Source organism: Diprion similis, chromosome 4 (genome assembly GCF_021155765.1).
Source record: "Diprion similis isolate iyDipSimi1 chromosome 4, iyDipSimi1.1, whole genome shotgun sequence".
Classification (NCBI taxonomy): Eukaryota; Metazoa; Arthropoda; class Insecta; order Hymenoptera; family Diprionidae; genus Diprion; species Diprion similis.
This window is the reverse complement of record NC_060108.1, coordinates 23,485,387-24,031,679: the sequence shown is the minus strand read 5'-3', so window position 1 is coordinate 24,031,679 and position 546,293 is coordinate 23,485,387. Positions and strand designations below refer to the sequence as shown.

The 546,293-nt window shown below is 38.9% G+C and overlaps 35 protein-coding genes and 1 pseudogene across 68 annotated transcripts; 23 read left to right on the top strand and 13 right to left on the bottom strand.

The window, feature by feature from the left end:
- Positions 1–11,653: 11,653 nt before the first annotated feature.
- On the bottom strand, positions 11,654–105,015 carry LOC124405677. Its single transcript, XM_046880773.1, has 7 exons — positions 104,818–105,015; positions 103,562–104,457; positions 68,035–68,149; positions 43,704–43,828; positions 14,041–14,285; positions 13,425–13,557; positions 11,654–12,566 (listed from the first exon to the last, which is right to left on the bottom strand). Exons 2-7 carry the CDS (start codon positions 103,809–103,811, stop codon positions 11,770–11,772), a joined length of 1,665 nt encoding a protein of 554 aa, XP_046736729.1. The 5' UTR covers positions 103,812–104,457; positions 104,818–105,015; the 3' UTR covers positions 11,654–11,769.
- A 7,099-nt stretch (positions 105,016–112,114) lies between these two features.
- Positions 112,115–113,295, bottom strand: LOC124405942 (annotated as a pseudogene).
- Positions 113,296–153,930: 40,635 nt separating this feature from the next.
- Positions 153,931–155,740, top strand: LOC124405500 (40S ribosomal protein S9). Of its 2 annotated transcripts, XR_006929114.1 has the most exons (5): positions 153,931–154,067; positions 154,426–154,664; positions 154,879–155,065; positions 155,214–155,382; positions 155,518–155,740. XR_006929114.1 is itself a non-coding variant. In XM_046880441.1 (4 exons), exons 2-4 carry the CDS (start codon positions 154,442–154,444, stop codon positions 155,687–155,689), a joined length of 582 nt encoding a protein of 193 aa, XP_046736397.1. In that variant the 5' UTR covers positions 153,931–154,067; positions 154,426–154,441; the 3' UTR covers positions 155,690–155,740. The 2 variants fall into 2 exon arrangements, 1 of the variants encoding a protein (XP_046736397.1); XM_046880441.1 differs by lacking the exon at positions 155,214–155,382.
- A 1,744-nt stretch (positions 155,741–157,484) lies between these two features.
- Positions 157,485–262,442, bottom strand: LOC124405654 (histone deacetylase 4). Of its 8 annotated transcripts, none has more exons than XM_046880730.1 (19): positions 262,244–262,442; positions 259,935–259,936; positions 259,198–259,400; positions 189,728–189,787; positions 184,895–185,052; positions 175,249–175,353; positions 168,384–168,515; positions 167,829–167,911; positions 165,500–165,609; positions 164,297–164,434; positions 162,778–162,875; positions 162,120–162,257; positions 161,612–161,882; positions 160,852–161,289; positions 160,325–160,594; positions 159,864–160,210; positions 159,052–159,606; positions 158,821–158,960; positions 157,485–158,708 (listed from the first exon to the last, which is right to left on the bottom strand). In XM_046880730.1, exons 3-19 carry the CDS (start codon positions 259,322–259,324, stop codon positions 158,645–158,647), a joined length of 3,234 nt encoding a protein of 1,077 aa, XP_046736686.1. In that variant the 5' UTR covers positions 259,325–259,400; positions 259,935–259,936; positions 262,244–262,442; the 3' UTR covers positions 157,485–158,644. The 8 variants fall into 8 exon arrangements, with proteins under 8 accessions (XP_046736686.1, XP_046736688.1, XP_046736689.1 ...); XM_046880732.1 differs by having other exon boundaries at positions 175,249–175,347; XM_046880733.1 differs by having other exon boundaries at positions 175,249–175,344.
- Positions 252,102–253,597, top strand: LOC124405566 (cytochrome c1-2, heme protein, mitochondrial-like). Its single transcript, XM_046880583.1, has 3 exons — positions 252,102–252,479; positions 252,619–252,897; positions 253,358–253,597. Exons 1-3 carry the CDS (start codon positions 252,102–252,104, stop codon positions 253,595–253,597), a joined length of 897 nt encoding a protein of 298 aa, XP_046736539.1.
- A 363-nt stretch (positions 262,443–262,805) lies between the features above and the next one.
- Positions 262,806–263,933, top strand: LOC124405659. The gene is made up of 2 exons (XM_046880746.1): positions 262,806–262,963; positions 263,367–263,933. The coding sequence occupies exon 2, from the start codon at positions 263,370–263,372 to the stop codon at positions 263,820–263,822; it is 453 nt and encodes a 150-aa protein (XP_046736702.1). The 5' UTR covers positions 262,806–262,963; positions 263,367–263,369; the 3' UTR covers positions 263,823–263,933.
- Positions 263,934–264,537: 604 nt separating this feature from the next.
- On the bottom strand, positions 264,538–265,752 carry LOC124405658 (transmembrane protein 222). The gene is made up of 4 exons (XM_046880745.1): positions 265,572–265,752; positions 265,192–265,402; positions 264,991–265,121; positions 264,538–264,846 (listed from the first exon to the last, which is right to left on the bottom strand). The coding sequence occupies exons 1-4, from the start codon at positions 265,694–265,696 to the stop codon at positions 264,768–264,770; spliced, it is 546 nt and encodes a 181-aa protein (XP_046736701.1). The 5' UTR covers positions 265,697–265,752; the 3' UTR covers positions 264,538–264,767.
- A 257-nt stretch (positions 265,753–266,009) lies between these two features.
- Positions 266,010–267,240, top strand: LOC124405662. Its single transcript, XM_046880748.1, has 3 exons — positions 266,010–266,158; positions 266,326–266,512; positions 266,689–267,240. Exons 1-3 carry the CDS (start codon positions 266,078–266,080, stop codon positions 266,775–266,777), a joined length of 357 nt encoding a protein of 118 aa, XP_046736704.1. The 5' UTR covers positions 266,010–266,077; the 3' UTR covers positions 266,778–267,240.
- Positions 266,822–271,582, bottom strand: LOC124405655 (GATOR complex protein MIOS). The gene is made up of 14 exons (XM_046880739.1): positions 271,074–271,582; positions 270,772–270,969; positions 270,358–270,648; positions 270,011–270,238; positions 269,748–269,909; positions 269,361–269,542; positions 269,103–269,236; positions 268,916–269,029; positions 268,390–268,756; positions 268,091–268,229; positions 267,873–268,011; positions 267,575–267,782; positions 267,280–267,488; positions 266,822–267,100 (listed from the first exon to the last, which is right to left on the bottom strand). The coding sequence occupies exons 1-14, from the start codon at positions 271,192–271,194 to the stop codon at positions 267,013–267,015; spliced, it is 2,580 nt and encodes an 859-aa protein (XP_046736695.1). The 5' UTR covers positions 271,195–271,582; the 3' UTR covers positions 266,822–267,012.
- Positions 271,583–271,722: 140 nt separating this feature from the next.
- Positions 271,723–276,648, top strand: LOC124405657 (ras-related protein Ral-a). 4 transcript variants are annotated; one of them, XM_046880741.1, is made up of 6 exons: positions 271,723–271,853; positions 272,783–272,908; positions 273,580–273,788; positions 274,127–274,301; positions 274,845–274,961; positions 275,665–276,648. In XM_046880741.1, the coding sequence occupies exons 2-5, from the start codon at positions 272,804–272,806 to the stop codon at positions 274,959–274,961; spliced, it is 606 nt and encodes a 201-aa protein (XP_046736697.1). In that variant the 5' UTR covers positions 271,723–271,853; positions 272,783–272,803; the 3' UTR covers positions 275,665–276,648. The 4 variants fall into 4 exon arrangements, with proteins under 4 accessions (XP_046736697.1, XP_046736700.1, XP_046736698.1 ...); XM_046880742.1 differs by lacking the exon at positions 271,723–271,853 and adding an exon at positions 271,922–271,996; XM_046880743.1 differs by lacking the exon at positions 271,723–271,853 and adding an exon at positions 272,004–272,085.
- A 1,114-nt stretch (positions 276,649–277,762) lies between these two features.
- On the bottom strand, positions 277,763–282,103 carry LOC124405656 (GATOR complex protein WDR24). Its single transcript, XM_046880740.1, has 14 exons — positions 281,920–282,103; positions 281,612–281,824; positions 281,389–281,505; positions 281,007–281,229; positions 280,666–280,879; positions 280,337–280,585; positions 280,108–280,268; positions 279,848–280,031; positions 279,568–279,721; positions 279,293–279,416; positions 278,695–279,199; positions 278,454–278,615; positions 278,185–278,342; positions 277,763–278,152 (listed from the first exon to the last, which is right to left on the bottom strand). Exons 2-13 carry the CDS (start codon positions 281,706–281,708, stop codon positions 278,214–278,216), a joined length of 2,319 nt encoding a protein of 772 aa, XP_046736696.1. The 5' UTR covers positions 281,709–281,824; positions 281,920–282,103; the 3' UTR covers positions 277,763–278,152; positions 278,185–278,213.
- A 178-nt stretch (positions 282,104–282,281) lies between these two features.
- Positions 282,282–282,913, top strand: LOC124405661 (prefoldin subunit 1). The gene has a single exon (XM_046880747.1). It carries the CDS (start codon positions 282,368–282,370, stop codon positions 282,746–282,748), a length of 381 nt encoding a protein of 126 aa, XP_046736703.1. The 5' UTR covers positions 282,282–282,367; the 3' UTR covers positions 282,749–282,913.
- Positions 282,914–283,181: 268 nt separating this feature from the next.
- LOC124405174 (chromodomain-helicase-DNA-binding protein Mi-2 homolog) lies at positions 283,182–296,463 on the bottom strand. 7 transcript variants are annotated; one of them, XM_046879847.1, is made up of 25 exons: positions 296,276–296,463; positions 294,112–294,209; positions 293,803–293,925; positions 293,409–293,699; positions 293,013–293,306; positions 292,651–292,905; positions 291,656–291,818; positions 290,968–291,156; positions 290,684–290,873; positions 290,214–290,587; positions 289,963–290,132; positions 289,555–289,780; positions 289,015–289,478; positions 288,460–288,913; positions 288,025–288,342; positions 287,614–287,922; positions 287,261–287,529; positions 287,017–287,108; positions 286,690–286,879; positions 286,258–286,539; positions 285,880–286,164; positions 285,546–285,793; positions 285,165–285,450; positions 284,760–285,069; positions 283,182–284,647 (listed from the first exon to the last, which is right to left on the bottom strand). In XM_046879847.1, exons 1-25 carry the CDS (start codon positions 296,310–296,312, stop codon positions 284,643–284,645), a joined length of 5,922 nt encoding a protein of 1,973 aa, XP_046735803.1. In that variant the 5' UTR covers positions 296,313–296,463; the 3' UTR covers positions 283,182–284,642. The 7 variants fall into 7 exon arrangements, with proteins under 7 accessions (XP_046735803.1, XP_046735805.1, XP_046735807.1 ...); XM_046879849.1 differs by having other exon boundaries at positions 286,690–286,876; XM_046879851.1 differs by having other exon boundaries at positions 291,665–291,818.
- A 709-nt stretch (positions 296,464–297,172) lies between these two features.
- LOC124405552 (transmembrane GTPase Marf) lies at positions 297,173–312,559 on the bottom strand. Of its 6 annotated transcripts, XM_046880556.1 has the most exons (15): positions 312,549–312,559; positions 303,465–303,580; positions 303,117–303,148; positions 302,320–302,609; positions 302,118–302,244; positions 301,618–302,011; positions 301,435–301,542; positions 301,155–301,175; positions 300,334–300,487; positions 300,116–300,254; positions 299,655–299,968; positions 299,262–299,557; positions 299,005–299,172; positions 298,723–298,919; positions 297,173–298,571 (listed from the first exon to the last, which is right to left on the bottom strand). In XM_046880556.1, exons 4-15 carry the CDS (start codon positions 302,495–302,497, stop codon positions 298,367–298,369), a joined length of 2,301 nt encoding a protein of 766 aa, XP_046736512.1. In that variant the 5' UTR covers positions 302,498–302,609; positions 303,117–303,148; positions 303,465–303,580; positions 312,549–312,559; the 3' UTR covers positions 297,173–298,366. The 6 variants fall into 6 exon arrangements, with proteins under 6 accessions (XP_046736512.1, XP_046736511.1, XP_046736515.1 ...); XM_046880555.1 differs by lacking the exon at positions 303,117–303,148; XM_046880559.1 differs by lacking the exons at positions 303,117–303,148; positions 303,465–303,580; positions 312,549–312,559 and adding an exon at positions 303,714–303,808.
- Positions 304,186–307,405, top strand: LOC124405554 (caspase Dronc). 3 transcript variants are annotated; one of them, XM_046880565.1, is made up of 6 exons: positions 304,186–304,353; positions 304,635–304,867; positions 304,973–305,246; positions 305,551–305,789; positions 305,964–306,228; positions 306,601–307,405. In XM_046880565.1, exons 1-6 carry the CDS (start codon positions 304,216–304,218, stop codon positions 306,730–306,732), a joined length of 1,281 nt encoding a protein of 426 aa, XP_046736521.1. In that variant the 5' UTR covers positions 304,186–304,215; the 3' UTR covers positions 306,733–307,405. The 3 variants fall into 3 exon arrangements, with proteins under 3 accessions (XP_046736521.1, XP_046736520.1, XP_046736522.1); XM_046880564.1 differs by having other exon boundaries at positions 304,967–305,246; XM_046880566.1 differs by having other exon boundaries at positions 304,239–304,353; positions 304,684–304,867; positions 304,967–305,246.
- LOC124405555 lies at positions 309,055–310,930 on the bottom strand. The gene is made up of 4 exons (XM_046880568.1): positions 310,491–310,930; positions 310,021–310,380; positions 309,640–309,943; positions 309,055–309,552 (listed from the first exon to the last, which is right to left on the bottom strand). Exons 1-4 carry the CDS (start codon positions 310,623–310,625, stop codon positions 309,293–309,295), a joined length of 1,059 nt encoding a protein of 352 aa, XP_046736524.1. The 5' UTR covers positions 310,626–310,930; the 3' UTR covers positions 309,055–309,292.
- On the top strand, positions 311,077–331,153 carry LOC124405553. Of its 2 annotated transcripts, XM_046880563.1 has the most exons (7): positions 311,077–312,161; positions 312,263–312,380; positions 312,546–312,896; positions 312,976–313,254; positions 313,592–313,896; positions 314,016–314,726; positions 331,124–331,153. In XM_046880563.1, the coding sequence occupies exons 1-7, from the start codon at positions 312,064–312,066 to the stop codon at positions 331,125–331,127; spliced, it is 1,866 nt and encodes a 621-aa protein (XP_046736519.1). In that variant the 5' UTR covers positions 311,077–312,063; the 3' UTR covers positions 331,128–331,153. The 2 variants fall into 2 exon arrangements, with proteins under 2 accessions (XP_046736519.1, XP_046736518.1); XM_046880562.1 differs by lacking the exon at positions 331,124–331,153 and having other exon boundaries at positions 314,016–316,563.
- Positions 317,651–318,841, bottom strand: LOC124405556. The gene is made up of 3 exons (XM_046880569.1): positions 318,493–318,841; positions 318,204–318,337; positions 317,651–318,109 (listed from the first exon to the last, which is right to left on the bottom strand). Exons 1-3 carry the CDS (start codon positions 318,763–318,765, stop codon positions 317,932–317,934), a joined length of 585 nt encoding a protein of 194 aa, XP_046736525.1. The 5' UTR covers positions 318,766–318,841; the 3' UTR covers positions 317,651–317,931.
- LOC124405551 (kinesin heavy chain) lies at positions 319,646–329,433 on the bottom strand. The gene is made up of 14 exons (XM_046880554.1): positions 328,853–329,433; positions 327,600–327,741; positions 326,985–327,158; positions 326,597–326,865; positions 326,277–326,523; positions 325,969–326,205; positions 325,310–325,656; positions 325,040–325,243; positions 324,287–324,427; positions 323,847–324,131; positions 323,498–323,683; positions 323,198–323,401; positions 322,813–323,113; positions 319,646–322,632 (listed from the first exon to the last, which is right to left on the bottom strand). Exons 1-14 carry the CDS (start codon positions 329,009–329,011, stop codon positions 322,556–322,558), a joined length of 2,973 nt encoding a protein of 990 aa, XP_046736510.1. The 5' UTR covers positions 329,012–329,433; the 3' UTR covers positions 319,646–322,555.
- A 1,356-nt stretch (positions 331,154–332,509) lies between the features above and the next one.
- Positions 332,510–339,126, bottom strand: LOC124405549. Of its 2 annotated transcripts, XM_046880553.1 has the most exons (10): positions 338,899–339,126; positions 338,675–338,740; positions 336,419–338,584; positions 335,858–336,148; positions 335,574–335,778; positions 334,855–335,411; positions 334,427–334,764; positions 334,097–334,297; positions 332,931–333,890; positions 332,510–332,770 (listed from the first exon to the last, which is right to left on the bottom strand). In XM_046880553.1, exons 3-10 carry the CDS (start codon positions 338,522–338,524, stop codon positions 332,659–332,661), a joined length of 4,770 nt encoding a protein of 1,589 aa, XP_046736509.1. In that variant the 5' UTR covers positions 338,525–338,584; positions 338,675–338,740; positions 338,899–339,126; the 3' UTR covers positions 332,510–332,658. The 2 variants fall into 2 exon arrangements, with proteins under 2 accessions (XP_046736509.1, XP_046736508.1); XM_046880552.1 differs by lacking the exon at positions 338,675–338,740.
- A 1,490-nt stretch (positions 339,127–340,616) lies between these two features.
- Positions 340,617–349,161, top strand: LOC124405433 (integrin beta-PS). Its single transcript, XM_046880311.1, has 10 exons — positions 340,617–340,812; positions 342,825–342,997; positions 343,088–343,391; positions 343,529–343,757; positions 344,006–344,090; positions 344,427–345,077; positions 345,174–345,500; positions 345,776–345,976; positions 346,120–346,617; positions 347,096–349,161. Exons 2-10 carry the CDS (start codon positions 342,827–342,829, stop codon positions 347,159–347,161), a joined length of 2,532 nt encoding a protein of 843 aa, XP_046736267.1. The 5' UTR covers positions 340,617–340,812; positions 342,825–342,826; the 3' UTR covers positions 347,162–349,161.
- Positions 349,162–355,320: 6,159 nt separating this feature from the next.
- On the top strand, positions 355,321–358,294 carry LOC124405447 (transmembrane protein 19). Of its 2 annotated transcripts, XM_046880331.1 has the most exons (7): positions 355,321–355,594; positions 355,924–356,034; positions 356,130–356,417; positions 356,751–356,855; positions 357,060–357,275; positions 357,393–357,583; positions 357,962–358,294. In XM_046880331.1, the coding sequence occupies exons 1-6, from the start codon at positions 355,444–355,446 to the stop codon at positions 357,545–357,547; spliced, it is 1,026 nt and encodes a 341-aa protein (XP_046736287.1). In that variant the 5' UTR covers positions 355,321–355,443; the 3' UTR covers positions 357,548–357,583; positions 357,962–358,294. The 2 variants fall into 2 exon arrangements, with proteins under 2 accessions (XP_046736287.1, XP_046736286.1); XM_046880330.1 differs by lacking the exon at positions 357,962–358,294 and having other exon boundaries at positions 355,322–355,594; positions 357,393–357,785.
- Positions 358,295–360,891: 2,597 nt separating this feature from the next.
- Positions 360,892–507,638, bottom strand: LOC124405446 (calcitonin gene-related peptide type 1 receptor-like). 5 transcript variants are annotated; one of them, XM_046880326.1, is made up of 15 exons: positions 507,443–507,638; positions 507,126–507,305; positions 503,756–503,896; positions 496,167–496,224; positions 466,893–467,010; positions 402,829–402,939; positions 368,285–368,391; positions 366,456–366,547; positions 366,235–366,361; positions 365,855–366,081; positions 363,422–363,592; positions 363,203–363,326; positions 362,951–362,992; positions 362,631–362,714; positions 360,892–361,456 (listed from the first exon to the last, which is right to left on the bottom strand). In XM_046880326.1, exons 4-15 carry the CDS (start codon positions 496,182–496,184, stop codon positions 361,280–361,282), a joined length of 1,398 nt encoding a protein of 465 aa, XP_046736282.1. In that variant the 5' UTR covers positions 496,185–496,224; positions 503,756–503,896; positions 507,126–507,305; positions 507,443–507,638; the 3' UTR covers positions 360,892–361,279. The 5 variants fall into 5 exon arrangements, with proteins under 5 accessions (XP_046736282.1, XP_046736283.1, XP_046736284.1 ...); XM_046880327.1 differs by lacking the exon at positions 503,756–503,896 and adding an exon at positions 467,998–468,051; XM_046880325.1 differs by lacking the exon at positions 503,756–503,896 and having other exon boundaries at positions 360,893–361,456.
- LOC124405435 (juvenile hormone esterase-like) lies at positions 389,178–393,104 on the top strand. The gene is made up of 8 exons (XM_046880312.1): positions 389,178–389,358; positions 390,355–390,649; positions 391,094–391,279; positions 391,373–391,575; positions 391,685–391,844; positions 392,055–392,378; positions 392,483–392,627; positions 392,863–393,104. The coding sequence occupies exons 1-8, from the start codon at positions 389,221–389,223 to the stop codon at positions 393,023–393,025; spliced, it is 1,614 nt and encodes a 537-aa protein (XP_046736268.1). The 5' UTR covers positions 389,178–389,220; the 3' UTR covers positions 393,026–393,104.
- Positions 395,926–399,793, top strand: LOC124405432. Its single transcript, XM_046880310.1, has one exon. It carries the CDS (start codon positions 396,159–396,161, stop codon positions 399,774–399,776), a length of 3,618 nt encoding a protein of 1,205 aa, XP_046736266.1. The 5' UTR covers positions 395,926–396,158; the 3' UTR covers positions 399,777–399,793.
- LOC124405443 (UDP-glucosyltransferase 2-like) lies at positions 419,708–422,982 on the top strand. The gene is made up of 5 exons (XM_046880321.1): positions 419,708–420,361; positions 421,108–421,527; positions 421,620–421,854; positions 422,138–422,363; positions 422,433–422,982. The coding sequence occupies exons 1-5, from the start codon at positions 419,957–419,959 to the stop codon at positions 422,722–422,724; spliced, it is 1,578 nt and encodes a 525-aa protein (XP_046736277.1). The 5' UTR covers positions 419,708–419,956; the 3' UTR covers positions 422,725–422,982.
- LOC124405436 (UDP-glycosyltransferase UGT5-like) lies at positions 427,264–430,539 on the top strand. The gene is made up of 5 exons (XM_046880313.1): positions 427,264–427,762; positions 428,634–429,053; positions 429,153–429,384; positions 429,779–430,004; positions 430,112–430,539. Exons 1-5 carry the CDS (start codon positions 427,328–427,330, stop codon positions 430,395–430,397), a joined length of 1,599 nt encoding a protein of 532 aa, XP_046736269.1. The 5' UTR covers positions 427,264–427,327; the 3' UTR covers positions 430,398–430,539.
- On the top strand, positions 431,976–435,003 carry LOC124405438 (UDP-glycosyltransferase UGT5-like). The gene is made up of 6 exons (XM_046880316.1): positions 431,976–432,426; positions 432,661–433,080; positions 433,170–433,401; positions 433,557–433,782; positions 433,905–434,211; positions 434,958–435,003. The coding sequence occupies exons 1-5, from the start codon at positions 432,010–432,012 to the stop codon at positions 434,188–434,190; spliced, it is 1,581 nt and encodes a 526-aa protein (XP_046736272.1). The 5' UTR covers positions 431,976–432,009; the 3' UTR covers positions 434,191–434,211; positions 434,958–435,003.
- On the top strand, positions 435,076–446,178 carry LOC124405439 (UDP-glucosyltransferase 2-like). Of its 2 annotated transcripts, XR_006929110.1 has the most exons (6): positions 435,076–435,686; positions 436,059–436,478; positions 436,579–436,810; positions 436,959–437,184; positions 437,334–438,025; positions 446,133–446,178. XR_006929110.1 is itself a non-coding variant. In XM_046880317.1 (5 exons), exons 1-5 carry the CDS (start codon positions 435,270–435,272, stop codon positions 437,617–437,619), a joined length of 1,581 nt encoding a protein of 526 aa, XP_046736273.1. In that variant the 5' UTR covers positions 435,076–435,269; the 3' UTR covers positions 437,620–438,275. The 2 variants fall into 2 exon arrangements, 1 of the variants encoding a protein (XP_046736273.1); XM_046880317.1 differs by lacking the exon at positions 446,133–446,178 and having other exon boundaries at positions 437,334–438,275.
- Positions 439,259–441,622, top strand: LOC124405445 (UDP-glucosyltransferase 2-like). The gene is made up of 5 exons (XM_046880324.1): positions 439,259–439,722; positions 439,824–440,243; positions 440,461–440,692; positions 440,828–441,053; positions 441,233–441,622. Exons 1-5 carry the CDS (start codon positions 439,309–439,311, stop codon positions 441,513–441,515), a joined length of 1,575 nt encoding a protein of 524 aa, XP_046736280.1. The 5' UTR covers positions 439,259–439,308; the 3' UTR covers positions 441,516–441,622.
- On the top strand, positions 442,827–444,976 carry LOC124405437 (UDP-glucosyltransferase 2-like). Its single transcript, XM_046880314.1, has 5 exons — positions 442,827–443,264; positions 443,368–443,787; positions 443,926–444,157; positions 444,291–444,516; positions 444,694–444,976. Exons 1-5 carry the CDS (start codon positions 442,836–442,838, stop codon positions 444,974–444,976), a joined length of 1,590 nt encoding a protein of 529 aa, XP_046736270.1. The 5' UTR covers positions 442,827–442,835.
- Positions 449,110–452,099, top strand: LOC124405444 (UDP-glucosyltransferase 2-like). Its single transcript, XM_046880322.1, has 5 exons — positions 449,110–449,968; positions 450,080–450,499; positions 450,914–451,145; positions 451,214–451,439; positions 451,729–452,099. The coding sequence occupies exons 1-5, from the start codon at positions 449,555–449,557 to the stop codon at positions 452,009–452,011; spliced, it is 1,575 nt and encodes a 524-aa protein (XP_046736278.1). The 5' UTR covers positions 449,110–449,554; the 3' UTR covers positions 452,012–452,099.
- Positions 453,750–456,861, top strand: LOC124405442 (UDP-glucosyltransferase 2-like). The gene is made up of 5 exons (XM_046880320.1): positions 453,750–454,363; positions 455,249–455,671; positions 455,804–456,035; positions 456,158–456,383; positions 456,579–456,861. The coding sequence occupies exons 1-5, from the start codon at positions 453,950–453,952 to the stop codon at positions 456,859–456,861; spliced, it is 1,578 nt and encodes a 525-aa protein (XP_046736276.1). The 5' UTR covers positions 453,750–453,949.
- Positions 460,013–462,505, top strand: LOC124405440 (UDP-glucosyltransferase 2-like). The gene is made up of 5 exons (XM_046880318.1): positions 460,013–460,531; positions 460,844–461,263; positions 461,565–461,796; positions 461,860–462,085; positions 462,176–462,505. Exons 1-5 carry the CDS (start codon positions 460,115–460,117, stop codon positions 462,456–462,458), a joined length of 1,578 nt encoding a protein of 525 aa, XP_046736274.1. The 5' UTR covers positions 460,013–460,114; the 3' UTR covers positions 462,459–462,505.
- LOC124405441 (UDP-glucosyltransferase 2-like) lies at positions 462,573–466,149 on the top strand. Its single transcript, XM_046880319.1, has 5 exons — positions 462,573–463,474; positions 463,722–464,141; positions 464,778–465,009; positions 465,180–465,405; positions 465,528–466,149. Exons 1-5 carry the CDS (start codon positions 463,058–463,060, stop codon positions 465,808–465,810), a joined length of 1,578 nt encoding a protein of 525 aa, XP_046736275.1. The 5' UTR covers positions 462,573–463,057; the 3' UTR covers positions 465,811–466,149.
- Positions 507,639–515,528: 7,890 nt separating the features above from the next.
- Positions 515,529–519,055, top strand: LOC124405559 (TBC1 domain family member 13). 2 transcript variants are annotated; one of them, XM_046880575.1, is made up of 11 exons: positions 515,529–515,914; positions 516,000–516,073; positions 516,232–516,357; positions 516,445–516,598; positions 516,800–516,956; positions 517,061–517,063; positions 517,155–517,353; positions 517,444–517,645; positions 517,725–517,847; positions 517,927–517,984; positions 518,098–519,055. In XM_046880575.1, exons 1-11 carry the CDS (start codon positions 515,883–515,885, stop codon positions 518,173–518,175), a joined length of 1,206 nt encoding a protein of 401 aa, XP_046736531.1. In that variant the 5' UTR covers positions 515,529–515,882; the 3' UTR covers positions 518,176–519,055. The 2 variants fall into 2 exon arrangements, with proteins under 2 accessions (XP_046736531.1, XP_046736532.1); XM_046880576.1 differs by lacking the exon at positions 517,061–517,063 and having other exon boundaries at positions 515,531–515,914.
- Positions 519,056–546,293: the final 27,238 nt, after the last annotated feature.

Sequence of the window (546,293 nt, the reverse complement as noted above, 5' to 3'; positions counted from 1 at the left end):
AGACTCGAGTGAATCCCTTCAGTGGATGGAAAGTGAAAAAGAAGTAATGCGTTGCTGTATCGCAGAAGGGCGGGTCGATTGTAATTAGTTTCCGATCAGCCGTCTAGCAGCAAAGCTGTTTTCCCATCCCTCGACGCAATTTCGACGGTACAGAAAATTCGGAAATCCTCGGTTTTCGATCCCGAGTGATCCACGGTTTGACTGAAGAGATATAGGGAAAGGGAAAGACTGACGAAACGCTGATTCTAAAAGGGATACGTGTCTGCAAGAGTTTTCGTGAGCCGCGAAGCGTGATCAACGAGCAACACGAGACTGACGATGATCTTGGGATGGGAAATTGTATGTTTATTCAACGATTCGGGGCGTTTCAACAATTGTATTTATACCACTCAGTGAAAACAGACGGATTGAATAAATTATATCATTCCCATATACATACATGTGTGTATATATATACATATATATAAAACGTAATCGTCGCCCCACGCCCGCGAATCGCTCCGCACAGTCCCACGTTATTTCCAGAATATTCAAATATTATGACGATAGATTTGGAAATATATATTATTTGAGTTGCGCTTTGTAAATGTTACGCAGAATATCATTTATATAATGGGTTGTCTTAATCATTTCTCCAGGATAAACTGGGATTCGATCGTTTCATCGGCACCGATTTCTCGATACTCGTTCGAGCTTGCGGTCAGGTTCGAATATTAGAACTAAAAAAAAAAAAAAAAAAAAATACGGAGGTATCTGATCGAAAGAAACTAGAGTCAATCGAATTTTATTATAATCGAGTGAAACTGCCGGTTCCAAAGCGATTTATACATCAATCATTCATGATTAACTTCATATATAATTCGCTTATAAATGAAACTTCATTCTTTTTTAATAGAGGAACGTCTATGCGGTATAAAAATCTGAACGTAAAAATTTCGAACCCTGGTCAAGCAAGCAGCTGTAAACCTTGTAGTGTAATGTACGTAGGTACACACAATTTAGACCGCTTAAAAAACTTTGAATACATAAATACACTTGGTAGAAACTTTGAGTTTCTTCGGTGTCGGTTTAATCGAGAGAACCGCAAGGAGGCGTCAGAGAAAGAGAACGAAGCTGCAGGTACAGCAGTGACATACTCTGACTTTCATTAGTCTAAGTGACACGATTAATGCAGATCTGCCGGCATCCAAAGCGCGACAGTAATTAGTTAATTACAAGTTTTTCCCTCTCGTTTTATGGGGCAGTGAAAAACCCCATAGAAGATGGCTACTGCAGCTGCGCTGCGGAGTTTGTTTCATCTATGCAAGTGCTGCCTAGAATACAGGAAATATAAAAGTGGGTAACGCAATAAAGAGCGCACTAATGGAACTGGACGATGGACCCTGTCTCTTGCAGCCACTCTCTCTCTCTCTCTCTCTCTGTCTCTCTCTTAAACAAATATCAGCACTCTCCGTGGGCGTGTTTTCTGATTACGAGGGTGTTTCCAATGAATAATTATTTTCACCGTAATTACGTATTCCATCGCTATAATATCTCCAAAATTACCCTCCAGGTATGACATCATTCGCGTCGATAACACGCGAGGGATTGTTTTCCGTAACTGCCACGCGGATTTTCAATGTTACAAATACATTCGCGTAATACGTTATCTAGAAATTAATTGTACGTGTAACCGGATCGAGTTTCTTTACAGCCATTGTCGGGTGATCAATGGTCGTAATTGCAAGAGAAAGAAGAGTAACAAAATATTTTTCCAATTCAAAAGGATCACTGAGTCCTCAAAAAGTCCCAGTTTTCACAATTTCTACGTCATGTAGGCCTATGAATGTTGCAAGAATGGTTCAGCACCTGTCTGAAGTAAATATTCGAAGAATGAGTGAACAAATCAGCCATTTTGAAAAGTATGCCGCATATTTAAAGTAAACACCTCAGGATGATAGAAATTTTTCCCCCATGAGACCCTATTTCTTCAGATAAACTTAAAGATTTTTTTTTTTTTCAGGTGTCGTGGTGGTTGCAAATTTCTGGTTCTCATGGTCACTCGCAGGTCACGATATAAATATATGTATACTGATTGAAAAAGACGATTTTTTTCCATTTTCCGTCTATCGGATAATTCATAAAAAACGGAGTTTCAACGTCAAGTACTTAAGACTTAGGAATTTCTTAACGAGATTTCTCAACCACAGATATCTATGTGAATTCTTCTTTGCGAATATCTTTAATTTGTACATTTGCATGTAGAGAATAAAATTTTCATTGAACGTCATCGAGCACAACGTCTTTGTTTAAAATTAATGCGCCCGCCATTATCCAGTGCAAAGCTAAGTTTAATGCTGGTGTAATAACAGGATATTCGCCATCTTTACCTAGCCGTAAAAAATATTATGCCAGCACCAGCCTGCCTGAAATTGAACCCCCGAGAATTGGTTAACGCAGGCGAGAAGATGATGAATGGAATAGGATCGGGTGCGGTGTACAGGGTTTAAAGTATAAAATTCGAGCTAGTTTTACATCGCCGTGTATCAAATACCCTTCATTACGCGATTCCCACACGGTGATCGGCATCTTCCACGCGCGACAAACCGATTCTGTTTTTATTTGCACAAGGTGTTTGTCAAACTTCATAGTTCTGGCGCGAAATAGAAATCGCATTGTCAGACGTAGACTGCGTGATCCCTTTAAAAAGCTTACCTCGTCTGGGACGATGAAGAATACTTAATAATCACGTTTAGCTTCTCACGGTTATTACAGAACTGACGGATAATCGATCAATGTGAAAGTCTGCGAATGGATCGAGCTCTCGACACTTTTTTCACCGTCAATTTAGAAGATTATTCTGCCATCTTGTAGGCACGATGCATTGAATACTTTCAGAGAAAATTAGCTCCTGGAGATTATTTTTCATTTCATGCAACGTCTCGAACGTCATCAAATAAATTGGAAACTAAATTGGAAGCTTTATTGAAGTATAAAACGATTCATCGAAACATGTCATTTCAATATTTCAGGCTTTAGAAATCGTTCTCCATACCAATCAACGCGTCGTAATGTTTTTCAAAAAAATCTGCGATTATTTGTAACGATTACAAGAAATTCCTCTCACACATTACAACGATACAAATTCATTGGTAAAAAGTAAAGACAGATGTATAAACTAAAAAGCGGTACTCAACAGTTCGATTTGTTTCTCAAACACATAGCAAATGAATTCCCAATTCAGATAACACGGATCACGTGTGTATATTCTCAGTGCTTGCGAGTGTCGTTCGACGGTTTCAAATTCACCCTCTTACCTCTGGGAAAGAATAAAGCCGGGAAATCCTGTATTATAAGGCCGTATTTTCTAAACAACACGCGCTTTCGATTTTTTTGCTTCAACAAAGACGCTTTTCTCATTTTAAAAAATACCGCTGTGTAAATAAGTGTTCATCTTTTTGTCTTTTTTTCAGTACACTTGTCTTCTCATAATACATGATCCAAAAAATTTTCTACACTCAAAACTTAAGAATGTGAAAATTGAAATAAAATATCGTAAGTAAAACTTTGAGCACTAACGACGCATCAACCTTGACACTTATAAGTGACATTCACTTGACATCTACCATACCTTTCCGAGTCAAGATTTATAGGCACTGCAATTCACTTAAACTAATAAAAAGCGCGGTCTTCTAGCCACGTAGATCAGGGGATAGCAATTCCGACTGCACTTCGTCCAACTTACAGAACGTAGCTCGTAAATAAGGGTTGCGTTGGCAGCACGAATCAGCACTCGGTGAATATAGTTACGCGTTTAAATCGTATTATATGCAATTTACCAGAGTTAAATTAGAAACCAGAATTTGTCGGGTAATTACTTAACGCTTCGCTGAGACATTTATTACCGTGTAGAATAACTTTGGAAACGACATTGTATAAAAGCGGATTTGACGGAACCGCGTTATGTGCACGGATTTCTGAACGAGATACAGAAAAGTTTTTCCCCCTTCAAATCGTCAAGCTCCAATTTGATCCGACGTCAGTTATTCCAACAAATCGAAAGATTTTGAAAAGTGAATACCTAAACACGCTGAAGAAAAAAAAGTAAAGTGTCAAAAGCGAGAGAATCAAGATTTTGCTGTCTCGTTTAATCTCTCTTTGCGAATAAAGCAAAAATGAATAAAGCTCGAAATATAATCAGACTAAAGTTTGCAACGTTGTTATAACGATGCATCTTAAAAAATAAAGTTCTTATTTTGCAACTATATCATTACCTGAAATTTATCAAACCGTAAATACAGCATCAAAAAACTAAGATTTTGTAAATTCAACAGCTCAAGTAACTTTTGTTTCAAAGTTTTGACACGTTAACCTCACAAGCTTCAGCCTCGTCATTTCGAAATAAAAAGGATAAAAGCGTTATAATATCGTCTTGCCTTGTTTGATAACTCCGGTTGACAAACAGCTCGTCGAGTGTAGAGAACTCCGGAGAAGGAGGAGGGTTAACAGCGCCAGATCTACCTCGACGTCGTCGTCGGCGGAGCTTTCGACCGTGCAGGCGGACCCGTCTGACTCTAAACGCACACTAACTACTTGTCGCTGGCATCACTTACCGCCAGGCCGCTGAGAGGCGCGCTCGGCGCCACCGCACGCACGCCCCAAACTCCCTCGAGCATGTCGAGAGAGAGAGAGAGAGAGAGAGAGAGAGAGAGGGAGGGAGCGAGGGAGGGAGAGGCGAGTGTGTGCTTTTGTGCTTGCGTGTTGTGCTTCTATCCGCGTCCGGCCACCGCTGCCCATCGCGAAAGAGGCAGAGAAAGAGAGATAGAGAGAGGGTGGGAGAGAGCCGAGGTACGTAAGTGTATCGGACACTGACACATGCGAGTCCAGACGGAGGAGCAGACGTCTCCCACCCCCGCCTCACCGACGAAACGTATTCGCCCAAGTTTCGCCTCAAGTTCCGTGACGCCTTCGGAGAAGTGAGGAGCGCGTTTCGGCTCGTTTCGCTTATTTTCACCACCCGACGACGTCACCGCTCTCGGTTATGTATACATATATGTGCGTTTGTGTGTTAGGTGTAATGTATATGTGTACACATCGATATTCACATGCGTGTAATCCGGTTGAACTTGCAGGCCACGTTTTCATCCACACGTGCTGCACGCTTTTTACCCCCGAGTCATTACACACACACACACACGCACACACAATATACGCGGATTTTCGGTTATCCTTTCTCTTGTCTAACGATAAGTCCGTAAGAATAAGAGCGAGTTACCTATGCGGGTGGGGGAGGGGGATAAATGCACTGAGAGGAACAATAACGGGAGGAACGGTGTCTATATGAGGGAGGATTTTTAAGCCTGCGGACGAAAATACGAGGCAGCCATCGAAGCAGCTTGGTGTTGGCTGATTCTTCGACGCCTGACACCGGAATATTCAGCCCGAAAATACCCGAGCAACAAGTTGTTGTTGTGACGCTACGTTTGAACGGAAAGATAGCCACGCATTTCTTTTTCCCGTTGCGCGTTGGTCTTATTCACGCTTTTTTACGTCTTATAGTTCGGATTATGCAACGGAATTGATGCAGTTGAAAAAAGTTTTTCAAGTACCGTTTGTGGTTGGTCTTTGCAGTACTGGACTGTAAAATTGTTACATAAATGGAATTTTTGATTTATTTAAATTCATTGGTTCGATCATTCTCCGTCTTAGAAATACGCCGAAAAGTTTTTCTAGAGAAGCACAGGGAAGGTGATTTCCAGCGATATTTTTCACAAGTGAACACTTCTCGTAGAAAAAGAAACGAGATAACTTCTAAAGAAGAAAAAGGGATCAAAGCGACGCTTCGTTCCTGTTGCCCGGACCACGGAACCAGCAATTGTCGCAAAAGTCGAGTTGATTCGGTCCTCTCAACCCTTCAAATGCCCGTGGGACTCCAGGTGGGGCTCTCGGGATTCCGATAAAACGCAGTTGACGAATTTACGAGCGTCCTCCATGCGGCCGATCACTCATCTCAAGCTCCGTGGGACGAAGAAAAAACAAACTAAAAATCGCGTTCAATCGATACGCGAGTCGCCGGTTTCTCTTCTTGCGTATTGGCAGACGGTTGAGAGAGTACAAAGTGACAGAACTTGTGAACAACCAACCCCTCTGAAATATTCACGCTTCCTCTTGATCCGCATTTCACATCCAGATCCGAGGAAACGGTGAAAAATCAAAGGACCAAAAAAAGAGTGTCGAGTGCCCGCAGATCGCAATTTCGCTCTCTTTTGTACCAACGGGAAATACCGGAAAGGAGAAACTTGAATTCTGTAGAATTTCTCCTCTGCGTTTTGACCGCATCGAAAACTCTCCGCATTCAAGCTTTCAATCTCCGGCCGGAACATTCTCGTCTACCTACATCATAGCTCTGTTCGGCATTATTTGCGCAGTTATATTTGCTTTGATTGATCTGATAAGGCATCTCTCTATAGACGCCCTTTTATGGTCCGGATCGAAGCGTTCCGACGCTTCCCAAGAACAACTACGTGGCTATAATACCTAGAGGAACAATTGCAACGAGCTTATCTCGTCCACGGCTCAACGCTGACGCCCTTTGTTACTTCCGTGGAAAATCAATATTTTCTTAATTGGTGCTCGGTGAATAACTTCGGAAATGACGCGGAACGATCTCCCCGAAAAACTGATCCTCGTTTTCACTGATGGCGTGAAAATGCCAGTTTCAAGCAAACTCCCGAATGTTGACAAGTTTTTTGAACCTTTTTCTGGACGGCGTACCTACAAATTTTAAGTCAGTGATATTTTCTCTCCATCTCTCACAAGCTTACACCCCTTTAATAATTTCAAATACAAGCACGGTTCAAAAGAATGCTCGGAATGATTAATCAACTCTATCAATGCATGGATAAATTTTAGTTGAGAGGGTGGTTTTTTCCTGCGGGACACAAACTCGAGTCAAAATGGATTTCTCTTGAGCTAAAATTGAATGATCTATTCGTAACAATGTTTCTACACTGGCTCCGTTGAACAAAACTAATTTCATGATATTATCTTGAATTCGGGAGGGTTGTAAAACGTCCCGCCCTCCTTTGTCACGGGGCAACGAACCCTGTCAGCGAAACGATGCCAGCAGACAGAACCAGCAAAAATAACCACAACTTTTGAGTCCCAGGATCACGTAAAAATTACAGAGGTGTTTGCGAGGGTGTCTCGGCTTATCTCTAATCTTATCGCGGCTCGTTAACCCAGTCATTCGCGAATCAAGCGATGATCAATGAATTGGGAAAGTAAAAAATCAACTTTATTCCCAATTCGCGTCGATTTCCGGCCTCGTCTCGAGTACGAGCATATTTTCAGAACCTGTTGAGCCTGACGCGCGAAATTTACGCAGACCGTGTGCGACAAATTGGCTTCTGGTAGCAACATGGGTATCGAACACGAAACCGTTGTAAAGAAAACATGAAAAAGAAACGTTGGCTCGCCGATGGAGGGATTGAGTGATACCGGTAATTGATGGGCCGGGTCAGGAACACGAGCTTGGCTCCACGACGTCGTAATATCGAAGAAAAATTGCTAAAACAGTCATTTACAAATATATTCTCTGCGCTGCTTCACACGGATTATCTGAATTTTCTGCAAATGATTGTACAACCGGAATTACGGAGAGCGTTATTACCAAACACTTCTGACGGTATTCTAAATGCCGTAATTTATCTCATGACGACGAACGCGAGCTTCTATTCTATCTTACATCTACGATTCTGGCCTTTCGCGATTACCTAGAATATCTGCGACAATCCTAATCATTCCTCTAAGTACCTGCTCGCGATTTACTGCTCCTAGTTGCAGGAGTTAGTGGAATAGTTTAGAACTATGCGACTTGAACAGAAGTCCTTTATATTCAGTATATTATATGGCCGTGGAATTCACGCCAGTTTTCATCCATGTTCTGACGTTTACAGAGAGTGTTGCAAGTTTGCGAACATTCCTTGGTAATTAGCCCTGAAATCGCAGAAATCCGCGAGAATGAAGATGGCGATAAAACCGTTCAACCGGCTCGAAACTAGTGTCGTAAAGAAGAGAAGCCCGGGAATAAGTCAAACGCCAGAAATGTTATGCTAAAAAAAAAATAAATTGTTACATCAGTGTTTGACGGATGCCGTGTGGAACAAAAACTAATTAACTAGAAATTTATTCGTTGAACCGAGTTTTAACACTGCATTACATATTTACGGTTTGACAGGTTGATTATTTCTGCGAGGTAAAAGAAACGCAAAAAATTCGTCGTATATTTGTTGCGACAAAGTCGTGCAACCGTAAAATACCGTCAAGTTTATTTATCCGACAAACTATTCGGTTTATTCTTACTTCCCTGTCTTTTCTTGTCCGCTTTGCAAAAGTTGCTTCTGCAGCCGTTTGAGCGAACAGCCAAAATTTCCTCGATTATTCCCACCTTTTAGGGCTGTTTCTTCGGCCAAAAATATAAAGCTTTTCGCGTGTAGTTCCATCCATTCGGCTTCTCTTCTCTCCGGTTAAAATTGGTCAAATTTGGCGAAATACCGTAATAGACAAAACCTGTTTTGTATTTTCATATCAAATATTAATTCTAATTGTCTTTTATATCAGTTTCAATGACAGGCTTCCATAGACTCGAGTGTAAGCGGGTATATCCGTATTTCAGAGCCTTATTAAAATTTAAACTACGAATTTTGGAGAACTTTCAGCAAAACCCATCATCCAGAGTTTGGATACTCTGCTTACTGGACTGGAGCAGACGCGTGACCTGCATACGATTTTGGAAACGGTTTCCCATTTTGACAGAGTGCGTAGAGCCGGGGGTTGAAATTCCTTCGGGAACTAACGGCGGCGCTTGCGCTTACGGAAACCAACTACATTGATCTATCTGGATGCGTTTACCGTCAGAGAAATTTCCGCAGCTTGACTTGCTGCGTTGAATTACAACATTTAATTTTTTTTTTATTCCATCTCCATATGCATGAAACTGTCAGCTGAAACCCAGTCACGTATGCACCGGGTTATATGTTCATGCATATTAAACGTGAAAAACAGAAAAAGAGGAGTAAAAAATTGGTTGAAATTTGAGGCGGAATATGACAGATTCTTGCCGCAAAAAAGTCAGTTAAAATATGCACCCCAAACCGCGGAATATGTATACATTCTTATCGCTCGAACGAGGATTACAAGTTTGAATATATCACTGCCGGGATGGAATGAGTTGATTATTTTTATACCAGTGCAGAAACGCGACTCGCTGTGAAAATATTCAGCGAGGCCTTTTCCTCCGAGTGCAATACATGCGACTCAAAAAGGGGTGAATTCGTGCGAGAAACTGGGTTTCGAATAATAAACTTCGCCAAAGTGGTTCCCTCCGAACCTTTAAAAATTCGATTTACTCGTTGAACAGAAAAATAAATACATTGTTCTTCTCTCTTCCCTTGAACTTTGATCTTGAATTTAGATCCCGCAAGCTGAGCAATTCTACGAATCGAGTGAAGTTAACTTTGAATATTGCAAGCTGTTTGTAATCAAGGACGAACCAGAACACGCTCTATTGTTCCATTTTGTTATTTCAAAGTTCAGATTCGAGGTTACCTATCCACTGTGGCGTTGAAATTAGCATTTTGATAGTTTGGTGAAGTATACAGCTGCCTTCGAACTAACGAAGCGAGGGATGAAGGAAGACTTGATAGGGGGAGTAGAATGGAAGCTGTCACATGTAGACAGAATGTTCACTTGATTCTTTTGTTATAGAAAAAAACATTTTATTACATTCATCTACGAACATGGTTTAATTTTATATTTATATATTTATGTGTGTGTGTGTGTGTGTTTGTAGTAACAGCTTTGCCCTCCGATAAGTTTCCATCTTTACCATGCTGCGTAACAATCAAGATTTAAGCCGTAAAAACCGGAAGAAGCTCCACTCGGTTGAAGGTTTAAAAAAAAATTTGGTGCCTGACAATCATTGCCTTGAAATTATTCGAAGTTCTGAAAAACGAAGTGGAAAATATGGAAAACGAAACCGTGATAGTGTCGGATCCCGAGTGATATTTGATCGGTCGTGTATCAATGCGTTACTCTTTTATTCATTCCACCCAATTTGATATGTTGATGGTTATAATGAACAAATATATGTATAGCTGATCATATTATACATGTCTTATAATGCTAATCGTTATTCAACAACGGTTATTTCCACGGGCCGTTGACTCCCTTAACCGATTCGAAAATATTGAACCAAATTTGCATCCTATGAAATATATATATACATGTATATTAGGGTGGTCCTTATTTGGGGTTGGAAAAATTTTTGATGCGTTCGCCCTCCAAATTGGCTCCAAATATGTAGAAAAAAAATCTGTGTAAAACCTCAGCGCTCTATCTTAATGGGAAGGGGTACCCCTGAGGAGTTTCTTTTCTCCCATTTAAATAAAATACTTTTTTATGATACTGTCACTTTCAATTTTTCATTATCACGTTCTGGACGGTAAAAAAATTTGGGACTTGGCACATCTCTTGAATGATATCCTATGGAAGCCTCTGAAAAGAACCGGAAGTTTCTTGGATGCTGTATTATTACGCTTCAAACTATCATATTTGAAATTACAAATCATTTTCAAGAGATGTGCCAAGTCCCAGATTTTTTCAGCGTCCAGAACGTGCTAATGAAAAATCGAAAGTGACAGCATCATAAAAAGCATTTTATTCAAATGAGAGGAAAAAAGTCCTCAGGGGCACCCCTTCCCATTGAGGTAGAGCGCTGAGGTTTTACATAGATTTTTTAAAATATATTTGGAGCCAATCTGGGGGGGCGAACGCATCAAAATTTTTCCCAACCCCAAATAAGGACCACCCTAATATGTATATACTGTATATTTTTGTGTCTATCGATTGAATGCATTATTATTATATATCGTACATGCATAATTAATGATCATCATCAAATTTTATATTGGAGTACGTTTATACGAGTTTAATTCGAACCTTTTTATCTATACAATTGAAATCTGCAGTTATATTTACGTTTTATTAGAATTTTTTTGTAAATTGTCATTTGTATATTTTTAGCTTCTTTTTTTTTTTTAATCTAATCGTGCCTCGCTATAGGACTTATGATCTTAATTCTATAGAGTTACCGGCTACGCTTATTATATTAATTTCCTGCACCATGCTCCATATAAGTAGGATTTGATTATCCCCTCATCTTTTCTCTCCTTAATCCGAATGCAGTACAACTGTATGAGTATATTATAATGTATGTACACTTAACCTTTATCTATTCCTTAAATACTATATAACTATATTTAATATAAACCCGCCGGACGTACACTGAATATACGAATAAATAAATTACACAAGGTATCTAGCCGCGACTTTTTCGAATCGTTATACTTAAATTATCACATGGGTCGAACAGAATCAACCTTCTCACAAGAACTCCAGAACTCTGTCACAAACCCTCCCTTTATCAACAAGTACGTGTGTGTATGTAATCGCATTCCAACGTGTCGTAGCCCGCGGATTACAGGATCAGAGTGATCCCTGCTCACGCAAGCAAGCGAAGTAAGCGATTGTCGACCGCAATGCCGTGCCGTTGTTAATTCCGCCCTTCAACCCCCTCCCCCTTCCCCTCCCCCTACCCCTCCCTCACCATCACCCCAATTCCTATTCCGAGGTGAACCGCCCTCCGTGATCCCTCTTCGAAATTCGGAAGAGCTAGAGCGGCGTTTCGTCCTCGCGGAGTTACCTGGGCGTCGAGGGAGGCGGCGGCGGTCATACGGCACTTCCGGCGTAGTAACCACCCTTCCCGGTGACCCCGGGACCCCGTTTCCGTTTCTCGCACTCCAGGGTGCTGAATGTGTTCTGGGCGATCTGGGACTTCCTTTTCGGGTTCTGGAGCGTCATGCTCCGCTGACTCGAATTCGAACTCGAGCTGGTCCCCGGCTCCGAGACCCCGAGGATGCCGGAGTGGATGGTCCCGAAGTTCTGGTATATGAACTGCGACTGAATCGCCGATACCGTTGTGTTCTGGTGGTGCTTCAACGTTATCGGCACCGTCTGCCCGGCCAGGCTGTTGTACTGGGTGTCGAACCCGAAGGAGGTGTCCAGGAGGCACTCGCCCTTCTCCGCGTACCCGCCGAGTCTGGAGTCCAGGAGGCCTTCCTTGTCGGCGAAGCCGCTCAGCCTCGAATCGACGACACTCTGCTCACCACGACCGGAAAACTCTGTGTACCTTGGCTCGACGCCGACGCCGACGCCGACGCCGACGCCGTGATCCTTGCCGTCGGTAAACGCGATCATGTTTTGCCTCGAACCCGAGAGTATCCTTGAGTCCATGAGACTCTCTTTATCGGCGAATCCGCTCAGTCGAGAGTCGATTATGCTCTGCTCTGGCTTGTCGACGAACGTGAAACGCGGGTCGACGCTTTTGTTGCTGTCACCGTACGCCGGCAACATATTCGACAGGTCGGTTTTGTCCACGTAACTTATCGCCTGTGGATTTGACGCGCATATGTCCGGGGCCGTTTTGCACAGCAGCGAAGTACCTTCTTCCGGCAAGCGTTGCGGGCCTGTAAAAGGATTTTAAGCTATAATTAATTTTCTTTAATCAAGGGTGATTTTGGCGTCTCAATACCAAAGGCAAACACTCTTTCGGACTCTTGTGAGCTTGGTAATCGCTAATAGTTTTAGAATCATATAACAACCACACGTGGGTCAAATTCACCCCAAATGTAATATTTTGCTTCAAAAACGAGTTGCAAAAATTTTTTTTAAATATCTAGGTATTGTTTAAGGATCGCAGAAAAAGATCTCTCAGTATTCCTATCCAAAATCGATTGTTTAGATACCCTGAAACATTGTCAAAGTTATAAAAAAGTGTAAAAAATGTTGAAAGAAGGCGGTCATTTCGCATGAAAAATAGCGCTAACAGGCCCATTTATACGAATAAGTAACTCTACAAGGAGTTTGAAATATGTTTAGAGTGAAATTCACCTCCAGTGAACTATTAGAGTTAACGATCAAGATAAAAAATCCACGTTAACAAATAAACTTCTCCCAAAGTCTGTTCACCAAATATCTGCGAAACATCGCTAATCACATCAACTTCTCACGGATCTTGATCAAATGAAACCACCATTTTCCATTGGCATAGCCCCGACTCCGTTAGAATTTCATTTTGAAAGGACACACGTTTCAGAGACTGCAAGAAGGACGAAACGGGAAGACGAGATAATTCAACCCCACGTCCCGTAGGACGTAAAAGGATCATGCATGGGTGTACGTACCTGTGTTGTAGGTACACGGTCCTCCTCTCTTCTTGTTTGTCTTGAGAAAAGGATTCTGTCAGACAGAGGGCGAGTGGAAAGGAGAAGTTGGTCAGGACGAAGTGATACGTGAATGCGGGACCAGTCGCAATTTGAGCTCACCTTTTGTTGCCTGGTGAAATCCGCAACTCTGCGGTGGTCCAGGAGACTTTTGGTGAGCTCTAACGAGGTACTCAGAGCTGAGGCCTCGCTGTTCCCGAAGCTTCCGTTCAGCCCCTGGTACCATGACCCGAACCTGGAGAACAAAGTGAAACTTTGAATTTTTCGAATGGTCACCTCACCCCATGGCATTGCTTACACAAGCTGCCACTTCACCCTCTGCATGGGGTTTGTCAAGTTTTTTTGAAGCATCGATAACCGCGAGCCAATCCAGGTCACGTGACGTTGCGCCAGTTTCAAGCACCAGCTTTTTTTGTCTCATTCGAGTTTCATAACGCGACTGCACACTCGGACCACCGATTTAAGCCGGTTATTAGTCGACCCTGGCTTGGCGCAGGCTGGTCGAAACTGGAAATCGAATTTCGCGACGGATTATGGCACGCTGCTAACCGACCGAATAGCGCCCTCGATAATGATCGATACCATTCGTGGAACATGGAACACGGCAGTTAACGCAGTTAGGGTGTCGAGCGGTTCATCGCGAATTTTGGATCTGCACATGTGGCGGAAAACGCTCGACACCATCTGTTCCCATGCGTAAAAATGCAATGTCTCTCACCATGTCCTCGACGGTAGGAAAACGCGCCATGTAACCGGAAACCGTCAGCAGCGCTGCAACTTCGGCGAGGATCAGGGCGAGGCCGGAAAGCTGGAGGCACCAGCCGTACTGGTACTGAGGAAGACCGTTCTCGTCGAACTGCGACCTGGAGGTCGAGGGGAAGATGTTGTACTTCCGGGGCAGCTCGAGGGATGCGTCCGAGAGAGCGGAAGCGAGGACGAAGAGACCGCCGCCCAGAGAGAGTCCTGGAACATATAAGTGACGTCAGAATTGCATGATGAGATTGATGAGCGTATAAGAAAAAAAATGCGTGTTGCGATCTTGTCGACTTCCGTTTCCTCTCTGGCGTATCGCCGACCTAACGAGGGTAATTTTGCAGGTAGTGACATCCGTTTTCACGGACGTCTGTATCGCGCGGCGTGAGTTCTACCGGAGTTTCCTTACTTCCTTCCCTTCTTCCAAAGGAAAAATAAAAAAGCACCCCCGAAAGATATGACAAAAACCCTAATGGACTTACAATATAATACAGGTCTTTGGTTTCCAGGCCGAGTATATAGCCGAGCGACGAGGCGTATAGTCGCCTTGCAGCCTGGGGTGAGCCATGGGGTGAGAGGGATTTGGGACGAGAGGATCGAGGGTGGAAAGAGGGGAAACTGCTATCCATCTCGGTCCACGGCGAAGAGCTATTTTTTGCCCCGAAACCCCCGATGTAAATCTGTTCGCTACATTATTAATACAGTCGTTGGTAACAAAAAACGAAAAAAGAAAAAAACAAAAAAAAAAAACATACATTGTTTAGTATTTTATTGCAGACCGACGCTCCGTGTAATTATCTCGTCGGGATATTTATAACCCTATACCGACTATCTATCAGGCCTACTGTTTTACGGTTATGGGAAACTTGACAAGCTGGGAAATTACTCCGTTATACAAGTTGAAAACAATTTTTTTGAAAACATCAAAACGAATACCAGATACTCAATTTCATCTTGACGTTAAAAATGTTTGAATATTTTTCAAATACATTTTTATTAGTATGGGTTCAGAAATAAAAAAAAATCTCGAACATTTTGGTCGGGAATGTTTTTCTCGCCATCTTATTTTATGTTTGCACAGTTAATTGCAATCTTACATTCAGTAAATATAATTAATATAATTCAATCGTCGGTTTATTATGAGAAGTAAAAATTTTGCTGATGCGTCACATTTGAAGGTGTGATTTGTAATTTATTTGTTTATCATTTGTCGCGGAAAGTTATAATATACAAAGCTGATTTAAACTTGAAATGTTAAAATCTTCGTTACAGTCAATCTGTGGTTTAAATGCCAACGCATCTCAGTTATTTGTTCTACTCTCTCATTAATTGTGTTTTTCTTATTTGATAACTTCTATTCTCGTTTCTTCCCTTGTTTTTCTTCTCTCTTTTCCACGAACCCCTGTTTCCGCGTTTGCTGGTTTCACCCTCGGCGTATTCGCTACACAAATGTATACACAAGCCGCAGGTACACACGTAACGGTATATAAAAAAAAAAGAATAAAAAAAAAAAGAAAATGAAACACCGCTAAAAAATAAAACAAAATCACCATGTTCGTGTTTTTTCTTCTTTTTTTACTTTCTCTCACCCTTGCGAAACAGCTTCTTATTCTCAATTGTTGACCTAGTATCGCGGTACAGAGCAATTATTATCGGTCAACATCTTTATTTATACAAGCTTGCGTAAATAAACCATAAAATTACTTTAAGCTGCCAGCTTGTATGGCATTTGTGGGAAAAGTATTCAGAGTTGAAAGGTGAAGAAGAGGGATCAAAAAATACATAAAATAACTCAACGTATTTGAAATGAGGATAAAATTATTATTTCTTCATTGCATATTTGTGAAAACAGATTCGATGGTCTCTGATTGGTGACTGTGTGTCGAAATCGAAATAAGAAGAGAAAGATGATTCAAAAATCGCAGAGTGGAGAAAAAATAGGCGGGATACATTCGTCCGGACTTTTTCAGCGTGGGGCTAAGTAATTTCCGATAAAATTTCCAGGAAACTGCCTTTCAAACGGCGGGCTATCAATCGATGGAATCAGTCATTCGTTCATCAGTCGTTGTGCGAGCTGAATATAAATTGTTGCGATTTTAATTCCGTCTCGAAACGAGCCAATAAACCGGGGGCAGCAAAAAGCTCCCTACAGCAAACGGAAAGCTCGACTTTCACCCCCGTCCGCAGGAAGAAAGCCGCATCCGACCGTCGACTCGTCGTGAGCGAAGCTGAGCTGACGTATATAAAGAAGAAGGTGAACTCGAAATTTGCATAAGCGTCAAGCCGAGCTTACGGCGAAATCGCGCCGTTTCGGAATCAGGTTCAAGATCAATCTCGTCTTCAGATATCGGATATTTTTTTCACCTCAGCGAAGGGTGAGGGGAAAACCGTTCATTTGCATTATTCGGATCCTGCCTATTCCACATCAGACACTCGAGTCCTCGGCCGAGTCTAGGACGAAGCATTTTTACTACGACTCGGGAAAATCGGGCACATAATGGAGAATTTTCCGCCGCGCCTAACTTGCCGCCGAATATCACCGGGGGATCGATTTTCAAGTTGTTTATCTCGAATATTACACTTTCCAACCTGCCGCCCCTCCGACCATCACTTTCGTATATCTTTATAGGCATCGTCAGGATCTACCCTCCAGTAAAACTTCCCGGTTACCCATATATATATATATATATATATATATATATATATATATATATATATATAGCATGGATCACTTGTTGTGTCGCTTAGGAATATTTTCACACCTTTTCAGCGGTGTCAAAAGCAGAAATTCCACTTTTAAACCCGACCGTTAATGCAGGGGAATAAAAATTAATGCCTTTCGGATTTGCAAAGTTGAAAATTGCTCAGCGCTTTCTCACCTGCAGTGACAATTTTTGTCTTTTTGAAATAAAAGAAATCTTTACCGTGAGAACAATTTTGTGAATAATAATAAATCTCATTTCACAAGAAATTACCGGAAGCCGCTGATTTATTTGCTATTCGTATGCTGAGAAATATTTCGTACAATGTACATATAACGGAAAACCATTTGGCAGAGTAAAAGCAGCGAACTCCTCCTTTTCTTTGGCAGAAAGTAATCGAGCTCGGTACATCGTATTTTGGGGGGGGGGGGGGGGGGGGGAGTATAATCGGAAAGAAAGAGGTGAATTCCGTAAAACGCTGCTTAATTCGGAAAACGCGGACTTTTCAATCAGCAAAAAGAAATGTGAGGTAGCTGGAATGTGAATCAACTGATTAGAGGAACGCAAACTTTTGCAAGTGGAATCAGTAAGGGAACGGAATGCGGAAACTTAACCAAACACGTTTCGCAATTGTCTCTGGGTTTTCGGGTAACTGTTGCTAATCCAAACGTCATGTTTGCGCCGGCACGGTAGGGTTGGAAATGATATGGATTAGGCGAGCGTTTCTCAGACTGTTTACCAATTAGTTCTAGTTAGTGATACACGTGTTTCAGAGCCTCTAATGCGGAAGGGCAGCATTTCCGTGACTTCGAGGATCCGACGAGCTCGTGAAATCTGGCAAGAAACGTCTTCGTAGGGTCCAAAGGACGAGAAACGCCGGACTACGTCCCGTGGTCAGTAAAACAGTTTCATGTTGATTCTTGCTGATTGTAGGACAAGAAATGTAGAAACTCGTCAGAGAACATTTCCGAGAATTGGTGGAATGGCAATTTTCAATCGAGTCTTAATCGGTATACGAGACACTTTTTGACTGTTTTGAATACCTTGAGAATAATAAATGGCGGTGGACGAAATGGAGGTCGAATAATGACCGGAAAAAACGTGTCGTTTTTGTTTTTTGCAAAAGCAAAACCGCATAGATGGTGGGAGAGAATTGAGTTATTGGCAAAGATGAATCTGTTACACGCAATTCACTTCGCTCAGCTGTCGTGCTTCGCGGATTTTATGCGACGTCCGTTCAGCTCCGTTGTAATTTTCTTTCTCACCCTAGGGTCGAGTAAAATAGAATGAATGAAACTCGAGGGTGATATGGGTTATTGCTATTTTTGCCGAGTCGACTCAACGCGAGACAGAGCGAGCGAATCTCGCTTATTGAAAGTAGATCCGTGCCTGACACATCTCGATTTCCTTTTATCTTAGAAGTGTTTATTTTCTTCACACGTTTCGTATATTCCGTTTTATTTGTTCGTTGCCATCCCCAACCCGTTTTCACCCCAATCTTAGGGCAAATATTTGCCGTCGGGGGTGGAAGCCCCTCGACCCTAGCAGCCCGGCCTCTTCCACGAAGGGTAAATAACTTTTTTTGCAAGTCAACTGCCAGCCTCAGAATTGAGCACTCGCGTCTCTCGTTCGTTCGCAAGTGTATACAATGTTATATGCGGGCATGGGTTCTGTGTTCGTTGTATATATACATACATTTACACAGCTATATACCTAGTATAAGCTGCGATGACTATTCCCCCCTCCTGCGGAACGTAGATGGTATAGGTATATATTTCTAAGTCCCGTTCAAGGGTTCTTATAACAAACTTTGGTCGTTTCTAGACTCTCGAGGATGATCAATCACTTTTCAAACGAAAGCTCGATTCAAGTTTCAATTTGTACCCGCCCCTTATATATCTTTTTACCAATTCTTGCGAAAAGAAGGGGTTGAGCAGGGGAAAAAACGAACCGCGGTGCTTGGAAAGAAGAGGAAGAAGAAGAAGAAGAAGAAGAAGGATTAAGCTGTTAATGCCTCCTGAACTCCAAGCCGGTTCGATAATGCTCAATACGATACACCAAAGTCGCTAATTATCGCCCCCAACTTTCCCATCGACTGTATATCTGTATCTGAACCGTCCCTGCTGTATTCAACTTGTCCGACTCTCGGCTTTCGATCGATGTAAGAATCAGCCGTCGCGGAATAAAACCGGATTTCCTCGCCTGGCCGAGTTAAGCCGTAATAAGTTAATTATTGGCAAATTGGCTCCACGGTCAATATGAGTTACAGTCAATTAACTGATAACTTGATTAAGTCAGGAGCGCGCTCTTCCTGTAAGATCCTCGACTAACCGTCGCGGCTAATAAAGCTACTTCCGGCAACGCAGAAACTCACTGTGGAGGAAGTTTTCCCCCAAAAACCCCGTAAAAAATGGTTAGGAATGTGTCAATCGGAAGATTGAATTATCGAGGAGAAAATCGAAAAGCAGCAAAGCTAGGACGATGAGACTCAAATCGGAACAGGAACATAAAATTCTTTCCACAATATTTTTTTTCATTCGTTTCCAAACGTCGAAATTCGTGTTCAAGAACCTTCCGTAGACTCCACTGATCAATTCGAATTTCCGGTGCACGGGCGTCGCGACGCAGGGTTGAGGCCAAAGCCGAGGCAATTAAATATCTCATAATCAGTGAGATTATCGAACGTGGTTTAATTTTTTCCCCCGATTCCTTGATCCTTTCCAAGTTTCTTTTTGCACTGTGCTTCGAAACGGCGGCGTGGTGAGTCAGAGTTTGAGCTTCTGACACAAGAGACTTCCTCTTAATAAGAACTTGTTATCGCAAGTTGGACTTGCAGCGGCGTTAATAATGCCGCCTCGAATTGCGCCCAGTGTTAATCCGAGCCGCAAAAAGCCTCATGCCGTTTGCTTTTTTAAATTTCGAACGCGTTTTTGTCCCCATCACGACGCGGAGAATCGAAGATGGAAATTCCGATTCCGACAGCGCGGTGAGATTATTGCTGAGATTAACGGGGGATCGAGAAGCTGAGTGTGGATCGAACGATGCACCTGACGCGAATGCGGTTCGATTCTTCGATCACCGCTGGGTTTAATTACACCCGCCTATCGATAAAGCGACGTCGCAACCCCCCTGATCCCCCTCAACCCCCGTCGGTATTTATCAATGAAACCACCCCCGTCGGGCCTCAAGGCCCGTAAGCTGTAGCCCTACAGCCGAGCGGAGATTCCGCGCTTATTAATTGATTGCGGTCGCCGGTGTCATTTTAATTATGGGCATGAATAATTAGGCACATTCTCCGCCCTGCTGCACCCTGCGGTTGCTCACCCTGTCCGAGTTATTAACGACCCCGTCGATGCTGCCACTGCCTGCCCGACTCGAGCAACATTGTTTCTCCGTTCGGTATTCCGGGATATTGTCAATTTGCTGATAATATCTAACGGAATTTGAGCGCTTCGCTCATAATGCTTTCTATACACATCAGTAACACCCTCACGGAAAAAACTCTTAACTCATAGATGATGCATGATGCAAAAATTTTAAGGTTACGAATTAACACCTAAGTTGGGCGTTTTTTCCGTAAGGATAGAAAAGTGATTACTTATTTTAAGATGCTAAACTCTCGCAAGACACATTGAAACTAATAACTAGAAATATTTGTTGTTTTTTTTTCTAGATCAGGGAAAAAATTTTTTTCCTACTTTTGAAACTTCGTCGTATTTTTGCCAATTTATACGACTTTTGCCGAGGTTTCTAAATCATCGCTCTACAATACCGGTGTAATTAATAAATGCAATCGGGGGATTTATTAGAATTTGAAGATCGTGTGAATTCCTGGCTTAACTGCGTTTGTTCGCGCGTCTCTAGATGGCCGATTAATTAATTTAACTTCTACTACCAGAGCACACGGGAATGGCTTGATTTCAGAATAACCTACTAGCCGTTTCAGACGGAACGTAGAGAATGGAATTACAGGAATCGATTTGCATCCGCAGTGCAAACGGGTAATCGTAGGTATCATATCCATATACTGCAGCTGAAACTCGATTTGTCAAACAGCCGAGCGTCGTTCGCAGAGACATGTTTGGTTTGAAAATATTTCCACCGTTTCAATTTCTACCGACGGAATATTGTATCCGTGGAATTAATCGGTCCTTTGTATTGACCCATCGGCAGTGGAATATGAAAGAAATTCCGTGCTGCCAATTAGAGCGTAATTCTCGCCAGCAGCGTCCAATAAAGACGTAAAATAGTTGGTCCAATGTTGTTAGCAGCGTTATATCGACTCGATATTTTGCTGCAGTATATTACGCCACGTACACTTAATAAAGGATAACAGATGATAATTAAAAACCCTTTCAGGAATCCCCGCATATACGCACCGTTGAAAATAGGTGCAACGGAAACCTTAACAATACTCGATTTCCACGCTGGAGTATGGAAGTTGAATCAAAAATTCTATGCATTTAAATAATGGAATCAAATTTGGACGCAGGTTTGCCCGCAGTGTACCAAATTGGGCTCATTTAAACCCATGCAAAATTCGCTGACGGTATTAATCAAAACAATGAATGTTAACGTTGTTAAACAACTCACGTGAAAAGGTATCGATTTCAAATGCAAACAAAATCGCGACGCACGTCCGCGTAGCGTAAAAATACAACCCGAATGTCCTGTATGCGCGAATCAAAATCAAACAGTTCGTCGCATTTTTTTCCCAAACAGAAATGACGAGCAGTTTTTTGCTGATCGAAATCGTGGAAACGACGACAGTTGCGTTATCGTTATCAAACAGAATTTAATCTCCAATGCGTGCAGTATTTATGTTGGTATAACGTGTATACGGAGGCTGTGTACTCGCGCAAATCGAATGAAACATCTCATCGCCACAATGCCAATGGTGTGAACTCGGCGCTGCTTCTTTCATCTATCAAAAGGTGCGTCTCTACACGATTTCACCTCCGTTTAAATCCGCGGAGACCAATTCTCGGGCTTATTTATCTACTGCTTTCACTTCCAAAATCAAGCAGAAGTGTTGATTTTACATTACTTTCCAATTTTTACAATTCTCGGAAATGGCGTTATTTGTCACATGTCGCAATGGTCATGCCTGGACGCAACAATAGCAAACAAAATGTGTAAGACTTTAATTCATCCCATTTATCCTCCCGAAAAGTAGGGAGAGGGGGGCACGTGGGTGGCTTTAGGAATTCGCGGAGTAAGATTTTATGACCGAGTCGACTTCAGTGACTTAACACACAACTCTGTGTCTGTTTGTGTAGGTTACCGGCACAAAAGAATTGAAGTAAAATTCATCCTCGAGTGTATAAAGCATTAATACGTATAAAAGGAGAAGAACTCGAGGAATTCTGAGATACAGCTGCAGGAGAGGAGCTCGAGCTTTAAGCTTTCAGAAGAAGTTAATATGGCCGCTGCAGATATTATTCGCTTCTTTTTCCCCCGCGCGGCTCTCAAGCTTGCAATAATGTTGTGATAACCGAGCCCGTTATTTTCGAGAAATAAACTACCGTCAGCCGGCATAAAAATGATTCACGATCTATATAAACGCGGCGAAACTATACGTGAATGTAAATTCACGGGGCCAATTAGCTATTGGGGCTCGTTATCAGTCCGGCACATTTTCCACCGAGTTAGTCGCGCGGCCGGTTTTGAGTCGATATGTGCAGGTGGCCCCAATGTTGGCCACCCTCCCCTGCGGTAAATAGGGGCAAGATTTACGGCTATTAGTTGGTAAGGGTTGGTTTTGAATATCAAGCAGCCGACCCCGCTCTGCCGTCTATATCATCGCATCGGACAACCTGCGTTCAGCCTAACGCCACCCTACGTTTCAACCCCTAAATCATAATATCTCAAGGCTTTTGCCATCGGATGTACATATTCTAAATCCAGGAAAATTCCTACTCGTACAAGAGACACTTGCTTCCGTTCTCAATTTTTCGTCTAAAGTCAAAACTCACTTAGTCTTCATTCCGTGATATTTTCATCACTAACCATGTAAACCGAAAATTGTATCTACCTAAGTAATCAAAGCTTGTATTTTAACGACTACGATTCGGCTGGTAAATAATCCTGTATTCGAACAGGTAGTAAAACAATGTTGTCCAACTTTTTTGTCTATACATTTGCAGGCATCTCTTATTCGCGTGAAGCGAATCGTTGGCGACGATCAACGGCAGAAAATTATTTTGAGTGCTTTTTTGTCGGAGACTATTTGAATATTGACAGCGAAACGGTGCGGGGGTAGAAGGGGTTGGATGTGTCCCTGAGGCTTCGGCTTATCGCGAACGATATAGGTGTGTGCAGAAAACGAACGCCGGTGTGTCGAAGGTATATACATACACATATATCTCGGCACAGTTTACATATTGACAAGGTGCTTTCACGGAATTCATTCATTTTCATTCTCTCCCATAATACACCTACACATCTAGTTCCATGCCATCGGCATCATCATCCAAATAAAATATTTCGACCGGTTTTGATACCACTAATCATGCTATTTACTCCAAAAGCGCGAGAAACAAACTCGCTACACAATTATTTACGCTCCTAAGTGTACTTATCAAATGAAATTTGGGGAAACCTACGTAATTAAATAGCGACCCGTTTCCTAATCCAATACTTAACTCCCTCGCAGTAATTATCCAAAACTTTACCTCGCTAATAGAACGCCACGGGTTAATTGAACCGAAAAAAATTTGATCCACTGGTCGGAAATGGAAAAGCTCTGGGCAAATGAAGGCCAAAAATTCCTCATATCAACTTGATAGAGATTGACTTTTATACGGTGGTACTTCGGACAGTTGTTTTTGCGTGTTTATTTTTTATTCAGGCTCTTTTTTTTCTTACTATGCAAAGCTGAAACACTCTAGGATGCAAGGCATGCACTCGATGTTTCGATGCAGTATGTAAACCGCGGAAGCATCGACGTCAGCTTGCGGTGTATGAGTCATGACAGGCAAATAATTGCACAACCCGTCGTGCCCACGCCGGTGCATCTTTTGTCGGGGATGCAATTTGTTGCGAAATATATACCCACCCGAGGGTAGCCGCGGGGTTCACCGAGTGCATTTATAACCCGCTGCGAAAGTGTGAAGGGGAATATAAAATGCCCTGCAACAGTTGACGCGCTTCTCGAGGAGTTGGAAAATACCGGAAAACCAGTTTTTGATTCGGCAGCTCCGAGTCCCGCATTAGAGAATTCTTATTGTTAATTACCGACGTATTACGGTTGCGATTTGAATTACTTATTGAAGAAGAAAACTTGGCTCAATTTTTCTTAAAAATCAGACCTAATTTATGATAAAAATTGCTGGGGTTAAGCCGATTGTACGGAATTCCAATTCCGGGCGTCGGCGTTCGTATAACTTGACAGAATTTAATAAGGATATATACCGTGTGGGCGGAGGAAACTTTGTCACGAGTTTTGCTAATTCATTAATTATGGAAGTCTGGTCGCCAAAGGCTAGAGATACTCGGCGAAGTTAACGCCAAGTATTCCGGCAAGCGGTTATGTTATATATTATACAGCGACTGGATCATGATTTATAACCGTGGAACTTTTCCGGTTATAAAATACCTCGAATGTCTCTGTATAAATAACGTATCGTGCGTCGATTGTGTCATCGAGATTTCTGTCTCTATGAGTCATCTCATCGCAAGATTCACAAGATTTACGATAATCTCATCATACGCATCAAGTATCAGTGTTCAGACCGTACCAATCCTTACCCTCCCATGTCCACGCGTACTTTCTACCCCATCTGATACCCGAAATCTCTACCGATCGTACCGCTACCAACAAGCCGCGGTAAGTTTAAGCGCGATCGCGGGGGTAAGCGATTGGCTGGATCATCGTTAGCCGCAAAGATGGCGCTGATCGTTGGAAGAATAAATAACTGACCGGGAATCGACGCTCGGTTAGTCAGTCTGATTCGAGTCTCCGGCCATTCCAGTCGCGCTCGGAACTCTCTTGTTCTCTTCCTCTCCTCTCCAATTTAAATGGTAGCTTTTCGCCAGCCGATCGAACCTCCGTAGATTCGCGCCTTCGGCCTCTGAATCTCACGGCAGCTCTCCACTTGCGAGACACAAGCATTGATCGTACACTAACACCTCATATACTCTTGACACGACTTTACTATTGTAGTAATAACGGGTTTTTATGTCTTAGCGGATTTTCCCCCGTGAGCCAATAAATTGCAACAATTTCTCTTGGCTCTATTGAGTATTTAGACAAATTTATTCCGTTCCATATTTTATCCTCCAATCCTTATTTCTTTTCATAGTTTTCATCTAGAATAACGGAAGTCTTCCATGTTGGAAAGTTTTCCGACGCTACAATCAGCATTTCTTTTTTATAACATCCGCTCACCGTACACCCTTCATTTGTCGAGAATGGTGGTTTTCTTAATCAGTAAAATGACACATCCAGTCCGACATCCGGATCAGTGCCGATCCACATTTGTAATCAGCACACGCAGCTGTAACACTCACACCATGAAGTTAGGGACAGGTACACGTGGGTAAATGGAAATTGAGGAAGGGTTGGGAGAGCGAAAGTTGACAAGCGTGGTGAAAGTCGCACATTCGGGTTTCAACCCTCGGTCCTCGGCCTTCAGCCCACGTCACATTCAATTCGAATAACCACCCTGGCCCGCCATCTTCCCATGCCCCATCCACCGCCCTCCCGTCAGTCATTCAAACTTTATCCACATTCTCTTTCCTCCAATCTCACCCTTGCGTTTTTCCGCCAACCGTATAACTCAGCTTTTTCAACCCACCCCTCTCAGGCTCGATGTGTGATGTCTCACGTAAACGCGGGAACAATTTTGTCTGCTACATCGAATGTCACGGGGGAATTATTACTTGACCGATTGAGATGAGATTTCGGACCAAAAGGTCTCAAAAACATCGTGAATGCAAGTGCATTATTTGTACCTGTAACAAACTTTGGCGAAGGCTGGATGTATGTTCTTCTTCCGATAATAAAATTCGCAGTGTATCTGAACGATCTACGAAATGTTGGGCTATTGGGGTAGGATATCAGAGAGCGTTGCTACCCTTGCGTGAGGTAAATTTGATCTCTCGAGAATCAGGAGAGTTGGCTGTTTCCCCTGTGATTCCGCCGACGGGCGAGTCGAACCTGCAGCCAACGGGATGTTTCGTGATAGCGTTAATAGATACGGCGTGGAGGTGAGAGGGAGGAAGCTGCGTCAGTAAGGGTGCGTTGCGTATCCTGCGTCAAGGACTGCAGTTTCAATCTGTTCGACGCCTGCCGGCGGAGCTTCAGCGGCTGATTTCATTATCCCGACAATCATACAGTTCGTATATCCCCCTTTTTTCTCCCACGGACATCCGGGTAATTGAAATTTTTCTTTTTCTTCTTGCTATTTCATCCCCCTGCCACCCTCCATTTTCATTCCTTTCCTTCCGTTTATTTATTCCCGTGCGCGCTGATTGAGGAATTTTTTCGTTTCATTCGATGGCCTCTGGATCAATCAACTCGAGATTACCGAAGCCTGGGTGTATCTAGGCAAACGGAAATTAATCAAGACCCGGGCCTTCCAGACTTCCCTTCGCTCTACGTTAACCCGGATCTGTATATCCGCTGCGTATGATCCGCCATTCTGAAGTTGAATTACTGCACCGCGATACTCATCGTTTCCGTCGCACGTGTTCCGCACGTTGCGTGTCACGTTGAACCCGTTACGAGGATCGGATAAAACTCTCGAGCTTGAGCTCTCGTTAATTAAAATCCACCATTAAATATTCTTTGATCTCCTTCGTCAAGGTTCAAAAGAAGAACGAATTGCGGTCTCATCTCCTCGACTTGCGCAATCGATAAATCCCTTTCCAAATTACATGGTCATACAATTCTGTCACACTTTCATTTCAACATCAAGTCTTGGAGAAACGGCTGCGGAATATGATGAATGAATTCATCGGTGTGTGAAAAAATTCACCATCTTAAGCTTACAGGAAAATTTTACTCCAGCGCTTAACATCTTTCAAATTGTTAAACATTTCAAATGTATTTAGTTCATTCATCCTCTTCGGACATACGAAAAACCACGCGTCATTACACGCTAAGTTTCAGTGACTCGTTGGTCCCCGATAAAATCGAGCGATCAACCAAAGGCTCATCGGTTAATCAATTCCATCGCGACTAATGACCTGACGTTGAAGTAGTTTGAAAAGGTGTTAACACATCCTCGTGTAATAATTTTTCATTTAATTATTGGTAAAAACTTTGCTGTTGCAGCGAAAGAATTTCTCTTCTTTTTTTCTCCCTCTCTTGTTTTCCGACAGAATCAAATTACCGTTACGTCGGGGACTGAGAGACACACCGATTGGATGGTGGATCCCACCTTCGCAGCATCGTTCGATGCACACAAGCCAGGCTGAACAGCTCCGTCTATGTGACGTACTCCCATGATCAAAGTTGACAAACTTGATTTCCTCGCCCTCTCACATCCTCGCTCCTCCTTTATATTGCGCAGGTAGAATGAGGAACGCTACTGTACAGGAGGTACATCGCGCAGGCGGCAATCTTACCCAATCAAACTTGTGGCGTCGCCGGACTTCCGGAAGACCCCGTCGATATCACGTAGAACAGGGATATAACACGATCCTCTCTGTCTATACTCGCCACTTTACTTCCGAGGTTTTCATCTCTCGACACGATTAACTTGAAAATTTTTGACATAATAAGCAGAGTTTTCGAATTTGAATACCCGCGAATTTTATTACCATCGCAAATTAGTTTAGAGAAGTTATAAAAATTCATCAAATTATCATTTTCATATGGTCGTCACGTGATGGGTCATACATTGCTTATCAGGTAATCCGTTCAGAAAATCTTCAAAAGATGTTCAATGCTGCACTTTCATCTCAAAACTATCTGAAACAAGCTCGAAATAATTTTCCTTCAATGTGCAGAATATAATAAAATAAAATAATACCAAAAATTGAATTCCAGTCCGAGTTTCCGTTTCCGTTGGTAAAATCTAGGCTTCAGACCTTCATTCCATCCGGTATAACGAAGGATAGGAACGAATCACGAAGAACCTTCGAAAAGGGCAAAACCGTAGATTCAACCTTCGGCCGGCAAATTCGATCCGATTTTTCGAGAACCAACGGCGTCTCCGGCACGTAATGCCCGCTCTGTGCAGCCATGGAAACCGCAGGGCAGCCGCACCGACCGCGTGGTCAGTTTTACGCCAGAGCAATGCAGCCTTCGACCTCTGCCGACGCCCCCCTGCGGGCTCCGCTTTGCCTGCCCTCCAGCCGCAGATATCTCCCACGGGAACCTCGCTTCGACCCCAAACCGCAGGGTGAGAACTCGCCCGGCTATCTCACGCAGACCAAAACGTTGCAGGGAAACGTAGCGCGCATTTCCTGAGGACATAGACGAAAAGTAAGGCTACAAACCCGCGACGTTGTCGATGATCGTCGATCTTCCTCAGGGATCTGGGTGTACAGGATCTGGGCGACGGTAACCTCCTCTAGTTTTTCACTAAAAAAAAAAAAAAAAAGAAACGCGTCTCGTTCGACAGGCACAGAAGCTGTGACATAGAAATGCAAGGCACGTTTTTAGAGCAGCTTGTAGGTCGGTTTGGCAGTGTCGTTGATTGGTAATGCTAATGCTGCGGCGGGTGATCAAACATTCAGGACCGCGTCAGCATCGAGTTGCACTAATTGGCAGCGCGGATAGACCAAGGATATCGCGTTTCCGCAAATTGCGGGAAGGCCTCTCTGGCATCGGGTTGCTCGCCTCTAGCTTGCGACAACTATCAATAGGGTAGACCTATCAGAGCGGGTGGTATCAGATACAAGAGTCTTCGGGGTCTGGGGCGAGCTGGGCATAAATTACACAGCCGGTGTATGCAAAGATGAGAGCCAGCGGTACACCTATAGGCCTGAGATATGTAGCTCCTGGGTCAAGTTGTTTAACCCGTCGACCATAAAGTCTGGCAGTGCGGTGGAAATTTATGCCCAAATTCATACACGCATACAAAGAGAAGATCCTCGGCTTCGTCCACGTGAACTGATTCGAAGTTGCAGTCTCATATCAAATTCATGAACAAGTCGCGGGCATGTAAATTCGCCAGGTCGACTTAAATTCGTCCTGTAGGATCCAGCCTGCTAAGTTCCCCGCCCTGTGTTCATCCGGGAACCAGATATCTATATGTATGTATAATATACGCCATCTTCCTTTCTGTTCAAAAAAACTCACCCAATTTACAGTTACAATAGTGATCCCCTTGACTAGAAAAAGCTTCTTCAGCTTGCTGTATTCATATTATGATTACATAGCCAAGCGCTGTGAATGATCCGTGATCAAGGTAAGATGGATGCAAATTAATATCAACTATCTAAAAACTGTCAACAAGAGTTTCACTGTTTTTCCTTTTTTTTTTTACATTTATTTTCACAATTTGCAAAAAATTTAACGCTCAAGAAAGTATGCTTGACAGCTTTGAAAACCCGTACCTGATTATTCAAAACTGTGAATAACAGCGTAAATTGGGTCTCGCCAAGATGACATGTTACACTCGCCAAGCTCTGAGAATCGATCGCTGTACTCCGAGCTGCTCGCGTGAGGCTTGTTACACTAATTAGAAAATTTGCTGCACGGCAACCGTTGACTCCCGCAATTCTTAACGAGGCGTTTCAGCTTCGTCAGCTTACAACAGAAGAGAGAGAGAGAGAGTAATAGAGGGGGGGGGGACCTCTACCTCGCGTCGAGTGGAGTTGGCAAGTGGCAATAGTAATGAAGTCTCGGCGCTGCTTTGCCCGCCGGTGTTACGTCGTCCGGGGTGTAATTAGTCGCCGAACTTCCGCACCCTCGAAAACGAAGCGGTCATTCCCTATCGCGGACTTCCACTCGTCGAGCCCTCTTCTTTAAAATCGTATCTCCTTCCGGTGAGCGATTTTCGCCTCGACGAGATACGGTGAACGGAAGAGTTACATTCGGCGTTAGGGTGAATGAGGACGTTGGAGGGCGGGTTTGAAATTCTGGAAGAACGGAAAAGCTGCAAAGGAAAAGGGAAAAGGAAAGTTCTAAAAGTGCGAAAATGAGAAAATTTCAAAAACTGAAACATCGAAATTCTTAGTGATTAAAGATTTTCAGTTCCGTTGATTCTTGGCTTGGAAATATTTCACCACTTTGATCTTTCTTTGTTTTTGATTTTCGCTATTATTACGGTCGGAATCCTGGTAGATTTTGGGTTTTTCTCATTTTTTAGACCCACTCATTGAGTGAACTACGCTGTGTGTGTATATTTTAATTTTCGGAAGTTTGCTTTATCGGAACTTGAATTTTCAAAATTTTGCATTTTAGAACTTAGAACCGTCGGGTTTTCGACCATTCGAAACTCTCTTGTTCCGAAAAAGTTTGATTTCTTTACGACAAATTTCGCTACCAAATAATTCGGAATTAGGTGCGTTTGGAACTTTGGAAATTCGGTACTTCAGCCTCGCCCCGACGTTGGAAATCAAGCTCGGATAGCGGATGCTCCTCATCATTTAAAGATACTTCGTTGACGGTTTCGTTTTGCCGCGTGTCGAATTAACGAAACGTCGTGGGACTGGATTATTCTTTCAAATTGTATAAAAAAAGAAGCACCGAACCTACAAAAAACCGAAATTTCGATTTTTCAAACGTACCAATTCTTGGCCATCAAGTCACGTCAGCCTTGCAGCCATTGATAAATGCTCACCTCTTTTTCATTCGACGGAAGCATGGAATCCGTTGTGTTCCGGGATGGAGAGTAAAAAGCGGAATTGATTAGCCGCGTTTACGGGCCGTTTTGACGTTGCGGTGAGAAACGAGTGTTCGCGACATCAGCAGCGGTAAGATAGTGAGATGAGGGAGGTGGCTTTTCCCGTATACAGAAACAAGTTGTTTTGCTGACTGGTAAAATCAGTCCACAAGCTATTTTACCCGTATTTCCCTTAAAGAAGACTGGCTGCAGAACGGAAGATCGAGTCCCTCTTCTTGCTAGCGCAGTGATAAAGTCACGCGCAGGCAGCAGTTTTCGAAATAATATACTGTGTATAATGCGCAGATGTACATATACCGTGTACATAAATTCTTTCCTCAAGTACGGCTTTATTTCTTATACTACCCCCGGTATCCGAGTCTTATTTAACACACCCCGACCGTCGGAGACAGTGGAAAGCTTCGCCTCGCGTTCCATCGATCATTGTTACAGCCTTTGAGGCCACGTTATAGATACAAGTGGATGATGCTGCTGCGCCAGCGAATAAAGCGCAAAACTATGCGATACACGTATTGGTGAAAAAATAATAGAGAAAAGACGGAAACCGAAAGAGGGAGGAAAAAATAGAAAAATGAAATTGAAAAACAGGGACGTGAGGAAGACAGAAAACGAATCGGCGGTTTCTCCTCGAAGAGTCGCGGGGCTGATATGAGAACCTTGGATTTAACATTTTAATAAAAGGCGCCGGTTTCGTCTTCTTCCTTCGCTCGCGTCCGTGGCACCCTGGGCAAAACCACCCCCGATGAAGCGATGTCTTCGCCGCCGAGAAGCCGGCCAAACTTCGACGTCGGGTGCCATGCTCTCGGCTTTTCACAGAAATGAGCTCCCTATGCTAAGCAGGGCTTCTTGCCTAGTTCCGCTTTGATTGATGCAGTCGCACCCCGCTCTTCGAGCTTTTATTAAATCAGGGCGCCCTGCGAATACTCTCGACGCGATTTATATGATTATACATTGCACTGTATTATATATCGAGGGTATAATGAACGGCGTGTAATTAAAATATGAAATCGAGTTTCGCTCACGCAGCTACACGTGGCTTCCTGTAATAATAACTTCTCTTATAAAGCTGGCGCCGTGCCGAGATTCGATCTTAAAATTGACCAGAGTTACTTGAAAACCCCAGATTGCAGGGAAGTATCTAATTAAAAGGTTCGAAAGCTTCCGACCATAGATATCGAGCTGCATCGAGTAACCTTATACAAGTTCTCCAATAAAAATAAAACGAAAAGGTCCCAACGCTTGAATTAATATCCCAACCTTCGATCCTGCACGCGCATTCGTTCGTACCCCTTATATACTTTCCTTTTTTCTCTCTGCCAGCTTTCCTTTCAATTCTCTTTCTTTTCTCTTTCGATCCTAGAAATTCTGTGTCTACGTATAATGAATCGAAATCTCTAGTTTTTTTTTTTTTTTTTGGTATACGTTTTACTCTATTTCGATATTTTTTTTTCTACTCTTCAATCCGAGTGCCTGAAAGAATGTTCAATTATGCAGAACTCGGCCGAAGTTTGGTTTGCGAAAGCAGCCGAGCGTCCGTTTAGACGGAGTGTTGAGAGAAGTTCAAATTAATATTCGACGCCGAACATTGTAAATCAGCTGTATAAGTATATACACCGTTTTTCTCCACATTTTTCCAATATAATTACCAAACATTGCCTTTTTTTCCCGCCTCCCTCAAATTATTGCCGATAGATCAACCCAAATCGATGAACATTCCCTTATTTTCGAACACAATTTATAATTAATTATCTATCCCAGAAATTTGCATTTTCCTCCATCTTTTTTTATTTTCTTTTTTTTTGGGGGCGGGAGGGGGGGGGGGGTTTCTTTGATTATTTCGGATTAAACAATATCTTAAAAGTTATTCGAAATCTCTCTCCTCTTCGCGGATTTTCTCCGACCTACACATATAGCTGGAAGCTATACTGATGCAACGATCAAAGCACACGCCAGCGTGTTCTCTTATGCTGAACGTGAAGGAAAACGAAAGGAAGAAGAGCTGATGGGTCAGGAGCGTAAAACTTTTCCCTCGCCATTCCGCAGCTCGAGCGCGCGCGGAAGGTTGAAGCTAGTTTTTCCCGTGCCGCGGTCTGGCGTACTTCTTTTTTTTTTTTTATCTTTCCCTTCTTTTACTTCCCCCGTTCTTTTTTTCTTCTCTTTTCTTTTCTTTTCCCTCTTTATCCTCCCCCAGCTCCTTTCGTACTTTATCTCCGGCCAGTAGACGGGGAGCCCTTTTGGTCGACTGCACGTTGCTTTTAGAGCTTCTCCGTCCCCCCGCGACTTCCACCCCCGTCGGCTACTGCGGTTCACCGCCACATCTTCGCACCCCGATTATAGGAAGGTTGCACGAACCGTTTTCTCCGCGTTGACTCCGCCAGCCGGCAAAGCATCCTGCAGCCCTGCAGCGTCATATAATATCAGAGCGAGCCCGAGATGCACGGGGTGAAAATAAACCCTCGAAACCCCCGAGGTCCTTGAGCTCCGCTTCGTCTCCTTCTCCTCACGACCCACCCTTCATCCGAACTACAAAAGCGACGATTTAGAGTCCTGTGCACCTACCTATTCTCGGCGTCAACGGCCCTTCGAAGGGCGAAAGAAACGCGTTGCTCACTTGGGGTGGAAGAAGGAAGTCGGTTACGCAATTTCAGAGTTTCCCTTATAAATATAAGCACAGAATTTTTCACTTGCGGTAAATATTTTTGTATCTTAGCATGCGGTAGTCCGTGTTTTGTCAAATTCATTCCACTTTTTTATTTTTTTTTTTTTTTTTTTACGACCGGTCAAAACAATAATCTAACCCGAAAGTTGTCCGTTGATGTGGAAATTAATCGCGTTAGAGTTTCTCGCAGATTTTTTCCACGCGAAGTAAGAGGGTGCCGACTTCATTAAGGGGTTCATAGGGGGTGGAGGTCGATTATTACATTGATCTTGAGGATTCTAGTGCCGGGGATGTGTGGATGTGTTCACTTCTGCAAACTTCTGTGAGTCTTTCGTGATTGAAACGATTCACTTTGATTTTTTTTTTTTTTTTTTTTTTTTCGCAGATTCAGCGGGATTTTATACGACTAGACGATTGCAGGGTGACAGTGAGTGGTTTCAGAAAGCTTCTAGTCTTAGTTGCCGCAGGATAAATAAATCGGGGGATAAAGTCGTGTAATAAATATGCCAAGATTGTCACTCTCCGGTTTTAGGAATTCCGCGGAAAGCATCGTTGAAGACATTGTAAGCTGCCGAGGCGTGTGCAGCGTCATAAATAACGAATGATCTCCCACATCGCTATTCCCTGTTACTTGACGGATAAAATTAACGAACAGGGAGATTAGAATTTTGCATTCGAACGATTGTCGCAAAATGATTAATACCGGAACGTTTAATCAACTTGGATCCGTTCCATTTTTTACGGTCATTGTTATAATCGATAGTCGATAATCTATACGTTGATAATCATCCTCCGTGTGCAGATTTTTGCGAACGGATATTTCGCAGTGATTGACAAGGATGTACTTCAACCCTACGGAAAAGGGAGATTAATCGCATGTTTAACGTTAAATCGACGGCCTGTCACTTGCGATACGATAGTCGATTATCGATAACCCCAATGGTGTAAATTTTTTTTATTCCGTTTTTCTCCCATTGTTAATCGACGCTGTCTTCACGTAGACGTTCATGAAAATTGTCAAACCTGCTGATCGTAAAGTCAAGAATCAATGCGAAGGTAGCTACTTTAAGTAGTGTCAAATCGCAACGGCTAATAAAAACGCTGCTCTTTCGATAAGACGAACAGCACACACAATTGTCGCTAAAATTCTTGCCAAGGGTAGAACACTTCTAATCTGATCTCCGCACCGGCAGTGAAATGGTCGTTGAATTTAATCACGGTCAATGTGGAAGAGGAGCCAAACTGGTAAGGTGTTTTTTCACTCATTTTGACATCCTTTTTCCGCGAGCAATTAAACCCCGTTAACGCAAACATGTTATTCACATGTAGGCACTTGCGAGGGAACATAACGTTCCCCCGACGCACGGAGGGGAGGATTTCGTTTCGGACGCCCAGGGCGGAGGGCGCGGCCATGTAATACATACGGTTTACATAATACGAACACGTGGATACAGAAGCAGAAGCGAAGCGGACTGCTCGGGCCTGAAAGCGCCCCCGATTGTTTCGAGGGGCGCCGTTCCTCCGGTTCAGGGGTGGGTTTCCGCTACCCAGAACCTCCCTACGTGTGCCGCCCGAGGTTAATGTACCAAGAAGCGCATTACCCAGAGTGCTCAGCGTGCGGGTAGAGTGTGCGAGACGGATGGGGCGAGGGGCGGGTGAAGGTACATCCAGGGGTGACAGGGACGAGTGAAAAGTGAGGGAAAAAATTGGTAATGACTCTGCCAAGATTAACCGAACAACGTGACGGATTTTATGCTGCTCTTTTCGAGCCAACGCAACGGTTCGAGTTACGGTTTACAGGAATACGATCTGCTGCATCAGGCACGAATGATGATAATGTTACAAGAATATATGTATAGGTACGTGGCATGTTCTTACAAAAGGTGAAATCTGATCTAGTAAGAATCTAAGGTAAAAGACGTATAAAAGCTTTCTTATGTCATAAAATGAAGAAGGTTACGCGTCAACTGACATTATTGTAAAAGCGGTCCTTTTTCAGATTTTATTGTTAAACTGTAAGCTCACGTTGTCGTTGAACCGTTTTCCATTTTGACTCGGCCGGTAGACGTCCTTTGCTTGGAAATTGAATAAATGATTTCAATTCGTTAACAACATTGATCTCGAGCGATCTCTATGGGTTTATATACCTTATCATCTATTTTTAATCTTATTCCCGATTTCCGAACATCATGTCCTGGTGTTCGAAGTGATTTTCTGCAGTACTTTCAGAATTGAATGGAACTACAATTCGACTGTTAAGTTTTTAACTTTCTTGTCCTCAATCTCGTATTTGTAGAATCTCTCACAAACAATTCCGAGAGTTATAAATCATGTATTTCTCTGATTTCTCAGCACTACCGAAGACCCATTCGCAATTCGTTCGACGCAAAATTGCTTACACTGCTACTCGCAATATTTTCGAGGTAACTCAAGTGCCGGGAAGGTTGACGAAGCACGCAAAAAGACTTTTCCAGGTATCCCATCCACCCATATCTCAGTTCCCGTCCGCAAAAGCACGTTTCTAAATTGACTCGAGTTCCGCGAATGGTTTTTCGCGGATCAGGAAGGGGAATGTAATAGCGGTACCCACATGCGTAAGGATTCAGGAACGTGGGTCGAGCATTAAAATTATTGCCAAGTGCGAGGCGTAGGTACCCAATACGCCAGTGCCAAGGATTATTGTACAAAGGAGGAAAATCCGAGGGACGAGGACGAATCGGACGAACGGTGCGGTTTCTATGGTTACAACACCGGCTTCCATGCACATCATACCCGCGAGTGTTTCACAAGCAGCGACCAGAATCGCAAAGCGTTTTAAACCGGGGAATTTTTCATTCCCATGTAATCGTACCAAACTGGATTTTCCTTCTCCATCGTAAAGACGCAGCCTCCACCCCCGCCATCCAGCTAAGGGAAAATAAGAGACGGGGTGAAAGCGCATTTCCTTGGCACTAGAGTGGTGGTTTTCTGGCGAACTGTACCACCGCCAGGGTAATAATTCCCAATATCTACTGACCAAGCGGTTTCACGCAGTTATCTATCGGACATTGGAGAACCGCAGGGCGGTCTCTCCTGCAGGATTCGCTCGAGGATCTGGAGCAGCAGAAGGAGCAGCCGGCCAGGATCCTCATCGCCACCTGCCACTGCCCGGTTCAACCCCTGATGCGATCGAATGTCGAAGCCATTTGCGCTTTATAACCGCGGTATATTATTTCTACTCGAGGTCCTTCGAGAATGGAGTTTTCGCGAAATGCAGTCGTCGTTTTGATAAATTCGTTCCGACAATACGGAATTAATCATCGCACACCGCTAAACGATAAAGAATATGTGTTCCTTCTACTTTCAGGCGAATCACCGCGTGAAATTTGCGCTGGCAAGTCGTTAGAGTCTATAAGGGTCATCGCAAGGGGCGGCCGGCTCTCGACCGTGAGAAGCAATTCGGAAACTTTTTATAAATTAATGGACCGTGATCCCTAATGATCGCGACCCGGCTTAATGACGCCGAACAACCCAAAGTGATCAAGAATCATTACGACGAAGCGACACGGCGTACCTGCCTGACTTGAGAAAAATTATACCATCGAGGAATTAAGCTGGAAGCTTAACTTCACCCCGGCATAAATCAGCGAGTTGGTAGCGGGTGAAATTTTTTTCTCCCTTTCGAATTCCTTTGCTCGTTTTGTTTTCACTCCCGCCGCATTGATCGAAATCTTTACGTGCACAACGCAACGCCGGAGCCTTTCGAACGTCAAAGAATCGCGTCATAAAATGTTGGTATGTCATCCACGTAACCTGCAGCTCCTCTTGCACACGATGTCTCGTCTTTTATAACCACCTCACCGTGCACTCACCTCCGCAATTACCAATCATGTAGTAATTAGCCAAGTTTTCAAAGCGTTCGCCGGCCAACAGAGCCGGCGCCCATGTGACCTCCGACTTCCGTTTCCCGTGGAATATCGCATGAAAATATCGCAGTGAGAAAAGCTTGATGTGAAAATCGCAAGTAGAAAAATCAACCGATTGTTGCAAGACTGATGACGACTGTTCCGTCGTGCCTATAATTTGATGGATTTATACGTGAAATATGGTTACAGATTATTTGAGTAACAGACTTTCAGAGCGATTCTATTCCCTCGATCACTTTGAAGGGAGTTCAGCTTACCGGGTGTAAAATGTATACGTAATCCGTTTCAAATGTGCATGTAATATGAAGTGCCGGATGCACCGCTAGATCAGTTGACGGTAATCGCGTTACACTGCACACGCGTGTGTGTGTATTTATACGATTAATTTTCAACAACGAGTAATAATTGTACCTGCGTGCAGAGACAAGCCTGAAATCAGCGTTCGGTAAATACGTTAGTTGCAGTAATAGAGATATGATCATGATTCCCGTCGAGGGAGGAGCCGCCCAGGTTGACGGGTGGAATCGTGAATCGGAGCAATTTCCTCGGAATTGGGGGTTTGTTGAGTGGACCCTGCATCCTCGCCGCACACTAGCAGCCCGCATATATTCTCATACATGAGCATGATTTCACCTGGCTTATATTCGGCTGATTATAGACCAACAAACAAGCCGATCCGAGTTTGAGGCGTAGATAACGATCCCACACTCTGCGAGTAATTATCCATCTATACATGTACGCAGTGATACGTGTTCGGATTATTCGAGCCGGACACCAACCAGAGAAGTCATATTCCATGAGAGCCAAAACCCAGCTCGTTTCGTATAGAATCGCATCTTCCAGCGTCCAGTTTCGATAGCATTATATATATTGGAATCAACTCTCAGCAGTAGCTATGAGCTGTTATTTATTTTTCCGGATGGATGTCCGTCCATCGTCGTCTTTTCATTCTTCTTTTTTTAGAAACAGATGTTTTTTTTGGTCTCAGTTTTCATCGTAATTCCGGGAAACCCATTTCGCAAAAAACTGACGTTTCCACCTGAATTCAAAGGCACCAGCAACGGTAGAATAGATATTCATTTTTCTTATATCATAACGAAATTACCTTCGTGGTTCCAACACCGTATACCTAACTAGACGACTCTCGAATATCTTGAGAGTAGGATTTCCGTCATGGGGTTAAATTTCAGAGCGGCTGATTGCGTCGCGTCAAGACGAAGCCGCAGCAGTCGGTGAATCTGACCCGTGGATCTATCATTAGGAGAAGGTGGGTATCAGAAGCGGGCAAACAGACATCAATTTTGCGCGACCGCACTCCGGTGAAATCAGCGAGACTCCGAGAGGGCCGCAATTCGCGAATCTTGCCGTTTCGCCTTCGCACCCTTCGCAGAAACAATTGTAACTATGCTGAAACAATTTATAATTCCACGCCTCCACCGGGGCACCCCCGTGATGCAGCGAAGGAGTTGCTCGGCTAAACGCCATTACTTTACTCCCCCGCCCACCCGCGGGTATAGAATTTTCCCCGTTTACTCCCGGCGTAACCAACTATAAGCCCCTTTTAACCCCCCGTGCATTCGCGTCTCGATATATTGCCGGGTGTGCTCCACTTTTTCCATATCGTTTTCGCGTTCGTTATTGCCTCCGACGTTTATTACCCACTGCGCATGATGAAAAAATTTCGCGTATACACATGTACATGTGTAACCATATATAAACCCCGTGTAACATACATATAAAAAAAGCTCGAAAGCGTCAATTGCCAATGGCAGGAGCACGAGAAACACGTGTGTGTACGTGTAACAGTATTTATGAAAAGACTGCAGAGGGTAGAAATTATCTCCTTGTTCTCCTCCGCATAGAATTCCCCATGTACCAAACGAGCAGTTGGATGCCGTATATGGTATTTAAAATTTTTAATGCGAGCTTTGACGCTCAGCGCGTAGCTTTCCGAGCTCCGAGTATGCAGACGTGTACGTACTTGGCATGAACAAAGGGTGAGGCTGAGGGTGAGTGGGAGCCGTTTCTCCATTTTCTCCTCCCGCCAAGCCAACTGCAGGCTTATCGCATCACGCATCGTGCAATTTGCTGCAGTTGCAGAGACGAAATTTTCCCGTTAATTAAGTCCTTACCGGTGCGGAGAATATACATATTTGCAGCCTTTATTTCATCCCCTCGTTCCTTGAGCTCAATATTACTCACATCGATGTACCTTGCTCGATTCTGCTCGAACGAAGGTTCAAGGGTCGGAAGGACGATGCAGACTTAACGAGACCCGAATGCTGGATCTCCGTACGGTAAGCTTGACAATCGAGCTGAGTGCCCACCCTTTCAAACTTCCGCAGCAGTCTTCCCGCCCCTGCATACGTCTTCGGAACGCGAATAACGACGGTGGCTGCATTGTGTAACTGAGGAAACAAACCCGGATATCCACCGAGCAGAAATACCGAAACAGCATACAGGTCAGCTGAAAAGTTACCTCCACCCCCGAAAACTGACTCGATATATAAGGTCCGATCTCCCAGCATCCCGAGCCGCGACATCGCGGATTTCGAGATCTCGAATTTCTCTTCCTCAGCAAATTCCTGCCGAGTGAATTTCCCGTGTACCTACCTTTTCACTGTGTTCTCTTTCTTCTTCGGTCTTCTAGAAATATATGTCACGAGACAGCGAATGGCATCGACTCTCTTCTACTTCGATTTTCCCGCTCGATTAAACGCCGGTGTTATTCGGTTATTCGGTAAGCTCCGTACCTCGCAATGAGAAATGCGCAAGCTCTGATGAACGGCTGACGCAACATCCCCTCGACGACTCTGCTGTGACTGCATTGTGAACTGATTGTGAGTCTGTTGCATTGTGCTACTCGGAGCGTGCCAATTCCCTCTCAAACGAATAGTGGAAATCTAGAACAAGAAAAGCGGCGGTGGGGGGAGGGATTCTGCTAGACTCGAGCGTACCTAATTCCCGTCGGATCAGGTATTCTTATTCATACTCGCGTTGTATGGGCGAGGCGTCGCGTCGTCGTCTCCTCGTCGCGGGACGAGGTTGGCTTGTTGTTTCTCTAACGACGTTACGAACTTTGGTAAAATTGATTTGCTGATTTGAAGGAACGCGGTGTGCGTAACGATATTCAAGCTCGCGACCACGTGTGTTCCTCGTGAAATAACTTCGTCCTTCGCTTAACAAATACTAATCGACTTAGCGAGGACGTACTCGGTTACCTGCCACATCCCTTGGCCCCTCCGTCATCTCGGCTTTCTCCCGGATTGAAATTCGATTACGTCATTTCACACTCTCCCGGCATTCGTGAATAGCAATCTTGACGAGACATCTAGTCGGGATTTACTGCACAAGCATTCTTATTTCGGTTTGTTTCGAGGTATTCGATCGGTCCGTTGGTCATCCGTTCTAATTATCGTTCTATGAGAATAATGTTAGAAAAAGGACTAGCCGATTCCGCACGAATTACCTTTGCTTTAACGTTTTTGCGGACTGTGGGCATGTAAAGCGATCGTATTAAAGGAGAGAAATGTTTTCGGCTTTAACGGGCGTACTGTGGTTATAAATAATAATGAGAGGCGGAAAAAGAGAGAGAGATAGAAAGTTAAAAAGGGAACAAAAATGGGGTAACAAGCGTGCTGCAGTGAGAAAGAGAGAAAAAGAATTAATGAAAATGTTCGCGTTTATCTTTGGTCTGGAACATTTGCACATTGAAATATATGGGTTGAAACGGATAGCCCAAGGGGGGTAGTTCAGCCGGGGCTTTCATGGGGATATAAATGTACGGAGGGAAATCCTTGGTCTTCGCTAATATATATTATTGTAATGCAAAGTTATCGCAGCACAAGATGATGCATACTCGAAATCGTCTGCAGGTACACCTGAGCTCGCTGCGTTTCTTTACTCCACCTAATTTGGGTTTTTCATACACCAAGAAAATCCTGATTCTCAGGCCAAGTCAAACCATTCCTCCGCATCATTCCCCTTTAACAAAATATATCCTAGGGGAGGAGACGGCTCACCTCGATTCTCGATACTAAAGGACCGGATCGAATCGGATCGAATCGGATGGCAGCTCCTGGAACGCCGCGGGGTGTTCCTCGTAATTATTTCTCTTATCGGCAGCAAAGCTAGGGAAACTGGACTGTATCCGGACTTGGATAAGACGTCGGGGCTTCAGTCGGACTGATTTATAACGAGCTTACAACCCGCCAAAGGGTGGGCGGTTCTACTTCCGCTCCGACTCCCTCCTTGCTTCCTCGCGTAAGAATTGTGTCCGAATTTCTCGGATTCCGAGGATTAACTTTATCGAGTTAGATAGGCACCATGCACTCCACCTCGATCCCTCGCCTCGTCCCAGAAACACAGATATAGGAACCCGCAGGAAGTAAATGTCGTTGGTCGTCTTTGGCTCTAAATTCTCAGCGGAAAAATATTTGCTCTGTTTTTTTTTTGGTGCAGGTAGTTTGGATAACTCGATTCATCGAACAATCAGCAATCGGAAAATCATTGCTGGCTAAATTTTTCTCCGCTAACTTGAAGTAACACAAAGTAAAGGGGAGAAAGTTTTTATCCTGATCTTACAAATGATTTGGGCTTGCAAATATTTTTAAAAACGTAGCAGTGGTGGATCCGCTGTAAGCCCGGATGCGACACTCGAAAATCTGGAAAGAGGAAGAGAAAGAGATGGAGAGAACGTATTTTGATATGGTAAGGTGAACACCCCAAAGTATAAAGAGAGCAAAATGCAAGGTAAAAAACTTGGAAAAAAATAAATAACTTAAAACTAGCATGCAATAGATATTACAGTGTGTGACAATGATTTAGGAAAGTGAGAGTTTGCAGAAGTTGTCAAAGATGTAAAGATTATAAAATTACAGTGTAAGATTGTATAGATTGTCAAAGATACAAGATTTATGAAAATTAGAATTAAGGTTTACGAGCATCGAATAGGATATATCTATGAGATATAGGGCGACAAACTGCGATAGAAATTAAAATGATAGGAGACCTAAAACCAAGCTAATTAAATATCGAAAATGCGAGAGAGTAAAAGGGAGAGAGAGAGAGAGAGAAGTGTTCGGTTTGAAGGAGATTGAATAAATGAGATTATATGAATTAATTCCGTGGCTGGATGTGAGTCTTGGAATTGGAAAGAACGGCGGAAGCATTACGTGTCCAAATGGTCTCGTTAATCATTTTATCGAAGCCAATGAAGAATGGGTCGAAGCGGGCGCTGCAGGCTGTAAGAATATCCCGATTCAAGAGATTTTTAATTCTCACCACCCCGATTCGCCCTGCAGCCGGCGTAATTAGGCCGCGGCGATGATCCGTGGGGCTTTACTAATTAAACGGGTAGTTCTCTGCCCGTAGAGGCGATAATATTCGATCGCAAGGCGAGCAGCACGGCTGCGCATCGAGTTGAAAACCAAGCCTTCCGAGTTCCCTGATTAATAATTAAACACAATTAGCAGCTAGGAGTGACGAAAAGGCGAATAGAAGCAGCTTTAATAGCGGTAATAAATTGACTCCGGAACCCCGAATTTGCCCGGCGAGTATCCGATTCTTCGTTGCAAGATCATCCACAAATCTCGAGATAAAATTCATCCGCCAAGATGCCTCATTCTGGATAAGTTATAACAATATATCCGCACTTCCGGCGCTGCAAACGAATTCACTCGCATTGTCAGACCGCACGCCGAAGACACTATCTCATAGGGTTAACTCCCCGTCTATTGTACAGGGCGCAGGGTGTCGGGCTATTAAGTATTGTTCCTGCAGGAGACTCGACCCACCACGGCTACGAGAAACGCGGTAAAATACACACCGACGGTTAACGCTGCGGAGGCACATCCTCGCATACAAAAGAGTCCGTGGTGGGCACCGTAGGTGCGAGAGATCAAGTGTTGTATTGTTGCCACCACCGCAACTGAAAGTCAGCCTGATACAACGGATCGTTTCTGGTGCAGGGGGTGCGGAGGGTCGAGTTTTAGCCGAACGTGACCAGCACCCAGATCGCAACGACCACCGACTCCCTTTTGCCCAGATGCTTGCTTTTTCACTTGGCTTTCGACTCAGTTTTCTTCACTTCTCAGACGGAAGCAGTTCCTTTTATCTTTTAACTCGCCACATCGAATACCTTGCATGTGACCTTTTTTCTCAGGCAGCAGAGTCGACGGACTATAATTACAGGAATTCAGACCACGTCGAGCGAGTCTCATTTCATTAATTAACCTGCCAATGATGGATTCCTTAGGGAAATGTGTCCTTGATTCGGTCGAAGAAGATATCTCGTTGAAAAATAATAATTATACGTAACACCGATTTTCTTTTTTCCGATGACAAAAAAGTTGCAGGCAGAAATTTCATCATTACGATGTATTCTATCTTTGAAGATGAAACGAATGGTTAAATTCGCCGGCATTACCGGCTAATCGTGCTTCATTTTTCACGCAACTGAAGGTAATGGAAAGCCGTTTATCCAATCTTCCCCGTCAATAGAGAGAATAATGAAAAGCCGGTGCCAGCGTGGCTTTGAAAGAGCACGTGTAATCACTTACCACCGAGGAGAAACAGGCCGCAGGCAATCAGCGTCCTGTAATCAGAGTAGCAGTGACCAATGAGGGCTGAAATGGTACCGGCGAGGATCAGGGCTACCGCGACAACCTGGAAAGGCGCTGATATCCTGTAACAGAGAAAAAGAGAAGACCCGTTAGAATCTGCACGGAGTCGAGGAATGATCCTGATGGAGTGAAAGAGCTTTTCCACATTTCTATGGTCCGCCGATATTAATTGAGTTCTACTAGATTCAGAGTCGGCGACGGCTTCAATTCCATCTCCCAGGATTCAATCCGTGAAAGCAACGACCTCCTGCTTTTCCCCATGGAGTTTCCATACTCCGAGACTCGGAGCTCGCGCATCACTTCGCATCCCGGTTACCTGGTGGTGGTGGTGGTGGTGGTCTTGGTAAGAAGGTGATAAATCCAACTTAGACATCCCCGAGCCGCCACTTTCCGGAAACATGTCACCCCCATAACGGCGGGTGGAGGTTTTTTTTATTTCTCTCTCTCTCACTCTCTCTCTCTTCCGATTCAGATGCGCAGGGAGAAGATCAATCAGAATTTATCACGCGTGTACGCCCTGCCCTCTCACCTTCAACCCTATGCCGCAATGTCAACTCTGCGACCCGCTCGTGCAGCCTTCGGTCGTCGGCCCCACAAATCTTGATTAACCATTTCTGCCCTCGGCGTCACGGAGAGGATCTCTGAGGGCTTTTCGTCGGAGTGAATCGATCAAGGGACGGACGAGGGTGAATAGGACGAGGCCCATGCTCGTCCTCGTGATCAGTGCCTTCTAACGGTAGAACATATATGACTTGACTACGACGGGTAATTATCGGTACAGAAAATTGAGCTCTGCAGAAATAGTCGCGGAAATAAAGAACTCGAACAGAGCGGAACGCGGATTCAACCAAACCTTTCTCCCGTTGGACCAAGGTTCTGTTCGTAATTGAAACGAAATTCCATCATTGAAGGTATTGGTGATCCTAGAAGGATATTGCTCATAAATGGTTATATACAGTCAAGGTTTGATCACTATATTATGAAAATACTCAACGACGCCTCAACCAATGAAAGTCTGAATGCGGAAATTTTCTTGTAACCTAGTGTCAAACTATCCGATGCTGAATTACCAAATCGACGAGAAAATCTTCCACGATAATCCACTTGTGAGTAACTTTTCTCAATTTCAATACTAACATTTTTTACAATACGAAAGAGCTGCCTTCCAATTGAAATGTGTGCAGAAATAACGCGTGAACACACAACTGAAGCTTCATGCAGAGTAAAACGTCGCGTTAACACCATTGCTGGGAAAGCGAGGGTAAACTTTCCGGGGTGTTAAAATAGAAACAATTGTTACCGTGCGATATGAGTGAGTTTATACAGCGAAACTCCGAGGTGAATGAAGTTCCGCGAAGCGTCACTTCGTGTGGAAGTGAACCTGACGGATTCCAAACTCGCGGTAGTAAATCGTCGGAGAATGTTTATTTTCGCAACTCGGTTCCGTTGTTGTTGCTGCAGTCTTTTTTGGGGAATGGGGTGTCAGGATGGCTTGCTGCCATGCGAGTAACTCACGCTTATGCGCCTTTCGATCACACGACCTTCGCCCGTCGCGACTCGAGCATGTTTCGCATCTTCTTAGAGAAGTAACGCAATTTTCTGTGACGCTCATTTTTCACTCAAGACATTATAGTCGCGAGTGTACAGCGATAAGGCATCCGCCATTTTTCGTTCATATTTATAACCCATTCCAAGATGAAAATTCGAAGCGTAACCTGCAGCGATCGAATTCAACCTGACATGTGAGATGCATACAGCCGAGAAATTTAACGCGGCATTCAGCCTCCGAGGAGTTTAATCAATTTACTTTTCTAATTACCCCGTTGCACGTGACAAAAAGTGACTAATTGACGTCAACTCAGCCCCGCTAATTGACGGTGGGTCGAACAGCTAGTTAGTTGTAAAACAGTGACTCGAACGTGGAATCGCTATTGGAAAGTACGCTTCGCAAGTACAATCACGCGGCAATTAAACTTCGGAGAAGTTTGACGTAACCGATCATCTAATTCCACTCGCGATCTTGATCTAGTTGAAAAAAATTCTAACGAAGAGGGAGGAAACGATCCGGGAATATGAGGGTGCTCGGTATTTGGACACTTTAATCCCGAACTTGGTTGTTTGGCCCCGAGATGTTTTGACTAAGATTTAGGTAAGTTCATAAAATTAATTTGTTCAATAGTATAGTGGAAATCCCCACAAGAAGCATTTCCGATGCAAAAACCGTTTGCCAAATACGTTCAAAATGTGGTCATTACCCACAAAAATATCTTCTCTGATCAAAAATGTATGGGGCATTCCATAACATCTCGATCAGGATTCTACGTCGATGTCTCAGATTAGCTTTATAATTTTTTATACGAAAGTTTCTGATGAAAAACGCAGTAGCAATTTTTTTTTTAATTTTTCGTCTCAGCGTATCTGAAGTATAATTGAAAAAAATTGAAAAAAGCCCAACTTTGAAAAATCTGAAAAAATTTAGAAAATTTTTATAACATACAAGAAAGTTTTTTTTCAATTTTAAATAAAGAAAATTAAAATAATACAAAATACCTCTTTCAAGGCACAATGCATGAATGAAACGATAATGATAGAATTTCATTTATTCCTCAACAAATTTTTCTAAAAAGGCTCGCCAGTAATCACTGACTAATATAATTTTTTCTTAATCTGAATTTTCATCAATGTATGAATTGTCTTGTTCTTTATTCATACTTAATTATTATTTGTACCTAGTTGGATAAGTTTAGAGTCAATCTGACCCCAGTGTGGCAACAGTGTGATTCCAGAGAGATGTTGAAACTAAGGTTTAAGTTTCAATCATGCTTTGATTGTGAATTAACAGACATATACTTGGCAATAGTATATAGTATATGCTTCAATTCTTTTTTAATGAAGGACGAGAGACTTACTTCTGCAGCCGGCCAAATCAAGACTCGCGTATAAGCAGCACCGGAAAAAGATTGATCGACGGATTCTGGCACTCGCGTTTATAACGCGGAGACTAGACACGCCACATTAAGCTGGAACGGCAAGCTGCAGACCTGCTTCGCATATGCAATACCTATGTGCATCTACTTTACATGGGAATATGCGTACATCCTGCCCCACCTCCATAACTCAGCTCCATATCTCCGTACAAGTGGCAGATAAGTATGTACTCGCGTTTTCGAGGTGTACACGATATTCCAGAGAGCCAGGATTCCGTTCAAGTTCTGGCAGCGCTGAGAATAGAAAAATGAGAAAAAATTTACTCCTTCAGAGACGAGTCGTTATTGCCGTTATTTCTAAAATCCCTGAGAAATTTTATTGTAAGAAAATAAGCCTTAATTTTGAATAACAATTTCAGCCAAAATCGAGAGAGGGTTTATTTTCAATTATCTTTGATTGAAAAAAATTTAAGCACTGAAGCTTGTACTATACTGAATCAACATACGGGAGTTTATTCTGAAAATAACCGTCTAGTCTATACCTATACGACGTTCGCGAATCGATCAATCCATTATCCGATGCTTCATGCTTATATATATATATATCAGCGAAACAACGGCCGTGGATATTATGCCGAAAGTTTGTTGCGCGAAGAAGGGATAAAGAAGTATATCCAGATGATTCTTCTCAACCATTAAGCGGTAGATTGTTTGCCAATAAAAAAGAATGTCATCAAAGTATAATACTTTCTTCCAGTAGATTGCAAAGCCGACGAAGTGGTTGCTTGTATACTTTTGTATCGATCGGGCGTGATAATCGCGGTTGATTGCGAGATTAAAGCAGCGTCGTAAACAGAGCCGAGGGATCTCTTTTTTTTCTAAGCACACAATTCGAGGCTCGGAGGCTGGGGGCAAATCGATGCTTGGTATTTCAATAAAACCAGGTTGATAATCTCACGTCATACTGCACGGCAGACTTTAAACAGTAATGAAGAACTCCTGCAGTCTCAAATCAGGTGAAATTCTTTTCAATTATCTGTTTAAACCCCATCTCGTAAATTGGTTGAAAGTTTCTTTCAGCTGCACACAACTCGCTTGATTAAATCGTCGTAAAAAGAAACACCCAACGACCGATAAGATCGTAACTTTTTATCTAAGTTTCCGGACACCGTGCGCGAAAGAAAAAAAACTCTTAATCCGTACTTGCGCAGAAAACGCGGCGATAAACGAGACCTAAAAAAACAAATCAAATCAAAAAAACAAAATTAAAAGCTTACGTATCGAATTACCCGATCAATTTTTCTCTTTTTTTCTTTCAACCGTAACATTGTACCTACGATCCAATACAAGCTACGAGAAAATGAAATTCTCTTGGTAACGGAACGTGCGTGAATTAGAGAACGACGTATGTTCCTGTCACAAAAACTTTGGTAGTAACAGAGCTCCGAGTCCATTGAGTAACCCGACTTAGTTTCCGGCGTCGTCGGATATCACGGAGAGAATAACTGTGACCAGTCCGTAGTAGTTTGGCTCGTTAATTACGGGGCGTCGGCAGTAAATAATAATAAAACTTCATTAATAGGACAGTTACCGGTGTTGGATTGCAGCCAGAAACATACCGCGGACTCGACCCTCATGCAGCGCTGGCATGGAGTCGTTGACACGGACGTTATTCCCACTAACACACAAGCACCCATATGTACATACCTGCATACATGCATACATAGATGCGCCAGAATCGCGGATGCTGCACCAGCACACTCATCTGGCATAATGCATGGACCAGTTATGCCGGGGTTACGTATTACCGCCGCGCCGAGAGGCTGCAGGCTGCACACGCGCGAACGAACGAGCGGAGTTCGCCTATTGCTGAACTATCGTCGTTGTTCGGTGTTCGGGAAACTTTTACAGCCCTTCTCCCCCACCAGGAACTATTTCATCCCCCTGCAGAAGCATGCGACGCTTGAAAAGTCGGCGGGAAACGCGACGGTAGTGAGGATCATGCGCGGGAATTCAGTCAGGCTGGAAATACGTGATGGGATAAGAGTTGAAACGGACGACTGACGAAGGTGATCAAGTTCGTTGGAAGTATGTATAAAAAAAGTCGGATTTTTTTATCTCTAAATCTCTCATCGTCAAATTTTTGAAGAACCGAAAATCTTGTATACCTATAGAAGTTCAATGTAGTTCGCTTGATTCTTTAATAGAAATAGTTTATTTTATTTACTATTGAATTGTCTGTAAATTGACTGAGAAATTTTTGTCTTGTATCTACTGTTAGTTGTTTAAAGAAATCAAGTATGAAAAACCGTGTCAATTGAAAAATGACGATATTTTGATTCAGTAAGAAATACATTAACGTTATATCGGAAATTCCGGTTTTTTGGAATTTTTAAGTGGGAAAAAATGTATTTAAAATATAATCAAGTATTCATAGGAAAAAAACAGTGTTTTGAAATTTGTTCGGTTACCACATGAATTTTTTTTTTTTTTTTTTTTCAGTTATTATAACGGTGTAGATGAACGTTCGGTTGGGTATGCTGAAAAATCTTTATTTTGCGAATCGTTGGACCGTTGAACCTGTTTTATCTACAATTATTTGTGAGATTAGGAGATCCGGGGTTTAAGGAGGATGGGGGCGTTAAAGCGATCGGAAAAGCGGGACAAGGAAACAAATCGCGTATAGAGAGGACGGCTGGGCGGGAGTTCGGGGGAATTTATCCCCGGGAAAAAGAGCCCCCGGCTTGCGGAGAGCCTTGCGATAAATATCGCTTTCGGTTCGATTCGATACTAATCGAAAGGAAACAAATCGCAGCCAGGCGAAAGGCTTTTGTCCGACGGTGAAAAAGTTCAGAGAAAACAAGCCTCGAACGGAGAGATAAAGAGTACAGATAACGCTGTGGAAAGAGAAAGCGAAAAGGAGAGAAGGAGAGAAGGAGAGACGGAGAGCGAATCGCCACAGCGGTCGCCGATATCGATTCGCGAATTTTTTCCCTGGTCATCGCAGTTAACAAACTCTTATAAGGCCGCAATGGCTGGACATTCTGGCCAGAAAACGTGTCGAGAGAATAAAAAAAATTTTCAATAACAGTGCGAAGCTTGTGACAGCAGAAAATCCGATTTAATGTAATTACAAAACGAGAGAGAATTATTTTAGTTGTCGTAGTTCTTTTCTGGCAATAAAAACTCTAAATTTTCTGAATTCTCACACAGTTCCTTTATTTACTATAAAATCTTTGTGTGTATAAAAATATTCATTGCTCAACTATGAAAATAATTAGACATTTGTTTCACTTAATTTGCAAAGAATTCGTAAACAAATGAAATAATTAGCCCAGATCCATAGAAATCAAAAAAAGATTATTTCATTTTTTACGTTAAATGTATTAAAAACGAAAATTAAAAACGTCGTGATCTTTCCGGTGAAATTAAAATCTTTCTGATACACTCGAATTATTGTACAACATTTTGAATCTTGTATTCCATATGAAAAATGCTACTAAATAGAATTCGATTGCACAAATTTTGGTTCTACAATCGGAGCTGTATTCCGTGGTTTGACTGTATTTTTTTTCCACTTTTTTCCCGGACTGTACGCCGATACGTCCTTAACTGCACTGACCGCAAAGAATTGCAGAGGCTGTCAAAGGCGACCGGCGAACCTGGGCTGGCTGACTGCACGGTTTATTACTACTAAACAGGCTGACCAAGCGGTATATTACCACTGGACAGGTCTGATGTATTGCCGTTCTGGCTGCCAGAGCGTCGAGGGTGGCTGGCAGTCGGTGTCCAATATCCATACTGCGCGGAGCAGCAGTGGCGCGATGTTCCTTGCTCGTGAAAACTATTAATTTAACCCCCAGGCGCCAGGCGGGGGCATGTTTCGTGCGCATAATTCAATTTCGCTACCAACATTGAATTAGTAAATAATATCGTTGGTCACCAGGGGTATGCGGTGTTACCCCGGAAATTGGTTCGCTGCTAGAAACGTTGTCCTACGGCACAGGCTGAAACGAACCTGTCCGCAAGCCGGACTTTCGTCGAATTTTCGAAGCCTCTGTTCTCTCGATAAATACTTTTGTTAACTTCTTTCTCTCTGCCAAAGCATGGAATTTATTGAGGGAAAGAAAGAAATGATTTCACTACACTTTTGTGTTTTATATTATTAATATAATTATATTATTTGTTTTTGAATGACTTGAAACTCCAACGAGGAACGAAAATCCGTAGACAATTATTATTGAAGAAACAAGGGATCCTTGAAGGCTGGAACTTCTTCCGGGCCTTTAAGCGAAATAACATTATCGCTTGAAACGAGGTAAGGAATTTTCACTGCACTGTGCACCAACAATGAGTAAAACGTAGAGCACCTCGTAGCTCATAATTCCTCGCTGCAATGAATAATGCAGGGATGGACCGAGGGGCGGGAGAGACGAGGGGGTGCAGAAGTCGGCTACACAAGACGACGCTGTACCACCTCTGCACAGTTTACAGTTGTCTCTGCTTTGCTGACTAAGCTTCTTGGCACTTGCACACTCGTGCTTTGACTATCTCCCGTCTCGTGAGTAGAATGACACGATTTCGCCTCCCTCTCCTGTCCCTGCTTCCTTAAAATTCCGTGTCACCCTTCCACGCGTTAAAGAATATTCTCAAAAATCCTGACATCTCAGGGTTTCTAATTTTTGTTCAATCAAAGCTGCTTTTTGCTGACTTTTATTGGGATATCTAAAGGCGATCAAAATCAGCTCACAAACGGATCTTTTTTTTTCTTCTTCTCAATCGATTTCGTTTTTCTCAGGTATACCTGCGTCAACGTTGAGACCCGATTTCTTCTATCCCGAATGTCTGTGAGATGGATTGATCGAAAGGATACGCGGCTTAAATTCGGGAGTTGCTGTAAGGACGGGGCAAGTTTGAAAACAGCCATTGTATCTGGGAAAGCGGAAATAATGGCGCGAAATTACACCGGCACCGGGTACGAAAGCCGGGCTATCCTCGGGCTGTGGTTAAGTAGCCGATTGAAATGCATAGCGCCGAGCACTTGTGTACAATCTCGAGCAGCTCTGCACAACCCACCAGACCGTAAACGACGCTGACGATGGGGTTGAAACTTGCATTACAGCCGCGATATCACGCGCCGGGCGTTGCGATTCGCAACTTCAGTGGTGAGTACGATCGGCGACGAATTCTGCACTTACGGTTTCTGCACTCGTCCTTGATGATTTTGGGGAAATTTGAATGATTTTTGGAAAATCGTTGCTTCGCAAAAGAGAATTCCTTCGATCCTTGCGCTGCGGAAACTCCTCATTTTCATCTAATTTATTTCCACATTCAGGCGTGATTCTGCATGCAATGCACAATGCTCCACAGCAGCCGGACAACGCCGTATATTCTAATAAAAACGCAGAATTTCAACGCACAGTTCTGGCTCCGGCAAGTTGGTAGCAACGGGATTTATAACCCCTGGCCTGCATTTGCCACGAAGTGCAACTAATTCAAGAGACAGATTTTATTTATTTCCCCTCAGTAGCATATTTTTCCCTTCTCTCTGCTCTCCCCTCATGTGGGAATTCACGCTGTTCAGTTTTCCCCCTTTTATTTCCTTCCACTCCGCACCCAATTCTGCACCATGGAAACATTTTATCCCCCTTTACTGTTAGGTTTTAGGGACTATGAAGAAAAACGTCCAAGATTAGCCCTTGTGTTCGTACCAATACATAAGTGTGTATTTGTTTGAGAATGTCACAGGATCAGTGGTAAGATGGAAATGTTGAAATGTATGAAAGCAGAATTTCGACTCGTACAGTGTCTACTCAACCGTCACGTGTCAGGATTTAAGCCCACGTTTTAGTAAGAAAAAAAACTGATTCCCACAAAAGCTCGATCTAAAGAGTTTGGACTTTTTCAAAGCTTCTGAGAAATACGTCAATTTTCCTTTGTTCTCCTCCCCCATCTTCTTCTTGATCTCGAAAATAGTAGCTCACGAGCAATTTAATGTTTCCAGTCGTTTCACAACGCGTTATTAGAGAGCAAAACGAGCTTGGCGGTTCCCTTTATTTTTGTCTAATTGTGCGAAACGCGTGTCCTGTTGCGAAGTCGTTACTTCGAAGGTCCTGGAGGGCGATCAGGATCGATCTTGGCCAATATAGCCGGGGCAATTTCGCACCGGTGGCAAAAAAAAAAAAAAAATAACATAAGCCAAAAAAAAAAAGAAAAACCACACAACCCATGGGTCCTACGCCTGCGTCTAATGGGGATCGTTTAATATTTTTACCCGCGAAAGCTCGGCCTGGGAAAAAGTGGCGAGGATTCGAAGGCAGGGTGGCTGGTTCGTTGGTTCGGTAGAGGGTGCAAGCTTATATACCTACCCGGGTCAAAAAGCGGCGTGTGCTGCTGCGGCGATCTCCGGGCAGTTAAGGGACGTTATGAAAATTCAACACGCTTATCTCCCGAATACCCGGGATAAGCGAAACGATTAAGGGACGAATTTATTAATAATTTTAAGTTATAACGGGGCTGGACCCCCGAAAACCGCAGACCCAAAACCGACCGCGAAACGGTGAGTATTTTTCATCCTATCCTGCAGCCTGTCAGAATCCTTTCGAAAACCCGCGGATGATAATATTGATACGCCAAAAATCATGGGAACGATTTCGTTTTACGATTATACATGCATTTTCTACTAATTTATGCTTATGTCAAATATTATACGCCGGTTACTTTATACATTATATGCGTTCGTTCTCGATGTTCGTTGGTACGTACAAGTGTACTGCATAGTCGGTGATAAACTGCAGGATTACCTGCTGATTGAATGCGTTAATTTCTGGAGATTATACCGAAAGTGCAAATTGATTCGAAATAAATTACACCCCGTTTGTTACGCGCATTGTCCAAGCTAACTGTGGCAAAGGGGTATAAAAATTTATTCAAATGGTTATATTTCCGGCGATATTTTTTTTTTTTTTTTTTTGTTTCCCCCGCTGTCAGGGTAAATTGATTTATTTGTAATACTCAGACAGTTACTTGGATGGTAAATTGTTTTTCTTCTTCTTATTTCTCCTACGCTGTCCTCGATTGTTATCGAATCACACAGTAATTTTTTTCCGAAGCTGACGTCAGGGCAGGAATATAGATACTAAGATATGTATTCGGCAACCCTGCAAGGGTCAGCAATTTCTGATCAAATAACAAAGCGTATAGCTGGAGGCGCTAAGAAATTCAATATTGCAGCTGTAATAACGGTAGGAATTCCTTCCTCCCTTTTATTGCTGTCGCGACTTCGGCGGTTGATCCATACGCGTGATTCGTATCCAATTCGATACCACTTGACAGTGATTGTCTGTGAATTCGGTAACGACCAGCAGTATTAACGAAACAAAAATCCTTCCAGTAATTACAACTTATTGAATCGAATAATTACGTCCACGAGGTAGAAGAGAAATTTCTCCACCCACGCTTATTATCAATTAACTCTATTGAGTGAAAATTATATTTTCGTCATCGCAATGTAGCCTCATCAATCCTTTATCTTTTTACCCTCGCAATTACGGCCAATTTTTCGTCAATCTCAATTTCCGCGGGGCTTGCAATTCGGAGAAAGCAGGTTCGCCAAAATTTTCCCGCTCGCACCTCACCGTGTGGGGCTAAGCCTTAGGCCTCTTTTCGGTCATCATCTCGCCTCTCGGCTTGATTTTTCCTTCGTCACTGCCGGCAGCCACCCCTAAGCTTCTCGGGAGATAAGGGTGATTAACGTCGCAATTCTTGTCTTCCTTTGTTAGCACCCCGCGACGACACCGAAGATGCGGGGTAAACGAATGGGGAAAGGATTTCAGCCAAGGGTAGGGTTACGAGTCTATGTATACACAGAGGGCGGGTGGAAGTAAAGAAGAAGGATTCGAAGACACGGAATTTAGGATCGAACCCTCTGTTTTATGGATAAATCTCAACCAGAGCAATAATAATTTCGGTGATCATATAACCAAGGATTAAAAGTGCCAATTCATTATACTCAAAAATTATACATATATCGTATTAAAAAGAGCCTGAATAAAAATACTTATGCACATATTTTCCGCCGGTTTGTACCCAACTTCGAACCTTCCCAAGAGCGAACATTGATCCTTGGATCGCTGGGCTAGTTTGCCTGAGGATTCAGCGGACTATGAGGTAAAGATAGCTGCTTTGGGCGTTAGAGCGTACAGCCATACTATCTCGATATTCGAGGAGGAGAACGGAGGGTGTATTTATGGTAACGGATATTTCAAGCGGTGCCCGTAATCACGTAACAACTACCCCGTATAAGCTAAGATAGGAAGCCGGGAAGATGGTGCGGCCTCTGGCTACGATTCGCGTAGGGGAGCAACCCTTCGCGATCCTCGTCGTTTCGCAGCTTCCGCCTAATTTCAGAGACGACCTGGAGCTCCGACTACGACGAATTAACGCGGTAAACATACCGGCACGCTGTGAAATTACCAGGAACAACGAAACAACAAAACTAGGAGTGAGTCGAGAAGAATCAGAGGATTCCGTCGAGCGGTAGGAAAATTAAAACCGCGAGATGTCCGTCGAATTAAACAAAGAGGGGGGAGAATGATAGAGGGAAAAAATTTTCGAGGGAGGGAAATTAAGCAAAGTTGCGTAATGGCGTGTTTGCTCGGGGCGAAAGCTCACCTGCAAGCCTAATTGTTTACTCCGAGTGTCAGAGCCCCGTTATTGTCACGAAGTCGTTTAGCTAATGGTGATTAAAAACGCAGGCACCCACTCGTTAAAGTCAAAGTACTTTTCATTTCCTCAATTTCCTCTTACGCGTTGCGTTTCGCATTTCATTCGTCTCCCGCGATTAAGCTGAACATAAATTTCGGAAGACGACTCAAGATTAAAACGCATCAGTCTCTCGTGTATGAGAAATATTATTGAAATTCACGGGTGAATTCCTTATATTATTCATTAAGTTAATAGCCAGATGCGATAGTTTGTTTCGATCGAGAAGATAAATAATTACACCTATACACTATAGCACAGAAGCTTTATAATGGGAGAAAAAATAATAAAGCGAGAAAAAAAATGAGCCTCGCAACGTTTTTCTTTCTTCCCCATTTTTCCTTCCTATTTTCGTTATGCTTATTGTTTAGGCTATAGGAATTCCCGGGACTCCTGTAACGGGAGTGAAGAGTACCCGGCCGCTTTTCAGGACTCTAAAACCGTATTAATCTCCCCGCATCACTCGAGCCAGCCCTTATTTTTCCATGAAAACAAATGAAAAATAAAAACGAAAGTTATTTCTCCGGAGGACCATTTGTAACCTCTTACTGTAGGTATATTTGATAAAAGAGAGATGTCTTCATTTGCGGAACATTTTCACCATCTCCTCGCTCTTCGCCGCCTGCCTGCAGAGTTTGTATCACTTTTTTTCCGCTCGGATCTCACGAGGCGCGAAGGAGGATCTTCTCAGCTCGATCGGGATATTAGCGGCTGAAATTAATCACCAACACGAACTTAGTTTCCTCAGGGATACGCATCATCGGCGTTCACTAATTGGTTTCGATCTTCAGGGGTTTAGCGACCGCAACGATAACTGAAAAATTGATTTTGTTGTTATAATCGACGACTGTTCCAAAAACTGGAATTCAACTTCCGCCCTCGCGGTTTCCGCTGCTCAAAAACAGCAGCCGATAATCCTTTGAGAATTTCAGTACAAAATTTCCCCATCTAAACTGCAGCAACCGTTTGAAAGGTAAATTTGAAAGCGTCGAGCATCGCCAATTTATATGTAGCAAACGTTATCTCTCTCGGCAAAAAACTAGGAAACGGACATCCGATATTTGCAACGAGTCAAAGCGACGGTGGTTGCGTTCTTCTCTTTCGAATACTCGTCGCGCGTCCCGTCTACTCGTGTACACCGAAGCTTTGAAAACTCCCGACTCGTCGTATTTACGGTTTTACTTTTCAAACGAAGCGAAACACGCTCGATGCTCGGGGTGCTGCAATTAGAGACACGAGAGCCACGCACATACATACGTCGGTGATTATAGGCCCATGTTCGTTTAAAATATTTCAAATTACCGACGCAAGAACGACTCCGGATACATCAGATTTCGTCGTCCTCACCGCTCTCGAAAACGCCGGGAAATGCACAAAGCTTGAGAATTCGTCATCCGTCATGACGCGTGGAAAACGCCGCGTTTCACGAGGGGATGAAGATTCGAGGGTGCAACGACGCCGGGGGAGAGAGAAGAGGAGAGTCGGGGAAGGGCAGCGCGAGCTTGAATGGCGGAACGCTCCAAAGTGTCCTCGTTGTCAACTAACCTTTCCTGACCTTCCACTTAGCGGCCCGACACCCTTACCCAAAACATCACCAACCCTACTTTCCGCCATGGTTGTCTAACCGCCCTGAATCTTCCCGCGGAGTTCCGCAGTCGAGTCTAGACTGCAGAGTACCGCTAAGCCTGTCACTTAACTTTCCAATTTCCCTAAGACAACCATGCAGCCCACAACCCTCCATCTCTCCTGCGGGCAACCCTCGCCATTCAAAATATTCCGTTGTGACGGTCTGCGGAATCCCGAAACTCGCTCCGGTATCTCACAAGTTCCCGCACTATTTTCCAGCGCTGTATAAGGAAGAACGCTAATTCTGTGTTTGCACAGTCCCGAAATATCCGCACCCATTCCGACCCCGAATACTAGGGATGGATCATGAACCAACTGTCTTTGAGAAGGACGGAATCCTTCCAATCCTACCATTGAGATTAGCACACCCGGCCGCGCAGTTTATCGCTGATTTTTACGATGCCATCGCAAGCGAGCGTGGAATTAGGTACCGTATACAACAATCTGGCCAGCAATTAACCCCTGAAATTCGGTTGCACGATCGTAGAGGATACGTAGTTGGGTAACAATTGCCACGGGATCGGTTGCGGATAATTGAAGCAATCAACGAATCAATTACGTTCCCCGAATCAGCAAATTACTGGTCAATCGGTCCGTTGCGGAAATCCAGCGCCTGAAATTCGTCGACAGTTGCGTAGACAATCGAGGGTGAAACTCGATTTTTCATCAATTTTTAACGATCTCTACGTCGAATGAACGCTGCGATTGTTCCATGCCCTTTTCCAAAGCAAAAATCAAACACTAATCCAGACGCAAGTTCAACCCTCGGAGGTCACTCTGCGCCTTCGACCCTTAATTATTACGGGGGTTGAATCCGCTGCAAATTCTCCAGGCTTTATTTCGATGCATTATGTCCGGGACGTCGGCTATTCTTGTCTCTCTGCAGAAAGCAGCCGGCGCTGCATCCCGGATGGAAAATCCGAATGCGAAGCGCCGAGCGCTACGGAACTCATCATCGACCTGCTCCCGGTTGACTGAATCGTCTCCCTGTCCCAGCACGCCCTGGTGTACATGATTCTCTTCTAGGCATTGTCCCCTCGGCTTCATTGTCTCCCCGGCCTGACGCCGGCGATCGTCCAACGAGTGAATGGAAACTGGGAAATGGAATGTCCCTGCACTCTCTGAACTCCGTTGTGCTCTGGGTACTGTTACTTTTACTACCCTGTATCGTCGTGTGTTTCGTTCAAACTGCAGGCTCACTGCTCGTCTGCAAAACGGTCGAGAGCTCGTCGTTGAGCGAATTTTTTTGCAGAGAATAGTGAGGTTGGACACGTGAGAAAGGAATTAAGGGACACGTAGAACACGTGGACACTAGTGACCATTGAGCTGTCTCTAAAATTGATTAAAATTCATTGGAATCGTTGATTTTTTCATTGATTTTCAAAAGTTCAAATCCAGCTAGGATGTAGTCTGAATTTGTATTCACAAGATATTGTAACCTTTTGGTAATAAGCTATGTTTTTAAATAAAAAAAGGTTTCGCTACCAGCCAGATGAATCCGGAAGTCACGAATTTTACGGTCAGAATTCGACCTCTGGTATTCTGACCCTCGTACTCGCAGGCACAATAAAAAAAAAATTAGGAATGCCTACCGAGTCGTGACATTTGACCCTGATGACGCACGTTGGTAATTACTTTCAGTTTTTACAGTGCAGGTTCCAAGTTCAGAGAAAATAAATAATGATATTCGATTCGAATTTTGAAATACAAATTAAAATTCGGGGTAACGATTATAACGATTTACATGAAAATGTGAGTATTTTTTTATTTCAACCACTTAATGAATCCTCCATTACGAATTTTGGAATTCTGACCTTGGAATCGTTATCGGTAACCCAAAAAACCTCCGTCTGCTAATTTCTATCAAAATCTGAATGTTTTTAGATTATTCTTCCGTCATATTGAATTTGCCATTTTAGATTTTGGAAATTCTGACCTCAGATTCGTGATTATGTACCTAAAAAACCATTCGGTATCAATTCTCATTCGAATCTATTCATCCATTCTCAAGATATCATAATTTTTATGTCATTTTTTAGAAGTTTGTTATTCTTATAATTAAAAAAATACTGCACCTACTGCATACTATTCAGTTTCCCAAATCGTCGAAGGTGATTCTCTAGATCTTGAAACGTCGAGATTTAGTAAAAACTCAACTTTGCATTTCCGGCGTGATTACAATAACTTCATTTCTCCTCTGAAAACAGAGAAACTGCAAGTTCACAAAGCGGCACGAGGCTCGTTCGTCACTCTGTGTACAGGTTCTGTTTACTATCCGAACGAGATAAGGGCATGAATATATTTCCGTTGACGGATGAATAGGCACGCTCAGTATTGTGTTGGTACACCTTCGCGTAGGAAGCAAGAGCCGCTATTCCCACATCGTATTGATTTACATCGAGGCACTTAGACCCAGCTGTTGCGTCTCAAAAACGATCCGCTGTACGAGCCTAAAATTACGGGTCTTCCATTCACCAGTGAAATACTTCGTTTCTCCTTATCACTTCGTCTCAGAGATACTCGGACGGACTTAACACTGTGAAGGATCACCGGTCTGTCCTTTATTAATTCCCCTTCTTCGTTCTCGACCGATTAAGACTGCGGGTAAAATCGTATTGCAGTGAAAGTGAAACGACGAAATCAACGATTTCTAATTAGTCAGGTTTCCCCTACTATTGATCGCGATGCATGATGGAATATCGTGAAATGAAAAATGAGTTCAGTGGTGCGTGTGCAGATTTCGGTACTTCGACCGAATACCTGATGATGATTTATAACCTGGGACCGCCCGATTAAAAAGCGCCATTATTTATCGCTGTTTGTTCAAATTCTGCGTAATATCATCAGGTTCGATCAACCTCAACTTCGTCGAACACTGAATGAATCCACTGCGTAACTATCATCAAAGCTTGCGGTTCGGTGTTAATGTTTACTCAATAACCACAAGTGTGCTTAATTCCTTATCACGGAATTCTCAAGTGTTGTTCAACCCGAAGGACATTCGCTGATTAATGTTAGTTTGTATGAAGTGCATTAAAAGCAGCGGTCACCTTGTGACTCCCTGCCTACAACCGTGTAGTGAACGATAAATCAAACAACCGCGATGACCGCGTCGACATCACTGATCCATGTACCACGTCCCCGGGGACCTGGGGTCCGTGTTTGCCTGTTTACACTAAAATTCAATTCCGTTCTACGGCTCGACGACAATTACATTCAGTGCATGGAATACAGCAGAGTGATGAAAAGTGCGCGGATAAAGTGCCAAAGCTTCTTCTGAAGTAGGCGAGTCATCCTGGTGAGTTTTTTTCCTTCTATTTCTCTCGAATGATGATATTATAATTGTGAAAAATATCTCCCGGTACTTGGGAAAACGCATTTTTCATATCATTGTAGTTGTTCTTATCACTATTTGATAAAACCGTTCGGAGAATGTGGGAAAATAAAAAAGCTCCCGTTTACTTTTATTTGTTTATAATAATTGTTGTGTAGAGTTAAAATATTTGCAGAGACTCGTTTCTGTTTACCGAGCGTATAGCTTTAGCGGGGAGTAAAAGTAAAGGTTCAAATTAGAAACGCTCGGTGGAAGCTGCACGTTGAACGTGGTAAACGGCGAAATCCAGCACTTGTACGAGGCGGTATCGCGATTCATACATTCCACCTCTGCAAACCGACGGGTAAAGCGTATTTGTAGTAGGTAGTAGTACGTTTGTAACAACTCGTACGATTTTACACTGCACTTGCCGCTCGAAAATACTCCTGTCGTATGCATTCGCGTTTGATATGATAATATGTAACAGGGTGAAACGCGTTGCGAGTTTTAGCGGGGGGTCGAAAAGGGGAGGAAAAAACTCTAACTAAAAAATTATTCGCGAATAATTGTTGCTTTGCAACAGCAGCTGCTACAGCTTTACTTTTGCTGACGATGCGAGCTTCGCATCGTTTTTCGCACACTCATTTGTTCGGCAGGAGTTTAAAACTCGCAACTCGTATTTTAATCGATCTAATTACTGCCGCTAATTGTTCTTCTTTTTTGCTTTTTTTCATTTCATTTCATTTCATTTCACTTCTTGCCACAGAATTTTACCACAACGCGAATGAGCGAGTAGTCTGAAATAAACAATTCCAAGCCTCTGTGAATTCTTTGTTCTACAATGCAGATTGCTAATTTTCTGCATAAATTTCATCTACCTTTCGTAAAACGAACCGCATTTCATTTTCACTGATATTTTGCTTTTCGTAAATAAAAAATTTTTTCCCACCTGCACGTTGAGGTAAGCCATTTTATATCGAGTCTGACGAAAATTAAGATCGTTTTGCGAAATCATTGCGAATAAAAATCCCTGTGAGGTACGTGCAGCGTCTCAGTTTATATCCACGATAAGGTATAACAAAAATCAATGGTACAAATCCACATTAAAAATATAAGATTTTGAATAAACTTTGGAAAATAATGCGAAACGCGGCAAGGAGGGAGAAATCGAAGAGAGGGGTGGCAGGGGGTCAGAGGTGATAATAAAAAATTCAAAGGCTTACTTCCGGCGAAAGTTAGGAGGCAGTATCGTTATAAATCGCTTAGAGAACGTAAAATAGATGCGAAAAGCTTACCTCAACCCGACCGTGATGCACGCAGGGTGGATGCCGAACGAGGCAACTACCCGAAACTAAAAACAATTTTCGTTTATACCCGCACCTTCCATTCCAACCCCTCGCCATGAACCTCGACCCCCGTATATGTATATCGCATACGAAACCAGAGTTATCGCCGACAGATAAAACGATAAAAAATTTCATGATCTATAATTCAAACGATTATTGTATATCAAATTTGTTATTTTTTTTCCTGGTTTTTGTTTTTTAACAATGTAAGATCAATACTTCATCGAACTTTGACTGTTCCAATAAGCGTCGGAATCCGTTCCGCACCAGCTTATGTAAATCCTTCGCTATGAATATCCGCAAAACGTGCCAAAGTACATTTGTCCCTGTAACACTTGAAATGAATGATAAACTGGTTCTGGTGGTTGCTGTTAAGCAGAGTTTAATAAATCGTTTTACTGCCATTTCTACAGTGCGTTACATAATCAACAACTCGTCGTCAGTCTCGTTCGTAAAGTTCACATTCTTGTAGTGAATCCTGTTTTTACCAACAGTACTTTTGTTTGTTTATATGTTATTTATCAAATTTAGACACATCCTTTACCGAAATATGGAACTTGAAACCACACGAACTGCACTATTACACATAACTCACGAAATAAACGACTTTTTGTCAGTCTGGAATGAACAAAATTCCGTCGATATATTAATCAACGAGAGCTTCTCGACGGTAATCGAGTAGCGAAAATGCCGATTTTGCAAAACCGGCTGCATAGCAGGTAGTTGAAAGTTTTCCATTAATCGTTAATTAATGCATGAGTCCTCTTTACGACGTAACAAGCAGATTAAACAATTGTTCGTCGAGCCGTAAAGCGCGTTTAATTGCGTTAAAACAGCACCCCTTGACACCGCACGTTGCGCACAGCAGCCAGCGTTCCAGTGCAAACAGGCACGTGTGAACGGGTTTCCGGTGTACGTTTTCCGCACGTGCAGACGGCGCGCGGATGGCACAACGTAAAATCCAACTTTTCACCATATTTGCCGTTCAGGAACCGCAGCCGTGATGCATGGCCAGCCATAGCCGAGGGGGTTTTGTTCGCCGCGCTGCACGCGATGCGCTTCCACTTGCACTTGCACTCTGCAGCTGGCTATCCGAGAGCTTTTCCGCTGGCTCGGTGCCTTCGCCGAACCACGAGGGCAACCTGATTAAAAAATAAACCAACGCAAAATGGAGAAGCGCGTGGCGAACGGGTGCTTTATGAAACGCTTCGAAATATGCTCTCACGTTCTTCCCTCGTGCTTTTTCTTTCACTTGCACATTTTCTGCAGCCTGCAGTAGTGGATTTTTTTCTTCCCTCACACCCGTGACTTTACTGCAGTAAGTCCGCGTTTTATTTAGTTGTTTTTTTTTGCTCTTTGTATGGCGGTCAGATGAGTCGTTTTTTTTCTTGATCTCGTCTTCTCTGTGAACTTACTTGGTGCAAGTTTTCCTCGTCAACTTTGGGAGACGAGGTATATTGTGAAACAATTCAGACACTCAAGGATTATAGATTGAGATTTTCATATGGCAATAATAGTAGTAACAATAATAACGATGATGATAATAATGATAATAATAATAATCATGATAATGGTAATAACGGCAAGGAATAAATTTGAGCAAAAGAAACGTGCAATTAAATGAAAATACCTCGCGAGTCGAGTCTTGCTCTAGCCCGTTCTCCCCAATGTAATTTCGAAGGAAGCCACTTAATTTAAATGCTCTAATTCCACCCACTCCAAGAGCCAACCATCCACCCTTGCTCCTATTCGCCCTTTATTGTTCCTTCGAGGACGAAATTAATTGCTTCTTAAGGAAGTGGAATTATATTTTTAAGAGCTTCGGTCCCAGGCTCTTTGTCATCCTAGTGCTTGCTTCGCGTACAGATATTATATAGGTGTATATAATACGATATTGTGAAAAGAGAAGGGAAAAAGAAAGACTAACCCCCACAACTCTGAAACGTAATATAACTCGGCTGAGCTTTCGTCGATAAATGTACCTACACTTATATCGCGTTTGTTCACATGGTCATCAAGTCTGTGGCTCTGGTTCAGAAGTTCATGGCATTTACTGCACTGTATAGTAATCGGAACAATGATCGAATAGCCATTTTTCCACCCTTCGATTCTCGATTTATCAATATTTTCAGCTCCTCTGTAGCGCGTTTCTACGACAGACAGAAAATTTTTAGATCCTCCGAGAAACGTATAACGAACTACGCACCTGCATGTACATGCATGAAATCGTGTCACGTGGCTAGTAATTATCGAGAAAGTTTCACCCTGAGAGTGTGTATGGGGGTCAGAGCCAAGGGAAATAATGAAATATAAGTAAAACGTGGCCGCGTTCTCGATGCGCAACATCAACACAATTTTTTAAGGGGTGGATGGGGTGCGCGTTAAGCCCGCAAGTCGAAAGACAAGATTTTTGGAATCCCTGTCGCGTAATAGAGGCGCGAAACATACGTGATCTGAATCGGAATTGCAAATGCAATCGAGAGATAAAAATTGGCTGTCGTCTGACGCCTGTGGGTAGAAGAAAAAAAGAAAGAACAATAATAAGACCACGAAACGAGGACAAAACGTAAAGAAAATCTAAGGATAAAAATTAAGCATGAGTATCAAGGATCCAGAACGCTAGCGGGGCTTAAAAATACCCACAAAAGTCGACGTCGACGTCAGCATTAGAAAGGGATGAACATGGCTGGGCCCACGACTTCGCGGATTTTTGGGCCCAACCGGTATCTCCGTGAATCAGACGCGCGGCGGTGCTGAAGACGAGGAAACGAGCGGAAATCGCTGAAATTTGTCAAGACACGCGGTGCGCCAATTCGCGTTTCGTTTCGCAGGATTCGCCCCCTCGGCGATCGGGAAACGACGCGACCTGCGTCTCGGGGAGCGTCTACGTCGCCTGGAGAAAATCCTACGAGCGACATAAATCAGCGGGCAGCTTAACGTGACAAAAGGACCCAACTACACGGGCATGGCGACTGCAGTGTACTACCTTGCCGACCGCCTCCGGTGAGCGATGGCAATATCTTTCTCTTCGTTATTGCTTGTGACGCGAGACAGCAGCGACCGGAAACCCGGTTTTTCTCCCCTCCAGCGTACACTACTGAAGGCAATAAAAACATCATTCGGCCAAATCGATCCTCGCCGTCTGCACACCACGCAACATCCGTATCGTGTATCAGCTGCTGCGCTGGACCTCGCGATTGCTACCAAAGTTGGAAGACTCACTCGTCCTTTCATGCGGCACAAAGATTTGACACGTTTAGATCCAATTGTTGTACCCTTTATTTTCTAAAATCACAAATTTACGGCACTGATTGTGAATTTCTCGATGGCTAAGACCAATTTCTAGAGGGTTAGACACTGCAAATTTATTTTTTGACAATTTTAGAACTTAGGATCAAACAGTACAACCAACAATTGTGACCAAACCACCAAAATCTCGGTAAGCTAATGTACCAGTCATTGACCCTGTCCCAATTACTTACCTCTGTGGTTCCATCTGTTTGATCCTTAGTTCTACAATTACCGAGAAATAAATTTTTGGTATCTAACCCTCCAGCAATTGGTTTTAGTTATCGAGAAATTCGCAATTTGTACCATCAATTTATAATTTTGTAAAAGAAAAAGAGTGTATAATTGGGTCTACACGTGTCAATAACTGATACACTTACCTTCTACCCTGCATGCATCCGAATCACTGAACCGTCTTTTGATCTACAATTTTTCAGCCGTTAATTACGACAGCATTGCGCCTTGTCGGAGCAAATTTCCCAGCATTCTCGCGCTTATCGATATCGCACATCGCTAATGGAATACACAAAGAAAGGACCGGAGTGCAGTGTAAAACGCACGGCGAAGTATACCTGGAGGTATATGTATATTTCAAAGCTCCGCTTTGCTCTTCCGGTGCAACAGGTTCGGAGATTCAATTTTACACTCACACTCCTGAATGTATTATCAAACATGCAAGGTACCTTATACCTCCTAAGCGTTTAACGAGTACCGGTACTCGCGAAGAAATCTCGAAGTGTAGATGTTTAACGCATGTGACGATATGACCAACGGTCTAATTCTTTCTCGTGTTTTTTTGTTTCTTTTTTTTTCACGCTCTTATCGATAACCCTGTTCTCATTTTAAAGATTAAAAAACTATTCGCTCTGAAAATTAGCCTTTTCTCAACGAGACGAGCGACTCGCGCTTATTACTCGGCGAAGCGAGAGAACATCCGACCGTTCTTGGCACTCGGTTTATTCGCTTTTACACCCAGCAATAGAGTCTGCAGGAGTGTTATGGTCCGGTGCTCAAGACTTGTGTTTTATCTTGAAGCAGATGGGACGGACAAAAGGATGTCTCAACATCAAGGAAGCCATGTGGTTTCCCCCGCTGTGTTATATCATTCTTAGCTTTATGAAGGCTATATACATATATATATAGATATATATCTTTCGGCCTTGGCAGAAATGATAAGCCAGTTGGAAATATACAACCCGTAGCAGACGAAATGGTTACGGGAAAAATAGATTATACCGGATACGATTCCATCCCCGGCGTATAACGCATGGATGTAGGTACATATATATATACAGACCTCAGATCCACTCCGATATTACTACTATTAGGATACTTTCTTGCGCTCGAAATCGCGGCCACGTTACCAGATAATTTGAAATTTTACGGACGGTTACTCCTCTCGCTGCCGAAAATATTACTCATAGAAATGAGGATAGAAGAATTGGGGAAAATTTAGAATAATTCATCACTCGAAATCAAGACAAGTTTATATTTTATCAGTAATTAATTGCTTTCCTCGTCGCTTGAATGTCGTCGCGACCTGTCTCGTACTCGTATTTCACTATCGCTCTCTGAAAACCTCCCTTTTTGACGATAAATAAACTATATATTATAACGAATATGTACACCTATATACGTATTAAATATACATCATGATATATTTCTTACACGGCTACCCTTAACCGTTGGTATGAGGTACAAATCATCGAGGTCCAGAGGTGAGAGCGAATATACGTCTTCGATCGCTGTCTACATATTTCACCACCAACCCCAGCCCCCCCCCCCCCCCCTCTTTTCCACCCTTTCATATATAACATTCTCCTCTAGTTTCTATTCTATGTCCTGCACATTAAAACTCGTTTCGCAGCAGTTATTGACACGTCAGGATTGAGTTGTTAGAAATTGCGAAATAAAACCGAGTTGATCAAACTTGGTGCAAAAATAAAACGAAACAAAAATATTTTTTTCGGATAATTGCTAATTGAAATAAATCCAAGTCTCTGTTCGGCGTCTAAAATATCTTATCGACGATTGACTGGGACGAGAATTTGCGTGTGAATCACGATTTCTTCGCGGAATGTAAGGAGAAGGTCGAGGTACTTGCTCGGGGTGGTAAAGTTTTCGTTTGGAAAATTTTCTTCCGTAGGGAATCAGAAGGCTCGAAGTTGCACCCAAAATACGTCCTGCCTAAATCCTTTTATCCTTTAATGCCCAAACTCGCTCGCAGCTGGATCCCCACGCCGCGCAGCTCTCGTTCTCTTAAACTTTCTCCTATTTCTACCCCCAAGTCTCGCCCTTTCTCCTCTGCACTTGTTCCCCGTAACGTCGTCGGCAGGATCTTGGCGTTGAAAAAATACGAGGACATTTCGCCGCGAGGATACAGGAGTTCGGAGCGTAGATTAGAAAATTTACTTTTATTAACCGAGCGATTTACCCGGCGGCGTCCAAGAACGCTTCCTGGAAGTAAAACAAAAGCGGGGTGAAACACCCCCTGAAATTTCTCTCTCTTCTCTTGAGGACAGGAACGAGCTTCATTTCGGAGTGGTATTATATTGTTTCGGGATTAAGGATTACTTATGAAATATTCACGCTCGAGCAGCCTCGCAGCCAGAATTATCGCGGAGACTGAGAGACAGGGATGAAATTTTCCGCTGGCTTCTATCACTCGGTTTAAACAAACGTAGCAACGAGGCTTTCTCCTGGGCTTTCTCGACCTATTCGTCCGCTTCAATCTGCGTCCCCTATAATTAAGGTGTAGATGAATAAGGGAGAGAACGGAAAGGAATGGAAATAAAAACCGGGAAGAAAGGGATAGCGGAATTGTACACGCAGAGTTTGAAGTATTCGCTTCACGGCGAATTTCAATTTACAAGCAATTTGCAAATCTTACGTGAGAGAGAAAAAATGTCCCCCTTGAATATGTGCGAGGTCGCTTTTTTAATATACAGCGATCACTGGACCGAGAAAATTTTCCTTCCTAATTTCGCGAGAATTTGATTGCTCACCTTATTCTGGAAACTACGGTTGGTGCAAAGTCCAAGTGACCAAAACCCAGCTCCGGCGATTTAATGTCATCGGTGCTGTTGTATCTGATGTTGCTGCAGGGCGGCGTTTTTACGTCTGAAACAGGATAACAATTTCATGATTTTTATTCGAGGATTTTGAACGGAATTATCGGGATGGAAAGTTGAGGAAAGATTAAAAAAAAAAAACTTATATGGTTGTTGGCAAAAATTCTTGACCAGTTATTAACATTGCTCGCATGCGTTATATTATATCTATAGGCAAGGAGGGCAAACAGAATTTAATTAATACACACACACACACACATGGTCGTAATTTCGTGCATGAGTACGATCGTGTATTAACCGAGGTTGAAATTTTGCAATAAATTGCTTGAAAGCCTCGGCATTAATATCAAATATGTTACACCCTGTTTTGTTGATGGTGCTCAGAGTTAAAATTGATCGCACACCATGACTATACGGTATACCGTGGCCATCCCCGCCCCCGCAACCAACGCAAATTCATCAATTTCTCCATCAATGTACCTGTACATGCAATTTAATGAAACTCAAATGTCAACTGAATTAATAAACCAAATATAGGCACACAATTCAGCATTCATCCTCATCTGTGATCCGTATACAAATCATACACAAAACTGCAAAATGCACATCACCGTTAATTTTTCATAAAAATTACTTCAATTGCTCTTAAGCTGGAATAATAATACATTTCAAATTAATATAAAAACCGGAAGATCCTCCTAAGTAAGCCGGAGAGGATCGCGAGCTCAAGTATCTCGTAGCGATGTGCCTCTACTTTAAGTAATATATATATATATATATACAACCACGTAAAATATTGACACCATTATATACCTAATACCCGAGCCTTGAGCTGTAGGAAAATGAGATGAGTTTCTCGCATATTACATGCATATACATTGGCGTGCCTACATACGTGTATGTATAAGGTTACGGCTTAAATATCAGGTTAACGTAGTTTTCTGCTAGGGTAAGAAGGATGGATGGGGGGGGAGAGGAGGGTGGGAGGGTTTATATCTGAGGAAATAGAAAAAGCCCGTTTATTTACTGCTTTTGGACGTGACAGACCCAGCATCGTTTTTCGTTTTTTTTTTCTTTCCTTCTTTTCGAATTATTTTTATCCTTGTCACACGCGCACACCGGCGCATAGCACTATGGATGGAGAGATTGAGAGCGAGGTGTTTGATATGTGAAAGGTGAAGAAAATAGAGGAAACTAAAAAAGAAAATGAAAATATTTCACACACGTTTTTCCATCCGTAAATCCATCCGGCCAAAGTGACAGGGTAATACAGAGCGTGTAAGGCACTTCGAAGAATTCCTCGTTCATCGATGTTTATGCTTGTAAAGCTCCGTGCTTGTAAGCTTCGCTTTGTCATAAGACGGAACTGTATAGGAAGTGTTTTGGGTAAAGTGAAGCAGGCGTGTGCGATAAGCACCTAAAGTACATAATACATATACCTATTTTAAAGTCAGTGAAGAATCTTCAACGCGAAGCCTGAATCAAAATGCAGATAGAAGCTTCGCTTTGGTAGGCATGAGCCAGCTTGTACCCCGAAAATGATCTGTCTTGAACTTGATGGAATGTTTTGCTGTGCTCCATAAATATGCGTTTCATATTTTCCAAGGGGAGAGCCTCGAGAATCTATAATATTAATGTTCGTTTTTTTCTGCTTTTTTTTTTCATTTTTCTTTATTTTCGTTTTTCTTTTCACCAGACAAGACGCGAAGACGAATTTGAATCTTGTCTTCCGTTTCCTAGCCATTTATAACGCGCTTGTCAACTGCCAGTGCTGTCTATGGAATCGCTTTCACGCGCTCGCATTCTCGACCCTCTTTACCTCGAAACTATCCTCAAAGTTTACGTGATTCGAGCCAGAGGTATTTGGTCATCGGTCAATTGTTCACTGCAGACTCCGAACTATTTCACGGGCATTGCTCCGAGAGTTCAGAACTTGAAATATGCGATTCAGATTTCACGATCGAGACGCGTACTTATGCCGTTAAAAAATTTACCAAATTTTGCGAAACCTCTGGAAAATTCTTATGTAAAACGACACTCTGAATCCACGGTAAGCCTCAGGGAAAAAATATGACCGCTCTTTGTTATAACTAGGAAAAAAATAACCAAAAAACTAGAAATTCTTAATTTCGAAGAGAGAATTCAGGACGTGCAGCAGGACCCCGAAAAAAGGAGAGAGAGAGGTTCGTTGGAAAAGTGGAAAAGTGATGTAAAAACGGGGACGTGGTCTGCAGACGAGTAAGTTGGAGGAGGCGGGGGTAAAACTGCGGAAAACTAGTCTGCAGCCGATTGCAAGGTGTAGCCGGGAGATTCTGGAACAGGCGTGAGAGTCAATCGGGGAACGGTGCTGGTGACGAAAACAAAAGAATGGAAAATTACTTTCCCTCGCACGCCCGGGGCTGCGGGGAGCTCGGCTTCATCCCCCTCCGACCACTTTGTTCGCGAAGCCAGTTCTGCCTGATGTTCTTTTGTATCAGATTTCACTCAGCGAGCTTCCAACCACCGGCCACGTCTCATCCCCTATTTAACACCCTCTCCCAAGTGAAGGTACTGCAATTTTAGCACCAATGCAAGCTCGCTTTTGTACGGAATATGCACGGAGGCTGCAGAGTGCGAACTCGGCGATACGATGCCTTTTTTACGACCGATTCAGCGCGGTTTGATTGTTCAAAAATTTAGATTTATATATTAGTGTGAGGGTGTATTGTATATCTATCGATTAATTCTCTGCAATTCTACTTATTTTATTTTAGCTCGTGCAAAAAATCCAGAACTGTAAAATTCGGATGACTGTATTATCCAGAAGTCGAATCAAAGAGTGCCGATTTTCATGGCATATTTTATAACTTTCTTACGAGCCACGTTTCCCCTTTTTCCCTCCAGGGTTTTCAGAACTGCTTGAACTTTATTCGCCGCGAGTGATGTGATGTTTGAAATATCTAACTGCTAGAGCTGATATCGTTTTTCCTCTCATTTTTCTATCTCATTGGATCCATTCACTCGTTACCTGTGATCACGTACATCGCGTCTGGCGCGTGTATATCATTCCATGTAACAGGAGCTTGCAATGAAATTAAACCGGCCAATGCAGCTGCACGCCTCGAGAGAACGGAGGCACCCGCATGCAGGTCCCTGCAGACTCGCGAAACGTCAAAGCAACTCTCATCGTCTAATCCGATAATGCGTGATTAATCATTCCATTTGACACGCCTTGCGACGTGAGGCTGCTGCGGCGATCCAATCAGAGAAATTATGCACCTGGTCAATGAATTCTCGATCACCTGAACGTCGTTCCGGGGACCCTCTGCCAACGACAAGGAAGTTCAAAATGCAACTTCAATGTTTTTTTCTTTCCTCAAAAATTTCAATTGAATCTATATTATGCTATTATAAGAACGTAACAATCGCACTTGATTTGGCAATGAATTTGAACAGTCAGGAGTCCGAATCTGAGCACAAAGCTTATCCTCGAGGTCTGGTTTCTTTCAAACGTCGAAATAAAAATCTGACGTCGATTACACGAGAGTAAGCAGGTGTGACCGAGGGAAGAAGGTGAAATAGTCGTTCACCGCCTACGAGGGTGCGCTCTGGCATCGCCCATTATTTCCAAATTTTTATCCCCTCCGCACAGCAGATCCGCAGTAAGGATCGCCGGAAAACCTGTTAAAACAAAGTCAATACAGAATTCGTGATACGCGGCAGAGGGGCTGAGCAGGGTTGTGCAAATTACTATTATTATTACGTTTTTCTTTTTTTTTTTTTTTTTGTTACTCTCCAGGAAACGGCTTAGGCAACAGAGGAGACATTCCTTGAATTGTTTCTCCGAAAGTGAAATACATTGATTAAAAAAACGACTTCCAGCAGCAAATCTCCGTTCGTCGAGGAAGAAGCGAGAGACAGTAAAATTGCGAAAGCGATTTCCGGCCGAGGAGCAAATGGAAGTTCGTGTAAAAAGTGACGCTTTTATTAGTCCAGCAGCTACGCGAAAACGCACCCTAAAATCGCGGACGCGTTTAGCAACGGTACACAAGGATTTCCGTCGAAGATGAGAATACTTCGTTACCATTAAGCGAGACGAAAGACGGAGACCCCAGGGGGAGAAATGGGCTTCAATTTTAGCCCGCGAAACGGTCGGTCGCTGGCGCTCGATGCGAATTTGGATGCGGAATTTGGGAAAATCGCGAGGCGGGGGAAACCGGGGACAGCAAATTGTATTCCGCGTAATTGCGAACTGCTTTTGAATTGTCGCCGAGCGTTTCGCCCGACGAGGCGAAGCTCGTTTACAGCGAGAAAGCTTTTATCGGTGCCCTCTTATCCCCGCTTCCAAAGGACAACTCGATTAGACCCGCGACTGATCTCGCGGACTTCTTTCTTCACTCGCCGCGATTTTCTTTCTCTCTTTTCTCTTTCTTTTTCTTGAAATTTTCAACCAGCAATATTTCACACCGTAAATTTACGACAGTCAACGACGGCACGATTTCTCGCGATAACTCGCTCGTCATGCAGACGATGAAAGACGTATTAATATGACGACCTGCAGAAGCCACCCCAGGAATGGACTATATAGGACTATATATTCGTGGAGGCACGCGGGGCGAAGGATCTGGTCGAGGGAGCGAGGGTTGGAAAAAGGAGGGGATTGAACCCGCGAAAACCCTTCTTGAATACTAAAACATTTTTCCGAGCTCATCGTGAAACCGACCGCTCGTCGTTGCTTTTCTATATCGACGGTTGTTCAGGGTTGCCTGACACTCTTGATCGCTTCTGAAGAAGACCAAATATTTTTTCAACTCACACTTCGATGCTGGCCCTTGGCCGTCTCTCAGCTCTTAGATAAGTTCGCACCCATCGATATATCGACTCTGCTCAAAGCAAACACTCTTATATACTTATATTTTCCCTTACCAAGGCGTTCAGTTTTCACCAACTTTTTGAATTAATGAAAATTTCAATATTGTTGCGCAGTTGAGCTCGAAGCGAGGGGATATTTCCCTTCAGGAATTAAGAGGAGGAGGGAGCTTCACTCTCTGTACACCTACGTATGTACATACAATATGTGCGTCTTGAGGGAACCAACAAACTACCATGCTAGACCGAAATTGCTCGTAAGTTGATCTAATGGTACCACTCGAGATGCAATATTGCCCCATGAATATGATACAACGTTCCTGTAGCCTGCAGAGCCGACCCACGGAAACCCCGAGGGCTTATAGGTATACATAGATTACCGGTATAGTCAGTGGCTAGAGAATGTCATATGATAAGAGTAATATTCCTGGAACGCGTCAGGATCATTCGCGAATTGCAACTCCGAGCAGATGAATCAAATTCGCGTTTATGACGGAGAATAGCCGCGCGTGGTGAAGAGAAATTTATGGCTCTTTTATTTATTCGATTATTTAATCCATTTCAAGATCTCTGAGTTTACACTTAAGATAAATTTGCGGAATATTCGACGGTTATAAAATAATAATAATCGCAATAATTATTGATTTCGTAATCGGTCGAGGAAGAATTATCTGAATAAATTTTTAGTAATATCTTGAGTTGGCGTGCAGGAATGCATTATAGATACGAGCAGCTACTGTTTAATGATATTTCAACAATTCCATTCATGCTAAAAATTTTTCATAAAAATTATTTATGCATAATTCCTTCTCAGAATTATTTCTTCTACAGAGAAGAGAAGAACTTGGTGAAGAAAAGTATTCAAATGTTACGACAGATATAATATTGCACAGTAGATATTGTTCGCTAATAGTTTTCCAGTGACTCACTATTATATTTTTGAATTAAAACTTGAGCGAGTTTTCTTTGTATAGAAATCTCACTTGGAAACATATTAATAAACATTACCGTCCGTATGATTAAACAACTTTGACAAATGAATTAGGTACTGTTACTAATATTGAAAAAGATGAAACGTCAAGAAAATTGAGTTTCTTGATGCAAGTTGACAACTGCTCGTGGTTAATTGTTTTAAAATTATTTAATTTCGGTTAAACTATTATAATCCCGTTCGAATTAGTTTCGTCAAAAAATTGTCACAACTCGAAAAGATTATTTTCAGTTTTAATCCGAGCAATTCTTTTTCAACGGTGCAAGGTTTTCGCCTACGAAACAACGCGATGTGCAAGGAATCAGAATGCCTTTAGGGGTATAAAGGTGATCCACCCCAAACGACGAGCGCATTCTTATACGCGTGTGCAGGGCGGCAGAGCTCAGAGGCATTCGGGGGTTGGAGGGTGGGGCGAATCGTTTACGTGGCAAAGTTTAAATATAATTTCGAGTCTGAGAGGGGCGGAGGGTCGTGCCTAATCTTTTGGAAATAACGCATTGAACTTCTGTTAAGCACTGAGGCGTAATTTTCGGATATAAAACGGTTTTGCCGAGGTAACGCAAACTGCGCCTACCCCATACAAACACCCTTGTAAAAGCGCTCATGTTACATTCTACTTTCTGAACTTTATGGAGTAAATCGGGCGTGCGTGGATGTTATCTGACGAAACTCGAGCCCTCGCCTAAAAATACGAAATTTTTTCATCCTTTGAAGAAGAGGAAGAACAAGAAGAAGGGTGGTTTTAAACGACGACAAATCGAGTCGCGAACCAATTTTCATAACAATCTGTCGGAAAATTATTAAGACATCATATTTCACGCTCTGTTAACGATTATATAATAATTTACTCTACGGTAGCAATTAATTCCGCGTCAAAAGGCTTGCTCGGGGTTGATTTTAATTACATCGGAGTATTGATGTTCCCAGTTTCTACGTTTCGAAACTTCCGGTTTAAGTACAACTGTATCTCGGAAGTACGACGCGCCGGTTTATTCTGCACACTGGCGATCGGGAATGTTTATTATTTTAGCTCGACCGTGTGGAAAGAATTCCGCATCTTGTTCATCCCATATCCGGAATTCCCTTTGTGAGCGTGAATGAGAAAAAAAAAATAAAATAAAATAAACCTCAGCCCAATTCGTCAGTTTTGTCTGGGAATGCTCGATTGCAGCCAATTGCGCTTTCATTCGAACGGCAGCGTCGAGGCTTATATGCTGCCGTATTCGTTCATCCCTGACGTCTGTTGATTATTATTTCCAGCCGCTTTATTCAGACGAGTATTCGTAACTCTGAGCGTTTCCACCTGGCGTGCATTGAATAATCGATGCCCGCAGGTGATGCAAGGGACTCATTCAAAAAAGTTTGCAAACTGCGGCGTAATTTGGTATTCGATGTTTAACTCTCCGTGTATTCACGTTAAAAGGGGCCAAAAACTTGATGTGTAATGAAATAACGGTTCTATTGATGGAAAAATAGAAGGAGACAAAGCTTTTTGAGTCCCACTGCTCGAAGCGTTGGATGAAAAAAGAGGCTTCTGATTAATTTAGCCGAATAAAATCACCGATTGAGAATGATCGTCAACTAACTGGAAGGCAAAGCCAACGTTACCATAAAATCCAACTGCAGTTATCGTCATCAAACAAGACTCGCATTTTAACTTGAAAAAAAACCGTGTCAAAAGAATTTCGACCGGAATAAAATTTTTTGCGTCATTCGACTCGGTTAATGCGCAAGAGAGAATTTTTGCTCAAGAATCAATTTCGTTGCTTTTTGAAGTTTGAGATTACTTTGTTCTGAAAATTAATTAAGTTTCAGAGGGAATATAATTATTCGCAACAGAATGAAAATTTCGCGCAGAGTTGGAATTTCGCTCTTTTGTTTGCCGAGATTCTCTCATTGTCGGTCTGATCCTCCTGCCGCCGCTTCAAAGTAAAGAGACGGAGGCGATGAGTATCCATTGTAAGCCCCCCCCCAACCCGCCCTCTCCCTCTCTCTTGAGGGAGAAGAGAGGGTTTCACATTTAGGGGTATAAGTACGCTCGGACTCGTTTAGCCGATGAAATGAAAGAAACTACAAAGACCTCGCGGGAGAAAGCTTCTTAAAAGTTGTAGCTTGGATATCGCTCGCCGACTTCCCGCAGGGGATGAGGTATGTGTATTGGTGTGGCTTCTTCTTCACCGGATACCGACTCCCCGAAGTTCGGCAAACAGTTCTCAACACACCGCGGGAACCGGCATCAACGTGGTTTAATATCGTGGATCACTTAGCGTATCCTACATCACAAAGCTGTCGAAGTCTCGAGTCTAGTCCGCTTTAAGTTTGACCAAAGCCGGGAGAATCTCAGGATTTCTCAGCATTGTTGAAGCACGGGGAATTCGAATTCAGTGAAGAAATTCTTTCTTTGAATTTTCTCTTCATGTTTTTCTCGCCTTTTTTTTTCTCCAGGGAACGTATGCCTGGAAATACTTATTGGTGTGATCATTGTACAGTTTTTGATTATTATTTCATTTTTTATCATCATCGAACAATATTGTATTGAAATGAATTTTTTATAAGATGGCAACCAGAATATATAAGTGCAGTATTGACAGCCACAATCATAATAATAATAATAAAATACGATAGATATTTTGTAGTAATTTTCTAGTAACAATAACAAATGAAATTTTTCTCGATGTACAAATATACTTTCAATTTCTCATGAAATACTTTTTGGTACTTTGAATCATTTTGAATTATAATTAAAAACTCCACCATTGCCGTAACAGAGATTGAAGAATAAGGGAGCGAATAGAGGGTGGTGGTTTGAAGTTGGGTAGGTATAACATTGTATATTGCGCAAGCACAGCTTTGGTACGTAAACCCATAGGATAGCTATAAATGAGTATTGTACGAATATAGCTATATTCAAACTAGCGAAGGGTTTTACGATAATTGCGGGGAATAAAAGGTCTAAAATGATTTAAGACAGTGATTCTGGCTCGACTTCTACCCCTTATATACCTTTTTATTTTACCCCCTTCCCGTTCAACGATAATAACAATTCCCCGGTATACATTATTTCACCGTCTCGAAAACCACGGCAGGCCTTTTATTACACCGCTAGGATGAGAAATCGTCTGAGATTATACCGAAATGGCTATTTCTATTTCGGATATTCGTTGAAAAATTGACTACGATTTAAAACATCAAGCTAGAAAGCCGGAGGAAGAATTTCAAACGAGTTTCCCGGTGAAAAGATTGATTTGAAAAATGTGTGTTGAAGAAAAAAAGGATTGATCGTCTTTCAAAATTTTTATAAAATCGGAAGTCTTTTTGTACAAAAAACCTTCCTAGATCTTTGAAATGAATTTTTCCAACGCTAGACTTCGACTCAATTCAAACCAGCATCCCTTAATTCGCTTTCCCTTTCACCATTCGTTAACAGTACACAATAACGTGTGGATACGTCGTGTTGCACCTGCGAACGGCAGTCAATGAGGGAAGTTGTTGAATAAATTTTAGGTGAAATCAACTTTTCAGTTCTAAATCTGATTGCGAGGTTAGTCTCGCGGCTAACGAGACCGCGGCGTTAACGTGGCTTTGAGAAACCAGTTTTTTGGTCCTCGTTCGCGGAATCGCTAAGGGCGTTATAAATTTGAGAGTGGAATTTTTAAACCCGGGTCGTACTTTTCCCCGTCTAAAACATCGGCCTGGCTATCGGAGTAATAAAAAGTTCGTTAACGACTCGCGGGGGCTTTCGTCCTCCGCATTCCCGTTCCTCGGCAATAATAAAAGAACTTTGGCAACTAATCGTGACGGTGGGAAGTGAGAAAAAATAAAGGCGAAAAATCATTCCGTAAACAAATAATTATCAAATACAAGAAAACCCCGCTCGGTATGCAGTCACGGTCAGAATCATAATAATCATCAAAGATCTACAGAGTCTGTGCGGTTTGAGAGCTTCCGCACTCCGCAAGAGCCAACCTTTCGACCAACATTCGTTTCTTGTGTTCCTTCAATTCGAAAGCGTTTCAAATAACTCATTAACGTACCAGCCTACCTGTTTATACATAAGCTGTAGAATATCGTGCTTTTGGATATTCTAAAAAGCTTAGTCGCTTTTCGCTGTAGATGCTTTATCATTAACCTTGCAAAGCTCGTTTCGATCGATGGAAGGTTTTTTCTCCACAGCTACGATTCGCTACAAGACATCTGGAAAAAGTAATTTTCGGGCAAGAAGCAATAAAACTTTACCCACTGGAATTATCATCATTATATTTTTCACGTCTTATTTAAATATTACATTAAATTTTCCTCTTTGACGAGACAAGTCTTTGATCAGAAATACGTATAGCTACCATAATCATGATCGGCACCGAGGTGAGAAGAAATAAACTTTAAATTTCTACGGATTCAAATTTTAACGACCAAATATTCGTCGCCGGTAAGTACACGCTTTAAATCACATTTGCGTTTCGAACGGAAAGACAATACTTTCCCACAACTTGTACGCATGTACTTTGCCAAGTAAACCAAAACCGGAGATCAAACGTACGCAGAATCTACACTAATTTGAGGGGGTGTTTATTACCATACAACAGCCTTCCAAGAGGCCAACAGAAACCAAAGTTTGCGTCTTACTCTGTGATAGCAAATAATGTAATTAGACGCTAATTTGCCACTTTCGCTTGGACGGATGGATCACATATATATACGTGTCCTTGTCGCAGCTTTTTGCGTATTGATTACTTTTCGAAAGATCGTCGACAAACGGCACGGTTTTTTGGTTCACCTTTTCTTGCGTATTTCATTCGAATGAAACCTCTTGTGACATTAAGACGAAGATGAAAAAGAAGTGAAATTGGATTCCAAGCATAACGAAGCGCGTGGCGCGTCCCTAAGCGCAAGGATAACCTTGATTAATCAAACTCGTCTCTTGTAGCAATATTATAGAAGCAAAGGAGGACAGGCGAGTCCACACAGGTAGATTTGCGGGCGGAGAAAGCAGCGGCAGCTGCGGTTAGTTATACAACAGTCTTCGCAAGTTTGCTCTCTCCTACACTGCTAATGAGCTTCGCGCACGACCCGGAGCTTTCGAGCCAATATACAACAGCCCCTAGCTTTGTTGGCTCATAAACATTCTCTCCGTTTAACGATTTCTCCTCTCGCCCGAGTTCTCGATCGCTTAATTTCACCCTTGCCGATTCCACCCGCTGGAATATCACACGCGGCGTTAAGTTCTCCCGAAACATGATACCCCTAATCCCAAGGCGATGCGGAAACACCTCGGGGGATGGTCAGTGGAATTTCGGGCGGTTCACGCGCCCCGTAAATCACCCTGAAACCAGGTGCGAAATTCTACTCTCAGAGGTCTGCGCCGGTATTTGTCCATCCGATATTTGACCTGAAGCAGCTCCCTATCCAGGGACGAATCAGGGTCAAGAAATTTTTTCATATTTCCGACCGACCTGGAAGATGATGAATATCTAACGGAAATTTCATCCGAGATACCTCCCGACTGGTTTTCAGTGGATAAAAGCGCGTCTTTGACCCAAGACGTGTTTATTTTCGTCTCGGGCGTATTTACACAGCAATCGAAAGCGTGTAATGGAAATATTTTTTCACTAAACAAGAGACCGACTTGAGGGGTGAAGTATAGCATATTCGAGGAACTCCGGGGTGGATTAGTCGGCGTTTCGGTGATCCTTGAAGAGCTAAGATACGCGAACGGATACCGAGGGGCTTGCAGGGGGTAAGTAGGGGTTGCCCCAGGGTCAAGGGTTGGCTGGCACGAGCCGCTAGGTGGAGCTTGGTTAAGCCAATTACACAAGACAATGCCGTGGAAGACTCGGGCACGATATTCGGTCTCGGTGCCGAGGATCTCTTGCTCTCTGGCTCGTCCTCCAGGATTCCCCGCCACCCCTTCGTCATCCCGGGGAACTCGCGAGGAGGGCGAAACCCGGACCTGCCTGCTCCTTGTTAACGGCGCCCTTAAGGACGCTCTGCATGCGAAACCGTATATCCTGATATGATAGGAGCTCCGGTATCCGGCCGCCTTTGAGGGGATCAAATTTATCAAATTTTCAAACTTAATCGCCTCCAATTGCCCTCCTTGTTTGCCTGCAACGGCTTCCTGACTTAACCTTATCTCCTCTCGCCAACTCTTAACTCATCCTGCTTACGCCGCCGGCTTTATTATCCTGCGTTTATATTAACCTCGGGACAGCTAGACTCTCGTAAGGTTGAAGGTGGGAATCTTTTTCTCCCGGTTCTTCGTCCTTAAGCGTTTTCTAGGAAATTTTCTTCCTCCCGCACTTATATACTTCCGCTAAGAAACTTCGTTTTAATCTACGGGTAAAACATAAAGGGAGGAGAGAAAATGCGGGACTGACTAACGAACGAATCATTCTCTGCATTTTTCCAATTACCTGAAAATAATGCGAAAGTATGAACGCCATCAAAGTTTGCACTTTAACTGAACTTAAACTTAGATTACACTCCTTCGCTTTCCTACGACGACGTGGTGCTGCTGCAGCGTCCCCGAGTATTTCTACAACTTTTCAGTTTTCATCAAAACTTTTTAACAACATAAAACTCAAACAATAATGCTTGATCAATTGAAAATCTGTTCGCTGCAGCTTGTCGAATAATTAGATCCACCGATTGATAGTTTCCAAAATACAACCTCCGACTTTCTTGCATCTCGACAGTCGAAGGATCCACCTATATACCTATATACAGGATAAAATCCTGCGAATTTCGGATCCGCAGCTTGGAATTTCACCCCATCTAGAATCATCAAGACTCGAAAGCGACGCCGCGACTCTATTATGCAAGATGATGGATGCTGGATGGACGCCGATGGATGTCGCAACCCTCTAAAATATCCGAGGTCCTGGCTCCCTCACGTGGGGCTCAAACACCTTCTCGCGATTAGGGTCGAGCCTTAATCGTTGCACAGAAGGGTTGCCCCACTTTTCGACAATATTCATCAAAACCCCGCGCATCCGGCTGCACGATTCAAAATGGCGCCATGCATCGTAATCGAACCGGATATCCGAGTTTAATTACAGCCGATCCGCTGGCGCCTTGACTTCCTGCAGGCCAACGTTAACAGCAAACCATTCGACCCGGGGCTTAGAAAATCGCGCTTAATATAATCTCCTTATTAGCCTCGTGCTCGCCACCTCGATTCCGCCAGAGCCGAAACCCCTCTTTCCTCCCCTCCTCCTATATTACCGATCATATTTCTCTGGCAGCCCTAGAGGAGCTAGGAAAGGGTTCGAACCGGCGTTCGTTCTACCACAAACAACTGGAAACCCGATCAGCCCCTTATAATATGACGCAAAACTCTCAGCTGAGAACCCTTCACTGACTCCGAACTTCTCGCGGGGGGTAAAATCTGCCCCCGTCGGTCCCCGAAGTCTTTGATTTTATGAGACAATGCTGACGTTCTCCAGGGGTGAAAATGACCGGCTGATAATTAATCCCACCCCCTAAACGGCGGTCCTGATCGCCGTCCTTCCATCTTCTACTTCTTCTTCTTCTTCTACTTTTTGTTCTTCCTCCAGTGATCGTAAAACGATCGCACACGTCGCTAGCTTCTAATCAAGCCATCGTACCCGGGCGTAGGCCGACTAGGCCGGTATGAAATGCCGCTGCCGGTTGTTGCTGCAAAATCAATACCCCCCTCTCGGTCCCCCATTGCCCCCTCAACCCTCCGCTTCTGGCCGTCGACGTCCTCCTCGGTGATTCCCTCCTCGTCTATGTTTTGACGCCGTCTTGTAAGGCGAGCGCAAGTATATAAGCACTCCGACTTTTCTGCCCGGCACGCGATCAGCCAATGATACCTAATCTACCCTTAATTTCTTCCCGCCACGTTTGTTATGTGAAAAGAAATTGGAGATATTTTTTGCTATGTGTTCTGTGTTTAATTGAAAATTGAGAAGAAAGAAGCTCGATGTTCAAATTCTATAATAGACCTTTATACTCAAGATCAGGAACTTGTTTTTAATTATCAAAGTTAACTAGGATATTTAGACAAATGACAATCTCAAAAGCAACGTATTTTTACTCTTTGTGTTTTAAAATCTGATTTCAGAATACACGGATCAACTTTTTGTATTTTTCTTTGAAAATAGTTCATATCGCGAATTGAGTTGTTTACGGAAACTAAGGGAGGCAGAGGAAGGGGGAGGGGGGGGGGGAAGGGGCGCCCCCAGCGAGCACTTTGGTGCAACGCATCCGGTGTAGTATAATGCAAGCAAAGCTCGTGTGATAAACCGCAGCGTTTTTAGTAAACAAGAAAACTGCATTAAGGAAATGCTTCTCAGTCTCCCTCCTTCACCCCCTTATTCAACCACCCCCCGCGAGTTCGCACAGCGCAACGAGACGCCAGACGATGGTGTGAAAATGTATTTTGCACGATATTAAAGGAGCTCGACGGGAAACGACGATGAAGATCCGTCTCGATATTCTCTCGCAGCGTCGCTCGTCGTATTACGCTGCCCCCCCGACCCCAAGCGCAAAAATGAATAAGGGTGGGTTTCCGCAAGTACGACGTGTGGGCGCGTTATAAGCTTTTCAGGTACGAAATATATCGCTATTTATGTACACGTTGAAGAGCCCGGTGCCCACCTCCTATTTTTATTTCTTTTTTTTTCAGCTTACATTTTTATTTTATTTTCTGTTTGAGAAAAAATTTCTCGCAGATATTTCAGACGCAATATTCCCATACCGGTTCAGCCGCACATGAAATGGAGAATAATTTTCCGAGCATTGATGAATTGAAAGTGGTTGAAAAAATACTCGATGAAAGCAAATCGTGAAACGGCGTCTGTTGAATATTATATTTACAGATATACATAATTAAAAAAACATTTTGTAATGTTTGTAAAATGATTTTATTGTGTAGATCCGATTTTACAATCGCAAGATATTCTTGCGCATCGTTGTTAGGTAGCAGAATTTTTTCGCAACAAGGATCGAATTATTTTTGTTATTTGTGCGAAGTTAATCGACGGGAAATTTTTTGATGACGTCAAGGAAGACTTTTGCAAGTTGTATTTTAAAATTACAATTTATTCATTTTTCCTAGCGTGTTTATTTTCTTGCTGAGGCATTTTCGTCTCTTTTTTTTTCTTTTTTTTTTTTACCTTTTTTTTCTCCCCCGTTGAGCAATTGCCTTGCAGTGAAATATTATTAAAATATAACCTGGCACGGGGGATGAAAGGGGGGGGGGGGGGGGGAGGTCAGGTGGAGGAATTTGAAGAAAAATTTCAAGCGAGTCTCGATCCCTGCAAGAAAGCGAAGGAAGAAAGAGCGAGGGATAGGAAAAAGAAAAAGGAGAAGCCGCATTGAGAAACTCGAGGGGAGATGGAAATTGATGACGGGGCAAATGTATTGAAATTTATATACCTTGTTTATTATGATTCATTTTTTTGTATGGCCTGCGAACAGAGAGAGATAAATAGATGAAGAGAGAGAGAGAGAGATGGAGAAGATGAGGGAGAGAAAGGCTGTATTAAGGGGTCGTCGCGTGGCTCCTTTTCATGTTTTCAAATTTTCATACTTCCTTTTTCGACCGACCCTCTTCTTTCGTTCTTGGACAGTTGCGCGGCTTTCTCAATCATTTATTACGGACCGTGAAGATTTTATCGAACGGGGCGGGAATAGTGTCGGCTCGATCTGCGGACCCCGTGAATACAGATATATCTCTTCAAGAGAGACGACGAGATAGACTGGCGCTCCAGGAAACAAGAAAACGTAGGCAGAGGCCCCAAACGCGGCACAACTTTGAACTGAAAAACTTTCCAATCCCTCTCCCGAGACTGGAGAGAACGTCCAAAGCTCGTCGTCCATTTCGCTCCGTATTATAGACCGAATAAATAAATGATTTCGATTAACATTTTCATGGAATTAACGTGAGTCTTTTCTCCGCACTCAGATAGACACTCAATTTTTATGTAATACATACTATCAATGTATTATACATAGGTACATACATACAAAGGAAAAGAGAAGGAGGAGGAATCTATTACATAGAATTAAATGGACTGACTAACGCTTCCGGATCGTGTAACGAAGATCTTTCGAGCGGCTTCTTTAGAACCGGAAGCTCCCTAAGTGTTTCCATGAACCTTGCGCATGACCAGTCACTATCGGGATTCCTTAATGCAAGCGCTTTTTTCACTGGTAATTTATTTAGCGGATTCTTGTAGTCATGTCTAATTACACGACCGATTTTTTCTCGATCGCGTTTCACCATTTTTCTTCTCCGATTTGAAATTACTCGGGTTTTATTGGTAAGTTTCAGCTTTCTCGAGTGGCACTGCAGCAGAGTTTATAGATGGCGGCTAGTAGATTAGCATGGCAGCTTAAGTGCCTTCGGCTCAATGCTCAATGCTCACGGAGCTCTGGGTCAGATGCTCGAGCATTGATTGTGATGGTCGGGTCAAACTTTTGATCATCTTGGTATGTATAAAACGCGAGAGTGAGAGAGAGAGAAGACTTGACTTCGAAAACTGCAGGTCCGAGAGTAAATCTTCGCTCGACATGCATTATGCAGTCTTTTACTTCTCGTGCATTCACTCTTGTGCAGTTGTTCGACTCCGGCGGAGTCCTTCGAAGGGATAAAAGGATTTACGTTGTTTTTTTCCATTTGAAAATTCTTCGACAAAACATAATATTTTATGTAAGACCGGTATTTCGCCAGGCAAGCTATGTACGCGCAGCTTAGACGCGTATTTCTATTCGTCAGGGAGGATGTCGGTGTCAAAGAAGTAGTCTCAGGTTACGGCAAAGTTAACGGCGCTGTCTGCTCAAGGCTCTTTGAATCTCTGCTTCTTTGGAATTTGATTTGCATGCCAGCCGGCCAACGGCTTCAAAGGAGCTTTTGACTTTTTGAAATTCAACCCACCACCAGTCACTGGATACACGATGGTGGACTATTTCCTTGCGAGCTTAGAGGAGGGAAGCTTTCATCCACGCCCAAGGCTGCCAGGTCTCACCGGTCTCTGTCTCTCTCTCTCTCTCTCTGTCCCCCTCTATCTCTCCCTCGTGCTCTCATGCTCCCAGCACCATTAAAAACCAAATCCATGCCAGGCAACGGAAGGGAAACCCGGAAATACGTGCTAGGTGCGATCTTTTGTTTCTTCTTCAACCTCTTTTTTCGCAAAACAGAGTTCAAATGTTCAAAAGTGTAGAGACATCCATGTACGCCCACGCAGAGAGGAGATGTACCTACCTGTAAAGAAAGTTTTTAGGTTTACATAGCACCGTGCGGTGCTACCACTACACAAAATGGAAATTCTGGAGAGAGAGCGGGGAGGACAAGACTGGCACATTTCTTTACAGGCGGCAAGACATTGGGAAACTTTTAAACTGTCGTTGCGAAACGAGGATATTACTTGAGTTGCCTCACCCTCGGCTTCGCTATCACATCTTCTTTTCCCTCATTCTCGCTACATGGACTTCCGAGCGTCTTAAAACTTCACTTTTTCATCATTCACATCAGCAGTCCCGATTTCCGTAACCTACGAGTATCCGGTCCCCTGATAATAGGTTGAGAAAACTTTTCTCCAGATTCGAAACTCAGGGCCCCAAGCTCTTCCCTTTGGGTCTGAATAATTAATCCTATAATACGTCTCAATTAATCACAATCCAAGCGACGTTGCAGACCGAGAACGCCGAGTTCAAAGCCGCAGCAACGTTGCCCTGCTGATGCGGAGCATCCGTCCGTGAATCAGCGGATAACGAGGGGATGATATTATGATAATACGTAGAGTAGTCATCGCCCGATAAACCATTCGTAACTCGCAGTCAGCGAGGAAATTCGAATACCCTTCGTTTTATGGGGAGGTACAATAATCAAGTTCCTCGTGCACTAAGTAGTCTTTCGTTATTTACAATATAGCCATGCACGCTTTTATCCCAAAGCAACCTTTGCGCCAGGATCGCCTCTCGGGCAAGATACAACATCAGGAAAGTTCAAAGAGCAAGGCACAAAGTCTTCGACCACATATAGGTAGCTACGTGTAATATGATGGTCCGGCGCACTTTGCACTAACCTTACGCAAATAGGAATACCATGTACACTTGCTGCGAACCGAACAGAGAGAGAGTGAGAGAGAGAGAGACTGTTAAACTACCAACTAATTACTCGTCCGATGAATGGACACACCGGCCCTGTGCACTCAAAGTCAAAGTTTATAATTACTGAAGGGATGTGGCGACGAGTTTGTATATTCCAGATGAACAGATCACCTCGTGTCAGCCGAACTGGAAGATAACCTTTCGATAACTATCGATAACATGTACCATCGTTCGTATAAAATCTGAGAGCGTTTAATTCTATTTTAACGTGTTTATCAGAAAATGACGATAGGCAGAGAGCGATTTTTTTTCTTTGTGTACCCATGAGGCTATCTAACTCATATCCAGGGAAGTAACTAGGAACTAAGCCTGTATAGTTCGACGTAAGGATACTACAGTTCGCATGTGGCTTTTCACATTTCTTGGCCTCGAGTACAACTTTCTTTCATGATCACAGAATTTCAGTGAATATTTCTGAGTTTCAATTCCAGAGCAGTCTGTGGATGTTGTTGAGCTCGATTTGTCTGACTGATCATTCGTTGATTGAGAAATGCGATTTTTATCAACCTTCGAGATCGAAGATGTCCTCCGACGACTCAGACACTTCGAGTATTGGATCGGTTCAATCAAACGATGGATCAGCGTTCGCGTAAAGTTTGGATCAGTTCTTTTCCTCCGTTTGTCTGTTTGTTTGCTTGTTTGTTACTGTCTGCGATGCACTCTCTTGAACTTTTTCCCCGCATCGGTTGCAGACAACAATCTCTCCGGCGCAAGGCTGAATCCATGCAATCCACTAAATGTGTGTTCCTGCAGCACAGTTTCAATTTCACGATATTTCCTCGTATACGTCAGTCTGGTAAACCACTATCGCATCTTTCTTATTTAACCGGGACGAGGAAAGCGAAGCCTTTCGCTCCTGGATCAGTGCCGGGAATCTTTTCTACCCGTATATATGATATAAACTTGGAAATCCACCGACACAAGGTTCAATTTTTGCCTCAAGTAAACACGGAACTTCTATCCACTATCGCAATATCGCTACGACTTGCGCGGGAAACGGCGTGAAAATATTTTTACATCGTTTCGGGGGGTGATAAATTCAACGCAGTTACCCGTTTTTCTGCTGCAGGATTAGTACATAAATTTTCCGTGTAAAAATTTAGCAAGGTGGAGCAAACTAATATCCGTGCATCGTGCAACCCGTGGTGGGCGTTAGTTATTTCAATTACGTAAAGGGCGGGGGGAGATGTAATGTGTATAAATTCCGTTAGCGAACGAAGAAGTAAAGCTGTATTAATTTCGTCCCTAAGCTTGCAGCGAAGCACACGTCGCTTCCGGCTGAAGGGAAAGTATATAAAGAGAAAATCCCTGATCTCCCGGAAATTGACAGCGGGAGGAACTTTAATTATACATAAAACGGAATGCGTTATAAACGCAGACTTATTTAAGGGGGGGGGGGGACGCGTTCAAGCATACGATGCAGCTTGAACGTACCAAGAGGACATTTTTTGCGTTTCTTCTCCACACACGCGGTATAAAATGAAGCCGTCGAGTAACCCTTATCCTTAATTATGACACACGGATCACTTAACGACGGACACCGTGAATTAACTAGGAGGAATGTCAAACGGCAAAAATTGGCCGAAATTCTGACGACGCAGCCGCCGGTCCACGTCCCGGAAAACGCCGACATCCCGTCAGCCGCCTTCGGGAGTTGTAAGGGTGTCACGCGCCCCCGGGATCATCAATCAGTGGAGCAGGTTGAACCCTGGAGGACAGAGGCGCTGCCCGATCTTCCCTCCCTTTTCCCGGCTTCCTCGCGACTCCCGCCTCCGACCTGACAGCCCTAATTACACAGCCAAACTAATAGACTAACTTCAAACAATACCTAGCGTTCCAGTTCAGCCGTATTAATGACTTGACTGACGAAGTGCCGTTGCTGCCGCTGCTGCTGCCTCCCTAAGAGCACCACTATTCGGGGGTATCCTTAAGGTAGAATGGGACTCGCGATATAGGACATGAAGGGAAAGGATTATTTGAGCCAAGCGATATTAGTTTGATTTAACTAAATTTGGCGAACACAATATATAATTCACTTCGTTCAGGAACATACTTTTATTGGTCTGACTAAATTTTGTTGAATTGATTAAAATTTTGTTATTAAATAAATTTTGCTAGACCAATGAAATTATTTTCTTGAATTAAGTAAATGTACTGATTTCACCGCATTAGTTGAATCAAACGAATATCACTTGACTTCACTATATTCGAAGAAAATACTTGGTAACACTTGGAGGTTATAAAAGTGTCATCGAAGTTAATCTGGTTTAAATTTATTAAAAAAAAAAGCCACCTTTGTGTAGAAAAAATTTTTACACACTAAATTTCATCGTTGAGCAGGTGATTATTTATAGATGCATCAACAACATCAGCGAAATCAGGTGATCCTACAGTTTTTATAACCGAAAAATTTGCATGACAGTTTTTTCTTTAGTGATTTTTTTTTTTCACATTCGCGTGCGATTCGACCAAAATTCATTTGTATGAATAAAACGAGCTACTTTTTACTAATGTTAGATGAACTGTGTGGATGTTTTGGTGAAACAAGTTATAGCGATACTGTAATTTCTCAGCTTGTTGAACATCCAGTGTCTCAGAATTCATGTCATTCAGACGACAAGGATTTTTAAGAATAGATAGCTTCAACTCAAGATAGCTTCGATTACACTTTTTGAATCTTAATCTTGTCATGTTTTTGTTTCTAAAATTTTTTGTCCTGACTGTACCTGACGTCCAAATACATCCTCATATCGGGAAGGGACGCCACCACCCTCCGAGAAAGCGGAGGCAACAATGCCTGCTTATGAGCTTTTGCGGGCTTTATACATATCATGGGCCATGCAGGGAGATTGTTGCTGAATGATGAAATTTTTCCTATAAATTTTATTAATGAAAAAAGACGATAATAATTACGGTGGACGTAATTTGAGATAACTGATTTCTTTCGCAACCCCGTTTTGGATGTGAAAGCGATGTAATTTTATACATGCCAGATATTCACATTGAAGAAACGATTCAGGAAGTGCGAACGAATCGGTTTGACGGATATCGGCAAATAAAAATAAAAAAAAATGAAACTTTAGGGAAAACTCTCCCCGGGGAATTTGGGGAAAAGATGGGACCTTGAGCCTTGGGGGAATCGCCATGTCTGCCTATGGAGCGGAATAGCCGAGAATCTCGTGCGAAAGTTCTGACACTTGCAAGACAAGCTCGATAACCGTGGGTTAGGAAAGAAAAAGAGACGGAAAAATGTAAAAAAAAGTCGAGAATAAAAAAAAAAATTAGACTTTTTCGAACCTCAAGGTGGGCCAATAAAATGGAGGAAAATACTTTCTTTTGCTTGCATGATGGACGAAGGGTCGGTGAAAAGCTGAAGGACAAAAAATGAATAAAAATCACTACGTGCAAACACAGTTCGCATAGAATTCGATTACCCGCTGCCGCCAGGAGCGTGTGCGATAAAAAGTAAAACGAATTTTTTTTTCATTCACGTAAATTCAACTCTCAAGCTATTGAATCGCGAGTTAATTCAAAACGCAACGTAACGTCGAACAGCTGCGGTTGATTCTTGAGCGGAATTCTCGGCTGTTACAGTCCTTGGGTTCGGAAAAGTTTAAGAAAAATCTTGTGATGTATCTACGGGTCTTAGTCGAAAGTGAAGATGGAGCAGCGGGAGGAGGTGGAAAACGAGGAGAGAAAAATTCAGTAATAATTTCAACTTCGCACTTAAAAACCTCTGTCGCATAGCTGTAACTTGTCAGCGTTAAGCCAATTAAGATGACGCATGGTCAAAACTTTTCCTACAGAGGTACCTACAATCAATTTAAGCCTCTCATTCTCTTCTCTCTTTTCCTCTGTGACTTTCTCTCTTCTTTTCTTTCCTTTTTTTTCAACCTTGCCATCGACCCACTTTACCGCAGACCTCGATTACGTACGTTGCAGAGCAAACTTCGTGCTTTCAACACTTTTTTGTGAAAATTGATTTCTTCAAGCTTAGACGCGAAAGTCCTTCACAGTCTTAATATAAAACAAAAGTAAAATTCCAAAGCCAATTTTTGATTAAAATTATAATATACCGAGTTTAAACGGTCCTGTAAAAATTCAATCACGCAACTTCAATAATTACTCAAGCTCGAAATTGAATCACCGGTATGGATATACATGTACATATATGTGTGGCGGTGATTCGATTTGTATGTGTATATATATAAATATATGTATACGTATCGGCGCCGATTTATAGAGGTTCGAATCGACGCGGCCACTCTTGCGGAAAAATGGTCGGTGCGTGTTAGTGTGAGACAATTGAATTCGGTGGGTTATGGGTACAGAAGTGAATTGGAAATCTACACAGTAATTGGCGGATGAGAATGAAACAAGATTGGGAGAAGGAAAGGAATTCGATCAAATTAAGCCCGGATCTGTGGAAAAGAAAAGCGAAAGAGGAACAACGAAAGAATAAAATAAAGGCTAAGCCAATAATCCAGGTCTCTCTCTACTTCCTTCGAATTTCATTTCTTTCCTGGCCAGGCGCGGCGCGGCGGTAATTTTTACTCTTGCAATTTTACTCTCACAGTAATCTGCACCTACACGAATATTGAAAGCGATAAGCAAAGAAGTATAAAAATAAAATTGAAAAAAACCTCTCGGAACAAAACGGAACAGAGCTCGATCCCTGGGCGAAGAAGATTTCTGCACCTCAGATCTCAAGCCTGTCGGAAGAGCCTGCATTCAGAAGGCGAGCGAAAGGCATTTACCGGTGGGGATCAGGGAGTCCTGGAAAGTGTCTGGAATTTCATTACTCCGATGCTCTTGACGTTTCCCGTTCTGCCAATCAGCCGGCGTTGCGTTCCTATATGTATATCGGAATTCGAACTTTATTGGCTCTTCCGGTACCACCTGACCGTACCTGACAGTTAACCACCGATATTGGTCCGATGTAATTTGTATCAAATGCACACACACGCCGAGTTTTCGTCTCGACAAGTATCGCAAAAAACCTGCAAATAAACCCCGCGTTGCTGCGCGGCGAAATATATTGCGAACTTTTCTTTACTGACTGACGCTGCCTGCGTTCGGCTTTTCGGACAGTTATTTGTTTTCCCGAAAAGTTACGTTCGGATCAATCGTCTCGATTCCCGGCCAAACCGCCGTCTCCAAATATTGAATCCTTCTCTCGGTGGGAACTTTTTTTTTTTTTTTCCTCCCTCGTTTTTCTTTCCTTACCGAAAAAACGCAAGAGAAAGAAACAAATGTATCAAGCTTTTTCCCCGGGGTTTTTTACTGCCGTTCTCTTGACCTGTTTCCCACAGCAGACTTTCCACGAATTTATTTAAAGTTGATTGAAAACGTTTAGAAATTTTTTTTTTTGCTTCTGCCTGAAAATTTCTACTCTAGATTAAATGAAAGAGAGCTTTTGTAGAGATAAAAGTATGCCTAAAATTACAAAGTCTGATTGAAAATTATCATCGCAAAAAAAGTAACCGCGTAAAATTTCTTTTAAGCAATTTTTTTTTGTTTTTTGTTTTTTTTATTCTATCGTTCCTGTTTTTGCGCGAGAAATATGTCGGTCAGCTTTTTTTCAGGCAAAGAGAATCCGGCATTCGCGTCCCGTTCGAGGACACGTCCGACGTCACGTCCGACGTGTGTTTATAGCTCTGCCGCAGAAGAAGTGGTTTGCCTTCGGGGAGCGATAAAACGTGATTTTGGAAAGCAACAAGGAGATCTATGCGGAAAGCCTGCCTTTCCTGGAACCCGTTAAGCGTGGGTCAAGAGAAGAATCTTGATAAAATTTGTATAAACCGATCGTTTTTATGAGAAAGACGAGTCAGGCTGAGCTGGAAACGATGCCGAAAACATCTGCTGATCGGTGAAAATATTCTCGATCAAGAGACGCCGACCGAAATGAGAAAAGGACAGGAAGAGGAACCGGGGGCAGATAAAAGGGCTTTTATTAGTCTTCAGTCGCGAAGGGGCGGAAGGTAAAAATTTGCTCAGATGCAAGGCGTCGCCTCGCCAGACGACCGAAGACCGAAAAACGAAAAACGAAGACCGAGGGGCTCTCCACTCGTAATTTCCGTTTTCTAATAAAATTACAACCCCCGACGGCCGCCGCCCTCCGGACTGCAGCCACGCCATTCATCCGCGAGATATTAAACCTTTTAATATGCGCGCCTGGCTGGGCGTCAAAAAAATTATCCTTTCATACGTAACGCCGGGCGCAGACGCTGACGTCGCTCGCGTAAAATACATACGCGATCGAAGAAGGGACAGAAACCTCAGCTTTCGTGTGACAGTTGAAAAAGACGCGTTACGTGCGTGTCGGCATTTTACATTTCTACCTGATGCCTGTAGGGTGGAATTCTCTCGACGCATGTGGTGGAAGAAATCAGCTTCAACCCTAAAATCGCAACGGAATATTTTTGGAAACTTCTTTTAGACGCGACGGGAGAAAAGAATTGTGTCTCACGTGGTTTGGAGCAAGTAAGAAAGAATTGAATCATCATGAACCAAACAGCTTCCAAGTTTCAAGAAAAAAAAAGACAAAACAAACTACTACTTTTCATATTTTTGCCGGAGATTGACGTGTCAGTTATCGAGTTACAGCACGTGTGAATGGATCACATGGTTTGCCTGGCGTATTTGGCTAAAAACTCTGGAGAATAAACGCGTCGGAAGTTTAGTGCTTTTAGTGGGATATTGAGTTACTCAATTGCCTTAAAGAATCGAATTTTCTCTTACAAATGATATTCTATGTACGGAAGTTCAATTCCACATCGCAATTTTGAGGTTTCAAGTCATTCATCGAGAGTGTTTCTATCGATCACAAAAGCTGGTTGAACCATGGTCATCGATCTTTCAAACATACTGACAATCGATCGCAGAAATCCGAAACAAAATCCAAAATATCCAGTGCATCAATACCACATGTGACGAAAAAATAATATTCACATGAATTTTTTCACTGCAGACTTTGGGGAGGCGAAAAAAAGTGCGAATCGTGTGAATAAAAAGATCACACAAATTCAGGGATCCGTTTTTGCTTTCTGCCGTAATGACGGACCAGTTTTACATTTGATCAAAGAGAATAAACCCTCGGTGCGGGTGAAATATTCACTCCCAAAGAGCTTGCAGAGCGGTATAAATGTACGGTGCTTATAACGTGCAAGCTGCTCCCAGCTACGTGTGAGCTATAAATGTAGTCGCACCATCTGCCTCCTCGTCTGTACTCGACAAGGTTCGAAGCGATTGCAGATTGCACAGAACACAGAGAACAACGCTGTGCTGGGCCGACTATCAGAGACCAGTTCTCCACGATCCTGCCATGCAGCATCACCGATGCGCTAATCCAAATCGCAACGTCCGTCAATACGCACTCGCTCTGCAGAATTCAGCAATATGCAGAACCCCTATATACGTACACTCGTGTTATACCTGCAGTGGGTATCGATTTTATGGCGAATTTTCATCTGGTGTTGCAATTTGTACTGCACGATTTTTTTGCGACAGGTGCTTACCAACAATATCGACTTTTGTTGAAGATTAAGATTTATCCAGCAAGTGTTGAAGACTTTGATAAAAGAAAACAAAAAATTGATGAGCAGTGAATTCCTGATATTTCATTGAAAATTTGGGGGATTTTTACCCAGTTATATATTACTTATGCTGTAATTTTTACACAAGCCAAAATTCTAATTAGTCAGAAGTTTAATGTCGTGACAAATGCATGTGTTTAAGTCATCGTTAAGTCATAAGTTAAAACTTGTGTGAAACTCGGTGTGTATATAGAATTAGGGAGAAGCCGTCACGTCGAGATTAGTAAAATGGAAATAAAAGGGTGTTAAAACGTGGGACGTCGGCTCGCTTTAGCCAGCAATTATAATCTTCGTTAATTTCAAGTGTGCTGTACGTACACACATGAATGTGCGCGTGGCGAGGGTGCTCCTCCGTCTCTTTAACCTAAAGCACCTTATAGCACACGCGGAAGAATAACGTGACGTGTATAACGAATAATCGTAATTCCTACCAGCCGAAAGGTGATTCTTCAGTTTGATCCACGTTTTATAGTGTTGAACAAGTGGAAGTGATAATTGGGCTAGCTGAAATCGTCCGGCAGTAAGTCGTGGAAGCGTGGGGAGATGATTAAAACGAAGTGTGGACCCCGAAAAGGTGAAGCGATAAGAGTCGACGGCTGGTCCATTTCTCGGGGGAGAAAGATATTCGCACACCCTGCAGAACTGCAGATGTAGAGACCAAACCACCCGACGTCGAATTTCTAAATCCCGAAGGAGAAGGAAAAGAAGAAGAAGAAAAAGGAGAAGAGGAAAGGCGCGAACTACGTGACCTTTCGTCGGAATGTTGGTAACAGGAACGCTCGTTAGCCATACTTCACTTCATTTAACCTAGAGACGCAGATCGCTAAATTTCCTCCCCCAAGTTCGGCTTCTTTCTCTACTTCCTCATATTCATATCGCAAGGAGTTGTTTTTGCCCTTCCCGTCTTATTACAGAGTCACCCCCGAATCTGTTCAGCGATAACCTGGTTATCGCTGCGAAGCCACGTCCATCCGTCCGACACCTTTCGAACACCCGCCTGCCTTAGATTGGGGAAAAAAGTTGGCCCTTCTTCGCCCCCGGATGATGAAAACTACGGAAATGGTAAAACCCACGGAGATGATTGAAAAATTAGTCGCTGATGAAGGAGAAACTTCTTTCTCTCTCTCTCTCTTTCTCTCTCTCTTCTCAATACGTATACAGTTTATAAAGTACAAAAAACGCGCGAGCTAATATCGACTTCCCGATGAAAACTTTGACGGATCGACCAATAAGGCTCGTTTCTACCTTGAGCTGGCAGTTATTTCTTCAACGGCAGTAATTAATCTCTGCTGAACAACGAGTGCGGATATAATACGTGTCAACCGCAATTATCCTGTTTCGGTATTCTTACTGTAACGTTGAGACAGATGCTATCGATGCCTATGACATCAAACTTTATCGATCGTGCTGACTAAAATTCATGGAAGAAAAAAACCATTACTTGCATTTGTAACGAACCAGATTTTTTTGTCACCTTGATGCGATTATTTTCTGAATAAGACTCGATGATTTGTACTGGGAAAAAATTGTGGATGATGGTTTAGTTTTTCTCCACTGCTGGATAAAATGCTTCGATGGATCCATTTAAATTGAAAAATGGAAAATGCTTTCGAAAGCACAATTTGAATGAGTAAATGTAAATGGTTGCTTTGAGAATATTTAAAATTTTGAATGCAAAATCCCATTTAAATTTTAAATGCATATTTTAAGTGAAACCATTTCAAATATTACCCCGCACTGGTTTTCCCAAATTTTTTTTCGATCCATACATCATCATCGTGTTTGCACACTTTACGATCCATACTCATTGCTATAACTGAAAAATGGTAATGAAAAGGAATTCGAATTTCAACCCTGAAATAGCAGGGGAAAATTCAGGGGACTTGAAACGTGAGTATAATTTATGACGATCAGAAAAACTATGAACTACCCTAAGCAACGGTGTCTGAGCCCCGACCAGAGCAAGAAATGGGTATAATTTTTCTCCTCGGCCTTGCCGCAATTTATACCATACCTACAAGGTACAACAGATCTCGGGAAACTTAAGATGCTTAGCGGAAACGGTCGAGGGCTTTAGCAGTCTCGTTTGAGTCGCGAGGAACAGAAGCAAGGATGCAGCTATACAAGACACGGCAGCACGGTTACGCGGTGCAAATGGAGCGGGGGTGGGGGTGGGGGTGGAAGTGAGGGGGTGAAAGGCGTACGTGCGATGTGCTCTTGGCTGTTTTGCGGCCACAGCTACGCGGTGCATTCGTTTTCGTTCATTTTCGAGGGGTAAAAAACGCCGCTGCTTCTCTCTTTCTCTCTCTCTCACTCGGTCTCTGCAGCTCCGCCGACTGATGTATTCCAGATTAATGCAAACAGCTAATGTTATGTTAATGCTTCGTTGGTACGCAGAGTCTGCAGAGAGACCTCGGAACGTAAATACGGTACAGAATAATCTGCATGTTAACCGCGCTACTCACGTTATATATATATATATACATATATATACCTGTATGAGTACAAACAGGCGGATATAAACGAAACGTTGAATTCACTCGAAAGCGAATAATTCGCTGATCCTCGAATTCAAGTTATATTGTCGGGGAGACAATGAGGAATGACCGCGTAGGTCGAGATTCCGAATTTTTGGGGTCATTTTTGAAAGTTTTTTTTGGGGGGGGGGGGGGGGGAGGGGGGATTGTTCAAGTTATTCATGATTATGCCAACATCGGTCATTCAAATCATTCGAGCCGAGTCGAATCTGAACGTTCAGCCATACTTGAGGAATTACAACCTCCGTCCAAGATTTGGTTTCGAGAATATCCTGAAAACTCAGCTTGAGGTGAGATCAACTCACCTTCGTGTATGAAAAAAATGGAAACTCGTTTGAGGAGTGCAGAAAGAGTGTTAAGGTAATGAACGGCCTTGTATCCGCGACACCTTGAAGGTAGCGACGTGGAAAAATGACTTGTTTGTCTTTTGGGTGATGATTTTTAACGAGAGAAATAACGGGTCTCTATTTTCGAGGAAAACAGCTGAGCGGATCGGAAATTCAAAGGGTAAATTAAGCGGAGGGTACGAGAAAGGAGGGATGAGGGAGCGGTAATGGGGTTATTTGTAATTCAAGCGGCTGATCAAATCTTCCTAATTTCCGAAATCGGTTGCTTAAAATTCCAAGCCTAGGCCACCAGTCGAGCGTCCACCGAGAGAGACGGAAAACTTTTTTGGAGGATAAATGTTAAACACGCAAGAACAGTATTAATTCCGAATAAATTTCGAGAAAGACACGGCCAGCTGCTCGCTCCGGAATATCAATGATCGGAGTGAAAATTGCAGCTCGCTCACTCGCCTTGACGACGGATTCCCGGTGCGCCTGGATCATTTGCGAAAATGTCCCTACGTGCGCCTGAGGAACCTGAACAAACTCTTACCCCGTAACGAGCCATAGAATCTAAAACTCGAAAACGAAATTCTGGATCCCAAATCTCGGTCTTCGCTCGGGGAAAAATAAGGGCTGCTACACATTAAGGTGATGAAAATTTATTCGACTCATATTGATTGTGCCAATGATAGCGAAAAGGGATGAAACAACGTCCGTTTCAGATCGAGGAAAAAAAATTTCAGATTCAATTATTGAGAATTTTGAGCAACTTACGAAAACGCGAGGAAATTAGATTCGGAAACTGGAATACTTTGCCACACACTGCAGTGTTGCGAAATAGAATGGAACGCGGCTTAGAATCGTCTGTAAGACTGTAAAATGGGGAAGAATTTTATGGTGCCTCGAGTAGCAGACGGCGGTGTTTAAAGATCGTTAAAAAAGTCTCACAGACGTGCAGAGCGAGGATTTCAACGCCTGGCGCCTTGTTCCTGACCGGGAATGTGTTCCAGAAAAATGTCGGATTCCCATCCACCCTGCAGCCCTTATGTCGTATTGCAGCGACGCGTATCCGCGTTCCGTACTTTCGCGATGATCCCTTATCGCAGCAGTGATCGCATCCCTTGTTTCGAAATCTGGGATTCTCTTCCACCCTTCGCTCGCTGTAAGAGGATCGTTTGAATGCTGCTTTCTGGCAGAGATTTTATTCGGATTGAATAGGAAAAAGCGGATCTGACGGCGAGGGTCGGGACGGACTTTAGCTAGTCGAACGGCGCTCCGCCTATGTTGGACAAATAAAAATTTGAATAATCCCGCCGGCGGTAAGCTCGTTCCGCTAAGTGCTAAAAGCTAGCCGATGAAATTTAACGTTAATAGCTCGCCGTGCCGCCGACACCACGCCTAGCTGAGGAAAAGAAAGGGGGAGACGGTTTACAGAGAGAGAACAGAATTGACCGAATAATAAAAGCCGAGCTTTTCTCGCTACAACCCCCGCCCCCCGAAATGCCTGCAGAGACGAGCTTGAATCGGTGTTGATGACGCCCGTAGGATTCGGAATTAGCGAGCTGATCGCACGCTGCAGTTCTTCGGTTCAATTCCTCCGCAGTATGGGTAGCGGTGGAATTTCTCGGGGGAAAAGCTCCGGACGAAGTTCCCTTATTTTGTCGCATACTCGCGTTGCGAATGAAACTGCGCACCTATCTTGAGTCGCAAATCGGGTTAAGCTACGAAACAACGTTGAACAGGATTTCAAATCGAGTTCTAGGGGAGGACGATAATTTGATTGTTGTTATTATTGCTGTTGTCGTTTTCCAGCGAGTAACACACCTTACCGCAGTAACGTAATTCTGCATTGTGAAATACAATTTGAATTTATGGCCGTTTTCATTATCGCTCGATAATTTTTACACGAAATCACGGCGCGCTGTCGTTGAATAATAATTCTTACTTAAGCCTATGCCGTAAGCTCTACGAAGGATGTGTTCATAATTTGAAAATTTTCTTTCTCGGTTGTTGATCGAAAAAAAGCGAATCAGAAAAGTCTGGTTTTGAAACTAGATAGAAACTAAAAATGTGTAGAACAGAAAAGCTGACCCCGAAATCCAGCCGTGGAAGCGCAGAGTTGAAGTTAATGGAAACTCGGAACAGCTATTTTTCGTTTCTGGTTTCCGGTGCAAGAAGCAAGCGGATGCGGTGCTGAGGAACTTACCAGGAGCAGATCGAGCGCTGGTAACGAAGAACCGGTTTTCTTCCCTCATACCCGTTCTTTTCTGACAACGGTGTCACGGCGAAAAAAGAAGGAGAGGAGTGGGAAGAAAAAAGAGAGCTAGGAGCCTCTCTCTTCTTTGTTTGAAAGTATTTTGCTGTTGTTTTCACCCCATGCTTCTCCAAATAACTTTTCGAATTGTTCAGATAGAGAGAAAAAGAGAAAATGTTGTTCCGGTACACTTTGCCACTCTTTCTTTCTTTCTCTTCTCCCTCTCTTTCTGACGGGTAGCGGTGTGTGTACCTGGATTTCAAAAGTTTCCAAATTTTATTTAGTTTATACGCCCAGTTGCTCGCGGGGACAAGTCCTGCTTTCCTTTACGAACGTCCTTCTCGTTTGAAACGACGAAAACTTTTACTCAGCTTCCCCGTCGGGTTAATTCTGCATATTTTGTATAAACTCCGAGACCTGCAGGATATATTCACTCCGATAACTCTCACCGTAAAATATAGTCGAGTGTGAAAGTGAGTTTGATGATCAAGATTACCATAACTTATCAAACGAAGGTGAAAACGATAGATCATAAAGTCGCAGCGAAATTTAACCCTCTTCCCGATACTTTTTTTCACCACGCTAGATCAAATTCAGCTATTGTTTATATTCCGCGGAAATCAAGCGGAGAACACATGCTCTCCGATTCGTCTTCTTCTTCTCCATCTTCTTCTTCTTCTTCTTTATCTACAGATACGCGTTTAATTGGCTCAAGTCCGGGCTGATTAGAACAGAAGACGCTTATAGGCTCGGAGGCGTCGAGAGTAGAGGAAATTAAAGCTAACACAGCGCTGAGCGGGATTCGGGTGAGCGGAAAAAAAGCAACGGAAGAAGAGATAGAAGAGCAAGCAACCAGACGTTGGAGGAAAGACGAGAGGTCTGAAAGGCTTAGCGGCCATTACTTCGATCTCCTCGTGTTTCTCTCCTGCCCTGCGGTTGTTTTCAAACTAAACCCCTAGCCTGCCCGGATTCAATTGTTTTACTTTATCACGTTTGACATCGTTCAGGATTAGACGAAAATGGATCGTCGGATTACGAGATTTTTGGTTCTCCACTTTTTTTTTTTTTTTTTTTTTTTTTTTTTTTATTTAGTTTAGTTTTAGGTTAATCGTAGGTACATACGTATATTTATAATCCTTGAGTAAAATTTATTACGAAACCTTTACCAAGTCGTCGATACCGAGTGGAAAATCTGTGAGGAATCAGAAATTTTTTTAACATCCATCTTTTCTGCAACGAGTTTTGTTTTCAATATGAATTCATGAAATCACTGCTGTAGATGGATAAATGAAATAATCGTGCAGAGCTTTACGTGCGTGACAGAAGGGTTCGTGAACTTTTGGTATGAACTAATTGAAAAAAACACCCACCGCGCACAAATTGATTCAGAAAAAGAGGAAGAAAAAAAATTCATTACGCTGTCAAATTGTCACGATCAGGGGAAGAATTATGAGTTACAAATAAATTGTTTCTTCCGTCGATACGAGGGGGTGATGGTGAGAGAGATTAATGGTTTTGTCGTCTGCGCACTAGTCGAATATCACGCGCCGGACAGGTTGACATAAAATGTGATAATAAAAAACGAAGTTTTAACGAAATCCTGCCGAACTTGGTCAGAATCACTAAATCGACGGTGATAAGTAAATATTAATGTGAAAAAACGGAATGTATGACGTGTTTTCCTTATTCTCCTCTTTTCCACCGACCGAAGACTCGAACTTTGAAAGCTGAGCTTTTGAGATCGGTAATTTCAGACCAAGACTAATTGCCCGAGATTTCTTTGGCCGTTGACCGAGTCCCGGTACAGAAGAACTTGGAGGATCGAATAAACTTTTCGCCTCTTGACAGCCGAAAGAAACATGTCCCGGGGGTTTTCAGGAATCCCGAACATAGTCTCTCCACGGCTTTGCCGTCGGGCAGCAGGAAGTCCCCCGGGAATCCTGGGCAGCGAAACACCATCCGGTGAACTTTTCACAAGGGTATAGAAAGGTGCCCTTGAAGAGTGTGCGAATGTCGTCCGTATCTTCGGATAATACAAGTTCGTCGAATTTCCGTCATTTGGTCACTGCTATTTCTGCATTTACATAATAATTTATTACACTTTCTTGCAAAAAGCGAAGAGCGAACGAAGTAATTTGTCATTCGGTGGCAAATCGCACAATCGCTTGGTGATGCTAGGACGGAGGTTTGTGCAAAACCACTTTCGCCCCGGGGAAATAACGGGAAGATCAACAAAGCGCGAGCGTTAAACCACCCTCGCGAAGAAACTTGCGGATTTAGCATAGCTGAGAGAGAAGCGACGGAGAGGGTTTAAAGGGGGGGGGGGGGGGGGGGGGGCGGAAATTTGTGCTTGGAAAATTTTGCACGCTCGAGGTTTACGAAATGCTCTGTTTTTACCGGAGAGTAAAGAACATCAGCCGAGGACGACGAAGAAAGCTGAGCGACGAGTGAAACGACGTGGTGCACGTCGCTTCAACGAATGCTCTCTATTCGTGTTAATTACACGAGTCACCGAAATTGTCTAATTATACTAAAATACCCGGCGTCAAGCGCTTGCGTTCTCGCTAATTAGCGACCTCTTCTTAAGCTTGTGCTTGCGGACCACGTGACGCGACCGAGGTTTTCATAATTACGACACGTAGGTATGCCTTGTTCGGAAAATTATTCACTCCCCCAAATTGTAAGCAGGATTTCTTCCCGCCCCTCCCCCCTGGGGAGACTGAATAATCAATTTGAGCGGCGAACCGCTGCTCGCTGGTGTCTTAAATTAATCCGCGGTCCGTACGAGAAGACGGAGAATTTACCTCCACCTGGACCTGGATACACAATGCAGAAACGTCGCGGAACGAGCGAGAGGAGTTTCTTACTCTAACTGCCCTCATTCTTCCTGCAGGGGATGGACCGAGGAGGTGGAGAAGGAGGACGGAGAAAAAAACGAGAAGAAACAGAGATGGAAAAGTTTAGGAATAAAGGAAACAAGAGATTGCTACTTTAGCGAATCGGAACTTGGTGGAAGGGGAAAGGAATAAAAGTTGTAAGCTCGGATCGCTCGCGATGATCGCAGCCCTCGACTGCTTAAGCTCGGAAACTCTGCTAAACTCGATTACACAACTGCCTTGCAATTAACGCCAAAAAGTGCCCTGAATTCACTCTCAACCTCGGCAGCGTATCGAGTCTCTAAAATTTTCCGCCACCGACCATATTAGGCATCGGCGTTTGGTTTTGTTTGGAGACTCGCTTATCGGTAGGTATGTATGAGAATACGGTATACATGGGAATTTCCTACGGAATTCTTCTTCCCCCATTATGGGAAACAGTAATCGTAGAGGGAATAAAGAGGAGCAGCTGGGTCGAAATAACGGGGCATCGCTAACCGGAGGTAGAAAATTGAGAAAAAACGAAAGATCGCTGCTGCTGCCCGCGGTTGATCAGAAAATATCTTTATACCTGTCCTGGCGAACTCGCCGAGCGGTCAAAGAGCGAAAATAAAGGTTTCCGCGAGGGCGGGAAGCAGTCTGAGCGCTGCGAGATCCTGCAAACCAAAAGAACGGGGATGAGGAAGGGGTGGCAAAGGGTGAAACGGGGAGAAAAATACGCTGTCATCGTCTGAACCGAGGCTCCGTGGCTTGTGTTCGCCCCCGCTGACTACAACGCGGGATACAACGACATTTGTTTTTACGTATCTCGTCATTTTTGTATTTCACCTTTTACCTCTCGCCCCCAGCTTCATCTCTGCCTTTTCTCTGCACCGTGAAATTCCCTCAAACTCCCCCCCCCCCCCCCCCCCCCACCCTTGCGCCATTGCTCCGAACAAGAAAAAGTTGCGCAAAACAAACGTGGCCGCGAGGATGAGATTAGCGCTCTCTCCTCGCTCTCTGCGATCCTGCATGGACAGTTACATGGAACGAAATGTGTCGTTTTCCTCTGACGATGCTTGTGCAACAGAAGTTCAACACCGTGTCGCTGCAGGGAAAAATCTACGGAGCTTTAAATTTCTCGCTTTTTTCTCTCTCTCTCTCTCCTCTGCAGAGCCTAACCGCCACTAAAATCTTACTGTTTGAATTTCTTTTAAGGAATCTCTAGAAAAGTAAGTATATGAACAGATTTGTTCGATCAATATACTCTCAATACCAAGAAATTTTTGGGACTTAGTAAGCATACCGTTTCCGGTACTCCGTTATCTTCTTTTGAAATCGTAATTTCGCCGTATCACTTTCACTCAGGACAAAACATTTATCCGAATTTTATTAGTGATATTGAAACATGTCTGGTAAGGCATTTTTTAATAGTTAATACTACCAATTATAGGTTATTAGAGTCTCGACTAATTTCTTGTTTCCGGTGTTTGTTTCTTACAAGAAAAAAAATGTCGAGTCGTTTCCTTGACCTTCTGAAAAAAATAAGAACGCATCAAAACTACAAGCCTTTTTTCCATCGCAGAAATATACTTCAAGTGTAAAATAATTGAAATCTTTGAAGATTTTCATCACGTTTCTAAAACCGAAAGCTTATTTCTACTAATTATAGCATTCAGCCTGGCATTGCTTTGGCAACCGATTAACGGTAATTCATCCAGCACATTTTCACTGCCACCTTTCGCAAATATCGCAGAAATTTATACCGATTCAAAGAAGCTGAATGACGGAGATTCAAACACGGCTCAACACCCAGGGGTTTAAAATAAAAATAAATGACTCAAACTCGTGACTTCAACCGATAATCGTAATTCCCCTGCAATTAAACAATAATCATCGATACCAAGGACGACTTACCGGCGGTCAAATTGGCGGGCTTGACGATCCTTGGGCAAGCTCTGAAGAGACCGAGCTTGAATCGGACAGTGACGGAGGCGGCGAAAGTCTGGGGTAAATTCGGAACGAAAAGACGTTCCTCGGTGTGAAGCCAAGCCGGTCCGAGAAGCGCCGTCGTCAGGGCTGCGAGGGCGGCCAGGCCGCAAACGACGCCGCATCGGGTCATATTTGACCCTCCAGGGCCAGCGGGCCCTTCACCGGAGCAACACATCTCGATTCCTCCTTCTCCTCGGCTCTCTTTTTCCTATAAGCGTCCGTCTTCAGCTTCCCGCAGCGTCGAGATCCCTCAGGACCCGTTCTAGGTGTCAGGTAAAGTAGCCGCGGTTTTTTTCATCCCGTATTCGAGGTTTTTTAACCTTCTTGCACCGGCGGGATTTTTAGTTAGAAAGTTTGCTCTCTTTTTCCCTCAGTTTTTTTTAGCCCAGTTCCGGACTAATCGAACCCTCGCATTTAAACCACATCATTTTTTCATCCTGCTTTATGCGGAAAGCGGGACGCTCACTTTTCACTCTTTAGGGACCTGCTGAAAACAGCGGTGAGTTCTGAAGCAGCTTTTTTTATTCCATCAGTTACAACTTCAAACGGCTCTAAACGTGTCCTTCGGTAGCGAGCCGGTCATCGTTTCACACGGATTCCTGCATGCTCGGTACTTTCACTGTAAACTTTCCCCAACTTTCAACCCCCTGCTACTCTTTAATCTCCTATGTATATATGTATATATATGTACTCTCAGTGAGCCTGGAGCTACATCCTAAGCTTATTTGCACCTCGGAAGTGTTTTAATAGGTTCTTATTTCTCTTCCACCTTCTTCTTTCGTTTACGATTATCCCGAATTAATTGCCCTCCGCACGGTGTTCTGTTGGTAACGTGAAATTAGCAAGGTTTGATTATGTCAACGGCTGGTATATTTAGATTATGGGGACCGAGGACCTCGAAGATTTTTTTTTTTTAATTTCCACTCAATGTTAAAATGTTTCGCAATAATTTGATGCTAATCTTGTATAACAACAGGAACGTCGTTTGGTTCTGAATTTCTGAAAAGCGATTCGATCTGAAAATCGTTAAGTATTCGATGGAAATGCCTGCTTCAGAAACCTTTTTAAATATTCGAGATTTAAGGTTGAAAAAACGGCGCTCCCTTGTCTACCGAAAACTTGACAACTTGGACAAAATTCCTATATAAGACGAGGAAAAAAAAATCCCAAATGGTTCTTACATAATCCTGTTCGAAACTCGCCCAGCAATGAACCTTCGTCAGAGTTCACGACCAAAGGGATTTGTCAAGCGAACGTCGAGACTTTCCTCGGAGGCTTATACAATATTGGAATCGGCCAAAGTTGAAAATTGGAGTTTGATTAATTATCACAGCCTCGATCAACGAAATTAACACGGCGAAACGAATCTATACCTAATATAAAATAACGTCAAGATATTGAAATCCGATTATACACCGCAGATTTCATCTCAATTATAATTCGCGTCGAGTCAAGGATACTTTCATTGAATAATTACTTCGCATAACGATGAACGGATCTCAAGAACGATTTCCAGCTGACAGATCACTATCGAAAATTGACCATCGCAAATGAAAGAAAAAAGCACTCGAATCTTCACCCTTCGCTCTTTCCGGTGAGATAAAAACACGCATATTTTTTCAAAATTTCGTACACAGTTGCTTTCTCTGAGGAAATTACAACAAGTAGGTTCCTCAGGATTTCAGGGTCTGCTGAATTCGTGGCTAGAATTGGGTCAATCGTTCAGAGTTTTCTCGCGTGCCTAGCCAGCTTACCTCCCACATTTTCCACATCCCCCAACCCCCCCACACGGCACCCATCTGTTCGACTTTGACCCTTTACTAACGAACAAAACCCACGCCTCAATGTTAGTCCATAATTCTCAGAGTCTAAGGTCGAGTGCCGGCCGGAAGTTGACGGTCAAATTGATTAGCTGACAACGTACCCTTCGCCAAGTACTAATATACTTAATTTTTTTCTCACATATCACGACACTTTATATCTCATTATACGAGTATCCTAATCATGCGATTAATTATTAAACGTCCTGTTTGTGTGTGTGTGTGGAAAATATATTATCGATTTCCGGAAACCAGGGTGTGGGAAAGGTGTCGGAGCTGCAGAGGATACGCCCGAACGGTATTTCGTATAATTCACCGATTGGCAGTGTTGAATTATTTAACATTAAAACCAGGGGATTCCGCATTCAATTCTAGCCTGCATATTTCATATGCAGGTAATTGCAGTGGTCCAATTCACCTCACTACTCGTCATGCCTTTCAGCCACACCTGTGCAGAACTGTTCGTAGCCGCGTATTTCGACCTTCGGTGTTAAACATTTTCAGAAACGCAATCTTCCACGTATTTCGTGTTTACACTATAATATATATTCGAGAATTTATCCGCAAGTTAAAGTTATGCGAAATGGTGTATTTACGTTTCATTTATCGTATTATATATCGTGAGAATTTCACCTCTCAGTCGGCGGAAGCACCGAGTTACATACAGTTTCGTGCTTGCAAGCTTGCCTTGCGCGTACTGCGGTGGCAATGTACAGGAATTGTGTGACGGAAATGCGCGTCCTGGCCAACCCGGGACTTCACGACGGAGGCAACACGTGGAGGCGGCTGGTCAAACTCAATAAAACTCGATAACTTGATTACGCGAATCGAATTATCGTTTTTTAACCCAACCCTCGAACGCCGGCTGCACTCCGGTGCATTCCCATGTGACTTACTTATGCGGTTAACAGGCCTGGACAAATTGGCAAGTTTCACCATCGGCTCTGCAGAATTGCAGAGAAATAAATAGAAATAAATATAAAAATAAAACAATTGTTCTCTTTTCGTTTCTCGCGTCTTACTAAATATAGTCATACACACATCGCGCTTTCGCACTCAATTTATTCATTTTCAAAATCGCGTTCCTCGGAGATTCTGAAAAGCGCCAAGCTGTTGACAACGAGCCTCGAGTACCCCGGTGAGAGGAGAAAAGTGCAGGAAAAAATAGGGAGGAATTGAAACGAGCACCTGGAGCCCGAGGTCGAGCATTACCTGAGCTCTTAAAAACCCCCAAGCTTGGGTTTCAGCCTCGCTAATGCAAGCTAGGGCACAACGAGAGACACGAAAAAATGCCTGATCTAAACCGAGTTCCGGGACGAAGAAGCTCTTTGCAAGCTCGAGGGAGACGGATTTTATTTTTTATTTCTCTTCTCACTCGTGTTTTAAAATTTTATACGCAATGCAGTCGCCCCGTTAGAAATTGCCGCAACGCGATGAAACGGGTTATGCATATATACCCCCCTAACCGGGGATATTATCGACATTATAAATGCGCAGCGGCGATATGACCGCTGACACTTGGCCGATTCAGTGCTAAAACCCACCCCTTGAACATCCTGCTTTGCCTCGCCTCTAACCCGGCTGCAATCCAAACCGTATCAACAAAACGAAAACCAACGTCAGCCGATTGTTGCTTTTCACCTTATAGTACAATTATACCCAAGTGTCTGTGTGTAAATCTGCACGACTCAAGCTCGACGAACAAAAACATTCGAGGCTGTTTGCGCAAGGTAGGATTCTGTTTCGTTGTGGATGAAAATATATTTGAAATGAAGATGAAAGAAAATTACTGATTGATTTGATACTTTATTTTTAAAATCAGAGGTTTTACTCGGATGGATGATAAATAAAATGTCACGTTTTTCAAAGGAAACTTTTGTCTGAGAATAAGTTTGTATTTTGACTAATTGAATGAACTTTTTTTCGAAATTTATCGTAATCATTCGAAAAGAATAATTTTCGGAATATATATAATAAGTGGTAAGAAATCAGGAATGCGAGAGTCGAAATCTGTGAAATATTTTTTATTGAAACAAGAAGAAGGAAGCATGCTGCTCCCTTCCGTATTCGGATCAGCGCTATCACATCTCGGATTAATTAATTCCCGAGTCGCTATGCGCTCTGATTTCACCTGTTGTTAGGGCAGCGATACAACGAGAGGAAAAATAAGAATAAAAGGATTGATGGACCAGTTTCGGAAGGACAGGGAGGAGGGCGACAACGACCCTGACAATCCGGGAGGCATTAATAAGGGAAAAGCTAGAGAATTTATGAGGGTGGCTTCGCGTATATACCCAACGTCGTATTTCCAAGACAAGAAATGAGCTCGGGCTCGGGCCAATCCGATCTGCTACCAAAAATGTTGTTTTAACAGTCAACGAGGAGGGAAACGAAAGAGACTTTCTTTATGTACACGAGGTAATAAGTGGTCTGATTCATCGCTCCCCGATCTACGGCTCTTTCTTTCTTTCTTTCTTTCTTTCTTTCATTCTTTATTTCTTTATTTTCTTCTTTCTTATTTCGCTCGAATGAATTCTTGCGGGTGACGAGCTTGCCGAGGGAAAAGCGAGCCAGAGAGAGAAATAGAGAAAATAAAAATCCCGATTTCAAAACAAAAATAATTCATCCGACCAAGAATTCGATTGTACATCGACGAAGCCTGATTTTCTTTTCCCCCAAAGTGCCATTTCGAACGGTTTTTTTCCTGAATTGTATTCGTTTATTTTCCTTTCTTCCGATACTACACGGGGATGGCCAGCTGCCGAATTCACAGCCACCCCCAAAACGTTTGGCCGGTAAAAACCTGTAGCAGTTCCCCTTTGATCTCTGCGAGTGGATCTCGTTAGCTAATTTGTTTCAAATTCCATTCTACCCTATTTCGGAGTTGGTCGCACACACGCGAGGGCTCGAGAACTTTTGTTTTTTATTTTTTTTTTCCTTTTTTCTTTTTTCTTCTCTCACCCGTTTTTATTCATTTATCTATTTATTCGCAATCCGCACGCAGTGTGAAAATATCGTCATCGTTTAAACTCACCGTCCATCGTATCGCAATCGTGAATGGCAATCGAATAACCGGGAAAGTGATGATAAGTAATAACACATCAGTTGCATCCAGGCTTTCATATATTTCATTACAGAAATGCGAAAATAAAGTCACCGATTACCTCCCTGTTAATCAAGATCGCGTTAAATTTCAATTGGAGATATTTTATCGACGTATATATAGATCATCACCGGTGCTGTGGAATTGGCAAAAATAGACAGGCTAGCTCAGGCAATCTCAACAGGTTCACGGATCTGAAGGGATTCCTTCTCGTTACTTTAATCGCCCGGCAAAAATCCAATTTCAATCTTCTCGAATGCGTGGGGGAAAAAAATTTGAAAAAACCGGAAATGAGTCAGATCGATATGATGCTCCTTCAAATAAGAAATGAGAGTGATCCTGAGTAGTGAAAAATTCAACGATAAGTCGATGCGCCGCTTTTCAGATCGGTCCGATATTTTCCACCGTAGACTTACTATTTATGGGGTACGTAAGCCCTGATCGAGTACGTGATCGGAGATCGTCTGAGCAATGTGCATATATGTCTATATATAGTGCACAGTTAGACGCGGTTTACGGTGAAAATCGTTTTTCCATCTTCCAAAAATCGTAGCCTCGACATTTCTACTTTTATAATTTTCTCCAATGAACTTGTGCATTACGCGGTGATTAAAATGTTTTCGTCTTCGCGGGTCTCCGTCTCCTTTCCCGCTTTCTCTCTCTCTCTCTCTCTATCTCTCTCTTGCCTTCCTCTCCAGTACTCGCCCTTCTTTTCAAGTACTAATTAAAAGTTGAGCACGACCACGATTCACGCCCGAACAAACTGAACGAACCACCTCCTTCACCTTGAGCTTCTGAATGTTCCAAGTATATTAAATGCACCGTAGGTATAAACCGACGGCTGCATTGCCACGGCAGCTTTGCATTTCCTTTATTATTTCTATTTGCCAACTTTTTCACTTTACCCCCGTCGTCGTCGGTGCTCTTTTGTCTGTGCCCCCAAGTGACGTCATTATCGTTGAGTGAAAATTATTACGCGAGCAAAAAGGGAAAGAGGAGGCATTGCAGAAAAAAAAAACGAAATAAAATTTTGCACACGTTTTAACGGCCATCGCGATGCTTTGTCGCCGTTTTATCTCGATCCCCATTCGCTCGATCATAAAAAATCAACCTCATAGCGTAGTGGACAGCACAATGAAATGCGAAAAGGAAAGCTCGGTGAGATAGCGAAAAAGGAGATAAAAAAAAAAAAAAAAAAAAACGGAAACGGAAGACTGAGGCAGTTAATTGCGGCAAAAAAAACGGGACAGAGATTACGAGAGATCATTTACAATCAGCCGAAAACGAGCGGCGAATAAAGCCGCGAGTGGCTTATCTATGTTCTTACATAAATCTACAACGACTTCGGGAATCACTGGATTTGAAAAAAGGCTTCTAACGAATCGACTAAACTCTGGATTCGAGTCGATTAATTTATTCCTCGAAAATACTGACTCGCAATTTTTCATCCCAGTGTATAAAATCAGTCGATATTTTCAATCTCAAGTCATCGGCAGGTTCATCTGCTCGTGTCACTTTCGAATTTCATTTCATTTGATATTTATCGTCGTAACGACGCTTGGGCGAAATTCACGAGAAGAGGTGAAGAAGGGTAAAGAGAAAGAGAAAAAAATAGAGGCAGATTACCTCGAGGATATTTGCACGGCCTATTAACGACGGGCTAACTCTGCTCTGAGAGATGCTTGTAACTTTTTGACGGAAGAAATGTTTCGCGCCGCCCAATTGATTCGGAAACAAATCGCCCGGAACTATTGGAATTTATCGACGGTCTGAGACCGAAACCCGAACTGGAAAGAAAACGAATTAGAAAGTGAAAAAAAAACGCACGTGTCAGAAGGGGAAAAAAAAAATCTTTCAGGAAAATTTCCACCGGCTTGCCGTTATCGCTTTTCACCTGTAGGACACGAAGCTTTCAATATTGACCAGTTCTATTATACACTTCGTGATTGATTATCTATTCGTGTGTTCGCGGTTTTGACCCGGTTCGACGGAAGAGAAATTTGGATCCTGAAAGAAGAACCTGACAGGCTGAAAAAAGAAGTAAAATGAGGAAGAAGAACGGACCGAACGGGATCGTCGGGAATGCAGCGGGAATCCCGGGAACCTTAAGCATTGCAGCAGCACGTGAGAAAGTTTCGCTACTTTAAACGGGAGTTATAACCTCACGTAAATAAATTATACAAGACGGACGCCGGGGCGTTTTACCGCAGAAACTAAAGTATACACGCGATTAAACGAGTTGAATTTTAATCACTCTCCACTACTTCTCTCCAGCATTCATGCCGCTTTCCCTCCGTTCCGGGATTAAGTTTCAACCACCAAAACAGCCACACAAGTCTAAAACTTTTCAGCCGAAAAAAAGCTAATCACCACGTGTTTTTTTATTTCCACAAAATATCTGACGTTATTTTTATGTAATTGATTCATTTCTAGATTCTAGATTCGAAGAATCATTATTCTCCACTCGAGGACCTCGGTTCAACCACCTTAAAAAGGGGAAAAAAAGTTTTGAAAATTTTTCCCGGAGGCTATTTATACCAGTAGAAATTTTCTACCCCCGATATGTTTTTTCCTCGTGTTTCGAGCTGGCGGAAAATTAGATTTCTTTTCGCGACCCGTTTTCGCGCGACTTTTGCGAAACGCGGTGTTTTCACCGTTCGTACGCGAAAGCCAGAAGCGGACTGTCCGCCTTCGGCACGCGCAACCCCGTCGTGCCAAGGGATCCCTGCCGACGAATCAACGAACTAGAACTCACCCCCTGCACCCCTTGGATCCGGTGACCGGGGAAACCTCGCGATTGCTGAGCTGCACACCGGGGACGCATACACACCCCGTATACCGTTCTATATAATGATGTTATAATAGGTATTGCAGGTGCTGGTCCGTTAAATTGGGAAACCATCGCCACCCCGTCACCCCTAGACCGGGATAACCAAAGTGGCGAATTTCCCGCCAACACTGCTCCTGTATCGACTCTACGCCTCTCGAAGAGAACGAGGATTATCTTTTTTCACTGTCGAATGACAGGGGGACGTGGGGGAAAGTCGAAATACTCTTTTCTTTTTTATCTCGTTAGTAACCGGAGAATTGTAAAGAAAAGACGTGACATTTTTTTTTCACGTCTGCTTTTTTTTGCTTTTTTTATACTCTTTGCTTTTTAATAGCGGATAAACGGAATTACAGATGTTAACGCTTCCTGATTTCTCTACCTCGGTTGGATAAACTTTTTAACGTTGAAATTAATTGAGGTACTAAACGTTTGGATAACACTTTTTTTCTTATCAAGATATTATTATTTTCTTCACGTCTTCAAAGCTTCATTTTTATCGTCATAAAATTTGTACTCGCAGAGTTTAAAAGATTTTTTATGGGTCAGTGGAAAACATTTATTACAATATATACAAAAGATTTATTCATCAATAAAGATTCTTATTTCAGTCGAAAACAAAGAAGAAAAATCGAATTATACTATGTCAAGCTGTACAAACTATTTTTTATTTTTTTTTTCAAATTTTATTGAAAGTTTCCTAAAAAATTTTCATGTTACGTGAGAAGTCACGAGTAGAAATAACCTGGTAATTTTTTAACCAGTCGTTGTAGGAAATAAGTCTCCTTCAAAAGACCGGCATTCTTTGGAACTCCTGTTTCATCTGGTCCTTGTAAGCAAATGAAACGGCGTGAAATCTGACTAACACCTTGAATGTCAGACCACAATCCGACAGTTTTAGCGAGTGGTGTCTAGTCACGGGTTCAAATCCGCAGGAAGTCACGTCTTCCAGAGCCAGATAATCGTCCCGACCGTTGGAAGAAGCTGCGAAGCGTCGAAGTACGACCACAAAGTCTGCCGCATCCTTGGACTTGACGAACTCTTGAAACTTGGGGAATACCTGGAACGTGAATTGGATTTTCGAGAGGTTGAAACACACGTCGAAGGTTCAATCTGTTCCATGTTAATTGTAAGACAGTTACGTCTGCCTCTGTGTAGCAGATTGCTTCCTTGCAAAAGAATTCATCGCTGCGGAAAGTTTTCTTTCTTGCCAAATTACTGATCGTTGATTTAACGACGAGAGATATTTCGGCAGGTTTACCACTCGCCGTTTCGTTCACCTTGACTCTACTGACGACGGACGAGTAGCCGTCATCCTTATTGCTCGCCTCGCCAAAATCCCATCCTAATACTTGAACCTCATTTTCTCCGGTTGCTTTCCGAAGAACCTCTTCGAGCGTTTTCTCTACGTAAATAAATCACTTACTCTATGAGACAGAAGACTCTTGTCCTTCGCCATGCTCTTCTCACGACGTTAAAAATAAGATAAACAATCTGTCAGGTTGAGGGACAAATCGCGAAGTAACGATTCAAATTTCAATTCTCTTTCACTTGCTGTAATCGACATAAAATTAGACAAAAAGGATATCTTGACTACAGCGAATACTAACGAACGTACATATGTTCGTGGATATCTAGTTCAAATTAATCTACCGGGTTCCACAAAACTGTAATCGTCATATGCTATTAGAAAATGGTATTCAAGTTTTTTTTATTGTATGCAATATCGTGTACATGAGCAACTTGAATAGCTTAAAAATTCAACGTTATTAATCCGTGAAACTCGTATTATTAATTGATTTTTATACACTAGCTGGATCCGTTCTTCCAAGATTGGTAGTTCGTTCAGAGTACCGTCCAATGTGAGAACTACGCAATTTTCAATGCCATCACAGTTATTCGGCTCCATTGCACGCCGTTTGTCAAATCCTGCTTGTCCAAGCGTTTGACCGTGTATTGTAGCGATTCACCTTATGTATATAAATCGTTAAAAAAATCGAAAAAAGGTTTTTACTTCAAGTGCAATTCAAAAAAGCCGTGGAGGCAGATTTTCCATACAAACCCGGCCTAGGTAGTTGATAATTGCGAGGTGAGCACCTTCTGACTCACAAGTTTTCCGACCTTCGTTCCATACCTTGGCAGATTTGACGAACTTGTGAACGCGCATGCCAGCTATATACCTAAAAGAAGAGCAACTTGAAAATATGACGTTTACTTTACGGTGAGAAAGTTATGCTCAACGTAACGAAAACTGAAATATCGTCTAGACGGTGGGCTTACGAAGTGAAAATTCTGCTCAGAAATCTATATAAATAGACGAGTGCCATATTTTTCTACTCACGTATAACCTAGTCTTCTAGCCTTATCTTTCACCGACTCTTTTGTAATACTTGGAATCGAGCTCCCATCGGATGTAATTGAAGTAACGATTGATACTGCAGCGAAAAAACAGACGCATACAAGTGCAGCGTACATCGGCGAGGTCAATATTGTTGTTCCGTCAGATGCAAAAGCAGACTTAAAGTTAGTTAGACGGGAAATGCTGTCAAAAATTTATGCTAACATCAATTCGACCTTTTCCCCTCCAGTACAGTAGAAATTATGGCAATCTGTCACGTGAATGAAAGGATAAATTTTGCACATCTCCGTACGTATAATCTTTGAATTACCAAAAAATATTGAGTAAAAAGAATTAAATTTAAATCGGTCATCACGTTTTATTATCACTATTTCAATATAAGTAATCGTTGCATCATTTCTGCTCGATGAGGTATTTTTAAACGCAACTGGATATTTCGACCTAATTCGGCTTAATCGCTGAGGCGACCTTTGAACTGGACAATTCGCAGAAATATTAATTTTATTATCTCATGATAAATATGAAGCAGTTTAAAAATTATGGACCCAACATGTCATGAATACCTCCCACTTTGCAGTTATAACAGATCGCAGGGATTTAGTTACCACTTTTCGAATTTTGATGCATATTTTAAAAAGAAAGGTCACATTTCGTGTCTTCGTTTGATTTCTCAATGAGTATCAGATGTGACCAGCCTATTTTCCTTTAAAATAGATGAGAATTTCAATCCATCCGCGTATATACAGTAACGACCTCCATTCTCATCAGACGCATCTTTATCGCCCTCTAAGCCACCCCAGAAACGATTTGGTCCGAGTCCTGGTTGTTTAACGACCTGATACGTTGGTTCCGGGAAACACACTAATCGATTTCCAAAGCCCGTTCGTGCAAGATCGATGGCCTCCTCCGAAGATTAGCAGGGTAATACAACGGTGGAACCGTGCAAAATGACGTCCGTAAACACCAGCTGGAACTGTGCAAGTTCGAGGGTGAAAAACGGCGGTAAATATCCAGCCAGAAACCGGCGTGAAGAAAGAAGAATTTTTACACCTGTTATGAAGCCCGATTCAACTTCCTGCAGACAGCGAAGACTTTCCGCGTTGGTTTTCCTGCTCAAAAGATTGCAGCTCGGGGTTTCGAAAGTTGCAAGTCGAGGCGGAACTTGCGGGGCTGCATACAAGACTGCAGTGTAGTAAAGTTCGTTGAAAGGCTTGGTTATATACCCACCCTTCAACAGCCGACTCGCGAGTCACGTAACTGAAAGCTGCGGTTTAGTTCGCGAGATGCGAAGCCATAGTTGAAAGTCGCGCGGCTGACGTTGGATGCGCGACTCCGATTTCGTAGATCGGGCAACAATTAACTGCCGGGCTCATTAGCCCCAAGAATGGACTGACTTCGTCTCTCCTTTACCGCGTAGTTTAACAGTAGTTTCTATGTCTCTGCGCTGAAACAAACGTCGATAAGACACGCTTTTATCGCGTCACTCGCAACGACTGATCGTGACGGACTCTTCGATCCTCGAGCTTTTTCAAAGGAGCTTGAAATTTCGGTTCAGCAACTTGCACCCGATTACAAAGCACATTTTTACAGAATACCGTACCTCTTCAACGTCTGTAATAATTTACGAACGAAGCGTTGAGCCGCAAGAAATTGCTGTCTAAATTCTCGACCTAATTGTTTATTCAGGTGTCCAGGAATCGCAAGTGCTCGTCTTAAGCTCCGCTTTGCCGAAATCCTCGGGTCATTAAATTTTCTCCTTGCCTTATACCCTCAATGCTTGGTAATTCGAATTTACAAGACTGTGTAAATTTACGAGCGAAATGAATCGTCGCTGTCGACTAATACGATACGGCTCGGTTCTGTGTTGTTTTTGATTTTTTTTTCATTCTCGTTTCTCGGGAACGTGTTACGCGCTTTCTCGTTACTTCGTATTACAGAGAAGCGCGGATTACCGTTCTAGCTAACGAATTTTTTGTCACGATATAAATTCTCGCTGCAACAAAGTGCTCGATGAAATTTCTGAAGAGCCAATCGCAGAGTGTGTATGTACGCGTAATCGGATTAAAAAAATATTCTGTTATTTTAATGGTGCATTTTTCTCTAGTTGAACATTTCTGTCGTTACGAGAGATATTTCCACCGATATAAACCCCCTGAAAACATTCTCTATTCTACGCTTAAAAAATTTTATATAGCAAAATTTCCGAACTCTCGTCATTTTCGCCATTAAATACAATGCTGAACGCTAATTCTATACCATCGAATTTTTTATGACGAGGATGACTACTGCAGAAATATCGGATGATTTCGTCCGAGGGTCAAGTCCGCAGGTCACATGCAGCATTAGGTCGAATTAAGTTCGGTCGGGCCTAGTGACGGTAAAACCGTTGGGGTTCCGTTGACGGCGGTTACGACGCGGACGAGCCGTGCCGCGTTTTCGTTGGATGTCTTTGTGTTGATCAACGGAAGTCCGAACCGCGCTTTAACCCTACTATTCCCTAACACAAAGTGTATAATACGGTATAAGGTATGTGGCGTAATAACGATAACCTTTATGGTCCTGAGCGAACAGATACTGAGTTACTATCGCTACGTGATTTTCCTATCCAGATACTAAAAGCTACTTCCGATATTTCGCACGGTTATCGATATATGTATGTATACTTTTATTTACTCCACCGCAGACGATACAGCCACCCACCCCCAGCGCGAAGGTGTCGAAGACGTTGCGGGGAAACTTGAGCGATTTTCGGTACCTGCATTACACCTGAGTGGCGAATTAATGCCTGTAATATATCGACGAGAGGACGATAAAGGAAGACTGACCGAGTTTCCCTTGACATCTTTGCAGCTCAGAATTTTGCCCCTTTTGATACGCAATTAGGGGCGAGAGGGTGCCTCGAAATTAAACATCGAGGACGAATGTAAGTGGGTACTAATTGGTGTTCAATGAGGCTGTTTGATGCGATTGAGTCAAACGCTCGCTCCCGGGAATCATTCGTTAAATATGGTTATTAATTCGGCGTTTGATGCGAAACGCGACCGCTTTCTCGATCTCATTTTATAACCCAAAGGAACCTGAAAGACGTGACGCGACGTTGGTTCGACGGTTTGAACCACTCCGCTCGACTCTCGCTCGGAACAGGATCGAATATAGTTCGCATTTTAATACGAATTTACCGAGGCACAGAGCGATAGTCCGTATTAAAGGTGAAATACGTTCTATGCGCGGGCGTATGTGCGAGTAAATTTGATTTTATTAAATCGAATCCATTCTTTTGTACATATGTACCATAAAACTCATATTATTAAAACATGAGGGAAAAATCCGCATGCCGAAGAAATTTGAGGCAGCGACGGCACCGAGTTAATCAATAAATTATCATCCAGCCCAGCAGAATCGGAGAATTGGAATTAATACCCATAGTTTGAACCAAGCCGGATGGGCACTGGTGTACATAGGATAGAAATTTCCGGGCATACTTCCACCGGCAGGCAAGTTAAATACTAGAATTATCGATAGTTGAATATATATATATATGCATATAGGTATATGTCGTGCAGGTATACCTACGTATAATGAAGAGAGCAGAAGCGTCTGGGAAATTGGATTGAATAAATTTTGCATTACGTGAAAAAGAAGATTGGCAAATCGAGTTTCATCCAGAGATTTCATTCTCCTACTCGAGGAGATGATTCCTTCGGCTAACCTGCATCCGCCGTAGACTGATGAGATAAAGTAAAGAATCCGTCGACGAGGGTCAGTTTTATCCCCGATATTCGAGATCTCCAATTAAACAAACAGTCTACAGTGAAACCAAATATCGCACATGGCATCTACCGATTACCAGGGCTGAATTACGTTCTCGGGATTTCAAGACGAAGAAACGCGATCAATTCACCCCCCGGCTTTTTCACCGCCCGTCTCATTTTTCTCCCGCAGCTCTCATCATGCGCAACGCAAAGCGCCGAGTCGTTGGTTCGCATGCCGAACCGTATAAGTTCAATCAATTCCCAATTTAGATATATATGTATATGTATACACACACACTTATATAGTGACGTCATATATGAGATGAATATCTCGCTCCATTGAGCAGGGGCCCCGGCCCTTCTCCGAGGTATTGGATGCTGTGCGTCTCGGGAAATATGGGGCGGCTCCTCTCGGTCGCTGAAACGCAAGGCGGATATTTCCGGAGATATCGCGTGTATTGTGGGATCCTTGCCGCTCCGAAGTACGGCTGTACCTTCCACTGTGTGGGCCGAAAGGTGGTTCGCCGGTTCAGAAGTTCCAGGTCTTCTTACACTCTGGGTATGGGGGTGAAGTGCCATTCGAAATGGTTATACCCGCCACCCGTCGGGACGTATCTCTACTCGAATATATCGAATTTGCCTACTTCATACCCCGCGCCCTCGCGGCGAATTCTCCATACTCCATACATGATACAGTCTATCTTCGACGTCGTGGGGTGAAATTGAAACGTGTCTCACGCGTGTGAACCGAGCATTGAGATCTATGCGAGGTAGACGCGTGTAGACGCTGCGGTTCACCAAAGCTTCCTACTTCCGCTTTGGTGCGGGATTTTACAGAATTTTTCAGGCTTGGAAAGAACTTTTAACCTCGGAATCATCCTCGTTGTTAGAACATGTCGAATCGTAGGTAGAATGTCACTGTCTTCATCTAATCATATCGAATTCCTGATTATTTTTACTATTTGCACTGCAGTTTCATGCAAAACATGCTGACTGTAAAATAATTTGATAAAATTACCATCGATTCCTAGTGTATTGAACTAGAATTCGAATTATGTTATAAAATCTGTTCGTAGAACGGTAGTTTTCTGATTGTAGAAATTTTCTACTACATATCCGTAAAAAAAAATTTCTCATTGCGGTTGTGCATTCGGATTCCGTGTATTTATTCTGATAATCGCGACGAAGCTTGTTAATTTTAATCGTCAGTTTGAAAGTGAAGTATTTTCAAAAATTCATTAACGCGTATACCTAATACTAGCCCCTTGAAATACTTGCTACTGTAATTGGGTTTGGGAAGAGGAGAATCTTGTACCTGACTGTTTTATTGATAATGCATAGATACGTGGGTACATCGCCAAGCCCAGAGTGAAATTAGCTGGAAACGTCGAAGGTAAGTAAACTGCAACGCTTCGGTAGGAACGCCAAGACCGAGCCACAAAAGGGTGCTGCTGGTGGTGCAAGTTGACGATGGCAGCGGTAACGTTGGATATTTTATCTTTTTATCCCGCTGTATAAGAGAGAAAGAAGGGACGGGAATTGTCTGCGAAGTAGAAATTCGTTTACACTGGGCACACTAGCGGGTGACTTAAAGTACCGCCATTCGCAATGTCCTCGACACAGGACAGCTCGCTGCACGCTGGAAACTATCGCTATTTTTCCGCCACCTTCTTGCCTCCTTCCCAGCCTCCTCTCTTCGCTTTCTCCATCTCCTTTCTCCGTTCTTAATTCCGCGTGTCCAGGTTACAGACGCGTAAAGCGTAAGTAAAAACCGTGGGCGGTGAGTTATCACTTTTAATTTGGACCAGCTTGAATCCGCGGGTGCAAGCTCGGCTGTATAATAAGCAGCGTGACTCCTTTGAACTGCAGTACAAGATTTTACGGGTGGTACGGAAGGGTTGGGCCGCGCAATTTCACGAGCAAGGGATGCGCGAGGGACTTAATACGGCATAATGGGCCGCCCGAAGGAACGTTAAAGGGCTAACCTGGGCCGACTGACTCGCTAAGTAGGGACCTACCGTTATCTATATTCCTCCCACGCAACTCCACGACGCTTTCTCTAATTCCACGATCGAATTATCATACAATTAAACTCGGGATGAACTAAATCGGGAAAGCCTCAGGAGGCGCGGTCTCACCTCACCACCTCGTACCTAACACGACACGAATACGGAAATGAATATTCCGGCTGTGACGTTGCTCCAAAGCCCGAGACATCCGCCGATGAAATTCAACCCAAATCGTTATTTTCCAAAAATTGTTCAAAACTCAAAAGTACAGGTGCACAGACCGCGTAGTCTATAAACGAGGAGGATGCGGGCGTTTGATTATGAAGCCAGGATAATGGTCGTCCAATTAAGGGAAGTGATAGACGGTGCAAGGACCGGCGTACAACAATGCGAACAGGAATGATCTCACGGTTGAGGTTGGAATGGGCAGGCGAAATGTTCTCGAAATCGCAAACTTCCCGCCTGCACGGAGAAACTCGAACTTACTCCAACTTTAATTAAAGCAACCTAAGCCTTACTGTGTCTGCGGAACTGAAGCTGGGAGCTCATTGATGTGCAAATCTATAGAGGCATAGATGGTGGTCGAGAAACAGCTCTGGCTCGACAGCAACTTCGGGTCGGTCTTTGACGGTGTTAACGTCGTCTAGACCGGCGGTTGGACACCGATACAAGTTCGAAGCGAGGAGAAAGAAGAGCCATATTTCACCTGCGACGCTGCCGAGAATTCCGCTAAATAGTCGATCGTCATCCTCGGGCTGAAAAGGATCGAGGGAATCTTTGGTGAGCGGTTGCTACGGGGGTGATATAAGTATGGTGGACGCAGATCCCATTGAATGGTCAAACAATGCAACAATGGCCGGATCCAGCCGGGAATCATGCCGCCATTGTAACTTCGTGTAAAGCTCACTCAGACCCTGAGAGGATGCGATTTAAGGGTTGTGTGTCTGCCCCATCAATCACGGTATTTACCCACCGAGGAAACACCCGGATACCGGCCACCCCCAACCCATAGACACATCACAGGCTGATGCGAATAGCGTTTTACGCGCGACGCCTCCGAGCTTTTCCAACTAACCAGTAACTGTGAACATCACCTCGTGCAATCCAAGCTACAGCTTCTGCTCCGAGGTTCCAAACGCTTGTCCAACAAACTGCGTTTATGGGGCTGAAATTTTCAGTGCTTATGATTGACTAAGAAAAATTCGTCACTCTGTATAATGAGCTTTTGGGAAAGCAATTGTATTATTCGGAATTTTGATCGTTCGTGTCAATGAAAGTCAAACTCATACCTACTTAGACGACGATGGGCGAGATCTTCCATTCCGATTCCGCATTTCTGTGACATAGAATCATTTCGCAGATAGATTGGTGAAAAAAGCTCGGGCGTACAGGACGCGAAGCAATCTTCTAGCACGTTTATTGCCCAATCTAATTCACCGAGCTTGACTTACCCGGAGGGCACGGAGCTGGCCGGGGATGTGAAAGGGAGGATGATTCACATTTTCAACCAATCCGCGGCTCAAAGAAGTTCAATACAGGTCCCGATTTCCCGACCTCGCAGCTCGGGAATCAATTTTTGATATTGAAGGGCCACGATTGGTCCAGGAACGCGATACGCCCGGTGCTACAGGGTCGGCATTCACCCGTCCATGTACAGACGTACGAATTTCTCATCGTGTCTGTGCTGCAAAGCTTGTCTGTTTCTGTTTGAATGTTTGCTGTTTTTCGGATGGACGATCGATCTCCTTGTACACTATTACCAACATACACCCGCGCGCCTCGTTCAACATTTTTATTCGACACCTTTCCGCGGTGGCGGTTTAACGTTTCGGTAATTCTTGAAAGCCCTTTTCACTTATCGAGATAAGATTTTCCCCTGCCGGCTACTGGAAAGCGTTGATCCTTTCGAGCTGGTATCCACTCTTTAAATTTTCTAAAGTAAAACGTCACTCTTTTGGAGTAAAAACCCAGCTAAGTACTCCGACAGCAGTGAAATTTACCCAAGATAATTTCGAATAATCTCTAATTCTCCACAACTTGTTTATAAACTTTCAATGTAGCGAGTGAGATTTCAAAGCAGGAAATTCATTGAAGATTTCGCACTAGCATTTCAAAGAAACGTCGTAATCGTCTGAACAGTGACTGTTACTTGGTCAAAAGTTAAAGTGATAATTGTCTTATCCAGAATTATATAAACAGTAAAACTTGCCTCTGGATAGTGGAAATTCCAAGTGATCAAAGGTGAAAGTGATAATTCTCTTGTCCAGAGATATATAAACCGCTTCAGACTTCTCTCTCGACAGTCCAAAGCCGCATTTGGTTATTATCATCATGGCGTCCAAACTGATTCTCATTTTACTCGGCACCACTAATGTGTTCGTCACAACGCCCAACGATACATTAGTCGTTCCTGAACGGAATTCGAGTTCAACAAGCATCGAGACCCACATCGAGACTGAAAAGCAAAGGTTACACGTAAGTAAATATTTCGTACTTGCACAAATTTCTCGTACTTCGATGCAAAAATTTTTGCTAATTCAATCGATTTGGCATTGTGAGATACGTCTGTCATGAGTATACACAGTCTTTACGGTAATTATTGCAGATACACACCTGGCATCGGGGCTCACAAGGTGCGTAGCAAAAAAACGACATGGGTTGAAGGTATGCGTGGCTGTCAAGCTGAAGGTGGTCACTTGGCATTTGTTAACTCCGCTGGCGAGGCTAAAGTCATCAGTAAAATAGCCTCAACGCAAAATTCTGGGATCAATTGGATCGGTTTCCACGATTTTTTTGAACAGGGCCACTTCGTAACCTTGAACGGCCAATCGATTGATGATTTGTACACCGGGTGGTACACAGGAGAGCCAAATAATTTGAAACCCGCGGAAAATTGTGTGGTCATTTTTGATACCGACGGGACGTTAAACGACGAGAATTGCCAGAGAAATTACAACTCCATATGTGAGCTACCTTATCCTTAGGTGGGTGTACAGAAATAATCGGTTCATGCGAGAACTGCCCCAACTTCCAATTGTTGAGTTTCATAACTATGGTTGTATTATCTCAAATCATTATAATGATGCTTAATAAATCGTCATTTATAATTAAGTAGCGATTGTATATTATTAAAAACTGAAGTGGAACCGTATTATCAAGCTTGTAAAACGATTCGAGTAGAACGTAATAAAAAACCTATCGAATGACGAAAATTCCACAGCATTAATTTGTTCAACGATTTTGAAATGAATGCGGAAAATCATAAACAAATGCTAATCCTCTATTCAACCCTTTTTACACTCATTCGCTATTTTTTAGCGTGGAAAATTGCCGTTAGCTTATCAGAATATCGATGCAAATTTTGCCTCAGTTTCGTGAAAAATTGAAATAAATACTTCACCTTGTTGGGTGAATAAAAAATCGAACCTCGATGGCGCATAACAGAATTATAATTGCATTCTCATATTCGTCTCACGATCAAACCAAGCGGCCGACGAGTCGCATGATCGCAACTGTCGAAGCTATAAAAACTATCAACTTTGGCGTAGTAGTGAATTAGCATGACTTCTTCTCGACTAAGTAAAATTTATCTGAAATAGAAGAGTGCAATAGAAACGTCTCCAGTTATTATATGAAAAGATCACTGATTCTTCGAAAAACAATTTTGCTGTTGAAATGCAAAACGCTCGAATATTCTTCTCGTTTTGAAAGCGTGACTGTGAAGTCACGGGCAAACGAACGGAACGTAGAATGGTGAAACTTTTCTAGTACTTATAACAGATTACGCGGTGACCATCGTTCATTCCGACGTTTCATCTGCAGTCGCACGTCTATGCAAGCGGCGGGGGAAAAGGAACGAGCGAACCGCGCGGCGGAAACGCTGCCGAGATTTTACCCCCGGTGACAAATGGCAGAAATTGAGAGCCCACAACTGCACGGCTGAAGGCTTTGTTCGGTTTATCCCATGTTTCGTTTGCAAGATTAAGCCTGAAATCCGGTTTGAAATTCGCTCGCACGTGCCTCTGTAACGCGGAGCGAGAAGGTAATCTGGATGTAAAGTGCTCGAAGAATTTTCCGGCAAGTATTAGCGCATATCTAAACCATTTAGGCGTATGTACTGTACAGGAACCGATGCAAACTGTACATAAAACAATTTCCGATACTCACCTGCGGAGCTTTTATAGCCGTTTCGACGCAAGCTGTTTTATCGGTTTCAAAGATAATCGAATAGCCCAAGGGATAAAGGAACCCATCGGCGCGTATGAGCGTTTAAATGAATCTGTACCAACTCTTCGAGTACTCCCGCGGCACCCAAAAGTTGTTCTGTAATCTTACATGCAGTTGCAAACTTCGGAGAAGCCTGCAAACATACTGATATACATACATATATATATAAATGTATGTATACGCATGGGCTAAAGGCTTATCAACAGATTCAACAGTTGGATCGACGATTTAGAGAACTACCGACAAAGTCCTTCGCTCCCTCGCCGAGTAATCTATCTTTCAAACGATACGTGAGTTCTGAGACCCATCATTTCATCCACCTGCAGGTTTAAACCGCTGCAGATAACCAAAGTCGGTTCAAAAACATACCAAATCTGTCAGTGCCGCAGCAAATACTTGTGATCCTTGTTACCTTGTAATCTCGAACGAGAGGAAACGAAGGACAAAAAATTAAAATCCAACCCCAACGAATCCGGCGACTTCATCTAGGACAGAACTTTGATCAGCTTAAATACGCGAAACTACCGCTCTCACAGCCGCCCGTATCGTCCTCGCGAAATCGCTTTTTCGAAACGAAAAAGCAAAGAAGTAAAATCGAGGGCAACGATACGAACAGGGGGAAAAATAAAAGGAGAAAATAAAAATAAAAGGGCGGTGGGTGGGGGTGGAATGGAAAAATAAAATCTCTGCGACAACTACCCCTGTACAGTCCACCGCATCGCGTCTACCTGCAAATGAGACGCGAAGCGTTTGTTACTTAGTTAGACCGAATTAAAATTCAGACTTGCCTTACCTTTTCAGGTTGCGCCAACATCGCGAGACAATGAGATGTGAAATTGCGTTGAAAAGCAAAAAAAGATAATAACCCCGAGAAAAACGTGAAGTGAAGAAAAACGAACGAGAAATAAAAAAGACAAAAGTGAAACCTTCTAGGGGGTGTATAGCAATTTCTCTCTCTCTCTCTCTCAGGGAAGGTGTCAAAAGATGACGAAATTCTTTTGTATTCGTCTCATCATTCACGACCGACGCGAATTAACCTCGTTGCCCCGAATAAGTACCTCGTATTTCTTGATATATCTAATGATAGAAACAATTTTTTTATGAACCATATCGACGTAATTTTCCAAGAGAGATAAATTGTACGCAGTCTCGACTCGCTGCGAACGACGGATCAAAAGATACGACCGAAAAACATGAAATTTCTCATCATTTTCTTCATATTTTCTCAGCTGTTTGTCATTCGCATTTGTTATTGTATTTTTCACAATTCTCAATTCAATTAGTCCAGTAAAGGTCCTACAAATCGATTGTTAATGAAAAAAAAATGGGTACCGAAATCGCAGAAAAAACAAAGACTTTGGAATTTTTCGATAAAATTGGGCCAATTTTGAATACCTAGCCATAATTGTTATAAAGAAAAAGAAAAAGAACTCCCGAGCTCTGCGGTCGGGTTTCTTCTTCAAATTTCATTTTCTTAGTGTACTGTTCGTTTTATCGACAGACAGAACTAGTAAATCTTTCGAATTCGGGTGCGCCGAAGTGTGCAAGTCGATTTTCACGGTTGGCCAACAGCTTGATTCGACGTCGAATTGTACCGACGCGGTCACCTGCAGCTATCATAAATGAGGCGTCGTCGCGTCGTGATGTCTAACCTCGACTAAAAATCTTACTTCAAAAGTGAAACAATAGAATCTGCAGCGAGGGACTTTATTAAGGCGACGTCGTTAAGATTAGGGTCTGCCTGATGTGGGGGGGAGGGGGGAGGAACGAAGCTGACGCGGGTGTCAGCCGAGTTGGTTGAAAGAGCCTTTTTATTGGTCGTGATAAACATTTTTATGGACCCCATGCGAATTACTAGTTTTTACAACCCCCCGCCGACTAAGCTGCTCTCTTTTCTACTCAGCCAGCCAGACCAGACCGACTCCTTGAGTATACATGTATAGGTATGTACGAGGGTGTATACATATATATGATGCCGAATTTTCTTTCTCCCCGTCTTTTTCACCCCTCGCTAAGGTATACCGCGCGTCTTTTGCGCGGAGCCTGCAGCCTCCTTCAACAGGAAGTCCCGGAAGAGCGTTATTTTTCCCTAAACGGAAACTGGAATTTCGAATCCAAAAGAGATGGAGATAAAAAGAAATTACTTTTCCGTTCTGGTGCCTCTTCGCTTTACCCTGCCTCTCACCCTTGATTCTCCCTCTTGGAGCCTCTTTGTCTCCGCTTGTGGAGCTCGCCAATAAAACCTAAGCTCTGCCGCGTGATACTCGCTGCAAATTCGTCTTCTCGCAACTTTCTTCCCAGGCCGTTTCGACTGCATTTAGGAAAAACGAGGAACAGATGTGATCTGCCTTTCGGATTATACAGTCGGGGTAGATACTTTGAAAATAGTTCATGTTACTATACACGTCCACTGCACATTGGAGCAATTTACTCGCAACACTTCGGCCCGCCGTCCGGTCATTATTTACCAAACTTTTCCACCAATTCACAAAACGCTCGCGGAGTTCTGGCCAGCAGCGGATAAATTTTCACACATTTTTCACACCCGAGCGATCGAACAAGGGCTGTTTGTTATCCTCGAGCGGCGCGCGTCTGCAACCGAACAAAAAAGATACGCAAAAGCAGATAGTAATAACACTTCTCACCCTCTTTCCGCGCAGAGAGGAGGAAAAATAACGATGCGCCGGAAACGGATGTGTCAAGTTGAAAAAGAAGAAGTTCAAATGGCCGGTGCACATACGAAATAACGCGGCTGAATCGGCGTTGAAAAAGAGGAATTCCGTGTTAATAGCTCTGACATATTTCACCTGTGCCTTTGTCGTTTTGCTATAAATAAAAGGTGCTATGTTCATCAACTGTTTCCAACAGTGAAAATCTTTCCTCCAGGCCCGACCGTCACACCCCAGCGAAAAGTTGTTACAGGGTGAGAGGAGAAAGCGATGTGACAAAAAACGTTTGAAAAAAGCTCAGCCGAGGTGCATTCCATTAATAAGAGTTTCGAGCAGATCGGAACTAGCTTGAAACACTCGGAAGAACATCAGTCCTCAGAAATGACTAAACTTTTTAAATATTTCATACTGTTTTGAACACACTTGCTGCCGAGTTCCCAAAGCCTTTCCAACTCTCCAGCTTCTGTTTTCCTCAAAACCATGAAAGAAACTCGCCAGCGCTTCAACCGTATTAAGTCATCCCCCAGTTTGTCGCAACGTCGAAGCCATGTATATACCTGCGTTAACACTTCGTTAAAAACTGGAGAGTGAACCAAACATCTCTTCTATATACTCGAAATGAAACTATGCATATTTTTCCAGTCCAGCTTTAGATCGAATGACAAAATGGAGACTATCTTTTTTATTATCCAGAGAAACAAATCCAGAGCAATGCAGCACTAGACGGGACACCCACAGTTTTCGATTCCCATGTCACACGATGTACGTATAATATATTCACCCAGGCATCCATGAACAGATGTATAATACAAAGCAGGCGATTTGGGGTGGAGAGGCGGGTTGTTTGCGGTGAGAACGTGCTCAGGAACCCGTCTGAAGGCTTACCGGAAGTCAAACCAAAGGAATAATAAGACGGCTCTTGACTCAGCCGGTCTTCCAGCCCTGTAGAGCTGATCCGCACCGTCGTCGTCGTCTCTTCGCCCTTCAGCAATACGACTCTATCTCCGTCGCCAGAAACTCTTTAATATATTCCAAACTCGGAGAAAGGGGTGAAACTCCTCAGGGAAACGTTTACCTCTCCATTTAAGACGTTGCGTCAACAGAACCGAATATCTTCGCAAAGCTGTACCCTTTCATACTTACCTGTCCCTTTTCCCTTTCTTTGCCATAAAACGATACGGCCTCGATAAATAATTCAAACGGGCAGCAGACTTTTCCAAAGGCTTGAACAGTTATTGTCTTTCAATGTGTCAAAAGCTACTTCGCCTTGGTGGAATTCGGTGCACCGCAGGCCATTAATAATACACACAGCAAGCTCGTATGGCTGAAGCACGAATAATCTCTTTGGGTGTTCGATAGACGTGTAATAAGTAGATTAATATCGACGCCTGCAATTGGGTGCGGCGTTTATCTTCTCCTGGAGCTTGGCTTGGCCAGGAGCAGGATCCCTTCATACGGGATTCTGCATTTCCTCTAAGAATAAGGAGGGTTTAGCCATCGTTGAAATAATACAGACATCCGAAGGGACAGTTTGTTCGGTACTTGCGCAGAATGATAGTGTAATAACATGCAAAGATATAGTTGCGGAAGTGGCATGGCGTCTGCTTGAATCGGCATAAAAGTAAAGGGAGAACAGACGCGGCGTGCATAATACGTCAGTTTCAGCGTCTCGGAAATGCGAGTAAGTATGTGACAGGGCTAGGCGGCGTCTCGCATTTGGATGAAGGCTGAATAATAGGAAGGTTTTATCACCGTTTAGCAAACGGTCGACGTTGAAGTTGGCAAAATTCAGAAGGCACGAGCTGCGCACCTCCGCTGCGTTATATAAACAAGAGACATTTGCAGGGCCATTTGCGTGAAACAAAAGCCGCACGGAAACAGCAGCTATGAAGGAGACGAATGACTCCCGCACCTTAAACATGGCGCTGTTCGCCCTTCGCTGTGGTGTAGCCAAGGTATATACATATACACATAATATGGGCTCGGGTTAGATTAAATGGCCTGGCTCTCCTTGGCTGTAAAAAATTCTTCGAGGCCATTAACTTTCTTTGTACATATTACACGTATTTCCATCGCATTGTCACGCTTCGAGTCCTATCATAGTCGGATTTCTGATGATGAGATGCTGCGCTTTATCCTCCGTATCATCACTTCTTTCACGAGCATTCGAATGAGTCTCGCGAGATTTGACGCAACGTAGAAAGAGAAGGGTACCTTCCTTATCCGTTGACGTTAAGATTACGATCGAGTTACAGTTATCTTAATAACTTGGTAATTAACCAGACTACCGGAAGAAGCTAGACTGTACTCCGTCAGAGAATCCACCTTGCAAATACTCCTCGAGAAACTCGATCCGATGGTGCAGTAACGTGGCAGCCCTTCATTATGTCTACCGCAAGCAAATTTCCTGAAATAGTATATTGCACCACAATGGCAAAAAGTTGAATTTCCTGCACTCGGCTCCACCTCAAACTTCTGCCCACGTGGTGTATACTATTTGGTTTTGGTATCCTGCAGCTTCAGCACCTCTCGGACACTCCGCGAATACTCGAACCTCGTTTTCTATCACTTCTCATATTCTTCTATCTCTTCCCCGAAGTCTTGCAGAGAAGAAACATTCGCCGATGCGGCTGCGGCTGCTCGAAACTGAATATAACCGCAACTGGATTCATGCACAATTTCACTCGAATGGGGCTAAAACAACCCCCGGTCGGGGGTGAATCCGGTTGAGTGCAGACCAAGTCACCCGGGCCTTTTGACCGTCTGTATTCGAACACGGTGATGGAGCAGTCACAATAGCCCTTTAATTCAAACCGGTCGCGTTTACCCCAGCAGCACACGCTGGTTGGTTGGTTGGGTGGTTGGTTGGTTGGTTGTATCCCATTCTTTGGCCCCGATCGTCTCGTCTGTCGTCGGTCCTTTTGCTCGTTTTCACTCAGTTGACGACTTCCTCTTTTTTTTTATTCCGTTAAATTCGTTTTATCTGCCCGGTGAGGCGGGCATTTTCCATCGTGCAATGCGACCGGCTCCCCCGAGGTTCCCTGCACTCCGTTGTCTATAATTATCCGTAGCACCTGTGCTAGTCAGCCCTGCGCAGCGCGATAACTCATTATCTAGTTATTGCACACTCCACACGACTCTTTGAAATTGAATTCAATTTGTTGAGCGAGCAGAGGCGGCTTGGTACCAACCCATTCAACCAGGCACGTGAGAGGTGGTCGAACACGTAATGTTACGAGCACGGTTCGCAGCTTCTGTACAATGATATATTTACCCCCCGACAGAGAATGCTGCCGCAGCTCGAGAGGTCGGGCTCCGTGTAACTATAAGTTTTACCCACGTTTTCACTGTACGCGGCGATGACTTAAAGCGGCGGTGCATTAAAGAGCGGGAAATTGCTTGATCCATTCTATATGAATGAATTCCGATCAACTACGCGCCCCTAACCCGAGGAACATATCCGGAATTCACTTGTTGTCGGCAGGTCGAGAAACCGCCAAGTCGAAGACGAAGGTTGAGGTGATCCTGTCCGTTCTTCTTATTCCATATCCGAGGAGATGAGGAGACGGAGAATGGAGATGGGATGAGAGAGATGAAACCACCGACCAAGATGAACGTGGATAAAGTGGAAGCGAGAAAGGATTTGATAGGTTCGCGGAACAATCTTCACCGGGCGTCATCCTCCTCTGCTCGGCCGAAACCAGCTTCCTTCTTCCCTCTTTAATTTTGCGCTTCCTTCAACCTTCAGCCTGCTCTTATTCGCCTCTATCCGAGTTTGACGCTTCCGCGTTATGACAAGTGTCCAATTTCGCGGCTGGCAAATCCCGAAAGGGAAATATCGAAGGGTGCGCACGTCCGAACCGAAAAATATCATCCGTACTGACGGAGATGTGGAAAGTCATGCGCGGTGATTTCTTCCTTGCAAAAATCGGGCTTGATATATCCTGGGCCGAAATTAAACGCGTGTATGTACAAGAATCGTTAAGAATACAGGCTAACAAAACTCGGCTGAAAAAGTAACAATCAAAATGACTTTCACCCGACAATAGAAATCGTCCAGATCTCCGTCTCTCCGCAGACTCTTTTCATCCCATTGTTTCCGACTGTTGCAATTAGCATTGCAATAAATGAGCCACGTGGCTCAGCGATCCTGGAAAGGTGGTGCGAAGGGGGTGAGAATAACCAACGCAGTTCCCGCTTTCAATTGGAAATAAAAGCCAAGAAAACCGACTGCAAGATAGGGCATAAAATTGTTACGACCGACAGAGTACCCAGCTAGACATCACCTCTTGAGATTGAGGCCGGAGGAGTTTCTATGACATGGAATTGGCCGAGAATAAGCTTCGCATGCCGGGCTAAGCTGCACAGCCGTGGAGTAAGCAAAGAACGGAATTGACCATTGCGATCACGGGATATTTACCTTCTCCCCATAACTCTGTTATTGCTCGATCCGACGTTTTTTGTTCCTCGTTTCCGTGGTTCGAAGTTCCTTGAGTGCAATTCTGACGGATGTCGCCACGGCTGTGGAAAGGGGATGAAAAACACCGCGGGGGCAGAGAACGTGGCTGGACGGTGTCCAAGTTGGTGAACGGCAAAAATCTTCGGCAAAGAAAATTCTTCGTATTCCAGCGACGACTTTATCGAGAGAATTTTCTTCCCTCGAAAAGTTTATGTGTAAGTATATATTATACATATATTGCTGTTGTCCTTTGGGCGAAACAAGCTTGAATAAGCGGTGACATTTTTGTATGAGATGTGAGAGTTTATATACCTCAACGTCCGCTCCTATCTTTCCGTCGTATATACGACCCCGTCTCTCGTGTATAAGCAGAGAGAGAATGAGAGAGAGAGAAAGAACCAGCAGCCACACTCACACGTCTCCTTAAACAAACATGCGTACACGTTTCTGTGTATGTATATTCTTCTGTTTCGCGTAGCCCTCATCAAATTTCCTGTCGTCGTCCAGTCCCGCAGTTAGGATTCACCCTCTCGTCTTTCGTCTCTCCTCTCAGTTCTCGGTTCTCCTATCCAGCTATACGTCTTTCGTCCATGACGTCTGGTTTGTTTAGGCAACCCTCCCCTTGATAGTCGCGAGATATTTCTTGGGTCAAGATTGCAAAGCGATATCGTCGACGAGTTCACTCCTCGGTTTCGTCGACGTTTCATGTTGCCAGAGAGTTCTTGATTCGAATATCGTCGCTGGTCATCCATAGGGTCGGAAATATCAGATGATACTCACTCAGATCTGTAGAATATTTCGATTTATTCCCATCTCATAATTCTCTCGGATCAGATTCTACAGATTTATCGAAAATTTTCTCCGGTTGGTAGACCGTAAAAATAACTTATTTGCAGAACGGTCTTCAGACAGTTTCTTGCTGCTTTTACTTGGAGATGTTTTTTTCTCCTTTCTATCACGTCGGCGGTCTTATTTGAACTATGAAATTCGGGACTACAGGTTTTTCATGCTCCAATATGAATCCCTTGAATAACACTTGAAAATATTATGATTCGTAACGAGAGGATTGCGTTCTTTCTCGCAGTTCTCCGAGTCAGGGATTCAATTTGGCAATTTTTTGTCTTGCAGGAGCGAATTCATTACAGCGAGCTTCTAGAACGAGAGTGAAATCATTGAGATGAAATCTTCCACCAAAACTTGGAGAATAGCCATCATGTTTTGGCTGAAAATAATTTCAATTGTTAGAAGTTAATAATCTTAGCGATAATCGGTTCACATAAATGTGTACGGAATTCGGTCCTCGAATAGCAATTGGAAGCATTAATTTAATCACTAGCAGGGATCAAGGTATCGCGAAACTGAGTTCGTTTGTTCCAATAAAAGAGGAATTCCGTGAGTAATTAAATTATCGTTCTATTAAACACAATTTCCAGAATGATAAATCCAATTCTTTAATTACCGGGCCGCGTCGGTTGAAACTTGACTGCCTCGTTCCAGGGTGCCTGCAGCACTCGGAGACGCAATAAAACTCGTCGAAATGACGACTATTTCTTTTATTCATTTCACCTGTTACCCGGCCACTCCACTCTCAGCCTGCACTTTTAATAACAGTGCGATAATCGAGATGAGAGTATTTAAAAAAAAAAAGAAGAAAAAGAAAAAGATACGAGGATAAAAAAGGGGTGCTTGCTCCTAGCGATCGCCGGGCGTTACCGTGAAGTAGATTGCTTTCACAGACACACACGCAGGGATGCATCGCACGAACGGAAACCTCTCGCCACGAGGTAAAAACGGGAAACGGAAAGTGAATGCAAAGGCGGAAGAGTCGGGGTGTGGGTATATAGTTTATACACTTAAACCTCTACCTGAAAGTATACATATACGTATATATGTGTATATTATATACATATAGTTGTAAGAATTCGACCGGTGAATCCCGGAGGATATGTGCACGGGCATTATCTTTTCGCGAAAATAAACTTTCAACCGTTCCACGCGATCCCCCCTCTCTTGCGCCTCTTCGCGAAACTTATCCCCTACAGGAACGTGCCAAGGGACCCGGATTTCCACAAACTTATAAATATTGAATTTAGGTATAGGCGGGGTTGCCGAGGGCCTTATACAGGTACTCCTGGACTATTAGGTATAAGGTATCTAGCAGCTTTATCGCTCTCCTTAGTTCCTCCTCTTCCTAGCTTCGGCAAAGTTTAGAATATGCATTAAGTTTTTCGACAATCGTGAATCTTTCGTGCTTTCACCCGGTAGGTACATACAAGGATATCCAATTTCTTCTTTCACTCGCTCAAATTCCCTGAAATCGCGAGCTCTTCCCTACGGGGTTTCCGAACACCATGCTCAACTCTATACTCTATTCGGTGAATAATTTTACAGATCGCCATACCCGAGTTCCAATTCCAATCGTGCACGGCAGTCTTCCGCGCTGCACCAGGGTGGAATCGGAATAAGGCGACTACTACATGATTTAGATACGCGGCGAAGGACATCCACGGGGATTTGAGAATTGTAAAAAGTTAGCATTGTGATTCGTTTTATGGCTCTCCGTAGCAGGAGGGTGAGCGGGTATACATATAGGAGAAGTGTTTCCGCCGGGGTCAAAACCGTTAAAACGGGAAAGATTTCACACTGCGGAGTGTAGGTTTGTATCACATGTACACGTAACTTACACACGGACACGGTACACCCCGTAGCGACTTTACAGTCCTTGAAATTCGCGGATCGATAGGCACTTCCGAACTTATCCGCCGCTCGGATACCATATACTTAAGTTATACTTCGGCAAAAGTAGGCGGGTGCTTTGAAACTTGACAAGATTATCCGAGTCAAAATTTCTGTCAAAAGGAATAAATCGATTCGACGGTGCAAAGTGACTGCAGCAGAATCCTGGCGCATCGCATCAGACGCGGACATATAAACACTCCAGTGGTAATCCTGGAAGTTCCACGGTTTCATATGTCCCAGCAGTATCCGATGCACAAAGGGTGAACTAAAAGCGGTGCACAGACACAGGATGCGAAAGGAGAGAATCCGTATTATAATATACAGCGACGGGGAGCCTTGCCCGAGGTCCTGTAGGAGCGCACTGCTCCCTGGGGAGTCCCGCACACCGTATATTCCCGCATACATACTCCTGCACCCACGCGCTCCAGACTTACGTGCCGGCTACACGAGTACATGCATAATACACTAGATGACACGGCCAAGATATTGGACGCTAGACGCTAGACACATTCAGGGCGGTTCCCGCTGGGCTATGGGGTATCTACATGCGGCTACCCGTGAATTTTCCGCCGATTCTCGAACCATCGAAGCTTTCGAATAACTCTCCTCGAGTTTCGTGACTCCTTCGAGTGGATGGGAGTTCTTGTTTGCTTCGTCATTTCATGCATCCGCTTTATGTCGTCTTTTAGAACTACTAAGTCACTTGTCGGCGACTTGCAATAATACGAAAATAATGAAGGGGGGAGGTTTCTACCTGCGTATATACATATACATGTAACAATAACTGCAACGACGGGCTGCAGTTGTCTTCCAAGTCGTGACGGAGCCCGCAGGCAGTCTGCAGTTGCACATCACACGGAAGGACTTCTCCTAGTTCCGTGCTAGAAAAGGAGGAATAAGTCGGAGAAATGGAGGGGCTGGGATGTAGAGAGTCCCGCGGGAGTACTGGGACGTGTTTAAATAAGGAGAAGCTCCCTCTCGGGGACAGGCCGAGGAGAGGTCGCCAACAGATTCCCTCCGAGTCCCCGTTGGATCGTAATTCTATTTTCTGACGAAAAAACGAAGGAAGACAGGAGCAGAAATAGACGAAAGGGAAAAGAGTCTGCCCGGTAATAAAGAGAAAAAGAGCCGGGTTTATGCTTGTTTGACCACCGGGAATCAGGTTTTAAATTCGTAAGGAGTTTTCCGTTCGGGTAATCGCATCGGAAAATATTACCTAACCTTCGGTTTACCGACATGAGGATAAGTTCCTTGATTGAGCTGTATTTCGCCGAACGACCCTTCGCCTTCGGAATAACTCCCAAAAACTTGACGATGAGAAACGGGTGACGCTTTTTCACGGCAAACGCGATTCCTCATACCATTTCACGGCCATCTCTTTTTCCCTCCACCTCGTAATACCCGGCTGCAGGCTGCCTCGTGACACTTATCTGAAATTCAACAAGATTCCGTTTGCCGAACAATTTTTTAACTCCGAATATCAGGGGTGGCCTCCGGTGGATTTAGAGCTTTATCTCCGACGGTAGACCCTTTTATGCATGTCAAACTCCCACTATCGTGGTTAGCCACGTTATAAGTCGCGGGTATAAGTTACGCGCTTCGAGGCTCTTCGCGAAGGCAATATTGGAGCCGAGGAAGACGGAAATATAATAATATCGGGTGCTCCGCACTGAGGGAGAGGAAAGGAGAGTAGAAGAGAAGAGAGGAGAGGAAAGCGAGAGAGGGAGCGTATCGAGACCAGCCGGATAGCCCGGCTTGAGTAGCAATAAAAGTCACCCCCGTAATAGAGAAATCCACCCCTACACTACAAGGCTACTCTACTACCATGCTCCTAATAATCCCTTCTATACGTCGAATGCGAGGGTCTTTTCCTGGAGGATATATGTATAGTTCGGTATTCCGCTGGCGAGGAGAAAAAGTAAAAAGGAAAAGGGAAAAAGCAAAATAGAAAAAGAGTGAAAAGGCGAGAAAAAGGGGGAGGAAGGCGGGGCAGAAGGTGAGGAAGATCCTGCAGCCAGCCGGAGAGATGAGGCCGCGGGTAAAATTCAAATCCGTCAGTGACGGTGGTTGTAAGTCGGTATGTCGGTGATGCTTGGAAGGCATACATATACCTATAATATAATATGCATACACGCGAGAAAAAAAAAATATACATATCCCAAGCAAATCGAATTTGCCGGTCTCGGCAGTAAACCAAGAACCTCGGGAATTTCGATATGAAATCGGCTTCTCACTAATCGAATATTCACCATCCTTGCGACGCGGCTATAATTCTTCGTTTTCTCATTTCTAGTAGGTAGCTTTAAAGTGACCTGTAAAACGAGCTTCATTCTCTCCCGGAAATTATTTTAAAGTGGATGGATAAAGAAGCCGAATAAGAATGCAAGAATAACAAACTGCAGGCTCTTTGCGTGGAGCGAAAAAGGTCGGGACAACAGGGTGAAGAAAAGCGGGATGCAAATCGCTCGGGGTTTCTTTTTCGAAGAGTCGACGGAGGTCAAGACGGTGCCGAAGACACGCGCTGTATCGGACACTTCCTGAGCAGCGTTTTCGTTTCTTTTTTCCTCCTCTTTTTCATTTTTACCCTTTTTTTAATCCGCACGGCTGTTTTCAGCCCTCTGTTACCCGAGGCATGACGTCGGGATAAGGAATTGTTAATTCTATGACACCGGAGCATCTGGGTAGCAACCGCAGAGGACAGCTGTACTTCCGGCGCTGCCTGGTTCCGTATTCTCGTATTCTTGTCCTGCAGCTAATTAAAATTCTGGAGAATTAAAGCGTGGGTTTCTCTCCCACTCTGAACTCGTCTCCTTGCCCCGCGTCCTTTGAAACAAAAGTAATTACCAAGATCCCTTTAACCCTTGCATAAACCGAGGTGCTGCCACTATCTCGGTAGTGCTACACTTCCGTTATAGATACCAACACACGAATCTGCACCCCCGCGACGGTCGCGAGGACACCTTGCCTAGCGCTTTTCCCAATCGTAGACAGCAACCCCTAGATGTCTCCGTGAAAGAAAACGTATTCACGGCCCATTGACTCAGGGAGGAAACTGGGGGATGACAGGGTCCTGCGAAAAGGAAAACCTGACTTTCCCATATAAGCCGTAACTCCGAAAGTACGGTCACTACGGTTCTCTCTACTCTACACCGTCCTGTAGAACGTGATCGGAATGTGGAGAGAAAAGGGAGATGAAAAAAAATAACAAAATAAAAATATAAAAATACACGCAGCTTGTCACCTTGGACAAACGGGCAGCCCGGGGTTAACGAGGTTCGATAATATCTCGTCTTGACTCTATCGAGAAGTATTAAATATCGGAGGCCTCATCTCCGGGTGAATATAAGATAAATATAAAGAACGCTGTCTGCTTATATAACACAGATATGGAGAGGTTTTATAGATGGGGAAGGTTTTTCAAGGTACGAGGTAAATTTAATATTAAAATTGGTTTTTCAGACACCGCTCGAGTGCGCTAAATAAAATTATTTCAATATGTATATTATTTAAGTAATAATATACATATTGTATTTACGTATTTCGGCACAAGTGAGGAGAATCCTAGTAAAAATTTTCGTACCGATAAATTTTTCATTAAAATTGAGCGGAAAATTATTTCGTGGAATTTGGGTAATTACTTAGAGACTATTTTTTTGGGTCTTTCGTGTTATTTCCCTACGAAATCCTTCGGGTAATATTAGAAATTCTTTGTGACAAATTGTTCGTAAATCAATATCCACCTTCTATTTGCAGCTTTCTTCGTTTGGCAAAATTTCAATTCGCTGCGCTTCTGCTGTATGACAATGATGTCCTTTTTTTCACCATGAATCTCTGAATCGTTTTTGACACTCGGCAGTATAAGGTAAAAAAATTGTAGGGAAAAATATCAGCATAAGGATGTAAGGAGCTGGTTTGTCAAAGAAGGAGAATCTTTATATTATTCGGTGAAAATTTATTACAGAAGATACTTTTCTCTTCCATCTTAACGGTAGGTACGCTAATATAGGAGACAAATGGTGAGTTTATACATCATGCATGCTTTGGGCAGGACTATCAGGACGTCCGCAAATTGGACTCTTGTCCCCGGAGCGTAGTAAGAGACTTTCTCAATTCGGTGGCGATTAATCATTCGTAGATAACACCTAAAACGGTTAACAACGGACCGCAAAATACGCGAGCAGGCTGCTTCGGTTAATGGTTTCACGGATCGCGCTGCACACTCACTCTCGGTAAAACATAGCTCTGTATCACATTCATGTAGACGTGAAATAGGGTCACACACATGAGCATCCCGGTACAGCAGCTTTTCGGAATATAATACACGGCCGAAAGCGCGTAACTCGCTGACACGTAATGCTTTCTTTCCTGGGAGGCGTCACCCCTGAGGGACTTCGTATCCCGTAGGATGATAAATAATTTGACTCGTCGAGCGTTGAGAAATATTATTCCCTGTGAATAATAAATTTGTAACTCTCGCTTTCGATGTTAGGAAGAAAACAAAAAAAAAAAAATTATTTATACATAATTGCAATGCGTTATACATAATCAAATTTTAACATTTTTCTTCCATGTTACGATTATTCTGCTTTGACTTTAAGACAAATTCTAGATGCGGAAATGGGGCATTCATTTTGTGCGTGTATAATTGATCGCACTGTCACAGAGTTGTTACGAGAACTCACGTATTCCGAAAGCTGTGGCACTTTGTAGGTACCAGAGGGCTGAGGGTTCTCGTGTTAAAGTGTTATCTCCTGACATAAATCATGCAGGGCAAGGGAGGACTCGAGTACCGAGGAAGGACGAGGTAAGAAACTGTGAATTTCATGTTTAATATTACTTTATGGCGGGAGCAGGCGGTTCATTGCAAACTTCCTCCGTAAATATACATATCACCTCGTTCAACGATTTACATTCGAAGTTTAAACACGTAATATGTATAGGGCAATATACCTGTATTCCGGTAGTAAATACTGTGAATTTTCCACCCCATGAATTTCTACGGATCTCCGGAATTGCAAGCTTATTAAATTTCATTACACACTCAATGACAATGATTATCATCTTTCCACATCTTTTGGGATATACCGTCGCTCCTTTCTAAACAACAGAAAATAATAATCGAACAAAGTCGTGGCAACTGCTCAGCCCTATTTTTTGGACCGCTTCAGAAAGAAGAACGAGCCCAGCTGCGGAGTTATAAATTGAAACATACGGCGAAACTTGCTGCTTTCCCTGATATACGATTAGCACTATACGTTTATTAGTCGAAGTGGCAAACTAGTTTCCCAACTCGCTAACAGCTGGCAGTGAAATAATTTCGACCCACCAGATAAACCGTAATAATAGCCGGGGGGTACGTTCAAAAAGCCAAGGCTTCCAAGATTCAAAAATGAAGCCTAACCCTGAATATTTCCTTTTCTCTTTTTTACCAATTAAAACAATACAGTCTCCCAAAACCCTGAAAGATTATGGAAAAAAATTTGACCCAAAAATAACGGCGTGAAACCAAAAAGTACGGAATATCAGAAAATGAAGGGACGACCCGCAAGCAAACAGCTCCCATGCCCCTAGGCCAGGCAAGTTACAGAGTCCTATTTGCTAGGAGGTCAGTAGGTAAAGCGAGAACTTTTCAATCCTCGATATTATTAATTTAACAGTCGCACAGAAGTTTCCGCGGTTAGCCAGAAACGGTCGAATGTTTCTTTGACCACTCCTCGTTCTACGCACTATATACGAACAACCTCAAAACAAAATCGCTTTCTACCCGCATCTCCCATACACCATATACCGGATCCTGTGTTCCCCTCACCCTTTGATGTGAATAAGCAATGGCCAAGTATGATAAATCATAGTTGGAATTCTCGAAGTTTGTCCTTTGACAAGTAGTAACCTTGGATCGATTCATCGCAAAGTGGAGAGATACACTGTGTTAAACTCCACCCCTATTTTGCAAGGCCTGATAATTTTGAAAATGGAATATCGTTTTTTGCAGCCCTATTTGTATTTTGTGTATTACTTGTAATTGCTGGGACTTTACGTATGCGAAGTAAACCAACGTATTTATGCTGTTCAGATAACTGCACACCAAGTTAAACAATTGAAATTTTTCTGATTAATTCTAAATATCAGGTTTCGAATCAAGTTTTCAAAATTTTCTATTGTAATTTGGAAATCCTCTCAGTTTTCTCTCGCGTTTTCGATGTGAAGAATAGAATGAGAATGGAGGAATATTCTGAGGCTCTGCTGAAACGATTCCCAGTATAAACTTTGGCGGTGTAAGCTCGTCCCCCAATTGTCAGTTTAATATCAACCTAAATTCTAAGCTCCTGGGTGAAAGTTGAAACTTTCCATAATTGGCTTTGTTGCTAAGATAGAATGGATCGTTGTCGACCCCCATTATACGTCTCCTACAGGCCGGGATTAACCAGCTGCTTTTGAGGGTGACGATATGGTTAGTTTATTGTCTAACTAACCCGGAAGGTGCTGCCACAGAGAGAGGAAATTGATACTTCATACTTGCGGGAGTAGAATTTAGTCGGAGGAAATTTTTGTTTAATTTCTCATCACGTAACAACGAATTAAAAGCACGGAATTATTATTTACGAGAGTTTGTTGCTTACTTATATACAATATCTTTTTTATCGCATAACGGAATTGCTAATCGACTTATGACAGCGGTAGAATGAAGACGAATTTCACCAATTTTTCCATCTTCGAAAACTGGAAGCAGAACTGAGTTTTTTGGCATAATAACACCGAGCGAATAGAGAAAGGGTGCAGAAAAAAGGAACGACTGCCGAGGGGTGGTTAAGGGGGAAAAACGAGGCCAAAGATACAACGGGGAGCCACCTCGGTGAACCTTACGAGGCTATTTCATGTAAATCACGATCTCTGCGACGCCTCGGCGAATGCCATATATGTATACCCCACGAATACCCCGCGGGTCAGACGGCGACTCGACGCACGTGCGAAATGGTATTAGAGTATACACGCAGCGCACAATCACGCTCGCCCATTTCAAAGTAGTACATGCATACAGGTATGCACGTATACAAGTAAATATATGTGCGGTATATTTGTTACAGGAGTTTACAACACCAGGGTTCGTCCTGGGTGTCGACGACGCGATGGTGGAAAAGGGGGGTGAGAAGATAAGACCTGAGGGGGGGAGGTGTTCCCGAATCTCGGGAGACTCAGCCTTTCCCTCACGTCTACAGACAGAAGCCCCATAACCAGACTGCGACTTGCCGGTGGACCATAAGGAAGGTAAATATATATCTACCCCTAGGTAGGTAATCGTTGAAAGCACCACAGGATTCTGCAGTTTTATCACCTTCCTTTGCAAGTCGAATTATCCTTATAACCATTCTCTGCTTTGCTACTGCAACTTCTTATTTCTGTCTTATTTGTGGACCGACTCTTTCACGTTCGAAGATTTCGTTTGATTTTATTAACAAATTTGTCATATACATTTGAGTTTTTACACGTTTTTTAGGCTCTCCTGATCGCCGTTACGTGACGATCGATTACGCAGACTCTCCAGACATCCCCCGGATAGGAAGGCGAGATGCAGCTTTCGCGGAGAGCTCGTCTGTCAGACGCACTTAGTCATGAACCAGGTGAAACTGCCTGATTTACATTTACGATCATTCATCTCTGCTTTTCACTGAGTGTGTACACAAATCTTCCGCGGTGTGGGCGTATAGGTGACTAAGATTATGCCACCAGCTTATTAACCCATTCATCTCAGCCATGAATGATTGACTTATTTAATGTTCTATAATCTACCAAAGAAAACCGAGGAATCTGCTGGCGTGAATACATATCAATTCGTATTTCAAATCACCCAGAATCGTAAAAATCATTGCTTTTTCTTTCATCTTGGACGGAAGACTTTTTGCCTTCAAATCGATTGTAATGATCTTTTTCAGACCAATTGAACCCCTACCACAGCAAAGAAGGGATTCAAAAGATCGTAATACCAACAGCTCAGAAAATACGAAGAAATCAAATCATTTATTGAGTTATTTCAATGCAGATTACGTTAAATAGTGAGAAAACAATACGATACATATCATTTCCTGGAAAGAGTTTCCTGCCATTGCACCTGCAGGCAGGCCGAACCTTAAGCTTTACTCACAAAGTACCACTCTAATTATCTCATCTATCATTTTCCATATTCTCCCAAGGTTCTTCCACTTCTTCTTTATCATATAATAGTTGGATATCTTACGAAGTTGAATCACTCTTTTGAGTTTCGTGCGTGTTCCACCAAAATACTATTTGTCAAATGTTGAAGTACTGTACACTGACACCAGAACACTTGTACTACGATTAAGGCATATTGAATAAAATGGTACTGAAACTTTGAACTTATGACTTTGTAATTTATCTTCCCCTCCTCTTTGAAGATCTGGTGCAAATTTCATTCTTTTGCGGCCTCCGCTTTTAAAACATAGCTCGCTCAGAAAGCAATCGAATACCCTCTCAAGCATGCAGGCATGCATTATTACATACAGCGTCACCATCTCAAGCAATCCATCAGGCAGTCCGTATTTTCGAGCGACCTCCACGGCTCGGATGTTCTCCTGATGCCAGGAGTGGTTTTACGATAAAATTTCTCCGATTCACTTGATTCGCTTGATCGATTTCTCTCGCAAAATTACGTCGCAATAGTGCATGCAAAAATTAATTGCAGCACTTTTCAAAGTCGTCGAAATTTTTGCCAAAAATCCAAAGGGGTAAGCCTTACTTTTTTGGTCATTTTCGGAGCCGAAAATTTCTCGTCTCGGAATCGATTTGTATGACCATCTCTAGAGTGATTCGACCCCCAGGAACTCAGAAATCACATCAAAAAGAGCGTAGGACCAGCAGCAGAGAAATGACGATCGAAATCGGAGGTTTTTTGGCTGCAACTTTTTAGCTATTGCTCGCTGCGTATTGAGACTACGCTTAATCGATTCCTCTCGCAAAATTACGTCGGAATAGTGCATGCAAAAATTAATTGCAGCACTTTTCAAATTCGTCGAAATTTTTGCCAAAAATCCAAAGGGGTAAGCCTTACTTTTTAGGTCATTTTCGGAGCCGAAAATTTCTCGTCTCGGAATCGAGTTGTATGACCATCTCTAGAGTAATTCGACCCCCAGGAACTCAGAAATCACATCAAAAAGAGCGTAGGACCAGCAGCAGAGAAATGACGATCAAAATCGGAGGTTTTTTGGCTGCAACTTTTTAGCTATCGCTCGCAGCGTATTGAGACTACGCTTAATCAGTTCCTCTCGCAAAATTACGTCGGAATAGTGCATGCAAAAATTAATTGCAGCACTTTTCAAAGTCGTCGAAATTTTTGCCAAAAATCCAAAGGGGTTAGCCTTACTTTTTTGGTCATTTTCGGAGCCGAAAATTTCTCGTCTCGGAATCGATTTGTATGACCATCTCTAGAGTAATTCGACCCCCAGGAACTCAGAAATCACATCAAAAAGAGCGTAGGACCAGCAGCAGAGAAATGACGATCAAAATCGGAGGTTTTTTGGCTGCAACTTTTTAGCTATCGCTCGCAGCGTATTGAGACTACGCTTAATCGATTTCTCTGAGAAAATTACGTCGGAATAGTGCATGCAAAACTTAATTGCAGCACTTTTCAAAGTCGTCGAAATTTTTGCCAAAAATTCAAAGGGGTAAGCCTTACTTTTTAGGTCATTTTCGGAGCCGAAAATTTCTGGTCTCGGAATCGATTTGTATGACCATCTCTAGAGTAATTCGACCCCCAGGAACTCAGAAATCACATCAAAAAGAGCGTAGGACCAGCAGCAGAGAAATGACGATAAAAATCCGGGGTTTTTTGGCTGCAACTTTTTAGCTATCGCTCGCAGCGTATTGGGACTACGCTTAATCGATTCCTCTCGCAAAATTACGTCGGAATAGTGCATGCAAAAATTAATTGCAGCAGTTTTTAAAGTCGTCGAAATTTTTGGCAAAAATCCAAAGGGGTAAGCCTTACTTTTTTGGTCATTTTCAGAGCCGAAAATTTCTCATCTCGGAATCGATTCGTATGACCATCTCTGGAGTAATTCGACCCCCAGGAACTCAGAAATCACATCAAAAAAAGCGTAGGACCAGCAGCAGAGAAATGACGATCAAAATCGGAGGTTTTTTGGCTGCAACTTTTTAGCTATTGCTCGCTGCGTATTGAGACTACGCTTAATCAATTCCTCTCGCAAAATTACGTCGGAATAGTGCATGCAAAAATTAATTGCAGCACTTTTCGAAGTCGTCGAAATTTTTGCCAAAAATCCAAAGGGGTAAGCCTTACTTTTTAGGTCATTTTCGGAGCCGAAAATTTCTGGTCTCGGAATCGATTTGTATGACCATCTCTAGAGTAATCCAACCCCCAGGAACTCAGAAATCACATCAAAAAGAGCGTAGGACCAGCAGCAGAGAAATGACGATAAAAATCCGGGGTTTTTTGGCTGCAACTTTTTAGCTATCGCTCGCAGCGTATTGGGACTACGCTCAATCGATTCCTCTCGCAAAATTACGTCGGAATAGTGCATGCAAAAATTAATTGCAGCACTTTTCACAGTCGTCGAAATTTTTGCCAAAAATCCAAAGGGGTTAGCCTTACTTTTTTGGTCATTTTCGGAGCCGAAAATTTCTCGTCTCGGAATCGATTTGTATGACCATCTCTAGAGTAATTCGACCCCCAGGAACTCAAAAATCACATCAAAAAGAGCGTAGGACCAGCAGCAGAGAAATGACGATAAAAATCCGGGGTTTTTTGGCTGCAACTTTTTAGCTATCGCTCGCAGCGTATTGAGACTGCGCTTAATCGATTTCTCTCGCAAAATTACGTCGGAATAGTGCATGCAAAAATTATTTGCAGCACTTTTCAAAGTCGTCGAAATTTTTGCCAAAAATCCAAAGGGGTAAGCCTTACTTTTTTGGTCATTTTCGGAGCCGAAAATTTCTGGTCTCGGAATCGATTTGTATGACCATCTCTAGAGTAATTCGACCCCCAGGAACTCAGAAATCACATCAAAAAGAGCGTAGGACCAGCAGCAGAGAAATGACGATAAAAATCCGGGGTTTTTTGGCTGCAACTTTTTAGCTATCGCTCGCAGCGTATTGGGACTACGCTTAATCGATTCCTCTCGCAAAATTACGTCGGAATAGTGCATGCAAAAATTAATTGCAGCAGTTTTTAAATTCTTCGAAATTTTTGGCAAAAATCCAAAGGGGTAAGCCTTACTTTTTTGGTCATTTTCAGAGCCGAAAATTTCTCATCTCGGAATCGATTCGTATGACCATCTCTGGGGTAATTCGACCCCCAGGAACTCAGAAATCACATCAAAAAAAGCGTAGGACCAGCAGCAGAGAAATGACGATAAAATTCCGAGGTTTTTTGGCTGCAACTTTTTAGCTATCGCTCGCAGCGTATTGAGACTGCGCTTAATCGATTTCTCTCGCAAAATTACGTCGGAATAGTGCATGCAAAAATTAATTGCAGCACTTTTCAAAGTCGTCGAAATTTTTGCCAAAAATCCAAAGGGGTAAGCCTTACTTTTTTGGTCATTTTCCGAGCCGAAAATTTATCGTCTCAGAATCGATTTGTATGACCATCTCTAGAGTAATTCGACCCCCAGGAACTCAGAAATCACATCAAAAAGAGCGTAGGACCAGCAGCAGAGAAATGACGATAAAAATCCAAGGTTTTTCGGCTGTAACGTTCTAGCTATCGCTCGCAGCGTATTGGGACTACGCTTAATCGATTTCTCTCGCAAAATTACGTCGGAATAGTGCGTGCAAAAATTAATTGCAGCACTTTTCAAAGTCGTCGAAATTTTTGCCAAAAATCCAAAGGGGTAAGCCTTACTTTTTTGGTAATTTTCGGAGCCGAAAATTTCTGGTCTCGGAATCGATTTGTATGACCATCTCTAGAGTAATTCAACCCCCAGGAACTCAGAAATCACATCAAAAAGAGCGTAGGACCAGCAGCAGAGAAATGACGATAAAAATCGGATGTTTTTTGGCTGCAACTTTTTAGCTATTGCTCGCTGCGTATTGAGACTACGCTTAATCGATTCCTCTCGCAAAATTACGTCGGAATAGTGCATGCAAAAATTAATTGCAGCACTTTTCGAAGTCGTCGAAATTTTTGCCAAAAATCCAAAGGGGTAAGCCTTACTTTTTAGGTCATTTTCGGAGCCGAAAATTTCTGGTCTCGGAATCGATTTGTATGACCATCTCTAGAGTAATCCAACCCCCAGGAACTCAGAAATCACATCAAAAAGAGCGTAGGACCAGCAGCAGAGAAATGACGATAAAAATCCGGGGTTTTTTGGCTGCAACTTTTTAGCTATCGCTCGCAGCGTATTGGGACTACGCTCAATCGATTCCTCTCGCAAAATTACGTCGGAATAGTGCAAGCAAAAATTGATTGCAGCACTTTTCACAGTCGTCGAAATTTTTGCCAAAAATCCAAAGGGGTTAGCCTTACTTTTTTGGTCATTTTCGGAGCCGAAAATTTCTCGTCTCGGAATCGATTTGTATGACCATCTCTAGAGTAATTCGACCCCCAGGAACTCAGAAATCACATCAAAAAGAGCGTAGGACCAGCAGCAGAGAAATGACGATAAAAATCCGAGGTTTTTTGGCTGCAACTTTTTAGCTATCGCTCGCAGCGTATTGAGACTGCGCTAAATCGATTCCTCTCGCAAAATTACGTCGGAATAGTGCATGCAAAAATTATTTGCAGCACTTTTCAAAGTCGTCGAAATTTTTGCCAAAAATCCAAAGGGGTAAGCCTTACTTTTATGGTCATTTTCGGAGCCGAAAATTTCTCGTCTCGGAATCGATTTGTATGACCATCTCTAGAGTAATTCAACCCCCAGGAACTCAGAAATCACATCAAAAAGAGCGTAGGACCAGCAGCAGAGAAATGACGATAAAAATCCGGGGTTTTTTGGCTGCAACTTTTTAGCTATCGCTCGCAGCGTATTGGGACTACGCTTAATCGATTCCTCTCGCAAAATTACGTCGGAACAGTGCATGCAAAAATTAATTGCAGCACTTTTCAAAGCCGTCGAAATTTTTGCCAAAAATCCAAAGGGGTTAGCCTGACTTTTTTGGTCATTTTCGGAGCCGAAAATTTCTCGTCTCGGAATCGATTTGTATGACCATCTCTAGAGTAATTCGACCCCCAGGAACTCAGAAATCACATCAAAAAGAGCGTAGGACCAGCAGCAGAGAAATGACGATCAAAATCGGAGGTTTTTTGGCTGCAACTTTTTAGCTATTGCTCGCTGCGTATTGAGACTACGCTTAATCGATTCCTCTCGCAAAATTACGTCGGAATAGTGCATGCAAAAATTAATTGCAGCACTTTTCGAAGTCGTCGAAATTTTTGCCAAAAATCCAAAGGGGTAAGCCTTACTTTTTTGGTCATTTTCGGAGCCGAAAATTTCTGGTCTCGGAATCGATTTGTATGACCATCTCTAGAGTAATTCGACCCCCAGGAACTCAGAAATCACATCAAAAAGAGCGTAGGACCAGCAGCAGAGAAATGACGATAAAAATCCGGGGTTTTTTGGCTGCAACTTTTTAGCTATCGCTCGCAGCGTATTGGGACTACGCTTAATCGATTCCTCTCGCAAAATTACGTTGGAATAGTGCATGCAAAAATTAATTGCAGCAGTTTTTAAATTCTTCGAAATTTTTGGCAAAAATCCAAAGGGGTAAGCCTTACTTTTTTGGTCATTTTCAGAGCCGAAAATTTCTCATCTCGGAATCGATTCGTATGACCATCTCTGGGGTAATTCGACCCCCAGGAACTCAGAAATCACATCAAAAAGAGCGTAGGACCAGCAGCAGAGAAATGACGATAAAAATCCGGGGTTTTTTGGCTGCAACTTTTTAGCTATCGCTCGCAGCGTATTGGGACTACGCTTAATCGATTCCTCTCGCAAAATTACGTCGGAATAGTGCATGCAAAAATTATTTGCAGCAGTTTTTAAATTCTTCGAAATTTTTGGCAAAAATCCAAAGGGGTAAGCCTTACTTTTTTGGTCATTTTCGGAGCCGAAAATTTCTCATCTCGGAATCGATTCGTATGACCATCTCTGGGGTAATTCGACCCCCAGGAACTCAGAAATCACATCAAAAAAAGCGTAGGACCAGCAGCAGAGAAATGACGATAAAATTCCGAGGTTTTTTGGCTGCAACTTTTTAGCTATCGCTCGCAGCGTATTGAGACTGCGCTTAATCGATTTCTCTCGCAAAATTACGTCGGAATAGTGCATGCAAAAATTAATTGCAGCACTTTTCAAAGTCGTCGAAATTTTTGGCAAAAATCCAAAGGGGTAAGCCTTACTTTTTTGGTCATTTTCCGAGCCGAAAATTTATCGTCTCGGAATCGATTTGTATGACCATCTCTAGAGTAATTCGACCCCCAGGAACTCAGAAATCACATCAAAAAGAGCGTAGGACCAGCAGCAGAGAAATGACGATAAAAATCCAAGGTTTTTCGGCTGTAACGTTCTAGCTATCGCTCGCAGCGTATTGGGACTACGCTTAATCGATTTCTCTCGCAAAATTACGTCGGAATAGTGCGTGCAAAAATTAATTGCAGCACTTTTCAAAGTCGTCGAAATTTTTGCCAAAAATCCAAAGGGGTAAGCCTTACTTTTTTGGTAATTTTCGGAGCCGAAAATTTCTGGTCTCGGAATCGATTTGTATGACCATCTCTAGAGTAATTCAACCCCCAGGAACTCAGAAATCACATCAAAAAGAGCGTAGGACCAGCAGCAGAGAAATGACGATAAAAATCCAAGGTTTTTCGGCTGTAACGTTCTAGCTATCGCTCGCAGCGTATTGGGACTCCGCTTAATCGATTCCTCTCGCAAAATTACGTCGGAATAGTGCGTGCAAAAATTAATTGCAGCACTTCTCAAAGTCGTCGAAATTTTTGCCAAAAATCCAAAGGGGTAAGCCTTACTTTTTTGGTCATTTTCGGAGCCGAAAATTTCTCGTCTCGGAATCGATTTGTATGACCATCTCTAGAGTAATTCGACCCCCAGGAACTCAGAAATCACATCAAAAAGAGCGTAGGACCAGCAGCAGAGAAATGACGATCAAAATCGGAGGTTTTTTGGCTGCAACTTTTTAGCTATTGCTCGCTGCGTATTGAGACTACGCTTAATCGATTCCTCTCGCAAAATTACGTCGGAATAGTGCATGCAAAAATTAATTGCAGCACTTTTCGAAGTCGTCGAAATTTTTGCCAAAAATCCAAAGGGGTAAGCCTTACTTTTTAGGTCATTTTCGGAGCCGAAAATTTCTGGTCTCGGAATCGATTTGTATGACCATCTCTAGAGTAATCCAACCCCCAGGAACTCAGAAATCACATCAAAAAGAGCGTAGGACCAGCAGCAGAGAAATGACGATAAAAATCCGGGGTTTTTTGGCTGCAACTTTTTAGCTATCGCTCGCAGCGTATTGGGACTACGCTCAATCGATTCCTCTCGCAAAATTACGTCGGAATAGTGCATGCAAAAATTAATTGCAGCACTTTTCACAGTCGTCGAAATTTTTGCCAAAAATCCAAAGGGGTTAGCCTTACTTTTTTGGTCATTTTCGGAGCCGAAAATTTCTCGTCTCGGAATCGATTTGTATGACCATCTCTAGAGTAATTCAACCCCCAGGAACTCAGAAATCACATCAAAAAGAGCGTAGGACCAGCAGCAGAGAAATGACGATAAAAATCCGGGGTTATTTGGCTGCAACTTTCTAGCTATCGCTCGCAGCGTATTGGGACTACGCTTAATCGATTCCTCTCGCAAAATTACGTCGGAATAGTTCATGCAAAAATTAATTGCATCACTTTTCGAAGTCGTCGAAATTTTTGCCAAAAATCCAAAGGGGTTAGCCTTACTTTTTTGGTCATTTTCGGAGCCGAAAATTTCTCGTCTCGGAATCGATTTGTATGACCATCTCTAGAGTAATTCGACCCCCAGGAACTCAGAAATCACATCAAAAAGAGCGTAGGACCAGCAGCAGAGAAATGACGATAAAAATCCGGGGTTTTTTGGCTGCAACTTTTTAGCTATCGCTCGCAGCGTATTGGGACTACGCTTAATCGATTCCTCTCGCAAAATTACGTCGGAATAGTGCATGCAAAAATTAATTGCAGCAGTTTTTAAATTCTTCGAAATTTTTGGCAAAAATCCAAAGGGGTAAGCCTTACTTTTTTGGTCATTTTCAGAGCCGAAAATTTCTCATCTCGGAATCGATTCGTATGACCATCTCTGGGGTAATTCGACCCCCAGGAACTCAGAAATCACATCAAAAAAAGCGTAGGACCAGCAGCAGAGAAATGACGATAAAATTCCGAGGTTTTTTGGCTGCAACTTTTTAGCTATCGCTCGCAGCGTATTGAGACTGCGCTTAATCGATTTCTCTCGCAAAATTACGTCGGAATAGTGCATGCAAAAATTAATTGCAGCACTTTTCAAAGTCGTCGAAATTTTTGCCAAAAATCCAAAGGGGTAAGCCTTACTTTTTTGGTCATTTTCCGAGCCGAAAATTTATCGTCTCGGAATCGATTTGTATGACCATCTCTAGAGTAATTCGACCCCCAGGAACTCAGAAATCACATCAAAAAGAGCGTAGGACCAGCAGCAGAGAAATGACGATAAAAATCCAAGGTTTTTCGGCTGTAACGTTCTAGCTATCGCTCGCAGCGTATTGGGACTACGCTTAATCGATTCCTCTCGCAAAATTACGTCGGAATAGTGCATGCAAAAATTAATTGCATCACTTTTCGAAGTCGTCGAAATTTTTGCCAAAAATCCAAAGGGGTTAGCCTTACTTTTTTGGTCATTTTCGGAGCCGAAAATTTCTCGTCTCGGAATCGATTTGTATGACCATCTCTAGAGTAATTCGACCCCCAGGAACTCAGAAATCACATCAAAAAGAGCGTAGGACCAGCAGCAGAGAAATGACGATAAAAATCCGGGGTTTTTTGGCTGCAACTTTTTAGCTATCGCTCGCAGCGTATTGGGACTACGCTTAATCGATTCCTCTCGCAAAATTACGTCGGAATAGTGCATGCAAAAATTAATTGCAGCAGTTTTTAAATTCTTCGAAATTTTTGGCAAAAATCCAAAGGGGTAAGCCTTACTTTTTTGGTCATTTTCAGAGCCGAAAATTTCTCATCTCGGAATCGATTCGTATGACCATCTCTGGGGTAATTCGACCCCCAGGAACTCAGAAATCACATCAAAAAAAGCGTAGGACCAGCAGCAGAGAAATGACGATAAAATTCCGAGGTTTTTTGGCTGCAACTTTTTAGCTATCGCTCGCAGCGTATTGAGACTGCGCTTAATCGATTTCTCTCGCAAAATTACGTCGGAATAGTGCATGCAAAAATTAATTGCAGCACTTTTCAAAGTCGTCGAAATTTTTGCCAAAAATCCAAAGGGGTAAGCCTTACTTTTTTGGTCATTTTCGGAGCCGAAAATTTCTGGTCTCGGAATCGATTTGTATGACCATCTCTAGAGTAATTCAACCCCCAGGAACTCAGAAATCACATCAAAAAGAGCGTAGGACCAGCAGCAGAGAAATGACGATAAAAATCCGGGGTTTTTTGGCTGCAACTTTTTAGCTATCGCTCGCAGCGTATTTGGACTACGCTTAATCGATTCCTCTCGCAAAATTACGTCGGAATAGTGCATGCAAAAATTAATTGCAGCACTTTTCACAGTCGTCGAAATTTTTGCCAAAAATCCAAAGGGGTTAGCCTTACTTTTTTGGTCATTTTCGGAGCTGAAAATTTCTCGTACCGGAATCGATTTGTATGACCATCTCTAGAGTAATTCGACCCCCAGGAACTCAGAAATCACATCAAAAAGAGCGTAGGACCAGCAGCAGAGAAATGACGATCAAAATCGGAGGTTTTTTGGCTGCAACTTTTTAGCTATTGCTCGCTGCGTATTGAGACTACGCTTAATCGATTCCTCTCGCAAAATTACGTCGGAATAGTGCATGCAAAAATTAATTGCAGCACTTTTTAAAGTCGTTGAAATTTTTGACAAAAATTCAAAGGGGTAAGCCTTACTTTTTTGGTCATTTTCGGAGCCGAAAATTTCTCGTCTCGGAATCGATTTGTATGACCATCTCTGGAGTAATTCGACCCCCAGGAACTCAGAAATCACATCAAAAAGAGCGTAGGACGAACAGCAGTAAATTTACAAAGGACGGACCAGCAGCAGCAACATGAGAAAAAACGAGCACTTAGTTTTCTAGATTTGCTCTATCATCAATAGAACTAGCATGTAACCATTAGTATTGAAATTTGACAAAGTTTTTTCTAGAAATTTACAGGGGTTAGCCCTCTACTTCTCTTGATCTAGAAATCTTTTGCTCCAGAATCGATTTACATGACCCTTTCCTGACTGATCGGACCACCCTCATAGATAGATATGTACTACCCTTTCTAGGCTAATTGCACCCTCAGGAAAGCAAAGAGAACATCCAGAACAGCAAAACACCAACAGCGGAGGAAATATAAAGAAAATACGGAGAAAATTTATTTTTCATTCATTTTAATCGAGGTTACATGAAATAGTGACATACATCATATATCGTATCCAGCAGATGTGCGCTGCACCCGTACGCAGGCCAAACCTGAAACTATTTTTAAACACTACGACTATCACTTTCTAGTATAGTATTTTTTTTACATGCTACTCAAGACAATATACATATGTCGCACACCTATCTACTATTACATTATTATAAGATATTTTGTGTGACATTTACTCATATTTGTGCATTCATATTCATCTGTCACTTAAATCCATTCGTCAACTTTTCAAATTACTACACAGTTAGACCCTACACTTGCACCAGAATCAAGCGGCTGGGGAGCGGGAGGGAGAGGGTATAGCTTGGGCGGTCTAAAATCATAACTATTTTTATGAGTTCTTTTTTTCATTGTTTTTCCTACTTCTATGAAAATTCTGTGGAGCTACTATTAATTCGGGCGTAACTTTATTCCGTTGTTTGCAGCGAAAAATTGAAAGACTCAGCCTTTTTGGGTTCTTTAGAGAAAAAAAACTTTTGCCGCGCAATTGATTTGTATGACCCATTCATCACTATCTAGACCCCCAGTAACACAAAAAAACGCACTAAAAAAACGTGGGACCAAATGCAGAAAAATTACGAACAGCATCTTTCGTTTTCTGGCTGTAACTTTTGATCCGTTACTAGCAAACATTGCACCACGGAATTTTTTCCAGTATTATTCAAAATCGTCAAAATTTTCACTGAAAATCCAACGGGGTTAGCCTCGCTTTTTTGACCAGAAAATTATTAGTCTCGAATTCTCTAAGTAGGGAGTGGACGGTCGAAAGAATAATAAGTACCAAAGAGAAAAACTAAAATAAATTTACAAAACTTTTATTCTTCATGCCAGTTAATTTGCAACGAACCTCACGATAGATTCATATTTATTATTCATATTTATATTCATTGAAGCACTCGCGTAATTTTTCCTAATTAAAACCCAATGACCAGTTCCAGATTTTGCAATAAACTCAGAAAATAGGTCCAACCGTTCTACATATTTTCAACGTGCTTCTAGCAACGAGAAAAGTGTTGCAGAATATTTCGAATATTTCCAAAATTGATCATTTTAAGTGCTTCATAAATGAAAAAAAATAATTCTCACCAGGAACGTTCTTACAACGATTGAAAATAAAAGTGAAGTAGTTGAAAATTTTCCCAAAATATTCGCAGCTCAAAGTTGAGTCTGTAAAAAACTGAAAAAATAAATAGACCATCTCAGAGATGCTGCTGTTGTCTATAAAATATCTGATACATTCAAGTAAATATAAACGATACACGTTGATGTATTTGACTGATGTTTATTTTTCCGTTATATAATTGCAGCCTACGTATTTCTTGTGCGATATTTTTACAATTTTTTTATTTCACAATGACGACGGGTAGCTATGTTACCAACATTTTGCACGCGTTAGCCGTTGGCAAAAACTTCTTATACCAGCATGGTCAGTTATTTGCTTGATAATACGTGAAACTGCTAATATGTACCCCCAAAAGCGTCCAGACCAGCCGAACTGTTACGAAAAATACCCCAGGGCTGTGAGTCTTTACAAATCTTCAGTCACGTATCGGAGAACGTCGAATTGTTACCGGATTGAGCATTATCAATGTACCACTCTCTGCTTTTCCGATGATGCTTAATACGGCAGAGCGTTGGTCGGTTACCGACATGCATTCTCGGCCCTTGCAAGCTGTTGCAAGTAGTGCCGGTGGAGGCGCCAAGAGTCTTCCTGTTCCGTGTTTTTCCCCTTGTCGACCCTCCTTGGGCCTTCAGCGCGTTGCGATTCTCGGCCATTTCCTCAGCGGCTGTGGCTTTGGACGGTTAGATCTCGTGTTGCGTCGACGCGTAAGTAATATATCCACCTCTACGTACATGCAGTCGAAATTCAGTTTCTACGAATCTCTACTTTGTTCTGAAACCATCTTACGATAGGTACGAGTCACGTTATTTCGATATCCATCGCTATACGTGATTAACCTCATTCAATGCCACGTGCGCAGCTGTAATTCTTTTCCCATACATCCTGAACTTGGACCTAGATTTTACTTTCATGCCAATTGTAGGACTCGGAAACTATCGGATTCGTATTTCATCTTCCTAAGACATTAAACATCACGAAAATAAATCACGTGAACAGACTTCAATTTTTGTTAAAAGGTGGAATTAGATGATTGGAAATTGCATTCAATTATTGTAATTCCAGGTAACACGTGCTCACAATGGTGAACGGAAGAATTCCGTCAGTCTTTTCTAAGACTTATGTAACCCCAAGAAGGCCTTATGAGAAGGCTCGTCTTGATCAGGAGTTGAAAATCATCGGAGAATATGGACTCCGTAACAAGCGAGAAGTTTGGCGCGTCAAGTACACTTTGGCCAAAATTCGTAAAGCTGCTCGTGAGCTGCTTACGCTCGAAGAGAAAGATCCCAAGCGACTTTTCGAAGGTAAATTTTAAACATCGAGTCTGATTAAACAGAGATATAAAATTGTCTTTGTGTTATCTGTAGTTATCGAGATGATGAATTAAAAGTATTTTGACACCTCTTGTCTGAATTAAACTGCTGAATATACTAAGATATTTCTGAATACTTCCTAGAATCAATCGATACTATTTATGTATATTACATTGTCTTAATCATCTCGTATTAATTATTACAGGTAATGCACTGTTGCGTCGTTTGGTAAGAATTGGTGTTTTGGACGAAGGACGTATGAAACTTGATTACGTTCTTGGTTTGAAGATTGAAGATTTCCTTGAAAGACGTCTTCAGACCCAAGTGTTCAAACTGGGATTAGCCAAGTCCATCCATCATGCCCGTGTATTGATTCGGCAAAGACATATTCGGTATGTTGTAGTATATATTTGAATAAGAATTATTGCACTTGCAAATGTATAATATTATGTCGATTAGCATAGCTAATCATTTCATGGGTCGATGAACTTATAACTTCAAATAATCCCGAAGATAATTAAAGAGTATTTGTTTCTTCAGATACAGATCCAAAAACAGCTGAGATCTGGTTAATGCTTGATGCACCTGGGATTTTAGAACTTGTTATATTTTTAGCAGGCCACTTGATTGTTGAAGTAATTCAACAATTAACGTCTGATGATTAGGCAGCACTGGAATAATAATCCAAATTCGATTTGCTGCTCTATTGGTATAGTGCATTTTTTCTGTTAATTCAATGCCGTATGAATAAAAGTAAGAATGTTGAGAGAACTAAGTTGAGTCACAATATAGGTACTGATCATCAAATCCCGCGATGCTTACTTTAAACTGTATGTAATTTCAGTGTGCGCAAACAAGTCGTGAACATCCCGTCGTTCATCGTACGCCTGGACTCTCAGAAGCATATCGACTTCTCGTTGAAATCACCGTTTGGTGGTGGCCGCCCTGGCCGTGTAAAGAGGAAGAACTTGCGCAAGGGAAGCAGTGGTGATACCCAAGAGCCTGAAGATGATTAGACAGTGTATATCTTGACACATCTTCAATAAACAAAAAAAATTGAACTACGTCGCATTTGTCTCGAAAACAATCCATCATCAGTATCCCACTCGTAAATTCTTTTCACTATTTCTAAACCACGTAATTTCAGAAAACTTTCACATTTAGAATTATATTAAAGGAAATATAATTGAAATAGAACGTCGAACTTTGATTGGTGAAATATTTAAACACCTAATTATACTTGATGGTTTCCCAATCATTTATCGTATGCAACTTGTAAACTTTGAAACGTAGATTGGACTCGGTATTGAATAACACAATGATTATATTTTTATTTAAAATTAATTTAAGAAGTACATTTATATACATAAAAAATTTAGGACTGTTACAATGAAGGTAAGTAATAATGGATATTACTTCTTACATGTTTAATATTAATAATATAGATTTGTGTAACTTATGATTTATTCTCATGATACCTATTTTATTACCCCTAATTTGTATCAATTTGTTATGAATGATACCGGAATGTCAAAAGTTTATTTGTTTGAACCAAACTTGATCATTAACTTTCTGGCAAACTTACAACTTGGCATTAAACAAAATCAACAACGCCGCGAATATGATTGTTCGAAACACGAAACTTTCCAACCGTCACTTAAATTCGTAGGCCTGAAGATGGATACCATAGTTTAATCAACTCGTGATAATATATATATGCATACACTTTTTTTTTAAATCACATTGTATTTCGTAAGTTGTCAGGTTTTCCACAGCAATGACTGCCGTGATTATTATCGTTACGCGACAACATTGAGTAAAATATTTTAAATGATTTCTCACTAAACTAATTGAATTAATCAAATAATCGATTCTAAATTATAAATAATTAAATACCATCTATATCTAATTTATCACCTAAGATATAGAATAGAGCAGTTTTACACCTAGTCAATATTACATTTAAATAGACGTGCTTATGATTTTAAAACTTAATCATGCATTATGTTCATACTACGTAAATTATACACAGAGTAGGCTGGGCTCACACTTACAATATACAACGAGTAATTTTTATTAATTTTTCTTTTATCAATAATTTTTGGGCAACATGTAACGGACACTTGAGATTCGTGTGATAAAACATTATCTATAGTTTAATAATATATAGATATACAATATGCATATAGTTTATATGTTTGTATATAGAATATTCTTTCATTTGTCTGTCAAGTTGTGTGTGTCTGTAATGTGTGTACGCGCGTGTATGTGTATTGTATATGTTTGTATATGTATATCTTCTTAAATTCGTTTAATAATAAATTTTATATATTTTCCTTATCTTCGTAAAATGCACGACACAAAAATAAATGCTTGTATTTAAATTACATTTTCTTCCATCCTCATACTCTCATTTAACTTGAGTTCCACTAACTTTTTACAAAATATCACAAAAATCGCACCAGCCTTTGTTTGCAGCAGAAAACCAAATCAGCTGAAGAATCATCCCTAGAAAATCATTCTCCTATTTCAACTTTCTCTTCTATCAAATTTAAATTGTATTATGCTTGTTGCGCAAAAACTATTTCTTTATAATCTATACATAATACATCAAATAATGCGATAAAAACTTTAGCGTTATTTTTGTATGTATACTTTAAGCAAGCGACTGCTGTACAAGGATAGAATAAAAATTAAATTGTTGCTTTTTCTCGAATAAAGCACATTTGAAAAGCGCCAGTGACCAGCACAACGCATTTAAAAAAATCCCAGCAACTATTGCAAAGGAAAAAAATTAATCTAACATTACTGTCTTTTATAAATTTATGCATGTCCTTCTTCTCAGACTGAAGTTTTGCATACATTTATTTCTTGTATTATCTCATAACTACAATGATTCGATATTCAAGAATACAAACATCAAAAGACTGGGGTTTTATCTGTATACATCCCATCCACAGTTGTTATTAAAATTGTGTTTCTATAGTCAGTGTATAACGTGGTGAAAATTTATTCGATCATATTCAACTCCATTATTGGTCCATGAATTTGAATTACTTCTAAGTCAAATTATATTTCAAAAAACATTCGTTGTCTGCTAGCAAGACACTAATTCAACAGTTTTTGTCCGAATAAAAATATTGATTCGTTTTTACAAAATACTTTTCGAGCAATTGGAAAGTCGTCGAAATATCGCGGTTTAATTTTGATATTGATCAATGTGGACTGCATGTAACTTTTTCAAGAACAAGAAACACCACTATGGAACAATTTTCTATGCCAATTTTTAATACTTAAGATAACAATTACAAATTATTCCATTATTTCCACGCAAGTTACGACTAATAATGAAACGAATTAAATAGGATTGACGAAACATTGCGATAAGTACCATAGTCACTTGGTTTTCTCACGCTCTCTGCCTTCTCAAAATATTTTTCAACCGCAGATTATGTTATGGTATGAAACTCCCAACTCTTCCGTGAATAAATTGTTCTACCTAATAGGACATTCACACACATTCATTGCGTATGTATGCATATGCATGTAACTGCGTCGAGCAGAAAGTCCCAATATTACCCCAAAATAGTACACTTCTCAACAACATAACAAATATTTATTCATACCTAGACTATCTAACACCGTGCATTTGAACAAATCCGTAGCTCAGCCACGTTCACCTATCAACTTTAGAGACAAGCTACCAAAACGCTTGTCTGACGAATTACTTCATGCACGTACTTTTATCTAGGTTTCATTTAATATTTCAATACCTTAGAGTTTCACATTGAAACAGCCTATACCTTTGACAAACCCTGCATTCCGCCGAAGGAACGAATCATCGTTATTTATACGTTTGGATGAAGATACTTTGACGGATTTGAAGACAAGGCAATAGCGTACCATGGCTCGGTAACGAACCCGCTATTATGCAGTTATTCATAACTCATTGGTCTTTGTCGATACCTGTTTCACTTAGCTTCATCCTGCTCCATTGGTTCTTCGGAGACTTCGCGGGAATGTTCTGGTGTAGTTCTGTGCAAAATGAGAAGAAAATAGTGTAGTAATTAATACCCCGATTACTATTATGATTTCTCAATTAAGAGTGCAATGTTAGCTATCGTATTAAGATGGCTTATATACCTACGTGAGATTGGTCGGCTGCTGCATAGAAAGAGAGGCCATCGCGGAAACTGTGTCGGTTTCGTCACGCTCTTTTTGACTTGACTCAATCACACTCATCCCCACTGTGTGCGCGGCCAATTTGACGCATGGCCAATGCGACATCTATGATCGTGCATGAAAAAAAGAGACATTGTTAACATCATCCAACACATTAGACGTCAAGATATTATAATCTTTAATGAAATGAACGCACTTGAATTGCTATAGTCTTTTGCAATGTGTCAATAGCGTTTTGGCACGGAGCTCTTGTCAATTCCTCTTCACGAAGTGGTGTCGGTTCATCTCCAAGAAGGGCTCTGACGCACTCCTGTGCAGAGTCGCATATAGCAGCTAAATCATAGCCTCCCTCCAGGGCCAGTACAACTTTTCCATCAGCTAAAGTTAGCAGTTCTTGCGTCATTCTTCCAAAACATGCAGGGCTAACTTTGTACCCTCCTAAGGGTGCGGCATGACCTATGGCTGCGTCAAAACCCGCCGAAACAATGACTATGTCAGGATCAAAGTCCTTAGCAATAGGCATTACAACAGTACGAAACGCAGCCAAGTACTCAGCATCTCCCATCGGCGGGTTTAACCCACCAGACCAGGCTATGTTGACATTGTAGCCAAGTCCTTCACCTGCACCACATTCTGTGGGACCTCCAGTTCCTGGGAAGAAATTACCCTCGTCGTGTCTATGAATAGACATGTACAAAACACGAGGGTCATCGTAGAACATTTGCTGGGTTCCATTTCCATGGTGAACATCCTGAAAAAGATTTAAAAAAACAGGGTTCAAGATAGAGTTTGACAAATTGTTAATTCTGAATAATTAACGTAAAGTTTGTCTAACAAATTGAATAATGAAGGAAATAAGATATTTTACAGGATAATTATGGCTGGAAGAACTCCTTTATCTAGACAGTTTGAACAATACACTTATCATTGCGATTAATCTCTCTTTTCCATTCATCCCCTTGATTGAGTGATACACCTATTGGTAATTAAATATGAGAAGATCCTTACCCAATCTAAGATCAATATTTTCCGCGTGTCAAGCTTTTGCTGTAGTAATCTTGTCGCGATGGCTACGGAATTGAAGAAACAGAATCCCATAGCCTGATTTGTCTCAGCGTGATGACCGGGTGGTCTGACAACTGCGAAACCATTCTTAATATCGCCCATTGCAGTTTTAAATGCTAAGTCCACAACACATCCGACAGCCATACGTGCCGCTGGAGCTGTGTGAAATTCATTCCACGTTGTGTCTGAATCAACTCCTACACCACCGCATGGAAGTCGGACAAAACTCTTAATGGGTAATTGAGAGAGCTTCGACATATCGAGTTTCTGCCTATTAAGCGGATTTGTACCTTTAAAAGATAAAAGAAAATTTTCGTCAATATTGCATCGAATAAGTAAACAGATAATTTTTACAAAATAATGTGTACCTGATATTATTAAAGTAAATGATGATAAAAACGTACCAAATAAAAGCGCATGTGCTTCACTGTGGCAAGTTTGTATTTCCTCAAGGGTGGCCTTGCGCGATCGAACACGATCGCAACGTTGTAACAATGCTGTTTCTGAAAGTCTAGCCCATACACTTTGCAATCGTCCACCATGCTCAGGATGACCCCTGACTGTTTCGCCGCAAACACAAGCGTGCTTCAGCATCAGCGGGTCGTAGGCAAGACCTGTAGTCGGCCGATGCGGTGATCCCCGAGCAAAGACATCTCCCCCAGCACCCTGAGGCCCTTCACGCAACCCAATTTTCACGTTATTAATCGAAATCACTCCTTGAATCTTTGACAAACACTGTCTGCCGTATACTCTTGCTAAAGGTAGTGACACTTCTTCCATCTAGATCTAATGTCATGCAAATACTTCATTTTACGGGGGGAAAAAAATATGACGATGTAGTGAACAAAAATTGCCATAATGTTGTCTTAAAGTTTTTGCCAAATAATATCAATTGTAAATGATTATTTCCTTCGTTCGGCGATATACATACCTAGATGGACCAATGGACTAGAAAGCGCTCTTGACAAGGGCCTTGCTGAGTGTGAAGATCGGCTTCCCGCATAAGCCGGAGATTCATTAACTTGAAGAGTATGGCGCATCATTAAGTCACGTTGCTGTTGTAAGAACTGTTCTCTTTCCCTTTGCTGTTTCGAAATTTCACTTTCTTCTGACTGATCTTTCTTGCCAGTTAGATCTATAACTTCGGATTCTTCACTCTCCGGCGCTTCGTCAAGCTGGTTCGATTGACCCCTGGATCCGACTCGGGTTAGGACGGTTTGACGAATCTGTTGTTTTAAAAAAATGTGAGCTTGTTGTTGGTCATGGAGTTGTTTCTCCGCAAGGTACTCTTCGTAATGAGTTGGGGGGGCTATTATTCCACCTTGAAGCATCGGATGGCCAAGTGGCAACGGAGCTGATTGTGTCCTACCTGTTTGTTAAGAAAAAAATATTCGTTAGAAAGTGTATCAACGTCAAGAACATACCGTGTCTCAGAAAAATTTCTTGCATGCGCGAATCAGAGAAAATTACATACATGAATTAAAAAAAAACGGAAAAACAGGTGATTGCATAAGTTGAGAAAATCCATTCACTTTATAATGTCTAAATTGTACAGGTAAAAAGGGTGCACACGATGTTTCTCTGGTCTTCACAGCTTTGAAAGCATATCAAAAAATATCAGAGGTATGCTTCCTATATTTTCTGAAACAAGGTAGGGGGAATAAAATCGTACAAACAAAAGGAAAACATACTACCTAAAGGCCGGTGACCAGCCTTATGCAGTCTTGCGTGTGCTACTTGAGTATCTGTTATAGGTGCTCCATGATAAACCGGATGTTGACGATTTTGTTCAAGATTTTGCATCTGCTTGTGAATATACGTGGGTTCACCTTCGATTACAGTCAGAGATGGATAGAAGGGTAGAGTACCAGGCAACATCTGTCCAGTCAATGGCATACCAAGACGAGCAGTGAACGCTGCCCGTACTTCCGCTTCTGAGACTGGTGCCAATTTTGTCGCACTCTAAATGAATCGATAAAATTATCTAATGTCAGGAGAAATATTCCACTACGCCAATTTCAATATCCAGAGGATTCCTTTCTTGATCAATTTACTGTAATCATTTTGTACTTTCTTCGTAGGTCGCAAATTATATACCAAATCAAACCTTCGGTGACTTGACGATATTACAGCTTTAGTGATGCATTAATATACCAATGAATAAAAAAATATGGTTAGAAAATGCAAAGCGTAACTTACTGCTGAGCTGGATGGAACATGAGGTCTGCCCAATGATATGTTAGGCATGGACGGTGAACTGAATAAGGAAAGGTCCGATAAACTTCCCTGTTGACTACTACTTGTCAATGGACCACCGTAAGCTGTGTTTTCGCCCTCCTAAGAAGAATACATATATGAATAAACCTTATTCCTCTGTTGCAAAATTACCCATGCCATTTGAAAATGGTGATGTATACAGAGAAAACATGTCTAATCTGATATAACATACATAACAACAAATGCGAGTCACTTTATTTCAAGATTTCTATTTTTGACGCGACACGTTATCTTGATCAAAACCAAAGCCAATTAGATACCAGACTAATTAAACACTTGGCCGAAAAAGAAACGAATATATAAATACAAATATTCTTATCTTGATTCATTCCATACCTGGGCTGGGATAATTTGGAGTTAAAGAAATATTTAAAAAATAAGACTATCTGAGAAATTGTTAAGAATACCACTACATGGTGCATATTCACGTATAAGTTGGCATATGGCCACATGGGCAGATAAATGAGAAATCCGTGATTCTTGGAAAAAAATAATTTTAGGCCATATAAAAAAAACTCAGCAAACTAATATGAATATGAGTTTTTGGATACTTGAAGGTTTGAACTAATGATGTACGTACCTCTTGTATTGGAGTATTACTGCCTGCGGTAGGACTCGCCTGCGAGTTGTTTACTGTCGGTGGTGAATTAGGCCCGGATTCAGGATTGCTACCAGAATCTAGAAGATAAAAACTCATTTACTTGATGCCTTTAATTACCCGAAGTCATACTAATAATATCATATTTTGATTATGTATTTGTGATTCAAGTAATGACAATGATTCTACTCCATCCCTCAATACGAAGTGGATGATATAATCAATGAGAATTCATACAAATTTATTTCAAGTACTTAAAATAAGACTGTTTATTGTTTCCGTACACGATACCGGGCAAGTTTACTGAAATGTATAGATACCTTACAATTAAGTAGTAGTTCAATAATTATTCACAGTTGATTTTGGAGGTGTAAAATCGTGTATGATCTTTGATGAGTAAAAGAAAAAAGAATAGATGAATATGTATAGCAATTTTTGTCCTCACTTTGAAATTAAACTTGAAAGACTGTAAATCTACGAATTGTTAATGTTTTCTGTTTGCTTTTTTTCATGCGGTTACTAGACACTAGCAAAATCATTACAACATCCAATTAATCGAAAACGAATGCAACAAAATTAATAAAACATATTAATAATATTCTAATCAGGGTAATTATAACTATCAATATTATATTAATAATATTACAATGAGTCACTTAATTCTGTACACCCCATGTGTACATTTAGTATACACACTCATTGTAATAGCGGTAATATCACTGCACCGCACCTGAAATTTCTATAAGAATAACAAAATGCAGATAAAAACACTTTCGACGCGAATTTCTACACAGGAATAATTTGACAATAGAATTAAGTTAGATGGCATAACATAACTGTAATAATAAGATTATGAAAAAAAGTTACCACTCTGTTTGTGTGGTTTTGCCAAAGCAATTTATCAACCTTGTGAGAGGGAGACAAGAGAAATACGTAAACTTTCTTGATGCTTGACGGAGCATCTTAATATAGCTATTACGCCATATAATTGTGCAATATTTGTGTGCCAATAAAAGGAATTAATGATATGGCAGTTTTGTGAAAAAGTATACGTAATCTCAAGAATACGTTCAAATGATTGTGCATGATGCGGGAAGTTTCTTTTTACGAATATATCTTTTCAATACATCCCAATGCAGTATCTCAAACTGAAAAATTTCTGATAAAGATGAATAGAATAATAAATAATGGGGCTCGATATTTTTCACCGTTTGTTCTGTCTATTCTTCTACTTTATATGACTCTTCAACATGCGACTGGACGTTCATGTCTGTTGTCGAGTTATACTTCTTAAGTTTATTATTCTACTATCAAGGAAAAAGAGTAATTTTTCTAACGAAGATGAGATGGATGCGATGAAATACTAAACTCCAAATGAAAATAAAATGATAGACTTCTTTCCTTCGAGGAGAGGGTTACGGAATGAAGAATATTATTTCTCTCCTCTCGAATTATCAACTTTTTCCCAGACAGTAGCCGTAGACAAGGGTGTCAAACGTACTTGCTAAGAGGGATTTCCGCTTGAGGTGGGACAGGAGGCGATCCTTGCGCCGGGTCAGCGGTGAATTTCTTGGTGCAGCCATGTTCCTTTCCATGACACGTTGCTTAAGTCGCACCTTGAGCAGGTTTGGCTCCGAGGCTGGCGAGGGCCAAGCCAATCAGCCAGGGTTAGTCATCATACCATAACGATTTACATCACTAAACTATCTAACAACCACGCCCATTCGCCAAACTCAATTTTTGTCAAATAATTTAAATAAAACAAAATCAATCGCATTCTCTGTGACTTCATACACACAATTATAACAGCTGCACATAGCTATGCCATATGCAAGGTGTGCTTCATTGAATATTGACAAATGCCTCAAATTTTCAACCAAGAACGAATAATTATACATCGGTATTGGGACTAAGTATGTGACAAGCGTAAATCATATTGAACAAACATCATGAAAGCTTTAACGAAAGATATGTAGGCAACATATGAAGGTATAAATAAGAATCTTGTATCAAATATATACTCCAGCCGTTTTTCTGAAGTATGGATTTAAACGCAATATAATATGATAATGTTCAGTTTGAAAAATTTGACCCTAATCACAAATGATCAAATAAAAATAGTACACATAAAATCATTAATTTTTGCGATCTTCTGATTGTCGTTTGGTTTACTTATTTATTGTCTCACTATAGATTTTACCCTTGATATTTTGACATAATCCAGACAGACACTGTTACTCGTTAATGTAGTATTACAGATAAATAATACAGTTAACGAATTTGTTATCATGAATTGTCAAGCGGTGTAACATACAGCATGGCTATGTGTAAACAATTTAAAACTCGGGGACAACAAAATCATCAAATAATAAATATTAGAGCACAAAGTCACAAGCATACTCAAAACAAACATAATTATATTGAAAAAAAAAAAGAAAAAACATCAAGAACGACGATCAAGGCTGTGTACACAGTGATTTGTATTGTCATAACTTAAAAGATGAAGACCAGTGCTTTAAATAAAACTGACGTTATATTTATTTTTGCAAATGTTCCAATCTCATATTCGTATAGGAGCCAATAAAAGGGTTCCAAAGGTGAATATATAAATTTTGACAATACGAATCCATGCTTTAGTAGGCACTCTCTACTAATCCACAGATAATGTAATAATACCTTAGCAGTTGACGTAATTAAGACCTACCTGTTTTTCGTAAGGGGAAATCATCGCTAAATTTGTCTTGCAGCAATTGCGGCATTCTGTAGGGATGCGAAGCGTTTGTAGTGCTCGAGGATTCCGATTGGGGCTGCAACCTTTACAAAAAAAATGAAACAATCATTCAACGGTCTTCGGTAACACTTTCGGCTAAAGAAAAATATCGGCGATCGTGATTCAACATTATACTATTGACATGACAAGGCAGCATAGTTTTAGATGAATAATATAGGACTGAACAGAAACCTCCATATTGTACCAAGTTGATGTACATCGTTAAGGAAAACAAAAATGGGATGAAAAAGTTCTTGGATAAATTATTACAAATTAATTGTTGTATATTAAAGAGGAAATTAAAAAAAAAAATTGAATGTTTTTTTTTTCGCTACAAAAATAAGAATTTTGCAAGAGACAGTAGAGGGGATCGGACACGGGCAAAACTATTTTCATACTTCGTATTACACATGTGGTAACGAGAATTTCGCGTACGACGAGCTGACAAGGCGATTTCGTTGTCAAAGAGGAAATCCGTGGAAGCGGACGATCTCTATATATCGCTTTTATTTCTGCATTCTATTTTTGAATCAACCAATGCGGGCAGTCTGCCAGACGTTAACCTCTTTTGTGGGGGTTCCGGATGGTCGAAAAGCCTCGGCATAGTCAACCCGGTTGGAATAAGAGTCTAAAAAATGATAAAAATATGCCCCGCGAACCCGCAACTCCTCGCAACTCGCAGCTTTCAGCGATGCACTCTGTCCCTCTTTCTCTTAATCAATAACGATACTGTTTCGTGTTGAAAAAAACGTCAACGATTCGATAAAAAAAAAACTTTTTTCTTTAATCTCCAGAATGCAGATATGCGATCTCGCAAAGATTTTTCACGCTCATCCCCCCGCCCGAGTGTGCGAAACAGTCTTTGATACAAAACACTGCAAGATGCATAATGATTATTTCCATTGTTGTAAATTTTTCCAACAGTAAGAATTACCGTTTCTTTGAAAAACAATTCGTATCCAGTAATTGACCAATTTCGATCGAACTTAGTCGTTAAAAAATCAAGTATTAGATGAAGGTACATCACAAGTTAGTTAAAAATATATGAATCCTTTCAGAATTGCATAATATGCGACCTAGTATCATTAAGGTTGCTATCTTTTCCATGTTTTTTTTATCTATGATAAAGATACAATTAATTGTGAACTCGCAATTTATATATTAAGCCTAAATCATCGCCTAGATCGCTTAATTAATACAGGTACAAGTTCTTAAATAGATATACGCAGTTATGTAGACCGATAAATTACTCGTTAAAATAGCGATTTCCATATGATTTCACGTCTATACGTCAAATGAAGTGAAAAATTTCCAACAAATCGAACAAATATTATACGTCTATGTATACATATACAGATACTATAATAACATCAGTAGGCATATTATATTATAGCCTTAATTATAGCTGAGGCAATGAACCAATGCCGATCAGAAATTGTAATCCAAGTCGTATTGAAGCTAACGAGTACGGAGGATATACGAGAACGAGATTATTCACGCACAACAAAAAAGTTACATATGTCGTAACAGTAGGGATGTAATATATTCAAAAATGCATTCTACTGTCCAGATATTTTCGTCCATAAGACACGCACACACAGAGGATACGCTGCTGCATTATGTTAGAAGACATCTGTGTGGTTCGCGTACAAACTATGCCTATCAATCAATCGCGGATGCGACTGCCGCATGCCGTGCCGATGAACACGTAGGCCACCATCACTTCGTCATAACTAAACTGGTCAAATGATATTTTCCATATACCCGATTCCCCGCTATTATAACATCAGGTAAATGCATGCATAACCGATCAGTTGTCCCGTAATATATATATAGATGAAAGGTAGGTAGCGGTATGCTAAACTCTGCAACGCAATATAAAATATTCAACGATTCCTCTTGCGATATCGATGCAGACGCGCAGAGAAAAGGATGCCAAATAGTCGGTAGATATCGACATATACATGTATACATATATATAAGGTATTCCGCGAATCAAAGAGCTTTATAACGGTAAACCTGCGGTTCTATCGCGCTCGCGTAATAATCGGTGCATGTATGTGCAGTTCAAAAATAGAATTTCCAGAGAGAGAAAAAAAAGGATGGGGAGAAAAAGAGAGGAGGGCTGGGGGGGGGGGGGGGGGGGGGATGGGGGTACAACTGAAATGACTCGTATGTACAAGATTTGTCGCGTTATTATCATCTACATTTCTGTTGGATGCTAAACGCGTGTCGTCGTCGTCGTCGTCGTCGTCTTACTCACCAGCTCCTGTATCCGGGTGTGCCTGGAACTGCGCCATTTGCAGCGGCTGCAGCTTCTCTTTGTTTCTTGTTCACGATGAAACTCTGGAAGTCAGAAAAAAAATGAAAACTGCAGTTTGGAATGCGGCGACTACATACGCACATTATACATATATATACAATACAACAACACAGCAGGGAATTCCTATCAAAACTCTAGACGTCTGATGTACATATATACGTATATATTTTAAACAAATTTACAAGCACTGAGCTTTTCACGTGGTTGGTTCTTATTTTTTAAATATTTTTTTTTTTTTTTTTTTTTTCAAATTGTTTCTCTTCTTATTTTACATTCCTTGTTTTGCCCTCCGCGTAATGTGTATAATCGGTGAAATGATTGCGAGGAAAAGTAGAGATGAATTTTTCTTTTATTTCATCGTACATTCGAGCGTATCGATTTAAATAAGGCCCTCCGAAATGGACGGTACAAGGCGGTATACACGATTCTTACCGCAACTTTTGCACAATAATTTATCAAGTATGGATGTGAAAAAAGATAAGATGACATGTTTACCTGCAGCCGCTGCTTGACCTCAGTCGACGCTATGGCGCTATGATCATGTTTGTCCTTTTTCCTTAGCGCTTCCAGCCTCTCCTTTTCCCTCTTCTCCCGTTGCTCCTCGAGCTGTTTTTGCTGCTCCCAAAGCTGTGGGAAAACAGAAAAATTTCGAACAATTGTTATTGCACATTTTTTCCAATCCTCGTCAATTGTCTCGAGGGGAAAGGTATTTAATTATATATATATATATATATATACATATATAACACGTGTATAAAAACAGAGATCATATTGCATTGAGAATAACGAGTAAGGTACAAGAAAATATGTTTAATAACAGACGTACGTATATAACGACTATCAGTTGTGTAAATTTGAAAAAAGTACAATGTCGATGTGGCGTTATACGCGCACAGGTAGGCAAGTGTGTAACGCGAACAATTTGATAAATCGTCGTTTATACGTAGACACGCGTTATCGACGAATCATTAAAATCATCGTACATGCGATGTCGTCATGGGCTGGTCTATAATTAGCACATCTACCGTTTAAACCTGCTATGGAGCAGGAGTAACAGGCATATAGCAGCGACAGCCGATACACAGCTGTTTAACACACCGACATCAGATCGACTGGTAATTTTCCATCAAGGCATGCATGCATACATACACATACATACATACATACAGGTACATGTACTATCTAAAATATTTATAATAAGTGAGATTCGACAAGCCGTTCTAGTCGCCCGCGTTCTCATATCTTACCGCATCTATAGAAGAAATACGTACGTATACGTATATATATACGTATATCTGTTGTCTGCTGTGTAAGTTTCGTTAATTAATAATTAGCCAAAACATCCTCCTACGTGCATAAATTGTCACACACAAATGTGTGTCATACATATATATATATATATATATATATATATATATATATAGTCTATAATATCACGATGCTCGGTAGCACGTAATAATAAAACGGGTCGGTATTAGTCAAACGAGTCTCTGTATCTCTTTTTCTCTCTCTCTCTCTCTATCCGGTTTCTTCACTCAATTTTCGCGGTAAATTTATAACGAATTACTCATCGTGACGGAAAGATTTTCACAACCCGTGTGGTCAGGCCAGTCCTGTGAGACTGGTGTGTTCGGTGCGCAAGAAAGTTGTATTATGACATTTTTAAAGCGTCAACGTTACAAAGGTTGGTTTATTGTTGGTGAGCAATGCCTGCCAAATTCCCCGGCACGTATCATTAGCATTGCAAATCTAGCGAGCATATCTCTCACCGTTACGATTTCTAATTGAGCGTAGAAAATAAAACAACCCAGCTGACATTTATTATAATATTACATATACCTATACTCTGTATACATACATACATACCTACACATATATACATTGCACACATACGTTGCACAGAAATATCGTAGCGCAGCGTATACACGGAATATTTTGAAATTTTCCTATCGTCTCTAATTCTCTCGTCGCGTATATACACACACATATATATAAATACACATATGTATAGGTCCTATATTGTATCAATCACAGGCGTAGAATTCATCCGCGTAATCTTCCCGTGGGTATAATAAGTTGGATATACACGGTAAATATATGAATGTGTACATAATACATGTATGTATGTGTATATATATATATATATTATAAATATGTATAAGTCATAGATTGTCAATCGGCAGAATTGCGCGCGTTTCGCCTCCAGGGCAATTCTCAACGAGTCAATGGCCCCCCTGCCATGCAAGGAGAGAGACCCTCTTCTATAAATACGGTGAAAGTTTATACTTACGTACACGGTGCTTGCTTATAGGGTCGGGTTCTTCGCGGTGTTCGCGCAAATCGCGAATTGCGACTAAACCCACACGCGCGCACACGCACACACGCACACACACACACATGCGTATACAGTATCTGTGCAGCGCACGTGTCGCGTATACGCAATCAATATATATATACTGTATATCGGTATATTACAATGTATTATCTCCTTGACTTCTCGTTCTATTTTCGATTCGTTTTTTTTTTTTTTTTTTTTTTGTTTTTTGTTTCTCTCTTTCTTTTTATTTCTTCTCTCAATTTTAGATTCGTGCATGACTCTTAAGGGTATATATATATATAATATAGATAGTAATCTATTTCACGAGTAAAATGTTACATAGATATAATTTATGACCAATGAATTTACGAGCATTCAACATACACGCGTACACCTACATAACGTAAGCGTATGTATAATAGTATAATAATGTATATACATACATGTGTCTAGTCTTGTAAATTATACTTTCGCGGAGTGTTCGCCAATTTTGAGTCTCCGGGCGCGTTGAAATTGGCCGAATTCATGTGAGCTAGAGGAGGTGAAGGGAGGGGGGAGGGGGGGGGGGAGATACATGCTTAATATACAGATCTGGGTTGTATATTTATGTAGGTTACGCGTGCAGAAATAGATCTCGCGTATGGGTATATTTATTAATAAAGTATAGGGTTTTAACCGTTGATAACCGAGCGACAGGGGAAACGAAAGAGCCACGCGTGCTTTCCGTGTTTTCTGTGTTTTCTGTGATTTGCTGATTTTTTCCCGCCCGCCCGTAGGTCGAACTGAAATAACAATTATTACTTGGCTGTGCAGAGAATTATTGGTTCGCACGTTTTACCCCGCTCGTGGCTAAATATATCTTGCCAAATTCGCAAAATCCGCGCGGCCCAAATCTAACATATACATACATAGGATACGTTATGTGAAACATTTCGTGAAATTATAAAAATCCGTATAATTCTACCACGAATATGCAAAAATATAGCTCTGAGAAGAATATTATCAATTAATTATAATACCCGAAATAACCAGGATTTAATTTATCTCGTTGCTAAATCCGATATAAACGTATATATAATATATAAATATATTCGTGAAATAATAACTTTCTCAACAATATTATACGACGTATACGTGTACGTGATAGTATATGTAGATGATGATGTACGAAATAAACTGGCAAACAATCCTGTACATATATATACATATATAACAATTTCAATTAGCTGTAAATCTAAGGTATATACATATATACAATTATACATACATATGTATGTACAGGTATACAAACCTATAAGTGTAATGGCGAGCGAGCCAGCTATCGCGTAATTGTGGATGGTAATTTTGAAATTGATTACACCGCGTTGAGTTGGCAAACGCAAATATGCAAACACGAGTCGTACCAGATACTCAATCAAAGTTGCAGCACTCTTAAGTCTGCAACTTGCTTCAGGAATCGCAGATGCATCCTGCATAATTAGAAGTACTTACTTACGGCCAGTTTTCACCGCGATTTTACTCGAGACTAACTGACAACGATACACTCTGAGTGTAATTTTGCCCAATATTATCCTCCGATTTTAAAAGATCATATATTCCTATATATTATTTTTTATTTTTTTTTTGTTTGTTTGTTTGTTTGTTTTCTGCATTTGTTTTTCTTTTCTTAAACATCAATGATAATCGCGACGATGCCGTGAACAACGATGATATAGGTATATTTATATATATATATATATATATATATACATACAAACACCTGTGGAGGTCAAAGTCCGACACGGAAGTATAGTAATAATGATAATAAAAAAAAACGTAGGTACGGTGTATCGAAATACCGGACGGAGGAATCGTTTGTTTATTCAGTTGAGCACGCGAATATTGAACCACACCGAGAATAACTGATGGATACAGATAAGATAAGATAAGATAAGATAAGATAAGATAAGATCGACCTCAGCCCTCAGGTTACCTACAGTCGTGACCGACTTTGAGAGTAAGATTCATCGAAGGTAACGTATTTGTGCAGCGGGGTTCCCAAAGCGAAGCTCTCTACATACACACGTTGGATAAAAGAAAAAGAAAGGAAGGAACAACCTGCGACGTAAATTGAGGTGTAACGTTGCGATGTCAGCATGTGGAAAAAAGGAAACATATAGATATTTCAATGAAAACTCGCCGCTCTTGCCAAGATAATTATCCATAAATTACCGCATCATCAATTGCAACCTGCAGACTCTATATTATAATCTGGATCCCCGCCAATTTGTCAGTGGCTAACTCATTATAACCACCGGTTCCATTTTCTGATTCTTATATATATATATACATATATACACGATACACATGTAATGATTAGAATTTATAAAGCCGTATTTCGCGTCATTCTAATCAACATATATGTACATATATATATATATATATATATATATATGTATATTATTGAGACACACACAGATTATATTTTCATGAACGACGTCAATGCACGGTATTATGTCAAACGATCTTATCAAGTCTGTGGATAATATTGAATAACAAGCCGGATGATAATCGTAAAATAATTAAAATAATCAATCTGAATAACACGGAAATACCAACACGTATTTTTATACTCTTTATCATTTTCATTTATTCTAATCAGAAATCCATAAAAATTTCGGAACCTCTTCCTTAGAAATTTTTCCACAATTCCGTATAGATTCGACAATTTCACCTGCTAATCCCCCCTCCCCCCCTCCTGCCTCTCTTCCTCTTGGCAATAATCGGTAATAACTTCAACATGTGGAAGAAAATCCCGAATCCCGTCCTGCGGTGACGTAACGCCGCTCCCTTTGACGTCAATCGTTTCCGGTTACGTGCGACACGCGCCTCTCCACAGGTTCCGTCATGCCGTCAGCTATTGACACGTCTGACTGATTAAGATTGCGAGGCGAAAAAAGAGGTAACGCACGTGTCTCTCCAACATTTGTTGTAGGTATATGCACGTATAGAACACAGCATGGCTCTTCTGATACCCTTCGACTAAATGTAAACCTCACGACAAGCCGTAAGGTACAGGTATAAGGATATAATATAGATTATATACGAAGTCGCGGTCACCGCATTGATTGAATTGCGAAAGCGAGGCAGTCTCCTCGGAAAATTCATTAGGTTACATTGCACCTAGTAGTAAAGAAAAATATTTCATCATATTATACATATATTACGTCACATTATGCAAGTGAAAAATAAAAAAAAATAAAAAAAAAAAACCAGTTTCTTGACCCGTCTTCGTTTATATGTATACATTTATACAACTACCGCAGCGACTCACATCGGTATGAAATCCCCGATGAATCTCATATTTAAAGAATATCATATACATAAGTTTAAATATAAATATAAATAGACGCTAGGTTAGATATGTAAACTTGCGCTCGATGTTTAATTCGTCGTTTCATCGGCGACTCTCAGCCTCTCTTCTCACCAAAGAATTAATAATAGATCATAGGCTTTTTTAAATCGAGACCCGAGGCCCGGAGGACTAATGATCGATGATGGTAGACATGTACATATACAATATACATGTTTAAGTAAGTATAGAGAGAGGGAGAGGGAGGGAGGGAGAGAGAGAGAGAGAGAGAGAGAGAGAGAGAGAGAGAGAGAGAGAGAGAGAGAGAAAGAAGAGGAGCGGCCAGTGTTTCGCGTTTTATTATACTCCCAGGGTGGTGGTTTTATACATACACGTTTTGCCATAGATCGAATAGGTTAGGTTCAAAGCCTCGCGGGCCACAGGGTCTATAAATACTTGATGTTAGAGTAAAAGCATACGGGTTGACCGCGATTCACTAACTTCCGCTCCGGGGGTCAGACGTGCCCGGAATCGCAAACTGCACGAACGGATCTCAACATTTCACCACCGAATCGTCGAAATATTTTCACCACCAGTTCCCCGCTCTCTTTCAACGATGAGTTTCAAAAAATGGTCGAAACACGAGCGCTAATTTCCCTCACTTGGGAAAAAATCAAGAATTTAAGCTAACGCGATCAAATTATCTCGTAATCGAAGTCATTGTCCAGGTATAAACTAGCCATTATAAAAATCAGACCGAAATATTTTCTGCGGATTACAATTCACCTATATAGATATACGTATTGAGGTATAACAAAATTGACATTCAGATTCATAGTAAAAAATTATTCAAAAATGGATGATCATAGTAAATTATTATAGAGTAATTTGAGTCATTTCAAAACAGTGACAAATACTGAGAAAAATGACTGACTATATATGAAGCCACTTAACAAAGTCAACTTGAAGGTATGATCGAGGTAATTAGGTGCACTATTCCGGTATTCGTTAACAGAGTCTTATAGTTATTATTACTGAGGTTAACAGTGTATTACAGAATCAATAAATCGTTCATACACTCGTGATGCGTTCTTTGTATCAATGTATTCAATTCACCTTCTACAGCTTGGCTCTAGCTCTATTAGAGGTCGACAGACAAGTGAAAAGAATCATTTCGCGCAGTCTCTGTACTCCGTATAGACTTGCCGCGATATACTCGTATTACAGGTCTGTAGAGAGAAAATAGGGGGAGAAAAAATGCACAAGTCTAGGAGTCCGCGATTTCTTCCCGGGTACAAAACCGCGAGCAAAGAACGTGACACAAAAGAACCGTATGACAAAAGCGAGATACCGAAGGCGGTGTTATTTTTAGAATGGTAAATAAAAAAGTTAACAAGTCTTCAAAGGTCGCTCGTTGACTCATTCTTTGCCAGTTTGGTAATAATAATATAATTTCACGACGACGCGACGATCCTCATCAGATTCGCATTTCTTATTTCTTTTATAATAAACAACCGACGATGTTGATATTATTATTAATATTGTTGTTGTTGTTGTTGTTTTTGTTGTTATCATTATTACACAAACTCACAAATCTACGTGTATTATAGGTACATACATAACATATGGAATTCTTGCGAAACGTCAGACTTGCACGCGTTACTCTTGTATCTTAATTTTATAACGATTGTAAATTCGTACTTTTTTCTTACCCTAAGTTGGTGCATTTGCTGCTCGTGGAGTTGGGCTAGCTGACGTTCCTGAGCGTGGTACTGTTGCCGTAGGATCTGCTGCTGGAGCTGATGATGCTGCTGTAGCTGGAAAAAAACCCAGACACCTCAAGGGAAAGTTCTGACAATCATCCCTGCAGTTTAATGTGTCCAACTTAGTTTCATAAGTCTAACAAAATACGACAAACCGCGCTATCGAAGGGTCGAAGAACCACGCGATTGATGAAAAAAAGAAAGACAAAAAAAAAACGCGAGTAGATTTGAATATCTTTTTTTATTTCTAGCAACCCCAAGTAAGACGCGAGTATAATAAAAGCATAAAGACACGGCCAGTTCTGATCTAGGCGTGTAAATTCGGCAAAACTGTTAGCTGTTAGAAGTGGATAATTAATTATTATATCATTATTGAACAGCGGAATAAATCCGTCTTGCAGCGTTTAACTCGTATTTGTATGATTATACTAAACCCGAGACTAAATCCTACGATATGGGGTTGATAATACGGTGGCAATCGAATGATATCTATACTAATAAAAACAAGGTTGATCAAAGAATCCGTGTATTGTACTATATCATGTATAATACGTGTGACTAGCGTATTGAAAAATTATTATTACTATTGTTATTGATATTATTTTTTGTTTCTGTCGCAGAAGACACTAAATCGTGAAGTGTATACCATATACAGGGTGTCCCAGACAGATAAACAGATAAATATTCTCGATTTAACGATCAAAATTTTTTTTTTATTTATTTCAACAGTTATATAAGAATAATAAGAAGTCCCCATGTAACAAATATCAAGTCACTCTTCTCACGGACGCGTGTCAAATAGAAGAAGAAGACTGACTGATTAAATGCTGTCGCTGCACTCGCAATATCACGTATAATGTTTACTGCACATAGTGGCTTGCAGGCCGCGGAAGTGTCCAATTGGTTAAACCATTTTTGTACCCACGTGGACCAGGGACTCATCTCTCGCCCACACACTTCCCTTGCTGGAAAGAAAATATGCACGGCATCGCTGAGAATTCAGAACTCGCCACGGCTGCGTATGAACGAGGGGGGGGGGGGGGGGGGGGGAACTATATATGACATTTGGCATAGTATTATTATTTACGTATATTATATATATAAATATATATACAATGCGACATTACGGTAATTTGAATTCCAAGTAAGACAACCGCTTTCTTCGTCAGCGATAGAATAATTTCCTTGAATTTTAATCCGGAGTTCTTGAGTTCACGAATTTATTTGAGGAGAAAAAAAATAATAAAGTAGAAAAACAAAATGCTTGAATAATAAATCTGCAGCGTATAACGTGCTCGGTATATTATCATTCTTCTTGTTTCTTTACTTGAATTTGTAATGGAAATTCAGCAAAAGGTTCCATCGGTAAAAGAAAAAACTATTATCCACAGGCTGTCGTTTATGTACATGAATTGTCAACAGCGTATGTCTTAGGTAGAGATATTATATTAATAGTTCGAATTCCTCGGAATGATTTGGTTTCATCGCGATAAAACGCGGTCAAACCTCCGACATGACGATGAAGACGAAAATAGTTGTTGGTCGATTTTCAATCGTCATCTATATAGCCTGTAGCTATACGTGTAGCATAAGGGGGAAAAAAAGAGAAATATATATTTATACATATATTTTTGTACAACGCAATACAATTCGTGGAAAAAAGGAAAGTACACCACCTATCGATGCGTAAAATCTATAAATAACCATCGTGACGAATCATTGCCGATAGATTAAACAGACTGACGTTCTATGATTCATCTACAGAGCAACGTAAGGAATTCGATTTTATCGGTTGGAAAAGACAAGATTTGAAAAAAATTTAAAAAAAAAAAAAATGCATGCACGTAACCTAAAAATACGACTGCATATAGTAATATGTAAAGTAAAGTATGTAGAAGTAAAGCGACGCGAAGCCTTGACAACCGCGGCCATGACTCGCCCCGCTTTTTTGTCAATTCGTAAACCGACCAATTGTGTCGAGTAGACAATAGGTTGTCTGCAGGCGCGTATTTCACGGTTTGAAAATGTCAAAAATTGGCAAATCACGTCAAGAATAATAAAAATAACCCTCCAAATATTTAATACCTTTACTCGTGGTTAGGATTTATCGATGCAGGTATATCGTGAGACGGAACGATAGGAAAATATGTTTCATCGGAAATTCCATTTGGTAATAACACGTAAAGTCGCTGTCTTGTATTCGTTTTGCGAATCGTTTAAATCCCGCCTTAATGGCACCGGTGCGGCGGCGTCAAAAACCATAACCTATATTTTGTCAGAAATCTTTGCGAATGCTTGTGAAAAGGGGAAAATTTTAGAAATAAAAAACGGTAAAAGTAAATTTCCTTATATAACGGACATTCCGAGTGGCCCGATATTTTACTAAACGCGTTTCTTGAAAATCGGCTTTCAAAAAAGGAAGAAACAAATCGGGTTTATCCAGCGTAAACCGCATCCGACTTTATCGCTATCGAGATGAATATCTCAGACTATCCAAAACCGCAAACGGTCTTCGCCCAGCTTCATCCTGTAAATCCAGAATCCGGTAGCTCCTGCGGGAATAGCTGGCGTGGATTTTTAACCAGAGCAACACTGCTGGCCGTTGGTTTAGGCGGTTACTTTTTCTTGGCGAAAAAAATCGACTTCGCCGATAACGGTAGACGGTTTTTCTACGCCTTGAGAAGATACTTTCCCAACGATTCGACAGCTGCGGTAACTGACGAAGCGTCGAAAGAAAGCATAAGGTGCCTCGGTAGAAAAAATCATACCAGGTAAAAATTTTTATACATATAATTACAAAATTAGCACCCAAACTACAATCTTCTGATGTGGAGCGTTCAAATTTCCAAGATATGAGAAGAAGACTATCGAAAATTGAAATTTTGTAAAATACCTTGAACGCCTGATAAGACTTTCATAGAATTAATAAGGATAAAAGTAAAAGACTTTTTTCTATTTCAAAAAAAATTCCCGAATGTGTATGTGTGTGTGTGTGTGTCTGGCCGTCACCCATGACTGCTGCTTTTTCAACTTGATTCGTGCGTGACGGTAGATTGAGTTTGAAAATAAAATAAAACCACAAAAAGGAAAAAAACACTAACGCCTATTAATAATTTAAACGATCAATTTCGCCTGCCTTGGTCGATCAGCACCTCGTACAACGGAGTCGAGGTCTGCCCAGTCTGTTTGGGAAATCCAAAAACCGGAGTACGAGCATCCTGCGGTCACTTTTTGTGCGCCAAGTGTTTGGCCAAATACTGCGAGGTGCGTCGAACGAAATCGCCACCTTGTCCGATGTGCAGAGCCCCCTTGAGTTCCGTAACCCTCGCCTCGGATGAGGTAAAAAAAAAATCATCATCCCCATCCATCCTCGTGATTATATAATTAATTTCACCGTACACGAAGAGAAGAAGAAGAGAAGATTTTACTCAAAACTGCAGGAAAATATTCTCACATCAGGTTTTTTGGTAAAATATATTTCGTAAGAGGCAGAATTTACTGTAAAATCAGTGAAACCCATTTTTTTCCGAATAAAATCTGTCACATCTATGTAATTAAAAATATCGTTGAAATCGGTATTTTTTTTTTTTTTTTTTTTTTTTTACCAAAAACTCTGATGCATCCCTTTTTTCCTGAAGTTATGAGTAAAATCTGCTCTCTTTTTCTCTCTCTCTCTCTCTCTCTCTCTCTCTCCGGGTAGAAGTTTAATCGGTGTAACAAAGATGTAAAATCTACAATAATTAAGCGACGTGTTTTCACAGCGAAAACTTCGGATTTATTTCTGTTATCTTCTTTATCACACGCATACCTATATACCCACGACATTTATACTTAAGTATATGCTTCAGTATAATTTTACACGTCTGTAATTTAAAGTTTTGTCAACTCCTGTCTAACCTTGCAGGCGAGCATGGAAGGTCAAGAACTTCCGGTCTTGACGGAATTAGAAGTGGCCGATTTAATCGGGGATTGGGCTCAAGATTACGACGGGCGGCATAACGCAGATCAGGATGACTCGGTAGACGCGGATTATACGAACGAACGTGACGCCGGATTCCGAAACTTTTGCTGCGAATTCGCGAACTGGTGGGAGGGACATTTATCCTACAGAAATTTCATCCTCTGGATATTTCTCGTTCTCGCATTCATCGCTGCAAAGTTTCAGGTTATTTATTTGTACGCGCGAAAAAAATACATACATCGAAATCGGAAAAGGAAAAGGAGGAATTATTTTCAACTCGACTGTATTTCTCGAATTTCTTTAATAAACATTAGGAAAGAAATGATTTCTGCGAATTTATATCTTACCATATTTTAGTAATAATAAAAAAAATATCCAAAAGAATCTACTGATTGATCTGTTCCAGGTACTGCCTTGGGGCGAATGGATCATATACGGATCGATGTTGGACTTTATAATGGCATTGGCCATAATGCCGGCAATTTACATTTGGTGTATGTATCGAGTGCGAGCTTGGACGATGAGATATGAATGAATCCGTATAAACCTCTCACAGTCACACGCGCAATATGTTGTATACCTATAACTACACCTACACCTACATACGTGTATCTAATACGCTTTGAAACGTGAAGAGTTTCATTTTATAGTTATTTTCATTTTATTTTTTACATACGTTTTTTGTCTCCTTTCTTCTCGTGTTTCTTTTATTTTATTCCAGCCACTTTATATATTATGCATCTAATTTTTAAAAAGCTAAATTCTCTTCTCTCAAGAATCAAGATTTTAACTCCCACGGATATTTGATCGCACTGTTTATTCACTCGACAATATTTGGTATATTGGACGTGCGAATAAATAAATTATATAAAAAGTTTGGCATTGAATTTATTTATCCCTATAACAATGCTGTTACTGTAGGTATCCGAGGACAACGTGACGCGACTACCTATATATAACGTGTAAAACATACGCACCATGTTATACATAAATATGTGGACACACGCAGTTGCGAAATTTTAAAGAATTTCATACCATGCACTATGAATGTATAAATATTTGTAGCTACCGTATAAATATTTGATATGTAAATTTAACGAGGTTTTGTTCTCATAACCATCAATGAGAGACAGGAAAAATTTATAGATATACAAAAATGAATAATTAAAAACGCAGAGAGAGAGAGAGAAAGAGAGAGAGAGACGGGAATATTTTTTTTCAACATCGACAACGAGCCGATTGATTAAATAATACGTCTGTATTATAAAAATTGCAAGACTGCCAGTGACAATATCTCTTGAATATATAGTTATTTATATCGTACAACGCCGCACGCACGTGCGGCCAACGATTGCAAAATTCGCGGACGTCTCTAAGGTTTGCGAAATTCTGTCATAACCTTCTAAAAACGCCTCGGTTATTAAAACAGGTATCACATATGTATATATACAACGAATAATTTAGGATAAAGGTACCAAACTTCGCGTAACGTAAAACGTACAACAAGTCGTACAAATGAAAAAAAAAATAAAAAATTCAAGACACTTTAGAGAAGGAAAAAAACCCTGAAAACTTATTGCCGGAAATTGAAGAGCACGAGGAATAAAGGCTGAAAAATAATCATTGACGAGTATAGGAAAAGATCCTTATCCTCCGATCTACTCAACATATTGGTCAAGCTATACGTACATGTACACACATGTACAACAATTCGTAAAAAAAAAAAAAAAACTCATGATTTTCTATGGGTATTTATTTATTTATTTCTTTATTTTATTTTATTTTTATTTTTTTCTCAGGGAGGGGGAGAAAAATAATTTTTTATATATTATCGCAGATATAATAAGATTCTTATTTACAGATACGTATATAATATATGTATATATATATATATATATATATGTATATTATATTTGTACGCGCGAAAATAAGAAGAATTCTCCCTACTCAAATAAACATAACACGGATAAAACGTGAACGAGAATTTGTTACAATCGTCATTTCGCGCGTCGATACGTCCGGGGAAAATTTTTGCGTCCGACCTAAACAGCGCGTAAAAAACTGTACATCAATTATTCGGTAAACACGCGAATAAGCGATAAGAAATTATACTTGTATATATATATATATATATACACACACACACGTATCCCGTGTCCGCATAATACGCGTGTGATATATCCTCATATATATTATATATCCAGAGCCGTAATATTCAGGGTCAGATTAGTACGGAAATAACCGGCGAGCTGACACGCAGAAAGCTTATCGAACTGTGCTCGTGCATTATCGAAATTCTCTATACATGTGTGTGTGTGTGTGTATATGTATATATATATATAATATAAAGATGTGTATATATATATATAACTATGACTGTTATATTAACAACGTTATACGTATATATGACATATGTACGTATATGTCAGCACGCATCGGAGTAGATTCCACGCGGTCGATTATAATTATAACTACGTCTCGTGTGTTTCGTTCCTATATCATGCAAATTCGTATATTTGATTGTGAGTCTAATCAGTCACTAATCAGACGTGTTTTGGTAAGTTACTCGAAAACATGCATGCACGCACATATACCTACATATACATACAAGTATAGAATAAATGTGTGTATAAATAGCGCAGCAGTATCGTAGACGTAGACGACAAACGGATCTCTGAATGCCACAAATATACGTAAGAGAATGATAGAATCAACATTTATAACGTCGGTGGTCAAGAAATAAGAAGAAGACCCGTACATCGTCAATTAGCACCGTTCGACTCGTGTTTATCGATTTCGCGAGGGAATAAGAAAAATATGGTAAAAATAAGAGAAGAAGAGAAAAAAAATTGAAGAAAACAAACAAACACATCGTCACGGATGTGTGTGTATCGAAATATTCCGCTCCTTTCTGACGCAGGGAATCCGCTCTCTGCGATTGGAATGAAGTTTAGAAATAACCGTACACACAGTCATATATATACATATAATGCGTATCATTTTTTTTTTTTTTTTTCTTTCTTTTTTTGCCACGATTTTTCAGCATCGTGCAGTGCGTTCGAGAGTTGAAACAACGACCCGCGATCTTATGTCATATTATTTCCTTGCATACTTGTGTACAGGTATGCAACGTTTGATAAGACACGTACGGTACCTACGTGCGGCTGAAGAAGAATAGAAAAGAAAAGAAAAAAAGAAAAAAAAAGACAAGAAATAATCAATAAAAGAAATAACCGCCGAGTTATAATTAAAGGCTGTGGTCCGAGAATTTGAAAGAAGTGTGTAGGTATATTTAACAAACCCCGATAAGAGTAATAATTATTTTTAACCGTGTTATCGGCTTGCGTTCGTCTGTACGCGTGTTCTTTTCTTTCAGCCTTGTGATTCATTGAAAGATTGTTTATTTTCATTTTACATTGTATATTGCGTATAAATGAATACGCGGTTAATAAAAATAAAAAAATAAACACACACACACACACACACACACACACACGTATCTTCACGCGCCCAAAAGCCAAGATGTGCATAGTTAATTACATCTTTTCAACGCATCGTACGTGCATTTCCATGTAATTATTTAAGCTCGCATATATAATATGCAATATACGATATATATAGATATGCATAAGTACGTATAGGTATAATATATGGATATTTAACACACGTGTCGATATTCATAGCAATAGGTGAACAATAAGTTCTATATATAGAGACAGCCACGGAATTCATTTCATTAATGAGGTCACTCTAACGATAAGATAAGAATTGTCAGACCTCGGTGCACGTAAAGATTTCTATATAACACACGTTCGCGTCGCTTCGACCGAATCTATAAACGTAGTAACACGTCTAAAATATATTCACGCACAAGTTTAAAATACAAATGTATAATGTTATATAGACGCCACGTACAATCGATCGTGAATCGTATTGATTGTAAAAATAAAATTTGAAAAGAGAATTGAAAAGATATCGCTGCAAAATTTCATCAATTTGTATTCCAACGGTTATCGATGATGTAAGAAGAATCAAAAATACGCTATACTTAGAACCGTGTGATAAATGTTCACTCAGTCGTTGCCTCGTCGTGATAATTAATTAAACTTTGCTTGCAAAACGCGCAGGCGAAACTAATCGGCATTCGAAACGAGACTGCGAGCGCGTTGTGAAAAAAGAGAATGAAAAATGAGAAATGGAAAAAAAATTACACTTCCAAATGTACAGATTGGCTCGATCGAAAACTTGTATTACACACATGTTATAATGTTTAATATGCGTGTAGTTTCGCAATACGCGTCATTATAAATACACGGACATACATTGAATATAATAATGAATTCCGCGAATGAAAATGACAACCTGATCGGCTGAATTATATCTACAACTGCGACTAAAAGGTGGATCGAGGAAAAGAAGAAAAGAATAAAGAAGTGAGAGAAAGATTCGATTAAGGTTGCCTTACGCAAAATAATAACATTATTGCCGCACAGACCTGTACGTATAAAATAATATTGTTTTGTTTCGGGAAGAAATAATTTTCAATTTTCCACCGTGGCAATCTCTAAAAATCTTGTTTAGGTCAAAAGAAAGATTCTGAGGAAGGATCTAGATCTCTTCACATTCTTTTGAATTTGTTAAGACAAACACGTTGCGGCACTTCAACTATTATTTCTTTCATGACATATGTATTCAACCCAAAGATCACGATCCATAAGACAACGATATATCAACCGGGAATCTTATTCTTCCAAGTAAAAAGTTTCTTATTGAATTATAAGTGTTTCATGAGATTGAATTAACAATGAAAAGATCGTCAGACACACTTCTTAGACATGAATTGGATACCTAACTTGATATTACAAGTCTGGATCTTCTTAGTGACGTAAATTGATATAACGATTGATGTAAGCAATAAATAAAACATTTCTCTTCACGATTCTCCATAAATTTGAAAAAATTGTATAAAATTGAAAAATCAACCGAGCGTGATCTTTTACATAACGTAGAACGCTCTGTATATTCCTTCCTCATATTCCTTCGTTCGAATTCTTATGGTGCAGTTTACACGAAACCAAATGAAATAATTCCTTCCATAAAAGATTTCCCAACATCAAACGATCGTTTATTTCTACGAACATTGCATAACGACGGTAAAAAATTATGTCAACTTCTGGAAAATATTAATGAGACTGTATTTGTTTACGGTTTCTTTTTCTGTTTAAATCCCCCCCCCCCCCCCCCCCCCCCCCCGTTTCCATTTTATTTTATTAACAACAACGGCGAATATTACGAAGAAAAAAAACCTTCTTAGTGACAGAAAGTTACATGATTACTCTCCACATAACATTCGATACCTATAAATGATTAGACTACTCAGAACTGAGATTTTACGACCGCAGTGAAAAATTGCAAGCGAGTACAATCATAGAACTCAAAAAAAAAAAAAGAAGAAAGAAAAAAAGTGTTTCAATTTAACGAATCAAATTGCATAATTATTACAATCCGCATAACATATGATCGATCGAGTGATACGCGTTTTCTTCTAACTTTCTTGATTTTTTCCTTCCATCCTATTATTGTTCGGTAAAATAAATTTTTATTTAAAGAGAGAAGCAAAGGGCTCCACATTACCTGAAGTATCTTCTGCTGAAGCGCGTGTCCGTGAAGGGCCGCCGAGTCAGGAGCAGCCGCGTGGAAAGCCCCGGAAGTAACGGTGGTAGTCGTAGTTCCGGCCGATGCTAGATCCCTAGGCCTCGACATTGGGGCCCCCGGCGTGTCCCTGGCCATGTCTACACATACGATACACATTTCCGGTAAGGTTGATGGCATTAGGCGGAGCGAAGGGTTCGATACGTAGGGACTGAAGGCCGAGGGATGCTCGACGGACATCATCCTCATCTTCATCGAAACGATCGTCGATTACCGATTGTTCTTCTTTTAGATTTTGCTTTTCTTGTTGTTACTATTATTGTTATTGTTATTGTTATTATTATTACTATTGTTTGCTAACGAGGTCGTAGTCCGAACGCGAGATTTGTTTTAACTATTCTTCACTGTATCTTTTTCTCCCCTTGTTTTATAGATTTTCAAAATACATATTATAGTTTTTTGCTCTCTCTCTCTCCCTCTGCATCGATTACACCCACGATTATACGGCAGAAAAAATGGCAAAGTGTGGGCGAGCAGACTGGCAGTGTCAAGTCTCTCTCTTTCTCTCTCTCTCTCTCTGTCGATGAAACGACGACGACAACGACGACGACGACACTGTGTCACTAGCAAAATTAGACTCGTCTAAATTTAAAATACACAGTATTTGCGTAAAAGACAGCGTGTATTACACAGGCATAATATGATCATTATATATACAAAATCGAAAATGTGTAGGTAGACAGGCAGTCTACGTCTCGTGACGTGTGCCGTGTTTAAATTTAAGAATACCGATACACCTTGGCAACTGAAAAATTGTTTTTCTTTATTTTGTTCTTCTTTTCAAAAAAAAAACAAAAAACACTTCCGCGGAATAAAGTCAATCTTCTCTCACGTTAGATTTCATATTCATATTATTACTATTATTGTTATAATTTCTTTTCACCAGCACTACCACCACTCAACTTTTTCTCTGATACTCCGACCAACTTTGTCAACTTGTATATATATATATATATATATATATATATATATTTATGCATAAATAACGTCAAGGTAGAACGTTTCAAGTTTGATAAATTAAAACTGCGAGAAGATCCCGCGTCGATTACCGCGCACTGTGAATTTTATTCCGTCCTCTTTTTTCGCGCTGGTAGTTAGTTTTTTTTTTTTTTTTCCCCTCCCCCCGCAAGTTTGTTGAATATTCGCTTCAGAGGCGAGACGAATTTCTAATTTTAGAAGGTGGCACGCGAAATAAGCTGCGCACAAAAATTACTTTATAATTCACGATTCGCGATCCCGATTTCTATACTCGCCGATTGAAATACCACCGTGTAACTGCAGTCACGATATAATATATCGAAATAACATATCGCTCGCTTTCTCTTTTCGAATATAATAACACAGTTTGTATATCGGCGATACGATCGTTTCCATGCACCCACAGTAGCAGTAGCAGTAGCAGTAGCAGCAGCAGCAGCAGCAGCGTTAAACAATTGCGTAAAAAACGACAATATCAAAAGATATTTGTTATTCCTCTTTACTTTATTATCCTGTCTGTTATCTTTCTCGTCTTTCCCAGCAGCGATCAAGTACGATGAAAACATGAATAATCCATACACGATCGTTAGCAAATTTCCTCGTCGCCGCAGGGTTTTCCTTTTTTTTTTTCCTTCCCTCTTTTTTGTCAAACTTTATTACAATGAAAAAAAAAAAAACGTTACATATTAATTAATTAATCCGTGTATCATTTAAACCGCAAGTATTCGCGCGGAGCGATCTCGATCGCGACTGAGAATTCCTGCGCACTTACGATGATATCGATAATACCAACATCGCAAGTGAAACACCACTGTCAGTGTTCGTTGTTGGTTGGCTGGTTTGCACTACGCGAATTGGTGGGGAAAATAAAGGGGGAGGGGGAAAAATGGTGGCTTCAAGAGGGGGGGGGGGAGGAAGAGAGAGAGAGAGAGAGAGAGAGAGAGAACACGTGACGTCGTCTCCAACGCGAAATAAATCTACATATCTTAACGAGCATTTATATTTATAGATAAACGTACCAGGTTGTGTGTGTGTGTGTGTGTGTGTATGTACGTATTTATGTATGTATGCATACACATATAATACAATATATGTATACCATTCAAGCGTAGACACTTGTTTAAATACACGAGCAAAGGTTACTAGTATGCAGGTATGTATACCATCTACGAACGCCTCTTTACGTGTAATCTCTGCACCGTGAGCAACGAATGTAATTGCGATATTATAATCCTAAATATGTGTTGTCCGTTTTGTAGTGACTTAGCGTGCAAATATACAAAATTCAATATTAAGTTCAATCAATTTAAACGTGATTTTTATAATCCACGTACAAGTTCCGGTAAATTCTAAATTTCAATGAATACATAATATGAAAATAGATTTTCTTCTATTACTAATTTAGCAGAGCATACAATAATGTGTAAAAAAATTTCCATGCGATTATTATTACTATTATTATAATATACCCTTCTACCCAAAACGTCCGCGATTTTATAATACGTATTCAGATTATCCGATTATCTTATTTAAACATGATACGTCGGTAATATATATATATATATAATATACATTTGCAAAAATATTCTCGGATTGTATTTTTTTCTTTTGTTTTTTCAATCAAATTCTTGCTCATTTTCAAATTCACGACACAAATTCGATCATCTATATATATACACACACACACACACACCCATAAATAATTACGTACAAATACAGAGGCATACAAACACGTGTAAAAGTATAATAATAAAACGGTGGCAGTGAACCGGGAAGGAAATTTTATTTAGATGAAGTGCATATATACATAATATCACGTGTGTGTATATGTATACATGTATACACGTGTAAGAATACGTAAGTAAAATACGTGCAGATATTAGGCGCTGTATATGCAAACGTTACACATGTGCCTACGTGTAATAAGTGTGTGTGTGTATGTATGTATGTATGTGTATAAATATATATATGTGTGTGTGTGTGTGTGTGTGTGTGTGTGTGTGTGTGTGTGTGTGTGTGTGTGTGTGTGTGTGTGCATGAAGAGACGAAGTGAACTTTATACTCGCGACATACGTACGTGTTTGCATATTATGTATATACATATTTGTCCTTATCTGGGTGTTGTACGATGACGGAGTGACGTTTACGACCATCGGGGAATTAGCAATTATTGAGACAAGAAGAGATAATTTCGTGCAGCAAAATCGAGAGGCTCTGCTGCTTGCTGATTTTGAGTGCCGGTTATAATATTTATATCATTATTATTATTATTATTATTATTAAAAGATCCGAGATCACGGGTTTCGCGTTTCGATACAATGTGTGTATGCAATCATTGCATCTTTCATATTGATCCGAGGCTTTTGCAAGAGCTGTCAAATTAACGATAGATTATTATTATCGTTATCATTATAGTTGTTTTCATTGATTTTTACACAATTACCGAATATATACGTAAAAAAGAATAATTGTTAACAAACGAGACGAACGAAAGTCACGTTTAAACAAAATGTTTTTTGCAAGATTGCAAAAAACTGCAATTGAAAAAAAATTTGAACAAAAAATAAATAAATAAATAAATAAATAAATAAATACTGCAAACTGTAGGAAGAAAAATGTTGATCTATCGAACGTACGATAAATTCTGAATTTCACCATTATAAATATAAAATAATAAAGTGCTTATCATTATAATTGCATACGAATATAACAAAAACATTCGGCGAGTTGAATATATCTGAGGAAACTAAATCGAAAGAACAGAAAAAAAGATAATAAAATTCAATTTTACCCAAGCATTCGAACAATTTCGTAACATAACGCGTCTATACGATTCGAGTGTGAAAAAATGTGCAGCCGATTAGGTATAATCTATGCCGTTTCAATTTGCCGCAGGTCAGTAGCGGAAGAATCCATTCTATACCAAAAGTTTGAGCTTCAAATGCGCAAGGAAAACCACCTCCGTTAAATCCTTGACATTCGCGCGAAGTGAGGGACAGAGATGGAGCGATTGAGGGAGAAATAGAGAGAGAAAGAGAAAGAGAGAGAGAGAGAGAGAGAGAGTTAAAAACGTGAGTGTAAAAATAGTGGTCCTAAATTTGAAAGGACGACCGTCGGTCGGAAGCGAGAATCGCGTTTATCGAAACGATTAGCGTGAACTAACTAATAGTAATAAACACTTGTTACACATCGACGCGGTGATCTGCCGAAGCACGGTTTATCGACATTTGCACGTGCGCACGTGGTGACATGACATTATGTCCATTTAAATCTGCGAGATCGGACGATGAGGTATGAAGTTTCTCGGTTATTATACCGACGCGACGTGTATACCCGCTGCTTTACATATGTTACATATCAATGGTCAACTTAAGTGTTTAAACCAACTAATTGTAGGTACAATGATCTGAAAAAGTCAAGCGAAGGTGAACCTTTCCAACTCCCACAGCGTAATTTATTCTTTTAAATTAATAACGATGATCGCCGCGTTTTGTTATTAAAAAAAAATCCTCCGACATTATCTCTCGTTCTTTGTTCAATTTAAATTTCATTTTCGCGAATTGAAAATTTATTCTTTTCGTTTCCTCGCTTATTTACATACATATATATATATTAAATTATTTAATTATTTACTTCGGACATAATATAATGATATAAATAATGCAAAAAATTTCTTACTACCGATCCGATTCTTATATGTACATACATACATAAAACTGTAGTATGTAATGCGTTACCGTTATATCCGTAAAGAAGAGAAAAAAAAAAAAAACTCACCTTTTTGAGGTATATGTGCGAAGGCGGACGATATCTCGACACTTCTATAGCCCACGTCTTCTGAAACAAATTGAAAACGTGTTTAAAACGAGGTTAGTTTTTTTTTCCCCCCCTTTTTTGCTCCCCTCTTCGTACAGTTTCCCATATATTCACACTATATACGTCAATAATAGAGTGTAGAAAAAAGCTATTATTAATATTACTACAGGAAAAATAATATGAAATTTTGTTTTCAAACAATATTCGAAAGACTTAATTAACTTACTATATGCTCAAACATTATAACATAATTAATTCCGGCAGTGCAGAATAATAAAAATAATTACTGTTCATGCACTACTACTATACTACTACTACTACTATTATTATTATTATTATTATTATTATTGTTATTAATAATATTGTTATTATCATTATTATTCTTACAGTTACACGCACAGCTAATGTGGTGTCTGCATAAAATATCAATGAATCACGATATGCGGTGTGTTGCGCATAGACGTTGCAAGGTATACGCGCAAGATTTTATTTATTATAAATCAACGTTGCGGTCGTGGATTCTTCGAGGAAAACCTTCAATAAATGCGTGCATAACGTGTATAATATATCGTCCAGATACATCGTTCCGTATAGTTCAACAATGAAATCACATAGATTTTCCAATATATATATATATATATATTTCTCGAACAGGTTACATGCATACAGTATTTTCTTCGTATTTATATGTATGTATGTACTTGTACGTGCACCGGTTGTTATAATTTATCGAATCTCACTGTTTGTCGAGCAGCTACGTAGTCTACAATGACGACGACGAGATGATAATGATGATAATAATAATAACGATAACAATATACATATATTGTAACATAAAAATTTATAAAAAGTTTGCAAAAACGAGATAGAAATAAAATATTGTAATGTAAAATACATATATATAGCAACACACACATACTGTTGTGGAAGTAAATTTTTCAATTCTCTGCAACTTTGTTACGAAACGACTTGTACTCGTAAATGAAAAAAAGGAAGATGACAAAGTATCAATAAAAAAAAAAAAAAAGGGAAAAAAAAGAAAACAAATGAACGACACAGGTTCGATTGAAAATCAACTGTAATATCCAATATAGTATAAAGCAATCGTCATCCATCCAATCAATTACGCAATACCCTGCTTGTATATATATAGGTAAGTAGGTACACCAAACATTATTTATACTTGTAGCTTTTGCCGTACATATGTATAGGTAGGTATATACGAATTTTATTTTTAGACGGAGGCTTCGCCGCGTCGTCTATAGATCATATAATAATGTACAACAATGTGTCTACCAAAGTATGTGGTGTAGACTGTAGATACATACCCCGATATCAATATATATGTATATATGTATATGTGTATAGCTAATTATATGTATACATATATTATAATGTAGAATACAGAGATATTGCCTATCGTAAAATGCAATATATATGTATGTATAATAGAAACAACCTTCGGGAATAATAATAGAACCTCTGTCCGTACATGCTCTTCTATGTATGCGAGCTATATGCATGTATGTACATTAGAATATTAATATGCCGGTGCGTATGCGTCTAAAAATATCGGCAATGCTCCCGGATGATCGGTCGAACAATGTACGTGATAAAACAACAACGCGTATGACGTGTAACGATAACGTCGAATCCCAAGACCCGGTTTAAAGCGTAATAAACATTATTTTCACTCCTATTCCGCGGTTTCACATTATTTGCAATAATATGTGAGGTGATATCAACGGTTTTTAAACAATTTATTTTCAATTTCTCTCTCTCTCTCTCTCTCTCTCTCTTCTACATACTCTGCATAATTTCCGAAAAACAACACTAAAGTAGATATACAACCGCGATTGCGATGAAATTTTACTTTCCGAACATGCGTATTATGTAAATATGTATGTACGTATAAATATTCGCGGTGCGCGTGTGTTACAAACACGATGACGTCAACCGTACAAAATACTGAAGTAAAAGAGATTAAAAATAAAAAAAAATAAAAATTATAATAATTATCCATTCCTAGGATTTTTTTCCGCTGAAACTTGCCTCGGAATTCTCATGATTATTATCCGTATACGCGACCTTTGCAGCCTACCGGTTTTTTCTTTATCTTTTAATATATGTATATATATATTTCAATTTCATATAGAAATTTTATTTGAATTTAATCGTTCCTACTGTTTTTAATTTATATTATATATATACACATACGACGACAAGGAAGAAGAATCATTTTCACAAGTCAACGCTGCATAATTTAAGAATTATTCGAACCTTTTTTTTTTTACATACATATGTATATGTATATATAGATCGACGAAACATTTTTGCATTTGAAATTTTACGTTGTTGTTTATAAAAAATCTGGAGTTCTACGCAGGTTGTAATAAAATCTATACCTGTAGAGGGCTGAGAAGTGATCGTAATAAAAATAAACGTGTTTTATCGACGTGCCGAGTACTCGGTTTTACTTATATTTCTCAAGTATAGTTACGAGTATATACCTTCACGTAATACCCATCATATAATGTAAAATCTAACAATAAGTACGACAGCGCAGCAAAACTCGTAGGAATTCTTATGTATACCTGAGATCTGATACCTGCTATATGTATTCATACACTTGTCATCTACGTACATACACATCCTATATGCATACGTACGTACGTACATACATACATACATACATACATACATACATGCAGACGTAATTCTTCTTTCCCATGGCAAGGTGATCACTAATTGCCCGTATCGATTAATTCACCGTTCTATGAATAACTCGGTAGAACAAAACAATTCCAACTCACCGCTTCTCAATTCCACTTCAAATAATTTCCATTTTCTATAATAATATAATTGACGGACGTCTGATACGTACAATTACGTAAGATACGTAAATTTTTGCTAAATCAATAATTCTATTATTTTGCATTTATAAATTGAATAAATTTCGCTTTATTTTTAAGTATATATATATGTATATTTTATCCACTATATTGTAACATAGTAACTGTTCCTTATAAATTTTAACTCTGTCACAATATTAACAGATAATGAAAAAAAGGATTTTATTTTACTCGATAGTTAGGCGTTTATACGACGAAGACCGACGAAGAAAACTTTACAATCTCCTTCTTTTTTACATTCGTCAACGTAATTCTTATTATACCCATGACCCATGATGCATCATCAGTTTTTCCTCTCCTGCCACGATACGAAGTATGTAGACATATAATTATCGAGTACATAATTATAATATAATTGATTCGTACATAAGCAAAGTAATCTTTAAACAACGTCTACACAATTCTCGTACACCGACGATAATACCTTGTAGGTACAATAGACGTGAGTAGGATAAAAATAGTAAATCCTAGAATTGCACTCGAGACTGGAGCGCGCAGGGAATCTAAGCTGTGATTCGCTCGCTGTGAAAGAGAGGAAACTAAGAATGTGAAAAGAACATAATGACAGAACGAACTCACAGATCTTGCGATTTCCGAGTAGTTTTCTATTGGTGAAGAAAATTATGTCCACGCACGATTACACGCGCTTATATTATTGCTGCAAGAAATATCCTGCGCGATAAGGGGTAGAATAAAAAAGAAAAGAAAAAAAAAAAAACGAAACGAAACGAAACGAAACACCGATCAAAGTCTAAAAATGTAATTCAGACTGCCGCTGCATTAAAAACCGCATATAACCCGTATCTGGCCTATGCATCGTGCAACATCCGGTTATTAAAATCACGTAATAAAATTCTGACCGTAGATAATATTCTTATACGCGCGCGCGCGTGTGTGTGTGTGTGTGTGTGTGTATCATCAGGATATAATAAAGAATTTCCTTCTTCGTATAGATGAAACGAGAAATTTTCTTCTCCTCGGTATTGTTGATTTATTTATGAGAAGAGAATTCAAAAATCAAATTCAAAATCAAAGGAACTTATATAGAATAGAAAGGAAAATAAGAGAAAAAGAATAAACAAAACATAGGAAGTAGAATGGTTATACGAATACAGTTACGGAGATCCATTGCATTGCTTTCGTCTCTATCGTGTCTTTTGATTCAATAACAATGCGACTCACTTCCGGCGTGGAATTGCAGTCGTGAAGATCGCAGTGAAAATATATCAGAATGCTGTTTTGAACCTTCGATGATAAGTAAGAAAATAATGAATTATTTATAGATTCGTTTATAGTTAATGTGAGCTGTATCGCATACGTGAAGAGAGATAAGAGGAATCCATGATAATAATAATAATAATAATAATAATAATAATAATGATAATGTGGATAAAGTTGTTGTGAAATTCGGCAAGTGTGAGAGGATGAAAAATAAGAAAAAAAGCAACGTAGTATGAGTAATAAAAGGAAAAGTATCGGAACGAGGATAATCGCCGTTGCGATGACGCACGGGCGGTGAAACGGATGACAGAGGAGATCTGGAAGCTGAAAGGAAGGAAGAAACGAACGAAGGAGAAGCGGCAAGCAGTGAAGAGTGAACACTGAACGAGGGTCACTGCTCGGCGCATTCCTTCGACTCAAGTTCAAGGCGACGAGAGTGTAGGTATATAGGTAGATTATAAGAGAAGAACCACGAAGCTGTAATACCTGCACGCGATTCGCGGTTATCGAAGAGAATATACATAAGACGAAATGAAAAGCGAGAAGAAGGAGGAGAAAAAGGAAAAGTAAAAAACGAGAAACAGACGTAAGGGGGAAGAAAAAAATGTCTATTAGAGACTCGTGCGGAGATGATGAAAGGAAAGGAAAAAAACAATACAGTCGGTATAAATTAATAAAACGTGTATTATAAATAAACATGACAAGAAAAAGAACAAAAAATTCAAGTCAGACTCTGCGCGTTGCAGAAAAAAGCAGAGAGTCAAGAATTTTTTTATCCTTGCGAGAGTTAAAATACTGCTAATCATTGTTGGGGTAAAAAATCGGGTGGATAAATGTATTATAAATTGTAATAAGGTTGTATGGGAACGAATTAGAATTTGAGATCGACTTGATTTCGTTTTTTCGTTTTTTTTTTTTTGTTTTTTTTTTACGTTCTTTCGTTTTTTCTTTTCACGTCAAATTCGTTCCAACTTGTACTGATTTTTTTTTTCAAAATCTTTTTTGCACGTCACAGATCGCAGAATACGATTTAGTTGCAACTTTACTTAAACAATTTTACTATCCCTTGGCTTATGGAATGGAGTAGTTAGAATAAATAATCAGATTGTATATTGTGAGAGCATATATATATATATATATGTATAATAATAAAACGTTTGTTAACGGAATAGTTTCAGACTAGCAGCTTTAAGGCGCTCGACTAACTCGCGACAGGTGAAACGAGCCTGACGATGAGAGTAGAACCTGATAAGAACAATTACTGGCCATTACTTATCGCTCAATTGATTTACGTACATTCCATAATCGCGTCTCAGAATCAAGCTGAATGTAAAATGTACGTAACATTCCCTGACAGACGTTCATCGTTTTTAGAAACTTATATTTAAACAATATTGTAATTATTACAATTCTCTTGCAATGTTGGAGAATAATTTTGTCGAAATGATAATCAGTTCGTATAATATAAAACGTTATATAAACACGATAATCTCGTCAACGAATTAACCAGCGCACCATAAATTCTAATAGATCGTTATTATTCTAAGAGTGAGTAATTCATCAGGGATTCCAAGTAACGTTCTTTCAAACTTACATAAAAGTTACAAACTAAATCTGACACGTAGATATCTGTCATTTTGGTATTTTCCCTCATGATCGATGAAATTTATTAGTCATTAACGTCGTACCGAGTGTGCGTTATAAAAAATCGCTTCACCTGTGCGCATAGATAAACAAATTATACGTTTATAATGTATAATCGAGTGTTTTAATTAAATTAACGATCTCGTAATTGTAAGACTAAAAACCCAGAATACGTTGTAAGAATCCGAAAAATAAAATAAAATTGAAAAAAAAAAAAAAAAAAAAAGAAGATGAATCTTCCTCGTTAAACGCTGAAGACGAAATTCTCTCGCGAAAATCACCAGTACGACTACGGTCATTGTCATATATATACATTATACATATACATGTATATATATACATATATGTACACGACGCACACGTACTACGTGTAATATCCTCGTTGTTATTAATGGAGATTCTTTATCGGGTGATTCGACTAATTTGCAAACGAAAAGCGAGCGAAAGAGTGAGGCTAAAAATACGCTCTTAGCTAAGGCGACAGTCTGCGAAGCGTTTGTGTAAAAGCAAGCCGTAGGTACGTACCTATACATACATATATGTATATATATCGGTGCACACAGGTATTATATACTCAGAGACGCGGACAACTGGCAAGATGCGTGTATAAATAGTTATAAGTATAAATATGTGAACGGTATGAAGAACGCAAAAAAGTGGCTGGCCCAGAATAGACTGATAGACGGCGTCCCGGGGTATTTCAAGCTGTCGGCTGCTGGAAAATCGTAATTCTTACTTTTCTCACCGAGGGAGGCAGGGGACTCTTTGCACGCTCAGATTCGCCTTCTCTTCATCATTAATAACATCAAGAAACATCTCACATAAATCAATTATTATTTAGCGTGATGAAAACTAGATGAAAAAAAAAAAATAATATGAATCATTCTAATCAAAATATCACAACTCATCGAGTTTCAGATATTTCGAACCGAAAAATTGACTGAGTAACTTTCTCAAGATGCGAATATTTAAAGAAAAAAAATACATGCAGTGTCGAACGTAAGAGTTAGACTGAAATGGAAGAAAAAAAAAAATCACTACTATAGAAATTCGATAAAAATATGATAAATAAATAGGAAAAATCTAGTCAAACTTCCGGCAGAAACACGAAAATTTTCATCTTTCCCAAAAAGCCTTAGAAAATTACTTTTGTAATTTCAATGAGTTGAGAAAAATTAACCAAATTCCACGAAGTTGTGTTTGATCCGTTTTTCCGAGTAGGTACTTAATTATATCAGAGAAAACAAACAAAAAAAAAAATAATCCTTTTCTTAAAATAATTGTTACAAGGAACGATTCGAATAACTTGGCGCTAAAAATTGTCTATACACAATACAAGTAAAAAAATAAAGGATATTAACCGTAGTATCTAATCATCTGGAATCGATGAAAAAGTGTACGAATTACACGAGCATAATGTAATATATAATAATGATAATAATAATGACAATAATAATCGTAATAATTCTTAAGGCTGAGGATGAATTGCACGCGAAGAAGCTGCAGTTATGTAACGCGCAAGCCGCGGATGATCACCGAGAGGATGGTGACTATAGAGTGAGTCACCTCCTCGTGGGTTTCAATGTTATTATTATATATACCTACGCTCGAGAGGAACCGAGAGAGAATGTAATTTGGTAATTTAGAAACGTCAGGATTATTGGATAATTGGTACAGTGACGAGCAATTCTGAAAATAAACCGACTCGCCTCGTAACTCGATTATAAACGGCCAGGCGTCTCTATGCAGATATTACATATAAAATATATATATTTAATAACAATAAAATTATAATAAAACTTCAATCGCCCGACTTTGACTTCTTTATATAACCTAGATAAAAACAAATTGAATTTACTCTGTGAAATTTTCATCATATATGTATATGCGATAACGAGGTAAATGTATAGTAATGATGATAATATATTTATGAGACATCCGAATTGTCTGTAACGCCGTTTGGAGAACGTGAAGTTTTCCTCGCTTCGTAATAATTCAATTAAAAGCCCGCATTAATTGCGCTGATTTTACCGTCGAGTAAACCTGCCGCAAAGTGTTCTCTTCGTAACTGCGGTCGACGTCGTTGACGTCGTTGTCGTCGACGTCGTTTCTCCGGACGTGCGCATTTAAAACGTCGCCTAACTCCGAAGTATAAATTAATTAAAATACGACCTGCCAACACTGCAGACTCTCGGTGTTATTATATATTTTTCTACCAATTATCGTGCGTGAAAGTATTCACAAAATTTTTTCTTTCATCCCGTCATCAATCGTTAAGTCTCCTCCACAGGTTAGTTTGATTTTTGTACAAATTTTCCGATGGTTTCTAGGCCAAGAATCGATAATTTTTCATTGGTTTCATTACGGGATAGTTGAGCGTTCTAGATTTGTTAAATTATTGGATTGGTGAGCTGTGAAGATTTCTTTTAATTAAAAGTCCAAGAATAGAAAATACCGGAATTTTGTTGAAATAAAAAAAAAAAAAAAAAAAAAAAAAAAACTTAAAATCTGTGTTCCATATGTCCATCAATAAAATATGATCAATCGTAGAGCAAAATCAAACAATTTTCAAGAGATTTCGAACGGACCTTCGATATCTAAGCTTCTTTTTAATAATCCCAGTATTGCCAATTTTTTTTTTTTTTTTTTAATTTTGAAAGAGACTTTCATGACTTACGATTATGGTCATTTGGTACTTAAACCCTGAATGCACGAGTCGTAGGTAACCCTGTGATAAAATATGGATCAAAAGTGGCGATTTTTTGCCAACCAACCTGTTGCACTGTTCATATTTTATTTTATTTACATATTTTTATATTTTTTATTTACAAAAACAACAAACTGAGGATGAAGAATGAAATCGTGATCGCCGCATCGACCCGGTTTACGAGATTACGTTTCAACTGATACACCGCGTCTGATACGCGTGCATTATACACACACATATTTAAAGATAAAAAGATTGTTAAAAAAGCTGAACGTGGAAAAGTCTCCAGCCTGTCTGAACGGCTGATAATAAAATGAAACAGTGGGGAAAATTTCCTGAAACTTTCCAACGTATCAACTCGTTTAATTTCTCCTGTAAACGTTTTTTAAATACAAAAATTTCTTTATTCACTATTACAAACTTATTATACGTTATGAATTTTTTTTTTTTTCTTTAACAATTTCACGATGCCCACTTTAGACAAATTTTCACGAAGTTTCATCAGTAAAGCATACTTTTCGCTCAGGCGTCTGTTTTTCTTTTCCTTCAACGGTCTTTCTTTCTTCTGCTTTTTTTTTTTTCTCTTGATTCTATCTCGCGTAATACACTCAAGTGTGCGCAGGTTGTGAAGATTCGATTAAAATAGTCAATTATAACGATCGCACGGCCGGATTTGCCGGCGTGTAAACGCGTCCAAATCTCAAAACCAATCTCGTTTATACCAGATATTATTATACATATAGGTAGGTATGTAGCACATTCCAATCTCGATACAATAAAAGGCACCTGCGTCGATCAAATCGATTACTTTGAAATCGTTTGAAATTAAATACTCATCTAAAGTACACAACAAAATATACGTATACATATCGTTATACATACATACATACACATACATATATATATATAGGAAAAAAGAAAATCCCGGTTAATATTTGGAAGAATGGGAATATTCTTGTCTCTGAGGGTCTTCTCACAGCTACTGGACGACTTTGACGTTGTCATTTACGATATCCGTCTCGAAATGTCGTCAAGCAAATTATTTGAGATGCGAAAAAGGTGCTTAAAAACCCCATTCCATACTACTGTTCTCAACAAAAAAAAAACACTCCAATTCATTATCATTTGCGGTAGAAGAAATTGAAAAACAAATATTTCCCAGATTCTACGAAATCGCAATAGTAAAATTCGCTGATTTCATGCCATTTCTTTAACTCTATGTCAAATGAAAATGTATTCAAGTTCTTTTCCGTTCAGAATTGCGTATAATATATGTATAGAACGAGACTGTTGAGTTCTTTTCCTCATTCGAATTACGTGGACTTCGATATTTCTAGATATATACCTACATACGACATATCGTCGAAATTGACCAGGGCAACACCGTAAAACGAACGATGATCGAAGAGCCTTGAGGTCACCGCATGCTGGACCACCGGCATTATAATACCTCTAATATAGTATAAATAGTATAAATAGTATGCATAGACCAACGGCAACCGTATGCATGTTGGTACCTACATTACATTTACGTCAAACTAACCAGAGAGCTATTATTAGCTAATGAATGTCGGTGTGTAGGTCAGCACGAGAGAGATCTCGAGGAAGTCGCCGCTAGCTGTGCTCTCTCCTATACCCATTTACACGAGAAGGAGAGAAAGATGAGAGAGGAGAGAAGGGTGAGGCGTGGGTGGAAACGGAGGGGCGTTAAATTGGCCGTTGCCTCAGCTATACGCGACTTTTCGTTATTTGGTGTGTAAAACCGAACACCGAAGACCGAACATTAACTAATTTATATCGCGTATAGATTATTATAGACCAGCCAGGCATATATAATATGTATATATGTATACTCTATTAGACGTGTAGGTGGAGTAAAGTCGATCCGAGCCTCGAGAGCTGAGCGAGAGATAACCGAGATAGGAGATACAACGAGGGGGCGGATAAATTATTGACTCGATGCAAATACGCTCGTTTATAGACGTTTCAACGCTAGCTCCCGCAGGCGCGTATTCATCATATCATATCGTGTGTATATATATATATATATATATATATATATATAATATACATGTATTATATCTTATATATACGTTATAATTGCGCAGTTGTTAATTAATTAACTCTTTATCGTGCATGGTGTGCGTACTATTATGCGGAATGATTGAGAATGAATAGGTATATATACGTACCTAAGTATGTTATATCTACCAAAAATCAAATTTCAAACAAAAATTAGTGTATGTGTGTATATTATATATATATTCAAATTTGAATCGATTCATATTTTGATCCTACTATTTGCGTATAAATAATGTTAAATTCGGTTTAAACACGATTAGAACGCACGTGACCAACAATTATACAGATTCGTAGAAGATTTTGTGAAAAAATTGAGACACAGTGTTTGAGACTGTTTTATTTTCTGTTAAACTTATACGTCAACTGTATAATTCACGTGAAAAGCTGGAACGATTCTCTGCCTTGGACGATAATATGAAATATTTAACTAAACATAATGTCCCAGTAGTTCCACTTTATGTTTCTGTTATTTATTACATTTCCGTTAATCAATATGACACAAATTATTCTAATTTTAACATTTAAATTATCCTATCAACATTTAACTTGTACTTTGTACTTTTTTTTCACTTAATAATACATTAAAAAAAAATATTTAAATCAATCCAAAAATTTTAGTGGACCTGCTGAGACATTTTTTTTTTTTTTACATCGTGTATATACACACATATAATCACGTCGTTGCCGTGGAAGAAAAACATTGCGGGAAATTCTGGAAAAGCTACATATATATGTATACTATACGATACTAGACTATACTAATAAGTGGATATACGTTGCGCATGCGCGTATCTCTGCTGGTGTACAACACGTATAGAAATACACGCACCGGTTATTCAAAAGAATTCTAAAAATATCCAACACCCACGATAAAACATCTCTGCAGTATTTCTAAAATTACAACAACCCAACCGGATCTTGGAGGAGAAATATGCGTATAATATTTTTCGACCTCGGTTGGTGTATAGTATATGCGCGTGAACTTCGCTGAGAAGAAAAAATTTATCCCCAACTCTGGAGATCGTGAATTGTGTTTTTTTTTTTTTTCCCCTACCTCATCAAGAGAACCTGAGTTTTTTTTTTATCTGGATTAAAAGTACGTAATACCAACAGTTTGCGTAAACATTTCTTTAGAGGGGAAAAAAAAAAAAAAAAAAAAAAAAAAATCGCTATGAATCGCAGATACAAATACACACATGTGAATAGATGCATGTAGGTATATATAACAAGAATATACATATATCGTACCGTATGACTCTTTGTGGTTGGCGTTCTCGATCTATAAATAGAATCAGCTGCACGTCGATGCCAGCGGGCACAGTATCATTTATTTCTCTCGAACCGATAACGCTCAAGTGTCCGATAAAACAACGGCGAAACCCTGCCATTTCTATCGTAGGTATACGTGTCGGTTGTGTAAGGCGGATGTGCTTGCACCTATAACCTACAAGCTTACGTAGTTCTACGAGACCTGAAACTGTATTATATTGATTTGAAATATCAGATCGAAAATCGATGAAGTATTATGCATGTAACATAAATATTGAACAAATTATATTCCACGAAAAAAAAAAAAAAAAAAGAATAAGAGGAAAAAGATTTTTTTTTTTGAGAGTTTTTAGACTGTTTAGTTTACAAAGTTTCGAAAATTCTTAACGAGTCACCAAAAATTCTGTGTTCATTTCTGAATCCTTTGACGCAAGAACGAAGAATTTCTCGTGACTCTTTGAGAATTTTCGGAACGTTGAAACATGGTGTTTAAAGTGGTGAATAAAAATGAAAAAAAAAAAAAAAAAAAGAAGAAAAACTCGTCCGGAATGGAAAATTCAGATTCTTGAGAATTATTTGAAATAAAAAAAAAAAAAAAAAACACCCATTCTGAGATTTTGTTTTTGACATTTTTCTGCAATTGTTCCAACTCTGAGACAGTGCCTTCAATATTTTTTTGTTAATTTTTTATTCAACTGCTCAATTATTTTCTAAATATTTAAAGCGATTTTAAAAGGGGGCCTTTCTTAGAATTCTTAAAAAAAAATTTCAGAAACTGTAATTTCTATTCCAAAAATTTCAAGACCGGGGCTCGTAATAGGCCAAATTTTGCCCTTTTTTTCCGTAGTGCTTTCAATTTTTCTAGTCAACTAAAACATTGAGCAGTCTGAAAATTTTCGAAAACTTCTCAAGTCTTTTTTTTTTTTACTTAAAACATTTTTAGACCGATTCCATTATGGAACGATTTTTGTCCAATCTGTTGGCTTATTCAAATTTTTTTTACCAGTTTCATAATGAAACCGGTCTACAAATGTTTTAATTGTAAGTTAAAAATACAAGTTTTGAAATTTTTTTAGGTATTCTCAGACCGTTGAAACAATGTTGCTACGGTTTCAGAGTTAGGAGGATGACAGAAAATATTTTCAACAAAATCAAAAATGGCAAGGGTCAAAGCTTGGTTGGATTCGCATGGAACTCCCCATATGTAAATCGCATATTAGCGCAAACCTAATCAGGTATACACGTATAAGGTAAAAGGTATAGTATTTTTAAGATTAAAACAGCGTTTACAGAACAAAAAAAAATACGCGAAATGAATTCAGGAACGTCGACGCGCGCGGTGTAATAATATTGTACCTGCGGGGCATTAACCAATTCACGTCTTCAGACAGACGGCGATTTGAAAACAAGTTAACGGTACTTGCAAAGTGTAAACGGATGAATTCGATACCCGCCGCTTTATCATACATACACAGCCTGAGTGCAGCCTTATTTTTATTTTATAATTTATGTAGGTATGTGCATGCCAGACGGTCGAAATTAGGAAAGAATTCAAAACGATCGATTATTTCACGTACATTCAGCGAGAGAATTAAAAAATACGGAGATTTCTTTTTTTTTTCTCTCTCTCTCTCTCTCTCTTTTCTTCTTCTTAAAATCATTATTTCAAAACGATATTTAATCATCGTTGTTATACTTTGGCCAACAATGCGATTCCTTCGATGTTCAAGTACTGTTTTATTTATTATTAGTTTTTTTTTTTTTTTTTTTTTTTTTATTAGTCTATTACTTATATCAAGTAGAAAAGTTGGTTAATTTATTTGTTATCAACATCTCGTCCAATTCGACCCGATCGAACACGATAGTATTTCGTTTTCTTTTCTTTTCTTTTCTCTTGTTTTTTTCTTTATTTAAGAAGATAAGATTTTTCACCAAAACATCCTCCTCGGCGAGCATCGCCAAATAATTAAACTGCATCTCGTTAATTGTAGAAAATAAATTTCTTCCAACATACGTATAATAAATAAATTCGCTGAAACACAGGTGTTATTATACTATAACTATTCATGTTCCATCATTGCATTAGATCCTTTGTTTTCACATATAATACGTATGTGTGTACAGTGATATTAATTAATAAATTCCCAGTGAATCACTGTTTTTTTTTTTTTTTTTCTTCAGAAATTCTACGCGTTTCTACGATCTGCAACGAATCGTTTCTTTCTTTCGCTCATTCGCGTCGTTGGTCATTGACACGTGAAATTCATACTGAAAAAAGAAACTCGTTCCAGTGTTGATTTCAAAAAATAGTATAAGCCACTGGAAACCTAGTAACGAACATCACCCCACATACACAAAGGCATGCATTTGTACAATATAAATACCTTCGCGACATATGAAATGTACGTACGTACACGCACACCTATATACGTATACGAAAATAGAAAACGAGGCCAAAAATACAATCGTGAGGTCTAGCCGGCCATGGTATTTCCGTCCCATGCAAACTTCTCTCTTCTCCACGTGTTTCACCAAATCTACGTACATACGTACATACGTATACACACCTTAACATACACGTTTATACATACACATATTTACATTTCACCACCGCGTTTTCGTTGCGCGATCGGATGGATTTATTTCTTTGTATTTTTAATGCTCGTTTTCTCCTCCCCCCCCCCCCCCCGCCCCCCCTACGCGCCCCACTTCCTTCCTCCCTGAATTTTCGCGCTATTTTTCTCACCCCCCCCCCGATTTGATTCGAGTCTACAGCCGACGTCGGGATGCCACTTCGATTACATACCGCTATATATAAAAGTAAAACTTGCCGCGTGTATAAAAGTTCAAGACACGAAAAAATATACGTATGTAACTTGTATGTGAAAGTATTATTTTCGTATATTTCTTCGTCTCGTCTAAGATTATGTGAAGAGAATTTCTCTCAAATTTTTTACTTAGCCGCCCAATTCCCAGATTGGTTTCAAATAAACAACCAAAAACCTCCTCTACAGCAGCGATCTCGATGTGAAGTTCGCCATTCAAAACACACGTTTTTGACTAAACTTTTTTTCTTGATTTCTTACAATTATTAATGTTTCTAGCAAGTAGTCAGTCCCGCAGTCAAATCGATGCCCCCCCCCCCCCCCCCCCCCCACCCCCGCAAATTCACTTAACAACTTTAAGGAAGTCGATTATAAAAGATCTAACTTTGCCGTGATAATTATAATCCCAGTAAGTAACTCTTCGGAGCCCGATGATAAAACAAGAATTTTCCATGTTTATGCACAGGAGTCAACCATTTTATCATCGGGGTCCGTAGAGCAACTAACTGGGATTATAATTATCACGGCAAAATTGGATCTTCGATACTCATCCTCTCTAAAGTTGAGTATAAAATTTCATCAGGGGCAATTGAAATAAGCCTATGTATGGATATATACTGAAAGTTGATAGTGTGAAAATGTGTGGTTATTTTTAACAACGTCAAACTGTGCTTTCGATGAGATATTATATGTATTTAATTATTTATTTATTTATTTGGAAACAATTTCGTCGACATTCCGGTCAAATTTCTCAAAATATTTAAAATAAGTAATCGCACCCCAACAAGATACGTACAACAACCTACTATATACATATATGTATTAATTATCTACACAAAAACTCTGTAAACTGAAAGACGAATAATGCGAATGCAATAATGTACCGAAGTCGAATTTCAATTTTGAAAATACGTATACATACATACATACAATAAAATGCAATCGTAGAAAGGATGACACGAAGTTAGTTTGCATGGCCGACGACCGACTGCATTCACGTATAACGCGTATAGGTCGTAGAACGGCGCGCGATCTCGCTTTCTAGAGCTAGTATGTACACCTCTACCGGTGGTACTAGCTAGTATTTCTGGCCGTTGGCCGACTCCTAACTTTAGCCCGAAACTATATATAGGATGACATTTGTGTACACTAGGTCCTATGCCCTCGGCTCCTAACGTCAAACCAAAAATGAATCCGTTCTCTCCTCTCTCTCTCTCTCTCTCTCTGTCTCTTTCTCTCTTTCTCGCTTCATAGAATGGAAATAAGTGTCCAATCACCAAATATTCATATATAACAATTATCCGTTAAGTACATATTTGCCACGACATGGGCACTTAGAACTTCTATATTTATATAGATATTTAGGATAATCGATTGAATGAAACCGGCTTTTCCACATCCCTGAAGGAAATCGGATATATATATATATACGTATGTACGTGTAGGAAATTATACATAAATATATTTATATATATATATTTGCCTGCACAAAGTGTGCACAGACGATCCACGGTTGTTTACCAACATCGTTGCATGCATGCAAAGACATACCTATATATTCCTTATGCATATATAAACTGGATATTATATATAGTTAATTACACACACACACACACGACAAACAAACGTACGATGACACATATTTGCATGTAGATATGTATGTACATATTTCAACCGGAAATATAATTTTAGGACCTTAGTCCGCACGTTAAGGTAACTATACATGTTCAAATAAAAATTATACCTATATGCATGTATATATGTATAATAAAGATCAGAAGCCCGGTCGATGATTTATCCGTTCGAGGCAGTAGAAAATAGAATCCATTATGTGTGTGCGAGAGAGAGAGAGAGAGAGAGAGAGAGAGAGAGAGAGAGAGAGAGAGAGAGAGAGAGAGAGAGAGAGAGAGAGAGAGAGAGAGAGAGAGAGAGAGAGAGAGAGAGAGAGAGGTCATGTACAGGGAAAGAAATATTGAAAATATAAAGTTTTACATACATCTATTCTATCTGTATAATAAGTATGACGAAAAGGCATGTAGTATGGTTAAAAAAATTTCGAGCAAGTTTTATTTGTGGACATATTTATGGATTGGAGAGAAATAAAAATTCATCAAGATTTATTTGTGATAATATTTACCGATATTACTTAAATCAAAATTTCCAAAATTAATCGCAAGCAATACGTTGCGGGTATTTTGTTTGTTCATTTGTTTATTTATTTCCTCGTTCCTTTCTTTCTTTCTTTCTTTCTTTCTTTCTTTCTTTCTTTCTTTCTTTCAGCTGTTAGTCATATCAACGATACGTACCTAAATGATTGGTATGGTGCATATTGTAGGTAGCACCATAGTCCATATATGCCTTTCGTCGTGAACCGTTTTAACGATATATTTATATCCAGTGAAAAACTCGCGTCACCAAGTAACATCCAAACGGTAAAATTATCACGATTCCAAAATCTTTCTTTTCTTTACTTTCTTCTTCTTCAATTATTTATTGCTTTTCTTTTATTTATCTTTTCACACTCGATGATTATCGTTACTATTTATGTTTATTATTGTTATACTATTACCACTTGCACAAAAAAATCACACACTACGATATTGCATATATACATTGCATACATATTATATATATATATACACATATATATGTATGTAATCGTATTGCAGTGCAGATGATGGATTGTTGAGAAGTATTAATTTTTTGATTTATTTTTCTTTCTTTAATTATCTTTTGTCACGATGACAGAAATAAAAATAATAATAATAATAACAACAACAACAGCAACAACAATAATCCTGCGCACTACGGTCGAGTTTAATCGCGAGTAATAAGGGGCTACGCGATTTTTTTCTTCTTTTTTAAAAGAGGCGAACGAAGGTTACAATTTGCGTGTATCGTGTAGGTATATTTTCACATGACAGAAACTTACACCAGGCCCAGTGTATTCTGGTTAATAAACGTGCGATCACTGGATTCGCGAAAATTCCGCACAGAGATCAGAGGCTCGATCAGGCCGAAACTGGCGGATATCTAGAAAGAGAACAAATAAAAATTCGTTAAACGATAATAAATCTGATCGAGAACAACTAGCTATATTGCATTCGAAGCAGCCTGTGTACATTACGTGTAACGTAGCTATGCGATTGCATTCTGATAACCTTAGTCCTTTAAGGGGCACATTTTTCACTTGCATATGAAACATGAAAATCATCGGTGAACTGTAGATTTTTCAGATTGCCGATTACGATTCTGCGGTCAAAATGGAAAAATTCAAAATGCCAAAATGCTGAATTTTTTCAATGAAATGGCACGTATAATAAAAAAATTGATAAATTTTTAAAAAAATCAAGAATAATTTCGACCCTGAATTTCATATAGACTAAGGCGAAATTTTTCTTTGATGCAAAATTTGGAGACTACCGTCCGCCATATTGGATCCACCACTTTGAATTTTCAAGCTATCATACCTGATTCGTATTCAGCGACCAGAAAAACTTCGGTATATAAAATTTGGCTTTAAAATTGTATTCTTTGTGCATTGATTTTTACGTTAACAAATTATTGTGAAGTTCTCGAGTGAAAACACATACTGCATTACAAAAGTGAGGTATTTATTAATTCCGAAGTGAGCCCGTATTATAGAGCTAGAAAAATTGAAAATAATCTACGTATGAAACACCGCACCTGAAAGGGTCAAGTATACTTATTACATTTGAATAATATTTCCCCGAATGTTTACATAGCGAGTTAAAAAAAAAATCCGTATTTGTTTTTTACTTTTTTTTTATCCACTTGGCCCGAAAACTGTTGTGTTTAAAAATATTATCTATTATTAGTTAACAAGAGTCGCGAAAATATAAGTTTTCACCTTTTCGCACACAATGTTCATGTATGCGCATCCCTAAGCCATATACTTATTACTCTTATAAGTTTTGGCGCAACCTTCGTGTGAGTCAAGGTTAAGAAGCAAAAATCATTTTTACATACGTTGTTTCTTTTTTTAACATACATTAATATATACATGCATATGTGTGTGTGCCTGTGTGCAAAAAATATACGCAGGTGTACGCAAATATATGTATTGTATAATATTATTAGTATACGTATACGTAGGTATGTGTGTATATATATATATATATATATATATACGGTCAGGCGTCGCGTCGTTAAAAAGAGATTTTAAAATAAAGTTGTCAGCACCGTGATCTGCAGACTTGTAACTAAACTTCTGGCTTACGCAATACAGAAGAAGAAAATTGCTTCTCCCGAAAATCAGGGACGTGAAAAATCAAAGAATTACCGTTTGCCAGTCGACGTTCCTGATAATATCTCAGACCGCAAGTGTCGCAATAACGGGTAATACTTATAACAATATACATATAGGATATGCACGAGGGAGAGAAGAGAAGAACGAACGTATTATATAAATTGTATTGAAGAAAAGTTCGAATCCAAGGGTTCAAGAAAAGAAACGAAATATTTACGTTATATAATATATGAAACACAATATTTCATACTTCTGCTGAGAAATCAAAATGAAAATGTGATGTTAAAAAAAAAATTATTGCACACATTGTAACTTTTGTATAAGTTACGGATAAATTATGGATTCGTGAGCTTAGTTTATCAATGTATGAAAAAAACGGAATTAAATGCTTGGGAGAATGCTTTTAATGCAAATATGTGTTTACTTTTTGAAGTCAGTAACAGAACTGTTTTTGCAATAATACCGGTTGACATGTCTTTTTCATGTCTTTTCTTTATGATGACTACTAGAGCGTTAAAAGGGAGCAAAACGAATGATTTCACCCTTTGTAACAGTATATATACAAAACATATATAACAATAATAATTCGGATTCTTGCCAATTTACGTATGTAAAAATTATCAACGAATGTTTCTTCAATTCTGTCTATTGCGCAGATTATGTACATCACATTGTTCCTGTCAAATTCCACCAAGTGCAGCACCCTCTTGTGCTCTGCAGGAAACGAAAATTCTCGCAACAATGGCATACGGAACAAACAATTATACTGCACGTGTATAAACGAAGGAAGGAAGGAAGGAAGGAAGGAAGGAAGGAAGAAACGAACGAACGAACGAACGAACGAACAAACAAACAAAACAAACTAGAAAACGTTGTATACAAGTTAGAAGAGAGATCTGGCAAAGAGCAAAGAGCAAAGACCAGCCAACCAGCAAGCGCCGGTAGCGTTGACGCATCAAAATGCGTGTAAATGTATATTATCCATCTAGTTCTCTGAAGAGTATCGTTATCAGCTGATAATAATTAAGTACTTATAGAAGCAATATTTACAAGCCGCCAAGCGTCCGATAAACGAGCATGAAACAGACAGTTCAACTGTAGGTGTACATATTTAAGGGAGAATTGGAAGAAGCTAGCCTGAAGTAGCTGATGCACTGCGGTATGTATAAAAAAAAACAGCTGCAAATTGTATATACGAAGAAAAAGAAATTCGGGTCAAAAGAGTGAAACGAGAAGGAAAAAGAAAAAGAAAAGGGAAATTCATTAGACAATAACAAAGCATGCTGGTAAAACAGTAAGAAGAGTCTGTCGGTTAGTCGAAAAACTATAAAACTGACAGGATTTGAGAAACAAATGAAAAATTTTTCAAAGAAATATTAGAGGAGAAAAAAAATTCTGAAAAACATAAATTTTATTAAAAAAAAAAAGAAATTCAAAATAAATATGTAAAGTGGGAAAAGCGTAATCATATATCTAGAAAAAGTAATAAGGAAGAAAAAGTATACGTTTGTCGGTAAAGCGTTGAAAATCGATTCACTTCCGGTAGAAAACTGGAAAGTGCTATTTTTCACACCCATCATTTGATTGTGAAATCCAGTAATTTAAAAAAGTTTTCATCAAGCCGTTTCCGAGATTATCACGGAAGTTTGTTAAACAGACCGAGAGACCGGCATCCGTAAAAAAAAAAATCTGTTTTTCGTATTCTAGATGTTCGAAAACCGCAAAGATTCGATAAAATAATAAACAGACAAATGATTGTCGACCGTAATCAACGCTTTTTTTATCACCAAAGACGCAGATGAAAATTAAAAACGTCCCATCACCGCATAGACAATTGACGAAGACTACAATTGTGCAGAAGAAAAAAAAAAAAATTCCACTCCATTCGACATCGGTAGATATAAGAAAAAATCAACGCCCTTTTTAAGGGTTTTTTTATTTTAAATAAATAAAAAAAAAGAAAAAAAAAAAAAGCCGCGTTTATATTATTATACATACATGGGTATAACGAATGAATAATTCCAAAAGCAGATTTCGAATTGAAATAATCTGTATGGATATCAGCCATTGGCAATAGTACGAAAAGCAAAAAGTCTACCTCATATGTAATATCACGAGTATCAACTCCGAATATATAACATATATTGTAATACAACATTGAGACGCATGTTCGTAAAATGTGAATTTCATCATTATCATCATCATCACCATCGTCGTCGTCGTCGTCGTCATAATCATTTTAGTACATAAACTAAACCAGTAGGAAAAAAAATATTACGCGAGTAAGAATTCCCGCAAGCATTTCCGGTTTCATATGCATACGTACCGCTTCGGAGAGAGTAAGAGAGAGAGAGAGAGAGAGAGAGAGAGAGAAAGGGTCGAAGGTTGGTGCAAGCAGGGTGGGGCGAGACGGGGGATCATTGACCGTATAACGAATGCTGCTGCACCGTGAGGACTGGGCTAACGTCTGACGGTCACCGCATTCTGCAAACCGTTCCCGTGACGTCGTCGCGTCGCGGTCGTCGGAAGAGTCTCATCTCCGTCTTATTTCAAATCGGCAATAATATGCACAATAATGATGATATACTTATACATACATATAAACGAATGGAAGGCGTTTATACAACAGCAGCTTATATTAGTCGATATTATTCATCAGTCTTTTAATTCACGACTAGAAATTAGTACCTACATGATACATGACATACATACATATATGTATACCTACGGCAACAGGTGTTTGGAAATAAAATTTGGTTTTCCTCCCACTCTCTACGTTTTTTGTAATTACACTGTATATACGTATATACATATATATATATATACCTGAAAAGAAATTACCATATATGTAACAATTATGGTAATAATTGTTAATATGATAATAATTCACGAATCTAGGTACACGTGTGTATGTATTACACAACGATAAATACAAACTGCGCCATTGTTCACCGGCTCGAGTATACATAGGTATGTACATATAAGATACCGGATGCAACTCGTGCATTGCATATGCACGCCGGTATACGTATGTATGTACATATAGTATGTTGTGTGGAGACGTATGTTCGGCCAGGATATAGGCAGGAGGTATTATCTTGAAGTGATAAGGTGGAACCTACGATGTAAAGAGGGGAATGAATCGCTCCAAGAATGAATGAATGAATAAATGATAAGCAGCTGTGTGTAGAGATGATGAAGAAGTATATCAGCAGTATATCGTTTCACTTGCCGTACATACATATAGATATTCATTTGGTCGATTAAATTTTGATCATTAAAAACGTTTTGTTTCTTACATAAAAGGAAGTGTGAATTTTTTCATCAGATAGTAGCACAAATGCTTGCTAAAATCTCACGATAACAGATTACTTTGCAAATTAATACCCTTGTAATAAAATATATATTGAGAATGTGACCAAAAGACATGTATTTTTAAATGGGAATATAAAGTGGTGATATACATATAATGTCCAACAGCTGTTGCAAAATTGAAAATAACGAAAAAGAATTTCGAGTGCCGAGCGTTTTTCTCGTTTTTCATGTACATAACACATATAACATAAGTGTAATACAAATGAATATAAGACTCAAGAGATATACGTTTGTGTATTATATATATAATATGTAACGAACGTTTATTCGGCCGAGTTGCTGTAAACAAGCCTCAGAGTATAATAATTTAGAGTTTCTCTTGACGCGCGGTCAAGCAAGTGAAATTGCGTAATAAACTACCACCGAGTATGTATAATAATAATAATAATAATGAACAGCAACCTCTACAATTAGATAGATCTTGGCGATTGCGAATAGTCACCGTGTTAGAATACACGAGAAGAAAAAAAAAATTTTAGATCGCGTGTCTTAATGGCAAAAGAACGTATTTTATTTGCCCCTTTGCATTTACGAGAAAAAACATGAGGACACGTTAAGAAAATATTGAAATTGAAAAATGCGCCAATTAACATTTTACCATTTATACATTAGACACGCGGTATGCAACATAAAAAATCTGCAACAAAGAGTCGGATGACAAATAAATATTCTTGTAAATATTGAGCCGAATTAAAAAGAAAATGAATAAAAGTAGCAAATATAAACGTCACGATATCGTAAGCCAATTATTATGCAACAAATAATTGAGTGATAAGCTCCTGATCGCAGTCACTCAGCCGCGTATCAAGAATGCATTGATAGTTACAAAAAAAAAATAAATAAATAAATAAATAAGGCTTTAGGCTAGTGAAAAGATCGTGAAAGGAATCGAAAGACGAAGACGAAGACGAATTAGACAGAATAAGTTGTAAGAGGAGTGTGTAAGAAGAAGAACGGTGTGTAGCACACGATACTCTCATTCATCGTCGTGTAAATTGATCTCGTGACTTCGCACCGCGCCTCTAAAGTAGAGGGAATGATTATACTCGAGTGACGTAATCGGAATCACTTTCGATTCACCGCATCAGTCTGCATGCAGGCGGAAAGAAGTAGAAGAGAAGATATCATCGCTGCGCAGAGACGGGAATTGAATATTTTTAACTTGGATAGAGTCTGTTTTTCATCGAGTTTATATTATAATTTAAATAACGAGAAGCTAAGTTATAAATTAAAAATACGAAAGATACTCTGTATCTTGGTTCTTACATTCGTGAGAAAAAAAAAACGGAATAATTTTAGTTCATCTAAATGATTCTTCAAACTTTTGAAAGTTTAATGAAAAACAATTTTCTTCTCTTTTCCCTCAAAATATGCCAATCTTATGCTCTTTCTAGTCAATCATGACCGATTTTCGTGACGATTCCTGAGTATCGAATAAACGATTTCCGCCACCAAAAGGACATCGTTGTGTATAATAATAAATTAGGATAAATTGATTTGATCAAGCGAAATTTAAAAAGATGAATAGAAAAATAACTCTATAAAATATATGTATGTATATGGATGGAAAACGTGATCCATCGATCAATCTTTTGATTGTGAGCGTTATAATCGATAGCATCGAAGGATCGTTTATCAGGCTGCACCACACCGCCACACCGGTATCATTCCTCAAGTTTTTCATCTTCTTTTTCCTCTTCGCAGATGTCTGGCAGGAGGTATAGGTATACATAATATGAGACACGAGACTCTGGTGAGTATATGGAAGTCGCGTACTCCTCGGAACCTGAACCATTAACGGGATGTTGAACTTGGGAGGCAGCACCGCGAGCTAAAAACGCTAACGGCGATTATAATGGTATGCCGAAGATCAAAGGGTTGAAGCCGCTGTTAGGACTTGACGCGAATCTCTCACGCGTCGTTCGCCATATAAGTTATATTATAAACTCGGTTCAGTATATACATATATATAATAATAACGGTATCAAATAAGTGTAATAATACAACCGCGATGCAAGATTTTAGTCAATCTTTACTATCTTTACTTCCTATATAGGCTTTACTTGTGGCGAATTACGTATAAGCCGTGATTGTTAAAATTCTCCGAAAATGAAAAAAAAAAATTTCCACGCGCAAAGGTGGAAAAAAAAAATTCACTTAAAATACCAAGTTTACAACTATCGTAAGTAGGTGTAATAAAAGTATTTTATGTATATCTATATACGCCCTGTGTTATGAGGTGAGACAAATTACTCCGTCATGTAGAACCGGTAACTGCATGGCGGTGCGTAAAAAACACATGTGCGAAACGAGTACGGGAGTGTATATATGTATATAAAGTGCATTGACGTTTGCATAATAAATGCATAATACGGGCAGCAAAGTTTCTGCCCGGATACCTAGTACGTTGCATAATGACGCGGTGGGCGCCATGCCGACTGTAATTTGGTGGTGATAATTACCTACTACGTGGAGCTAATCACGAATGCATCTGTCTGCATAATGCGCTTGGATGTGCATTTTCGTAGAGTGCAATACGTACGTGTCTGTTTTGAATGGCAATAATCGTGTCACGTAATTAAAACAGAAATTTTTTTTCAACAATTAAACAGTGAGAGAAGTAAATCGATAAGAAAAAACAATTTATTTATACCGGGTGGCCACAAGTTTGTAGGAAAAAAAATTCCACGACATTTTCAGCCACCCTGATGATATCCCCGCATTTTTAAACGATATCGCAACAACAACAACAGTAATAAAACATGCGGCGAAGCAACGGAAGGGAGGAAAAAGAAGAAAATCCGATTATCAATTTTATAATATGTGTAATACAGCCGTTCGCTTCTATACTACGTATGAATTCTTGAATATAAATTAAACGACAAGTACATAATACAAATGTATAACCATTTTTCAAGTTGTAAAACGTGAAGAACGTGCGAGTCATGAAAGAGAATGTGATAGAGCTGTTACAGCATGACTAAGCGTTTCTATTTTAATGTGTATGCTCAAGATAATTATGCTTAATTTGTAGATAAATTAAAATTCATCATTACCGGTGAGAATTGGAAAGAAAAAAGAAAAAAAAAAAAAAAAAAAAAATGTAACGACAATCAACAAATTCCAAGTATAAGTATATTACGTCAGATGCTGCAGACGTAAGAAAAAGAGAGAGAGAAAAAAAAAGCAAACTAATCTGTCATACAAAATTTTTATCCTGCAGTAGTTTACACAACACAGTGGGAGAAGGGAAACTTTAAATTAAAAATCATTGAATCTATGAATCAGTCTGGAAGATGAAACTGTATAAAATTTGAAAATGGAAACGACAACAAAAAAATAAACCATACGAAGCAAGAAAAATCAAAGAAAATACCTGTCATTGAAATCTGAATCAGAAACCGATTCAGAGTTTAAAAAAAATCATCTTACGTCATTTATTTCATAAAAATCTCTCATGTTTTTCAAGAAAATGTGTTACATACAAGATAAGTAGGTATAGAGATAGGTACTAGGTGAAACGCGAAGGGTAACGTTTTCCTCGATGAGGCGTAATAGGCACACCAAAATAAACACTGCATCAGGGATGCTTATCGCCACGGCGTCCTACTCTCAAGTAGGTATATAACTTATATACGTATATAGCAAGGCCAGGGTTTGATCCCGCCGAAAATAAGAAAAGGAAACAGTTCACAAAATACATAATTCACCGTCTTGCGTGGACGAGAAACATTTGGTCGTTGTTGTTGTTGTTGTTGTTGTAGTTTGTTTGTTTATTTATTTATTTCTGTTTTCTTTTTTTGTTCGAATTCGAAAAATTTTTTCAACAGACGCGTAAGATTAGAAATAACAAAATATACAAAGAAGTAAAAAAATCATGTAGAGTACAGTGTAAACTTGGAAAGTTCGTTTCCGGGTATAGAATTGTGAGTCGAAAACTCGTTGAGCTATTCATAACGTACGTATATATACTGTATTCTAAAAATTGAAATCGACCATTCTTACGACTGCTTCGATGAAGAAATTTTCTAACTTTAGAATAAAATTTTAGAGTTAGAAATAATTTCTTGTAATAATAGCTCGAAATCAGAGTGACGCTAATAAAATGCTTATAATTAAAATGACGCCAAGGGCAACGATTAATTTTCTCAACTTCCGACAAACGGAGCCTCGAGGTTTAACCAACTTTAGATTCCATGGTGTTTAATATACCAAAGTGTGAAAGTGAGACGTAGACGCGCGCGTAAGGTCAGGAACCGTTCGCCTAGCATGCGTAAAAATTCGTGTGCAAAAAGAATAATTTCAAGACAATATATGTTACATAATGCAAATAGCATTCCTCCTGGCGATCCCTGTGAGAAGAATAAAAATAAAATAAAAAACGAAGAAAGAGCAAGATTTTGACAAATGTGTAAACTATGAGAACGAATTCTTTTAGAAAGTTGATTTTCCTCCGTGTAATTGCTTTCGACGCAGGAGTTTGCAGCAGCAGCAATTAGATTATCAGTTTAGCGGAGAGCGACGTAAGAATGTAGATTATATAAAGAAATTTTTCAACGAAAAATATAAGTAGTTATTATACCTGCTAATTTTGAAACTGGATCACATTGAAATTAAACTAACAATAAGTTTATCGAAACGATTCGTCGTGCCAAAGAAGAAATGTTATTTTATAATAACCTGAAATTGGATAAATCGTATATAAATAATCACGAAATACGCTGATATATTTGAAAATCTTAGTATTTCTTATGAAAAAAATCGGTGTAAAATTAAGAGAAAATATCGTTTTACCGTGAACGTTGCGTTTACGACGACAACGTTGCCGATTCTTCGACCTGATGAAACTGATATATCTACATATATATGCAATAAGCGTGTGAACTTTACGCACTGTAAATGTATATTACAAGATAATTAATGGAGTGCGGTGGAGGAAAGCAACGAGTGGCGACTGTTTTGAATATAATATAGAGTCCGAGTAGAAGTTCTAACGCCATTGTCACCTGCAGAGCTGATTGTAAGTAGGTACGTAAGGTAATTAATTACCTACGTGCCTATCTTTGTGTAAAAGACAACAGCGGATAGTTTTGTGCGGCGTGAATTGCCTCGCTGTTTGAAAATAAATATGTAATTGCATCCAACAACAGCGAAGCTATACATACGGTGCACTGCGTAAATAAATGATGAAGTAAATCCACATTTTGCACACATCGAGTAGTGGGAAATAATAATTACAGCTGATGTGAGACGACAAACTAGCCAATAATCGATGAGTTAAGCCGGTGGTTTCAACATTTCAAAACACGGCGTGTCATATGCACGACGAGGTAATTAGAGGTGTAAAACAAAATTATGCAAGCAGAGCTTCGTGCCAGAATAATATGATAAATGACGTTAGCTACTGCAGGTTTGCAGTTAAAGCTTTTTGCCAAAATGGAACATCGCCATTTTTTCGCAGTAGAATAGGAAGCATTTCTCATCATCAACAAAGAAATAGATGCTCATGCAAAGAACTACTACACTTGTGCAGATTGTAAATTTCAGCTTCCAAAAAAGTTGATTAAAAAATTTCTCTCCCACGTATCGTACAACTTGTTAAATTAAATTCAAGAAAATTAGTCGTGAATTAAGTAAACTTTGACTTGCATATTGCTAGAAGTAAGATTCAGTTCATTTGATTTCCTATTCGTATATCAAATGTTAAGCTCACTCGTATGAAAACTATTCGAATTAATGTTTGTTAAATTACATGACGGTTTAAGTGACACCAATTGTGAAGAAACCGTTCTTTTTTTATTTTATTTTTTTTAAACAGTCGAACATTCAAGTAGTCGTACGTATTTTCAACAATACAATCCTTATTTCCTTCGACAAAATTTTCGCCTCTCTCAGACAAACAGAAGTAAAATAAAAAATCCCCCCCCCCCCCCCCCCCATGAACAAAAACATTGTCAAAACGTACAGTATGAAAGAATTCACCAAATATAATTCACAAATTAAAAATCAACTCACTGATAATTATGCGGTATTATCTCGTAAGATTCCGCACGTGGTTGAAACATCTGCACTTCGTATAGGTGAAATAAAAAATCCCTTACGTTTACAACGAATCAATTCACGTAAAATATATCGTACATATATTGTATATATATATATATATATATATATATATATATATATATATATATATATTTCACGTATAAATCTGTATTTCACTTGTACGTTCGTTCACTTATACGTTCCTCTCTAAGAAAATCAAGTGAAAATTGTTTTGAAGTAATATTTTATTATTATAATAATAACAACAACAACAACATCATCAACAACAATAACAACAGCAAGAACGAGAGAAAAAAACCAACAACAACAACAACAACCGTCGAACACTATGCGTATATCATCGAATAGAAAGAACGAAACCAAATAAACACGTGGTGAGAAAAACCAACACTTTTCGCTAGCATTTCCTGCTCGTTCGCTCCTTCCCTCCTATAGAGGATATTCGTACCGATTTTTAAGGGGACGCGACGCGACGTAACGCGACGCGACGCAACGTAACGTAACGTAACGTAACGTAACGTGACGTGACGTGACGTGACGTGACCGAGCCGACGTAGAAGGCGTACAATCGCGAACTGATGTCGGAATGGTTCCTCCTTCGCGCCTCTAAGCGAGAGCCGAGAGCGCAGCTAGGCGGCGACGACGACGTCTTATGGCGTCTTCTGGCGACGACTTTACGAACGAAATTTATTTATAGCGCAAGTACTGTTTGTCTGCCTCTTCTCTCTCTCTCTCTCTCTCTCTCTCTCTCTCTCTCTCTGCCTCTTGCCGCCTCTCGCTTTTCTTTCCGTACCTACCTACCTACCTACCTACCTACCTACCGACTCTCGATGCACGCTGCTAACTTCAATTACATGTTACACTCGTAATACGTAATGATGCACGCTCGCTGTGGTTTCATAATTTTATTTTTATTCCAATATTCTCATTTCAATCACCTACGAGGTAGACTTTTTGAAAGTTTTTTTTTTTTTTTTTTTTGCCATCGTTCAATTTTTTTTCCAGAAGTAGAGGGAAAAAAAGAAAACAACAACAATGAATAAATAAGTAAAAAAAACTAGGCGAAATTCAAACGTTATAAATGTACGTTTGTTGGACCACCTGTTTGATACAATTATACAACGATATCGGAAAAAATGCAATTGCATGATGATAATAATGATCATAACAGCAACAGCAACAAAAACTACAACAACGTACGTATGTGTGTATATAATATGATTTACTCTTATGTTAGTTAACCGACGCTTTGATAATAATTACGCAGCCAACATCGCGATGACGTAATCTTTGTAATACTTTTATATATTGTTCGCGTAATTATTAATCTGAATTATAATAATATGTACGAATATATAACGTATGTAATTACGTACATACTCAAGTCCCGACGTGACAAGAGAGCCCTGCGGTAAGAGATTCCAGGAATAGCATATCCAGGAATAGCTTATACGTACAGTAACCCACCGAGTTCCGTTTTACACATTGTTTTTAATCTAAAGAATTATACATTGTAGCGATCGCACGACGAATATATATATATATATATATTTCAGTGTAATAACAACTCTGAACATGGCTCGTATATACGGTATATATATATATATATATAAATATATAACAGGTATAATTATCACAATTTTCCGATCACGTTCTATTGATACACGCGTCGTCATAGCACAGACTTGCATTATAAATTCAGACAAAAAAAAAAGCGAGAGAATAACAAGGTGGTGAAAAATATTGTCACCTTAATTTCTTCGACTGATGTATCGCAATTATAAATTCTTCCTTCGATGAATAACACGCGCAGGTGTCTTCTTTCCTTTTTTTTTTTTTTTTTTCGTTTTAATGGAACGTCATCTTTTTTCGATTAAATTTTTAAACCTTTTGAAAATGATGATAATAATAATAATAATAGTAATAATATTAATAATAATGATATATTATTAATAATTGCGAGTGAATGAGAAATTGTCAGGTTGCAAATTAAATTCTACGTAGACGATATAAGATGTAGTTGCCGGTTGAACATGGAATTGAAAATGATAAAAACACTCAAGACGCACGACGTTTTACCGCAGCAACGCGGCAGCGCTTGGTCGGCCTTATCATCGTTGACACACATACATTTTCTCTGCTATACCGCACCGGTTAGATCCGGCCGGCTGGACCAAATGCCGGGGAATATAAAGAAGCGTAATTACACCTAATCGCGATATAAACGAAGCACGTACACGTGCACGTATGTTATAATATGTATCATAGCCGCGACGTTAACCGTCATATATTGTATATATCGTGTAACGATAATTTGTAGTAATCAAAACTAGCAGCCCTTGAATTTAATTTTTTTTGCGTTAAAAAATTCCGACGTCGTATGAAGTATAACAGCGTATGAAAAGTAACGAAACGAGGAAAATACGAATCGCAATCCGGTTTTGACCGGTTTCAAAATATCATCGAAACTTGCTTCGTATGTATAATTATAGATATAATATATAAAGTGATTATCGATATATTTTCAAATATTTTTATATGTGTATATGAGGTATTCCATCCCAAGTGTGTAAACCCGTGACCCTCACCCTCTCGGATTTTTTTTATTTTTTTTTATATGATCGCATTGAGCCTAAAAGACACCCTCATATTTTTTTTAGATTTTGTCAAACATCCCTTATTTGAAAAAAAAAAAAAAAAAATTTAAAAAAAAACGCCATTTTTTTTAAATCTGAAAAAATTCTCAAAAAACCGTGATAACATATAAAAATTTTCAAGCTATCACCCGTAGTGGGCAGATTTTTTTTAATGTATTTTACAAGCTATTAACGTTAACAAAATTCCAAAAAATTCTCAAATAGCTCACCTTGAGCAGATATTGAATTATTTCGGTACTCAAAATGAATTTTATATTATCAATTATGAATTTTATATTCATTTTGAGTACCGAAATAATTCAATATCTGCTCAAGGTGAGCAATTTGAGAATTTTTTTGAAATTTTGTGAAGGTTAATAGCTCGTAAAACACATTTAAAAAAATCTGCCCACTACGGGTGATAGCTTGAAAATTTTTATATGTTATCACGGTTTTTTGAGAATTTTTTCAGGTTTAAAAAAATGGCGTTTTTTTTTAAATTTTTTTTTTTAAATAAGGGATGTTTGAAGAAATCTAGAAAAAATATGAGGGTGTCTTTTAGGCTCAATGCGATCATATAAAAAAAAAATAAAAAAAATCCGAGAGGGTGAGGGTCACGGGTTTACACACTTGGGATGGAATACCTCATATATATTTTATATAATTATCCGAGTCGGTATAACAATTAATAAATGTGTAGTAACATAATGGAATAATAAACCGTTACAAAAAGGTGAACAATTTTAATTGTCACTAATTTCTCTCCTTTCTTGCCTGCCAGTTATATTATACTATACACTATACACTATACATATATATATATATACCATATATAAAGAAATACCTAAAACGTATTTTTATTTCTTTTCTAAATCGTGCATTATTTTACAAATAATCACGATCTCGTTACTCGAAGAGAATTTAAAAAATGACAAAAAATTATTTTTTCAAACTTGTGTAACGGTGAAATTTATTTTTTGTTTGAAAATATAAATTTCATTCCTATCGGAGTATTCACGTACGTTTTTATATTTATTTATTAACGTTCAATATTTTCCAAAGATTTGGGAAAATAATTTCTTTCGAAAAAGGTCGGCAGCGTTGCTGCGGTCTTTTTTTCATTTCGTTTCATTTCATTGAATTTCATTTTTATTTATTTCCCTATTATCCTCCAACGTTTCGCCGCCGCGTCGTTATTCGGAGTCCATCTCAGCATCCACCGAGTGTTATGGAGTGGAGAGGCAAAGTGCGTCCGTCTTTCGACGAGGCTGCTTCAGTTCAGGCCGACCGCTAACAGGTGGTTACTACTGCTGATCGCTCCAAGTTGGGCGCAACCACTGCTCGATTCGCTCCACTCGCTCCACTCCTAAGTCTCCTTCCTTCTCCTTCCTTCTCTTCCTTCTCCTTCCGTCTACTTCCTTCTCCTACCCACCTTATACCAGCCAAGGAATGCCGGTCAACGATGCGTCCGACCGACTCCGCCTTACGGCCTTACGTCGCCCTCCCAGCATAACCGACAATTTAATTTATAAGCATAACCGAGCGGTTACTTGACTTTAGTAAAATCATTACTTTGTCATACACTTATTCACCTCCCCCTCGACATCGCTTTATTTGTTCAACTACGATCCTGCGGTTATTCACGCAATTTTATGAAGTCAAATTTTACGAAAGAATATTTAAAAAATTTGAAGATGAATAAAAAAAAAAATAAATAATAATTTTAGTAAACCTTCGCCATATATGTATTTTTTTTTTTCTCTTTTTTGTTCTTCGTCTTAATAATGGGTCACATTATTTTACGGAACCTCGGTGTAAACGAATCAACGGTCAAAGTAATTTTTATTTCGGAGTAAAGTATTTCAAATAAAAGAGAAAGAGAGAGAAGGAGATCCGGGACTTTGATCGTTACGCAATTCTTACAAGGTATATTTGACAATGAGATTTATTTCGGTCGACGACTGTAGTTTCTTTAATTTTGAATTTATATAATATACCAGAACGTACTTGTGACTCTCTCTTTCGTTTCTTTATCTTTTAAATTCAATATATTACTACTATTTATTGTATGATATAACTTGCCAATGCGCACAACACAGTTCGTTAACAATTGTTACGCACATGTATTTTTTATTTCTCTTTTTCTTTTGAAACTTTTACAAACGCAAAGGAAAAAAATTATATCAATCTCGGTACAATACCAAATACCTATCTTTTGTGTTATGAAAATTTGAAAGAACACACAAAAAATAAAAAGAACTTAATCATGCAAAATTCTATATTATAATAACTCATGCAATAACAATAGTTTCAATCCATCTGACGTTTTCGCATTTTGTACTACTGCAACAGTTACACGCATCTTCAAATCGCATATACATATATGTATACATATATATAATACATACATACAATATACATATATATCTGATAATAAAATTTCGTTGCAATTTCGTCAGTCGTAAGTTTTTCTCGCGGTTTCCTGCAGTCCACGATGTAACTATAAAATTTTAAACTCTCGTCGATTATTCTCTCAGGTTTAATTAACCCCTGTAAGGAAGGTGGTCAATTTCTACCGTTGGTATCGTCATCGTCATCATTATCATCATCATCGTCGTCGCCTCCCGCCCCGGAAAGCTAGCTCATCGTCAACCAATCGAGTTGGCACAAGCCGCTAAAAATACAATCAAGGTCAGGTGTATTCCCTTCACTTCACTTCCCTCTTCTTCTTCTTCCTCCTCCTCCTCCTCCTCCTCCTCCTCCTCCTCCTTCTCCTTCACCCTCCCATCATTCATCGATCCGTCGTGCTTGATGCTATGAAACGCGCACATGCGCAAATTTATAAACATACATGTATTATTACACTGTGTTATATAACCGGAGAACAAATAAAAAAAAAAAAAAAGCAAAAAAATTAATAAGTTTTAAACCTACCTTACGCAGCATCAGGATGGGAATAGTTATACGGATGTGATAAGATGGCGTTGAATACTCAACCACGCTAGTTTGTCAACACGAATTTTATATTCGCACTTATTCGGCAATATAAGGATTAAATCGTTATTCGAATGATCCAATTTAACTTCCGCATTCAACTTGTATATATACAATATACATATACATACGTGTATATATAAAAACGAGATGAAAATGATAACGAATCATCCGAGATGATTTCCACCCTCGAATTACAAAATTGTCAATTAAAATTCGTTCTCAGACATTACACAGCCTGCTGCAGGTATCATACAGACCGTAATCTGCATACAGAAGCTCCTATCTATTATTATCACCTATAACGATGAAAATCGTGAAAAACCCGTGGAATCTGCAAGCAGGGAATTGAGACGAAGTAAAAAGAAGCCTCCTTCTCCTACTTCTCCTCCTTCTCCTCCTTCTCCTCCTATAGAAAGCTTGTACGTACGTACATATTATACCGTAGCTTCGTAGCAGGATGTGCAATTTCCTGTAACTCTCCAGTGCTTTCACGTTACAGTATAGGATACTCGGATCTTTTTTCTTGCTCGCTAAACTGTCTTGATTTTTGCAAATAAAGAGCAGATCTCAGTATTTAAATTCATTCTCTAGCTTCCTGCAATTCGCCCAGTCGATTCAAACTCCCTTATCACGAATATTACGTGACTAGTGTAACCTTGTTCTCCCGTTAAATATAAAATCTCATATCGTCAGTAGGTCCTTGCAAAATTAATAAGGACAAAGCCGAATGCGAAATTATCATATAGCATCCCAATAGTAGATGTATTGTCATTTTATTATTATATGTTCATGTACTGAGAGTTTACTATCAATAATCCCTTTTACCTCATCGAATGATAATATATAGATACTAATTGTCCGACTTACTTTACCGAATTATTTGATAACAGACTTAACCATAAGTACCCATCCAACCAAAATACACTTAACATTGTCCTAATTCCTAGACACCCAACACCTATACTCCTACCGCACATACGTTCTCATTTCCTGAATAAACGAAAAATTGACAAATTCCTATATATAAAATTGTTCGCCTTGTCTACCCAATTTATTGCCTACGCTCATTTTCTTATACCAAAATGATTGACTGCCCATGGTAAAGTCCAAACGTCCTGAGAAGGAACTCATTGCTCTCCGTTTCACATTTCCGCTTTGTTCCTTAGATAACATTGCTAGAAAGCAATTGGCGCCCAACAAAAGATATACAAATATAAAGTGCACGTGGCCGGAGTGTCACAATACATATATATACATGTCTCACAAGTATACGCATAATCTATTCTCAACTATGCATATATACTCACCCACCAACCTGCAACATGCAGCAAGCATCAGTGCAGCAATAGCTCACCGCCTGCAGTTTTCTTCGGTATTTATGGTCGCTATAACAGGGGTGGGAGAGAGAAAGAAGAAAGGGAGAAACGAAGAAAGAAGGGCAACGAAGCGAAACCAAATAAAACAAAGGGCAGTCAAAAAGAAAAATTAAATAAATTTTAAAAATTAAAAAATACGAAGAAAGGAAATAAAATGAAGAGAACCGACGTCACTAACCTGGAACAAAAGAGAACGAATTGTTAATATAAATACACACACACACACGCACATATACATGTGTATATATATAGTGGTTTTTGTATAAAGATTAACGACGGTTTGAAAACCTCATTGAAACAGAAAGGAAAAGAAAAACAACAACGGGACCAAAAAAAAAAAAAAAAAAAAAAAGAAATGAAAAAAACGTGAAATTTTCGGCAGTCGTTATTTTATACTTGCGGTATAAAAACGAAACTGGGTTTGCATGCACGTTCATGATTGCTAATTTTAATGCACATTCTAACTACTGTGAAGAAGTATACGCCATACTTCTGCTTGTATATACATACCTATATACGGTGCAGTGTGCACAGTCGTAAATTCATCAAAGTATATTTATATCGCTGAAGGCACATATTACATGCTGTTCTAACAACGCGACTTCTATATGTATATGTATACTATCGTTTCTTTTTACGAGAGTGTCACGAACCTTTCCAAACTTTGCGCTTTACACTATATATATATATATAAGTATTACATTATACACATATGCTATAGCTACATATCTATATACGTACGTACGCGCATGCATACGGGTCTTTGAACCAATCTCATTGTCAGCCAGGATTAAATACGACCATTTTATTTTCTCCAAATTAAACGCATGTGCGCAACTCGTTTTTATTAAATTTTTTTTCTTTTTTATATCACAATTTTTATCCTCTCGCAGGATACGCAGTGTGGAAATTTTATCAATTTTATCAATTTTTATCAATCTCTCTCTCACCCCTAAACGGCCATTCCATCGTGCGAACGATAGAAAATTTGACTTGGCAAATTAAACGCTCGTTGAAGATCGAAGAATAATGCAACAAAGACTCGGAAAAATTCTGCTACATTATTCTGTAATATAATGGTCAATACATAACAGCTGGCAGTATATATATATAAGAGCATAAAAAATATAAAAGAAACGAAAGGAAATCGAACAACGAAAAAACGAGATTAATTATTCGATTCCAAAATAATTTAGCGCAACATTGCAGTATACATACTTTACGTATATAATATTCAAGAAATACGTTACAACGTAAAAATCAATCGACTATTTTTCCGCGCCACATTATGCATAATATACATATGAGTGATGAGGGAAAAAAGAGGGGTAAAAAAAAAAAATGGAAAAGAAAAAAGACGGAAGCAATGAATGAGAACGGAATGACATTGTAGAAACGCCGGTGGTATAAAATGTTTCTTTGCGGATCGTGAAAAGGAACGAAAAATGACGAGGGTGCGAATTATTTGAAAAAAAGAAAGCAAAAAAAAAAAAAAAAGAATCGTAATTTGTGTAATCATAGAAGGAATGATCGAACGATCGAACGGCGAGAAGGTTGTGCAACGCGATTATCCGCTGATGGGTTTTCTTTTTCTTCTTCCAACTGCGCATATTACACAAGCACGTACCTACGAGAGTCACACAAACACAAAAACGCAGGGAGTGAGATATACGTAATGGATGACGTACGCAACGTCGTATTCGATTAACAGAGACAAGAGGGAGGGAAATATTCCAGAAATTATGATTATGATCTAAACTGTGTATCATTGCGCAATATTGCCGATTACATCGATCGACGCGATTATCGAAATAATAATATACATATATATAACGCGATTGACCTGCCGCCTATTATACCTACGAATAGTATGTATGATATATAGATACATACATATACCTAGATAAATTCCGTATGCGTGTGTCTGTGTATGAAATAACACTGTTTATATACATATAGATATATATATATATATATATATATATATATATATATGTAAATATTAATAAAACATAGCATATATTACACGTACGTAGCCATAAAGCATATTGTAGAGAGGCTCTAGAGCTCTTGCGTATAATAGCGAAACGTATTTAACAAGCATACGATACACGATATAGACCCAACGTCAGCTCCGCGAACTTTGCCCCTTTTTTTCATCTCTCCTCCCTCGTCACCCTCGCTTTAATTGTTTCTCGTTTCCTTCTAACAACAAATATAATATATCAATCAAGGCTGATTTGCGTAACCCGGAGCCCGATTATAGACGTACATTTGCATATATATATATATATGTGTGTGTGTGTGTGTGTGTGTGTGTGTGTGTGTTATTGTGTGTGTATACAGGTATACAGGTATAGGTACAACATGAATACGAGTAATAAATATAGACATACACGTGCAGAGAAAGAACAAACCGGCTCCTGCTTATGCCGGATGAAATCTATTCTTAGTTACTATACTAGTTACGTACAGACCTATTCATTTTACAAATAATTAACTTCTATAAGCAGCGAATAATAATAATAATATATTCAATCACGAATCGTTTATATTACCGAATATACGATTATAAGTGATACAATTAAAGAAAAGAGTAAGATTGAAATTAAAAGGAAGGAAATACTGTAGCGCTATTTGACACACATATACATGTATACACGTTATCCTCGAGTTATAATAAACGAATATAAAATATTATTTTCAATTTGTGAAAATATATCAGAAGAGAGGGAAAAAAAAAAAATAAAATAAATAAATAAATACGCCCCGCGAACTATAAGAGTAACGAGTAGAAGTGAAAAAGTAATAAAGAAAAAAAAAACCGTGCTCTCGAGATGTTGTCAAGAGATTCTCAGCGTGAGGCGGCCGCGCGATAATTATAAATATGAACCCTTTTTAACGCCGAAGTGTTCTTTCTATTCTATTTTAAAAGCGGCAAACCGTCGTCGCAATAATTTGCAACAAATACATTGCATCCTATTATACTTACGTATCGCGATCAGTGATGAATTTTTTGTAAGAAAAAAAAAAAAAAAAAAAACAACAATAACTACATAATCAAGTTAGCTGTCAAATAATAATGATTATAATAATAATATATATGTATTAGGTCTGCAAATGCGAGGCGTAGATACTTATTTATACAGAGACCAGGTACGTTCGTGCGTTATTATAATACATATACGTATGTACGTATTCTGTATATATATATATATATATATATATATATATATATATATATAAAACAGGCGTATGTATATATAGGTATATGCATATGTGAGGAGGAGGAGGAGGAGGAGGAGGAGGAGCCGCGGCTAAGGCAGGATGAAAACTAAAATAGTGGCGTTCCGTTCGAAAATACCGGAGCTAAAAATACGGGTAAAAATAAACTGGCACACGTGTAAAAACACAAATTAATATTTGCCGCTACCGAAGTTCGATGTAAATGGCTGCATGTTTCAACGCGGCGTATTATATGTATGTATCTTGATGTGATATTAACGCAGTCGCGAAGAGCTCTGCGGTTTAGGTTTGTCGAAGGTACGCAACGATTATGCGAAGTGTCTTGCCTGCCTGCCTGCAGTTCGGCGTTGCAAAAGACGCTGTAACGTCGAACGCGATCCGGGAACAAACCCGCAAACACGTATGTACGGTGTAAAATAAAAAATAAAAAAAAAAAAAAGAAAGAGAAAGAAAAAAAACAAATGGGTGATAAAATGAAGAAACAATAAAACGTAACCTGCGGTTCAGGCAGTCTCCGCTGTATTTTTATTATACTATTTCACTTTTATAGGGAAAACCAAAATAAGAAAGAACAAAATATATATATATATATATATATATATATATAAGAACCATCGAAAGTGGGTCACTGTACGTTTTTCCTTTTTTTCTTTTTATTTTTCACTTACAACGACGCGACGACGAGGAATTCATACAAGCTGGAAATAGTTGAAATTGCGATGAATCCAACACCGGAAATAGATCTATGGAATATTCATTCAATATTGCTGTTGTTATAATTATTATTACTATTATAATTATCATCACCATCATTATATGTATGTGGCGAGTGTAACGCGTGTTCGGATTAACCGATTCGCGGATTTGCATGGAGGAGTATTAAAAATATTCCATGCCGCAAGCCTCAGCTTTATAATAATCGGGTGAATATATCACCTTTGGATAAATTGAAGAAAAACCGTTCAGAGTTGTTTTGAATGTTGTAAAGTTTGGAAAAAATAATATTATTCTAACAAAACTTAACTATACGTAAAGCGTTGATAGCTAAACTATGTAATTTAAATTGAAAATATATGTATATAAAGAATATTGCTTTATACGTTTAATATATTGTTTAAAATTCAATTATTATAATTATATATTCCGGAAAATTTTTTGTGACAAATTAAAACTTGTTGAAAACAATTGAACCGAACCTTCGACAAGAGTGCAGAAAAAATAACAATACACCGATAATTATTATCTATAATAATTACAAATTTGACAATCGCGATCGAGCACCCAACATATTAAATACAAACGTGTGGGAAACAACGAAGAATACGAAAATCGTCAGGTGCGTGTATAAAATGTATAAACGACAAGTACGATACTCTGTTGGTGGATAAAGGCGATACCTATTTGTATGACCAGTTTGTCGACCGTATTATAAACGAGATTCGTTTCGTTACCAAGGTCGATTCAACGGCTCGTTAGAGGTATTATTATACATGCCTGTATTACATATATGTATACATGTAGAATAACGCATATAATAAACAAGCGAAGAACATGTGAATAATATGATCGTAGAATTGGCTTCGTGTGGAAATGATTTGAAATAATTAATAAAATACGGTTAGATTTTAATTATACTTGTTATGTAAATGTATATGTATAGACATGCCTTCCTACCTAGCTACCTACAGGTCTCGGTCAGTGAGGAATTTTCCAAAACTACGACAAGCGGAACGGAGTCGTAAATGGTACGAATGCGGTACAAAGTGAACCTCCGTATATATAAGGTGTATATATATATATATATATATATATATGTATAATAATGGTTTAGTGAAAGGCTCGCGTCATAAAACGTGCCTCGTTATATTTATAGATCTCAACGTACGTTGTGTGTTTGAAGTACATATAAACCTACGTACCTACGTACAACGTTTAGGTTGCAGCTCGAAGATCACCACTAGATGGGTTATACATACAAACGCACGGAAACACACACACATGCACGCATCCATACATCGGGCTAGTAAGAGAGTCGGAGGAGAGAGAGAGAGAGAGAGAAGCGCTAAAAACGTAAAATTTAAAATTAGAATACTAAAATAAATTTCAGATTCAAGTTGTATACCTACTGCATGCAGGAATACGCGTGTATATATATATATATATATACACACATGTATGTATGTATGTATGAAGAAATACACACACACACACACGCACACGCACGCACGCACACGTGTAAGCAATCGGCTCTGAAGCTCGACCTGCACACACCGTGGATTCCATCTTGTAACTGATCTTTACACGCAAATTTCTAATGGCGCTTATCCTGAAACGTCGACGTTATAATGCAAGTAAAGTATATTTTAAATCGATTTTTAATACGCACGGTATTATAGTTATACAATGTACAACTGGACTCTTTACGCGATATTTCTATAGAAACACACGCATTACAAACGGGTGCTACGCAGGCTTCATTCCATGTGTGTGATGTGTAACGATTGAATGACTCACCGTGAAACAATGTTTCAATACGAAAGCTTTGATCGGGCGTTATTCGAGAATCAACGTATATCGCGATGAAAATTGGGAGAAACGTCAACTGAAATATGAAAAAAAAAAAAACTACAAACCCATTCATTGTACGTTTTTAGCTGCGCGGTTTAGGTGAATAATTTTTTGAAATATAATTATATGCAAAGAAAATAAAAAGAAAAGAAAAAAGGGAAATTCCGCGACTTTGATTCTCCGTTTGAGCCGATATTCCGATTATAACTAATTGCAATTGCAGATTGATCACGATCAATGTACACGTAAGAAGAAAAATCGTTGAAGATAATCGCTTCGACTTTTTAATTTTTTTTCCTCACTCTTCTGTTTTTGCGTTTTTTCTCAGTCCCCTTCTTGCATTTTTACAAAGGATAAGCGCGTTATACGCGGAGCGAATGTGTTATATACATATATGTACATCTCAACGAACGGTTTATTATAAGCTTATAACTGCATCACGATGTCTGGACGTGATCGCGATTAGTATCAGCTTGAAATACGGAAATAGAATAAGGAATAAAAATTTCAGTGCTTGGTATAAACAGTTTGTTCGAGCTCCACGCTAGTATAGTTATATACTGTACGATATACGTACGTATGTACAACATTATACATGGATATCACACAGTTCACCTTGAAAGATGGTTTTTTTTTTAGCAGAACTTCTTAGAAGAGAATTTTTTCTGATCATGCGTTGTTGTTGTTGTTGTTATTATTATTATTATTATTGCATTTTATGTGCATCACACAGCGGTTTAAAATAGAATTTTCGAGTTGTAAATAATTTTGATTCATATTAATACTTGTAAATATAATTTTATACGTATACAGAATTTGAATTTAATTCGATAAATGCTATCCAATGATATCGAGAGTCGTCGACTAGCCAAAGATATTCTTTTTTCTTCTGTCTTAATAAAATTTTTTACCTCGAATTGACCGACGACTCTTCTGAGCGAATAAATTCATGCAACGTGCATGGATCTATAACAGAAGTGAGGGAAACGACGTTGCAGATCCGTCGCGTCGCGACGTCACCGTGTCACCGTCTGTTGCTAATAAATTAGTCACTATATGTCTCCGACTTTTTCTATTTTTCACCCCCCTCCCCCTGCGATACTGTTTAACTAACTTTATCCTCTTCCTCTTCCTCTTCCTCTTCCTCTTCCTCTTCCTCTTTCGCTTCTAGGAAAATGAACATTTCAGTCGGTAAGTATAATAATGATAGAAAAAAAAGGAAATATAATGGAAGTGAAAGTAGATGAAGAAAAAAAGAAGAAGGAAAAGAAGAAGAAGAAGAAAAGGTGAAGGAAAAGAAAGGAACATGCAGAACGCATGCAACAGCGATGGTCGAGTTTGGCGCCAGGGCAATGAATCACTAGAAAACACGGAGCCACCGCCTCATCCTCAGCAGCATCAGCATCAGCATTAGCAGCAGCAGCAGCCACTGCACCCAGTGTTCCATAAATATACATATATATAAATATAATTACGCCGAGAGGACGAATTCGTCATTTCATTTTCAAGAATTCATTGTAGTATTATAATATACAGCTGCTGATAGTTTTGTTCTAACATAAGCATGCTGTAGTAAGCGAATTACAAAAGAGGCTAAAACAATTAATACTGCCGTAATTAACCTCAACGTCGTTTCCCCGATGCAAAAGCAAAAGCTTGCTGCATCCATTTATAAACAGCTGAATGAGAAACCTGATAACATCGTATGTATATATTATATATGTATACATATATACATGTATATGTACGTGTAAACACATGTATGTAAATGTTATATACAACATAGATCTAAGCGAACATAAGTTATGAAGCAATTTTCTGCAGCTATGGTTGAGAAACATAAAAACGAAAGGCTAAATTTATTTCCCGAATATAACTGGATGAAGAACGAAACGAACGCGTTATCAAGCTATACGGAATACCCCGCATACCTACCTACTTTATTTCCACAGATGTTGCGGAATCCACGGATTTCCGTCACCACCGCCATCGCAATATTATAATACCTTGCTGCTGCTGCTGCTGCTGCTGCTAATCTCGAAACGCGATCCCCCTCTCCACCGCCCTCCTCCCACACCCTGTAGAAAACACCGCGATTGCCAAGTAATCGGTAAACGATCGCGATAGGCGCCAGCGACCGATGATGAAAAATAAATAAATGAATAATAATGGTAATAATAATAATAATAATGACAATTTAGAAAACAGAAATAACTCGCGAGATATCGGAATTGAAGAAATAATACGATAATAAATTCAAGATGAAAGAGCCGACTATTTCAGAAGATTACACGCTTTAATATACTATATCTATGTAGAGTATACATATATACAGGGTGGGACAAGAAACAACGGGACCGATTGGTAACATTGTATGTATGTAGAATGATATAATAATCATGTGTTACATGAATTTGTTCGACTCGATTTTATGCAGGCTTCGCAACTTTTATCGCACAAGTTTGTCTCTATTTTTTTTTTTTTTTTTTTTTTTTTTTTTTTTTTTTTTTTTTTTCGTTTTGTTGCAAATATGTTGGGTACTTTTTTGCCTCGATAGTCGAGTAGCCAAATGTTCATACGACGTGAAGTTTGCAGATTGTCAGACTGCTAGCAGTAAAATTACAGAGGCGATAACACTTTTTACGATATTTACACATATAATCCAACTACTCGTAATTTGTTGTCTCTTGAAACAAAAGGAAAATCGAACTTTGCCAAGACGAGGTTTCTTTTTGTTTCATTTTTTACTGTACAAAAAACCACCGTTTCAAATAAATAACAAAAAAAAATCTATATATATATATATATATATTTATTTAGCATTCTCATCCAATTTTCGAGTCACTGATTTTACAAAAAAAGTTTCTGTGATTTTCAAAAAATGTCGCATCTTAACGTCAAGGATATTTCCTCACTCCATGAGGTAGTAGCACTTTTACAAAATGGTGAAAAAATTTCGATAGATTAGAGGTATTATTATTGACCGAAAGAAACCAAAAAAATCCATTAGACCTCAAAATCCCAGGAGGTGAGGCCGGTGACTCGTTGGTTTGACGTGGAACGCCCCGCATATTCTCACTTTAGTCTTGCGGGTGACGAAAAAATATAAAATCGTCAATCAGCCGGAAAGTGTAAAATGTGAAACATAAAAAAATTCACGACAAAAGAGATCGCGAGTGTTCAGCAAAAAATATTTGCTTCATTTGCGATAATTTCTATATAATAACTGCAACACCATTGTCACCCCATGGACGCATGTCGTACGAATTTGAACATCGATATCTTTATTTGCACAGTCACCGATGCTTCGTCCACTTTGTTAACTGTCTGTAATTACACACGCAAGTGTTGACTCACCTGAAACACCGTGCAATTATGTATATTCAAATCGATACACGAATACACGATATATATATACATATATATACACACCGTGACCAGGCGGACCACGGTTTTTCTAAAGAGGAGAAATTTCCACGAGGCTGAAGTTAGTAACGCTGACGAGTAACGATACATTCGGAGAAAAAATCATGATTGGGCAATATTAGAATGACTTTGAAGAAGTTGGATGTTCAAAATCAGTGTATAACTATATTGTTTATAATGGTTTACTAAATTTTGAATAGTCACAAAGGTACGAATTAGTGATTTTTCCTAAACATGCATCGATCCAGTAACGTTACTAGGTTCCTACAGCGTTTTTTTTCTTTTTTTTTATCAATAGTTTAATCGTTTATACTATTATAGCAGCTAAACTGTGAATGGTATCGACCTAAGATTGCAAAATAACAATTTCCATCCTATGATTTTTTATAAAAATTATCTCACACACTCGTCTCATCTTTAATCTTCAACATTCTTGTTGATATAAATGATGACAAGACATTCAGAATATACTGAGATGTAAATTTCGAGCTTAAATAGTTCGGTAAGTATTGAAAGTAAAAACGAAAACAAAAGCAAAAAAAAAATAAATAAAATAAAACGGATGAAACCAGTTCCGTGGACAATTGCAAATCGAATATTTTTTGTCTTAAACTTTTTTCGATAGCACTTGTATTATATTAATATCATGTATATATTAGCCGCTACGTCAACATGAACGGTATAAATATTTCCAACAGAAAAAAGCGAATCACTTTAGGAACAAATATATACTAGACACATGCTTCTCGTATTAAAAAAACATTCTAAAAAGAAACTCAAATTTATCGATCGAATCTCATTCTGTATACTTAAGTATATTTAACGCATGGAAAGATTAAAATCGTCATGTTTAGAGTTGTTTCGTTTTTATCGTTATTCGCAAATTGAACTAGGCATTCCCTGCATGTTGGGATTATAAACCAATGTAAGTGTTGAAATGAAAAGCTTAAGCTTGACATTAGACTTTGCGTCGAATGCTCGTCGTCAATCAGCCGACAAAACTTACCCTTAGAGTCAAATTTACCGTAAGATTCTTGGCATCGACTTAACAATTACATGCGACGCCGTTCATTAACGTTTCGAATTAATTATCAATCGAATTAACGTTCATTTGCGCTTTTACTATTTCATATGGTCCAACTATTAGAATAATTAAAATGTTATTGTGAATATTGTAGTTATAATATTTGAGTTGAAAATAAAACTTATTGGCGAGCGAGTCAAGATTTCGAAATTCATCCTCCCTAAAAAAAACCTTCTTTTTTGAATGGTGTAAGTTTACCAATTTTCCTATAACATTCAATTCACAGAGACAATACCTACGACTGCCACCACCATTCGTCATCCAATGAAACAAACGACTCTTGACAAAGTAGGTAAAGTAGATGAAATCAAGGATCCGTAAGAAGACAGTTTCTAAAATCATTTATGCGTCAAAGGTTCGTTAGTAAAAGGTTGGTCTGTAAGGCAGTGTTAACGAGTTGTTAAATCGTAGGAGTACCAAGCAAGCATCATCGCGGAGAGGCGTGAGCCAGTAACACGTTCGTGACCTCTGTATAATGGACGACAAAAAGCCGCGTGTTGGGAATTCCACTTACGAAACGGATCAATGCCGCTCTTAAGAGATTAATCCGCGAGAAGCGAGAAGCGAGAAGCGAGAAGCGAGAAGCGAGAGGCCGCGATGCGATCTTCAAGGGCGTGGGATAAGAGGCGTTGAAAATGGGTCGAGAGACACCTTCGTCGGCGTGTATTAGGTAGGTACATGTATGATATTAGGTATAAGGTTGCACCGGAACTTGAGTTTTGCCCACTTTTACCTTCTTTTGTTTCCTTTCCAGCCCTCCCCTAATTTTATTCTTTGGCTCCCTCGTAGCGGCACAAGAGAGCGCAATTCATCGGTAATTCTTCGTTACAGGTAGTTAAATGTCGATTAACGTGTAAGTATCCCAACGGCGATCCCGATCTCGAATCTTCGATCATTTACATGCGAACGAGTAAACGACCATGGATGCGTTGTATTTTGCAGCTGCATTCTAGGGATACTGGAGTATATGGAGAAGAAGAAGAAGAAGAAGAAGAAGAAGAAGAAAAGAAACAAGAACAGGAATCTCTGCATCGAGAAATCGACAAACTTGAAAAATCGTATAATCACAAAAGTGTTGTATCTCATGAAAATAATCAAAATTTAATGCAGTTATATACTTTTTTATTTGTTGGAAAAACCAAAAGTATTTCTGATCAAAATCTTGAAAAGCGAATGAAAAATCAGGTTTCAAACCAAAATGGATGCGGTGGTTAACAAAAAACAAAAGGGCGCCGATAATTGGGTTATCAGTAAGGTGTTTTAGGTCATTTACGAAAAAGCGAAAGTACAGAAAACTCGGTGCAAGCTGTGAAGCTTGACTTATTTCGTGAGGAATCGATATACTGCAAAGACATCCGATCAAAGTAGTTTTTTAAAATTAAATATGACCTACTAAAAGTAACCCATTATTCTGCTACCACATGTAACAGCAACATATTTTCGTTCCCAATATATCAACTATATGTATTACTGTACCTGCATAGGCAAAAATTTTTCAATTCATTGTAAACCATCGTACATTATGGTAATAATAATAATAATAATAATGTTTGAATATTTGAAAAAGAATTCATCGTGTACTCTCAATTTGCAAGAAATTGGAATAAAAAAAAAAATGTATAATAAATATCCGAATTAAAGTTCACCTGAATTTTCTCATTCTCAGCCGTTTAAAAATCAATTCCAATTCATCGTCCTGCCTGCATTCTTGTATACTGAGTCACTCCAATGAACCCTCCAACAAACTCAACTCACCACAGCTCGTTTCACCCTCGCGTTCATTTTACGGTGGTTACGTGTGGGAGGGATTAAAACTCCATCGTCGTCATCGTCGCCGTCGAAAAGGGAAGATAACAAAGAAAAAGAGAAAGCGAGAGACTGAGAAGAAAAAGAAAGAAAAAAAAGGCGCCGAGAGAGAAAGAGAGCGAGAGGGAGGAAGGAGGTAGAAAAAAAAAACACACACACACACACACCAACACAAACAGACGAACGTATTCGTATATGCACACGTATACGAGAGTCTATTTCTACTCCGCAGGTTATACTGGCCCGGGAGTGAAGGGTGGCGGGGTGGGAGCTTAAGGTGGGTGGGTGGGGGTGATAAAGGAGTGGGAAAGGGGAGGGAAGAGGAGGGATGTGTCTATAAATAAACCTACTGCCGCCAGCTCTCTAGGGTGACCTTTGCGTGGGACCGGTGAGCGAGCGCGGCCGCGTTTAGGCTAGGTTATTGGTACGCTACGCGAGAGCGAATGACGAAGAAGAAGAAGAAGATGAAGAAGATGAAGATGAGGAACAAGACCTAGGCTCAAGAAGCAGAGAAAGAGAAGGAGCAGACTAGACTAGACAAGGCAAGGCAAGGCAAGGCAACGAATTTAGCGCCCTCGTATCGTTTGGGTTTGAGTCGTCAGTCGCCTTTGGAACTGGGTTATGTTTACTATTATTTAAACCACCCCACCACCACCACCAACACGTGCATTGACTGCAGGGATGTGAGTCAGGTAGCTCTCCGCAGCGTGTACAGTCTGCAGTCAAATGAGAGAGAGAGAGAGAGAGGAGAGAAAGAGAGAGGAGTTGGCCGCATCTACCTGCACCCCCTTGCCCTGCAGTTGCAGAGAAACGCCGCAACCCCACAGGTGTTTGGTGCACGCCCACCCCTCGCTCCCCTCCTCGTTGCTCCAGCCATTTCCCCTTCCGCTTACCACCGACATGCCGATACGCGAGAGCCGGAAACTCATCAGGCAAGAAATATGCTTTCGACATCATAAATTGAATTTAATAGGTTATATGTATATTACTATAATATACACAATATAAGGGCTGTTTTAATTTATTGCTAAAGGTTTTTTTTTTTTTTTTTTTATTATTTTTCGTATCTAGGAAAAAAATATTTCGGGACCAATTTTTTTTGTATATATGTATACAATTATAAGTAGGCACATGAATTGTGAAATTGCATGTAAAGAGGCGTAACGATGGCCTGAAAATTGCTGTCAAAGATGTTGACATTATATTAGGTAGTTTCAAAGATCGCGTATTACGTAAATTGATCAGATCTGTGCGAATTTCTTAATCGTCGGACAGATCGTTGTTAAATTAAAATTGAACGAGAGAGAGAGAGAAAAAAAGCAAACGATAAAAATAACGATAACAAGAAAAAAAATTGATCCCTACGGATACAGTGCAATTTTTCAAGTTTCACATGAATTAGAATTGAAAATTAACACAAATTGTACATAAATTAACTGTAAGACACGCTGCAGGTGGTAGTTTTCAGATCGGTGAGAATTAGCTAAAGTTTGAAAAGGAGGAGAAGGATGAGGAGGGTGAATTGACATTCCGCTGAAACGAGTTTACCAAAGTTCTGCCAAATATCATTATTGTACAACTACATAAATATAATTTAAATCCACCGGCTGGCTATATAATAACCGTGTGTCCACGTCCTTTAACAAAACGGATACCCAGACTAAACGACTCGATCGTTGTATTATAATTCCGTAGCTGTCAGACAATGAGATTTTTATCACCTACGTTTATACGGTAAAGAAATCGCACAAACTGCGAAAAATTCTCTCAATTATTTCACCTGAAAATTCAAATGATTTCTCTACAGGCACATATATATATATATATCACCATGGTATTTCCAATATAAATATATACTGACGCTAAATTTACATTACACATTTTCACACGCACATATATACATATATTTATACACTCAAAACCTTCTATTATACGATGTGTCATCGGAATGGACTATAAGTTGTCGAGACAAATGCGTTACATATAATTATATGTTGAATGAAACACGGATCTTCCATTAATTTTAATACAACATATTCCCAGAATTGAATAATTGCGAATAAAAAAATGACGCTGAACAATGGAAAAAAAAATATATAAAAAAGGGGGAAAAACCAAACAAAAAAAAAATCCACGAAAAACGCATACCTGTGTAATAAACGGATAGCAAACGGAGCTTGAAGAAGCCAAAATAAATCGGTATGCATATAGATGCGTGAAATAAAAATCTGACGATTTTTCTGTTTTTTTTTTCATTTTTGTTTTTTTGTGTTTTTTTTTCTTTCTCTCTTCTGCTCCATGCTCTCCGCACACACGCATACGACCTTATACTATACATTGACGAAAAGACTTTCCGTTTTGCGGTATGAAATTAGCGCCCAAGCAAACGAGAATTCTAATACACGGTTTAGGAAGAGAGGGCGAAAAAAAAAACAAAAATAAAAATAAATGAAAAGTTTCGTGCGTCTGCGATTCTTCGAGTATTAGAAGGGGAGAGGCTATAGGGGTGAAGGAGGAGGAGGAGGAGGAGGAGGAGGAGGAGGAGGAGGAGAGGTTTCGGGGGATGACGAGAGAAAAAGATCCATATAGCTCAATTCTATTAAAATCCTGGCGCTGGCGCTGGTCGGATGCCAATTCTATTCTATCGAGCGAAGGCGTTCGTATTGTGTGCGCTAATTTCGTTACGTATTCTCACACTCGTATACATTATTATACATGCATACGAATTTACACACATGTTACAGATACTCGTGCACAGTGTTTACATACGTAGGTACATACATCAAGTGTAGATATATGTATGTATGTGTGTGTGTGTGTGTGTTTGTATGTGTATGCGCATGCCTGCAGGAGAGAAGCCATTTTTTTCCTGCCACATATTATATACGATATAATAAGAATAATTGTTCGCGGTTATGAGAACCCTGCTGCATTATTAAACATTTCTTACATTGCATGTAAAAAAAATGAATACATATTATTATAATCAATATATTAAAACATTCTTATTATTGACGGTATATATACATGTCTAATTTTGTATTCGAATGAATGTTTTTATTACACAATGTTCCTCAATTTTTTTATATTATTGTTATTTTAAATATATGTATATATATGTATATACATAAGTAACAATAATAACACAACGAATGGTATTTACGTTCTTGATGGAATTGTTTTTCACGAAGAGTACAATGTTTGAAATCGTAAAAACCGAATGGACATCAATGACAAGTCCGGCGACACTTCCATTTTTATATACATATACATATATATATATATAACAGATTTCACTTCAATTGTAGGCACGTTTAAAAGAGGGAAGAACAAGAATGATGGGGAAAAAAAAAAAAAAAAAATGAACACATACAATTATGGCTCAAGAAAATCACAAGGCTCGACAGTTGCTGAGATGTTATACGATCGGAAAGGTACGAATGAGAGCAGAAAAAAAACTTGAAAGTAAAAAAGTTGAGAAAAGAGAATAGAAAAAACAAAAAAAAAAATACAAAATAAAAATGCGGTAGCCATTCGTGCATTAAATGTATGTATGTATGTATGTACGTGTAGCTCGATAGTTGCAAATCGGCGCAGGTATGCTTGTAAGCGGCGTTGAAAGAAAAATAAACGAATCGTCCAAAAATAGTATATGTATAGCATACCTACGTCTCGCATTTTGGGATCCGTCTGCACGTTACGATGTGAGTAAAAATTACGATATGACGTATGTATGTATATCCGCAAATATTTATGCATCACGCGAAACTACGAGAGGGAGAGAGAAGTTGGTTGTGAGTGTCAAAGCTTGTGTAGTCTGTCTACGATGAAATTATAACAAAGTTGAAGAATACTAATTAAATCTGATATCTGTTTGAAGGCTTTTTGAAAGTTTTTTTTTTTTTTGTGTTTTTTTTTCAGTAACTGCATTAATTAGAAAGGACGACTAAAAAAGAAACAGAAAATTTCTACCACCGTGGTACGTTTGTAATTCGATGTTTTTTTCTCCTGCGGTAAAACAATTGTTTATTTTAATCGACTTTAAAATAACCGGTCTGTATCAATGTTTAAAAAATAAATACTTGACTAAATTGGGACGAAGAAAAAAATACCCACAAAGTTGAGGGGAGTTTTTTGTTATTGTTTTTTTCTTTCTTTGTCTTCTTCGGCATTACTTTCGTTAGAATGAAAAGTGTTTAAATAATTAATCCTTGATCGGTGATTTTTTTTTTTTTTTTTTTCTTCTTTCTTTCTTTTATCGTCTCCCAAAGAACAGAAGTAAAATCGCTATTCCCAAAGATTATTCGATTTTCAATAAATAAAATATCAAATACGCCCGATCTTTCACTCAAACTATATATTTCAGGTGTGGCCCGATGGAAAATAACTTTTTTTTTTTCTTTTTTTTTTAAACATCCAGATACACACACATATTTGCTTTGTGCGAACGGAAAATTTTTACGGTTAATTTCACCATTTCACTCCAAGTTCATGCTGGGACTTTGACATGACAGGTAGTAATTGTCTGAGATTTTCATCCGATATAACTATTTCACCGCGAAAAATTTACCCGCTGAAAAGCGGCTTCGAACCAACGATATTTCGAGATTCGATGTGACATGTCTTTGGTAGAAGGGGAAGTTATATACATACAACATACATGCATGCATGCATACATGACACCGCACGTGTACAATTATATCGTCTGCGGTGTGTATAAAAATAGAAATTCGATTACATTCGGGGTCGAGAAGAATTAACGACTAATTAAGAATAAATTTTTTTACGTGCAGAGAAGGCGGCGGTGTGTAATGCACGTATCATACATGATTAAATAGATGATGTTTACTGCAATCGAGAATTTAGATTTCAGGACTATTTCAGGAATTTCCGGAACAATTAATTGAAAAATTCCAAATTCCAATTCCTTAATTTCGTTTTCTTAGGAATTTTTAAGGATAAGATAATTTGGTCAAGTGTTGGATCGAAAAATTTATACAGCAGTTTATTATACGCAGAATAAAATACTGATGACTGTACGATCCGTCGTCTGCTAAAATTTAACGCATTCATGCATACAATTACAAAGATAACAAATTGATTAGAATTATTAGAGAGATTGCAAAAAGGTTGTAAATAATATTGCAAGTTTGCAAAGACTACAACAAGATTAGAAAAGATTACAGAGATTTCAAGGATCACAAAAGTTACAAGAATTACAGGGATTACAGGAAGATTACAAGGATTACAAAATATTACACGGAATTACAGGAAGATTGCAAGAGATTACAAACAATTATAGAAGCTACAAGGGATTACAATAAAATTACAAAAATTCTAATAATTACAAAATATTACAAAGAATACATGAGATTACGGTAACCAGTGTACACCGGATTACAACAGTGATTAACCCCTCAGATTTCTCGTACGTATACATATTGTACAGATATTGTAAATTTTTTAAATTTCTTATAAACTCCTTCTTTCGCAACAAAAATGTCCTGCAACGTTTCCTTCTGTTAAAGTTATCACTAATTCAAAAATCATGCTAATAACTCACGGCCTTCGCCGCGGATATTATATAGGATATATAAGGTATAATATAATTCCCGTGAAAATATTCTCGAAGATTAGTGGTCTATCATAGTATGAATGGGAATATAAGGAGAGCCTCGAACTTCCTACTACATAGATATAATCATGTTATGTGGGTGGGGGTAAAAACGTGTGAAAATAAAATAAGGAAAGATGAATTGTTCAAAATCTTGATTTACTGTTTGGTAGTTTCAAATTTCGCAATATCTACTCTTTTAAGTTTTGACCCCCACCCTTCCACCATTCAAAGTTAACAAATATATTTAAAATACATATGTGAAGCAAGAAGAAGAAGAAGAAGAAGAAGAAAAGAGTAAGAAAAACCTTTACCTACAACTAATAAAGTTATCCGCAAAAAATTAGGAATATAAATGTCGGCAGCGGTCGACCTCGAAGATCGGTGAAATGATCGGTCGAACTGATAGGTAGAAGCTGGTACCTACATAGTTCCAAGGTACATGAATACGACAGGTTTATCCGCAGGTTGAATATCAAGGCCGTAGGTGGATCACACCATCACCACCACCACCACCACCACCACCACCACCACCACCACCATCGTGCCGGGCAGTAATGAAATTTCCGGAAGCGAGATTAAGCCTTGAGGTGAAAACCTGGCGAACTTAGGTATTCCTAAACACCTGGTATAAGGATAAGGTATGACTATACCTACTACGCTTAGTCACACACACAATAAGTACACAAATCGAAACTTGAATCAAATGATTTGAAAATCCGGTGAAATTCATTGTTTGAAAGGCTCGAAATGTTATTATTATAATATTAAAATAATAACTGATAAATATCTACTGATATATACATATATATTATATTAGGGTGGTGCAAAAAAACCGACTATTTTTTTTTTATTTGAGTCTCGTGTGACAAAATGTTAGTTTTTGATGTTTTAAGAGCCCACTCCAAAGGACAGCTTAAAAAAAAAATTTTATGAGGCCGTTCCGAATTTTTTAAAATGTCAAAAATCGTCAAAAAATTAAATTAAAAAAAATATATTTTCAGTAATTTGTTTGATTTTCAATTCACGTCGTGGTGTATCGTTATCGATTCTTTCTTACTAAATAAGAGAAAAAAAAATTATGAAATTTTAATATGAATATTAAAAGGTCGCACGAAAAAATCTAAAGAAATGCATCAAAAAATTTTAAAAAATTATGAGCGACATTTCAAAATTCAAATTTTGAACTGAAACTTTCGGAAACTTATTTTTTTTTTTTTTTTTTTTTTTTTTGTCTATAAAATTATATCGTAAAGAAATTTTTTTTTTTTTTTGTTTAAATCGATTTTCGACGATTTATGACGTTTTAAAAAATGTGGAGCAGCCTCCAAAAAATTTTTTCGAGCTGTCCTTTAGAGTGGACTCTTGAAACATCAAAAACTAACATTTTGTCACACGAGACTCAAGAAGAAAAAAAAATAGTCGGTTTATTTGCGCCACCCTAATATATATTATGTAACAGCTCGAGGGCAGGATTTGAAAAATTCTGCATGTAAAATAATGATTTTCACACCAGATATATTAAATACTATTACACAACTCTGCCTACTTTTTTATTGATATTCTCGATAATATTAAAATCGTGAAATAACTTTTAGATATACCAACATATAAAGAAAATTTCGCTATGCAATCTTGGGAAATGATAATCCCGTTACTATACATATATACATACATACATTTTTATATATATAATATATATTTCGTATCTGGTTTACTACATTATATGTATATAATACCTAATATACCTACACTCTGCATAATATATCGCAGCCCATGCATGGATCGAAATTCAAATAAAATGATTCATGATTGAGTACCGAGGCGCAAATAGGCGACGATACGCGGTATGTTATACACGTGTGTATAGTATGTGTATATACATACATATATACATGCATGTGGGTCATTATACGCCTACATGACGTACGACCGCGACGTTGTGCAAAGTATGATCTATATACCTACACATACCCTACGCGTATAATACGATAACCGATAACCGATAAATTATATATATATTTTATACGTTGTGATCTCGTTTACACGATTCACGGCTCAGACTCCGTGCACCGAATACGTCATCTAAGCATTTGCATCATCCTGCAAAGCCTGATATATTATTACAACTGCAGCACTTTGTTGTCAAAGGGATTATAGATAGCTATTAATTTGAATAAAAAATTCGTAATCTATTACTCCGATGCATAATAATGAAATAAAAATTAATATAATATTTATCCTGCACTCGAAGGATAAAAATATCGCGTCAACATCCAATTATTGACTCGCGAGGCGAATAAATTGACGAATTTTCCGCCAATTTCCTTGTAGCATTGCAGCAGACGTTTGAACGGAGAGAAAAAACGATGCCGCGACAATGCTAACGCAAGGCGAGGATAAGTAAAAATTTTCAATCCCAGTCAATTCGAAAATGGTGAAAACGTCGAATCGGTTAAATTTTGAAACGGCAACCGAGGCCGATTAATCATTGAAATGAGTTTTAAACGATATAATATATAATGGATGCTATAAGCACAAGTTAACTTTTCTTTTCTCTACTTTTGAACCTAGAAAACTCATTGTATTATACAAGCTTGCAAGTGGTACGAATACACGTGAAGTAGATATGAGCCCCGGGGTTGAAGTTTTGAATTTGAAAAGTTCCGAAACCGGCACCGAATTCCAATTATTTTTTTTTTTTTTTTTTTTTTTTTTTATCATTTGACAAAACGTCAAAATTTCAAATGGTCCGAAACGCGAAGTTCAAAGTTCAGAAGTTGCCAAGTTCCGAAAGGGGAAAATTCGAAAAAGACAAAATATCTGAGGGGGCATGACGATGTCAAGTTAAAGTTTGGAAAGTAGGAAAATGAGAGGATTTAAAAAAGTGAAAAATCGGAATTCCGTGAAAATCAAAGATTTTCAGTTCCTTGAATTTCTAGCTTGGAGAAATTTCACCACTTTGATGTTTCTTTGTTTTCGATTTTCCATATATTTGTGTTCGGAATGGTGAAGTATAATTTAATTTTCAAAATTTCGCTAAATCGTAACTTGAATTTTCGGAATCTTGCATCTCGAAAGTTTGAGTCGTCGGCTTTCCAACAATTCGAAACTTTCTTCTTTCGTCAAAGTTTGATTTCTTTACTTCGAATTTCGCCACCAAATAACTCGGAATTTATCGCTTTCGGAACTTTTCAAATTCGGAACTTCAACCCACCCCCATGGTTTACATTATATTTATAAGTAGTCGTACATAGTTTTGTAGGTCTACGATGTACAGCGACGCAGAATAATTGTGATTCGAGATTGAAAAAGAAGGAGAGAAGAAACGAAAGGAAAAAAAAAAAAAAAAAAAACACCTCGACGTTTTGACAAGAAACTACGTTTTTTTTTTCGTCTGCGACGACTTCGTGTAGATTTCACCATTTAATTAATTGGCGAAAAAAGGTGCAATCGTGATAGGGTGATGCAGGATGCAGGATGCAGGATGCAGGACAACAGATCGGCATCTACGACGTACGTAACACGACGTCGAGTGGTTGGTAGGGAGGCGAGGGTGTTATATAAATAGAAGCGGTCAATGCTGCTATGGGAACATGCGAGGGGTGGCGAGACGAGGGGTGGAAAGTTGGAAACAGTCGACAGACCGGGAACGCGAAGGCGGAGGACGGCGGGCGGCGGGCGGCATTTTCCACAAATCGCAAATTCGATGCAGCGATTGAAAGTCTGAAACCACGACGACGATGAGAACTTCAGCTCTTTTGTATTAATTAAAAATTCGCCGATTATAAGAAAAAATAATTACAGGGTTCTTATGAACGCAATTTTGGAACCTGAAATTTTCTCAATTTTCCATGTATTTCAGCCTGAAAATAAAATCATTTTTTCTAGAAACATATAAAAAAATATGCCGTTAATTAATGACAATTTATTCCGACATATTAATATTAATAATACTTTAAATATTATCTAGTAACTATCTCACTTATATATTGATACCTGAGTATCAATTTACAAACTACAGCCTACAATTTTCCGTAAGAAAAGAAAAAAAATTAAAGAAGGTTTGCTAATAAGTAATATATCTACATGGAAAGTATGAAGTGACGGGATGAGAAAAAATTTGAAGTGAATTTTTTTACCCTTAACATCGATAGTATACTTGGTCCAAGTACGAATTTAATTCTTCGACAGAATCAAAATTCCGATCTCATTATCAAAATTCCCCGAGTTTTCCGTAATATCCTTACGAACCCTGAATTAAATCGTCAAAAATCGTGACACTCGCTCACTTTCCGTAACTCGCCAGCAACTTTTAAATATCCTTCTCTTATTACACCCATTTTTTTTTTTTTTTGTGTAATTTGTTTATTGTAATATTGTAATTGCAAATCAAGCCGCTTGATCTTTCGTTCAAAAACGCAACCGCCGCCGTCATGATTTTCTATTTCATAAAATATGGAGAGTTTGAAAATTTCAATTTCAAATTAGTTATTTATTTATTTATTGATTTATTGATTTATTTAGTTTCTTTTTTCCTTCCTCTCGACTTTTCCACAAACAAAATCATTTTTCCGAGTGGGCGAAGGTCCGTAACACAATGAGGGTTTTGAAGGTTAAAGGGGAAGGGCATGGGGGGGGAAGGGAGGCGTCCACGTGCTGACCGACAAGGCCGTGTTCAAGGCCGTACCTATTGATCGAGGTACCCCTTCACCCTGCCTACCCCCAACCCCCGATACGGAACGAATTTTACTGGGTTGATAGTACATACATTGAGAATTTATCAAAATATATAAATCTATGGTTAAAGTTGAACGAGGATTTTTGATTTTTTTGTTTTTTTTCTAATCTTACAACAGAAGTTACCGCAGTAGTTATTATCAATGCTTCGTAAAAAAAATATACGGCTTCAAAATTATTGTCGAAAAAAAAATCAACAAAAAACAACAAAAGAATATATATATATATATATATGTATTATATCTATGTATAAGACTGTGAAAGGGGATTTTCGTCTTGAATAAAATACAAATCTTGATGTTACTTGAAATTCAACTGAGACTCAACACTGCAATATTTTCAGAATCCATAGATCGATTGGTGCGACAATTCTTTTGAAGAATTGAAGACATCGTATATCTTGAACTTTATTGAATAAATTAATAACGTATTTTCAAATATAGATCTTCGCAGCAGCTTAAAGAAAGTGTTGAAGAAAAAAAATAATATATATTTAAATTAATGAAAAGCAAAGATTTTTTAAGAGAAAAATCGTATTGAATGAAAAATTAATATTTTATCGCTTGTTTCTCGCTTTTCAATTACTTCTTTGGCATGTAGCTACCAAATCAAAAGTTTGCCAAATTCCGTCTTGGTTTCAAAATTTTCATTTTTTAACAACGAATTTATGAGAAAATTTTGAAGCCAATCGATCGGGGCTATCGATTCATTGATTGGGTTTTTATGTTGTTAGGAGCGGTAAAATGAAACCCGTGATCCAAAAAGTCCAACAATAAGACTCGGTGAAAGATGCTTTTTTTCCTTAATATTTTTTTTTTCAGACTCTGCACTATACTTAAAAATAAAATAATGAGTCACCGATGGTGAAGGTCACACGTAAGTGAATTTGAGATGGAATGCCTCGTATACATGTATGCATAGCCTATCGCTATGTAAAGTGAAGAAAATTATTTGTAACGCTCTATCATGAATATAAATAGCTAGACAACAATGTATGTATTATATCAAACGGCAAGTTGACTCGACGGAGGAAAGTTCGGAGGTTCTATTTATCCATCAGTCTATATAAAATAATTATGTAAACAGCGAGGGTATGATAATAATATGTATCGTTATAGTTATGTAAGAAAACATTTCTTGTATAGACATTAGACTGTATAAAAAAAATTGACTATTTTTTATTTTTTTTTAATGGTATACTGAAAATATTGTTCAAGATGACGAAAAAGAAATACCATAAAAATTTCAGATTTTAATATTGATATTTATAGGTGCCTCATCGCGATTTTCTACTTTCCATAAGATTAACATGGCAAAAATGGTTCTTGCTCCTTGCGATTTTTATAACTAGATAACGACGCGTCGTAAAGAAAATTCATAAGCATGTTTTTGTAGGAAATTGAACGTTCTACAAAAAAGGCCTCTTGTCATTTTACGATAAATCTACTCCTTCAAAAGTTATTTGAGGTCCTTTGCTGATGTTTGACCTCAAATAACTTTTGAAGGAGTAGATTTATCGTAAAATGACAAGAGACCTTTTTTGTAGAACGTTCAATTTCCTACAAAAACATGCTTATGAATTTTCTTTACGACACGTCGTTATCTAGTTATAAAAATCGCAAGGAGCAAGAACCATTTTTGCCATGTTAATCTTATGGAAAGTAGAAAATCGCGATGAGGCACATCTAAATATCAATATTAAAATCTGAAATTTTTATGGTATTTCTTTTTCGTCATCTTGAGCAATATTTTCAGTATACCATTAAAAAAAAAAAATAGTCAATTTTTTTTATACAGTCTAATAGACATATTATACTTATATTTTCCAAACTTGATTTTTCTATTATTTACGACCCAAAATAAAATTCATGATGCTTCTTATATCGCCTTATTTTTTTTTCTATTTTTCTTTTTTCCATTTTATTTAATCTAAAATATCCTTGCATCTATATAATTACATGACGAACCTTGCGAAAGTTTATGAAAATTCACGTTTATTTCAATTGATCTTAGATCGTGATTTTACAGTTAAATAAAAACGGTTTGTAAAAAGTGAAAAGTTGATAATTTTTGAGAAGCGGGATAATCGGACGAAAGAGAAAACTGTGAATTTGTAACTGTAAATAAAATGTGGATGAAGTTAGTAACGTTAACGTAACGAAACATCAGGGGGGAAAAAATGATTGTTGCGAAATTTTAGAATGATTTTGATTTTGTTGACATTTCAAAATAAGACTTTGATCTTTTCTTTATGGTGGTTTAAATTAAGCAAGGTTCAAGTTTCTCGAAGTGGAGAAAATAAATATGATTAAGTGAATAAAACAATAAAATCAAAAGTAAATAATTTTTCGAAATAATTGTTTTAAACACACTTAATACATACGAATTATAAATTTCTCTGCGTATAACGTCATATTAATCTGCATCAAGATTTCGTAATACATACATCGCGACGTATAATGGCCTGGAAGAAAAAAAATGGTTCTCAATGTGTATCGTAAAATAAATCGTGTAACATTAAATCGAATTGACTTATATCACCTATAACTCTACGGTGAAATAAAAAAGAAAAGGGAAAAAGGAAAACGATAAAAAAAAAGCACGGTAGGTATAATCTTTACAACGATTCATATTTCCAGGTTAGAATAGTCGTAAATTTTCTATAAATAGCTCTATCATAGACCATCGTCTGTCTGATAACGAGGTTTTGTCACCGGCGCTCCGCCGCTCTGCGCAAGCAACGACGATGGCTAAATACGTGCGTGGGTGAATGCTTTTAAATGTCTACACATACGAGTATACGCATGTTTTGTTGTATAATTAGTATGTCTGTTATAGGGTGGTTCGAGAAAGAAAAATATTCTTTTCGTTCTTACACCGTGAATAGTTAGTGTTTGATAGAAAAAAAAATAGATCCTTGATTTGATTTTAATTTCACTTTTCGACTGAATGTTAAAATACTCGTAATCTATTGAATATTTTTCCAATTCATGTATAAATTATTGAAGTTGATTCTTCGAACTTTCCAAACCTCTACAGCTCGGTAGTTTTCACATATGAATTCAATGTGTCTTTTAATTATAATCTGTTTGTTTGTTACCGATAAATTCGAGAAGAAACAGTGGACCGATTTACGTTAAACTTGTACCAAATTGTTTCTTAGGTCTGCCCGACTAACGTAAACAATATAAGTAATGAAAAATGGGTCCCATTGGTATTTTATATGCACAATATTACATTACGATTGCAATTTAAATTATTGCCCGATGCGTGAACGTTGAGTATAACTTGAAACTATGAAAAATGATAATATGATATCACTTACTTCTAAAAATAAGCACGTGATTATTTATATATTTGCGTATATGTATATGAATCACATAAAGCCGTTGAACTTTTGACGCTATCATATTCCGTATGCAAATCTGAAACATGCGAGTGTAGAAAATGAGACAAGTTTCCGGGATGCGGTTGAGAGCGAAAGAAGGAGGGAAAAGGAAGAATGAAGGGAAAAAAAAAGAAAAAATAACCAGAAATGATAACGTTCGCAACAACGATAAAAGTTGTATATATTATATATAAACTTGCGAAACCTTGAAGACGATCCGAGATTTTGTTGCAAAATTATAAATATAAAATAAGAAAATATATATCGAGTTTCAGAAAATAAAAAACTAAATCCTCTGCTCACAACCGGATATTCTACATATGTATAATACATACATCAATAGTCGTAACCGCAAAGACCAACTTATTCGTTATTGCGATAAGTATATACATACTGTAATCCGAATTGGCTATATACAATGAAGTGTAAGAAAATCATTTCGAAGTAAGATATAATGAATAATCTTAAAAAGAAATTCAATAAAAAAAAAGAGCAAGAGAAAAAAAATAGCAACAAACCGATATTATATGGTGATATTTTTGATGAAACGATTTTTTCATTAAATCGCACGGTAATCTATTTGTTAATAGGCTAAGTTTTTAATTAAATAAAAAGAAGAATGTAAATCATATAAGGGTACCGATATTTTTTAGTATTGAAACCCCGAGTAAAAAAAAAAAAAAAAAAAAAAAAAAATCATGTTTTCCATACACGTGTAAGAAAAAACTGGACATAAAAAAATACAAAAAATCTTGCATGATAAACAACCGTATACACATATAAAGAAGGATAAAGAGAATAGAGAAAAATAGATAAAATTTGTGTTATCATTTCAAATCCAAGCTGCATGTAAATACCTAAAAACTGATAATGACTTTGTAATTAATTAATAACTGTCAACATGGTAATAAAATTGCACGTACATACATCCATACATAAATGATTCATATAATGCATTGTAACGTATAATAAATACATTCGTGAACACAGTCGCATATAATAAACATTAGTTCGTTGAACTCGCGTAGAAAATTACTGCATTGTTTTATCTGCAGTACAAACAAACGGCAGGGAACATCCGGTGTCATGGCTTCCCAGCTGTGCGGAATCCGCGCGACGCTAAGACGAAAATTCCCCACGATTGGGTGGCGATTCGCTCCGTTCTGCAAATTAAAAAGACTCCGAGGGTGTTTCGGCCTCGCCCTGGGCGTCCTGGGCGCCTTCGGTGGTCAGATTTACGCCTCCGACGTCTCAGCCTTGATCGACGTGCTTCGTCCGCCCTCTTATCCCTGGGATTTCAACGGGATTATCGCAACGCTGGACCACGCCTCGATAAGGAGAGGCTGGGAGGTTTACAAGACCGTTTGCTCCGAGTGTCACAGTGCGAAATACCTCGCTTTTCGCGAACTGATAGGCGTTACGCACACCGAGCAAGAGGCCAAGGCTCTTGCCGAAGCTGTCGAGGCAGGTGGAATTCCTTCGTTCGCATCTTCATTCATCCGCCTATTAACTCTATAATCAACTCATTCGCTCATTCATTCAATCAATCGTTCATTTAATTACTCGTTCGGTCATTTGTTTACTCATTAACTTTTTCGTCAAGATAAAAGACGGACCGGATGAAAACGGAGAAATGTTCACAAGACCTGGAAGATTGTCCGATTGCATTCCACCGCCGTTTCCAAACGAGGAGGCAGCTCGAGCGGCGAACAACGGAGCTTTTCCACCCGACCTGACCTACGTAATCAACGCGAGACACGACGGTCAAAACTACTTGTTCTCCCTGCTAACCGGATGGTCGGATCCTCCGGCAGGAGTAACCCTGGAGGACGGACAATCCTTCAACGCATATTTTCCCGGCGGTGCGATCGGCATGGGCCAGGTGAAGCATAACTAGAATTATACGATAATATATGAAGCTGAAGTTAGTAATAAATTGAAGTTAGCGTAAAGAAACGTTGAAGGAAAAAATCAGTGTTTTTTTGGAATTTTCTAGTGATTTTGAATTGGCTAAGATTTGAAAATACGAGTAATCTTTTGCTTTATTATAATTTACTGTCATTACAATAACGTTACTAACTTCAGCCTCGTGATAATACATACATACATCGGCCAGAGAGCGGGAAAGTTTGAAATTGAAAGTGTTGTTTGATTCGATATTAAAAGAAAGAATTTGAAAAAACGTTTATCGCATGACAAGAAAATCCGTCAAATTTCGAGGCGATAATACGCAGATCGAGACTACGGTTTTAGAAGCGTTCATCGATAATTCCTTTCTCACAAAATTCCTAATCATTAAAAATATATCATCGTTGACAATAACAATTTGCGTATTAATACAGATAATCGACGACGGAGCGATAGAATTCGAAGACGGAACCTACGCGTCTCAGTCACAGATAGCTAAGGATGTTGTGACGTTTTTGACGTGGACAGCGAACCCGGAATTCGACACACGAAAATTGTGGCTGATAAAATCTACGGGTATATTATTAATACTACTAATTTCCGTCAGCTATTTGACAAGATTTAAATTTTCATCTTTGAAAAGTAGAAAGATATATTACCTGCCTAGAAAATAAATCAATCGATATTGCAGTTGTACAGTAAAATCGTTGAATAATGCAACTATACATATATAAATAATAATTAATGATTGATACACAAGAATTATTTGTGGAAAAAATTTGTTATTTTCTTGCACGCCTCTTTTTCTTTCTCTAATCTGTTATTATTATTTTTATTTGTTTGTTTTTTTGTTTGTTTCTAATTTTCTTTAACAACCTGAACTCTGCGCTCGAAAAAAAAAAAAAAAAAAAAAAAAAAATAATAATAATAATAATAATAATAATAATAATAACCGGTATGGTATATATACGACGAGATGATTCGTAGCACACGTTCCCTGCAACGTGATTCTGTAGGTAATGGAAATTTGTTCTCACTATATTACCTATATACATATATATGCGTGGAGTATTGGCACAACGTATTTAATGCATAGATATAGAACATTGGTATACACACTGTAGGTGATCAGCGAGTAATTGAGTCGGCGTTAATTAACACGTGCACTGCTGCACGTCGGCCACGCCTCAAGGGAAAATTTCCTACTATTCCACCCAAACTCCCGATCATACTATACGCAAATCATGTTATGCTTTTATAATCTGGAGAATCGACAACTAATTGCACCTACACAGGACTATAATGCAGCTATAATAATACTATTACGATATAACGTAATTCACGAGGTATAGATATAATATATATACATATATATATATATATCATTATTATTATCACGAAGTAAACTGAAAACAAGTAGATTCCATGGACATACGATTATACCTACATATACGTAATAAATTTTTCCTACATACAAATCTCGATTCTTCGTAACTGCAGTATAATTGCAGCTTGCTAAATTATCTTACAATCATTGAACAATTGATTATTATTATTATGCACACAGGCATGTAAATAATATACGTGATTGAAAAATGATAAAATTCATTAAAATACGTTGATGGTATTTCGAATTTATATGCATAAAGAAAGATATACATATATATATATATATATATACATATACATACGAGAGTCCCGGATTTTGGTTACATATTTCAGAATTCTTTTATTCTCACCCTGCAGAGATACGTTGAACGTTATTATTATAGAAAAAAAAAAAAAAAAAACAATTTCCTATCAAATATCAACTTATTCATATTTTTCAACCATATTCCTATATGTATATATACACTAAATAAATAATTGTAGTTATATGTATAATTATTATTATTATTAATTATCGTTACCATCATTACTATCATTACTATCGTCATTAAATTATACCGACTAGTCAACCGAGTCTGTAACATACAACGTATTATACACGTACTCGTAGAGTTAGGTATATGCAAATGGCGAAGAGGGTACAAGACGTGACATTGTTGTTACTTATCGGCCAACTTATATATGTATAGCAATATCTCTCAACGTGGACAGGTACAAGTAGACAAACATCGCGGACCACAGATCACCAGCGACATCGCGTCTGCCGAGAGTCTAACCCCTGAATAGTATAAGCAATTTCTCATTCGTCGTTTCCCAACACGCATGTGCCGCAGCAGCGAATAAATACAAAACGCAAGCACGTACGTATGTATGTACCTGTATGTGATTTGCGATATTGCGCAAGGAATCTTTCCTCATTCTATATCGATTATTCACTACATCCGATAAATAATTTCTAATTTATCACAATAATCAAATTGTTAGGTTCGATAAATTTGATGAATCTATACACGGTTAAGGCCACTATATATAAATAATCGCAAACAATTCCCTGATTTCTCCTGTCCAAAGTTATACATTTTTCCTGACTAAAATCCGTACTAATAGAACCAAGCCTCGAATGAATCTACATATAATGTAAAACGGAACATGTGGATTAAAACTGTTCTTCATTGAAGCTTTATTCTTTATCTATTGCATACCACCGCACGAAAATCCCAAGAATTTTTCCCTTTTTCCCTCATATATATGTATATATATATATATAATACACGTAATTTAAAATTTCTGTAATTAATTGTATATAAGAATAAAGAAAAATTTAATAATTAATCAAATTTTCGTAACACTAAAACGCGGTGGCGTGTTTATATTTTTTCGATTTTATTGTCACACGTAATTATGTGCATATATAAGTGTATAATATACATATATATATATATGTATATGAACGTCCACGTACAAGCTACATACCTTCTTCGTAACCGGCTTGTCCTTGTCGTTATTTTGGTGGGCACCTAAGAATACCGTACGTCAACACAGATGTTACGATGTGGGTTTTATGAACCGTTAATTCGGGGGAGGGGGAGGGATGGGGTAACAATTCCTGCACCCCCCGCAATTAATCTATTCTCAGCGTCAATAACTTTTCTTTATCATACGTATATTAGGTGTTGTCGTATAAGTACGTATACTGCAGTCACGTGGTACACACGCGCAAACGCATATGTGATACGTAAAACAACGATATAAAATTCAATCTAGGTGGCTGGAAAACGAAAAAAACAACAAGAAAAAAAAATTGATCGGCAAAAACTAGAAATAAATATTGCAATTAGTTTACAAGTCGTCAATATCGCAAGTTTTAAGTATCTCTGGAGGTAAAGTTAATATACATAGACACACGCACCTACGTGATGTGTGTTTTATATTTAAAACGACGACGTTCGTTAAGTGACGTGAAATATTGTACTGTTTTAAAATAAATCATTGATGTCTTACTTGCGCACATGTATGTACAATATACTCATGTATGTATGTACAATATAATTATACATCTCTATATGTATATGTATATATATATATATGTATGCATACACCTACATTGATGGAATCCGCAACTGAACGAGATAGGAGTTATTTTAAAAACTTGGCACGGTATTTCCGGTATAATAATAGCGTTGGATATTGGGAGAGGGTGTTAAGAAACAAGACTGTACATGTAATGTTGTCAGAAGAGTAAAGAAATTTAAAAACAAATATATAAATAAAAATACGCTGCACCCACGACACACCCGCGTGCAAAGGAAAAAAAAACTTCCTTTTACAATATCATGTATACCTTATACAGTGAAATTATTGTACGAAATATCATGTATAATAACCATTTTTAATTATACCAACAGCAACGATAATTTGTCTGAATCTAAGGTTATTTCGTAACACCATCCGATAAACCGCAAAGAAGCAGAATTGCGGCGACGACAGCAGGACTCCATTCATACGTGGAAACCCGCCAAAGATCGTTCGCTAAATTCGTATCCTGGAGGCGTTGGAGTAGCAGGGAACTCGGAGAGGAGAGGAGAGGAGAGGAGAGGAGAGGAGAGGAGAGGAGAGGAGAGGAGAGGAGAGGAGAGGAGAGTAAAGCAAAGCAAAGCAGAGTAGTAAATTAAGCGGAGGAAACGTCAAAGGTTTCCTTCCTTCTTCCTCTCCTCCTCCTCCTCCTCCTCCTCCTCCTCCTCCTCCTCCTCTTCCACCTTTCCACCAACTTACATAACAACTCCACTATTTCATTCATATATTATTGTACTATACATATATATATATATATACGTGTAGAATACGTATCAACGGAGATTTTGAAAACATTAGCTGAACCTCGTTACGCGTCACCCTGCAACTTTTGATATTTCGCTACTTCACCTTCACCTTCACCTTCACCTCCACCTCTTCCTCCTCCTTCACCTTGTTCTTGTGGCCGTATAATTTTCTTTTGTTTCTCCCCCTCCGAGATTTTTTGCGATAATTGAAACCCGCTAATTGCTACCGAGTTACCCACCCGGCGGAAAATGTGTAGGTGTAAAACGATACGAACGAACGAACGAAATAATAATAGTAATAACAATAATAACAACAACAACTTAACCAGACCCTCCATAGTTAAAAAAACAAAAAAAATGGAATTCAAAAATTCTCATTCTCTGGGTAATAGCAGCGAGCATTCGTTAGTTGAATTCGTTCTACTCTTCAAATATATACAACTATTAATCATTAGAAAAGATGATTATTGTTACGTCTGTGTCCATAAACGTAACTACTCGAGATCCTTCGGGAGATTTTTTTCTTTCGTCTTTTTTTCTTCGAAGGGGAAAAAAAAAATAGAAAAGAAAAAAAGAGAATAGAGTAAGGAAAAGAAAACCGTGCAAATATGTGCATTACACTACCTTCTCGCAGGCATATATATGCATATTATGCGCAAACGGTGTATGTAGTAGGTATATATAACGTCGGTGCAGCTCAAGTTATTATAAAACGCCTGACATGCATATATACATTTATATACTATACATATACATACAGATATACATATATTAACACGAGGTAAGTGGGTGGACGAGGGACGTGTGTAGGTGTGTCTAAAAATAGAAGTGCAGCCGACGACGCATTCGAAGTTGATGAGGATCGCCCGGCGCGCACGGTGTCTGCACGTGGATTATTTAAACGTTTGCGTAACACCAAGTTTTCCATGAAATTACAATTCCGCTCCCGTATATATTACATATATATATATATATCAAATCGTCAAAGAAAATATTTTACAATTCATCTACCGCTTTGTTCACTTTAATTTTATACTTTAGCGCGGTAAGTTTATTCTAATTATAATATTATGTTATTGTACATTTATGCGGTCAGAATCAGTTTCCTGGTTCATATGGTCATGAACTGAAACTCGAACAAATTATACGCAAATACTTAACGTCGAGTGTTACAGTGTGATGAAATTTCTTGACCGAACTATATACAAGTATAATAATTTAATCAAACAATCAGGGAAATCTGAATCGTCTCGACAGCGATTACTCAAGAAACTAATTAAGGTTCGTCGTTCTACCAATAAGTACTTTTGCACCAGCTCTGCATGTGACAGAATAATGACGTCGAATCGTATTATATGTATATATATATATATATATATATATATATATATGTATACAGTATTATCCACGCTCGTTAGCCAAACGTGTCATGACCAGACGTACCCACGGTACAGGAGGTAATTTACCACACCAGGGTGCAACCATCGTTATAAATAGATACGTTGTATTGTTGTTAATTAATCTTTGAATTGATCGATATAGTAAACAAGGTATAACAATAATATTCGCTGTGGTTGAGGGGGGGGGGGGGGGGGGGGGGGGGGGGGGGGCGTGATTTAAACTCCGAATATTTATTATTATACCAGAACGAAACTGCACCAGGCACGCAGAGTTGGATTATTTCGGTTACTCTCCGCGCCTGTTTAACCTGCTTCGTTTTTCATACCGCATAAGTAGTAATTCTTATTACGTCAGATATGCGAATAAACAATTGAGAGAGCAAGCGAGTCAGTCTCGACGATGCGTTACCCAACGAGTTACAAATATTTAACGGAAAGAACGAAGAACGGAAAATAAAAAATATATACACGAAACGCACATCGCGTACCTCACGAGGCAGTCCCCCCCCCCCCCCCCCCCCCCCCGGCCAACCTTCAAATCGAAGAATTAGATTTAGGAAAGTAAAACGATCTTATTGTCTTCGAGGTTGTTTATAAACCGAATAACTTGAGGTCAACAACGTTGATTAGCGAGAATAATTATATCGTCAGATCAGAGGTTCTTACCTTCAGCTGCAATCATCATCGTCGTCGTCGTCGTCGTCGTCGTAGTCGTCGTCGTCGGGGGTAGCGGCGGCGGCGGCGGGTGATCACTAGACATTCTGTTCGTTCGAAAGTCCACTTCGCACTGCATTTAAGATCCCTAATGCATCCATCCACCGGCACTTTGTATCTATCGCGTCGTCACATGTATTCGCGGTTAATTTCTTCTATAAAAGAAGGTAAAATATAAAATTCGCAAAAAGTTGTACACGTACACACACACACACACGTTACATCAAAGAGAGTTAAACGCGCTCTTCGCGTAATCAACGCCGTGCGCAAAAGTAATATTTGTACGCAGTTTGTGCTGGAGCGCGTCGATTCGGATCCGAAGATCGAGAATCGGTCGATGAATGAGAAGATTATTTCAAAGATTCGTGAATAAAAATACTCGCGTTGAGCGTGAACGTTGAAACTCAGTTCTGATAAAATTGGCGGTAGAAGAAATGGAAGTTGAATGATAAACGAATCGACTCGTTGTTAAAGTACTAACGAATGAGACATCGTACCTAATATAATAATACTCTTCGCTGGAACATCGAACGCGGATTCTCTCCCGGACTTGCTTCCGAATCGATTGAATCGGTGAAATTATACGGCCATAACTACACGTTCCGAGAATTATACTCATTTATATTGTATACACTATGCTATTCATAGTATAACCGAATAGAACACGCGATAGTATAGTAAGTCTCGACTACTCATAGGGCATGCCGATTAACCGTTCGTTGGTAAATTTATTTCGCAGGGAAATGAATCCGCACCTCGATTCCTCGGATTCGACGCTGATTTTCGCATAGATGGGTGTGTTTACATGTATGCATACGCAAACGCGTAAGTATATAATGTAAAATACAGCGAAACTTTGACACGCAGTGTATTAATAAACACGCGTGTGCACGCACCTATGGACGAAACTGATGAAAATAGACACGCGATTCGTCGGTTCTTCCAATGATCGCTGGGTCTTTCCTGGCCTATTTCCGCACACCGGCTGCTGCGGCAACGGCAAAGAGATACGCACAACGCATCTACGTTGTAGGTACCTACATATATATATATATATATGATCAAGGGGTTCTGGCGAATTTTCGCCAGCTTTTTGAAATCACGTTTTAAACTCGCCAATACGATTTCCCGGATTTATTTTCTTCGCGGGTTACGAATAACACGCTTGCAAACCTCTCGGTTGAGGCTTGATGTCCCTCCTCCTCCTGGTGTCGCAGAAAAAATGGAGCAAATTTCTGCTACCGCGGAGGGAGGTTGAGGAACGATAATAATTGATCGTTAGAATCAATTTTTTTTATAAACAACGGGCTCTCCCGTGCGGTCGATTCAAGAAGAATGTTCGTATCAATGAAGGCGTGGGGAGATTCGGTCGGTAAGGAAGAACGCCGGGGTCTAGGAAAGCCGATGGTGTTACGTTAGTGGAACAGCGGACAAGTGCATCAAGGTCGCGGAGATTCGAGCCTGCACTCGAGACTCTCAGAGATACGTTAGATTATATACTTACTTAGGAAGGAAGTTTTGAAGAAGGAAACGGTTGAAATATGATATCGTTAGACGAGCGCTCGATTGCGAGGATGGTGACGATTATCGAAGAATTGATAACTACAGCTAATAAACGATGCATTACCTCGATAATAATAATCTAGGGGTATTGCACATATAAATGTATGCGTGTGTGTAAATAGATGCGGCAGCTGACTGACAATGAGTCGATCGAGGTGTACGTATTTGCATAGATCAAACGCGTATGCGTGCGACACGTGTGTAAAAATCTATAAATAGAAAACTAATGGAAAAACAAAGGGAACAGGAAGTTGATCGCACAATCCGCTGCAAGGCTTACGACTACACGTGTCGAAGGAGAAGCAGCCGATATTTATTCCAATGATCGTCGTCTCGAGGCTCGGTGCGTGCAAAACACGGTATTGTAGGTACCAAGGATTCGGGTTCACAGTTGTACAGACGCGATGGTTCAAAAATACGATACGATTGTGTAACGAGATGTGCGATATGCGTTTTTTTATAATGTAAGCTGCGAACGCGAAATTATTGTCCTCCGACGTAGAGCGAAGTAGGCTGCATTCATCGTCGGCATGCACAGCGATGCATGGATGCAGTGCATGACTGAGCGTTGATAAGGAATGCAATTATTATCATCTTTCTGTTTACGCACCGCAAGCACAAATAAAATCCGCCGCGACGATCCGAAGGCAAACGAAGAACTGACGACTCGGAACAACAACAAACCACCGTAAAAACTGCATACCTACGTATATATTCAAGCCACCGCAGACGCGTGGATAGGCGATAAGTACGCGTGAAAACGAAACGAGACCGAGAACTTTTCTAATCTTGAATTAGCCGGACGATAGAGCCTCGCATTCGCGGCGTTACGCTGGCTGGTAGTCGAGTTGTGAAAAAAGGAAGAAGCTAATAAAATATGAAGCCAAAGAAAGAGACGAGAGTAGCTAGTCACGTTTTGAGAAAAGGCTGCGTTACTTATAGCGGGTCCGGGATAAATTGGAGCGTCGTGATTGGTCGGCGGGCACCGTCTGCATTCCAATGACTGGTGCACATTCCTACGAAAGGGGGGCTGCCGGGTAATATGACGGGGGTTCCGCCGTACGGCGGGAGCAGTGCAAGCAAGTAGCGCTGGGTTAACAAGTGTTGGGAGTTGAGACACGAGCCGAGCAGCGGCCAGTGTCACGGGTTAGTCAAAACAGCAACGCTGTTGAAGTTGAAACAAACGAGGATAGGATTCGGGGTCGAATGATTGCCGAGCTCTCGGGATGTAGCTTGATGACACTTTAGACTTTAGGGGGAGGAACGAGGCCTGGCGTAAGTCGACGCGATCCGCTTGGGGGGTGGAAGCGATACGGCGCGGCGATGGGTGATCGTCGAAAGACGCAGTTAAACACTTAACACTTGTACGGGGGCACGGGACCCCGGGGGTATCGCGAATCTGTCATTTTCGGGTGTTTCGACGGTTTCGACCTACCTCACTTAGCGACGGGCCGTAACCCCGACGCCAGAGTTTGGCCACGATCACAAACGAGTTTATACACAAATCCAACTTGCTAATCACGAGCTTAACAGGTCCCACAAACAATATACAGAGGAATCATCGTCCGTTCTACTATACGCGAATCCTACGTAGGCATGTAGGTTGTACAACACAGGGACAGGCACAAAAACAATGCGACCGCGATGCTACCTCGTTGCGGTTTCACAAACTACGCAGTTCCATGTTCCGTATTCCCGTAGGATACGTGACGGCGGCGCGATCGCAACACTCGCGTAACGAACGACGGGGAGTAACTGGCAACGCGCATGCGTGGTAATAAATAATACAAGCGTCTCGTTTCAGGGGCGAGGAATTTTCATTATTTCACATTCTCTGCCCCGTATTCACCCCGTATCCTTATCTCGATATCGGAAACTTTTTTTCTAACCTGTAAACATCAGTCGCTCGCTTGACCTCAGCCGTATAATCGGCAGGGCCGCTCGAAGCGCCGCCAACGGCGTCTAGTCGAACTTCGTAATGCTTTGTACCCTGACATGTCGGAGTCATAGTTAGTGGAATTAATTGAACGTAATATAAATTTGTTGCTAATACAAGCCGATTTGTAATCAAGGGAAAACCGCAGTATGGTCAGTTTTTAAAACCGACAAGCCGCACGCTAATTTACTTGTTTAGATTAACTATAAACTCCTGCACGTGAGTATGGCGTAATGTCAATTTTTATTATTCATATTTATGTGCATCAATCCGCGTTTTGCATGCAACACCTCATGTGGATGAATAAATTCATACACGCGATCCTTTTGTTATTACCATGTGTTCAGTCCTCCAAGAATCGTGAGCCCCGTCGCTGTTTGCTTCCCCAAGTATCCTGCCTGATGATTTATCACTGCGCTACTCCATTTTCAAATATATCCCGACCGTAACTAGTTATCCCAATATTAGTCAGTTATATCTGTTATTTTTTCAAAGACTCTTGTATCACACACCACTCAACAGATTAATTTTTACATGTTTCCTCTCTAAATCGCTGTCACTTACCTAGATGCCGCATTTTTCATTTTCATATAATAAGAAATATCCGATTTTTACATTGCAGAAAATGTCTTGGTTTTTTGGGAAAAAGAAGAAAGATTCACCCCCGGATACTCCCGAAGATGAGGACCCGTCTGTGGGTCAGGGTGACGGATTTATATTTGTAGAACGAAAGGAGGATCAGCCACCAAGGCCAGGAATGATAGACGGGTTCAATGGCCCGCCGGGGCACCTTTATCCAAATATTAACAACATCCCACAATACCCACCGTCGATGCCTGCGGCAGTGCCGCCGAACCAAAGTATAGAACCGATCCAAAATATACTCAACGGATTGCCATTTAAATTATGCAAACAATTGGAGGACAATCTAAACGATGATATTGAAATAGACAAAAACAGAGTAAACGAAATTTTATCGTATATTGTGAGAATAGAGAATGGCGATGACATCATATATGATTTTGCCCTTGAGAAAAGCATCATTAATGAAATGGAGAGTGCTGAATCGGGGATGTAATAATCCTTGTTTTCTACTACCCTGATTGGTATAATGATATAAACTGTTAATAAGGAATGCAAATTTACTGTAACATACTGACGGTACTTGTGGTAGATTATATTTTTGTGAGAAAAAGTTACTAGATGCCACCCCTCGTATACAGTGGCAACTTCAAATAAACCCTTTATATTTTTCAAATCGTGGATAAATAAGCAAAGAATATTGAAAACACATTCATGATGATTTTTCAAGTAACCGATAATATTACGACAGTTTTGGGTCCTTGCTGTACGAAATTTGGTTCAGACCTAGTCCATGTTCAAAAATGTAATTCTCGTACATTAACCTTAGCCACATAATACTATGTTTGTTGAGCTCAGATCTTAGTAGAAAGATGCCATGTTCATTTAAACGTTTGTACATTGTTTAATTAAAGAATATAATTAAGTTAATTTTATATACAAAAATACTATTAAAATGTAATGTTATAGCTGACTGGTAATACCAAATAACAAAAGGCAACTTTGTGACTTGTGATAAGCCTTGCTTGAAAAAAGATATAGAAATGGTGTAATTATGCTTGACATATTATGTTCTGAATTGCTAAAAATCTGAAAAATGTTTACCAATCCAGTGTAATTAATTAAATAGCACGAGCTAATGGCAATATTGGTTCAGAATTTCTTAAACTCAGCTAATTTTCATTTTTTTAATATTATTTTTTATTCAATCAAATATATAAATATTAATCAGATTTGTTCAGAGAATTATTGAAACTGCCCAATTTTCTTATGTGCATTTGGCTAAGAATTGAGAGTATCGTGTAACGATTAGATAAAAAATAAATAATAATTTATGTACAATTCATAACTACAGTCCATATCTGTATAATCAAATAGAAAATTCATAAATACGGAATCAGTCCATGAATATTATTGCATTGATACATACCCCTAGTTATATTCACACAAACATACAGAAACTGACGATTATTGTAACAAGAATGACGAACGGCAGCCAAGTCTTCACAAATGCGTAAAAACTGTAATATTTTATATTTTTTACTGATACCAAGTTAGGCAAAATTTAAGTAACTTTGATTTCTTAAATTTCATAGCCGACAATGAATGTTCATTGATTTTTGTCAATGAATTTTGAGAGATGTAGTATGAAAAATCAGTCTTACCTGACATACTTCCCGTGAAGCAGCATGAGGAATGCTAGTTTTACCATATTCCATTGCCTCGAATCGTTGTAGGACATTAAGTTTAACGCAGTCGCAACATGAGAATGGCAGTTATCACAGCAAAGGTTATGCTGAAGTAAATAATGGTTAAATTACTCTAAATGTGATCTACCATGAAATCCACAAAACGTTTTAACTCACCATTCGTGTCTTATAAATGTCGCTGGCTTCACACACAGCTGTATCCCAACCCTGAACGCCGCCCTTTGCATTATTGTAATTTAGCTGCCAATATTTTGTTGGTTTCCCAAACGCCATGTTATCCTCCGAAACGTAATATGGACCAGCAAAATCTCTTATGATTCCCGTCGAAGTGGCAATTCCCATGTGACCGATAACTGGAAAAAAATAACTGAAAAAAAAAGACACCCGTCATGAATATTTGTAATTATTAATATACATATAATTGGGTATATTCTTTGCAGCTGCTATGTTTAACAGAGATCTCTGTGTTTAGAGCACAGTCAATTAAAATTTGGTAGTATGATACAAAGTGAGGTTATGTTATCTTGGCTACTCACGTCAATAGAGGTATAGGCGTCCAAACGATGCAGAATGGGTATCTACTTCTGGGGTGATCGACGACAAGATCCATAGTCAGCGAGTCATTTGACACCGGTGATGACGGCTCGAATGAATCTTTCATAATTCACGCCTCACGAAACGCAAAATACATGTCAATTGTTTGGCACCATTTGACCACTGATCTCTTATATTTGACAGCTAATGCTACAAGCTTCAACACAACGACTATGTCTTGCAGAAAGTATGTGATGCGAAAACAGTTGTTTTTAACATTAGAAAGAATTGATTTTTTTTTTTTTTTAATAAAAATGAATCATCAACTCATATCTCGTTTTTCCTTCCTTCGGGGGTGACAATAACAAATGCACGTTACTGAAAGGTCAAATGCATCGCTGATCGTGAAATTTATTTCGCGCCATTCGCAGTTGATTTGCATTTCGAAGTATTCGCACGCGACAGCCAAATTCAACCGTTTAAGAGTCGCAGAATTTGCTAGTGAATCATGATCAAGAAACGTATCAACGGACAGCTAGTTTCCCAGCACATCGGCGATCAAATCATCTTACTTGGATCCATTAACAAGGTGAGAAAAGAATCATAATCCTATCGAGGTTATGTTATGGTAGGCGGCGAATTCCAAATCACTGCTCAATTTACGAGGACAGACAAAAAATGATAGTTTCATATGATACTGCGCCTCGTCCTTTTTTACTTCGATTTTTATCAACAATTGAACATCTCTTCTTTCAGATAAATCCCAGCGGAACTAGTATGGAATTAAAAACCAGTGACAATATGATTATCACAGTTTCTCTGTCGGATCCCATCGACAGCCACCTAGAAGGTTACATCGAAGTTCATGGTACTGTACAGTCTAAGTCATCCATCTCCTGTAGCAACTTCGTTCGCTTCCCAAATGAGATGACGGAAAAATTTGGTAAACTATCACAGACGCGTCATTTTTTAGAATCTGTTCCTGATGCATGTCTACATAGTTATGTATATGAATTTGCTTCACGTTATTTTCTCTTTCGGCACTGCAAGAGTACTTGATCATTAATTCTTGAATTGATATTATCTTACAAGAAAGAATATAAGTTGAAATTTTTTCAGACTTGGAACAGTACAATGACCTCATCTTACTCTCCAATACACTGGGAAGCAACAAATGGAAAATGTCTGAAACGAATACAATTTTATGAGTTTTTAACCAGCCCAAGTTCTACCAATAGAAGTTTGTTTTCCCTGTCAAGTACTTTACCTGAAACGCATTCGAATATTTTCACTTTTTTTCAGTATACTTAGCTGAAGTTGAAGCTCGATCATTAACGCTTAGAAATGTTATAAATCACAATTAATTGAAAGAAATACGCATAATTGATGAACGAAATACTATTAAATAATCGTTTATTACAATTTAAAACTAATGTAGAAAGATTATACAACCCCAACTCCGATCTTGCAAGATGCATCTAGTGAAAAGCACCTGCACGTACAAGACGTTACAGGGCATTCCGAATGCTCTCTGAAATGTAATTTGTCCGTTTAAAGTATTGCAAAAATTTAGCTTTGAAATTCCACTTCATGCATTTTGTTCGATGTAATAATTGATAAGAACTACGTATGCCACTTACCGATTTTGTTGAATAAACTGATTTTTCTAATATACAACATTTCATCTAAATTCATATTATAAAAACTCACCTAAACCAGTGCGTGATGTGGTTGGCATGCCCACCATGTCTGCACGTTTGACACCAAGTAAACCAGCTACTAAATTCCGTTAGTTTACTATCCTCCTCGCCTCTATTTGGCGTGGTCCCTCCTATTTGTAAACCACTGGCCGTACCCATGTGCATGAGACAGATCGCACAGCGGGGTAGAGGTTTACGGCAGCTTGGGCATGAAGACATCTACGAAGGAATCGCAAGCCACGTTGGTTTTTGCAAGAAATTTATGAGAATTATGTAAAAACAGAAGTTGTAAACTAAACTTTTACCTTCAATTTGTTGGACGTACTCCCAAGCCTGGCAAACGGTCCTCTAGCTCTACTTAATCCCTGCATATAAGCCGAAATACTTTTGCCACAGAAATTGCAAGATATGTATACTTGTTGTGGAGGTTTCTCATTCGTCGAAGTTCGCATCGCTATATCAAAATGTGCTCTTTGATTCCACATTTTCCAAGCATCCAAAAGCGTTCTGTAGCTGCAGAACAATTGATTCTGGTTAAGCTATTCACTATTCTCTAACAAAAAGTCGCATTCTCTTTGTGTTACTAGTGACAAGATGGGCTACCTTGCAATCCAAACTTGAACTTGATTATCCTGAAGCAATTTCGGTGACAGAGCTCGAATGGCAATTAGGCTGCAACTTTGGACATCACCAGTGATTTCTAAGTACCTATTTAGTAATTGTATTCCATCTGAACTAGCCCCTGAAGTATCACATACAGTTGAAAGTATTTGACAGTTACTTTTTTGAAGTTAATTTTCAACACTCGTTTAATTACTAACCAGTAATCAGAATCCCGGCTAAGTTACCCTCGTCAGTTAATTTTTGTGTCAATTTTTTGAAATATTCATGTAGTTTACTGTCAGATAGAAACATGAGCGCAAATGCCACTCTATCCTCAACAGCCATTCCATTCTCATTCTGAAAAAACATATTAGTGATTATTACGGATGAACGAAGCCTCTCCACATCTATCCGTTTCACTGCTACAGTGAGAAATATTCAGTAATTCATTATAAAAGATTCTACGGTCACCTGACAAATGAATTGTAAATGAAATCGTTAAAATTACTTTACTCACCAAAACATTTTCGTACGAATCGTTATCAGCAGTGAGGAATGCAAATGTTGCTCTGAGATAAGGGTCAGTTAATTGAGATCTAGACTTCAAGCAAAGCTCGCGCCACATGCTATTTCTGTCTTCAGAGAATCCTGACAAAGCCATAGCGACAATATTCAGATTTGTTGCTAGTGACATTTTGTCCGCTCCTCTATTCAAAATTTCTATGGCTTGTCTCAGACCAAGATTGAAAACAGAAATGGCTGCTGCTCTAGGATAAGCTCCTTCCCTCTCTAGTCTTTCCAAAAATGCATTATTATAAAGGGCATTTGTTTCTTTGTCAAATCTCCAACCACACAATTGAAGTGCTTTGTCTCGGTCTGGTGATCTATTATAAACATTTATTTTTGGCAAATCAAAGATACTTATCATCACAGAGGATATTGTACGATCAATTATTCCAGTTACAAAAAATGTAAAGTTTAAAGTGTATTGAGCAAATATATAATTCATATTTTCTGAAATATGACATCTAGGTTTTCTTTACCTGTATATTTTAGCACTGTGATTTGATCCAATGTCAGCCCACAGTCGAAGCACTAACTCAGACTTAATGAAACCGTTAGTAGAACTCTGCTGTCCATCAAGTTTCAGAACAGTTCTATGGAAAATTTCAAAGTAATTATAAGAGTATCTAACAGTATGGCTATAAGCCTAAAAAAATATCAATTTACCTCACACCTGGGTGCTTATTGTCTGGACTGCATATTGTTCCATCTTCCACTAAGGAACGACTCAAATACAGCCATTGCCACAAATTTTTCAGGGTATCATTTTCAGCTAGCTCTCCATTTTGCGATAGTTCGGGCTTAGTAAAAAATATAATTAATTATTACAATATTAAATATGATATCAGAATTAATTCTCTTGAATCGTTCTATATAAAAACATGTAGTTCTAACAATTCGAAGGTACAATCATCTTATACTAACTAGAAGGCCGTAGTCTCGCATGGCTCGACTTTTCGTTTGCAGTGAAATATCGTTCAAGGATTTGTATATGTTGTCGGCACTATAAACGTATTTGAACGATTTTGAAGCATGGTTCCATGCTAGATACGATCTAGTCGACCAGTTGACAGTAATTCTTTCAAAAACAGTATAGTCCGTCAAACCTGAAATATGCAAATGACTTAGGAATAATAATGATATATGATTATGAGCTGCCTTAGTACTAAATTGAGCATTATACCTGGCGTGAAAGAAGACGAAACTGTACAATAGACTTACATGTACGACTGTTTGTGGGAAATTCGTTCCCTCGTACTCCATGGCAATACATAAGAAAAATGCAAACAAAAAGAAATCAATTACACACACCTTGTTGCGATATAGCCAACAATCTATTCGCGTGAGTCGGATGCCATGAAAAACTTGTAGGACTAGACCATGGTGGGGCGACAGTTCTTTCTAGGGCACCTGGCTCTGTTTCCTCGCCGCCACCAAGCCCACAATGCTGTACATCGTGAAGATGCAAAGATCCTGTGTGACCAATGATTAATGAGAATATATTTCACCATTAACGACACAGTTGAACCACCTTCTTTCAATTAGCAATATAAGTATGATAAGTCTCATCGTACCAGAGTCTTTCTGTAGAGATCCCAGCAGGTTATGCCTTGATGGACACCATAATACTTTAGTCACTTGTCTGCTCTGCGGAAGGGTTAATATTGGTTTTTCAAAGTAACGAGTGTCCCATATAAGAATTTGATTCTCAATATGAGAAACTAAGTGATAATTGTTATGAGGATCTACTGACAAGCTGAACACTGCTTTCGTTGGAGTTGAGTTCACTACCTTCACACAATCTAAACAGATCATTAATATAAAAGGATGTTTAAATGAACACAAATAAAAGACAGAAGATCCATTTATCCTTCATCGGCCTATGAATAAATTCATAACCAGCAGTGCCATAATGTCTTACCTCGAAAGTCAATAATCTTCAAATGTTTATTATTGATTCCAACAACTAAACATCTTGGTTCGTTAAGGAACCAAGCGAGGGAATGTGCTGTTTCGGAGACTCCGGCCTCTGCTATAGGTCGGACAGATTCTACTTGCATGTTTCCGTGATGGTGTGAACCAGTTGGGCTTTTCAGGACATCCCATAATAAAACGGAAGAATCCGTTCTGTGCTTATCCAAGCCAGAAATAATTAAATTTGGATCTACCGGATTCCATGCAACCGCATTGCATTGCCTTGCATGCCTAGGAGCTAGTAAAGTGATCATGGAGACGATTAGAAGTAAAAAACAAGCTAAGATATTATGCTATATAACTTGAGAAGAGAAGAAAATCAATACAACTTTCAGAATAATTATTGGTGAAATTCATTTACCAAGTTCCTTGCCAGTGAGTCCAAGAGAGTCGAATGCCGTTGGGCCAAAAGTCGTTAGTACAACTTTACCATTCGCTTGCCCAACTGCCAATAGAATGTCAGGCTCAGGTTGGGTGTAAATATCGATGCATTTTACATAGTGGTGATGTGTGTTCGTTGCCAACAAGTGGGCGACTGTAGAGTCAGAGATCTTAATACCTGTAAATAATTCTTTTGTTAATAATATAGAAAAACACACCAAACTGATACTCAAGGAATAACAACAGTACGTGTTTTGTAATATTTTTTGGGTCTGTACTCACAAGAAGGCCTGACACTGTCTTTGATTTGTGTAACTTCGTATAAACATATTTCGGTGCCCCAAGTAATGAATTTATTTGGGTGTATCGAAGACCACTGAACCTCTAACTTAACGCTACTCATTGTCAAATAATATTGTAAGTTAATTTAAAATCCGTGTACGATCACGTCGTGTTGTTTACATCAGTAAAATATCTTTCTCCGATAATTAATGATGATAAAACTAAACCTGTATCACCGGCGAAACATTTGTTTTCCGACAGTAAAATGTGGCGTCTACTGCACGTTCAAAACTGGTTTCATTATACGTTTAAACAATGCGATAAATAAATAGCGTACAAAAACAATCACAGTGAATCTACCAATTTCGGAACGGCATAACCTCAACGCAATTTGTTACGCCGTATTTGACCATTATCGCATCCAAACAGGGATCTGCGCGTGCGCGAAACTATTTCGCAAGCGAAAATTCGTTTTCGAAAAATAATTATTCTGCTCGTGAATATAGCAACGTAGAAAATTTGAATCACATATTTTAGTTCATCGCAATATCTGAACATACCTAACCATAAGCATAGCTTGTCGGATAATTAATAACTTTGAGTTTTCAAGCAGTACCGAAACTAAGTGGGTGACAGATCGAGTGACAGAAGCAGACGACGTTGAGCATTCAGCAGCGCCATGTGCTGGCGTTTTAACGGCTCGATAAAGAACCAGCGCGTGACGGATCACGGATGCGAACGTTCGATACGTCGGGCTTAGCGATTGACCGATTTTTGAAGGTAATTAATTATTTTTTTATTGTTATTTTTGTAATCATACCCGGAAGTGATTCACCGATTGAACCTGCATCCGTAAAATAAGGGTACTGTTTCATAAATAGGAAACATTGCCATATATCAAACACGAATATTGGCTTCCTCTGGTAACTAGCACCCGACAGCGCGGCAACGCCTTTTGGTTATTCATCCTACGAATACGCCCTTAATCTTGATGTTTTATTGTGAGACTGAAGTGATTTCCGAGTCTATACTAATTGGTGTTAATGACGTAATAATAGTTTCAACAAATTTGATTCATTAATTATTTTCAAACAACAATGTCACATTGTTACAACAAAACCGCTTTACAATGTCTTATTTTTCCGTCACGATTAAAGTCGATTAGATACCAGTATCAACAATGTATTATTTGTAAACTTTCTAATAGACAACCATTATTTAACAGGGTTTCGCAATATTTTAGTTGTGGTTTGATTGTCTTTATGTTCATAGTTAAATATTACTCAATTGTCGGCAATAAAATTGGTAGAATTTCCATTTACATCTCAAGGGAGAAGACGGGCGAAATTTCACTGCCCTAATTAATCAACATTAAGAAAATTCCCGTATTTTACATGGATGCGAAGTCTTTGTTTGGCGGCAGAAGAATTATCAAACACCACGACAGTAACATGTGTTGAGTGCATGCGAGAAACGTAAACACTTGTTCACCTTACTCCCATGGTTCCCATACTGACAATAGGAGTTCCATATCTTTCACATCTCTATCATAGTAACTGAGGCATAGTTCATATAGCTTATGAAGTATTGGGTTTTTTCCTCTAGATAATGAAAAATTTCCATTCTATATGCTGCGTAATCAATTAACAAATTCATATTCTCAAGATGTGCATTTTTCAGTTACTTACATTCTAATATTAAAATTTCAGATATAATTTCCACGAGCAAAAATGTCTAAAAAACCAGGTGCAACACAGGCCCTCCATAAGGTCATAATGGTGGGCAGCGGAGGTGTTGGAAAGTCCGCCTTGACTCTACAGTTTATGTACGACGAGGTATGTGGGTGATTTCTCCAGCCCCTTATTAGGCAATCATGCAAACTTTACTTGGATTTGAAGAAGTACAAGGCTCAATTGATTCCAGTCTTTTTAACGAATATATAACACTGTGTAGTGGAAATAGATTACTCTTCAGCTTTAAAATCAAAACTAACTGTGTTGTATTGATTTTTATGACACCAAACTTGAATACGTTGATGTTTTTGAGAGTATTGATCAGCATAGAATAACAAACACTTCATTGTAGTCCTTTCCGAGTAGTATAATAACAGTATGAATTATGAAAGGAAAATTTTTCAATTAGTAATGAAACCTCCCTTTCTCAAGGCTGGGAAATAGTTTGGAATATTTTCAAGTAACAATTAAATAGCTGTGGATATTGTTTCTTTGATCTTTTAGTGTATAAATTTTGTTTTCACTGTTACTTTTCCACAATTTTGTCTTAAGAAAGGCCAAAGAAGGGTTTAAAAATTTTTTTTAATATAAAAATCATCGTGCGACTGTCAGTTACTAAAAACGAAGTTGAAACACAATTCATTTCTGATACAGACTGCAATTGATTAATACTTTCACAGCACAAATGACCTTATCTTGCTGCACAATATAATTGTGGAACTCTTTATTTTACATTTTGAGTCACCCATATCTCCAACCATGTGTCATTTTAGTTTGTTGAAGATTACGAGCCCACAAAGGCTGACTCCTACAGGAAGACTGTTGTATTGGATGCGGAGGAAGTACAAATAGATATTTTAGACACAGCAGGTCAAGAAGATTACGCAGCTATTAGAGATAATTATTTCCGCAGTGGCGAAGGCTTTCTTTGCGTATTTTCTATAACAGAAGATGATAGTTTTCAGGCCACTCAGGAGTTTAGGTAAGAGTGTAAACAGTAATCTAACTCCTTCGTCGCGTTATTCAGTATCAAGGAAAGAGAAATTTTCAACGTATTATTAAACAATTGGGGCATAAATATTTTCTTTATCATAAGCTCCAACGAAGCTGTCGCTGTTGCTTGCCTTTTGACCCTTATTTACTTAGGCCTTTTCGAGTATTATTAGAATATCTAACATTGTATGAAGACTCACTGTTACTATCACTATTATTATTATTCTATTGCTGCATGCAGCAGTGTCTTATCTAGTCACAAAATTACAAAAAAATTTGGGGTCAGATTACAACTGAATGATATTCAATGAACAATTTCCTCAACAGGGAACAAATTCTGAGAGTAAAAAATGACGATCACATTCCCTTTCTGCTGGTGGGAAACAAAAGCGATCTCCAAGAAAAACGAAAAGTCAATCTAGCCGAGGCACAGGCTAGATCACAACAGTGGGGTGTTCCTTATGTTGAGACTAGCGCAAAAACAAGAGAAAACGTTGACAAGGTATACTATAAACTTTTTCTGGCCAAGATATTGAGCTCTCATAGCAAAATTTATTCTTAACAAGCATACTTCATTCTTTTGGTCGTACCCGTTAAGTAGCTGGTAAAAATAATTATTTCTTCTGGAAGATAAAAAGTATAAATGCAAGTGCTGCAGAAACTGCTTTCAGTGCCCTGTTTATAGAACTAAGGCTTAAATTTGTATATGTTCACATTTCGCTGCGCACTCTTAATGTCAGCCAAGCAAATTTGTTTATAAAAAATTTGCATGAAATTTGTGGCTTAATCATCTGCACTAGATAGATATAGACACATTTGGTGGCATTTATATCAGTGTAATCTAAATATGTTTTAATTTACCAACTTGAGAACTCCAGTATTAAAGTTTTCGGAAAGTTTCTTGTTTGAGTTTTTATACAAAAGTCACAAACTGCATATCTATATCACTGAAACACTTAAGCAAAGTTATTGTTTAAATTCTATAATTTCATGTCCGCTTCATGCTTACAAGTCTTGAGACAGAGTATCCCTTGCGCATTTTCAGGTATTTTTCGACCTAATGCGTGAGATAAGGTCTCGCAAGATCGAAGATAAATCTGCAAGTAATGGCCGTGGAAAGGATCGTGCTAAGAGAAAGAAAAAGATCTGCATAATTCTATAGGTTGGCAATCTCCTCTCGCACTTTTATTCTCCTCATATGGTATTCTTATAGTATAAACAGTGCATCAGTCTTCCCCTCTGCATAAAATTACCTACTCACAACTAAAATCTATTAGTACCTATATTGCAATCCAACTATGGCATACATGCTTATTTATTTGCGAGCCATTTTTCGAAACTTTAAAAAACTATTTAATATGATATAAAAGTGTAACATAATATTTCTGTAATGGTTCATACGCATAAAAATTTTTATGTTATCTTTTTGTAATGCTATGTTGCTTACTTCCGTATTTATTGATTTCAGCTCAACGTATATTTCTATGTACTGATGTGAATGTAATAGTCTATTATTCATTGTCTGTAGCTGATTTCTGAATTTTGTTTACTTTTGTTCTATTTTTCTTTAGCTTTGTTTAAAATTAATGTCCAAAAAGTACAGATTTTGCAAATAGAACGCTTCTTAATGTAAGACAGTTGAATTTCATAGCTAGTTAACTTTGATCCAAAGTGATAATATTATTAATTTAGATGTGTCAAACTTTGATCCACGTAATATAATTCTTAAATTTATCAACTTATCTGTCACACAGAAATATCACCTGACTTTCAAATAATTCTTACCATTTAAATTACTTAAAACTTGTCTGCACAACACTATTTTTGTTCAGTAGTTTAGAAAATTGAAAATATGATAATTGCAGGTGTTCTTTGACTTAATGCGAGCAATAGCTGCACGCAAGGCTCAAGAAAATCAGGGTGAGGGGGGTGAACGGAAGAAGAAACCAAGTTGCTGCATACTACTTTAACATATTAAAAAACAACCATAATTTGAAATCGCTGCTGGGTATCTCTTAGCGAGATATGATAAAATAAATATCTCCTTTATTCCATAGCATGGAGATATTCACATTTCTACAGAATGGGATGATAATCATTCGGCCTTGACATCTGCTTATGCCATTTCTAATGAATATGTCATACAATTCGCGCAGCTGTAATTTATACACTCATCAGTGGCTGTAATGTCTTCATCAATACATGATAAATGCCCAATTGTAAAAATTAATTTAAATGTACACCTATATGTATATGCACAAGAAATGTGCAATGCTTGTGCCCTCTATTCTGATAAATTTGGTACAAAGTAATTTGCAATTATAGAAACCTCACATAATTTCCACTGCTCATATCTGAACATGCAAATATTTTTGCATCATTTTTGTACATGTGTAATACCTACTTGTCGTCTGATCCCATTGCACTGTCATTATACTCGACTGACAAGTTGAAAATTATTTCATTTGTATATGTAATGCAAGTATGCTTGTATATTATATGATTACCGTAATTTAATTTTTCGTATCATTACAAAAAAAAAAAAAAAAAAAAAAACAATCAATACAATTGATTTCCGTTCAATGCTGACAAAATTTTTAATGATAAATATAAACGTGTAGCAATAAGTATTGTAAACTTATAGACTTAATTCAAAAACAATTAATTCGGAAAGTTCTTCATTTTTGGAAAGTAAATGCATTCTTAATTAATTATTTAAACGCAAGTGACAGAAATCTTGTGATCAATAAACTAAACACAATATTAAAAGTATTATATTTTCCCAGTGACATAAGCTCTGTAAATTTTTTTTTATGTTAAATGCAATACATAAATGGCGTTGAACATTATTTTCATACTTTTGTACTTTTTCAACCGGTAAATGTGCCTTTTCTTCAATGTTCTAAATTAGTTAAATTAAATATTGGAGTATCACTGTAATAACGTCAAGTTTTCTGATTAATAATATTAGCTCCCTGATTTCATAGTATGTGAAAGATCTTATTTACTGTTAAATCCAATTTTAGAGAACTAATTCCTCTCAAATTAACGTTCTCTCCTAGTATAAATTCTTGTACAATTATGTATACAATAACAGTGGTTGAAAATTGTTGCTTCACTTCGTAAATATAAATTTTGAATTCTTTTGTGCAATTCATCTGTTCTTACTGAGAATTCTAATAATACGACAACTCATTTGTGTAAGTTTCAGCATATTCGAATTCAATTACTGTACAGTATGTACACGTATGTATAAAAATTCTCAGACTCAAAAGTTATCACCTGGCCAAAAACAAAAAATATCGAATTTTGGATATTTTACGAATGTTTTTCGTAATTCTTAATATGTTATATTACACCTCAATTTGCAATTTACTTACTCGATAAATGTCGTGAAAAATTGTAATATAATTTATAATTCTGTACCTTTAATATGACTACATGATTGAAAGAATCCTGTTACGTAATTTCAAAGCACATTAAAATCATTGCAAGTCCTTCATCCTCGATTTACCCACTATATATGTTGAATTTCTTCAGTTACAACATAACAGATCAAATAAAACGTTTCGTACGAGTTTTATACATAAAAATATGAAGCAAGTACAAGCATTATGTTTTGTACTTCATCTTCTCTTACTGCTTGGTTTTACTACTGGCCTATTTGCTTTACATATTTACATTAGTTAAAACTATGACAAAATTATGTACATTATTCATATCAAACACAATATTTGCATATAAGAAAACAATCCTAATTTTGTATTTTTAATGCATGAATAACTTAGATCGGTTATCGACAAAATGAGTAACCTTAAAAATTTTGATCTCTGAAAATAATGATTCTATTGACGTTTCAATACACTCAGTACAACACTACATGTTAGTGGTAGTATAAATTACCTGGAAAGCTTTTGTTAAGATTTTCCAAAACCATTTCATTTCTAGGTATATCTTTTCTCCATGCAGTCCCTTTTTCGATGGGTCATAATCGAAAACGTAGGTTCAACTCATGTGTCTTCACTACCAGCAGGGCTCTTACTTCAAATTACAAGTAATGATCTACCAAATCATTACCTTGAGTGTCGTGAAATAAGTCTTAAATTTCAGGACAAAAAGTAAAAAGATGAGCGTCTGATGCACTTTGATAGTAAATAACTGTAAATGTCGAATAATCATTGTCAATGACTAGAAGGTGTCACTTTGATGCGACATAACATTGTGCGGTTTAAAAAGATTTATGAGCGTGGTCGGAGTTTCTGCACTGTACCTGCCTCATAATAATTTCTTTACTTATCACTCCTTTCAGTAATTAACTGCATTCCCAAATTAGGTACTGTAATACCTTCACTGCAGAAAAAGCAACAGCAGTCTTCAATAAGTTGGTAGCCAATGGAAAGCAAAAATTTTGCAGCTAAGTAAACTCGCAAATGTGGCCACAGCCTGTTGGGCATTGACGATTACTCTCGAACCATTCATTCATATGAATTACATGTCCCCCATGAGCACAACCTTGACACCATGCATACACACCCCGCACAACCTGAAAGGTATTATTTGAATCATTTGGAATATCTATTGCAGTTAAAACACTGCTTAATGTATGAAGCAGCTATGTTATGATTGATAAAAATCCATAACAAGTTACACTCACTTGATGGCAAACCGAACAGAGAGCATGTCTTGAAGTGTGACATCGATCACAGAGCCAAGCTGATCTCTGGAGAGGTTTGGTACACGTTGTGCAGCACGCATGTATTGTTGTTGATTGCTGATTCAATTGAGACACAGACGGCATCCAGGCTAGCTGTATAATCTATGGATCAATGGATCTATGGAACGTTTGTTCAATCATCGTATTGTCTCTATAAACATTTTTATAATTTTTCACTTACCTGTGTAGCAATTTCCCATAATTTGAATCTACCTAACATATCGATATATTCGAGTAACCAATGCTCTTGAGTTGCTGCCTCGATGTTCAAACTCTTCCTTCGTTCTCCAAGAGCAATTAATATCGACGCTGATGTTTGAACATCCAAAATTGCTGCATGATGTCTCAATGCTTCTTCAATTAGTTGTGTCGGGTCCCAAAATGATGGCTTGGGAACCGCAGTCACTATTAGTTCACAAGGTTGATCCTCCACTGTGACTGATCCTGAGTCATTGTCATTCATATCTGGAGAATGATTGGAAAATTGTTCAGGAGGTGGGGATCTGTCCTGTATTTCGTGTCGCAAAGGGAATGCTTCTTTAGGCAATGTCCAATCATTTTCATGATTCATGAGGTTGTGTATGTAACCAGATGTGTAGTCCATTGTTATTGGTTCTAGTTCACCGTCTCCAAAGAAGAAATCACCCTTTGGTGGACATTTGTGTCCAGCCAAGTATCGCCTGTGACTTTAAAAAATATTCGTATTGGTAAAGTACAAATTCCGAATGAAAATTGTACAGCTATTAATTGAACACTAGAATGTTACACCTGCAAAGTACCTGGGAAGTATGGGGCCAATAAAATTTTGATTCTCAGTCATCTCATCAGTCTCAGTCTCATCATCACCACCACTAATTACACCAGGCGCTTCACCTTGCAGTGATTTCACATCATTTTCATGACCTGAATAGTGGTATTATTAACATTAGTATGCTAGAATAATAAGTAGGTTGAAAAAACCCAATAAGTTGTTCCATGCATTAAGTTCTACATACATGTTTAACAAATTTGCAGTATTTTACCTGATATGGTAATCTCGGCAATTTGGCCATACCTGTATTTGTCTGATCAACTGTTGGTCCAATTGCGATTTGTGCAAGATTCAGAGTGTTGACGGTATCTTCTTTTGAAACATTTGGCGACGATTTCAGCATATTTCCAAGCGGATTTGCATACAGTGTTTTTGTTATACTCCATACTGTACTTATCTACGAAAATTTTTTATTTACGTCTATAGAATGGCGCTCAACTAATGTTTACTGCTTACTTATAATGTTTTGACCTATTACCTAAGTATGAATGGTGGAGGGACATATTTTTTTAGTTATACGCACATCATTTCTGCCTGCTGTAATGGCAACTGCTGCATTATGATCACAAATATCATTAAGTCTACCGCTGAGTAAGTATCCTTCAGCACATTCCCTAAACCACTTAGGTTCTCGCGGTGCAGTTTCCGTGAATCTGTGCATCATACTAGAGGCCATACAGAAGGTGTCATTACTTGCTGGAGATTTCCTATGAACGATAAAATAGTGTAGCGTTAATAAAAATGTCAACTAGTTGCGGCAATTAAGACAAGCACGAGAAGTACCTCATGATGTTAGTCAACTGTTTAACAGTAGTTGGTGCATTCACACTGATTTTGCAAGCATATGCCACATCACCCTTGCAGTTGAGTGCAATACCTTGAGGATTTGCTTTGCTTGCTGGTCTAGTTGCATCTTTAAACACGTGATGATATAATGTACAATCCTAGGATACAAGACTTGTGAATTTTTGCTCTGGAATACTTTCTTCATTCTGACACCAGAAATACTTACCCTGCTTGTTGAAAAAAAGTACTGAGGATCTCCTCTCCAGGCAACACCAGTTGGAACATCTTTATGCTCATTAAAACTAGCAAACGGTATATAAGGTCTTCTGATATCCCAAACATTAATGCTGCAATCTACTACCAAGGCGCAGCTTGCGATGTGATACTTTCTTTGAGGTCGCCATTTTATTCTACCCACAGATGCAATTGTATGGATTGTATATTCACACGTGGGTTTAGCTGATATGTCCCACACCTGAAGTAAAAAAATTTTAATCTCTGTTCTGTATAAGCACTAAAATAATCCCTGTATTATATTCCCATAAGTATCTATACCTTAATTGTTTTATCACGTGAAGCAGTTGCTAGCCACGAGGCTTCAGGGTGCCAATCGCAAGCAAAAATTGGCCCACTGTGTGCTGTGAAATGCTGGAAGCATCGGTCGGGTTTCCTCAAGTCCCATTGCTGAACATGACCATTTTCCGAAACAGCCGCAAATGTGTATTGTTGATGCGGTGAAAACTGCACATCTCGCACAGATTCTGTGTTGCTATAAAAGTGAACAAATAAGCGATTTTACAAGTAAATTGGCAAGAAACAGATTGACTCTTAACTTCATTGCAGTATAAACCTTCGCAACTGCAATTTGGACAGCATTTCCATATGGCTTGCCCTACCTGTAAAATGTTTTCGTAGCCTCCTTAATTCTCAAATCGAAACATTTCATAGTTCCGTCTTGAGAACCAGATATTAACCACATTGGCTCAGTCATGTGAAAACTCACTTTATTTACAGTTCTTTTATGGTCGATAAACACATGTTCCTGTTTTGACCGAGAAGGTCGATTCAGGTTCCATACCACCACAGCGCCGTTAGTGGCTGCAGTTGCCAATATGTGATCTAAGAAAGACAATTAATCATTCTTTTATAGCGTGAATCATGAGGTATGTACATGAAAATTCAGCATCTTAATTAGGAAATGATACCGATGATTAAGGAAACAGAGGATTTTCCAAACCAAGTAGTACTGGACAATTAAATGTATTGTGTATTATTTACCATCGATTAAATTCCAAGCGACATCGTTGCACGAAAAATTCAGATTAAGATTCTTCCCAACTCTCAGATTGCAGACTTCTTCAAACTTATCTTCAAGTAGGGTGAATATTTTGAAAACTAAGAAAGAAAATCGATAATAAATGTTTAATAAAACAGTAAATTGTATGGAAAAATAATAAAACAGCTTAGTCACTTAGAAAGGATTTGAAAAAGGTTGTCTTACCATTGCGTCCAGCGATCACAACTTGAGTATTGTCTTTATTTAGGGCTAAGGCATTTGCCGGTCCCTCCTGCGTAACGAATACCGTTTTTGATGTCATGTTGACAACAGCGGGCTCCAAATTTTATCAATAATTGTCTCGATTGCCTCACGCGGTATCCCCTAATTGAGGTTGGACTATATGACTCTTATCAAACGTCAGTCTAATACCCGATTCTGTGAATTACACATTTTATAAACACGTGGTACGCCTGCCAGAAGTAAGATAGTGAATTATTTGATTGATTGTTTTTATACAATGAAATACGCACTTCATTCGTCATTATGACACACGCTATTTATGCTACAATATAAACGTTATAAATGATTTATGAATTCTCTGTCCCTGATCTTTATGATTTTACGGCGAACACATTTATAGTAATCACACTACTGTCAATGTCATTGAACTAAGGTCAATTTTTGGCGAGTGCGGTATAATGCATCCTCTTTGGTCACGGTGTAAGAATAATTGAATAATGGTATGATGGTTATTTGTCATTATTGTTCCTCAAAAAATGTATTTAAAAAAATGGCCGTGTCATCAACGCCCCGTGATCGTAGACATACATATTGATACTCCGTGATTTCAGTGCCGTGATCCACCGTGATCACACCAATTCGTATAGGCCACCGAGGCGACCCTCGATTTTCCATTCTTCGATGTGTGCGCATTTGGCGATTTTTGACATAACGTGAGGTTAGTAATTCGAAAGTAAAATGGCAAAAGCGCAAGACCAGGAGCTGAAAAAAGCGTTTTCCGAACTACAGCAGAAGATAATTGATACGACACAAAAATTAAAGCTCGCAGACGTACAAATTGATTCGTTAAAACGAACGAAGCAGCATGCCGAGCTTACGGTTAAGGAGGTAACCTCACTTCCTCCAAACACGAAAACCTACGAGAGCGTGGGTCGAATGTTCCTGCTTGACGATATCGCGAGCGTAAAAGAAGGGCTTGAGAAACGGATGAAAACGGCCGACGAGAAGATCAAAACTCTAGAGAACAATAAAGCGTTTTTGGATCGTAGCTTAAAGGATAACGCAAATAACGTCAGAGAAATGGTTCAGCAACGACAAAGCAACGAGTCCTCTGGTTGACCGAGCAGTTTCATGTCTTTACTTGCTTTTACTCTTCGATCGAAGTTGTTCCCTTATTCAAGCAATATCGCATCTATCAGTTGTAACTCTAATTTAACATATTTAATATTTTTGTGCTTTCAATAAATGTAATCCATAAAATAAACCTATTGTGTTTACATATTACCTTCACTCGTTTTATCTTATTTATCTACTGGTTAATGTAGAGACATCAGTTATTTGTCTCGGAGTCATTGGATAGCAACCATTGTGCCAGGTAGGCTTACTGTAACCAGGCTTCATTTCTCTAATTTTACAAATTTTGAATTTACGAATTTGTATTAAAGTCTTATTTTTATCGTGACTAAATGTGAGAATGATCAGTAAAATATTCTTATAAATACTAAGACATGTGGGATAATTGATTTGAGAACTTCATTTTACAATTATCATTAATTTATTCCAGTGACAGGAATGTTACATACAACAGACTGTCTTCCTTACAGCTAATTTTTTTTTTTTTTTTTTCCTTTCTAAATTTAATCCACTTATTATCTTAAACTGATTCCGTGAACCTCATCAACTACACTTAAAAATCTACATGTGCCAAAACTTGGCGCTTCAGCTGATTCATTGTATTTAAAAAAGAAATAATGTCACGAAACCTTTGTTCTTTCTTTCATTCTTCTTTTTTTACTCCTCAAAGAGTAAAAAAGATTACAATTTTATAGATGGGCAATTTCTTTTTAAATTTTCTCTAGTATTAATCACTTTTCGTTTGTATGCAGTTATTCGTTAATTGCGTAATATTATATCACATGTCTTACTGGAATAACACAGGGAACAAGATTGGCCTTGCAATTGCTCACAATTATTTATATTGCTATTGAGTATTTCCAAATGGATGGAAATTTGATGAAACCTAAATATGATAAAAAAAAAAAACAAGTAGTGAAACCTGAATAATCAACTCCAATCTGCAGATTTATTTCAAGTTCCAAATGAAATAAGTCAAGTAAACAAAAAAAATCGAAGGCGAGCCCTGAAATTTGTACATATATATCTAGTCGACTTATGAAGTTCCACTTGAGAAACATTGTACTAGTGACGAATTACCATAGCAGATGAAGCTTAAAACAAGATTTATCAAATGGAATCAAGAATTTGCACTACCTTTTTGAAGGATGAACGTCCCCTGCGTTACAGTAATGTGGTAGACAACAAGAGTTCTCTCAAGCGTAGCGTTTCATGCCTCTCATATTTTAATGTAACAACGCTGTACAGCATATTCATGCGATGTGACTTTAATAAACCATTATTAAATGTAGAATTGTTTGCATCAATATAACTGTAAAATGTATTGTTGTATCTGAGGGAAGTCGTTTGTTATGATATTTCGCAATAAATAATACAAAAATTTGAATTCCTTCGAATGAAATATAACAATCTATGATCATATTTAAAAGTAAAACTGAATTTGTTGAAATCATTCATATTAAAATACATTGGCATGTTTATGAATCATCCAGTGATTTTAAACGTGGTATTTCTTAAGTCAGTACATTCCACTGAATTTGGCATAATGATGCTGAATTACAAATAAAGCTAAATATGTACTTCCACTTTTGAATTTCTACGCATCTAATGTATGCGTTTTATCAATTATCTTACGTCATTAAAAAACATGATGCATAGTTAATGTTTGACGTTAAATGTACACATAATAAATACAGGGGGAGTGAATTTATTATTAAGTATTAGGTTAAGTGCTTAGATCTTACCTTAGCTAATGAAAATTTAGCTAAAAGTTGTGATTTACGAAAAATATGATTACAACGCAAATGATTTAGTCAGGAGTTTTGTCCACATCTTATAAGATGCACTGGATTGAGCCACCATCAATTGGGCTAAGTGTTCAAGCTGAAAAACAATAAACTTATTCAACAAAAGAACTGACTTGAAAGATGTAACTCTATTTAAAAAATTCAGTACATGTGAGTTACAAGTGAAGTAGTATAACACTAGTTTATACCTGTAAAACCTTGAGGCGGTTGCCCAGGAACCGAATACTGTGGCCTAAAGTTTCCAAAATTTGCTGCACCTGCAAATGTGGCAGGTAACTGCCCGCCCGAAAATCCGGCAGGGAATTGTTGAGCTAAAAGAGCTGCTTGACCTGACTGGTTACTGTTTCCACCTGGTGCAGTTGCCGCCAGTCGACTCAAGATGGATCTTTCTGACATTTGAAGCCGCTGTGCAACCGGAGGAATTCTTGCCAATGTTGCCGGCAAACGGCTCACATCAGATTTCATATCTGACAAAAGTTCTTCAAGCTGGTTTAATACCTATAATTAGAAAACGCGTGTTGATGTCACAGAAAAACATTTAATAATCGTATATTAAGGTCAAGAATTGTACAATATTTCAAACAATGAAATACCTTGTGGAGAACAGCGTTGGCTGGCTTGTTGCCAGCCAGGCTCTCCTTGCTCAAATGTTGGTGCGATTCAGCAAGACATTCAACCTCTGCAAAGCGTGCATTGAGACTCATTGCAGGGTGGTTGGGATCTTGTGTCAAATTCAGGTAAGCTGCTCTTCTGAGCTGTTCTTCTATGACAAGAGCTTGTTCTAACAGCTTGAAACGTCGTGCCAAAAATTTATTCTTTATTTCCAAGAAATTGCCTTTACCTACATCCATCTTGAATGGTTCATTGATAATAGCAAACCTAGGTGTTAAGAAATTAAACGTTTAATATTCAAATTTTGCTGACATTGGAAAAACCTTGAAATGACGAAAACCAATTTGGAACTGTAAATATACCTGATATCATTCTGAATATCTTGCCAGCGGCCATAGCCGTGGGTCACAATACCAGCAAGTAACCAGTAATCGTGTCGACGATGCCAAATTTCGTATTCACGCCCTGGAACTGCAGCTTTCTCTTCATTCAACCACAGAGTATGTAATTCGGTGAAGCCACCGTCAGCAATATTAAACATGAATTTGCGCTTTGGTTTTGTTGTCTCCGAATCCGAATCTTTCGTTTCTTTGTCTTTACTATCCTTGTCCTGTAGAGAAAGAATAAATTGAAAGTCACAACTTAGGAATTTTGGAACAAAGGTTTGAAATACACCCTAGTTTTGGTGGAACATACCTCTTTTTTATCTCCCTCTTCGTCATCATCTTTGACAATTACAACATCTTCTTCAGATTCAGGTTTCGGTTTGACTTCAGAATATTCAGACTTTTCGTCAATTTTGAGTGCTGGTTTCTCCTCTGACCTAATTTCCGTCTTTTCCTTAGCTTTGTCAGATTTTTCGACTTCTCCGTCCTCTGTTTTAACCTCCTCTTTTTCTTTTTCCTTTTCTTTATCTTTGTTGAGCTCATCATCTTCCTTAGTCTCGTTTTGCTCTTCTTTTATTTCTTGCATATCCGTGGTCTACAAACACAGAAAAGTATTTCGATACATCTTCGTTGTTAATAATTTTACATACGCAAGCCGCGGGAAATAACACAGACGCAATTTCCTTACCTCCTTATCTTTATCCTTGGTATCCTCCTTTGGATCTTTAGACTCAAGTGCATCCACAGTAGGTTTAACAACAGGATCAATAGAAGTATTCACAGGTGTTGGTGTGGCAGCAGGACTGGGGCTCGGGGCATTCGATGTAGCAGGTGTCGCACTAGTACTACTTGTACCAGTGGCTCCGCTATCTCCAGCTCCTTCTGCTTTTACAGGTTCAACAGGCTCAACAGGCTTACGAATCATCTCTGGCATCGAATAATAACCATTGATGTGCTCAAATTCCTGAACCTATGGTAACAATTACAGTTGCATAATCATTCACATTAACGTTATTATGTAAGCAAAACTATTGGAAAGTAAATGATCAATGGCAGCTTATCCATGATTGCTCAAAATGACACACATAGTGCCTTAATTAACAATTAAAAAAAGACCCACCTTTTTTCGGATCAGTGACATAACACCGATCCTGGTTAGAACATGTTGTCGGCTGAGTCCTTCCCTTGGAACTCCATCCGCAAAAGTTTCTGCATTGTCAGCTCCAGGTTCGCACAGATGTCGCATAAACAATGAGACGTATGCTTTGAAGTTCTTCTCGGATTTGCCCCGCAGGTCTCGCACCAACCTACAGATAAATGCAGTACCGACTACAATTCTAGCTCTCGATTTATGAATTTGTTCAAAATGTGATATGTTATGTCGCTGTTATTTACTATTCACTGTATATAAATCATTATGTAGTAAAGTTTTAGTTGTGCAACTAACCACTGCGAATTGAAGGCATCCTGTGGTGGCATCCCATACCTCATAATTGCATTAAGGAATGCTTTACGTTGTCTGGCATTGAAACCAAGAACCTAAAACAAACAAAAGTCTTATATCCCTGAATTACTTTCATGGGAACTCACACTTCTGAAATCACCGAGGATAGTTTGATCAAACAATAAAACCAAACTATGAATTTTAAATTCAAACTTAGATAGATGAAATATTATCTAGCAAAACAAACCTCAATGTTTCCATTAACTCGCGCCAAGAGCGGTGGTAGAGGTCGATCTTTTTCATCACGTCTCTCCAAGCGACGTCTACTTCTCCGTGACAAAAGATCTCCATCACCTTTTTCATCAAAATCGTCATCCTCCTTGTCATCGTCACTAGGAGCACTAAAGTCGCTATTGTAATCTGATAAATTCTCCTGCCATGGTTGGTCATCTCTTGTACCTTGGTCGCCAGTCACCCCACCGTCATTGTAATTTACTTGTTTTCTCACACGCTTGCCTGGATCGGAATGATGTAAGGACATTAATTTGAAAATCCATAGTCGCAATCGCAAAGTACGAATATGTTATCTGAAAATTATACCTTTGCCAAGTGTCCTTGCAATGTCTTCTTGTTGTTGCTCATAGTGATGTCTTAGTAGTTTAATCCAATAAGCTGGGTCGGTGTTCTCAGCTTCTTGTTTGATAATTTCAGTGTCAGCTTCTTCTTCGATTTCACCTTCCTTGGTTACATATGATGCAACCTTGAAGGAGCTCAAATACTCATTTGCCCAGTTCTCTTTCTGCTCAATTCCTTCTTTACTCCTATCAAGCAGCTCAGCGACAGCTTTGTCATCATAATGAATAGCCTCATCTTCTTTACCTTCTTCTTCTTTGAACAACTCTTCCGTACCTAAATGTAAAGAAAGAATAACCATCAAGCTCTGAAAAGAATCCAAGACTCTTCACTTAACATTGTACGAAATAATTAGAACGAGATTTCAATCTTACTTACCAAAGCGCAGAATATCATCCAATTCTTGTTTACTAAAATTGGCACCCTTGCCACCCATGCCAGGTCGCACAACCAAGTGAGTGAGCATCATTTTACGTTTAGCTACTTGTGTAACTCTTTCTTCAACAGAATTACGGGTCACAAATCTGTATATCATCACTTTATTCGCCTGACCAATTCTATGGGCTCTGCTGAATGCTTGAATATCATTATGCGGATTCCAATCAGAATCATAGATGATCACAGTATCAGCTGTGGCTAAATTAATACCAAGACCACCAGCTCGTGTGGATAGCAAAAATACAAATTGTTGTGCCCCTACAGAAACGAAAACACGGTAACATTGAACAATTGTCATAATGCTCCAAAATAACGCAAATCCCAATTAAAAACAGTGATAACTGAGGTTATGCATAAAATATCCAAATAAATTACCCGGAGCGTTGAACCTGTCGATGGCTTCTTGTCTCTGAGTACCAGTAATGTTTCCATCAATCCTCTCATACTTGTATCCTTCTCCCTCTAAATAGTCTTCAAGAATATCCAACATTTTTGTCATTTGAGAGAAAATCAGTACTCTGTGTCCACCATCTCTCAATCTTTTAAGCATTTTGCTTAGTAAAACAAGTTTTCCAGCAGCTTTGATTAAGGCTGATGATTCATAATTGCCATTTGGACCAGTCGGAGCCTCTTGAGATGCAGCAGGAAATAAGTAAGGATGATTACAGCACTTTTTCAGATCCATCATGATATTTAGCAAAGAAACTTGTTGTCCTCCGCCCTTAGGATTCAACGCTTCGAAATTTCGCGTTAAGATGTACTTGTAATACTTCTTCTGCATGGGTGATAATTCAACACGGACAATGAACTCTGATTTGCTTGGCATATTCTGAAAAATTCATTTTATTCAAGGTATAATATTATAAGCCTATGCAGACTGGTGCCTAATTTATTTTTTTTAAATTGTTAGTCATGTAAAGATGAACTAACCTTAAGGACATCAGCTTTCAATCTTCGAAGCATGTGAGGACCAAGCATCTCATGTAATCTCTTGACCTGTTCCTCTTTAGATATGTCAGCAAATTCATTTTGAAAAGCAGCTAAGTCATTGAATTTATCTCGGCATAAGAAGTTTAATAAATGAAACAGTTCTTCCAAATTATTTTGTAATGGGGTTCCAGTCAGTAGCAGTTTGTAAGCAATGTTGTACGATGCTAGTAATCTGAAGAACTTTGATTGATTAGACTTTAATCTGTGGGCCTCGTCTACCACTAAGACTGCCCAATCAATAGATCCAAGACAAGCTGAATCAATGGAGATTAGTTCATAGCTGGTCAATAAGACATTGAACTTTATTTGTGAACTGCGAATTTTTGAAGCTCGGCCACCACGCACGGCTCCTTCTTCAAATGACAATTCGTTTTCACGTATGACAATTCGACTGTCCTTGTCACCTAAAATGAATTGCAAATTTTTGGTCAAGCAATCCATTATGAAACTTTTTGGACCATTCGGAACAATAATACTCACCAACATAAGTAACGCAATAAAAGTCTGGCGCCCATGTTTCAAATTCACGCTCCCAATTTATGATGGTGGACAATGGGACTGACACAAGAAACGGGCCCTTGCAGTGCCCTTCTTTGTAAAGTGAATATAAAAATGTGATAGTTTGAATTGTTTTTCCCAGACCCATTTCATCAGCCAATATTGTGTCTATTCCTTGGCCCCATGAATACCTCAACCAATTCAAACCCTAAAAATATCGAAATGCATTTAATCAAATATATCCAGCCAATTCCCGTACCTACCAAGAGAGTGAGAAGTAAATAGTGAAATGATGACAATCTTGGTAGTTCGGAGATTCTTAAAGAAATTATCAAATTTTCTTTCTTGTCTATTAATTAGCTCCGGTAATTGAAGTTGGCCAATACACACCTCTAATTGGTAAGGATGTAACTGCATTCCAGTTATATCCAAGTAATCGGGTTGACGTTCATATTTCTTTTTCAAGTCAGTTGTCGGCTTTTCTGGCGGAGGAGTATATCTTTTGGGTGTTCTCTCTTCATCATCAATTATCTCACGGGTTTTAGACCTTTTGCCTTTGCCTGATGAGAAAGTAGAACAAAACAGGCATTAAAATAATGATTTGACGTAGATAACTCAGGTGGAAGTAGTAGTAATCTCACCTTTTTTGCCTTTGCGAGAAGTACTTCCATCGCAGCAATTTGCAGCCCTCAAATCAAGGTAATATTCAACAGCCTGCTTCAGACCAGGAATATCAGCGTGCTCGTCTTCCCAAGTAGCTTGGTCATAGCCAAGATCTCGCCATTTTACTAGATAAGTTGCTCTGCCATCTCGTTGCACTCTGTGGTTAATCACTCGATGAACTACCAGCCACTCTGGCCTTACACCATATCGATAGAATCGCTCCTCTAGGTTATATTCATCTCTGTTGGTAGCTCCATCTTGTTGCTGCAGTCGTTTTACACGAGAATCCCCTTCGTCAAGTGGTTCTTCCAATTTTGGTGGCTCATCCATGTCATATTTACGTGTGTAATTTCTATAAACGTTTTATAAAGGATCAGAAAGGTTTATAATAATGACTTCACATTTCATGGTTGACCGATAAATCAGCACGTTGCTTTGCTTTCAATACCTAAACATAAGTGGATGAAAAACGTCCAGTTGTAATTCTGTGATCCAGTCACAATGCCAATGGGACATGTCAGCCCATTTTACAAAGAACTCTCGCATTTTACGCTGTTTGGGAGCGGCTTTACTCGTGGAAGGCTCTTCTGACGGTGTTTCAGGACACTCTGACCAACGCCAAGTTAGGATTTTAGCCACTGTAATAAAAAGTAGGATATAGTTGACATTTTCTATTTCTTAAAAATCAGTGACCTGGGCTCGAAGAATTTCAACACATCCGATTGTGAATACCTTTTCCGTGGACTGGTGGGCAAGAACATCTAGGACACTTCCAATCGCCATCTGGTATTTCGGAAAGGGGTGGATTCAGACAATGCGTATGGTATGCACTAGTGCAGCTGTCGCAGCATAAGAGTTCGCCACCATCCTTGCACACTCTACAAAACTCCATGTGTTCGTCATCATCATCAGCCGCACCTCCTTAGACATGAAATATTTAGATTACACAACGAAACAGATGAATTTTCAACATATGTAAATAGCCAGATAAAATCTGTAAGCCGGATAAAGTAACAAAAGTTAATTTGCGCAATATTCAGTTTTTAACAAATACAGAGCCTTCCAAAGTGGCACATTTCAAGATGTTATCAAATACAAGGCATAAGAGTATTCCTAATGTCCACCTGAAACATATAGTTTTTTTAAACTTATGTCTAATGGGATATTTTACTGGACATGAGTCGGAAAAAAAGATATCTTTCAGATAGACATTAAGTATACTTTTAATTATCATATCTGATGACATGTTGAAATGTGCCTCTTGAGTTATAGCATCGTGATCATGACTCATAAATATTATATGATCAAAGAAAATCAAGTTTGCAATACGAGCAAATTATTATCAATTTGTGTAGCAAAGTTATAAGCTCACGCCTAAAAACGGGAGAGGATGCGGGGGGTAGGGAATTAAAGGAGGTACCTGTAATACCTTCGCCTTCGCAGTGAGGGCAGCTCCACTTGCCCTCAGGAGTCTCTTCCAATTCTGGCTCGAGGCACACCAAATGATACGCTCGGGGACAGGTATCGCACAATATGATTTCACCACCTTGCTGACAGACCTCACAGTAATCTTGGTGGTCAGTCTGCATGAAAGAAAAGAATTCCAAGGTTATTACACTTTCAACTTTGTCGATAATAACCAATGCTCTGATAGTGGCAGTAGAACAACGGTTTCTGGTAGTGGTAAATAATCTGAAATGCAGCAAGTATATAGAATAATAAGAATAAAAAGGAAAGAAAAGAATATAATACAGTTCACCACATGCTCAGTAAATTAGTACAATTATGTTCCATATTTCAGGCTTTTGAACTGCCTACTTTTAGAAATTGGAATTTTTCAATTTCCGATTACGGTGATTTTGTGGTTACAATAAACTAAATTGACATAAACAGAATAAAAATTTTCATGCTGACACGTTCCAAGAACTAAGCAACCTATCATACAATACTACTAAGGCAGAGTCAAGCAACAAAGCAAATGCGTTCGTTGATATTTCGATGAACTTTGAAATCATTTCAAATGAAAATATTCACAATAGTTTTGTTTTTTCGTGTGGTGTAGAGTTATTTACCGAGTCATAATATAACGGTGATTTTAAGATACCTTCAACATAGATTTTTTTTAATCAATATATTTAAAGTCACAGGAATCTGAACAATTCAACAAACAATTGCAACGATTTGGATATTTTTAACTAAAGGAATATAATGAAAAAAATTTCTGAGAGGTACCATTACTACACAAAAAAAAAATGAAGGATGCGTTGAATGATTTGAGCATGAATGACTGACGTGACTTTGAACTGAATTTCATCAAGTTTAGTAGTAGCGAGTAACTCAGCGTCCGATGATGATGATATTAAAGCGCGATTGAAACTGCAATGAACGCATAAGCCATTTGAAGCTTGACACTACCTGGAGACCTTCCTCGCCATCAGGAAATTTAGATGTCGTCTTCGTCTTTTTCTTCTTTTTGGTTTTGTTGCCGATCTTAGTTTTAGCTTTTCTTCTAATCGGCGGGTCTACTGGGACAGCCTCCAGACCACTCTCTTCAGGCCCCTTACTTCTGCCGTCTGCTCCAGGAGGTTCTTCTGCGTCAGCGAGCATCTGTTCAAACTCCATATCCGAATCTCTGTCCGACCCAATGCCACTACCTTCTGCCTCTTCGTCCTGGAACCCACATTTGTTGTAACGTTAGTAAGATTGTTTAATTTTTGTGTCGAGTAGAGGTGACATAAAATGATGCATAAAATTATAACTATAAGTATATGCCTCACCGAACTGCCGCGCTTGCGTTTTCCTAACTTGATTTTGAGAGTAGGAACTTTAGAAGCCTTCTTCCCCTTTTTCGCACGAGAACCTCTAGATTTTCTTCTTCGATCACTGTCATCATCTTCATCTTCATCATCGTCAACATCTTGAATCAGTGTCCCACGATTAACTCTAGAGCTTCTGCTGTCATCATCAATGTTACTAGGTGGAGCATCGGCGTCTGGCTGAGTGTTGGGATTCAATTCAGAAAAGTCTCGCCACTTTGCAGCTACTAACATCATCAGCTTAGACATAGGCACCTGAAAGTAATTGACAATTATTGAAATGGCATCTAAAATCTCAAAACATCGCTTTATGAAAGTATTATGCATTCTGGGAAGTAATTATGAGGGAAAAAGTACCTTGGGGTTTTCTTTGGCTAAAAGAGGCCGGACATGTTGCTGGAAAAGCTTATAAGTCGTAAGATTCTGAAAATCTGCTTCAGAATAATCTATTTGTACATCAGTGAGCCCAAATGTACTACAGACTTCTTCTATCGTTGGCATTCCCGTGTTGGGCTCTTGAGGTTGTACGGCTGATGTATTGTGCCCGGAAGATTTCCGTGAAGATGATTTTCGACTCTTGCGATTTCCAGCATAGTCACTGTCATCTCCTGCAGCTTCTGTAGGTTCAGCTGCAGCAAAATCACTTTCCTGAAGTGATATGAAAGTACTTGATAAGTAAGTGAGCTCTCCTGGCGCTTTATGGCTAGAACTGGTAATCTGGGATCATTAGATTTCATGCTGAAATACTTACGTCTCCGGAGTCAGATTTTTTCTTCTTCTTCTTCTTTTTTCCTTTCTTATCTTCACTACGAGCTTTTCGCTTCTTTCCTTTTTTCTTCTTTCGTTCTTCTGGTTCGTAATCATCATCTTCCTCCTATGCAAATGTAAGATGTATAAAAGTTAGTTACTTGAATTAGATCGGAAAAATTTAACTATCAATTTGCAGCAACATAACAGACATTTGATCAAATATTTAAAATTTTTTTAAATAAAAGCAATGGTTAATGCTTGTTATATTATAACATGAATTGTAAAATTTCATTGGCAGACTATGCATTACCAGTCTCTGAGACTCTTCAGCATCAGATGACCCCTCGGCAACTGGTTGGCCAGTACTTGGTAGAGCAACTCCAGCTTCGTCTGCTTCTTCCTCTCCTACTGGAAGAAAAAAAACTCAGTTGTCTATATGTGTATACATATAATTTATATATCTGATATATTGCTGAATAATCTGAGATATTCATCAAGGCTTCAGTTGATATAGATCCATTAAACGAATTATATCGATTTGTGATCAAATGAAACATGACACACAGGTTTGTGTACAGCAAGCTATCTATAGGCAGACTCATGCATACACAATCTCATCAAGGTTGCCACCTTAGTGTGATATTGGGCCAGAGATAGATAGATGCGGTGAGGGTGAAGAGAAGGGAGCTTGATGGGGGAGGGGGGGAGGTGGTGAAAAACTGGAATGCATCGTTTCCACAGCCAATCTATGCGACTTAGGAGATTTTAATATTTTCATACTACAGCATAGAATTTATTGTTGAATATTGCGAATGACACCTCATATTTTAATACCTCAAGAAATCAATAATAAGAACCGTTTCATTGCTTAATAAGAGGTGAACAGAAATACTCTTTATCCAGGATGATCATATATATTGTATTTCGTTTCGAATAAAATATTCAGTTTGAAAAAAATTATTTGTTAATGTGAATATTGATCATTGCGAATAGGAGTAGAAATTACGATGAATCTCTGCGTATTTGGTCATGTATGCACGATCGACGAAAGGAATCGCGCGTACGTATGCAAACGCATATACATATAACACACACACACGCACGCGCGCGCACACACACACACACACACACATATCGACTGCGTTGATCTTGTTTACATTGCCGGCAATTGACGCTTTCTGGGTAACATTTGCCATTGAGAAATGGTATATTGTAAAAATTTGATGTTGCTAGCAGTGTTTTGGGAAGTTTTATCATTGCAGGTAAAAACAATTGGTGACGAAAAAATTATATTGGCAATATCTAGAGTTGCAATTGCTTTGTTACACACACTTGCGACCGCCATTTTGTATTAAGGGCAAATACTCCGGTAGATCTCTTAACCCCTACTTAAAATACCTAACATTCATTTGGACAGCATTTCAGTTAATGTATACGAATTGATAGTAATATTACTCGTACTAATTTAAACTTAATGTAAAATGAATAAGAGACGCAAGTAAATTAGATTGAATCGGTACAACTTACTTCGCAAATCAAACACATTGTAAAATGAGGTGCACGTTTTTGCACGAAGAATGCTTACGCGATACGAAATATTCTGAAAATTTAGTATACCTTTTCGACCTTTGTACAATTACGCTTCTACAACCGACTAGGTCTTCTTTCTTACAGTTACTCAGGTAGTTTAGGCAGGTATGAAAACTGTGGTCGGTTGGGTGATTATACGACGCCGATGTCCGTACAGTACGGGATTCGAGGAACTCGCGTATTTTCAAAGTTACATTCAAATTCTACTGTAATTTGATACCTCGGTATGTAAATTCCGAATGTTATTTGATGCGATTTAATTAAGACCCACAAGTGTTAGCCTATCGACACGCAATGAAAAACATTTTGAAATATATTTACAATAAGTTTAACCTGTACAAATTTACGAAGATCGGTAGATGATTCAACCGTGTGATAAATGTGAAAGCAATATTATTGAAGCAATGCATAAATATAAGTACCATATTTATTTTTCGATTTACATATATTTTGCAGTGCGAAATGTAAACTTTGTATTGAAACAGACCACCCCGATGATATCTGCAAAGGTTGGTAATCAGAGAAATATTTATCTGGAATATTGAGAGACAAGTAAGAGCTAATAAGTACGTTGATATTGTTAACGTCGAAAATGCAAAAATAATCGAGCTATTATCGAAGAATTTTGACAATTGAAAATTTGGAAGGTTAGCTTGATACTTTTTGAATATAATTATTTTGGTAATAAAATAGGTTGATTTTGACACGAAAAATTGGACCTGGTCGTTATTCATCTGGTAAAAAGATGTAGGAGCCGATTTAGCTCTGAATAAAGTTAAAAATCACGTAAGACAAGTTGACATGGCAGCCATCATATGAAAAGCGCGCGTCCTGCGTGCCTGTGTATAACATTCCGGCAAACTTAACCATTTTTCGACACTCACCGGCGTAGGTTTCGTCCACTTCCTCGTCTGAGGCCATTGTCGTATGTTAATTAACTATTTGAACACTGATCACCCACTGAGAGCGCGAATAATATGCAAATATTCGCGAAAATGCGACATAAACGCAACGTAGATCCGTGCTCGGCGTGCGATCACTTCTCCTCTTTCGCTGCTCGCCGCTTCCCCTCCAGTCTTGGCAACTTTACGGTTCATCCCCTCCACTTTTACTATTTTTATCCCCCACCACTTTTAATTTTTCGGAAAGGAACCCCCCACCACCGATCAACTTTTGACTTGCATAGTAACAATGCATCCTATTGTTCACCATTGTTACATTTACCAAACTTTTATCTTAATTGTTGTACTGCGTATTAAACTTCTAAATTTTTATTTAATAAAGCCCTGTCATACCTTATTGTATAACTCGCCAATCAATCGTGGCGATCCAAATCCAAGCCGTAGCTTCGATGAGTGATGAATTAAAAATTTTCGCAAACATGTTCAGTAACTGTTCTCAGAGAAGTCTTTTGACTGAATAATAAAATTTTTAGAAAAGTACATGTTTAAGAATTTGATCTCCTTGAACTCGTTTTAGTTTATTTGTACTACGTTCAATACTATTTCTAATATAAGCCTTAAGAAGAATATGCAGGATTTTGAGACAGATTAATCAATGTAATTTGTAAGTAGGTATACGAGACTTTGAGAACGTGCAACAATGCAAATTTATAACGTCGCTGACACTTATTAGTATTGACGACAGTTTTTGTATTGTTCTTGAATCTAGGTGGTTTGATTCTGACCACTTGACAAATCGGGAACGTCCAGGATATATATTCGGAATCCAACATATGTATACAGAGTTGACAATGGTATGGTTGATAGGAGTCCGGTATACAATAACCAACTGTTTATTAATACGATTCTAACATACAGTAAACACTGGTCTAATAAAATTTAATTAATTTGTTAAATTCAACAAAGTGTAGGACAATGATATTCATTTTTGGTAATAGATTGCTATCATGATTTTTCAGTGTATAAGTATATTTCTTTCTTTCCAATAGATCTAGAATTTGAATGATTATCAAGAAAAAAAATTAACATACATATCAATCACAATCTTGCGCTAATTTTAATGATTTTCTTTAGTTATTTAATTCTAAACATACAAAGTGCCTCAGTCCAAATAAGGGTACGAAATCAGACCTAAAGACAGCATAAACTCACTTCTTTTGCAAAATGGAAGCTTGATAAGGGGGTGAATTAGACTAAACTAGGTACTCTCAATTGCGTTCATATACTTTTTAGGTTTTGGAATAGAAAAAAAGTCTGTGCATTGTTCATGCACAAGGTATATTCTCATTTTTTGAAGATCTTTGCTGTTGCATCTATTCTTACACTAGAATCATAAAAATAGAGGAAACACTTTCAAAATGTGCTACCTACTGAGGTTTTCCTAATCTAAAATTTTAAGAAGGCTCAATTCAATGTTTAAGATGCATACGATCTGAGAAAATCATCAGCTTGAACACAATTTCATGGTACCCATACAATTGGGATCAAAATTTTATACACTTGATTAGATCAAGAATGTGATTGAAAAAGCTGCTATTGATTAGTTGACCTTAAAGGTTTTGAGACTAGATATAACATTACCACTTACGGTATTCAAGCTTCCAAGGAATTTATGTATATACAGACTTCAGTATGACACATACCTAAATTTTTTTTTTTTTTTCGTGTGCATGATTGAATACCTTAGTAATGGACAATACGATTGCAGTAACTATTGAAAATCTAGCAACGTACGTTAGACATATGTGTCAAATAAAAGTTGACGTTGGCAGGTATGAATTGTTGTATAAGAAGTTTCGTATACGTTTGTTTGTGTATAAAATTCTAAATAAACCAAAATTCATTGATTTAATCATTCTTCTAAAAAAGGTATCAAGATATGAGAGTATAATTGTCATACTGAATTAGGTATATATAAAAAACTCACACTTCCTACTACTTATTGATAGATTTCTAAGATCGAGGAAGTCATTGAATACTGTAGCAACCTCATTGTTTTGTTCAAACTTTTTTTCAATTCAATGACTTTAAATAGGCTGCATCAAATAAATCAAGTTCATTAGCTAGATAATTGGCTTTGTTACGGAGGACCTTCGCATTAGTCGCTGCTTCCTCCAGAGTACGAAGAGTAGTTGCAATCGTTTTGAGTTCCCCGTCCATTTCAGTCGTTGCCTCATCCACCAAATGACAGAGACGAGCGAATGTACTCGATAACTCTCTGCGCAGCAAAAAAATAAAAGTTTTTAGAATATGTATTTCTTGAAAAAATTCCTTGCTATCAATAAAAATTGCTTGCTGAGTACACTATAAATTGATGTTCATCCTGGAAATTATCCAGTTGACATAAATAAGTGAAACAAGAAACTTACTGTTGCACTTGGTGACTACAGTTGGCGGATGTTAAGTCAACAATTAATCTCAACTTTTTAGTAGCATGGTTTACATATTGCTGCTTGAATGTTCTTTCTTTAGCTTTGTTTGTCCATGTTAACCTTTCGTATAGATACAATGCTCCATAGACAGCACCAGTTACAGCTATAAGCCTCCACCCAACTGTTTTCAACATCTGGAATAGCATTTATTATTTTAATTTGAAATACGGACTACGTTTAAAAATAGTTCAAAAACCGCCGTTGTCACTCAACACTTACAAAGCCAGCAACAAGTAACCCTCCCATAGTGCCCTGGGATGTTATTGAGGCAATTGCAACACGAGTCGCCAATGACCAATCATCGCCTCTTGAGGGGATGCAAGTTGGACTTGTTACAAATTTCACAGAATCTATACTATCTGTAGGAGACATCAGTGATTGAGGAATCTATTGAAATCAAAATAAATGTTTTCAACAATATAATGGGACACAACATATGCTCATACGATATGTAGAAGAAAGTGTCTTTCACTCACTGCTTGAGCATGGTTACTAATCGCTAGTTTGTGTCCTTGTTTTCCTGCAAATCTATTGATCAAAGCAGTAATTCCCCAAGAGAATCTAAACTCTAAATCCTCGTGAAAGTCCGCGCAAAGATTGTCACAATTCAAGCGATATAAAATTTCAAATGGCTCTCGTCTCGGTAAAATATTAATCGACAACTGCTTCTTATTTTCTGGTAGTAAACTAGCCATACGTTCAGTCATCTCGCGTTGAGAATTTTCGATATTCAATGCCAATGCTGTGCTGAGTCTTGCACGTAGATTTGACCCTGCAATTACAAATGATATTTGAAAGTCAGTCGATATTATACGGCGCTTTATACTGAAAATCATCAAGCTTAAGTAAAAATGGAGATGAAGACAAACCTAATCCGTTTTCAACGTGACCGTGAAGTTCTCTCTTATAAACATTTAGCACTAAAGGTTCTGGGTGAAATGGAACGCTAAACTCATCTACTAGTACAGCCAATCTCCTAATTTCTTCACTCAAAGCTTTTGAAACTCTTTGTTCAACGTCTTCAACCATACGGTGAATCTTGTCTTTCATTTCCTGAGTAAGCAACATTAGCTGTTGTTCTGTGAAGTTCAATTTGTCGTGTACTTCTTTCTTCACAGTCAACTGTGAAGCACGCATTTTTTGTGTTCGTTCAAGGATCTCATCCAGTGTCGATCGAATTTCCCTGAAAGAAATGTCATTTTAAGCTATATGCCGAGTTCAGTATTCTTTCCATCTTCAGGGCTATACTCTGTAACTTACTGTCATTTTCTTGTAGCTCAACAAATTCTCTATGAAAAATAATGAAAATAGTCAAAATGTGATGACTCACATTGCAATATGTTTTCCTCGTTGGGAGTGTTGCTCAAATTTAGTCTTCACCGCTGATTTTGAAATGCATTCCTCAAACTTACGCTCAAAGTCTTGAAATTCGAAATAACGGTTTTGGAAACCATCCGCCAGTGCTCCATCTGCGATTTTTCACCGATTATTTGGTATATGCAATTGTACTAAATCAGATCAACTTATAGTCATAACTACAAAACGTACTATGAGCAGGTTGGCCTCTCTGTTCTTGTAGTCGTGCTTGAAGTGTTTCTTTAGCTGATATAAAGAAAACTCTTTCCTCAGCATCCTTGGGTGTATAAACTTTTAGTTCTTTTGAAAGGAAATCGACAGCTCGTTCTTGATGTTGTGCTCTGACCTGTAGAAAACAATTATCTGAACATGGTGGCAACATAAATATTAATAATATCTGAGGTTTAAGATGGTGACATGAATAAGATAAGGAAAAGTACTGATAAGAAAGTTTCTGAAAATGTGTAAGTAAATGGCTACCCGAGTAGAACTCTTTTGATAAATAAAATAGAAATTAATTTGATCACATCTGAAGTAGTAATTTGTTGTGAATTATAGCCATTGTTTACTGAGTTGTCAATCATTACTATCAGGCATACGAAAAAATCATATAGGTATGCATCGCAGCTATGAAAAGAAATTATGGGGACACAATACTAAAAAATCCTTATAGTATGTAAAGATACAAATGGTGTGATCAAATTAGTCTCATTTATAGCATAGAAAAATGTTGGAACAAAAAATGAACATGTCTCATAAAAAAAAGTCATGACCCAAGTTTAATAACATAATCATTTTCACATGTACCGAGTAGAAAAATAGAAAATGTCTGGTCCAGTAGCAATTAAATTTCAGAGACAACACTGACTGGGTATCGGAGAATCATTGCACGTATTTTGAATGCATTAACCATACTTTGGGAAAATGCTCTTTCTGACCGTGGTCAGCGAATAATTAAACATTGTGCAAGCTTCTACCAAGTGATTACAGTTTTATATTGATGAAAGGCTTACCTCCCTTTGTTCATTGACCAGCTAAAGGAAAAATGAGACATTACTCCTTTTAAAACTGGGATGAACCGAAAGAAAAAGAAAATTTACCTAGGGACCTGGTAATTTAAAACTAATTTAGAAAAAAAATCAGTAATAAAAATAATGTTGTACTTCCTTATCTACTGTCTATCATGTTTTTGTTTGACATAAATCTCAACAAATTTGATGTAACAAGAATTAGGGAAATTAAGGGGAACATATTTAGGTTTACCACCATTATTAATGGAGTTGAAATCGTTACCTGATCAAAGAATTCTGGTTCAGAAGCAGAGGCGTCCCAGCGATTGTTGAGGATGAAAATATTCGGCTTAGACAGCTTCATAGAGACTTTATGGAAGAAATTTTTTTCCTAATCATAAAGAGAAAAATGACAATGATAATCCGCATTGATGTCTTTGCAACAGTACATGATTCAGAAACTTACCGTGACCATAAGAGTAGATTCTGCATTTGCAACTAAAACGAAGACATCTGCATCCAGGCAATGCTTGTCAATCCACTCATCAAGATTGGGTGTTACGTCTACACCAGGACTATCGACAAATACTACATCGTCTCGTAACAGTAAACATTTTTCTCTTGGCCAAAAAATTCGTACCAAATGACTTTCGCATAATTTTTCTTTACACAATGCATGTCCAAGCTGACCCACGGATTGTACGGGCTGTTTTTCTGTAGATCCCTCGGTAACCAGGTAAGATTCACCGTTGTCTGACCCTTCGACTTGAAGGAAACAATTTGTGGTATGTCCAATGCCACTTGGCAATATTTTATCTCGTAACATTGCATTTATGACTGTACTTTTCCCATTGCTGGTTCTGTTAAAGAGTAAATTACCTCAGCGTTAATGATCACAGAATCCATGTTTGATAAAAAATTAATTGTAAGATTCAAACTTTGACCAAAGTAATATGTTATGCTTACCTTCCAAAGAAGGCAACTTTCATGTGATCTCGTTTAAGCACATCTCGTATTGCATGTACTTTATTGACGTAGGATTCAATTCTTTCTGCTTCTTGTGCATTAACGATATCACGATCATCTCGCAAGGCTGTGGAATGATTGCTTTGAGTCTACAACTATCGATAAGAACCTTAAAACTTTATAAGAATCATTTGAAACTTACAATGCATGAATCCGACGGCATCTTGAACGTAGTCATCTATCTCTACGAAGATATCGTTGATTTTCTTTTTAGCCTTGACAAAGATCTGCAGAGGAGAATTATCAGTTCTGAGGTCGTTCGATCGGTGCTGACCATCTCCTCCAATCATGGATATCGTACGATTGATATAAGCAGCCATTTTTGCTTATATTTCGTCGGAGAACGAATTAATCAGCAAAGTAAGGGTAACACAGTGCATACACAAAGCAGATGGGATTTTCAGATGCAGTGCACACAGCATGCAGGAACAACTGAAAACAATAAAATAGCAGAACAATAAACTAGCTAATAAAGGATGACGTACTAGATAAATATACCATTACTGCTTTTTAGCACAAATCATTATTATATGTATGTCTGTATCTATCACTTAAATAATTATTATCACCTTTTTAAACAGTAATGCGAAAAAACCTAACTTGATAAATCTAAATGTTTCTTAAACACTTGAATATTGCATAAATCAATTTGAGTAAGAGATGCAGACACAATTAATGCTAATTAGTGCTAAGTGAACAAATTGATAATATAACTAAAATTGCAGTACCATGTAGAAATCGCGACAATATATTGTGACGAGATGTTACATAAATCAGTGCAATAAAAACTTTATAGGATGAACAAGAATAATACAGATGTATAAATAAAAATAAGGAAATAAAGCTACCACAGAATGACGAATCAAAGACTACAGTGCTAGAATTCAGGACTAAATTGCTTCGAATAGAAATACTTCAGTTTGATTAAAAAATTGAAACCTGTTTATTCCGATGCATCAGTATGCTTTTTTCTGTGGACAAAAATATTTGTTGAGTCAGGAAATTCTTAAATGTAGTTAATTTATACTACATAAACTCTGACATTCTTATTAGGTAAAGAGTTTGAAGAAATATAGATTAGGGCTGGGAAAATCGAGGTTGTAAAGCTCGTCTCATAATGCGCACTATTCTTGCAATTGCGCAGTTCTGTACAACATACATAGATCGTAAAATGTGAAATGCGTTTTTGGGCGAGATCGTGAATGATGTAAAAACGAACCTAACCTAACCTAACAGGGTAAGAAAAAAAAAAATATTATGATTGAAAATGCGGAACTGACAACGTACAAGATTTGCAATGTTTCAAATGCTGGTTTAATCTCGACGAAACTTAGTGCATTAACATTGCGCTTACATTAAATTGAGCCAACTCGTCAAATCCACAATAAGCACACGCCACTATACTACAAGTGACTGCAAGCTATCAACGAAAGAACAGGCGCTACAAACGAGTTTGGTGTTGGTGGCTCACTGACATGTGTGCCAACAGTAGTCAAATTTCCATCTAAATCTTTTACAATCTTTTAGCAATCTGACCTTTGACTCATTTTTTAAGCACGGTTGGCGGAAGCTGCCATGACGGACTTGTTAATTCTTCCGTTAACCTCCAGTTTTCTAGATGCATTCCGTGCATTCCCGCCAGAGATTTCGAGAAGAGAGAAATTGCAAAGGGGGGAAGGAATACTAGATCTGAATTATGCGAGGTTGCCAATGACCAATGACCGTCGGTGAGTGAACTTGGAGCTGGACGTGTCACCTACGTACACCTGTTACGTTACGGAAAGATATCTATCGATATATACAGGTATATTTCATTGCATTTAATCATTATCAACGTCTATTGTTGTCAAGCCGTTTGATTACAATAACCTACGAACGCGGGTACTCTGAATTGTTGTCGCAATATGATCTCATTAACAGATTATCATTCACCGGTTCAACCCAACAAAGAAGAATCTCCCGTTCTAACATTGGCGTAAATTATCGCAGGTATAGCTACTACACAGTGGAAATTGTGTTAAAATAATTTCGTTTCACAATGGACGAAGAAGACCGTAAAAAATTAATTGAAAATACGGATAAACTAGTTCGAGAAATAGATTGGCGAGAAATATTTCCATTGCTACTGAAACACAAAATTTTTGGCGAGAACTATAAAGTTATTCAGAAATGGCAGGTAAGAATGAGACACAAGATACGTTTGCTATTTTGCTCTTGAACATCGTATTCGTTATTTTGCTCTGTGTAACATCTACTTCACTCTTTTCTCATCCAACTCTCTTTTGTGTTTTTGATCACGCCATTTATTTTCTGCGAGCAAGCACTGAAATATGTTTTTATTTTTTCCTTGTATGACTCACCTACAGAATCGCTCCTATATAACGTGTCGCAGTTACAATCAGTTTATAGTTTGCCTACTTGTTAAATTAATTATTTTTGTGTATTTCTAATTCTTAGAAGCACTTGGATGACATCGATAATAATCGCGATATATATTTGAGTATACGGTTACGTGGTCCCAAAGCATTCGACAGCTTCGTTCAATGTTTACGAGAAGTGAATCGCAATGATTTAGCAAACTTATTAAAACCAAACCAAGTTGACAACGAAAACGAAGAAAACATTCCAGAAATTAATGGAAATATTGTTGAACCTCTGAATAACCAAGTAATCCAAAATGAATTGTTTGAGTAAGTGCAACGTGGACCAAGGAGTGGAGTATACGAAATTCATCAGGAAAAACATTACTCTTGTGATATTGTAAATAATAATTTACATTTTCTTTACTTGCACAGGGAAGATGATTATTTTACGAAGCTTCAGTATGTCAAAGAGCCTCTTAAAATTCGTGTGAAGAAATCGACTAAATTAATGGAGGCACAAAATGATATAATTTTTAATTATGCCATGTTTAGTAACCCTCGTGGCTTGGTCTTGATTATCAATAATATATTGTTCTCTGAAGGAGCGAAAGAAAGGGCTGCTGCCAAACACGACGAAGACAATTTAAAAGAATTGTTTGAACAAATGGGTTTTAAAGTTATAGTTCGGCAAAACTTGACACGAGAGGTAAGCTGCCAATACTATTAGATTGCTACATATTTGATATCTGTAATAAGAATGGGTAGTAAGATGTAGTTAAATGATAATATTCCTGAATAAAATAGTTCATGCTTAGCCAAGGATAATTTAATGTGAACTCATACTATAACGTTACGATCCTAAACCTTACTGAAAGGGATGTTGTTTCTGATTGCGCTATGGGGGGGAACATTCATTTGAAGGAGTATCTTCTTTTTATCTCTGAAATCTTATATTCTTAACTGCATTATTTTTTTCCACTCATGTTTCGAATGATATAATAAAATTGCAGGAAATGCTAGAAGTAATTTCAGCCTTCTCCAAGAGACCAGACTTACGTCATGTTAGTTCAATGTTTCTTATAATAATGAGTCACGGTCATGAACATGTCGAAGACAATCGTTCAGAAAGTGTAGTGTGTGGAACAGACAATAAAATCATTACTGCATTTGAGGTTTTTAACTTTTTCACCACACGGTCGTGTCCACACATGACCAAAAAGCCAAAAGTTTTTATTTTTCAGACTTGCAGGTATTTATTTTACTTCCAATGATTCTATTTGAATAATACGTAGTTAACTAGTTGGTGGTATAATACTATCATATTTAGATTTTATACAATCAATGTGCAAGGAATAGTGAAATACATTTTACTTACATGTAAATGAAATATGATCTTCTACGACTCCCAATTAATATTTTTCAGGGGGGAAAAGGAGCAACGCATGGTGGAATCGGACGAAGTAGGCACAAGCAGACATGAAATAGATATTAATCAGATGAAACCAGAAACGCCACCTGCAAAACCAATGGGATCCCGAGAATATTCGGATATGCTTGTGGCTTTTTCTACTTTGCCTGGCTTTACATCTCACCGGGACACGCTAAATGGAAGCTGGTTCATCCAGGCCTTTTGTGAAGTTACGATGAACCATGCCCATGATACAGACTTGTTGAGGCTGTTTCAAATAGTACGTGTTACTGAATTTCTTCATTTCGAGTTATCTCTGTTCGATTTTAAGACCATCCTAAGAGACACAAATTAGTACCCCAAGTATGAGGTACACTAATGTCCGGAAAAAATGCATTTACCAAGCAGCAATAGTCATGCATGTGAAACTACGTGCAGTATGCAGATAACTGTTACTAAAATATTGGACAATGGACAACAGGGATACTAATTCTTCCACACTTGCAATTGACTGACACCGCCTTTCTTAACTTGACTTGTATTATCTCCAAGTGCATTGATGGTGGACAATGATTCCCCCATGCCAGCAACAGAGAGTCAGTAGTTGCTTTAACTACAGACTCCATTCTAATGAATTATTTATTATTTGCAGACTGACGAAAGACTTAGCTACATGCATGCTGCCGACAAAGAAGTCCAAACTGCAAATATTTGTATCTACGGATTCACAAAAAAATGTTACTTGAATCCTGGATATTTTAAGCCTTCGGCTGATACCGAATAGTCCACCACGATTTGAATAGTCAATAGCAATATTGTTATTGCTACTATTATAATCACTATTATTAATACCTGTGATCACAGTATTCTAATCATTGTTATTGAGGTTTAAAAAATGCATTTAAAATCTAATTTACAGTCTAGTGCTGCATCCAGTCAAAAGAGTGATGAATGAATGTAAAGTAGAAAGTTGATTCAACCAGTTTCATGCAGAAAAGCCATCAAAACTTCTCTTCATATTTAGCAGTCATTAAGTTGGGTGGAATCTAAAGAATTTCTAAGTCTCGACTTTGATTGATTATTGTACGTCAGGAATCTTTGGTATTCTTGTGAACTTACACACATTGTGCCTTATTGTGGGAAGCAACTACTTACTTCCCAGTACAAGATCTTTCATCTCCTTGATGTTTAAATACAAAATTATAGTTTTTACTAAAACTTTTTACTGCTAGCTGGAGCTGACTGTGTTATGTACATCGATCAGCACGATGTGCTTCTCAGTTTCAAATTAGTTTTGATATGAGTTGAAGCGGGTAAGATCTACATATATTTCAGTATTTCAATGAAATACTTGAATCCTAAAAATTCATTGTTATCGAAAATATCAAAACTGTGATAGAAGTTCATTACCATCATGACTGTCGCCCATGCTTTTTAAAAATTCGTGAGGTATTCAGGGGTTAAGAATAAACTGTTATTGGTGCTTACTGTCATTAGTTCGCATAACAGCTTCCCCATTAAAATGAAACATTATCTTGAAAGATCAAGACGACAGTCTTTAGTCTGTGCACAGTACCGTCACGCAGCACAGTTTGTTAACATAGCAGAATTTATATTTGTTACTATAGAATTTTTATATAATTTATACATACATATATAATATAATATTCATATATATATATATATGAGGTATTCCATACCAAATCCTCCTGAGTTTAACTTTCGAGGGCACTAATTTTGAACTTCCCATTTCTCTGTTTTCCGAGAAAAAAGGAATATATTGTAATCACCCCGAAAATATAGAGTTCAGTTTTATTACATCTTGACGATTTAAAGTCTAGATACTCACCTCCGACTATTTTCGGATGGACGTCGGTGTGTGTATATATGTACATATGTAATCAATTTTTCTGTCCAGCGGTATCTAAAGAACGAGTTATCGAATTTTAATGAATTTGATGCGACTTTTTCAAACTTAGAACTAATTAGATTTTGGCTTTGATTGGTTCAGCACTCATCTGATCTTGACTCGGCAAACATAGAACTCGGCTGATCTTCATGTACTATGGTAGCTGAGGATTTTTTAGTCACTGATCACGAATTTGACATTGTGCTTCTGAAGTTTGAATAAGATAATGACATGATTTTTAAAATGTGTCTATCGTTGACTGAAGAATATATTCAGTCAACGTGTCTATCAATACGGTCGTTTCGAAAAATTGTAGCTAAATTAAGTCGATTCTAAAAATTTTGAAAAAAAATTAGTGCCTTTGAGAGTTAAAACAATTGTATAGAAAATCGCGAGGTAAATCGGCGATATCAACGGGCAGACCCAGATTAATTTGACATGGAATATATATTTATATATATATATATATATATATATATATATATCCTAAATATATCGTAACAGATTTGTCTGTCCACTCACATTCCAAAAAAATGTTTTTATAAACTTCCTTTCGTGTCAATTAGATTGACATTGATCAACTTTTTTAAAATAATCGTTCTATTGTTGGAAAGTGCGCTCTAGTCAGATAGGGCTGAATAAGTATCGTGCACATTTTTCATCTATTTAACTCTGCGAAACAGGCTGTGAAGTTATATTGTGCAAATTATTCGATTATTGATTCATATAATAATATATTCGTCCTAACTGATTAGAGCACACTTCCTAACATCAGTATAGACACATAAAGTGTCTAATTTAAAATACTTTAAATCGAATCAACGTTTTACAAAAGAATTAGATGAATCCTTGTACTTAAGAATTCTTGCATTGGTTACGTGATACACGGACACCTTCATAAGTAATCCATATCGTAGGCACGTATAAAATGACCTGCACACCCCCAAAATATAGAAATATCATAGGTATAATATGATTAAATTTTGATTGATTTCGGCATTCAGAAACAGTATAAAACGTTGCAATATATGGGCATGTCAGTTTTATTGTTACTCCCCTAAATAATGAAAATCGAATTATAATTATAATACTCTTCCATTGTGCCGTATAACTGAATATTTGTAAAAATATATGTAAACCAGATAACTTTTTTTACCAAGAAGTCCAAAATGTAGTTTTTTTTCCATCAAACTAATCCTGAGGTTTTTTCAGAACTTGTATTTAGGGATTCATACTAAACTTCTTTACATGGTCTTGAGAAATTGAAGAATGGAACATGATAGGAGAAAACTCAATATTTATTTTGAGATCACTGCTGGTTTTCATTAAGAATGTTTAATACTAATGGACAAAAGCAGAGAATTTTTGTTGAATTTGCATACGAGTTGTACTATATTTGTTGAAAGTTGAATTATAATGTGGATTGCAAAACATGTTAATGCTCTGTAGAAATTAGGCTTCTGATATTACTTTCTGTAACATTGTTCTGTCTTGCTATCGCTAAATATTCCTCCATCACTTCTTCCGGTTGGATTGTGTTGAAAAAAGTCTTTTGACTTCGATGGACATAACAAGTATCATCAAATTTAAAATAAAGCCCAAGCACTATGTTCAATGCTGATGTGTCATACGCATGGCAACCGGAATAACGGTACTGGGGCTTTTTATTGAATCTACAGCCAGCTGATTGAGCACCTGCAAGATAGAAAGAGCGTGTTTAATTGCGTTGAGGTATCAGAGATTAAATTTTGCATCACAAAGTATCATTTATATAATACAGACCTATGGGGCATATGCAGTCCCTCGTTAAAGCACACTGTACCCATGGTAACATTACATTTTCCCTTATTTTTTTGGTGTTACTAATAACTAAGTACGAAGCCCTTATCAACGGGAGGAAAAAGAAGCTTTCAACAGAGGTATGAAAATACTCGTACATCTTTGGATGAGTCAAGGAACTTGTTGCGTGTTTTGTTGGCCATGTAAGAAACCCATATTTTGGAAACAGATACGCTGATATCTCGGACGAATTCAAACGCACATTTGAATCCATGTAAAATATATTCCCTAGTGTATTTAGGGCTGTCTAGAAAGAAGACGAATAAGTTAATTAACACTGAAAATGATGAAAGGTCTATGGAATTAAGAGTAAAATATTTTCACCTGTATAACCAAAGGCCTATAAACGTGTAATCTATCATCTTCTGTGTGAGCAGGGTAAGGGCTCAAGTCAAACTGAGCCACGCTACATTTGCTGCTGTTACAAGTTGACTTAACATTCAGTAACACATCATCATTCAGCCCAACGCTGTATATCACGATACTGTAATTTGGCAAGAAGTGGGTAACATTCTTAATGAAACCATATATTTGCTGCTCGTTTCCAGGACGCAGCAGTGTAACAATGGTTACGTTTTGACTGGGCACAATCGGAGTAGTGTTAAATTCATGGTCCAGGCCAAGCAATGCAAGATACTTTGAATCGGTAACCAGCCTTTTCTCTTCCACATCTTTCAAGTTTTCCTGGGATCGATAAAATCATGTTTGATTACAAGGAACAAATGATTGAATTGCAGTCAGTCTTTACAATGACATTCATTACAATATAGCAGACTAATGCAATTTTTACCTACCTGAAAACTTCGTAGTTGTTTGTGTGTTTCGGTAACTAGAGTTTGTATTGATGGTCGCTGATTACTGAGAGCGACGAAAAGAATACTACTGCCGACAATGCAAATGAGAAAGAAGAGTAGACCTTTGGTCCGCATCTCTCATTGTCAGTAGGGTATACATATATCAGTTTATAAATTTATCTTTTCTCTTGGTTCAGTCGTAAATTCGCTTTATGTTTACGTTCATTTTTATGCGAGTCGCTTTACTGACGCATATATTGAATATAGTACATATAACACATAGCATTACTTAATTAACTATTAACCACAGTTAGAAGAAACTGTTACATTGTGGATTTTGTATTATCCTTCGATCTTCAATGCAGCGACGCTGAAGTACCTTTGGCTCTCATGTCACGCACAGGAAACGTCAATTCGGCACCTAAGCCGTTCCTAAACCCTTGCACTTTCATCAGGGAGTAATTCCGTCGACATTCTATATTTCTATACCAATTTACGCCAATTCCACACCGTGTCTGTGGCCAATCATAGAACTCCATTTCTGCCGACAGTCGTGCGACCATGCCGCCGAAATAAAATGCCGTACGTACAGTGGCTCCAATTTACCGCTTCGGAAGTATGAAACCTAGCAAAACGCCATCTCTGCCGGTTTCAACATCAAAACCCGTACAAGATTCAAGAATTTGATTGAAATATTGGTTGTCGTTTCGTAACACGCGTACGTGAAAAATTCAACCCTCCCCTGTCACGAAGTAAAGTGCCTTTCATCGCGAGATAGATTTAGATTTTCACGCAAGAAAGGTTAGAATACTCGCAAGAATACATCGGTGTGATCATATTGTAAGGAGTATAACTGTGGGTATTGCGAAAGAGGGGCTACATGTTGGATGGTAAAAAAAAAAAAAAAAAAAAAATCATCGGCATCGACACACGTGAGAGTAAAGATTGTTGCCGTAGCACCGTTGGGAGATAATTTACAAGTTGATTTAACGTGAAAGTAAAAGTGTAACAGTGTATTCTACTAATCTTTTGAAGTTCAAACATATTGTTGTAAAAAAATTTCAACGTATGAAAATCAGTTAACTATCACCGATATCAAAGATTAACGAGTGCTACATGATAGGTTATAAGGCCATTAATGAAAAGAATGCGTGAACCGTATAACGTAAGACGCGCCCGCCATAAGACTCTTATTTCCGCGAACAGAAAATTCTTTGATCAATGCAAGTGAAACATCATAATCTAAACGATATGATTGCTGACTTTGTGTTAAAAAATTAGATTCCGCATATTTCAGCTGTCTAAAATTCATCCCATGTGTTTCATGCGTGCATATAAATAGCATTTGTAACGGCCACCAAATCGCGAGATACGTTACGCGATAGCTTCTTGGCGGGAGATATGGGATATACTTAGCACTAATTTTACTCGTCTACTCATATCTAGAGGTTTTTCAGTTTTTTTTTTCTAACGCCAAACAACTGCGTCAAATTTCGGGTTTGCAACATTGAACCCATAGAATCTACAAATAATAAAAAAATAAAATAAACAGTATTGAATACATACAATAAAAATGTATTTAGATGATTATTTCGTACTTAATTTAACGTCTTTTGCTGGTGTTTTTTTTACACTGATTATCACCTGCCTCACCGTCATCCAAAAGCTGAAGTGAGTCTGGTTCAACTTGTCTTAATAACTATTGATAATTGATATGAAACACCTTGTCACAATAAATGAAATTTATTTATTTATGTCTTTCATCATTCCAGAAACAGGTGGCCCATTAAAGTAAACTGCTGGTTTTGCAACAATGATTCTAAAATTTGTAGACAACAGAGAGATTGGTGGCTATGTCCATTCTGTGAGCAGTACAATGGATTTACAGAGGTAAAATCGTGCCCGTGTCTAAAATTTTTATATCTTTCTTCATTCGGCAGTTTGTTTTGTGCAACGTTTGAATTGAACTTGTAGAACTTCCACTTGCAGTCTGTGTTACATGAAACTTTTTCCTGCATCTCATTAAAATATCATGCTGAATTCTTATATTTCTAGAACGGTGACTACAATTACGATATAACCGAACAACACAAAGGTCTGACGAAAAACTCAGTAAGATATTGCGAGTTGTCTACTCGGAAGGAATCATCAAAAAAAAATAGTCTTTGTTCAAGATGTAACAGAAATGAAGAGATTAAAATGTTACATCTAGCAAATTTCGAACCTTCTTCCAATAAAAAATACGATCATGAACTTGGGATATTAAAACATGAATTGGAGGAAAAGTACAAGTTATGCCAAAAGTGTTCCAAAGTCGTTGAAGGTGTTCTGAATAAACAGGCATCGTGGCTTTTACAATATAAGATGGCATTTTTCAAGAATAAACCTATTCAGCATATCATCAATGTAAGAAAATACCGAATTCTGTGTGTTGAAATATTGATTAATTGGAATTTATTAATTTCCGGATTTCGTCACTTTTCAGAATGCAGGAAAATGGGAACGTGTATTCCGAATTCTTTTAACAATATTGAATTCAGCAATGTTATTCGACGCCACCTTTTGGCCGGTTCCAATAGCAGGACTGTTGCTACAGTTGGGTGCTTGCATTACAACTCCTGCCAACAAACAAGGCTTGGATACGCTGATAGCATTTTTTTGGATTTTTATTATCATTTTAATGCCATTCACAGAACTAAAACTGCTGAAAATTCATTTAAAAAATGAATATTTTACTGTAGAATATATCACGCAATTTCATGTGGTAAGTTGATCTTTGATTTCACTATATCCTGCATAATCCATGTAAAACCACCTCCTGTTTGAACCGATTCATAGATTTTTCATGATTTGATGATTTTGTAGTACTAATTAACTAACTCAATACAAATATTTGTTTGATTTACTCTGTTAAATTCTTCATTATTTGAAAATCCAAACTTTAACACTTCATAATTTGCAATGTATTAAAGATGCCTTATTTTTTTACGTAAATAGAGTATATTTTCTCAGCCTATTGGATTCTAAAAATTTTCTTGACGAAGAAGACGTTGAGTTTTTGAGTTCAATCAAAAATCATTCATTGAAATTTAAATTTACAGATAATGGGATTAACTGTGATAATTGGTCTTATGAATTTGAGATCTAGTTTGTTCACCGTTGCAGTGAAGCCAAATATTACTTTGAAGAAACTAGAATCACCTAACAGTAAAAAGATTCAATCGGCATATGTCGGAACAACTGCTGCAAGGATGACACCATTCGTCGAAGAAAAATTGACTCAAAATGAAAATATAGATATTAAAAGGTGCCGATCACCTGTTAATATTACAAACTTATTAATGACACCTGTGTCTGTTGAAACGCCAATGCCCATCAAACCAACTACACTTATGCAAAACTCAGCGTACGTTGTGTTTCTTATCATTCTTAATTGAATATGTTTGTAGTATCACCACACTTGAAATGATATTACATTTTACAGATTGTTACCTCTGAGTAAAAACTTTTATCAACCTTTTACAGGATGTTCCGACACGACCCCATGGGAAAAACATCATCCAGTCAAATTTATCATCCGCAGCAGTATTCAAGTACATCAAATTGGAATGGTTTTTCAATCAAATCCCTGGACGACAAAAATTCTCTAAACGAAAGTCTAAGCACACTGAGTTCTCTCTCATTGAGTAATAGTGATCGCAAACAAATATCTAAAACTCCGAAAATATTTCAAACTAAAGTCTATGATTCTCCAAGTCCTGATTTATTTAGTAAAATGAACAGATCATCAAACAGAAAATTCGTTCTAAGTCCCCCAAAACTCAAATCCGTTACACAAACGTCTTGGGTAGCCGGTGGATATTGGCAGGCAGGTATGAACGCTACAACACTATCTAGATCATCTAGTCAAAGTTCTGGATTTGGCTCAACAGGCTCAAATTTTGTCCCATCCAGAGAACCTTCTATCTACAATGATTTAGATCGATATTCTGTTGTCTCGGACATGACGCAATGTTGCCACATGTCGAGGCATAACAGCATCAATTCAATCACTTCGTGCTGCCGTCAAGGCTCTGCATTTTCATTTCAAAGACCTGACAGTCCCGTCCTTTGTCAGTTTCCAAAAATACCTCAAGATAAAAACTTAATTCAGAACAGTGGCCTGTCACAAAATTTTCAAGCCAGTAACCTTTTTCAAAATTACCCTTCTGCAACAAATGGAAATAATAATAATCATAGTAAACACAATAATAACCATGTCCAAGACGTACCGATGCAAACTATTCACACGACTGTTCTAACAAGTCCAGTCTGGTTACCTGCCTTGCTGTGCGGTTCTTTAGTATTTAATATGGTAGTATTGTGCACTACACTTCTACGTTAACGCACTTGAGCATTATTAAAAATAGGCTCTCAATTGGGGTATAATTACTTTGTTATATTTAGCCTGTGCAGAAATATTCAATTCAACAAAATAATTGGGCATATTCCACAGATAAACTTGTCACTTTTGCCATAACTCTCACTTTATATATTTTAACTGTTTGTCAGTCATTGCAATTTGCTGACATTGGACAACACTGAAGCAGGCTGGTAGCAACCCATTCCTTGGACTACCTAAACGAAGTAGAGGAATCCCACCAGATTTCAGTATCTGAGTGAATTACAAAAAAAAGTTGCAATAGTTTCTATCTCTAATTACAATTAATATAAAGTAACGAGTTACATTGTTTGATTTTTTTTTTTTTTAAATTAACATTTATGTCAGATTTACTTGCTTGAATGAGATTGTTTGACTGCTATCAGCCGTACTATACTTGACTCTAGTGTTGTTGAGTTGATTCAATTTTTTTTTATAATTATGAAAAGTGTCTGTTCAGACTCAATTTCAATCAATGACGCAGCTTTTAGCGAAACAGGAGAATGCTAACTGTTTCGTTCGTATATTGGGGTACACATAAGACTTTCAATTTTACAACTTTCAGAGGACTTTTGATATTATAAATTATACCTATTGATTTTTGCAATGCTCTTCACAAAAACTGTAATACGTAAAAGAAGTTTTTGATATTTAGTAAGCTTACGAAGTCTGGAAAAAACATTTAAACTAACGCATAAAAGCGTTATACTATGCTGTGTTAAGAAATTATTTAAGCCGCATTTGTGTTATAATTTTACAATTTGTGATATAATTACGTAGTAGTATAATCCCTATTCCGTAAAGACCACCAATTATGCTGGTGCAAAATTACACATAAATTTCAGTAATATTGCTCACAGATTGTTTGCTGGTAATCAAGATGAATTGTTCATAGAATTTTCAATTTAGACCTTCGTTATGAAATTACGTTTAATATTTGTTGATGGGTAATGGCATGATTTTTCGCTGGAACACCATCATTATCGACAGCAGAATTGCAATTATAACAGTACTGCCAGTACCAATATACTATTCTCTATTTATATTTTCAACAGTTACTATCACAGAGCTTCCAAATAGTTGATTTAATAAACTGTGAACCAATAAGACTGCGGTAAACAAATTTTGTTCATATACTATACATATTACATACACCTTTTTTGCCAGTGTAAGTGAAATAAAATTTTTCAGTTAGCACGTACAGTGAGTGAACTCTGTGAAGTAAATTTGTACCGTGCTATCTGAAAAATTTCAATGTTAAAGAGTTTCGAAAATATTTCATATATTGTACAAAGTGGATACGTCTTACATACATACATACATCAATACGTAATTTAATCACGATTTTGTACAGAACACTTTACCTATGGTGTATTTGTTAAACGAAAAATTCTATTTGTTAAACCCGTTGAATGCATTCAAAATAAACGTGAATAAAATAATGGAATGGTATGAATTTCCCAGACTTTTTTTTTAAGCAATGATTTAATTTCTGAACTCCACTCATCGTTTGCGAGAGACAATTTTATTTTCTTAAAAAGCTGCTGCACTTTCACATGTTGGATCGTTTCATTCGCATATGACGAAAAACTTGTTCCAAGTGATACTGAGCTGGTGATTTACTGTTAAAAAGTCGACCGTTTAGAAATAACAATAAATGTATCCTCATCTGATTTCTGCCAAAGAGTCACAAGTTCTGTATGCATTAGAAGCTATTCGTAAATGTCTTACATGATGTCAATTTTCGCTGAAACTTCTGTATTTCGAATCGGAAATTGATTCTGGTATGTTGTTTGCCAGCTGGGACTATTCTCACTTTGAACAAACCATTTACACTTTCCACTGTCAACTGAGCCATAGCCGGTGAAGTTTCCACTATTATTTGCTATTTGCTGGATGGGAATCCCTTCTTGGGATCTTTGAAAATACGTGATGATAATAGTAATAGGTGTTATTAATAATCGAAGTGCAGCTTATCTTCTGAAGTTGGTAATTATTGACAACCATGGTGTGTAACCAATGCACGTATCCTTCATCTCATATAGAAATGATTAATATTCATACAATATACCTTAGAAGATTGATCCCTTTTAGAGAACTAAATGAATCAACTGATTCTCCATAGTCGTGTTCGCATGCTTTTTTACAGTTGTTAACTAAACCTCTCATTTCACCATTCAAGTTTGTATGAAGATTCTATAGAGCATCATAAGTATTACTACAATTTTTTCGGATTACGACCCTAATACTTTATAATTTCAAGCACAAAATAAATTGATGGTGATATTTTCACTCACTCCAATATCATTTTCATTTCTTCTTGACGCACTTCCGTTATAACTGGTATTATATATGGTTTTCCATCGATCTGATGAATAGATTGTGTCCCATGGCAATTGTTCTGCATGTCTATCCAGAATGCCATCACTATATTCGGCCTTGCTCATTTTGTTAGAATTATCCATCGTTGTACTCAGTCAATAACAGCGCAACACAAACCCACAGCTCGACTATACTACTGTATGTAATGTGAAAATTAAAAATTCTGTTCGTATGCGTTCCAAGACATTTTACCCAACTTGAGCTTAAAATCGTATTAAACAAATCAGAATACTATAAAATCATCAAATTACTTTATATCAAAAAATTTACATAAGTACAGATACACACGGTTGTATAATATTCAAATATACTACATGAAGTACTGTCCGTTTGTAATATTCGTTTTTCTTGTCTTTTTTAACAAATGAAGTAAAGTATCATTAGCAAATGAAATTTCTAGCATTGGGCTACTGTCTTTTCTTTAATCAACACATTCTCAAGGTGCGGTAGAGAACTCTGGATCTTGAACGCTATTGGACAAGATCGATGGGGAGCTGATAGATCGAAGCCTAAATGTCTCAAGTCTGGCTCATTCAAAGATGCTTTCGGCTTGAGAAAACTTTACAAGATTATCGACAAGTTTTTAAGTTATCTATATGCTAGTATTAAATAGCAAAAGCACTGCAACAAAATATCTAGTTACCGAACAGACGATGTATGCTCATAATTAGGAAAATCGTCTTGATAATTAGTGCGCCAAGGGCGTGGCGGATTACTTTCAGTAAGCCATTTATGTCTCATGAATTCAGCCAGTCCATATTCTGTCATATTACCATAGACTTTAGCATAGTCTTGACTGGGTAGCCATTCATTGCATCTGTGGGATGAATAAGTGTTACAGATAATTCTATAATTTCATTGAAAATCTATTATGGTATACTTTTCATGTATATATATCTATATGTATATACCGTGCATTAAATTTTCTATGCCAAGGCCCATCCAATCCTTGCGGTAATATTTTGAAACTTAAGTCATTAGTCGTTGTCCAATTATTATGATACTTTGTTCCGTCGTGGTCGATCAACAGTCTAGCGCCGACTCCCTGATTTCAAACAGTATCAATGTCAATGTTGCGAATGATTAGTACCCGAAGTAACTTGCGATGAAAAGTAAAAATATCTAAGAAATTATTAGCAATAATTTTCTATCATTAGTAACAAAATACTTGAAATCAATTGTCATGTTTTTGTTAAATACCTGATTTAATATTCTTTGCTCCCATGCTTCAAATTTGGGTCTTGTCAATAGTTCAGTCTTGTATGGTCGGTAACTAGTTTCACATAAACTAGCCCATTGGTCCTTTGCCACCGGTGTTACTGGTGTAGAGTCTTCAAACCAGTTACCTTCCAGTACACCAGGCCGATAAATTCTTTCCGATATCCTTGGAGCTTGATAAGAGTCTTTTTTTGTAATGAATAGCGGATGTATGGATATTACAGAGCCTTCTGGTTTGAAATTCATTGCCTCCATAACGATGTGTGATTTTTTGATTAAATTAAATGGCTTGAATATTTGATAATTTGCGTAGCAATACTTTTAGATGTTGTATATAAATTGAGATTTTGGAAATATTTTTACTACAAACTCAAACAACAAATTCAAACTTTCTTCATACACTAGTATCCAATCTTAATATATTTGTAAAGACACAGTACAGACAGCCTCTATCAATTTGGTAGGCAAGCACGGTTTACATCATAGAGAGAAAACACCGTTTTTATTTCTTTGTTTCGCGTGATTACAACCAATCAGAAGTAAATACATATTATAATGAAGTTCTATTAAGTGCATGGAAAAAAATAAGAACACATTTGATTCTATTTTTATGTTGTTTTTTTTTTCTTTTATGTAAGCATCATTATTTCTGGTAATTAATTTACCTGATAATAATTATTTAAATATAGTCATCGTAAATTAATTTATAATTCACTGGTAATAACCATTACAGTGAAACATTTGCCGTAGCAATAGCCTTTCTACACCTTGCATATTCAATATAAGATAAATAATGAATTTTTTGTTTCAGAACGCACCTACACAATGTTAAATTCCTGTGATAAGGTTGATTGTAAATAGGTCTGGGTTAGCGTATTGAAGGTCGAGGAATATAATATAATACATGTATGACATATACATGTAAGCCTGTCTGTACAATTAATCATAAATAGAAATTGTTCAAAACATTTGTAGTAAATTCGTTGGTAAAATATATCTCTGTAAAACTCACCAATGGCTTGTATTTTTGAAAATGATAATTTGGAAAGAAATACATCCAACTCAACCCCACTGAAATTTCAATACCAAGCATTAACCATTCATGAATCAGTGTATCCAAAATATAGACTTTTCCACGGAAAGTCGTAATTGGACATTTGAGTACAATATGGATTTCGAGAAATTAATGTTTTCTTTCACCAGACGGGGTCACTCAACGTGTTAATCAATCTCTCAGTTATTTGATGTTCTATTCTTCAACACCGTTTTCAGACTCATTATACTAAATGTGCAAATTTATTAATTTATTTTTTCATAATTTTTTTTTCGTTTCACGATACAACTGCAATGTAGGTATATGACTTATTATTTATAATTATACTTGTATTGCTGTATTATGAAAAATAATCGTAGCTATATATTTTCATAAGGTTTCGACAAAAGTTTGCAGCTTTCTGTTTCATCAAAGTTTGATGAGCACTAACTTCTTGAAAGAAAATTATACCAAAACAGTTGTTTCGATTTGATCAAGCATTGGTGCCCACCAAGTTTTGATAAAACGAATTAGTTAAAAAGTTCCAAACCTCTGAATAACCTTTTTATTATGACAATAATTGTAGTCACCATGGAGCATATAATATGTTTATATTCTAATTATTTATTAGATGCTGGGACTACGGTTTATGAAATGCAACATTTCAAAGCCTAAAATTTTCCCTATAAAAAAATATATCACAAAGCATGAGAACGATGCTGTATAACGATTTTTTGGAGCAGTTATTGCCCACTTTGACTGAACATGAAACTCTAAAATAGTTCTACGTTTTGTTCTCTCTCCATCTCTCCTCCTTTAATTTCTCTTGCATTCTCTTTAATGTTTTTCTTCACTCGAATAAAGGATTAGAAAACTTGTGAACGATACAAAAATCTTAAATAATTTATATATAAAGTAAAGATCGGTACCTAGATGCGCTAATATATTTGTAGCATATAACAGACTTTGAAACGTTAACATTAAGCACGATCAGCAATAGTTATGCACACATACATGTACGCATGGGAATATTACGGATTAAAATTCATTGTTCAGACATTATTTTCGAGTTCAGAATTGTGTAAGTTCAGCAGATGTATGATTATGTACAGACACATCGACCAGACATCTTTCGATGTTAGCTTCGTTCGCCTCATGTTTGCCTTGTGTCAAAAGAACCTTATTTTTTAATTTTCGTTTCAACTGAAACAGAATAATCAAAATAATACTATTCGAAATAAATATCCGAAAATTACTTTCCAATCAATGGTCAGGTAGGTAATTTCATGTAACTATTTGTGTGATAGCGAACTTCATCAAGTGACCTAGATTAAGTTTTGTTCAGAAGTTTTTCTTTTTGGTTTTTTTTTTTTGTTTTCTATCTAAATATTATTTACAGTCGTAAAATAACAAGATGATTGCTAACAAGAATGCAGTCATATTGTTACACTCTGACTGTTTTTCACCTTAGATTATTTTATTAAGTAGTTTTTTCACATTTTTCGAAAAATACGTCGAGTATGTGTTTCACGTAACTGTAGAAGTTATTAATTGAAATATTACGGAGTTAAAACGCTGAAGTTCAAAGCTAAGAAAAAATGTAATACCCTCTTACATTCATATGATGTGTAATCCGTTGAAAGCATGTTCGCCGAAAATGAAGAAATATATTGATGGAAAAGATAATTTAAATTTTACTAATAGGAAATGTTTATTATTTCGTTATGTAAATTATATTCATCTTAATGCCTGTAACCAAATTTAGGAACTGGGTTACTACTCCATTATGTATAAAAAGAAGATTTTTAAAATTTTCTTTTTTTTAAATTACTACTTAAATTATCGTAGATTACGCAAAGCAACGCGTTCCTCCATTTCATATAGGTACATGTATAGAATATATATGTATATTCGTTCAAAAAGGAAAAAGCTGTGCAAAATGAGCATAAGTTAAATTATAAATATAAAGGCTCAAAGGATGGATTCTTTAGTTCATTTACATGTATCATATGGTTTGGTTGAAATCAGTAAATGATTATTATCATTGTTATTCATTCGCACTGGTCTAATATTACAGTTTCCTACATTGCGTATGTATGTAATCAAATCTTGCGAGCCTCTAGCGTGGACAGAAAGATAATAGATAATAAATTAATTTAAATACGTAATAAAAATAGACAAAACAAAAAAGCCTTGAATTTTCATATCTCTACAAAATATAGGTAATAAGTCTAGAAAGAAATAGTACTGCTACGCGCATCGAAATTCCTTCGGACAAATTCAAACCGTGAATGTAAAATCACAGAGGAAAGGCTATTTGCACTTAGTTCCCACTAAGTGAGCCATCCAAAATAATTCAAGGTTTGCATTTATCGATAGAAACTTACAATCGCTGAAAATAATATAACCATCATAGGAAAAACTATTAGCATTATAAATATTTTAAGTCGCAATCATTCTCCTACAATCTCACAATATATCGTATGTCCTATTGTGTACATTCGAATGTATAAACTTAAAATGTGACATAATGTGTTCAAATATTCCTGAAAAATATTCCTATAGAAGAGTGAAAATGGAGAAAATTAGAAATATCTCATTATAGAATTTCAGTAAGAAGCAAAAATCTAAAGGTGATGCGAAAATTACAATAATACCTATTGATTTCTCGAATGCTGTTCGAACGAAAGTGAGTGTTTGCTGATTTACACATATAATTCGCGATATTGAGGTAAAAATGGAAACTGCAATTTATTGTTTTGTGAGCTACCATTTCAATCTAATTGCATTATATGATAATTACGACTCTTGTCCCCTGCCGTATGTTCAAAGAAAATATCGAGTCGGTATATGTACCCATATTAATTGGAAATAGGACATACTATATTATTATACATCAATAGTATTAGATAGCACTATCCAGCATGTGCTTCAATTCAAAGAAATGAACAAAATCAACGGCGCTTTCCCCAGATACAGTACATCTCTATGGACTTATCTTTTGTTAGCACCTTATGTATTATAAATTATACCCACATCTGTTATTCTTCTCTTTTCGTCATGAATCGAAGCGGTCTTACGCTCATTTTCTGAAACATAGGGAAGATGAATTGTTATTGATTATATCGAGTGTGAAATAATTACAAGTTTTGCATATAAGTTGGACATTGTTCATATGAAATGACTCGGAGACACAACAAACTGGGTGTTTTGCAAGTTTGCTTTTCTATTTAAAAGGAGTGAATATCATTGATTGGAATTTATCTCACCCCTATTTCCCGTTCTAATGACAGGGTTGTTCCCTGTACCCATGTGGTGCTGACCAGCTCGAATTGGCTTAGCAATCTGTGCGCTCGGTCCTCGACGAGCAAAGTTCTTTTGCCGCACAGCCTCCTTAATCCTGTCAACTTCATACTGGTAACGTTTGCGATCTCGCATAGCACCTTCTTTGGCATCTCGTAATGCAGTTTCTAATGCCTTCACTCGGTCTAGTGTGGCTTTTAACCGTTTTTCCAGTTTTGGTAACTCACATCGTAAATCAGCATTATCGCGTACCAATTGTTTGTGCACCTGTTATAAATTTTCCATACATTAATCATTCAAAGTAGTTATTTCTACCCTAAATATTTTATGTAAAGCAATATGAATTAATACCTTTGTAAGTTGGTCCAAGTTGTTCTCAAGGAAAGATATTTTTTGTTTTTGCGCAAGGGATCCTCCGTCATCTTCGTTATCTTCGACAGTCAGAGACTTCTTGATTCTGGCTTGTAAATCTTGAACGAACAATTTTCGCAAGTTGTGCAATGTTTGTAATTCTTTTGACACCGTCTCCTCGAGGCCCTTCAGATCCTTCCTGGCCTATGGATCACGAAGGAGACAAAAATTATCGAACATTCCGTACAAACTATCCAGAATTCCTTCAAATTTACATGTTTGAGCGAGAAAGAAATCTACCTGTTCACGTCGCTCATTCATCAACACAAGCTCTTGCAATTTAACGGATTTATCGGCTTCTTCTTGTTTCAATCTTTCGTAATCAGCTTGCATTTGTTGATGAGCTAATGTGAACTTCTGGTTCAGATCCTTCAACTCTCCAATAAGCTGTTGCTTGTCCGATATCTCGTCTCTCAGTGCGGCAACCTAAAATATATGCATATTCATAAGTAAGTATTTGCTGGAAATGTATTGAAGATTGCATTAGCAATTGCTACTGCAAGCAGATAAAAATATTTATTATTTCTAAACAAGCATGTCGAACTTTTAGACGAAATTTTGCGATGAAAGTAGTGATAGAATATTGTACTTGTTTTTGATGTGCCCCTCGAAGTTGATCCATTTGTTCTTCAAGAGCCACTCTCATCTTAGTAGCTGCTTCCTGTTCTTCGGCCTTTTCTTTATTGCTAACTGCTTGCACCTGTTCAGCAGCCTTGAGCTTAGCACATTCTTCTCGTAATGCATCAACATCTTCTTCCAAGGCACGTTTACGGGCATCAGCTTCTTTCATCGATTCCGTAAGTGTCTGCATACGAGCCTCATGTTGAGATATCAGTAGTCGGCACTCACCCAAGTCTTTTTCATAGTCCGAAACCTAAAAGATTCACAATTTGGTGTTTAAAATTTTACAAAGCGATAAAAAGCACAGAAAAAATTTCAAATATAATCTTGTTACTGAATGAAATCAAGTTCCGAATTTAGTTATTATAAGATGTGGATGACATGTTCAATAATTTCACAAAAACTTACTTTTTTGTTGCAATTGGTTTGGAAACTTTCAAGGCCTTGACAACGTTGGACTAAATTCTTAACCTCGGATTTCATTTTGCTGATGTACACTCTAGCTACCGTGAATTCTTCTTCTAGTTTACCATTGCTATCTGGAGTAACCTATAATTAAATATGTAAATTTATATCAAAATGTCACATATCAATGGCCGCAAGGTAGAGGTCTCAGCTGTGAATATTACCTGAAAAATTCATGCTCAAATATAGTAAGACATTACAGAAGAATCAACCACAAAATCAAGATATCGTCATTATGTAATGATCCGATCAGAATTTAGAATCACAATACTGGTTTATGGCCAGAATTTTCAAATATCAGAATTATTAATTGCAATTCTAAAAAAGGTGCTTCTATAAAGTATGAACAGTTATATAATTTCATCATATTTGACGTGATTTGAACAACCATACGCATTTTCCCTGAAATTACTTTCCCAAACAAAAATTGTTACAATAATAATCAATTGAAAAAATAACTCTTGTAGAGAATAAAAGCATAGAAATGACATCATTTGAAAACTTAGCTCGAACAGACTCTCTAGGAGTTATTCCCAACTCATAGTCTAAATTTGTCCCTGTGATAAATGAATAAGTTTATAATCCATCAATGAACTCATGCGCTATATTTGGGTGACGACAAATCATGGGAAAAATATATCGCGTTCCAGTAGAACTGAATATTTGAAATGGGCGCATATCTTTATATTAACTCACCTTAAGATTTTCATCACCACCAATAGCTACACCAATTTCTCCCAAGTCTTTTAGAAGATTGGCTAGCATCTCTGTGATACGTTTACGTTGGTGAACCGACATGTCTCTCAGTTGTTGTAACTCCGAGGCAGTTGTGTTCAAAGCTGCCTGTTTAGCTAGAAGCTCTTCTGACAAAGCTTCATGCTCTTTATTCTTAGTTTCGACCTAGTCAACACAAATACATTATAAATTTTTGTCAGCTGATAATAATAATGTACATACGATACATACCTCCTGGGATTTTTGGTCGTAATTAACAGCTAATTCCTCAAGAGCTTGTAGGACTTCTTTCACCTCTTCTTTGGCACTTTCATTTTCTTGTTGGATTCTGTTCATTTCCTGCTGAAGTTGCTCATAATCACGTCTGGTGCAGGCAATTAGCTCTTCTTGTTCTTCCATTTGCTCCTTTAGCTTCTCAACATACTGCGAATGCTGATTTATTTCTTCATCTTTGTCATCTAACTGCTGGTACAATCTTTCACGCTCTTCCTCTAGCTTCTGTCGCTCTTCATTAGATAAAGATCCAGCCATTAAACCACCACCAGGAGTTGCTGGCACAGGACCATCGTCAATTTTGGCTATTTTATGGAGTAAAAAAATTTCAGTCAGAAACTTCTGCAGCTGCATACTTTGTAATCAAATAAGTATGGATAAGTTTATAAAGACGAAAAAAATCTAATAGTCAAGAAAACTGATATATGTATATAATAATGTATTTATAGGATGGCTATTCACTATCGAACCCATAATGTTGCTAAGTGTTTATTTTTGTTACTCAACGTGTATTCAAACTTGGCTGTAATAATGAATATTAATATCACTGTTACCAGGAAAATGAAGTGGAAATTCATCAAAATTAAGCAGAGAAATAGTACTATATATGTTCTTACTTTCAATAATTGGAGCAACTGGTGTGGTAACATCAGGACCTTCGACAAGACTGACTTGTTCTTCGATCTTCACAGTTTCACCCTGTCGCCATCTGGACAGTTCGGCTTCTAATTTCTCCACTTTCCCCTTAAGCCTTGCTGTTTTTTCCTTCTCACGTTCGTATCGTCGTTTCCATTCTTCAGCAGTCAGTTCCTCATTGACACAAACGACATTCTTGATAGTCTTTGCACGTTTACCTGAAAATGATATGAATTATGAGCAAGTGTAGAAAGAATTTATAACTAAAGGGGTGAGTTCTATTACTTACCAAAGTCTAACGTAGACTTGGTTTCTGATTCGTTAAAGCTGGCAGGGGAACAGCAGATAATAATGGTGGTTCTGGCATTTCCTCCCAAAGATTCTTGCAAGATTCTTGTCAACTTCGAATCTCGGTAAGGGATGTGCGTTTTGTTGCCATCAGCAAGAGCCGAAATGACATTACCCAAAGCAGATAGTGATTTGTTAATGTTCTTTGCCTCGTCTAGTACGGTACCTTCAGCACCAGTTTTAGAAACCTGACCAGAAAAATGTCGTGATTATTCAAGAGATATACATCATGCATATTGCAAAATCTATTTTGAATCATACTTTTTCAGATCCAGCAAGATCGACAAGATACAATTTGCCAGACAGTTTTTTTTGATTTTCCAGGTTCTCCTGCTTTACGTTTATTAGGAAAACGGAATGTGATCTGGAACTGTGCTCATTCATGTTTGTCACAGCTATGTGCCGATTCGATTTTCCCTCCTCAATAACTTCAAATACTTCTTCGGGACTTGAAACGAATCTTTCAGTTGCTCCTTTCACAAAAGGTACACGATTTTTGTCCTCATGAACGCTAAGGTTTACCTTGGAAACTGAAAAGTATTTTAAATATCACAAATCATTTGTGTGGAATGAAAATTGGATAAAACGACATAACCATTTTTGTTTATGTAAGACAAGTTCACGTTATAATAATGTAACGCAAAATTACCATCTAAAAGATCTCGAATCTTGTCCATGTAGATTTCAAAATATGACACTTTAATATGAAATTCAAGGTTCTCTTCCATAGCATAAATATGATTGAATATATCATTAACAATGCGAGGAATAATGCCCTGCTTGTTTGGATCACCGATGACTCCCTCCATTGTGTGGGTTTTTCCTAAAAAATTATTAAAAATTTCATACATCTGCACACATAGAAAGCACGACTTTCGATACGGTACAACAATTGTGTTTTCTCAAAAAGAACAGATGATCATAACAAAATTAACAATAAGAACGTAATGAGTATGAAAGCGTAGAGCTTTGACATGAGTATGGAGTTAGTAACGTAACGATGCATCTTCAAGAAAAATCGTTACTTCGCGCCTTTAGATATGTCTAAAATTTAGTTAATCATGATAAAGAAAACATGCTCTTATTTTCAAAAACCAACTCCTTAAAATTAATTTTTAATCCCAAGTTTTTTGTAACGCAGACAATCTATGGAAGTACAATATGAAATTCCAAAATGTTGTAGCTATTTTCAAAATATAGTTAGTTCCATATACATTACTCTCCATTGAAATATAATAACTAATATCATTTTTAGATTGCCTACCTGATGATGTTTGCCCATAAGCAAAAATTGTCCCGTTATATCCTGCCAGGACATCAGAAACAATGGACTTTGCAGCCTCATTATAAACTTTCTCTTGCGTTGCATTTGGTTTGAATACTTTGTCAAAAAGGTAGACTTTGCCCTGTGAATATTCCATTTATCTTATTAAACGGTTAAATTTTTGTCACAAGTAAATACAGAGGTCAAAGGTACTCATGAATCTTTTTCATATCACAACTGAAGGAAGCATTATGCAATATTTAGTATTTACACTGCTCCGAAGAACACATAATTTCAAAGGTTTAAAAGACTTAGTGTTTCATTATAAATAAAAAATTACATTGTCAATTGTCTTTAAATATTCTATCTTTGTCGCAGTAGATTAGCTTTTAATCTCCAGATTTAGAAGTTCTCTGACACAGTTAATGCAAAATAATTTCACAGTCATGTTTCTTAAACATCGTTATATTTGAGCATGCGAATTAAAAATAAGGCTTCTGTTACGGTTGGAGGCATTTTTCAATTAACTGAGTCCAGCTAAGTTGAACATCTAACATTATTACATCACAGCTAAGATTTACTGTTGATTTCAATAATGGATTTATTTAGTCTGTCGGTTTAAGTCCAACTCCTGTGGAAAAGGTCTTTGCCATATTCAAAGACTGAGCCCTAACTCCTCTACAGTGACTATCAGATGAAAAAATGAAGGAGCCTGCTTTCTTCATTATCTCAAGTATGTGATCTCATGTCAGAGATATGTGTATTGCAGGTTTAATTATCAATTAGTCAAGGAGTCATAATCACGCCTGACCAATATACATGTATATAGATGGACATATGCCTATAGGTAGACGTCGATATCCTACAAGCATGTGTATGTAACAGAATATTAATCCTTAGAATTTTTCGATACATTGTCGACACAATGACAAAGAAATGGGCCAACAGGGGAGGAGGTCAGTTCAATGAGACTACAAAGCTGAAAGAGAAGAGACTCTTCAAATCTGTGAGCAGAATCAAAGCTTATAGTCATTCTTGGGGGTGTGAGAAAGGATTTTCAGACACTGGCTATTGTTGCTTGAGTGCATACTTTGACGACAGGTATTGTTTTATTAAGATTATAATGCATTTAGACAGCTGTCAGCTGAGTTCTGTCAGATTATTACGGTGATGAAATATAACTTTTTGAGGTTAACGTCTGCTCCAAGTTAACTTTGATTAGGTGAAATATCGATGATATTTGTGAGACGTACCCCAATCGAAATACAGTTCTCCTCTCCGCCGGATGGAAATTTGACGACAAATTTTGACCCAGCCTTTTCTTCGGAGTCATTGAGCGGTCGAAAACGGCAGACAACTTTAATGCTGTCTTCGGCAGCGATTTCTCGCTCCCTCGGCTGATCGGTGGCCATCGTTGTCTATATTATTAATACTCTACACCGTAAGAATTGCACTTGGTTAATTTAATTAGGTGCTCCAAAACCTCGCATAAGTTGGGTAATGACTGCGGAAACTGCATTAAGACACCGCTGTCAGATCACGGCCAGTGTTCAGCAAAATGGCCGACATGTATGTGGGTAGCTGGTGACGATTTCGTAGAAATAAGGAAAGGAATACTTCGCGAAACGATTTCAACACCTTGGCTAGACTGTCGTAAGGTCGCGACAGGCTCTACGCGTGTACCCGCACCCGTTTAACGCCCGAATAAGTGTACTGACAAATAATTACGAGGAAGTAACGCTCGTCGTGAAAAAGTAAGGAAAAATGAAGTGAGCCTCCGACGTGACGGAGCCGCGGGCAGCCATGCGCGACCTGCCTGCCTGCCTCTTCTCGACGGCCGACGACGTCGCCCCCGCCGCCCCTGCCTGCCCGATCCCCAATCCCCATGCCCCGCCTCGTTCGGGGCCCTCGCCCCACAACCGTAGCTAAATTATTGATTTTACCAAGTTTTAGGTCTTTTCCTATACGCAGCTTCCATTTATACGTATACGTATTTTTGTAAATTATAGACCTGTCGTGTTTATCGGTTCGAATTTTGAGCCTGTAGACTGGATATATCGTGTGCAACATGCGATATGCACGACACGTTGAAACGTGGTAAAATGCAATTGAATTGCTGATGCATTGAATAAAAAATTACACGATACTCTTTGTTTCCTTATTTCTTATCGTACCATCAAAGCGTTGTACATATTTTGTCTTTTGTTTTTGTAACTAATGTAATATGTATGATAGGTTGCCGTAATTTAGATCAAAGGAAAGAATCCTGCCAGCAGGTAACGCCAATGGCAATTATACAGATTTGCGTAAGCGTGCCGGTGCAAGGATTTATTTACATCATCCTTTTTCGTCATGTTGAATAATAAATACAGTATGGATCCGTTAAAAACCTCCCCTACACCAATAGCAATCGTCCTCTACCGCCTTTACCGGAATTGTGTGACCTCAATGTTCCGCTAATTTGCACTCTTGGAAAGTATCTGCATCTTTTATCTGTCATCTAGATACTTAAAAACCTCTATTCAGTGCCTCTATTTGAATTTAAATTCTAACTTGACACCCTTGAGCAATGTATGGAAACCATGTTTTCAGCTCTTAGGTTAACTAATCTGCAAAAGTTTATTGATGTCACAAATATTTATAATTCCACATGTGTTTTAATATTATTGTCTGTTTCCTATGAGTATCTGTATCCGGATCTGAATCTAGATTAATAATTGAAGTATTTATCCCAATAACGTGTCAAACCATAGAAAATCATACAACTGTACATATGCATGAGTATAACCGAATTGCAAATGTTAATTTATATAACAATGTATCCATTGCTACGTAACTTTTGTAGGACAAGTGTAATTTTGGAACTAACACAAAGCAGAATGAATAGGCCTGGTATTCCGTTCAGGAAGGAAACACACGTATGAGAATTTTTAACAAGTCATTACTGTAGATACCAGTAATTTTTCTTCATCAATACATACACACAATACAGTGCTACAGAGTTAAATGAGAATGTATGAATTCTAAAAATAGAGTTTGGGTAAGCAAACTTCTATGTTAGTCAGACAACATAATTTTAGGTTCAGGAAAGCATTTAAGCTGCTGATTCATTGATATCCTCAGTATGGCGTGAACTGTAGTCGAGGTAAAATCTTTCTCATTCATAATACCCAACAATCTCTTCAGCACACATTTGATAGATAAATCTACAAATATGCATCTACAATGATGATCGATGTGCTCATATCCGCTCAGCGAACCATGAACGTCATTGGCTCACAATCTTCAATTTTACGAAGTAGAGGTATGATAGAAAAATTTGTCAAGTAAAATAAAATGGTAAATACATACCATTAAGATACAAAGATTTTTTGACTGATTTTACTTGGATAATTGATATTCATTGGATGAAAAAAGTGTTGTCTTATTCAATTGCACCATGACAAAAAGGCATTCTTCATTCGTTTATTTTTGTTTTTTGTAACAGGACAGAAAAAATGTTTCAACATGTTCATAGATAAATGATAATAATAATATTAATAATAATAATAATAAGAGTCGTACTAATACTAATATAATTTACTATAATAATTAACGTATGGGTTATTATATGTATAAGTATAATAGATTAGATTGTGAAGAATTTCTACGTAGTAGATGACTAGTTTTAAGACTGAATGCATCACAAAAGTGTGCCATTATATATTATAACTTGAAGAAGTTTGACTGCGCTTGAACATTTCCAATAAAATTGAACATTATTTACGAGTACGATCACAGTGAGCATTGTCGAGTAAGATATGAACACTGTTTACGGAAGATTCCAAGAAAGCAATGACAAGAGGCTCGACTTGACCAAATTCTTTACAAGATGAGACCTTATTTTTGAACATTGAGACAGGAATACAGATGCCCTCTACGGCGGAGCACTCATTGTGTGTGTTCTGCGTCAAAATCAGAAAACTGATTAAACCGTTCAATCCGTTTTCCTACTCATCTGTAAGTAAAAACACGTTTGAGTTTGGAAATTTGGCCTCGTGTCCCTACCTTTCTGGAAGAACGTCCAGAGAGAGCATGTAGGATACCATCATGTATATGAAAGTATACCAATGCAGATCGTACTAAATACGAAATGTTCAACTCCAAAACTCTTATTTACCATGCTAGCTTATCTAGCTCAGCGAACCATGATGCCAATAAGTGCTCTTAATCTAATTGTGTAATATCTCTGGCTGCAGATAGTCAGCTAATCGCTCTGTACTAATACAAGTATTTGGAATATGTTTTATCTGAAAGGCATCACAGTCATGCATACTGATTATCCAAAACTAAGTTGTACACATCTGTTTGACGGAGAAACAGTACAGCTATTTATGTGTTATGTAAAATTGACTATTTCATCATAAATGTTTTCAACAGTTTTGCTTATACACTATGCACCTATACAATTGCCGCTTCAAAATTTGTGTAATGCAAAAATGATAATATCCCCAATATACAACCCTTGAGGTCATATACCACGAAAAGATTGATGAAATAAGTCTGGATAAGGTTTAAACAGTTATAGATTAAATTTCTTCTCTTTCAAATCAACGAGCCTAATCAAAACACTGCATTTTGGTTCACTGATTACTCTGATTGTAGTAGATACAGAATTTTGAACCACTACGTAATCAACAAATGAGTCAGTTGTTGTAAAGTAATAATCTCGTAGAAGAAGTGCATCGCTGACAATAAGGTAAAATAGTGAATTTCTCCAATACTTATTAGTCGCCGTTCTTGTCTATCCGATTTTAAGTGTCCACACAGATTCAGAGAAATAGTAAAGATAGAATGCACAAAATTTTGTCTGCGTTTATCAATACCATCACAGACTTCATTTCTAACAGTCTAAGCATTTCATCTGATTCAATATTGTTATGGATTTGTAACAGTTGCATCTGTTTTACTTTGTTTATGCCTGCTTCTCGCTACAACAGAGCCTAGCTTCATTACTTTTATATTCGTAAAATTTAACAAGAGGTAAATAAAACGATTTTTGTATATTCCGAGGAGATGCTTACTCGATTCCAAACGTATTGGTTTCTTCAACAGCAAGAAGCAACTTTTCATACAAAATTTCTGGTGTTGGGTAAGGCGGTAAGTCCAAGCGGTTGAAACAGGTATGTGCTCTGGAAATAAATGGAGAATTACTAGATATAAAATCGAGGTTACCACAAGTCGAAGCATCTCTTCAAAATGATTTAGTTACACGTATTTTCATGTTTGTTTGAATTTATTTTTGGTCACTTTATTATATCTGTAATCAAATCGTTTTGCATTAATATTCACCTTGGTAAGCTGTTTGGTTTTCCCCATTTCTCAATACAGAATCTTCTGGGTCCTGTCGAACCTCTGAGAGCAGCAAAACCTTCAAATGGAATGCTTGAAGTGCCAGTAACAAACTGTAGTAATCGTAATCGCTGTTCGTTTGAAAATCTACTTATACAGCTCCAGAACCACTCGACAACTGGATGCGCATCATGATATCCACTTCTGTACTCAGTATGTGCTCGCCAATCATTTAAATCTATTTCAGCAGCTCCAGCTATGACTAGTTCTAATTCGCGTGCATCAAATACTGATACCAAACGAGGATCAACTACCTCATAAAAACCGCGAACAAGAGATTCAGTTTGCTCAGCTACGCCACGTTCCAAGCGCCAACGCACAACCCTTTCTAAGTACTCTTTTTTATTCTTTTCTGTAACCATTATATTCTTGCCACCTGGCTTCAATTCACGCTCTGCCACACGACCTAGTAACTCCTCCGTAACAGAGAATGTTAGTTCTAAAGGTTCAATGCTTATATCACGCTCCTTGATCCACATTAGGCTTTGGTGGAATTCCTGATCCAGGCTTTCCAAGTCGCTCAAACTTGCAGGTAATCTAAGCAATGCCTTATAGAATGGCCTTGTGAAAAAGGCATCAAGTAAGTACTGATGTACCAAAGCAAGCCCCAACACTCGTCCAGAAAATCTGAACCAATCGTGATAGTTATCGACAAAAGCAGACATTGGAGATACTTGAACAGTGTAAGTGTCATTAGCTGAATACTCAAAGAGCCCGTAGTAAGGGTTAAATAACTCTCGAGATAAATGGAAAAAAAATTCTCGTGATGGTCCTCCATAATCTAGACCTTCCTCATGGTCAAATGTCACTGCTAATTTACCCTTTTGCAAGTCCTTTTTAGATGCCGCCATTATCCGGGTGAAGGCATCTTCCAGCAGGTGTTCTCGTCTAATGTGCAACCTGAAATTAATTTCCCACAACTCAGTGATACAAATTTATCGGGTATACGTATAGGCAAAATCAGTAGCAGAAAAGAAGAAGAGCTTTGCACACAAGGTGTTTTACATAAATAACACGAATCGAAAACAAATTGGTTTTCGAGAAATAACCAGATACTTATTCAAGGTATATTCTAGTTTATTCAAACTTGATGTGCCAAATCTTACTTCAGTTTACCAGGCCCTTGGCCGTATCCTTTGCTTTCTAACTTTCTGTAGAAGGTCCTTAGCTTTGCTTCAAAGTCTCTTCTATAAGGTGCTGGAGCTCTAGCTGATGCTCTGGCTAACCCTGGTGAAGCATGTGGACTTCCCAGAGGAGAGCGACCAATATTACCAGGTACATATGACATTATTTCATGTTCGAACAAGCTAGATATGCAAAACAAACAAAACGTGATATTTCGTGGAATTCAGTAGATAATTTTTTTGCGTATAGGTGATAGTTTGGACCAATGAATGAAAATGAACAATTACAATAACCGAATTTTTTTTTGTTACCTTAGAAGCAATGCCAACGGTACATCATGCCCCAATCTTTGCAGAGCTGTGGTTCCCTCAACTCTAACAGTGTTGACTTTTTCTCTGAGGGCAATGTTCTGCCCCAAACCCGCGTGTCTTTCTTTCAGGATATCCATAATATTTGGCTGGCGCAGAAAAGCTACTACCTTATCATTGTAAGCTATTGGAATGTCGGGAGATGTATGGACTGTTGATTGCTGCGGTCGTGGCGGTGGCACGGGTGGCTCGTCTATGACAGACCTTGGATGTGTAGGCTCAGTTGGTAACCGAGGATCAATGAATGACGTCGCCTTTCTTGCATGACTAATAAAGAATCTCTGAAAATTCATATCAGATTGTTGGAATGATAAATACGTCTTATATGCGATGAAAGCAAAGACCATACAAATGTTCTCTCCACAACTTACTTTGCCAGTTCTGTCAAGTTTAGACTCGTACCCTCTGGGGAGTTCTTTCAACGGATCAGCAAAAAAATTTATCAGAGAAACAAGGTCTCGATTATGTTCATATCTCGGGAACGCTGCAGGCTCCCTTCGAATCTTACTGATCATGTGTTTCAAGCTGGAATTTCGATTATATAATTCCATAGCATCAGAATTTGTGTGTAAAACGGTGAAAAAGTCAGGTCTTGTTAAGAACAATATGGGCGGTGTTGTTGTTATGTCAAATGGTTCGCTTTCATTGGTATTGACCCGCTCTGCTCGTCGTTCAATTTGATGATCTGGCTGTCGTTCAGTTGTTTCCAAGTTGTCTGTACCAGGATTTGCATTCGCTGGCTCTTGATCAATATTATCAGGTCGAGATATGGTACGACGGACACTTTGATATCTTCTGTCGAGTTGCTGGCGCTGCATGTCACAACCAGTATTACGAGTGACAACCCCTGGGCGTTGCCATGTCGTTGTGCGATTCACATGATCAATGTAAAACACACGGCCATGGCTATCAATTCTGGCTTCCCACGCTGAAAATTTTTATACAATACATGTAAGTCCTTTAAATTTTTATAGGAAAATACTGCCAAAATACGGACATTACTCTAATTTCGAGACCGATAAAATGTTCACACTTACTCTAGGTTCTTTCCAGACTTTCCAGATCGAAAACAAAAAGTAATTTCACTTACATGTCGGTAATGGCTCCTCTGACGAAACAGATGCTTTTGAAGTTGCGCAGATAGGTAAAGGACGGAGTGGTCTTGGACGATGTGTCGGCGTTGGAGGGCATTCTGATTGATTGAGCAATGCCGAGTCGGGTAGTGGCCTCGACAGAGGCCTATGCGGTCTTGGAGAGCTGAGCAGAGCTATACTCTTTGTTACAGCTGTGCGAGACTTTGAAAAAAAACAAGTTCAAGAGACGACGTTTACACTCAGTAGAAAGAATGCTTTAATTTGACCAATAAATACGTACCTTTAATCCTGAGGCTTCATCAACATCCACAATTTCAAAACCAAAACAATCTTCGGGATGAAAGGGTGTTGGATGTTTTTGAGGATGCCTTTTGGGTAGTTCAGGAGGCACACTTGGTAATGCATGAGTTCTGTGCAGTGGTCTGTGCACTGATCTTGGAGGTAGTGGTGGAGGATTGGGATACAAGGTTTCATACAGAAACTCTGGTGCTTGGGTACCACCAGTACTGCGCCACAGCTGATAATACTCCACACTGTCGTTTGACACAACACCATTTTGCTTATATGATCTCTGAAAGAATAGTTATGTACTCTTCGTTCAATATTTTTCTGGCAAAGAAATAGCTTCAGGGAAGTATAACTTTACCAAGCAGCATTAAACTGCACATAATATAAATGACAGTAATCGACCTACAGCTTTTCATAGCAAAATTAAATACTGCATCTTTTGTTTGTTAGAAAAAAACTAGGTATGATTATAGGAAGATGCAACCACTCATGAAACAGACTTGCGGTACTTTGTATAATTATAAGTTTTTAGAGTTGTAGAAAGAAGTAATACCTTTTTAGTCCCATTGTGAGATGCAGCAGCTTGTTGCGATTCAGTATCTGAATTACTCCCATCACTACTGTTTGAAGACCGCTGACCAAGCTCAAAATTCCGAGCTTCATCTAGACGTCGCTGAACAGTGTTTAATGATTCGGAAAGTGTAGCAGAATCTCCCTGTATTTCAAACAAATTAGGTAAGCTTGGTAATCTGAAAGGCTTCATGGATGTAATCGCTGTCTTTTGATCGTTACTCGAGGCTATATCGAACGAATTTTTCCCATTGGTTGCAGTAATCACAGGAGTTCTTAAAGGCAAAGAGGCAGCTCCGTCAGTGGAATCAAAACTATTATCTGATTCTAATACATCTTCTCTAGTGTTTCTTGATAATTCTCCGGTTATTTGGACAGATGAAGAACACTCCTGTTCTATATGTCGGGTGGGCGATTCCCCTGGAATTTTGACTGGCAGATGATCTTGTGAATCTTCTTGTGAGCACAACAGTTCTCCACTTATTTTTACAGGCATCGGATAGTCTTTCAAATTGTCTTGAAAACTCGTAGACTCACCAGGTATTTTCACAGATGGAGATTCAGGCTTTTGTATAAAGTCTGCTGATTCCCCAGGTATTTTTAATGAAGGATCTTGAGTCTCTTCTATAAAGCTCAAATCTTCTCCAGGTATTTTTACAGGTACAGGAAATTTTAGTGCCTCATTTTCAAAACTCATTGACTTGCCACATATTTTCAGAGGTGGAGATTCAGCCTGTTTCATAAAGTTTGCCGATTCGAAAGAAATTTTTGGAAGAGGTTCTTGTGATTCTTCCCTGAAACTCGAAAATTCTCCAGGTATGATTACAGGTATAAGAGAATCTATTGCCTCATTTTCAAAAAGTATTGACTCTCCAGGTATTATCACAGGTGGAGATTCAGGCTTTTGTATGAAGTCTGCAGATTCCCCAGGTATTTTTAGTGAAGGATCTAGAGTCTCTTCTACGAAGCTCAAAACTTCTTTAGGTATTTTTATGGCTTCAGGAGCTTCAAGTGCCTTATTTTCAAACTGCATGGGCTCACCAGGGATTTTCACACGTGGACATTCAGAATTTTCTATACAGTCTGCCAAATGCCCAGATATCTTTGGACAAAGATCTTGGGACTCTTCTGTAAAGCTTGAAAACTCTCCAGGTAATTTTAGAGGAAGAGAATGGAGATCCTCTGCAAAGTGCATTGATTCTCTAGGTAGTTTTTGAGTGTCAGAGGTTTCTCTAACTAATAACTCGAGAGAATTGCTGTGGTTCTTGTGTAAACTGTCGTTGTGATGGGTTGAATTCTGTTTACATTGTTCTATCGCACTGATACTAGCTAAGTTTGGTTTACTAGATATTAAATTTAACTGGCTGTCATCACTCGTGTCTTTTTCAGCTGTACCAAATGGCTGTGGTTGCAAGATAATTTTCTTTTTACTCAAAGATTTTCTAATTCCTGTATTCACATCATGAAAAATACTAGGCACATCAGTATTAGAAATTTCTGAAACTACATTAGTATCATCTTCTGCTGAATTAGTTAGTGAACTTGCACTTGGCAGGCTCTGAGCACAGCCCTGAAACAAAAACTGCTGTCTTATCAACTCCTTATGTCCTAATGATGAAACATTACTCTCATTTAAAACGTTTGTGGATTTGTCTGTTAGTTCAATATCATCGGTTGATATCCACCCATCTCTTGACATTTCTGTACAACCTGAGCGATCTTTGTCGTTAACTGACTGTTCAGGTACCAACAATTTCTGACTAAGTTTATAATCATTTGCCGAAGATCTCGTAATTTGTTTTTTACTTTTAGCATTGCTAATCGAATTATCGGACTGTTTCGTCTCCTCACTTTCAACGCCATCAACGGTACTGGTGGCTGTGTTGTGGTTGTCAACGGTGCTGGTGGCTGGGTTGTGGTTGTCAACACTTGAAAATCGGTTTTCAAAATTCTCTGGGTTCTCGTTAACACTTCGCTCCTCACGTAGAAAATTTTTGTCGTTCATAGCTTCAGGCATATCTAGCATAGTGGAACTTTTCCCATCGTCTTGATCAGAGGAAAGCGCCGTCATGTCCGTCTCTGCTGGCATCTTATCAAGGCATAGCTATATAGTTACTCACTTGAATTGATTGGCCACTGATGAATACTGCTGAGAAAACATAAGGTATACGTGAAAAATGTATACTAATCTAATATCTACATAAAGCCTATACCGTGTTTTTGCGAATAGAAAACATACTTTCAAGATGTACTGGTGATAAGACATATTTTCGGCCGCATTTACACGATAAACAACTTCTGGATTCTGGAATAATTAAACTTTGATTATACTCTTGAGCAGCGTAAGTAAATTCGGTAAATATATAGCGGCGTGTGAGGTTGGTCTCGTGAAGAATAAAAATAGAATATTCGATATTTCGAATTTGCTGACGTTGGTATAGATTTTCAAAGCTCTCAACTTACCCTCTGCGATTGAATTTCGTCATTCCAAAGTCGATAGATTACCAGATAATCACAAACCACACCTCCAGCTTTGATTTTTCTTCTGTATTCGCGTATTATTCAGACTAATTTCCGATAAGTCGTACACCTCTACGTATAATGTGGTGTGTAATTACGATGACAGGTTTGACAGCAGGATGTAGCAGACCGAATCTAGGGATTTTTTTTATTTTTATTTTTATTAGTCATCGCTTGCCTTTTGGAGCGAGATATTACAATTTCACCCGGGAAAATTGAATAAGAATAAACAAAAAAACCACAGATATAAAAAATAGGAAGTTGGTTATTTATTACTTCAATAACATTCTTTTCATTACAATTTTAGTCATTTGTTTCGGTCAATGTTGTCACTTCAGCCTCTCCCCTTTTACAGATTTGGATTGCTGTAATGAGTCGCGCTGCACGGTTCATGTTCTCTTCGAGTTCTTTATAATTACAATTTACCTCGTTGGCGATTTGTTGTACCTCTTGTAGCGTCTGAGGAAAACCAAGAAAAGGATAGTTGAAAATTTGCGGGTTTTTTTTTTGGACGACGGTGCAGTTCAAGTTGCCAGAGCTAACCTTCTTTATGTTCCGGTAAAGCTTCGCTGTTTTTTCCTCATCGAAGTGGCGTGCGTATTGGACATAGCTGCCGGAATAAGAGGAAAGTGTGTCACTCATGATACATGTAGAAACTATATTTGTACAAGAAATGTGCTGTAAGATTTTAACACGATATTTTGATTTCTTGACAGGCCTCGTTTCCCTCGCAAATAAAGCTGTCAACGCAGGCTGTCAAAATATCAATATGGCGGTCAACGTATTTTCATACAATTCCATTTCCGGATTTCAAATACTGCTGAATTCTTCAGTCAACGTTCGGGTACAGACTTGCTAGTTTATGGTATCAATTAATTGTAGTCCTAGCTCCTACATGTATATAAATAATATTATCAACTGTGGGTCGGCATTGTAGATAAGAAAAATGACTGAGTAACACGCGTGCCTATGTAATGTAGTCAGTGAAATTTCAGGACCTTATAGGGAAAGTTTGCCATTATTTAGAAAACTAAGTATAAACTTTGTATTACACAATTCTGTTTGCGTGAAGTTCCATTTTTCTTTTTTGCTATACATCACGTTAAATTTAGTAATTGGGTATATAAATTATTTGTAAATATGGTTTCTGGTTGCGCTGAAGGCCCATAATTAAAACCCAAATGCGTAACATTTGCAACTTGCATACTATGAACCTTATTATACGTATGTATATAAAGCTGTAACACGTCTCAAGGTTTTTTCATCAGCATCATTGAACGATGACTAATATGTCGCCTATATTTGTCGCTGAATTTCCACCGGAAACGCGGGTAAATGCGGTGGTACGTGAGATGCAGATACGTGATATTTGACGTATAATATAAGGTTGAAGAAATATTATACAATATCCATACTTCTGTTCAGTCACAGTCGGTGAGGCTCGGTGCAAAAATAGTCTCGTAGTTGCGTACCGAATTAGTACATTCGTTATTGGAACATCATGATTAGAGCTGCATTCGCGATAGAATAAGTTTATTTCAATTTCCCGCTTATTTAACGAGTGCGGTATCGTAAATGATCGGATAATCTCGGGTCTTCCTCGGGTGCATACGGGGCGGATGTGAGTTCATCGATATAACAATACACATATATGCTCAATTCGAAATAACTCTTGTGATATTTTGTCCAACTCTAGTGACCAGTCGTCTATCCGACGTCGAACGAACGGCTCGTATTGAGTCGTTTTTCCGTGGCGGTTGTGGGGTTGCCTTTTATGGTGATCCAAAGTTGTGAAATTATTTCTTCGTAGTTTGTGATGTTATAGGAACAGCCGATAATCATCTTCAAATCCAGAAAGTAAGAAATATATATCAAATTTCACATCGAACTTTATAGAGTTAAAAATACATTTATCAAATTTACGGTTCACGGATTCTGATCTCCGTAACCTTTTTCACGTTAGTAGTTACGGTGTCTTGTAAATATAGAGATGACGGCATTAATGGATGGGTAATCGAGACGTGTTCTCAAACCTAAATGGTCCGCAACTGCAACAAATCTTTGTACCAAAAATATCACCGTTATCACCCTTCGGTTTACTGGGCAAAAACCTTATTCCGAAGGGACAAATATAGCGTGGGATAACTGGTTTTCGGCCGCACCTCACTCTCGTGCATTTCACAAGTACAAATACCATTTATGACAACGTTATACGAATCGAAAGCGCTTCTTGTTAATAATCTGCGTCACGAGAAGTAGTAAGAAAAAAAATGAATCCTTCGATTAATTCTAAGAAATATTTGATTTAAGATTGCCGTCATAAATTTTTCTCGCTCATGTAAGCCGCACGGATCCACCTTTTAAACTTAAGTAGCCTAGCTAATTAAACAATTACTGAAATAAAATTTGACGTTTTCATTAGTACCGAATAATCTCTACACCTGTCTACAAATTTTATTCATTGTTATGCCTGTTGTCAACGTATTATTAATTATTATACATATTAGATATAGCACCTGTTTATAAAAGTTGCAAACACAAATTTTTAAGGGAACGTTTTCGTTCTACACAGTAAATCTATTATCTTACTTTCTTGTTTGTACTTTGGCTCTTGAGATAAGTATGCACGTTTTCTGCTTGTGTTCCTTAATGTAGCAGTATAATGTGTTATTTCGGTATTCAGTTATGTTTGAAAATTTTCACTCATCTTCTCGTAATCCAGTGATGAGAAAAAGCAATTTTTAATCAAATTTATTGACATTGAATGATGTATATCGGATGATTTCATGCCAATATTCATTCATGTATGAACATGACCAATCAGATACCATCATCACAATATATAATATTTCCAAGTAAAAGTATGATGTCTTACCTTTGGCTTACTGAGAAAATCTGACTCAGCAGCTTAATAATAGACTCCTGTTGCTAAATGTGAAGGTGTAGAAATAAGAATCGTAACTGGCCACAGTGGTATTATGTTTAGCTGCAATGATAACAGTAATTGGTAATATTAATTTTTACTTAAACCTGTCAATTTTCATCATTTTATTCAATGCATGGTGCCGGTACTTTGCAAAATAAAACAGACGACGTTTTATTGGTACATTCACTGTGGTGGGTTTTTTTCAACACTCATTGTATTTACCGTCTAGCTGATTCACTGCAATTCACTTCATATTTAATTTTACTTTCGTTCTACTTTTATTTTTAATTAATTTCATTATCCTCGTGCTGTACAAAGTAATTTGCACTTTATTAGAATGCGTATTTTTTCTTTCTTAGTTTCACATATATCTACCAACTTCTTTCAGTTATTATTCCAAGTAGACAACATAATCCTTTTTCATGTTAATTATGAACTGCCATACGAGATCCTTATAAGGCTTACCGCGAAACCACACATAGCTAATCAGGAATATGTAGGGCAACTGAATGTCAGAAGATACCATGTGTTTATTCAGAATTAATATTCTGCGAATTTTATCACGCAACTTTATTCAAGAATTCGCACACTTGTGAATAATTAAAAAAAATGTGATTCTTCAGTATTGATATCGAAAAGTATAATTTGTCACATAGTAATGTTCAGTACTATCGTGTAGTATTGTGTCAATGAAGTTACCTTTTTATTTTAGTAGAATCGTCAAATTAGTTACAACCAACAGATGCAACATTAGATCCAAATTTTCTTTACTTAATACTTTTATATCAGTTTTTTATATTGCGATTGCATTGAATAAAGGTAATCTTTTTCACTAACAATAAACAATGTAATACAGCAGTTCCAAATTTGTTGAGATATGAATCCATACTTGTTAGGATGCAGTAAAATATGCAGAATGTAACAAATACCTGTTGATCTACAGGGATGTTTGGCAGCTTAGAATGGGCCCTGGCCCTTGTCGCAGTGACAGTTTTTGTTGCTGTCAGAGCAGACTATCCTCCACCTGAAAGACTCACTGGAATGAATCCCTGTATCAGCAAGCAAACGTGCCACGAATGTATACAAACTCCACATTGTGCTTGGTGCGCTGCTCCTGTAAGTTGAATTTTTTTCTTGTGTAACCAATGGGCTACCCTATTATTATATCTGTGAATATGTGTAAAATATGCATTCCTATGTTTACAGAATTTTTCAGAAATGAGGTGTTTTTTGCCAAACATAAACACAAAAATATATTCCACATGCCCAGAGGAATATACGTGGTATCCAAATAATGTTTATAATGTGATTCGGCACGCGGAATTAACAAAGGGTGGTTATTCATCTGCGGCAAGTGGTAGTGAATCGGAGCACAGTTCTTCCTCTTCTTCGTCTTCCTCGTCGTCTTCCTCAAGTTCTAGCTCTAAGCATTCGAGTTCTAGCAGCAGTAGTAGGAGACAAGAGGCGATTCAAATCTGGCCTCAAGAAGTCGATTTGACCTTGAGAATAAGTGAGTGAAATTTTTTAAGTTCCAATTATTTCTAATTGACAACTGCTTCATTTCCCGAATTATTAACAATATTTTTAACCAGTGAATTTTGTTCTCACATGCTATAATCACTTTATGTATTTTTTTTATCGCTATAGATGAGGTGCACAGTATGTCTTTTTCATACTCTCAAGCCGAGGATTATCCAGTTGATCTTTACTACCTCATGGACTTGAGCAAGTCTATGGAGGATGATAAAGAGAAGTTGTCACATTTGGGAGATTTATTGGTGCAAAGTATGACCAAAATAACAAGTAATTTCCGTTTGGGATTTGGTAGCTTTGTCGACAAAGTAGTTATGCCCTACGTCAACGTTGTGCCCAGATCGTAAGTAATGTCCGTAAGATCGTTAGTTTTATTCAAATCCATACTGTATCCAAGGTGTGAAAAATTGTTGAATGTTGGTGAATGCGTGAATAGTCTTGGGAAAAAATTAACAAATTATTTGTCAGATGATAAATTTGTTTAAAAAGTGCATTGCAAAAAATATTATGGGAATTGAAAAGTTATAGACTTTAGGAAAGACATAGAACCAACGATCCTTGATGTTGTTTACAGTAAATTTTGTGTTTCAGCCTTGAGGAACCATGTCCTGGTTGTGCAAAACCATATGGCTACAAGCACATCATGACTTTGTCACAAAATACTAGTGTTTTTTCTGTAAGTACATCTAAACTTTACTAGTCGTCTTCATACTAATTTGTATCTACCATGTTTATGCAATATGTCAGCACTACATGGTAATGTGCTGATGTGTGTTTAATTAATACCTCAAATATTGAATAACATATTCAATATTAAATGCGCATTCTTTATGATGACGTACGATATTAGTTCTCTCAGCAATCTGGTCTATCATAGTTGTGGTCAGGTTGATGTATGATCTTGCATTAGTCACTTAAATTGATTTACAAGCTATAGCTCCATTAGAAATGACTATTAATGGTGAAAAACCTGATTTAGTATGGTAATTGAACATTACTTTGCCACTTATAGGACTTGGTTCGTCGTGCATCAGTGTCTGGTAACTTGGATGCTCCTGAAGGAGGATTTGATGCTATAATGCAAGCGATTGTGTGTCGTGATGAGATAGGGTGGCGTTCCAAAGCTCGCAGACTTTTAGTATTTTCAACTGATGCAGGATTTCATTATGCCGGGGATGGAAAGCTTGGTGGCATCATAAAACCTAATGACGGGCTATGTCATCTTGACTACACCACTGGGCTATACACTCAATCAACATCACAAGATTACCCCAGTATATCACAGATCAATCTCAAAGTAAAGGAGAATGCGATCAATATTATTTGGGCTGTAACTGAGGGTCAACTCCAGATGTATAAAAGGCTTACAAAGCATATCGAAGGTTCATTTGCTGGCAAGTTATCTGGCGACTCGAGTAACGTAGTGGATTTGATCCGCGAACAATACGAGGCTATTTCTAGTTCTGTGGAAATGAAAGATACAGCCAGTAGTAGCATAAAAGTGAGATACTACTCGAGTTGTTTGGGTGGTGGCCCCCTAATAGAAACATCAAAATGTGATGGTTTGAAAGTTGGTACCAAAGTGGAGTTCTTGGCGAAAATTGAAGTTACCAGCTGTCCTAAAAACAGATCTGAATGGAACCAAAAGTTCAACATTTATCCAGTAAGTAGGTCAAACCTGCAGTATGGCTAAGAGAAGTTTGAGAGATTCAAATTCGAAGCCATAGTTTGAAAAGCTGATACTTCCTTCATATTTCAGGTCGGTATCAACGAAACTTTGACTGTGAATCTTCACATGATATGTGATTGCGACTGTGAACATGCTTCGCACAACATGTACCAGGAAAATTCACCTGAGTGCAACTCAATGGGAACTTTAAAATGTGGTGTCTGTGATTGTTACGACCAGAACTTTGGTAAAACATGCGAGTGTACGCGTCATTCTGAAAATGATCAGTCTGTGATACGCCATGACGAATATTATCAAAGCTGCAGGCCGGATAATACATCGTTAGTTGACTGTTCTGGAAGAGGTATTTGTACCTGTGGTGTATGCGATTGTAAGAAAAGACCAAACTCCGATGAAGTAAGTTTTCGACTTCTTAAATTATATACATTCAAAATGTCACGTCTAATGATGATATTTAATAGTAGCCGCAATTTTAATTAAAAAAATTTTTATTCAATTCATTGCACTGGATAAAAAATTAATCAGAAGTTCTGTGATCAGATATATATCTGATAGACTACTCTACGATTTGCGAAAATTGTATAAATTTACACAGTATCGGAGTGAAATGTTATTAGAGTAATAAATATTCGGAATTATAGTTTAAAAGCCTTTATGTGTAATTGTTATAGGTAATTTCTGGACGATATTGCGAATGCGATAATTTCAATTGCGATCGTCACGAAGGTCAGTTGTGCTCCGGTCATGGAACGTGTGAATGTGGTTTATGCAGGTGTGATGCCGAATGGACTGGAACGAATTGCAATTGCCCGTCATCAAATGAGACTTGTAAAGCGCCGGGATCAACTGAAGACGTTTTGTGCTCAGGCCATGTAAGACTTACAATTAGAAGAAGAAAAAATGCGATATGAAATTGAATTTGCTTCGAAATAATGAAGTGAATTCAACTTTGTACAAACCGTAGTCACTACAAGCAGATTTACTCTCTTAAGTTGTTATATTTTCTTATGTTTAGGGTGATTGCGTTTGCGGAAAGTGTGTCTGTCGTGAGGATGGAAATCCACGTCATTCGGGAGACTTCTGTGAAAAATGCCCAACTTGTCCTGACCGTTGTATCGAGTTTAGAAATTGCGTTGAATGCCAAATGTATTCAACTGGCAATTTTAGTAAAGAAGAAGATTGCAGAAACAATTGTGTAGACTTTAAAGCTGAGCCAGTCGAACTAGTAACTACCGAGGACGAAGTATTCTGTCATCATATAGACGAAGATAACTGTAAAGTGAAATACTACTACTACTTCAACCAAACGATAAACCGAGTAGTTGTCGTAGCGCAAGAAAAAAGAGAATGCCCGACGCAAGTTTTCATGCTCGGAATTGTTCTGGGAGTCATCGCTGCGATTGTGCTTATTGGCTTGGCTCTTTTGTTACTTTGGAAATTGCTAACAACCATTCACGATCGTAGGGAATTTGCGCGATTTGAAACAGAAAGAATGATGGCTAAGTGGGATACGGTAAGCATATTCATTTTCTGTTATAAATAGCGTAATTGATTGTGTTCGACATTAAGCTCGTCATCCAGGCAAAATTCAATTTATAATATGTACTCAAATAACTCATTTTTCATTGTCAGTTGTTATAACATCATTAGGCGCATCATAGTTCTTTATTATTAGTACTAGCGTTATTCTATATGGAACATTTTTTGCCCAATCATCGGATTTTGCTCTTGTGCATTCGGTGGATTGGATATCTCAAGATATTCCTCAGCAGCTCCTATACACCTTGATATTAGGTATCGAAAATCTGATTTTTCTTGGTGATTTCGTTTTTTTTTTAATATTTCGGTTTTTAACGAAAGAACGGTATTCTGGTACATCGAAAGTGTGTACTGATTAAAATTTTTTTACCAATAATCGGTAAACAATTTCTGATATCCAACAGCTCTAACCCAACATGCTGTTAATAATGGACTTTTCTTATTAATTGCAGGGTGAAAATCCAATTTACAAGCAAGCAACATCCACCTTCAAAAACCCCACATACGTTGGAAAGTAAAAGAGTTGAAAATCAAAAGGAAGATTCTTCATATCGTTATTTTAAATATACGCATAGTGGAATCCTTCCTTACGCGAAATCTCACGATAGTTTTAATCAATACAGAGCAAATAACCGATACATTAATTCATTGAATTCACAAGAAACCCAGTTACTTCCTATCTGAATGTTAAAGACCTCCTATCATATAATTATGTATCGGTTGTTTTACTTTTGAAACGAACGATTTTTTTCATTCAGCTTTCATTGTTATAAATTCGGTTATTTTATTTGCGAATGACTCGCTAAATTAAACTCCATTACTTCGACAGTTAAAATTGAAGTGATGAACAACAATTCGCAATTGAGATGCATAATTCTCATTCAATTATTATTGAAGTACGTGCCAGTCTGTTTTGTAGAATTATCGTTCTCAAACATGAAGAAGAAAAGACAGAATTCTGACGGTATTGTAACAGTTTAATCCCGGAAGCATTGCTCGTCTCATGCTTGTGCTCTTGCTCTCTTATTAGCGTACCGTCAATTGGGCTTTCTTTTGTCAAAATGTGCTTTAGAAAACCGTGACTCAGTTAGCACATGAAATTAATGCCAGTGAACAATCACCCAGATAAAAATAACCGTGATTGTATAATTAATGCGGAGAGAAATTGACTAAGGGGTCCCATGACATACACACTGGGAACCAACCCACAGCAGTTAGCCTGGCAAACAGAATTTCTGCTCCGTTGCTGTACTGCTTCTGTAGTACCGCTGCCACCTACGTTTTCCGCATTTGGCATCCACCACGGAAGTATGCAATAGGTGCAAGTTTTATAGAATGTTAACGCAGAGCAGAGAAGTTCGTGGACCAGGCTAACTGCTGTATATTGGAATTCTTGAGTGGAAGGTGCCAGTTTCATCGACCCCCCATGGCATAAAAGAAGTCTTAGAAGTGCTCATCATCGATCGCTGTCATTTTATTTCATGACGTAAGTTATTGGCGCTATTTATTTAATTTGACTTATCAAGTTGCTATACTTTATGAAGCGAAACCAATACTGCCATAATTCTTAGACTATAGTAATTATACAATGAAGTATGGTTTTCACACACCTATAACGATTATTTTACTCCCGATTACTACAGAGCTGCGTAGTCAACAAATTGTTTTGTAAAATTAGAATTAGACTTAGAAATCTGTAACAAAATATTAATTTCTAGTTTTTTAAGTGTTTAGATAAAACTTTAGAGTTGAAGTGCCTTTGATGTGACCAGAAGACAGAGATCTTTTTGTTATTAATTGATAAATTTTAACTATTTTTTATATCCGCTGTAAAGCACAATCATTTTATATTACTTCGCCATAGATTAATTCAGATTTCTTCGGCCTTATTGCTTTCTTTACCTGCATATGTGTACCAATGTATATTATTATACTGTAAGAGTACATTCTTTAAGAAGAAACATATACATTTAGGTTTATTATGTACATGTCCATATGTACGTATACCGCATACAAACGTGTTTACTGGGAATTGAATTTATTTTTGAACTAGCTTTCATAGTTTGAAAATAATTCAAATAAACGCATTACTCTCACAGTTGCAAATAAATATTCACACGTGGTCACAAGTTCATATACTGTCATTCATCATTTTACGTAATTGTTAATTTATTGAAGGCCTTGTTGAAAATAACAATTAAAATATATAATATTTTATCGAGAAAGAAAAAAAGTGTCTTATAGTTATATATATTTACAAGGGTCTCTACTTACGTACACTCATATTACAATTATAATTGTGCAATTAAAGTTTTGGAAAATTTTTGTAAAAGTTATATGGCACTGAACTTTTATACATAACTCTTATACATATGCATGTACTACAGGATAACTAAATTTGTACATAAAGCATAATTTTGTGCATATAAAGAATGACCCTACGTTATCATGTATCGTCTTTGCCATTGCAGATTTTTTATTTCCTCACACGAACGAAAACAAATAAATATTAAATAAATAAAGATATTTTTCAGACTCGGATTTTAGCAGTTTTTCATTTGGCCGCATTATTTCATTTTAAAAATTGAAGTTTCTATCAGGATATTTTATTGTGGTATGAATGAAAGTGATCTAGAATGTATGCTAACTAAATGTAACTACTTATAAACTACCTATATAATAGTGTATACGAATGGCTTCTAAACAATAGTAATATTCAATTTGATTTGAAGCTTAGTTGAATTTTTAATTCATCATTCTTCATTTCTGATTTTGTACAGCCATTAAATTTCCAGCCAGTTCCTTGAATTTCAATCATTTACCAGAAATAGTCTGGATTTTCACGGGCGTTAAATTGACGCGACGACGAATTGAAGCACCAGCGCCACACCATCTACGGTGAAAAGACGCTCGTGAAAATGCATACCGACTGTGGTACCGACGCAACGACGAAATGCCGCGCGTCGAAACCCACTCGTTTAGGTCAGTGGATCTCAGTTACATTATCATTCGAAGAATTAAAAAAAGTAAAAAATTGAAGAAAATGAAGAAGTGGACTGCGCAAAAATCCAAAGGTTGACCTTCTATTATTATTAGCAGTTTTCAGGACCTAAACTTTTTTTCTCAGAATCGTTTTCGCAGGACTCTTTTTCCACTAATTAGAATGATTCATTATATCTTCGGTCAAGGTATTTTATTCGGCTGGAAGTCGCCAGAAAATTTCAATTAACACCTAATGCCGTGTGCAACGGCAATTTTTCGAAGATTTAACCGCCGTTTGCAGCTCGCATGGCGTTTATTCCGACCGGTTAAGAATTGCTTTCGAGCGCGGCGCGGTGTCAGTCGCTTCCGAGCAGCCGTAGTGAAGTGACGTGAGCCGCGAGTCGAGAATTCAGATCGCTTGTTGTACACGCTTTGACTATTCGGAACTTGGCCGAAAAACGATAACTTAAGGTTAAAAAAAAGGCTGTGTAACGTTATTTGATCAGTGTATTCCCACGTAAGTCACTGTGAATAATATATGAACGGCAGTGTATGGCCCATATTAAAAGAACGGGGTTACTGAAACAAAAACATCAGGGGACATCGAAGGTGTGTTTCGTGTATCAAATTTTCATTCGTTTGTGCAACTTCAGCTCGTAGCGATTTCGATTCTCGACCCTCTGCGTCGCGTGTCGTTTGTTATTGTTTGTGCGGCTGATTTCCGGTAAGTGCATAGTTGCATTATTAGCAAGTTTAATTGATCAGTTTAGGCAGCTAACTACAACACGAAAAGTGTGAATGGGCTTGGAATCGGGTGTAATTATTACTCTGCTTAGTCACAAGCTCTTTGTGACAACAAAATGCCCCGATAATCTTCCGTTGTTGTTTTTTCTGTCATTCTGAATAAACGGACGGTGCAGAACGTGACCTTCATGTGAGTTGTGTATCGGATTTCGGTTCGCGGATCGCGTCTCTCACGTCGACGCACGTTAGTATAATGAAAATGTTATTGCGTGGTTGATTTTGGCCTTGTTTCTATATAACAAAAAACTGTGAGCGATTCCATCTGTTTCCGAATTTCTTTCTGGGGATCAATCGATAGAGGGATGCTCTATTTCGTAATCCTTTAATGCCATTTAACGAAAGTTAAAAGATCACGACGTTACTAATCGTTTCTCAATTTACTGCAAGAATCATCGAGTTTCGCGAGTATCCGCATTAAGTGCCCTCGGTAATGCATGGTGGAAATCAAAATGCAGAAGCTGACCTTTTCAACTTGAGAAACTTGTGAGTTATATTTATTTTATTATTTATTGTAGTTTACAAAAATAACAGTAAATTTTCAATGACTTGTGTATTGATTTTGAAAGACAAGTTCTAATAAAATGTTATTTCTTACCTGTTTACAGGGGTACACTACATTTCAGCATTATACATTTAGCGATGATCTAAATGACGTAATCTAATCAATCGACCTCTGACAACAAACTAAAAATCAAACCAGCCGCTATGCAGTGAACAAAACTGAAGAAAAGTGTGTTGCCACCATACAACCTGAGAAGCCACGAGTACTACACATACATGTAAAGTGTGGAGCAACCCGGAGGAGGTAAGAAAACTTATTTCAATTATTGTTTGATAATTTAACGTGCTGCCTTTAAAACCTAATTTTTGTCATTGCGTCATATGCGGTAAACAAATATGGAAGTAGACAATAGCAATAATAGAAAATCCACTCTGCTAAATTAATTCGAGCTTCCTCTTTCGTTTTTTCAGAGTTAAGCAGAGACATCCGAGTAACTTCTCCATTACTCAGCAACGTTGGTGAGTTTGCACGTGTTTAGGTTATGGGTATTAATTCCCTGGGACTCCTTTGTCACGTGGCGTGGCGGTAAAAATTGTTGCACAAATCTTCGATTTCTTAGCTGCATGGATAGGCTCATTCGCGATCTCGACGATGCTTGACTTTCAGTCGATTCATTTTCTTTTTTTTCTTTCTTATTGGAGTTGACCTATTTTACCACAGTTACTCAAAGTTAGAAATTTTGCACGTTGCTGAAAGTGGAATGAGCATCGCGACAGGTTACCATCACTTACTCAACATTCGCGGAAACAGATTGTGTTTAGCTACAGATTATATAATTACAATGATGTCGTTTAAGTGGTGGATAAACCTGAGGTTTAAACATATTCCAACGATTGTTTATTTGATAACGTTTCAAAGTCTAGCAGAACGTAACGTAATTAACTTGCATGATATATCTTGAATCATTTTCAATTTTTTAATGCTCACTAACTATCAAACAACTACAGACTTAGCTCGCTTAGAAAAATGCTGATAAGCATACAGGATGTTTTTAATCCATCTTACAAAAGGTTGATGCACCGATAGTCTGCCAGCAACCACTAAAACAATACTCTCGCTGACTATGGTACAACAACGTTTTGCTCCCCACAGGTAATGAATGAAAAAGTAAGTCACAGTGACCACGGCGCAAATGAGGAGGAATGATGTGTGTTGGAAAAGATGGAGAATCGTCTAGAGCGAATATAGGTAATCGGGTAGGTAGGTGGTCGTTGTGGGATCCGTCGCGTGGTTTGATGCGGATGTGCGTGTGAATCTCTTTTCAACATTTCCGTTGGGTGGTTCCGTTGGGATTCAGGCGAGGGTAGGAAGGTCGCGATGAACCGCGATGTTATTAACTTTTGTAATCCACAGCGTCAAATGATCACAGTGATTTTCATCCAGAAACACGTGAAAGACTGAATATAAGAATCTCCGAACTATTTATTAGTAAGCTTTCAAATTTTAACGAGGTTCAATTTCCCATTTCTTGTCACTTTGCTATCATTTTCCAGTCGTTATTGAATTCAATTATTTAGTCATTGTCTATCATTATTTCATTCAATTGATCTCTGTGATCGTCTGAATGGGCAAAACGCATCTCTGGACCATCTATCGCGTTCCGTGGCACGCTAGATGGGGAGAGATGCTGAGCTTGAAGACTTCGCGTCGAAGAGGATCGCCGACCGTCACGCCACACAATAATGCATGCCCTCCAACCTTCCTCCCGGACTTTGACTCGCATCTCGGAACAACAATTCGCATCACAATGTGTCGGATTCAAAAAGACGCAGATGCGGATTGGTTTTCTACAGAATTTTGCGAAAAGTCCTAGATATTTAAAATTTTTTGAAGGATTAATCGGCCGCGCCGTTTTGCGCGTAGATTAATCGCGGGAATCAGACGCGTCATTTGCGCGATGATTGATAATCAGGGTGGCGACTGACTGGGATGGTCGGGAATAGTTGGGGAATTTCATATATTGGGTAAAGTCAGGGAAGTGTGACGGACCATAGGAAAAATCGGGCTTTTTTTTATAAATCTTTTTCACTCTTCAGCTATGCTTCGTAAATTCAGTTAAGCTATAACTTTCGGAAATCGTATCGTTCGATTTCTAATTATTCGTGTGAAACGAATAGTCAAGGAATTATATTTGTGCGTAATTGTCGCCACCCTGATAATGCGAATCGATCGGTCGCCCCCTTTTGCTTGATGATTTCGTAAACGGCATATGAAAAATTAAATCACGCTCGATGTGTTAAGTCTCCGGCTTTTCAATCAATCTTGTTACAAACAATTGAGTTTTCAAGGTCAAATTGACCGTGCCTTTGCGCGTTGACTTGATACCTTTGGGTTCTGAGAGAAAGCGCGGCATGTGCAAGCCGGCGGTCAATTCACGGGGATAAAAATCGCGGAGTGTACAGTGATGGTGAAGAATCTTGTCGTAAGTATTTATAGAATATATCTGAGGTGTATGAAAGTATTTTTTTTAGTAATTGTGTTTTTTTTTTATTTCAGGGCAACGGACTAATTTTTTTTTCAAGAATAACGAAAAATGTTCAGTCTTTACTCGAACGACATTGTTTTTGTCGGAGCACGCACCTTTGTCGTTATGATAATCGTATTTTCGTCTATTTTAGCTAATCAAATCGTTTGTCTGTTTCAGCTAATGAAATCCTTTGTCTGTTTCAGTTAACCAAACGTTTGTCTGTTTCAGCTCACTTAACCTTTTGTCTATTTTAGCTAATCAAATTTTTCTCACTGTTTCAGCTATTCAAGCTTTTTGTTTATTCCAACTAATTAAATCTTTTTACTGTTTCAGTTGATTTACCTTTTGTCTGTTTCAGCTAATCAAACTTTTTGACACTCTCAGCTTATCAAATCTCTTGTATTTCCGATGAAACTTTTTTACCAACATTTGAAGCGATTACTGGTACTGGATTTCCACAATCGTCAATAAAGCCTTGAATTCCTGATAAAATCGATTTGAGATGTGTGAAATTGCTGATCGGAGAAATATCTCACCTGAGGCTTTTTGGCAGAGTATCTTTTTTGAGGTGAAATATTTCCCCGATAAGCAATTCTTCATGACACATTCCAGTTCGATTTTTGTAGGGCTTATCAAGGGTCTACTGAGAATGACAAGGATTGTAGGAGAAATTGATTTGTGATTACTCTAGTTCGTATTTTCGATGCATCTCAAGTATTTGCGACGTAACTTCTGTTACCAGCATTAGTTTACGCGTTTGAGTATTATTGTGTAAGAATGATGCGATTGGTTTATTCGTCATGTATATGCATGTATAGAGAAGCGTGGTACTATATGTGATAATTAATCGATGAAAATTTTGCAGTCAATTTTGTTCTCAATTATTCTTGCTGCAACAGCATCATTTGTTAATATACCTATTTATGATTTATTTCGTTACGAGCAGTACAGTGTCACTTCGCGCCATGGTAACCACGTTCTGTATTATCAACTGAGCTGCAGTTAGGCCTAAAATTGTTTCTAAAAACCTATTTCTCGTTCTATGGGTGCCACGAAATCGTGGGGGCTTGCACTTTTACCCCGTCGTATATTGACGCGATAGCAATGTGACGCCACAGCGTCACGCCGTCGGCGGGAAAAAGACACGAATGAAAATGGGTAAAAAGGAAAATTTGAAAACGCAACTGAGAACCACTGACTCAACCCCTTAGGTTTGACACGCGGCATTTCGATGTTGCGTCGGTACCATCGGCACCTGTTTCATGAGCGTTTTTTTAACCGTTGATGGCGTGGCGCTGCTGCGTCAATCCGACGACCACGAAAATCCAGCCATACGCGGGGGAAAAAACAAAAATGAAGAAAATAGTATAGGCTAGCTTCTGGATAAAAATGTTCTGTACCACATTCCGCCAATTGCAGTAGGATAAATGAATTATGAAGTTTGCGAACTCGGCCGTTCGGTTATGACGTCATCATTCAGTTCGCAGTGTTCGCATCTCGGGCATATTCGTGCACTTCGCGTGATTAAAAATCAAGCTTTTTATTAAGCGTTGGCAACACTGGCTGTCATGCCGACAAACGCGGAATCTCTACGTTGAAATAGTGTCAATGACGTTAATTAACAGGTTAATCTCCTGCGATGTCAATAGGACATGGCCTATAAGGTCAATAACTAATGGTTTAAAAAAAAAAGTAATTTGTGAAGTAATTTGTACAAATCAGCGTCGGTATTACAAAGCCATTTTTCAGACGCGCACTTTTATATCGCTTCGGCTTAATTATCTCGTCCACTATTGCAGACGTCGTTCATTACTCTGGTCATAAGTTTGGCTGCTGTGAATTTGAAATCGTTAACCTAATCTTGGCCAAACGGTGACAGAATTATTATTAGATTCACAGTTTAAGTTAGCGGTAAAACAAAATTATAAATTAAACATAAATCGAGGAGGAGGCTGCTCCTTGAATTATGATAATTTCTCGTCAAAATGGTATCAATCCAGAAAAATAACGATGGGAAAACGAGGGTATTAGTGCCAGTTTTGCTATGCGCCTTTGCTATACCAATTTCAATGCTATTCTGGATCGTTAATTTAGTTTACTCACTTTTTACACCAGATGCCGACCAACATACCGACGGTAATACTTTGCATAGTTAATTCGTGTCTGTTATTTTTTTTATTATATTATATTTTCCACAAGCGATCATTAAAGATGACTTTCTCCCATCTGAAATATTTGATTTTTTAATTTGCGAGTCACGAAGACATTTTTCTGTATGAACTTGAATTTCTGTCTATTTCAAGTCACCTAATTAATCTTCTTTTTTTTGTAACTTCTTTTTCGTAGTGGTACAACATGCTTCACTGTAACGTCAAAAACATCCCACAATAACTGATGGCTAGGAATGTTACAATTTTAAGTGCTTACACAAATTATGAATTAATTTTTGTCCTTTTTTTTGATAGGATACTCTGTCATTTCTCCTTGGAGATGGCTGACTGCAGTTGTAATCCCAATACTTTTTGCCGGTTGGGGTCTGAGACGGAAGAGTTTGGATTTCAGCGGAGCTTTTCTAGGTGAAATATTTTATCTGCTCGTCCAGCCTTGATGAATTGAATGGTCTTTGAGAAGTTTATAACCTTTATTTAGTTATTTTATGTATTTTGTGCAGGATTGTTCACAGGATTTATTCTCAGCATTACAAGTTATACGCACATCGCCTGTTTGATAGCATTTTTTTGCACTTCTTCGAAAGCCACTAAGTTTCGTTCTAATAAAAAGAAAAAATTGGAGGAAGAATTTAAGGAAGGTGGTCAGAGAAATTGGATACAAGTTTTATGCAACGGAGGAATGGCGACGCAACTAGCGTTGCTCTATCTATTGGACGTTGGATGTGGAGAACGGCCAATTGATTTTTCAAAAGACTATAGGAGTTCCTGGCTATCGGTTGGAATATTAGGTATGTAATGCCCTATACTCACTTCAGTTTCATCTTAGCCAATATAATCAAACATCGCTTTTAGAGCATTTTCAAGTTTAAGCCGTCTGCTGAAACCTGGTCATGTTTGTTTTTTCACATAGTTTATGACAGAGTTTCTTTACCATTAAATAAAGTGAGAGAAAACTAAAGTAGCCTTGAAATTATTCTCACATCAAGTTGAGAGATTGCTTATTTTTCATTTATTTTGTAAAAGATTCACAGATTTCACCAATTTCGTGAAGACTCATCTGTGTTTAAATTGTAAGTTGCACATAGAGAAGGATGCGTTTGAAATAGAAACTCTTTTTTCAGGTGCGTTTGCCTGTTGCAATGGTGACACGTGGGCATCGGAACTTGGTACTGTGATTGGGGATTCGGAGCCATTTTTGATCACCACAAGGGAGAGAGTTCCTAAAGGTTTCATTCACTTCTAAATCGATTTATCTTCAGAAATTGTTTGTTCTAAGTTAAAATACATCGAAACACGTTTCCTTGCATTAGTTTAAACAAAATATAACTGAAGTATCATTTAACAGGCAAAACATTCAATTCCGAAAATTATTACTTGCAACTCGGCGTGAACCTTATTACTTTTATTAATGGAAATATCTTCAAATACAGGTACTAATGGTGGCGTTACTTGGATTGGGCTTTTGATGTCTCTAGCAGGTGGCTTAGTCGTAGGACTATTCAATTATGTTGCAGTATTATACACTGTAGACACAGTCCTGTTGCAGCTGGCTGCGCCCCAATGGCCAATCATTATTGCTGGTGGTTTTGCTGGTCTCGCAGGCAGCGTACTTGATTCTATTCTAGGAGCCACTCTGCAATATTCGGGTGAGTATTCAGATGTTACATAATGAAAAAAAGTGGAAGCAAACTAAGCGACACAAAAATTTCAGTTTGAGTTACATTTTCTTTATTTTCGTTTTCCGTTACATTTTCCGTGAGCAGGCTTAGATGAGACTGGCAAAGTTGTCGAACGCCCTGGGAGAGGTGTGAAGCATATTAGTGGTAGACAAATCTTTGATAATCATAGTGTCAATCTTTTATCGAGCATAGTAATGGCTCTGACTCTTCCAAGATTGGCGAATCTCTTTTGGCCTTGATGTCAAGAAATAATTTATGCTTGGAAGATAAGGCTGGTATGTATAATAATACAAGCTTAATTTATCTTTGGTGAAGATAAAACTAACTTTATTTTTTTATTTATGCTTTCATTTCCAAGTTTCATTGATCATATGCCACGTATGAACATTGAGACGAAATTTTGATTATGGTTATCGTAGAAAAAGTGTGAAAAAAATAACTCACTGTTAAAAAATTTTTCTCTGATATTACTACGATATCAATACCTTACGGTTTATTTAGATTGAAATGTTTATTAGAAAAGTTTTAATCGAAGCAGTTTTATATATAGCTGGATAAAAACACCTACGTTATATACCTACTTTTAGTAAATAAATATGCGCATGCACCTCAATATACGTTCTAATGAGGGAATAACGTTTAAATTATCCCAGGTCTTCAATTATGAGTAGCAGCTGTTGCAATCTATAGATTAAGCTGCAGGCAGCCTTGATGGAGAATAGTATCGATGAAACGATACGTTGTATTTTCAATTATTGTTGTGTATATGATCATTAAATCGGCAGTAACCGACTCTCTGTAAAATAATTGTAAAAAATATTCGTGGGGCCTTGAATCAGTGGACGAAATAAACTATTTTCTACTACCTATTTGAATATTTTTGCCTCAATAAACTCATTAGTTGTTATGAAATAAGGTCGAGTGTGATAAGTAATAGCAAATTGTATGTCTCATGATTGTATTCAAAGTATGCGAGACATCACAAGTAAAAAAAACTGCTCTGTGAAAATCAAGTTCTAGCTTCGTCAAACAAAAGTTCATGTGCTATAACAATGCATTACTTGACATCTAAAATGACAATTCGATAAAGTCTAGTGGACGAATGAAACGGGATAGTAAAAGATGAACATTCTATTTTGGCGAATAACGGTCACATTTATTTTGTATAGCTATATTGAGTGACAAATCACTTACTTGACATTCAATATTATATGTCAGAATAATATGTGCACATGTTTAGTTTACAGACAGTTGTATTTATTTTTTAGTTTATTCCTTCTGTTTTTTTTTTTTTTATTTTAAGTATACAAAGTTATTTACACTTATTACTTTGTGCTGTACAGAAAATTATACAGGCTAAAAACATTGATTTGATTATTTTACAGTTAGTTCTTTTGTTTGTGTATTTTATTTTATGTCTACGTTGTGATTATCACACCACGATAATGAACCAATCAGGTCTATATTTGGTCTAATGGCTACCCAGGCCAAAGCAGATTTCCTGCTCTTAAGTAGACTGCCATCTTTGTTTTCATTTTCATTCATTATTTTCTGCAACGATCATGATATTTTCGATTAATAATTATCATTTTATTCTTAGTAATTACAGGTAATTATTACTTTATTTTTATAACAATACACCTCATTAGTACACCAGATATATTCCTATATATGCATAACATGTGTAGTTTCGTTGATTTGTTCTTTTAACATTATTGTTAGGTTTTCTTCATTTTTTTTTTTTTTTTTTTTTTTTTCATATTATTTAATTATATGAAAGATATACAAGTTTATATATAATAAATTTACTTCATTCTGTATAAAAATTCCTTTTCTTTTATAATCTCTACATTTTTAGTGATATGACGAGTACGGAATCTTTAACATGGTGAATCGTTCCACAGCTGGATTTGATACAGTGTGTTAGGTAGATGCGACACAGTTTTTTGGCTATTACTCTACTTGTGGCTACTTTTGTGAAGAACAAACTTTATGATGATGAATGTGAATGAAAGTTCAAAGCCTGCAAACTAAACAGTCAACCTGCAAGCATCCAAATATGACGAGAAAAATTTGAGGTATCGGCCCATCATATAAAAGTATTAACTTTTCAGAAATGTGTAGCCAAAATATGATGCTTCGATCCTTTAATGCAGTATTTTACAGTCGATGAACGTGTAGATACCGGTGAGAGTAACATTTATATTTACTTTGTACAGTTCGTTTTCAAAGTCGAGTTTCATTTGCTTTATTTATTTATTTTTTTTTACTATGTACTGCCGAGAAGAAATCGTAATTGAGCACGAAATTATAGGGGAGATCGGTAAAAAAGTGAAACGTCGAATTTTGTTGACATTTTTGTAAAAGGTTCTCACTCATTCCTTAAAAAAAAAAAAAAAAAAAAAAAAAAATGGAAAATTCTTTGGTTGTGATTAAATTTCAGGAATAGAAAAATTTCGATAGAATCACTATAATTATGATCGTTCCCTAAGTGCTCCATTTCGCCTTGATCTTCCCTATAATGTCACTGTACCCTTTGATCATTCGTATAATCCATCTTAATTAGAATCAAAAGTATTATTAGCAACATATCACTTAATAAGTACCTTACACCAGAATTAAATTGAATTTATTCACTCATATTATACTCCATTTTTATTTGAATCGGAGACTGTGTTTTCTCCCAGTTTTTAGACTGCGTTATTACCGTTTAAATATGATGAAAATTTTTTTTACTCGAAAATATGAATTAATATGAGTTAATTTTTTTCGGGAATTGCGTGACTTTTTTTTCCGATACACCAAGATATATAATGATAACATATAATTATAAATCAACAATATAAATGCAACTCGATTTTTATAAAATGCTAGTTCGTTATTTTGAAAAAAATTACGCATAATGTGTAACAAAATGTAGGTATGTATATAAGAAATGTATACCCCAATGGCGCAATATCTGATCTCAGAAACTCAAAATGCAAATTCTGTAATTCCGACCTGGCTATATAATATTAGATATATGTATATGTAATCGACTTGTCGCATATACGTGAATTTGAGCTTTCGAAACCTGCTGTACAGTCTCTAAATATGAATCAGTTATAAGTATAGCACTGGTAAAAATCATTGTATACACACTGAAAATCAGTGAAATATCAGTGAAAATTCACCGAATCATCAGTGTATATGGAGCTTTCCCCGCCAAATCAGTTAATGGTTGACCATGATAATTTTCAATGTCACCAAGGATTTTTTTCTACGATAGCATGACCCCTGAAAAGCTTCCAAGAATATTTTCAAATTTTTTAAATCACTCGTCTTTACCTTATCATTTTTTAAACCCATAGCAAAAACACTCAAATTGAGTTTTATGAAACAAGAAAAAACATTTGCTTTCCGAAATGAAAAATTTTCACGCAAGATTCATAGTTGGACCTCATTTTTTTCTATTTTTAGTTTTACAATTTTTCTATTTTTTTCATCGTACTTTTTCTATTTGCATACCTGTTGAAAATCTATTATAATTCATACAGCATCTCCGATTTGAAAAAATTTTTTGAAGCTTTTCAGGGATCGTACTACAGTAGAAAAAATCCTTGGCAAAATTAAAAAATGTCACGGTCAATCGTTTACTGAGTTTGTGTGGATATTTTCCAGTGGTATATACTTATAACTGGGAATCAGTGGATTTTGACTGATTCAAATTTAAAGAGCAATCGTGAGTTCGAAACCCCACATCTTGAACGAAGAGTGATTGAATTTTTGTCAATTGTGACTATACAACAATAACATTCGGCCAGAGGCAAAGTGATTTGGTCAACAATAAACACGTCTCAACATTGGGGTTTCAAAACGGTTCAGCGATAACGGTGATTGGGGGGGGGGGGGTTGAGAATTAAGCCGGAGTGATCCAGAGACCGACAATTATAAATCTCTCTCGATCTTAGTCAGCCGTTTGTAGGTAGTAATCAGCACTGGCTCTGGTATTGGTTGAAGTCGTTCGCCGAGTCGTTGCGTTTTATGAGAACCTGGAGGTGGTTGCTACTTCCTCGACGCGCGGCGGCCGTGTTGGATCCCGCGGACTCCTGCGGATCCACCCCCGCCGCCGACTGATAGTCACACCTTCTCCTCTCCCGCCATCGGACCTGCGGTCGATCGGACAAACTGAAACAGTCAACACCCCAAAATGGATTCGACTCGGGCGATGCCATTGGCACAATACGGACGACGATTTATCACTGCTTCGAATTAATCACCGGTACAATATATATATTTTTGCCGATTTAAACGTCGAGGTAACACGGGGATGGAAAAACCTCAGTTTTGTTAATCACATTTACTGATTCGCCATTTTATTATTTTATAGTAGTAATTCAGCAAAAACCGTGTGTAAAGATTACTAATTAGGCTTGTGCAGTCTCATGGAAAACGTGCGAGCGAGTTAGAAAACGTGCATGGCCACGTGGATTGGCTTGCAATGATCCAGTATATGTATATGTATATAAATTATCATGCCTGGAGGTTGTTTCGTTTTTTTTTTTTTTTGCCTTGCAACAACCTTGTGAATTTTTTTTTAACCATTTTCATATGTGTTAATGCTTAGTTGAGTTAGTCCGCATTGCACCATTGACGATACAAATTCCATATTATATAAACTCACGTGACAATTACATAGGTATACTGTTGGAATCAATTTCATGCGAATGTTCATGCGCGAAGATCCGTTTCTTGTTAATTTTTCCTTACGAAATTAGTACGGGTTCAATACTCGAGGTTACGTTTCGTTTATGCTCGTGTCAATTTGACGAATAAACAAGAATTTGTTATAATTTTTCTATAAAGAGTTTAATCCAGTTTAATTTGATGGGTATTTATTCTCTCGTACATGTAAAAAGGACTTGCAAAACGTGCCTTGATGGTAAAAAACTAAGTATCGAATTTCTGTTAATGCTTTAAACATAATATTTTAGTTTTTAACATTCACCACACTAAACTCAAATAAATTGTTAATGTTAATCAGATTTTTTTTTCAACAGTCTACGTATGGATTGTTTGGTACAATATTAAGAAACCAGATGTGGAATGATAGGGTGGTCGTAATAAATATGAGGATCTACGTTGCAGAATCGTCTGTTATTTTGAGTTGCTCGAGATATTCGTCACGTTATTCGTATCGTTATACGTTAGTTCCATGCAGATTTACAGGACAGACGATCCTGCTGTATTGATTCAGGAAATGCATTATAGGTATTGGTACTGAGGTATAGGTATAGGGAGAATTTTTCTATCCATCACTCATTGTCATGGCAGATATCTTACCGAGACGGTTGTTGCTGTACATGAGTTTGCCCTCTTTCTTACGAACGCTGTTCCCTCCCACTTCCGTTTGAACTGAGTTATCACCTGTCGAGCATATCGTAGAGAGAAAGAGATAAATATAATGCTAATACGAATTCTAAAATTCACATGTATATTGACGTTGTGTCGTATACATTTGCATCGTGGCTACAATATTACAATACACTATGGGTTACGCGGCTGTGTTGTGTTTTGGCCGTATACAGATTTATGGAAATTGGGTAACTTGACGTTGAAACGTTGTATGTACACGTAATATAGCGAGGTCAATCAGGACTTACCTCACCGTTGCAGAAGCAGAACAGAATTGCGACACAGAGACCCTAGAAATTATTCATCATTTCATTTAGTTACAATAAGTTACTTCTATTTTATTTTATTACGAGCTAACTTTGAGATAATCAAATGTCGATTACATGCACAGTGGTGGTATTGGTTTGAATTCGAGTTTTATCTTAAAATCTTTCAAGTATTTAATTTTTGAATTTTGGCTAAATCGATGATAATCATAATAATCAATAATTCAAACTTACTTGAAAAGATGCGGTAATGGCAGAGATGATTTCGTAGGCTTGTTCCCATGGATGGCCCTTCGGCGGGCGGAACGGAATGACCAAGTAATGAAGCCCTAGTAGTGGAACCAGAAGTAGAGTTGCCCTTAAAGAGATGAACGCAGGAAAATATTATGACATGTTATTAGAATTTTAGCCTGTGTTTTTATTATTATACCAATGACGAAAATAGATACATACCTGAAAGCCTGTAGCATTGATCTCGATGGTCTTGTTCCGATCGCAGGACCGGCACGCAACTTCGTCAAAAGGACGCGGACAATGTTACAAAGGAATAGAAGATTCAACAGCGTCGAAACGCAGACCGGATAGATGAGAACATTCGCGTAATTTCCCTCGTTGATCCAGCACCTGAAACGAAACAATTAATTATTATTCACAAGCTACGGTACAAAGAGGATATTTCAGCTCGAAACACGAAATGTACATATACGGACGTCGCTTTGATCTTTTAGCGGAAAACGTCAGGTAGTCGTAACACGATCAAGAAAATTAATATTCGCAAAAGTAGCCGAGGTGGATGATTTGTTGATTTTGAAAGTTCTCTTATAAATATATATTCAAATAAAATACGTAGTGTACGATGAGTTTAGATGACGCAACGTTGGGAAAGTCCGTAATTTGTAATTTAATGAAAATTGGATTTAGTTTTTATTTTTAACTATAATCGAAATTTAAATACAGAATTAAAGGGTTATATTTTTGCCCACTTTTCTCAAACAAACTTTATATTCGTCGACGGTCAAGACTATATACACGCTCAGGCGTTGAATCGACATAAATTATCGAATATATTATACCTACTGGAAAATTGAAAAAGCATTAAAACGAATATATTTCCCTAACAGAGTCCCGTAAGATGTTTGAATCTGATAAAAAGTGCGGATTTCATGTGGGAACGTATATATAATACATACACACACACCCCTAATACCTGGCTACAACTATATCCGGCGGGTGTAAAACGGAATTTAAATTGGATGAGAAATTGAAAGTAAAAGTTTTAAATGTTTCTCGAGAAGCGTACTGTTCCATACGAATAAAGGTTCAAGCGGGGAACGTATTACGTATATGCACATACCTATATACCTTATTATAGGGATTTAAACCGGATGCCCTCGTGGGATGCGACTATTTTTCTCAACCACCTTTTACTTCGAGGGTTGTTAAGGTTCCAATCATCCATTTATTACGAGAAAGATCGTCTCCGTCGAGGTTTCAGGTCGACGATGCGATCTTCCGTGCGTTATAAGTACACGCATCTACAATAATAAAGTCTACGCCACGTAGATATGGACGCCCATATCGAACCGAATTTTCGCTTATTTAGAAATTGGCAACCACTTTTCCGTTCAACGAGTTTTCTACCCCAGTCCAACTTTATTTCATTCTGTTTTCCTCCCCCCTCCCCCGGTATTTTTATCACCCGCCCACATCTGTTATCGCCGCGTCAACCTCTGATTGATGAAGATCCTGAGAGGTTACCAACCAGACCGAACAACAAGGCAAAAAGGATAAGATTCTGCACATAATTTATCACGCAGCGAATCTTGATATTTATAAATTGTATATAGAAAAATATTCGATGTAGGATTGAAGGTATTCCATCAAGTCTCATCTATTATACGGCGCGGTGGCAGAGCTTTCTTATCAGTTTTTAACGCCAGAAGCTGTCTCGAGTGATGAATAATCTTTACTGAAAACTATATACGTGGGAGCAGCTTTAATGCGCAATGTACTTAATGGCGAACCGTGGCTATAAAGTGCAGGACATGCATCGTGAGGTCAAGGTATTAAGCTGGTTATCGCTATAGGGTAAAACTCTTGACGGGATCGCTTCTGCTGCGGTTTGCATCGATAACGTTATGCTTCCTAGGTAGATGCGCGCGAATTTAACGTTCAAACAGTTTGCTTTGCTTATCACCGACGCGGTGATTTCGTCCTTTCGAAATTCGATCTTGAAACGCGATGCTATTGCTGCTGCTGCTGATGCTGATGCTGATGCTGCTGTCGCTGCAGCATTGTGTATCAATTAAACTGCGGTATATACCAACATCGTGTGCTTGCACGCCGGGCGGAGATGCTCTCTGCACACGTAATACCCCGATGTTGGTCTGTCAAACCAAAACCGCTAGCTGTGTCTATGCACTCGACTATTCGCTGTGATCGATGCATGTGTACCGATATATATACAGTACGTACTGCATAACTGGGATTTTGCTGAATACAATAAGTACGCTCTGTCGGTACAGAAGCTGTGCGAAAATCACGTGATCAATGCATCGCGTCGAATTCTTCCAATTCGAATTTACTACTTTCAAGCTGTTGTAGAAACTGAAATCGTAACTGAAATTTACTCTTGCCATTATTTACATTTGGTGAAAAATGGCGTTGGATATGTTTTTTACGCCGAAACTGAATATATTCCTGTTACAAAATCGCAGGTGGAGTCACGGCGGCCATTTTTATTTTCACTGAGAGTTTTCATTCGTGCAATTCGGACGCGGAGGACCGTATTTGCATTACAGAGAAAAAGTACATTGAGGAAATGATAATATATATATAAAGAGAGAGAGAGAGAAAGAAATTTAAAGAAGTGTATGAGGTACTAACTGTGAGCTGTCCTCAAGGTCATCACTGGTGCCTCTCAGGATTGCGTAGGTAACAACGATGATGGCTGGTAAGGGCCATCCCAATCCCATCAGCCACTTGACCAGTTTATGCTCGCTTGTGAACGCGCTTACGAGTAGGGTGTGCAAGTAGAATCCCTCGCACAGCATCCATGCGTAATTCGTCAATAGGAAATAATGAAGTATCACGTGGAGGAATCTGCAGCCGATCTGAGGAGGGAGGAACGTGCTGTATGAGTTCAATTTCAGTTTTATTCGATAAACAAATAATCGTCGGAGAATTGAAGAGCAATAATACTGGTTATAGTATATTCAGGTTGGCATATATATATGCGATTAAACGATTAAACGATTACACTTTACCCCATTTTCAAAAAGAGTCGGTGTGTTGGCGACGACGGTGCCGTACCAAATCAACCATAGTGCATTGTTAACGGCGAACGATGCGAAGAGATTCATGTGCAACGTAATTCTTGCGCATCTCAACGACCTGCAACGTTTCAAGTGAAATTGAATTTCCCCTATCTTGCCACTGTAGAAGATCAAGACATAAACTGGTGAAATTTGTGAAGTCCTCAATTTACCGGAAGTAAGTAAGTATTGCCAGGGACAAGAGAAGAGCGACTAGTGATATCGTGTAACCGGTTTCGTAGATAGTGTTCAGGTGCTGCTGCCACTGTAACAAAACAAAAAGAAAATTTAATTAAATCAAGAGAATATCGGTAAATCGAAACAAATGATAATTCGAAAACAAACATTGTATTCTAAACGGCGATTTTTCTGAACAATCCAACGCTCAGAGAAGCATTGCATCTACGAATTTTTAAAACACGACCGGTGAGTGAAAAGAGAAAAAAAAATCAAATAAACTGAAAAGTCCCTGATCCGATATTCAGCATTCTTTGCACTGGTATCCGGTTTTCACCTTCTCTTTGATATATGTACCCAAACAGCTTGCATAATCTGAAAGCAGTTCAGGTTTAAACGGTGAAAAGACTTTACGCTTAGAGGTCCTTTGTAATTGCATGCTGGATAGGGAGAGCTTTATTTTTCAAGTAAACAAAATCGAAATTAAAAACGACGGGAATGTTTGGATCCGTTATATACAGTATCATGTCGTCCTAATTCGAGTACAATGCAACAATTTAATCTCAAAGCAGATATATCAAATGAATATTTTCAAGTACATTATATACACAAAATGTATTGCTTGAATAAGTCTCATTTTATTTGTTGTTGTGATGAAAATACAGGGAAAAAACTTAAGCACCAATTCTGTAAGAAAAAGAGGCCACTGAAGTTGGTGTATTAAAATTTTGAATCCCAGATACCTTTTCACTTTTGAAATTCTGATCAATTGAATTCCGCGTAATATATATATACAAAGCCTCAGTGAAATATGAGTGTTTTCGTTGACAACATTCGATCTTGAGGTTTTTCCCGGAGATGAAAAAATTCCTTTTGCAAATAACCCCCACTTAATGAATTATGTAAGCAAGTATGTATAAATATTTCGCCCTTGTCTGCAGGCAGGTTGACGTTGTTGCGTCGTGTTTTCCACGCATGCTGATGTTGTCGTCTCCTCGTCGTCGAGATGCGATGCAGGCTTACGACAGGATTGCGTTATACTCATCCTCGTATATCTACTTAACTTTTTACATAGTAGAGAGACGTGCAATGGGGAGGAGATTTTTAGTCAAGTCAAGTCAAGTCAAGAGATGTCGTTTCTCTCACGGCAATGAGCCAATTTCCTCCTGTTATCCGGGATATGCTGTTTAACGAAGGGATTTAAGGAAGAAGGAATAAGGAGAAGATGGAGAGGAGACTGTTGCAGAGATGTCATATGCAGTTATTTGATAAGGATTACACGGGCATGCAGCAGAGGAGGACGAGCGAATTTTGCGGAACGAAATATTACTATTTGGCCAAGTTTTTCGATTACTTTTTTTTACAACCCCCCCTCATGCAACTGCGCAGCTGCAGTATGGAAATCACAAATCGCGATACGAGGAGAGCTAGCGTTAAACATCAAACTAATGAACAGCGGAAAGTGGTGGACCGACTGCACGAGTGCTTCAGAAAGAGTTTGCATATTTTAGGGAACGAGAGAGATCTGCCCCGCTGTCTGGGCAATCAGAGGGTGGAATATTTCACCACAAAGCTTTGGAATTTTGTGTGTGTGTGCGTGTGTATGCGTGAATAGAAACCGAATTCTTTCACGAAAGATTAAACCGTATTTTTATCCCGTGAACATTTCGTAAAATACGTGTTAATTACACGGGATTCCATTACTCACGATACTAAATCCCCAATCCCGATATTGTGTTAGCCAAACTTTATTTTTTACACTACGTTACTTTTCTCATGCTGTCAAAAGTTTAATTATAAAACGACCGAAGATCATTGTACTCACACTGAGATCTTCCATGTTCACGCAGGTTGTATAATTGCTCCATATTTGATGGGATTCCGGATGCTTGAACCAGGTACCATTCGCCTCGCAATCCTTGTGCGCAAAACCTGTAAAACATTAAACGGGAGAAAAAATTAAATAGATGCTTGAAGATTGGACGGCGCGCGACGTGCATAATTTATAAAAATCACCCAAATTCGGGTAAAATAAAAATTAAACAAAAATAAAAAATATTCACATCACAATTGGAAGTCTGATGAGAATTTCCGGAAACTCGCAAAGAAGTTCGTTTGAGGTATGCAAAAATATTTTCAAGAAAGTTTCACATTCCGAAAATTTTTTTTACTTACATGCCTACTATATATTCGTTTCTGTTTGAAACTTTTCTTTCCAAAAAATTTTCGGAACAATTTAAATAAGGATTTACGTTTTTGATGAACCGGGCATTTAGTTGAAAAAGATATGAATTTCGTTAAATTCACTCAACGATAATAAAAAAAATTTTCCCCAACATACAAAATGAATTACCATCGGCATTGATCGGTCTTTGTGAACAATTTACCGATTTTTACACAGGCTGCAGGTAGTTAATGGGGTGTATGGGGTAATATCGGGGCATTCGATCAAAGCTGTTCGTCCTCTCACTGTCAGTGGACGGTATCGACGTTGTGCAGCGGCGAACAAGCGGCGCGTCATTTACCCGGGGCTCGCAGAAGCGCCGTAGAAGACGAGGTCTCGGTGTCCATTAACCCTCACCACCAGACGAAGGAAGCGTATTGTGCAACGGAGGAAACGCGGCAAGGAGTGCAGGGAGGAGGACAGACTGCGTCACGGACCACAATGCAGCTGGGGGAGAATTAATAACAATCTGTCCAACGGTTACAGTGCACCATAGCGATGTTGTTCATTATATATAGGTATAAGCTTCGAGACATTGTCTAGAGACAGGCTGCCACCCCATTATCGCAGATTGATACTTTGATGGGAAAAGTGTTGAAAAAATTTCTCTCGATTTCTTTGTTCCCTCTTAGCTTGGCTGGTTTATTTTTAAATGCCAGAATATAAATACCTGTAAGCTTGTCTGGGAAATTGAATTGTAGAAGAGAAATACCGACGTGTATCGTGTGTAATTGTTGTGGTGAAATTTTTTTTTTCTTCTGTAGAAAAAAATTTGATGCAACAAAAAGGACGTAATGTAATCGGTAAAGTGGATCAAGCCTGGTGGAAGGCAGTTGAGTTGAGGGTGGAATGGCCAATGCATGGTCATGGTGTCCAATACATTGTAACGAAAATGGGTTGAGTAAAGTGGCCTGAAGGGTCCAGAGTCTGCTCGCGTTCTGATCTGTACCAATAAGGATAGTGCTTGGAATTCTGTTCACTTTCCAGGCTTATCGGAGGCAATTTGAAGGCTATCCGTCTGTCTAGAGTTAGACTCCCGGCTCAGAGGAAGATACGAAAGGTTATTGAGGGTCAATCGAGATGCTAAGGCGAGATTAAAGGATCTAGTCAAAGTTTCGTTCGTCTTCGATGTAGTAATTTCTGCTTGTGAAATCCCTCAATATTTATCAACTTATTTTGTATTTTGTCAGAATATACGTTACATATATCTATATTATATACTAAACTATTTATATAATGACTTTTCCTAGATTATAAATTTGTTGTAAAAATTTTGTGTGACTACTGATAATCCATGAAATCTCGAAGAAATAGCTGACGCAGTTACCGCGAGAATTAATGATCGCGGAATTCTTTCGTACGAATTCTTTGGTTATCAATTCGGGGGAGGTAATGGCATCCCGTGTTGTTGACGATTAGCGCAACAGCCCAGAACGGTTCCACCTAATACATCTCTTCGAAGCTCTCCTGCTTTTCGGTTGAAACATGCGCCTCTTTCGTCTGCTGCACCGCCTGCCTATCTGTATCCATATAATCAGTAATCGCTACAATTTGTTTGGTCGTGTAATGGAACGCCAACATTTGTTCGACGCCTTCTCTTATTCCGCCATCGCGTTTCGTACAACTCAAACCGGAAAGAGACGATTTGTTCTACTATACCAAAATGAAAATACGATTACAGAAAATTTAGAGTATAATTTCTATTGGCAAGTCGTCGTCGCGGAATTTGCGAAAGTTGCTAGTTTTTATCGAGCAGTTGATGAAATGCGTTTTTTGTTACATCTTATGCTCGCGTGGATGTAAAACGAATTTCTGTACAATTACCGTCACATTGGACGGATGTGAAAATGACGGCAGTTCTTGTGTCCTGCACCTATTTGACACGAAAGCGCGTTGTTGAAACTGCGTTGGTAGTTGTGTTACAAGGTGCAATTTACCGTAGGAATTAGCAATGAGTATTGATTGCGGTGGGTGTACTTACCTACCAACTCGGTTCGCACGGTTTGCATGCATCGCGCGAAATATATTTGATCATATATATTAGGGTGGCGCAAAGAAAACCGAATATTTTTTTTCTTTTTGAGTCTTGTGTGACAAAATGTTAGTTTTTGATGTTTTAAGAGCCCACTACAAAGGACAGCTGAAAAACAAAATTTTAAGAGGTCGCTCCAAATTTTTAAAAATGTCAAAAATCGACAAAAAATTAAATTAAAAAATTATATTTTCAGTATTTTGTTTGATTTTCAATTCGTATCGTGGTGTATTGTTGTCGATTCTTTCTTACTAAATTAAAGAAGAAAAATTTATGAAATTTTAATATGAATATTAAAAGGTCGCTAGAAAAGATCTAAAGAAATGCACCAAAAGATTGAAAAAAAATTATGAGCGACCTTTCAAAATTCAAGTTTTGAACCGAAGCTTTCGGATTTTTTTTTTGTCTATAAAATTATACCGTAACGAGAAAAAAAAAATCGATTTTTGACGTTTTAAAAATGTGGAGCGACCTCTAAAAAATTCTTTTTTGAACTGTCCTTTCGAGTGGGCTCTCAAAACATGAAAAACTAACATTTTGTCACACAAGACTCAAAAAGAAAAAATAGTCGGTTTTTTTGCGCCACCCTAATATATATAGTAAAATTTTTTAATATAGGTATATATTTAACCGTCCATTCGTCGTGTGAAACCTGTTTCGGATCGACCTGTATCATCCACTTGAATCTTTTTTGCACGCCTTTTTCACACGATTTTCACCAATCACAATTCCAACTTGTTGAATTTCGATAGGCATGAAAGTCGTTTTCACTTTTCAAAGGATATATGGTGGATGTCTTGAAACGTTGGGAAAAATCAAAGGTGGACACTTTCTTCAACGATATACGCCTCGTTGTAATAATCGAAGTGAAATTTCGAAATTTTACACCCGCACGCCTGATGATAACTCGAATTCTGTTCCAGGCACAGTTTCTGCACGGCAGGTTGTGGTGTGAGGATTAAATAAAACGGAAGTATTACTACACCCGGCCAATTAGAGAGCGGAAGTCTAATATCTACGAAAACGATTTCCCGCGGATACATATATATGCCTGTCGCGTCTTAACGGCCGCACGTTAACCGCCGTCCTAAACAAGGCCGTTTCTATACCTGCAGGTGCCTTTTCCGCAACCCCATCTCCACTTCTGCAGTCCGTCGTTACATGCATACTTACCCCTGAATTTCGTCGTGTTATTCGCGGGTCCTTTATAAATAATTTAGCGAGCCTTTTAACGCCGGGATCTTTTGAATAATTGTAAAATTGTGCGTGTAATGCAATATAAGCTCAACGAGCCGTGCGTTTCCGCTGCGGTATTGCAAGCTCGAAATCGCGGTAGGTCGGAACGTTTTACACGAATCGACCCGAGTTCAACCCTCTCTCTTTGTGCGGTTAGACGATTATTTCCGGTTGAGCAAAATCTCCGGATAGGATATGTATATTTGCATTGCTCGCAGTCAAATTCACCTCGATTTCACACGGAAAGCTTCGATCCTTCGAAATTGCAGGAGTTTTCACATTTTCCAACCCCATTCGAGTTTACATTTCAACCGAGTTTCAATGTAAACTATATATATTTATATACGAATCCGAAATAAATCAGAACTATTTCCATTCGCATTAGCATTGAATGAACTTTTCTTTCGATGCCTCTTAAGAGAAGTCAATTTCAATTCTATACTATTTTGCCGATTCGAACTTCGGTATAAATAAACATACGCGCACACACACACACACACACACACATATACATACACACTATTCTATGAATATACAGTATACGAAGGTATTTCAGTGATCTGTTACTCCGCACTGCGGCAATAAGAGACGCAAACGTTCCATTTTACTCATAGCGTAGACGTATCAATGTGCTCGAGTGAATGATTCTTTGTTGCATGGCTTTGATGGATTACACGGTAACTGGGAGGAAATTATTTTTTATTTCTTTTTTTTTTTTTTTTCCACCGCACCACATGCCGCCTGGCTTAACCAGGCTCAACCCGACGTCCTTTATTCGCCGATAGAATTCCCGGGGGAGTCAGGACTTTGACCACAATTGAACGTGAATTTTGAGGAAAATATGCGGAGAGGAAATATTTTACGCGTCTGATTTTCACACTGCGACGAAATAACTTACGCCGTCTTATATGAAATAAATATTAATATGTTATGTAGAAAGACATTTTCCACTCGATTACCGCTCCATCGAATTATTCGCGGAATATTTTAATGGAATGCACTATTGCCCTCCCTGTTTCCTATCGAAGCGCTGACGACGTTTATCTGTATTATATACGAATGTATGTGTACATGTATTTATCATACGTCTATATTATATATATATATTATTATATATATACATATATGTATGTGGATATCGGTAGACCTTTATAAAGAAAAATCGAATATTTTTCTTGCATCGAGCTCAGAGAGGGTGGTGGTGCAAGTGCAATGCTCGTGTGTTGCGGGGTGAAAATATTTTCTCATAAAGTTTAACCTCGCGGAAAAATGGAACTGGAATATCGTTGTCTATATATACATATACACGTATGGGGAATGGTTGAAAGGAGATTTTTCCTTGACTGTATAAAACGTTTGAGTTCACTGCTGAAATCCGAACAAAATATTCTTGCAGATGAAGATACGTTGGTACGTTTACGTTACTATTTGAACGCTAATATTTTATTACACCGTGTTACGTAATTGCACGGCATAGTTGGAAACTTTCCCTCTCTCTCTCTCTCTCTCTCTCTCTCTCTCTCTCTCTCTCTCTCTCTCTCTCTCTCTCTCTCTCTTTCAACCTTTCGCGCAAGAAATTCCTTACTGATGGAATACGAGCTTTGCCAAAGTCTCGTGTCTTTACTTTACGCGCTTATACCTAGGAATTCTTCAAACTTTATAAGCTTCTAGCCGTTTACAGACTTTACGTGGATCCCCGGGGTATATAAGTCTGAAAAATTTATTGCGTAGGTTTGACATTCCAAACTTTTTTCACTCCATATCTAATATTTACATTTGCGAATCAGTCTCATCTGTTATTATACACATGATATTATTATTCTGTAACTTTCCAAACGTACCGAATTGCGTGAACGACATTTAACTCGTAATTTTTAAATATATCTTTTTTTTCGTTTTATTTGAAACGACATTTTTACATTAAATCAATTTTAAAACGGCTATCATATTGTGCAGATATTTTTGCCCCAATAATATTAGGGAGAGGGGGAGAAAAAGGCTTTTTAAGCGAGGAATAACGTTAGACCAATTTCGAATACGTTTCCAGCGTTTTCGAGTTTTTTTAAAATCCCATTTGATTGCAAAGGGGGTCCATTTCACTCGCTTCAACCCTCATATCCATGAGACTTTATTTGATTCTATAATTTTTTCGGTATAGCAATAATTTGCAAGAATTGTGAAAGAATGAGCGAGTGCAGCCATGTTGATTTTAGTGCAGCCCAATTGCACGACCTGCAGCGAAAAGCGAAGCGTCCTTAGATTCTTTGCGGTGAAGAAAAAGGAAAACGTGAAGAAAAATCTGAAATTTCACGCCATGGGGACTTAGCCGTAGTAGGTATCCAAGATCCGCAGGGTTGCTGACGTCTCCAGCAGCTTGCAGAGCTCGTCTTTTTACCTCGATCCTCGTTTTATCGGTCAAGTTTTACAAGCTTTTGCTTATGTTACATCCGTGTGTGTGTGTGCTTGCGTGGGTCGTACACTCGTTTCTTCTTCGTGGCATTTCGTTGCTGAAACGGTCGAGTTTTATGTTTGAATGTTTAACTTATTGCCAAACCGGTATTCCGATTCTGATCACGTGTAGGGTGGCTGCATATTCAAGATATAACCGACGATACCTTGGAAACGTTTATTCAATAACGTTTACGTATGTATTGTTCTCGATCAGGAAATAACAACGTCCATTCATTATTGTTGAATACTGCTTTGTTCAATATCGAATCACAGCAAGTCGGCCGAAAGCTCCACAGCTTTTGTCTGTGCAGACGTTATATTTTTGTAACGCGACAAATTCATGTTCATTGTATGAAAGAATCTTGATTTCTTATTAATATTATAACAATTCTTAGGGATAAAAAATTAGAAAGTAAATTAATGAAATAAGACTTTCGATATCGTACTTACGTTCGCACTTGTCACCTTTAAATTGAGTTTTTAAGACGACTCAAAGCCGCTAAGTGAGAATTAAGGTTTTACATTCACAATTGTACTCAAAGGAAATCATGAAAGAATGAGACTGCTTTTAAGGCTAATTCGAGATTAACAACGGTGTGCCAATCGTCGTTTCATAGAGCGTTTGACCTTTGAGGTACAAAGGACGTTGCATAAATTTTGAAATTTTAACTTTGAGCTTATTTTAAAAGCCTTCTCATACATACGGTAATGAAAATGTCGCTGGGGGATGGCTGGAAAAAATTTAACCTTGCACGCGAGGGACACAACGTGCAAAAAATGCGAAAACAAAGTGATAAACTCTATTATCAAATATCTACCTTATTTCTACCTTGAAAATAAGCGCTGGACCTTGAGAATTATTCTTACAATATTAGCTGAAATGCGAGAGTATTTATTTCATGGAACACGCACCCACCTTTGCATATTCAAAAACGAGGCTTAAGTGGAATTTAATGTTATTCATCCCTCGTCGGAAATCGCGTGTTCCCTTCATATTTCAAGCTCGCCGTTCCACCTCGACGTTGCACCGAAATTTTTATATGCATTCGGTTAATACATATATCTATGTATAACGGACGTGTCAAGGTAAGCTCGAATATTTACGACCTCTCGACGATATTATTCACGAGTTTATTTCGATAAATGGAGAAAATATTCAAGGCTTCTGGTTTTACGAAACTCGCTTCGGACGATTGGTCACAGGAAATTATTGATAGTTGGTCTGATTTCTAATTCACGGATTCTTCGAGTCTTGATGAAATAAAATTAGCCGCTGTTGCGTATGTGTGAATCCGAGAAAATTTTTGCACTCTGAAAAAAAGACTTTTATTATACAGCCTGAAATTTTTTGACAAATTTCTTTCGCTCATAAAAATTTTACTCAATTTTCAAATAATTTACCGTCAATTGATCACTATTTATTAAACATTACATATTAATTATTATTGGGATCCATCTTTTATTAACAACATAACAATAAGGGTGAACTCCTACTTCAGTATTCGCATGTCTTCCTACAATAACTATCGAATATCGGTTAAATTATCTTTATTGAATAATTCATTTAACACGTTTACGTGAAAATTATACTTTTCCATGTTCACGATACGTGTTTGTGGAGGGAATGATGTGCTTGACCATAAGTATATCGACGAGATAATAAAGCTGAGATTAAGGATGAGCAGCCAACTGTAAACGTTCGATTGTGTAACTGCTACCCCGATCAGCGGTTCTTTCTACGTATTCCCCAAAGTACAAGTAGAGAAACCGCGTGAAAAAGCCTCGGATGGTAAGCAGTAAGCTCCTTGGAAACAGCCCGAGGCTTTTTGTAAGAGTGAATATAAATAAAGTTCGGTGATGCGTGAAGTCTCACAGTTAAGCTGAGCGGTCTTAGTTTTGAAACTGTATTGCACTCATGGTTATGGTATGCATTTGGAAAGTACTCGAGTAACTCTACTACTGCGGTAGTTTACATCGCGTCAGAAAAATGTCAGACCGGGTAGTTTTATTTTTTTCGAAATATTTTAGACCGGGGCTAAACTCGTCATGAAACGAGTTATTTTTGACGAGGTTTAATCTCTCCAGAGGGACTTTTCAAACTGCAAAACTTATATTGAATTCTGCAGGAAAAGTAACTTTCAAAACTAAATCATAAAGTTCTGTAGGTGTGATATGTATATGTATGTATGTATACGGTTTTACGACGACGTTTATATTATACACTCGACACGCAGTCTTGTTCTAATTCATTTGCTTAGGCCGCAGAGATCATGTTCAAAATTCAAGCAACAGTTTGGTTTTATACTTTGATTGGTCTTTATGAGTGTCGGAAAGATTAGGTCTTGTGAGGTTTTACCTCAAGGTGATTACCCGCGGTTACGAAACTTCCTTACAAAAAATACTAGGAAGAGAAATTTCCTCGACATGCCTTTCAACCCTTTGAGATTCCCTCTTTTCAGTTTGGGTAAAATCACGTTTTTTAAAACTTTGACGAAAGACGACGTTACACGTTAACAAGTATAGAATTTCAAACTGTAGTTGGAATTTTACTCTCGATCTTGGACATACACTCATCATTTATCCGAGTTTCAAGTTTTTCAAATTACGATAAATGCAGAATACTTATTTTTGTAATTTAACAGTTTTTGCCAGAAAATTACTGAGAAATGCTGTATGTACAAAACAAAGAAGAGTTGACGGGCACTTTAATGTCCAGCCATTCAATCTTCCGATACTCGCTGTCTATCATATTGTTTTAGACAGCCAAGAGCAGGTTTCACATGAACAGATTTCAAACGATCAATTAACCGTCCATTGATAGAAGGACTCTAGAGAGTCGTCGAAGGTGGTCAAAGCGACCACGTTGTACCCTCTTCGGCCTGATCAGCTCGAGGGTGTTCCGAATTCCCCAAAATTGTTTCAACGAGAAATCCAAAATTTATGTGCGGTCGAATCGAATTTGTTCGAGCGTTCATTTACAGTATACATTTCGGTCTACCAGTGAATAGCTTTGCTATTAATTTACACTTGTCTTGAAATGAATGAATCGGTTTCAAAAAGGGTGAGAAAGGAACAAATTTCCAAAAAAATTCGTCGAAGAGAAATAAAAACGGAAGAAAGGATCAGAAGAAGCCGTTGTTAAAATTAATGAAATTGCATTAATTGAGTTGAAAAAAGATATCTTCTCAATCCGGTAATTTGGATTTTCGTTACTCAATTTTTCATCATTTGAATGACAAATTCAAATCAATCAATTCCAGTTTTACTCTTCAAGTTTTGAAGCTATAATTTTTGCTCGCGTGTTCAATTCTTTCACTGGACTGTGCGCGTCTGATGAAACGTTAATTTCAATTAGCAAATTTTATCGAAATCTGAAACATTAACGGATCGACATAAGTATACGAAAAAAAAATCTCCTGATTAGTTAAGTAGAGAATATTTACAGAATAATTGTCAATGTTTGAACTGCATCTCACTTTTGACTGTACACATAGACATATATATATATATGTATATATAGACATTTTCGTCCGTAAATCGTATAACTGTGCATTGTTGCCTTTTACGGGATGAATACAGAGGAGATAAACTTTCTTGATCAGATCGAAAGAGCTGAACTAACGGTCGTTGATGGTCCATTCCGAGCTATGCTGGTTATCCAAGAAGCGGGGCACGTCCGCAGGTGGTATCGACCTATTTGCCCGTAAATCGATCGGAGCTATCAACGGCACCTGGACCATCGGAAAGTGCCAATAAAACCAAAGAGTCCAACGGGATTCGTTTCATCTTCTTCCCCGATTTCACCTACAGTCATCCCGTATTTCTACTTCTCTTTACTCCAATCATTTTCTACTCGGTAACGTCAAGATTTTGTGTACCTAAGCATAATAAGCCAAAGCGAGGTACAAAAGGAGAACGAAGTAATAACCTCCTCGTCCATCATAATAAAGTCAACTCGCAGTTTATCGCGCTACGGGGTTTCGTAATGGATTCATATTTTACAGTATTAAAACTCACCCATTTTTTAGAATGGAAAACTTTGTCAAGAGGCGCCCCCCCTGATTTCTTCACCCTGCAGTCGTCTTTCAACCTTTTTCACACTTGCTGCCCAACGCGAAATCCACGGAATATTTCCGAGGGCCACCTCAAGAGCTTTTAAATTCCGTAGGAACGGCAGTCGCTTCACGCGATCCCTTGTATTTTTTTTTATTCTTTTTATTTTAAAAGGAAAATCAAAAACAGGGACGGGTGCAATCGTTTGTGAATTCTTTTTTTTTTTCACCTCTTGCTCACTTTACTCCATTTCATTTCTTTGCTCTTCTTCCACTCGATGATATTATCTGCGAAATGGTCCACGATTATTGTTATTATTATTATTATTATTACAGAGTTCTGAATATCGTTTGAATTGAAACGAAAAATTCCCTATTACGGGGCTGTAGCTAAATTTTAGCTCTTTATCACAGTTTCACGCTGCAATTAGTCATGGATATGACATTGCGGTTATCGTATCCTCGTGAAGATATTCGTTTTCCAGAACTCGGTACTTATAACTCTACTTCTTCGAGCTTTATATTCCATCAACTTCTCCTCCCCTCACAGCCACCCTCAATCCTGGGTTTTATGATAAGCAGGGCTTTCTCGCAACGTATATCAGAAATTCCAATAATTATTCTTCGCAAATCCCTTGAAGCAATTTCATACCCTCATCCATATATGCAATGATGTTCACGCCTCGCGATGTCTCTCTCTCTCTCTTTCTCTCTCTCTGTAACTGATCGTATACTCTCCTCCCACCCTCTTATACATATACATCTACCTACCTACCTACTTAACTGCGAATGTAGTACAAGACATACACATTTTACTCTAGGCTAGACTCGATAATCGATTGGTAGCTTACGTCGAGCGAAGATATCAAGTTTCTAGAAAACTCGGAGTGATCTCAACGGTCTGGATAGGAATACCCTGAGCTACTGTACCAATTCACTCTAAAAATCGTTTATTTAAAGCCGCGGTTGAATCAGCCTCGCTCGTTCTTCGGTTGCAGCCGGTTTTTCCCACTGAAAATCACAAAACTTTGCTCACGTTTTCTACGCTTCACATATATGTATATGTATACGAACATACGAAAGTTATAAAGTGAAAATCTCCTACGTATAAAGTATAATATAACGTAATAACATATATACTTATTGCACAAATCACAATATATTTTTTTTATACATATTTATAGTCTTGACTAATCTCGACGCGGGATAAAACGGATGTGTAATTGCAGAGGAAGACTTGAGCTTTAATTACGCTGTCCCCCCCCCCCCCCCCCCCCCAATCCCGCATCCCGCATGGGACTCAAGGCTTCGGATTTCAAAACTCGAACTTTTAATGGCTGGCGACTTCTGTAACGACGGGTTTGGTGCAGTGCACTCTCTACTGCAGTGTTGTGTTTCTAATTCTCTATACGTGCTTCGTGCTCTTGTTTGTCACTGATAATTAATTACTCGGTAATTCTGCCGTGTCATTCGTGCTGTTGCGGCTAACAATAAGAGCTGGGACCCCGAGGTCGAATAAAGGGCTTTATAGCTTTGTCATTTCTCGCCTTATCGCTGAATCTTCACGTCGTGAACATGCCTGAAGCGAAATGAAATAATGACGTCACGACAAATTAGTTTCCAAACTAACTTCTCGAGATTTCCTTGATTATACTCGTTGCGCAATAGATTATTATTCATATGACAATTATTAACCGGCATTTTAACAGGCACGTATAATAGGTCATATTGATAGTAACAATACAAGGATACAGTAAAATCAATTAGCTAAGAAATGAGAATGACAAAGTTCTGTACAACGATGCAGATATTTTAAACGTACGTGTAAGTTTTATTCTTAAAAATTGACAGTCTGAGTGCTATTCGTTGGGGTTCATGGATAATCAACACGATTGGATATAATTTCATTCTCTGTCGTTGTACAAATAAATCTAAATTACAAACCTGATTAAGAAATGAATTATCAGCGAGAAAAAAATTGCGTATTTATAGAAAAAGAGCAGCGTTTATTGACCTGTTCAGTATCGTATCTTCCCTTAATTCATCATACGGTTTTTACTTTAACACAAAATTTGCAAGGGATGTTGGCTTGAATTTTTTCTACTTTGGTTGAGATTTATGCGCTCAAAAGTGCCGGGGATGAATAAAAGTTTTTAGACAGTTGTTTCACCCTTTTAACCGAGCTCCTCACTCGCTCTCTAAGCACGTGAGTATCTCTTCAAGTTTTCTTTTGTATATCGCTCGTCCTTTTTATTCGGCTTGAAAAGGTGCACGGGAAAAGTGGATAAGCGGATAGCTTTTCAAAGCTCTGATTCAACCCTGCGTGAACTTTTACTTCAAATCGCATCGCCATAGATATTTCACGGAGATTTAATTTCGACTCGTGTCTTTTAATAGCACATGGATCAAAGTGAAGAGGGTCAAAGCGCGGCTTAATGTCACAACTATGGAATTAATATTTGAATATAATTCTTCCAAACATAGATATTGTTACAGTTATACCTATAGGTATGGTCTTCAAGTTCACCAAAGCGTTATAATTCTTTGTTTAAGGGGAAAATTTTTTCTCACTCGGCCATATGCGTTACAAAATAGATACTGGAATTTTGGTTATATACCAGCTTGTTCCCTATATACCCATAAAATTAATGGTTGAATATATTTTCAATGGTTCTTTGACGCTCTTCTATTACGGTGAAAATTACTACAGGATCTGGAGAGGCTTTTTTATTTTCAGAGACGCGTCTTTGCCAATTTTATCAATACGAAACTGAGCTTAAGAGAAGAGGCTTGAAATTATAGCGTCGAGAGTTGAGACTCAGCGATCGAAAGAATAGTTAAAGAAGAATGATTTCATGTTTCAGTTCAGTTTAACGTTATGGTTTATTATTTTCACTCTGGTTCATCATCTAGATTAATTGTTCGAGGGGGAAAGATCGGTGAATTCAGTAAATATTTTTCAATACTTACTAATGGCGCCATTCCGAAGAAGAGGAAATGTGTTTTCGACGGTATTACTTGCGTGTATTTTCGATTCTTTTTAGGGGTAAAAAATGTATATTTTGGCATTTGAAAAAATTGATTATTGTATTAGAATTCATCGAGCAATACATAAATTGTTAATTAGAGTATAAGACGGAGATAAAAATCTATTCGGCTTTTGACTGTAGAATATTATTAGATAATAAATATTGAATGCTTTATAAATTTCATACACGCACTCGGTAATATTACTTACGATTTCATTTCATGTCGAATTAAGCCTGAACGGCTGTAATAATATACCGAGACTTAGAATATAAATGTATATGTTGGTTGGATTATCCGTCGATAATATAGCGACGCAGCTACTAAAACATTTTATTCATTGATCCTCGTAACTCCGTGACTTTGAAATTCGAATAACGCTTAGTTTTCGACGAATTTAATCTGCCAAGTAATTTTGTCATTTTTTTTCTTTCACCATGAAGAATGAGGCACTAAATCAAAAAAAGATAGTTCCAACTTGCGATTTCAGTTTGTATTCAAGTTAGAGAATTATACTTGCCGCAAAGTTTTACGAAACTGCGATAGGTGTGCGATACCTTTTCTTTCCTCAAGCAGTTTACGTAACAGAGTCACGTATCAAATAGGCACGCCAGCGAAACCTTGACTTACGACATTAATATAAGTACGCCGCTGTTCGCAAAAACTTATTTAACGAAAATAATACCAACAAAAAATGCTATTATAGGTATTTATAACCAAGCTTTGTTTATGTGAACAAAGAAAAAGCTTGAAGCATTTCAAGATTTATATTTTCGAGCTGACATGTTGATTTAATTACAGTTTTTTTTTTTTGTATATTACGTAATTTGGCGAGTGGTTTTTTCTTCCTTTTTCTATTTAAAGAACGCGTTACAATATAAAGTAGTCAATAAATTTTTATCGAAAAAATCATACCGAAACTTACTTGAATAAATTGAAGGATAAAATTTATACGCAAGATAAAATGAAAATATTTGAAGTGGAAAAATTCTCCAGGGTAGAATTTCGTACGTGCCTCACAGTTTTCTTTCAGGATCCTTGTGCCGAAATTCGTACAAAGAGCGTGACTTCAATAAATTTTCGATAAATATTCTGACACATGTATTATGGACGTAGAATCTCGAGGCAAGATATTTTTACATTTAATACGGCCCGGAGTATGTCTTTGAATTAAATTTGAAGCGGTATCTCGAAGAAATTTCCAATAACGCTCTCTTTTATTGTGCATCCGTTGACTAGTCCATTATACTGAAATCACGTAAGCGCCAGGATTTACGAAAAGTCACATTCAACGGTTAAATTTGCTCGAAGGAAAGTCACGCTTCTTGCGGAAAATACGAAAGTAAAAACCTTGATATCTTCAGTTACTTCGATTTATTTTCATCTCTCGGTCATATCAATTGAACAGCAATACTTGACAAGTTTTTATTACATTCAAAAAGAATACGCCAAAGATTCTACGACGTTTTTCTCCAGACGGTAGATGGTTGAAATTGCAGAATGCGTATCATCTGTACGTGCAGACAGAAAATTGGATCGGTTTGAAACACCTACGGCCATGGAGCTGTTCGATTGACTGCAGATATATCGACAGAATTATCACTATCGAATATAATTTCGGCTCTCGTTTCCACAAATCCTCGGAACGTGAGTATATTCACCAACGAAACTGACCACCGCGCAAATTCGATAATGTATATATATAATTATTTGTAAATATATGTTTGTAGAAATTGTTGATAATGCGAGCCGCGCGTCCTGTGTTCGTAATTTCAATTCGCGAATAAAGTTGGAGAGTCCGATGGTTAAATAGCGAAGAAAATTTCACTGGAAGCTGCTAAATCGTATCAATAATAGACAGGGTAATGCAGGGGGGTGAGAAAATGCGAAAAGGGGATGCCAGTAGATCGGCAATATGAGTAATCGTTGATCGTCTTACGCTTGATAAAATGAAATAAGAAATGTTCGGATAAATATGATGCCTGAAAGCGTATAACAGGCTTGTGTTTTTTATCCGACATCTGAACCGAGGATCATAAGCTCTGGAAAATATCGTTACGAGCGGTTACCGGCTCGGGATAGTATATAGGAATCTCGTTTGGAATATCGGAAAAATGCGATACTTGGCAGGAAAATAAGGAAAACTCTTTTCATTAGTGGAAATGGCACTGCAGCAGCACTCCGAGGGGTGGATAAGCAGGCTTGGTTGGCCATCGCGCTACAGAAACCCTTCTATTACCGCTAATAGAGACATTGCGAAGTTGGTGGTCGTCCTGTACCTCATACGCATCCCGATAAACTGTGATTAAATTTTGCCTTTCTCCGGCATGAGTGAACGTATCCAATTCGAACTTTCGTTCCGGATCACAATTAACCCTTCTGGAAATTGGCTTGGGTTTTGCTTTGGTTTTGCGGCTAAAGTCAAGGCTAATTTTCTTTCGGCTCGAGCTACGAGCTAAAAAGTTATTCTGTTTGAGGTCGATTTTGTCGATTGCTTTGTTTGTGTAAAGGGAAGGCTTTTTTTTTAATTTCTCGTACTCGTATCTTCATTATTGTCGTGTTCTGTCGGTGTTTTTATAGCTCATGAAAATATTGGTTTTTCTTGTCGTTATCACTCTTCAAATTTATATATGCAAAATGTGATTCGTACTGTGTTGTGTACGAATTATTCTTGTTACATATGAAATTTGATGACTAGTTTTTACGTAAAATCTACTTTTAAAACTTTCCCATGATTCGAAGAATCGGGGGAAGGGAGGCTCAGCGAGTTAAAAATGTGGTGAAAGTTAGTTTTCCATTAGCAGAGTTAACTTGAGGTAATCCGTGAGTTCGCTTCGCGGGTGCATTTGACACTAGGCTTTTATCGCTTTAGGCATGCTAGTTTTTTTCTTGCTACAGACTTCGGTAAACTAGTAAGAAAATTTCTTCTTCTTCTTCTTCTATACAAGACAAGAAAAACAAGAAGAAAGAAAAAAGAAATATATTCGTTCCGATCCATTACAGAGGATTGATCCCAGCATAAACGAATTGGCAATCTTCGGAGGGATAACACGATTTTCAAAGCCTCATACCAACGAGATTTCTCCTGAGTGAGTTTTGCCGATTTCTGCAGTAAACCCCTGAGGCAACAACCTATACGTTGCCCCGGCGAGGTGCAGAGAGCACGAACGAACTTCGTTTTCGGTAGTGTAGAAAAACAGCACAAAATGAGACAGGCGATACGAAAAATAGTGCTCGAGAATCCCGAGACTTTGTCGCAAAACGTTTCAGAAACGACACGCGCAACGGCGAAGTCGCCGGAATAGCCCGCCTCGGTTCAAAATTGCTTCAATTCATTTCCGTTAGCTACATCGTACCTGCACCGTTTTGTTCCTTGTCAGTATATTTTACTACGATAGGTATAAATGTTCCATTGTGGGGTCGATACACGCCTACTTTACAGCGAAGCATTCGCTGCCTGGTGCTATAAGCTTCATGGCTTCTGTGAGAGTATTATACGTGTGCGACAATAAGAGCAATGAATTTTCGTCTCACTAGCTGGGAAGGAAATTTGACAGCGAGTAAAATTCCGCAGTTTCAACTTGAGGATGAAATTATAATGTGATAAGCTTCTGCGCTCAAGTTTCAAATTTTATTATAGTTTTTCCAAAAAAACATGTCAAATTATCGTTTACCGATAGACCGTTTGACTTTATTCTTTACTTTCTTTTTTTTTTGTCGCTAAGATCTCGTGTGAATTTTTCATATAGATATATATGTGTGTGTATGTATACGTACACATATACGTATACTTTATTGATATATAAGGTTTTCTCGTTTCTGGGGAGTGGAAGCTGTGACGGAAATATTTGAAAAGCTCAAGTTTCCTCGGCCTAAATCATTTATCAACTCGCCACGGATTTACAAAAAGATCTCCCCCACCTTCCACTAGTTAAAATGACTATGGGTATAAATATTACATCTGCAAGGATCCAGGGATTGGGCAAAAAACTTGAACTGAATAATGGTGTCTCAATCCAAGGGGGATCGGAGGAAGCGGGCGCAGGATCATTTTTCATCGTCCAGATTTCAATCGCGAAGAAACCATGATTCATGGTGATCGTGACGACCGATACGTATTGTGAACTGTCTTTACACTTTTCGTTTTACAATTATATATTTTCACCCTTGCGGTCTTTCGCGTGATTCTGACTCGCTGAAATACTTTGAGAAATGTGTTTTTCAACGAAACTTGTTCGTTCGATCCGACGCTGTTTAATGAATGTGAAAAGTTCGCGAAACCATCGTAATTACTTACCCTCAAGTCTTCGGGAATTAGAACATCGATCTTAAATACCATGCAACGGATGAGATTGACGGGTCAATTATAAAGGGGGGTTGAAAACTTCTTATTATTTTGAATTCTCAAAGAGTACGAAAAGTCTTGGAGCCTAATGAAAAGACCAGGAACACTAGATACGTTCCTGAACATGTGGGACAAGACATCGGCATGGGACGTGGGTAGATTGATATATAGTCAAGTCAAGTTCTCTCAGATCTGTCATAAGTCCTCCGACAGCGTCCAGACATAAGGTGAGACTCTGCAAATTTGCGTAACAGGTATGGCGTGTATGGGTTGAACGCGCGTTTTCAGAATGCGTCTCGTCATCAGCGACGCGTCGCAAAAATTCTCTCCCTCAAATATTTGACATCAAGGTAATAAGGACTTAAGTGGCTTTTAGAGTGACTGCCGTTACGTACCCCCCCCCCCTCCCCCCCGCCGCTATGTCTCAATGTACTCTTCCAATTAGCAATGGCCACCAAAGCTAAAAATGATCAATGCATCGATTAATCGAGTCCGAAAAAATAATCGAACGCGCCACGACTGAATCGGTAGAAATTAATTAATTAATCGAGTATTTTGTATTTTTTTTTAAACGGTGCAGATGAAACCAAAATTTCGTAAATTTTACCAGTTAGTTTTATTAGTGGGAAAGATTTTTGATAATTTATAGTATCATTCAAATTATTTTTCAATTTTAGGTGAAATGTTCATTCATCTTTTACTTATTATGTTAAGTAGGCACTTAGTAAGTGAGACAATGATAATAATTGATACTTTAATCATATAAATTAATATTGTATTGCGTCGTTCATGGGATTAAAAAACAAAAACTGGTTGTGAGGAAAAATGATCGACTTAATGGAAAATCGTTTATTTTCGGTCATTCTTAACAGTTCCAATTCTACACACAATCAGCCATGCATATCAACTATGCAGGCTAGTGCATGACTCGAAGTGCAGTGATCCGAATAAGAATTTTACTGCACTATAAAACTGGATACGATTTAAGTAGATTGTAATGAGAATATCACTTGCCTTTTGCTCGCATCTTCTGTTTGCTCCTTTTCATGGTCGTTGGATTACTCTCGTTGAGATTAATTTGTTGACAAGCTGGGTGTTCATACCCTCACGTATATATACATACAAACGTCATCATGCGTAGTCTGCAGAGGGTTGAAGCGAGAATGATAGATTGTTGTTGAAGTAATGAAAATACATTTGGTAACGTCACGGTTATACACATATGAAATAATAATAATAACAACAACAACAGCCAACACGTTTTGTACATCCATATACAGTACTTAGATTACACGAATCCGTCGTTTCGCCGGAGGATTTTTATCAGCGTTTCATCTCGCGAAGATCATGATATCGCAATGTTCCCAGCGCTGGTTATCCCCAGAATGTTGAAACGCTCGCTCGTTTTATTACCTGCGCGAAACATCCTGTCAAAATGATGAATGCTGGTGGAAATTGCCGCCCATATATATATATATATATATATATATATATAATACTTATACGACTGTAGATCATCGACCGAAAGGCAAAAATCAAAATCGTATATTTGCTATATTTCACATTGATTGACGTATATGCTACTAATGTTCTTCCATGTATAGTACATAATATGGATACGAGAAAATATTTTTGTGTGACAAAATACTAGCCGCATCGTTTAATGTGGCTTAAGTTTATGTTCAGGTACACGGATATTAATAAATTTTTGAAAAAAGCTGTGAAAAACAAAGCTTTGCTGCAATATGTTGAGCAAGAATCTGCGACAGTGTGTTGCAGTAAAATTCTTTCCTCGCTTCAGAAGTGGGCTCAAAAAATTGACAAGTAGATTCTCGGTTTTGAGAAATCTCTTGCCAAGGTATTTTATCTCAGGGGTTTAAAAACTTGAGTCTCACAGTATGGCGGATGCATTGATTGTATTTGCCCTGTTTGCGCGGATTTCCATAATCAAGGTATCGCATGCATGGAGAGACGCCCTCGGTACTGTTGGTACAGGGTTAATGTTGTACCGCTTGGTAACACGAATAGTTCCACACCGCGGTGTTGATTCTGTCGTTTTTGCGTTTCGCTGTATAACTCGTACCTACTCTTGCGAAATTAGCATCCATAGTGGTTAGTCAAGGAGTTCGTTGCATTTCGCGAACCGGTCAACATCGGCTAGGTATACGTATTTTTGCAAAAGCAACAGGCTATTATTAAAGTATGGCAGGTACTATATCGAAATTTTAAACATGCGAAAATAAAAAAACTAAACATAAATTGTTCGAAATATTTCGTTATTTTAGTTTCACATGTTTCAAATTTCCCTAAATCAGCTATTCGAAATATTCACCCTTTCAAGTTTTCACCCTCACCCAGTAAAATGCATCCTTAACGATCGAGCGGCGATCCTTGATGAATATTTCTCTGGTTGAGAAACTCAAGGCCGGCTGAAATCTGGTCCAGGATACCGGGCTAAAAACTACCCTCGACAAACATCGGTTCGACCGTCATACAGATGAGGCTTTTTTTCTCCGGCAACCCGGGTCCTCCAACCTCAGTATCGTTACATCCCCTTTACGACGCCGTATCGGCTACGCAAAGACCCTTGGAGACTTCGGAGCTGATTTCCATCTGGTAGACTCGCCGAGGGCATGCAAAAACCGACGATCATTAACATAAACAAGATAAAGGCGGCTTGCAGACTGTAACGGATGATATTTAGCTTTTTACATAGCTTTGTTTGATGACCGCGGGTGTTGTGCCATTATCCATTAACTTGGTGCGATATATCCTGTTTTAGTAATATTTAAGATAGTTATTAAGTCAAGTTAATTTTTCTTACGAAACTAAACTCTCATTCTACCCATCAATTCGGGTTACTTTTATTTTCACATCTTAGAATTCACTTAACATTTTATACCAATAACATTATAATTCTAGCAAGGAATAACATATTTGTAATATGTGACACTAGCGTTATATCAGAGTTGTGAAAACTCTTATTTACACCGAACAAAATTAAATATTGCCAAGACAATATATGTTATATCAAGTGAAAATTTTTTTTGCTTCGAGTAACTACCTGAGTATAGTTTTTTCACACAACGTAGGTAATTGAATAATAGATAATTTTTGCGAGTGGCTTTTTACTCAAATTTATTAAGTTATATATACTTGATTAGTATTAAAACACACGTTCACTGTTAATTTGACTAAATATTAAAAAGAGTGTTTAATCTCATTTTGTCCTTGGACAATGACGCGATAATTACGGTCTTTAAGGAAAAAAAAAAGAAAAAATACTGATTTGATAAAATTGAGTAGAAGCACGATGACTGGTCGTATTTCTCAAGGAAGGCGAGTCGAGCACCGATAACTTGAGCTAGTCGGCAGTCCATCTCCGTAAACCGCTATGAGTAGTCACGTAGTGAAGTTGCGTGGACTTGGTAGTCTTCGAGGTATAGTCGAAAGGAATGTTGACGGTGGTAGTTACTTGGCATTCAAGGGGGTTCCTTACGCCGAGCCCCCCATCGGGAGACTCAGGTTTTCCGTGAGTATTCAAGAGATTTGAGAAACGTTTCACGAGGCTTAAGGGGATGCCGTACGAACAGAACGGGTTCAACTTAACGGCGTTGTAAGCAGGCCTAATCGTGGCTGATGCGTTTGATTGTGAGCCATCTGTGATCAGCTGGTTGATCTTGCCACGTGGCTGCACCACGTGACCCAAGCGGTTTCTCGGTTACTCTTGCTTCGTGACACTTGAATTTTACACGGTGATGATAATGGGTAACAGATACGTTTGCGATAAGATTTGAAATATGAAACGTAACGAATAACAACGTGATGAATTTTGATTTTCTCGACGTAACTAATTAATAGATTGAAAAATAGTTTTGTTAGATAGAGTTTGTTTTTGTAGAAACTAGAACGATATTTTTTGGATTTTAAGAAAAATTACCTGTTTTTTTAAGATATTTATTGTAAGTAACGATTAAACAAAATTCAGTTTTGCATTTGAATCACTTTTATTGAAAAATAATAATTAGTAGTAAATTACAAATGTGTAAAATTGTGTAATTAGTAAAAATGTGTAAAATTTATTTATCTCAATAGAAACTAAAAAAAAAAAAATTATTTTTATTTTTTCGATGACCCGTGTAATCAACCTGTACTTGCAAATTCTTATGTAACTCGTGAGTTCCGATTATCACACTTTGATATTGCCCCGGAAATGTTACAGAACAGAGAGCTACTTACTCTTTATCTGCGTGCGAGTCAACAAGCACTGCGAGCATTCAGCTTAAGCTTTATGAGAATCGAGGCGCATTGAAAGAGAAAATTGCGCGCGAGGGGAAAAATTGGATGGTTCAAAAACCGAAAGATTTCAACCAATTGTCAATTATACTTTATAGCATATAATCTTTACGCATCTAGGCAACTATCACCGGACAGTTTATCATTCGTCGCGTTTCAGAGCTCACAGCGTTACTATTAATGACGGCCCAATCAACCTTGTCCTCACTGACTATGTAATTAACTCTGCTAGGACCCAGTCCCTTCAAAACCATGGTCCGGAATCAGGGACGCTGCAAAGTACGGGGCCCCGTGTGCGCAGTACGATTTTATCACCAGAAAAATTATTGGCAGCGACGATTGCCTCTATCTAAACGTCTACGTGCCTTCAAACGAGGAGAGACCACAACAAGGTCTACCGGTCATGGTGTGGATACACGGAGGCGGCTTCATAAACGGTTCAGGGGACAAGTTTCTTTACGGGCCAGATTATATAATCAAGAAGAACGTGATCGTAGTAACTGTTAACTACCGACTCGGCGTTCTTGGTGAATTGAAACCACATTCATTGCTTATAATTACTTTTATATGTATGCTTGAGATATGGATATTTTTTCACCATGGAAGTCTTACTTACTTTTATTCCCATTCACTTACTTTCGTGGAATATCTTAACGTAGGTCTATTCAATACATTACTTGGGATGCAGATGTTTACTGATTGTACACTGTCAAGCAGTGTTGATTTTACCGGGTTGATGAATTGCCATCTTCGCTTTAATCTCCCATCTCCTATCGCTGTCGTTGAATTGAGCACGTTCAGTTGTCAGACCTACGGATTATTCTAACTCTGCTCATTGTCACTTTGCCTCCGACGATTATCTTCGTAATTGAATTGCAGTGGAGGAAAGTCTGGTACATAGAAATCATTTGGAAAAGCATCATTTAAGAAAACGCCATTAGTATACTCAAGATTTTCATGAAATCTTGCAGGATTTCTCAACTTGGAGCACAAAGTCGCGCCTGGAAATCAAGGACTGAAGGATCAAGTGTTGGCGTTACAGTGGGTGCAAGAACACGTCGAGGCTTTTGGGGGAGACAAAAATAACGTGACGATCTTTGGCGAAAGTGCGGGAGCTGCTGCCGTTCATTATCTGGCTATCTCTCCGCTGGCACAAGGTGCTGATATATGCTCTTATCGCTAAAGAGGTGAAATCTAATAATCTGCATTAAAACCCCTTGAATTTTCAACTGAATTAAATATGGTTTCAGGATTATTCCACAAAGCTATTGCTCAGAGTGGGACTGTTTTTTCCCCGTGGGCCAGCATCCTCCAGAGTCCAAAAAATTTTGCTATCAGATTGCTGGAGTACCTGGGGAAACCATTTCCGGGAGAACGAGAAACCGTCGATTTTCTGAAGACGGTGGACTGTGAAAAGCTGATCGAGGCGCAGACAAAGATTCAGACGAAACAGGTACAGACGTTCCAGAATTCGTTGGCGACAATTAGCGGGCGGAGCAGAATTTTCTTTAGGATGCTGGTAAATATGAACGAGGACATAACGAACCGTGTCGTGTTTACAGGAGCGTGCTCAGATGGTATTGTTGTTTGGACCTAACGTAGACGAGGATGTTGCCGAGGAACCATTTCTTCCCGACTTCGTATCGTCTCCTGACAAGGCAGTTGTTAAAGTTCCTCTCATTCTGGGTTACACAGACCGCGAAGGAATTTTGTGTGCTGATGGTAATTGAATTACTCAATTCTGCCTGGTCGGCAAAGTATTACAAAAAAACCTGTGCCACCTAGTCAGTTCATTGCAGGGGGATTATCGGTATAAATCGAATTGAAACTGGGCAAGAGAGTCATAAGCAAACGCGCCATCTTACTACCTACGTTTCAAGTTTTGAAAATCTTGGTTCATGTTACCCTTTTTTAGAGTGTGATTTTTTTCAGCGTTGAACGAAAACACCAGTGCAAATATGAACGCCGATTTCAGCTGGATCATACATCCCCAAGTTTTGGCAGCCATGAAGCGAGATATGAAATTAACACCCGCGTATTTAAAGCAGGCTTATTTTGGCGACGAACCAATTCAACCGAAAAAAAGCGAGATGAATTTCGTCAAGTTCTGCGGTGATATGCAGTTTGTGAACGGGGTCCATGACTTGGTAAAAATACAAGTCAGGAGGAACGAGCAGCCGACTTACCTGTACAGATTTTCATTCGACAATGGTTTTTCACCGTTGAAAACGCTTCTGAATGTGTCGCACATTCCTGGTGAGTTACGAGTGCTGTTTGTTCACGGAACACTAGCAAGATCTTAGGCGAGATTATGATTTGAAGAGGAACGAAAATGTTTCATGCAACATTAATTTATGCAGGCGCTTGTCACGGGGACGAAATGTCCTACTTGTTTTATCCCCACGGACTAAGCAATCTTGGTATTGAACCACCGCCGGCAGAATCGAAGGAACGACTGCTTATCGAAAGGTTAACACAAATGTGGACGGACTTTGCCAAGACCGGGTGAGTTGATTTTGTCGGATTTTCGTTTTCATCTCGATGCGGAATTTTCAATAATGCTTGAAAAAATAGCTTCTACAATTCATACTTTTCGACGACTGTGAGATATGCTGCAATTGGCTAACATGATTTGAGTATATTCTCAAGTATAATGCCGATTGAGAGCGTTTCTTGATTAAATTTATCCTCGACTTTCGTGCCGAGTTAAGTATAACAAGACTATTTGTCGATTCTGCAGAATTCCCGTACCAGCCGAAACCGAATTAGTGAAAACTAGTTGGAAGCCTGTACAGAAAGTCAACGAATTGCATTACTTGGATATCAACGAAGAGCTCAAGTCAGCTCTGAACCCTGATGCTGCTGAACAATTAATCTGGAACAAACTACCTAACAAATTATGACATCACAATTATCTCGTGAAATACCAAAATTGAACGTGATTTTATAGCGCAAATCGCCCGGTCCAGCACACTTCGGATATAGTAAATACAAATACATACAAGTATTATTTATTGTAAACAATTAGAAGTTGGTTTGACTGGACTAAACAAAGTAAAGACAAGTACATATGGTAGGTCCGGTGTATGATTGTACGGATACGATGGGTTTACTGGAATGAAAAAAGATGGAAAGGTTTACCTTACTGAATACTGGTAAAAGTAATTCTTATGGAAACAAAAATTCTACATTCATTTTAGAGAATTCTTAATAAAATGAGGTATGAGGGTCCATTAATATCGTTTCTGTATTCAGTCTTAACATCTTTAATATTCTATAATATCCTGTTTATCTACAGAAAGTTACTTCCCACTCCCTGGAGATGAAGTACGAAGTGTTTCCGACATGCGGATGCCCGAAATCTACCCCAAACTTCGACAGGAATTCTAAGCTTGTTTTACCGCGGAAGTCTGATTCACTTGAGTTGGAACGGGATTGAGATGTTTGCGTGAAACTGTTTTGAACTGCATGGTTTTCTCGCAACGAAAAAAGGTTTCCTCGCAACGAATCATCTTTGCCCTTGCCTCGCGATTTTACTGATATATATTTCTGCTGCAATGATACAAAATAATATGTATTGGATTGGAAAAGTTGTGGTAATATTTTTCAATTAGAACTTAAAAATAAGTGCAAAGTTAAACTTAATTGTGGCTTGGACTGATTTTGTGCAGCATTACGATCTATCGTAAGATAATAAAATATCCGCTGGTGTTATCACTAGAGTGACACTCAATTCGATTTATCACTCGAACTTTGTTATTCTACTTCAAATTACGAATTGAAAAACAAACGTGCAGTATAAAAATACGTCGAAACTGTACTAAGAAGCTTCCGAATGAGTTAAGATGCGCAAGTCCATGTGACCTCAAATCTTATTTTTCGAAAATATGTTAGACCATAAAAAGTTCGTAACTTTGATTGAAAACATTTTTAAACATACTGCATTCAAATCAAAGGGATTGCTCAAGATTGCAAACAATTATCCAAGGTTGTTTTTTGCAAGAATATCCAACAGAAAACGAAAAAGCGATTTAAGATTCTATTTTAACATACGGGAGTTACGATGATGCAGCAGTTTAAACTGTACGTGGCAGATGATTTGGGGGGAAAAGTTTTTACGAACACCGAAGACGGGGATTCCCCAGATGGCTCACACCTTGACAAAAGGGAAACGATAAAACTGGAAAGTTGAGCTGTCCGCAGTGTATTTTGTCGACTTAGAACAAAGATTACTGGTTGCAGAAAGAATGATGTCGCACGGATAGCGAAATGAGTATTTTGATGGTACAACCGTTTTCTTATACCGAGACAATGAAATGCTTGTTACGATGCATACATTTTTTTTTTTTAATACCACGTAACATTTGTTTTTCCACCCGCAGAAAAATATTTCTTCAGCTCATTACCACCGACTAATGGCGCGAAATTATTTGACGATCTTAAAGAATCGATCTCTTTGACGTTGAATAAATCGATTATTATTCAATTTTTCAAAAATTCGATTATTATTGATTTGATTCTTTTTTTCATATCAATCGATTAATTATGATAATGTGAGCCATTTAAGAAGAATTTCCTACAGAAATTTAATTTTATGTCCAGTTTATTCTTCATATTGAGCTGAAACATTGTAATATAAATAACAAGTGTCTCTCATAATATAGAAGAGAAAGTCATTTGCTATTCCTATTATCGGATTACGTAGAAAAAGTGATAGAAAACTTCAAAATACTGTTGATTTGCTGCCAATAACAGTTCCTACGCTGAATAACAGTACTAATGCTGTCAATAATTAATACACTATTACTGAACGGCCAAAAAAAATTCTGGCTATAGTACGTAATATTCATTTTTTTAATTACATAATTTTTTTTCTCTTTTTTTGGATTCTTTACCGGTTATTCAGAATCTATGCTATTTTCATCCGATATATCAATACCCCGAATCGGAGTGATAGATATAATTAATCGGTTTTCAGAATTGATTCCCGTTATTATTTTCTCCCATCACTACCATCGTCCGAAAACGCTATTATCAAACGCTATTATCAAACGCTATTATCAAAGAATTTTTCTGACATTGGTCCTAGGGAATTACTGACTTCCAGCTGTCCAATTTCTCAGCAAGCGAGGTAGTGCCACTGAAATATAATTTCAGTGGGTAGGGCAGAGCCAGTAGTACAAATGGCGGCGTCCACGGTCTTTTGTTTAGAAGCTGTACAAGTGTCCAATTATTGTCATCGTCATTTACAAGTTCGTTTAAAATAACATATATTAAACACCATTCATTTTGTTATTTCGATTTTCACTTCCCACAAATCATGCACAAATACGTATATATATATATATATATACAGTACATTCTTATGCTGAGAATACTGAAATGCGTTCGTGGTTACAAGTCGAGGCAGCACTGTCGGTAAAACAGGACATTCATTTTCCAGTACAACTAGCATCGGTATACTATTCATCCGCAGCACCATCTCGCGTTAGTTCGGGGCGAAACTTTATGATCACCAAGTATGTAGTGGTATGCATCGCGTGACGTGTTCACGAAAATACATGCAGCATGCTTGTGGGAGTCACCGGGCAGCTTGTTTCAAGGCATCGATGCCGGAGCGTCAAGGACACGTAATATTTGTTGAAAAACGTAATCGTTCGCTGCCAGTTGAAGCGGCTTGGCTCTTGCGCAGTGTATGACGACAGTCGGCGTGGCAGGAACAACACAGCTCGTGCGACTCGTCGGCCGTGCTGGCAGCGATATTTTGTTTACGTTTCTTCCATTATTCCTCGAAGCATTGATCACCGTTGACTGCAGTTTTATTTACCAACGCGCCTTATCACGGATGGAAATTCTTGGGCGATACTCGGGGTCACTTGACGTTTCGCAGTACACTGCAATCTGGGACTGGTAAGCAGCTCATTCGATACTTTGCGGTTAGAACAACCGTGCAGTGATTCTTGGCTTTTGTGAACTTTGTGGAAATTGGCGAGGAATTCGGAGCATCGAGTTGTGCAAGAGTTACACTGTCCAATTATGGAAATAGAAGCACCCTATCTCGTGGCCATTCAGGCCATCGCCGGTGAGACTCCCAGTGAAAAACAACGGACGATCAATATCATTGCAAGGAAGTTAGCGGGATTCAAGCACTCCGCAAATTCCTCAGGGGATCCTGGAACCCCGGATCCAGATGTTCCGGAGCCGTTGAAGCCGTTGGTTCGCGTCGAGGTTGCGAAGCTTCAGCGATCCTACGAGGGGATAATCGAGGCTTTGAAAAGCGAGGACATCGTCGTCGTCGCTCGAGCCATTCAGGCCACATGGTTTTTCGACGGATCCAACAGGACCGTCATAAACGCGCCCTACTTCCTAGAGAACGTGTTTCCGCAGATTTCGTTCTATGCTCGCTTGAGGGTAATAAGAAGTTTCGGAATTCATTTGAAGAATACTAAGGTAGCGGCCGAATTCTTCGTAACCGTCGCCGAACAGTATGGCGTTAGCCAGGCCGTTCCGTTGCTCGCAGCTTGCGAGGAAAAGTTCACGTGGAAAATGATAATTGAGAAGAATATTGTGCTCCCGTTTAAGGCTGCGGAGACGCTTTACCGAAAGTATCCAGATCTAGTGATAAATTATCTGAAACTATGCAAGCCGGATGATAATGACACGAGGAATCTTCGCAATATCAATATCGGAGACTATAAAAATTTCTTACCCGAAATTGCGAATAAACGTCTCGACGATTTTATCGAGATTTTTAATATGTTTGAAAACCTGAATGTAAAACTTGGGAAAAAGGCGACTAGCATATTCGTTAAAACGCGGTTGAATTTACTCGTTGAACAGCCAAAACGGTACTTGAAAATAGTATCTCTGAAAATAATTAGCCAGAAATTGTCTTCTGACGATTTTGTCAAGATGTTCAAAAACGTATTTCCTCCGGATATGGACAATTTCTGCTACAGTGATGTCATCTCGATTCTTAAATATTACAAACCGGAACAAGACAAGGTATCTCTGATTCTCGATGCCTTTAGAAGCGTTTACGGAAAAGATTTACTCAGCTGCCAGAAGTTGGTCACTTGTTACGTCATGAAATTCTTGCCTCCGGCCGACAGAATTCATATGGCAAGATTGAAGCTCGAGGAGGACAAGGATTGGCATCTTTACAATACCGAGTACTCTTGGAGATGTTACCTACCCACGGGTGAATCAATCCCTATGATAAAAAAAGAAATAATCAAATGTTCGGATATCTACAATCGTCGGCAACTGTTGTTTCAGCTAATTTACACTTGCAGAGTGAACGACGACAAGGATGCGTTTTTAAGTGTGGTGAATTACATATATGATAAACACAGGAATGATCAAAAGTATACCTTCTACGGTTGTGTAAAGAAGTTTCTAAAATGGTTTGATTTAGCAGAACTACAATCGCAGCATTGGGAAGTTTTGAATAAATATATCAAGTTAGCAGAGATGCAAGATGATTTTTCACAAGAATCGTCCACCTTGGAACGATTACTACAATCGGCCCTTCGTTACTGCGCGTTAAATCAACTTTCTGTCGACGATTACATACGGATTTTAATTGACACGAAAATGAAGAATCGCTATCAAAATTGGAATATCCTCGAGAAATATCCTCTGCTGGAGAAGCACTTTTTGGACTTAATAATAAAAACTATACCGAAGCTATATCCATTCGACGATAAAATTTGGATGGATTGGGGTTTCAGCATTGTTGATAGTCTGGCATCCGCGCTCTGGAAATATAACAATCATATTAAAGAATCGAATGGAAAGCTGAAAAAATTTTCGATCAAAGATTATCCGTGGATTTTAAAAAGAATTGAAGATGGTGTGCTTACCGACAAGAACAGTGAGAACGTTGGTTCAACGCAGAATATCTTGTTATTGGTCAAGGAAAATGAACCCGATTTGTACAACGACTGGATTCGTGGTCTCCCTAACTTTTGGATGTTCGATATGAGGATCACTTGTGACGTGTTACTAAAACACCATGAACGAGTTTTAGAAAACTGGCGGGAGTGTTTGGACAGCGCCCAAAAAGTATGTAGTAGTACAAAGTGGCTACCATTTTTTGTAAAAAGAAGTCAGTGGTATCAAAGTTTACCCATAAATATCTTTGGTGAATCTCTGAAATCATACGATGATCCAATAAAATGTGACGACTCGATAGCAGCATTAGCATTACTCTCCGATGGTGAAACTTTCGCGAAAATAGTTGAACCTTACCTACCTACCGATTATAAAATGGATGTGGATGACCCCGACGCAAAATCGACTTACAAAATAGTTTGCGCCATCACTTCAAACTTACGGAAAGTAAATCCGCCGGTTCCTCTCGATTTAATTGGACAATTCTGCGTGGGAGATTATCTACAAATAGCAATACGATCACTAGTGAGTGTATGCTGTCGAGTACCAATCGACAAAGTAATACCATTCGCAACGATTTTGACGAAACGTCGGGTCTCTGTAATGAAACATGGGATCAGACTGATGTACTTGGTCGCATCTTTTGATGAAATATTCCCCTTCCTTACTGACCTCTGGGATGACAAAAGTCATCCGTCTGTCAGAGCGGTGGTATTCCACAAAATTCACAACGTCTTCTGCAAGCAGCCAGATCCTCGTACTTGGAGTATGTTGAAGACGTGCACGGCAACGTTGAACGTAAACGACGACCTGGAAGTTTTCTCAAAGCTTCCGGACTTGTCTAAAGTGCCTAACCAGTATCTTGAGGAATACATTACTACCGTCCTCAGCACAATGAAATCGGTTGAAAAGAAGAGCGACGTTCCAGAGACATACGTAGATTTGGCGTGCCAATTGGTTGGAAATATAGATCGTTCCATTACTAAAATTCTTCCCGAAGACTTTTCCCAAAATTTGATAAGACAATATTTGTTTGTTTTTGATTATAATCTAAATATTTTTCATACCGGACTAAGCTTCACTATAGGCAGTTATCTTCTTGCGTCGAAAGATTATAACGAGTTGAGGTTTAAATTCTTTGGAGATTTTTTTCGACAAACTGTAAAACAGTATTGGAACAAAACATATCCTAAATCTTTCAAATTCTACCCAATCAACTATATGATTTACAATTTTTTCTGCAGTTTTCTGGGTAGAACAACCGATAAGGGATATGATGTAAAAATCTTTGAGAGTTTGTTGGAAATTTTTAATTCTGTTCTGAAACCATATGAAGATGCTGCTTCTTACTTGGATATTGTTTTTTCGATCGAGTACAACAGTTCAGAGACTTCGGTAGATTTTGGTACTAAGATAGCGCAGAAGATTCCAGAAATTGTCGAGATTTTGTCTCCAGAATACATTATTCCTTTATCGAATAAATTGTCATCTTTTATAACGTCGCGAAAATTCAACAACACTGAAAGCAGCGAAGAAAAGATGATGGCTATCATCGAAGCGTTTGTCCAGAGAGGAGGGATTCAATGCGCTCTTATTGCTGCAAATTTTTTATCCCACACTACGCCGAAAAAGCTCGATGAACGTCTGAAGGCCGTCATACACGCCCTACGAGAATTTCGTCACCCCGGTATCTCGGGAATTCTAAACGAATCTTTGGTCAATCTCAATTATTTCGTCTATCGCGGGATGTTCGAATAATTAAAAAAGTTGTGGTATCGAGCCAATGATCAAACTGAATTTTTACCCGGAAAACTATAGTTTTTCGAAATTTTTTTTCCACAAAAGCATAAAGATTTTAGTCTATCATTATTTTTTGTTTTTACTTAACTTTTGCACTTAACAATATATATATTAGATGGTTATAGTAGTATTACACATATATGTTTGACGAGGATTGTTTTGTATCTATGAAACTCGAGAACTGACTATACATTCTTTCCACTGCGACTGGTTTTCTGCAATTCGTTCAAGAATTTATCTCAATATGAAATATATTGCCATTTTTTTTTTTTTTTTTTTTTCTATTTTAGTATCCAAATTTGTTTTGTTTTAGATCCTTCTCGCGTCGAATACTGCATGGTCTACGAGAACCAATATCTATTTTTACCTACGTATATTTTCTATATTTTTACTGTATTACGTTTAATATTCAGTAAAATGAAACGATTTTCGTACGAAATAATTTCTACTGTTTACATCCTGCATTCTCTCTCCTTCACTAATTATCATGAACTTATATTGTTAGTGTAATTATATGTTGTTTTAGTTTCTTTCCCGATTTCCAAAAAGAAATTTAATGAATTAACGAAGAAATTTAGGATAAATAGAAGTTTATGTATATTTTGCGGTATAACACGTCGCGTTATACCGTTGATCTGTATCTTTCACAATTTTACTTTATATCCTCAGCCAAGATTTTATGCCAAGGGTTTTTTTTGGGAATTCTCATTGTTACCGAGTTACGAGATTTGGACGGTTTAAGATAATCCTCATGTATGGTCAAACACGTTATAATGATATCAAATGGAATATGGATTACCTAAGGACGAAATTTCAAACCAGTATATATTGGGTGACGAATATGGGCCATGGAAGATGCACGTGCTAGGTAAGTATCCTATCTCCAAGAGTTTTACTAAGTATTCAGATTACGTAGAGAAATGGATGGTATTGATGAAATGAAAATTGGATTGAGAGTGCATCCTATGGTTTTCAATTTAAAATACCCTTCTCCTCGATTCGAATATCGTTGGATACGGCCAGTTTTGAATATGAAACAGTGTCAAACCTTTTCACTCATGGAAAGAGACTGAGCTTCAAATTCTAGGCCCTTCTGGTACGCTGGATTATAAATTGAGCCGAAACTTTGTTAGAAGTTGTGGACCCGCCAGACCGGGGAAGCCAGGTCTACCCCGGTTTTGACAAAATCAAGATATTTACACGATAATGTTGTTAACTGCATGATCGATGGGACCCAAATTTTCAGAATATTTTCGGACAAGGTTGCGTTAAAACTTTGAAATTTGCAGCAACGCAGGTGCAAGTGGTATAAAGTAGGAACTGCTGAATTAAAAAAATCTACTAGTAGAAGGTGAACTACATCTGACTCCGACGACTCACGAGCTGTTTAAAGAAAAGGTTTACTCATATTACTAGAAAAATTTTATTGCTTTTGTGTTTTATTTCTGTCCTTCATATTTGAATCGCTAGTTTTGCAACACACTTCCTACCTTACGTGAAACAGTACTATTCTAATAATTATATTGTATAGTTTAAGATTTTTTTTTCATCGGAGGAGATTCTGAGGAATTTGGCGAATAGAGGCAATATCGGTTACTTATGATTCACGTCATATCGGGAAATTCAAAGAAACGTGACCCGGTCGAATAAAATCCAAGGTACGACCGTAATAATTGAAAGGAGACGCGATACCCAATTTTCAAGACTCGCGAAGATCGATGGCGTCTGTCAGCTCGGTACCTCTTCTACAATTCTCTCATTTGCTTATCAATTCAATTCAGAGGAAGCTGGCGCAACTACTCGTTACACAGCTGGCATTTCCTCTCATTGTTAGCTCTGATAGTGAGCTCGACGGAACTTCCTTCGGGTAACCGAAGTAAAGACCGCTGCTTCAAGAGTGTACATTGCTACCGAAATTTCGGGCCGCTTTTGTCACCTGGAAGCTCTACCTCAAGAAGCATACTCGTAGAACGGTAATGCGTGTAAGTATTCGCGTCGTGAGTCGACGAGCTGGTGAAACAATATTATGGCATCTCTAGCTAACCGAGTCTCATCTGTGGGTAGGTATAATGCGGATTATTTAAGGGACGAAGTTCCAACCCTTGGATCTTGGATCATTCAGCTATCGAAGCAACACGTGTACACGGAAAATAGATGTGCCGGAGGTAAGTATCACGTTTTCTCTAATCATTATAGAGCTTGATAAAGTTTAGTTCTTAATGAAGTTCGTACACGTGGATCCTATCTGAACCATACTTGGTTTCAGTCTATGACTGATTTCTGTAATTATTTTACAGTAAGATAATACTCGAGATAAGTATACGTATCTAAGTGAAATATTAAAATTACTTTTCAAAAATTATAGTTAATTAATTATTAAACGATATTTGTTCCGGTGCTAGAAATTGGATAACTCTAGTTACTTGGGAATGAGTAATTGGAGCTCAACGAAAGACTCGTGTAGACTTTCTATTTTCTGTTTTGAATTCATGTTTTTCTATCGAAGATGACGTGGTATGAGGAATCCGTTCTTTCTGACAGGGTTATTTCATTCCGGTCTAACGAGACGCGGTGGATTGTTCTGACAGTAGAAAGCGAATCGCACGAGAAGAAATATCGTCCTGAGTCGAGTTGCTCATTAAAATAAATGGAAGCAGCTATAATAGAGAAACGAATTGCCAGCGAAAGGTGACGCGATGAGAATGAAAATAATTGTGTTATACTGGAGTACGTAAAAGGAGCAACCCTAGAGTAACAGTTGGATTTTAACGAGGGTTTGATAAACTGTTTGTTTCGTTTCGTTGATACTTTTTTAAACGGTGACGGATAAACAATGAAGAAAAATTTTTTCTTTCACATAATAAAAAATATAAGGACAAAAAACTTTTGTTAGGTTGAATTTTGAAGAGTGTTGAGAAACTTTTTGTCAAATTTTTTCCAAAATCAGGGTTAAAGATAGATCTTCGCATGCGTTCAAGCCTGCGTATTGTGAATCTGAAATTTTACTTACGTCCCGCATCGAATCCTGTGACGAAAACAGGGCAAGGCTGAAACGCTATCGTACCAGCCGGAGTATTCGGCCAACAAGACCAGCCGTCGAAAACCGCCGGGCAATAAGGTTCTGGAAAATAAAATGGATCAGTTGCATGAGAATCGATTCGAGACTACTTCTGTTTGAATCAAAGAATATGATAATACACCGAAGTATGATGAACATTGCGTGATTTAAATATGCACCATAATTAAAGAAATTTTTTAACCTTGTTTATATATTTCCTGCCGCCCTGGGACTGAGAGGCTTGATAAAATTATTATATTAACCTGACTTGAAACGAAGAAAGTCTGAAGAAGTAACTTTTTTTGATTTTTTTCGGGGTTACAAAATTCGATTACGACTTTGGAATTTGAAAACTCAAAATGGCGCTTTCAGTATAACGATGCGATGAAGTTGGTCCGACAATTTTAAACTTCAAAATTCTCACGTCAGAATCGAATTCAGCTACTGAAAAATCTCTTTGACGAAACGGTCTCGTTAAAATTGCTTCGTTAGAAATTTCTCCCCGTCTTTAAAGGGTTGTTATGTTAATATTGGAATCTCTCGGGGATACAGAAGACGGTGAACATTGAAAAATAGGGGAAAAAGGAGTGAAACGTGGAAGTTTCGATGTAATTAGAAATCGATATTGTAGCTCCGGTATTTTTCATTCTATTTTAAGGTTCAACATTCTCTTTGGCAAGCTACAAATTTTATGGACAATTATCGTACATAGTTGTGGCCATTTTTATAATTCTACAACCAATTAAAGAAGGAGAAGAATAGTTGTGACGGAATTCGAGCCAACAAAAGCTACACTACACGTATGTATATGTATAATATGTGATAATAAATGGGACAAATTTGTTGACGTGGAGACATTCGAAGGAAGAAGAGTTGTTATTTCGCCAACCTATATCAACAAGTTATCCAATAACCGAGTGTCCTTTACAACACCGCGCTGTTTCCCTCCGTCGTTTAGGAAATTATTCTCGCCCCAGTTTGCCTCGGTAATCAAAACTCACCGGTTTTTATCTGATGAAATCATTTGGCAGTCAGGCAGCTGTGAACCACGAATTTTCGTCAACTTTTCTTTTTTAAACTCACCAGGTAAATATTCCCTCCTTGCGCCATGTGACGAAACATTGAAGAATTTTTTGTACCATTTTGTATTAGTTTTTTCATTCGTCCTCTCATCTCCACGTTACAGTATCTCATTCTCATTTTTCTCATGCATTTCTCTCTGTTCTGCGGTTATATCGTTCCTCTCGTACAAATGAATATTCATTAGTTGCAGATGCCGTTTCCGTTACTGCTGGTGAAATTGTTTTTCCATAAACCCTGTTTTAATAAAGCTCGAAAATTCATTTCGATAGATTATTTCCCAGAAATTCGTAGGCTTAATTTCTTACTTTCGACGATTCTCTTTCAGTCAGTAACGTGTCGCTCCGCTTTTGCGATGTGCCCAGAGATTGAAGAAAATTTTAACGGCTCAGTTCGATGTCGCGGAACTTGAAAGTAAGGAGAACAAAATTGCCTGTTAGCGGTTCTCATTAGCTACAACTGAACTCCAATTATAATGGCAATTAGAATATAATTAACCGTTCAGAACGTACCAATTTCAGCGCTGTAAAAGCTTTTTGTAAAACAAACTGGAGGACAATAATATCCAGGTGAGCACAATTTACAATCGCAGTTTCATTGACGTGATGAATTTGAACTTTCCGCATGAAATTTCGTACATAAACAGCTTTAGCGACCCTCGTTTTTAATTTCACTCTCCATTGTTAACCTGGATTCAAACTAAATTTGTGTATATTCATAACCGAATACATCGGTGCACCTATTAAACAAGAGTTGTTAAATTATCTTTCGTTAACATTCAAACGTGAAGGATAATTTTATTCTTGGTTTAATAGACCGAATAACATAGCTGGTTGAACCTTGGATTTTTCGTTTTTCCTCCAATTCATTACACTACAGTTTATGAAGAAGACTAGTCTTTTTAGAACAAAAGTACCCCAAGATTTTCCGCAAATTAATAACCCAGAGAAAAGTTGTCTAAACAGCTACCTAATTTTACGATTTTTTCTCACCTATGTACCTGTAATATATTCCGAGAGAAAACATGACCCTTGAAATCCGAAACTTTCAACGTGAGAACAGCCTAAATCCTGATTTGGTATATTATAGCTGGCGGGTTTAGGGATATATACATAAACTCCGCGAGGCGTAACTCCCGTAATTTCGTCGCTATAGCGCTGCCTAAATCTTACCCCTATTCACAGGGGTGAGATCACTTTAGAAACTGGACACCTGTCTGTTCTTCAATGCCGCACACCCTCGGAGCCCCCACTTGATAATAAACGCGGTGTCGAGTGTTCGGTTTAAAGATTGTTGATAAAAATAGCCTTCTTTTGGAGGGTAGTATCCACTTTCAGTAAACTTACACGCTCCTTTTACTTCTCTCGCTTTCTATCTGTTATCTTATAGGAAATTTACGTCCAAGAAAAGCACTGGAATTCCACATTTTTACATCGCCGATTTTCTTCATACTGCGATATGTTTTAGTACATTAAAAAATATCACTGTATTTAAATATTTGTCATATGGCTGTTTCGCCGTCTCAATGACGGTTCGTTTTAATTAGGTGAATTCGTTTTCTCTCAGATAGTGATTCGGCCCTTTCATTTCCCTTTTATTGAGTTAGATTACTATCATGGGATAGGTATGTACTGTATATGTGATAGGAAAAGTTACCGTGGCACAACTCAGCCCTTACATTTCCTACCCTTAGTTACATTGTCAATCTTTCAGATTCTCGTTTGAAAACCGAAAGAAAAAAAATTTGATTTTAGTACGTTAAAAAACGAAGGAGAATACTCCCAAAATTGGAATTTTTTCAGAATAAACTACGAAACTTTTTAACGTAATTAAAATCGGATCCCATTTCTCACGGTCGGTTCTACAAAACCAGGTAAAAACTGTCTCCTTGTAACTGAATATCCGCGTTAAAACTCGCCTTCCGTATTTAACGAATCAGCAGCGACGCGCGACGATTAAAAAGTGAGAAACGCGTTCGGGGGTAGCATGACAAAGTGCTTGAACAGTAGTTAGGTCTACTCGCGTTTTTTTACGGCTAATAATTATCCCTCACAATTTTTTGTCACCGTTTTTCTTTCATTAATTTTCATCCCTTATTTTCTTTACGCAGATATTCTTTTAATTAATTAACGTTATAAACGATTCTCCTCGTTACTGCAACGATTAAGCACTAAAAGCATTCTGAATCTTTAGTATTTTTATTGAATTGAATTTTTGGGAAACAATGAAAATAATACTACCTAGTAGTAGGACTTGGAATAACGAAGTTCGCGTGTAAAAAATTCCAACTTTATAACCTGGCCAAACGGTTTATTCACAGGCACTTGGTTCTGTGGCCCTGTAATATTCTTCGAAAGTTATTTACGTCGATGTACCACTGAAAGTTAAATTACTCGGCTAAATAAATGCCTCCTTTTTCTCATTATCCTCGGACTGTTTGCATTGAGCTTAAACTCGAACAATTCTTCCCACAGGCAATAAATAACCACTATGACAGCTGAGGTAATAATTCGTCCACGCATATCGCTTGATCCTTCCAAAGCCATTCCGTTATCCGGTTATTAATTTTATTTCTTATAAGAACGAATCGCGATAATTTTATCTTGTTTCTGTCATCAGTGACTAACGGCGAGGCAAAACCTACCGAATTATTGGCCGTGTAATAATCGTTGCAAAAAACCGAGGGTAATTTTCTTTTCCATCGTGAAAGTGGGTAAAAAAAAGTGTGTGCAAAAGGTGGTTCGATTATTACAGAGAGTAGTGAATTAGGGGGTTGAAAAAGCCGCGTTTCATTCGAACGAACTAATTATTCTGATTTGAAATTTTTCCTCACGCAACGAATACATACATACATAAATATATACATATATTGGTAAATCATATGTATTATATCGGGCAAAAATGGATCAGGAAGAAGATGACTCGACGAAGAGAATATGCATTCATGTGGAGTTTGCAACGTAATGTAGCTGTATGCAGATGCGGGTGAATAAAGGTATTAATTGAAGTGTAGGTTGAATTTTAAATCTAACTGGAAATCAAAATGAATTTAATTTTAATACTGCCTACGAACTGACTGCCAAACTATAAAGCCACCCCCGGCAAAGTACGTAATTCCCCACATTGAGGTTCGGACTCTGTCTATATGTCTTCGCCGTAGTAATATACCCGTATATCCCAATATATTAAGGTAAATTGACTCATAGGTTTACCGGTTGTGCCGCATAGTCGTTACCATCGATTTCCATGACACCGTATGGGGCCAAAAACGAAGCGACAAAATATCGGCAGAACCATTCTGTCAAATTCAAAAGAGTTACGATCGTAGAACGCCTGAAAATCCGCAGCTTGCGATACATAACGTCAGAGCTGCGGTCCGCCGTCAGGCGTAAACATCGTCAAAAGTTCGCGTGTGTCGTCGGTAGGTATGAATTTAATGTCTGAAGATGAAATTTAATCGCAAGCTCGTGGTCGGAATGAGAGTGAGTAAAATTTTATGCAAACTACCGCCAAACGGAATGTTGATTTCTATTAAATGTTGGGTGCCATTCCAATTTTTACTTTCTTTTTTATTATTTTTTTTTCTTTCTTGTGTTCACCGAAGACAGGGTGAGTGGCAACTGACAGATACGGAGTAACTTTGGTACTCCGTACACTGGAAAGTGGGTATCGCAAAGTTACGATAAAAGTGAAAAATTAATTCACTCTAGGATGATGGGATACGCTTGCCCGGAGAGCTTTTTCATGGAAAATCGAAACTCAGCGAACTATTTTGAGAGTTTGATAGATCGATGTAGGCACCTATCGTCAGTTATACCTTATATAACGAGCAGAAGATGAAACGTTTTCTTCCCCAAGCCACAACATTATCCAGACGAGTATATATTGAGCTTTGAGTGAATGTATGAGATATTTTTCTATTTTTTTTTCATCATCTCTTTCCAGTCAAAAAATAACAAGCCGTTATCCCCATCCGGTTTTTACGAAGTTCACCCTTACGGATTGATTCCATGGAAGATGGTACGCGGTACATCGTGTAAGAAATACCGTATATCCGAGCAAGAAATGCAGCGTTTACTTTTTATTTAAATATAAAAATACCGAACGACCGAGCTCGCAGTCTGGCTCATAATATCGTATAGGCACCTATTCATATCGTTCGAAAAACGATTCCCATCTCACTACGAAGCTCCGAGCGCTTCCCTTTTGTGCGTTGAGTGCCTCCCTTATGCTTGGGAGGCATTCAAATATTGGTCTATGCGCTGGAACCTATCTCATGTGAGGCCTGATGTTGGCATTTGCGAGTGAAGGTATAAAACTTGCAGGCCTTTCAGTCAGCGATTATACTTTCTTCGATCGGTGAACACAATCATCATCCATCCTTTTATTGAGATTCCTGCTACCGTAGATGAATATTTTGATTAAAGCCCTGCAGACGAGCGGTGATCCAAAAAAGAAATATTGTTGTACCGACAGATCGACAGAGAAGGAATTGAATTTTGATCGTGATCAGGGAATGTGAGAGAAAAACTTCACTTTACTGAAAGCTGAAACAGCCGCCGGGAATCGCGAAGAGAAACTTTGTCGCAGCCGCGTTAATTGAAACGAATTTGTTCTGCTCATTGCATCGGAGGCGAGGAAGAGGATGCGATAAACTGTCAAGTTCTAAGTTCGCATTGTGTTCTGCGTGAACGTCACGTGTCTGTTCTAATTTCCTAGGCTACAAACCTGCAGCGATATAATCAATGTCCGGCAAAGACCGACGGAAACTTTTGTCCATTAAACTACGGTGCGACGTTATTTGAATTTCTGTCGTACGATGAAATTGCAGCTGAGAAATTACAGCGAAAGCGATTCTCTCGTTCTGTTCAAACACGTCGAAGTACATTCATGTGAATAATCATTTTTGAAAATATTTTTACGAAAGCGGTATTCTTTTATAAAATTGGCATTATTTATTGTCAGTAATTAGAGAAAAATATTTGCGTCGGAATTTTTAATTTCTGGGTTTTTGATTTCGGCGTATGCCTTTTACTCTCTCTTTCTTTTTACAAAATTCAAAGTATACGAAAAGTTTTTTCGTTCTCGCCTGTCTCTTATCGACTTACTTATGTCATTAAATATTTTTATTTTATTTCACTTCCGACTTGACGCGGCGTATCGTGTAATTTACTAATTTCTGATGTTATCGCCAGCAACTATAGCATGCCGGTGCGTTATTAAACTGGAGAAAATTAAGGAATAATGCCCAGTGTTGAGTTTCCTTACATTTTCATTATATTTGTATTTTTCGTTGAAAACTGATTTACGTCATCCGTATATTTATTATCACCACGAATTAAACTTAGATGATAAGTATAAAGATACATGTTATTATTATTAATATAACTTTTTTTTTACCAGAAATTAAATAACACTTCAAATATGTGATAAGTTTTTCCGATATTTTCAAATGTATCATTGTACAATATAACACATACAACCGTTATGAAATATTATCGTATTGTATTTTTTATCTCGACGCGCGTCCATTTTTCATGACACTCGAGCAATATTATTGTTTGTCTTTATGCGTATATTTAAACGGTAATGTTTTCGTTATTCAATTCCTTTGAAACTCTTAATCCTGAAAGAGAAATTGCAATCTGCAGCCCTGAGAATTTAGCGAAACGAATCTAACCTTACGATCGAATTCGGAAGAAAAAGTGTACAAAATTGTGTTTGAAAAACAAAGGATTCGAGTTAAAATGCAGCCCCAGCGATTTTCACAGCAAAATTCTATGTCTTATTGAAAATATTTACATTAGTGTTAACGCAAAATTAGTTTTAAACGATTTGTAAAAATTTCGCACTGTCTTCAGATAGTTGAAACTCTCTAGTAAGTGCGGGGGGCCGGAATTATACTTTCACTGGAACGTGGCGGTACTTTGTAAACTATGATGTTACATGTCTAGTTGAATTATTATACAACAAATACCCGAACGGTCGCTGTACAGCGCGTATCGCAAGTTTATATGTGTCTGATGACTAACTTTCGGCTAGCTAGCTCTACTGCCTGCGAAGTTTATACACGGTAACTAATTGATATTAGTTTGACAAGTATTCCGGATTGCTTTCAAATCTGTAGGACCACTAACAAAATTTTCCAAATTATATGGCGGCTGGAAATTGTTTCGAAAATATTTCGGCCGCGTTAGTCACCAGAGCATTTGATAAATTGCCGCGACTCTGCAAGGCAGACATTGAAATGTTCACTATCAAATTGCAATCTGTAAATTGTGGAACCGCTGGTTTGTCAAAGCGTATTTCCATTGCTTTTACAAACGCTAAATTACTCTTTCGTGGAAAATAATTAGGTTGCTCGTTTCTCGGATTCGTGATTATTGAAAGACTAAATTAGAATAAATGGCATTGTTTAAATTTTTACCGTTTTTGTTTTTTCGCCATTAGCTTAGTATTGGATAAACATCCCTTTGAGTTCGGAAACTAATTTCAACCCAACTCATGCGTATAACGTTGTTGAATAATTTTTGTTGTTGGCACACAACAGTTTGTACAGTAGCAGGTAAATACAGAACGTTCGTGATGGAAAATATGTACCCACCAATCGATCAATACGTTAGTGTATGCAAACACCTATCATATGCATGCAAGTCAAGGCATTTGCAAATTTTTGACAGTTACTCGTTTTCCTGCGTTTCGATGTAGATGTTAAATTAACATGTTTGTTGTATCCAAAGAAATATGTATAATTATCAAACTGTTCCCGTCGAGGAACCTTCCATGTCTTCTAAGGGAAAAAATTTTATTTTCGGAAACCGGTCAGTTGGAGAATAAAGATAAAAATTAATAATGTCTCTTGTTATATTGCACGAGGTTAAAACTTAGGGTGGTAAATTGATGACAATTATAAAGAGATATGTGAATGATAAACTAGGAAAGAGCAAAAAAAAAACAAAACAAAGACAGCCAAGAAAGGAAGGGATCCACACTTCATTAAACAAGTATTAACGAATCTTAACGACGACGAGGCTTCATCAGCAGGAAATTTTACCATCCATTTTTTTCTTCTTCTCTGTTTTTCCCCCCTTTCATGTATTTTTTAATGGCTCTGTACCCCAGTTGAAAAACAAGGCTAACGTTGATGTTAACTGCACTGGTCGGTGCAGTTAGTAATTTGATTTGCTATCGGCGTCGAATCTTAATTGACTCCATTAACTTTTCAATCTTCGATCTGTGCAGTGCGAATGAAATCACAGCCTGTAACCACCCCTTCGACCCTTTACAGGTCACAAAGCTCGTACGAGAAAGTAATATACCTACTTTTTTTTTGATGGACAAGAAAAATTCCCTGGAAATTGAATATGTATCAATTTTTTTTTTTTTTTTTTTTTTTTTCTTTTTACGTCATCCCGTAGTTTTTTCACCGATTTTCATGTTCGATAAAATTGAGGTTATTTTCATAGTACATAGCATCCGTGCGATAGGAATTGACGGCTGATTGGAGGCTTTGCGTCACTCGCTCGACGGAGCACATCCCATGTAAGCGGACGTTAAAAGAAACTATAAATCCTCAGAGATAGTGAGAAGCCTTCAGCCATTTCTCGTGATAGAGCATTATATAAAGGTATGTGTGTGTAATGTAGGTACTTATTCAGAGCTAGGACCACTTTAAACGAGGGTTCATAGGACAGGGAACGCGGTTTATTCGCATGCATCCTTGCGAGGAATAAACGTAATACTTCCCATTTACGATTCATACGACGGTTTATTACTGTTCTGTAGACGAGGGTGATGCTATATACACTTTAATTCTCTGCTTTCTTTTAAATTTTTTCACCCCCCTCTTTTCCTTTCTTAATATACCTCCCTTATAAAATTCCTGATAAAGACGCACCCGGATAATGTCATATATCGTTAGGCAACAATTTTCATAAGATAAAAAGAAAAATAAGTAAATGAATAATATATTAAATTCTTCAAGGTACTCGTAAAGTCGATTCTAAGCCGAGGGTGGAATTGTGTATTTTCTGAATGAGAATAAATACCGCCAGTTGTTTTAGAGAATTAATTGCTCCGTACAGGATGGCCAAGTTTAATAGTTTTAAAGTCTTTATTTTATTGTAATGACTAGTACTCTCTAATTTTTTTCATTGTTTATTCATTTATTGTTTACATTTGCTTTTATCAAGACAGTAAGGTAGAAAGAGAAAGGAAAGTATCAGTCATAGTTTGATGAAATTAATTATGCGAGAAAATAGTGCAGGTTGTCAAAGTCAGTGAAGCGGAGTGAAAAATTTGGATAATAATTCGGTGCAAGAAGACAATTCCTATATAGCACAATAAGTACTTGTTTGCCGATGAGATATTCCGAAGTGTTACTTATTGCTTCACTATACGAATTTCATTTCGTATCGGATTACGAATAATTTTTTTTTCAAACTCTTTTATCGTGAGGATATCAAGCTGATGTACAATATTCGTTACGTAAATAGCTTGATAGGCGAATAAAAGTAAAATTGTTTTCTGTCCGGAAGATTATTTGAAGGCAGTATGGTATATCTCATCTCATGTGGCCTTGTTCTGCTTTTGTAAGTCGTTAAATTGGTCTTGATATCACACCAGGTCAATGTCAATGATATCGCTCTCTGGTTTGCTATTAGCCTTTGTGATTCCACGTTCAACACATTTCACGAATATTGTATAAAAAATATTGGAAATATATTCGTTTTTGGGATTCATTTGGAAACCAATAATTCCATTTAATCCCAAATAGCAATACGGGTGAAGGCATAAACAACGGCATCAAAAATTCGTATCAACGCGCAGACAGCAGGTGTATGTACCGAGTATCCGCAAACGGGAAACGATTAGGCCTGAGACATGCCACTTCCGTTCTCGACCTTCATTTGCAGTTTTTTATCCGGTCACGTAATCCCCAGCTCTCAGGCAATTTGAGCTCCCGGATCGAAAGCGGTTCTAGACACATTTTTTTTTTTTATCGGAATTTGGTCTGAAATACTTATAACTTCCGTAAAATGCGTTAATTATTCAATTGTACAGCTAATGACTTAAATATTACTTTGAAGCGTCAGCTGGTAGTTAGCTTAGTGTTACCGATTTTCGAATATTGCGCAACGGCGCATACAAGTGTAAAACTTGGACTCGATAAAAAGCTAGCAGTTTCGTTGAACAACTGTGAAAGCTTTGTTTCAAGATGACCACTTGGAGTACACATCACTTGGCCTCGTCTCGGGTTTACTTTTTGCGCTGCATATATTACGCTATTCTGTTATCAGACAAAAATTCTAACAGCCTCGACTTTCCCCGACTTTAAAAAAAGCTTTGCTGTAATCATTTGTTGGAGTAGCAGCATGCCAAAATCGTCGTTATGACTGTTTGTTTATTATATTGCTGTATTTCAATACTATACTATTCAAATTGTGATTTATCTTGATTATTATTCTTCAATTTCGTGCTGAGAATTTACGTATTACTGCTACATTCTCTTATTTCCTTTTTTTTTTAAATTTATGTTTTCAATTTTATTTGAAATTTTATGTTTTCAACTCTGTCGAACACTTTGTATTTACTGTATTCATTGTATTTTTTCTTTATGGTTGTTAGAGGACTTTGTCCTACCATTAACTAAATAAACATTATATTACATTACATTTAGACTTTATTTATACGTGTGATCTATTTGGGTCGATTGTGGATTTCCCAATTAGATGTACTCGGTAAGTGCTCTTGACTTTTTCAAGACATCAGAGTCCAATGGAACGCGAAGTATCAGCCTAATGGAGGATATTGTGATGAGAAAAAAGATTCAGTGACTTTTACCAACTTTGTGACACTTGCAGGAGTTTTTTTATGACCCTCATGAAAGCATGCCTCGTATAAACTTTTTCAACCAGATTCCTTGTCACGTAACTGAATGCGAATGGAAATTGGAAGCATTCAAGACTCAAGTTATGCAGAGATAAGGTTTTGCGAGTACATTTATACTTAAAAATTTACTTTACAAGCAATATTTGACGTCTACCAAGTAAAGTCCTACTTCGTGAAGTTATACGAGCATGTATTGTATTGTGTAACTGTTTTAAACTTTTATCGACTGAGCAATTAGCATTGTAACGACAAGTTTTATATAGGAAATATGCATTGTTATAACGTCAGTTGCAATTTTCAAGAACAAAGCCCTCAGAGCTGATCTACGTTCATGAAACAGTTATCAGAGTAAACTGCATTTATGTACAGTTGTCATATGAAATAATATATTACACCTGGGACCAACAAAGTAAAACTGGCACATGATTCTTATTGTTAAAAATATGAACTCGGAATGTCTATAAAAAGCATTTCTTCTTCTGGGTCCTGACAAAACAAAACGGTATATCTCATTTCGCAAATATTACAAAGACGCAGCTGTCGAAACACAGTTGAACGCATACGGGGCGAGAAGTTGAGTGCAGATGCATATACTGATGAAGTTTATCCTCATGTTGGTGGTGACATTGTGTAAGGTGAGTTGAAATATCAATAAAACCGTCGTCGAAAATTTCCGGAATTGAAAAAGTTATTCGCTTCCATTTTCATTCAGTTTGCAGGGGCATCGGCATATCCCTGATACGAGGTGACCAACTATCGAAGATATTTTGAGAAATTTTTATTCCCACATGCAAAAGTCTAAAGTGGAGTCCAATATGAAGAAGCTTAGATTTGTAACTTTATTGGTTCTTGTTTCATTTGCATTTTCTGGTGAAGCGTACAGAATTTTGAGTATATTACCGTATAATTTTGAGAGTCATCATATCGTTTTCGAAAGATTGATGACAGAACTCGTAGAACGTGGTCATCAAGTGGATGTGGTGGGCCATTTTTCACCGGCGAAACCTTTTCCCAAGTATAACGTCATCGCGAATCTGTTTGGCACCGTTCCTGACCTCGTCAATAACTTGACACTGAAAGAAGTCCAAACACTCTATGCAAGCGGTTCTGACTCTTATATCACGGCATCTGAGTATGGTACGGAATTATGTAAGTTGATGGCGCTTCCGAAGATCAAGGATCTCATCAATAATCCTCCTCAAAATCCTGCCTACGACCTAGTCATCACCGAAGTGAGTATAACATGTTGGTTATTTAATTTGAAATAGCGTATCAATAGGATAAAATATCGATCTTGTGTAGTTCTCAACCTCAGGATTCGTCAACGCGTATCGATACCAATTAACAAAGGCAATAATCAGTTGATTACGAGTTACTAATTATGAATGATTTTTGCAGATATATGGTGCTAACTGTTACTTGGCTATGGGTCAGCATTTAGGTGTCCCCGTGGTAGGTGTGATCACAAGTCTCATGTATCCATGGGCGAATGACATCGTAGCAAACCCTGATAATCCAGCGTACATACCCAATTTGCTGTTACCTCTAAGCAATAAAATGAATTTTTGGGAGAGGACCAAGAATACTCTCAGTCTTCTGTTTGCAAAATGGGAATTCAATCAAGTCAGCGAGGAGCAGAATGACATCATAAAAGAGTACATGGGTCCTCAGGCGCCAAGTGTTAGGGAGGCTGAAAGGAACGTTTCGTTGATTCTCGTCAATTCGCATTACAGCGTGAACGGTGTACGGCCATTTACCGCAGCCGTCGTAGAAGTCGGAGGACTTCATATCAACGAGAAACACGCGGTAATCCCCGACGTAAGTAATCGTTGTAGGTCCACTTCGCAAGCATTAAGTTCAATTAAATTGGTAAATGCCTGACGATAATAATAGTAATAATAATGATATTCATAATCACTTCCAGTACCGTCATAGTGCGGTGTGAGAAAGGGGTTCATTAGTGACCATTATTATGCGATAACGTTCGATATTCTATTAACTTCTCTGTGCAGGAACTACGGCAGTGGTTAGATCAGTGTGACGACGGTTTTGTGTACGTATCTTTTGGATCAATGATGAAAATAGAGTCATTTCCCGAAGAAACTCTCGCCATCTTGTACGCCTCTTTGAAAAAACTTACGCCAGTGTGTGTGTTGATGAAAATAGCCAACCCTAACGAATTACCACCTGGTTTACCAAGCAATGTTTTGACTCTTCCATGGATTCCTCAATTAGGCGTACTTAGTGAGTGGTCAACATTTGTTTGACTAATTTATCATAGCGGTACCAATTTACGAGCGTATCGTTCACAATTTATTTCTCAACTTTTAATTTTGTGTCGTACACTCGTTTCCAGAACACAAAAACATACGAGCGTTCGTGACACATGGTGGTCTACTCGGAATTCAAGAGGCGGTTTACTATGGCGTACCTTTGTTGGGAATTCCTCTTTTCAGGGATCAGGGTCAACATATTAGATATTGCACTCAGTTGAAGTTTGCTGTGGCTGTAGATTATGAAAGAATTAGCGAGGAAACGTTAGATGCTGCATTTAATGCAGTATTACACGATCCATCTTACAGGTAAGCTACTCACGACTAGCAAAAATCTCATTACATGGGTTACTGGTTGATAGAGCTCAAGAGTGGCTCAATTTAGTAACAAAAACTTTTTAAAGCTTTTCAAACAGGAGGAATTATTTTCTATGTATTCTTGACAAATCAGCGATAGTGTCAGTCACGTGAAACAACAGCTTTTTGAAACAAGATAGTGTTTTGAAATACGAGGCTTATCATCGTCTTAATAACGAAATCAATTGCAGGAATGCAGCCAAGAGAATATCACTACAGTTCCGAGATCGTCCGAGGAGTCCTATAGATACGGCAACTTATGGTATAGAATATGTAATCAAGTACGGAGGAACGAATCTCAAGTCACCAGCAATGGATTTAACGTGGTGGCAAAATGCATTGCTTGACGTTTTTGGATTTTTGCTTCTTTCCGTTGTTGTTGCTCTATATTTAATACGCGTGGCTTTTAAAAGATTGATAAAAGCATTTCACACGCGTATTGCCGCTAGAAAAATAATTTCTAAAAAATTGAAATGACTCGATACGTAAATCTAATCGTAATCAAGTATTATGTGAGTATTGTGCTATGCTGAAAGTGTAAAATATGCAAGTTTTAATTCCAGAAAATCGTAATTTTATACTCATTTTATGCTATTTTTAACCCAAGTCTCAAGTGTTTTTCTTTAGTGTAAATAAAAAATATTTCTTCCTTTTTATAATGCTCTAATTAATTCTGCGATTTTATTGTTCATTACATTCGTTGGTTGGACTTGTAGTGCCAACAGTCAGCAACTTATTAAAATGCAACGAATTGATCAGCGAAAAAAAACTGCAATAAATATTTCAGGGAATATTGGATTGTCTGCTTTCTCCAGTAGTAGTTGGATGAAGGTACAAATGGTTTTGTCTACTTGTCTTTTGGATCCCAGATGAAAATAGAGCTTTTTTTCTTCTAAGGAAGCCATACTTGATTTGAACGACTCCTTGAAACAATTGTTACCGCGAAGGAAACTTTTATAATTCCTTAATCCAATAGATATTTTGTCTTGTCTTCATAATTGATAGCAGGAGCGAGGAATAAAAATACCACGCCAATTATCCTTGAAAAAAACCTGATCCATGTTGGACTAAATTCTGGTGTCGATTTATGTAGAAGTCGCCACACAACGAGGTTCTTGTTGCCCTGTTATCTTGATAAAATAGTTACACTCCTCAATTATTCGCAGCTCAAGAAACCCATCCATTATTTGTAAGGTTGCAATTATTAGTTATTGTTTCCTTGCATCTTGCTTTATCTCGGTCGTATACCGTTCGTCCTTCATTACTGCTGATCCATGATAAAGATAGAATCATTTTCTGAAGATTTTCTACCTGTTTTATATGCCTCAGTGGAAAAGTTAAGGCCAATTCGTGTTTTAATGAGAGTTGCAAACTCGGAGGAATAACCGTCAAACGTGCCGAGTAATGTTCTGACGCGTTCATGGATTCCCCAGTTGGCTGTCCTCAGTGAGTGTTTACATACGTGGTAACACTGTCAATATTTGAATATCAGTATTTATCTTGAATGAATCACACGTCATCCACATCAAGTACATGCTAGAAATTGGGCTGAAATTTAATGAAAATTGATGTAGACAGAATGTCGCACATTCACTTCACGTGATCACCTATCGTAAGCTGGGTATTTATTTCAGAACACACGAATGCAAGGGCATTTGGGCATTTGTGGAGTTCTGTAATGAGGGTTTTTATAAGGAGTGTTGAAATTTGTGTATATTTTAAGAATACTATATGCATAAAATAAACGTAAAGCGACGAGTTTTGTTTTTGCAAAATTGTGCACAAAATGCAATTATGTCAGTTGATGTATACGAGTTTAAAAGATATCATCCAGAATCCTCTCGACAATCTTCCCTACGAGTTGGCAATAATCGAGGTGAATGACCACTCGAATGATACTCTCTAATCGTCATTAGAAACAAAACGAATAAGTAGAGAAAAACCTCGAAATTCTCAATTCATCTTAGGACAAGTAGTATCAGTTGTAAATGATTTTGTCAAATGTTTTTAGCTAACGCTTATTCGACCTTGGATCAACACTTGAACGTTAGACTAGTTGGTATAATGTCGACTCTATCCATAGATACCAATCGCAAAGATAGTAAACGATATTATTGCGAAAGCTGACAACCCAGCGTATATATACGAGATGTGATGTCAGATCTTGGTGCAAAAATGAATTTTTGGAAAAGAGAAAAGACTAGGTTAGATAATCATTTTTTACAGTGAAAATCCGATTAAACAATTCACGCACCGACGATTAGGGAGGCTAAGGCTAACGTCACCTCGATTTTAAAACTGTTATGCTAACTCATACAACAGCCTAAACGGTGCCAGGCCATTTGCCACAGCTGTTGTGGAAGTCTAACGTCTTCACATAAACGAGAATGAAGCAAAAATACTAAACGTAGGTATTTGATGAAGTTTTTCATTTTAACATTGTTTCAAAGTGACCTTTTAACAAGCTATACTTATGTTTCAGAATCTGTAGATATGGATGGATGATAGTGTAAATGGTTTCGTCTTAATTTCCTTTGGATCCAGGATGAATATTATAGATTACTTCCTAACAGAATTATTACTGTTTTCAGTGCTTCTCTTATTTGCAAATTGGGAAGAATTACTGTTCCCTCTACAAAGCAATGTTATAACTCGTCCATGGTTTCCTCAGTTGATTATCCTCGGTAAATATTGCGAGACATACAGCTCATACATTTGCAAATATATTGAACTTGATGCTACCACATTTTTTTTATGGTGTCAACCAGTCATTTACGATTGCTGCAACAAAAACCTCAGTAGAATAATAATGCTATCGTTTCAATTGTATCATGATGTCGGTAGACGTTTTCAAATAAACAGTCATAACAAATGCCAAATAGTAACTCGACTGATAATTGTAGCTTCTGAAATGAAGCTGAGCAACAATTCGGCAGTATGAAAACAGTGAATGTAACTGACCATGATTATCTAGAGAATTCGTATGCCATTTGTATAATAGGCTGATACGCAGCACCCCGCAGGTTTGAAATTTCATCAAACAGTCGTCCAAGCCTGTTCTTGCATTTCAGCCGCTTTTTGCGAGGCAAGTCTGAAATGTCAAGTAGGCTAATTGTAAGTACGGTTTCAGTTTTCAGGTAGATATCGTGCGTTATATGTATGTATACTCCCCTCCAATCTTGCTAGAGAGCGACTGCATTTATGATAAGACCTTTACAAAGTTACGAGACACTGTCAATTGCTCAGTTCAGTTTGCACTCTTGTGCCACCGGAGCCAGTCGAATCATCGGTGAAGATATGACCACTTGAACTTTCATCTTGATATGGAGTCTGCGTGAGTGAATTGCCGTCCGTTACAAGTGTTTATGAATTTCAGTTTGTAGTGAAAGAGATCGTCGTATGTCGAATGAACCTTGAAGAAGTGACCAAAGTTTAGTTTACCTTTTATACATAACAGTAAACCTCGTGAGGTAGACAAGATGAGACCGTTATTGGGTTGTCTCCTTTTTTTCGTATCGCTCGGCGACGCCTATCGAATTTTGGGCATATTTCCATTCAACGGAATGAGCCATTTTGTCATGTTTGAACGGGTGATGAAAGGGCTCGCAGAACGTGGTCACCAAGTGGATGTAGTGAGCCATTTCCCGCTGAAGAAACCTTTTCCTAATTACACCGATGTCGTAAGCCTTGCGGGCACACGGTCCAACTTGGTGAACAACATGGATGTGAAAATCGGCAAAAAAGACGGAAAAATGCCTTCAGGGGCTGTTTTCTTTGCTTCTGTATTTGGGATTGAATTGTGCAAATTAATGGATCATCCAGAATTGAACAAACTTATCAAGAATCCACCGACGAATCCCGCATACGACTTGCTGATCACTGAAGTGAGTCAAGTGTCAAGTCTAAATTCAATTGACTTTCCGATTGCATTCGTTAGTTTACGTTTCTTCAATGTAGTCTGCTATACACAAAATAAAATACTGAAACTGCTGAGTTTTCAGTTTTGCTAAAAATATTGTTTGTACAGCAAATTATCACAACAAATGCCTTGGGCGTGGTGTCAATGTTCAACTGATTGTGAGTCGACTGTTTGACCGTTTTTCAATACCATTTTGCAATGTCGACATTTACATCTCTTAACTGTAAAGCGAACTCGAGCTACTTGATATGCATTTATTGTTAGCAACGTCAAATTTGTATGACAATAGACTCGCAGCTATTTATCATATTTTTTTTCACAACGATTGAACGGCGGCCGCACTCTTGCCCGATTCAATGAAATCCACCTAAGCTAAGCTTATCGCCATTATTTTATACTACGATTCAATTGCTTTTTACAGGTCGGAGAATATTTCAAGACTGCAACGAATAAAATGTAGTAGTTTGTACAACCTACTGCTTGAAAAGTGATTAGACATTGTCAAATGTTTGATAAAAATGTTTCCAATAGTTATTAGATAAGACTTATTCGAAGAGTACTACCATTGAAGATATCAGTAGACAGCTAATTATAGTTTGTAGATTACGGTTCAGAAAGTGACAAGACAATAAAAAAAAAAAAACATACCTACATATAAATATCCAGCCGACATTTTTCAGTCATTTTTACAAAATGGAACTGTCTTTGCAGATATTCGGTGCCAACTGTTACTTGGCAATTGGTCAACACCTCAAGGTTCCCGTAGTGGGCATAGTCACAGCCGCTATGCTACCATGGGCAAACGATATAGTCGCCAATCCTGACAATACAGCCTACATACCCAACTCATTTTTGGATTTCCATGAGAAGATGAACTTTTGGCAGCGAACCCAGAACACGCTGTTTAATATTTTTACCAAATGGGAATTCAATCGAGTTAGTGAAGGGCAAAATGAGGCTATAAAAAAGTACATCGGTCCACATGCACCGACTGTCAGAGAAGCTGAGAGGAACGTCTCGTTGATTTTGGTGAATTCCCACTACAGCGTCAACGGCGTAAGACCATTCACTACGGCTGTTGTCGAAGTTGGCGGAATTCACATTGACGAAAAGGAAGCGACGTTTACGAACGCAAGTATTCGCTAGGATCGTCGTTCGGACTATTTTAAATTTTTTCATTCATCGTACCAGTAAGAATATACTTAAACTGATATCTTGTACAGGATCTACTCCGGAAGTTTTTAGATGACAGCAGCGATGGCTTCGTCTACGTATCTTTTGGATCCATGATAAAAATAGAATCCCTACCGAAGGAAATTCTCGCTAACCTGTACGCATCGTTTGCTAAGTTGGCACCCGTTAGAGTGCTAATGAAAATCGCAAAACCGGAAGAACTACCACCTGGCTTATCAGCCAACGTTCTCACTCTCTCATGGATTCCCCAATTGGCTGTTCTACGTAGGTTTTTTTTTTCACCACTGCCATTGGAGCGGTTTCGGATTGTTTGTGACAAACTTACCAACACTTGATGCACTTTTCACTGCGGTCTGGATGACGCATTGGATCCAAAAAAAATTCGGAATTTTCTGATGACCCTACAATTGTTCGATCATTTTAAGAACTGGAAAGCCAGTTTTTTTACTCACTAATTGATATTCGATGCCAAACATCACAAGTTGTTATACAGTATACACAGTAGAGCTTTGAAAATACTTACTTGATGCTTTACATTCATATTTAGAGCACAAAAATGCGCGGGCATTTGTGACACACGGTGGCTTGATGGGAACGCAAGAGGCGATTTACTACGGAATCCCTATGATCGGCATACCTCTTTTTGGGGACCAAATTCAAAATATCGATTCTTACGTGAAGATGGGTATAGCAGTGTACATAAATAACGAGGAAATAACCGAAGAGAACTTGGACGCTGCCTTTAACGCGGTGCTTAATGATCCGTCTTACATGTGAGTCGTCAGTTAATTGAACCTTTGATCGGCTTTAATTATGACTAATAATCCTGACAACTTTCCTAGGAATTCAGTAAAGAGAATTTCGGCACAATTTCGAGACCGGCCGATGAGTCCCTTGGATACAGCGATTTTCTGGATAGAACACGTGGTCAGGCACGGAGGGACGAACCTCAGGTCGGCAGCAATGGATTTAACCTGGTGGCAAATTGAATTGATCGATGTTTACGGGTTCATACTTTCTTCAATAACATTAGCTCTGTATTTAATTGTGGTTATAGTGAAAAAAATGAAGAACTTATTTTATCTCGGTGATGTAAAACGCAAGGTCACATCGCAAGATAAGAAAGTTAAATGAAATATCCACTTTTACACAGCTTACAATTAGTTTCTATTTGCATGGATTTGGATGTGATCAATTGTCTGCGATAAACTTGAATCGTGCTGTTTCGAATTACGTAATGTTCTGTCAAATGCACTCCGGAAAATTTCATTTAAACAGGAATCTCTCACATAATATTTTGCTTCCCACGACCGCGAGCTAATTTCAACTGGTTTCGTTGAAATCCATTAACTAACCGACGAAATTTCTTTCGACCAAATGAATTTTCAAATGAATTCATTTCTAAATACACTTATCTCCTGGGTGTACAAAATTAACTTTTCTACGGAACGAAATATGATGTGCATATTTCGGTACCAGGATGAATTTGTCACTGTAATTACCACGACACAAATAAAACTAGTTTTAAATAATCTGAATAAACCAAATTACGATTCATGTATGTGTTCGTGAAGGTGGTTGATATGCTGTTGTAATTCCATTATTTCCAAAAATATAGTTTGGTAGGAGAAATAAGCTTGTATTACTCAACGAGTTGCAAATTATACGAAAAGCACACCGTAGAAAGCTTAATTATATGTTAAGATTATAGACTGCGTTACCGATGAAGCTCATATAATTTTTGTGTAATGTGATGACTTGTGTGATTTAGTAGATCGCCGACAATCCAAGTGTCTTTAAAATATCTGAATTATTTTTCATTTTACTTTATTGTCAGTCGGAATTCATAGCTTCGACGAACGTGACGTGACTTTTTGGAAATTAAGAATTCGGTTAATTCTGGAATGCATCTTATATGCGTCGGATTACAGAAGTATTTTTACGATGCTAGAATGAAAAAAATCTAATAAATAGAATATCGATTGCTCAACAGCAATGCAGCCGAAAACTGACTTGGGAAAATGCATACAAACTTTCTAGACGTCTATAGGGTAAGCAAACTCATGTAGGTTAGATTGAATAGAGTAAATAGGGTGAGAAAAAGTCAGAAAATCACTGATTTAAAAAAATTCAAGCCAGTAGGCATAGCAAGTATGCCACAAATAACTACAACAAATGCGAGCTGTAACGACTCGCGACCCAAAAATAACTAAAATAATTCACCGACCGCTCTGGACAAGGAAACGAGAAAACAATTCACTAGCTAATTTGTTTTTGTGTCTGATCAGACTGCGCAACTCGCGTTTTCTGTACATTCTTTGAAATATTATTATTAGATAAATTCATTCCCAATAATTAAAACTTCAACTTTCATTATCTAGCAAACTGTGAAAATTGTCTATTGCATAGGATAATTAGCCTTTTGTTACTAGGTACTAACCGAGTAGTTGATTTGGGCTAGGATACGGTCACCACTTTCCTCGTTTCATTTATTTCTTCATATTACTGTGCTATTCTTCTTCTGTCTTTATTTTGTACTATTTTATTTTCGTTGATCAATTCTTTCGACAATTTCTATGTGAACCGGTTATTTTTTGAGGGTTAAAAACTCAAAATGACGACCGGCTATAGTGTTACTGCGAGTGCATGGCAATTGGTATCGACCGATCGGGTTCCGAGGTTTAACAAACAAATTATACTCAGGTTCTCCGCATGGTCATTGCATTGCGTTGATCGGTGGTACGTTCTCCCATTAAGGGTGCGTAAACAAATCCAAGTAAACAAATACGGCAATGTCAACACGTTTCTAAATAAAATAATCATCACTGACCAACAATCGAGAAGAGAGAAGCACGTTTCGAAAGTACTTGTTTGATTCTGAACGTCACCTAATTTCGATCGGATTGCGTCAATATTTATATATTCGTTATGCATATTTCTAGAATTCAGTCGATAAAAAGAGAACAGCGGCGTTATTTATAATTTGATAATATACAGGGTGTCCCATAGGATGCGATAAAAGTGAAATTTAATTAACTTGAACAGCATTGGAGATCAATATTTGGTGTTACTTTGTAGTGTTAAGCAAACTCCGGAAATTAGAATCATTTGTGCCGCAGAATTTTATCCTACAATGAGCAAAAATTTCGTTTGTTATAGTTTATGGAAAATTTTGGTGAAATGGTTATCGATATATTAGTGGTTTAAATGTTGTTGGGATTAAAAGAAAATGCGATACAAGCAACGATTTATTGTGATTATACTGCCAAACCGTCGATTAATCGAGAAACTCAATTAATCGATTAATCGCACAGCACTAATATATAGCAATTAGAAAATGTGGAGAATACGTTTCATAGGAAACTACTGTAAATACTGATTAGAAATAGTGATAGGGTGAATGAACATTAAAATACTAAAGTTGGGGTTGAATTTCATTGAAGGAATCCTTGAGATGACTGAGGATAGATTGCCAAGAAATTATTTAGGAAGGCTAATGTAACTTGTAGAGTATGATAAGAAGAAAGAGAAAAATAACTGGGTCATCTAATTTTGCGATAAATGTTTAGTAAAAATAAACAGGGTAAATTGATTTAACCAAGGAGATATCGAGAAAATCAAATCGGGGGAAAGAAAACATCTTGAGCGAATATTTGGAGAATAAAAAAAGAGGATCTCAAAAAGTTAACTAAGTTAACGTCGCTAGCAGTTTGCCCAATGATTTTTACTGAGGCGAATAAAGCAAATTACTTAAACCTAGTCATTAAGTTGTATCTTAAGAAGATACGGATTATCTCAGATAAGGCTGTATAACATTTATAACTTTAGAATAGCGACTTATTATCAGCAAAGCAACTTCAAAAACGAAGAGAAATTTCATAATGTTTCACTTGATAATAAGTTGCAAGGTATTCGAAGATTACAGAAAGAAACTAATTCCCCAAATTGTAGACAGTGAAGTGGACAATTGGTTCTTAGAACTATTCAATCAGGAGAATGAACTGAAAGCGAGAGAAGTAGGAAAATTTTATTCACGATCTAATGAGAGAAAGGTTAAAAGGAAAGTAGAAAAAGGATGAACTCTGGGAGATATCTTTTATTATCAATAAATTGTATTGGTTGAATTAAGGCAATTAGCACTAAATAAGATATAAATTAAACGAAACTCATCTTGGAGTAAATTTTGTAAAAAAATAGAACAAGAATAAACATCTATTCAGTTGTTAATAGAGAATTTTCTCTTTGTCTAGATTAGTACTTTGTTTCGATTAAATTGGGCTTAGAAATCAAATTATTGCCGTACCAATAATAAATTACCACAATAGTTACAAGAAAATGTGTAAATTATTAGAAATATCCATAATCCAGAAGGCGAGTTACGCATATTACTAGATTTTTTGCTGACAGCCATAAAACTAATCTTCATTCTGTAGCTATAACTGTATTTTTTGATTACGGTAAAAAATATTAATAGTTCAACAGCGTATAGTAAACGCAGCTAAAAATTGCTCTCAGTGTACAAAAATCGTGCGAATATTTTACGAATGTAATTGTCACAAAAAAATCATATTTTGGTTACAAAAATTGCGCGAATCATATTAGATAAGACAAAAAACATTAATTTGATAATAAGCCTTGATTATAAAAGTTTGTCTTCGCTAAAAAAGTGTCTCGAGTCAGTGGGAGAGAGAGAGAGAGAGAGAGAGAGGGCTGTAGTAAGACTAGATGCCCTCTCTTTCTGCGGCCGGAGCTAATTTATCGTAATTGAGTGCCCCGAGAATTGCATTTATATAATCCAGACAATATGAATACATATGGGGCATTCCAAGTGAAATCGAGGAGTCATTTGCCTTATGTCATCTGATTCTTGCATAACTTTTTTTCGCATTGATTCCACTTCAAAAAATGTCTAATTTTTTTGAGAATTTTCTAGCTATTCCCTCAGGTGCCGCGACGATCGTTTTTGTGTAAAAAAGGTATAACTGAAAAAAAAACGATTTTTAAAACTCTGCAATTTTTTCCACAGATTCTGGATAAAAAATAAGTAATATCTATCGTAATTGGAAAGTGGGCTGCGGCTGTACAAAAACGAACCACTTGTGTAATCAATGCGAAAAAAAATTTATGCCAGGATCTGACGATATGAGGCGAACGATTCCTCGATTTCACTTGGAATGCCCCGTATACACTAGCGCATATGTTTTAATTTTAAATAGGATAGAATTCTGCAGTGCAACTGAGCGTGGGTGCTAATGCGTTGAATTCTAATTTGGCGTGTTCCCTTTAGGTTATAAAACAAAAACAAAAAAAAAAAAAAAAAAAAAACCAGATATATTGAACTCTGATGGTGTTCAGATTATTTCAACTTTGCTTTCGTCACATCTAGTGGAACATTCCGCAGATGTAATATAAGTGTAGAAAAATATTTTGCAGATACTATATTATCAGTATGAACGCGGTGATAAGTCAGGCTTATATATTCCAATCCGCACATGTCGGCATAAGAGCCGCAACGAGATCAACTGATCGTTTAAGAATAGAGACAGTGTTCGTGCCTCGTGGGTCCACGATTTATAAACGCTAGTCAAGAAGCGGAACGCTTCAGTGGAAAACTCTTGTTCAGATGAGTCGGTTCTGTTTAACAGAAAGACTTTCTTAATTAATTGTGTGACTGGTATATTTTAGAACATATACAGTCCGAAGCTTCGTGATCGTTGGTCGAGGAGAAAAGCAAAGTATGGAGAGTCTCATCATGCTACGATTATCAAGCTTTTTTACGCTGCTGGTGGTTTTATCGATCGCTTCACCCCATCAAGCTTACAGAATATTAGCTGTATTCCCATTCAACTCAGTTAGCCACTTTGCGATGTCGGGTCGAATCGCGGAAGAATTGGCATCGCATGGTCACCAAGTTGACGTTATCAGCCATTACCCATTGAAGGAGCCACGCCCGAACTATAATGATGTTGTAAGTTTGGCTGGCACCATGCCTTTCTTGAAGAATAATATGACTTACAAATTTGGCACTGAAGAGCTGGCTGAAGATACTTTGATTCACTCGATAGCAACAAAGTTTGGTGGCGATTTGTGCGACTTAATGGATCTTCCAAAATTTAAACAACTTATTAAAAATCCTCCGCAAGATCCTCCGTATGATGCTGTTATCATTGAGGTGAGTAAATACCTGAGAAATCGATAGAAGACGATGACAGAAATAGACATTTTTCATATCCAATCTGTCCTGTTTTGTTCATCTGTTCCAACGATAGCAAATTAAATATATAACTAAAGTCCAAGATGGTATTCACTGCTTGAAAGGAAAAAATATTATCGCTCGCAGGGTTGGGTAGAATATAAAATTGATAATATCTACAAAAATTTCCTTTAAATGGTTCAACGAAAGTGCCTTCATCCATTAAGTTTGGAATGAAAAATATAATATAGGTATTTCAAATGTGTTGTGGAATGTACGATGGCATGATTGAAATTTTTTTTTTAGGACGCATACTGCCATAATCTAAGTTTTGTTGGGAGAAATTTTTGATCAAATCTTTTTTACTCGTTTCAAAAATCAAAAACTCCTCATTATCCAAATTTCACTGTAGGCCCTCTTTAATGGAACAGACTACGGGTGGGCCATTATAAATATCATCTTTTAAAATCAGTTTTCCAACGCAGTCGTTCGAAAGCAGTTTTGAAGACTCCTGTCATGCTCGATCTATTAGCTAGTCTCCGTCATTGAAAGATATTGTAAATACCTTAATTACACGCCGTGTATTTATGAAATATCATTCAACAGAATTTTAGGTGTAGGTTTAGTATTTGGAAATTTGATCACACAGTTAGCTAACAGCCGACGTAAGCTGGTACTTTAGTTTTATGCTCACCACAGTGAGGCTTAGGGCATTCCAGAACCAACGCATAACTTGTAGACTGGTTAACAACGTACCGTTATGTTCGCATAATTTATTTTCAAGTGATGAAGATGAAATCTATCCCCAGAGGGGCTAGCGGAGGATATAACCGAGTTATACTTTGTGCAGACATTCGGGGCGGTTTGCTATCTGGCCTTAGGACAACATCTGAGGGTTCCCGTTGTGGCAGTTGTCACAAGCCCAATATGGCCGTGGGTGAATGACATGGTAGCAAATCCGGAAGACCCAGCTTACATCCCCCACGTTTTCTCAGGGCTCAGTGGCCAGTTGAACTTTTGGCAACGGCTTCAGAACACTCTGACCCTTTGGAAGGCAAAGCTGAGCTACACTCGTTATACCGCTTATCAAAACGACAAGATCAAAAAACATTTTGGTCCGCAAGCTCCGAGTCTCGATGAGGTCCGGAGGGATGTGTCCTTGGTTTTGGTCAATTCGCATTACAGTCTCAACGGAATCAGGCCATTCACTCCAGCCGTTGTCGAAGTCGGCGGATTACACATTAGAGAAAACGGAACGCCGTTGCAAAAGGTAAGTGATTTTGAATGAACTAAGAGTGAGGTGATGCAGTTTAACGGATACTCGCAACTACGTGGAAATTAATAGTGAATCTTTTTATTCATTTCGCAGGACTTAAAAAAGTGGTTAGACGACAGCACGGACGGCTTTGTTCTTATAACTTTCGGCTCTATGCTCAAGCTGGAAACCTTTCCCAGGGAAAACTTGGTCGCCATATATTCTTCGTTAGCGAAGCTTGCCCCGATTCGGGTCGTAGTTAAGGTGGTAAACGCGACGGAATTAGTACCAGGCTTACCGAGCAACGTTCTCACTCTTCCATGGGTTTCTCAAATGGCTGTTCTACGTAAGTTTTCAACGCAATTACGCCTCCCACTTCTGTACCAGGTTAAAACCCACCAGAAACTTGGTTTTCTCAAATGAAATATGAGGGCTGCAGTAGTGATGTTTTTTTTTCCACCCGTTAGACAGCAGTGAACCTGTGCGATTATGGCTAGTGTTTAGCTTTCTTTCAAGAGATGTTCGAGTTTTATTTCATCTCTGATTGATCATCTCTCTCCATGCATCGTATATATTTACTTATACTGTGAATACAATTTAGAATTCATTTACGGAATATACTTGAACAGATTCGAAGTATTATTGAAATATCGAGTGAAGAGTTCGACGTTGAAGGCAAATGTAATCTATAATTCTATCGAATGAATACACCGTTCATCTTACGTCGTTGTTTTATCTAGAACACAAGAATATTCGAGCGTTCATGACCCATGGTGGCCTCATGGGAACCATGGAAGCCATCTATTGTGGGGTACCCATGATCGGGGTACCTATGTTCGGCGATCAACCTCAGAACATCGAACTATACGCCCAAAAAAATATGGCAGTGTCTGTGAGCCGGGATGAGCTGACTGAAGAGAATCTAGATGCCGCTTTTAATGCTGTGTTACACGATCCATCGTACATGTGAGTTATATCGCTAAAGTCTAGATTTGTCGAGGAATAAAAAAAATCTTTTTTTTCTTACGAGCCTGATGTGACACGATGAAAACCGTCTGACTTTAATTTTTCAGGAAAGCAGCGAAGGAAATGTCTGCCAAATTTCGAGATCGACCACTGAGTGCTGTTGACACAGCGATGTTTTGGGTGGAATATATAATAAGGAATGGAGGGGCGAGCCTCAGGTCACCTGCTATGGACTTAAGTTGGTGGCAAATCGCGTTGTTCGATGTTTATGGGGCTCTGCTGCTGGCCGCTGTTCTCGCGTTGTACTTGCTCAAAGTTATTGTGAAGAAAGCAGAAAGAGTGGTTTTCGGAAGTGATGCGGAAATTAAGCTAAGGACCAAAAAGAATGAATAATGAACGAAGTATTTTATCAGGGTATTGGAATTATATTTGACAAACGGTTCATCGTTTAACCGATTCACTTATCTGTGCAAGCAATCACGGTTCCTCGAAACTTTTCAAAATCCGGACGAACTGAATGCATGATCGCATCAAGCTGATCTTCATGAATGAAAAGTAGTCAAATTTTGAACGAATTGTTGGAATTTAGTGGATTACGTTCATCATCGAGGCAGATCGAGAGCTGGAAATAATAATACGACGATCGTCCAGTTGACGATAATTTTATTTGCAAAACAGGGCATTCGCGCAGTAGTGTGTGAACGGTACTCGCCTGATGTAAATTCTACTGCAGACGTGAAATAGATTGAACTGGGAAAGTTTGTAAAAACAAAATGAAAACAACTCGTTAAAGTGAACGAAGAACAGGGTGTCTTATGTTTGATTTTCATCGCTCGTAATCCATTTTTCTGCAAAGGTTATCTTTTTACTTTTGCTCCTTTATTTTCAGACTCGTAGCGTGAAGATCTTAGTAAAAAATAACCTTCATATTATTTTATAAAATGATGTTCTAGTGTAATAGTGTATTTGTGACGGTTTCTTATCTACCTCAACTCATCTCGTGAAATTATAGGCTCGATTTTTTTTTAGTAAGAATGGCTGAATATACCCTACGCCTGTTGTTGGGTGACGAATCACGAAACAAACTTGTCGAGAAAATCTTTACGGACAGTCACGCAGCACGACGTTCTTCATTATTCGATTGTGCAATACATATTTTGCATGTCACTCTCCTAAGATGTTGTTTTGCCAGCGAAACCTTCCGCTCAACATCTACTCGTATGAAATTTAAAATTTTATGTAACATTTAAGCAATCGAATTTCGACAAGACTCTAGGCTAGTAATAAAGGAGTGAATTGCGAGATTAACCGGCATTCTGGAAGAATCGTCAAGAACATTACGAAGCTACCAGTTTCAGATAGCCTCAACTATTACATGGTTTGAGGTCAAGTTTTATCTGCCTCGATGTCTTCTGTTGTCGCTGGAGACTTTCCTCGTGGAATATGAGTGTATGATGTGAGATCAGCAGTATTTCATTCCATCTCATACACGTAATGAATGAATGCAAGATACAGATAATAATTAACCATTGACGTAAGTTTGGTAATGTTGAGGACCAGGAACTTCTATATAAGCCTGGTTGGTGAGTGTGTGAGACACATGACTTACTCAGAAGTAAAACTCATAATTATATTGCCATTCCTAAGTGTAAGACACTTGATATATAATTGTTAAAAAAAAAATAGATCATGTGTTATTGCTAACATACAACTATAGTAAGTGACCGTGCATTTATGCGCGAAGCAACTTATCGTCGTTAGTGCCAGAATGCTCGCGAACTGAACTAGCCGATCTTCCTGTCTTCTAAGAAGATTCGAAATTAGCGTGTCTCATCATATAAACTATTTACTTCCAAAATGTTGGCAGCAAATCGGCAGACTCACGTTTGTTAGATTTATATTGAACTTCAAGGAGTTATTAAGAATTAAAAAATAGTTATCAAGTGGTTTTAAGATTTGTATTCAACAAGTGTTGAAAGGCCTTGAGGGAATAAAAAAATTCGCCATGAAGATGTTTGGCTTCAACATTTTGCTGGTAATCATTTCGACTATATCATCCAATGAAGCGTACCGAATTTTGGGCGTTTTTCCGCTGAATGGAAAGAGCCATTTTGTTATGTTCGAACAATTGATGAAAGGACTAGCAAAACGTGGTCACCAAGTGGATGTTGTCAGTCATTTTCCACTGAAAAAACCCTTTCCGAACTACAGTGACGTCGTTGATCTGTCCGGAACCATACCTGCAGTGCTAAACAATATGACCTATGATTTTGTAAAATCAACTCTGGTTAACTCCGCAGTGGTTCCTCTGCTCGCAACCCAGTTTGGCGGGGATCTATGCGATCTAATGGGTCATCCACGTTTTAGAGAGCTGATAAAAAATCCTCCGAAAGATTCTTCTTATGACCTTGTAATCACGGAGGTGAGTCTAGTATAATCTGAAAATCTAGTATTGTACTGTTTTTGCTTATCCAAGTGCCTCTCATCAGATGATAGGATGTTGTTTCAAAAAGTCGATTGTCTCGTAGTTGGATTTAACGCCAACAAAATCCACTGTTTTCAACGCGGTCACGTTCACGGGTCACGAGAAATCAAATGACTGGAACGTGGAAAAAATTTTTTTTTTACAGAATGTAATCTTAGAATGACTTTTCAGATATTTGGTGCCTCTTGCTACTTGGCTCTGGGTCAACATTTCAATGTCCCCATCGTGGGTCTCTCGTCTTCTGTATTATTACCGTGGGCAAACGACATCGTTGCAAATCCTGACAATCCAGCCTACGTACCAAATGTTTTTTCCGACAATAATGGTCGGATGAACTTTTTCCAAAGAGTACAAAACGCTCTGAGCTTGTGGATAGCAAAATGGGAATTCAACAGCTACAGCGCTTATCAGGATGATAAAATACAAAAGTATCTTGGCCCTAATGCAATAAGTCTCAGAGAAGCTGAACGGAACGTGTCACTGATCCTTGCCAACTCTCACTACAGTTTGCACGGAATCAGACCGTACACAACGGCTGTTGTCGAAGTCGGAGGACTTCATATTCCGCAGGAAGTAGACGCACTGCCCAAGGTGAGTTCTGTACATCATTTCACCTACTGCCGGCTGTTAATGAACTGCATCGACGTTTCCGGTAATAATTGAATTTTTTTCTCCGACAGGATCTGCAAAAATGGTTGGACGATAGCAGAGACGGTTTCGTGTACATGTCTTTTGGATCCATGATAAAAATAGAGTCTTTTCCAAAGGAAACTCTCGCTGCCTTGTACAATTCATTGCACAAGTTGGCACCAGTTCGCGTATTGATAAAAATAGCAAAACCACAAGAATTGCCACCTGGTCTACCAAGCAACGTTCTAACTCTCTCTTGGGTTCCTCAAGTACCAGTCCTCAGTAAGTATCGATTTTCAGTATATTCATGTCCAATAGATTGTTAGTTGCCGTACGATTCAAGTAGTTGTCAAGCGTGACATGCGTTTTTGCTCATGGCTACTATTAGGCCACCAAGCTATAATTATTTATTGCCTGTTTATGTCTGCTACCCGTAGAACACAAACATGTGCGTGCATTCGTGACTCACGGAGGTCTTATGGGAACTCAAGAAGCGATCTACTGCGGAGTTCCAATGATAGGAATTCCTCTTTTTGGAGATCAAATGCAGAACATTAAGCTGTATGTTCAGAAAAAGATAGCAGTAGCTCTGGAACCTGATCAACTAACAGAGGAAAAATTAGACACAGCTTTTAGAACCGTGCTAGGCGATCCTTCGTACTTGTAAGTAATCTGTCCACATACATGTAAGCATGAATATGATGATGGTATGGTCAAAATCAATCGACGTACAGCTTAAGTTTAGACTATCTTTGATGCAAGTAATTTTTTTCATAAAACTTTAGGCAAGCGGCGAAGAAATTCTCTATTGAATTTCGAGATCGCCCAATGAGCGCAATGGACACGGCTACTTTCTGGATTGAGTATGTTATTAGACACGGTGGAACAAATCTCAAGTCACCAGCGATGGATTTAACTTGGTGGCAAATTTCACTGCTGGATATTTATGGGGCTCTGTTTCTGTCCGTTGCTTTCAGCGTGTACTTGGTTAAAGTTATAATTACTACCCTAATAGTAATAGTTACTGGGAGTAATATAAACAGTGTGAAACAATCTAAGAAAGTGAAATAATTCGCAAACGTAGTTCAGGTTAAACGTAGTTCAGATAATTTTTAACAATGAATCGATATACTCAAATGATTTCTACAACAACCTCCTTTTGCACATCACACTTCTACAGCAAATGCATCAACAGTGACACGTATCAATATCCGTGGATTTTTGATTTTTGATCAGATGATGATACGGTTTCGCTTCACTCGAGATCGTATCACATTTGATCATCTGCTGTGCGTTTCACGCATTGAGAAATTACAGTATTTCATATTTTTAACTAAGCTCTACTGTTCACCACTGCACGTATCTATAAAACTTGATGATAGACGTATTTAATTAACTAGTATAAGAATACAGTTACATATATAAAATGTATATAAATTGACTGTCCTGTGACTGTGAGCCTATATCTTGACGTCATCGGGCGATAAAGCGATGGACGTAATGTCAAAAGTTTATCTTAATACTGATTCGAACTGTCGAAATTCAAAACAACAGAGGGCAATCAAATTCAATGTAATTTACATCATCGAGATCTTACTAATTAAAAAATCATGAATCTAATAGAAATAACGATACAATAAGCACTTTTTAAAAATAACCATTATTACGAAGCAAATGAAAAATTTACCATACGTATTGAATATCATTCTACCTGAATCTTTGACGGTTTGATAAAAAACTATTGGAGCACAATCAACGTTAAGACGAGCCGTAAATAAAGCTCGGACAAGTTCGGATATAAACAATGCCTTCGGCTTATCTAAAAAAGCCATAGTGCTGAGTAACCCTCGGGTGGGGGAATAAAAAGGAGCCAGTAGGGTAAGAAGTCACTTGTGAGCATATTGAAACGGAAGTTTATCACGGCCGAGGTCGGCGAAATCATGGTATCTTAAAATTAATGCTATTCATTATCCGAACGACTACCGATGTGAGCATTTCGTCAGCGTTAGCTTGATCTCCAACTGCAGTGATTTTGGCTACTAAAATTACGATCATTCACGGCCTGCTTAAAGGACCAAGTAGTGGCAATTGTGCAATTAACAATTTGTAAGGGCTACTTTATACCGGCAGAGGAAAATAGAGGACACAAAATGAGGCTGTTTGGTTTCATAATTTTATTCGTTATTATGGTAACCATATCGCCCGACGAAGCATACCGAATTCTGGGTGTATTTCCGCTTCTAGCAAAGAGTCACTATTTAATGTGTGAGCAGCTGATGAAAGGATTGGCAAAACGGGGCCACGTGGTGGACGTTGTGAGCCCGTTTCCACTAAAGAAACCTTTCCCCAACTACAATGAGATCATAAATTTGGAAGGGTTCGTTGCTGGTCTACACAACAATCTGACCTACGATTTTGCTTTATCAAACCTGTTGGACAAGCCCATTGTTCCCTTAATCGCCACTGCATACGGTAATGATTTGTGTGACCTAATGGCACTTCCGGAGTTCCAGAAGCTCATCAAAAATCAAGAGAAGGATTCTCCTTACGATTTAGTCATCGTAGAGGTAAGTAAAAATCCGTATCACAGGACTGCAGTCCACGAATAGTCTGTATTTATTGAAATCTCGCCGCAAAATTTCGCGTCGATTTATGAACTTTATACAAATTTCAAGCCAAATCTCTTAAGCTTTCAAACGATCGGTCAATTTTTTTTGTATTCTGATAGCATTTTAGCGTCGCTCTGTGGTCAACATCAGACTCATAGAAAATCTGTGATTTAGTTTGCCTGAAGATTTCGCTGGAACTACAAGCATCCTAATTATCTCTTCTAATTACAATGAATATTGCGTTCTATCGATGTATCGATCCAATGGATTTGTTATCTCTGTATTCTTTTCGCCATAATTATTGATTTGTGAATCTCTTATTCTTTCCAGCTATTCGGTGCTAACTGTTACGCAGCTTTGGGGCAACATTTCAAAGTTCCTGTTGTGGCAGTCGTTACAAGCGCGATATGGCCGTGGGTGAATGATGCTGTGGCAAATCCGGACAATCCAGCTTACGTTCCTCATACATTGTCAGGCTTAGACGTTCATATGAATTTTTGGCAACGATTCCAGAACGCTCTGACGTTGCTGAAGGCAAAATTCGAATTCCAGTATTACAGTGATAAACAAAATGAACAGATAAAAAAGTACATTGGGATCCACGCGCCCAATCTGGACGAAGCCACGAGGAATGTATCGTTGCTTTTAGTCAATTCGCACTACACCCTTAATGGGGTGAGGCCGTTTACTATGGCCGCAGTTGAAGTCGGAGGACTTCACATTGCAGAAACCCCAGATCCGTTGCCCAATGTAAGTTTTAGTTTGCGTTACTACATTCAATTACTTTATTTAAACAATTACGAATCGATCTCCTTGGAGAACCGTTCAGAAACTCTTTTCCTTTTAACAGGACGTGCAACAGTGGTTGGACGAAAGCAAAGACGGTTTCGTTTATATCTCTTTTGGATCCATGGTGAAGATAGAGTCGTATCCTACGAAATCGCTGATCGCACTTTACGCATCATTGGCAAAGTTGGCGCCGCGACGCGTTCTAATGAAAATATCAAAACCAAATGAATTGCCGCCTGGGCTTCCAAGCAACGTTATGACTCGTCCGTGGATTTCGCAATTAGCTGCGCTCCGTAAGTGTTCAAGCGGTGTGAATATCGATAGTGGGAGAAAACTGTGAACCGCATTTCTCAAAACTTATGCCGATATGAATTCTCACCATATTCAGCAACCAAGCCTAAGATTTGAATAATTTAACTGACCAATTATCGATACATCTAGGGCACAAAAACATAAAGGTATTCGTTACTCACGGCGGTCTTATGGGAACTCAAGAAGCAATCTATTCCGGAGTTCCAATGATAGGAATACCTCTTTTCGGAGATCAAACACAGAACATCCAGCTTTACGCAGAGAAAAAAATCGCAGTCAGTCTGGATCATAGAAAGCTGACCGAGGAAAACCTGGACGCTGCCTTTAGTACTGTGCTCAATGACCCGACATATTTGTGAGTTATATGTTTATTCGCGTTACCGTAACTAAACGCAATTCAAATCATCAGAATACTGTTCGAGGCCTAATCGCGTTTAAAATTCATGGGCTACTGATTCTCACCTAGTTAATTTAGTAATAATAAGATTCGCAATAACGTTTCAGGAAAACAGCAAAGAGATTATCTGCAGAATTTCGAGACCGCCCAATGACCGCGATGGAAACAGCCACTTTCTGGGTTGAGTATGTGGTCAGACACGGTGGGACAAATCTCAAATCTCCCGCAATGGAATTAACTTGGTGGCAAATTGAACTACTCGACGTTTACGGAGCTTTGCTCTTGATTATCGGCCTCGCTGTATATTTGTTGACTGTCATAATTAGTAAACTTTTAACAATTGTTCTGCGGACTGATAAAGGAAACGTGCCACGTTCTAAAAAAACGAAATGAGGTAGATAGTGACATATAGTCATGATTGATTAACGTACAGTGTCAAAGTGTCACGTGTTTACAAACGTGTTGATGACACTTGTATTTTCTCCAATAATTCTATATCGATTGACCGAAAACCAACCTATGCATACGTTATGGAATCCATTTACTGCCATTTTGAGCCCTTTAACAATACAGAGTAAATGGATCGACTGCGAGCCATTGTAATTCAAAATGGCGAACCGTGATATCACCCGACACCTATATTGTTACGATAGCGTTTGAACAGACCTCGTCAGGTTCCAATGCGTATCTAACTCGGCAATAGATTCATGTCAGTCTAGATCAAGTTTTTTTTCTTCCTTGTTTCCAAGTCACGTAGCACTTGCACAATATTTCACGAAACAGATTACACTCTGAATTGGTGCATACCTATGTATAGCAATCTGAATTGCAATTTGTATTGGCTCCGTAGCATATCTGTTAAGTAATATTGTTCACTTGAGATTAGCTTGCTGTGAGTATTTGTGCTATAATTTTGATTGTTATCAGATTAACAATAATCTGGATCATTTACGTAATGGAGAAAAAAATTCCGCCCGTGTATATTTTTGATAAGAATTTTTAATACCAGTTATTGTACTTATAATACAAAATTTAAAAATTATACTCAGTATTTTTTGTTATTTACTGTTAACATTGATTCTAAATTTCAGTATTTAGGTACATTCCATGTCTCTGTATCAGCAGTTTAGTAAGCATCCGTATAAATACCAGCTTTGATGCGGTAACAGCTGTGATTAATGTCTTGTAGAATCATTTATCTACACAGGATCAATTCGCCCAGGTGCTTAATTGACGGTAGAATCTCATTACGTTTTCTAGACAAGACTATACACCCTAAGTTACAACAAGAGAGGGTGCTTTTCACTGTAAGCATCTCAATCTGGTGCTATTCATCGCTCTAATCCCCGAGACGAAGCAACCAGCGACTAACCTTCAAATACTGGCTTTATATCCACGCACAGCATATATCCTGAGGTGTAATCAAGGACCACGACTCACTGATGCATTCCTAATCAAGCCTATCACTCAACGAAGCTCATTACTATTTCTATCGTCAGTCTGGTTATATTACAGAAAAGTCGCGATGGCGTTTACTATTTCCGGGTAAATTTGATTCGGATTATGTTTGGCCAGATCCTCGGGTAGTCGGTTAACCCTCCAGGATTAGAGCTAATGGATTTGTTTGAGAGGAGCAAAAATGACTACGATGTCACAAATCGTGTTTCCGTAATCCTGATTTCCAAAAGCCACGTGCTGTGGAAACCTGGAAACCTTCATTGGGATCATCGATTCCTTATACAGTATTCACAACGATAAAACTACTCGAGTGTCTGATAGCGAGCCGCGATAAGCCCCTGACTCGGAATTAGTGACGACGATCTATTCAGTTGGCGATACGGATCGTGACATGCGTATCTTGCAATTGCTGATAGGAACCAAGAGGGTTACGTATTTGGGTTAGTGAAATGCTGGGCGTCGTTACGATTACTTTCGCGTTGCACAGACGGTGAGTCCTAGTAAGGGTTTGATATTATCCGAATATCACGTCAATTATATGCATGTGTACTTGTCGGAAGCTTTGATTGGATTCCAACAATAAACCGATTACAAGTATCGGTGTACTTGAAGGCAGAAGCAATAATGAAGCCGACACATCTGTTGCTGATTCTATTCTACGCAATCTTTTTCGCACGAAATGTCGAGGGAGCTAGAATACTGGGAGTGTTTCCCTTGCCAGGAAAGAGCCATTTCGCAATGTTCAAAGAAGTGATGAAAAGTCTTGCCAAGGCTGGGCACCAGGTCGACATGGTTAGTCATTTTCCTCAGAGGAATGTACCGCCAACTTACAAGGATATGATCACTTTAGAAAGCATTGGTCCTACAATCGTCAATAACATGTCATATGAGTTGGTGAAAGCCTTTGGTGGTGCGGACTTGCAAGGTCTAGTTCAATTGACTGGAAACGATATTTGTGAAGGCCTTGGACAATCCAAGGTTCAAAATTTGATAAGAAACCCGCCAAGTGATCCACCGTATGATTTAGTCATTACAGAGGTAAGCCATGTTTGTTGATGACTTTAACTGTTCTCGATTGAAGCAAATCATCACAAGCTTGAATGCATGAATCTGATTTCCTGTAAGTTATTCACTTGCAGTTGTTCTACGCGAGCTGCTACTTTGCCTTCGGAAGGCATCTGAATGTTCCGGTAATTGGTCTATCCTCTTCAACGATAGTGCCTCAGGCCAACGCACCACTTGGCAACCCCCTGAACACAGCCATTGTATCCGAGATCTCCGATCGTCCGGCGTCTTACATGAACTTCTGGCAGCGACTCACGAACACTTTGACCACCGTGTACATGAATATACAATCTAGATATTACATGAAAGTACAGAACGATATCGTCAAAAAGTACTTCGGGCCAGGCATGCCTGACGTCGAAAAGCTGGAAGGGGACATGTCCTTACTCCTGATCAACACCCACCCCATTTTTCATGGCATTCGACCGTTGACTCCGGCTGTTGTAGAGGTCCCAGGTCTGCATATTCATGATGACAACTCGACAATACCTGCGGTAAGCTTCCTTGAAGCAGATAAAATATGCCTACCAGTAGGTTAGTTCGATAGAAATTGGTACCTAGATCTGCCCTGTTATTGCTTAACTTGCTTCAGAGAATAATACAGAATTGCACAAGTCGTCGCAATATTAAGGGTATTTTCAAAAACTTATTGACTTAGAGTCTTACCCCATGAGATAGTAAGGAAATAAATCAATGAATAATGAATTACAGTATTTAAGGAAATGGTTGAGCGACAGCAGCGACGGTTTCATCTACTTCTCGTTCGGCTCGTTGGTGATGTTTGAATCATTTCCGAGTGCGGATCTGGCTGAGATATACGCGGCATTTGCCAAGGTTGCACCACTTCGGATTCTCTTGAAAGTATCGGATCCCAAAAAACTACCACGTGGATGGCCCAACAACGTGTTGCCTTTGCATTGGGTTCCACAAGTACAAGTTTTGAGTGAGTAAAAAAATTGAGATAACAGTATTAGTAAGAATTTTATACTGCTCACTGTAACTCATGATTTGACCACTGTTTCTTTTTTTGTGAATAATAAATTCATAGGGAAATGTTGATAAAAATTTCTGTTTTTAGAGCACAAAAATATACGGGGCTTCGTAACGCACGGCGGTTTGATGGGACTTCAAGAAGCAGTGGCCTACGGTGTGCCATTGATCGGCATTCCTCTATTCGGCGATCAAATGGGTAACATAAACATTTGCGTGGAGAGAGGAATCGCCGTACGTTTGGATTACAGAAATTTAAAGGCAGATAAGATTGTTGCAGCCATTAAGACTGTTACCCAAGATCCTAAGTATAAGTGAGTTCAAATTCTTTTATACTTTTGCCAGTTTCCGTTTTTCGCCAAAACCATTTCAATTCATGACGAATATCTGCTACTTCTCTTTTGTTACAAGATTCTAACCAAATATTTAAATTCCTTTCGTTTCTTAATTCTTAGCCATTCACATATTGAGTTTTTTCTATATGCCTTTCTAGAAAGAACATGATTGCAGTGTCGAAGCAATTCCTGGATAGACCGAAGTCTCCACACGACACAGCAGTTTTCTGGATCGAGTATATCCTGAAACACGGAGCAGATTCTTTGCGATCGCCAGCCACTAAGTTGACGTGGTGGCAAGTAGAGTTACTGGACGTCTACGGTGTCGTGCTTGCTCCACTTTTGCTCATTCTCTACATCATCAAGTTTATTTTTTCAACAATTCTTGGTCGCGTTTTTCGACCAAGTGCATCATTACCACTGTCGAAGAAAACGAATTGAAGCTAAAATATCATTCGGATCTTTTCTCACATTACTTGTGACATTGGTACACGATCATCACTCGTTGCAGATTATGTCGAATAGGGAACTTGTGTGCTCCTCAACGAATGCTATTCAGTCACACAGATAGTAAATCGTTAGAGACAACAACGACTGTTACACAGCTGCGGGAGAGTTTACTCAACATCATACTCAGCAGTTCCTCTGTACCTTATATATAATAATATGACAATAATATGTATAAACGGATGCAGGAAACTGAGATGTACATTTCTCTGTGAACCGTCTATAAGTAAATATAATGGCTGTATGCACTTGATACTCTAATTTAGCATGGCAAGTGATGAGCACACGTGATATACGGATATTCCACGATGAAATGTACTTCACTGTTTCGTTACGTACGTAATTACAAGAGTACCTTTTGGTTCACCATTAGTTATTATCTACTTTAGAACCCATTATTATTTGTCCTGATTTACCTTTTAACCGATATTGTTTCTTCGGGAAATATATAGCTACAGAGATATGGAATCACCCAGAACCACGTAGCTGCAGGCATCATTTAATTAGCTTATGCAGATACGTGTAAATACGTAGATGTTGAAATGAACGCGTCACAATCTGACTAATAATTATCCACCACAAAGTGTTTACTATTGAAGTATCGTTAACGCGAACTCTTGCATTTTCTAAGATAATTGTATAATTTATGAAGTTGATTTCATCACACAAAAAAATCGCTTGCATGCGCTGTTTCTATTGAAATTTTTGTTGGTTTATGTTCGACTAGAACTCCGGTCTGTTAGCAGTTGTGATTACTTCTCGGGAACCTGTGAAGCTAGTAGATTTGTTCGAGGATAATACGCGAGCAAATGTGACTATAACGTGTGATGTCACGCTCGCAGAATTCTAATTGCCAGAAATCACGTGGCGTAAGGCATGAAAGTAATGACGAGAATAAGTCGTCATGCATCTGCTTAAATGAAAATGAGAATATTTAGTCGTGTACCAGATGCTGAGTGAAAAATGACTCGTATGCGAATATCTTGAGTTGAATGGTAAGTTCTCCACCGCAAACAATTCTCAAGATAGTAAAGGGACAGCGACAAAATACATGACTTTCATAACTCATACTAAAGTTCTAAAAACTAGAGTAAACAAAATAACTAAATTGGGTTCTGTGAAAAAGATAAGAGTTATCGCGCCACGGCATTAGTCGCATGATATTTATCAGCCAAGTCTAATGGAACGAGTATCTCACGAGACGTACTTGCGTGTAGTCAGTGGATCAGTAAAAGTGACAGTGAAACGTAGTGAATGCAAGTCAAAATGAAGGCGACGTACCTGTTGCTCGTTTTATTATCCTGCATAATCTGCTTTGGACAATACGCCAAAGGAGCCAGAATATTGGGAATGTTCCCTTTGCAAGGAAAAAGTCATTTTGCAATGTTTAAAGAGGTCTTAAAGAGTCTTGCTAACGCTGGTCACCAGGTTGATGTCGTCAGCCATTTCCCTCTGGAGAATGCACCTCCAAATTACACTGACATAATCAATTTAGGAGGTACAGGTCTAGTAGTACTCAATAGTATGACATATGAATTAATGCAGAGTATAGACAGTGCCTCAATGCAAACCGTGGTTAAATTGGCTGGGAACGATATTTGTGAATCACTTGGAAAACCCGAGATGCAGAATTTAATAAAGAATCCTCCTACTGATCCACCCTACGATTTAGTCCTTACAGAGGTGAGCTATATTATTTGATAATTTCAACTATATATTCGATATAAGTGAATCATTACAAAGTTAAACGCGTAAATCCAATTCACTGAAATTCTTTCACCCGCAGTTGTTCTTCGCAAGCTGCTACTTTGCCTTTGGAAGACATTTGAAAGTTCCAGTGATCGGTTTGTCCTCCGCAACGATAGCGCCTCATGCCAACGCACCCCTTGGCAATCCCCTGAACTCAGCCATCGTATCCGAGATCTCGGATCGCCCGGCGTCTCACATGAACTTCTGGCAGCGACTCAAGAACACATTGGTCACCACATTTGCGAATTTACTAGTCAGACATTATAGCAGGGAGCAAAACAATATGGTCAAAAAATACTTCGGACCAGATATGCCTAACGTCGAAGAGCTGGAAGGGGACATGTCCTTACTCCTGGTCAACACCCACCCCATTTTTCACGGCATCAGACCTTTGACCCCGGCTATTGTAGAGGTCCCAGGTCTGCATATTCATGATGAACACTCAACGATACCAGCGGTAAATACCATTCAACTGTACAAAGTGATCAGATTCATTCGGATGGCATTTCATGACTGATCCTTGTTGCGGACTAAATCTGCCGGCCTAAAGCCTAGTTTTTTTTTTATGACGAGGAAATTTATCATTTAATTATAGCATCTGAAGAAATGGTTGGACGACAGTAGCGATGGCTTCATCTACTTCTCTTTCGGATCAATGGTTCAGTTCGAATCATTTCCGAGTGCTGACGTGCTCGAGATATACGCAGCATTTGCCAAGGTTGCACCACTTCGTGTTCTATTAAAAGTGGCGAACCCTGATAAATTACCACCGGGATGTCCCGATAATGTACTTCATCTGCAGTGGATTCCACAAGTGCAAGTTTTGAGTGAGTGGCGTTAAATAGGGGTAAAAATTGCACGAAAAATCATGGCACTTATCGAAATACGTAATCTGACCGAAGTTGTTGCTTCTGAATAATAAACGCATCCAGGATTGGTGACAGTAAATTTCTGTTTCAGAGCATAAAAATATAAGAGGTTTTATAACACACGGTGGTTTGATGGGACTTCAAGAAGCAGTGGCCTACGGTGTGCCATTGATTGGCATTCCTCTATTCGGCGATCAAATGGGTAACATAGACATTTGCGTTGATAGAGAAATCGCCGTACGTTTGGATTACAGAGATTTGAAGGCAGATAAGGTTGTTGCAGCCATAAAGACTGTGACACAGGACCCCAAGTACAAGTGAGTTTGAGGACTTTATTAATTCTGCAGCCAGTTTCTGTTTCTTGATAAAATAATAACATTGTTTTAAAAACAATTTCTTCGCAGTCACGAAGTTTTAATCAGACATTCATGTTCATTTGACGTTTTTATTTCTTAGCAACTCACACATTAAGTTTCTTCTTTCCAACTTTGTAGGAAGAATATGGATGCAGCATCGAAGCAATTTCTGGACCGACTAAGGTCACCGCACGACACGGCTGTTTTTTGGATTGAGTATATTTTGAAACATGGTGCAGATTCCTTACGATCACCAGCCGTTAATTTGACGTGGTGGCAAGTAGCTCTGGTTGATGTTTACGGCAGCGTAGTTGCTGCGCTTCTGATCGTTCTTTACGCTTTCAAGATTATTTTTTCTTCGATTGTTAGGCGGGCTTTTGGAATGGGTAAAATTTCACCATTAGCTAAGAAAACTAACTGATTTCTGAAAAAAATCGCAAAATTTTGATTTATTTTGTTATAAATTTTTGTGTCAATCTCATTCAAACCTGGTCAAGTCGAATGAGTAGCTTATACGTGGTGACAATTTAACTCTTACCCCGCAGACAAATTCAGTATATTATAGTAGTGACATCAAACCAGGGCTGTTGGAGACCATACGTCAAAAATCATTGCGTAGAAACGGAGATATCGATTCAGATAATGTTTAAAAAATCTGGGGTTCTCTTTAGTTATTATACTTCAAAAAAATCAGTCATTTTTAGCAAGATGAAATTTTGAATATAAAAAAAAAAAAAAACTCACGAAACCACAAAATACCGAAAAATAGATCATCCCACTCGAAAAATCGCAGGCCACTGAATTTTTAATATCTTGAACTGAATATTGACTGACTAACTGTGCCGTGGGATTATTTTGACCTCGGTGTGCCGCGTAAGGGTTAATGCTGATAAATTATCCCCTATAAATCGTTGCTGTATTTGCTAGAAAATAACCCAACTCAAATCCAATAGTGCTGAACCGTGTTTATCTTGAAGGTAATTGAATATAAACAATTAATACACTGCTCTTATTAATTACTACTCATAACGACAACCGACAGTTCTAAAATTTTTCAAACAGTATCATATCGATCACGTGATACCGATGCCCACTAATTATTAAAAGCCTAAGAACCCCATTTGTCAGTTGACCAATAAAGATCGCAGAAAAATTTGAAAATTTTTTGTTACTTCGAAAAATGAACGATGCTATCGGGAGTGGTAGCCAACATTTACGGTAGCTTAGCCAAAGGCCACTACACTACTAGACTGCCTAGCTGCTCTCACAATGAGACTTGTACACACACTTTGCCGTTAATTTCTCTAATCACCCGAACTCCGGAACTTGATTTGTGTGCCGTGTTTCATAAAAATTACTTAATGGCTCCTTGCAATAGCGCATTTGAACTTTCAAGCATGTGGAGTCCAGAACAATGTACCGTTTTTATCCAAAAAAGAAGTACACGCCCGGCTGTTTTGTTTGATATACATATCAGGAGTGTTCGGTGAAGAGTTTTGACGCCAACGATCTTGCGCCGGCAAATAGGCAACCCAATAGACGCATAGAGCATAGATTCCCTTGCAGCACAGGCCTAGGTACATATACACTAGTACACACTTACATACATGCACACATACAGACAAAAGACCAGGCAGCGGATGATAGAAGTTTTCTTTTTCTATTTTACACCCTACCCACAGTCGCAGTCGCCTGGAAATAACTCCAGTATACAGACGTGCTCTGGTCAGCGGTGAAACCGTAATCCTTCGGGAATAGTTAATCCGAGTAACTCATCCTAGGTATCCACTTATTCTTAACTATTATAGCCCGAGGGCAATAGTGAGTTGGAGTTATGAGTGATCCTCGCCAGGTAACTATTCAACAGTTGCATCTGATGTACCTTTACGTGTAACCAACGCAAAATGGTGGAACAAACGTTTGGAAATGGTGGAAGACGAGGGCGAAAAATGCGAAGAAATTGTTTATAAAAGGCGGTTGGCTGTACTTAGGAATGTCTACCTTGCACACGGTGATTCAAAGTTCATTTTCAATTTAATGACCATTTTATAAATGTTAGAGTTCAAGGTAGGTGGTCAACACAGTTTATACATTAACAAAAATCGTTTATTAATAACGACTTTGTACATTAATTTCTATATAAGAATGTTGACAACACCTTTGATTATTATTTTTTTGTTTTGTTCGACCTTAGTGTCTTGTATTTACTAATGTTAGCATGACTGGCGACCGACTTCAGATTCAGCGTCACGTGATTACTAAGTAGGTGACATATACTTATATGTCTGTATCACATGTATAATACGTTCTTATCTCAATACGATATTACTTTCTAATCATCTTCTTCATTACAGATCCGAATACCAAGAGCAAAGAACTTCAGTTGATAAACGAAAAGCTACAACAAACTGTTAGAATTGGAAGATTTCTATACTTACGTGTCTTCTATATTCCATGAATATTTGCAGATTATAACGAATTTGATCGCATTTGATATATGTTTGTTTCTGCACTTTAAGGCAGCGCCCGAGTCGATTTCGACGTTGTCGTATATATCTCTGATGATTTAAGTCCACGTATCTCAATCGAGAAAAGGGGCTCAATGGCCCCGTTCTATATGCAATTCTGAACAAAATATTTGAATACATTTTCATTCTAGGCATAAACAAAGAAACGGCATGAATAAATTCGTTGACTTCATGCGATTTCTTTATTTCTGCATCCAATAAAAATGAGTTTTGGTATTTTGTTTAGAATTGCATATAGAATGGGGCTGATGAGCTCCTTTTTGCGTTTCAGATACGTGAACCTCAATCCTTGAAGAAATTTATGACCACATCGAAATCGACTCGGTTACGCCCTTGAGTACTCAACGACGACGTGTAATACAGGTTTCTTAAACGTGTTAATCATCTTCAGGATGCAATTATTTTTTATCATTCAAACCACAAGTAGTCCATTGTTAATAGCTAATCGAGTAAGGTTATAAATAAACATGGGAGTCACCCGCGTTAAATATATGTCAGACGCATAATGATGATGCGCATCGACAACATTATGTCCGATTACGATGTACAATTACTCTTATTCAAAGTTGTAAACTGGTACAGCGAAGGTGCTTGAAAGTAATTAGTGTATAAACGTACAAGTCACGTGCACTAAATTTGTCGAAAAAGTAATTTCGACCAGCACTTTTAAACGTTTCTGTAAAACGGAGTTTTGATTGTACTTCGTAACTACTTCTTCAATGTTGAAAATTACCGAAGCAACGATGTTTAAAATTGTATAAAACACATTTCTGAAACGTGTCGATTATCTTCTTCTGAGTTACAAAACGAGTAAACGGTTATTATTTCTTGTTTAACAGTAGTTTAAAATCGAATCGAATAAACGTTTACAGTGCACTGCGAATAATAGGCTGAACGTATAATAATCATGCACTAATCGTTATCAAATACTCAAATATTTACGACATAATTAAACGTGAGATGAGATTTTCCGGATTTGTTATGCAGTTTTTTTATATTTATATTATTGTCGAAAAATCGACAAAGTGAGAAACATCGAAATTTCAACTAAATATATATCCTTCAAATTTTGGACAATTAACAAAATCCTATACATAATTTTTTTTTTCTCACAATTCTCGTTCAGTAAAAAAATGTTACAAGAGCATTTGACTTTCTTCTCTATAATTGTTCGAATATTTAAATAAATACAAGTTTTCATGGCAAGTAAAAATATTTTAATGGACCAAAATTTCAAGTGTCAAAAAAGCTAGCTTTTTCGGTGATTCTGTAAAGAGTCCGAGTTCGTTATACGTACGCTTGAAGGTATGTATTAAACGCTTGATACAATTCTGAGGGACGAAGCCGATAAAGACATCTGTCGAAGCGAACGTATTAATTTGATTTTATATAAAATATCACGTGAAGTAAGAGTTATCTCTCGAAAATACGTATGTTTTTTTCTCTCTTTTTAGTACCGTATCTAACTGGCAAGATAATTTACTATCAGGCACAGCGCCATTATTCGATAATTGAAAAATTTCATCAGAACTGCAAAGTTTCAAATAAATTGTTCAAACTTTTTAAGTAGCTTATGATTTCACTTATACATAAATCTTATGATTTTTGTGTATTTTGCCTTTTTCATTTGGAAAGATATTCCAATGAATACTGTCCATAATCTTACCTATACAAAAATTATTCGTACGTGAAGGTATGCGTCTACACCATCGATCTCTGAAAAACTTAGCGGTATCACTTCCAAAGCATTGCATAACAGTCATACGTACAGTCGCAGTGGTTCTCATGTCAGCCAACCTATTGTCACATCGAATCACTCACACACATGCTAACAGTATGTGGCAAACCATTAGAGTTGACATGTTTTTGTTTTTAGTATGAGCATTGGAATTGAAGACGGCGGACATGAATGAGGGATTTTAAATTACTCTGATTGATTGTGCACAAGTGAATGTTATAGAGTGCAAAAACATTATAAATATTAAATAAACATGTACTACTAGTTGGATAAGAAATTGAGTGCAAAAACTGATCACCCTTATCTCTTGTGAAGGAAAAACAGTGTAACCAAGCAGTAAACAACCGTCTCCGAAATAATAGATTGCTGATTCGGAACTCACTGTTTAGTCTATCGATATTGTCAAGTCATTCCACAGTGACATACTTGGTGGGCACATAAGAATAGAGTTCAATGTGTCTTTTTTTGTTTCATTCGAGTTCGCAGCACCTACGAAAGAAAATACTGGTTAAGGTGAATAAATTTCATCACCGAACACACCTCAAGCTGTGTTATGTCACCATTCAACAGTAGCTGTAGAAGATACGTTTCTGCATGACGCTACATCGTCCAAGCAAAAGACATCAAAGCACAGTTGTAATAACAATTATCGGTCAGCGCCTTTATTTATGGATTGAATGTTATCCAGTGAACAGTTAGTGTTTCGTGCTATTGAGAGTTGCAGCGTTTCAAAATGTGGTCAAAGTGTTGTATGCTGGTGTTGTTTCTTCACATCATCACCGAAGTGCCAGGAGCCAATGGTGCTCGAATTCTTGGCATGTTTCCTTTGAATGGCAAAAGCCATTTTGCCATGTTCGAAGTCGTTATGAAGAGCCTTGCAGATCGAGGGCACAGGGTCGACGTCCTGAGCACTTTTCCTCTAAAGAAACCGTACCCCAATTATACGGACTTGAGTATAGGAGAGTGGGTTCCAGTGATTGTGAACAACATGAACTACGACCTCGTACTAGAAATTTCCGGCTCCTCGGAAAAAGCCTTCATCGAACTCACGGGCAACGATGTTTGCGATAATCTGAAGCTACCTCCTCTGCAAAAACTTATCAACAACCCTCCCGATGATCCTCCCTACGATTTGGTGATAGTCGAGGTTAGAATCATGCATTACATTGCATATATATATATTGAACCTGCTATAAAACTGAATCGTTTTTTTTTTTCGTGGCTTAATTTACGATTTGGCCAAACCGGTTGATTACAGTTGTTTTATGCCAACTGTTACCTCGCCTTCGGAAGACACCTCAACGTTCCAGTCGTAGGACTGACCTCGTCCCCATTGCTTCCGTATACCAACGAGCCTATAGGAAATCCTCTGAACACTGCCTACGTCCCCGAAATCGAAGATGGTTCCGTATCTCATATGAAGTTTTGGCAAAGACTGAAGAATACCATCGTGACGTGGATGAAAATCTTGCAAAGTAGGTACTTTACAGAGAGTCAAGATGAGGCCGTACGCAAGTACTTTCACCTCGACATGCCTGGCATCAGACAACTAGAACGAGAGCTGGCCTTGCTACTGGTCAACTCCCATTACAGCGTGAATGGCATCAGACCAATGACCCCGGCGGTTGTCGAAGTAGGAGGACTTCATGTAAAAAACGACAGTACGGAGTTGCCCAAGGTACGAAGATCGTCTAATAAAATTGATGAAATCAAAACTTCTTTTTAAATCAATACGTCTGAATATATTTCGGCTAAGAGATGTATAACAGTTAGATACAGTTACGCGTTCAAAAAACTAGATTTCCATACTTTATCAAGGTATGATATCTAATCTCTTACTCTGTACGTTACTTATCAATAAGAAACTGAAATATCACACTTTATAATATGAAGATTAAACTTGTGAAGCTTTAAAGCATGGATAAAGTATCAGGCATTATCTAAATTTTACTATAAGAATTCAAAAATACCGGCCAACCTTCTACTTCCAAACATTAACGAACCCTTTTAAACCTGGCTATTATATGATTAGGAAAATCTCGAGATCCCTAATAAAGTTATTAAAAATCATGCGATCTGTTATCTATTACAGGAGTTGAAGAAGTGGCTAGACGAAAGTGAAAAGGGCTGTATCTACGTATCCTTCGGCTCCATGGTTACGATTGAATCTTTCCCGGAGAAAACTCTTCTGGAAATCTATACAGCGTTCAAAAAAATCGCTCCCATTCGGGTGCTGATGAAGGTGGCGAACGCGAAATCTTTACCGCCTGGTCTCCCCTCTAATGTATTGACATCGAATTGGGTGCCACAAGTACAAGTTCTAAGTTAGTACGATTGATGGTCAGTAAGCAGGTATAATTTACTAGCTTTTAACGGCATGTGATACTTCCAGGACATATGAATATCAAGGCTTTCGTCACTCACGGCGGTTTGATGGGAGTCCAGGAAGCCGTGACATATGGCGTACCCTTAATTGGTGTTCCTCTGTTCCGCGATCAGCCAGTGAACATAAAAAATTGCGCGGATAAAGGTGCCGCGATCATGTTGGATCACACAGATCTAACGGCAGATAAAATCGTGGCGAGTGTTAATGCGGTCGCTCACGATCCAAGCTACAAGTAAGACGGAAGGAGATGTTTTTATTCATACCCACGAAGGGCACCCATCGATCACTATCACCCATCGACATTCTCCACATATCGTTAAGCCATCTTGGCGAAGAACAGCGATCAAGAATATTGTTTCCAAACTTTTTAATTCTTGGTCGTAAATCAAATCGCCAGTCTGGAAAACAAAATGTCTTTTCATGCATCATCGTAATGATTAGATGGAAACTCTTACGAATAGTTATAAGTTGATCCCAGTTTCCTTATTCATAGATACTTCGGTTTTCTTATTCGATTACAGGCAAAATATGATGATGTTGTCTGAACGGTTCTTGGATCGACCCATGAACGCGAGAGAAACAACTATATACTGGATCGAGTACATTTTGAAGCATGGGGGTGATGCTTTAAGGTCCCCAGCAGTCAAATTGACGTGGTGGCAGGTGACTCTGCTTGATGTTTACGGAAGCGTACTAGCTGCACTATTCGTCTTATTTTACACAGCCAAGCTGATCCTGTCGGCTATCTGTCGTCGGTTCTTATACAGAAATAGGACCACGCCGCCAACTAAGAAGAGGAATTGAACTTGGAATAGGATGTGCAGATGTGACCTATTTCAAATTGTTAACTGATAACCAGAAATTTAATTAGGACGATCAAGGAAGAATTACAAATTGAAACAAAATTTAAACCTGCTGCTTATGATTTTGGAAAATAGAATTCAATTGTTCATCGTGAAATTCTGGTTTGTTCAATTTTTAATAGGCAATAATTTATCGAACATTAAACTTGCTCGATGCAAGTCATAGACTGAATTCAGGTTTTAGATATACATTAGTTCAGAGCGAAATTTAAATTTTTTGTATTAATTCTGTAGTTTTAAATCTGATTCTAGTGTTCGCTATCCATATTAGAAATTGAATAAGTGATCGTCATGATCTAGTAACAAGTTTATAAATATCTTTTAAACCTATCAAATAAGCTGGCTTGCGCGTAAGACAATGCAATATTTTATCTGTACTATAAGTGTATCAAAATGTTGCGAGAGATTCAATAACAGCAGCGGAACGAATGACGTGAAGAAGTGGTTTGATTTCACGATAAAATCTCTACGTGTAAAGTAAAAAAAAACTTGCTGATAAGTTGTCTTACTTTGACTACTTGCGATTAAACGAAATACGTACGGACAACCTGAACGAGTAAATTGAAACTGATGAGAATCAGTCATATTTTAGACTACATCAGGTATTGGTATCAGGTATTCTGATCAAGGCTTTGCACTATTAACGAATTGCTTCTGGGCGATAACCTCAATCCACGTCTTATCAAGACCGAATATGAATTTGATGCTCACTATTAGTATTTTCAATAACAGATAGCTCTGACATTACTGAAACAGAGCAGAATTTTACCTCACTCGCAGTCAATTATAAAAGTATTATAATATCAATAAAGTGATGTTTTTGAAAAGAAATGTTGATGTTTTGATGAAGAATGATCATGATGTTTTACTGTTCGGAACTGGACGAAAGTTTTATTTCCCAGCTCTCACAATCAGTTAGCAGTTCTGCCCCGGACGACCTGGTTAATCACCAACATACTTGACTGAAACAAACCTATTACAAACACGAGTGTGGTTTTGGCGGTTACAAATCGTCCCGATGCTACGTGCTGCGTGATTTTTTTGTGTGTTTGTTTTTTTTTCTTTGCTTGCTCGTTTGTGCTTTAGCAATTCAATTCCTTAAAGAAACACTGAGGACACTGCCGACAGGAATGTAGACAATGTTCTACCCGATGTATAGGAAAATGGGTTGGTTTGACAAAACCTAAATCAATACGTCAATAGAAAGAGAGTCAACGAAAGAAGAAGACATACGAACAAAAAGATTGACCAAAGCCACCTTACAAAGGAACTAAAAGGAACGACTGCGGAGAAAAAACAAAGTAATCTTTTCACTGTGGCATACGAAAGATGCGTTACCTCATGCGCTGCTGTCGTGTTCTCTCCCACTTCTGTTACTTTTTAGTCACCATCCAATGTGCTATAAATTCCTTATCGCTTGCAAATATCAGAAATGAATTCAGTCAAGGTTAGCAACTTTGACGGAATGCAAACGGATGAAATTGCACACGAGCTACCGCATAAGCAGTATCATCGTGTTCACGTGAAAAGCTACTGTCAAAAACAGTGCTTCATAAATAGTAGCCAATATAAGATCCGATGAAAAGTAGTGAGCAAAACTTTAACAGTCCTAGAGATAATGTTTTGTTCAAGTAGACGCTGTGGTGCTTGTAGAATATGACCGCATTATCCCAATTTCAGTCACGTTGCGGCACTTGAAGTTTAATCATCAATAGATTCGTGAAATCATAAAGTTCTCAATGTCTATCTAGAAGTAGTAGTCAGCGAGAAATTCTCGACTTCAATTCGCAGTGCTTTCAGACGATTTTAATTCTTAAATTTATTTGCATTGTCCATTGAAAAACTTACTTGTAGGTAATCTCATTTGTAAATAATAAAAATGAAGTACCTGTGCAGTTTGTTCGCGGTAGTATTCTGTCTCGTGAGTTCACCTAGATATATCAATAGTGCTAGAATATTGGCAGTGGTCCCTTTAGATTCAAAGAGTCACTTTATCATGTTCGAAGCTGTAATGAAAAGTCTCGCCGATGCTGGGCACCAAGTTGACGTGTACAGTTATTTTCCCCAGAAGAGACCATACCCGAATTACACGGACATAACTATCGGAGATATTAATGAAACCCCAGCTGAAGTAGGTCTGACATACGACTTAATCCATGGTCAGTGGAGTATGAAAGATATCATGATTGAACTAGGTGGAAACTTGCCCTGCCAATCATTGGGACACCCTCAACTGCAGAAACTGATAAAAAGTCCACCGACAGATCCGCCCTATGATCTTGTTATTACGGAGGTAAGCGACGAACCCTAAAGGTGCTTATAAAGAAGCGTCGTACACCTCGAAACCGCGGGGAAGCAAAACTCCTATACCGCTCAAGCAATCAGAGTGAAACTTGGGCAATTAATGCCTCATTTTGGCAAAAAGTGGAGCGGCTTTTGACTTTTTCAAAATTTGGAAAAGAATTTTACAGAATGGTTACCACCCACAGAAATTGGCCAAATTTTTACAGTTTCACTGAATGGATCGAACTATCCGGTATGATGCCACTCGGCGGTGATGAAACACACATTTTGAGCCCACTCTCATGAGATTTGATGGTGAAATGACGAAATGGCAGCTGATCTGATTTTCGATTACGAAGTACACCGAAATCTCATTTTGGCGACATTTGTTACCGACCTTTCATGCATGCCGGTAATTTTTTACCGACATTACACGGATACATTATCGGCATGCGCGTGATGTCGGTAACAAATGTCGTTAAAATGAGATTTCGGTGTTCTTCACAATCGAAAACCAGATCAGCTGCCATTTCGTCATTTCACCATCAAATCTCATGGAACAGGGCTCAAAATGTGTGTTTCATCACCGCCGAGTGGCATCATACCGGATAGGTCGATCCATTCAGTGCAACTGTGAAAATTTGGCCAATTTCTGTGGGTGGTAACCATTCTGTAAAATTCTTTTCCAAATTTTGAAAAAGTCAAAAGCCGCTCCACTTTTTGCCAAAATGAGGCATTAATTGCCCAAGTTTCACTCTGATTGCTTGAGCGGTATAGGAGTTTTGCTTTCCCGCGTTTTCGAGGTGTACCTACAATGGGTCTTTATAAGCACCTTAATATCGATAATATCAGAAATTTCGAGAACTCGTTCTAATGAAGTCAATTTTTTCTGTAGTCATTCTACGGTAGCTGCTGGTATGCCTTTGGACGACACTTGAAAGTCCCGTTGGTTACTCTTTCCACCAGATCATTACTGACATTCTGCAACGCGCCGATCGGAAATCCTGAGAATACAGCATTCGTGTCGGAGATCGATGACGGCTCGATTCTGCACATGAATTTCTGGCAGCGTTTTAAGAATACGCTTGTCACGCTATGGAGAAACCACGAGTTCAATTATGATACAGCAGAGGTGCAAAGTGACATCGTAAAGAAGTACTTTGGTCCGCATATGCCAGGCGTTAGAGAACTTGAGCAAGACGTGGCTCTAATTTTGGTCAACGTACATCACATATTGAACGGAATTCGACCTTCGACCCCAGCTGTAGTTGACATTGGTGGAATACATGTAAAAGATGACGATACTGTACTACCCACGGTAAGCACGGAAGAAAATCTTAAAAAGAGTTAAGGAGTCAGGAGTATGAACTTGACGTGACGAGGTATCGATGCAAGTCGAACTTTAGGTCTAACGTTTTAACCGATAACGAGTACGTTTAATGGTCAACAGGACTTGGGCAAGTGGTTGGATGATAGCACAGATGGTTTTATCTACTTCACCTTCGGATCAATGATCAAAATCGAGTCCTTTCCCAAGACTACGCTTGCAGAGCTGTACGCAGGCCTGGCCGAAATAGCGCCTATTCGCGTGTTGATGAAAATAATTGCACCTGAAGAGCTGCCACCTAATCTACCGGATAATGTGCTGATCATGAAATGGATTCCGCAGATTAAAGTATTAAGTGAGTAGAACATTATGTAATTGGTGATGTTGGTAACGCAACACGTGAAGAGGGAAAACGGTTTTTATGTACCACGGTTCGAAATATTTTTACCTAGTGTATGATACGAATTTTTATTTCAGAACACAAAAATATAAGGGCATTTGTTACGCACGGTGGTGCGTTGAGTATCCAGGAAACTCTGACCTTTGCAGTTCCGGTTATCGGCATCCCGATTTTTGCGGACCAGCCAGCTAATATAAGAAATTGCGTGGAACGTAAAATCGCTGTAATGTTAGATTACAAGAGTTTTACGGCAGAAAAGTTTGTCGAGGCTGTAAATGCCACGGTCTACAACCCACAGTACAAGTGAGTTCGAAAATTACACAATCTACCCCAGACTATGAAAATTTTTCATCATTCAAATATTTGATATACCGAAGAATTTCGAGTTTTTCACTAGTTTATAAGTCTGCATAACATATTCATTGTCTTTTTAATCAATAATTCCTACTGACGCATAAAGTCTAGTGGAAAAGTTTATCGTATTTTCTTCTTATACAGACAGAACATGGTTGCTTTATCCAAGAAGTTTTTGGATCGACCGTTAAGCCTCCAGGACACTGCAGTTTACTGGATCGAGTACATCCTCAAACACGGTGAAGACTCATTGCGATCGCCAGCGTTAAAATTGACGTGGTGGCAGGTGGCCTTGCTGGACGTTTACGGATGCATTCTCACAGCATTTTTAATAGTGCTGTACTTAGCTAAACTAATTCTCTTGACGGTTTTACGCCACATTGTTTATGCAGAAAAAAAATTTCCAACGCCGAAGAAGACGAACTAATGAAGAAAAGAATAATTCAACGAAAGACTAGGGAATATGACTAAATAACGTGTGACCGAAATAATTAGTTAGCAGTGAATCAGGATAACACGTAATAAGTGCCGTAGTTATTGACGTGTCAACAACAACTAGCTAAGAAGATCTTCTTAGCTGTTTTGAAAACTAGTCTGCGACGGTTTAAATAAATCTCACGATCTTGAATGTGTCAATGTCGCGAATTTGTTCGCATAGGCTTGATCAACTATCAATAAAAGATATTATTTCATAAAAACGAGCCTTTAAATTTCATTTTACAAAATTGTTCGTTAATTTATTAGAATACTTTAAAATACATTTATGAAATCAATGAAAATCGTTAAATTACAAAATTTGTTGAAAGATTGCGATATCGCGATAATTCATTGCAAATTAACGATTCTTAGTGATCAGACAAAGATTAATTAGACACCAAGGAAGCCCCGGGCGAGTTACCCGAGTTGCTACACGAAGCAAATCATCACGCCGCGGTTTTTATGAAAAACAAGCAACCGCGAACTAATTCCACTATACCTCTTGTTTTCCTAAGACGCAAACCTTACTAAAAATTTCTATTTCGTGATTTCAGAATTTTCATTTTAACTCTTAACCTGCAATAAAATAAACTTATTCACAGTGCTATTAAAATCTTTTAAAATATACTTTTGTTATATAAATGTTTTAAAAAAATAGTAGGCGTGATTAAAGTCCTTTGAGTGTCGATTAGTAAAAACTACCAACTTCTGTTTTTAGTTTGCTTTTCGGCTCATCGATACAACGGTTTTCACCGAGAGTCTTCCACTTAAACGTTCGTGTACAGTTGGTTGCCTATAGCAACGGAGTAATTCAGATGCCGGTTTCCATCGAAGTACCTCAGCGTATCTTCATGTCAGATGTTACAATCTGTGACGTTTTGTTTCGAACTTTTAACAAAAATCACGATCTCAGTCACAATCAATAGATGATTCGGACGTGCCGGCTAAAACATGAGGAAATTTTTATTTATTTTCTCAGCCGTCGTTTCTACGATGTTCTCCACGTCTATGTTGGATTCCCTAATTCCGATAAGGCTTTTACGAATCTATTCTGCGACGAAAAGTTTTTAATTTTGAAACTGTGACGAACGTCATCCTTTACAATTTTCCTAGTTAGATTTTGGCTGATTTCGAAATACCTTGGAATCAGTTTATCGAGATCCTACGTCAACGTTATCCAGTTTCACAGCCGAAAAACTGTGAAATCACGTTGGTCTTTGGATCAGCTCTTTTCATTATTTTCAATGGTATTTTCTGATTTCCCAAGCTCCCAATTTCTTGCTTCGACTATTTGCGAATGAAAATTCTTCAGACTTCCACTGTAAGAGTATGAAGAAAGTTGTTCATTCTAAAATCATAATTACATACAAAAATAACAGAACAAATCAAAAAGCTAAAGCGAAACGTAATGCCACAAGGCAAAAGTTAACATTTCCGCGGCCAATAATTGGATTCCGACCATAAATTGTGAAGGAAACAATTCTAATGTGGGAAAAGTGATGGAAATGAACAATCAAATTTAGGATTAATTTCTTTTCTTGCATAACTCGTGTTTCGAAGCGATAAGAGATTGTCAGGTCACTCAAAATCAAAAAATACCGACAGCACCTTCAACACTTCAAAGTCAGCAATAAGTCAGAAGTGCACTTTGCTGATCAATTCCTTCTGCATCTACTAAACAAAGATCAAAATAATTGACTTCATCCGTCGCAGAGGTCAGCAAAAGGAGAAGAGTGTACCCCAAATCGTCTTCCAGATACCAAAGTAATTCTGTTTGTACGAGAACAGGCATTGATAACTTTTTAACGTTGCATATTTGTTATTACTCATTCTAAACAGCTGAATACATATATAGACAAAAGCCAGTCTGTTTGAATAACAATTGTCTCGTTCACTTTCTTGGTTTACCATTCAAGGAAATCCAACCGTCTACTGGCATGCTATATTAACAATTATGTGCATGTAGTCGTATGCAGACATAGGAGTCATTCGAGTATTACGTAACGCCCGCAGGGGGGGGGGGGGGGGAGTGGTAGTGGTGGTCAAACCACAACTATTTATTACGGGGCAGGGTGAGGGTATCATGAAAAATTACGTAGCAATTTTTTTTTTCTGCATTTTTAACTCGGAAGGTCGTTCGAATTTATAAAGCATGTATCCACATTGCCAAACAGTTTAAGTGTGTCCACGGTATCTTAATCTGAAATTTTTGGCAATTTTTTGCGTCTCGTCATAATCTTAGCAATTAGTTGCGTAACGTAACACTTTGGGGGGGGGGGGGGGGGGGTGGAAAAGTTCAAAAATAGTGTTACGCAATACTTGAATGATGCCGTAGCTATTCTCTGTCAGAGACACTAGACTAAAAAGGAAAGGGAACTCAAAATAATCCTGCGAAGTCTCAGCGGTTAATCAATGACAAGATACCTATCGATGTGGGTAGACAAAATCACGGAGTTGCACGGGAAACATACTGCGGAGTGACGCGTTAAGAATTGGCGATACTTATTCTTTTAGTCACTAGCGGCCAGCCAGTTATCGAGTAATTAACTGATGACCTTACGTCTAACCCCTGTAACCTTGACTTGATAGGAAAGGTGTAAGGTGACATAAATAAAGGTGTTTATGCAGGCGTTTTTAGACATTGCAGTATGTTTTTATAGTATCCATTGTGTTCTCGAATCGATAAGTTCATAAATAATTGCGACTGTTTGGTGATTTTACAAAGTCACTTGCATTCAGACCTCACACAGATTGTTAGTTATTCAGGATACGGTTAGATTTGAAGAAGTTGAATTAGCTGGTCGCATTTCCCGATATTGGTAAAGGATAAAAAATATCTCCACAGATCTGAATAGCGTGATACGGTTAGAGTTAGGGGATCGCAATATCAACAAAGAAGCTTGTTTTGCAAAAGTAGCAAACGAATAATTATGACAGCATACATAATTTGAGACCGTGTGTTTTGTTTGTTCGAAAATGTCGTCCAATGAAAATACAAAAATACTTGTTTTTCAACCAGCAGCTGCTCCGTAGACGGTAAGAAATTGAAGTAAAAAACATTGCGTGGTCGGGTGTTGTTCTTCACTTCGATCTGAACTCGTCCGCATATCAGTGAGTGGTGTGTGGTATAGTACATATTTCACAGTATCTCTTCAGAACGTACGTACACAATAAGTGGCATTTTGTGTGTCCCAAGCGAAGTCATGAAGCTCATAAATTTTTCATTAATATTACTAAGCACCCTTTGCTTTGTACGGAATGGAAATGGAGCGCGAATTCTGGCGATGTTCCCTGTGCCTGCCCCGAGTCACTTTTCTATGTATCGAGGAGTGCTGATGGACCTTGCAAATAGGGGACACCAGATTGACGTAGTTAGTCATTTCCCTTTGAAGTATCCTTTCGATAACTATCGAGACATTATTGATTTGAATGGAAAAATGGAAGTCATGGTTAACACCCTGGACTTCGAGACAGTCAGCCGTGTTGGCGACATCGCCGTTGAAGAATATGGTGCTGAGAAAGCCGGAAATGACATTTGCCATATTCTTGGAAATCCCGAGATTCAGGAATTGATCAAAAATCCACCACAGGATCCACCCTATGATCTTGTAATTGCAGAGGTGAAGTTTATTCATGACATGAAATTATTTTTTTGCTTCTAAACTAGATGTTAACCGATTACAATACAGATTTTCAAAAAGTCAGTATAACACTGACGCCGAAAAAAATTATTTCATTTCTTGCCTTTTTCACATTTCTAACGTTTTCAAACCGACCGACCACTTCAGAGAGATTAAATTGTGATTTCATAGTCACTTCAAGGGCTTCCATCATTTTGTTATTTCCAAATACCTTACACCTGGTTTAATATCTTCAACTCACGCGTCACATGTACCCACCACTGCACAAAACTAATCACGGTTTCCCTACAGCTTTTCTTCTCGAGTTGCTTTTTCGCTTTCGGGAGACACCTGAATGTCCCCGTAGTAGCGATGACGTCGGCACCAACGCTGCACTACTCCAACGAACCGTTGGGCAACCCGCTGAATCCAGCCATCGTGCCCGAGTACGAAGATGGGTCAATAATTCATATGAACTTTTGGCAGCGACTGAGAAATACGTTGTTTACGTTCAATAAAATCCGCCGAATCAGAAGCATAACCGAGGTACAGAATGACGTGGTAAAGAAGTATTTCGGGTCAGATATGCCGGGTGTTCGAGAGCTGGAGCGAGATCTATCCCTTCTTCTGGTAAACTCTCACCATACCTTAAATGGAATTCGACCCATGACGCCAGCCATTTTGGAAGTTGGTGGAATCCATCTCCGCTTTGAAAATGTCGAGTTACCCGCGGTAAGTGGCATTTCATAAAAGGCATTACGTGTTAGCTGTCGTTTACTTGCATTAGATAGTCATTGAATAAAGACCAGCTCTTGATTGCATGTACTCCAAAGTCTATACCATATCGAAACCAATGAACCTTTTCAACTTACGGGATAGCAAACTCGTACACTACATTAATGAGACTCATTGGATCGATAAGTTAATGTAAATTGTGTGAACTTCGACATGCGTCAGGCTTATTGTTAGCTGCCTATAATGGTTGCAGAACATTTGAAAGATTTTTCATTCAGACTTGATCGGCAAATTACAGGATTTGCAAAACTGGTTGGATAACGCGACGAGCGGATTTATCTACTTCTCTTTTGGAACCTTACTGAAAATCGAGTCGCTCCCGAAGGAGTTTCTGGCTGAATTGTACTCAGGTTTTTCGAAAATTGCACCCATACGGGTAGTGATGAAATCGACGAATCCAGAAGAGTTGCCACCTGGCCTACCGCAGAATGTGATGACGCTGAAGTGGCTGCCCCAAATTGAAATTTTGAGTAAGTTGCAGGCCTTGTGATGAGAGAACCGGAACGTTTGATAATGATGATATTTCCATTCAGGACACAGAAACATACGGGGATTCGTGACGCACGGTGGATTGGGGGGAATCCAAGAAGCGACTGTTTTCGTCGTCCCAATCGTCGGCATACCAATATTCGCAGACCAGCCACGAAATATTAGAAATTGTGTCGAAAGAGGGGTTGCAGTATCTTTGAATTACAGAGAATTCACAGCGGACAAATTCGTATCAGCTATAAACGAAATCATTCATGATCCGAAATACAAGTGCGTTAGAAATTTTTTGAAGGATAACAAAAAACTTTCCCCTCTTAAATTTTACCACTAATCTTTTTTTTCTTCATTATTAATCCGTAGAAATAACATGATGAGATTATCAGCGCAATTTATGGACCGACCGATGGATCCCCGAGAACTGGCCATTTATTGGATCGAGTACATCATCACCTACGGAGGGGATTCCCTGCGATCACCAGCGGTTCAATTGACCTGGTGGCAGCTGGCGTTGCTGGATGTTTATGGCAGTATATTCGTTGCAGCTCTAGTCACTATATATGTAGCCAAGCTTTTCATTTCAGCCCTAATTCGCCGAGTTATACGCTCGAGCAAAACAGTGCCTGTGACGAAAAAGAAAAATTGAACGTACCAAAACGATTCTAGTATTCATACGTCATTTGTATTAGTCAATTGATGGTGGGCAGTACAACAGGGCTGCGTAATGAGTATAGGTTTGATATATTTGGGGCTGTAGAATATTTTCATGTCTGGTTTACCGAAATAAAAACCTCCAAGAATCACTGAAAAAAATCTGGCGGTGCGTTTGCAATTTTTACAGTCACCGATACAACTGTTCTGTCGCGTGTACAGCAACGAGAAATGCCAACGTGGCAACAATTCTCTGAATCAGACGACGAGGGATATGATGAATCTTCCGTTTCCGCAGGCCTTGGTAACCGGGCCATTGGTTACAAGGCTGAAAAGTCATAAGCTGGCTCTACAAGAATCTAGTAGCCCAGACTTGTAACATTTTTCTATTTGTTTAAGGTATCGAAACACTTGCGTTCCCAATTGCCGCTGGTAGTATCACACCGTCAGCGTTGAATGCCAGTGATAAAAAAAGTGTCGCCGTTACAAGATCGTCTCAAGATCATACCGTGTTCTTAGCGTAGCCGTCGCGAATCATTTTGATGGTATACGAAGACGTAAACAAAGAGAATCAGTGAATTTGTAAATAAAAAAATGAGGAGAATGTCCGTTTTCCTCGCATTGTTATTATGCAACGTTTACTTTACGCGCCACGTTGACAGTGCTCGTATACTTGCAATATTTCCTCTAGAGATTCCGAACCAATTTTTCTTCTTTCAAGAAATTTTGTGGACTCTTGTAGAGCAGGGACACAAACTCGATGTCATCAGTCATTATCCCCTTATAAAGCCTCATCCAAATTACGTGAACATTATTCAACTCACAGGAAAAGGTCCCAAGTTTACCATAAACCTAACAGCTGACACTCTAGAAAGCTTGGCCAATAAGCCGGTCGAATATTACGGTGAACTGTACGGAAATAAGGCCTGCGAATTACTCGCTCTTCCTGAGTTCAAAAAGCTCATAGAAGAGCCGCAAACCGATCCACCATATGACCTCGTCATTACGGAGGTGAGTTAATTGTCTCTCTGGACTACCATAAACAATAAATGACGGAAAAACTGTGATCTCGTTTTTTTTCTTCACTGCTTACAAGTGAAATCACAAAATTCTACAGTTCGAAAGTGATCCAATTCAAAGGGATATAGCAAGAATATTATTGCAGTGTTTATATCGGTCAGATTTGTTCATTTCTCAAATTTTGTTATGGTACTTTTTTCCCCTACTCAACTGCAGTGACTATATGGTTTCCTTACAGTTACTCTACGCGAATTGCTATTTCGCGTTTGGAAGACACTTCAAGGTCCCTGTGGTGGCTGTTTCTATGTCAGCGTTGCCACCTTACGTAAGCGAGTCCTTGGGGAATCCGGCGAACACGGCATTTGTGTCCGAGCACATCGACGGCTCCACTCTTTACATGAACTTCTGGCAAAGGTTCAAAAACACGCTGCACACATGGTGGACCAACTATCGAGTAAGGCGGACAACGGAGGTGCAGAACAACATTGTTAAGAAACATTTCGGCGCGGATATGCCGGACATCAGAGAACTGGAGAGAGATTTGTCCCTGCTTTTGGTCAACTCGCATCACTCCCTCAACGGAGTTAGGCCTTTTACTTCAGCCGTCGTTGAAATCGGAGGGTTGCACGTGCGGGATGATGGAATGGAATTACCAGAGGTGAGCGGAAAGATAGAAAAACAGATAAAGGGTGTACAGATATTATACGAGACTGAAGTGCAAAAACATCACATTTGCACAACTGTTCGTCTAACCGCGTGTGCCTACCAAAGTCAAACAAAAACCATCTGCGGTGATATATTTAGATCTATTATACAGTTGAAACTTTTATCACAACCGCGTTGGCCTGAGGGCACTGGTGTTTCATCATTCGACTTAGAATTATAGGTTTGAAAAAATTTCTTGCACGTTCCAAGATGATATGGTTTCTTCTTTTGTTCCCCTCTGAAGGCTTACGCCCATTTCTCATGAACCACAAACTCGACGATACCGTTAGGCGATATTCTGCGTCATTCTACAAGAATCAGACTAACAATAAGCTAGACGTACGTTTACATCGACATCTATCAAGGCCGAAGTATTTTCGTTGGAACACAAGTTATCCGACTTCTCGCTAATGAGCTTGTGTTGAAATCACAGTATCAGGTTTAACGTGGGTCGGTTTAGACCTCTTGAGATAACACGGTAACCCAATCGAAAGTGGCAGGGCGTTATTTGGCGTTAACGAGGCCCTGCCTAATTGTGGCTTCGAGACACTGGGTTTACAAAGTGAAACTTGTGTTCGATTAATTTCAGGAATTGAAGGCGTGGATGGACAGCAGCTCGGACGGCTTTATCTACATTTCTTTTGGCTCCTTGTTGACTATTGATAATTTCCCAAAAGACATCGTCGCCGAATTGTACTCAGCAATCGCCAAGATTGATCCGATTCGAGTGCTGCTCAAAGGAGCAGCTCCGGAAGCTTTGCCACCCGGACTTCCCACGAACGTACTTGCGATGGAGGTGGTTTCACAGAGGCAGGTTTTAAGTGAGTCAAGATTTATTCAGTGCTCAACCAGAGTTAGGGATAAAAGATGTATCGCGCTATCGAAATGATGATCGGTATTAAGCTCATCGGAGTGGAAATTCTGGCGAAACCCTTTGGCAGATTTCTCGACACCTTGAATGGATATTGAGGGTTAAATTTCACTTTTTCAGAGCACGGCAACATACGAGCGTACGTGATGCAGGGTGGATCACTGGAGATTCACGAAGCGGTGATGTTCGCAGTACCGTTTATCGGCCTTCCGATATTCCCAGAGCCGCAACGAAACGTAAAAAATTGCGTTGAAAAGGGGGTGGCGATATCGATAGACTTTAGGGATTTCACGGCGGATAAATTCGCCGCAGCCGTTACAGAAATCGTTGGCGATGAAAAATATAAGTGAGTAAAAATTTTCGACACCCCCAAATTCGTTTCAAATGTCCATCACCCCGTTAGCCATCCTATCACCATCTGCATTCAACCCCTTAACTCGTCGATAATAATTGGTATTTATATTATAGAAATAACATCGTCTTGCTAGCGAGAAGGTTTCTGGACCGACCGAGAAGCCCATTAGACACGGCGATCTTCTGGATCGAGTACATCCTCAAAAACGGCGGCGATGCATTGCGTTCACCAGCGGTAAAGTTGAGCTGGTGGCAGCTGGTTTTGCTGGATATTTATGCGAGTATAATGGCGGCTGTTATACTCGCGATTTACATCTGCAAGCGACTGACGTTGATCGTGATTCGTCGATTATTTCGACCGCACCCTACTTTACCAACCTCGAAAAAAATGGTTTAATGCGTGGCTTAAAAGAGTTACAAACTCTCCATTTGTTACTGTTGGTATTTGCGAGATACGGCGCCTTATGCCAAGTGCGGAAAATTTATTGAGGAAGGGAAACGCAGTATTGATAGAAGGCGGAAAATTGTTACGGGACATCTGTTGTCGTCAGGGGTTTAACAAAAATTCCATCAAGCGTAAGTCCCCTCTAGGGTTTGATATCGAATTGAAATATGTTCTTCTTGTCTTCGACGAGTGAGGCAGAATAACTCTGAAAAAATTTTACGCTAGTATTCTTGACGCCGTGTCCACCGAAAACGACAATCAATAAAGCAAATATTTTCCCATTCACGTTAACCACACGGTTCTTACCATTTATGAAAGAAAAAATTGTATTTTAATCAGTACGGTAAGATATTAATTTACATTGAAAATTGGTTGAATAGAAATTCAACAAAAAAAGTGTTGGAAGTTTTTATAGCTGTCCATGAAAGCTTTCAAAGTAATTCTTTCACCTTTCATACCAGCGTTATTTTGACGCTTAGAAGAAGATTTCGTATCAAGGCAGAGAAAATGCGAAATACAAAAAGGAAAGGTAATGAACACAAAAAAAACTCCGAAATACCACTTGTAAAATTCATGAGAACTTCCCAATGACTTTCTGGCCAAGTCACACTGTTTCAAAAAAATCTGCACAAGGTGTAGAAATTTCGGTTTGAAGTAAAGTTTCCCTCGGGAGTTCGCAGAGTCTCTTCCAATTTGCAGTTTATTATAAGTTCACGTCTTTCTTGAGTTGGTCTTGCAGAGTCACAATATTTCGGTTCCCAAAGGTCTCCTCACTGCTTCTTCTTTCTCATTTTGTGTACATATGTTGCCAGAAAAATTCGGAGAAAAATATAAACTTTGTAAATTGCTGCTTTGTCAATTTGCAGAGGCTCGTAAAAAACTCACGGATTTTGCGTAAGTTAAAAACTGTTATGCAGTGCGACAACCGTTCCTGCGACCTTAGAAGTTAATGTAAATGATTTATAAAAAATTCGGAACCGCAAGTTTGACTTCATCTCCCTGACGTCATGAAAAGAAAGAAACAATGCACTCACCAGGCGGTGCTGTTGCGTTGGATCTCAGCCTGTCCATGCATTCCATTTTTCGTTCCCACAGGATGCGTTTGAGTTCCTCCTCCTGGACCGTGCTTCCGGCCGTCGTGTTGCTCGGTATCTAACGAGGTGGAAGAAGCATTGGAATAACAGTGAGTAAATACAGAGAAGTATACGATAGAAGGTAGCTATTAATAGTTGAAATTTATTGTTAGTACAATAAGTGTTGCAGAACCATTTACGCATAATTGTAATGTATGAATGATCGTGACAGGTAGAATTTGTTTGAGGAATGAGTCGTTTGCTGCTTTTTACAATCCGCTAATTTTCACTATCAGGCCAACAATAAGTTTGATTCTTAATTGACGATTAAGAAGAATTGACTTATACCGGATAAGTTTGCAGAAAATGTACATATACGTAAGGTACTACAATGGCTCCATGAACTGGCCTTCAACTCGAAGGTTGATCTGTTTCTTTACTTCGCGAGGGATGCTGGTCTTGAATTTCCGGTAGGAAATTGCCTGTCGAGAAAAGTAAAAGTGGATCGGCACTCTGCATGGTTGGCTGCTTGCCAGGAAGTAAAAAATCGGAGGATTCGATGGCAGGCGGTAAAACGTTAAACAATATGATCCTCATATCGTACACGTCTGATTACATGTTAGCAGAACCAAATATTTTTAACAGGCTAATAGCTTCCGAGGCAGTCAAGTAGGTTAGCTATACCTAATGTATGTGCAGAGAAATATGCTCGTGTACATAAGTTAGTCATGGCAGTTTTAAAGCTTACATGTAATTCCTCGGATCCATTTAACCAAAAATGCGTATGTGAAAAGCTCGGGGATGAAGATGCTTCAACAAATCAAAGCAAAGACTATCGCTTCTCAAGTTTTTCTAGGCGTAAAATTTATATCAAGCATATCATTGGAAAGACGTTGCTTCGCAATATGTAGTTAATCACATCATATGTAAAGTGGATGGAATGCTGGCAAGTTGGTTTTAAATAATAATAATAATAATAATAATAATAATAATAATAATAATAATAATAATGAACGTAATAGTGAACAAGTATAAAGCGAATAGAAATAATAATAAAAAACATTACCATATTTAAAGCAGCGTTGGAATACGTCAAAGAATCACACGAAGTAATAGATTACTGAAAGACGAAAGAGAAAAGAAGTAAATTAAAATCCGTTGAAAAGTAAAAAAAATAATTGTACATTGCAAGGAATGAATGCACGATGTTAAAGTAAAAGAAAAGAAAAAAAGAAACAAATTACACACAGAGCCTGAAATGGGATTTTAAAAAGTTAATCAGAATATGGAAAATATATTATACATGTATAACGTTACACAATGTAAGCTGATTCTAGAAGAATTTCATTCGAGCTTTGGGAGTCCTCCGAAACGATCAATTACAAACTCTTTAACTCTTAATCTTGGCTATTGTACGGTAGCATCTCGGCCACTATCATGTCACAAAGACGAAAGTTGGCAAATTCAGCGATTCCGAACAACTCGAGGAACAGCGCGGCAAAGTTGTCTTTATGAAAATTGTCCGAGGACGGTGAGAACACGCGAGCTATTCAAGTTCCAAGTCGTTCCTCAATCCCAGAGGGATACACCCGCCCCCTCGATGAACTTGGGGAACGAGCTGAAACCTCAAAAGCACGAGTTTCCACTACCCCTTTATATCCATAAGCTCTACGTGGTTTTGTCGCCTAGTATTTCCCTATATACATAGCATGATGCATGCGTAATACGTGATGGGGTTTGGGTCTCAATTCAAGCAATTCAAATCCCTATTCTTGGACCAAAACTTACTCGGTTTATCACATCAGGTCAATTCCGATCCGCTTTTAAAACGACCCAAAAAACTCAATCTGAGTATCGACTAATCGATCCCTAAGTGCCACGAGGATCAAAACTATATATAAACTGCGATCATAATTTAGTGTTGTTTTTTTCACACAAACGCGTGCTCCAAAACTTGGTGATAATTTTCGCGATAGCTGATGATCGACGTCCCGTTTATATTGGTATCGCGCTATTTCGAGCTATAATAACACGAGTGAATCCACAAGATGAATATCGAGTGGTCTATAAAGCAAAAAAGAAAAAACAAAAACAAAAAGAAAAAAAAAAACCACGAAGCCGTGATGGGTCGTAGTTTCTATTTTATTTGTTTTTTTTTTGTCCGTTGTTCTTTCAGAGGGTCTATGAATTATTGAAACATGATGGACGTGGAGGGTATAAAAAGATTGAAGAACCGAGTTGAGTTCGGGCAGCGCCAAGTGATTCAAATAAAACAATCCTCGCCTTGTCTCGCAAGTGCTTGTCCACGCAGAAACATAGGTTATACTGCAAAAAGAAGAAATAAAAAAAAACCGTCGACGCGGTGACGACCCTCGCTGTCATTGACCGGAAGTTGGTTCTAACTGTTCGATGTTTTGAATTCCTCTCGACTAAGAAGCTCTGTAGTCGGAGTGCTCTGTTTATCCTTTGATCTATTTTTGTAGAGATGAAGCGCGATCGATACTGCGATGACAATGATGCAGAATCTTTGATCACCGTCGAAATTAACACATCTCTGCTTACGGAGAGGAATCACAGCTGGTGCTTAGTCGAAATAACATAATAACACCTGCTTGTATAACGTACAGTCTGTCTATACTTTTCGTACATATTTCATTGTAGCTTAATGTGTGCAGATGATTTTCTTTGGTCGCCTCGAGATTCATTCCTGTAAGACGAAATTTCTCCAATTTGAGATTGCGGAAATATTGAAAAGCTCTAATGCACAACAACAATTATAGCACGGTACTTACGCGTAAGCTAGCCATTTCTGAATAATTATAAACATAAGCGTGCGATCGCGAAGTGGGGTTGAAACGGTGATATTTCAGCCGTAGCTACGACTGGAGGATTGATCGAAACAAGCTTTCAACTTTGGCTGCGGCCGCGTCACGTCAGCATCCATAAATCAAAATCCAAACTTTGGTAATCCAGTGAATTTATACGTTTGATGAATATCGACGCACGGTTCGGGGGTGAAATGTGAAAGTTGAACCACAACCTGTCGGGACAGAGCCGACTTCAAATTATACCTGTTGAAAGCTGGATTACAGCTGAACATTTTTACACCACGAGAGGTGGAAAATTTTCTTTTCATAAATAGGTATATAAACAGGTTTTCGAAATTTCTGAAAATTGTGTTGGAAATTTTTGCGCTCGAAGTCGAGCTTCAAGCTTCCGCTGAACACTCGGTTTTGTAAATGCTAATATCAATGTTGTAGAATGTTATCTGACTTTTGACACCTGGAAGTTACGCTCGCTCTATTTTCCCGGGGTTAGGTGTTGTGATTGAACGAACGAAAAGGTACAATGCGAGCGTGCACGAATTGGTAGCTAGCTATTCAAAGCCGCGTTGCACCGGACGATGTGCATTAACTGCACGTATCGGACAATTACGCGTGCAGCCCCGCCCTTAGAAAATACAAACAGATAAACGAACAATATGGGCGAAGCACAACCGCGCCCTGACTTTTTTTAATCCACCAGAACAAACAGGGGAAACGAGAGGTTGGGAAAATGATCAAAGGATCAAGAAATCGAATCGACCTTATTGGTTTTTGCATGTATAATTAGAAATGGGAGCGTTTGTTGGCTGGCAGAATAGTAACTCTCAACCGCGAAAAAATAGAACAAAAAATATTTGGAAAAGAGGGAAAAAACAAATTTACTCCCGCAAAATTCGTATCCCGAAGCGATTTTACGGCCCGATTGTAAAAACGCAGGTGTGTTCAGTTGATTGGAAAAATACACAAATGCTGCGTCATGCGAGTCGCCGCGTTTAACCCGGCTGATAATAATTGAGCCGAAAAAAAAAAAAAAAAAACTTTAACCTATCATCACGGTTCACATTTCCAATACGATAAAATTAATGAAAAATTCCATATCTTATATCATACTAAGTCCAAATTTTCAGTCATTACTGATCTCGCCGATGAACGTGACGTTAAAATTTCAAATAAAAATACTGTCGATTAATTTCACTTGTGTATATAAAGTTATTAATGAATTATGCGAATCTTTAAACCAGTCGTAATACACGGTACCTCGGAAGTTGAATCATTTGATAAATGCTTCCTCCTTCCATTTTTTTTTTTTTCTTTTTGGTAAATCGCGAAAGAGTGAAAGAAAATTTCGACGAACTCGTAATGACCCCGTAATTTTGCACGCTGCAGAATCAGCACGTGAAACATCATGGCGTGGAAATTGGACGTTGAATATACATATCAAAGTGGCGTGATTACCTCGAGCAAACGTGTTTCTCCGCCGAAGTCAAGGTGAGGTAGCTATATTTAGGAGTTTAAATGCGCACTATTGACCGGCTATTTATTGAATCACTAGCCGAGCGGCGTCTGCGGATACCAGGAAATCTAACCAGATTTTACGAAAGCCGAGATTAGAGCGAAATTAGGAATCCGAGAATATTCTAAGGCGGAAGTTTTTCCCAATTCTTTGTTTCTTCTTCTCGTTTCGCCCACCCACTCGAGTCTTTACCATCGCGTAAACGAGTATTATACGTATAAGTATAATTAAATTAACACGACACTCCTTCTTATTTCGACCAAAGAAGTTTTAATGTAATAAACCTAAGAATACATCGCACCCTGCGGTGCCTCAGTATCGGCTATATCAAATAAGTCTGGCAAAACTTCTCGCCGATGAAGTCAATCATTTCATCCGGCAGAAACAGCTGCAGAAAAAATAAACCTAAGGAGAAAAAATTTTCTCCTCGAACAATCAATCGCATACCTTATGCCGCGATTTTACGAAAGCTTTCGTCGCTCTCGTATTATTGACTCGGAATCAGCTTGAATTCGTTAAATTTAGCCGCTGTTATGTAATGCACGCGATAAAATTTTTCGCAAGATCATTCTTCGGACCGTACCAATCCTTACCTTTCCAATGTCCGCGCGTACTTTCTACCCCATCTGATACCCGAAATCTCTACCGATCGTACCGCTACCAACAAGCCGCGGTAAGTTTAAGCGCGATCGCGGGGGTAAGCGATTGGCTGGATCATCGTTAGCCGCAAAGATGGCGCTGATCGTTGGAAGAATAAATAACTGACCGGGAATCGACGCTCGGTTAGTCAGTCTGATTCGAGTCTCCGGCCATTCCAGTCGCGCTCGGAACTCTCTTGTTCTTTTCCTATCCTCTTCAATTTAAACAGTAGCTTCTCGACAGCCGATCGAACCTCCGTAGATTCGCGCCTTCGGCCTCTGAATCTCACGGCTGCTCTCCATTTGCGAGACACACCATTGATCGTACACTAACACCTCATACGCTCTTGACACGACTTTACTATTGTGATAATAAGGGGTTTTTATGCCTCAGCGGCTTTTTCCCTGTGAGCCAATAAATTGCAACAATTTCTCTTGGCTCAATTGAGTATTTAGAAAAATTTATTTCGTTCCATATTTTATCCTTCAATCCTTATTTCTTTTCATATAGAATCACGGAAGTCTTTCTATGTTGGAAAGTTTTTCGATGCTACAATCATTGAAACAGATGCAAAAAACCAGGATGTCGTTTTTTGTTTTGTCTCTATGAAACATTAAAATTGATAGATATTCACAGTTTTTTTTTTGGAAACCAAAAATGGTTCGTATTAATTCCGTTAACTTGACAATACGCATAGTTAATTATAAGGTCTGCAGAAATAGTTCCAACCCGGTATTATGCCGGAAATGGTATTCCGTTATTCCGATAAACCACCGGAGCGTAAATATTATTGAGTATTGATATTTTCCCATTCCTATTCTCACATCCCGCGGCACTCTCTCGGCAAACAAAGAATCGAACTAACGGGAAAATTTCATAAGGGATCCAGGAACAGACGCACACACGTAAAGAAAAGGGCCTTTTATTTTTTAGACTTTACTCTTCTCCGAGATTCTTATACTGTTTCACTAAAAAATAGCTCACATAAAAAGACTGGGGTGAACAAAGTTCTTGCGAAATTTGTAACTACCAAACAAACAAACAAATAATACTGCATTGTTATCCAGTTCTGAGCTATGTTTAAAGTTTCACGTCTCTAGCTCATCGGGAAGTTAGTTTAACATCGATTGCAAAATTTGTAGCGAATAGACGAGCAAACAAACGGACAGGCAAGTAAACGAACTAATAAATACGTGATAAAAAAGGCTATTTTTGGGAATTTCAAAACTGACATACCCTCGAATTCTTCGGTGGCTATGTCTTGTGTGACGAAATAAAATTTTTTAACTTTGGAATATTAAAATATTTCACCGCTCTTTATTTTTCTTGTTGCTTTATAGCAAACAAAAGTGTAAGTCTATATATACATGTATATTTTTTGCTTTTGTGAATTCCCACACTCCCGATATTCGCCCTGAGGGATCACAATTTTCCGACAAAGTTTTCATTTGTAATTAATAGCCATCGAGCAGCCGCAAATATGCATATCTTATAATGATAAGCGCGCAGATAAAGAAGCTTCTTCTTTGGTTGAAATTCCGATTTTTTAATTTCTTGCGCAATTCCATAAATTCGAATATCTTCCGGCGATTTCAAAATGGATTTTCATTCCGACTGCGGTATTTCTGGAGAAATATTTAGCAGATGAGAACCGCCGGACCTTAGGACGCGAAACAGGATCACGAAATAAGGGGTGATCCTGCGAGCCAATTCCGAACAAACGACCTTCGTAAATTCGATAAAAGTAACACGTCGTGAATAGCGGTCGTAATTGAGCAATTAACGATCCGAGGGTTACAGGATCACTGGATCCATTGCGGTCAAAGGATTTCGTGTAACCTGACGATGAAAAGATTTTAATTCGTTCGATAATTCAGTAAACAATTTTGTAAGTAAAATGTTTAAGGTTACAATAGTGGTTTGGATAACTGAGATTACAGAAAAATCTGGTACAAGCCGGAACTATTTATGCTAGTGCGATTATAGTTGAAAACACTGAATTTTTTCGTTATTGCAACAAAATCGACCAAATTTCAATTGAAACAATCCAATGGGGTTATCCCACCATTTCATGGTTTGTATCCAACTCGCATGATTTCATCCGACAGCTTGTTGAGTCGGGATGGATACTAGAAAAGTAAAAGTCTAACCAGGATCCATCGAATCAATTTCCAGAGGAAAAATTTTATGCTTCAAACACCTCCATTGTGAATTTCTGCCATTTACGGTGAAACGAACAACTCTACGAGATTTTCTTATGGTACCTATTTTGTGGAAGAAGTTACGGCGCGTAACCTTTGTGGGAAAAACTTTTCTCTGATTCCTATAGCCAAAAGAAATTACGTTAAACTGGCACCTTTTTGAGTTTTAATAATTTTTTGCGGACAAACTCGTTATAATATTTTCTGAAACACTCAGGGATCTCTTCCTGGGCATCCAATTTGGCGATTAAAAAAGTTTTAGCCCTCGGATGTTCTTGAATAGAACCCGGCCAAATTACTGTACACATATTCTGACTTGACTATGACACAGTACCCATTATAAAAAAATTTAAACTTTTGGACATTACTTGTCACGCAAAAGATGCCAGCAGTTCAATTTGCGGGATAAATAAAGGCTTTATTGAGAAAAGGTTTCGCTTTTAGGAAAATTCTTGTCCCCTTTTTCCTCTCAAACATTATGACCAATGAAAATCGTCGAACCCCTGCGCGGGATGAATAAATTTCTCTGCAGCATATTCCCTGAAGCTTTGCGGCTGTCGAGGGAGGGTTTGAACAACCCGAATCCACTAATTCTTACCGTAAATTTCGCGCCGGAATCCGAACGTGACTAACGTGCCTATATTACTGTGTAAATAAAATCATCCCTGATATTTCTGCAAAACAATTCTCACGCTGTTTTTCCTCGCCGTGTTACTCAGTCTGATAATTTATTCCTGGATTAGCGACGTTTCTTTTTCCAGATAATATGTACGTTAGTTTGGCTCATTTGTCAGTTTCAGTTTAATCCACCGAAATCGCTGCCTAAAAACGGATGACGAAACGCAGGCGAAAGTATATTTCACATTTGACAATTATCGAAATAAATGTACGGTGATCCTTTTATTCTGGACGTACAAACCTCGCGGCAAAATCGCTGATTTTCAATTCACACTTTCGGGTCTTTGCTTTCGATATATCCTGATGGACGACGATTCATGCTCGGAGAATTTTGGGAACAGTATTAATTACCGAATGTAAGTCATCGAATCCAGGCTCAGCCTCGGTTTTCTGCCCAAATAACTCTGTTGCTTTATCATTGTCGAAGCCCTCCAACTTCCCGTGAAACCGCTTCATTATTCAAGGATCGATTATCAGGGCGTGGTCGAGCTCGATTTCACAATTAGTCAAAAAGCGACGCGCCGAAGTGTGCCGTTCCATAAATTCATTCGTCGAACACACCCATCACGTACCTCGAGGACTTGGAGGACTACTTTGCATCCAAAAGGTATACAGAATATCGCTTAGTCATTCACTGTAAGAATATACCACAAATATTAGCGTACTTAAAATTTCGAACGAATTAGGTAATAATTGAATTCCGCCAAGCAGAAATATACTTGTAACGAATAAATTAAGCGCGAAAATATCGCGTTGAGAGAAATCGTTTCCTCCCGGACATGCAGTGTCATTTCACTGGTCACGATATCATAAATATCTTCAGTTTAGCAACCGATAATCGTATATTTATGATAATGTAGCGCCGTGCGGATTTCGCTGAAATTAATGTAGGTACATAAAGTTAGATAATAATTCTTCACGAATGGTGGAATATCGTAAAATGAATTAACAGAATCAGAGGATTGTATAAATTAAATGTTCGCATCTATAAGCAGGTTTAATCCGAAGCCTTGCTTAGGTAATTACTATTATCACGGTTTTCCGCACCCTCTCTCCATTTCTGCGTAGCAAAAATTGCATTCCATACCGCAAACATTCGCGCCATCTTGTACAATATTTATTGTATACTTACTTATATCCTACACCTATATGCGGAAATTCATGTTTGCGCAGGAACTGATCCTGGCGCATCGTACACCTTCGCACCACCCCGAAGGATTCAAATTTTAATTAAACTTTTCCACCGCAGCTTTGACCCTATGATTATTTTCGCTGAAAACAAACTTTTTTCCCCGCAAAAACGAGAATGGTTTAAAAATTTCTGAACAAACCGGATGATAAACTGTCATCCTTTGGGAGGATTTATTTATTTATGGTTGAGTTTTGAAACTTTCAAATTACCTGATCGTGTTTTTCTGACACACTCTCAGTGTCGATTTGATGAGAATTAAATCGGACCGGTTACTTCAACGGAGGGTGAAAACGAGCTCAAGGGTGAACGGAGTGAATAATTTCGGGTTTAACTAAATGTCGAGATGGAAGCAAAGCTCGTTATTCGAGTTCCGAAGGTCTGCCGATAATTGGGCAAGAACCCAAACTTGGTTTACTTTGCGGGCTCGAGATCCTCACTTTCAAAGTTCACGTGAAATTAGGTTTATGTCCATTCGGCTCTCGGTTACTCTCAAATTGCACAAAGTAAACATAAAATTTGTCAGTATCGCGAAAAGTAGAAAATTCTTTAGAACGCTTAAGGTATATGATTAAATATTCCTATGCACATATAATATTTTATTATGACTACAAAAAAAAATATTATGATAAAAAGATATTCAATTTCTAGATCCCGCGGAGGTAGAATTACATGTATATAGGTAACCTTCGTACTGTTGAAAATAGCTGAATTTATCCAGGTGTTATACATACGAGGAGTGTCTTTTGTACTGTTCAAACTGTCTCGTTAATCTTGAGCCTCTTTGAAAACGTGACAGGTTTCAAGGTGGACAAGGGGGACGGAAAATGGGGTAAAAAAGCACCTCGACAAGGAATGAAAGGAATGCCGAGAGAAGAAGAGGGAAAGGAAAAGGCGCGACACCGCGGGTCGGATTTTCCTGAACAGACGAGCGAGCCTGAAATGGCGATTAAAATTTGAGGCTGTGTGAATGCGTCGCCCGATTACGGTATCTCTCAGGAGCCACACGCGACCCGGCTAGAATATCCTGCAAGCGTGAAAAGTACCAGAGTTCGCGAAATTCCCCGCACAACAGGAAATTGGCAAACCCACAAACCGCAAGTAACCCGCAGTTCGAATTACACCGCAGAGGGTTAACGAACGACGATTAATTTCTGCGCGTCTGTGTATTCGTTCGCAAGTGCGAAACATTTGTCCGCATCTATGATATACCCAATTCGCAGCAGAATCCTTTCGGCAAACGGACGACGCAAAGCCTATGCGCTTCAACTCTTCAGCCAGTGAGCAGCGAAATTCCACCTCCGCCCGACAAACGTGCGACTGAACGAGACGAGAATGAGCCGCCCTTTGTCCTCTACAGGGTTGCTTTTCGTCGACCAAGGACCACCGGAAGTTGGGACAATAGTAATGGAGCCCTTTGTATTGTGGCACCCTTAAACCTCTCTTGAACGCGAATTTTCTTTCATTTATTTATTATGCCAGGGGAAAATGAAACACGCGCCATTTAAATTCTACCGATTGTTGGAGGATTTCGCCCAAGTTAATGCTTAAAAAGCTGCCCCCTCGGCGTATAAAAGAAAACAAGACAAAAAAAAAAAAACACTTTCAATATCGGGAGTGAAAATTTAATTGTTTCAATACTTTTTTTTTCATTTTCTATGGTTTTTCCGCTCTACAGGATTCGGAGAACGCGGACCTTGTCTTTATCCAATGCTTATGAGGTAATTATACACTTCCGGCAGGACGACTACGTTGTTTCCTCGAATCGCACCAACTGTAGGGTATTTGAAGGTTTAGTTTTGAACTTATGTACGTAGAGAAGTGCGTTGGGGTGTGTGGAGCACGGCACATACGCCTTTGTGCGTGCGCAGTTAATTAATTACTTTAACAACGTCGCTTCCCTCGCAGCTGACTCGCTGCCTCGCTGGTTCCAAGAGCAAATTTTCTTGCAAGCACCGCTCAGCCTGTCTTCTTCAACTGATTTTGTTACACGAAAGTAAGTCTCCAATTAACTGGATCGCGAAGCGCAGAATTTAGAATAGCGATTAATCAGTAACAGAGCTATAAGATTTTGAACGGAAAAATTTACTTTTCGTTTTTGTCTCTTCGGGAATTGTTACACGATGAGTAAAAAGGAGAAAAAAAAAAAAATTTGTAAAACGTATCACAACTCACGAAATTGTTCGATTACATTTATTAAAATGTGGAAAACCGTTGGCAATTTAATTCGTATCCAATATGTCGCAATATGAAAATGAAAAAAAAAAAAAAAAAAGGAAAGTCAAATTTACATGCGTAAGATTAATTTCACGATTGAAGCGCGTTGTAATAAAATATGTAAATATTATGGGAATCGTTATGAGAATGAGGCATCGGTATCGTTAAAGAAAATAAAATACTGTTTGTATAATTAATTACCCTCGTGTTATGAACGTTGTTAATTAGCGAATAGTGCCACCTGGTAGTATAACAAGCACGTTTGCAAGCTATCTTAATATTCTAGAGGGCGTATTCGATAGTGGATAGATACGCTAGCAAAGTATCTACGATAGGGGAGAAAATTAAAAGCTAACAAACGTTAGAAGTCCACTTCGCCATCAGGCGGAATGTGTAGGAGTTTTTATTTTGCGACCTTTGCCGAGCTTAGAATAATAAAATTATAAAACACATCACGTCTCGTCTACGCGAAATCATCACGCGCCGCATTTACGTTTGTTATACAAAAATAATAAGCTCAAAATGGTTAAAGTAATAACGAGGATTAAATCAAATAAGGAAAGTGAATTCGGGTGAAGTCTGCTTACGCAGACGCTTTCTCCCATTTTCTAAATATTACTCCAACGGTGATCTCTCAAATCCGCAGTTTACACTCTCGCAGCTGATCTCCGCAGAATCTTTATTCATTTCGTATTGGGGGCAATCCTGGGATGGAAGAAAAATACAGGAAACCGTACTCGGAGACATTTTTAGAGCGATCGATACGCCTTGACTTGGTCATTTCTAATTCGGCTGTTATTTAGCTGGATAACCATCCAGCAGCGAGCTGAAATTGAATAAATTATATAAACAGGACAAGTGAAATGTCGCACGGAATTGTGAAAATCGTCGAGTATACTTTGTTCAATTCTCTTCAATGCTGCGTTAGTCGCGTCAATATTTGATCAAGAATTTATCATTTTCGCAATCATTACCACTCCAATTTCACTCTTTCAGAAAGATCAAACTGTTGGTTATTGAAACTGAAGAAATTGGGTATCGATGATTGAATAATTGAACTGAGAATAAATGAAGGACGAATTACATAAATTGAATGAAAATAAGTGAAAGTAATAAAAAGAAAATACTTATAATGTATATATTGTATATATTACATCATCCGTATTCCGGCACTCTCGTCGCCGCAAATGATAATTACAAATTATAATCGCATTTCGTATAATTGACTCGGTGGCCGATGCTAATTTGCAATTATTTCATTTCTCTGGTATTAATTATTATCAGCACGATTTGGTGTGGACTTTATTCAAGTCTTATACCTACTCATATATCTTTTCCTTTCTTTCTTGGTCCGACAATTAAACTTTTTCTCTCGTCTTCAAATATTTGGAGAAAACAAAATCAATTTTTCAGCATCAGCAAAACGCGGGACAAACGATTGAAACGCTTCATTCACTGATAAAAAAACTATTCTCATCTGCACGATGTATACAGCGGTTCAACGACCGTGGAAAGATAGTTTGATTGATCTTTCAGACCGCGTTATCATCTCAGAGTAAAGCTGAATCTCTGCAGGTGATTCTGTGCACCTCATCTGCTAACACTGAAATAATTAGCCAACTGCGATTGATATTGGGTTAATTTCTGGGTTAATTTAGTCGAAGCTTATAATTAAAGTAGTGGAGAGTGGGGCAAACTGGGCAATTTAAAAGTTTTGATATCTCAAAAAATTTAGGGGCAAAGTTGTTAAGTAGCTGAGTTGCCACCGCTTTGAAAGGAAAAAAATAAACGTTCGTGGATTATTTTTATGGATTTTTGTGATTTGAATCGACGAAATTGGTAATTAATTAATAGCATGTATCCATAATGCTATAAGGTGAGACGTCGTCAGAGTTGAAATTTTCTACAGAGAGTAATTTAGTCTGATCGTTCTTTATCGTCATCGTCTTCTTCTTTTTCTTCTCATTACTCTTTTTTTTATTTCGACTCCATTCTGAAGACGATGCAAGAAAATTGACACGCTGGTTGGCCGTGCGACCATGATAAATATCAGAGGTAAGGAAAAAGGTCGAGACGTTTCTAGATAAATGATTCCCAGAATTTTCTTGCAAGAAGTCTAAAAGCCCTGCCTGTCGTTACGATGAAAGTGTTATATATGTATGTATATAACATAATGTATATAAACATATGTATATATATAAAGATAATCCGAACGAGCGACGTGATAAAAAAAATAAATGAAAGATACGGGAACTGCGAGGAAGTTTGAAAAAGAAACGATCCTGTGGCGAAAGTTTAATCTACAATAATTCGCAAAAAGTTTTACGCGTATTTGCTGATGATTGTTAGCAAATTTGTTCCTCATTTGTTAAGTGATACGGTTCATATTTTTAAGCACGCTAATTAGCCTGGTCTTTATCGATAACGAGAATGAGATTACCACTTCAGAGAATTAAGGGAGATAAAATATATAGAGAAAAAAAGGAAATGGGGAAAATATTGAACACCTAAAATCAAAACGGTATATGTGCGAGTCTGTCGCATGTTCGTAATATTATTATAGGCAGTAAAAAAATTGAAATTTCAAACTTTCATAACTTGCGGGAAATGATTTTTTTCATTCTACGATTTCTGCACATCTACAGGAGAATTATACTTCGCGACGAGTTACGGGATTAAAAAACTTGAGCTGGTAGCGACTGGAGGACGAAAGAAACTGACGTCCGTAACAAGACGTACAGAAGTTTATGATAGCTATATCAAATACCTACATTTTCTCTACTGAATTTTCTCCTCTGTCTTTTATCTTTGTTAATTCTTATTTGGTTTATTTAATCAAGAGAAACGTATGGAAATTGGATTTATTAATATCAAATGTTAATCCACTAGATTTACGGTATACTTACAATGTGAACAGAGGATTTAGCTCCGTTTATGAGCAGCGTTTCGTTTCAAAAGTATACGATCGACTGACTGACCAGTCACCTTGTTTTGCTATAATATTCTTCTACATTCGTTCCAGAACCTTACCAAAATGAAGGAAATTACATGTACTTTGGTAGCTCCTGTACAAACGCACTTTTGCGATACTTAACAAAATTGTAATCTCATTCTCGTTATCGTTAAAGACCAGGCTAATTAGCGTGCTTAACAATACGAACCGTATCATTTAACGAATGACGTACAGATTCGCGAATAATCACACAGGTCCTCAGAAATAAAAAAGCCGTTTGTACTGAGGAGTCGAATCGTATTTTTCTTGTGTATTTTTTTCGCGCTGAACACGAATCTGAAGTTAGAATTGGGGGTTAATGTGAAATATCTTTAAAAAAAAAAAAACTATAAAAACCACGTTCTAGCAATTTTTTCTTACGGTTCTTGCATCTAAAGTTTTTTCGTTCGTTTTTTTTCTGTAACATGCATCAGTACTTTACAATATATATTTTTCCATCATACGGGGTTTTTATGATTGTTTCCAAGATTTTTCACGTCAACTCCCAATTCTGATTTCAGATTCGTGGTTAGCAGGGAAAAAAAAACATAAAAAAAATACAGTCCGACCCTCAGTACACACAATTTTTTTTATATTTGTGGACTTGTATCAAATCATCAACATATACGTGTAAAACTTTTTTGCGACTTATTGTACCTAGATTAAACTTTTTACCACAGGATCGTTTCTTTTTCAAACTTCGTCGCAGCTTTCCTATCTTTCATTTATTTATTTTTATCACGTCGTTTGGATTATCTTTCACCCGCTGACTCGTCGTCTTTCGCTCTGATTCTACGTTTCTGCAGATGCCGTCAGGGCGGCGAATTCATCCGGAAGAAACTGCCGGGAAAAATTCCTCTGGGATGCCGAAGAGAAAAGGAGAGAGCCGCCGAGGAAATTACTCAGTATCACGACGCGACGCCTCTCCATTCCCAACTGTCTCTAATCATACAATCCTGCGTGTCCTTTGTATTATAACGCCTATGAAGTACGTGGAGAACTTTAATCTTATACGCTTCCATCTTAAATCAAAAATTTACCCATTCATTTACCGGCTCGCGTCTGTCATTCAGCGAGAGAGAAAAAAGGGAAGATCAGATTGAGGTTCCAGGCGTTCTTTCGCAATATTTTCAAACCCCGAAAAAAGAGGAACTCTGGCAGCATCAACTTTGATACTAATGTCAATTCAGGACCTCACGGTACAAATTCGTTATTCCTCGTCAAATACCGACCCTGGAAATAATATTGGCAAAGATGAGCGATTGGATATTGACTAATTTTATCGACTGTCAATCAAAGTCAGTTTCACATTCATATACTGGTAAAAGTCGATCACATCTCATGACGTCGCTTATATTTTAGGAAAGATCCTGCAAAGTGGTACTGTAAACGAATTTGTTGTAAATGGGACAAAAAATTGAATTGAAAAAATTACATCGATTCGCCTCGACCTGATCATCATTAGATCGTAACTATAACACGCTTTAAAATAACTGGCGTTTCGGTACGTTTTCAAACACTGAAGACCCGCGCCCTCGTAGATTTCGATCTGTGACAAGATCTCTGAATCTTGCTATAGTCAAGCATGCCTCATATATTCGTCGTAACAGCAGACTGGTAAATCCCAACCGTGAGAACCACGAAAGCATGCAACAACATCTGCAGAGAGTTTAGTTAGTGCAAACAGAGATTCCGATGAGATTGAATCGGGTCTTCGGCCAAAGATGTTGTGACAAGGCTTAGGCTGCATGGAGGACGACGAAAGAAGGAGGAGGAGGAGGAGGAAGAGGAGGAGAGAAGCGTGGTGTGGATTTCTTCTTCGTCAAAGAGGCGAGATGAGCAACTGCCGCCGGGACGATAACGCAATATTGGTTTGACACAAAGAAAACACAATTCTGCCGGCGGCTTGGGTCACAAGGCAAAAAAGAGGGACCGTCCATTTTCTCCTACAAGTAGAATCGGCACGAGCCATGGGGGCGAGTCCAGAATCCCCCTTCCTCGCCTTCCAAAGAAAAGACACACATTACCGAATACACGGGCAATTCCCTTGGGAGATAATGGATCTTTTTACCAGGTTTCGACTACTTTTCACGCCAGCGTTACACGTCCACCGAATACCTGGGGGTCTTCTTCATCCGCGTTGTGTATCACTGTCATCTTAGATTTGACCGTCATTCGTTTTGCTTTGGGAAAAGACGCATCGACGCTTCGCAACGGCCATGAGCTTGCAGCGTAATTTTGATTCATGATAACGACACCTAATCCACGGTAAATTTAGGTAGGGAGGTACTTTCATATCTGGCAGACTGTTTACCGAACGCACAGCCGCATCAACGATCGCGATGTGGAAGAAGCGAAGATCATTAGAGTGCCGCGTGGATTTAGCGAGAAGACATTAGCAAACAAGCAGAGATGAAACAGACGGACAAAATAGAGAAATGGACCGGAATTTTTTCCCTCACGAATCATAATTGCTGAGAAAACCTTCATGACTATTTCTAAGAAATAGAAATGTTTGATCAAACGAGACGAAAGTTCTCCTACCGTTCTCGGAAAATTAATAAAAGATATCAAACGTTATATTTGTGCAAAAACGATGCAGGATAGATCAGAAAGAAAATTAATTGGACAGCAAAACGAAGTTGAAAATAGACCCAATATTTTAAGTACAAATTTTTTATTTTTGCAAGAAATGGCGAGAAAATCGGTCGCAGAATTATAATTCTTACATCTTTTGTCATTTAATTGCGTTCAACAGCAACACTGCTGATTGTGAGTGACAGTTGTGATACGTTTGATGACAATAAAGCTTGTTAAAATACTGAAGAGGCTGAATTAGGAAGCGGTTTCCGGTTTTCCAGCTGTCGATTTCCTCCCGGTGCGTTGGCTAATTTCTTGCTGTAATTTCAGTCTGAGGACAGCACTGATATGTATATCTCCGGGGTGAAAGCCTCCACTTGCAGAAACAACATTTGCGATTCTGATGTTGGATCCTAACATGACAAAGACGAGACACCGGGTGGTCTCACCTTATAGCCACAGTTCGAAACTCTGTGGTTCTGCACCTTATGGGCACGTTTTGAAAGATGGAGGCTGTTCTCTCACTCCCTGACTCACTCAGCGATGGCAAATCCTCCAAGGGATTGCGCATCCGTAAGGGTGTCTCGAGGAGTACCTACTTTCGTACATTTTTATTTCCCCCTCTGTTCCCGAGCGACGAGATACCCCACATAAAAGACTCGACTCACGAAATAACCACGTGATCTTAAATGGCTCATGATATTGCGTTCCTCTTTACTTCCTCCATTCTCGCAGTGCTCTTTTATTCTCTCTCTCTCTTTTGACGTCGAGTCAACGGCAAAAGACGTTGCGCGGTGAAGAATTTAGGGAAGCAATGAAATTTGCCGGGTGTATTACGTTACATGTACACTGTGACGAGAAAGTCATTGAATCAACTAAATGCGTGAACTCAATGGCGACGAAATAAATATTCATTCGTCTCAATTCAAGACTTATCGGTCTACCAAAATGTATAATTGATTCAACTAAATTTTGTTAAGACTCACAAAAGTATTTTGTTGCATTAAGTAAGTATATTGTGCTCGCCGTGTTTAGTTGAATCAAACGAATATCCCTCGACCCAAATAATCCTTTCCCTCCATGGACACACATGCTGTACCCTGTTCCACACCTGCGACGCCAACCGAATGAGCAAAAGGCCACTCGATCAAGACGCGGACGCGAGATAGCCGCACACATGGACAAACGGCATCCGAGGGTTTTCGACTTGGGAGACCTTGAAGAACAGGGATGAAGAAATTCGTTAAGGGACCGGAGGACAAGGGAAGGGGGTTGTAAAGTATCAAGTTTCAGCGCACGCATTCCTCTTCAATGTGGGTCAAACAATTTTCTGCCGAATTTCACCAAGAACACTGACTTGAGATTAGACAATTCCCGAGGAGCTTATTCGGCAGCAGATCTCGCTGCAAGGAAGGATCCTCCCTCTTATGTCAAAAGGCGTAACATTTTCTTTTTCTCCCCATCTAATTCCCGTAGATTTTTATTCATCCATTTTCTCTCGGGGTTTTTGCACTAGAGATTCGTAGAGCTTCGCGGAAATTGGAAAATGTTTTCAATACCGTGGTGTGTATACAGTATATACGTATACACACGTTGCTTACGATTCGTATCTAAGATTTGGCACAAATCGCGAGCTTGCGAGGGTGAAACAGTTTGGTTCCCGACGCTGAGCCGCGAATTTTTTTACACCCCTCCCTTTTGATTTTCTTTTCTCAGCGGCGAATGCAGTCGGTGGAGGAACGCACTCAATTTTCCGCGTGAAAAATGAAAATACGAAAGAATGGAAAACGAAAAGAAAGTGTAATAGGGATGAGGGAGAATGAGATATCGATTGAACGTGACAGGCTTTACCAGTCAAGTTTCTCTTTTCTCTTTTTTCGACAGGGTAGGTAGCTTGGCACTCACTGCACAGGAGTAGAAATACGCCACTCAAGGCAGACGTCACGTGTCGAGAGAGTCAGGGTGTCGGGGTCTACGATTCTCCCGATTTGACCACGCGAGGGTGACTCGGGACCGAAGTCAGGAGCTGATAACCGACGGAAGTGTCGTGTCAATTGATGATCAGTTTCTTATTGTCTCGAACTTCGATCGAGTGATAATTGATGGAGTACGAAATGAGAAAAATCTGCGCGGATATAATTGAGGAGGTCGGTTGACTAAAACTCGATACTTTTTATTCAATTTATTACAAGATCGGCGTACTTTGAGTGTTCATCAAATTGTTACGCTCGTAAGCTACGAGAATTTCTTTAAAAATATGGTAATTCTTTTCAAGATTATTAAAAATCTCGTAGATTATTTTCTGCAAAGTCACGGAAACAGATTTTTTTATTAATAGCCAAGTTAATATTGCAATTTGATGGTTTGATGAAAAAAAAAGTTTCAGTTAATTGGTATAAAATAGACTTCTGCATAAAGTGCGCCATCACCGAGTCACATAAAATAGATCTACTAAATTTTTAACAATGAATTTGAAATTACCCATCGATATAGCTAAACTTTTGCTTATAATCCCAGCATTTTGACCTATTTCATGTATATTAATTTAATGAATACTCAATTTTCGACAACTTTCTAATAAAATCGATCAAAAGTATCGCTTTTCGCGCAATTTTAACTTGCGCGTTAATAATTACACGTAATATACTGACGGTTAAAAAATAAAAATACGCATTACACATGGCACTGTTGGAGCATACGTGATTGGGCTAAAAATAATTATTTCATTTGATTGCCAGCGTGACGTTTACGCGTGTTAATATATGAAGAGAGAAGCAGCAAGCGAGAATCCCCGCAGTTTTAATTTATTTCAGTGACGTATAGTAAGAACCTAGGATGGGTTTCGTTAATTTACGTGCGTCGAGACGTGACTATATCAATTTGTTAATTGTTTTCGCGTTCGCGTACATCAGGATGAAAAAGCTGAAACTTTCATGCGCTTCTTCGTTTTTGTTTCCTTTGTTATTTACTGATTTTTTTACACTCCTGAAATAATTAATTACCAACCTTTTGTCGACTTGTTCGTTGTTGAAAGTTCAAACAACCACTCTATACATACACAATGAACTTTCGTACGAGATTTCCGTGTAACTTTTGCCTTCGCTTAGGGTGAACAAACAACCAGATGTTTGGCCGGAAAACCGAAGGGTAAGAAAAGATTTTAACAAATCTGATAAAACCGTCGCCACGCGGTTTCCCAAAGAACTAATTCTCTTTAAAAAAAAAAAAAAAATGACGGCATTTATATTTCATAGCAATACAAATGTGATTTGTAAAACTTTTTCTGTACCTTTTTGCCCCGTTTTTATTATTCGTTGGAAAGTGTAGGAAAATTTCGGAATTTAGATTCTATGTTTCTGGGCCTCCCGATAATCTACATGCTATTTATGAAAAGCAACCTCGCATTCAAATCACTACATCTATGAGCCGCGAGTTGGCGAAGCCAGAAACAAGACATATCGCAGAGGTTTCAACGGCGTGCGTGCCTTCCTCAATTAACGTCCACCAGATAATACTTTAGAGCGATACTAAAAGTACTAAAAGACCCTTTCTTTCCTTCGAGTATTTCACTTTTCGTTCAATGTGGGTCAGAGAATCCGCCTGAAGGAACAGCCTGCGTTTTTCCCTTCACACATACTCTCCGTTCACAATGCCGAAGTTTTTCGTGTACGAATAAGAAAATCACATACTACGATGTTTGAATATTTTTCTATTCTTCTGACTTATGTATAACTCTCATCCGTATTTTCTTTCTTTCTTTTATACGGAATAATAAATTTTCTTGCATCTTTCATCCCGTCTGTGACATTTTTCTTTTCTTTGTCAAATGGTTCAATTTCCGAAGGTTGAAAATTCCGAGCAGTATGAATAAAATAGTAATGATATCAACCGTACGGAATATTGCGATGAAAATTGCTCGCTGCGCGTATAGAAATAACCTTTTGCCGTACTATATACCTATATACACATATATCTCCCGGAACTTGCCGCTTGGATTTTCGGGATATTTTGCATAATACGTCCATTATAAAACTGGGAATGCACTGCTCACTGCCTGCAGATCACAACGAAATTAGTCCACAGGGATTTGAACGTTAATTTCGAAGGTGCGACTTTCACGTTGCTCGTTATTTTACAAACACACAATACGCAGGACATGCCGTGAAAATAATGTGATGAAAATTGTAAAGGCGTAATAAATTTTCGTTTTTCATTCGCAACACTCTGCATTCGTACCTGCAACGCATATATATATTCCCATTATTATACCGGTAGTTCTAAAGAGTTTGTTATTCCTTTCGCGTAGCTTTCCTCCACCATTTATGCATGTTCCTACGTTATAACTAGATGCGTATGCAAACGGCACGTGCTTGCATCTATGCCCAGCGTTATTTCCCCTGTTAGCTTGCTTATTGCTGACTGACTGGCTCCTTCGCTCATTTCCAAGTCCGCCAGACTGTACCTCGCGCATTTTTCATTTAAAAATTTACAACTCAGGGTCACGCTATCTTTCGTTTTGTTTCGTTTTTCCTCTACTGGACTGTGTTCTACACGAAGACACAGAGACACAAGACCTGATGTGAAACGACTCGATGGGTCTTAGTCGACTCTTTGAGTCTTGCAGTTAATTTCTCAGCGAAATAGAAAATTTCATCGCATAGAGACGTTATATGTGTACTTCCCCTGCTGGGGAAAAATTGTTTGAAATTTATTGAGTCTGTGTTTGCATAACGCGTTGCAAAATTCGTGATGAAATTATTAAATTCCGCTGACGGAAAGTTCGATCTGAACAGAGCAAACAATTCTTGTGTACACAAATATACGTATAACGTATATATCAGATATATGTGCGAGTAGGTTGTCCCATAAATTATTAATCTATTCGCTGAGGCTAATCCCACGAGGGAAAGTCGTGTTTATTGAAATTGAAAATTAGTTCCCAACGTGATCCGAAAATACAGCTGAACGTTCAGGTACTGCAGAATTTTTATATACTCTCCCGAATAAAATAAAAGAAAAAAAAATTAAAGTCTTATCCCGAGTTTGGAGCTCACGTGTCTCGACGTCGTGAAACTTACTGTGCATATAACGTATGGCCGGTGATGAAAAGGGTATAAATTTTCCCGTGTAGCAACGTTCGGCATTTTTTAAGGGGCAGCCGTTTTGCCCCTCGTTATACTTTATGAAATGTGCAAAGAAATAAAGAGGGGGTGAAAAAATAAATTATCAAACTGACAAGCTGAGATAATAAATTTAACGACGACACGAACCCTGAGACACAACGTGATACCTTATTTCGCAAACCTGAAATCGTCACGTCCGAATCTGTGCGATAAAAATGCACAGCCTTGCGCTCTGGATGATAAACATAAAAATAAGTGCAACAAAGACGTGGGAAATAGTTGTAATTTATTTATTTATTTATTTAATGAAACCAGCAAAAATTTCCAATACAACGTACTTAAATACAGCTAAGAAATTCTTAGACACCGTTGAATTTCAAATCTTACCATTTTATGTGTAGTTATAAATATAAATATAAAATACAAAATATAAAAAAACATAAAGTAAAAAACCAATTCATGCTACATGTTCCATTTTGCAACATTGTCTGAAAAAAATCTTCATTTTTCGCTAATTCAATGAAATTTAATATCAAGCCATTTATTGTCAACAAATCTGTGTTGAAGTCGAGATGAATTATTAACTGAAAAACCTTATCGAATGCCGACCGCTTTCATTGTTTTCGTTTTTCGCGCAGCTTTAAGCTCTGCATTCTTTACGGCTCGCGGGGCTCTTAAAAATACTCCGGACCCGGAATGGGAACTCAAATACGAAGTGTTCATAACACAAAGGATGAGTCTCCCGAGGGTCTGCAGTAAGTCTCGTCAAACGAGAGATCGATAAGCAGCGTGGTATCATAAGCATAGCAACTGGTTGTTATGGGACGCACGAAGCACTTTAACCCGAGAAACGCGGCTATTCACTTCGAAGACGAGGAGGTCTCTCCACTTGTTCTTGATTTGAAAAACTGTCCAAAGAAAATTCGACCGCATATTTACCATAATAACGTAAAAGGCGCACTTTGCTAATTTCATGAGTTTCCACTTCGCATTTGTCTCCATGAAATTAGAATCTAGTCGGTTTACGGGCACAATTTTTCCACAAGACCGACTCCATTCGCTAAGTGAAATTTTTTAACGCATTATTTGAGTGCTTTTTTCAAGGCTGCAATCGGTCGGAATCGAGAGGAAAATGCTCCACCGATGAATGCTTTGCGTGGTTTCTTGTATCTTCCGCAAGGTGGACCAGAAGAAACGACTCTATCACTCAGCATCGAGGGCTGGATATAAAAACTGGAATGCCCGGGTTATAACAAGGTTTGGTTCGGTGATTCCCGAGAGGCTGGCCACTTTCGTTTAGCCAATCTGGCAGCTCCGTATAGTCTTTGAAATTCCAGCGTACCATGAAACCTTTAGAAATCATTTGGTGAAAAAATCTCTCACTTGACTCACTTTCACATCGGTCTACACCTTCTTCTTATCAATAAAAAAAGTTTCATATTTTGGTGCCCCGTGACGGATTTCCATACGCTAAATGCTTTACATAGATTAACGTTCGATGCATCACGGATGATATAGCGATCATAAATAAATACGCCGCTCGTGTACTTGATCGATTAAATGTATAGATATGACCTATTCGTGAATTTCCTTGAAAGAGTTTTCACTCGTGCTCCGTAAGATGAATGGAAGTCTTTTCCCGAGCGATTTCCTCCTCTCTTTGAGGAACACCATCCAGGGGGTCGTCGTCGCAGCTCACAATCAGGCAGCATGAAAAGGCAATATTCGGCGTAAAAATAGCCCCGGAGTTAGTGTCCATAAATCGGAGTTCGCTGGTATATGGGTTAACCGCCGTGACATAAAATAAACCATTCCATTGCGACCCCGTGAAACCCTTGAGAGGAGGACCCGAGGTGACGGTCAAACGTCTTGAACGGCCAAAGGTCGGCTCAAGTTCCTCCGGTGTTGAGGAGCTTTAACGGAGCTGCACGCCCACGTCAGTCGCAGGGAAGCCACTGAATACTGATTAGAGTTGACGCACGCCAAGGCCTAAAGAACGAAGGCCGAAGTTCAGCTTCGCACCGTTTAGGCCTTCGTCACGCTCCGAGTTGCTCGTTTTTCAAAACTGATCTCAGTTCCAGATAACACCAGAGGACGATTCACCCCCACCCTCGATGCTTCGTGGTTAAAGAGACCTTTGATGTCAAGGCTCTCCGAATGCGACAGAAGTTCACACTTAATTCATGCGGAAACTTTTCGCAGGGTATCGATATTTGATTCGTCTTCCCTCTTTCCATCCACATTTGGCACCGTCACGCTGCGGCAGCTTCTTATTTGACTCTGGAGTTTCCCGATCGTCCCAGATATCCGCGTCTTTGAAATCTTTCTCATCTGATGAATGACGAAAGTTTGCTCGTTAGTGTAATCCGAGTTCAAGAACTTCCGCCAATTCTCCAACAGTTAGCTTCATTTTTAATGTTGAACAAAAACAGTCGGTACAAACCATTTGAAGATGTCGCGTTTAGGCTGCTCAAGAAATTAATAAGCGCCAATTATGCTCCGACGGTATCTGCAGGTTGGTTTTTTTTTTCTTTTCTTGGGTAACAGAGGAACGAATTACTCTTTGGCCGCGTGAATGATGGATGGAAAAAGTTTTGAACGAAGGGATCGCAGAACTTTTCGCCAGTTGGCGAAACGGTCACGAAGTCAAATCGGATTCTGGCAACTTAGAAATGCGGATGAAGCACTCGGATGTTGAGAGTTCGCCGGTAAATTAAGTCGACATTCCAGCTCACTCCTGCGGCTAATATTCATCCTCAGCTGTATCCTCACCTCATAATAACTCCTATATCTAGTCACCGTCCAGTCGTTCATGCGCTACGATCAAACCTGTGAGCTTTCTCAGGCTGTTCAGACCGTCGGACTCAAATTTCAGTAACCGATCCGCGCGTCCAAATAAATCTCCGAGAACTAGACATAGGTATACAAGTATAAAAGTTCCGAATGGCCGAATAACACTCGAATACTTTTATGTCCGCGCTCTCGTTTCCGCGCAGCTCGAAACTCCTCGACTGACGTATCGAGAAACGCCTTGAATGAATGTTCGGCATCCATATTGATCCCTCCGAAATAATTTCGAAATAAAAAATGACCCCGATACATCTCAGACTCGTAAATTTCTTCAAATTAAATAATTTCTGATACTTAACGTGATTGAAACGTGAATTTGAAAATAATAGACGCGTCATCACCATCGTTACGTGTTTTTTTTTTAATTCGCTAACACTTTCACACGACTTTCCCCGCAATTCCATTTACTTACAGCCATGCCAACATGAAAAAGTATAGAAAAGAGGCAGAAGAGAACACGTATGGGTGTGTTATACGTGCTAAGGAAAAGGTGTAATAGGGAATTGATTTTTCCCTCGTGCCTCGGACACCTTTGATATATCAGTGATGATTCCCAGCTTCCATCCCCCTTACAACCATCGCCCACTCTTTGATCCTCGTTGAGACACGATCCTCGAATAATTCATACGACCTCTTGTACACAGCAGAGTCTTCGAGGTTCGATTATCTCTCGTGTTATTCCACTTCTCTTTTCTTCTTCTTCCTTTCCCTTCTTTCTTGCGACCGGTGAATCCCGTATATTTTTTTAGCGCGCTTTGACAAATCCGAGAGACATCCCATACAAGGGTATCATCCCGACCTGACCTAATCTAGAGTGACGCAACCCTCGGATCGTGTATCGAGTATCGAAATTCGGGGCAGCAGGGAGTGCCGATAAAGCTATTATTTATGCTTATCCAAAATCGGCAATTAACACCGATAAAACACCGACTGACGAGATGATTATAATTTATCCTCCGATAGAAAATTATCCCGAAGACAGGCACGCGGTATAAATATGAATTTCCTCTCGGCGGTTAAATTAATGCACCCGGACATGTCCACAAAGTTTGTAATTCTTCTCATAGCCGACCTTCTTGAGGTACACACGGTGAGCATTTCATTATTTTGAACAAGACAAAGTGGCGCCTCTTCTGCATGGAGCCGAAATGTACAGGATAATACATAACTTATCTGCTCAAGCACAATTAAAACGAGAAGTCTCGACCTTCGGTAAAGTTCGTAATATTTTATAGGAGTAACAAAATACGAACGAGCGGATAGCTTAAATGATAATTATGCAACTCCGACTTGAGTCTCGACCCCGAGACGGCTGATGAATATTCCGCGTCCAACTGAATGTGCGCAGAGGTCGTTGCAACGCGACGGGTAAATGCTGGAGGGTGAATTTCCCCGGAGTGGCGTGTATAATCCGCGGATCCAGGATCCAGGATCCAGGATCCAGTCGCGACGCGAATGGGGATGATTAATTCACTCTGGATCCGAAAGCGTATCCGAGCAATTAAATCTTCATGGCTGAGCCTCAACCTTCGGTAATACGTTGCAGCTGGGAGACCAAGACATTGAAATTAAGGCAGCGGCCAGACTCTCGGCATTCCGCGGGCTTCCATATCCGATATTCCAATATTCCTGGGAGCATGGAGCATCGCGTTGTCCTCTTAAGGCACCGATGTGTTCCTTTTTCCACGGCTTGCCTCGGGAGAAGCTTCTAATTTAACGGTTGAGCTTCTTTAAAGGATATAAGAACTGCCCGAGGCGTCGTCTGAATTTGAATATCAGATACAGCAACTTGAGGGGGCTAAAAAACGTCACAAACATCTAACCCACCGTAATTCGTTACGTGCTCTTGAGCTCGTGAGGGTTCATAGAGACTTTGGTACTCATTCAAAGCAAGGAGGAAAACGGAGGCGAAAAAGGAGCTAAAAAGGTTATATTTTTCAAAGATTCTGATTTCAAAGGGCTCATCCTGACGAACGATAGCCCCTGTAATTCTTGGCAAACGGTTTTTCATGTTCATCTCTCTCTCTCTCTTTGGCGAGCATAATAAATTAGGCATTACTCGGCAAATTGGAATTAACGGAAACAAAGTTATCATATCGGTTCGATATGGGCGAGATTATAGAGTTTGAAAAATACATAACGACAACAATATGTGGCACTGAAAACTTGCAACGAGGCGTAAAGTCCTGCAAAAACTCGTTCGAGGAGGTTGAATATTATAATTATATTCCGTGGTTAAAGGGTTAAAGGGAAAAGTGGATGTTAGCTCAGGTTGCCGGTTGGTTTGGGTTAAGGTCGCAAGTGTCACGTCAATGAACAAGCAAACCCTGACTGATGTAAGCTGCGGAGCAGGAAAACCCTAAAACTTCCCAAAATTGGGTCTCGCCGAAATTAGATGCATCAGTAGAGACCGCGTCCACAATGAAAGAGGGGTTTTCATGAAAGAAAAATAATTAAAAAACGCTATTTCTCGTGAAGCATTTACGGATAATCTTGAAGAACGTTAAAATTTCGCCAAAAAGTAAGGATTTCTAATAACGAAAAATTCGCTACGGAATTTTCGTCTAGAAAAATGGCAGCTGTTGTAATATCTGGATGAGTAGCGATTCAACGAAGTTGAAACGGAATTGATACTCGAGGGAAAAGGGCGACGCCACGCCTTGGCAAAGGTAAAGCGCGTACTAAAAACGGCAGAACCTAGGATGAGATACCTTTTAAACGACGTTACCACGGCTCAGGATTAGGAGGAGAGACTATAACATACCGCACACGTTAGGGATGTGCGCACAGGGTGAAAAGCGTAATACAGCTGGCTGGCTGGCTGGCTGGCTGGCTGGCTTTTTGTCGGCTTGTAATTTTGGTCGCGAGTTATTGTTATTGGACGAGGTCGCTTTTAAACGAGAGACGAAAGTGTATGTCTCATGCTTTCTGCCGCCGGGTTTCAGGGGCATGAGAACAATGTCGACGTCCATTCCTTCCCCGTATTATATGAACCCTTACGATCTTTACGAGCTCTACGATATGCGCGTGTTTCTAGCAGGCGTAGCGCGTGTGCAGGTACAATATACAGTGGTATATATACATATATAGATAGATATGTGTATGTATACGTGTGAAATATAGGTATACTGGTGGGGGAAAACGATTCCAAGTCTGTTCCAACAGCGTGATACATGTCGCGAAAAGCTGGAACACGCACACAGCTAGAGTGACGCGACGTAAATTTCCAACGAGCAAAAAATACTTTTCCTGCATAGTCGATTCTCGCAAAGCGTCACGCAACTTATTCGGATCGCCGCGTTTCTCATCCGGGTTACCGCGCCGAGTTGGTCGAGTGTCCGGAATGCGTGATAAAAAAGTTTCAGCTGTTTCGGCGGAATATATATATATATATATATAAAACACGCATTAATTATACTTGAAGATTAATCGACGCGGTAACCGGAAGTACAAGAAAGTAGATAAAAAAAGAAAAACAAACAAACAATTGCAACGACCAGGAATTATACACAGTTTGAATTATTGTGAATTACCAAACTTACTACCCTTTGTACAATCTTTGTTAGACTTTTTTCTCAACCACGTGTTCATTTTCTTTCTCAAAAGCAATTAATATTTACGAATAATAGTATTAATAAAATAGTGATAGATCTTGCAGTATCTAGCATTACACAAAAATCACAGGTAAACTCTTCATTGGCAACGTCATGATATTCAGAGCCATCTTTTTGCCTTCTAAACATGCTGCTTTTTTCTTTATTTTAAACTAAAGTCGTAAGTGGTCGAGTATTGGAGGTGGATGGCATACTGGCGTCATCTACCCCGTTATTGTTACGTAATTAATAAAACTTCTGTGCACATACGTGGGAAAATAAGAAAATTCATATTGCACATGTGATTTTTCAACGACTCTTTTCATCGATGGTGTATTTGTATTCAGATCCTAGTGCACTTTATACATATATTTGGATCGCGTTGCAAAAAGTTTTTAGTATAAATTTGGATCTGGAACGAGGAGACGAAAAGAAGAAAAAAAAATAACATAACTTGTAGGAACATATCCATATTTATAAACGTTATAAAGCATTTTGTATTCCAAAACCACCCTTACGTATTACGTATGCAGCAGACTCGCAATCTGCAGATTTCCTTTCAAACTTGACTATGCAAAAACTTATTTCGCGCACAATGCAACAGATTGAGAACACTTCTTTTTTCATTTACAATTTGAGGGAAAACCTTTTCAATCCGAACAATAGTTGGGAGAGAAATTGGCATAAAATGAGTGAAAATTTCAATTCCGTGAATTCGTGACAATTTTCTGCTGCAAAAATCGGAAACAAGTATATCTATCCTCGTCTTTCCAATCGGAACGCCCCAAATCCACCTACATAACATCTATTTATAAAAATAGGTGTCTCCACTCACCTCGGTTTGAGCCTCCATTCCTGACGCCAGAGTTTCGGCAAAAGCAGAGTAATTAGATCTGTAATAAAAAAGAAACTACACTGCATCTTTACGTTATAGAAAATATCAACGTTCAGTATTACAGCAACGCTGTGTAAACGGTATGTATTATAATGGATTGAAATGCGGTCAGGGATTTGGTTGAGAAAACTTATTCAAATTTCGTTGCATAATTCTAAGTCATGAAGACACATTACACATGTGCAATACAATATCGGGATAAAATGTACGTCGCTGAATGATATACTTGGTCGATATTCAACAGAGAGTTGCTAAAGCTGATAATCTGGCAAATATTTTTTTTGCACTCGCAATATTATCTTCATATACGAATCCGCACAGTGTAAAATCCCAGATTTTAAGCTATAGGAATCGTTCAGAAACTCTACACGCTGTAGATCTATCCACACGAAAATTGAGTAGCAACCACAGTAACGAGGCGAGTAAATATTACGCTCTGACTTCAAACCGCGACATTTCTCTGAGCGTTAATAATTATCGTCATCGTCATCGTCCAGATCCGTCAGGCGTGATTTAGCAGATACACTCGTATTTCATGTACATGTAATGGTTCAAATTAGTCGTACAAATATTCATATTGTATATACCTAAGACGACAGAATTTTAGATAACTTTTTTCCAGCTGTTTCTTGTTTCGCTTCTTTCTTTTTCTTTTTTCTTTTCTTTTTCTTCCTAACTTCGTTCGAGATATTTCCAGTTTTCTTCTTTCGCAAGTTCTAAGCGACGCAAACCTAATCTTATTTTATACATGTTGTGACTGTTGAACGTCTGTCATGGTTTCACACGCGTCTGTAGACGTTTTTAGTCGGGCGATCATCACCGCGATTGAACTGTTTAAATTATTACAGACTTGTTATCTCCAACGAATATGCATATTATAATTATCATATGTATATGTTATACACAGTTTTTACATGATTTTACGTTAATGATTATTTACATTAATTTGTATGGATAAAAACATGCACGTACGTTGTTATCTCGCGATTGTGATTACACGAATGTATGGCTTAAGTATAATATTTCTATACGTACATGTCTTATGTGTGCATTCACGTACTTATTGCTGGAAAATGATGATTACAATATAGGGTTATATAATTTCTTAGTACCGAGACGTTTGTTCATAACAGTTTGAAGATTGATCGATTTTTTTTTATCCCAGCAGCAATCAGAGGGAATGAGCGAGTGGCTTATTCCTTCCGTTTTAGCGAGCAAGTTGTTTTTATCGGTATCCCAATTTCGTACAACTTTCCTAAAGTATTCTCAAACGTGTAGCAAACCAAGATTGGAAAAAAAGCACTGAATATTCTGAAGATTTGAAGTAAAGTAAAAACTGAGCAAATTTTGTCAAAATTCAGTTGAACTTGTGGAATAAAAATTCCATACCTGGCCTCGTAAAACAAAATTCGGATTTCGTTCAGTTTTGGGTTTTTATGATATTTTCTAGAACATCACGTGATCGAACGAAGGAGATAAAAAAAAATTAATAAAATGAAAGCGCAAAAGTCGCGCAACGAGGGAAAAATTAGAGAGAGAGAAACAGCGAGAAAAAAAGTTGACAAAACATATTTTGACTCGTGATATGTACGAGGATCATTTCTTTAATGGATAATCATTTATCGTCTCTTTTACGAGTATGTCCAAGTTTTACAATTTACTCGATACAGATATATTGCTATTTTACACACGCGGCGTTGCCCCAATTGATTCAGTATATTTTTCATCACCATGAACTGAAAGGCCTTCGATTTTTCACACCCAATGACATTGACAATAAAAATTTCAACAATGTCGTTAAATATTTACCGAATTTCGGCCACAAGTAATTATCCTTTTCTGTGCACTTTCATTCATTCATTCATTTATTTCCAGTTTAAAATTTACAAGTATAAATACAGTGAATACCAAAAAAGGTAAATGTTGTTACCTGTTTGTTGGACTGAACAATAAACCAAAAAATGTATAAGTTAAAACTATAATAATTAAAATATAAAAATAAAGTAGTTTTGAACTAGTGTAACATCCATTAATGCCACTACAATAAATTTATAAATTAACAAAAATATATGAAATTCAGTTCACGATATTTAATTTGTCATTTAGCTATAGGATTATAATTATTTATTATGTATTCAACAATATCCATCTGTTTAATTCAATTTCAACATGGGTTTGTTTACCTAATAACCATTTTAAGATCATTATTAATAATAGAACTATTCTTACTACTCACAGTCTTAAATCTTTTTGGAATTTGAACGCTCTTATTCTTGGTAATACTGTATGTTATATATACCGTGTATGTTACACTGGGAGAAAACTTGTGAAAAACGATAAAATCGTAAAATAGTGCTGATCAAATAATTTATAAAAGTTAATTTTTAACAGAAAATTGATAAAATCCCAGCTGAAAGTGACTTTAAAAATTAATATCATCGGGCTTTCTAGCTATCTATCTATAACCTGACATCACTGCCGGACGACACATAATGTACTGCATATATATAGTATAATAACAGTTAAAGAAATTAGCTTCAATTTATACACCGACCAAAGCTGACACAAATAAAATGCTACAGCTTGGATTAGTGTGTGAGCTACTTCTCCGTTCTTACGCCTAATACTGCAAGTCAAACAACGACCATGACTCGCTTTCTTACCGCTTGAAAGTAAAAAAGAGGAACTTAAGGTAAAATCGAGAGATATTTACAGAGGAATTGCTCATTCACACGTCACTCGTATGTCTGCCAGAATAATTCTGCACCAAGTATAATAATCCGCACAAGCAACGCTTTCTCCCTTTACAATTGTTTAGAAAATTTCTCAATCATATATTTGTATTTTATTCAAATTCCGTTCAATATCTTGCGGTCAAATTTCACCACCACGCAGTGGTCAGTGCCACGCGACACGTTGATAAACCGGGAAATCAATAAAGTCCGAACAGAAGTTCAGAGGCGGATCAGAATTTTCGGCTAAATATGGGAAAAAACGAGAAATATTCCCCCTGCGTGACGTTTCGAAATATATCGCGTAAAAATGACCGCGTGAAAATCGAGCCCGAAATCGATGAAAAATGTTCATTATCAGAATTTTTCCGGTTGTTTTAATACTAATTACTGTTTTTCACCCTTCGGATTGAAAAATATCAAAGGGTTAGTAAAACGGGGAAAATTCACGGATGTTTTTCCTTCTCCCTTTCGAAGCTCGTTTTTCTCGCACACGTGATTACACGAGTACCATCCATTAGGTTTTTTGTTCCATCACACCATTTTCTTTCTCGCGCACGCTCCGAATCCTAATATTTTGACAGGGCGGCTGTTGAAGGGAATCGGACGATTTTCCATCCCGCGGTGGCACGAGGCCAAAGCTTTAATATGTCTCTGCATCGGCGGCATTCGACCATTCACTAACAACCCACCAAAAACCACGACACGAGCAGCCGTTGCATATTTCCGAACGAATCCTAGTCGGCATCGTCTTGGCTTTTGGCCAGGGGCCCGAAAACGGTGCTCCGAAGTGTGGAAAAATTGAAGAAAAAATACGGAAATTTAACACGGACACAACTTCATCATCAATCAACTGAAACCACGATTGGCACCATCTCATTTCGGTTTAACCGTGGTTGAAAGTGGCTAACCAAAGTACATCTGCATCAAAGTTTGCCGGTTTTTAAATGTAGATAAACGTTGTCTGGGTCTGTGGAGAAAAAAAATACTCTCAAAGTTAAATTCATTGTCAAATATAGAGATCGAGTGACTCTTGAAATGCTTTTTGAATACACCAATCACAAGAACTTTAGAGACTAATCAACAGTCACTTACAATTTAACACTCATCACCGAAGTTTAATACTGCTGTCAATGTCTTTGTAATGCCAGTACGAGTCTTTATGCTCATTCATCGAATGCACGCGTCGAATTTTGATGCGGGAGATAAACGAGCGATTTCAAACTCCGAAATATTAGCCTACAGGAGACGACGGATCGCGCGGAGAAAACTAACGACGACTTGTCATGGTAATTTCCTCGATTGTGGAACTTTATTCAAAATGGCGATACGAATAGGAATGCGAATTTCGGCCGCAACCATCGCGGATTGCAGATGCTCTGATAAATTGTTTAATTCGTCCGGAGCTGCCCGATTCGAGTGAGTTGAAAAAAATCAGGGGAGATCGAAAAAACTTCCATGGGGCCGTTGATATGTGTACAGGAATATTTAAACGCCGAGGTGTATTTTTTTCTCTCGTTCCCCTACGCAATGCAGCGAAACTCTCAATTCTGCAAGTGAATAAAATTAATGGGATCGTAAATAACAGCAGAGGGGTTGAAAATTCAGTGTCAATTTTACTGCCAGTGAATTAAATTTATTCTCCTAGGGAATAAACTATTTCTTTATAATAATTGTTGTGCAGAATATATTTTTTATCCCAACTGAGAATTTCTGTAACTTGAAATCCTAAGAGTGTTTGGCGTTTGCAAGGCGATTGAAATTTAATTAAACTCGGTTCAAGTAAGCCTTGAACTTCAACAAGGTCCGAAAGTAGAAATTCTATTCATACCGGATGTACCGACGTGAATATAACTGCATCACGAACGGTTTCTGCTTGGCGTTGGTTTTGATTTTCGTTCAAATTACATAACTCAACGTCTCTCGGCTGGCACCTTGAACCTAACCAAGCTGTGGAAATAGAGAAGAAAATTTACAGCTTAGTCAAGCCTGAAAACTTGCCTGATAGACAAGCTTCGGCTCCGGCTGTTTTGGCCGTTTGCCATGAGGAAATTACTTTTCCAGCGCTTCGCACGCACATATTCTGATCATCGTTGATGAATTTAAGATCACATCTGTTATGTTCACGTTACGTTATGGACTCGTATATTCTTGAGTCGTTGATTATGCGTGCGGAAGTTAGTCCCAAATAAAATTTGAAAATAAGCGAAAAATAGTCCCAAGATATGCAGGTATGATATAAAATTAATACAATCAGGTATCTCTGGGTAGAGAAACATCCAAATTGTGAGAAAAAATTAACCAGACAATATCCAATTTTCGAAATAGCACAAGAATTTTGAAGGATGAAATGCACTTCCGGCGATTCATTAATCTCCGAATCCCATTCCCTTGCAGCCCCATGACCACGGTCTTATAACGAGAGTCGATCTTGTTCGTCGAGATGAAGGTATTAGCTGAGAAAATTCGCTGCTTAGGACGTCGTAAGAAACTTTTTGTCACGAGACGAGAAAATTATCGTGAGAAAAAAGTTTGTCCCGTGACGGAAATGTATGTGGTAGATGACACGTGGTACCTGTCCGAAGGCTGACATGTCGTGTCCTTAATCACGCAAACGAGTTCAGTGTCGTTTATAGTAGATTGTGTGTCCAGATAGGTTGGGGCCAAGAGGAAAGACGATAGCGGGTCTTCATTGGAATGGCCTTGCACATTGTTATCCGGGCGCTTTACGATCAACGTTACGTTTCTGCACCGATCGAATCCGCGTTTATTGCCCACCTCGACGCGTATATGCACATAATCTGACATACCCAAGGCACGTACATAACGAAGCGGGACGTCGCCAAACAACGTGAAGCAATTACGAATTTCGTACACAAGCTCGCAGTATTTTATGGAAATACCCTTACAACACACATTAAGCGGATCGACACTCTGCGCAAATTATAATTCATTGACGACCCTCTTCCTTTTGTTTCATCTTAGATTAAGGATCAGGTCTAACAAGATAGGGGCGCTTGACAGGAAGGAAAAAGGGTGAGCACAAATTAGCCTGAAGATAAGATAGGAAGCGACGGATTCTCCTAGATACCCTCCGGGAACTGATCGGAAAGCTCTGCAGAATGGGAAATGAAATCATGTGGATGAAAGAGGGGAAAGTGGAATGAGAAAAGCTCGAGTTTTTCACGAAATTCGCACTTTTTCATTACGACTTCTGAATTTTGCAATTCAAACAAATCCTTAGAGAAGTAAGTTGAAAAAAAAAAAAAAAAAAAATCGAAATAGGAAAAATTCCAATATATATACTTTTTTTTTCAAGTTCCCTTGGTTTTAATCTTACACATCAATTTAGTGCCCGTAATAAGAGAACGTGGTTTTTTTTTGCGTGATTGACTTATTGTGCTAAATCGACGTTTTGCCATAGATCATATCGCCATTCGAGACGGTGTAGACGATATAGGTGTATTATGTCTACATATACCTATACCTAAACGTGAAAGCTCGACTAGAATCTAAATATAGAATTAACGAAGACGTATCGGCGTGCAGTAGCTATTGGACGGGTAAAAGCACACGAAGGTGTCGACTGAGGAGAGATTGCCGAGTAAATTTTGGTCACACCTATGCTACACGTGTGTATATTACATACACATATATTGCTTTTGCACTATACCCGTGTACATGTGTGATATGTGACGGGAGTGTCTTAGATCCTGCAACATCGTTGCACGTATCGTTTGAAATTCGGTAAATTTTCATTGACTGAATTATCGCCTTAAGTTAAACAAAGTTAATCAGACTTTGCAAGATTATTAAGGAAAGCTCAACTTAATTAGCCAAGCTGCAATCAAAGCATGTGCAATTTACAAACTAATACATATATTTATTGTACTGTGGATGGATAGAATAAATTAGTTATATTATCAATCAAATAATCGATTTTACATAAATCAGTCTGTTTTCAGATACAGACTAGAATTTGTGTTAAGTTTTTTTTTTTTTTTTTTTTTTTTTTGCCTTCCGACAAATTCCCAAGCAGTCGATATTCTAATTTCGAAAAAAAACATAGCATTACGATGGTGAAAGAAATAATGTGTGGGTAAAAATCGAGCGATAGGAGAAAGCGTGGGTGGAGACTGAAGCGGAGAAACCTGCAGGGTATATGGGAATCTAAAAATTCGTACACTGTAACGCGAATTGCGAAAACAGAATAATATACAAAGTGCACAAATGTTTGACTCCATGCTGTTAGAGAAATCGTTAATGTATTGCATTCGTAAAATAAACCCAAGCCGGAAGGATGAACAGCTCCGAGGGGTCATTCATAAATTAGACGCAAGCGTTATTTTTCCCGACCGCCTTTCGAACTACATATGTAAATAATTTAAAAAGGAAATCTTACATCCGACTGTAATGATTTTCACGCATAAAGTTTAAGTTGGTAAAAGAGAAAAATTTCTAGTTCTGTCTACTAAACGAACATTTCTCAACTATTTTCATTCTTCACCATGACGGAAAAATATAATTCTGGATACGTAATGAAAATCAGTTTATTTTAACTGCAACTTCAATTGTAGCAATAATGAGGTTTTGGTGCAACAATAGACTGTTGTTGAGGCTTGTTATTCAACTGAAAATCTGTAATAGAAAAAAAAATAACTAATAAAAATCTACGATTAACAACTACAATCATACAAAATGGTTACTTGTATCATATTTAACTCGTTATTGCAACGATACCCGGTATTACTTAAAAAAAATTTCTAGCAACCATTTGACAAATAACATTTTTCTCAGTGTAGTCTAATTTTTTATTCGCCAAGTCAGTTGACAGACTGCAGTCGCGTCATTACGACTTGTAATACGTTGGTTCCTTATCATTCGAGACGGCGCATCCCTTACTAAGGAGTCCTAAATAATCGAGCGATCGGCAACGCTCTGGAAAAAAATGAAAATTTTGTATTAATAATTCACTACCAGCTGCGAGTAGAATCGAAAAGAAACTCATAGTATGATATATGCATATATATTATGCACGATATACGAACACTAAAATAGAACAAAACAGAACAAAAAAAAAACGTTTATTCAATTACAAAAAACGCAGCGTTTCGCTCGAGGCGTTTAAACAACCGACCTTTACGATATAGACAAAATTCGATGAATCCGCGCGTGTGTAAAGCACCATGCCTGAGTTGCACTATTTTAAGCGTTTAAAACGATTTTCCCAGAGCTGAGGAATTAGGTAGGTGCGTGGATTTTAGAGGAAAAGGAGGGGGGATCGCCGTTCGAATCGGCCTTCCCGCCACCGAATAGTCAGTGTCGCAGTTTCATTATTTTCAATTTAGCATGGAGAATAAAAAGAGCACAAAATTGGAAGATCATCAAACAGTGCGGCGCTGAACAGTCTGGGTGAAAACGCAGATGATTGAACATCGCGACGACATTAACGACGTCTATTACACGTATACGCAAGGTGGAATTACAACAGGTCTCATGATCAAACAGTAGGTGGCAGTCGGGTGGACAGGGTGTCTGCCTTACAATTAGTGTATATTCATACCTGTCAGCTGTTATACTCTACCGTTTACATGTATACACATGTATTATACACATATAAGCGAGTAAGTAAGACTTTTGCATAAATAAGAAGTAATTAATATTAATTAATTCAAGTGTGCAGCTTTGTCCCTTTTTTATTGCTTTATAATTGATAAGTATAGATAATGCTGCAGGTGAATCGTAATACCGTAATACCAAGGTAAGGTCGTTACCCGTCATAATTGTTGTCACATTGCATAACGCATGAAAATTTTTTCTAATTTATCCAACAGCTAAAGCTATTTAATACACATTCAATTGAGACTCGACGCAATCATTCAGTTTCAAATTGAATTAAAACCAATTTATACACACGGCAGTTTCAATATTTTTCTGCGGATTAAAACCCATCCGAATTCAATATTATCTGATTCGTTTCAAATGATGATTGATGCGAGAGTTTGACGCTGGCTTATTCGATTGGATTTTTTTGGTTTCTGTTTTTCCCTCTATTTCGATAGAGCTTGAAAATTATGATTGATTCATCGGCGTCTGTCGACATCGCATCTCATGAATTTAGGATCTTTTAAATTTCTGCGACAGAAACATGCGGCTCAGCTTTCCACTCAATACATCTGTATCAGGATTCAGGATCGTTTCCACACGAATGGATAAGCAATTGTGTGTGAGGCTGCGTACGCAAGCTAAACCCTACATTGTCTGATTGTGAGTCAAACCACCGGCCGTTCAATTGGCGAAAGTATTGTTTTATGTTCTCGAGCCCAATAAATTTTTCCCGCAGAAACCGCCTTCGCAAATTTATTCGAGCGAAAAATCACGGTAAACACTCATATGTAAATTAAAAAGTATCCACAACGGTAGCTAAGATTCTTTTTCACGTTGCGAAATAATCGTGAAATCAAAATATAAATAAATTAGACCTCAATCACATTGACCATATTATAATGAGGCATTCCACGCCAATTTGACTTAAAACTGACCCTCGACCTGTCCGATTCGGTCCATGATTGTCTATCTTGTTGTTTCAACTGTGAAAGGCAGTCGAATTTTTTTAGATTATTTAAATGTAATTTAATTTATTTACCATTTATCGATACGAAAACATCGTTAGCCGGAATCCTCAAGTTTAAAGAAAATCTGAGTGCCTTTCAGAGATGATACAACAAGATAAAAAATCGTGGACCGAATCGGAGAGATCAAGGGTCAAATCCAGATCAAAGTGGGATAGAATGTCTCAATACTTTGTTCTTTCCTTTGAGTGGTATTTTTGCAAACGCGAGCTGTACGCAGCGTGAATAAATATTTCGCAAACGGTCTGCACTGATGAGAACTGAAAAAAAAAGAAACGTTTCATTTCATTTATATGAAATCTAAACTCTCAGATTTTACAGAGACTTGTAATCAAGTGGTAAAAGTAAAAATTATCCGAGTCGAAATTACACTGTCAACCCGGATTTCCACGTTCGTTATACCGAATTGGAACGTCGAAAGCTTTTACATTAATTTGACGAAGTGCCTTGATGAATTAGGAAATATATATGATCTATTGGCGCGCCAGCTATAAAATGTATCTATTTCGAGGGTGCAGACAAATTATTTCCAAAAGCCACATGATCGGTTTCAGCTGAAGATAATAAAAATAATGGGAACCGCGAGTCGATCGCTCATCATCACGAGTGCACAAATTACAAATGTATGAGCAATATTTATGCAGGTGTTTATTTTCTAATCTTTCGTCCGAAGGTTACCCGAACAGTTGGTAATTTTTTCAGCTAATGGCCAAAGGCCTTGAAGACTGATTTCCGGTTGGGTTTTTTGGATGTATGAAAAAAACGGTAAAAATAAACGAGCAAAGAGAAGAGAAGAGACGAGAGGGGGGTGAGGGGGCACCACGGAGAAGCTGCCCAATGTAAACGATATACGACTTCTATTTAGAAGCCAAACGAGCAAACTCGGTAATAAACGAAATATGCTGATAGAGAGAAAGAGAGACGAGAGTAAAATGGAACGAGAGAGGAAGAAGAATAGAAAGTAAAATCCCGAGTGAGAAATACGTATAGAGGAATGGAATAGAGGACCGAAATTTCATTTATCATTTCATACGTCAAACGTAAAAAACATTAATAACCATCTTTCAAATATGTGCCAACACTTATTTTATAATTTTGCGTTCCACACCATCGATTTTTACATCCGTCCAGCCATGAAAAATTCGCTATTATTTATCATGCGGTTGAATGCGTATTACACATATAATATTCGACACACCGTAATTTAATGGAGGGTAAGCGGTTGGAATTTTCCTCCCTTGATTTTAAGCTGCTTATTTCCATGGTGAATTTCAACCCCCCGCCCAAAAGATCGATGAATCATCGTCGGCGCAAACTGAACCTGTGAGGGAGTGAACGGTGTCGACGACACTTGTTGCGGCCGAAAAGTTTCAGGGGATTATATGTACAGAGGCGACTGATAAGGGTCGGGAGACACGCGAAGGGTGAATGGTGTAATTTGAATGGGAATATAAAGAGAGGAATCTCCAGTCGAAGCGCTAGATGCACAACGACATTGTTTAATCCGGAGGTGGAAGCGAATTACTCGAACTTACCAGCGTCAATGGGCGCGCCAATTCACCAGGTCCAGCTTTACTCTGACTGTGTGTAAATTGCAACAGCAATATATCCGGCTGCACACACGAGACGAACTAAACGAGTTAATGCATCCAATCCGCACTCGATGTAGACCGACCAATTTTTATCCCCAAATCTCACACCTCGATTTTCAACCACTGCAAAAAAGTCGGCATAAAAGCTTTCGCACTTGACACAATAATCAACACAATATTGTAAAATTGTGCGGCATAAAAGTTCAACAGATACCCGAACGCCAGTATCGAAGACAAGGATCAACCCTAATCGCACTAACTTTTATGTCCGATTGTGAGTCCTGAAAATTTCTACACCCTTTGTATAATCGGAGCATTATTCCCGAAGCTAGGCGAGCTTTCGGACGCTGCAGGTCGCTGTCATGCCGCGTGGATTTGTCGACACTGTTGACAGTCTTCGGGGGGATGGTTTTTGAAAGAGTAATTGAAAAAACCACACCTTCAAGTAACGCCTCCCAAAAAGTCCTTCTTTTCGTCTCTCTACGTATTTGGCTATATCGGTTTATTTGACTGGACCTTACTCCGTGTCATTCTCAATCTCTATTTTTTCTCCTTCTCTCTCTCTCTCTCTCTCTCTCTCTCTCTCCCTCCCTCTTCTAAGCTTTTGAACGCGCGCGATCAGACCGCGCGAAGACTACTGAGCGAAATATAAGCGTGCCACGAGCCACGAGCCTGTCGAGGAGGTTCAGCCGGCGACCTACGGCGCAAGTCCGACCTAAGGTTGCGAAAATTGCTTTTCCTCATTGTAATGCGTTCAAAATTCGTCAAGATGACCGCTGTGAATTAGTGCACTAGGTCACGTCGACCTTCAGGGACACCGGAATGAGTCGACGCTAATTCTTTTTTCATGTTCGCAAAAAAATCTGCGCATTCGGCACATCTGGCAAAATATCTTTTGAATTTGATATTTGTTACACGAAAATGAAGAAATTTTCAAACCGATTGTTAATGTCGGTTCAAATTGTTTGTGCGCATCTTTATATCTAGAAGAATCGATCCGCAAATAATTAGTTTGTTAGAAAGATACTAAAGTTTTGGGGAATATAATTTCGCAAATTAAATCTTCAATTTTGTAATTAATTCAAGGATATTGTATTAAAATCGCAATTAGATGTAAATTAAGAGTCGTGTAGGATATAATTAAACACAGTATCGTACAACGAGGCGTATGATTTTACAATTTTGCTATACGAAATCGGCGTTAATTTTTCTGGGAGAAAAACGTGGGAGAATTGAACTTTTTAAAAAATATGTTAAATCGAGGAAGCCTGATGAAACATAAAATACATCTGATTTACAAATAACCTCATCAAATTAGCCGAGGCGTTATGAAAGGGAAGCTACTTATACTCCACCGTCTCAAGGGAAGCGCCGCCCCTTTAATCAACGCTTTTTCATTCCGGCTAATTACGCGTCGTGCCAAAGTCAGGCTAGGATTTAAAGCAGACGATTCGTTGCCTCCTCATTTCCTCCCGCATCTACAGCCAGACGGTGAAAGCATCTTCATAATCCGGAGAAGGTAAAGAGTGAAAACTGTGGGTATAAGGTCACGGGTACAAATATGAATACCGTTGTCCTATTTACTGTCTCAATTACGACTGCATAATGCTTTTCCTGCACGTATAGAAGAATGGAATGAAAATGATACGTGAGATGCGCACACAAAATGCGGCCGACTCTTTCAGAATCCGAGGAAACATTCTGCATAATGGGGAATCAAATCGCCACAGCCATTGCAGGTATCGTCCATCGATCGAGCTTCGATTTGGCTAAGAGACTTTTACTATACGTACAACTTGTGCACGAGAAAAAGGTCTCCTCTCATGGATACACCCATACACACCCGTCACTTGTCCACTCCAAACGAATTCCACTTTGGCCAGAGTATCTGCTTTCTACCATTGCGAATTGACGCAGTGTAATGAAGTTGAGGAGAGAGAGAGTGAACGAGGAAGAGCCTTACTTAAGGTTTTATCCAGATATACGGTTACCGAAAATTGAGTAAGAAATTATCTGCTGTAATAATTAGGTTAATTTCAAATTCGCTTGAAGGTGTTCGTTTGATAGCTTTTCGTTATAATCTCTTGATTACTGTTATTCGCTCGAGGAATTTTCGCACGGGTGAAAAAAAAAAACAAAAAATAATGATAATTATAAAATAAAAAATAAGGATTTATTAATGGTAATAAGATTTCAATTAATTGAATAGGGGCGAAAACGCGAACCTTGGCACTTTCCTGCTTTTATGCAAGATTAGCACGTTGCTTCCATATCGCGTTATATGTATGTACATCGCTTTAACCAGAATTCATGGTCGAGGGGTGAGTTGTTATGCCATCTTGCTCGTTAAGCAATACATACGTAAGGGTCTCGTGAATACGTATAAAAATTTTGGACAACCACACGAAGGTGGCAAAGAGGATATTAGGCTTCGCACCCCGGAGAATAAAACCTCGATAATCCTGTTAACGCTCAAGCTGAATTACGCGATATCTTTATGCCCTCGTAGAGACGCCCAGCCTTGCCAAATGCAAAGCGTAGGTTCTCGCTTTGGGAGAATACAAACATATCAGCTGTACAATTCACTTGCTAGAGTCGAGTCGAGTGGAGTGGATGAATTCCTTGCAATTCTTCGAGAAGTAATAAATGTTTTGAGTGGTTTATATCTCCTCTCATGCTTTCGCGCTGCTCAACATCATTCTGGGTTGTACACGTGCGTTTTAAGACATTTATACATAGTCAGCGAGTCGTGAGTTGATCAGCACGGCTTGCAAATTCGACATATTGCGTGAGTTGAGTATGAGACGTTTTGATACACGACATGATGTACAAAATAATCAAAACTGACCTTTTATGTGCATCTGAGGGTTTGAAAAACGGTTCTTCAATATTACGTTTTTACAAAACTTCGGCGCTACCAGTTTTCCATCCAAAATCCAGAGAGGGCAAAAAATTTATAACAAGAATGATATTTTAGTGACAGACAGTAATTTTTACAAAATTACTGTTTCAAAATTTATTGTTTCAGGATTGAAAAACAGCCGTAACTACACGTCGTAAGAAATGATTATAAAATACCGAATACATACTTGAAAGCGAAAAATCATGCGTCTAAGTTGAAAATCAGTTTAACGACTGGGGCTAAAAATATACTGCTGGATTCCTGAGGCGTAATCCTTCCTCTCTGTATCCTCTGAGCGTTTACTAAACCTAACATTCTACCAGAATGAATAATACTACGGTCGAGATTGCGATAACCATAATCGGTGCTGATATGACTTTTTTTCGCCAGTTACGGGTCGCCGATGGTCAAACTACATTCAAAGCTACCAATGTATTCAAGTGGAATCCATATCTATTCACATTGACGTCAGTATTTTCAGCGAAGCCACTATCCGTGATTTAACGAACATAGATTTATTTTTCTCGTACATAAAATCGTACAATTGTACATCAATGCTATCAGTTATGTCAAAGGTAACAGAGTGAGGAAAGAAAAGAATTTTCCTACCACGGGTCCGTACACAGACCTTCCCACGTATCTTCATAGCACAAAATACAGAAAGGAATGAGGAGTTATTGGGGTTGCTTTTTACCACCTTTATATTTCCATTGAATAAGATCGCCACGTGACGGGTAATATGATCAGTACGTCTGTCTCGCTTAGCTTCAGCCATGGATGATATACGGTTTTACGTGAAACGGGTGGATTGAGACATTCAAAGTATTTTCAAGTGGGTAAGGATATTACAAGCCGAGCATTGATCGCGACCCAGACTCAAGAGTCGAACTTTACGAGCCGCTTCAAGTGTTCCGTAATTTATTACATTTATAACAACATACATGACATCATACGCTCAGGCGGATGTTGAACCAAGAGCTGAATGATTCCAGCCCCGAATATCAGCGGTGAAATGATTTCGTACCATCTTTTCGCATATGATATTCTTGAGAATATCAATATTCCCTTGGTAATATTGATATTACCAAGGGAAAAATAAACATCCCGTAAGTTCTCGTCGCATATTATGTAACGAAAATATGCGGTGCAAGCAGCTCTTTGACGAGGGCGCGGATCATGGGGTTGAAATCATTGATAAAAACCGATAAATTCGTAACTACTCTTCAGAAGACCAGAAGACCTCGCGAAAGCCCCAATACGATCCATTGCAGAATGAGAAGGCCAACGTTTAACCAATCCTACCCCTGCAACATCGCAATAATTTGACGCTCCAGGTAGAAGGTGTGTATAAACAAGTAAGCGGAGAAAACGTGAGGGTGGAGTGAGAATCAGGACAATCATTATTCACTTTGTTGTGTATTAATATCATTGGTCTAGCATTGATTATAGGATACCGTCGAAAATTCTCTTACAAAGCGGCGTTCTAATTTCCCCGCAAAATCACGTACGTGAATATCTATAAGAGGACACGTACCTACTCTCCGGCTTCTGTATCCTTCGTAATTGAATTTAGTCATCCGAGGGAAATTTCGAGCGCAGGTTTTAGATTACGTACATACCTATATATATATATATATATATATGCAGATACACATACGTGTATCTTTATGTACCTTGATAGTATGTGTTCGTCCGAATGTAGACTCTGTCAATTCATTTCAACGAATCAATTCGCAACTTTGTCACGATCTATTTCAATCCCTTCAAACATACATACATGCTCATCTCTGAAGTTATATAGAGCCATCGATAATACACCGAAACCAATTTCAATTAGAGTGCGAAGCTCCGTGATGGTTACTTTTGATTTGAAGAAGAATTATGCGAGGTGTATGTTTTTTTTATTTTTTTATTTTTTCTTTGCATGAGCCTATTACTACGTAACATTTTTGTAGTAGCTAGTAGTTGTTTTTCCGCATCGTTATTTAATATGCTATAAATTACAATGCTGTCAAGTTATAATACTTGTGTATAACCCGATAGTGAGTAGGAATATAAAATATGGTAATAACTGGGTATCTGCAGTGGCCGAGGTATTTGAAGTTCAAAGTAAAATATATGTGTTTGTGAAGCCATCTGTTTTAACGTTGTAAGAAAAATATTTGCGCGGCAAAAGCCGCGTTAGTAAAATAAATATAAATATAAAGAAAACAAGACCGAAGCTTCTTTCGAGTGATTTAAAATATGATAAACAAATTTTTATCTACACTCAAAAGTTTTTTCCAGTTATTCATTACACGCGCGAGGGGGAGGGAGGCTCGTTTAAGAAATACACCTTCACTGAGAGGTTTATAGAGATTATAATAATAATAGTATAATTGTCATGCCAGGGCTGTTATGCTAGTATATTTATGTTATATTATTAAACTCGCTTACGCAGTATAATTACACTCGATGACGAGTACGCCGATCTGCATAATATGCGTAACTACTGGCTCTGGAATGCTGCTGGTTTCATTCTCAATGAACGCCTTCACATGAAGCGCATTCCGAGAGAGGTAGAGTGAAAGAGAAAGAGAAATAGAGAGAACGAAAGAGACAGAGAGAGAGAGAGAGAAGAGTGTGTTCGCGTACCGTGAACCCGATAATCATAAAGACTCTTTACCGAAACACTTGTCAGAGCCTCATTTCCTCGTTAAGCCTTCTGGGTACGTAATTATTTAATGCTTTAACATACGTCAACGTCACGATTGCAATAGAAGAGTAACATCAGTATCATCGTACTTGCGTTTGGTGCATCGGTACGACTTTGAGATCTTATGCATCCAAAAATATCACACAGAGTCGACTAGAACTACTTCAAAAAACGTCACATTTTATTACGAAAACTGTATTTTGTCGTATTTTTATTATCTATTTAGCTCCTTATCTATTTAATGTATGATAATCAGAGGCTGACAACCTACGCAAGGTTCTCTGTACCGAGATATTCGCATAATTGACCTAAAACGATCAGCTGATCGCTGGTAGCGACGCCATATTGCACAGCTGATAGACACATATTACGCTGACAGTGAGATCCAAAATATGTGAATTTGAATACACCGATCTTCATTCAATGCTACTTCTTATTTTAAAAAAACCGTCCTCTTCCAGTAATTCTATGAACAGTGGAAATCGTATTGAAAAAAATTGTATCTTGATTTATATTTATATGTAACGACCTACCTACATCCGACTTACAGGCTATTGATGTAGGGTGGAACAACGAATACAAAAATACATATATACATAAAATGTTATAAAGAAATCCCCCACGCTAAGGATTACGCAATTCGTAGAATATTTTCGCCAGAGGCCATCCCGCAGGGTCATGACTCAAGGCAGAGGTTACATCTTATACAGCGAGCCTGCATCTGTATAAAGGAGAATTATAATGCGTACGTAGGCAGCAGCTGTTACACCAACGTATTCATACAAGAAGAAGTGGATAAATAAATAATAAACGTATCATTCTGGACGTCTGTCTGTTTATCGTTCGCCTTGCACGATACGTATTTCGCTATATCCAACGGTGCTAAAATATTATTGCAGGAAAATGGCTCCGAAGGTGAGTCCTGCATTTATAGGTATATACTAATAGTCCTGCAATGTTGCGTTTTATGGTTTCCTTTCCTCCTCTCCTCTCCTCTACTCTCCTTCGTAGGTCCTGCTCGTGAGAGAGGCGAATGCATCTGCCAAATGAAGTATATTGTCCATGGAAAAAATTCTACTACTCCAAAGCCTGGGGGGCTGAGGGAAGCTATTCTCTGCTCTACTCACTGCACTCTATATATGGGTCTGTACGACCTGCACCTTGCTGACATATACCTATACGCTCAGGATTTCAAACTCAATTACTTTGCAATGCGCTTTGAAAATTCTACCTTCCTTTCTGTCTCAGGCCGGTGAAGGCGAGGAGATAGAAGCAGCACAAGCGGTACCTTCTCATGCTCACTCGCTTCTTAAGTAAAAATCCACCTACATATGTATACCAGCTGTACGAATGTCGTAGCCATATAACGCGTCGACTCTGCAATCTTACCTTTTACCATTTCCCTCCGGACGTATGCTCGAGTTTCCTATTTAATTTGCATAAGTTGTATAAATGTCTGAGCTTCTAACGCGTTCTTGGCTCCCTTCAGCTTTTTCAGTTCCCCTGTTTCTTTATATTATATATCCAGTTTGAAATTGAAATTGTGAATTTGAAATTGAAAGGATCTGTACATGCCTGGTCGAATATCGCTGACTGTTGTTATGGAGTATGAACGATAATTGGTTATTTACGTCCACGGATAGCGCACATACATACATGTATGTGATAGGGGATAAATATGAATGCAATCTACTTAGCCACGTGAAGCTAATCATAATAATTCGATTAAATTATAAGTCGTGTGAAAACAAATCATCGAATGTGCGAATCGTGTATGCATGTGTACTTTGCCCAGGTGTGAGGTAAACTTAGTTCATAGGCGTCGAAACTACTGACAGTCAGAAAATTTATTCTTTTTTGAATTCTACTTCTAATGATTGAAAGATGCACACTGCATGATCAATATCGGGAAAACAACAATCAAGGTTTAACGGTATATGAAATAAAAATCAACTCCGTCATCAAGACGTTCGGTAACTCCAAAAATAAACGCCAATTCTATCCACGTTCATCTCTTAACGGCGAAAAAACGAAGATACTTGTATGTGTGTATGTATAATGTTTGTTTATGTCGTACAACATCCCTATTACGATCTTTTCACTCATATGTGAAATGACATATCGCCTGATAGGATTTATGTAGAGACGGTGATAAAACGTAATAAGCAGACACATAGCCGCGTAATAAACACCAGTTTTCCGGAACAGTCCATAAAATGCTGACCTCGATGGTGCAGTAAGAAAAACAGTCCCATTCTGTCTATATAAATACGGAATAAATGTCACGAAATCTACGATAAATTGTGCAATAAATTGCATAGCACGTTACTCGTGTTGCCATTGAGATCAATTATACTTTACATCTTGAAAGATTTTGGGTTCGAAATATCTATATTCTACAATCAATCATACAAGCTGCACTTTTATCTTAAATGATCTCTTCAAATTTTGTCAAACTTTCTGATCTCAACTCTAAAAAATTGAGCTTTTCAAATATTACATTTTGCATACGACAGCTTGAATCGTTTACTCTGCTGCTACCTGTCGGTGAACCCTTCTAGATTCTGTTTTATCTACAGAGTTCAGTGTTTTTATCCCGTCCGGCTCATTGCAAGCCTCAGAATGATGGTAAGTCACTGCTCCTACATTACCTACACCCTCTGCAAATCAAAGCGCCTAGCGCCTACGTCACGCTCTACACGAATGTAATTGGGGTAGTAGATTACAGGCGGAAACTTACTGTCACTGATATTCGCTGTGACACGGCTCTGGTTCAACAATATTGGGACAGCATACGAGCAGAGATGTGACCTCGTGAAAATATATCTTTGGTTAGTAGCATAAGGCACGGAATCTACGTCGTATATCTTCTTCAAATAATATTAAGTGTAGAATATTTGTTAAGATACGATTGTGCGTTGTGAGGTTCGTGGAAAATTTAACAAAGAACATGAATAAACATGGCGTCTAGCAATTCCACATGGAATGTACAAGATTGAACAAATGAGGCAAAGGTTATGTACGTGACTGACGGACTAATTACGCCCCTTCTGACACACAGGCCAGGCTGATAAGGGAAAAATATCTGCCATTGACTGTCCACATGCCAGAGACAATGAGCATACTAAGGAAGAGGTAATAATATCACGATTCAAGTTTTGAATCGTTCTCTAGCGAACTAAGAAGTCACAATATTTATTTGTCTTTTTGAAATTTTTAGGTTAAGCGATTACGAGGAGATCACTAAATCCGAGGAAATAGATCTTTCGAATCTCAGAAGATTATGCTTTCACGGTATGCACTGTTTGATAGAAACATAATTGCACAACTGTTATTATTGAGAACGAATATTGAGAATCTTACCGCAATCAAATCTGTAGACCTAATCTTTTTATTATCATTACTATCATCAAACTTTCTGTTGTAATTTTGTATTTTCAATTCGTACAAAGGAATTCCGGACGAAGGTGGACTGAGGCCGCTATGCTGGAAATTGCTGCTGAACTACCTACCACCCACGAAAGCGAGCTGGTCAGAGACTCTGACACGTAAGAGAGAGTTATACAGAACTTTCATCGGTGAGGAAAGCTAAATCTATCTATTTGATGCTTTTTGTAACAAAGAGTTAATGTAATGTTAATGTAAATTTTATGCTACTTCTGTAGAAGATTTGATCGTGATGCCAGGAGAGTCCGATAACGATGGTGACAGAGTTGACGTTACTTTCGATGACCATCCTTTGAACTTGAACCCGGATAGTAAATGGCAGACTTTCTTCAAAGACAATGAAGTACTATTGCAAATTGACAAAGACGTCAGGTTAGTATTTGATATTTTTTAGTGCATGGCTCCTAGTGTAGTTTGAGTTTTTCGTTGTAGAAGTAAGTCTGCACAGTCATGAAAAAATATTTGTAGACGTCGACACTTATTCAGTGCTTGAAATGAATCCCTCAACCAACCGTCCGAATGTGAAACAAAGCTTTTTGATTGATTTTGACAATATTTTGCTCTCTGATCCAGACGCCTGTGCCCAGACATATCATTTTTTCAACAAGGCACAGATTACCCCTGCACAGCGATTGTCAATACCAGTGGTGTAAAGCGTCTGCATCGAAGAGTCCAACACACGGTTTTGAAAAGTGCTAACGTGGAGAGAAAAGGGCTGGGAATAACCAAGGTAACTATTTATATTATAAGGTAACTTATTAGGTAGAAATATAGCGGCAGTTAAAGTTACCTATTATTGTTTGTGTTTCCGATTCTCACTATTGCGGAGATTAGCAGGTACAGTACGATCATGTTCAGATAACTATGACCTTTGATAAGTTAAATCCTACTCGAATTACCCTGAAATCTGATTACGTCAAATCTTTAGATAGCAGTCTCGGTCAGAAAGGCGGTTGAAGATTATGCCCCACTATCGGAAGGAGGTGAGGCTCACTGGGAAGTCTTGGAAAGGATTTTATTCATTTACGCAAAATTAAATCCTGGCCAAGGTTATGTACAGGGTATGAACGAAATAGTTGGTCCAATTTATCATGCCTTCGCTTGCGATCCTGACTGGCAATGGAGAGGTCGGTTTACTTTTTAAAGAGGCATACACTTGAATTCTCTTGGCTTATCTAGTCAATTATTCAATGTGTGATACCATTTTATATTTTCAGAGTACGCAGAGGCTGACACTTTTTTTTGCTTCACTAATTTAATGGCAGAAATTCGTGACTTCTTTATCAAGTCCTTGGATGAAGCTGAATTCGGCATAAATTCAATGATGACAAAGCTGACCCGGCAAGTTAAGGACCACGATTATGATGTTTGGTTGCGCTTGAATCAACAAGAATTATGCCCCCAGTACTACAGCTTCAGGTAAAATTTTTATTCACGCTTACAAACAGTATTGAATTTTCATCAGGATTGCTATTTCTGAGACAAGTTTTTCTTGTAGGTGGTTGACGCTTCTACTTTCTCAAGAATTTCCACTTCCCGATGTCATGAGAATTTGGGACTCATTATTTGCAGACGAAAACAGATTCAGTTTTCTCATCCATATCTGCTGCGCTATGATATTGTATGTATTCGTCATGGTTATTATCGAAAATCTGCAAGATTTATACAATCTAAGAAAGTAATGGACGTATTTCTTGTAGATTACTCAGGGATCAACTTTTAGCTGGTGATTTTGCCACGAACGTTAAACTATTACAGGTAATTGAAATCGTCTCATTCAAATAAATAAGATTATTCGCAGAGTATCTTTTACTCAGAATTGAAACTCAGGATGTTTGATTGAAGTAAGTTTATATTTAACTTTTTTACAGAATTTTCCTTCCATGGATATTCAAATCGTTCTTTCTAAAGCGGCAGCTCTCGCTGGAAAAACTTTGAATTCTCCGTAAACGGTAATGCACCAATGATGAATAATAATTACGCAATGCCATGATTGAAGAGGGAGAAACTCGAATTAACATGTAGTAATTAAATCGTATTCAAAAGTTTTGCGGGCACGTAAACGCATGATTCTTACATCTACTTTATGTACCATACTATTAATGCCTACAATAATAATAAATTTACGTAAAACATATAGGTATATACAGCAATATACATATTTCATATATGGGGCGTGCCAAACATGACAAGATTTGCGAATACTACCTATGCATGTACGCATAATTAGTCAATCTCGGGTGTGTAGTTTTATGCTGTGAGGATCGTCTTATCTTAAATTTTGAACTCATCCCAACTATTTAATTTCCTTATATTCGTATCAGCCTTGATATCACGTTCGAAAAACGGCAGTCGATCAGGAAATATATCGAGGTACATAAATGAATTTAAAGTCGAAACTGCGAATCTCATTTAGTGGCTCACCCGAAAGCAATATAGTATCAAGTGAGCATAAAGAATATTTCGAGTTCGATATTTAATGACCAAGGCCTAAAATAAGACGATCCTAATTTTTGTGTAGTATACTTGTATTTGTACAATACAATACCAGTCGAGCGGAATGTATAAAATTAGAATTATATAAACAAAAGGGATCGAAAATTTATTTACCAAGATGGAACAGTTACAAAAATTTTGTAGTGATCGACATTGTATCGGATGGTATGCATACATATTAGTCTATTACTACTGTATTCAAACATGCACCTATTACTGAATACACACAACAAGAAGTGTCCATCCAAATTTATATTTATAATCTTATTTTTGTAAAATGTTTTTGCCGTAATCATTTTTCCTTTTTATATGAATAAAACGATGCTATATTTCCACAAATTCTCATTGTACCCACAAAGCATTGCTTCACGATTTCCCGTCCTCTATCAAACTTGCAAACAAGCCTCATTTATCACTCAAATTATAATTTCCATTCTGTCTGAACCAAGTGGTTGAGTCGGTGGTTCTTATCATCGGTTGCATTTTGTCATGAGGATTGAAAAATCTACGATTGTTCATTGAGAGTGTGAGCAAACAGACGATATGAAGAAACGGAGAGGGGATCAAATAAAATTTGCGGCTCCGGAAATGACCAAAAAAGTAAGGCTGACCCCTTTGGGTTTTTGGCGAGAATTTCGACGATTCTGAAAAGTGCTGCAATGAATTTCTGAAGGCACTATTCCGACGTAATTTTGGGAGAGGAATCGATTAATCGCAATCCCAATACGCTGTGAGCGATAGCTAAAAAGTTACAGCCGAAAAACGGAGAATTTTCATCGCCATTTCTCTGCTGTTCGTCCGGCGCGCTTTTTCATGTGATTTCTGAGTTCCTGGGGGTCCAATTACTCTAAAGATGGTCGTACAAATCGATTCCGAGACGAAAAATTTTCGGCTCCGAAAATGACCAAAAAAGTAAGGCTTACCCCTTTGGATTTTTGGCGAAAATTTCGACGATTCTGAAGAAAGCTGCAATCAATTTCTGAAGGCACTATTCCGACGTAATTTTGCGAGAGGAATCGATTAATCGCAGTCCCGATACGCTGCGAGCGATAGCTAAAAAGTTACAGCCGAAAAACGGAGAATTTTCATCGCCATTTCTCTGCTGTTCGTCCGACGCTCTTTTTCATGTGATTTCTGAGTTCCTGGGGGTCCAAATACTCTGAAGATGGTCGTACAAATCGATTCCGAGACGAAAAATTTTCGGCTCCGAAAATGACCAAAAAAGTAAGGCTTACCCCTTTGGATTTTTGGCGAAAATTTCGAAGATTCTGAAAAGTGCTGCAATCAATTTCTAAAGGCGCTATTCCGACGTAATTTTGCGAGAGGAATCGATTAATCGCAGTCCCGATACGCTGCGAGCGATAGCTAAAAAGTTACAGCCGAAAAACGGAGAATTTTCATCGCCATTTCTCTGCTGTTCGTCCGACGCTCTTTTTCATGTGATTTCTGAGTTCCTGGGGGTCCAATTACTCTAAAGATGGTCGTACAAATCGATTCCGAGACGAAAAATTTTCGGCTCCTAAAATGACCGAAAAAGTAAGGCTTACATCTTTGGATTTTTGGCGAAAATTTCGACGATTCTGAAAAGTGCTGCAATCAATTTCTGAAGGCACTATTCCGACGTAATTTTGCGAGAGGAATCGATTAATCGCAGTCCCGATACGCTGCGAGCGATAGCTAAAAAGTTACAGCCGAAAAACGGAGAATTTTCATCGCCATTTCTCTGCTGTTCGTCCGACGCTCTTTTTCATGTGATTTCTGAGTTCCTGGGGGTCCAAATACTCTGAAGATGGTCGTACAAATCGATTCCGAGACAAAAAATTTTCGGCTCAAAAATGACCAAAAAAGTAAGGCTTACCCCTTTGGATTTTTGGCGAAAATTTCGACGATTCTGAAAAGTGCTGCAATCAATTTCTGAAGGCACTATTCCGACGTAATTTTGCGAGAGGAATCGATTAATCGCAGTCCCGATACGCTGCGAGCGATAGCTAAAAAGTTACAGCCGAAAAACGGAGAATTTTCATCGCCATTTCTCTGCTGTTCGTCCGACGCTCTTTTTCATGTGATTTCTGAGTTCCTGGGGGTCCAATTACTCTAAAGATGGTCGTACAAATCGATTCCGAGACGAAAAATTTTCGGCTCCGAAAATGACCAAAAAAGTAAGGCTTACCCCTTTGGATTTTTGGCGAAAATTTCGACGATTCTGAAAAGTGCTGCAATCGATTTCTGAAGGCACTACTCCGACGTAATTTTGCGAGAGGAATCGATTAATCGCAGTCCCGATACGCTGCGAGCGATAGCTAAAAAGTTACAGCCGAAAAACGGAGAATTTTCATCGCCATTTCTCTGCTGTTCGTCCGACGCTCTTTTTCATGTGATTTCTGAGTTCCTGGGGGTCCAAATACTCTGAAGATGGTCGTACAAATCGATTCCGAGACGAAAAATTTTCGGCTCCGAAAATGACCAAAAAAGTAAGGCTTACCCCTTTGGATTTTTGGCGAAAATTTCGAAGATTCTGAAAAGTGCTGCAATCAATTTCTGAAGGCGCTATTCCGACGTAATTTTGCGAGAGGAATCGATTAATCGCAGTCCCGATACGCTGCGAGCGATAGCTAAAAAGTTACAGCCAAAAAACGGAGAATTTTCATCGCCATTTCTCTGCTGTTCGTCCGACGCTCTTTTTCATGTGATTTCTGAGTTCCTGGGGGTCCAATTACTCTAAAGATGGTCGTACAAATCCATTCCGAGACGAAAAATTTTCGGCTCCTAAAATGACCGAAAAAGTAAGGCTTACATCTTTGGATTTTTGGCGAAAATTTCGACGATTCTGAAAAGTGCTGCAATCAATTTCTGAAGGCACTATTCCGACGTAATTTTGCGAGAGGAATCGATTAATCGCAGTCCCGATACGCTGCGAGCGATAGCTAAAAAGTTACAGCCGAAAAACGGAGAATTTTCATCGCCATTTCTCTGCTGTTCGTCCGACGCTCTTTTTCATGTGATTTCTGAGTTCCAGGGGGTCCAATTACTCCAAAGATGGTCGTACAAATCGATTCCGAGACGAAAAATTTTCGGCTCCGAAAATGACCAAAAAAGTAAGGCTTACCCCTTTGGATTTTTGGCGAAAATTTCGACGATTCTGAAAAGTGCTGCAATCAATTTCTGAAGGCACTATTCCGACGTAATTTTGCGAGAGGAATCGATTAATCGCAGTCCCGATACGCTGCGAGCGATAGCTAAAAAGTTACAGCCGAAAAACGGAGAATTTTCATCGCCATTTCTCTGCTGTTCGTCCGACGCTCTTTTTCATGTGATTTCTGAGTTCCTGGGGGTCCAAATACTCTGAAGATGGTCGTACAAATCGATTCCGAGACGAAAAATTTTCGGCTCCGAAAATGACCAAAAAAGTAAGGCTTACCCCTTTGGATTTTTGGCGAAAATTTCGAAGATTCTGAAAAGTGCTGCAATCAATTTCTGAAGGCGCTATTCCGACGTAATTTTGCGAGAGGAATCGATTAATCGCAGTCCCGATACGCTGCGAGCGATAGCTAAAAAGTTACAGCCGAAAAACGGAGAATTTTCATCGCCATTTCTCTGCTGTTCGTCCGACGCTCTTTTTCATGTGATTTCTGAGTTCCTGGGGGTCCAATTACTCTAAAGATGGTCGTACAAATCCATTCCGAGACGAAAAATTTTCGGCTCCTGAAATGACCGAAAAAGTAAGGCTTACATCTTTGGATTTTTGGCGAAAATTTCGACGATTCTGAAAAGTGCTGCAATCAATTTCTGAAGGCACTATTCCGACGTAATTTTGCGAGAGGAATCGATTAATCGCAGTCCCGATACGCTGCGAGCGATAGCTAAAAAGTTACAGCCGAAAAACGGAGAATTTTCATCGCCATTTCTCTGCTGTTCGTCCGACGCTCTTTTTCATGTGATTTCTGAGTTCCTGGGGGTCCAAATACTCTGAAGATGGTCGTACCAATCGATTCCGAGACGAAAAATTTTCGGCTCCGAAAATGACCAAAAAAGTAAGGCTTACCCCTTTGGATTTTTGGCGAAAATTTCGACGATTCTGAAAAGTGCTGCAATCAATTTCTGAAGGCACTATTCCGACGTAATTTTGCGAGAGGAATCGATTAATCGCAGTCCCGATACGCTGCGAGCGATAGCTAAAAAGTTACAGCCGAAAAACGGAGAATTTTCATCGCCATTTCTCTGCTGTTCGTCCGACGCTCTTTTTCATGTGATTTCTGAGTTCCTGGGGGTCCAATGACTCTAAAGATGGTCGTACAAATCAATTCCGAGACGAAAAATTTTCAGCTCCGAAAATGACCAAAAAAGTAAGGCTTACCCCTTTGGATTTTTGGCGAAAATTTCGACGATTCTGAAAAGTGCTGCAATCAATTTCTGAAGGCACTATTCCGACGTAATTTTGCGAGAGGAATCGATTAATCGCAGTCCCGATACGCTGCGAGCGAGAGCTAAAAAGTTACAGCCGAAAAACGGAGAATTTTCATCGCCATTTCTCTGCTGTTCGTCCGACGCTCTTTTTCATGTGATTTCTGAGTTCCTGGGGGTCCAATTACTCTAAAGATGGTCGTACAAATCGATTCTGAGACGAAAAATTTTCGGCTCCTGAAATGACCAAAAAAGTAAGGCTTACATCTTTGGATTTTTGGCGAAAATTTCGACGATTCTGAAAAGTGCTGCAATCAATTTCTGAAGGCACTATTCCGACGTAATTTTGCGAGAGGAATCGATTAATCGCAGTCCCGATACGCTGCGAGCGAGAGCTAAAAAGTTACAGCCGAAAAACGGAGAATTTTCATCGCCATTTCTCTGCTGTTCGTCCGACGCTCTTTTTCATGTGATTTCTGAGTTCCTGGGGGTCCAATTACTCTAAAGATGGTCGTACAAATCGATTCCGAGACGAAAAATTTTCGGCTCCGAAAATGACCAAAAAAGTAAGGCTTACCCCTTTGGATTTTTGGCGAAAATTTCGACGATTCTGAAAAGTGCTGCAATCGATTTCTGAAGGCACTACTCCGACGTAATTTTGCGAGAGGAATCGATTAATCGCAGTCCCGATACGCTGCGAGCGATAGCTAAAAAGTTACAGCCGAAAAACGGAGAATTTTCATCGCCATTTCTCTGCTGTTCGTCCGACGCTCTTTTTCATGTGATTTCTGAGTTCCTGGGGGTCCAAATACTCTGAAGATGGTCGTACAAATCGATTCCGAGACGAAAAATTTTCGGCTCCGAAAATGACCAAAAAAGTAAGGCTTACCCCTTTGGATTTTTGGCGAAAATTTCGAAGATTCTGAAAAGTGCTGCAATCAATTTCTGAAGGCGCTATTCCGACGTAATTTTGCGAGAGGAATCGATTAATCGCAGTCCCGATACGCTGCGAGCGATAGCTAAAAAGTTACAGCCGAAAAACGGAGAATTTTCATCGCCATTTCTCTGCTGTTCGTCCGACGCTCTTTTTCATGTGATTTCTGAGTTCCTGGGGGTCCAATTACTCTAAAGATGGTCGTACAAATCAATTCCGAGACGAAAAATTTTCAGCTCCGAAAATGACCAAAAAAGTAAGGCTTACCCCTTTGGATTTTTGGCGAAAATTTCGACGATTCTGAAAAGTGCTGCAATCAATTTCTGAAGGCACTATTCCGACGTAATTTTGCGAGAGGAATCGATTAATCGCAGTCCCGATACGCTGCGAGCGAGAGCTAAAAAGTTACAGCCGAAAAACGGAGAATTTTCATCGCCATTTCTCTGCTGTTCGTCCGACGCTCTTTTTCATGTGATTTCTGAGTTCCTGGGGGTCCAATTACTCTAAAGATGGTCGTACAAATCGATTCTGAGACGAAAAATTTTCGGCTCCTGAAATGACCAAAAAAGTAAGGCTTACATCTTTGGATTTTTGGCGAAAATTTCGACGATTCTGAAAAGTGCTGCAATCAATTTCTGAAGGCACTATTCCGACGTAATTTTGCGAGAGGAATCGATTAATCGCAGTCCCGATACGCTGCGAGCGAGAGCTAAAAAGTTACAGCCGAAAAACGGAGAATTTTCATCGCCATTTCTCTGCTGTTCGTCCGACGCTCTTTTTCATGTGATTTCTGAGTTCCTGGGGGTCCAATTACTCTAAAGATGGTCGTACAAATCGATTCTGAGACGAAAAATTTTCGGCTCCTGAAATGACCAAAAAAGTAAGGCTTACATCTTTGGATTTTTGGCGAAAATTTCGACGATTCTGAAAAGTGCTGCAATCAATTTCTGAAGGCACTATTCCGACGTAATTTTGCGAGAGGAATCGATTAATCGCAGTCCCGATACGCTGCGAGCGATAGCTAAAAAGTTACAGCCGAAAAACGGAGAATTTTCATCGCCATTTCTCTGCTGTTCGTCCGACGCTCTTTTTCATGAGATTTCTGAGTTCCTGGGGGTCCAATTACTCTAAAGATGGTCGTACAAATCGATTCCGAGACGAAAAATTTTCGGCTCCTAAAATGACCAAAAAAGTAAGGCTTACATCTTTGGATTTTTGGCGAAAATTTCGACGATTCTGAAAAGTGCTGCAATCAATTTCTGAAGGCACTATTCCGACGTAATTTTGCGAGAGGAATCGATTAATCGCAGTCCCGATACGCTGCGAGCGATAGCTAAAAAGTTACAGCCGAAAAACGGAGAATTTTCATCGCCATTTCTCTGCTGTTCGTCCGACGCTCTTTTTCATGTGATTTCTGAGTTCCTGGGGGTCCAATTACTCTAAAGATGGTCGTACAAATCGATTCCAAGACGAAAAATTTTCGGCTCCGAAAATGACCAAAAAAGTAAGGCTTACCCCTTTGGATTTTTGGCGAAAATTTCGACGATTCTGAAAAGTGCTGCAATGAATTTCTGAAGGCACTATTCCGACGTAATTTTGGGAGAGGAATCGATTAATCGCAATCCCAATACGCTGTGAGCGATAGCTAAAAAGTTACAGCCGAAAAACGGAGAATTTTCATCGCCATTTCTCTGCTGTTCGTCCGGCGCGCTTTTTCATGTGATTTCTGAGTTCCTGGGGGTCCAATTACTCTAAAGATGGTCGTACAAATCGATTCCGAGACGAAAAATTTTCGGCTCCGAAAATGACCAAAAAAGTAAGGCTTACCCCTTTGGATTTTTGGCGAAAATTTCGACGATTCTGAAGAAAGCTGCAATCAATTTCTGAAGGCACTATTCCGACGTAATTTTGCGAGAGGAATCGATTAATCGCAGTCCCGATACGCTGCGAGCGATAGCTAAAAAGTTACAGCCGAAAAACGGAGAATTTTCATCGCCATTTCTCTGCTGTTCGTCCGACGCTCTTTTTCATGTGATTTCTGAGTTCCTGGGGGTCCAATTACTCTAAAGATGGTCGTACAAATCGATTCCGAGACGAAAAATTTTCGGCTCCGAAAATGACCAAAAAAGTGAGGCTTACCCCTTTGGATTTTTGGCGAAAATTTCGACGATTCTGAAAAGTGCTGCAATCAATTTCTGAAGGCACTATTCCGACGTAATTTTGCGAGAGGTATCGATTAATCGCAGTCCCAAAACGCTGCGAGCGATAGCTAAAAAGTTACAGCCGAAAAACGGAGAATTTTCATCGCCATTTCTCTGCTGTTCGTCCGACGCTCTTTTTCATGTGATTTCTGAGTTCCTGGGGGTCCAAATACTCTGAAGATGGTCGTACAAATCGATTCCGAGACGAAAAATTTTCGGCTCCGAAAATGACCAAAAAAGTAAGGCTTACCCCTTTGGATTTTTGGCGAAAATTTCGAAGATTCTGAAAAGTGCTGCAATCAATTTCTGAAGGCGCTATTCCGACGTAATTTTGCGAGAGGAATCGATTAATCGCAGTCCCGATACGCTGCGAGCGATAGCTAAAAAGTTACAGCCGAAAAACGGAGAATTTTCATCGCCATTTCTCTGCTGTTCGTCCGACGCTCTTTTTCATGTGATTTCTGAGTTCCTGGGGGTCCAATTACTCTAAAGATGGTCGTACAAATCGATTCCGAGACGAAAAATTTTCGGCTCCTAAAATGACCGAAAAAGTAAGGCTTACATCTTTGGATTTTTGGCGAAAATTTCGACGATTCTGAAAAGTGCTGCAATCAATTTCTGAAGGCACTATTCCGACGTAATTTTGCGAGAGGAATCGATTAATCGCAGTCCCGATACGCTGCGAGCGATAGCTAAAAAGTTACAGCCGAAAAACGGAGAATTTTCATCGCCATTTCTCTGCTGTTCGTCCGACGCTCTTTTTCATGTGATTTCTGAGTTCCTGGGGGTCCAAATACTCTGAAGATGGTCGTACAAATCGATTCCGAGACAAAAAATTTTCGGCTCCGAAAATGACCAAAAAAGTAAGGCTTACCCCTTTGGATTTTTGGCGAAAATTTCGACGATTCTGAAAAGTGCTGCAATCAATTTCTGAAGGCACTATTCCGACGTAATTTTGCGAGAGGAATCGATTAATCGCAGTCCCGATACGCTGCGAGCGATAGCTAAAAAGTTACAGCCGAAAAACGGAGAATTTTCATCGCCATTTCTCTGCTGTTCGTCCGACGCTCTTTTTCATGTGATTTCTGAGTTCCTGGGGGTCCAATTACTCTAAAGATGGTCGTACAAATCGATTCCGAGACGAAAAATTTTCGGCTCCGAAAATGACCAAAAAAGTAAGGCTTACCCCTTTGGATTTTTGGCGAAAATTTCGACGATTCTGAAAAGTGCTGCAATCGATTTCTGAAGGCACTACTCCGACGTAATTTTGCGAGAGGAATCGATTAATCGCAGTCCCGATACGCTGCGAGCGATAGCTAGAAAGTTACAGCCGAAAAACGGAGAATTTTCATCGCCATTTCTCTGCTGTTCGTCCGACGCTCTTTTTCATGTGATTTCTGAGTTCCTGGGGGTCCAATTACTCTAAAGATGGTCGTACAAATCGATTCCAAGACGAAAAATTTTCGGCTCCGAAAATGACCAAAAAAGTAAGGCTTACCCCTTTGGATTTTTGGCGAAAATTTCGACGATTCTGAAAAGTGCTGCAATCAATTTCTGAAGGCACTATTCCGACGTAATTTTGCGAGAGGAATCGATTAATCGCAGTCCCAAAACGCTGCGAGCGATAGCTAAAAAGTTACAGCCGAAAAACGGAGAATTTTCATCGCCATTTCTCTGCTGTTTGTCCGACGCTCTTTTTCATGTGATTTCTGAGTTCCTGGGGGTCCAATTACTCTAAAGATGGTCGTACAAATCGATTCCGAGACGAAAAATTTTCGGCTCCTAAAATGACCGAAAAAGTAAGGCTTACATCTTTGGATTTTTGGCGAAAATTTCGACGATTCTGAAAAGTGCTGCAATCAATTTCTGGAGGCACTATTCCGACGTAATTTTGCGAGAGGAATCGATTAATCGCAGTCCCGATACGCTGCGAGCGATAGCTAAAAAGTTACAGCCGAAAAACGGAGAATTTTCATCGCCATTTCTCTGCTGTTCGTCCGACGCTCTTTTTCATGAGATTTCTGAGTTCCTGGGGGTCCAATTACTCTAAAGGTGGTCGTACAAATCGATTCCGAGACGAAAAATTTTCGGCTCCTAAAATGACCAAAAAAGTAAGGCTTACATCTTTGGATTTTTGGCGAAAATTTCGACGATTCTGAAAAGTGCTGCAATCAATTTCTGAAGGCACTATTCCGACGTAATTTTGCGAGAGGAATCGATTAATCGCAGTCCCGATACGCTGCGAGCGATAGCTAAAAAGTTACAGCCGAAAAACGGAGAATTTTCATCGCCATTTCTCTGCTGTTCGTCCGACGCTCTTTTTCATGTGATTTCTGAGTTCCTGGGGGTCCAATTACTCTAAAGATGGTCGTACAAATCGATTCCAAGACGAAAAATTTTCGGCTCCGAAAATGACCAAAAAAGTAAGGCTTACCCCTTTGGATTTTTGGCGAAAATTTCGACGATTCTGAAAAGTGCTGCAATCAATTTCTGAAGGCACTATTCCGACGTAATTTTGCGAGAGGAATCGATTAATCGCAGTCCCAAAACGCTGCGAGCGATAGCTAAAAAGTTACAGCCGAAAAACGGAGAATTTTCATCGCCATTTCTCTGCTGTTCGTCCGACGCTCTTTTTCATGTGATTCCTGAGTTCCTGGGGGTCCAAATACTCTGAAGATGGTCGTACAAATCGATTCCGAGACGAAAAATTTTCGGCTCCGAAAATGACCAAAAAAGTAAGGCTTACCCCTTTGGATTTTTGGCGAAAATTTCGAAGATTCTGAAAAGTGCTGCAATCAATTTCTGAAGGCGCTATTCCGACGTAATTTTGCGAGAGGAATCGATTAATCGCAGTCCCGATACGCTGCGAGCGATAGCTAAAAAGTTACAGCCGAAAAACGGAGAATTTTCATCGCCATTTCTCTGCTGTTCGTCCGACGCTCTTTTTCATGTGATTTCTGAGTTCCTGGGGGTCCAATTACTCTAAAGATGGTCGTACAAATCGATTCCGAGACGAAAAATTTTCGGCTCCTAAAATGACCAAAAAAGTAAGGCTTACATCTTTGGATTTTTGGCGAAAATTTCGACGATTCTGAAAAGTGCTGCAATCAATTTCTGAAGGCACTATTCCGACGTAATTTTGCGAGAGGAATCGATTAATCGCAGTCCCGATACGCTGCGAGCGAGAGCTAAAAAGTTACAGCCGAAAAACGGAGAATTTTCATCGCCATTTCTCTGCTGTTCGTCCGACGCTCTTTTTCATGTGATTTCTGAGTTCCTGGGGGTCCAATTACTCTAAAGATGGTCGTACAAATCGATTCTGAGACGAAAAATTTTCGGCTCCTGAAATGACCAAAAAAGTAAGGCTTACATCTTTGGATTTTTGGCGAAAATTTCGACGATTCTGAAAAGTGCTGCAATCAATTTCTGAAGGCACTATTCCGACGTAATTTTGCGAGAGGAATCGATTAATCGCAGTCCCGATACGCTGCGAGCGAGAGCTAAAAAGTTACAGCCGAAAAACGGAGAATTTTCATCGCCATTTCTCTGCTGTTCGTCCGACGCTCTTTTTCATGTGATTTCTGAGTTCCTGGGGGTCCAATTACTCTAAAGATGGTCGTACAAATCGATTCCGAGACGAAAAATTTTCGGCTCCTAAAATGACCAAAAAAGTAAGGCTTACATCTTTGGATTTTTGGCGAAAATTTCGACGATTCTGAAAAGTGCTGCAATCAATTTCTGAAGGCACTATTCCGACGTAATTTTGCGAGAGGAATCGATTAATCGCAGTCCCGATACGCTGCGAGCGATAGCTAAAAAGTTACAGCCGAAAAACGGAGAATTTTCATCGCCATTTCTCTGCTGTTCGTCCGACGCTCTTTTTCATGTGATTTCTGAGTTCCTGGGGGTCCAATTACTCTAAAGATGGTCGTACAAATCGATTCCAAGACGAAAAATTTTTTGCTCCGAAAATGACCAAAAAAGTAAGGCTTACCCCTTTGGATTTTTGGCGAAAATTTCGACGATTCTGAAAAGTGCTGCAATGAATTTCTGAAGGCACTATTCCGACGTAATTTTGGGAGAGGAATCGATTAATCGCAATCCCAATACGCTGTGAGCGATAGCTAAAAAGTTACAGCCGAAAAACGGAGAATTTTCATCGCCATTTCTCTGCTGTTCGTCCGGCGCGCTTTTTCATGTGATTTCTGAGTTCCTGGGGGTCCAATTACTCTAAAGATGGTCGTACAAATCGATTCCGAGACGAAAAATTTTCGGCTCCGAAAATGACCAAAAAAGTAAGGCTTACCCCTTTGGATTTTTGGCGAAAATTTCGACGATTCTGAAAAAAGCTGCAATCAATTTCTGAAGGCACTATTCCGACGTAATTTTGCGAGAGGAATCGATTAATCGCAGTCCCGATACGCTGCGAGCGATAGCTAAAAAGTTACAGCCGAAAAACGGAGAATTTTCATCGCCATTTCTCTGCTGTTCGTCCGACGCTCTTTTTCATGTGATTTCTGAGTTCCTGGGGGTCCAATTACTCTAAAGACGGTCGTACAAATCGATTCCGAGACGAAAAATTTTCGGCTCCGAAAATGACCAAAAAAGTGAGGCTTACCCCTTTGGATTTTTGGCGAAAATTTCGACGATTCTGAAAAGTGCTGCAATCAATTTCTGAAGGCACTATTCCGACGTAATTTTGCGAGAGGTATCGATTAATCGCAGTCCCAAAACGCTGCGAGCGATAGCTAAAAAGTTACAGCCGAAAAACGGAGAATTTTCATCGCCATTTCTCTGCTGTTCGTCCGACGCTCTTTTTCATGTGATTTCTGAGTTCCTGGGGGTCCAAATACTCTGAAGATGGTCGTACAAATCGATTCCGAGACGAAAAATTTTCGGCTCCGAAAATGACCAAAAAAGTAAGGCTTACCCCTTTGGATTTTTGGCGAAAATTTCGAAGATTCTGAAAAGTGCTGCAATCAATTTCTGAAGGCGCTATTCCGACGTAATTTTGCGAGAGGAATCGATTAATCGCAGTCCCGATACGCTGCGAGCGATAGCTAAAAAGTTACAGCCGAAAAACGGAGAATTTTCATCGCCATTTCTCTGCTGTTCGTCCGACGCTCTTTTTCATGTGATTTCTGAGTTCCTGGGGGTCCAATTACTCTAAAGATGGTCGTACAAATCGATTCCGAGACGAAAAATTTTCGGCTCCTAAAATGACCGAAAAAGTAAGGCTTACATCTTTGGATTTTTGGCGAAAATTTCGACGATTCTGAAAAGTGCTGCAATCAATTTCTGAAGGCACTATTCCGACGTAATTTTGCGAGAGGAATCGATTAATCGCAGTCCCGATACGCTGCGAGCGATAGCTAAAAAGTTACAGCCGAAAAACGGAGAATTTTCATCGCCATTTCTCTGCTGTTCGTCCGACGCTCTTTTTCATGTGATTTCTGAGTTCCTGGGGGTCCAAATACTCTGAAGATGGTCGTACAAATCGATTCCGAGACAAAAAATTTTCGGCTCCGAAAATGACCAAAAAAGTAAGGCTTACCCCTTTGGATTTTTGGCGAAAATTTCGACGATTCTGAAAAGTGCTGCAATCAATTTCTGAAGGCACTATTCCGACGTAATTTTGCGAGAGGAATCGATTAATCGCAGTCCCGATACGCTGCGAGCGATAGCTAAAAAGTTACAGCCGAAAAACGGAGAATTTTCATCGCCATTTCTCTGCTGTTCGTCCGACGCTCTTTTTCATGTGATTTCTGAGTTCCTGGGGGTCCAATTACTCTAAAGATGGTCGTACAAATCGATTCCGAGACGAGAAATTTTCGGCTCCGAAAATGACCAAAAAAGTAAGGCTTACCCCTTTGGATTTTTGGCGAAAATTTCGACGATTCTGAAAAGTGCTGCAATCGATTTCTGAAGGCACTACTCCGACGTAATTTTGCGAGAGGAATCGATTAATCGCAGTCCCGATACGCTGCGAGCGATAGCTAAAAAGTTACAGCCGAAAAACGGAGAATTTTCATCGCCATTTCTCTGCTGTTCGTCCGACGCTCTTTTTCATGTGATTTCTGAGTTCCTGGGGGTCCAATTACTCTAAAGATGGTCGTACAAATCGATTCCAAGACGAAAAATTTTCGGCTCCGAAAATGACCAAAAAAGTAAGGCTTACCCCTTTGGATTTTTGGCGAAAATTTCGACGATTCTGAAAAGTGCTGCAATGAATTTCTGAAGGCACTATTCCGACGTAATTTTGGGAGAGGAATCGATTAATCGCAATCCCAATACGCTGTGAGCGATAGCTAAAAAGTTACAGCCGAAAAACGGAGAATTTTCATCGCCATTTCTCTGCTGTTCGTCCGGCGCGCTTTTTCATGTGATTTCTGAGTTCCTGGGGGTCCAATTACTCTAAAGATGGTCGTACAAATCGATTCCGAGACGAAAAATTTTCGGCTCCGAAAATGACCAAAAAAGTAAGGCTTACCCCTTTGGATTTTTGGCGAAAATTTCGACGATTCTGAAGAAAGCTGCAATCAATTTCTGAAGGCACTATTCCGACGTAATTTTGCGAGAGGAATCGATTAATCGCAGTCCCGATACGCTGCGAGCGATAGCTAAAAAGTTACAGCCGAAAAACGGAGAATTTTCATCGCCATTTCTCTGCTGTTCGTCCGACGCTCTTTTTCATGTGATTTCTGAGTTCCTGGGGGTCCAATTACTCTAAAGATGGTCGTACAAATCGATTCCAAGACGAAAAATTTTCGGCTCCGAAAATGACCAAAAAAGTAAGGCTTACCCCTTTGGATTTTTGGCGAAAATTTCGACGATTCTGAAAAGTGCTGCAATGAATTTCTGAAGGCACTATTCCGACGTAATTTTGGGAGAGGAATCGATTAATCGCAATCCCAATACGCTGTGAGCGATAGCTAAAAAGTTACAGCCGAAAAACGGAGAATTTTCATCGCCATTTCTCTGCTGTTCGTCCGGCGCGCTTTTTCATGTGATTTCTGAGTTCCTGGGGGTCCAATTACTCTAAAGATGGTCGTACAAATCGATTCCGAGACGAAAAATTTTCGGCTCCGAAAATGACCAAAAAAGTGAGGCTTACCCCTTTGGATTTTTGGCGAAAATTTCGACGATTCTGAAAAGTGCTGCAATCAATTTCTGAAGGCACTATTCCGACGTAATTTTGCGAGAGGAATCGATTAATCGCAGTCCCAAAACGCTGCGAGCGATAGCTAAAAAGTTACAGCCGAAAAACGGAGAATTTTCATCGCCATTTCTCTGCTGTTCGTCCGACGCTCTTTTTCATGTGATTCCTGAGTTCCTGGGGGTCCAAATACTCTGAAGATGGTCGTACAAATCGATTCCGAGACGAAAAATTTTCGGCTCCGAAAATGACCAAAAAAGTAAGGCTTACCCCTTTGGATTTTTGGCGAAAATTTCGAAGATTCTGAAAAGTGCTGCAATCAATTTCTGAAGGCGCTATTCCGACGTAATTTTGCGAGAGGAATCGATTAATCGCAGTCCCGATACGCTGCGAGCGATAGCTAAAAAGTTACAGCCGAAAAACGGAGAATTTTCATCGCCATTTCTCTGCTGTTCGTCCGACGCTCTTTTTCATGTGATTTCTGAGTTCCTGGGGGTCCAATTACTCTAAAGATGGTCGTACAAATCGATTCCGAGACGAAAAATTTTCGGCTCCTAAAATGACCGAAAAAGTAAGGCTTACATCTTTGGATTTTTGGCGAAAATTTCGACGATTCTGAAAAGTGCTGCAATCAATTTCTGAAGGCACTATTCCGACGTAATTTTGCGAGAGGAATCGATTAATCGCAGTCCCAAAACGCTGCGAGCGATAGCTAAAAAGTTACAGCCGAAAAACGGAGAATTTTCATCGCCATTTCTCTGCTGTTCGTCCGACGCTCTTTTTCATGTGATTTCTGAGTTCCTGGGGGTCCAAATACTCTGAAGATGGTCGTACAAATCGATTCCGAGACAAAAAATTTTCGGCTCCGAAAATGACCAAAAAAGTAAGGCTTACCCCTTTGGATTTTTGGCGAAAATTTCGACGATTCTGAAAAGTGCTGCAATCAATTTCTGAAGGCACTATTCCGACGTAATTTTGCGAGAGGAATCGATTAATCGCAGTCCCGATACGCTGCGAGCGATAGCTAAAAAGTTACAGCCGAAAAACGGAGAATTTTCATCGCCATTTCTCTGCTGTTCGTCCGACGCTCTTTTTCATGTGATTTCTGAGTTCCTGGGGGTCCAATTACTCTAAAGATGGTCGTACAAATCGATTCCGAGACGAAAAATTTTCGGCTCCGAAAATGACCAAAAAAGTAAGGCTTACCCCTTTGGATTTTTGGCGAAAATTTCGACGATTCTGAAAAGTGCTGCAATCGATTTCTGAAGGCACTACTCCGACGTAATTTTGCGAGAGGAATCGATTAATCGCAGTCCCGATACGCTGCGAGCGATAGCTAAAAAGTTACAGCCGAAAAACGGAGAATTTTCATCGCCATTTCTCTGCTGTTCGTCCGACGCTCTTTTTCATGTGATTTCTGAGTTCCTGGGGGTCCAAATACTCTGAAGATGGTCGTACAAATCGATTCCGAGACGAAAAATTTTCGGCTCCGAAAATGACCAAAAAAGTAAGGCTTGCCCCTTTGGATTTTTGGCGAAAATTTCGAAGATTCTGAAAAGTGCTGCAATCAATTTCTGAAGGCGCTATTCCGACGTAATTTTGCGAGAGGAATCGATTAATCGCAGTCCCGATACGCTGCGAGCGATAGCTAAAAAGTTACAGCCGAAAAACGGAGAATTTTCATCGCCATTTCTCTGCTGTTCGTCCGACGCTCTTTTTCATGTGATTTCTGAGTTCCTGGGGGTCCAATTACTCTAAAGATGGTCGTACAAATCCATTCCGAGACGAAAAATTTTCGGCTCCTAAAATGACCGAAAAAGTAAGGCTTACATCTTTGGATTTTTGGCGAAAATTTCGACGATTCTGAAAAGTGCTGCAATCAATTTCTGAAGGCACTATTCCGACGTAATTTTGCGAGAGGAATCGATTAATCGCAGTCCCGATACGCTGCGAGCGATAGCTAAAAAGTTACAGCCGAAAAACGGAGAATTTTCATCGCCATTTCTCTGCTGTTCGTCCGACGCTCTTTTTCATGTGATTTCTGAGTTCCTGGGGGTCCAATTACTCCAAAGATGGTCGTACAAATCGATTCCGAGACGAAAAATTTTCGGCTCCGAAAATGACCAAAAAAGTAAGGCTTACCCCTTTGGATTTTTGGCGAAAATTTCGACGATTCTGAAAAGTGCTGCAATCAATTTCTGAAGGCACTATTCCGACGTAATTTTGCGAGAGGAATCGATTAATCGCAGTCCCGATACGCTGCGAGCGATAGCTAAAAAGTTACAGCCGAAAAACGGAGAATTTTCATCGCCATTTCTCTGCTGTTCGTCCGACGCTCTTTTTCATGTGATTTCTGAGTTCCTGGGGGTCCAAATACTCTGAAGATGGTCGTACAAATCGATTCCGAGACGAAAAATTTTCGGCTCCGAAAATGACCAAAAAAGTACGGCTTACCCCTTTGGATTTTTGGCGAAAATTTCGAAGATTCTGAAAAGTGCTGCAATCAATTTCTGAAGGCACTATTCCGACGTAATTTTGCGAGAGGAATCGATTAATCGCAGTCCCGATACGCTGCGAGCGATAGCTAAAAAGTTACAGCCGAAAAACGGAGAATTTTCATCGCCATTTCTCTGCTGTTCGTCCGACGCTCTTTTTCATGTGATTTCTGAGTTCCTGGGGGTCCAAATACTCTGAAGATGGTCGTACCAATCGATTCCGAGACGAAAAATTTTCGGCTCCGAAAATGACCAAAAAAGTAAGGCTTACCCCTTTGGATTTTTGGCGAAAATTTCGACGATTCTGAAAAGTGCTGCAATCAATTTCTGAAGGCACTATTCAGACGTAATTTTGCGAGAGGAATCGATTAATCGCAGTCCCGATACGCTGCGAGCGATAGCTAAAAAGTTACAGCCGAAAAACGGAGAATTTTCATCGCCATTTCTCTGCTGTTCGTCCGACGCTCTTTTTCATGTGATTTCTGAGTTCCTGGGGGTCCAATTACTCTAAAGATGGTCGTACAAATCAATTCCGAGACGAAAAATTTTCGGCTCCGAAAATGACCAAAAAAGTAAGGCTTACCCCTTTGGATTTTTGGCGAAAATTTCGACGATTCTGAAAAGTGCTGCAATCAATTTCTGAAGGCACTATTCCGACGTAATTTTGCGAGAGGAATCGATTAATCGCAGTCCCGATACGCTGCGAGCGAGAGCTAAAAAGTTACAGCCGAAAAACGGAGAATTTTCATCGCCATTTCTCTGCTGTTCGTCCGACGCTCTTTTTCATGTGATTTCTGAGTTCCTGGGGGTCCAATTACTCTAAAGATGGTCGTACAAATCGATTCTGAGACGAAAAATTTTCGGCTCCTGAAATGACCAAAAAAGTAAGGCTTACATCTTTGGATTTTTGGCGAAAATTTCGACGATTCTGAAAAGTGCTGCAATCAATTTCTGAAGGCACTATTCCGACGTAATTTTGCGAGAGGAATCGATTAATCGCAGTCCCGATACGCTGCGAGCGATAGCTAAAAAGTTACAGCCGAAAAACGGAGAATTTTCATCGCCATTTCTCTGCTGTTCGTCCGACGCTCTTTTTCATGAGATTTCTGAGTTCCTGGGGGTCCAATTACTCTAAAGATGGTCGTACAAATCGATTCCGAGACGAAAAATTTTCGGCTCCTAAAATGACCAAAAAAGTAAGGCTTACATCTTTGGATTTTTGGCGAAAATTTCGACGATTCTGAAAAGTGCTGCAATCAATTTCTGAAGGCACTATTCCGACGTAATTTTGCGAGAGGAATCGATTAATCGCAGTCCCGATACGCTGCGAGCGATAGCTAAAAAGTTACAGCCGAAAAACGGAGAATTTTCATCGCCATTTCTCTGCTGTTCGTCCGACGCTCTTTTTCATGTGATTTCTGAGTTCCTGGGGGTCCAATTACTCTAAAGATGGTCGTACAAATCGATTCCAAGACGAAAAATTTTCGGCTCCGAAAATGACCAAAAAAGTAAGGCTTACCCCTTTGGATTTTTGGCGAAAATTTCGACGATTCTGAAAAGTGCTGCAATCAATTTCTGAAGGCACTATTCCGACGTAATTTTGCGAGAGGAATCGATTAATCGCAGTCCCGATACGCTGCGAGCGATAGCTAAAAAGTTACAGCCGAAAAACGGAGAATTTTCATCGCCATTTCTCAGCTGTTCGTCCGACGCTCTTTTTCATGTGATTTCTGAGTTCCTGGGGGTCCAATTACTCTAAAGATGGTCGTACAAATCAATTCCGAGACGAAAAATTTTCGGCTCCGAAGATGACCAAAAAAGTAAGGCTTACCCCTTTGGATTTTTGGCGAAAATTTCGACGATTCTGAAAAGTGCTGCAATCAATTTCTGAAGGCACTATTCCGACGTAATTTTGCGAGAGGAATCGATTAATCGCAGTCCCGATACGCTGCGAGCGAGAGCTAAAAAGTTACAGCCGAAAAACGGAGAATTTTCATCGCCATTTCTCTGCTGTTCGTCCGACGCTCTTTTTCATGTGATTTCTGAGTTCCTGGGGGTCCAAATACTCTGAAGATGGTCGAACAAATCGATTCCGAGACGAAAAATTTTCGGCTCCGAAAATGACCAAAAAAGTAAGGCTTACCCCTTTGGATTTTTGGCGAAAATTTCGACGATTCTGAAAAGTGCTGCAATCAATTTCTGAAGGCACTATTCCGACGTAATTTTGCGAGAGGAATCGATTAATCGCAGTCCCGATACGCTGCGAGCGATAGCTAAAAAGTTACAGCCGAAAAACGGAGAATTTTCATCGCCATTTCTCTGCTGTTCGTCCGACGCTCTTTTTCATGTGATTTCTGAGTTCCTGGGGGTCCAATTACTCTAAAGATGGTCGTACAAATCGATTCCGAGACGAAAAATTTTCGGCTCCGAAAATGACCAAAAAAGTAAGGCTTACCCCTTTGGATTTTTGGCGAAAATTTCGACGATTCTGAAAAGTGCTGCAATCAATTTCTGAAGGCACTATTCCGACGTAATTTTGCGAGAGGAATCGATTAATCGCAGTCCCGATACGCTGCGAGCGATAGCTAAAAAGTTACAGCCGAAAAACGGAGAATTTTCATCGCCATTTCTCTGCTGTTCGTCCGACGCTCTTTTTCATGTGATTTCTGAGTTCCTGGGGGTCCAATTACTCTAAAGATGGTCGTACAAATCGATTCCGCGACGAAAAATTTTCGGCTCCTAAAATGACCGAAAAAGTAAGGCTTACATCTTTGGATTTTTGGCAAAAATTTCGACGATTCTGAAAAGTGCTGCAATCAATTTCTGAAGGCACTATTCCGACGTAATTTTGCGAGAGGAATCGATTAATCGCAGTCCCGATACGCTGCGAGCGATAGCTAAAAAGTTACAGCCGAAAAACGGAGAATTTTCATCGCCATTTCTCTGCTGTTCGTCCGACGCTCTTTTTCATGTGATTTCTGAGTTCCTGGGGGTCCAAATACTCTGGAGATGGTCGTATAAATCGATTCCGAGACGAAAAATTTTCGGCTCCGAAAATGACCAAAAAAGTAAGGCTTACCCCTTTGGATTTTTGGCGAAAATTTCGACGATTCTGAAAAGTGCTGCAATCAATTTCTGAAGGCACTATTCCGACGTAATTTTGCGAGAGGAATCGATTAATCGCAGTCCCAAAACGCTGCGAGCGATGGCTAAAAAGTTACAGCCGAAAAACGGAGAATTTTCATCGCCATTTCTCTGCTGTTCGTCCGACGCTCTTTTTCATGTGATTTCTGAGTTCCTGGGGGTCCAATTACTCTAAAGATGGTCGTACAAATCGATTCCGAGACGAAAAATTTTCGGCTCCGAAAATGACCAAAAAAGTAAGGCTTACCCCTTTGGATTTTTGGCGAAAATTTCGACGATTCTGAAAAGTGCTGCAATCGATTTCTGAGGGCACTACTCCGACGTAATTTTGCGAGAGGAATCGATTGATCGCAGTTCCGATACGCTGCGAGCGATAGCTAAAAAGTTACAGCCGAAAAACGGAGAATTTTCATCGCCATTTCTCTGCTGTTCGTCCGACGCTCTTTTTCATGTGATTTCTGAGTTCCTGGGGGTCCAAATACTCTGAAGATGGTCGTACAAATCGATTCCGAGACGAAAAATTTTCGGCTCCGAAAATGACCAAAAAAGTAAGGCTTACCCCTTTGGATTTTTGGCGAAAATTTCGAAGATTCTGAAAAGTGCTGCAATCAATTTCTAAAGGCGCTATTCCGACGTAATTTTGCGAGAGGAATCGATTAATCGCAGTCCCGATACGCTGCGAGCGATAGCTAAAAAGTTACAGCCGAAAAACGGAGAATTTTCATCGCCATTTCTCTGCTGTTCGTCCGACGCTCTTTTTCATGTGATTTCTGAGTTCCTGGGGGTCCAATTACTCTAAAGATGGTCGTACAAATCCATTCCGAGACGAAAAATTTTCGGCTCCTAAAATGACCGAAAAAGTAAGGCTTACATCTTTGGATTTTTGGCGAAAATTTCGACGATTCTGAAAAGTGCTGCAATCAATTTCTGAAGGCACTATTCCGACGTAATTTCGCGAGAGGAATCGATTAATCGCAGTCCCGATACGCTGCGAGCGATAGCTAAAAAGTTACGGCCGAAAAACGGAGAATTTTCATCGCCATTTCTCTGCTGTTCGTCCGACGCTCTTTTTCATGTGATTTCTGAGTTCCTGGGGGTCCAATTACTCTAAAGATGGTCGTACAAATCGATTCCGAGACGAAAAATTTTCGGCTCCGAAAATGACCAAAAAAGTAAGGCTTACCCCTTTGGATTTTTGGCGAAAATTTCGACGATTCTGAGAAGTGCTGCAATCAATTTCTGAAGGCACTATTCCGACGTAATTTTGCGAGAGGAATCGATTAATCGCAGTCCCGATACGCTGCGAGCGATAGCTAAAAAGTTACAGCCGAAAAACGGAGAATTTTCATCGCCATTTCTCTGCTGTTCGTCCGACGCTCTTTTTCATGTGATTTCTGAGTTCCTGGGGGTCCAATTACTCTAAAGATGGTCGTACAAATCGATTCCGAGACGAAAAATTTTCGGCTCCGAAAATGACCAAAAAAGTAAGGCTTACCCCTTTGGATTTTTGGCGAAAATTTCGACGATTCTAAAAAGTGCTGCAATCAATTTCTGAAGGCAGTATTCCGACGTAATTTTGCGAGAGGAATCGATTAATCGCAGTCCCGATACGCTGCGAGCGATAGCTAAAAAGTTACAGCCGAAAAACGGAGAATTTTCATCGCCATTTCTCTGCTGTTCGTCCGACGCTCTTTTCCATGTGATTTCTGAGTTCCTGGGGGTCCAATTACTCTAAAGATGGTCGTACAAATCGATTCCGAGACGAAAAATTTTCGGCTCCTAAAATGACCAAAAAAGTAAGGCTTACCCCTTTGGATTTTTGGCGAAAATTTCGACGATTCTGAAAAGTGCTGCAATCAATTTCTGAAGGCACTATTCCGACGTAATTTTGCGAGAGGAATCGATTAATCGCAGTCCCGATACGCTGCGAGCGATAGCTAAAAAGTTACAGCCGAAAAACGGAAAATTTTCATCGCCATTTCTCTGCTGTTCGTCCGACGCTCTTTTTCATGTGATTTCTGAGTTCCTGGGGGTCCAATTACTCTAAAGATGGTCGTACAAATCGATTCCGAGACGAAAAATTTTCGGCTCCTAAAATGACCAAAAAAGTAAGGCTTACCCCTTTGGATTTTTAGCGAAAATTTCGACGATTCTGAAAAGTGCTGCAATCAATTTCTGAAGGCACTATTCCGACGTAATTTTGCGAGAGGAATCGATTAATCGCAGTCCCGATACGCTGCGAGCGATAGCTAAAAAGTTACAGCCGAAAAACGGAGAATTTTCTTCGCCATTTCTCTGCTGTTCGTCCGACGCTCTTTTGTATGTGATTTCTGAGTTCCTGGGGGTCCAAATACTCTGAAGATGGTCGTACAAATCGATTCCGAGACGAAAAATTTTCGGCTCCGAAAATGACCAAAAAAGTAAGGCTTACCCCTTTGGATTTTTGGCGAAAATTTCGACGATTCTCAAAAGTGCTGCAATCAATTTCTGAAGGCACTATTCCGACGTAATTTTGCGAGAGTAATCGATTAATCGCAGTCCCGATACGCTGCGAGCGATAGCTAAAAAGTTACAGCCGAAAAACGGAGAATTTTCATCGCCATTTCTCTGCTGTTCGTCCGACGCTCTTTTTCATGTGATTTCTGAGTTCCTGGGGGTCCAATTACTCTAAAGATGGTCGAACAAATCGATTCCGAGACAAAAAATTTTCGGCTTCGAAAATGACCAAAAAAGTAAGGCTTACCCCTTTGGATTTTTGGCGAAAATTTCGACGATTCTGAAAAGTGCTGCAATCAATTTCTGAAGGCACTATTCCGACGTAATTTTGCGAGAGGAATCGATTAATCGCAGTCCCGATACGCTGCGAGCGATAGCTAAAAAGTTACAGCCGAAAAACGGAGAATTTTCATCGCCATTTCTCTGCTGTTCGTCCGACGCTCTTTTTCATGTGATTTCTGAGTTCCTGGGGGTCCAATTACTCTAAAGATGGTCGTACAAATCGATTCCGAGACGAAAAATTTTCGGCTCCGAAAATGACCAAAGAAGTAAGGCTTACCCCTTTGGATTTTTGGCGAAAATTTCGACGATTCTCAAAAGTGCTGCAATCAATTTCTGAAGGCACTATTCCGACGTAATTTTGCGAGAGGAATCGATTAATCGCAGTCCCGATACGCTGCGAGCGATAGCTAAAAAGTTACAGCCGAAAAACGGAGAATTTTCATCGCCATTTCTCTGCTGTTCGTCCGACGCTCTTTTTCATGTGATTTCTGAGTTCCTGGGGGTCCAATTACTCTAAAGATAGTCGAACAAATCGATTCCAAGACAAAAAATTTTCGGCTTCGAAAATGACCAAAAAAGTAAGGCTTACCCCTTTGGATTTTTGGCGAAAATTTCGACGATTCTGAAAAGTGCTGCAATCAATTTCTGAAGGCACTATTCCGACGTAATTTTGCGAGAGGAATCGATTAATCGCAGTCCCGATACGCTGCGAGCGATAGCTAAAAAGTTACAGCCGAAAAACGGAGAATTTTCATCGCCATTTCTCTGCTGTTCGTCCGACGCTCTTTTTCATGTGATTTCTGAGTTCCTGGGGGTCCAATTACTCTAAAGATGGTCGTACAAATCGATTCCGAGACGAAAAATTTTCGGCTCCGAAAATGACCAAAAAAGTGAGGCTTACCCCTTTGGATTTTTGGCGAAAATTTCGACGATTCTGAAAAGTGCTGCAATCAATTTCTGAAGGCACTATTCCGACGTAATTTTGCGAGAGGAATCGATTAATCGCAGTCCCGATACGCTGCGAGCGATAGCTAAAAAGTTACAGCCGAAAAACGGAGAATTTTCATCGCCATTTCTCTGCTGTTCGTCCGACGCTCTTTTTCATGTGATTTCTGAGTTCCTGGGGGTCCAATTACTCTAAAGATGGTCGTACAAATCGATTCCGAGACGAAAAACTTTCGGCTTCGAAAATGACCAAAAAAGTAAGGCTTACCCCTTTGGATTTTTGGCGAAAATTTCGACGATTCTGAAAAGTGCTGCAATCGATTTCTGAAGGCACTACTCCGACGTAATTTTGCGAAAGGAATCGATTAATCGCAGTCCCGATACGCTGCGAGCGATAGCTAAAAAGTTACAGCCGAAAAACGGAGAATTTTCATCGCCATTTCTCTGCTGTTCGTCCGACGCTCTTTTTCATGTGATTTCTGAGTTCCTGGGGGTCCAATTACTCTAAAGATGGTCGTACAAATCGATTCCGAGACGAAAAATTTTCGGCTCCTAAAATGACCAAAAAAGTAACGCTTACCCCTTTGGATTTTTGGCGAAAATTTCGACGATTCTGAAAAGTGCTGCAATCAATTTCTGAAGGCACTATTCCGACGTAATTTTGCGAGAGGAATCGATTAATCGCAGTCCCGATACGCTGCGAGCGATAGCTAAAAAGTTACAGCCGAAAAACGGAGAATTTTCATCGCCATTCTTCTGCTGTTCGTCCGACGCTCTTCTTCATGTGATTTCTGAGTTCCTGGGGGTCCAATTACTCTAAAGATGGTCGTACAAATCGATTCCGAGACGAAAAATTTTCGGCTCCTACAATGACCAAAAAAGTAAGGCTTACCCCTTTGGATTTTTGGCGAAAATTTCGACGATTCTGAAAAGTGCTGCAATCGATTTCTGAAGGCAACACTCCGACGTAATTTTGCGAGAGGAATCGATTAATCGCAGTCCCGATACGCTGCGAGCGATAGCTAAAAAGTTACAGCCGAAAAACGGAGAATTTTCATCGCCATTTCTCTGCTGTTCGTCCGACGCTCTTTTTCATGTGATTTCTGAGTTCCTGGGGGTCCAATTACTCTAAAGATGGTCGTACAAATCGATTCCGAGACGAAAAACTTTCGGCTTCGAAAATGACCAAAAAAGTAAGGCTTACCCCTTTGGATTTTTGGCGAAAATTTCGACGATTCTGAAAAGTGCTGCAATCGATTTCTGAAGGCACTACTCCGACGTAATTTTGCGAAAGGAATCGATTAATCGCAGTCCCGATACGCTGCGAGCGATAGCTAAAAAGTTACAGCCGAAAAACGGAGAATTTTCATCGCCATTTCTCTGCTGTTCGTCCGACGCTCTTTTTCATGTGATTTCTGAGTTCCTGGGGGTCCAATTACTCTAAAGATGGTCGTACAAATCGATTCCGAGACGAAAAATTTTCGGCTCCTAAAATGACCAAAAAAGTAACGCTTACCCCTTTGGATTTTTGGCGAAAATTTCGACGATTCTGAAAAGTGCTGCAATCAATTTCTGAAGGCACTATTCCGACGTAATTTTGCGAGAGGAATCGATTAATCGCAGTCCCGATACGCTGCGAGCGATAGCTAAAAAGTTACAGCCGAAAAACGGAGAATTTTCATCGCCATTCTTCTGCTGTTCGTCCGACGCTCTTCTTCATGTGATTTCTGAGTTCCTGGGGGTCCAATTACTCTAAAGATGGTCGTACAAATCGATTCCGAGACGAAAAATTTTCGGCTCCTACAATGACCAAAAAAGTAAGGCTTACCCCTTTGGATTTTTGGCGAAAATTTCGACGATTCTGAAAAGTGCTGCAATCAATTTCTGAAGGCACTATTCCGACGTAATTTTGCGAGAGGAATCGATTAATCGCAGTCCCGATACGCTGCGAGCGATAGCTAAAAAGTTACAGCCGAAAAACGGAGAATTTTCATCGCCATTTCTCTGCTGTTCGTCCGACGCTCTTTTTCATGTGATTTCTGAGTTCCTGGGGGTCCAAATACTCTGAAGATGGTCGTACAAATCGATTCCGAGACGAAAAATTTTCGGCTCTGAAAATGACCAAAAAAGTAAGGCTTACCCCTTTGGATTTTTGGCGAAAATTTCGACGATTCTGAAAAGTGCTGCAATCAATTTCTGAAGGCACTATTCCGACGTAATTTTGCGAGAGGAATCGATTAATCGCAGTCCCGATACGCTGCGAGCGATAGCTAAAAAGTTACAGCCGAAAAACGGAGAATTTTCATCGCCATTTCTCTGCTGTTTGTCCGACGCTCTTTTTCATGTGATTTCTGAGTTCCTGGGGGTCCAATTACTCTAAAGATGGTCGTACAAATCGATTCCGAGACGAAAAATTTTCGGCTCCGAAAATGACCAAAAAAGTAAGGCTTACCCCTTTGGATTTTTGGCGAAAATTTCGACGATTCTGAAAAGTGCTGCAATCAATTTCTGAAGGCACTATTCCGACGTAATTTTGCGAGAGGAATCGATTAATCGCAGTCCCGATACGCTGCGAGCTATAGCTAAAAAGTTACAGCCGAAAAACGGAGAATTTTCATCGCCATTTCTCTGCTGTTCGTCCGACGCTCTTTTTCATGTGATTTCTGAGTTCCTGGGGGTCCAATTACTCTAAAGATGGTCGTACAAATCGATTCCGAGACGAAAAATTTTCGGCTCCGAAAATGACCAAAAAAGTAAGGCTTACCCCTTAGGATTTTTGGCGAAAATTTCGACGATTCTGAAAAGTGCTGCAATCGATTTCTGAAGGCAACACTCCGACGTAATTTTGCGAGAGGAATCGATTAATCGCAGTCCCGATACGCTGCGAGCGATAGCTAAAAAGTTACAGCCGAAAAACGAAGAATTTTCATCGCCATTTCTCTGCTGTTCGTCCGACGCTCTTTTTCATGTGATTTCTGAGTTCCTGGGGGTCCAAATACTCTGAAGATGGTCGTACAAATCGATTCCGAGACGAAAAATTTTCGGCTCCGAAAATGACCAAAAAAGTAAGGCTTACCCCTTTGGATTTTTGGCGAAAATTTCGACGATTCTGAAAAGTGCTGCAATCGATTTCTGAAGGCACTACTCCGACGTAATTTTGCGAGAGGAATCGATTAATCGCAGTCCCGATACGCTGCGAGCGATAGCTAAAAAGTTACAGCCGAAAAACGAAGAATTTTCATCGCCATTTCTCTGCTGTTCGTCCGACGCTCTTTTTCATGTGATTTCTGAGTTCCTGGGGGTCCAAATACTCTGAAGATGGTCGTACAAATCGATTCCGAGACGAAAAATTTTCGGCTCCGAAAATGACCAAAAAAGTAAGGCTTACCCCTTTGGATTTTTGGCGAAAATTTCGACGATTCTGAAAAGTGCTGCAATCAATTTCTGAAGGCACTATTCCGACGTAATTTTGCGAGAGGAATCGATTAATCGCAGTCCCGATACGCTGCGAGCGATA

What these genes read in the sequence shown, in the direction of transcription:
- LOC124405436 (XM_046880313.1), top strand. Translation starts at nt 427,328, where the DNA reads ATGGAGAGTCTCATCATGCTACGATTATCAAGCTTTTTTACGCTGCTG. An exon ending in ATGATGCTGTTATCATTGAG is followed by an intron (nt 427,763 to 428,633) that starts GTGAGTAAATAC and finishes TACTTTGTGCAG; the next exon opens with ACATTCGGGGCGGTTTGCTA. An exon ending in TTACACGATCCATCGTACAT is followed by an intron (nt 430,005 to 430,111) that starts GTGAGTTATATC and finishes TTAATTTTTCAG; the next exon opens with GAAAGCAGCGAAGGAAATGT.
- LOC124405447 (XM_046880331.1), top strand. Translation starts at nt 355,444, where the DNA reads ATGGTATCAATCCAGAAAAATAACGATGGGAAAACGAGGGTATTAGTG. An exon ending in GCTATCGGTTGGAATATTAG is followed by an intron (nt 356,418 to 356,750) that starts GTATGTAATGCC and finishes CTCTTTTTTCAG; the next exon opens with GTGCGTTTGCCTGTTGCAAT. An exon ending in AAGGGAGAGAGTTCCTAAAG is followed by an intron (nt 356,856 to 357,059) that starts GTTTCATTCACT and finishes CTTCAAATACAG; the next exon opens with GTACTAATGGTGGCGTTACT.
- LOC124405552 (XM_046880556.1), bottom strand. Translation starts at nt 302,497, where the DNA reads ATGGCTGCTTATATCAATCGTACGATATCCATGATTGGAGGAGATGGT. An exon ending in AAAGTTGCCTTCTTTGGAAG is followed by an intron (nt 302,012 to 302,117) that starts GTAAGCATAACA and finishes ACTCTTTAACAG; the next exon opens with AACCAGCAATGGGAAAAGTA. An exon ending in CGAGGAAAACATATTGCAAT is followed by an intron (nt 299,969 to 300,115) that starts GTGAGTCATCAC and finishes CATTTCTTTCAG; the next exon opens with GGAAATTCGATCGACACTGG.
- LOC124405659 (XM_046880746.1), top strand. Translation starts at nt 263,370, where the DNA reads ATGTCTTGGTTTTTTGGGAAAAAGAAGAAAGATTCACCCCCGGATACT.
- LOC124405654 (XM_046880730.1), bottom strand. Translation starts at nt 259,324, where the DNA reads ATGCAGTGCGAAGTGGACTTTCGAACGAACAGAATGTCTAGTGATCAC. An exon ending in CGCACATATACCTCAAAAAG is followed by an intron (nt 185,053 to 189,727) that starts GTGAGTTTTTTT and finishes TCGTATGTGTAG; the next exon opens with ACATGGCCAGGGACACGCCG. An exon ending in TGGTCACCGGCCTTTAGGTA is followed by an intron (nt 161,290 to 161,611) that starts GTATGTTTTCCT and finishes CTTAACAAACAG; the next exon opens with GTAGGACACAATCAGCTCCG.
- LOC124405437 (XM_046880314.1), top strand. Translation starts at nt 442,836, where the DNA reads ATGCAAGTCAAAATGAAGGCGACGTACCTGTTGCTCGTTTTATTATCC. An exon ending in AACACTCAACGATACCAGCG is followed by an intron (nt 443,788 to 443,925) that starts GTAAATACCATT and finishes ATTTAATTATAG; the next exon opens with CATCTGAAGAAATGGTTGGA. An exon ending in TCCACAAGTGCAAGTTTTGA is followed by an intron (nt 444,158 to 444,290) that starts GTGAGTGGCGTT and finishes TTTCTGTTTCAG; the next exon opens with AGCATAAAAATATAAGAGGT.
- LOC124405444 (XM_046880322.1), top strand. Translation starts at nt 449,555, where the DNA reads ATGTGGTCAAAGTGTTGTATGCTGGTGTTGTTTCTTCACATCATCACC. An exon ending in ACGATTTGGTGATAGTCGAG is followed by an intron (nt 449,969 to 450,079) that starts GTTAGAATCATG and finishes GGTTGATTACAG; the next exon opens with TTGTTTTATGCCAACTGTTA. An exon ending in GCCACAAGTACAAGTTCTAA is followed by an intron (nt 451,146 to 451,213) that starts GTTAGTACGATT and finishes TGATACTTCCAG; the next exon opens with GACATATGAATATCAAGGCT.
- LOC124405500 (XM_046880441.1), top strand. Translation starts at nt 154,442, where the DNA reads ATGGTGAACGGAAGAATTCCGTCAGTCTTTTCTAAGACTTATGTAACC. An exon ending in TCCCAAGCGACTTTTCGAAG is followed by an intron (nt 154,665 to 154,878) that starts GTAAATTTTAAA and finishes TAATTATTACAG; the next exon opens with GTAATGCACTGTTGCGTCGT. An exon ending in ATTCGGCAAAGACATATTCG is followed by an intron (nt 155,066 to 155,517) that starts GTATGTTGTAGT and finishes ATGTAATTTCAG; the next exon opens with TGTGCGCAAACAAGTCGTGA.
- LOC124405677 (XM_046880773.1), bottom strand. Translation starts at nt 103,811, where the DNA reads ATGTGTTGCTCCGGTGAAGGGCCCGCTGGCCCTGGAGGGTCAAATATG. An exon ending in GCCCGCCAATTTGACCGCCG is followed by an intron (nt 68,150 to 103,561) that starts GTAAGTCGTCCT and finishes ATCCTGTTTCAG; the next exon opens with ACGTAAAAACGCCGCCCTGC. An exon ending in ATTTCACCAGGCAACAAAAG is followed by an intron (nt 12,567 to 13,424) that starts GTGAGCTCAAAT and finishes ATCCTTTTACAG; the next exon opens with GCCCGCAACGCTTGCCGGAA.
- LOC124405438 (XM_046880316.1), top strand. Translation starts at nt 432,010, where the DNA reads ATGAAGATGTTTGGCTTCAACATTTTGCTGGTAATCATTTCGACTATA. An exon ending in ATGACCTTGTAATCACGGAG is followed by an intron (nt 432,427 to 432,660) that starts GTGAGTCTAGTA and finishes ATGACTTTTCAG; the next exon opens with ATATTTGGTGCCTCTTGCTA. An exon ending in CTAGGCGATCCTTCGTACTT is followed by an intron (nt 433,783 to 433,904) that starts GTAAGTAATCTG and finishes ATAAAACTTTAG; the next exon opens with GCAAGCGGCGAAGAAATTCT.
- LOC124405559 (XM_046880575.1), top strand. Translation starts at nt 515,883, where the DNA reads ATGCCAGAGACAATGAGCATACTAAGGAAGAG. An exon ending in CAGAAGATTATGCTTTCACG is followed by an intron (nt 516,074 to 516,231) that starts GTATGCACTGTT and finishes ATTCGTACAAAG; the next exon opens with GAATTCCGGACGAAGGTGGA. An exon ending in TCCTGACTGGCAATGGAGAG is followed by an intron (nt 517,354 to 517,443) that starts GTCGGTTTACTT and finishes TTATATTTTCAG; the next exon opens with AGTACGCAGAGGCTGACACT.
- LOC124405446 (XM_046880326.1), bottom strand. An exon ending in CACAGGATTCGATGCGGGAC is followed by an intron (nt 368,392 to 402,828) that starts GTAAGTAAAATT and finishes AATGTTTTACAG; the next exon opens with GTTTTGCGCACAAGGATTGC. An exon ending in TCTGCTTCTGCAACGGTGAG is followed by an intron (nt 362,715 to 362,950) that starts GTAAGTCCTGAT and finishes TATGCTCGACAG; the next exon opens with GTGATAACTCAGTTCAAACG.
- LOC124405549 (XM_046880553.1), bottom strand. Translation starts at nt 338,524, where the DNA reads ATGCCAGCAGAGACGGACATGACGGCGCTTTCCTCTGATCAAGACGAT. An exon ending in AACTTGACAGAACTGGCAAA is followed by an intron (nt 334,765 to 334,854) that starts GTAAGTTGTGGA and finishes ATGAATTTTCAG; the next exon opens with AGATTCTTTATTAGTCATGC. An exon ending in CAAGGGCCTGGTAAACTGAA is followed by an intron (nt 333,891 to 334,096) that starts GTAAGATTTGGC and finishes AATTAATTTCAG; the next exon opens with GTTGCACATTAGACGAGAAC.
- LOC124405441 (XM_046880319.1), top strand. Translation starts at nt 463,058, where the DNA reads ATGAGGAGAATGTCCGTTTTCCTCGCATTGTTATTATGCAACGTTTAC. An exon ending in ATGGAATGGAATTACCAGAG is followed by an intron (nt 464,142 to 464,777) that starts GTGAGCGGAAAG and finishes GATTAATTTCAG; the next exon opens with GAATTGAAGGCGTGGATGGA. An exon ending in GTTGGCGATGAAAAATATAA is followed by an intron (nt 465,406 to 465,527) that starts GTGAGTAAAAAT and finishes TTTATATTATAG; the next exon opens with AAATAACATCGTCTTGCTAG.
- LOC124405566 (XM_046880583.1), top strand. Translation starts at nt 252,102, where the DNA reads ATGGCTTCCCAGCTGTGCGGAATCCGCGCGACGCTAAGACGAAAATTC. An exon ending in CTCTTGCCGAAGCTGTCGAG is followed by an intron (nt 252,480 to 252,618) that starts GCAGGTGGAATT and finishes TTTTTCGTCAAG; the next exon opens with ATAAAAGACGGACCGGATGA. An exon ending in GTGCGATCGGCATGGGCCAG is followed by an intron (nt 252,898 to 253,357) that starts GTGAAGCATAAC and finishes GTATTAATACAG; the next exon opens with ATAATCGACGACGGAGCGAT.
- LOC124405445 (XM_046880324.1), top strand. Translation starts at nt 439,309, where the DNA reads ATGAAGCCGACACATCTGTTGCTGATTCTATTCTACGCAATCTTTTTC. An exon ending in ATGATTTAGTCATTACAGAG is followed by an intron (nt 439,723 to 439,823) that starts GTAAGCCATGTT and finishes ATTCACTTGCAG; the next exon opens with TTGTTCTACGCGAGCTGCTA. An exon ending in ACAACTCGACAATACCTGCG is followed by an intron (nt 440,244 to 440,460) that starts GTAAGCTTCCTT and finishes AATGAATTACAG; the next exon opens with TATTTAAGGAAATGGTTGAG.
- LOC124405554 (XM_046880564.1), top strand. Translation starts at nt 304,216, where the DNA reads ATGGACGAAGAAGACCGTAAAAAATTAATTGAAAATACGGATAAACTA. An exon ending in ATCCAAAATGAATTGTTTGA is followed by an intron (nt 304,868 to 304,966) that starts GTAAGTGCAACG and finishes TTTTCTTTACTT; the next exon opens with GCACAGGGAAGATGATTATT. An exon ending in TGTTGAGGCTGTTTCAAATA is followed by an intron (nt 306,229 to 306,600) that starts GTACGTGTTACT and finishes TATTATTTGCAG; the next exon opens with ACTGACGAAAGACTTAGCTA.
- LOC124405553 (XM_046880562.1), top strand. Translation starts at nt 312,064, where the DNA reads ATGTATTTAGATGATTATTTCGTACTTAATTTAACGTCTTTTGCTGGT. An exon ending in ACCGTCATCCAAAAGCTGAA is followed by an intron (nt 312,162 to 312,262) that starts GTGAGTCTGGTT and finishes TCATCATTCCAG; the next exon opens with AAACAGGTGGCCCATTAAAG. An exon ending in ATATCACGCAATTTCATGTG is followed by an intron (nt 313,255 to 313,591) that starts GTAAGTTGATCT and finishes TTAAATTTACAG; the next exon opens with ATAATGGGATTAACTGTGAT.
- LOC124405442 (XM_046880320.1), top strand. Translation starts at nt 453,950, where the DNA reads ATGAAGTACCTGTGCAGTTTGTTCGCGGTAGTATTCTGTCTCGTGAGT. An exon ending in ACGATACTGTACTACCCACG is followed by an intron (nt 455,672 to 455,803) that starts GTAAGCACGGAA and finishes AATGGTCAACAG; the next exon opens with GACTTGGGCAAGTGGTTGGA. An exon ending in TCCGCAGATTAAAGTATTAA is followed by an intron (nt 456,036 to 456,157) that starts GTGAGTAGAACA and finishes TTTTTATTTCAG; the next exon opens with AACACAAAAATATAAGGGCA.
- LOC124405433 (XM_046880311.1), top strand. Translation starts at nt 342,827, where the DNA reads ATGTTTGGCAGCTTAGAATGGGCCCTGGCCCTTGTCGCAGTGACAGTT. An exon ending in GTGCTTGGTGCGCTGCTCCT is followed by an intron (nt 342,998 to 343,087) that starts GTAAGTTGAATT and finishes CTATGTTTACAG; the next exon opens with AATTTTTCAGAAATGAGGTG. An exon ending in AAAGACCAAACTCCGATGAA is followed by an intron (nt 345,501 to 345,775) that starts GTAAGTTTTCGA and finishes TAATTGTTATAG; the next exon opens with GTAATTTCTGGACGATATTG.
- LOC124405658 (XM_046880745.1), bottom strand. Translation starts at nt 265,696, where the DNA reads ATGAAAGATTCATTCGAGCCGTCATCACCGGTGTCAAATGACTCGCTG. An exon ending in ACGCCTATACCTCTATTGAC is followed by an intron (nt 265,403 to 265,571) that starts GTGAGTAGCCAA and finishes TTTTTTTTTCAG; the next exon opens with TTATTTTTTTCCAGTTATCG. An exon ending in CTTCACGGGAAGTATGTCAG is followed by an intron (nt 264,847 to 264,990) that starts GTAAGACTGATT and finishes AAAATATTACAG; the next exon opens with TTTTTACGCATTTGTGAAGA.
- LOC124405435 (XM_046880312.1), top strand. Translation starts at nt 389,221, where the DNA reads ATGAGTAGTCACGTAGTGAAGTTGCGTGGACTTGGTAGTCTTCGAGGT. An exon ending in CAAAGATTCAGACGAAACAG is followed by an intron (nt 391,576 to 391,684) that starts GTACAGACGTTC and finishes TCGTGTTTACAG; the next exon opens with GAGCGTGCTCAGATGGTATT. An exon ending in GAATGTGTCGCACATTCCTG is followed by an intron (nt 392,379 to 392,482) that starts GTGAGTTACGAG and finishes TAATTTATGCAG; the next exon opens with GCGCTTGTCACGGGGACGAA.
- LOC124405657 (XM_046880741.1), top strand. Translation starts at nt 272,804, where the DNA reads ATGTCTAAAAAACCAGGTGCAACACAGGCCCTCCATAAGGTCATAATG. An exon ending in CAGGCCACTCAGGAGTTTAG is followed by an intron (nt 273,789 to 274,126) that starts GTAAGAGTGTAA and finishes TTTCCTCAACAG; the next exon opens with GGAACAAATTCTGAGAGTAA. An exon ending in CAAGAGAAAACGTTGACAAG is followed by an intron (nt 274,302 to 274,844) that starts GTATACTATAAA and finishes GCGCATTTTCAG; the next exon opens with GTATTTTTCGACCTAATGCG.
- LOC124405555 (XM_046880568.1), bottom strand. Translation starts at nt 310,625, where the DNA reads ATGCGGACCAAAGGTCTACTCTTCTTTCTCATTTGCATTGTCGGCAGT. An exon ending in ATAGGCCTTTGGTTATACAG is followed by an intron (nt 309,944 to 310,020) that starts GTGAAAATATTT and finishes TCTTCTTTCTAG; the next exon opens with ACAGCCCTAAATACACTAGG. An exon ending in GGACTGCATATGCCCCATAG is followed by an intron (nt 309,553 to 309,639) that starts GTCTGTATTATA and finishes TCTATCTTGCAG; the next exon opens with GTGCTCAATCAGCTGGCTGT.
- LOC124405440 (XM_046880318.1), top strand. Translation starts at nt 460,115, where the DNA reads ATGAAGCTCATAAATTTTTCATTAATATTACTAAGCACCCTTTGCTTT. An exon ending in ATGATCTTGTAATTGCAGAG is followed by an intron (nt 460,532 to 460,843) that starts GTGAAGTTTATT and finishes GTTTCCCTACAG; the next exon opens with CTTTTCTTCTCGAGTTGCTT. An exon ending in ATTCATGATCCGAAATACAA is followed by an intron (nt 462,086 to 462,175) that starts GTGCGTTAGAAA and finishes ATTAATCCGTAG; the next exon opens with AAATAACATGATGAGATTAT.
- LOC124405443 (XM_046880321.1), top strand. Translation starts at nt 419,957, where the DNA reads ATGAGACCGTTATTGGGTTGTCTCCTTTTTTTCGTATCGCTCGGCGAC. An exon ending in ACGACTTGCTGATCACTGAA is followed by an intron (nt 420,362 to 421,107) that starts GTGAGTCAAGTG and finishes CTGTCTTTGCAG; the next exon opens with ATATTCGGTGCCAACTGTTA. An exon ending in CTTAATGATCCGTCTTACAT is followed by an intron (nt 422,364 to 422,432) that starts GTGAGTCGTCAG and finishes CAACTTTCCTAG; the next exon opens with GAATTCAGTAAAGAGAATTT.
- LOC124405662 (XM_046880748.1), top strand. Translation starts at nt 266,078, where the DNA reads ATGATCAAGAAACGTATCAACGGACAGCTAGTTTCCCAGCACATCGGC. An exon ending in TACTTGGATCCATTAACAAG is followed by an intron (nt 266,159 to 266,325) that starts GTGAGAAAAGAA and finishes CTCTTCTTTCAG; the next exon opens with ATAAATCCCAGCGGAACTAG. An exon ending in TGAGATGACGGAAAAATTTG is followed by an intron (nt 266,513 to 266,688) that starts GTAAACTATCAC and finishes AAATTTTTTCAG; the next exon opens with ACTTGGAACAGTACAATGAC.
- LOC124405661 (XM_046880747.1), top strand. Translation starts at nt 282,368, where the DNA reads ATGGCAAAAGCGCAAGACCAGGAGCTGAAAAAAGCGTTTTCCGAACTA.
- LOC124405432 (XM_046880310.1), top strand. Translation starts at nt 396,159, where the DNA reads ATGGAAATAGAAGCACCCTATCTCGTGGCCATTCAGGCCATCGCCGGT.
- LOC124405439 (XM_046880317.1), top strand. Translation starts at nt 435,270, where the DNA reads ATGAGGCTGTTTGGTTTCATAATTTTATTCGTTATTATGGTAACCATA. An exon ending in CCCCAGATCCGTTGCCCAAT is followed by an intron (nt 436,479 to 436,578) that starts GTAAGTTTTAGT and finishes TCCTTTTAACAG; the next exon opens with GACGTGCAACAGTGGTTGGA. An exon ending in CTCAATGACCCGACATATTT is followed by an intron (nt 437,185 to 437,333) that starts GTGAGTTATATG and finishes ATAACGTTTCAG; the next exon opens with GAAAACAGCAAAGAGATTAT.
- LOC124405556 (XM_046880569.1), bottom strand. Translation starts at nt 318,765, where the DNA reads ATGGAGGCAATGAATTTCAAACCAGAAGGCTCTGTAATATCCATACAT. An exon ending in AGCAAAGAATATTAAATCAG is followed by an intron (nt 318,338 to 318,492) that starts GTATTTAACAAA and finishes GTTTGAAATCAG; the next exon opens with GGAGTCGGCGCTAGACTGTT. An exon ending in CATAGAAAATTTAATGCACG is followed by an intron (nt 318,110 to 318,203) that starts GTATATACATAT and finishes TTCATCCCACAG; the next exon opens with ATGCAATGAATGGCTACCCA.
- LOC124405174 (XM_046879847.1), bottom strand. Translation starts at nt 296,312, where the DNA reads ATGGCCTCAGACGAGGAAGTGGACGAAACCTACGCCG. An exon ending in TTTCATCCACTTATGTTTAG is followed by an intron (nt 290,588 to 290,683) that starts GTATTGAAAGCA and finishes AAACGTTTATAG; the next exon opens with AAATTACACACGTAAATATG. An exon ending in TGAAAGCTGATGTCCTTAAG is followed by an intron (nt 288,914 to 289,014) that starts GTTAGTTCATCT and finishes TGAATTTTTCAG; the next exon opens with AATATGCCAAGCAAATCAGA.
- LOC124405551 (XM_046880554.1), bottom strand. Translation starts at nt 329,011, where the DNA reads ATGGCCACCGATCAGCCGAGGGAGCGAGAAATCGCTGCCGAAGACAGC. An exon ending in ATCTTGCTGGATCTGAAAAA is followed by an intron (nt 326,524 to 326,596) that starts GTATGATTCAAA and finishes TTTTCTGGTCAG; the next exon opens with GTTTCTAAAACTGGTGCTGA. An exon ending in GTGGTGATGAAAATCTTAAG is followed by an intron (nt 324,428 to 325,039) that starts GTGAGTTAATAT and finishes ATTTAATTATAG; the next exon opens with GTTACTCCAGATAGCAATGG.
- LOC124405656 (XM_046880740.1), bottom strand. Translation starts at nt 281,708, where the DNA reads ATGACATCAAAAACGGTATTCGTTACGCAGGAGGGACCGGCAAATGCC. An exon ending in TGTGATCGCTGGACGCAATG is followed by an intron (nt 281,506 to 281,611) that starts GTAAGACAACCT and finishes TTTCTTTCTTAG; the next exon opens with TTTTCAAAATATTCACCCTA. An exon ending in CAGTTGACTAACATCATGAG is followed by an intron (nt 280,032 to 280,107) that starts GTACTTCTCGTG and finishes TATCGTTCATAG; the next exon opens with GAAATCTCCAGCAAGTAATG.
- LOC124405655 (XM_046880739.1), bottom strand. Translation starts at nt 271,194, where the DNA reads ATGAGTAGCGTTAAGTTAGAGGTTCAGTGGTCTTCGATACACCCAAAT. An exon ending in GTTGGCTATATCGCAACAAG is followed by an intron (nt 269,543 to 269,747) that starts GTGTGTGTAATT and finishes TGCATATTTCAG; the next exon opens with GTTTGACGGACTATACTGTT. An exon ending in AATAAGCACCCAGGTGTGAG is followed by an intron (nt 269,030 to 269,102) that starts GTAAATTGATAT and finishes AATTTTCCATAG; the next exon opens with AACTGTTCTGAAACTTGATG.